This window comes from Panthera pardus, unplaced genomic scaffold (assembly GCF_024362965.1).
Source record: "Panthera pardus isolate Hobbes unplaced genomic scaffold, ASM2436296v1 HiC_scaffold_26, whole genome shotgun sequence".
NCBI classification, from domain to species: Eukaryota; Metazoa; Chordata; class Mammalia; order Carnivora; family Felidae; genus Panthera; species Panthera pardus.
The window spans coordinates 38,656,564-39,221,950 of NW_026526832.1; the positions used below are offsets into that span (position 1 = coordinate 38,656,564).

Below are 565,387 nucleotides of genomic sequence, written 5' to 3' on the forward strand. Positions count from 1 at the left end.
AAATTATGGGGTTGTGGGGATCACGTGAGTCCACACTGAAGTGGAACACTGTGTGGTGGTTCAGTGATATCCTTACCACACTGAGGACTGATGGAGTAGAAACGTACTTGGAATGGTCATGTGCTGCATATGCAATATTCTACCCACCGGAACAAAGCTGTCATTGTCAAAGCTGGTATTTTTATATATCAAAGAGCACGCCAACTACAATGCTTTTGTGATAATGTTGTCCAACAAAAAATACCTCCCGCGTGCCAAGAGGCCCTTCTCTCTCTGCCTCCTGTCATCAGCCATTGTGGAAACGTTTGCGCTTTGAGGAACCACTCTGTAAATCAAACTAAGGGTTCCCCAGTGTATTAAATATTTCTTAAAGTCTTCTAAACTTTCGTTGTATTTTGTTCAAAATCTGTTGTGAGGTTTGATGAGATTATACAACCCAAAGGACCAAAAGCTACTCTTGAAGTCTGGGCAGCCTGCAATTATTGGGGGAAAGCTTGAAAACAGGAGCTCATTGAAATTTACCCTTACAAAAACAAGGAAAATGTCCAACATTTTGAATGACGAGAGACCAACTGGAGACCACGATTTAATTCTGAAATCCTATAAGTTTGCTTGAAAATATCTCAACCTTTAGGAAGAATTGTTTGATAAGAGAAATATTTTTAACTGTACGAACTTATATGTTGTACCACAGTAAGGTAAAATTCAGAAGCTTCGTGATTTCGCAGTATGTAAGTTTAACAAAACATTTCAGGAATCGTCGACAGAAACAACTTCTTTGATACGTTTATAAAAATATTTGTCAATGAAAGACGCCCTAAATGGAAGCAACAGAGACGATAACCACAAAAACTATTTTCCTGAAACCTTTACAATTTCAATAGGTTTTAAACGGTATGGAGGTTTTTGACAAGAAGGCAGAGCAGCATGGACGTTCTCTGCTTCTCTCGTCCCTGAAATGCAGCTAGATCAGTGTCAAACCATTTTGCACACCTGGGAAATTGACCTGAGGATTAACTCAACAATCTGCATAACTTGAGCCACAGAATTGGGCAGGTACGTGGCATGGAGAGGTGAGCTGGAGGCGAGAGAAGCCATGGAGGGTAGGGAGTGGTATTTGTGGAGAGAGGACAGAGATGGGGGGGGGGGGGTAGTGCAGGAAAGGCACTCCCTCCGAAAGTAGCAGGAGAGAAAGAGAAAGAGTAGAAGCACCCACAGTTGCCTGAAAAGAAAGGGAGAAGGGAGAAAGGAGAGGGTTTCAACATCATTAAGACTCCATAAACAGGGCAGAGTAGCATTAGAAATTCCACAGCCCAATACCCGGCAGTGCTCAGGTGGGAAGGGCGAATCCCCGGGTGCTGGCAGCGAGGTCCGAGGGATCCGTGGGCCACATGGGGAGAGCTGGCTCCCCTGCTACCCTGCTAGGAGGGCATTTGGTAGACGCGGGATAGCCTCCCAACAGGCAAAGTTCCCAGCAGACCCCAGAGAACACGATTGCTGGTATTGGAACAAAAACGCCAGGGTGTGGTGAAACCTGACACGGGTTGTGTGTTGTGACTTACCACAATCCCTGAAACACTGCTGCCACGAGATCACATGAACTTATTCTAGGGCAAGCTGACAATCAGTCACAACTTCCGAGCCTCTGCAACAGTGTGATTGCAGGAACGTTCCGGAAGCAAGCGGCATCCGGCCATTGCTCGGTGAGATCCTCCCCCAGAGGGTCATAGTGGGTCCAAGCCACAGGGCTCTCGGAAGTGAGGGGTTTGGAAACACAGCCCCATCTGGGAAAAAATTCAGAAGGGAGGTGCTACCTGCCAGGACATGGATAAAGGGGGACCCTCTTACGTTGTTCTTGGGAATGCACGCTGGCACAGCCACTCTGGAAAACAGCACGGAGATTCATCAAAAAGTTAAAAATAGAACTACCCTACAATCCAGCAATTGCACTACTAGGTATTTATCCAAAGGATACACATGTGCTGTTTCAAAGGTGCATGTCCCCCTTTTTGCCCCACAATGTTTATAGCAGCGCTATCGACAATGGCCAAAGTATGGAAAGAGCCCAAATGTCCATCGATGGACGAACGGATAAAGAAGATGTGGTCTATAGACACAATGGAGTATTACTCGGCAACCAAAAAGAATGAAATCTTGTCATTTGCACAGTTGGAGAAAGATAAATATCATATGATTTCACTCATATGAGGAATTTAAGGTATAAAACAAATGAACAGAAGGAAAGGGAAGCAAAAATAATACAAAAACAGGGAGGGGGACAAAACAGAAGAGACTCTTAGAGAACAAACTGAGGGTTGCTGGAGGGGTTTTGAGTGGGGGGATGAGCTAAATGGGCAAGGGGCGTTAAGGAGGACACTTGTCCGGATGAGCACTGGGTGTTACACATGGGGGAGGGGGATGAACCACTGGAATCTACTCCTGAAATCATCATGGCATTATATGCTAACTAACTTGGATGCAAATTAAAAAAAAATGCTTTGGATGAGTAGAAGGTTTAATTTTGAATAGAGTCCAGTTTATCAACAACAACCAAAAAAAACAGTATTGAGAATTTTCCATATTTCGCAAAATTTGCTCTGAGCTCAGCAGTTTCCTCAGCACCTCTGAGAATTTTCTCGGTTAAAATCTGAAAGTGAATAGAAAAGAGTCAAGTGAAGGTGTCAGAATTTCTAAGTTACTAACCACAAAGTATTACTTTGGAGACGACTGCTGGAAATTTTATGAAAAATTAAAATTAAGTAGACTATATTAAAACATGCATTTTTGGGAAAACACCAAGGACATGGTATTAGATACAGATAATTTTAGGATGCAATTAACACATATGAATATGTACCAAGAATAGTTATTTTGCTTTAAGTTCAGATAATCAGTATCAAAAATCTCCATTTGTTTTATTTTAATGCACATAGATATCCGTTTATTTTATTTTAAAAAGTTGTTTTAAAAACAGCTTTTCTAGGGGCACCTGGGTGCTCAGTCGGTTGAGGATCCAACTTCAGCTCGGGTCATGATCTCACGGTCCGTGAGTTCGAGCCCTGCATCGGGGTCTGTGCTGACAATCAGAGCCAGAACCTGCTTCGGATTCTGTGTCTCCCTCTCTCTCTCTGCCCCTAACCCACTCGCATTCTGCCTCTGTGTCTCTCAAAACTAAATAAAAACATTAAAAAAAAAAACAGCTTTTCTAATAGAACTATTTTCAGATGTACCAATATGATAAAATTAATTTGGAGTCAATAAATCTCTTTTCCTCTCTCTCTCCCTCTGTCTGTGTATGTGCCTGCATGTTTCTCTCTTTCTTTGTGTGTGTATCTGTGTATCTATCTCTCTTTGTGTGCATCCCTGTGAGTATGTGTCTTTCTACGCATGTGTGTCTCTCCTTCTCCCTCCTCCCTATCCTCCTTCCTCTCTCTCTCTCCCTTCCTCTTTACTCACACATACATATACTACATTATCTTGAGTACTTTTTGCTATTAAAAATATCCCAGTTCAGATAATAGATGATATGATCATCCCAATCATCGGCTCAACGGACAATGCTTCCGCTTTTCCTCCCCTCCTTCCCTTCAAGTGGAGGGAGACAAGTGCTTCCTCCCACATCCGCCCAAGGTCAAATGAAGGAGGGTGCCATACCTACCGATCACAAAAATTGAGGGCTTGCAAGACAGACAACCTGACGTGCCATTCCCCAGCTGGGAGCCCATGTGGGCAGCTGGCTCGCTGATGTGCGTCTCTGTACTGACACGAACCAAGGGAGAACAGAATTAAGAAAATACAGCAGGTGCAGAAGTGGGGGAACCTGCAGTCCTGGTACTCGCATGTCAAGAATGCATGCGAGAAGCACTTCCGAGATGGCAGAGTGAGGGCCATCCAAAGACCACCCCTCTATACAAGCAAGGAAAACACTACCAAACAGTGTCCAAATTGACTTTTCCGGAACTGATGAAATTAACCAAAATGTCGCAGCTATCAGGGAGCATGGAGTCAAGACAGAGAACTGAATCTCAGTGAGAACAGCAAACCTACTTCAGTCTCCCTCTTCCCAGCTTAACAACAGCCATGAAAACGAACAGCCTCCTAACCGCAGAAGCTGTGAAAAGTTGCAGGTTAGCGGCCACTGGAGAAGGCAGAATGGTTTTAAGCCTCACCAGAGGTTCACACCCAGGTATCTGCTGTCTGGCAGCAATGTGAAAATCTCCATTCTCAGGGCTTCTCTCTCTCTCTCTTTTTTTTAATGTTTATTTATTTTTGAGAGAGAGACAGAACATGAGCAGGGGAGGGGCAGAGAGAGAGGGAGACACAGAATCCGAAGCAGGCTCCAGGCTCCGAGCTGTCAGCGCAGAATGGGGCTCGAACGCACAGACTGTGAGATCATGATCTGAGCCAAAGGCGGACACTTAACCGACTGAGCCACCCAGGCACCCCTGGGGCTCCTCTTTTCTTCGACCTGGTGGCTCAGAGCTCTCTCTGTACAAACAGCCCTGTCTCCCTGGGACGCTTCTGAAAAACAATCAGTGGCAACTGTTTAATATCACAGCTGCTTGAAGGGGCACATTGGTTAGGGCTGACCAAACAATTCTAACTTTTTAAGTGTTAGTTTAAAGGAAAAGCTAGGGAATCAGATATCAACAGGGGGCTCTGCGAAGTTCTGATCTATTCCTGAGAATCTACAAGGCCATAGAGCTGTGTGCGTACCCAGGAAAGACCTGAGAAGGCCCTAAGGTCCCACCTTTGGCCGACCCTAAGACATGCAACCTAAGAGGTGCACATCCCATGCTGGATACCGAAGGGTCCCCAACACACACACAGAGCTCTCCAGGAAAGGTTGGAGACTTTCTGGGGCAAGGTGTTTAAGAAACTCTGTCCAATCAGCAGCTGAACACTAAACTCAACAAATTCCGAGTCAGATCAACTCACAGATCTGCAGCCACACACCTCATAATCAAACTACCTGAAGCCAAAGGCAAAGACAGAATCTTAAAAACAGTATTTTTTAAAAAGCGACTCCTCATATACAAGCGACCCACAGTACAACCGATCACCTGTACTGCTAAGACCTACAGAGAGAAGCCCAGAGAGAATCACCACTGGGACAGCAGTCACCAGAACAGCCATTACTGGGACAAAAAGAACCCCAGCCCCTCAACAGTGATCCTTGGGACGATGTGTGCCCTTCCCACAACTTTGTCAGGGGAAGCCAGTCACAATCCCAGCCTTGAGTAACTTGCCTGGGCTAGCTACCTCCACGGTGGCTAAAATTGTTTCCTTGGCTATTACCTTTTTCTGTAAAGAAGAAATAACCTCTCGTTGTTCCTTTTTCTTCTGGTTTCCACTACCAAGTTCAAGAAGGCTCAGCAGAAGTTTGCAAACTCTCCTCTTCTGCTTATGTTCTCACTTTTCCTTGTTGCCCCATTAGGTTCTGACTCCTGTCACACCAGCAGGATTTCTTTGCACCCTTTTTTTCCCAACCCAGAGATTTGTTTTCTGGCATTCTTCCACAATTTTGGCCTTGAGGGAATTCCCACAGTGAATAGTACAAAATTGGTAAATGTTAATGTTGTCAAAGCATTTATTATTCATACAAGCGTTGTGCCTTCTCAGTTCTCTATGGTGTAAAATTCCACCAGGACTATTCGCTCCCGAGTCTACATGTAACCAGATTCAACTTCACCTGCTAGTCCTCTAGAAGCCCCCGTTCTAGAAGGGGCTCTGTACCTGCCCGTATAGACCCGACTCTGTAAACTACCCACGCAGTTTAGACCTGGCCCCTGCCCGAAATACTGTAGCATCTGCATTCATGTGATTGTGCTAGAAGTACTCTCTCTTGCCTTCTCAGTCCTGAGTCCTTAGGGGACAGTTGTCCAATCGCACGGATTACTGAATCCCCACCGGCACCTTTAATGGGTTTCCTGTCTCAAGGTTCATGACCCTAGGCTCCCTTTAAGAAAATAATTCCATTGCACCCTCTTAAACTTCATCTCTCCCCCTCTGTGTTAGATTTCTTTAGGCTCCCACAATTCTTCCTGACATGATAGCAACGAATACTCCTTTTCCTGGTTTTGTCTTTTCTCCCCCCAGGCTTGTCTTTTAAGAACAGTTTTAGAACCCTCTAGCCTGGCCTCCTGTATCAAAGTATCCCTCAAGGTCTGAAAGCATCACACCTTCTCGGAGCTATCTTCTAAGATTACAAACTTTGTCCAAAAAAACCCTCTCGTCTTCCAGGTGAAGGAACCTCCCATCCTTACTTTCTCTTCTCTGCTTCTTTTTTAATCTCAAGACCCATCCTTGAACTTGGTACATATCACTGCCCCTTTTCCTAGTAAGTGTATTTTATCCTTTTGCTCTCTCTTACAATTTCTTTTATCCCCCCTTGACTCTCCATCACTGACTCCAATGCATATTTCATTAAAACCTATTAAAGCAACCTGAGATTCCCAGCAGCAAACCTACAACTGTGGCCACATCTATATCACTCTCCCACTCCCTCCTGCCAAGTATCCAAATAGCCCTCCCTCCACGTGCTCTTGCCTTCTGTCCCTATGGCTTTCTTAAAATTGGCCCGTTGCACTCTTTCTATGGAATCATCCTAATAATGGCCTGCAACATTTTGAGCATCAATCATATGAAAGAAAGCGGAAGAAAGAAAAGGGGGAAAGGGAGAGGGAGAGGGGGAGGGGGAGGGGAGGGGAGGGGAGGAGAGGAGAGGAGAAGGAGAGAAGAGAGAGAGAAAGAGAAAGGAAAGAAGAAAAGCAAAGGAACAAGAAGGGAAAGGAAATTAAAAACTTCCCTGGACCCGCCCCCCCCATCTCCCTGCTGCCATTAATAGGATTGCTTCTCCCAAAGTTCCATTTCTTCTTCTCTCACAGGCCCTCTGTCCTCTCCTTCTGAGACTCCAATTTCACTTATATTAAACCTTTTCACGAGATCATGCAGATCTCTTAGAGTCGTTTATGTGTTTTCTATTATTTTCTCTCTGCGTGCCTCAGTGTATTTTCTCTGGATCGGTTTATCAGTTTCCTAATCCTGTTTTCTGCTGTATTTGATAAGTTATCTCCATTCCTGTGTCACGTGGTCTGTTCCAAAATTTCCTTTCGATCCCTTTTTGTAGATTCCACCTCTTTGGTAAAAGTCTCTGTTCTTTTCCTTCTATGTCCCTGAACATGCCGATTATTGTTATTTTAAAGTTCTTTTCTGCCGACACCAGCAGAGTAGTGTGAGATCACTACATCCCCTGTGCTTTTCCTGTTAATTCTCTTGATTCTCAGTGATATAATCCCGTGTCTCTTCACACCTGATCATCTTTTCTTGAATGCAGGGCATTGGGCATTTAGGACCATGTTATTTCCCCAGGGAGGACTTCCCCTTTCTGCTAGACTTTTAGTGGGGGTGGTATTTTAATCCAATTAGGGACTGAGCTAAATCAGGACTGGACTGCAGCGCTCCTATGACTCAACTAACCTCTTTCTCCTACTGGAATAGAAATTCTGTCAGCGTGGGGCTTTGACGGGTCTTGCTCGTCATTTTTCTCTTATGAAACATACAGAACTATTCCACAAGGCATCACAGAGGCTCTTACCAATTAGAACTTTGATGCTCCATATTTTCAAAAAGTGGACATACAGGAAAAATGAACTGCGCATCATTATAAACATAATCACAAGAAACAGGAGTCCATAGATTTCACCAACCTTGTCTAATTAATTTAGTGATCAAACTGATTCTTGAAGATGCAATTACATGTACATAGCTTCCTGGTGGGCGATAACATGGAGGGATAATTCATCAAATCATTACGAAAGAGTCTAATTTTTATCAACATAGCTTTCTGTTTTACTCCATTTCTAGCCACTCCATAGGTAAACCCAATCAAATGTATTTGGCAAACAGATCAAGCAACTTAAAGGAGGAGGGTCACACATTCCAGATATGATCATAACGGGAAATTGGCAATTCGTAGCTTCATTCTGGAGGAAATCTTTTTGATGGTGGCAGGGGCTCAGCGTGGTAATGAGATCCCCCACGTTTTAAACTGTCCCTCCACGAAAAGAAACACCAATAGAAGAGAAATGATTCAAAGGAAAAAACGTGCAAAATATTCCTAATGCCGAAGCATCAACCCCAAGAGCCGACATGGGTTATGACTCACCAACCGCGGGTCCCATGTGGAGTCTCAACCACTCTGAGGAGATCCGCCAGTGAAATGGTGGTAGTGGGTCTTTTAGGTCGATACATTTTGCAGAGACAGTCGTTAAATTGAAGAAAACAACAGACAAGATGCTTGGGTGGAAGGCGGGGGGTGGGGGGTGGGGTGGAAATGTGTGTTAATGTTTCTGTTGGTATTTCTGCAGCTCTGAAGAAAGCTAGTTGCCTGTAGGTTTGGTTGGTCAGTGTTTCTTAGGCAGACTAGAAAAGGAATACAGAAAACAGAGCCCAAATCTGCCCTACTTTCTCTGAACAAACACAGAAACAGATAGTATTACCTAATTAGCAGAGAAGCAAATGGGTTTTAATACATTTTAAATTTGCAGAAACATCCCTGAAAGTCTTCGTACGTTTCCAAGCGCGAGAGACCCTAAGCCCCCTAGGTGTGCTCCGGGGACAGATTTCAACCTGTGGTTTTGAGAATCGACACAGCGACCCCGAGAAACTCCAACAAAGAAAATTACTCTACAGGGGGAAAAAAAAGTTCGTATTCAACTTTTTATAAAAGACTAGTTTGATTTAGAACGTATGAAAATGGAATTACAAACGATGAGAATTCTTTGAAAATTCTGAAAATGGGCCCGTACAGTACATAAAGTCTGGCTGTTTTCAAAGGGCAGTATGAGTTTTGAACAATCTGATGATGTTCAATCATCAGGTGAACAATTTGATGATGTTCAATGATGTTCAATCATCTGATGAAACAAGTCAAATGATGTTTGAAGTTAAATAAAAATAAACTTGAGGGGCGCCTGGGTGGCTTGGTCGGTTAAGCGTCTGACTTCCGCTCAGGTCACGATCTCGCGGTCCGTGAGTTCGAGCCCCGCGTCGGGCTCTGTGCCGACTGCTCAGAGCCTGGAGCCTGTTTCAGGTTCTGTGTCTCCCTCTCCCTCTGCCCCTCCCCTGTTCATGCTCTGTCGCTCTCTGTCTCAAAAATAAATAAACGTTAAAAAATAAATAAATAAAAAAACTTGAATGCAGACCAATTTCCGAAACATTTTGAAGCATCGGTAAAAATATAATAAGATGAAACTATTGAGTCTATTGTCGATGGTCGTCATAGTTTAACCATAGTTGTAACAGTAAATACCTTTCAGGTTTGAACGTGACAGTGTTCCGTGCCCGCCAAATGACACTGAAGTCTCTCCTGTGAAAATTTCGCCTTGTAAGTAGCACATTATTTCTTTTTTTTTTTTTCACCCAGATGTAAAGGCAAACAGCCTACAGCTTCTTCAACTAGGACTAGAATGCAAACGGAAGAGAGATAAGTGCTCTTTGCTAACATTAAAATCTTTGCTGAAGAAAACTCAAATCTTTGCACTTAGTTGTATGACTATCGCTTTTGTCTTTGTGAAAATACGTAAGTAAACTAGGAAAATACTTTTCCCAGCTAACCTTGGACATGTTTTCCTTTTGAACTGATCATTCAGAGGGTAAAATATTTTCATACTTAGAACTTCATATAGCAGAGGTTCTAGATCCCTCTTGGGGAGAACAACACCTTCCAATAATGAACCAGTATCTTCCAAAACACATTCCAAGGAAAACAAACAAGGGGCTATGCGCACGGGTGATTCCAAATTCCTCCGATTTTCCAAATGATCTTTGTGAGGCTTAATTACGAAGAACTACATGTCATTCTTTCAAATGTTTACTAAAAAGAAATGCCACCAAGAAAAGGACTTAGAACACTATGGGATCCTTTGGAAAACCCTCATCTTTAGCTTTTGAGAAGACACCGTGCATGGGTTTGTTTCCCCCAGACATGGTGTTCTCACTGTTAAAATGTCCATATGCAAGATGGAAACACTATGATTGAAGGAATATTGATGTCAGGTAGATAGAAAAGTGATTTTTTTTTAGTTTATTGGTTTCTACTCCCAGGCCATCTGAAACACATTAAAAAAAAAAAAAAAAAAAGATTATGGGGCACCTGGGTGGCTCAGTCAGTTAAGTGTCCAACTTCAGCTCAGGTCACAATCTGATGGTTCGTGGGTTTGAGCCCCCTGTTGGGCTCTGTGCTGACAGCTCAGAGCCTGGAGCCTGCTTCGGATTCTGTGTCTCCCTCTCTCTCTGCTCCTCCCCTCCTCTCACTCTGTCTCTCTCACTCTCTCAAAAATAAAGATTAAAAAAAATAAAATGAGGGGCGCCTGGGTGGCGCAGTCGGTTGAGCGTCCGACTTCAGCCAGGTCACGATCTCGCTGACCGTGAGTTCGAGCCCCGCGTCAGGCTCTGGGCTGATGGCTCGGAGCCTGGAGCCTGTTTCCGATTCTGTGTCTCCCTCTCTCTCTGCCCCTCCCCCGTTCATGCTCTGTCTCTCTCTGTCCCAAAAATAAATAAAAAAAAAAAAAAACGTTGAAAAAAAAAAAATAAAATAAAATAAAATGAAAAACAGATTAAAAGAGAACTTCCCAAAACTGTTATCATTTTACTGCATGTTCTGGGTGCTTTTCTAGATGGCAGCCTGTGGCATGTTGAGAATCTACAGTATTGCATGAAAATATCCCAGAGACACTCTTGCACTGTTGGTGGGAATGCAAACTGGTGCAGCTGCTCTGGAAAACAGTGTGCAGGTTCTTCAAAAAATTAAAAATAGACCTACCCTATGACCCAGCAGTAGCACTGCTAGGAATTTACCCAAGGGATACAGGAGTGCCGATGCAGAGGGGCACTTGCACCCCAATGTTTATAGCAGCACTTTCAACCATAGCCAAAGTATGGAAAGAGCCTAAATGTCCATCAACTGATGAATGGATAAAGAAATTGTGGTTTATATACACAATGGAGTACTATGTGGCAATGAGAAAGAATGAAATATGGCCCTTTGTAGCAACGTGGATGGAACTGGACAGTGTTATGCTAAGTGAAATGAGCCATACAGACAAAGACAGATACCATATGGTTTCACTCTTATGTGGATCCTGAGAAACTTAACAGAAACCCATGGGGGGAGAGAAGGAAAAAAAAAAAAGAGGTTCGAGTGGGAGAGAGCCAAATGATAAGAAACTCTTAAAAAATGAGAACAAACTGAGGGCTGATGGGGGGTGGGAGGGGGGTGGTGGGTGATGGGTATCGAAGAGGGCATCTTTTGGGATGAGCACTGGGTGTCGTATGGAAACCAATCTGACAATAAATTTCATATATTAAAAAAAAAGAAAAGAAAAGAAAATATCCCAGAGCATCCAGACAGCAGTTTGCTCCCAGGCAGGTACGGCTACAGAAACAGCCTTGAAAATTTATTTTGAAATTATTTCACTGGTCATCTCATATCTCATTAGTCCAGCTGTTGATGTAAAGCAGCCCTCTCCTGAAAGGCAAATCAAAACTGCAATGAGATATCACCTCACTGAGGCCTGTCAGAATGACCGGAATCAACAACACAAGAAACAACAGACGCTGGCGAGGGTGTGGAGGAACAGGAACGCTCATGCACTGTTGGTGGGAATGCAGACTGGTGCAGCCCCTGTGGAAAACAGTATGGAGGCTCCTCAAAAAGTTAAAAGTGAGCTACCTATGATCCAACAATGGCACTACTGGGTATTTCCCAAAGAATGCAAGAACACTAATTTGAAGGGATACACATACCCTGATGTTCATAGCAGCATGATTTACAACAGCCAAGATATGGAAACAGTCTAAGTGTCCATTGACTGATGGATGGATAAAGAAGAAGTTACTCAACCATACGAAGGAGATCTTGGGGCAGCTGGGGGGCTCAGTTGGTTGAGCATCCGACTCTTGATTTCAACTCAAGTCATGATCTCACAATCGTGAGATCAAGCCTCGCATCAGGCTCTGCCTGGACATGGGGTCTGCTTGAGATTCTCTTTCTCTCTCCCTCTGCCCCTCTCCCACACTCACACTCTCTCTCTCTAAAGTAAAAAAAAAAAAAAAAAAAAGGGGGGGCGCACCTGGGTGGCTCAGTTGGTTAGGCGACCGACTCTGGCTCAGGTCATGATCTCACAGTTTGTGAGTTCGAACCCCACATCGGGCTCTGTGCTGACAGCTCGGAGTCTGGAGCCTGCTTCAGATTCTGTGTCTTCTCCTCTCTCTACCCCTCCTCTGCTCACACTCTGTGTCTCTCTGTCTCTCAATAATAAATATTTTTTAAAAAATAAAATTAAATAAAGTAAAAAATAAATACACAAATAAATACATAAAATGAAATTTTGCCATCTGCAACAACATGGGTAAATCTAGAGGGTATAATGCTAAGTGAAATAAGCCAGTCAGAAAAAGACACATATCACATGATTTCACTCATAAGTGGAATTTAAGAAACAAAATAAATGAACAAAAAGGGGGAAGAAAGAGACAAACCAAGACACAGACTCTGAACTCTAGAGAACACACCCATGGTCACCGGTGGGGCAGGGGGTTGGGGAAACAAGTGACGGGGAGGAAGAGAACGCATCTCAGGATGAGCACTGAGTAAGGCACGGAAGTGTTGAATCACTATTTCGTACCCCTGAAACTAATACAGCACTGTATGTTGACTGCACTGGAATTAAAATTAAAAATAAAATAAATAAAATACTATAAAATAAAATAACCCTTCATCCATCATCTCCCATTCCAGCCTCGGCCCCACGTCTTCACATGTACTAAGACACCATGGTATTGTTTGGGTCTGCATTCTCGTTCGATTTTAATACTGAACAACTCTCCGAAGGACCCCCCTGGGGGAGGTCCTCCCCTAAAACTAGGCCCAAAATATGAACATCATTGGATGAAGCAGTATCCACGTATCCGCGAAAATAAAATGAATCCATATTATGCCAGGATAGTACTAGGAATTTCAGAGAGCCTCGTTTCATGTGCTTCACACACTTACTCAATAAGGTTGAGTATTACAGTGGATTTAGAACTAAATTTGGGGGGGGAAGAAAGGAAAGAAACACGTGAGTCTGAGCCCTGCCCCTGCCACCGAAAGGTACAGTCACACGGGACTCTGGCGGCCTCCGACCCCCATGGTGACCCACGACGTCTGCTGTGCCCTCCACCACCTCTGGGGGTGCCCGCAGCTCCAACATTCTCAGTTCACCGAAAACAGCTCATGCTTGGAAATGACACGTAAATGTTCAAGAGCATACGGTCAACGCAGGTGGCACCTAGACCAGACCGGCGGTTCTCAACCACTGCACCCTCTTCACGCGACGACATACACCAGGACAGCGGACAGAGACCCCAGGCAAAAAGGAGCAGAGAATGCTGTTGTAACGTTCTTTCTCAAGCACCAAAACGGGGACGACGCATGGAGCGACATCAACACCCACGGGCTCTCCACCAGAAACTCGTTAGCCAAAAAAAGCTAAAGATGAGACGGAGATGGTTTCCATTTGACCCCAATTCCCTCCTTAAGGAGTCGTAAATGCTACAGTCAAGTCCGACAACAAACCAAAAAATCCATAATGATGGCGACACAACGGCTTTCCTTTCTCCTTCCACACGTCAGCACTCTGTAACTAACCAGCGGTGCAGCACAGGTTTGATTTCTACCTGGACCCTGACAGTCTGAAAATCCTTGCTTCCATGTTGGTTCTGGCAGGTAAGAAGCTCAAATACAATAATGATCTTAGCAGAGAACCTGAGCGGAATGATCTGCTTGTCTTCTCTCACTTAATAACAAACAGAGGGGCGCCTGGATGGCTTGGTCGGTTGAGCGTCCGACTTCGGCTCGGGTCATGATCTCACGGTTCCTGGATTCAAGCCCCGCATCGGGCTCTGTGCTGATGGCTCAGAGCCTGGAGCTGTTTTGGATTCTGTGTCTCCCTCTCTCTCTGCCCCTCCCCCACTCACACTCTGTCTCCCTCTGTCTCAAAAATAAACATTAAGGAAATAAAATAACAAACAGAAAAACAACCAAAATGAAATAACAGTAATAACATATTTTAGTGTGTCCAGCATTGTTCTAAGTACCTTAGAATAAGTATTATTGCTTTAGGGGCACCTGGGTGGCTCAGTCAATTGGGCGTCTAACTCTTGATTTTGGCTCAGGTCATGATCTCACAGTTCGTGGGATCGAGCCCCACATCAGGCTCCGAGCTAATAGCGTGGAGCCTGCTTGGGCTTCTCTCTCTCCCCTTCTCCCTGCCCCTCCCCTGCTTGCGTGCACTCTCTCCCCCTCTCTGCCCCTACCCCCCCCCAAAATAAATAAACCTTAAAAATAAGTGTTATTGCTTTAAAATATCCCAAAAACTTATGAATTCGGTATTATAATTAGCCTCAATTTATGGAGGAGTAAACTGAGGCACAGACATAGTTCACACACTTAATGAGTGGAGAGGCCAAACTTGTATTATCTGACTTGAGAACCCATTCTCTTAATCACCAAAAATTTACCATTCCATGGGTTCTACTATCAATTTCTGCCATATAAAGCATTTGTGTGTGTGTGATGTATATGTTTGTGCGTGTATATATATGTGCAATTATTATACGATACCCTAATTCACTGTTAAACAGAAAAAAATTAACCATAGATAACTGTGTAAATAAATATGTGTCATTTTCAGGGCAACTGAGTCACCCGGAATACTAGATATGGACCGATGCTCTAAGAAATGAAGGTGTGAGCCAGGTGGTGAGACACATTACATCTCACTAATCACTTCCCTCCCTCCCAGTTTTACTAAAATTCAGGGAACAGGGGAAGGAACTACAGATGAATTTAGTCTTAATCGTTTTTTTAAACTTTGACCACCAAAATATGAAATGCACAATTTTAATATTGTACTAGCATACCTCTTTAGCATACCGTGAAATAAATGTCTAATTTTCTTTTCATTTGCCATACGATCCTTTCTAGCTTCTGACTGTTATTCTTTACAACATGGCTGATAAGTTGTTTTCATGGCATTTGTTCAGTTTTTCCTCCGTGCGTCATCTATTTTTGCCCCAACGATGGCTGTTCAGGTACGATGCTTCTCGTTTGTCGGGTATCTGTTCTTGGGATGATTGTGTCAAGGATGACTGTTCAGATGGTTCTCGTGTGTCGGGTGTCTGTTCTTGGGATGGCTGCCCCCAGGATGGCTGTTCGAGCAATTCTTGTTCTTCAGGCTTTTCTTCTGATCGTCCTGATGATGATTCTTCTCGTGATCGCTGTCCCGTTGGTGGTTGTCTTTGGTCTTCTATTTTCACTGGGGTTTCTCGTAGTACAGGTGTGTTTTTTCCCTCTAGAAGGTCATATGGTTCTTTTTCTCCAGTAAACAAAAATAAAACAAAATCACCAATAAACGTAGTAGCCATCTAAATCAAGTGAAATAAATCATAAAATAACAAACATAGCTACTACATCATCAATTTCATATCGATAGTGATAATATTAATAAAAATAATTCTCACATGGGCTATTACACGTCCAAGGTGCTTTACGTACATTATCACTTTTATTCTCACTTGGAAATAGAATCTTAAATAAGCATAAAATAGGTAGGATGTGCTAGAATCGGAGAAGGTCAAGAGAAGCCAGTATAAATGATGTGCTAATATTAATTAAATAGATGTAATCCACCAGTTGTTTAAAAATTGATAAACCACAGGAAAGACTCTTGTGTTTTCACTAACATAAAAAAGGCACTTTTAGTAAAATCAGAAAGGACGAATCAGAGTCCAGGAGAATCCAAAACCACTGTCTTTCTCCAGAAGAGGCAGCAACACATGAAAACAACCTATGGAAGCAGGAAGATTATGAGGTACTTGGGAATCTGTCACTTGCCAAACCATATTCGTCGGTGATGGTACCATCTGTTCCTACGGCGAAACGTGCCATTGGGCACAGGGAATCAACGCTGCTCCTGCACACTGCAAACACCACTGCTGTACCTGCGGAATGGCGTCTTCAGCGAGAGGCCTCCCGGAACCTCCGAGAAGGCAGGAGTGTCAGCAGACGTGCTTACCTGTTGCCTTCCCCCAAAACCTGTTCTTTCTCTCCTTCACGGAAGCAAGACCCAGGCCCCAGCCCAGAACCTCCAACTTCACCCTTGCCCCTCATATCCAACCTGTGGCCAAGTTTGGTCAATATGGTCAAATTCACAAATCTTCCTGCAAAGTCCCTTCCCTGCGGCCCAGTCCCGTCTGGGCCCCCGTCACCTCCCGGGACGCTGTCCCTTCCCTGTGGCCCAGTTCCGTCCGGGCCTCCGTCACCTCCTGGGATGCTGTCCCTTCTCTGCGATCCGGGCCCCCGTCACCTCCCGGAATGCTGTCCTTTCCCTGTGGCCCGGTCCCGTCCGGGCCCCCGTCACCTCCCGGGACGCTGTCCCTTCCCTGCGGCCCAGTCCCGTCCGGGCCCCCGTCACCTCCCGGGACGCTGTCCCTTCCCTGTGGCCCGGTCCCGTCCGGGCCCCCGTCACCTCCCGGAATGCTGTCCCTTCCCTGCGGCCCAGTCCCGTCCAGGCCTCTGTCACCTCCCGGGACGCTGTCCCTTCTCTGCAGTCCGGGCCCCCGTCACCTCCCGGGACGCTGTCCCTTCCCTGCGGCCCAGTCCCATCTGGGCCCCCGTCACCTCCCGGAATGCTGTCCCTTCCCTGCGGCCCAGTTCCATCCAGGCCTCCGTCACCTCCCAGGACGCTGTACCTTCCCTGCGGCCCAGTCCCCTCCAGGCCTCCGTCACCTCCCAGGACGCTGTCCCTTCCCTGCGGCCCAGTCCCGTCCGGGCCTCCACCACAGAATATTGTGAATGAAGGTAACACTGTCACCTTGCCCTTCTCCCCTGATGGCCACATCATTATCTTAAACATCAATGCGATGATGTCACCCACCTGCTCTGACACATGAAGCCCCAGACCCTCAGAATGACACATCAGGCTGTGGCGGTGATGCCAGGGGCCGCCAGGCCGGCTCCCCTCCCCCATCCCTGGGGCGGAGCCACCAAAGACCCCTCCAGACCGCAGCCTCCACGCGGGGCCAGACGCCCATTCTGACCAAAGGGCCGTGAGACGAGATGCCCGCCGCTCTGGGCTGAGGAGGCGACGGCCTGAGGCAGCCTCCTCCCCGCCTCCTCCCCGCGCAAACCCCACCGTCACCTGTGGGGGACGGTGACGCGCCCAAACCGAGGCCCCCGCGTCACCGCTGGGGGGAGACACCCAGGGGAGCCTCCAGGCCTCGCTACACTTCACGCGATCCAGAGAGAATCTCTGTGTAAAGTCCCCGACACTCCGCCCTCATGGGTCCCAGCCTACCCGGTAGGACCTAAAACCGACCTGAAATGGACACGCGCCTCCCGCCCCCACCGGTGCCGCGCACGCGCCTGTGGGGACCGCAGACCCCCGCACCTGCCGCGTGCGGCCACCGCTGCGCCCGTGGCACCTGCGGGCCCTTCTCCGCGGCGCCCGCTTGGCGGCTCCCCACGGACCGTCCACACCCCACCCGAGCCGCCCTCTCTCCTTCACGGCACCACCTGGAAGTCCCTGCAGCCCCTCCCCGGCCCAGACAGGCCCGTGTTCTCCTTCAGGGACCTTCCACGGCACCCACACAACCTCCGCTTATGCATCCGCCCCCAAGCCCGGTATCAGTGAGCTTCTCGGGCACAGCAACTCCGAGCCTCACTCGCATGCACCCTCGGCGCCCAGCAAGTACCCAGCGCAGAACCGGCAGCTCCTCTGGGAGCCCTGCCCCGCAGCCCCCACCCCCCCACCCCCGACCTCAACAGTAATACTGGACGAGTCGCCTTCCCCTTTCTGGGTTTCAGTTCTTCCCTTCTTGAAAAATTGGGGTAAAAGTCTGAATCTTAAAAATGTAGGATTATGGAGACCAGCGAATGGAAGCAGACAGGGAGCTGTTACAATCGACGGATACGTGATACGATAGTCACCGTGATCACATGCACGTTTAAACAGCAAAGGCGGGGTGGGGGACTAAGACGCACACGACTGTGTGTCGAAGGAAAGGCAGAGGCGGCGAGGGCCGGCGCCGGGCCGGCCGCGCTTTGCAAACCCCGGGAGCCATGCAGGCTCAGAAGCTCGGCGTCCTCCCGTGGGCGCCCTCCTGCGGGTGGGTGCGATCCCCGCTCACAGTCCACCGCCCCCACTGGTCGCCAAGAGGCTGCCTCCCCCTCTTTGTTCTCCGGCACCCAGCTCAACCCCACAGGCCGAAGATACTCAGAAAATGTTCGATAAATGAAAGAGGGCAATAAAGAATGAATGCACCAGCCATCCCCTAGCCCTGCACACAAGGCAATCCTAAAAGCAGAGAAAATTAGAACGTGCAAGGTTAAAAATAGAACGAAGATATCAAAGCATGTTTACGGGTAATGTATTACAATAAAATGTAATATAAAATTACATTAAATATTAATGTAACATAAAATACTATATGCGTTATGTTAATATATAATAAAACGTGATTTCAAAACGCCCTGAGCTCTCCTTGCCTCTCAAGTGCAATCGCCGGTGGGATATTGCTAGTGTCACATACGCGTGCTGTATTTTCCTTCAGGACTGAACCCCCGATCCAAGAGACCTCTAATAACGGCTACAAATGGGTCACTTAGGGGCACGTATTCACTTATTGGTCTGAAGTCTCCTGTCTGAAACCCGTACTTCGTGTTACAAGTTTCAGGAGCTTTATTTTTTCTCTTCCCTACTTTTTTTTTTTTTTTTTTTACCAACTATCACGAGGGTACGCAGTGAAATATTAAAGCAATTCCACGAACTGTGAGCTGACAGACAGCGCCACCCTATGGTGACGCCCAAACCTCCACTTGTCAAGTCACCTCGAAACCGAGCCATGTAAAATGCAGCTTAGAGGGGTCCCTGCTTAGTCAGGAAGGAGTAAGTCGTTTGTTCACAGCCACGTAATCCAAGCGGAAGGCTGCCTGTAAACAGATGGCCGTGGATGGCCAGGTCAGGCTGGGGCAACGCATAAAGCGACCTGCTTCGGACATTTTCAAAAGGGAAAACTCACAAATGGACAAAGGGAGCCCAGAGCAGCCATCCGCACGGGTCATACACACCCCGTAAGCGATCATCGATAATTCACTCTCTTACCAGGAAACGGAACCACTTTTTTATTCTCACTGAGGGTCCTGAGAGATGATAAAAAGAGAGAAACATCCAGATATTAATCAACGGACCAACGGGTTTACATATTACGAGATTTAGATGTAAGAGCTAAAAGAATTGCTGGAATATTCCCATGGTGACTGGCTTTGAGAGAATTTAGAGCCAATTTCAGTAAAAGGATAATCGCGCGTTATTAGGCAGGAAGTCATGCCAACACTACGTAAATTGTAGTTTCTGAGATTACAGGGCAACTGGCAAAATTGTGATCTTATTTTTCTTCCTCTGAGGAAAAAAGGCCTTTAGTGACGGCGTTCTTTGCTCTTCAACTGTTTCCTCATGCGGTTTCATCGAGGGCAGTCGGGGGCATAGGTGGTGTTTCCCTGGCTCCACACGAGATTTAGGAGGTAACAGAGTCTCTCCCGTTACACCAAGTAAACCGTAAAATGCAGGCGTTGGGTGCACCCTCCGAACAACCAGAAAATGTAAACCAGCTCGACTTACACAGCAGCTGTTTTTCAAAAACCCCAGGAGTAAATAGCAATAAAAATAGAACACTCGGTCTAAAATGAAAAACGCTAAAAGTAGACACGTATGACTTATGTCAACGCTTGCAAGGTATAACATGCTAATCCACGCGGTACGACGTCAATGAAGGCAATCCAGCTTCTGCGGATCTGCCCCATTTAACATCTTATCTGGCAATTTTGCGTTGGCTTCGGGGATTGGGAGGTTTGTGCCGTCTCTGCCGATTCACGCACGTAGCATGAAAATATCTGTTCCATTATAGATGCGTGCTTCTAAGTGTAGCTCTGTGTCAAGGTTTCCACTGGCGTGAGTAACACAGAAATACCTTTGCTAATAAGCGCTTCAGTCAGCTTGAACTCCGGGGCCAGACAGCTAGACTGAAGGCCTGACATCTTGGCGAGCAGGATGAAAAAGATATACAAGAGCAGCTGGGGTTGCTGACAGCCACTGGAGGAAGAAATTCGAGAAGCTGTTACAAGATTTGATTGGAGAGATTAAACTGCCAACAGCAGCAGCTGGGGAGTCTGAAAACCGGGGCAGAGGAGAGTGAACGAGAACCAGGACTTTCAGGAGAAGGCTGGTTGCGACGACATCGCAGGCGGTCAGAGACCACCGGGAACCAGACGCGCCACGACAGCTGGATGAGTTCACAAAGACCCCCACCTTCGTCCACAAAGAACTCCTTCACTCGTCTGCTTTACTGCATAATGTGACTTGAGTGTGCCGTGCGTAGAGTCGTCAGCGCTTGCCTTGAAGACTCCTGTCCGCTTGCACTTAGCTTAGTGACTGCCGGAATACACGGCAGCTGCTGGTTGTGAATTAAGATGTCAGGCTCAAATTGGTGAAAATAAATCCAGCGTTTGGGTTTAAGGTATAATTCACTCGCGACAAGTTGGAAGCCCAGAGTTAGGTAGCATTTAACTTTCATATTCTGTAACGATTACCTAGCCGTCTGATTTCTCTGTGGGCTGGAATGTTTTCGAATAAAGTAGCAAAGGCATTTTCCAAGTCCTTAGAGGGAATTACAAGTTAAATCAAAAAATAGTTTGAATTCACGGCGTCTCCGATAGTGGCTTGAAGGACGCGTCTCCCCCTGGCGACCCGGAATAACAAACAGGTTAGCCTAATGAGCCCGCCTGCAGCCAATATAGACATTTTTACTCTTAAAATAATTTTAATTTTCAGTATTCAAATGTGCTTATGATAGAAAATTGGGAAAGCAGAGCAAAGCCCCCCAAAATGGAAATAAATTGAAGTCACAGACCCGCCACCCTCTGTTAGAAGTTGTAATCCACGCCAAGGGTGGCAATGGGGAATAAGAAATTGTCTGATTTTGTAGCCTTGGGATAAACTTCCAGAGGCGATTTTGCTGGCTCAGAGGTACAGAAGCTTCAAAGTGCCCCGCAGAAGAGATTACCCAAGTCATACCCTCCTGAGGACACAGTCTCCCCCGCAGTGTCCCCAGGTGGTGGCGGCTGTCTCTCCCGCATGCTTGGAGGAGGGGACGGGTCCTCCTCACTCCTCACTGCCATTTCTAGACCTTCAGCCCTTCCTCCTCCCTCTTCATAGCCCATGTCATCAGACTCTTCCTCCCACCCATGTTCCTTGGAGTGGCCATGGCCCTCCCTTCCTGACCCCCCGGCCCGCAGCCCCTCTCTCCCCCTAACAGAGCCCCCGTCACTGTCCTTGGGGATCTCAGCGGCCACTCGAGACACACCTTCCAGTGTTGGCCTCTCAGCTCTATAGCCCCATCCCATCCAGCGACCCTGTTTTCTATCCTTCTCCTGAGACCACACCTTGGGCCTCGTCTTTCCCACACAGGGTAACGACCCGTGTCAACTTCACTCTCCAATCCTGACAGAGCTCCAATCCTCTCTTCACCCAGCTTCACCTGGTGTTAACATCTTACACAACCAAGGTACGTTTATAAAAACTAAAATCAACAGTAAGACAACGCTGCTTCACTACAGACTTGATTTGGAATTCACCAGTGTTTCCATTCATATCCCTTTGCTGTCCCGGGATCCAGTCCTCAATAGCACCTTGCAGTCAGTCCCCGCGTCTCCTAGTCTCCTCCAAACTGTCACAGCTTCTCGGTCCTTCCTTATTTTCCACGACCGTGACACTTTTCTTGAAGAGTACCGGTTGGGTATTCTGTAGAATGTCCCTCAGTTTGGTGTAGCTGATGTTTTATCAGGAATAGACTGGAGTCATGGCTTTGGAGGAACACTACTATTCTACTACACTGCTAGAGAGAAGCAGAGCCCTTCTCACCGCCTCATAGCAAGACATCTAGTACATTATTTATCACTGATGGTATTAACCTTGACCCCTCAGGCCGGTGCTGCCTGCCAGATGTCTCCACTCTAAAATTTTCCCATGTTTTCTTTCAAAGATTGAAAACCAAGGACTTTGTCCTTACCTTTTATTTCACAGCTAAAAAAGAAGACCCGGGTGGTGACGGGAGTGGAACCTCCTCAGAAGAGAAATTGCAGGGGAAATGGGGAGACTGGATCTTTTGGGTCCCTTCCTAGACTAAATTCCAGCCATGTTGTAAGCTACTTATTCTTTTCTTCCTACCGATGAATACGTGTCACCATCTCGTTTGAAAGAAACCACGACACATATGCCACAGGCCTTATTCCTGTGAAATTTGCCAAGAAATTCAAGCAAAGTATATGGTGCAGGCAGGGGAGATGCGTTCCTGGACCGCGCAGGGATATTAAGGGTTTCATCCCGAGCATCCGCTTGGTGCACAGAGACCGGAAGATGCCACCCAAAGGACCAGTCGAAATCAGGTGTGCGGAGACGGCTGGCAACCAAGTCAAGATCCCGATGACGGTGAGTCGCAGCAGGAAGGGGCCCCTCGGCCAGGCCGGGAGACGCAGGTGCCTCCACACAACACATGCATGCAGAGCTACAGAGCTCGGGGAAGCTCCCAGGGATGAGAGCGCACGATGAAGAATTGCCCTACGTCTGTTTACAGTTTAGAGTTTTCGATACACCTTCACGTCACTTTTCTCATTGAATATCACAACAGGGCCGCGTGCCCTCGATTCCGTAGATGAGCAAAATAACGTTCAAAGAGTCTGAGTTACTCGCTCGGATGCCGCGGGTACCAGGGGCAGGGCGGGCGCCCGACCCCAGCGTGCTCCGTCCGGCACGCCTCCCCCTGCGCCCATGGCCGACGAAGCGATTAAGGTTCATCTGAATGCTCACTTCCTCTGGTTAACACTTTGCTTCTCCTTATCAATTCCCAAATATTTTAAAAATAATTTTTAGGTCGTTACATATTAATGTTCTCTTATCAGTTTCAATCTATGCCATGACCGCTTCTCCAAGATCATCTTGGAGAAGCAATGTCAACAAACAGAAGGAAGGACACCCTGTTTTCGTGGCCCTCAGGAAGACAGGGAAATGGCCCCTCTCCCTGCACCCCTGTGTATAAGGCACAGTCTCCCATCGCTAATGGAGAAAGGCGCCATACAAATTCAACTTGTTTTATGAACACCAAGACATCTCTATGAACTTGGAAGATCATTTAATCAGCTAAGGTTACGTATCCTACAAAACCGGAGAGGGGCTTCCTATTCAGGCATGCCTTGTGTCACTGTTGCAACTTTCCTTTATTGCACTTTGCAGACGCTGGGGTGTTGTTCGTTTGTTTGTTTTCAAATTGAGGGTTTGTGGCTACTCTGAGTCAAGCATGTCTGGTGACATCACTGTTCCAACAGCACTGGCTCACTCCATGTCTCCGCATCACATCTGGGTAATTCTTTCAATATTTCAGACTTTTTCGTTACTGTCACATGTGTGATGGTGATCTGTGGTTATGACTCACTGAAAGCTCAGAGGATAGCATTTTTAGCAATAAAGTATTTCTTGAAGTATCTACACTGTTTTTTTTTTTAGACATAACGCCACGGCACGCTTAAGAGGCCCCAGTGTGGTGTAGACGTAACTTTTACACACAGTAGGAAACCAAAACCTTCATCTGACTTGCTGTATTGCAGAATTCACTTTAGTGGAGTATTTGCTTTATTGCAGTGGTCTGGACCCAAACCACAGTATCTCCTAAGAATGACTGTCGACCAAATACCAGATGGGAATCGAGTTCTGCTAGCCCAAGAAGGAGGGGTCTTAGATTCTCAGAATCAACTTAGGTTTAGCGGTAAGGAAAGCATCTAAGGAGAAAAAAGTATAGTGAACACTTTTCTCTAGGATTACTTGGACCTAGTCCTGTCTGAAGGCAAAGACTGGGTTCAAAACTCAAGCAACCCCCGGTGAATGAGCGTCAGTCCCGCCGCACAGCCCAAGGGACCACTGAGCTCTCGTCCCCCATGGCAGCTGTCCCCACGGCCACCCTCCCGGGCCCTCCAGGCAGCCTCAGCACAGGCAGCACCATGGAGGGACGGGGCGGCTTCTCTGCACACGCTCGTCAGCCGAGAAGAGCCGTCAGAAGGAGCCGAACCACACTCCGATTTCACAGTTCAGCCCGACTCAAACCCAACCGAAAGGGAGCACCTCCTCTTAACCAATTCCACCCGCCTCTTTCTGGGGCCCCTGGGGCCAATCCGAGTTGACACAGCAGGTCCGGAGTTACCTCCAGATGCCTGGTGCTCAGTCCCCTGCGCACCATGTTGTGGAACTAAGCGTCATTTCATACTTGCGTAAAAGATCACAGGACATCACTAAATGAATGTGCCAAAAAATGAAACCTCTCAAGCAACAGCACTCATAACGTACAGAATGGAAAGACATGGCACCCGTGGAGTTGCTGCCTACCAAACATCTCAGACCGCACAGAAGCACGTAGACGCGCCGACGGGTAAACGGGGAAGCCCAAATCAGGGGCCAAACACCAAGCCAACCGCTTGCTTCTCTCTCAGTCTTCCTTATCCTTGGTCAAATAAGATGTGTATTCAGTGGAATCATTTTCTGCTTGGTTAGCATCCTCCCCTACAGACCAGGGCTGGCCTCACAGGCCTGCTCGGCCTTACCGTCAGAGCCCCGTCACTTCCTTCCCACCCCCTTCCCAAGAGTCAGCTCGTTCTAAGATGGCCTCCAAGCACAAAGGAAGCTGGGCGCCACTGAACTTCACACTATGGGGTAGATAACTGGCAACAGCTCCTGGAGCAGAGGGCTTCTCCGCTGGCCACCCACAGGAAGAGAGAAAAGCGAGGAAGGACCCACTGAGGGGTGGGGAGATGGGAAGGGCTGTGAGGGCTGCGCGGGGTCGCTCTGATCAAAGTCATAAAACAGCAGCCTGGTTCAGGCAAGTCAGTCCCCTGGCTTTACCCAAGGATAGTGAAATGAAACTTTAAAAATAAGTCATCGTGATTCATTTTTCCAGGGCAGGGTAGGGTACCATCACAAGTCAAAGGAGGCTGTGAAATTAGGCCACGTTTAAGAAAAGCCCAGAAAGTCACAGTGTACTTTTGAACCAAAAATGTGTCGATCCAAAAGGCAAGCCGGTCCCAGGGTACGTGCTCTCTGCGGTTTGGGAGGCCCTTCCCGCCTGCTGGTCCCACCGTCCCCACCAACCGCCAGTGGCTCTTTGAATGACAATCCATAAGTTACGACTGTATCTTAAATGATTCCTAAGTTTCCAGACTGACTAAAATCATAGGAAGAAAAAAAAAGACACGCAAGGAAGCCTCCAGAGAGCGTGAGAGTCTGGCCTGGCCACGCGTCACCCGGTGGCTGCCGAACTTCGGCACACGGGGGAGCGCCCGGCGAGGGGCCCCGTCTCACCGAGGCTGCGAGAGCAGGTGTCTGAGCCAGGCACCCGGGCGCTGAGCGGTGCTGTGCTCATTCCCTGACTGCCCCTGGAGCTGTGAGCACTTTGAAGCAAAGTAACAAGGCTGAAAAACCACAGTGGAAAGACACCGGTCTTTTTTTTCGGATTCTTTTGTTCCTTCACTTTGAATATCCCTCTACTTCCCAATTCTCAAAACAAGCAAAGATAACAGCAACAGAACACAGCCCAAAATGACTCCCAGTGAGATAAAACAAATGAGATTATTATCACCTTGAATTAAACTCAGGGACTTCAGACGGCCTCATTCCCCCAGAAAAACGAAACGTGCAAACTCTGACAAAATGCAGGCAGGCACTGCGCTGTTCTGGGAGCAAGGGTTAGAACCGGCCAGAAGTCCAAGACTTCGTGCACCTGCTTGCACGGGAGTCGATAGGACGGACGGCCACTAACAGCCACAAGCACTCGGTGGGAAAGGTGACATTTTTTCAGTGAGGTATGAAATGGGCTCATTGCCTTCTCCCAAATAAGTCACAATTTCTGGTGGCCTCAGATTGGCTGATTAACTCCAACAGCCCTGTGTAACGTACTCGGGTGAAAAACCGCCCAGAGACCTTAAAGCTGTTGTTGAACCACACATCTATTGAGTGGAGCCCAAAGGTAACCTGGTCACTTGGAAACAAACTGGAGGGGTCATAAAATCACTCAAAGCCACCTCATCAGGTGATCCGGGGCTGGCATCAGGGGTAAACCCACCGCAGACCAGAGCCAGTTCCCTGGGGGAGCTGGCCCACCCAGCACGGTGCCTCATCGGCTATGGGTGGGGGGGAGGGGGGAGGTAGAGGGAGGAGAAATGGGTTTGCTTGAATTTCTGCTGTTTCTTCTGTCACCTGTGTCACCGAGGACAAGACAGCTAGTCATTCTGTTCTCTGTGAAATGAGGATTGTCACCTGGCAAGGGGATTGAAATGAAAATAAAAAGGAAAAGGAAATGTCTATGAAGGTATTTTGGAATCTGTGCATAATTTTAAAGCGCCGTTAAAGCAGATGGTTCAATATACATTTCATATACTTAAGGCTCAATAAACGCCTGCAGCACTTAATAGGGTTTTTTTTTAAAGTACTCAAGACCTTGACCGCAGGGGAAGGGCACAGGAGGGGCTGGCAGCGGGAGACAGGTTAGGTGTTGCTCACTGAGACTTCTCCCTGTCATGAACTGTCACCTGAAGAGCATCCTTCAAATAAACAGCAAATAACAAGGGTGCCTGGGCGGCTCAGGCGGTTGAGTGTCCGATTTCGGTCCGATTTCGATCTCACGATTCATGGGTTCAAGCCCGGCGTCGGACTCCGTGCTGACAGCTCAGAGCCTGAAGCCTGCTTCCGATTCTGTGTCTCCCTCTCTCTCTGCTCCCCCACTCATCCTCTTTCTCCCTCCCTCCCTCTCTCTCTCTCAAAAATAAACATTAAAAAATTTTTTTAATTCAAATAACAAAAAGAGACACAGTGGCTCAGACCCATATTCCACACCCGAAGGGACGCTTGGGCCTGACTTACGAGGGGCGCCCCGGGGGTTCCCTTCTGGTCACCAGGTGGCGATCTGGGGCCCTCGTGGATGCTACACCTTCCAGTTTTAGCATCTGGGAGATAACCATTTTCTCTTCCAAACAAAACAAGACAAAATTCCCCCATTATCTTGTTGGCACTCATCATACTCAATATGATTTTTCTCTTAAGTTATCAAAAACCATAGAAACTCAAATGGTAGCCATTCCTGAACATTCAGGGGAGTTTCTGTTTTCCCGACATCCAATAGGAATTGTTGTTGAGAGATTTCAATCGTGGAAATACAAACAATTATAATGAAAATGTATTAATCTTTATTTTTTAGGTTTATTTGTTTATTTTGAGAGAGAGGGCCCACACACAAGCAGGGGAGCGGCAGAGAGAGAGGGAGAGAGAGAATCCAAATCAGGCTCCACACTGTCAGCACGGAGCCCCACATGGGGCTGGAACCCACGAACCGTGAGGTCATGATCTGAGCCGAAATCAGGAGTCAGTTGCCTAACTGACCGAGCCCCCCAGGCGGCCCTATAATGAAAATTTTAAATTGAACTCCCAAACAGAATAAGGTAGAATGGGTTCCAAGCCAGCCTGTGTCCCTCACTGATTTTGCTCCCAGCCTACAGACGGGAAGTCGTATAGAAAGTCAGCTGACACGAAGAACCTCACTACCGTCATGGAGCCTGAAAACCACCGACGCTCCTACGGTCCAGCCTTGCTGGTCCCCAGACACCGCCCCCTCTGTTCCATAGTGGCTCTACCGAACACGAGCCCGGTGCTCTCCACCTCCACACCTTGAACCTTCAAGGCTCTCGTGAGAGCTAGTTTATGTTAAAAATGGGTAATGCTAAGAGAAGTCAGCCAGTGAGATGGGATGGTGACAGCCGGCCCACCAGACCAGGGGGTTTGGGCTCCCCTACTCCCTACGAGCCAGCAGAGCTCCCTCCGGCCTCCCCTGCAGTCGACACCCCTCTGTCTCCCTGCAGGGGGAGCGATGCTTGGGTCCTTCCACGTGGGTCCACGGAAGGAACGGGGGAAACAGACAATGCTAGGTAATCCCTACCGCGAGGTACCCTCAGAAGGCGTTCCTGTCTCAGGAACTGGGATCGCCACACTTTAAAGGAACAAAGGGCTGCAGGTGGTTTGTTTTGGGGACTAAATTACACCCAGAGAGCACAGTAGTTACTGATAAAGATCCGAGGCACAATCCGTGGCTGTGGAATGAACTGCCCACAGATCCGAGACCTTCAGATCCCAGAAGGCACACCGTCGGAGTCCTGCTACATCACAATTCAGAAACGGGAAATGACACGTGACCTTTTGGAAAGGACCATTACCCACTCTATGCCTCGGTTTCCTCATCCGGAAAATACCCAGTTTACATGACGAAAAGACAAGTAGTTAATACGTCCGTAGGATTTTTACACTTTGCAAAGCATTTCCCAAGCATTATGTCATTTCATACAGTAATATATCATTTCCCACTCTCCATGGCTAGCATGTTACATCAGGAAGTCTTATACATCAAACTACTTTCAAAAACACAAATCTAAAAAATTATGATTATAAATAAACAGCTATGAAAAAAATTAGGAAACAATTTAAAATTTGGTGATGTTATTGGGTTTTGGGGGGGCAGAAGGAAATGGTGGGCAAGAAGTAAGACCTATCGAATATCTTCTGCATATTTTAAGTATATTTCAAGAGACAAATTTGACTAGCCGTTTACAACAGGATCATACAAGTACCCGCACCCATGGCCGAATTTCTACAGAATACACACATTGCGATTTCTTCCACATCTACGTGACATACCTTTTTCCTTTGTGCTGTGTCTTAAGGAAAACCTTTTCTTAAAAGACATTCGTGAATTGTCTTCCTGAAATAGAAACCATCAGTGTTAGCTGAAACTTTTCTCTCTGAGCTATAAACAGAGGTCCTCAGGAGCAGAACACTCAGCTACAACCAAACCCTGGGAACTGAAGTTTGCAACAAAGGTTAGTCCCCTGGAGATATCAGCGCACTCAACAATGATTTGCCAAAACATGGCAGCCCGTGCTGGAAGGCCAGCTACCTTTCCACGAAATGGCAGGTGCACCTTTACTCTGGCCTTGCCTGCAAGTCCAGACGGAGACAAATGAAGCCCACGGATCACCACGGATGAGAAAATCTCCCCCCGTCTGACCTCAGGGTCCAGCCCCAGTCTGTTGGATTCTTCACTCAACAGTAGTTCAGGGACCAAGCTGGACACCGGGACCCACAGACCCAGCTCATACACGGATTCCTGTGGGTCACTCTAAGGTTTTCACCACCAATCACGTCCTCCCCAACACATCCCATATCAAAAATGAGCCAGCTGTTCTCTGGAATGTGAAGAACTGGAAAGAGAGTCTCTCCTATCCCAACAACAAGACAAAGTGAGATAATGTATGAAATTACAATTTTCTAGAAGTCATCAGAGAGTTGGGATCACGGGGAAACCAACTAGCCCAGAACTGAAGGACAGACAGATTCTGCCAGGGAGAGACGGGGCCTGAGTCCTGGCTTCCCTGGGGCAGAGCGTGGGAGGAAGACAGGGGTAAGAAGGTTTCAGGCTTGGATCAGAGTGGGTGCGGCAGGCCTGAGGGCACACAGCCAAGGCTCCCTGGACACATGACTGGTTCCACAGCAAGGGCAGGGAAAACAAGAGGGGCCTGGAGGCACTCGCAGTAACAGAAAAAAAGGAAGCTCTTAAACAGAACACGTCAAAGCAACGTGTCAAAGGGAGCTGGGAGCTGGGAGCCGGGCTGAAGGAATTACGGTCCAAAACAGGAACAATGAGAACGACAAATAATGCCACACTGGATTACAGCCCGAAGCAGAAAATAAATAGACAGGAATCCATCACAGTATGAATAAATGCTTGGATAAATAAATAACCAAATCGGAGATAAGAAGCAAATTTTCCTTGTGGGAGAACTCCGAAGAACAGATTCATAGACTAAGCTTTGCCTCCTGGAGGTGGTGGTGAATTCACTTTACTTCCTTTGGAGGTGAGACTTAGCAATTCACTTCCAACACCACAGAGTAGGAAAGGGATGAATGGTAAGTTGACAGAGGAGAATCTGACAAACACTAGGCCACTAAGGAATGAAGGTTGCCATTATTGGGGACATCACACGAGTGTCCCCAGTATGATACCAGGAGGCCACTTCACCTCTATGGCATTCTTTCTAAAACCCCAGCCTGATCGTGAGAAGGCACCACCGGGGGACACATTATGGGGCCTGCCTTAGCCTGATATCAAACCAAACAAAGCCTTCTCGAGAAAACGGCAGACTAATAACCTCAAAAACAGACACAAGGATCTTTCACACATATGACACATCCAATCTAACCATACATAAATAAAGATCTAAAATACATAAAGAAAAAAATGTATCAGGAACAGGTGGGACGCCAACATGGCGCAGCTGCTTAGGGAAAGTGTGTCGGTCTTTATTTAGCAAAGTTAAATATGCTCTTACCCCAAGACCCGGCAATCTCACTCCCGGGGATTTACCCCATCTGTGCGTCAACGACCAGAGCAGCTCTTTTTAAAACTGCAAAAATCTGGGAACAACCCAATGTCCTTGATCTGGTGAATGGACGAACGCACAACGCTGCATCTGTAGGATGGAATACCACTGAACGAAGAGGGACCGCTGGTTGGTACCTGCAAGACAGGTGAGCCCCGCAGAGGCCGCTTTCAGGCAGCAGGCTTGAGCCGTGGAGACCTGAGTAAAGTAGAAGGGCCCACGGTGACGGCCAGGCCGAAAGCCAACACGCTCAGCGGGCGACCCAGTTCGAAACAGCCATAGGTCCCAGCCGACCAATGGGCTACATACAACCAGGCCCGGGTACTAGGAAAGGAGCATTCCATACGTCCCCAAGCCTCCTCACTTTCCCCCCTTCACCAGAGCCCCCGCTCCCGACCACCGCCTCCTGGCAGACAGCCTCCCCTTTGCAGTCCCAATGCTGCTCCCTGATAGCACGTTTCAACAAACTTCTATCTCCCTTGTTCTGCCTCAGGTGAGTCCCCTCACAGCCCAGACCGCCGGCCACCGCCCGATCGGTTCACCCCACAAATCCCACACACATCACGGTAAGTGGAAAACACACTCCCAAGAGAACAAACCGCACACTTCTGTTCTGTGACTCTGTGCAAAAGGCAGGACCTCAGGACAGAAAACCCACGGGTGGTGGCCAAGTCATGTGGGAGGGGAGAAAGGACAGGTGGTCGACGACGAGGGACCGAGGGACAAGCGGGAGTGGGGGTGCTGATGTCCCCCACACTGGACTACGTTGCCAGTTACATGACTGCGTGTGTCCCCAACTCCTAGAACACCCCACTGGAAAGGCGAGGGTCACTGTACATAAATTACACCTCAGTCTCTACAAAGGAGAGAAAATGAGCCCAACAAAGGAAGAACGGTATGACGTAGAGACTCGGGTGATTCTTCCCGCCGATCGGAATCATAAAACCAAAGAAATCACTATGTCATTAAAAGCAGCTCTGAGTCCTTGGAAGAGCCAGGGCAGGACAGACGGAAGACGACTCTCTGTCCACTGGGGGCGGCGGTCCCCTGCGTCTGCTGCTTCTGGCTGCAGAAAATCACAGCTTTTCTGCCCGGGTTGGCAGAAGTTGGCCACTCGGAGCGGCCGAACACCTGGAAATTTAAGGACGCAATTCTGGAAGCGGGGAAGTTGAGGAAGGATGGAGATCCTTCGTCTGGGTGGAAAGCCTGCCGCGCTCTCTTGCTCGCCGCTAACTGTGTCCGTTTGTCAAAACCCCCGGATCGCCGTGGGTGTAAACTATACCTCAACAACACCGCTAAAAACAGATTCACTCTCGGAGGAAACGAACCTCAGGACAATACCTCTGGTGCTGGTGAGCCGAGCCTGCGAGAAGGGGTCCACACAGCCACCTTTACAATGGCAGAAGGAGCAGAGGACACGGGAATCCGGGGGCTCAGAGCACGCCCCCCGTGACCTGAGATCTAGAATGCCCAAAACAGCGCTTGACGTCATATGACGTCACAAGGCCACGTGTGCAAGTTCACGTGCTCTGCCCGCGGAAAGTGTGTCCCCCCTGGGAGTCCACTGGTGCAATTCCAGCAAGTTTCCCTCTGCCTCTTGCCCACGAGCTGGTCGGGAGCGAGCAAACAGACAACAGGAGGAGCTTCTATTGCCACAGAGAGAGAAGGCAGGGAAAACCATACAAAGTTCACAGGAGACCCCAGAAAGCACAGCGGGAGCCGCTTTGCGAACAGACAGAAGCCTGGGGGCTCGCTCCTCTCTGGAAACACCAAACGACACAGCAAAGGGATTTGCCGTGTGCAAAATGAAGGCTGGTTCATCAGGAGACAGGATTTTCAAAATGAAGAAATTGTGGCTTAACTACAGAGGCATCGCATAGAGGGAAAATCGCTTTTGCAAAACTCAGCATGGCTTAAAAATGAGAGATAAGTGAGATATTTCTAGATTTGCATTTGATCACTGTTCTCACTAAAACTGTTCAGTGCAGCCCGCAGCATCCCTGAAAGCGTGTGGTAAGCAATTCGTAAGTCCTCATACCGTCTCTAAGATTCAACACAAAAACTTATTTGCAAAAACCTAGTCACTTCCTTTAAAAATATCATAAATACATAAAATACAGAAACACATAAAACATTTCACAGAAGCACGGGGCTAGAAACACAAACCCAAAAGGACACATTCACTCTTCGCCACTCGTCAGGGTCTCTAGGAGCACACGCGTCACACCGCTCCGCGGCCCCTGCGTTACTCTGACCCGGTGCGTGCCTTTTCTGGCTTAACCCACCTGTAACTTCCACTCTCTCCTGCCCAAAATGCCTTCTGGAGACTAAGCAGAAAGAATAAAGGATACATCGCTAATCATCAGCTCTGCCTGTGACTTTGTGGGGTTGGAGTAGGGACATCTCACGTAGGCGAGGTGACTTGCCTTGATTGTCATCCATAGTATTGACAAGGAAAAAAATGTTAACTCGACACATGTCAGTGATTGCTTTGATCCCCACTTCAGTTCCTATTTCCAAGTTTTGAATAACAATCCAGTCTTCTTCAAATAGTCCCAGAAAGAAAACGTCACGAATAATTCAATAAAATTCCCTAAGAGACCAGAAGTGGGGGTAAAAGGTAACACCATGAAAATCTCACCAGAAAGGGCTCTTCAGCTGCAATTTCAGCCCAGGTAGAAAAGCACTCTGAAATTAGGCTGTTTTTTAAATGTCCGTCGTAACAATGAATCGCCCTCGCACATCGTGTGCATTCCTCCTCTTCTCTGGGATGAAGGAAAGGAGAGTTTTTAAACCAAATACTTACATTTGATACCAAAATTATTTCCTGGGAACACGGCAGGATTTTGGTAAATAGTGATGATAAGGTATTAACGATGGCCTCTTGGAAAAATCGAGTGCGAGCAAGATAAGAAAAAACGTAAGGCCACAGGACACACAAATCAATGTACAGAAGTCCACTGCATTTCTACACGCTAACAATGAAGCAGCAGAATGAGAAATTAAGAAAACAATCCCACTTACAACGGCACCAAAAAAATAATAAAACACCTAGGAATAAACCTAACTAAAGAGGTGAAAGGCCTGTACCCTGACAACTATAAAACACTGATGAGAGGTGTTGACGATGACACAGATGGAAAGATATTCCACACTCAGGGGTTAGAAGAACAAATATTATTAGAATGTCTATACTACCCAAAGCAATCTATAGATTTAATGTATGGCACTGGAACAAAAATAGACACATAGATGCGCAGAACAGATCGTATATGTGAGTTAGATAGAGAGCTCAGAAACAATCCCACAATTATATAGTTAATTAAATTTCAACGATAGGACACAGGACTATACAATGGGAAAAAGACAGTCTCTTCAACAAATGGTGCTGGGAAAGCTGCACGGCAACATGCAAAAGAATGAAACTGGACCACTTTCTTTCACCTACATGAAAATACACTCAAAATGGGTTAAAGACCAAAATGTGAGTCCTGAAACCATAAAAATCCTAGAAGAGAGCACAGGTAGTAATCTCTCTGCCCTCGGCCGCAGCAGCTTTTTTCTAGGTATGTCTCCTGAGGCAAGGGAAACTAAAGCAAAAATAAACTCCTGGGACTACATCAAAATAAAATCTTTTGCAAAGTGAAGGAAACAATCAACAAAACTAAATGACAACCTACTGAATGGGAGAAGATATTTGCAGATGGCATATCTGATAAAGGGTTAGTATCCAAAATATATAAAAAAAAAACTGATACAACTCAACACTCAAAAAACAAATAATCCAATTAAAAATGGGCAGAAGACACGAACAGACATTCCTCCAAAGAAGACTTATAAATGGCCAACAGACACATGAAAAGATGTTCAACATCACTGATCGTCGGGGAAATACAAATCAAAACCACACTGAGATGCCACCTCACACCTGTCAGAATGGCTAAAGTCAGCAACACAAGAAACAACAAATATTGTGAAGATGTGGGGGAAAAAGGAACCTTCGTGCACTGTTGGTGGGAATGCAAACTGGAGTAGCCACTCTGGAAAACAGTATGGCGGCTCCTCAAAAAGTTAAAAATAGAACTACCCTACGACCCAGCAATTGTACTACTGGACATTTATCCCCAAAATACAAAAACACATTCAAAGGGATACCTGCACCTCTATGTGTACTGCAGCATTATCTACAATAGCCAAATTATGGAACCAGCCCGAGTGTCCATTGATTGATGAATAAAGAAGTGGTATAATATATACAGTGGAATATTATTCAACCATAAAAAGAACGAAATCTTGAAACAACATGGATGGAGGTAGAGAATATATCGCTAAGTGAAATAGGCCAGTCAGAGAAAGACAGATACCGTATGATTTCACTCACATGCGGAATTTAAGAAGCAAAACAAATGAACAAAGGGGGAAAAGAGAGACAAACCAAAAAACAGACTCTTAAGTATGGAGAACAAACAGATGGTTACCAGAGGGGAGGTGGGGGGGAGGGGGAACGGGTGAAATTTTTAAAAACATTATTCACTGGGGAAATGGCAGGATTTCAGTAAATGTTAATGATAACAAAATCACTACGATCTCTTAGAAGAATCAAGAACAGGCAAGATAAGAAAATGTTTCCACAAAATGCACCTGCTTCTGCTGAGTCCCTCCCTCGCAGATTTGCTGTCATCCTCAAGGTGGAGTTTTTAAAAACCAGAAGCCAGGAAACAAAATAGGGGACAACACACGCAAGAGACTAGACGGGGGTCCTCAGTAAGTCAGGCGTGATGGAGGAAAAGGGGGCAGATGGCTCCTCTCGAAAGATGGGCAGAGATTTCAGCTGAAGAGACAGAAAATAAATGTCGATCCTCATTTCAAGGGTCTATTTCCCGAAAATGTGAAATGTTAGCCAACCACCAGTTACCTTTTGAGCACCTACTATGTGCCCTGGGTTCCGCCAGTCACTGCCGAGGGCTAGGGGGAAGGCAGGGTGTGCTCTTCACGGTCCTCCTGAGGGACTAATGAACAAATAGGAAGTGCATGCCCAGTGAGACAGCAAATAATGAAGGTATAATGTTAATAACCACATATACTAACCTTGTTCATACGGAGTAAGTCATACAGGATTTCAAAAACTACCAAAGGTTGGAGGGGTCAAAGGTGGTTTCACAAAAGTGGTCAGACTTGGGTAAGGACGATAACGGTTTGGGAAAGAGCAGTGACACAGTTAAACCGGAAGACATGGGCAGAGGCAAACAGAGTCAGGGGAACTGTGTGAAGCCAGGAGTTGACCCACGTCGACCAGCACTGAGGCAGCAGAGCCAGAGGGAAGACTCGGGGAACAGGGCATCGGAAAGGAGCACTGGCCAAGTGGTGCCCCTTCAAGGAAGAACAGAGGTGCCATTGACGGAGACACGAAGGAACTGAGCGGCATTCAGGACGTGTCTTATTTGAGGGGACATCTACGTGGAAATGAAGAGGCTCGCGAAAAATCACAACATCCTATGTGCTCTGAGGGTCTAGAAGAATTGAGGTCATCCAAGGTTCCATTAAGGACAAGGGACCAAAATGGCATTTGGAAACAGCAGGGGGACGGGGTGGGGGGGGAGGTCAGCACAACTGAAATGATCTCGGCCATCAGGGTAAACTCCCTGCGAGGGGAGCAGCAGAGAGAAGGGCCACAGCGACAGAACATGAGGTCTCTCTCGAGGGTGGGCCAAGACGGAGAAGCCAACAGGCTGCTAAGGACGGGAGAGTGTCAGGCCATGCAATGGAACGGAGGCTTTTGATGACCGAGGGGTTGATGGGCAGGGTCAAAATCAAAATCGAAGGATAGAGCAGGTGAGAAAGGATCGTCGAATCCACCCATCGCAGATGGGCAGCTATGGGGGACTGGGGTGGTGGCCGTGCCTCAAGGGGCCGCCAAGGAACCAGAGGGAGAAAGCGGAAGGATTTCGTGTGGACCGTTGGTGTGGCACGCCCAACACGGAAGCAGCCGCAGCAGACTTCACACGGAGCGATCCACATCGGTCTGTGCCCGACGGCCAGGACGACCTCTCAAAGCAGACACCTCTGCTGACTGGAGAGCAGGACAGACACGCACGCACGAGGGAGAGATCAATGACACAGGCAAGACAGACAGAAATTGTAGTGCGGCGGCCCTCGCAAGTGGAGGGATTGGGGAGAAGGATGGGGGATGGGCTCATTTAGGAAAGAAGGGGACGTCTCTTCCTGTGAGGCTTGAAGCAGCGGTCTGACCTACAGGCGACGTGGAGATACTGACCAAGAGGCGGTCCTAGACGTGTCTCCAGGCCCCAACGGCCACCCCTACCTTGCTCGCATCCAGAGGAGCCACACCTGACCCCCATCCCAGAATTCCGAAAATTACCAGAAGCCGCTGAGGGGTCCCCTTCTAGAAACACACGGGTTGCCTGAGATAGATGCTGCTGCCATGACAGCAGTCCGCTTGGAAAGGAGGAGAAAACTCAGTCCTCGGACGTACGGATGAAGCTCTCGACTAGATCCCTGTCACCCAGAAGACGCAAGTGGGCCCCCTGATCCTTCGAGGGCTTGAGGAAGAGCAAGCAAAACTGTGTGGACCACAAAGCAGGCTTCGTCTCCACAGCCTGCAGCCTTCCTGCAGGACGCAGGAGAGAAGCCATTCGTGTCGGATGACAAAGTCTCGTCCCACTGTGTCTGAACTTGGCAAAGAGCCTTGTGCAACTCAACGGGCTCCGAATGCAGAGCCCGACCTCCCGGGATATCTGGAATCGGCTTTAGACACGCGTACTGCAAGGGGGGAAATCAGCACGAATCACAGCATTGACAGAAGCAGAGATGTTTCCACTTACTCCCCAGTAACATGAAAGGACTGGGAAAGAATCTTTGCCAGGGGTGCTTTCTGCTCGGACGTTAGGATCCCAGAGACCCGGCATGTTCCAGGGACGGACCGCCCGGGCACGGAGCCAGCTGCTGGCCTGACGCAGCCCTACCGGTCAGGTGCAGGTGCTTGGGCTTCAGGACACACGTTGGGCCGGTGGCAACACAGAATGTTGAGGGAATTTCACACGGGCTTCTGATTCAGAGGGTGGAACCGAAGGACCTTTAGGAGCATTTCACTCCGCCCCAAATAGACACATGGTTTGTTCAAACTCGTGTGCATTCCGTGCCCGCGATATTTACCAATCTGTGAAACTTACGGCATTTCGACGTGAGGTACAACTTTCCTTTTTTGATTTATCGCAAGTTCCAAAAAGAGGCCTGCCTTTCCCCCACTCATTCTGTTTACAAGCAGAAAATGTGAATTTTATCTGTAGAACTTTTTTTTGCATTGCCACAGATTCTCCTCCCTCAATACCAGTGTAGACAAGCCACGATGATGAACAAATCCAGAGCTCACCTTGACCTGACCGACTCAGCATCGCACGGCCTCACGGACGGCGTCTCCGTGTGACCTCAAGAGCAGCCCTCGGCTCTGAGTTACAGGCACCTACTATTTCTCATCCCAGCTCTCCCTAGGGGAAAAGCTGCCGGGTTCACAGGACACGTGTGGAATCAAGAGACAAGGCCCCCGAACAACGTCACTGTCGATTCAAAGTGCCCGTGGGCTTTCCGGCTCCTTTCCTCTTCCTGCTTCTGATTTTCTTTTCTCCAACATACTCATGGGAGGAGATATTTTTTCCTCCAAAAGACGGCTGTCAATTTTGGGTAACTAAGTAACACATTCACCTAAAAGTACCTTCCTGGGGTGCGGTAGAGGCAGTCAGTTAAGGTTTCTCATTAAGCTTTCGCAGAAACGAGAATTTTAAATGCTCTTTCTGTGTCTGAACATTATATCTATGTCGCGTCTGTGTTTCACAAGCCTAACCTCCAGGTTGCTTGGTACCATCCCACACACTGTAAGTTGACCACTTAAGTTCTCATAATGAGACATAATTTATACACGTTAAAAGTTAGAGACGGCATCTCTATAACTCATGTGGAAAACCAAGTAAATATGAACAAAAAGCTTTCCTTTTGCGACTGCAGTGGCTTGTGCACATTTTGATAAAAAGCCGTCCTCCCGAGGCCAGCAGGAGAGAGGGGAGAAACTGGCCGCGATGCCCTCACTCCAGGTCTGGGCTCACAGCCGAGGGGACCACCTCGCTTAACGCAGGAAAACCCTCTCCCCGGCCCATTTCTTCTACGTAAGCATTACAAGTTGGGCACAAAGTTCTGTTAAATTCCTTGCTCTCACCCCACAGGAGGTACCTCTGCTGATTAAGAGTTTGTCCCAAGCAAAGTCCTGGTGCTGTTCTCGTCTATGTCCCAGGAGATGTCCCAGGAGATGTCTCCAAGTAAAAGGTCTGTCCATCTGCTGAAAATCAATTTTCTGTAACAGCTCGCATTGCCAGCGACTGGTGGATGAGAAAACACGCTAATAAGCGAACAGCCGAGAACCGGCTGCTGAGAAACAGGACACATACCTGAGCATCTCCTTGAACTTGACCTCCCTTCCCTGCATGGTGACAAGGGTGACGGACACATACCCTGGGACCCACTGGGAGCCAGAGGGAGCTGGGGACACAGTCAGACCCATGCCTGGGGCGGTCCTGCCAGAGACAGCAGCTGGGGGAAGTCGCCCTGTCCCTACCTTCCTGGGAGGGGGGGCCCACCGCTCACACGGGGCTGGGAGAGGCGCAAGGACAGGCAGGCCCCGAGGGGATCAGGAGTGTCCTCAGCCCAGGAGCCGAGCGTGGACGTTTCCGAGATGAAAGGCATCATGGAAGATACTGGCCTGCACCTGCTGGTGTCCTTTCCCAGCCTCGCGGAGGTGTGACGGACAAGTAACAATTGTGGACATTTAGGTAGGACAACGCCATGGTTTTTCAGGAGTACCACTGTGCAATGGTGACCACGGTCAAGTTACTGAGCACATCACCTCGCAGAGACACCTGCTTTGAGCGTGTGGCGAGAACACGTAAGATCTCCTCTCGGGTGAACGAGACCGCGTTGCTGGCCACAGTCTCTGAGCTACGCGTTAGATCCCTGGGGCTTTACGCCTCTTCTAACCCGCTTGTCCTCCTCCACTTTCTCCTTCTCTAGACAGGAAGGAAGCCATTTCAACTTCTCCTCCAGGTCCCTAACCACAGTGTCTAAAATTGTCATCAATTCAACAAGAGCGTCTCAGTGAAGAATACGTGAAAACACATCTTCAATACCTTCTGTCTTATTAATGAAGAGCGTTATATACATAGAGTTGAACATAAAGCATCTTCTCTATCTCAAAGGAAAAATTCCCCTTTGTGCTCGAATCCAAATGATTCTCCTACGTATAGAGGAACCCAAGCCTTATTTTTGTAGAACTAAGTCATTCTCTAAAAATGTCATTACTTAATATTTAATTCGCCATATCCCACTTAGCATTATCGATGACTCACACTTAGCTTTCGAGACTCTAGCGCTGATCAATATGAACCTTGTCTCTCAGAGAAGCAATAAAGGACTTCGCTGTAGTGACAAAACGGTATGAAGATAATAAAGAGAAAAAAAACGGTAAAGATACTGGGCAAGCAATGAATTTCAAAAATCAATTAAAGAATCAATGCTGGCTTTCATTTTGTCACAAAAACCTGAGTCAGAGACAATGTGAGATCAAAAATGCCCTGGTTTTATTGGCATTTCTGGCAACGTTAATTAAATGAAAACCCTCTACGGACTGACCGATAACGCACACAACGAGAACAAAGCGCTGTCGCGGGTTTGCGAATCCACTGGCTGTGGCAAGATCCTCACCCGGCGATTCCAGCAGGAGCTGCAAGCGACGGAAAATGCGTCACGCCCTGTGCCTGGCATTTTTAAGTATGTTAAGTCATTTAAATATGATTTGTGTCAGTTGATATAAACCATCACTATAATTACTTTTCAAACGGCCTCCCTGTTTGTCACTCATTTGATAGCTAGAAACGTGTCAACTACTCACTTTTCTTATCTGACCTTGTCTGGCATGAAGGCCACTGTTTCCCAAACTCGGGAACCACGTAGGGCAGCGAGCTTGTAAGGGGAAGTGGCCAAGTTCCCTGGACACTTGATCCTCAATGAATGTTCGAAGCACAACATGAGATGGGGTGGAGTCATAATGACAAGAAAACCGGAAAACAAAATAGAACATGCATCTTTTCCTTTTCTTTTTAAGAAAATAAGCACACATTTATCGATGATACATAACTCCTATTCTGTAACTATGGGATGAAAATCACCCACTGTTTATTTTGTTTTTCCATTTTCTTATGACTCCACCCAAATTCGTACCATGTTCTGAAACTTCCAATTTTTCAACAACATGAACACTGAAGACGGGAAGTGACAAGAGGGCCAAGTCTCTCCCTGTCTGTCTCTCAGGCCAAATTCTAGTCCTACAACGCCCAGGCTCATTGAGTTAAGAATTTTTTGAACATGGGCGCCTGGGTGGCTCTGTTGGTTAAGTGGCCAACTTCAGCTCAGGTCATGATCTCACGGTTTGTGAGTTCGAGCCTCACGTCGGGCTCTGTGCTGATAGCTCAGAGCCTGGAGCCGGTTTCAGACTCTGTGTCTCCCTCTCTCTCTGCCCCTCCCCTGCTCACGCTCTGTCTGTCTCTCAATAATAAATAGATGTTAAAAAAAAAATGGTTCAATAGCCAGCATACAGCACACCTGGGTAGCTCAGTTGGTTGAGCGTCCAACTCTTGGTCTCTGCTGAGATCATGATCTCACAGTTTGTGAGTTCGAGCCCCACATCAGGTTTCGCACCAACAGTGGGGAGCCTGCTTGGGATGCTTTCTCTCTGCCCCTCCCCCACTCTCTCTCTCTCTCAAAATAAACAGCTAAACAAATAAATAAAATAGCCAGCATAGTTGCCGAAAACAGAAAACACTAAGAAATGACCAGATTGGGCGATTCCAACGCATCTTGGGAGAGGTGACTTGTGAACGGGTCGAAGACGCGGCATTGGAAAAAAACGACAACAGGCCAGCAACGTAAGCTCAGAAGTATGAGAAGTGACACCACATGCTCCGGGAGAAGCAGGGGCCAGCCCCCAGCCACAGGGCAAGAGTGGGGCTCAGGCTGGAAAACGCACCGGCACCCCACAAAGTCGCTCACACCTGCACAGCCAGGCATCACCTGACCACCCACCACTTCCCTCACCAGTGCCCTGTTTCTTCCACTGCCAGCATCATCCTCACCACGAACCTGCCGGAACACGTTAGCACCTCGTTGTGCGGAAGACACGAGCCTTGCCACTTAGAGACGTGCTTTAATCCCAGCCAAGGGCAAGGACCCTACAGGTTATTTGTCTCCAGACAAAATGATTCTGAGCGCTTCATCCCCAGATCGGAGCCGGGATAGCAGATTCTCAGTGGACCCTCATCGACAGGATGTTTCCGTTTATAGGCGTTAAGATTTTATCAGAAGAGGTGACACTCAGATATACATATTTTATATACAGTTTAATATATAATAACAGATATCAAAGTTTACATATATCTCAAGGAAAAGAGTTAGTAACTAACAGACACAAGTTCTATTCAGATGTTGTTTGATATCATTTTTTTTCTTGCTTTTCCAAAGGGCTACAACATAAATGCTCCACAGGCAGACAGAGCCTGCTATTTTCCCATCACATTTAACACAGAATGCTCAACAATTTCGCGGTGTGGACCATGAATTTGAAAGGACTCTGCCCCTCATCTCGTCGTACACAACATTGTCATAAAACACACACAATGGGGACACCTGGGTGGTTCAGTCTGCTAAGCGCCCGACTCTTGATCTCAGCTCAGGTCATGATCTCACGGTCATGAGTTCAAGCCCCACATTAGGCTCTGTGCTGACAGCCTGGAGCCTGCTTGGGATTCTCTGTCTTCCTCTCTCTCTCTGCCCCTCCCCCACTCGTGCTCTTTCTCTCTCAAAATAAATAAATAAACTTTAAACACACACACACACACACACACACACACACACAGAACATATCTCTAAAGAGCCATAGACCATTTTATAAATTGATGACTACATATGCCAAAAAGTAGCAAATTTAAGGCACTTTTTTTTACTGATAGCATAGCACACTTATCAATCACTTTATGCTTGATATTTGAAGCCTTTGAGAAAAAAATGTCAGAATTATCATTTTATCCCCTTACACACTCTGCACCTGGAACTTGTCACTATGGCAACCTGTCCTGATGCCTCTAAATCAGAAGCGATCTGTGTGTTCATATAATATCCTAAAATGCAAAACCGAAACAAAACCACCAAATGCACCGCCAGAGCATTCCAAATGTTCTTTGGTACATTTCAGAGAGTTATTACCTGTCTAACAGAGGATGGAATAATTCAACATCTGGATTCATGGCTTAAATTTTATTTTGCATTTTTTAATGTATCACTGGGTAAATTATTCCTTCTGTTTTCTTAAGCCTCTCAAGTTTTCACCACCATAACGAAATAAACCTAATGAGAAATCAAATGGAAAATTTATTCCGGTAAAAGAGAAATATAATTTTTTTTTGATCCTGGCATGCGATAAAAGGGTCAAAACAGATGCTACCCAAGGCAAAACCTGTACCATTGCTCTGGAGGAGCCCCGATTAAGCACAATTCGCATGCTGTTTGGTTGGTTGGTTGGGGTTTTTCTTAACATGAACGGAATCTCTGATCAAAAATATTTAAATCCAGGGGGTGCCCGGGTGGCTCAGTCGGTTAAGTGTCTAACTCTTTTTTTTTTATCTTTTTTTTAACATTTATTTATTTTTGAGAGACAGAGTGAGACAGAGTGTGAATGGGGGAGGGGGAGAAAGAGGTGGGGGGCGGACACAGAATCCAAAACAGGCTCCAGGCTCTGAGCCGTCAGCACAGAGCCTGATGCAGGGCTCAAACTCACAGACCACGAGATCATGACCTGAGCCAAAGTCAGACGCTTAACCGACTGAGCCACCCAGGCACCCCAAGTGTCCAACTCCTGATTTTGGCTCACGTCATGATCTCATGGTTCATGAGATCAAGCCCTGAGACAGGCTCTGTGCTGTCAGGGAGGAGTCTGCTTGGGATTCTCTCTCCGTCTCTCCTCTCTCTCTCTCTCTCTTTCGTTCTCTCTCTCTCTGCCTCTCCCCTGCTTGTGCTTGCTTTCTCTCTCAAAATAAATAAACTTTTTAAAAATGTTTAAATCTATTTCTAATAAATAAAATCAACATTCTCAAGTACACTGAGAAAAAACTTTAAAACACTGAAAGTATCCTAAATATTGATTCATAGTATTAATTAAAATAATTTTTTATCATCAGCAAAGTCATGATCTCTTTAATACACTATGTAAAAAAGTTAATGGAAAATCACCCTTAAGAATACACACAAAAGTGAAAACAGATGCTAACCGGAGGAATTCGATGTTTTTTCTAGTTTTTATCTGTGTGTGTTAATAATTCTATAATAAATATGAATGTTTTATAATTTGATAAAGTATTCTTAATCTTAAAACATGGGGTATCGTAGAAGAAAATTCAGTTTCAAAATATAATTAACGCCAACTGTGAATAAGGCACTGTGTGTGTCTGGCACTAAGAAAAATGAAAATATAAATCAAATGAAACTCCTGCTTCTAAGGACTTCAGGCTCTGGTGGGGATCCTGGTTAGAAAGGAGGAGAGCAGTAGCCATAACTCACTCCATGCCCACCGGAGAAGGTACTCCAGGCATAGTTCTAATTGTATATGGGCTGCACAGCTTGGAACAGAAGGAAACTGAGGCTAAGGGAAAGAGACCGCACTCCAGACATAGTTTATGCATGAGACACGGTTGACACATGTCCAGGGTTTGCCCTTGCCTGCCATCCCATTCGCTAGAACATTCAGACTCAAAGAGCAAGGAACACAGAGACCAAACAAACGATATACTTTCCAAACAACCGCCTGACACGACAACCTAAAGGACGTTATCTGAGCTCACAGGGATGTCACCAGGGACGCCCGTTACCATTTTCCCAGCAAAGTGTGGACAGGCTGGTTGCTGAGATAACGGAATTGGGGACGGAACTGGAGATAACGAAATTGATTCCGCTGATTTTAACAAGAGAGTTGCGATCGGGAGCAGGAAAGTGTCTAATTTCCAACTGAAAAACAGTTTCTTTAAAACAATACAAACATCGGGAGTGCCTGGGTGGCTCAGCAGGTTAGATGTCTGACTCTTAATCTCTGTTCAGGTCATGGTCTCACAATTCGTGAGTTTAAGCCCCGCATCAGGCTCTGTGCTGACAGCGTGGAGCCTGCTTGAGATTCTCTCTGTCTCCGCCCCTCCCCCAGCTCACACTGTTTATAAATAAGTAAATAAATAAATAAACAAATAAATAAATAAAACATCGTTTTAAAAAAATAAAAATAAATAAAACATCGTTTTAAAAAAAATAAAAATAAATAAAACATCGTTTTAAAACATAGCTATGTTACACTTTTCAAGAACTTTCAAATCCATGGTCTCAATGGATTCTTTTGAGGTGACTAAACCTATAAACAGGTAAAATGACTGTTGATTGAATTAATGAAGTGTACAGAGGTAAACTTTCTGAACAAGGGGCACCTCGAAAGTTTATGGAAGAGCTCGGACGAGAACGCAGCGCTTTCCCACGGCTGTGTGCACATTTGCACGCTAGGGATGCATTCGTAGACGGGACTGTAGCTCGCGTGGGCCTCTCCCCACGTGCTGTCAGGATTCTCTTACAATTCAGTTATCTCTGAGAACATAAATAAAACTCATAACATCGAGCATATTTCATATATACTGTCTCTAATCCTGGAGGTCGATTTTGCTATAAATAAACCATCATATAAACTTCCAAGGAGGAAACCGAGGCTCTGGGATTCCACAGGGTTTTCCCAAGGCTCACATACGGGTGAGTGATGGACGGAGCGTTCAACCGTAGGTGGATCTCATGTCAAATCCCAAGTGGTTTTCACATGCCGGTTTTGATCGGGTAATTCCCAAATGTGAGTATTTATGGCCCAGGTTCTCTAAGGAGTGATGAGGAGTCTAAGTGAACCAAGGTATAAGTAAATACAATCTTGCGTACTCAGACAAAAACCATTACGGTCACTCAGTCATTTATAAGTAACAGTGAGACCTTGATTGTGCGAAGGCCGGAGCCACGGCAGGGAGGGCAGGACGTTAGACATGGATGTGTCCCTGCCTGCCGCGTGGGGCCAGCTGTCCAGGCAGGCGGCTCTAAGTCTCATGGCTACGGGGAGCCCGTCCTCCTGTGCCCTCACGTGTTGACACATTTGTCCTTGGCCTCGTGGCCAGGTCATGGCCTGAAGGTGCAGGTTTTAGAGCTCCCCAGAAAGCCCAGGTGAGGGTCAGCAGGTGCCTGCTCGCGGCTGACTTACGAGGGTATCGAGGATGTTCCCTAATGCATGATTCTTTTTTCCCCTTCCACGAAGGAGTCTTCACTCTCCAGTCTCCCATCTGCCATCAGGGCGGCTCTGTCCCACTCTCTGAAATACCTTAATGACCTCTCGTTTCCTGAGTTTGCTCTCTGTCTGTGGAAACAGAGCTACGGTGTAGGACAGCGGCATAGAAGTTCTATTCCTTAAAAAGCACCCGGCAACGTTTGGGAATCTACTGATTATCTTGTTAGGTCTGTCCTCGGAATACAAAACACAAAAAGTACTGAATTTGTGGATACAAACCTTTCTTCCATTATCTTCATAAGACCCTTCATCTTCTTTTTCCTATTATTAAAAAAATATAGTAATCAACTTCGGGGCACCTGGGTGGCTCAGTCAGTTAAGTGTCTGACTTCACTCAGGTCATGATCCCGCAGTCTGTGGGTTTGAGCTCCACGTCGGGCTCTGTGCTGACAGCTCGGAGCCTGGAGCCCGCTTCGGATTCTGTGTCTCCCTCTCTCTCTGCCCCTCCCCTGCTCACGCTCTGTCTCTCTCTCTCAAAAATAAAAAAACTTTAAAAAAATTTAAAAAAAAAGAAAGACACTTTGATTCACTCTAAGAAGTTAAATCTACTGACTGATGTCAAGTTACTAATGCGCACGAAACACTCGCAGAGGCCAAAGGAGATCTACATAACGAGTCAACAAGGTGTGGCTGACCAAGGTCAGTGGCTGGTCCACACAGGCGTTCAAGTTCTAGCACAAACTCAGTGTCGCCGCGATGCCTGTGTCCTCTTTCTATTAACATATGGCATTCGGTTATTCCATAACTGAAACATTAGCACCGCTCTCCACTACTGCCCCAGTGCAAGCAGGTGATCCGCGTGACCCTTCACCTAACGCTCGGGGACAGACATTGTGCCCACTCTCAGAACACGGTCTTACACTCTTGTCACCAAAGCAATGAAATATTCTCTTTCCTCCTCATTCAGTCTTCCTGATTCATCTAGACACAGACTACACACTTTCACTGAAAACCGCCTCCAAATCAAAAATATTTAAGAACGTAAGGAAGAAAAAGTGAATTGCTTGAAAGAGTGTTCCCTTTGGCTGTCTGTTTTAGATCATAAATTCCACTGATGTTGAAAACCCCAGACTTCCTTTTCCACGAATGCCCTTTCCAGGCAAGAGCCAGGAGACAACTCCCAGTAGCTCCAGTCCCCTCCCAGTGGCCCCCGGGGTCACTTCCCCCTGTCCTTAAACGTGGGAGCCAGGAGGCCGCCGGGCACATTTAAGAGTGGAAAGGGATGGCTCACCAGGCCGTTGCATCCTCAAGTTTATTTACAGTTCTGGAAGCTTCGGCAGCAGAATAGACTCAGACTTGACACCCCAGACTTATTATGCAACCTCCTGCCTGGGGCCAAAAACTTTAAAACAAGAAACCAGCTTGAAAAAAAAAAAAAAAATCTAGAGATAGAATTTTGACAACAAATTCCCAAAAATATATTTCTTACCTACATGAATTGTGTATTTAAAGTAAATTTTGCCTTACATGTTCTCACCACGAAAGAAAAAGAGAGAGAGAGAGAAAGAAAGAAAGAAAGAAAGAGAAGGAGGGAGGAAGGGAGGAAGGAAGGAAATGGTAACTCTCTGTGGTGGTGGGTGTGTTAATTAGCTTTACCTGCCATATATTCTTCAATTAAAAAATTAAGATAAAAGGAAATTTTGTTTGCCCGACACACGTTTCCTGTAGACGAGTCACATAATCTCACAGACGAGTCACCACGGGAACGTGCTTCCCGCATCGATGGTACCCCTCCAGCAGCTGGTGGAGGAAAGAGCAGACACGGAAGCCACGCAGCCAGAATTTTCCTGGGCAAGCTCATGCTGCCACCTATGGAGTGTAAGCTGCCCGCGCCCCTGCTTCCCCAACAAGACGAGCTATTTACGCAACACCAACGACTCACAAAGCACAATGTCCGTGTTGTCCACCGACACCTACACACCCACACACCTGCTGCTATCCACCTCCTGATTCCGCCCTCTAAATATGTATCTTGAAATTTGTTGGGAAAACAGTTTTTCAGTCTGCGACCCGAAGCACAGTAAAGGTAACCAGGGCGAGCAGAAAAGCCATTAAAATTACTCACGTAATTTCTGGCCCCCAAGAGACCTGATCGAAGGTACAGCCCGGCTGGAAAACATGCTATGTGTCTAACTCCACGCCGATTTGTATCCTGGAACCAACTGGGCTCTACGGTTCTTTCTGCACCAAACGTGAGCTCTGCCCAGCACGTTAAAAGGAGAAGGGGGTCCGTGGACCCAGGCCATTCCATGCAAAATAAAAATAGAATCAGCTCACCTCGATGCTTTCGAAATCAGAGGGGTTATCGTGTATCTCGTCGTCTTCCGTGACTATCTCAGCCGGCGTCTGGAGGGAAAACAGAGCCCGTGTCAAGTTCAGTGGCGGTCAGCCTCCGTCAAGCCCCGTGAAAGGAGCAAAGGGCAGTGAAACAGAGCAACTCTGTGAACCACTTCTGTGGACAGAGCTGAAAATGCGGCCGGTTTTTCCACAGTGGTTACTTCAAACCCCACTCTGTGTCTGCCCTGTATTTTTTACCTGTTGCTCCAATCTCTGAGGAGAAACACCTGAAACCCTCTTGTGTGAAAAGGAGCGGAACGCGGGCACCTGGGCGGCTCAGTCGGTTGAGCGTCCGACTTCAGCTCAGGTCGTGATCTCGTGGTTCGTGGGTTCGAGCCCTGCGTGGGGCTCTGTGCTGACAGCTCGGAACCTGGAGCCTGCTTCGGATTCTGGGTCTCCCTCCCTCTCTGCCCCTCCCTCTCTGCCCCTCCCCTGCTCGCTCGCTCTCTCTCTCTCGCAACTAAATAAATATTAAAATAATAATAAAAGGAGTGGATTACCCTCCTGATGCCACGGGTCAGCAGGTAGTAAATGCCTGTGTGAGCCTCTGTGTGCCCCTGGGGACCACAACCGCCGCCCTCGTTCCCTGTGTTCAAGACACCGCCACAGCTCCTCACCCAGCTGTGTGTGCTCACACCCTTGTGTATTACTTCCCAGTTTTTGTGACTTGTTTGCAAGAGGCCGTGAGCTGTCTTTAACTGGCACCCTGGAACCTCTCGACTCGGGGAAAACCATGTGGTTCTGTGGCACAGAAAGAAAGGGCCCCCCAGGGGCTACTTCCGTTATATGCCTATACCAGTCGGAGTAGGCGGGTGAGACTGTAGCGACCATCACGCCAAGTGCACGCGCCTCATGTCCACTGCGGGCTGGCCAGGGGGTCTGCTGCTCATCACGGTCACCCAGGATGCCCGACCGACGGGGACACCTACTCCTCACGTTTCCATGATTACAGAGGCAGACGGGCGGTGTGGAGTTTACACATAACGTCTCTGCCAGGAAGTGTGGCTCGTTAAGTCCGCTCACCCGTCTGCAGTGAAGGCAGGTCGCAAAGCCACACCTGAGTTAAATAAGGTGGGTGGAGAAGTAGCCTCTCACCAGGTGACCACAGCTGGTGGTCATGATGAGCCCTAAGGACCCACCAGCCCCCGCCAGCGGATCCTCGAAGGAGCAAGACCGGAGTCCGTGGCTGTGTAGACGTGTGGGCGGCTGCCCCACGGCCGTTGCCGCTAGCCCGACCTCCGTTATCCAAACGTTCTGAAAACTCAAACACTGTATGAGGGCTCTCTTCCCACAGTCCACGTGGGAAAGTAATCACGATGAATAAGATTCTGCGGGGACTGCTCCAATCACACGAAAAATAAACATGAAAAGCACATTCTTTCAAAGCATCAGTGATGTCAACCATTGCTTCATTTACTCAGCGGTACACACGGAATGCCTGGGTCCCACGATGCTGAGATACAATAGGGACAGCGAATGCAAACCAGTGTGGCCCCCGAGAAGCTTCGTCATGGGGGGAAGCAAATGTTAATCGAGTCACACAATTAAGTACAAAACCACAACAGTGATACACTCTGTAAGAGAGACACATGGAGTTAAATAGGACACGACGCGGGTTAACATACATGGGAGACCGCCGAATGCTCCCTCGGTACAACCTGAACTATGAGAGATGAGACACGTTCATATATGAAGGCAAAGGAAGACTATCCCAGGCAAAGGGAACCGTGCTGTGATCACAGTAGTGCAGCCAGGGGACGGCAGTAGTTGAGGCCAGCCGGACGGTGGTGTAGACGGACAGAGTGGGTCGCTTCCGGACATGTTATTAGGAGGTAAAGCTTGCAGCCGTTGAGATGGTCTGGATATGGAAGAGTGGGAAAAGGTGGCTCTTGGAAATATCTCTGAGTTTCTTTCTGTCCACTGGATGAACAGGTGTCATACGTCCATGGCCTCCGTGGTTTGGGGACGTGTGGAAGAACACGTATGTTCGGCATCTCAGAACATCTAATGCATGATGTCAACTCATAGTGTGTGTGTGTCTGGATGTGTGTGTGTGTACAGACACATGTTTGTATGTGTGGATGTATATTTGTGTGTGTATGTATGTCTGGATGTGTGTATGTGGAGATGTGTGTGCATGTGTGTATGTGGAGGCGTGGAGGTATATTGGCGTGTGTGTGTCTGGACGTGTGTGTAAATGCGGAGGTATGTGTGTACATGTACGTGTATGTGTGTGTGTGTGTGCGTGCATGTATCTGAGTGTCTGAGTGTGTGTGCATATGTAGATGCGTGTGTGCACACATGTGTGTGTGCATGTGTCTGGGTGTGCAAGTGAGTAGGTGCGTGTGTCTCTGGATGTGCGTGTAAATGTAGAGGTATGTGTGTACATGTACGTGTATGTGTGTGCATGTGTGTACGTGTGTGCGTGCATGTATCTGAGTGTCTGGGTGTGTGTGCATATGTAGATGCGTGTGTGCACACATGTGTGTGCGTGCATGTGTCTGGGTGTGCAAGTGAGTAGGTGCGTGTGTCTCTGGATGTGCGTGTAAATGTAGAGGTATGTGTGTACATGTACGTGTATGTGTGTGCATGTGTGTACGTGTGTGCGTGCATGTATCTGAGTGTCTGGGTGTGTGTGCATATGTAGATGCGTGTGTGCACACATGTGTGTGCGTGCATGTGTCTGGGTGTGCAAGTGAGTAGGTGCGTGTGTCTCTGGATGTGCGTGTAAATGTAGAGGTATGTGTGTACATGTACGTGTATGTGTGTGCATGTGTGTACGTGTGTGCGTGCATGTATCTGAGTGTCTGGGTGTGTGTGCATATGTAGATGCGTGTGTGCACACATGTGTGTGCGTGCATGTGTCTGGGTGTGCAAGTGAGTAGGTGCGTGTGTCTCTGGATGTGCGTGTAAATGTAGAGGTATGTGTGTACATGTACGTGTATGTGTGTGCATGTGTGTGTGTGTGCGTGCATGTATCTGAGTGTCTGAGTGTGTGTGCATATGTAGATGCGTGTGTGCACACATGTGTGTGTGCATGTGTCTGGGTGTGCAAGTGAGTAGGTGCATGTGTCTCTGGATGTGCGTGTAAATGTAGAGGTATGTGTGTACATGTACGTGTATGTGTGTGCATGTGTGTGTGTGCACGTATCTGAGTGTCTGAGTGTGTGTCATATGTAGGTGTGTGTGCGCACATGTGTGTGCGTGTGTCTGGGTGTGCAAGTGAGTAGATGTGTGTGTCTCTGGATGTGTGTGCGTCTGTAGATGTGAGTGTGCGTCTGCAGCCCAGGAGAGAGCTGGCGTCCCGGTGGTGGAGATCTCTGTCTGGGGAAAAGTCTGGAGGGAGAAGAAGAGCTGCCCGACCTGACCCATGCTGACCTTTGACCTTAAGCGCCAGGCTGAGAACACAGAGTCTGCAAAGAAGACTAAGGCGCCTCGCAGGCTCATCAGAGGAGTGTGCGACTCTTGACCTCGGGGTCGTGAGCTCAAGCCCCACACTGGGCAAAGAGATTGCTTAAAAATAAAGTCTTACAAAAAAGAGGGAGGCCACGGGAGGGATCGTTCTGCTCAGGCCCGGCTGGCTTCCGGCCCGCGTAACGTCCAGCCAGGAGGACCCACGAGAGCGGAGAGGGGGATTCGATAACTGACGGCACGAGAGTCTCGAGGGGCTCTGAGGAGACAGGAGCGAGCCCAGGAGAAAGCGGGAGGACAGCCACGTCCACCGCGAAGACCACAGATTCGCGTGGACCCCGGGGCCACCTGCCCCCAGCCACCCCTCATCTCGTCCCTTTTGCTAAGAGGAGAGCCCAGTCCCGGGCAGCAACCCTACCATCCAGAAGAGCCTGGGCCCTCCCCAGACTCCAGAACCAGATTAGTCCCCACCACCCAAGCCCCCTCGCCTGCCCCCAGCTGCTGACGGGGACTTGGCAGACAGACACAGGCGGCGCGTTTCCAGAGGGGAAGGGCACAGGGAAGGAAACGGCCTCTCCATCCTTCTGCTCCACGTGTCTCAGTGCGTGTCCACGCGTCTCAGCGCGGCGCCCAGGCTGGAGGCGAACGTCCGGAGTCTGTGGGGAAACAAAGCCGAGGCCAACACTCAACGTGCAGAGGGAGGCTGGGCACAGCGGTGCCCAGAACCAGCCCGCCAGTGACACCACTGGGCCTCTGAGCCGCCAGCTTCGGCAGGCCCGTCACACGGGAGGCCTCCAGGCTTCTGTCACATGGGCCCGTCACACGGGAGGCCTCCAGGCTAAGTCACGTGGGCCCATAAGTGCTCCTCGGGTTTAAGCCACTTCTCTGCAGGTTCGCTGCTCTTTACAGCTAGAAGCCTCCAACAGAGCACTAACGACGCTTTTCAACTCATTCGTTAACGCGCGCACCCGAACGCCCTTCGTGAGCATAGTCCGAGTTCCTCCCCGCACCTAGAGGTGCCAACGCCTTAAAGCTCCGCTGTTTTTTCTAACTAAACAATCTGCAGATTCCACAGACAGACTGGCCTCCTCCTCGTGACTCCAAATTGTTTTGGTTTCACCTTCTTTAGTGTCTCGTTCTTAGCGCTTTCTGGGGAGTGGAATGAATTAAAGTTCGGCGGCCTTGCTCTGCTTGCACGGGAATCTGAGCCAGGACACGCTCCTCTTGTACTGAGCCTGGGGACTCTGAAGGAACCGCATCTCAGCAGCCGTGGGACCCGGCACCCGGACGTGCTTAGCACCTGCCGGGGTCTCTGCACCGGAGGAGAGTTGGTCAGAAACGCTGAATTATCCCCCCTTCGACCCCGCAAACAATCATAGCTCAGAGGCTTGGGCTAAACAGAGCCTGCAACTCTAGGCACTTTTCCGTCTTTTTTAAGTGTTTATAAAAAGAAACGTCACCTTAAATCTGGCAGAAGACATCGCTTTTGTGAAACACATGTACCTTTAATCAGAACTGCAACACCGTTAAATCATCAGTGTCTTAGGATCTGGATGCCATTTTTGCACAGATTGTAAGAGCCAAAAACTGCAGCGAGGACCCCGCCCAGGGGACCTGCCAAACCACTTCCTGCTTCCCCGCTCCACAAGACCACCTTCCTCCCTCCCCAGGGCAGGAAAAAGTCCTCGGATACCGCACACTGGCAGGGCCTGTGCCTTGTCTCCTGGGGACCCTAGAAGGAAAGCCATTCCTGGGGAAGGAGATTGGAGTTAACTAAAAGCTTACACAGGATCTTAAGTTTAGGGCCTCTCTGAAGCACCGGATGTGGGTCCCCCGGGGTGGGATGGGAAGGGCGGTGCTTCCCAAACCTGCTGACCACAGGGACCTTGTTTTCAAAGACGCAGAGCTCAGCTGGGGACCCGGTCTGCCTAGTGAAGCCGCTTCACTCCAACCTGCGGTGCCCCTCACCCACTGTGCCATCACTTGGGATTTTCTCGTATCTCTTCAATGGGACTTATAAGCACCTGCTGGGTGTGAGGAAATGGGCGGTGAGAAGGCCCCCCCCTCAAGCAGCCCCTCCAGGCCCTCCCCTCTGGCCCCACCCGTCCACACACCACACGCACTACTGACGTGGCCCCCACTCCCCCGTCTTTATGCCCATCGAGGCCGCCAGAGCTGGGAGTCCCCTGTTCCCTTGTCCCTCAAAGGCACAGAAGTTGCTTTGACATCATCTCCTGACAGCTAGGGAGCCCCGGTCCACGGAGGCATCGGCCCTCCCTGGTGTGGAGAGGCAAGTTAGACAGAAAGCAACACATATGGGGGCGCCTGGCTGGCTCAGTCGGCCGAGCATCTGACTCTTGGTATCAGCTCAGGTCAGGATCTCACAGCCCTGGGACTGAGACCCACCTCGGGCTCCGCGCTAGGCGTGGAGCCTGCCTGAGAGCCTCTCTCTGCCCCTCCCCTGGTTGCACGTGTGTGCTCTCTCTCTCTCTCTCTCTCTCTCTCAAAATGAGTAAACATTTAAAAGAGAAAGAGAGCAGTACAACAGCCATCCTCTCTGACCGCCCTGGGCTCCCCCGCCGTGGGGCCAGCCTCCTCTCTCCGAGCGCCTCCCTCACCCCCGCCACTCCCCTCCACGGACAAGCCCCTGCGGTCTGCCCGTCTCTCCTCCCCCTACACACACCCCTCTGGGGAACCCAAGTCACCACACGGCCACGGATACAGTGGAAATCAAATACGGTACCAGCAATGGGAACTCAGCAGTGTGTGTATCAACCACGGTGATGCACATAGTATTCGTGACACCAGGGGTTCGCTTGTGTTCAAAACTTGCATCAGACGCTGAGTCCACAGCCCAGAACAGTAACTTACCGAGGAAAATAATCAACGTTGGAAGGGGGTGGGGGGGTGCTAATTCTGGTATGAAAGGGACTGCCTAAAATGTCTTAATTTATTTACTACAGAAATTCCTTAAAGGTGCAGTAGAAATACTTAGCCCGCTAGTCGGGATTTTATGAGAAAACGAAATCTTTTGGTCACTGTTCGTCACGTCGAAGAAAGGAATAAAGAACATCACTCGCGATTTAGAAACTACAACGGGACACGTGGGGAACGTGCTCAATGGGGTGGAAACAGTAGCTGACTGGAGAGGGCACAGAACATTCCAGAGGAAGTGCTAGAGACTTGACGCGGCCTGTAAAGTTTGTGAACCTGTCACCGGAAAGAAAAATATCAGAGGTTAATAATAAAGGGAGACAATTAAGAGTGACTGATTTTCAAAAGAGGAGCCAGGAGGTCACTGTCGCCCCGGCCGGGTCCTCTGTGACCGTAAGCACAGGGCTGGGGCCGCGTCCGTTCCAGAAGGACAAAGATGGCCCTCGGATGCGGACACGGACCTTCTGCGGAAGATACGCTGTTTTCTCAAAGACTGAGGATGAGAAATGTGCTTACGTGCTCTCAGGCAGATACTGCGGACAAAGCTGTGCATTTTGGAGCCCACCCGGCCCGCCCGCCCTGGGCGGGAGCAGGGCTTGGGGCCAGAGACCCGTGCAGACGTGACGTGCACTCCCAGGGGGCGTGGGGCCGAGCTGGGCGGGAAGCAGGGGGGACCAGGCCGCCGCGCGTTTGCTCCTGTGCAGGCCGAGGCTCACTCCCCACGCCTTCCCCGCTTCCCTCCCCCCCCCCCCCCGGGCCTTCCTCACTCTCTGTGTCACGCCTCCGTGAGCCCCAAGGAAGGAAGCAGAGAGAGGGGCCCAGCGTGCATCAGGCCCTGTACCAGGCACTCACACGTCCCTCCCCCCCCCCCCCCGCCGCCTCCACGTGGATAAGGAGTCGGGGGTCTGAGGTCAGAAAGCTAGAAAGTCGATGACCTGTGATTCCCAATCACACGACCCCGTACGCCTCTCGTTCCATCACCCTGTCATCCCCCAGTGGTTATCAAGGGCCCCCTCCCCACGAGAAACTGTGCCCGTGAGCACAGCAGGCCGTCCCCTGCCTCATCCAGTAACAACAAAGCTAACTCTGCGGTCACAAACTGTGACAAGCGCTCAGAAGGGTCCCCATAGCAGAAGAACCCTCCAGGGAGAGGCGCGGGCAGGAAAACACATGATGTAGGATAAACAGTAGCTGACTGGAGAGGGCACAGAACATTCCAGAGGCCAGGCGAGCCGGGGGGAGGGGAGGAGGAGGAGACCGCAGTCGGCAGGGGCTGACGGAGCTGAATCGAAGGCGGGGGGCACGGTCTCGTGATGCAGCTACACACCTGGTCCCCCGGCACCTCCACCTGCAGACTGCTGTCTTCTTTGACTTCTGGCGCCTCCTGGGTATCCGTGCTTGGAGTCTGGGCTCTAAACACGTCACCTTCTGGAGGAAAAAAACACACGTGGGGTTCTTGGGCCAATGGCCACCGCACAGCTTCTGTCCCAAACCGACGTCACAGCTTGGCGTCCTCTGAGCCTGCCGTGCCGTGGTCATGTGGGGCGGCCCGCCCGGGGGCCCCGGGTCCACACCCCTGTCTCCACGAAGCTCCTAGACCCTGAAGTCACGGTCATCGCTGTGTCCTACCCACCACGGGACTCAGTCCCGCGGATGAAACACGGTGATCGCTCGACCAGCGCGTGTCCAGTTAGCTCAGTGAGAAATAAACACAAAGCAACCCCCGGGCAGCAGAATCATATTCTGAGCACATGTACCTTTGTTACTTCAAAATTACGTCAAGAACTTATTTGGAAGTAATGAGCGAAAGGAGTCTGGGTTTGGACGAAATGAGTTCTAACAAACGAGGTGTTAAAATTGTGCCCTGGGAGGTAGTCAGCTAAGCCGACAGACAAGAATCAGCCCATCGGCATTACGATGGGGTGGATTACTGCTTACAAAGTCCCGAGGTTGTCGAAAACTTTATCCTCACCCCAGCAAAAGTGACAGCAAAAAGAAAAGGAGGCAGCCGCTTCCTTCACCTAGAGGGTGTAACGTGGCCGTGATGGGCTCAGTGACCCAACACGGGATGGGCCACAGCTCATTCCACTTCTTCCTGTCCTTCCCCCCTCCCCTTCCTGGCCCTCACCCCCAGGAGGACCGTCCCCCAGTCCTGGGCTGTGGGGGGCCCTGCTCCCAGAGAAGGGATGAGGAGAAGGCAGAGGGTGGCATCCACGGGGACCTCACGTGTTCCAGGCCCTCTTCTGTCCGCTGGACAACTGGCGCTCATGCAAGCCCCCCACAAAACTACCGTGCCCATTGGTAGATCAGGAATTTGCCCAGGGCCCCAGGCTTGGGAGGGCCACGGCCGGAACCTGGGCCCCAGCACAGCACACGGCTTCCCGGAGGGAAGGTCTGATACGAGCCATGTGGGACAGGCTTTGCCAAGAAAGACATTTTACGTGTGCTGATTAAATTCTCTATTACTGTTGATATGTTATAGTATCCCGGAGCATAACCTCCAGTGCTCTGCGGTATAATCTACAGTACTCTAGTATAACCTACAGTACTATAGGCTCAGTAGGCTCTGGTGTTAGGCCCAACCTGGGCATGGTCGGGTTGTATCAGAACACGGCGCGGGCCGTGCCCACCGGCCAGGAACAGTGGCTAGAGAGGGACGTCTGAGCGCCCCACGTGCAGACCCGAGCCTGGCACACAGCAGGACGACGCCTTCAGCTGGGATGGGAAGGTCCGAAGGGGGAGGGCGGGGAGCAGGAGAGGGGCGGCAGGAAGACCTTGGAGTCTGTAGCCTGGAAACAAGCAGAGGGTTCCCGGGAAGCCAAGATACAATCAGAGCAGAGAATGGAGGAAACCGAAGGGAGCACCAGGGGAGGGAGGGGCTCTAAGAAAAATGACTTCCAAAAGTTGTCAAATGCTGCCGAGAAGCAAAGGGGAGCCCTCCTTTCCAGGATCCTATCCTCTGCGTAACCAGCCACCGTCAAAACACCTGTGACACATGCTGATGGAACACGAGGCTGGCTCCCAGCCAGGGCTCAGCCCCTCCCAGCCAAGGCTCAGGACCCTCCCAGCCAGTCAAGCCCCGCCCAGCCAGTCAGGCCCCTCCCAGCCAAGGCTCAAGCCCCTCCCAGCTAGTCAGGCCCCTCCCAGCCAAGGCTCAGGCCCCTCCCAGCCAGTCAAGCCCCTCCCAGCCAGTCAGGCCCCTCCCAGCCAAGGCTCAGGCCCCTCCCAGACAAGGCTCAGGCCCCCTCCCAGCCAGTCAAGCCCCTCCCAGCCAGTCAAGCCCCTCCCAGCCAGTCAGGCCCCTCCCAGCCAAGGCTCAGGCCCCACCCCAGACAAGGCTCAGGCCCCTCCCAGCCAGTCAGGCCCCTCCCAGCCAGCCAAGCCCCTCCCAGCCAGTCAGGCCCCTCCCAGCCAAGGCTCAGGCCCCTCCCAGCCAATCAAGCCCCTCCCAGCCAGTCAGGCCCCTCCCAGACAAGGCTCAGGCCCCTCCCAGCCAAGGCTCAGGCCCCTCCCAGCCAGTCAGGCCCCTCCCAGCCAAGGCTCAGGCCCCTCCCAGACAAGGCTCAGGTCCCTCCCAGCCAGTCAAGCCCCTCCCAGCCAGTCAGGCCCCTCCCAGCCAAGGCTCAGGCCCCTCCCAGCCAGTCAAGCCCCTCCCAGCCAGTCAGGCCCCTCCCAGCCAAGGCTCAGGCCCCTCCCAGCCAATCAAGCCCCTCCCAGCCAGTCAGGCCCCTCCCAGCCAAGGCTCAGGCCCCCCCCCCCCAGACAAGGCTCAGGCCCCTCCCAGCCAGTCAAGCCCCTCCCAGCCAGTCAGGCCCCTCCCAGCCAAGGCTCAGGCCCCCTCCCAGCCAGTCAGGCCCCTCCAAACCAGGAGTCAGGCCCCTCCCAGCCAGGTCTCCGCCCAGTAGAAGCAGGAGCTGAGCAATTATTTCATTTTAAAATCAGCTCCAAAGTTTAATCTTTTAAATGTCCCGCCGACTCAAAAGATAAGCCTAAACCATTCAGATGGATTTTAGTTTCACGTCTCCCTCCAAAGGCTAACTTGTCTGTGGGTTGTTTATTGCCTGCCTGGTCCTCAGGGAGAGCACGTCCCACCCTGACGTACACAGAGGCACCGAATTACCGTACTGATCTGGCAGGGCCTCCTGGTCCGAGAGCCCCACTGCCTTCCTCGGGGATTTTGTTTTTCTCCTCTCACCACCACGGCCCCTCGAGCTGAATGTCTCATTAATAAACCAGATAGTCACCCATCGAGTGTTAAAACCAGATAGTCACAAGTCGTATCTTTGCGGTGAAAGTGGCCCCGAAACAAAACACCGTCTTAAAAGGGTAGCATATTTTTAATGCCGGCAGCCAAACGAAATTCACGTTACCTGAACCGCTTTGGAATGAGGGTTCCACCAGCGTCGTCTTCTTCCCCGCTCTGGCGTAAAAAACAGAATCCCGTTCCTTACGGGGAATGCTGTCATACTTATGCGTTTCTTTTCCTTTGGAATCCTCCTAAGGTACAAATCAAGAATCAAAGTGTGGTGGGAACAGCAGAGCACCGAGTCTTACCAGTCACCGTGAGAACCGTCAGAGCAAGCACACGGCTCCTTGACTGCCTCGCTCAGCAACCCGGAAGAGGCGTCCCTTCTGGCACCATCTGGACGGCTCCGCCTCGGGCACTTCTCTTCGTCTCCCTCACCAGGAAAGGGAGGCGCTGTCCTACTAACCGAAGGTGCCCACGTACCTGACAAAATGAGGGAAAGCTCTGGAAGGGAACGGGAGAGTCTGAGCAGGTCCGTGTGGTTCTCGACACGCCTAACAGCCTAATAAAAATCACTGTTTCAACAACTACGAAACTATTCCCGCTGGAGCTTCTGGGCAAGGCGGAGCATCTCGGATAAAAATAAATAAATAAACATGTGGCAGGTTCATTTTGGGTTAAGATAAAGGGAAACTCGGACGTCTTTAAAGATCTACAGACAGTAGTGACCAAGCACGGGGGGATCGCAGCATACGACGAACTAACCCCACGCACCATCCCGGCTCCGTCCCACGAACCATCTTCACGACACAAATCATCCCGAGGTTTTCCTTAGCCCTACCTTTGCCGAGGTATTCGGAGTGAATGCAGGCAGGACTGTGCAGAGGTTTCTCCCGAGCTCCCTAAGGCACCTGAGAAAACGTCAAACTAAAACACCTACCTTGCACCATTGGTACATTCACGGCGCAAACCGCCCGTGTTTTCTTCCCGCAGAAATTCAAGTGTGAAAATCACCCCACGACCGAATACAAGACCCAAGCAAACTCTTTCTACCTGTTCCAAGGGGCTTTCCTAAAACTCGAAGTCCTGCTCCAGTAAGTAAGTATAGGAAGCGAGGTCTCGGTAGAACCGGTCTTCGAGACAGAGCACGGTCCCAGGTGCGGGTCTGCTGGAAGCAGCTGGGGGTGCGATTCTGCAAACCTGCTTCACTCTCCGAGCATCACCGACATCTCCTTCTTGTGATCATTTGCCATATCGTCAGCCTCTCAGACAAAGACACCAGGTACTTAGTGTGTCACCCCTGAAGTCAGACTCAAGGGACAGGACACAGAATCGTCCCGGCCTCCTCACGGGGACACAAAGCAGCACTCGGCACAGAGCGAAACGCACGGCGAAGGCCAAGAAGAGCCGCGGCCCGGCCACCGGCCCCGTCACCCCAGGCTCCGGCCGCGAGATGAAAATGAGCTGGTCCACGGCGCCCTGGAAGGTCACCTGAGACACACGGAACCTCAGGCCAGCACCACAGCAGGTGAAGAGAGGGCACGATGTCAATAAGTCGATTTTACTGTTTACTCTCATACCTAAGTACCTGAAGGAAACTCGAGTTTTTAAGAGCACCTTATCTCCACAGCGTCCAGTGAAACCTAGAGCCGCCCTGGTTTGGCTTCTCGCCAAGTCTCAGCCCAAACCCTGGCTTGTCCCCTGTCCGCGAGGACACCCTGCCGCACTCACCCGCACGCCCAGTCTCCTTCCTCCCCCTCGCCCGGCGCTGGACGCAATCTTCCTTCGTCTCTGGGTGGCTTGTTCAGGGTGTTTTTCGTTCACCGGTCACCACCCGAAGGCTGGAGGGCACAGGACCGGGGACGTTTGCTTGTCTGACCATGAATTCCCGAGCCGGCACGTAGCGGGCACGCGGTAAACGCCCGGCGAGTGAGCGAGGTGCGAGCGTGATCTGATCTCCTTCTGCCTTTCAAACGGGCGGGAGTTCTTGCAACCTCAGGGTGCTGTTCACGTGCTTCAGCTCGGAGCTGGGACCCTCAAGCCCAAGCCCACCCACCTTCCTGGCCCCGCACACCCACCCCTCCCTGCCCCCTTGCCCTTCCAGCTCCCCTCCCCCCTCGCTTCAAATCCCAGCACAAGCCAACCTCGAGGGCCCTGTGCCGTGTCCCCTGTAATGCTGCACGTGGTCGCCAGAGCACGGCCAAGCCCTCTGCATCCCCGGTGCCCGGCAAACACAGTCCGTGCTCGGTGAAGGGATCCCGACAGCTGCTCTGCATCTCTGCTGGTTTCATGAACCGAGTAGAGGATGCGGGACAAGCAGGGGCACAGGAAGGGAGCAAAGACAGGGCAGGGCCCGACCGGGCTAACATTACACACACACACACACACACACGCACACACACACACACACACACACACACTGGCCTGCACCGCCGGCCCAGCCTGCCTTCCCGTGCCCACGGGGGGCCCCCCACGCGCCCCCAACCTGCCACGCTCCCCGAGAGCCGCCACGCCCTCCGGTGCGGCCTGCAGCCTCGCCTACGGGTCCTGCTCCGACGTGGCCACGTTCCAGGCAGAGGACCCCTGGTCCGCGCCCCACCCGGCGGCCTACACGGCCCCACGGCCACGCGCCTGCAGCTTCTGGCGCCCCTCGGGCCAGAGCTCCCCCAGGACCCGGCGGGGCTGCCGTCAGCTTGACACGCGCCTCCGGCCGCAGTGGACACTCTGCGTGTCGCCTGTCAGAGCAACGCGCATTTACAGCAGTTCTGGGAATGGACGGGTTGAGCAGGAAAACAGGGAACCTGCTGCTCCCACCCCCGTGGGGAGACTTTCAGACGTCACCCTCTGCTCCCCACTCCTCCCTGCCCCAAGTCCGGAGTGGAAATCAGGGCAGGCACCTTACAGAGGCGACAGGTGCTGCTTTTTCAATTTCATGTTTCTTTTTCCTACTACAGACATTTCCAGAAAACACGCCGGAGGCATCCTGTGCTTGCTTCTCTGTAGTGCTCTGGGAACTGTCACTTTTCTGCGGAGCCCATCTCATTCGCTCTATGCTTTCCTGCTGCTGTCACAGTCTTGCTCAGGCACAGGGAAGAGCCTCCCAAGGTACCGTGGCTGAATTAGCTCGTCTGCTTGGGGAACAGGGACCACCTGATTGAGTCAGGTTCAGAGTCAAGCCACTCTGGGGGGCAAAGCCAGCGCTGAGTGCTGAGGGAGTGTCCCGTTTCCAGGCGGGTGAGGTTTCGCATCGGTGAGCCAGCCCCGACTCCAAGCATTATTAAAGTGAAAGATTGCTAACATTTGGACCTGACTGTCGCACCTTCCGGCCACTAGAGGCACGCACAGACGCAGCCGTGGATGCTGTGTGATACTGCTATGGTCTTGATGTTATTAGCCTGCAAATGGCATTTCCAAAGCCCTTATTCCGCACTGCACTTTACGGTTTAGACGGTCACTAAAGTGTGTGTGTCCCGTTGTATGCGTCTCTATGACTGTTTCACACACACACACACACACACACACACACACACACACACACGGCTTTAACTTGTCAATGTTTTTCTCTCCGTTTCTGTTCACAGACAACGTTTTTTGTGTTCTGTGCCCAAAAGAGAAGTAGGTAACATGAACGGTCTGGTTGTGGATGTGATATAAATACAATGCTTATTAATTAGCCACTGATATCTTACGGAGGCTTGTACATTCAAATACTCATTTTAATATAGGAATGCAGCTTTAAACATTTATTAAATTAGCCTCGCTTCTTTGGAAAGCAATGGATACAAAATCACAGTAAATGCAGCTGCTGTCAAACTGAATCTGCTATAACAAAATTAGAATATGTCTGTTCAGTGGTGCCTGAGTGACTCAGTCGGGTACATGTCGGACTCGGTTTTGGCTCAGGTCATGATCTCACGGTTTGTGGGTTCAAGACCCTCGTCGGGGCCTGTGCTGACAGTGCAGACAGAGTCTGCTTGGGTTTCTCTCTCTCCCTCCCTCCCTCTCTCTACCTCTCTCTCTTTCTCTCAAAGTAAATAAATAAACATTAAAAAAAAACAAAGAGTAGATTCATTCGTTATTTTCAGAGGACTGAAACAGTCACAGCTCAACTTAACTGAGCCCTGGGCCACCCTGACCTCTCCCGCTCTCTCATCCACAACCACCCAGACATGCCAGTGCCCCTGCCTGGTATTTTTCTTCTCGTTTCATGGGACCAAATGCCATGAGGCACGTGGTTATCTTACGTGTTGCTAAGAAACGAAGCAAGCTACCAACTAAACTATGTCACACTGCTCCCCTGTAACCCGGGGGTCTGTTTTCTGCTTACTGGAAAATCCCTTGGAGAACTTTCAGACAGAGATGTTTATCACATCCCGTACCTGTGCATAAAGCAAGAGGACAATGTAACAGACATAAATTGCTCGAATCTTCTTGAGATTTTACATCCAGAGTCGGGCTCTCCTGAGCCATTTCTTTCTTTCTTTTTTTTTAACGTTTATTTATTTTTGAGAGAGAGACAGAGAAAGAGCGTGAGCGGGCGAGGGGCAGAGAGAGGGAGACACAGAATCCAAAGCGGGCTCCAGGCTCTGAGCTGTCAGCACAGAGCCCGACGCGGGACTCGAACTCACGAACCACGAGATCATGACCTGAGCTGAAGTCGGACGCTTCACCGACTGAGCCACCCAGGCGCCCCATAAATAAAACAAATATTTACTAAAAGGAAGAGAAAATTCTATCCCTACCTCTAAGGACCCGACAACATAATGAGATGAGGGCATGACTAAAACGAGTAAGGGCTACCCCCCAAACTACTGCTTCAGGCCTCTGCTCAGAAGCTTCCAAAACCACGGAAGTAGGGGATTCTGAGGTTGTAGCATTTACACCAAGTATCAGCTTCAAACCCAGTGCCCACACCACCCGCGAGCTGCTTAAGGCAACCTGAGGAAAACTCCATGAGGCTGGAATGCTGTGCACACCCACGTGGGCTCTTTGTCCCCCGAAACAGCTGCCCCCTTCTCTGACCCCTCGAGGACCTGCACTGGGTTTGCCGATCTCCACGTGTCGCCTACTCCCTGTCCCGCGAGCCATCACCCTGTGCACGTGACTCATTTACACGCCCCTTCTATGATGAGACAGGCCATGTGTCATGTATCCTAACCAGATGAAATGCACCCTTAGGGCAGAATCACATCTATCGTTTTCGTGCTCTCAATGAATGATTCTCGTTCTTTCCTTCATTCAACAAACACTTAATGCTAAACTCAGCCCGTAGAGAAAGAAAATCGAAAATAAGCTACCGAAACAAAAACAGTCGATTCAGGAAAACCTTGATGCCAAAAGCCAGGCAAGAACAACACGATAAAGAAGTATTCCAGGCTCATCTCCTCTATGAACAGACATGCAAAAAACCCTAACAAAATTTACCAAACCCCTTTCGAAAAGCATTTGTGAGCAGTGAGGCTTCTCAGTGAAGGCAGGTGGGAAAGGAGTGATCTCAGCGAGAAGAGTCAGGTCAGTCGTGTTATCGTCGCCAGCAACACCGAGCTCCTTCGGCGCAAGTGAGGACGGGCAAGGTTCTGGGCCCGTCCACGGCTGGACTCTCGCCAGGCAGATGCCACGGGGGCTCGTGGGTGTCGGGAAGCCCAGGCATTTCCAAGAGCGTGGGTAAGATAGTGGTTATGAAATCCAAGCTGCACCAGGAGAAAAGCCACTCCAAGGGCCGGCCACTAGATACCGGAAAACAGAGGTCGATACGTGGGGAGACGGGTCTCAAGGCTGGGAAGTCTCAGTACGGAGGGTCCCTGAGCACAAGGGCTGGGCAGCCAGGAACAGGCAAACAGTAGATGCTCAACAGCTTTACTGAGCAAATCCGAAGGTCAGTAGAGCCACTGAAATGCAGTTTTTATAAGACGGTGGGGATATGTGGTCATTGTATACACAGGTGACAAAGACCCATATGGCCCCCAAGACCTGGCTTCTACCTGCCCATCCAGGCTCTTATCCTGACACCTGCTGGCCACGCTTCTCGTGCTTTATGTGCAACACACACACACACACACACACACACACAGTGAGCTGTGCCCCAGCCCTGAGACGCCCCCTCCCAGCTGTCCTCAGGCTCAGGGCAGCCACACCAGGCTTGACGCCCTCCCTCCTGTCTGTCCCACACCACACATCTTCCTCCTCACATTCACTGTGTGTACGTCACAGACATCTCCGTGTACCTCCCGGTTCTACACCCACAGCTCCAACGCCTCATTCCCCACACGCACAGGGGGCAAGCCCAGCACCCAACACTGTGCCCAGGAGTCTGGGTCCCCACCGCGGGGCCTCTCCAGGGAGGCGTCCTTATCAAGGTCAAGGACACCACGGCCATCCACAGCTTCTGCTTCACTGTGTGAAAAGTACTTACTTTTTTCTTTTCTCTTGAGTATTTCTCGATGTCCGCGTACTTTCTGAAAGACAAACGATAGTCAGCTAGAAATTGGTAAAGATCAGCCAAAAAGCCTCTTTCCGAGAACGTAGACTACAGCCGTGGCCTTCCGGAAGATGAGGCCACGGGGAAGGCCTGTCCAGCGTCCTGACGGCCCGGGCTCACGTCCACAGCTCTTCCCCGGTCTCAGGAGCAGAAACGGCCCCAACGAGGTTTGCTCAGTTTCCTTCCCGGAGACCTTGGAAAATCTCCACTCACCAGTGTGGTAAACCAGCCCACGGGCAGCGTGCTTATGGGCACCTCTGTCCAAAAGCTTTCATACAGTCGCAGGGGGAAACCTAACATTTTCGAGGTTTTCTTTTTATTTTCTGAGAGAGAGCGTGCACGCAAGTGGGGGAGGGGCAGCGAGAGAGGGAGAGAGGCTCCCAAGTGGGCTCCCCGATGCGGGGCTCGAACCCACGGACCGTGAGATCATGACCCGAGCCAAAACCAACAGCTGGTCGCTTAACACACTGAGCCGCCTGGGCACCCACATGTTTGAGGTTTTTGACAAACGACAGTCACTCCCACAAACACGATTTCTCGCAGTGACCTGTGGCACATGTGTCACGTCCTCCCTGGGCTGGAGAGGACGCACGGCTCGGAGACGTGAGGGTTTGGTCAGAGTCGCGCTGCTGATCAGGAGAAGAACAGACACCCCAAGCCCGTCCAGAACCCAGCCCAGCCTCCTTCCACCGCGTGACAGACCCCTTGTCTAACCGCCACCGTGGTGCAGAGGCACACCCCCCGCTCCGGATCCCCGTGCAGGGGCGCTGACCTCCACCGCTGGTACGCGCGGGAGGGACACTTCTGGCACCGGCTCCCTGGCCGACGGGCACCTCCCTGGCCCACGGCGTGTACGGGAATGGACTTCAGTCTCCTAGCAGCTCTGCAGATGCTTTTCCTCCCGAGCCCCAACCTCTTCGGCGAGGAGAAAGATATTTAAGCGACCGACCGATGCAGTTCAGGGTTCAGCACGTAAACGACAAAACCCGTTGAGAGACAGGGGCTCGGGTAGGGAGCAGAGGACACAGAGAGAACCACTCGACTCATTTCAACAGCCCCTAAGGTGTTTCAACCCACCACGCAGTTAGGACGGTCACCAAAGAATCAGCATGTCAATAAACTCGGGACATGGCCGAGCTGCCAGGCACGCGGGCAGGACCCTAACCTGCCCACCTGCCGCGGGGTCATCGTCTGTGGACAGGACGAAAGAGGCCACTCTCTGCCTCCAAGTCGAAACCCTAACGGCACAGGAGCGCACACGGGCACAAGGTCGCCACAGACACCGTCCCTGGCGGTGTCTCGGGGGCCCAGGCTCCGGGCGGGGAACGTACGGGGCGGGTGGGGGTGAACCCATCTGCCTGTCCCAGCACGAGACGAGCTCTGACAGCTCCTTCTCCTTCCCTGAGACAATGACCGTAGGAACCGTGCTGAGGAAGCAGCCCCAGGGAAGGGCCCTGGCAGGTCCTCAAACAGTTGTGCTGCGGCTGCGTGTGGCTCAAACACACCCCGGGACGAGGCTACAAAATCCCACCACCAGCTGGAAACCGCTCCTCCCAGCCAGACCTGGGAATCGGGAACTTTCCGGGTGCAGAAACGGGCACGGGCGCCAAGTTAAACACTGCCTCTGATGGACTCCCAGGCGGAGGGCTCCATGTGCCCTGGAGGGGGGCACCTGACCCCCGGGCACCAGAGCCCTGCCTTCCAGGACAGGAGACAAAGGCCATGGCTGGCCTGTCCCCCTGCAGCTCAAGGGCATATCGGTGAGGCGGCCTGTCTGTCATCCCACGCCCTGCCCTCTCTTCTTCCAGGGCCCAAAGGCAACGAACTCAGCCTTAGCCCTAATGCCGGGGCTTTAATTTGGAACAAAAAATTGAGGATCTGGATCAGTACATACCTCTGAACTCCAGTGTTTCAGGTCACGTCCTTCCTGACCCACCACTGAGCCTGGACCCCCCCCCCCCCCACCCCGGTATGAACACACACGAGCTCACCAGGAGCTGTAGCCGCTGAGAGCCCCAGACTAACAACCAGGTTCCCGTCCCTGCCAACACAACGTCAGAAAAGTCAGGAAGTGTTCTGGACTGTTGGCGGTCCCACGGCATTTGGAGCAGGGAATACCGAGGCTCGAGCACACATACAACCGAGAGGCAAGGTGGGTGGAGCACTGAAGTCTCTCTAAGGAAGCGGCAAAGGTTATGGCACCCTGAAGATGTAAGTCACACACCTTATCAGGTGACTTCAAGGTCCACGAACCGTGAGAACTGCAGGCAGACAGGGACTCCACGCCCGTCCCCGTGAGCATCAGTGCGGGCCTCTGGGCAAGCAGGTCCAGGGTGAAGCCGCTGGGCGTCCCTCGGGCACGAGCCTACAGGACAACGTTGTCCACTAACTCCTGGAGCTTGGCTGGCCTGTTCCAGACGGCGACGGCGGAGAGAGCAAAATGCACCGAGAAGGGACAGCCAGCCCTCTCCTCTCCGGGGACGGGACGGGAGCTCCCGCCAACACCTTCACCTTCCCTGCAGACGTTCCCGCACGTCCAGAAGCACACGCCCTGGTGCACCTGCTAGCCCGGGGCGGGATCCACCATAAAAGTCACCACTGTGATTTCACAGACCAGTGAAAGATGTCGGACTCTCGATTTCAGACCAGGAGAAACTGACCAAACGAACAGGGTGCTGGAGAGAGCGCTGGGCTCTCACGCCTGTGCCTCGGGGCCAGGGCTGCGACTGGTTTGCGCACTGAGACTCCTCCCTCTAAGACCCCCAGCGTCCCCAGAGAAAAGACAGCGCATTCAACGCGAGGGCTTACTGTCCCCGTGAATATATCAAACCACAGGAGTCCCCCCACGCCTAATTTTGAAAATCCAAAACCGTGCCACTTATAAAACGACAATACCGAGTTTCACTACAGGAAAACAGCCAATAGCTGAACCGGCCTTACACGGGGACAATCCTGGGGGAAAAGGCAGATTTTATCCACTCAGGAGGTAAAGGGGTGAAGTGTGCTCACCGTTGGACCTCGCTGGGCACCTTAGAGGATTTCCAGTAAGGGAAATATTTGAAGGTCTCCGGTCCTGCCGCCACGTAAAAGTGGTTGTCTTGCAGATCCTTTGAGTTGTCCAGAAGATGTCCATTCATGGTAAATAACCTGTGAATAAAGAAAGAAGAAATGGGCCAGACACTTTCGAGCACCGATCTCGGGACTGGGGGCGTTTGCAGACAGGACGACCGGGACGTGGGCTACCGGCGGGCGAGCTGGTGAAATCTAAGCAAGCAGAGTCCAGACAAGCTAATTAAAGCCTGTGGGAGCTGCCCTTCCAGGGTCAGGCTTGCCTTCCATTTTTAGCCTTTTTAATTAAAGTGTATTTTTAATTATGTACAAGTGCTCAGGGGCCCTTGAGAACATTGTAAGCTCTTGGTTGGTGTTCAATTAATTTTAACTAATAACAGCAAAAATTAATACAAATTGGCTTATTTTGTTGTAACAATTCTTGGAAAACAAACCAGTATTTATTAGCCAATAATACGCTTTTTTATGAGCACCAAAAGACTAATATTTGTCTACTTTTTATCCTATAGTCTTCTTTTGGCAAGTATTCATTCACTAATTCAGTCACTTAAGAAATTATTTAAGGGGCGCCTGGGTGGCTCAGTCGGTTAAGCGTCCGACTCCTGATTTCAGCTCAGGTCATGATCTCACAGTTCGTGGGATCGAGCCCACATTACGCTCTGTGCTGACCGTGCGGAACCTGCTGGGGATTCTCTCCCTCTCTCTCTCTCTCTCTGCCCCTCCCCAGCTTGTGTATGCACTCGCTCTATCTCTCTCTTCCTCCCTCTCTCAAAGTAAATAAATAAACATCTTTTAAAAAAGAAATTATTCAATTCACTCAATGCTGAGCATCTATCACACACTAGACCATGAGGGAGGCACTGTCTGGGATAAAAATATGGGTAAGGAAGTCACTGCTTCCCCAAAACCAAGGCTTGTACACAAACCTAGGAACAGAAATGTGACCAAAGAAGGGCAAAGATCCATCCTTCCAAGAGGAGGACCCACCTGGAATCAACTGTAGGCCTCACAAAAGTGGGGGCACCAGTGGGGTGAGGATGTGGTAAGATTTCTTCACGTGCAGATGCGTAAAGCATTTGGGGTCGCAGGAGGGGCCGGGGCCAAAAGCCAGAACACGGGGGTTGATGGTCACTGAAGTGTGAAACGCACACACAGAATTTGCGCATCAAAGTCTGGAGCCTGGAACTCTGGGGCGAGGAATTTATCATGGACTTTGCCGCAGCGAGTGGACGTCGCTGTGGACGAGCGGACAGGAGCTGAGTGTGAGCAATGGTCAGCTGGCCGTTGGGGATGCGGACGGAGGAAAGGAGCCTGTCCCGTAAGAGGAGGCTCAGGTTGCCACAGCAGGCGTGCGAGGCGATCGTGAACCAGAGCCGCGAGTGCCAGAGTGGGAAGGGGAGAAGGGCAGGCCGAGCGGGTGGAAACCACAGAACCACGCTTGCCCTCCACCCATCTCCCCCAGACCTTAGCATCAGAACCACCTGGATGACTTGCCACCGTGTAGACAGCCAGGCCCCACGCCCAGAGCCTCTGACTCCTGAGTCTAGGATGAGGCCGGGACACGCATTCCTAACAGTGCCGGCCAATGCCCATGCTGCTCTGGGGGCCAGGGGAGCTGCAGCCCTAGACCAGCCCCAGGGGAACAGGACCTTCCGGGCAGGAGACAACCATGAGCAGCCACGGGGAGCTGTGTGGGCAGCAGGTGGCCTCGACCAGGAGCACAAGGTTTCCATGTGAAAAGCAATGCCTGGAATTCTGTTCTTCTCCTGCCATTTTGCCCTGGGACAGCCAGTGCCTGGGCTCACTGGAGGACCGCACAGCTGGTGACGTCCCCAGGAGTAAGTCAGGGAAGCACTGAGTGGGCAGGGGGCACAGAGAGGCGGGCAGACTGAGCGGTGGCAGTGCCCGGGCCCGTGCCCGCAGACCCTGTTCCGACCCGCCCACGGTGTCTGGTGGATTCCACCAGGAGCGGAAGCGTTGGATCAGATGGACCGGGAATTTGACATAAACACGAAAAACATTATAGACGAAATAAGGGCAGATGCTACCAATACGAAACAACAAGGAAGTGTGGCAAAGAAACAACTGGAAAAGCGGATACAAAGAGCACATCCCGGAGGACGGGGAGACGCGGAGCAGGCGGGGGGCGGACGAGGTCCAAGCCGCTGTGGGGACTCCGAATCGAGGGCGTCTCCCCAAGGGAAGCAGGGGGAGAGAGAGAACGTGTCTGAGAGAAAAGCTGAGACGTATGGATGAGTAGGAATGCCAACATCCAGAAAGTAAGAATCTCGAAAGATAAAGTGGAAAGGAAGAAAAATGTACAGAAATAACAAAGACGAACTTCACAGAAGTAGAGAGAGAGGGAGGACCTCAAACTGAAAGTCAACAGACATCAAAGACAGAGAGGTCATAGAAAAACTCCCACGTAGGCACGTCAGGGGGATTTCTAAGGACAAAGGCCGGCATCCGAAGGGCTCCCCCCACGCAAGAGCCCACTGACACACCACGCACGCACCACCGGATTTTTCAACAGCAGTCGCAAAGGCCCAAGACAATGAAGTGACATCTTCTCAAAATCTGAGAAGAAACAAGTTCGAAACAAGCCAAACCATCAGTTAAACGGGAGGCCCGATTAAAGTACCGTCACCTTGACAAGGCCTTGGAAGATGGGCCACAGGGACTCACAGTAAGAACGTTTCTACAGGAAGGGGTTAAATAAAAAGGAAAGAGCGACTGCAGAGACGCTGGGAGGGATCTGTGAAGCGGGGCGACCACGCGCCTTGGCACGATCCCTGTTGTCATTAAATGAAGTTCGATCAGAGAGAACATGTTCACGATAACCCAGAATTCAGCACCAGGGCCGGGGTTGTTGAGGGGGAGACTGAGGAGCAGGAAAACAGGCTTACGTTCTTGTCGGGGAGGGGGGAGATAGAGCAATCAGTTCAGAACTGACACCAGAGGAGATAGAGTCCAGATGTGACTCTGGGACCACGGCGGGAACCCGGCCGGCTGGGGGGAGGGGCGGTGCAGGAAAGGAGCTGTCCCCAGCGGTGGGGCTGCAGGAAAGCCGGGCCCTGAGGAAGCCCCGCTCAGATGTCCCAGATGCACCAGGAGCTGCAGGCCAGCCCTCAAGCGAGGGGAGCCCCCCAGGGACGAGACCAGTGCCTGTGTGTTCATCCCCACGGACGTCCTCACCCGGAGAGAGCTAAGGGGACAAAGACTAAGTAGGCTTATTAATCTAACGTGCTCTTTTCCCTCCAAATATCGTGTTTCCTTGCCTCGCCTCTGCCACATCCCGTGTGACACGCGGGATTGCTGACCCTGACTCCTTCCGGAAGCACGCACAAGTGTCTCCTCCACGCAGCTGTCTCTCTTTCTTTCAGAATAAAACGCTGGTATTTATAACCGCATTCTGGAATCATCTGGTCTGTAGGTGACAGCTAACTCCCCCGGCACGTGCAGGGTCACCTGTGACTCACCACCCTCCCTAGGTTAACGACGCTCCCAACAACAGTTTCGGTCCTGCTCCCAACAGACCCTCAGTGTTCATCGCTGGCGTCACAGCTCTTGATGGTAAATCAGTCGCTTACATTGCAATGTGCCCCCGAGAGAGACCATTGACGGAAAGTGAATTAGGAGTAAATGTTTTGGCTCTTCCGACCCAAGGCCACCTGGAGACCATCGCTGTCCATAAAGTGGTCCTTCCAACACTCAGGACCACTCCGCACCCCTTACTTTTCAGTTTCGAAGGCTTGTGTCTTCCCTGCGCTTTGTCAGCTCCTTCCCACAGTGGGGCCTCCTTATCCCAGCGGCGTTCCCAACACTGAGGCTTTAACCTTTCCCTCTGCAACCTGCTAGCCTTGCTGCTCCCCTGCTCTCTCCTGGTCCACTCTGACCCTCTGATCCACACCAGGCCCTTGGTCTAAGTGCACCAAACTGTCCCCGGATTCACCCCCATAACAGCCACGGCCACCCTGCCTCTCCCTGGCCCCAAGGCCACCGTACCTCTGTCATCCCTGCTCTGTCCACCCACCACTGTCCACGCCACCTCTGTCCCTCTCACCTCTGTCCACACCACCTCTGTCCATCCCACTTCTGTTTACCCCCATGGTCACTTCACCTCTGTCCCCACTCTGTCCACCCACCACTGTCCATCCCACCTCTGTCCATCCCCATGGCCTCATTCACCCCATTCACCACACCTAGCACATAGTAGATGTTCAATAAACTTTGTTCCGTGAAAAATGAAAGAAACTGGCCAAAAATAAGTATGTAAAGGGACAAGAAATAATGTCTGCCCCCAAAGAATTAAAATCAGAGTTAATGAGAGAGCATTGTAGCCCTTGCTGGTCCCGGCAGGACATCCCCACACTGTGACCGGGTCTCCCCCAGGTGACAGAGCCTTACTTTTGAACGCCTCCTAGAGGGAAGACTTTTTCCCCAATCATGGCCAGCACGCTATTCCATTCCGTCAGACTGAATTTGGGTATGATAATTTTTACGGGTGGGATAAATAGTCTTCCATTTGTGAAAACACTGTAAGAATAAAAAAAAAAAAAGCATTCATTAGTACCTTACACTTGAGGGGGAAACATTGGAAATTCAAAGATCTAGAACGACAGAGCCATAAGCAGCACGCAATGCGCCAGGCAGCCCTCACACACACCGCCTGCATCCGCAGAGGGACCGTCACCAAGCGCCCGATGCTGGAAGTCCGGTGACGCTGCAACGACGCCCGGAAACTTCTCTTCATGGAATAAAATACACCCAGATGAACAGGACGGAACTCCGCTTTTTAAATAATATGCCTCCACCATGGCGGGTAAAGCGAAGAAAATGGTGCCCGTTTGGCAAACAAAAGGCGGGTTTTGCCATTAAAAGTGTAGTCACTTTCTCTTTCCACAGGCCAAGACAGTGTCCCCGAGGAAATAATGTGCGATCCTCCAAAAAGATAGTAGAAACAATTGGTTTCACCCGTGCAGTCTGGAGGCAGCTTTGCTGGAATCCCAGCGGGTTTATTTTATTTTCCATACGTGTCCGGGGCGGGGGGGAGTGGGGGGGGGTACTCGATGCAAAGTTCTCCTGCTAATGAGGCCAGGCCGCCCCCACCCCCCCCACCCCCCCACCCCTCCCACCCACCCCCCCCCATCCAAGCCACTTGGCAACAGTTACATGCTGTTGTAACTCATACTAAAATCATGTAAACTATGAGCCTTGTTTCTTTAAGTCTAAAAGTGATGAATAGTGTTTAACACGAAGGTGCTCAATGTTACAATTCTAGTTTTCAGTTTTTTACATAATTATTTGTGGTTGCTGTTGCTTCATTGTTACCGTTTTTCTGTAATGCAAATAATTTAAAACCGGATGAACGCATCGCCTTTTCAGATCAAATATAAACTTTAATCTGTGCAAAAAATACAGAGAGTCCACTTTCTTTGCTAATGCGCTGTACCAAGGGGCTTCCAATCAATGCAGAAACCCCCTTCTCCCATATTTAAAATATTGCCCCAAAATAACCCTAGAAAAGAATGTTCCGCGCAAGTTATATTACAATGCATTTATGTGATATTACGCCCACAATAGATTTGCTACAATGTTTCCATCTATTGGTTTTCCTTATGCCAAAAGAATTCTTTCCAAACATGGAATGTTTAAACAGGGTCATGTTGTGCTTTTGCTTAAATCTTTAAAGATATTTAACGTACACTCTTTACCTGAGTGCGGGGAAATAGGAACTCTTATGAACTGAATTGTGTCCGCCTCCCCCCCAAATTTTGGCATCTCTTGCAGACCTAAGACACACACACATACACTGTGGCTGCAGCTAGAAGCGTGCACAGTCTTCCTCGGGGGCGAGTCAGTAGCACAGACTGATGAGACGTCTGTGATCCATAACTATTGACCCATTCTTCCCACTTTGTGAAATTCAGCCCATGGAAATGAAACAGATTTACGTGCAAAGATGTTTCCCATAGGATTATGTATGGAATCGAAAATATAAAACCAACCTGCATGTCCAGGTACCCAGGAATGTTACGTAAATCGTCGCACGGCCATACGATAAATTGTGCAGCAGTTTAAAATTGTTTATGCAGGATTTGCATTCACGGGGGGAAATGGTCAACTATAACGGATGCTGTAAAAAACACGACAGAAGGCACAGAGAACACTGAAGGTAAGCGTTCTTCAGGCCAGTGGCGGTTGTCTGAGGAGTGAGATAAGGGATGTTTATTTTATTCTTCACACTCTTGTAAGTTCCCACGTTTATTTATAATAAGAATGTAATTTTTAAAGATAAGGAAAGGAAGTAAGTGTTATTTCCAACTTAAAGATTAGGAAATTACAAGTTCAGAGGGCATGCGGGATGGAACACATCTCCCAAACTGAAGAATGAACTAGACCCCTTGCTTTGCCCGGTTTCACGGATCAGACGGTCCATCCGCCACCCGACAGATGACCGACCCCACCTAAGTGCCCAAGAACGGTTTCTGGGGAGAGTCCGCGATGGAGAGGTGATGGACAGGCAGGAGCCCCTGAGCACTGGGCAAAAGCCAGGCGTGGTTAGATGAGGGAATGTCTGAAATTTGGAATGCTGTGTAGCCATTGTTTTAAAGCACAGCTTATCCACATGGGCTCCTATGGAACCACCTCCAAGATGCATCATGTGGGGAGAAAAAGGAGGATACACAGAGGTATTTGTAGGATACATATGCTTGCCGAAGCCTGGATCTCCCAGCCTGTCTTACAAGGATACAAGGCGGTGGGAGTGGGGGGGGGGGGCACTCACTTCGAACATAGAACTTTCAGAGCTATATATGGCCATGGGCACAGATTTTTCGGGCCACAAAAAGATAGTTACATTTTTTAAAAAACTTTGAAATAAGAGAAGAAGTTAAAGGCATAAACCTACTACTCAACACACCTTATAATGTGCTCATTGGTGTGTAATAGGAAATATTTTTAATTTTTTTGATGTTTACTTATGTTTGAGAAAGAGAGAGAGAGGGACAGAGTGTGAGTGGGGGAGGGGCAAGGAGAGAGGGAGACACAGAATCCGAAACAAGTTCCAGGCCCCAAGCTGTCAGCACAGAGCCAACACGGGGCTCAAACCCACGAACCGCGAGATCATGACCTAAGCCAAAGTCGGACGCTTAACCGACGGAGCCACCCAGGAGTCCCTAATAGGAAATATTTTAAATATTTCAAGTAGGACATAATTTAAATTCTTTAAGATTTTTTTTTTTTTTTGAGAGAGAGAGAGAGCAAGTGGGGGCAGGGCAAAGAGAGAGGGAGAGAGAGAATCCCAAGCAGGGCCTGCACTGACAGTGTGGAGCCCGATGAGGGGCTCGAACTCACAAAGCACAAGATCATGACCTGAGCTGAGATCAAGAATCAGACGCTTAACCGACTGAGCCCCCCAGGCGCCCCTCAAGTTTTTAAAATAGGAAATATTTTCAATTTTGTTTAAACAGGAAATAGCACATAGATCTAGGAGCAGATCTCAGGTGACGATGATCCGCCGTCACAACACCTGTCACGTCACAGCTGGCTTAGCGGCAGAAGCAGGACATAAATCCACGCCTCAGCCTCCGCACTTCAAACCCACGTGGCCTCACCAACTCCGTTCTGCGGAGACCCAGGCAGGCAGGGGAGCGCCGGGCTCCGGGTCCAAACTCAGCCGTGACCCCCCAGCACCCCGGCCCCCCGCCATCTGTGAGGAAGGGAGAAACCACTTTCTCCCTTCAACATCGAAGCCTCTGGAACCCATCGCAACTGTTTTGTTTGCCTGTTTTTGCAGTTACAAGGTCTCCAAGCAAACATGATCAGGTCATGTTTGAAAAGACGGACAGATCAGTCCGTTACAGATCAGTAGAAAAGACGCTGCGTTTGAATGGATATTTGGGTCCATCTAGTGGAATTTCTAGCACACCAATGTGAAGGACGAGGCACAAGCTGCCGGGGGTAATGATCTGTAACAGACAAAACTTGTCCGTCAAAATAAGTGAGAATCACTGATGTCTTGGCTCATGCAAAAAAACAAACAAACAAACAAACAAACACGTAGGTTCTTTGCCTGGAAGGACCGTGAGATTTGTATACATTCTTCAGAAAGAGCTGCCCTTCACAAAATTTGGAAATGCTGTGCCTCCCGTCACGTCCAAGCAGCTCTCAGATTTGTAGAAGGTGCAGGGAAAGACCCCACCACTGAAGGCTGCGCCTCGCAGACACGTAAGGGGACGTATTTTACAGACGTGGTCGTGGAGGTTCTGAGGGGACGGGGAGGGGCCACGTTTGGCCAATAAACAGGGTGTGTTTCCTGCGTCCTTCTGCTTCCCAGGCTGGGCTCCGACGAGTCTAACAGGGGGTTTGCGCCGAGGGGCCCTAGCCCTTCGCTGGGGGGCACGAGCGTGAAGGGCACCTGGTCAGGAGTGCGGGGGACGCCCGCTAGTGACCCTCAGACACGGTGAGCCCACGCCTCTGCGGAAGCCCACTGACATTCTGTCCACCGGGAGCAGAACGTGGTGAGAGGAGGGCGCGATCTCGCTCACGTCAGAGATTTCAACCTGTAAAGTATTAAAACCTCCCAATATAAGAAGGATTTGGAGAGTCTCTGCTCCGTGACCAGCCTTAGATGGGTGTCCTGGAGGTGTCACCGGGGGACTCTCACCACCCCTGGAGGTGTCACCAGGGGGCCCCCACCTCTCCTGGAGGTGTCACGGGGGGGCCCTCACCACCCCTGGGGGGGGAGGGTAATGTCAGGAAGCCAGTTCAGAAAGATGAGGTACGTGACCTCCACAAAGATGATGAGATGAAAAGCCGGATTTGAACCCACGATGGTTTGAATCCAGCGTGTTCTTTCTACAGCCCCAGAACGTAAGGCAGACTGGCCCACAAAGCTGTCTCCATCAGCCCGGACGTACTGCCCCGGGCACCTCTACAGCTATAGCACCGGCTGTGGCTCCCAGGGCCACACTCCAGTCCTGCACCAACGCTTGAGCGGGAAGTGTGGTAACCCTACAGGTCTTTGCTCGTGGTGGGAAAATAACTTGTGAGTGTCCTTTCCACGTCCAGCAGCTACAACTGCTAGATGTTTTTTAAAAGGTGAAGAGCCTAAGACTAAATTCTGTGTGTGAGGCCCTCGCCCTTCCAGCCCCAAGTAAACTGTTCAACAGCCTGGCAACTGGATTGATTTCCAAAATCAAGGTTCAAAGAGAAGAAAGGATACACGGCACCTGAAAGGCTGAATCACACAGGTGTCCCTGTGGGAGAGAGAGAAGGAGAAGGGAGGAGAGGAGCACAGGAGGAAGGGAGGGAGGGAGGAAGGGAGGAGGAGGGGAGAGGGAAGGAGAGAGGAAGAGGCAGGGAGGGGAGAAGGGGAAGAGGAGGGGAGGAGGAGGAGGAGAAAAGAGAGGAGGGGGAGGAGGGGGAGGAAGGGAGGAGGGAGGAGAGGAGGGGAGAGGGGGTGACGGTGAGTCTAACTGGAACTTTATCTTTAAGGAGCCACAGCAAGCAGTGATCTCTCGCCCGCGAGGCCTTACTCACTTGACGTGCCGGGACGTTGGCTGGAAAGTTTGCCACCTGGAAGGCACGTGCAGGTCACAATGCACCACCGGTTTGATCTGCAAAAAGAAAAGGCAAGCCTCGGGACTCGGTTCAGACAACCACTTGCTAAATACGGTTTGCCCAGCACCGCCCCCAAAACAGCAGTGCAGGGGGGAGGGAGGCCTTGCTAAGGGAGCACAGGGGGGGACCCAGGAAGGACTCCGGGGGAGCAGACTCCCTGCTGGGAGGGGCCGGGACTCCCAGACGCAGGGCAGGTGACCTCATGGGGACGGGGCGAGAGGGCTGTGAGTTCCGAGGCCGGAAGGTCGGGTGCGAGGGCGCGGAGCGCGGCGGCCGGGAGGTCACAGAAGTCCAGAGACACAGACCGGGCCGTTGTGCTGAGGACAGGCCAGCAGCTCGACCAGCAAGCTCCCGTGATGTGCTCCCCAGGCGCCCGGCTGGGCCAGACTGCGGCCCCAAGAACGGGCGTGTGGCCCCTAAGTCAGCCCGTGGGGTTCCAGCTAGGACGTCCCGTGGCAGGGGACAACACCCCCCCCCTGCTCCCCGGACCTTTCTCTTTCCTGTGACTCCAACCTGGGGGCTGAGCCCCCCCCTCCCCCCCCCCCCCCCCGCCCCGGGGCCTGGTCGGCTTCAACCTCACACCCCCTGGGGCCCCGACAGCGGGGAGGAGAAGGATGTCTGAGCCCTGACACGGGCAGGCAAAATCCCTCTGCTGGGGGTCCTACTGTCGTCATTGACAGCCTGGGTGGGGCGAGATCAAGGCCACGGCCCCACACAGTCTCGAGGCCCCTCCATCACAGTGACCTCCTCTGAAAGTCGCTCCCCCGCTACGTTCCTTGTCTGTCCCACCTCTAGAGGCTCCGCCCCTGAGACACCAGCCCCTCCCACCACTAGAGGCTCCGCCCCTGAGACACCAGCCCCTCCCACCTCTAGAGGCTCCGTCCCTGAGACACCAGCCCCTCCTACCTCTAGAGGCTCCGCCCCTGAGACACCAGCCCCTACCACGTCTAGAGGCTCTGCCCCTCAGACACCAGCACCTCCCCACCTGTAAAGGCTCCGCCCCCGAGACACCAGCCCCTCCTACCTCTAGAGTCTCCGCCCAGAGACACCAGCCCCTCCCACCTCTACAGGCTCCGCCCCTGAGACACCAGCCCCTCCCACCTCTAGAGCCTCCGCCCCTGAGACACCAGCCCCTCCTACCTCTAGAGGCTCCGCCCCGAGACACCAGCCCCTCCCACCTCTAGAGACTCCGCCCCTGAGACACCAGCCCCTCCTACCTCTAGAGGCTCCGCCCCGAGACACCAGCCCCTCCCATCTGTAGAGGCTCCACCCCTGAGACACCAGCCCCTCCCACCTCTAGAGGCTCTGCCCCTGAGACACCAGCCCCTCCCGCCTCTAGAGGCTCCGTCCCTGAGACACCAGCCCCTCCTACATCTAGACGCTCCGCCCCTGAGACACCAGCCCCTCCCACGTTTAGAGGCTCTGCCCCTGAGACACCAGCACCTCCCCACCTGTAAAGGCTCCGCCCCCGAGACACCAGCCCCTCCTACCTCTAGAGGCTCCGCCCCTGAGACACCAGCCCCTCCCACCTCTACAGGTTCCGCCCCTGAGACACCAGCCCCTCCCACCTCTAGAGGCTCTGCCCCTGAGACACCAGCCCCTCCTACCTCTAGAAGCTCCGCCCCGAGACACCAGCCCCTCCCACCTCTAGAGGCTCCACCCCTGAGACACCAGCCCCTCCCACCTCTACAGACCCCGCCCCTGAGACACCAGCCCCTCCCACCTCTAGAGGCTCCGCCCCGAGACACCAGCCCCTCCCACCTCTACAGGCTCCGCCCCTGAGACACCAGCCCCTCCCACCTCTAGAGGCTCTGCCCCTGAGACACCAGCCCCTCCCACCTCTACAGGCTCCGCCCCTGAGACACCAGCCCCTCCCACCTCTAGAGGCTCCGCCGCTGAGTGAGACTCGGCATTCAGGGCCTACCTAGACTCTCCTCACACCTGCTCCAGCACAGCGGGCACAGCGGTAGAGGGTGTCCCCCAGGGCCCCCGGTGGGGCCTCCCGGCCTGACCTGTCTGGATGTCCGGTCCCCCTCCACTCGCTGCCCCTGCCGTGGTGCCCAGCTCATTTACACACAGAGACTGCCCAACCTGTGAGGTTAGTGCAGCTCTACTGAATCACCCCACTGAGTGAAAGTATCTATAAAGTTCCTTCGCCAAGAATAACACCCACCCGCGTCCCCGGGGTTCACCCTGGGGTATAAGAGTGAGCTGCACGTACCCTTAACACGGATGACAAGGTTTGGGCATCTCACGGTCTCCCCAGCACTACTTTTTAGACGAGGAGAGGAAAATGTGCTGTTCCGGGTCCTCTGAAGGAGACGAGGAGGCAGCGTCCACGTGGGGCAGGTGGAGAAGGGTCAGGAGGACTGGGACTGAGCGGTGGAGAGCCCCTTCGGCGTCCTGCTGAGGGCCTGAGGCACCATTACACGCAGGGGACAACTGGCCGAGAGGCACCGGGACAGCAGAGCGAAGCCGGGAGGCGGCCCGGTGGCTTTGGACTCGGACAGACCAGGGCTCGCCTCCCAGCGCTCACTGTCCGTGACTTTGCCGGGACTATCTCACCTCTGAGCTGCCACCTATGAACGCCTGCAGTGGGGACCATACACCTCGCAGGGTTTGGGGGAGAGAACGTTTAATAAAAGGCACAATGCCGTACCTGCCACACAGGGATAAATGTTCAATCCAATAAACATGAGTCTCCCAACACAGAGACGCAGAGACGCAGAGACACGGAGGTGGGGAGAGAATGGAGAGGGACAGACCACAGACCATCTGGCATCTCAGTCTCATCACGGCCCGGATAGAATCGCCGATTGTTCCCACAGCCCACTGACCGTCCCCAGACTTCCCGGTCTCAGGAACCGGTGCCAGCACAGACCCATGTGTTTAACCACAAAATCTGGGGACACCACTGTGTCGTCTCCTCCCTTACACCCCGCATCTCTCAATTCTGCCTCAAAACCGTATCCCTGGACGCGTTCAGTTCTTGCCGCCCCCACCGCTGCCACACTGGCCCCGCGGCCCCATGTCTCTGCAGCTCGCCCCCTGCCCCCCACAGTCCCTTCCCCACAAGGAGCCGCGGTCCTGGTAATCACCCGTCGCGATGGGCTGCCCCCTGGCTTAGAACCAGGAAACAGTGGAGGAAACAGCGGCAGACACACGACAACCCCACCCCTCCCTTCCTCCCCACGCCACAGCCCGCGTTTGCCTTCTTCCAAACATCAAGCTTGTTCCTGCACTAGACCTGGGGCCTGGAATGTTCTCCCGGGTCTTAGCACAGCTTACCCTTTCTTGCATTAAGAAGTCAACTCAGAAGCAGTTCCTCAGCGACCCTCCTGGACCAATATGGCCATCGTAGCATGTAACACCGTCTAATAGTTTTGTGTTTATTTATTTACTTATTATTCGTTCCTCCTCATAGAATCAAAGCCTCCTGAGAGCAGGGACCTCGGTCGTCATGTTCCACCAAGGACCCCACTGCCTGAACAATGAGCTGCCCACCGCGGGAGTTTGAGAAGTATGCCGTGAATATGGATGAATGAATGACGGATGAATAAATGATAAATGCTTCGGTGGCAGGTGATAAACAGCTCTGATACTCCAGGAGGAGTCCTGGAAAAAGTGAGGTCACTGGAGATTGTGGTAATGCACACGTCCGTCCACTGTCACCCTCTTGTCACGTTATATACAAAATTACTTTCTATGTAGGAAATTATACACACCTGCATACCGTTAGCCAAAAAAACCAAAGCCGTATCAGCAATACCACGAATTTACTGACCTGGTTTATAACAGAACAACAGAAATTATTCCCTGCAAAATTCTATTAAGGTACAACTACCCTAAGAAACAGCTTTCTGGCTGATGGCATAAAATTATGGAAACAGCGAGCTAATAGCTTTTTTTTACGTGTTAATGAGTCATTAACCCTGCTATCACCAGCCTAATTAAATAACCCCAGCAATTAAATACATGATTCTGGATTTTTTTTTTCCTGCATTTCACGTGATCTCCTACGAAAGCACACGTGGCTTTCTGTCACTGCCCGACGGGGACGACAGGTTCCGACATGGTGTCTCACTCACCTGCCGAGAGGCTGAGGGGCTCAGTGGGCTTTCGGGCTCCGTAACCAACAGTCCGAGGTAATTAAACCAAATCCGCAGCAATGCCGGAAGACGCCCGAGGTAACCACAGGTGTGTTTCCCCGAGTGGCAGCTGTGGGTTACTGAACGCCTGCTCTGCGTCACAGTACATTTGTGCCCAGTCCTCAAAACAACCGGGCAAAATACCCACATGGTGACCAACCAAAGCCACTATGTAATCTCCACAAGGACACACTGTCACTAAGTGTCCTGGCCATGACAGGCCATCAAAAATACCTTATGGTAGATTTTAGCCCATTGGGAATTGGAACCTATACCGGCGTGGCACTTGGGAGCCTGCGTCCGCGTCGTCCGCGACCCCAGCCCTGGTTCCACCACCTTCTCCTCACACCACCGTGAAGACGTTCCTGTGCCCATATCCTCGTGTGTGAATGCGGATCTGCTTCCGGGAGGGACAGCGCCAGAGGAGATGACGCGTCGCGAGGCGCTGAGCAAAACGCCAGAAATGAGTGAAGAGCTTTTGGCGGTTGTCATTGTTGTTGGCCTCCGAAGTCCTCGGTCTTTGCGCCCCATCGAGCCTCTCCAGCTACCCTCGGTGAACATCCTCCCAGCCTTTTCCATGCAAAACTTCAAACCAGAAAGACTCAAGGGAGTCTGGCACCGAGAAAAGACCTCGTCATGGAACCGTAAAGGGAGGATCTCATAATTAGCGAATGGCGCTCGTCGGGGGTCTGGAACGTGCAAGCTGAATTAACAGAGATGGCCCCTACGCCACTCGACAGTAGACGCTAAACACACACACAGTCGCCACAGATCACAGAAACCCTACGGAAGGTGCAGTGGGCTCCGTATGGTTCGTGTAATTCATTAAGGAAAAGGTCATCCTGGACCACCTCTGAAGTCACTTCATTTCTCATTCTGTGATCCTCTGAGTCAAAAAAATAAAAATAAAAAATCAGCGTCACTCCTTCCCCAAAACGGCCAAGAATCTCCCTAGGTTAGGCATTCTGGAGCAGTGTGCAAGGGACGGGAGGGAGAGTCAGGCCGACGGGAAGTCGCCCTTCATCCACCCCGGCACCGTTACCTGTAGAAATGGGGCAAATCTGGGCAAACCTTCAGCACCTTTGCAGCCCTCCCCCTGCGTTACACTGCATTGTACTCTCGAGGGGGACGTCAGGCACGTGTGTCCAACACATGGTTGGGGAGATGGGTTTTGAGCCTTCCTGGTCGTGATGATGATGAATTTTTATTTCCCGTTTTTTGGAAAATGTTGAGATATTTTTACATTAAAGAAGAAGAAGAAGAAGAACCATGACTGGGGTTTTGTAATTGACTCAGCTGATATCATGCATCCATGAAGCTCTCTCAGGGTCTAAATGTTAAGATGTCACCCCCTCTGGGAAGCTGGGAAGGACGCAGGGGCGCCTGCCCAGGCCTCACTGAGGGTTTCCCGACTGAGACGCCGTGGGCGGGGCCGGTTCCCCGTCTGGCATCCTGCGTGTCCTCTACGACAGCGACAGAGGCTGAACTGAGCCATGGGGAGCCGTGAGTGGAAGGGCTGCGGATCACCCCGGCGCCTTCCCCGGGACGCTTGCGGGGCTTGAGGACCAGACATTGTGTGGAGTCAGCAAGGCAGTGGTCAGAGAAGAAGCCAAGAGCTCTTGACCTCTGACAACAGCGGGGACTTTGGAGCCTAGCAACGACAGACATAAGAGCGACTAGGATCAACGGAGGTCTTAACTCCCTCCTGGCATTTTGCTGAGCAGCGGGGAATGTGTCACCTCGTGTCATATTACTTGTACCAAGAGCAGTGGTGTTTCCCACGTAATTACTCCTCCCGAATGCCATTCAAGGTTTTGTATTTCAGATCCTATTGGATTAGTGATTTCTTTTGTTCTATTGAAAGATGCTTTATCTTCCCCAAACTAGTTGGCATTGCCAACGGCCCCTCGTACACCAGTATCTCTCCCTCACCCCCCTGATCACCATCTCAGCAAACCTCAGGCCTCTTTCTCAAACGGAGGGGGGAACAACACGCAAAGCGAGTAATCAACCAACGAGTGTCCTTGGAGTGAGCCTGACATTCAGAGGACATCCTTCAATCATTCCTTTCGTAAAAATAAAATAGTAACCAATGAGAACAACCGCTCCTACTGGCCTGGTGTTGACCACCTACATTACCTGCAAAGCCTCAAACGATGGCAGATGAATACAAGAACTGAAAGGGAAGAAAGAAGGGTGAAACTATGAGGGTGGAGAATTAGGGAAAGTGCAAACAGAAGCTGGGAAAATAAGAACGGAAGTAGGGACACCTGGGGGGCTCAGTCGGCTGAGTGTCTGACTCTTGGTTTCAGCTCAGGCCTTGCTCTCACCGTTCGTGAGTTCAAGCCCCACATGGGGCTCCATCCGACAGTGCAGAGCCTGCTTTGGATCCTCTCTCTTTCTCTGCCCCTCCCCTGCTCATGCTGTCTCTGTCTCTCTCTCAAAATAAATAAACTTGGGGAGCCTGGGTGGCTCAGTCGGTTAAGCGCCTGACTTCGGCTCAGGTCACGATCTCACAGTTTGTGGGTTCGAGCCCCGCGTCGGGCTCTGTGCTGCCAGCTCGGAGCCTGGAGCTGCTTCGGATTCTGTGTCTCCCCGTCTCTCTGCCCCTCCTCTGCTAGTACTCTGTCTCTCTGTCTCAAAAATAAATAAACGTTAATAAAGAAAGAATAAACTTAAAAAGATTTTTTTAATAAAATAAATTTTAAAAAAGAACGGAAGCAGGGTGAGGGTGAGTGCTCCCGAGCACGTGTGCACTTTGTCCGTATCCGTGTGGTCAGAAGGGACTAACTCTGCCTGTATGTTGAAACTGTGCAGTTAAAAGAAATAGGGAAAAGAAATAGCTGCTGATAAACGCTATCGGACAGAAGGGGAGGAGTTACCCCCGTCAGCCTCCACGATGAGCCTAGGGAAAGCGGGTCCACCGAGCAAGGTCGGCAGAGAGGGGGTGAAGGAAGCAGGCGAACACGCCAGCATGGCACCGGGGCTGTGGTGTGTGCCCGAGCCAGCCGCGCCCCATCGGCCTGACGCCAGGACTGGAGTCTCCATCGTTGGGCCAACGTGTTGTCCCCAGAGTGTCTCTGACAAAAATGCAAATGTGTCACATAGCGGAGAAAAGAAGTCAGCTCCCTCCTGCCACAACACAGCGGAAACCACCCATGAAGGACGGTGCCCTGGGAGGGAAAGGCGCTCGGGAGCACACAGGAGAAGGATGTCCCAAAGAGAAAGGGCAGAAAGCAAGGGTGCAGAGACAGTCACCCCAAATAGAAGCCTGTCTCCCTACACATCAGAAGACGATACAGTTCCAAGCAGAATCAAGGAGGGGCGCCCGGGTGGCTCAGTGGGTTAAGCGTCTGACTCTTGATTTTGGGTCAGGTTGTGATCTCACTGGTTCATGAGATCGAGCCCTGAGTCAGGCTCTGTGCTGACAGCGTGGAGCCTGCTTGGGATTCTCTCTCTGGCCCTCTCCCGCTCTCTCTCCCTCACTCTCTCTTTAAATAAATAAATAAACTTTTTTAAAAAAACAGAATCTAGGGGCGCCTGGGTGGCTCAGTTGGTTAAGCGGCCGACTTCGGCCCAGGTCATGATCTCGCGGTCCGTGAGTTCGAGCCCCGCGTCGGGCTCTGTGCTGACAGCTCAGAGCCTGGAGCCTGTTTCAGATTCTGTGTCTCCCTCTCTCTGACCCTCCCCCGTTCATGCTTTGTCTCTGTCTCAAAAATAAATAAACATTAAAAAAAATTTTTTTTAAAAAGCAGAATCCATGAAATAGAAAACAGAACAAAGAAATGGAGAAACACAATGAAACCAGAAGTTGGTTCTTTGAGAAGATTGATCAAATTGATAAAACCGAAGAGACTTGGCAAGAAAATACAGAGGAGACACAAATGACCAGGAATGGCAGGAATGAGGGAGGTCACGTCACCAGAGGCCACAGATATTAGTTGGATAAGAGAACAACTTCATGCCAGTGGACAAATTAAATGGACAATTCAAAGACACAGGCTAGCAAAGTTTACTCAAGAAATAGACAATCTGAGGAGCCCTCTATCACCTCAGGCAGTTGGATTTGTAGTTAAAAACCTTCCCACAAAGACAACTCCTGGCCCAGCTGGCTCCACTGGTAAATTCTACCAAACACTTAAGGAAGAAACAATACAAAACCAGAGAAAAACATTGCAAGGATTTAAAAAACTACAGACCAACATCCCTCCACGAACATAGTTGCAGATATTCCAAACAAAATTTTAGCAAATAAAATCCAACAATAAAGAAAAAGGACAAAATTTCATGAGTGAGATTTGTCCCAGGAATGCAAGGTTGAGTTAATATTTGAAAATCCATCAGGGTGCCTGGGTGGCTCCGTCGGTTAAGTGTCCGACTTTGGATCAGGTCATGATCTGACCATGAGTTTGAGCCTCACATCGGGCTCTGTGCTGACAGCTCGGAGCCTGGAGCTGCTTCGGATTCTGTGTCTCCCTCTCTCTCTGCCCCTCCCCTGCTCACAATCTGTCTCTCTCTCTCTCTCTCTCTGTGTGTCTCAAAAATAAATAAACATTAAAAATATATAAAATAAAATATAAAATAAAATAAAATAAAACAAAATAAAATAAAATAATGACAAAGCAGAATGACTCAAAGATCTGCCGATAGCAGTAGCTTAAATAATTATGATAGATTCACACGATGAAATTATTAAAACATGTTGCAGAAGACCATTTACTGAATGAGATAATGGTCACAAAATATAGTAAATAAAAAGCAGATTAGAAAATAGTGAGCATTGATGGATCCTAATTCTGCAGACATATATACACATATGTACGCATGTACTGTGTATGTGTGTGCTTCTGTGTATACCTACTTGCTACGTGTGCGTAAAAAAGCACCTGGAAACAGACATGACAAAGTCAGAGCGCTGACCTTTGAGGGGTATTGTGGATGACCCCCATTCTCTTCATGGAGTTATCTGCACAGCTTCTTGGCACTTTTTCTCAGTAAGGACTCCTTTCATAATCAGATTTTTTTTTATGAAAAAGTGTATACTCCTAAAGAAAAATTACAGAACTCTTTGGGGCGACTACAGTCCCATTGGTGTGAGGACACAGAGGTCCCCACTCCAGAGCACTTGCTATCAGGCACCTCGCCTAACATTTCTGATCAAAGCCTCCTCAGCTGGAAAGCAAGGGGGGCTGACAACATAACCCAGAAGCTGCCTTCCTGTCCTCCAGGGCTAACTGCTCGTTCTAATCATAGCGCCGAAATGCACTCAGGGTACGCGTAGACTGAACTTGAGGGGAACTTTTCAGAATCGTTGCTTACGCCCCGTGCCTGCCCCACCTGGAGATGGGAAAGCAAGTGCCTGGGTGTTAAGAATAATCATACACCATGCCCACTCTGTTTATTAAGGTGGCCCTGACATTCAGTCACTGCTGGAATTGTTTCTTTTTTTTTTTTTAACTTTATTCATTTTTGAGAGACAGAGCATGAGCGGGGAAGGGACAAAGAGAGAGGGAGACACAGAATCGGAAGCAGGCTCCAGGCTCTGAGCTGTCAGCACAGAGCCCGATGCGGGGCTCGAACCCACGAACTGCAAGATCATGACATGAGCCGAAGTCTGACACTCAACCGACTGAGCCAGCCAGGCGCCCCTGGAGTTGTTTCTTATTGGAGACTTGCCCGCCTGCCCTTGGCAAGTTACAGTAGAAGGTGGGGTCGTACGACCTGACTCATCGCACTGCCCTGAAATGCAGACTCTGAGGAGACAGCTAAATGCTCTGCAGGCTGGTGCTGGAGCTCCAGGGCTGTCCTTTACCAGAACTCGGCTGCAGATTCAAGGGCACACTGAAACCCTGCTTCTCTAAACTGTGGAGGAAGAGGGCCAGCACTGATCTCTTTCTGGAACATTATGCATATTTCACCATTCGGTCCTCACACAGGTTCAAGGAGGAGAAAACAAGAATACCAAACCCGGAGGCACCAGGGTGGCTCAGGACGAAGTGCCCAACTCTCGATCTCATCTCAGGTCACGATCTCACGGTGCGTGGGATCGAGCCCTGCATCAGGCTCTGTGCTGGCAACACGGAGCGTGCTTGGGATTCTCTCTCTCCCTCTCTCTCTGCCCCTCCCCTGCTCTCTCTCTCTCTCTCTCAAAAATAAGCATTAAAAAAAAAAGAATACCAAAAGCACCACTTAGAGAATAATCTCAAAAATCTCCTCTTTGAAATACCCAACAAAATGACAAGTCGATTTTTTAAGAAAATTTTACATATTATATTATATTATTAAATATATGATTCATATTTATACCATATATGATATATAAGAAATATAATATTATGGATATTATATAGTAATAATATATAGTAAATATATTATTATATTTACATATTATATTATATAACATTCTAAATCATATTATAGTCTAAATATCAGCAGGATATCTTGCTTAAAACTTAGCAATTTTTGTTGCTTATTTTAAAAGGTGGATCTCTTATTTTTTTTATTTTTTTAACATTTATTCATTTTTGAGAGATGAGAGAGACAGAGCACGAGCAGGGGAGGGGCAGAGAGAGAGGGAGATACAGAATCCGAAGCCGGCTCCAGACTCTGAGCTGTCAGCCCAGCACAGAGCTCGACACGGGGCTCGAACCCGTGAACCATGAGATCATGACCTGAGCTCAGGTCCGACGCTTAACGGACTGAGCCAGCCAAGTGCCCCAAAAGCTGGATCTCTTTTATACATATTAAATGGAGTTTTTGTTTTTGGTTTTTTTTTTGGCTAAGAACCAGGTGATGTGAACAGAGCGAGAGAAGTTTCCACACTACAGAGCTTTCAAATGTGTATCAAGCACAAAAATGTTGAGAACTTGGGGCAAATCTTTAAATTGAGCATTATAATTAGCTTCAACGTTATGTAAATTAAAATAGCTTTTCCTGACACCCATCTTTCCAAATCCCCCGTAACAAAAGAAAAGTGAAAAGTTTCAGTAAATAATTGCACAGTGTGTCACAGACGACTATCTTTCTAACCGTGGTCTTAGGGTATTTTTACTGACTTCCGTCACGTTAGTTACTCAGGGGCTTCGACAGGTATGACAACCCCGCACAGTGGATTCGGGTTTCCAGAGCAACGGGCCTTTAGAGGCATTCCCTACAAAATGCTAGTCTTCTAAAAGTGACATTATTCAACAGTGACATTCGGAGTTTTCCCGGACCATCCAATTTATCCCACCGTTAGTCATTAGCACCGAACACTTACTTCCTTCAACTTGCTCATCTTTCCAGGTTTCCTGGGAACTATATGAATATAACTGCAAAAGAAGAAAGAAAAACCTAATTAGAAAGTAAATAATTTAGGGGGGAAATGTGAGCCTCTTCAGAGAGGACTCCTTCTCAGCACTCGGACCTGCAAATCCACAGCAACTTGAAACTAAAGTCAAGAGTGCCACAGTCTTCCGTCGACATAGAACAGCAGTGTCACGGTGGGACATTATGGACGGTGTCCCACTGGCTGCCATCGGCATGGCCCATGGGACACTGTCACCTAAATGGCACTCTCCTATAACGTTATTAATCAAAAAGGGACCCGAGCCATCATTTATTCCACTTTCTTTTCTACCAGGTCATGGAAGGGCCCAGAAATGAGCTCATCAGAGTCCCACAGATTGGCCAGAGTCAGAGCGGAGTCCCCCCCCCCTCCCCTTGCAGCTCATCACCACCTGCACTGTCCCCTCCTGTCACACAGAATTACATCCCTGTCCCCATTCTGCCCAACAGTGAACACCGGAAAAAGCCACCAGAAGAGCACGGGTGGGAGTCCGGCTAATACAATTCCTGGCACTTGGGGACTTTTGGAGAGGCCTCCATATGCCTCAAAAATAGAACAGATGTTTTTTCATGATAATAAATAACTTAATTTTGTATCTTTCAAGGTTTCTTCCTGATTAAAAAAAAATTACATTTGAGTTTGCTGCTGTTTTTGACAGTTTTACAAGATTCAGAGAAGTGTTGCCTACATTGGCAGCTGGAAGGAAAAAGGAAGTAAGAAATATTCAGTAGAGCCCAGAGTCACAAGCCAGGTGCCCACAGAGGCCAGACGGGCAGTGAGGACGCTTGCCCAGGGCAGCATCTGGGGGGAGGGGGGCGCTGCAGGGCGCAAGGACCCCTCCCGTCCAGGGTGAACACCTCCCACAGCCCCAGGGCACAGTTTCCACACGACAATGCGGACAACTAAAAACTTAGTCCTTCCGAACAGTGAAATCCTCCATTTTTTTCCAATTAAACTAAAACTCTATACTATTCCATGAACTCCCTCATTACAAAATGTCCAGCCAATTCACATCTTTGAAAACTGTGATCCAAACTAAACAAGGCAGCGCTCGCCCCCAACCCCCACCACCTCCGCCGGCCCTTCCGTGAGTTCTTCCGGTTTTAAGACCCCACATTCCGTGTTTGATTGTGAACATCAATCCCCAAACGAGACAACTTATTGCATCAGTAAATGGAAACAAAAAGCAAAAATAAATGCGGAAACACTAAGGCGTCAAAAGATCCAGCAAAGAACGTAAAATGCTGTTTGTTTCCATGCTGCATCCCAAAGGACGCACAAATAGAACAGAAAGAGGGGCTAAGTACTTCCTCAGAGACCCAGTGGACCGGAGCCTCCAGGCCGGGCGCTTGGAGAAGGCGTTGGTCGGGTGTGGGTTCCCCCTCCGCCCCGGGGTGGGCAGCAGGGGGCAGGCACCTGGCGTAGAGACTGGACGTTCGCGTGCAGCACCCTCCTTGCTGCTTCCAGAGAATAAAGGGAAGGAGGAAGCCGGCCACGAGAGTCAGGCCAGGCATCTGCAGGTGCTGCGTCCATAACATTCTCGCAGCACCACTCGGGATGCGACGCCACGCCGGATGTGAGCTAAGCCCATTTCAGCGGTGAGGACACCATCCCCAGCAAGCTTATTCCATGTGCGCAATGCTACTGAGATAAGGAAAGGCCAGGATGCACTTCGACCCGGTTCAACCTTCTTCTGTCCCTGAGACCACGTTCCTGCTCCTCTGTCCTGTTCCTGCCGCCTGCTATCCCCAGCGTCCAAATGGGTGGCAAGGAGACACGAGGAAAGTTGGGGTGCAGGCAAACTACGATAGCGTTATCGAAAGGGCCTTTGCCTCGTACCTCAACTGCAAACTCATAAGGCAAAGAGAGACCATTCCTGGGGCAATCCAAATCCTTCGGGGTCTCCCCCAAACTTGTGCACACACCCATGCACACGCACAATGCCCTGGTTTACAGTTTGTGTGTGTGTGAAGACGGCTTTCTCCTCAAAAAGAATCATGAGTTCTAAGCTTTACAGGACGTCTTTAATGTTTAGCCTATAATATTTTGTTCTATGGAAGAAAAAATCGTGTTCTTCATCTCAGATTCATTCACTCCAGAAAATGTGAGAGATGCTTGAGTAATGATTGGATTTTATATCCACCTAGATCTGATGGGGTTTGTCTCTTCAGAGTAGCGTTCTGCAGCCGTTGTTTCTAGAAGAGCCCCAGGATGGCTGATACGTCATCAGGTCTCACCGCAAAGTTCACTTGCCCGTGACACAGTCAGAAGATTATTTGCTGGAGAAAATTAATTTTAATTGCTCACTGGCTCAGTAATTACAGGATATAAACTCCAACCAGCGCCAGCCTACCAATACCAGCAGAAATCAAGCCAAAATATTTCCCAGAGCTGCATTCACCCGCGTCTGGGTGCTGATTTCATGATTCCTTGAGCTAAACGGTGGTGGAGACGGTGAAGTCTAAACGTCACTCCGTGATCATCGTCACATGCAAACGGCACCCATCCACGCGCAGCCCCGAAGCCACACGGATGACGCCAGACAACCGAGGCTTTGGCCACATGACAGCCCCCGTCCGTCCTCTGCTCTCCCATCACTGGACCGGACCACGCTGCCTCCTTCCCGGAAAACAACAACAAACACTAAGTGATCGGGGAAGAGAAACGCCTCAACGTCTCCATATTTTGGCCACGTGTCCGAAGAATTTCAGACGCATCATGCAAGTTTCCCTACCGAAGCAGGGGTCTAACAAGGTCTCTTAGAAAACGTCTGGCCCCACAAGACAGAACAGAGAGGAGCACGCGCTGAACAAGTTCCGGGCATGTTCACCTGTGCTGCCCCTGCCCCAGCGTCCTTCCTCTTCAGCTTACAGGAAAGACACGTGATTTTCGCCAGGAATTGTTTGGGCGGGAACGTTAAGTGCTTTTCATTATACGTGCATTGAAAAGGACTCTAAAGTCAATTTTAGTAGGAATATGTTCTTCTCTTGTTGGAAAGCAACACTGAATAAGGATTCTGGTAGGAAATCGGAATTCAGCACATGCAGTGTCTAAGCCTGTTTGGGCTGTGGTAGCAGAGATACCCCAGACCCAGTGGCTTAAACAACAAACATTTATTCCTCACGGTTCTGGAGGCTGGGAGGCTGGGATCAGGTACCAGTGTGAGTGGGTTCCAGTAGGGACCCTCTTCCTACTCCATAAATGGCTGCCTTCTTGCTGGGTCCTCACGTGGTGGAAAGGGTAAGGCGCTCTCTGGGGTCCCTTTCGTAAGGACATGAATCCCCTTCATGACCGTTTCACTGCCATGACCTACTCAGCTCCCAAAGGCCCTACCTCCGAATAACCACACAGGGGATTAGGTTTCAACGTATAAATTTCAGGAAGACACAATAATTCCATTTACGGCCCAGTTAGAGTTATATATAACCTCATATATATAACCTCATATAACTAACCCTGAAAAACATCATCACAAAATCAAACGTCTACAAAGGGCTATCTGTGTTCTTGTCAGCGAGTCCTCCCACACAACAGGATTATCACCGTAATAAATTCAAATCTAAAACGTCGTGGCATTAATCCAATACCTCTCGGCAATTCGGGTGTCTGTGGATTAAGATTTTCCTTCAAAAACAAGAGGAGGTTAAATTTGCATCTTTGCAATGCCGTTAAGAATTCGGATCACAGGTCAGCTTCCTCATAAAATTACACTATCTGGGCGGTCCCCCCAAACTCCCATGACTGGCTGAATTTGGGGTGTCTCTGGGCAGAGAGCACTGTCGGCACGTGGAGAAGGAGCACGGGAGCCCTCTCCGGAGAATCTCACCTTCACCTCAGCCCTCCAGGAGGTTCCTCAAACAAAATCCACATAAAAGGAGTCACTTGCAGTCCGAAAGTAAACGAACAAGGAGGTTACTATCTCAGCTGAGAGAAACCAGCTGAAATAACAGAAAACAGAAACAGGTTTCCAAGACCAGCATCACGGACGCAGAAAGACAGTATTTCAAGAACAGCCAAGCCTGACGGTACATGCAGGACCAAGGACACTGAAGAATGACACAGATTATTGAAAAAGAACCAGACAGAAGCTTATTTATTTATCTATCTATTTATTTACTTTTAAAGTTTATTTTTATTTATTCTGAAAGAGAGATAGAGAGCAAGCAGGGGAGGGGCAGAGAGAGGAAGACAGAATCCCAAGCAGGCTCTGAGCCATCAGCACGGAGCCCAGTGTGGGGCTCGATCCCATGACCCGTGAGATCATGACCCGAGCCGAAATCAAGAGTCAGACGCTTAACTGACCCAACCACCCAGGTGCCCCAGATAGAATTTTTAGGAATAAAAAAAGTAAACAATTTAAGTTGAAAACCCAGTGAACAGGTTGACAGCATTTTATACCCAGCAGAAAAATTAGCCAAAAGATCTGTGTGATCTGTGTGAGGTACCTAAGTGCAGCACAAAAGGTAAAAGGGAGAAATTCAGGACCGAGTAGAGGACTCTTGGAGGTTACTGTCAATCAGAAAGGCCAACCCACATGGACCCTGACACAGAAAACACAGAGAGCATAAGACAGAGGCATCCTCTGAAGACAAAATGGCTGATGAAAGTTACCACACCAGACTCATGAGAATTCAATCAATCTGCACTGGGACGTACCATTTAAACACAATACACTGAGGTCAAAGAAAATGAATTTTAAGCAGCCAGAAAAGATAAAATATTACTTTCAAATACACAAATAATGGTAGCAGACTTCTCATCAGCAAACTCGAAGTCAGAAGACAATAGAAAACCACCTTCCGTGGCCTGAAGGACACTGCTATCCACAGGACCACAGGATCATACGTCCAATAAAAATACACATGAAGAACAAGGGCCAGAAGGCTCCCCCCCCCCCCCCGGGAACCATGGGCTAAGCAACTCTGATCAACCTGTCCACTAAAAACTAATAAAATGAAAACATCTTCTTGAAACATAAGACATCTAACAGGATAACATCTGAGGAATCGCCAGGCCAAGATCCAGGAAATAAAGGGAATCCAAAGACGTGAGCTTGATCCCTGGGGCCACTTTAGCCCAGGGGTTACTGTTGACCATGGACAGAGATGTTGAACCACATCCTGGACAGGCTGTGTGGCCAACAGGCAGAAGTACATGCTCAGGACACAGCAGAGGCCGTGGCTGCTTCTGAACTACCCCTCTTTGTGAACCGGGACCCCAATGGGGTCCATCCTGTCTCCCAGCCACGTGGGTGGCCCAAAGCATCTCACATTCTGAAGCTGTATGAAGGTACTCCCGAACCTTCCCGAGCAGGTATCTGGCCAAAGCCCACAACAATCAGCTTTGGCCAAAGAGAAAATCACCCTAGACTTCAAATTATTTCTGCAAATGAGTTTTGAAAGTCACGTCCAGCACAGACAGACAAATAGGCAGACAGAGAGAGAAGACAGCATAACAGAGAACCAGCAGTAACAACATACTTTGGAGCTTCAGCCTGGCTCCCTCCTGGATCACTCCTGCTGGGAAGACCGGGCGGTAAGTCACCTATGGAGAGGCTCCCACAAGGATGAAGCTTCCTGCCTCAGCACCAGGAAGCACCCGCCCCAGTCAGGCCTTCAGATGACGGCAGCCAGCATGCTGATTGCAACCCCACGAGCGCCTCTGAGCCAGAACCACTCAGATAAGCTGCTCTTGAATCCCCGATCACAGGGACTGCACGATAATAAAGCTGTTTTAAGCCAATAGGCTTGGAGTGATTGGTTATGCAGCAACAGATAGCTAATGCACCCTCCTAGAGAGAATCTTACCTGTACGCACCGGAAGACATGGAAAAGAATGTTTACAACAGTGTTGTTTATTTTAGCATAAAATTAAGAGCAACCCAAATTATCCATCAATAGATCGGACAAGTAAGGATGTTTTAGTCGATGCAAAGAACATGGCAGTAAAAGTGATTGCCCTACAGCTACACTACTGACGTGAATGAGTCTCACGGCACATTATCGTGTGAAAAAGCACCAACAGAAAAGTATGTACAATGTAATTGCATTTATATAAAGTACACAACCATAAAATGTTGAAAAATCTGTCCTTTGGGAATGAATTTTTGTAAAAGGATGATTATTACAAAATAGTGATTACCAGTGGAAAAAAGGCTGGAGGTGACAGGTTTTAAAATACTGGCCATGCTCTTTCTTAATCCACACTGTGGTTTACACAGAGTTTTACTTAAACTGTACACAGAATTGTATCCACTCCTGTATGAACTGTGCACAGAAGTGTATACATTCCTGTATCTACAGTACCTTTCACAGTACAAGGAATGGGGTCAGCAGCAGTGTAAATAAAGACAATATATCTCTGAAAGGCAGACACAGGAAAGAGGTCAGGAGCTCACAGAGGAGGAGAAACAACTTTCCCCACTTGCATTTTGTAAAGGAAGCCTTTTCGGAGGTCCTGAGCCTAAAACAGAATCTGTCACAGTGGTGACCCCTTTCTCTTCTTCTGTGCCGACTTGTTTCTTATGTCCCCCAAAACAGACATTGCAAAAGCTCTCACAGCCTGTGCAGCCCCCGACACTATGCCGTGGCAAGAAGAGAACAGGAGCTTGACTCTCACGTTGCAAAGACATTTGTATGATGACAGGTAGGAAGAAAGTTTAGAGAAACTGCTGAGGGGACTGGAGTACCCTCGAGAAGAAAACAGAACTGTGCTGTATCACCCTGGATGCAATAAGATCTCAGAGATTGTGACGGGAGTCAGGGGCTCCACAAAAACGAATCAAATGGACGTCTTGGGCAGACACCATCCAGTGCAACTAACAAGCTGAATATGGCCAATTTCCTGCGTGTGCCCACAGGCACATCTCCCCAGGACAATTTACGCCCCTCCCAGCCCCCGTCCCGATCTCAGCAGACACTGGGGAGGGGATTTCTTTGCTGCCCACGGACTTTCACCGAGTCTGTACACAGTGTGTGCCGGGATTCCGGAGGTCACGGGCACAACGCGTGTCCTCTGCAGGGTCACAGTCTAGCAAGAGACACCGCCAGGAGACGCATGGATTACACGGCTTAGCAAGAGCCTTCCTAGGAGAGTGAGTGAGCCTCCGGGCAGGCAGAACACCAGGCTGGGGCAAGACATGCAGGGGCTGACTGAGGGCTGGTTCCTGCCTCCCAACCTGCTTCCCCCGACTTCCTGGGCGTGGCTAACTCCCTTTATTCTTCCAGATCCTTGGGCCAAGGTGGCCTTTCCAGAGAGGCCTGCCCTCTTGGCCACAGCCGGCCCACTCCTCGTCCCCACGTCCCTTCTGACTCTAACGGAAGACGTGCTGACAGGAGGTGAACGCCAGCCCTTCCCGTGGCCAGCGGGGTAGAGCGGGCTGTGAGCACAGGTGGGCTGAAGGCACAGGTGGGCTATGGGCACAGGTGGGCTGTGGGCACAGGGGGACTGAGGGCACAGGTGGGCTGTGGGCACAGGTGGGTTGAGGGCACAGGTGGGCTGTGGGCACAGGTGGGCTGAGGGCACAGGTGGGCTGTGGGCACAGGGGGGCTGAGGGTACAGGTGGGCTATGGGCACAGGTGGGCTGAGGGCACAGGTGGGCTGTGGGCACAGGTGGGCTGAGGGCACAGGTTGGCTGTGGGCACATGTGGGCTGAGGGCACAGGTGGGCTGAGGGCACAGGTGGGCTGTGGGCACAGGTGGGTTGAGGGCACAGGTGGACTGTGAGCACAGGTGGGCTGAGGGCACAGGTGGGCTGAGGGCACAGGTGGGCTTTGGGCACAGGTGGGTTGAGGGCACAGGTGGACTGTGAGCACAGGTGGGTTGAGGGCACAGGTGGGCTGTGGGCACAGGTGGGCTGTGGGCACAGGTGGGTTGAGGGCACAGGTGGGTTGAGGGCACAGGTGGGCTATGGGCACAGGTGGGCTGTGGGCACAGGTGGGTTGAGGGCACAGGTGGGTTGAGGGCACAGGTGGGCTATGGGCACAGGTGGGCTGTGGGCACAGGGGGGCTGAGGGCACAGGTGGGCTATGGGCACAGGTGGGCTGAGGGCACAGGTGGGCTGAGGGCACAGGGGGGCTGTGGGCACAGGGGGGCTGAGGGCACAGGTGGGCTGAGGGCACAGGTGGGCTATGGGCACAGGTGAGCTGAGGGCACAGGTGGGCTATGGGCACAGGTGAGCTGAGGGCACAGGTGGGCTGAGGGCACAGGTGGGCTGTGGGCACAGGTGGGTTGAGGGCACAGGTGGGCTGTGGGCACAGGTGGGCTATGGGCACAGGTGGGCTGAGGGCACAGGTGGGCTGTGGGCACAGGTGGGCTGTGGGCACAGGTGGGTTGAGGGCACAGGTGGGCTGTGGGCACAGGTGGGCTATGGGCACAGGTGGGCTGAGGGCACAGGTGGGCTATGGGCACAGGTGGGCTGAGGGCACAGGTGGGCTGTGGGCACAGGTGGGCTGTGGGCACAGGGGGGCTGAGGGCACAGGTGGGCTGTGGGCACAGGTGGGCTGAGGGCACAGGTGGCCTTAGTGCACAGGTGGGCTATGGGCACAGGTGGGCTGAGGGCACAGGTGGGCTTAGCGCCCAGGTGGGCTGTGGGCACAGGTGGGCTGAGGGCACAGGTGGGCTTAGCACCCAGGTGGGCTGAGGGCACAGGTGGGCTATGGGCACAGGTGTGCTGAGGGCACAGGTGGGCTGAGGGCACAGGTGGGCTATGGGCACAGGTGGGTTGAGGGCACAGGTGGGCTGTGGGCACAGGTGGGCTATGGGCACAGGTGGGCTGAGGGCACAGGTGGGCTGTGGGCACAAGTGGGTTGAGGGCACAGGTGGGCTGTGGGCACAGGTGGGTTGAGGGCACAGGTGGGCTGTGGGCACAGGTGGGCTGAGGGCACAGGTGGGCTTAGCGCCCAGGTGGGCCATGGGCACAGGTGGGCTGAGGGCACAAGTGGGCTGTGGGCACAGGTGGGTTGAGGGCACAGGTGGGCTGTGGGCACCGGTGGGCTGAGGGCACAGGTGGGCTGTGGGCACAGGTGGGTTGAGGGCACAGGTGGGCTGTGGGCACAGGTGGGCTGAGGGCACAGGTGGGCTGTGGGCACAGGTGGGCTGTGGGCACAGGTGGGTTGAGGGCACAGGTGGACTGTGAGCACAGGTGGGTTGAGGGCACAGGTGGGCTGAGGGCACAGGTGGGCTTAGCGCCCAGGTGGGCTGAGGGCACAGGTGGGCTATGGGCACAGGTGGGCTGTGGGCACAGGTGGGTTGAGGGCACAGGTGGGCTGAGGGCACAGGTGGGCTGAGGGTACAGGTGGGCTATGGGCACAGGTGGGCTGTGGGCACAGGGGGGCTGAGGGCACAGGTGGGCTGTGGGCACAGGTGGGTTGAGGGCACAGGTGGGCTGTGGGCACAGGTGGGCTGTGGGCACAGGTGGGCTGAGGGCACATGTGAGCTGAGCGCCCAGGTGGGCTGTGGACACAGGTGGGTTGAGGGCACAGGTGGGCTGTGGGCACAGGTGGGCTGTGGGCACAGGTGGGCTATGGGCACAGGTGGGCTGAGGGCACAGGTGGGCTGAGCGCCCAGGTGGGCTGTGGGCACAGGTGGGCTGAGGGCACAGGTGGGCTGAGGGCACAGGTGGGTTGAGGGCACAGGTGGGCTGTGGGCACAGGTGGGCTGAGGGCACAGGTGGGCTATGGGCACAGGTGGGCTGAGGGCACAGGTGGGCTGTGGGCACAGGTGGGCTGAGGGCACAGGTGGGCTATGGGCACAGGTGGGTTGAGAGCACAGGTGGGTTGAGGGCACAGGTGGGCTGTGGGCACAGGTGGGCTGAGGGCACAGGTGGGCTATGGGCACAGGTGGGCTGTGGGCACAGGTGGGCTGAGGGCACAGGTGGGCTATGGGCACAGGTGGGCTGAGGGCACAGGTGGGCTGAGGGCACAGATGCGCGGGGGCACCGCCGAACTCGCCGGGTCACCGCGCGCGGATGGCGACAGGTGCACCGTGGCTGTCGGCGGGCCACCGCGCGGAGGGCAGCCAGCCTCGCAGGGAAGGGGCGCCGCGCTCACTCGAGCTTCTTGAAGGGCTCGCGGCCGGCCGCCACGTACTTGCCGCCCCCCTGCAGCGCCTGCAGCTCGCGCACCGGGCGCCCGCGTGTGGGCGTGAAGAGGCGCCGCACGCCAAACGGCACGTCCACCTGCTCGGTCAGCTGCTCCTGCAGCGCCTCGAAGGTGGGCACGCGGCGCCGCGGCACCACCAACCTCCGGCCCACGGAGAACGCGTCCCCGTTGCGGTACACCAGAATTGTCTTGGCCGGCGTCGTGTCCACCAGCACGTGCGACCTGCGCGTGCCCATGGCCCCGCCGTCGAAGGGCCACCGGCCACCGCCCGCTGCGCTCCAGCCGCGGGGCACCCAGGGCGTGGGCGCGGGGACCGCGGGGCGGCTCCCCGCCGGTGCTGACGCGACCCGGCGATTGTGACCTCCTGCCTGCCACCTGCTGTCGGGAGTGAAGCCGGCGGGGGGGGGGGGGGGGGGGGGGCGGGGGGGGGGGGGCAGGGGGAGGAGGGAAATGTGAGGGGGCATCCGAGAGGTGGGGGGATGGGGGGCAGGGAGTAGGAACAGTGAGGGGGCATCCGAGAAGTGGGGGGTGGGGGTGTAGGGGGGCAGGGAGTGGGAACAGGTGAGGGGGTGTCCGAGAGGTGGGAGGGGTGGGGAGCAGGGAGTGGGAACAGGTGAGGGGGCATCCAAGAGGTGGGGGGGTGGGGGAGGCAGGGAGTGGGAACAGGTGAGGGGGCATCCGAGAGGTGGGGGGGGGTGGGGGAGGCAGGGAGTGGGAACAGGTGAGGGGGCATCCGAGAGGTGGGGGGGGTGGGGAGCAGGGAGTGGGAACAGGTGAGGGGGCATCCGAGAGGCGGGGGGTGGGAGGGGTAGAGGGGCAGGGAGTGGGAACAGGTGAGGGGGCATCCGAGAGGTGGGGGGGGGTGGGGGAGGCAGGGAGTGGGAACAGGTGAGGGGGCGTCGGAGAGGTGGGGGGGTGGGGGGGCAGGAAGTGGGAACAGGTGAGGGGGCGTCCGAGAGGTGAGGGGGTGAGGGGGCAGGAAGTGGGAACCGGTGAGGGGGCATCCGAGAGCCTAGACAGGTGGAGATGACAGAGCTCTGGTGAGGGGAAGGAGGCAGCCTCTGTGATCTACCTCTGCAAAGGTGGCAAGAATGGGAGGCCGGGGACATTCACAGCGACCTTCCCACCGCACTAGCCAACCTCCTATGCAGAAGAGGTTGGGGGATGGGCCGGGAGCGGGGGCCATCAGGACCATCTTAACAATCAAAACCGTGTCCAGGAGGAATTGTGTGGACCCATTCAGGGCATGTGAGAAGCCGGATTACGAGCACGGCTAGCATACGGTGTCCCGAAGGTTTAGCATCCAGAACGCACCTTCACCGGGGAAGAACAATTCAAGGGGGTGTGTGTCCTTGTGAACGTCATTCCTTATTCTGGGTAACAACGGGCCCATCCTCTTGAGCTGAGAAGATGAATGGTTCCAGAAATATGTTTTTCCAGTGGTTTTGATGGGCTTAAACTTTTAAAGACAAAAAGCTACAAGTATCACTTGCCGAACCTACATGCAGAATGTACAGGATTCAATTCTGTAAATATCAATATCTTGTAGTGTTTTTTTAAAAAAGTGATCTTTAAGACACCACCTATCTTTCACGACCACAGACAATTTTCACACGACCAAACGCTCCACAGCGACGGTAGATACACGTACCGATGTGTGAGCGTGACCACTTTATTAAATCACCAGGAATTACGTTGATCTTAAAAAGATCAATTGCCAGAAACCTCTTAAGTTTCAGATGTTAAACACCCTTCAAGAGAAGAGTGCGACGGGCCACCGCACGGCCGCGCGGAGTCACAGGTTGGCCCGGAAGCCTGCCTTCACGGAGAACCTCATCATGGGCTTCTCCCGGGGGCGCAGGAGGCAGAGGGAGCTGGGGAAGCCGTTGAGGCGCAGGCGGCTCACGCCCCCGTCCGGGGCGATGGTGAATCTCACGTGCGTGATGACGTCCTGGAGCTCCAGGGTCAGGCTGTCGAACAAGTGACTTTTGTCGGCGGACAGCTGAAAGAGAGGCGGCGAGCGGTCCTTGTGATAACGCGGAGTGAGGCCCAGACCGGCCGGCGTGGACTCAGGGCCCGTGACCCAGGCCAGTCACTCACTGATAACAGGCCGGCTTACCACAGAGGAAGGCTAGCAGGGGTCAAAAGCCCAGGTAATGCTAACATGAACACTCGGGTCCATGATGTTCGTGGTTCTCAGTGGTTAATTAAGTGGATACACCGATAAGAAAAAGAAAGTGAGAAGTGGGCATACTGGTGCCTCCCAGAGGCCATCACCCATTACCATGTGGGAGCACCCCTCACCCCCCACTCTGACCCACAAAGGACTGTCCTTCTACTGGAACATCTCCGCGTCCGTCTCACAAGAGGACACATTGTTATAGCTTTAGCTTTAAATATATTAGTCACCCCTTCTAGAAAGTCAATACACCGCAGAAACATTTTCCACACATACATATGTCCTTTGTACATGATGGTTTAAAACAAAACTTGGTTGTTAGAAATGCACACGAATGAAAGACTAGAGCCTGTCTTTCTATTACATAAATGCACAGATACGGTTTTTAGAAGCCGGTGCGTCTTACTATTTAATCTGAGCAGAAGGTTTGGAAAGCAAATCTGAGCAAAGCGGCCCCGACGGCGGGTCCGGCCTTCCCGGGTCCCCGTGGGCGCCATACCTTCGTGACGGGAAGCAGCGGTTTCCACTTATGGCCCGGAAGCTCCCACTTCTGCTTGATCATGTCTTCCTCCTCCTGAGTCGTCAGGATGCAGCCGTCCAGCTTACAGCTGTCGGGCGAATTGCCTGTCGGGACAAATTCAGGGTCACTTCCTCCACTCTGCTTGCCCTCGGCAGTTTGGCTGACTTTTTAATCAACTCAAAGACCCAGCAAAGGACAAATCGTTCTCTCTGAAGAAAAGCAAAGGCAGGACGCATGTGAGAGAAGGAACGTACCCATCTGTGACGGAGGTGGATTGCCTGACGCAATATGCGGGAGTTCATTTTTCAGAGGAATCAAAATCCGCTCGATGCGCGTTAATGGGCCGGCACCTTTGAATTTGCGTGTACGGCATTTTACTTGGGAAGTGGAAGGTACCTGATGAGCATCCCTGATTGAGCGTTAATTACTTGCACGCTGCTATGTGGCTCATCCCAGACTATCGGGAGGCTGGAAGACACTTTCCTTACGGCACCGCATTGCGTCACGAGAAACAAAAAGAAAGACCGAGCCAAGTTAACCAGCCAGGGCTTGGCCTCGACCCCACGTGCCGTCTTCCAGGCGTGCTCCGCGTTCGCCCGATAACACATGTGGTCCTGAGTCTCTCTCCTCTCTGGAATGTCCTCAGAATCGTGCCCAGTGGGGTTAGAAGACCTCAGGGGAAGGGTCCACACTCTTCACGGGGAGAACTGCTGTAGGGGTGCCTAAGACTTTAAGATCAACAGAGGAGGGGGTTCTGATCACAGGAAAAAAATACTCGGTGCTCCCATGCCCCCCGCGGTGCATCTCTTAAGACGTTGACCTGCAAGGTGCAAGCACGCTGCTGAGGGCACATGGAAACCCGAAAGATGTGGGAGGAGGACACGAAAGCCGCTATTGCTGTTTCTGTTTCTTCAGTATCTACACACATACGTGCATATCTGTTAGGTTTCGTGTCCGTGAGATCACAGCTGGGGTCGGCACGCCCCTCGGGCCACGACTGTGCTCGTGCTGTGATGGACAGAACCGAGAGGGCCGACGGCAAACTCAGGACGGCGCAGCCTGGGCTCCCTGGTTACGTGCATGTACTGGCCGTTCCCGGGCTCTAAACTATCGCTCACAAAATTAGCAAGCGATTTACATCATCCATGCAGAGACCCACGGACTGAAGATACCGCCGGAAACACAAGCACCCAGGAACCACAAGAAAATAGCAGGGCTGCATTCCCCTGACCCAAGATGAGCTGTTCGTTGGCTGTGTGGAAAAGTGAAAGCAGTGACCTGCTAATCAGATCTGAAATAGTCTTCCAGGGGCGCCCGGGGGGCTCAGTCGGTTCAGCATCCGACTTCGGCTCAGATCACGATCTCACGGTTCATGAGTTCGTGCCCCGCATTAGGCTCTGTGCTCACAGCTCAGAGCCTGGAGCCTGCTTCGGATTCTGTGTCTCCCTCTCTCTCTGCTCCTCCCCTGCTCACACAGGGTCTCTCTCTCTCTCTCTCAAAAATAAATAAAGATTTTTTTAAAAAAATTTTTTACGTAAATAAATAAAATAGTCTTCCAAAATTAGGTCACAATCATCCATACTGTGTCTTAAAATAATTAACTTAAATCCACTACCACTGAAGAAGAACCTTGCCTTAAACATATGCTGCGCCTTGGTGTAGTCGTCAGTAATCGCGTGAGGCCACGATGATTCGCAAGACATTTCAACATCAGGCATCCAAGGGATGAATATAAACTGCCACCGCTTACTGAGACAAGTAAGCAGTCAGGAAACATCCAGTCCAGCGCTTATCGAAATTTCACCCGACAATTATAAAGGTTTAATAACCCCTCTTGAACTGTGTCCATATAATGACACAGGTATATATTTCAGAAGAAAGTAGGTTTCAAATGCCAGCGGCACTTGTCCGAATATGTTTTTACTGATAGTACACTTTTGCAAACGTGTAGCTCCCTGCCTTACAAGCCCAGCCTGGAGAGGAAATGCCCCCCCAACCAATCTCCCTAGTCCCCCCGCCATGAGAATACACCCCCATCCAGTTCTTCTGGATGGGACTAACCAGGAACGACTGCACAGGCTCTTTCCAAATGAGATTCGGGACCCCTATAGTGAAGAGTCTTAGAGCATCACAGAATCTCGGATGACGCCGGGGGGTGACCCAGCTCAACTCTGACATTTTATAAAGGGGGAAGTGGGCCCGCAGAGCTAAAGGAAGTTGCTCAAAACTGCACACCGGAGAGTGCGAAAGCCAAGTGCCGAGCCCACCGTCCTGAGCCCCACGCCCACAGACCACATCATCTTTGTTACCAGCACGCAGGTCCTGTGCGCTGCCTGATGGTTCTACATTCACCTTTAAAATATGTCGTATCGATTTCAATTTGAGTGATCACGCCAGGATGTGCCAGCCGGAAGACTGCCCATTCACAACCCGGAACAAGGAGACTACCGTTCTCGTCATTCTGGGATTCAAAAGGAAAAAGAATAAAAAGAAGCCAGCTTGAGGCCACTCAGGAAACGAATTCTGAAAACAGCGAGTGAAAAATGTCGACATGTGCTGATGACATTTCTTTTATTTCTTACTACGGAAGAGCGTCTCCTATGCCCCGGTATGTAAATTACTTTCTGTGTTAATTGCCCCCCTTGTCTATTATTCCTTAAACGCCTCATGTGGACTCAGGAGCTTATTGGGTAATTGCTACATTTTTATAAATTTCTGATGTGATTTTCTATGTCGACTGTAAATCTGTGTAGAAGGAGACACACAGAAGGGTCTGTATCCAACCCAGCCCCTAGGTACTCTAATCAATTCGTTTTGACCTTTCAAAGTAGATACGTTCTTGGTCAAATCTATACCACTGTGTAATCTGCCTCCAAACTTAGTTTCTGGCAACGGGAGTCGTCCGCTTCCCATTGGAAGCGTTGGCTGACACGGAGGCTAACCCAAGAGAGGGGTGTTGTCCGGGGAAGTTTTCAGTGGGGTTAACAAATTGCAAGGTGTTTTGTTTTGCTTTTGTTTTGACTTTCTTATCTCACATTAGTTACTAGGCAAACTGAACAGCTGAGCCCCCTGTCTGTCACACACTCATATACGTAGGTGGTCTCATCCAGGGACACGTAGGTACCGAAAACCATGACACTGGTGGGGTTTTTTGCCTCCAGGTCAACCAGTGAATTTATCCCCGGGTTTTATATCATTAAATTGTAGACCCTTTATTACAGAACCGGCGACATTTCAACCATTCGTTGGAGTAGCAGGCGCGGCCAGGGTGTGCGCCTTCTGGGTCCTGCCCTGATGTTACCGTGAAGCAGTAGGCAATCCGGAAAACGACGAGAAGTACTTCCGGAATGCTGCCTACGAGGTTCCGGAAGGAAGCGCTTCCTTGATGTAAACTTAAAACAAGACAGAGGAGACTCTGAATCGTGGCCGTGTTGAACTTCTTACCTCTAACACCGGTGGCCTGTCCGGCCTCCTTGCGGTCTCCCAGCCATCAGCCATAGACCTAGCCTTGCCGACTCCTGCCAGAAATGACATTATTTAATGGGAGTGTCACAGGATTTCATCTTAAATGTGAGAATGAATGCATGGGAGTAAGGAAACCACAGATCCCTCGTGCCTGAACGTTGCTACATAAATTATTGCCATTCAACTTAATGTTTTGATAAATTCACATGCAGCCATAGGGTAAGTTTTACTCTTCCCTTTCAGCCAAAATTAGGAAGGAAAATTAGGAAGGAAAACTGATTTACTTCACATCATAAGGCATCCAGTCCTGTGTGTGGATGGTTGATCTCATCCACCCCCGTGCTTCAAGATGACACCTCCTAAGTCGCTCATATCCTATTGGGGTGCTTCGTGCGGGTTCATACCATATTGGGGTGCTTAGTGCGGGTGCCCAGACGCCCCAAACGCAGGCCAGCTCCCACAGCAGCATCTCACCTATCATATTGTTTGGATGCCCAAAGTGTGCGTTGCTGAATCCTACACAGGCGCCCCCGTGAGCGATGGCTACAAGGTCAAACGGTTCCTTGGGATCAGTTGCGGTCCAGTCCTTCTGTCCACAACCATACACTCTAAGACGTGCAATCCCACCGTCTGAGAAGGAAAGAGGCCGTGGTCATTTCTCACTTGGAGAGGGGGCTGTTTGTGGGTCATAAACGACAAAGCTCTCCACACCTGCCTGCTCTGTTTCTCAAATACACCAACCCTACTGCTCCAGGGCCTTTGCACCCACCATTCCCTTGTACTGGAACTACTTTCCCAGCTCTGCAAAAGGCCATTTGTTGTTCTTAGGTGTCACCTTATGTGTCATGGCGTCAGAGATGCTCTTCCTGTCACCGTCTAGTTATCTCCCTCCAGCTCTGCCCAGCCCCGCCTGATTCTCCAGGTTGGGTGAGTCATCATCGCCTCCTGTGAATTTTTGCCAGAGCTCAAATCACAGCCTGAAATGATCTTGTCATGTATTTGTTTAAGCCCCTGCTGGTATCAGTATCTCAGAACCAGAATATAAAATCTTCGAAAGCCCGAATAGTGATCTATCTCGTTTGCTTCTCTATTGTCTCTATCTAGTACTGGTCCTGACACGCAGCAGGTGCTGACATTTCTTACTGGATTAATAACTCCAGGAAGGTCAAAGAGCTGTTGGAAGAGCCACCAGAGATATAATGTTTGGGACCACAAATTAGCGTTGCTAAATACCACACAGACTCCTACAAGAGCCTTACGTTTCTATTTTTGTGAAAACACTGATTGAGAAGAGGGAAGACAATGTTCACAAAACCAAATCGCTCTGAGAACCACAGCAGCCTAGAGTAGGTCTGCAGAGCACACAGTAGCCGCCAACATCAACCCACATTCTCGGATTCTGAGAAAACGAATATTTTACGTGTCTGAATAGTACTTCCTGGAAGATCGGAGGAAGCTTTGTATAAACAGCTTTCCCCGTTATTCTACTGAAACCAAGCCCTTATATTGTTCCACGAAAACCTTGATGAAAGTGAGTGATCAGAAAAGAATTCAGTAGAACGGTCTTGATATTTGCAATAAATAGAACCAGACTGTGTTGCCATAAAACCCTAAAAATTATACCAGAGGGGGTCATTCAGCAGAAACTAACTTAGGGGAACCTCCCCTCTGGTTCATCGAACATCGGGATTCACTCTGACGGCACAGAACACACTTGGCTGTTGAGTGTAAAGCTGATTTTAGGTCTTTAAAAAATAAGATTCTTCTTTACGGACTTCATCCCCAGCCTCGCTTTTAATCAAAACTATCAGGGACATCAGGCATGCCACTCCACGCTCTGACAGTGACTCATCTAAAGCAACCTGTTGCCACTCCAGGACAAAACACTGCTTCCTTCCCCTTTATACTTGAACCCCGGGGAAAATATTTGTAAATCTGATAAAGGATTTGTATCTAGGAAATACAAAGAGCTCTTACAATTCAACAATAAAAGACAAAAACCCAACTTAAGAATGGGCAAAAGATCTGAAAAGATATCTTTCCAAAAAAACGTGTAGGTATGTGTGTGTGTGTGTGTGTGTGTGTGTATGTATATGATCTGTACATAAACACATACAAATGGCCAAGTACAGAACTGAAATATGCTCGTCCTCATTGGTCCTAGAGAAATGCAAGTCAAAACCACAAGGAGACCCCACTGCACCTCCTCTAAGATGGCTCCAATCAAACAGGCAGATGACAGTACATGTTGGTGAGGATGTGGAGAAACGGGAACCCGCCCACGCTGTCAGTGACAACGTAAGATAGTGCCACCGTGATGGAAAACAACGGGAGAGGTCCTCCAACAATTAAAAATGTAGCTATCAGGGCGTCTGGGTGGCTCATTAAGCATCCGGCTCTTGATTTCGGCTCAGGTCATGATCTCTCTGTTCATGGGACGGAGCCCCACGTCAGGCTCTGTGCTGGCAGTGTGGCGCCTGCTCGGGATTCTCTCTCTCTCCCTCTTTCTCTCTGCCCCTCCCTCACTCACACGTGCATGTGCTCTCTCAAACTTTATTTTAAAAACATAAATAGAAACATAGTTATCATATGACCCAGCGAGTCCAATCCTACGTGTATACCCAAATGAAAACATATATCCACACAAAACCCATAAGGGAACATTTATAGCAGCGTTTTTATAGCCAACGGGTGGAAACAACCCAAATGTCCATCAGTAGATGAATATATAAACAGTACGGTTTATCCATACAATGGAGTATCGTTCCTCCCTGGAAAGACGTAAAGTACCCCCGATAACGAGCCTTGAAAACATGGTAAGCGAAAGAGGCGAGTCACGAAAGACCATTTATGTGAAATGTCCAGCATGGTCAACTCTGTCCAGACAGAAAGCAGACTGGTGGCTGCTGAGGGCCGAGGGAGGTGAGGGTTGATAGCAAGGTACAGGATTTCCTTTTGAGGTGAGAGTAGTGTTCTCAAATTGAGCGTGGTGATGGTTGCACCTATGCGGTGTTTTTCCGCAGACTTGAAACCATATACCCGGCTAAACCGTAAACCGCGGAACGGTGCACTGCGAGTCGGTGAATTACATTACAACAAAGTTGTTAAGTGAGAGAAAATGAGGGACTTTTGCACACACCGCCTCATCTGCTGGTGCACCTGGCGAAATAGAATGTGTTAGGAGACATTTAACCTGATACAGCTCCCTCCCATCACCTCCTAATTGACCTGGTGCTTTTTCAATAACTACCAAAGGATGGCTGGGCTGCGACGAGAATTTCCTAGGGCACAAAAAGGGGCCGCCTGTAACCCGAAAATGCTAGAGAGATAAGTGCCTTCACCCTGAAACATGCCCACACCAAGTCAAGAGGCCACAAGACGGCAGATGGGGCCACATCATACTTACCCGGGAAAATGTTGAGTCTTACGTGAGTCCACCTCTGCTGGGAGTCGACAAGAAAATAATTGTGGCTGGAAGCAGGCTTTCCTGGTTTAAGCTCTGTCATGGGAACCAAGTAATTCCAGTCGTTGGACCCCAGCTAGCAATAAATAGAAAGTGTTAGCAGCGGCCCCAAGGACAGTAAATTCTCTCACCCTGGTGCTCGTGTGGGGCCTACAGGATAGAGATACTTTGGAACAAAACCTGATGATGGCTGCCTAGTAAAATACTTCAATAAAAATACTAATAAAGATCAAGTCCCAGGTTTAATAAGCGGACTAAAGCCCTGAGGGCTTTTCATCCAGATCGAAATAGGCACCGGGCGATGGCAGCAGGGGAACGGGCAGGGAGGGTTGGGAAGAAGGGACAAGATCTGGGACTCCCTCTGAGGATTCTAGAAGAAACCACAATTGTTGACGTGAACATCAGTGCACACCAGGCTGCTCCCTTGGACCCTGAGACCTGGGGTGAACGGGTTGACCTGAACGTCGTGACCAGCATTCCTCAGACTGAAGGGTCTGTGTGTTGTTCCTCTCACTGTTTATTTCCCAGTCTGTTATGGATCAACACTTTCGTAAAACACAATATAAATTAACGACTGGACAAGCTTTAAAAGACAGGAATGTACAAAAAAGCACAAGTCCACGTGGTTCCTTTACCAGACTCAGCAGGCGTAAAAGGTACGTAAAGTCGTACTCCCGATTTCTGTATTTATCTTATCGGGGTAGCACCTGGCAGGTAGCAGGGCTGGGCAGACCCCCTGGGACACATCGCTAGACCTCACTCGGGCTGTAGAAACCACTTGTGACGCTGGACAAGTAGATGAGGAGAGGCGTGAGTGGGTGGGGTGTCCCTAAGAAGCACCCTCGTGGCCAGGCCTGTGCCCTGGCCACCGCGACAAGCCGCCGACCCTGTTAGCAGACGCACCTTAGCAACAGCCTCAAACTCCGCCGGGGTGGCCGCGGCCCCTGTCCTGACTCCTCTCTGTGGCATTTCTGGTGCTTTATCTGGAGGCAGAGGGACCAACGCGGTTACGGTTCGCGTTTGGAATCAAAGACAATATACTCCTAGTGGGCGGTCTGCTCATTTTTATTCCGCCAAATCACCCCAGAGAGAAGCTTCCTTAAGTCAAAGTATCAGATGACCAAAGTAATAGATTTGCTGAAGTTCCTCGACATTTGAAATACTGAGTAATTCCAGAACGTGCTGCAGTACATTTGGTAGTACTTTTGCTCGTCAAAATACAACACCATCTCCAGGGTGAGTCTAGCTGCAGCAAATCTATCACACGACTCGAGTTTTCAGGAGTCGGATCAATGGAGGTTCTGGAAAATTGCAACGTCAAGGCCAGAAGAAGACCGTCGTCCCCCACGGCATCCTTGGAATTGACACTTGGGCGATCCGAATCGGAGGAATCCTCCTTTTTGGCATCAGGCATTTCCTGCCTCTGCAGCAGCACCTGTCCTGTCCTCACCTACGTTCTCAGGTGCCCCCAGTGTCGGGAGCAGGGCCCGTCCCCTTCCGTAGAGCCTCATACTGGGCTGTGGACACAGTGCTTTCAGCGTAAATCTGCCAACCGGCGTGATTTATCTTCCCCAAACACGTGTACGTACACACACATCATGGTCCTTGCTTCTAAAAACAGTAATGCTGGGACCAGCATCAGATGGTACCGTCGAAGGAGCGAAAGCAGGGGTCTGACTTATGCTTTGTCCCACGAGCCACAAAGAACCCCTTCCTGACAACTCCATGGCTGCCGCACTCTTGTGCCCACAGGGACGGCCACCACCCCACAGCCGGCCCACGCCTGGCTCCACACTGTCCAGCAGCCCACATGCTGCCCTCCCCTGCACCCTGCTCGCCCCGGTGAGGCCCCAAGAGCGTGGGAACAATGAAGTCTACACGTGGCCAAGCTAAAACTCAGAAACCACAGAACACTGTACTGGGAACCCAAGTTCTAAAGCCTGTGGCACTAATGTGGCCTGAGACACGTTGCTGAACCTGTCTGGGCGGAAACTGCACGGGGCGGGGGTGCTGCGGGAGGGGGGGCAGGCCAGGGGAACGGTTCCCAAGGCACCTCCTTCCAAGTTTGCTGCTTGGATTGATATCCGAGGAGCATAATCTCCCATGAAGTAGGAAATGTCCACATCGAAGCCCCGGATAATCCCTTGTATCCCCAGCTTGATGATGCACCAGTCGTGACCTACGGGAGGGAAGCGAGGGCATCCCCGTCAGGCGTAACTCGGCAGACAGGACCGAGATGAAGAAAAGACTCAGCGACACCCCCTCCCATCCCAGAAAAGGGCACGCAGGGTCACTCTCGGCTGGGACGTGAAGATGCCCTCGGCGCGGCCACGCACGCCCCGTGCCCCCGCGACAGCCCTCTGCCCCAGCCACGGGCCTTGGATCCAGGGAGACCCGATTCTGGTTCCAAAGTGAAAACCGGCCCCTGCGAGCCTCGCTTCTTCGACTGCGAATCAGGGACGGGATCAGCTTCCAAAACTCAAATGTGACTGCGTCCGGGGTAGAGAACAGCCCGCCCCGCTCAGCAGGTGCTTGACGCACGGCTAGGCCTCCGGCAAACCGCTTGCTCGCCGTCGCCTCAGGCTCTACAGGGCCCAGCTGCCCCCTCCCCGTGGCTGCTAAAGCGCGAGAAGTCTACAAGCCACAGGTCACCCAGTACTTCCTGGCTACTTGTGGTCACGTGTAGACACGGCCTGGAAATGCCCAGATTCATCAGCAGCTGCTAATGTACCTGGGAAATATCCAGAACCTCTGTAGCAGTTGACTCAGCTGAAGAACCCAGTTATCAGCTGGATAAGAACCCGGTTACAATGCCGGATTTAGTTTGCTCTCACAGGCCCGTCTGCAGCTTTAACAGGTGTATTTTCATTGAGCCTGGTGAGGAGCAACGAATAAAAGCCGGCCCTTCTCACTGGTGACGGGACGGGGGCTGCGTGGGCGAGCCCGTCTACACAGCAGTCAAGGAGGGACCAGAGCGCCCTCTTCAGAGAGCCGTGTAGACGCAACGCACCCACGCACGCCACCCTGTGACGTTGCCACCCCGCTCGGGAGGTGCGCCCCGCCCCCCGCAGCCTCACCAACACCCCCGCTGTCCCAGCAGCACATCCTCCTTTTCACCTGATGGCGCACAGACGACCCCTTCCTAAACCCTCCGAGCCTGATGTTCGGAAGGGTCACGTGAGGTCCGGGGACCCGGGACGGAGCTGCCAGAACGCACCCCGGCTTCCCAACACCCGCGTTTAAGCTTCGCCGCGTTAAGGAGCGGTCTCAGTACCTGGAATCCTTTTCCTTCTGGTCTCCCATCCATCCATCCACTTCCCGAACTCCGTGTATTCGTCTTCTCTGAAGCTTGGGCTTTTACTCTAAAGCAGAGACGGAGACAAGGTGGTGGTTGCCATCCCTGCGAGGGCCTGGCCCGTTTTGTCCGCCCAAGGGACAGGAGACCCACGCCAACGGGGACTCGGAGGGAATCCCCGGCCGGCGTGGGGGTGCCTGCCGCGACCCTCGCACTCGGGTAACCCGTTCCAGATCAGGAGAGGCCGCCCCATTTTGCGACACCTCCAGAGAAAGAAATCCTGCTTCTCTGCGGCCCTCGATGCATAGAATTAACTGGCGGTAGCGACAGCTGAAACCCCGTCGCAGTGAATTCCGTGGCCCCACAAACGGCGCAGCCCCCCCAAGGCAGCCTACAGCATCCTGAAAGAAAGAGCCAGAAAGGGTACGTCTCCCAGGCAACCCAGAAAAGACTGCTTAACAAGGAATCCGGCCCAAGCGCGTGAGGCGTAGGCGGGATGCTGAGGCCCAGCTGTACCCTTGGACCCCCGCCCTCGGAGCTGCTCCGTGTGTAGACAGCTAGCCTATTCCTTTTAGTAGCTACACAGTGTCCCATATATGGAAGTTCATATATGGGTCCCATCAATGGACGGGTGGATTGGCTCTTTCCCCTCCAAACAACACTGGGATGAATATTTTCTACACATCTTTGCCTACTTTTGCAAATAATATAAACCCGTGGAATAACTAGGTCAAAGTGTGTAGGCATTTAAGTTTTCTATAGACAGACATATGGTAAAATGAAAAGAGCTTTGACATCTATCAGCTGTGTGACCTAGAACAAGTAAATCAACATCTCTGTTCCTCATTCTATTGTCATTTTCTCTGAGGAGTAAGTTAATGTATGTAAGATGTCCTTGGAATGTCATACTTTAACATGCTCTAGACCTGGCCGGGTCCTGCCCGGAAAGAGGGGCCCTGTCACCAGGGTGACGACATGGCCGGTAACCACGGTGGAGGACAGCATGCTGCCCACTCACGAGAACTCACACCCCACGGCTGGCGTAGCAAGGTAGCAGGATTCCAGCCGAGGTTCCTCTCTTCCCTATATTTTCAGGTTTGTTTTTTCTTTTGTTTTGTTCATAAGCACGTCCTACACTTTTATAATTAGGCAGGTAAGACACTTCCCCAAAATTCAACGTGTGTGCCAGATTTCTTCCTGGCCCAGATTATGAGCTCTGCGTGAGACAGAGGACAGTATGCAAGGATCTCAGTGATTTTCCCATAAAGCCATGCGGCCCCCCCACACCCCTGTGTCCGATGCCCGTCTGTCTCCAATGTGTCTCAGCACAAGCTGGTGCGGATCTCTACATGTTTCTACTGTTCCAACGTGCCCGTTACTGGTCCACACTCCAGGACTCCCATCTCAAACATCCGGGCAGATTCTAATGGCCGTGTCGGCACAGATGGCTCTACCCCAACGCTTCATGGTGCGGGATGCCCACTTACAATACCTTTATGGTGCGGGATGCCCACTCACAATACCTTTATGAGGTTTTCCGCAGGAGCAAAAAAATCATCCGTTGCAAATAAAATCTAGACAAAGAAAGAAAGAAGATAAAAGAGGCATAAGTTAAAAACGATTTTATTTCATTTTGCAAGACGCGGTAGAAAGAAACGTGGAATTGCCCGGGGGAAAGAACGCTATGCAATTAAGCCGCTATGCTTTTGACACGTCTAGACTTCGTGGCCTGCCTCAGCTCGTTCCAGCCTGTACTCGGCACCCCTTGGCCATCTGGATGGGGACGTGCTGACTTCTTACAGTCAGGAAGAAACTACACCAACCCGCCTTTTCACGAATGGAGGACACTGGGCTTTGTGACTCGCTCGCACACAGAGCGATGGCCCAAAAACACCACCCTGGGCCAGGCCTGTGGTTCGGCTGTCTCACCGTCAGACGCCCTGCAGGAGGGGGGGCCTGGTGATTCATCAACCAAAGCAGGACGTTTGTGAGAGGGAGGGGGTTGCTACTCATCACCCCAAGAAAACAGGTGTAAATGGACTTTTCTGGACAAAACGGGCCGCGGCCCCACCGACCGAAGCCAGACCCTCGTGACAGCCGCCGTCGGGAGGGGACCCCGGGCACTGGTGTCGGGAATTAGCCGGTGACGTTTGCAAGGCCACTCGTCTGTGGCTGAAGTGAGGTGTGTTCATCAGGGGGCATTTGTCTACGTGGAGGAAGCCGTGTCAGGACGCTGTCACCGGCACCTGTCGCGAGGGCTCGGCAGCTCGAGCATTGACGGGCACAGCGGCTTCGCGGAAGGGACACTGAAACTCCCACTACCGGGACTCTGTGGGGTCTACGCGGAGGGTCCGCTCTGGGCAAGGCTCCACTTTGCTGATGGGAGTAGCTCCCCGGAGATCTCGACACACCGCGGCTGCCGGGGCCGAGCCTCGTCGGACGGCACTGGTTGACCCGGGCCACGGTCCCGGCAGAAGGGACCCCTGCCCCTGCCCTGCCGAGGCCGCTCCTCGTGGGTGGCGGTGCGAGCCGCGTGACGGCCCCGCGGTGCCAGCCATCGGAGCAGCCGCCCTGCCTGCGTGCCCCGGTGCCGCCTCCAGCAGCCACGAGGGCCCCGGGCCGGCAGCCGGCCCCCAGCTCTGGGCTGGGAGGACTGACTCTACGGAGAACCAGCTTGTAGAGAAGGACACCTCGCCTAGCCCCGGACTTCATTGATCTCCTCTCCCCGTTGCCTGGACCACGAGTGTAGTTAGTGTCTCGGGTTTGGGCGTGTTGTCTAGGAATCGTTATCGTGCAGGCTGTTAGTTGCTGAACTATCGTTGGCAAAGTCAGTCCCAGCCTCCGAGCATAATTCGCCTCTAAGGACACTACCGTCCTCGGACCCCAGCCCAGAACCTACAGGTCAGGGGAGACCTCGCTGTTCTGCTGCGGATGACTGTCGCGGAGGCAGAGTGTAGGGGATCGCGGCTGTGTCGGGGCCGACCCGCCCGCTGAGAGTCTGCAAGGGCCAAGCCCGGGTGAGCGGAGCAGACACGCGGGAACGCGTCCAGGCCCGTCGCTGGCGCCTCGGCAGAGACCCTCACGGGGCACCCGGGGCCTCTCCGACCTCCCCGGGCCCATGCCCCCCAGCAAGTCCCTGATGACTTCCAGAAACACTCAACCAGCTGGGGCACGCCTCGCTGCCTCCCCCGGCGTCCTGACCGAAGCGGCCCCTCGCCCCTTTTCCTCGCCGGCTCCCTCTCCCACTTGAAGACCCCCTGTGCAGACAGGGGCCGCACAGCCTTTCCCGGCACCTCCCGCCCCACTCGCGGCCCCCGGCTCCCGCAGCACCTGTCTCCCTGGGGGAGCAGGAGCCTCTGGAGGGCAGGACGCCCCCCTCGGCCCCGTCTGTACCGGACGACGCACCTGCGAGGTGCTGGCGCTCAGTGCCTCTGCACTCTACCGGTATCGCAGTGCCCTGTGCTTGTCAACACCAGTTCCAGGTAATCCCCACACTGACATTTGAGGACCACTGATCTACACCGTGAGAACACACAGAGGGACGGAGGACTGGTCACAGGTGCAGGATGTCTTTTTGTTCTAAGCTTAAAGCAATACTGCCTTTGCTAGAATCGTCCCCAGTTTCTTAAAAATTCTTCGGAAGCCTTTTGCGATAACGGGCTGGACCTTCGGCCCGATTCTGGCCACTCTAACTAGGTTCCTGCAGTGTTCTCCTTGCCGTGAGACCCCCACTTACCTCTCCTCCTACGGACTCAGAGGCCATGTCAACCAGCCGGGTGAAGTCCAGAGACCTGGCCGGTTTTCCCTCCCTGGGAGAGTCGGCCATGCTTCCTAGCAACGAGAAGGGAGGCTCGGTCAGCCTCGGGCGTAGAGGGTAGCAGAACCCGCGTGAGCAAGCGAGGCCCTCACCCGGGTCCCCCAAACCAAGGTCTGAGACACTCAAACAACACACATATTGTCCAGTGGACGTGGCGGGTGCCCACGCGCTCCAGGGTCCCCAACTGCAGGTTGTGACTTTGCACAAACACTGAACCGGGACCGAATGAGAGCACACTCCCTCTGAACTACGTAAGAACAAAGTTCCACCAAATACACGAATCCCACTGCCTCAGACTGCAATTTTATTTCATTTTTTAAACTTTTTTCCTAACGTTTCGTTATTTTTGAAAGATAGAGACAGAGGACAAGCGGGGGAGGGGCAGAGAGAGAGGGAGACACAGAATCGGAAGCAGGTTCCAGGCTCCGAGCCGTCAGCACAGAGCCCGACGTGGGGCTCGAACCCACGGACCGCGAGATCGTGACCTGAGCTGAAGTCAGACGCTCAACCGACTGAGCCACCCAGGCGCCCCTTTTTTATTTTTTAAAGGGGAAAATTTTTCTAGTTTAGAAAGGAATAATTTGCTTTTAATAGTGTTTAGATCCATTCAAAAAACACTTCTTGAGCAACCAGCTGGCAGGCCCTGGCTAGAAATGGGGTACACAGGAGAATGCATGCCCTGCCCACACGGACTCCCCCATGGGGGAGACGGATGCCCCAGACACCCATGCAGAGCAATGCTCTGGAACCACCCGAGACCACAGCACGGAGACGGCTCCATCCAGGAGCATCCAGGACCGTTTGTGGTATCACCAGTGGGGCTGGCGTAACTTAACCCAGCCCCCCACGCCCCGCCGCACCCTTATTTTGAAGTTGAGAAAGCAGAGATTTGGAGAAGGGGGGGAGGCATGGAAGGAGGCCGGGGGACTCGGGGCCGGCCTAGAGGTCGCCCCACTCCTAAGCCAACGGATGACCTTCGTTCCTACCTTTTTTCCTACCCCTCGTGGTGAAAAGAGAAAACTACACAAAAAACATCTCATTAAGAATTATTCACACAAATCAAAACCACAATGAGACACCACCTCACACCTGTCAGAATGGCCCACATTAACAACTCAGGCACAACAGATGTTGGCCAGGATGCGGAGAAAGAGGATCTCTTTTGCATTGTTGATGGGAACGCAAGCTGGTGCAGCCACTCGGGAAAACGGTACGGAGGTTCCTCAAAAAACTAAAAATAGAACCACCCTATGACCCAGCAATTGCACTACTAGGCATTTATCCACGGGATACAGGTGTGCTGTTTCGAAGGGACACACGCACCCCCGTGATTATAGCAGCCGTATCAACAGTAGCCAAAGTATGGAAAGAGCCCAAATGTCCATCGATGGATGAACGGATAAAGAAGATGTGGTCTATAGATACAATGGAGCATTACTCGGCAATCAAAAAGAATGAAATTCTTGCCATTTGCAACTACGTGGATGGAACTGGAGGGTATTGTGCTAAGTGAAATTAGTTGGAGAAAGATAAGTATACGATTTCACTCATATGAGGAATTTAAGATACAAAACAAATGAACAGAAGGGAAGGGAAGCAAAAATAATACAAAAACAGGGAGGGGGACAAAACAGAAGACACTCATAAATATGGAGAACAAACTGAAGGTTGCAGGAGGGGTTGTGGGGGGGGGGGGTGGGCTAAACGGGGGAGGGGCACTAAGGAATCTACTCCTGAAATCATTGTTGCACTAGATGCTAACTTGGATGTAAATTTTAAAAAATAAAAAATAAAACAAGATAATAAAAAAAAAGAATTATTCACAATAAGGGGGCACCTGGGTGGCTCAGTCGGTTGAGCATCTGACTTCGGCTCAGGTCACGATCTCACAGTCTGTGAGTTTAAACCCCACGACAGGCTCGCTGGTGTCTGCTCAGAGCCTGGATCCTGCTTCAGATTCTGTGCCCCCCTTTCTCTCTCGGCCCCTCCCCTGCTGGTTCTCTCTCTCAAAAATAAACAAACATTTAAAGAAAGAATTATTCACAATGGAAGAAACACAAATGGTCAATGCACATGAGAAGTCAGCTCTCCTTGAAATCACAAGAACGTGATTCCTCATAATATGACATTTTTCCTCATGAAATGGACACTTTTTTGTAACAAACAGACACTCACCATCTGCTGTCAGGAATGTGAATTGGAACACTGTCTGTGATGATCTTGTAATAACTCAAAGAACAGGCAGTTCCCCCCCAAGCTCTTCATGCTGGAGGGTCCCTGTCTCTGCTGTGTCCTCTCACCCCGGTGGCCCCACACGGTCCCCGGGCCCCTAACGTCACCCGCATGCTGGTTGTCCCCAAATACACATCGCCTTCCTGGATTTCCACCTGCCAACCCCAGCTGTCCCCCGGGATGCGTGCCCCACGTGCAAGGTCCTCCCCGACTCGGGCTCCCCTCCCCCGCCGGACTCACGTCGTCCTCAAGCCGCCCAAACAGCCTCAGGGTCACCTTTCATTTGTCTCCTCTTCCCCTTACACCTCAAATCCAGTCCGAAGTTGGATTCAGAACCCTGAAATGATATGACGTATGGAATTTCCTTCCAAATTATCCGAGAAGGAGAGGAAGTACTTCAATACGTGGATGAAACAGTCTGGCCAGGACTCGATAACCGTGTCAGTGGTGACGGGTACGTGAGGGGTCCAAAGATCAACTGCTTCTGTACACGATGAAATCGTTCACGGTAAAATTATACGTCTTACACGCACTGTCCACACGCACGAAGAGAGACAAAGTGGGGGGAGGCATCGTCGTCTCTCTCCTGCGTCATGAAAACACCCCCAGGGGCCCTCCCTGTGTCCGTCCTTCCCTCTCTGCAGCCGTCTGTCCTCAGCGGGACACCAGACCAACCTTTTGCTAAGCACAGTCAAAAGTTAAGACCCTGTGTGGTTTCCTTGTCACTCAGAGGAGGAGCTGGTGTCCCTCCGAGGTCCACGGGGCCCTCCCCCACCAGCCCATCCCCTACGCCTCCCCGACGCCCCCCCCCCACCAGTGCCACGGCATGTCCCACCTCCGTGGCTCTGCTGGGAGGCTCTTCCCCCCTTCTGTGTGGCACACGCCCTCCCCTCCCTTCAAGCCCGTGCTCCGCCATCACCTGCTCAGGAAGGCCCGCTCTGACCCCCAGGTACAGTGACAGGCGGACACACGGTGTGACCTGCTGGTTTATTATCATCTGTCTTTCCCAACTAGACGCGTGCTCCACGAGGACAATAATCTGTTGGGTCCACTGGTGTTTCCCCAGGGCTTGGAACCCTGCCTGCTACACACAGGCTGCACAGTAATTATTTGTCCATTAAACGGGTGGGTGAATAATGTTTTCTAACTCATTTTCTGTTTGAGAACACTAGTTCCCATGGGGCACTTGGGTGGCTCAGTCGGTTGAGCGTCCGACTTCGGCTCAGGTCATGATCTCACAGTTTGTGGGTTCGAGCCCCGCGTCGGGCTCTGTGCTGCCAGCTCGGAGCCTGGAGCTTCGGATTCTGTGTCTCCCCCTCTCTCCGCCCCTCCCCTGCTCATGCTCGCTCTCTCTCTCTCTCTCTCTCTCAAAAATGAATAAACATTTAAAAAAAACTTAGAGAAGTTTAGGGGCGCCTGGGTGGCTCAGTCGGTTGAGCGTCCGACTTCAGCTCAGGTCATGATCTTGCGGTTCACGAGTTCGAGCCCCGAGTCGGGCTCTGTGCTGACAGCTCGGAGCCTGGAGCTTTGGATTCTGTGTCTCCCCCTCTCTCCGCCCCTCCCCTGCTCATGCTCATGCTCATGCTCTGTCTCTGTCTCTCTCTTTCTCAAAAATGAATAAACATTAAAAAAACGTAGAGAAGTTTAGGGGCACCTGGGTGGCTCAGTCAGTTAAGCCTCCGACTTCGGCTCAGGTCATGATCTCACAGTTTGTGGGTTCGAGCCCCGCGTCGGGCTCTGTGCTGCCAGCTCGGAGCCTGGAGCTTCGGATTCTGTGTCTCCCCCTCTCTCCGCCCCTCCCCTGCTCATGCTCGCTCTCTCTCTCTCTCTCTCTCTCTCTCAAAAATGAATAAACATTTAAAAAAACTTAGAGAAGTTTAGGGGCGCCTGGGTGGCTCAGTCGGTTGAGCATCCAACTTCAGCTCAGGTCATGATCTCGCGGTTCACGAGTTCGAGCCCCGAGTCGGTCTCTGTGCTGACAGCTCGGAGCCTGGAGCCCGCTTCTGATCCTGTGTCTCCCTCTCTCTCTCTGCTCTTCCCCCACTCACGTATGCACTCACTCTCTCTCAAAAAAAATACATATATAAATAGATAAAATACTGGTTCCCTCACTGAACTAAAATCTTCCTGAGGATGAAAAGGTGCAGAAGAAAACTGCTAACGCTGATCGTGAGTTTGCAATAACGTCATGCACAGTCCACATATTTTATCTCTTTGATCCACAACAACTCCACGATTTTATATAATTCACATCTTACAAACGAAGGGAATGCACCTTTGGGAGCTCAAGTAGCCTGTATAAACCACGCAGCCGGAACGCGAACCACATTTCCGACCCGGATCCGCCCAGACGAGACTGACACGCGAGAGCCCCGGGCGCACGCGCGTGGCATGCGGGTCGACAGGTCTGTGACGGCACCGGGTCCCACCTGCTCGGCGGGCTCCCGCGGAGGGCAGGTCACAGACACGGCCGGCGGTGGTGATCCAGGTGGCAGTGGCGGACTTTGTAGCACGACCTCCGGGGCTCTGGAGCTCCCTGCCGGAGCGGACGCCTGAGTTGGGACTTGAGGAGAAGAAGGGACGAGGGAGACAGCACGTGCCAGGCGTGCGGGCGGGACGGGCCACGGGGGCCACGGAAGTAGAGGTCGGCATTCGTCTGCACCTACGCTGTCCAACCGAGAAGCCACAGGCCATGCGTGGCTATTTAACACGTGGAAGTTTAATCGAAATTAAATAAAATTAAGAATGTAGTTTTCCCTGCCACTAGCCACATGTCGGTGCTCAGGAACCACACGTGGCTTCCGTGTTGGACAGAGGACACGCAGCACCTTCCGTCCCAGGGAGTTTTATTCACCTGTGCGGGGAAAGCACTGAGCAACGAGGGTGCAAGGGCCCAGCCCTCCACCGCCGTGTAGCCTAACACTACCACGGACACTGCACCACAGGACAGACACGCGCCCTCTGCGCAGGCTGACGTCACAGGGCTTCTGCGCAGAGCTCTCCTGCCAGGTCAACCCGTCAAGGCCGAGACACTGGCGGTCTGCCGTGTCCCAGCTCAGGCTCCGCGGCCTCTCCAGCAGGCAGCACGTGGGCTCAGGAACTCAGGGCCAGCCCGACAGGTGCCAAGACGGGGGCCTGGCCAAGCCTGTGGGTCGCTGCAGGCTTTCCCCCCACAGCAACAGCTTAGTGACCGACCTGTATCCTGGACAAGGTGACACAGGGCCAGGCCAGTCACGGGCACACCGCAAAGCCTTGCTGGATATTTCATCGTCTTAATCACAAAACATTTGATTTACCCGGTCGTTCTTTTGGAAAGGCCCGATTTTTTTCCGGGGCAGTTGCAGTGAGCTCCCTATGCACCAGTTTGCCAAAGCCACCGATTTAACGCCCCTTCTCCCAGCTACCGGGTTTGGTGGAAAAAGCAAGGTGTCACGGCAACGTGGGGCGGGGTCCTGTGGTCCGGCCTCCCCGCTGGCCGGAGAGCAGTGGGAGGGGGAAGCTCTGGCCACCCTCGCCGTCTTTCATCTTTCTCTTCCGTGCGCCCCCCATCACCTCCACCAGGCAGTGCGTGCTGCAGGTGTGCGGGAGGGAGAACAAGCCAGGGAGGCGTCTGACACGCTTCTCCCAGGGACCAGTCTCAAGCCATCCGGTTTTTAGGCTCCACCCTCCATCAGACAACAAGCCACTTCTGCTCTTCCTTTTAAAAAAAGAATGCTCTAGCAACGTGGATGGAACCGGAGAGTGTTGTGCTAAGTGAAATAAGTCAGTCAGAGAAGGAAGACACCGTATGTTTTCACTCTTATGTGCATCCTGAGAAACTTAACAGAAGACCATGGGGGAGGGGAAGGAAAAAAAAAAAAGGTTAGAGAGGGAGGGAGGGAGCCAAAACATAAGAGACTCTTATTAAAAACTGAGAACAAACTGAGGGTTGGGGGGGAGGGGCAGGAGGGGGGGGGGGTGAGGGGCATTAAGGAGGGCACCTGTTCGGATGAGCACTGGGTGTTGTATGGAAACCTATTTGACAATAAATTTCACATTTAAAAAAATAATGATAATAAATAAAAATTTTAAAAAGACTGGGGCGCCTGGGTGGCGCAGTCGGTTAAGCCTCCGACTTCAGCCAGGTCACGATCTCGCGGTCCGTGAGTTCGAGCCCCGCGTCGGGCTCTGGGCTGATGGCTCAGAGCCTGGAGCCTGTTTCCGATTCTGTGTCTCCCTCTCTCTCTGCCCCTCCCCCTTTCATGCTCTGTCTCTCTCTGTCCCAAAAATAAATAAAAAACATTGAAAAAAAAAAATTTTTTTTTTAAATTTTAAAAAGACTGCTCCCTTCTGGAAGTGAATGTTTCCATTTAGCAAATCAATAAATGGGAAGCTCGTCTTCAGAAAACGTCAGTCAGGGTCGCGGTGCCCTCTGGGGCTGACGCTGTAAAGCAGGCGGGACGTTTCCTGCCCCGGCCTCCGCGGTGCAGGTGGCAGTCGGGGTGACATAACCCAGCCCGTTCCTCAAACCGGATGAACACGCTTTCCCCAAGCTCCTTGAAACGCGCGTGTATTCCCTGAAAAGCACCGCGAAGCCAGGCCTCGAGGCCGATGTTCGTCTTTCCAAATGAAACCTAGTGCTTGGACACATCTGTTGGAATTGGCAGAAGTGAATCGCTTTGGGGCAGAGATTTCTCCGCGAGCTTCGTCCTCAGCCCCCCGCCCCTGGCCGACCCCTAGCCTGTGAGCCCCACGGGAGACGGGGCGCCGTGAAGGGACCCTCACGGCGGCTCCCGGGACACAGTCACTTCATCATTCTCCTGCTAAGGCTCCATCTTGGCCAAGCCCCTGCCACTGCAGCGGGTCAGAAGGTGCTTCACCGCGATAAAAGAGAAACAAACAGACCTTGTAAAATACCAGAGGCGTCACCAGAGACAAATCCGAGAGGAGCATGACTCTCCCGGTGCAATTTAACGGAAACAGCCGGGGGTGGGGGGGACGCAGGTAAAATTCAGCCCCAATTCCTCTGCTGCCACTCCCACCCCTTTCCACCACTTTCCACAAAGAAGTCAGGTCTGCAAAGAGCAGAGACTCTCCGTGAGGTACTGAGCGCCCAAAGGGCGTGACGGTGGCCGAGCCCGAAGATGCTAGCACTTGCCACATGGGTATGTAAGTTGAATCCGATGCAATAGAAAAGTCGGTTTCGTGGTCACACTCGCCGTATTTTAGGCACTCGGAAGCCAGGTGGGCCTGGTAGCACAGGAGAGAGACTTCTATTGCTGGGGCAGGATCTGGCCATCAGTGCACGTTGCAGGAGGGCACCACCGTGTCCGTTCTCGTTAATGACCTTAGTTAAGCATAAGGCCAATGTTCAGGAATGATCTTAGAACTCTCTAGCAACCTCTCAGCAATGCCAGGAAAGCGCCAGCAACAGTGCAAAACCAAGCTTTGCCGGCCCCTGCGACCGTGGGCCCCTCGGGTCCCGGGGGCCAGAGGCTGTGGCCACATCACCGGTGCCCGTTATAAGGGACTCGCGGGGGCGCACACAGGACGTTCGCTGGCACCGCTGGGGACCCCAGGCTGGCCTGTGTGTCTGGGGGCGCCCGGCCCTCAGCCCCCCAGATGCCCTGCTGACCGCGCTCAGGCTGTGCCGGCCTCTCGGCGGGTCCAGCCAGGTCGGCTTTAACTAACGTAGCCCAGTGCAAGCTGGGGCCTCCGGGGAAAGTCTGGGTCTGGCTCTGGGCGGCTTCCCGCCACGCTTTCCATCAAGTAAGCGTCACCACGTGAGACGGGCACAAGGAAGAGAAAGGAGGTCTGCAAGCCTCAGCCCTGAATCTCCACTCCTGTCCTCGTGCCTTCCTGACGCCAGCCGGAGAGTGACACACGATTGTACCCGCCGCAGAGAAGCCCCGAGAGGCAGGGTCACACGGTCACGCAAGGGAGGGGACGCGTTTCCAGGGAGGCCGCCCCTGCCCCTGTGTCAGAGCACAGCCCCACCCGTCCATTACCCATCAAGAAAACAGTGAAGTCTTCACTGTCTCCCCCGGAGCCGCACGACTGGTGTCTGTTCCCCCCACAGTCTCGGAGCCCATGGCGTGAAAAGTCTCCCACCACAGACAAGAATGCCGCCCCACGAGGCGGCAATCACGCTACCGGGAATTTGCCCAGGGGTACAGAAGCACTTAATTCAAAGGGGCACGGGCACCCCGATGTTCACAGCGGCGTTATTTTCAACAGCCAAGATAGGGAAACAGCCCAGGTGTCCATGGACTGATGCACACACACACACACACACACACACACACACACACCTATACACACACAGTGGAATATCACTCGGCCGTGAGAAAGAACGAAATCTCCCCACTTGCAACAACACGGATGGAGCCAGAGTGTAATGCTAAGTGAAGACAGTCGGAGAAAGTTAAAAACCATATGACTTCACTTATACGTGGAATTTAAGAAACAAGTGAGTAAAGGCAAAGAGAGAGAGAGGGAGAGGAACCACGAGACAGACTCTTACCTACGGAGGACAAACTGATGGTTACCAGAAGGGAGCCGGGGGGGGGGGCGGTGGGCTAGGTGGGAGATGGCCATTGAGGAGGGCACTTGTGATGAGCCCTGGGTGTCGTCTACAGGTGACGAATCACGATATCGTACACCCGAAACTAATATTACACTGTATGTTGACTACACTGGACTTAAAATAAATAAATAAAATTTGTTTAAGTTTATTTATTTATTTTGAGAGAGAAAGAGAGAGAGGAGGAGGGGAGGGGCAGAGAGAGAAAGAGACAGAGAAAATCCCAAGCAGGCTCTGCCCGGTCAGCACAGAGCCTGACACAGGGCTCAAACCCATGAACCATGAGATCATGACTTGAGCCTAGATCGAGAGTCAGATGCTTAACTGGCTGACCTCCCCCACCAGGAGCCCCAATAAAATTTTTTTTAAATGTGAGGTGGGGAGAGGACGAACAGCAGGGGAGCAGGGTCCAGCCTGGCACCTCACTGGAAACACCACCTGGTGTCTGGCCAGCCCCACGCCCGGCCCCGGGTCCACAGGGTTTGGGGACCCGCCCCCGCCCTTACTTCCAGCTGGCAGATGCCCATGGTGCCATTCGTCCCCCGAACCGTGGCAAGGACAGCGTAAAAATGGGAAGTTATGTACAAAGGGGACCCTACCCTCACCTCGGAATCCGAGGTCCAGTGTTTAGGGCTGGATTTCTTGCTCCCCACAAGCCAGCCCAGGTCCCGTGGTGGTCTGGTGCCCGCAGGAGAGAATTATAGGGCCCTCACCTAGCAAGACGGAACTTTCTGGAGGTTGGCCGAGCTTGTGTGATGTCACAAGGGCAACGGGGGGAGGCGGCTGGGAGGTGGAGCACTCTTCCTGGAGAAGCCAAGGAGTCTCACGGAGCCTTGCTGGAGACCCACATCCCGGTCCCTCCCACAAACACCCACCCCCACCGTGCCTAGTGAGTGGCCTCCCGCTCCTGGCCTGGCCAGCTATCACTCAGTCTTGTCTCTAGAAGGTTCCTGCAAATGCATGTACTCTGCACACCCGGCAATGCTTCTGGAGATGACAGCCTTTGGGGGCTTCGTCAGAGGGGAAGGTCTCTCGGCCCCAGGAAAATGCAGGCGCCCCCGGAGTTTTCATGTGACCTCGTGGACCTTGATAAGCGGTGCTGCCCCTGGTGGCCGGCGGCAGACTCAGGTCCCTGCCCTGGAGCCCATGGTCTGGAGGAAGAGGTCTCCATGAGGCGGGAACAGCACAGGTACATGGCGGCTGGCCCTCGTGGCCACGCCACCCTGGACAGCAGGCGGGTCCTGCCTCACAGGTGCGGAAACTGAGCTCCTGAGGAAGAAGATCTATCCAAGGCCACCTGAGTCCTGAGCCAGGGAACGGGAGCAGGAGCAGCTCAGAGCGTCCGGGGAGGGGGGTCCCAATCAGGTGGCCTGGGAGGCCCGGGGGGCGGGTAGTGCGGTGTGGGAGTCTGTCATGGTCCTTGGTTTTCTTCACCAGGCTTGGCCTGCCCTTCTGCCCTCCTGCCCCCCAGCTCTCCCTGATGGAACCTCCGGGAAGCTCCCGGCCTCTCCCCGGTGCCCACGTCCTCAGGTCCATGCTGACACGTCTGTCTACCCTTCTAGAGGCGATTCTTAAGAACACGGGCCACATCCTGTCCCTCTGTACGTAGCAGATGGTGCATCAAATTCACAGATGTGACCCTGGGACCCTGTCCGGATAATCCCTTTACCCATGACCGGAGTCTAGGCCCCGGCACAGAGAACAGCCAAGAGGGATGCTCAGGGGCTGGCCAAGGCCGCCCGACCCGCCCGTCCATGCCTGGAGCCCGGCTCCCCAAGTCTGCTGTGCGTCCGGGCCACTGGGGAGTCTGCTCAAAGGCGAATTTTGACTGCAGATTCGAGAGGCGCCGGGACCTTGACGCGCAGCAGGCGACGCTTGGAGGGCAGGTCGGCGACCACACCTGGAGGGTGAGGGTCTACAGGCCGCAGCGTCCAGCCGCCGGTTACTTAAAATCATACCTAAAATTTAAACTCACGGGGCGCCTGGGTGGCTCGGTCAGTTGAGCATCGGACTCTTGACTTCCGCTCAGGTCATGATTTCCCGGTCTGTGAGTTCGAGCCCCGGGCTGGCGGTGTGGAGCCTACTTGGGACTCTCTCTCTCCCTCTCTGTCCCTCCCCCGCTGGCTCTGGCCCATACACGCACGCTCTCTCTCTCGTTCTCAAAAATAAACAAACTTTGGAAAAACATTTAAATGTTTTTAATAGAAGTTCGATGAAATTTTAAATTTACATCCTGTCTCACTAGCTAAATTCCACGTGCTCGGTGGCCACGTGTGGCAGCCCAGAGCCTCGTCCACCACGGCACATGCGATTGCAGTCGGCTCTGCTGGGGGGGTGAGGACAGCAAGAGCAGGCAGAGCGGTGAGGCCGGACCAGCCCCGAGCCAGCGACGAGCCCGGCAGGGGCCCCGGATGCGGGCAACCGAGGGTCCTTCCCCCAGAGGCGCGAGGGTCACCCAGGAGGAGCCCTGGCCAGAACCACTGCTCTCAGCTGCCCCCACGCTCCTGGGCCACAGAAACTGTGCGAGACCACACACACGAGCTGCTGAAGCGTAGGGTGATTTGTCACACGGTGATGGAGGGCTGATCCCGGCAGGGGAGCCTCCCAGGGGCGACGGGTGAGACAGGTTTGGGATCAGGGCGACCGGCCCAGAGGCGGTGCGAACGGGGACTGAAGAAACGGCACCCCGGCCTCGGGCGCTGCTTCAGTGCCGTCTGTCGAGGAGGCGAGGGGCCCCTCGGGGCCACCAGGGCTTGGCGCACCACGGCCTGATGGGGTGGGGGAGGGGGGGGCAGGACACTGTCACCAGGAGCAGCCCGCTGTGCCTGAGCCCCGGGCAATGCTAGAAACTTCTGCCTTGAGACCCGCCTCGTGCCCCCACCTCCTCCCAGGCCCCGAAGAGGCTTCTGAGCACAGGCCCTGCCCCAGTGCCTGCTGGACCTTCAGAGAAAGGGACAAAGGAACAGACCCAGCGTCCAGCTTGCTGGTCTCCTCCCGTGCTGTCCCTTCTGCCCACACGGGCTGGATCCCACGCTGACCCCCTGCCATGCCCTTCCTTCTCCCCCCTCCCCCGCCACCATGGACCTCGGCCCTTATTTTGGGCCACATCTGGCCGCTTTCCTGCCGGCGGCAGATGGCAGACGCAGCCACAATCCTCTACACCCGTTCGCAGCTCCTCCGGTCGACCCTCCCCTTGAATCCGGACTCACCTCCCGACTTACTTGGCCTTAGACAGCGACAGCCATGTTGTTCCGGCTCGCCGGTTAGGCCTCAGGAAAGCTTGTGGGCCCACTCTCGCTTTTTGGAACGGCCACCTTGGGAACACGCTCAGGCTGGTCCCTCGGGGATGAGAACCGGTTGCAGAGCGAGCAAGCCCGCCGGCCAAGGCGTCCTAGACCAGCCACCCCAGCCGCTGCGGCAGCTGCCGGGAGACGTGTGAGCCCAGCCATGACCAGAAGACCCATCCAGCTGGTCTCAGCCCAAACTGCTGACCCCTAGAATCACAGTTAATGGGGAAAGACTTGGTCACTGCTTAGAGGCACTAAGCTTTGGGGTGGGCCGCCACACAAGCAGAAGCTAACTGATGCGTGTGTTTGGTACATGCTCATCCTTGGAAAGCAGTATGGCTCCCGCCAGAGACCCTGAGAGCCTTGCAGCTTCCCGGCCCCCTTCATAGCTTCATAGCACAGACATATGCCAGCCACCATGTTCCATGAATGGTGCCTCTGGATTTGTGCAGTGCACAACCTGTGCAGACACACAAACTGGCCCCAGAACACTAGGTACCCGAGCAGACCTGCCCCTCCAGACTCTGGATGGGGAGCTAGTGAGGTACCAACTCAGTGGCTACAGCCTGCTTGCACGGCGCCCACGGCGGCAGCTGCCAGCCACGGACGGACCCAGCAGGCCCATCTGTAGCATGATCTGTGGGCTCCGTTCCCTTCCACGCAGCCCCCAGGATGGTTCTCCAGTCTTTCCAAAATTCCCGCGAACTCCCAAAAACCTTTCAACAAATCCCCTCTCTGCTTAAATTAGAGAGACTCACATGGTCTTGCTTATGGCTAAGAAACACCTCGCACCCTCGCTTTGGATTTCCTGGATTAAACTGGGTTGTGCCTAGCGACCAACCTTGGTCCTCACCTGCCACCCAGTCCCCCCAGGAAGCAAGGTGGGCCCGCCATCCAAACAGTCTCCAGGGGTAGCCACCCGCGTGGGTGGAGAGCGAGAGCGGCTGTTCAGGCATGAGAGAGGCAGGAACGTGACACGGGGCTGCCCCGGGAGAGGGACCGTGGACAGGAACCCCAGCTGCCCCGCAGAAACACCCCGGTCACCCTCCCGTTGGGCCTGGACCAAGCTCTGTGCAGGTGCTTCCGGGACCTGGAGACCAGAGATTAACCGCATCCCAGGCCTAGAGCTTATCCTCCTCCAACACTCAGAACCATCCATTCTTCTGACTGGGCTTTTGTCTGGCGGCTCTAGATGGCGGCCACCGCCCTGGGGACCTGGGGACGCCGGCGGAGGAGGAGTCACGTGGACGAATCACGTGGTGGAGGATTTTCTGAAGGGCACAGCACCTCTGGGGACCGCAGCCCCTCCTTCCCCCCCCCCCCCCCCCCCCCCGCCTGCCAGCCTTTGTTCCGCAGCATCTCCACCCCCCCCCACCCCCGCCTCTCACTGCTCACCCCTCCCCTCCTCTCCCTTCCCCTCCGTCCCCTCCCCCTTCCCTCCCCTCTCCTCTCTTCCCCCGCCCTCCCTCCTCTCCCCTCCCTTCCCCTCCCCTCCTTCCGCTTCCCTCCCCTCCCTGATACACACGCACACGCATGCACACGCATGTACACGCACACACGCGCTCACCATCCTAAAGAGCTCCTGCCTGCGCTGCTTGCGAAGGACGCTGGATGGCAGTGTGGACACGCGGATCCGGGCCGCGCTCTGCTCCCCCCCCGCCCCGTCTCCGCCCAGCCTCTCGCAGGGCCCCGAGGAGACTGCGCCGCAGCTCCGCGGTCACGCCTCAGTGCGGCACCTCATCAATCCCGGCTCTGTCCTCAACCACACCGCCCCCCCGCCCCACCCCACACTTTGCAAATCAGACTCTGCAGTCTGCACAAGAGGCCCTTTCTTGAAAAGTCGGGGCATTCAATTAGGGGCAGTGGTTCTGACTTCACGCCCGGGGGTTGACATCCTATCAGACGTGCTCTGCACCGATCGTAATCCCGCAGGAGCAGGTACGCAGGCCGAAGGCCGGTGTGCCTTCCCCGGCTGTCTGAGCACAGCTGAGTGCGGGAGGTGACAGGAGGGCTGGACCTGCTGAGCTCCCCCTAACTTCGGGAGACTTGGAGGCGACGTGAGAGCACAGAGGTGTTGACCCCCGCCCTCCTCACCTCCAAGTGAGGAAACGGAGGCCCCGAGGGGTGCCGGGGCTCAGCATGGACTACGCAGGGGCCAGAAGAGCCCATGGAAGGAAGGCAGGTGCACGCGTCTCACCCACCGTCGGGCTGACAGAACAGGGGCTCCTTGCAGGGACGGAAAACAGTCTTGGGGCAGAGACAATGGCCGTGAGGCTGTGCACCTCAAGGCTTGGGGCCCCTGCAGGGTCCTGCCCAGCCACAGCCACAGGACCCCAAGGACTGGATCTGCCCCCGGCACAAGGCAGGGTCTGCGCACTGAGATGCCCCACATCTTCCCGACCCTGTGGATGGCAGGGGGCCTCCAGCAGGGGTCTGCTGCTTTGCCTCCCCCCCACCCAGACCTACAGTTAAGCAGCGGCCAGTGTTGGCATGGGTCTGAGTCCCAAGCTCCAGTCCCCACAGAGCAAGTGACGAGGCCCAGGTAACACCTTTGTGTGCAGCAGGTGGTTCCAGGATAGGACCTGTGAATTTAGGGAACCCAAGCCCTCTTGAGTGGGCAGGAAGCTGCCACCCCTCCCTCTGGAGGGGGACATCACCTCCGTCCTGCTGGCTTATAACCGTGCCTGCCCATTGCTCTGGAAGGCTCTAGGCAAACATCCTCAAAAACATGGTCCAGGGGCGCCTGGGGGGCTCAGTCTGTTGGGCATCCCACGTCGGCTCAGGTCATGATCTCAAGGCTCATGGGTTCAAGCCCCATGTCAGGCTCTCTGCTGTCAGCACAGAGCACACTTCAGATCTTCTGTTTCTCTCTTCTCTCTCTCTCTCTCTCTCTCTCTCTGCCCCTGCCCCACTTGCTCACGCTCTCTCTCTCCCTCTCTCTCTTAAAACTAAATAAACATTAAAGAATTAATTAATTAACTTGGAGTGCCTAGGTGGCTCAGGCTAAGCATCTGACTTCAGCTCAGGTCATGAGCTAGAGCCCCGCACTGGGCTCTGTGCTGACAGCTCAGAGCCTGGAGCCGGCTACAGATTCTGTGTCTTCCTCTCTCTGCCCCTTCCCCGCTCATACTCTCTCTCTGTCTCAAAAATAAATATTAAAAAATAATACTTAATTTAAAAAACAAAAACATGGTCCAGAACACTGGCCGGCCTCACTCACAAGACACAAGGAACACTGGAGGCCCCTGGAGAACTGCTCCCCCAACCTCAGCTGGGTCTTCTGTATGTGCTCACGTGTTGTATTCTTGAAACAGGAAGAGGTTTACTTTTTACTAGGGATTCTGACGCACAGAGCGGAGAAGCAGCACAGGTGATCATAGCAGACAGTTCTGGAATGGCTCCCAGTGGACCTTGCCTCCCCATCCTGTGAAATCCCCTCCCTGAGCTGGACTAGACATGGTGGTTCACTCCTTGTGAACAGAATGTAGTGGTGGGACGGCACATCACTTCCCAGACCAGGTCACAAAGGACCATCACGGTCCTGCTCTGGCCCTTCCTCGCGACTCTGACACAGCCAGCCATTGTGTTGAGAGCTGCCCAGCAGAGGGGCCCAAGGGACAATGAGCCGGATCCCGCCCATAGGCACGAGGGTCTGGCTAACCCCAAAAAAGTCCTCATCCACGGGAAACGTGAGACACTTAATATTTGTTTTCGCAAGACACTAGGTTTGGGGTAAGTTTGGGCAGTAACACCTGAAGCTCCTGGAGAAACCAAGGCAACACAATAACACCAGGCGCTCACCTGTCAGGTCTAGAGGACTTTTCCTTTCCCCGAAACCTGCGTTTGCAGCAAGCAAAATTGTCCCTGCTTGGACAGTAGTGGAAAGGAACATAGATTTTATTGCCATTTACAGGACTATTGGCTAGAGTCACGTGGGTTCTTTTCCAGACAGAAATTCAAAGGAAGACAGTAATTCAAGAGCCCACTACCATTGTTGGTACTTGACGATTATCATGTTTAAGCTTTTATTTTATAGTTGGGACAAAGGCAAGAGCAATTCTGAGTAATGATTCCATAATGAGACTTGGCTACAATATAAGTGATAAAACCTCACTTGAGAAACAACCCCCGGAAACCTCTTTCCTCCCGGGCGCTCGCTCATCTGCGGTTCAGAGGCCGCCGTCGCCCCGCCCCCCAGTGGGGCCCCGCCCCGCCCCGCCCCGCCCCGCCCCGAGCGGGCGGCAGGTGCGTCCGGGCCCACGCGCGCGCGCGCACTGCTCCGCTGGGGACACGTGCGCGGCGCGCTCACACGTGCTCCTTGTCGAACTCGCACAGGAAGTGCATGGTGACGTGGCAGGCCACGTCGTTCCAGCCGCCCGAGGCCACCATCTCCACGCAGTCCTCCTCGTCGTACGCGTTGTTGGGCTCGCCGCTGCGCCACTTGTTGAAGGTCTGCATGGGCGAGCGGTCCGAGTACACGAACGTGCCCTCCCTCTCCAGGTCGTTGATGCCGATGAAGACGCGGGCCAGGCCGGCCTGCGCGATGTAGGCGGCCATCAGCCCGTTGGCGGCCTCGTCCTTGGGCATGCCCAGCGTGCCCCCGCGGCCCTGGCACGACAGCTGCGCGTCCACGTAGCGCTTCTCCTCCTTCACCAGCAGGTAGATCTTGCTGTCGGTCTCGCGCACGCCGGCGACAGCTGCGGGGGGGGGCAGTGCTGGAAAGTGAGCGCTCGCGTTCTGTAAGCACACTCGGGGCGCCGCACGCGCACACCCGCCGCACGCGCACACACGCGGACGTGGGGACACGGCCGCCCGAGTCCCTCCGTACTCCCTCCGCCCCGCCCCCCCTGGGCTGGGGTTGCGCGTACCATTTTTTATGAATTTCAGCTCCGCAGTCAGCTGGCTGACCTGGTTGTCCGTCTCCCCGATGGCCTTCCTCAGCTGGCTGCACTCACACGGGATGCCTGCGGACGCCGGCCCCTGTGTTAGTGAGACCGGACGGCACCGTGCCCGGGGTAGCAGCCCCCCCCGCCCAGATACAAAGTGCATTCGGAGAGGAGCAGGCGGGGCCTTGGAGCCCGGGACACCCAGATAGCGGGCTTCGTCCCCAAGGCGAGGGGAGGGGTGCGGGAACTTCAGCAGGACAGGACCAAGCCCGACCTGTTTTATTTTATTTGTACCTTAAAGTTTATTTATTAAGATAGCGCATAAGTGGGGGAGGGGCGGAGGACGACAGAGAGAGAGAGAGAAAGAGAGAATCCCAAGCAGGCTCCCTGCTGTCTGTGTGGAGCCCACACTCACGTACAGTGAGACTATGACCTGAGCCGGAACCAAGAGTCAGAGGCATAACCGACAGAGCCACCCAGGTGCCCCAGAGACCCACCTGTTTTAAAATCGGGCTCTGTTTTCCTGGTAAGGAAGAGGGGAGGTGCAGGGGAGGTGGGTGGAGGGTGGCCTTGTGGCAGCAACTCAGACTGTGGGGTTGGGGACGGCGACTGTTCGGAAGCAGAGAAGCCAGAACATCCGAGGAAATGAGGGCCCAGGAGCACGCCTGCTTGGGATTCCCTGTCTCTCCCTCTCTCCCTGCCCCTCCCTTGTCCATGGATGGACCTGAAGGCAGTCTTGCCTCGTGAGGTGAGCCAGGCAGAGAAGACAAATCCTGCAGAACCTCACTTACATGTGTGGTGGGGGAGGGGAGCTGGAGGCAGGGGGTCAAACGGTGCAGACGCCCCACCCCCACCCCGGCTAAGATAAATGCCCACCAGGGATCCGATACACAAAGTTAACACTGCTCTGTAGCACACGGGACGGCTGCCGAGAGACCCGGTCCCCAGAGCTCTCCTGGCAAGTCCTGCTTTCTTCCGTCTTTTCTTTTTATTGTGTCTACGCGAGAAGACGGATGTTAGTGGAACCTATTGTGGCCGCTTTGCGGTATCTGTGGATCAAACCATCGTGCTGTACGTCTTCACCTTCTCCAGGGAGGTATGTCATTATTTTTCAATGAGATTGGGAGAAAGTGCAAGTTTTAATACATTTTTTTACAAACCCTTGGGCCCCCTGCGCCATACCTGGTTCTCCATTAGGGCCGGGGGGCCCTATGTCACCAGAATCTCCTTTTTCACCTGAAAAAGGCAAGCAAAGTCAAAATCACCAAGTGGAGCTGGGACACGTCACTCAAGTTCAGAATTATCAGGGTTAACAACGTTCCGTGTGTCATGTCCTAGGATCTTCCCCTGGATAACAGTGTTGTTTCTTCCATGTGTAACGTCCTAGGAGTTTCCCCTGGACCCTCTTTTTGCTGTGAATACAGAGAGTTGTATTCTGTAGATCTCTAATTCTTCAGGCTCTCTCGATGTGACATGGGACACAGGCCTATCACTAGATTTTAGAGACTGCCAGACGATCCTTCTTTAAATCGACTCCAAAAACCCCAGATGTCTCATAGAACAATGTGTAGGTTCATGTCATGAACCTTTAACCCCCTGGGTCAGTAACAACTAACCCTGACTCCTACCTGTGCCCTCATGATGGCAGGGAAACTCAGGGAGAACGTGTCATGTGGGCACTGGGGTGGACCTGGGGACAGTCTCACCCCAATGGAGTAGAGAGTCCTTCCTGAGCCCTCTCCAAGGGCACCAGGGCCCCCACCTGGCCTGTCACGCTGCCTCCTGGAGACAGGATGTGCCATGCAGCCCTCCTGCCCAACCTTGCCCCGCAGCTTATAAAGGAAAGGCGGGGGGTGGGGGGGGGTAGCACCTGGGTGGCTCAGTCGGTTAGGTGTCCGACTTCAGCTTAGGTTATGATCTCACAGTGTGTGAGTTCAAGCCCCGCGTCGGGCTCTGTGCTGACAGCTCAGAGCCTGGAGCCTGCTTCGGATTCTGTGTCCCCCCTCTCTCTCTCTGCCCCTGCTCCACTCGTGCTCTGTCTTGCTCTCTCAAAAATAAATGTTAAAAAAAATTTTTTTTTAAAAAAGGAAAGGGGTTAGGGGCGCCTGGGTGGCGCAGTCGGTTAAGCGTCCAACTTCAGCCAGGTCACAATCTCGCAGTCTGTGAGTTCGAGCCCCGCGTCAGGCTCTGGGCTGATGGCTCGGAGCCTGGAGCCTGTTTCCGATTCTGTGTCTCCCTCTCTCTCTGCCCCTCCCCCATTCATGCTCTGTCTCTCTCTGTCCCAAAAAAATAAATAAAAAACGTTGAAAAAAAAAATTTTTTTTTTAAAAATAAAATAAAATAAAAAATAAAAAGGAAAGGGGTTGGACACCACCATGGCCACCAAGCTTCCTGGCTACCCTAAAATGAATAAACTTTAAAAAAAAAAAAAAGACTTAAAAAAAATAAAATAGATAAAATAAATATAAAACAATAAAATACACAACGAATGTACAAAGGCACGTGAGCACTCCTACAGCGCTTTCTCCTCCCTGAGAGCCTAAACATCCAGCTGGCGCGGGCAGTGGAGGACCAGTGTCCCCTCCCTCTCTGCAGTCTCAGCACATTCTGGTGGGGGGGGGGGGGGAGCGCGCCAGGTCCGTCCAGACGACCCCTGTGACTCTCACCAGCATCAGGGCTCAGGAATGACAGACAGGGCAGCCTGACGAGCACATGAACTAAGCTGCATGAGGGGCTTGCTGGCAAGCTGTCCCGCGGTGAGACACAGACATGTATTCAGAGCACACGCTGTACGTGAAAAGCACACACACCCCTACTCATATGCCAACATCCATGGCGCTCTGCGCAGCACCTAACCAGAACCTAACGGGTGGAAACAGCCCAAATCTCTGCCGACAGACACGTATGAAGAAGTAAGATGTGGTGTGGCCATGATTCAGCCTTAGAAAGGAAGGAAATGCTGACCTAGCTACAACATAGAGGAGCCTAGAACACGTTACACTCTGTGACAGAAGTCAGACACAGATGACAAATCTGATAGGGTTCCATTCACGTGAATGACCTAGAACCTGGAGCACAAAGTCATGGGCCCTAAGAGTAGTGGTGAGCACGGCTGAGGGAGGGGACCGGGGGACGCTGCCTCACGATGACCGAGTTTCTCTCCGGGGCCATGAGAACATTTTGCAAACGGTGGTGAAGGTGGCACAACAAAGGTACTTCATGCCACCGACTTGTACGCCTGAAAATAGCTAACGTAGCAGATCTTATATGAGGGATGCTTTACCGCGGTTTTTCAAAGCCTTTGCAAAGCACACGTCTCTCCCGGTGCCACGCGGATCTATCTATGTGCTGCTTACGTAAGGAGTGGGCCATCCCGAACAGGGGCTCCCCGGAGCACCTGAGCTCCGCTGAGCTGGCCGCAGCACCCGTCACACTCCTGGCCGAGAACCTGCCGGGGACGGGCTGAGGCCCGAGGAGGTGCGTGACCACCGATCAGAACAAACCACCCGAACCCACTCGCAGCCCAAACCCCCGAGGCAGGTTACTGAGGCAGAAGAAACCCGGCACCAGAGTTGGGCAGGCCACGCGGAACCCGCCCCCTGCGCCGCACCCTCACGTTGCCAAGCCCTGGTCGTCCCCAGCCTCGGCCTCCTCATTAGCACCCTTGGGGGGGGTGGGGCACCCCCGTGGCCTCGCTTACTGAGAGCACAGGGCACACCAGGGGCCCAGGGAGGGTTTGCTGAGTGGGCGGCGAGAGAGACAGAGGGGTTGTGTGGCTCGAGGCCACATCCCGACCTGCCTGGGCCCCAGTTCCCTGACCTGCCCGCCCCTGCAGGGCCGTACGGTCAGAGGAGGTCTCGACGCGGACCCAGGCAAGTGCAGGCGTCTCGTCACTAAAGGGCTGCCCTCACTGGCTGTTGCCGTCCTGGGCCCCGTTCGCACTCAGAGACACCCCACAGTTTCAAAAAGTCACCAGAGCTGGAGGTGGACAGACAGCGTTTCCGGAACACCATCCTTCCATTAGTCAAACGGGGCTCTGGCGTCTCGTTAAACTGGTTACGGAAGTGGTAGTGACCGTCCTGCCAAGCACACCAGCCCCGGATCCCCCTCCTGGGTGCCCTGTGCGCCCTCCAGGACAGGAGCCCTCGCCCCGCCCTGGTGGGCGCACAGCCAGCAGGTGAGTCTGACCACCACTGCCCGGTGCAAACCCTGAGACCACAGCATCACGTACAAAGCACACAGAAGCACAGCCGCCAGGCGGGACTGGCCAGTCTGCAACCATCCCCTGAGCCTGGGAAGGGATAGGGCAAGAAGTGCGTCGCAAATACCTTTAGAACCAATGGGACCAATTTTTCCATGGCGACCCACACTGCCCTTCTGTCCTTTGTCACCCATGTCTCCTGTAGAAAACAACAAGATCAAAGTTGGTTGGTGCGTAGGTAACCCGGCATGCCTCCTGTTCAACATCGCACACGCACACGCACACATGCACGAGAGGAGACGGAAAATGTACGTCTGTCCTCTTAGTCTCTTCAAGGTCACATATGTGACGGACCCTGGAAGGTTCTTCACAGGTCGCTGTTGATACGTTTTCCAGAGGAAGACACACCTCGCCTAAAAGTCACACACACTATGGAACGAAGGGGGCCCGCGGTGCATCCCTAATCCTGAACTCAGTCGAGGCCCCTCCAGTTACGTCCATGGACAAGGTTGTCTGTCCTCCGTCCCAGCCCGTCTTCCTGCGCCTGGCCCCAGACCAAGTTGAGCAGACCACACTCCTGCAAAGGGGCACACGGGTCACCCTCCACCGCCCGCTGGTGGGGGAGAAGGAAGGGAAGGAGGAGGGCGAGGAGGATCCTGGGAATGCTCGTAGGGTCACTAGTCTTCCAGCGAGGCCGGCTTACACACCACCTGCAGTCCCATCACCGCAGCTTGGGGGGTCACCAGCCCTGTGCTGCCCCTCCCCTCCTCCATACTCCCCATCACCGTAGGCTGGCCCGGTGACTGGTCCTCACGCCATGACCCCAGTGACGTCCTTGTAACAGTCCCCATGCGACTGTCCTTGCCGACCAGCTCACTAAGACCAAGAATGGCCCTCCTCACCCACTCACGGAACCAATCACGTCAGTGGGGGGATTTTCTCAACACTCAGACTTTCTCCCACAAAGTGTCCCGAAACTGTCAGCATCCATACCTGCCTGTCCGCTGGTGATCGCCACAGACCGCAAGCCAAGCTGGCCAGCGTCAAACAAACACGCAGAACATTCGGTAGAAGAAACACAAGATCGGCTTTAATTTAATAATCTGAAACTACGTGAAACTCAGCATAAGCAGCTCGGCAGGAGAGACGTGGTCGGAAGGACCGTGTGTGACGCAGATGAGGCTTTGTCCTGCTGTCCTGACGCCCACCCTCTCCTTAACCCTGAGGACTTCCCAGCCAAGAGCTCTTAGTTTTGTGATATTCCCTAAGTTCGGGACAGAGACGAGAGGCTTCAGATGAGCTGCAGCTCAAACGGAAACACGCCCGTCACACACAGAGCTGGCTGAGGCTCACACAGGAAGCACACTCACGCCCATTCTCTTACACGAGTGACTCACGGCACAGAGGAGACGCAGAGGACTTGAGTGGCTTGTCCGGGTCAAGTGCCCGGGGTACGGCAGGGCCAGGACCGAGCTGTGACCGCAGATCTGAGACCCCATGGGAGGCGGGGGATGCCACAGAAACCGAGGCCAGGCTGGCCCAGCCACCACAGAGGCGACTCAGGCCACAGGTCCTGCAGACTGCGTGCTGTGCCTGGTGCCAGGGACACGGGGCGACAGGACTGAGACCTGCGGGGAAGATCTGGGGGCGATCAGACACCTGTAACGGGTGTAATAACCAGAGAGGGTGTGAGTAAGCCCTGGGAGGGGCCTGAACCCATGGACCAGGGTGGAGGAAGGATGGAGGGGGGTGGGAGTCAGGGAGGAGAGTGACAGGATGCCATTGGTGCTTGGCCCGAAAAGGGGCTGGAAGGGGGGCAGACACAGGGTCGGGGGAGGAGGCCCCGGCGGGACGGTGTGGGAGCAGCAGTACCAAACGTCATGGACGGCCCATGTGAGGGGTGACGGCGGCAGCAGGGGACCCCCCTCCCCGGGCACGCGGAGGTGGGGGAGGGCAGGGAAAGGGTGCCGTCCCCTGGACCGCGCAGCTGGGGTGTGGGGCAAGGCTGGCCGTGATTCAGTGTGCCTTGAGGGCCCCCGGCCGGTGCATCCGCGGTTACTGGCAACAGGCAGCCTGGTGACATCGCCCTGAGGGGACAGGCCCCGGGGACCCCACTGCAGGAGGGGGCGCCCGCAGGGTCAGAGCCCAGTGAGACAGGTGGGACTGGGCGAGAGCATGAGGCCCCGGGTGGGTGGGGTGGGGGGTCCCAGTGGGGCAGCAAGGAAGGGCGGGTGCGGAGACGGCACCCCCTAGTGCGGGGCAGCCCCCACTGTGCCAGCCTGGGGCACAGGGGTCCCTGTGCCGCTGAGTGCTATCTGCGGTGCTCTGTCCCCATCCTCGCCAGCCCTGCCTCCCGTCCTCAGCCAGACGACCCTGAGTCGCCCGGCCACACTCCAGTCACCAGGCCGGCGCATCCTGCCGACGGGGTCCACGGGACAGGCTCGCCTTCATCAACCCCAACCACGAGCCGCCAGGGCAGCAAAGGAAGACGGCCAAGAACAGGTCTCAGGCCAGCAGTCAGCCCCGCACGTGCCTGCCCGGTGATCCCGCACCAGACAGCGCCGCCCGCGGTGAAACACGCCCGACATTCGTCTTCCCCCAGGCCGCGCCCCTGACGTTTCCGTTCTCGCTGGAACGGCCGCCTCAGGCCGTTCTGTCTTTGTTCATCTAGCGATGACACCTCCCCCCCAGGCAGAGTGTCCCAGCACGGCCGACCATCACCTCCGCAGGGAACTGAAGTGCGCCCCACCCCACCCAGTGTCCGCTGCTGAAGCCCTAACCCCTAACCGGGGGCTGCAGGTGGGCCTTGGGAGGTGACCGGGCTTAGATGAGGGCACGAGGGTGGGGCCCTGGTAGGAAGGAGAGACGTAGGTGGGGGAAAGAGCGCCGTCCCCCGCCGGGGACGAGGTCCTCACCAGAGGCAGCCAGATCTGGATGTCCAGCCTCCAGCACCGGGAGGAATTAATCCCTGGTGACTGTGGCATGTCCACTCAGCCTCTTGCAAAGAGCGTTCTGCGGAAACATCAACGTTCCCTGGGAGGCGACAGTGTTAGTGCTGCGCACGGCCTGTGCTCCCCCTGCCGGCCTCATTCCCCAGGCCTCCCTTCGAAAGGCTAACCTAGCTGTCCCCCAACTCTCCACGGGGCCCCCTTCCTGGGGCCCCGGGAGGGATCTCGAGTGCCGGAGAAGCTGGGCTGGGCCGCAGGACAGGTGTCAGGATGACCTCAGCATGTGTGCCTCTGTAACTGTCGCGAGTCCCCCACACCTGAGGTCGTTTTGCTTTTTTTCACTCAGCGGTCAGCCGTGACGGCAGTCTGCTGGGACATTCGGTGTCTCGTCCTCACGGGGAAGGTCAGGCCCACTAAATACCACACAAGCTCCGAACGGCGCTCCCACGAAGGCAGCGTCCAGAGCAGGACGTCTCGGTGGAGACCGCCCGACCGAACCCTGTCTCCAGATGGGAAGGCAGAGGCCCAGAGAGACCGGGAGGCTTGCACCTGCGCTAAACGGCTGGGCCCCCGCTGAATCCCCCGACACAGGGGCAGGGCCGCCAGATCCAGGAGGATGATGGAGTGCGCCTTCCTGTCCAAAAGCCCAGACACGACAGAGGAGACTGGGAGCCACAGTAGAGCACAGACTGGACGTGAGGGCGGCCTCATCACGTGACTGAAGAGCCTGCTGGCCGCTGGGAAGATCCCACCCGGAAATGTGGGAGGGGATTCTCCCTGAGCCCTACCCCCGCCCCCCCTGCCCCGCACAGAGAAACTGAAAACAACACCTGGCCCTCTGCCCCCATCCAGACGGCTCGCCTCCCTCCCGAACAGGGAAGGGGTGGGGAGAGCCAGAGGAGAGTGCCTGCCTGCAGGTGCGTGGCTGCTAAGTGTTTTCCCCACCTCCACAGAACAGATTAATTACTGATTGATTTCATCAGCGGAAAATGCGCCCTGAGGGTCCCGCACACATCCTGCCTTCTGAGTAACTTAAAACCCGGGAGTAACTGGAGAGCATTTGGCTCTTGGCCCAGCTCGAATGGCACGGCCAACGTTAACGCTGATTCAAGGTCGCTGCTGTCACGTGCCCCCCGGCCCCTGCCCTTGGAGAAGTGTGGGACCGTGCCTTGGGGGCTCCGGGGAAAATGGGTGCCAGGAGGGACATCACACAGCTCACGGAGCAGGGTGACAGAGGTGGTCATGGGGCCCTCGGCACGCTGGCACCCGGGTCTCAGACATCAGCCTCCGGAGCCGAGAGAGAATAAACAGCTGTTGTTTACGCCGCCGGGCCCGTGGTATTTGTCGCGGCAGCGCTAACAGTCCAGTACGCTTTCTCTGCCCCCAGCGAAACTGGGATTCAGAGAGGCAAAGCCACCCACCTCGAGTCACACAGCGAGCTGGGCAGGCCTGTTGTTCAGTGGCCTGGAGCACGGACCCAGCACATGAGATACCCCGATCGCAGTCCTTTGCCCATGCAAGCTGGGACAAGTTACGGTCCTCTCTGTAAAGGGGACCCTGGGTCGCTGAGCACATGGTAACGTACGTTCCGTTCAGACTGAGGTCTCCTTCTCCAGCCCACACCTCAGCTGAGGAGCAGGGGCCGGTCTTCCAGCACCAGAGAGGCTCCCCGTGGAGCCAGTCACACCCGGAAGGCTACACTGCCACGAGCGGGGCTGAAAGTATGCTACGGACTTATGGGAAGACAAACACCACCCCCCGCCCCGGGCTGCCTCGGCCGAGGCTGAGGACACCTGGCCATGGGGACCCGGGACAGCTGCCAGTTGGCCCCGCTTTACCTATCGCCAGACTGTCCCTTTTGCCCTCAACAATGTCCTCTTCCACCGGGCCCCCCTCCACAGGCCCTGAGACGTGGCAAAACCCGGTCGTGCCACACACCGCAACAACCTTACAGGAGGGCCGGTGTGGGGAAGGGCCGGCCCTGGGGACCTCGAGGCCTGGGTGCAGGTCAGAGACTCCACACCTCCATGCACGGCTCCCACCCGCTGCAGACCTGCTTTCACTGAGCAGAATGAGCAGAGCCATCCTTTGCCGGTGCTGGGCGATGCACACACAAACATACGCACACACGTGCATATACACAAGTGTGCAAGTATGTGTGCACACGCGTGTGCACATATATACATACGACACACTCATGCAAGCACACACCCATACGTGCCAACATAAATGCATGTGTAAATGCGTGTCCTTGTGTGCACACACATACGTGCCAACATGCACGCGCCTATTCCAACATACGTACACACGTAGAAGCATATGCACACCCCATACACCCGTGTGTGTGCACAAGTGTGTGCACGAACACAAATGTATCTTTTATCCGCACACCTCTCGAGGTTGTGAAGCTGGTAAGCACCGGCTGGGCTTGAACCCAGACCAACAGGGCACCCAGGAGGCCCCCCCACACACTCACCCCCTGCCACAGCCCCTGTGCACTGACCTATCCCTGGGGTGGCTACCGTTCCCAGTAGGAACGTTCTGTCTCTTGGGTGTGTTGGAGACACAAAGGTAAGAACCATTAAACTCCCCCGAGATGGTCAGCACATTCTCCATAGCGATCCCGGGCGGTTTGTGTAGCTGACTTGTTTTGACTCGCAGACGTTTCTTGGGCAGAGAAATAGTGTGGTAATAAGCCCGGAGGCTCTCACGGGAGCACCGATGAGAACGAGAGCTCTTGGCCTTTTTGCCTGCTTCCGGGAAGGTTTTCTTGCCCTCCAAACGACAAGAAGCTTTTTGCAAAGAGCAAACAAATTTCCCTGCCTCGGATGTAGGAGGTGATTGGAAATGCACCAGACGCACTTAGATCCCGTCCCCGTAAGTTTGAAGAGCTGGTGGAGGCTCCCCAGGGAGCCGGGAGCTGACGTGATGTCCCTCCCTCGTCCCGTCCCACTAATGAGAAGCGTACAAGAGCGTGTCTGTCCTCTAGACACACGGGAGGAACGAAGGAGCGGGAGCAGAGCACAGCAGGCACGTGATTCTGATTAATTTTAATGAAGATCTCACACAGTCCTTTGAAGTGGAGACGGGGGAGAGAGGGCACTCGGAATTCACTTCCTCAGCGATTTTTAACGAAGGGTAATGTGCACGTTGCAGAGCCCAGAAAGCCTGTCACCGACACAGGGTCACCCTCCACCTTGGCGCGCCAGGAGGGCCCTGGCTTCCAAGGGGAGCGGCCCGGGGGCCCCCCTAATCTTGTCCTCCTAGCAGGGCGCTTGAAAACGTGGATGACACACTTAGCAGGCCGTGTCAGCAGAGCCAGCCCTGTACGGTTTCCACCTCGCTGTGCAGGCTAGAAATGTGCAAATTACGCTTATTTCAGTAAAGGACAAAGGACAGCAGGAGGTTTCTGAAGCCCCTTCTGCCGGACTCTGTTATTTCAGAAAAGGCATCCATCGGCTGGCGGGCACTTTCTCCTGTTTGAGTCCCCCTGGCAGGGGGGCCGCTCCGTGTGCCCACCCGAGCCCCTCCCCCCGCCCCAGCACACAGCATATCCGCCAGAGGCCCCACGGGACGCGGTTGCACTTTACGGGATCCGAGATGAGAAGGGCACCCAGGTGAGGGCGAGCAGATGTTCACGACCGACCTGCAGCGCAGACGCTGGAACGCTGTTCCACGCGGGAACAGCACCGCCTGGGCGCCTGCCGACGGGTGCCCGCGTCTCAGCCGCCTCCGGAACGGAAGCTGCGCTGTAACGAGGGCCCGGCCGGTTCCCTTGTGCACCACGGTTTGAGAAGCAGCAGCGGAGCAGAGCCAGTGAGAAGAACCCAGCTCTGCGTGGCCCGATCCTTGGCCACAGACCCACAGACCCACGTCTGCACCCCTGGGGCCCTCGGCGCGGCAGACAGGGTCACCGCGGATTTCAAAGATGTTTGAAGAGGCTGAATTTCAAACTATTTTTCAGTTGATCGAGGTCTTTCCAAGCGCCGGGTCTCGCGTGAGACCAAGATCAAAGCGGGTGGGTCACGCCCACCACGCACGGTGCGGACTTGCCATTAAAGGCCAGTCACCCGCGGGGCCACTTCCGAAGGACCCCAGGAGAAATGCCCCTCAGGCCTCGATGCCAGAGACAGTTTGCAAGCGTAAGCAGCGCACGTGTTTTGCCAGATGGAGTCCGAGTCCCATTGTCTTCGGGACCTGCAAAGCCCTAAGAGTAGGCGGCAGCCTGGGGGGGGGCGGGGGGCCAGGTGGGCCCACGACGTCCCGGAGCCCGCAGGACCCCCTCTGCCTGCAGGTGCTCGTGCTGTGGACACTCACGCTGCTTCACAAAGAGAGGAAGTTTGAGAGTCGCTGACCTAAGTGGCTGTGTCATCCTTCTGGCACTGATGTGAGAACTTTGGAGCCGTCTTGGCGGGTCACCTGACCGAATGCAGAGGACCTCACTGCGTGAATTTCATCCAGATAACCTCATCCGGGGGCTCCTGGGTGATCCAGTCGGTTGAGCGTCCCACTCTTGACTTTGGCTCAGGTTACGAGCTCCCAGTTCGTGGGTTCGAGCCCCGCGTCGGGCTCTGCTCTGACAGCACGGAGCCTGCTTGGCATCCTCTGACCCCCTCTCTCTCTGCCCCCCTTTTCTCTGCAGATGCGTGCACTCTCTCTAAAATAAAAAAAATTTTTATGTAACAATCTCATGTTATCCATACGTATTTTGTGGTGTCCAAAATTTTCTACCTTAGCTGAAACGTAATATGTTGTATTTTAAACATGCCATGAAACAAAACAGAATGGGGAGAAGGGGAGGGAGAGAGATTAGCGGATTAGCCGTGGAGGCAAAGGGCGATCTAAGGGTCCCTCCCACACTTCCAGCAGCAGCCCCGAGGGTGAGGGGCACTCTCTCCACTGTGGGGAGCAGCAGGCCCCCATCAGCGGCTCCTAGAGATCTGCCCGAGATGTGAAGGAGGGGCTGAGCCCCAAAGGCAGCGTTGGGACCACAGATCCATCCAGTCCCGGGGCTTCCCCAAAGGGAGGAAGCCCTGCTCTGGCGCACTTGTGGAAAATGACTCGTCGGGGAAGGGACCCACCCTGCAGTGGTGAACAGAGAGGAGGGGAGGGACTCGCCCAGACACTGAGCCAGAAGGACAGGAGGCTCAGGGTGTCGTCAGCACTCAACAAGACCCAAGGCTGTGGAGCCTCAGATGAGAAAGTGGATTGGAAAGTTGAGGGCAAGACTCTGCACGTGAACCTCCTGGCAGCGGTTGGACCAGGTGCTGGAGAGAGGCTCTGGGGACCCTCAGCAGCCACCGTGAGGCAGGTGGACGATGCCGTGTGCAAGCGGGAGCACCCCGAGAAGGGCGGAGGACCCCACCCCTGAGGCCCGGATGGCGCCCCACCTGGCACAGCCAGATCACAGCTGAGGAAGCTGCAGGGCGGTGCTGTGGGCAGGAAGCCGGCGTCAGGGCAACCGGGTGAAAGCTCAGAACGGCAGCATCGGTCACCAGTAAAATGTGATAGAGATTTAAAAACCAATAAACTTTTGATACTTCTCAAGGAGTCCAGTAATATTTATATGGAAAAAAATGATTCCGAGAAGTGAAAAAAGGCGGTGGTCCCTTTGCCCACGCCCAGGTGGTGCCCAGACTGCTAAGAGCAGACACGTCCTGGACCCCCGGTTCCTGCAATGCTCGCTGCTGTCCGCGTGCATCTCCGCGGGAGAGAAGAGCCTTCTGCTGGAAGCTAGAGGTGTTGGAGACCGGACACCAGGAAGAGTGTGGCCGAGCGGTGGCTGTGAGCCACCAAAACCCTCCCGGACAGGAGGGGAGGGTGGGAAAGAGGGTGGGAGGACCCTCAGGCCCTGAGCAGCTGCCACCCCGTGCTGCACAGAGGCCGGGCGGAGGGGGTCTGTGGAGGCCCCGGGAGCTGAGCTCATCCTTCCTGGGAGCTTTGCTACAGGGGAGCCGGGCCTGGCACTTCCGAGGTCGCCCACAGCTCTCTCCACGTCCAGCGCAGACCGTGAGCGCACCGTCAGCACGCAGGGTATCTGTAGGAGGCCAGAGACTACAAACCCTCACCCCAGGGACACCTGCTGTAGGTCCAGCCACCTTTATAAAATGCGCCAACATCAAAAATCAGCTCGTGGTCTTTGCCAAAAATACGGAAGGAACGAGGAAGGGGCGCCTGGGTGGCTCAGTCGGTTAAGCATCTGACTTCAGCTCAGGTCATGATCTCGCGGTTTGTGGTTTCGAGCCTCGCGTCGAGCTCTGTGCTGACAGTATGGAGCCTGCTTGGATTCTCTCTCTCCCTCTCTGTCAGCTCCTCTGTAGCTCTCTCTCTCTCTCTCTCTCTGTCCCTGTCCCACTCACTCTCTCTCTCAAGATAAAGAAAAGAAACAGCATGCAAATTTATGTGAACAACGTAATCACAACAAAGCAAAAAAAGGCACGAGAAAAGGAAACATACTGAAAATAAGTAGCAGTCTCTGGGTGATTTCAGTATGGCTGACTTTCTCACTTCCGGTATGCATAAACCTTCTATCAGAGCACCTGTTACTGCTGTGCGTTGGAGAGAGCTGAAACAAGGCAGTCACTTAACCAAGGCAGGACTTCACTGCCACTTGCCTGTTGAGCTCAAACACGGTGACTTGGAAGACACATCAGCGAAACGGGATCGTGAGATGAATTTGCGAGCATCTAGGATTGGGGAGCTAGCCCACTTCCCGGCTGCACAATATAGAATCGTCCCCACAAAGAAGTGGAGAAACATCCTCTTACCACTGTGTAAATTCCATAATTAGTTCCGTAATAAAACAAGAGGTACATGTACAGCACTTTCCACTTTCCGGAGAAGTACGGTAATAAACTGAAAACAGCAAGCGCTGTAGTTCTGAGATACTGTTATCACAACCCAAGCACTTTGCGAAGCACAAGCTGACCACGGAGCCCGCCCCGCCGGCCCCCCGGGGTCGGCTCTCCTCCCGGTCAGCTGGGCCGGCTTGCTGCAGGGGCCCCAGGAGAGGGGCTCCTGCCTCCCTCACTCCTGCGTTCGCTCGGCACACGGCACACGGATGGAGTGCTCCAGAAAACAGGGGAAGAGTGCATAAGGAGGTACGCACAGATAGCCTTTTTGAAGTATTCTCAGGAAACGTATTCTAAGGAGATATTCAGAGGTAGGAAAAGTATCTTACGTATCAAGAAGAAAAAGAACCCAAAAGCATTTTTTTAAAGGCTGAAAAAGACACAATAGAAGAACCAAAAGAAAAGAAATACAAATGGCTTTTAAATACACGAAAAGTGACTCAGCTTCATTCATAATAAGAGAAGCAAAGTGAAGCCTCCTAAGGCGGCATTTTCCTACGGTCAGACTGGCAGCCTTCCCACGTCCGCGAGGGCATCGGGCGACGGTTCTTTGTGTTGACCGTGAGAGAGTGCATTGCCTCCATCCTTTGGGAGGGCAAGATCGACCAAAATGTCAAGTGCTTGAGCACGCTGACCTGGCGGTCACGCTGTTAGAAATTCACCTTCAAGCTGTACTCATACACGCTTAAAAAGGACACATACTGGATCATTCTCTGCAGCAAACCCCCCTCCATGAATGGAGCCCAGTTGAAGCAGGATGAGTCCACGCGCGGAATCCCACGTCACCACGGGGGAGGAGGCGGGAAACACGTCCGTGCCCACATAGAATGATCTCGGGGACATATTGTTAAGTGAAAGAGGGAAATGCAGATCAATACGTGTACAGTGTAACCGTCTGCACAAAAGGAGGGAGGAATAGAGCGTACACGTGCTTGCCGATTCGATTCGCGGACTATCTCTGAAAAGAGAAATCAACCCAGTGGGGGGGAGGGTGCCAGGGAGCATGGAGTTTCTTTGAACTTTGAGAAGGAGTAGGCTTTGAACTTTGAACTATGAGAATAGTTCATTTATTTTTTAAACTAATTTGTTAGGAGTGAAGGAGAAAACAAGAAATAAAAATCATCAGGGATGATGGAGGCATCGTGACCAAAATACTGAGTCTTGAACGTGACCAGGGGCTTCCCAGGTGTGTGCAGCTGTCCGACTCATGACTCGTGCATCAAAAGGAGCATGTCCAGAAATCATACCTCAAAAAAGTGAAAAAGTAGTGCATATGCTTGAACACACAGTAAAGCCTTGGTTTGTGAGCATAATTTGCCCGAGAATCATGCTTGTAATCCAAAGCACTCGTATATCAAAGCGAGTTTCAAGAACCATTGGCTCGGATGTGATCACGTGACGTCCAGTGTCACGTACGGCCCGTATTGCAAGACATCGCTCGTTTATCAAGTTAAAATTTATTGGAAATGCTTGCTCGTCTTGTGGAACACTCACAGAACAAGTTACTCGCGATCCAAGGTTTTACTGTATATGCTCAATGGTCTTTATCTGCGTTGTTGTAATAACTTTTTGAAAACTGGAAACCACCTAGCTCTCCAGTGTTACGGGATCGACTGGGGGACCAGCTGGACGGACGGCAGCGTAATTCCCAGAGCACAGTGGGTATACGCTGGCACGCGCCTCTACCCCATCTACTGGGCAGCGACTTCATGGGTACGATCTATTTCCTGTAGGACTCAGCACGGCCCCCGGGGGATAGGGACAATGACACTGCTGTACTAAGAAAGAAGCAGAGTCAGCAATTAGGGTCTTTTGGCCAAGGTGGGGGAGCCACTGTGTAGCCCCACACACACCAGCCAAGTCTGTCCACTTGGTCCTTTGCACACCCCCATCACTGCTCGCACGCCTCCTTATCTGCTCACACACCTTCTTATCTGGTTAAATGTTCCCATCACTGCTCGCACGCCTCCGTCACTGCTCGCACGCCTGCTTACCTGCCCGCACGCCTCCACAAAACTGCTTGAAATCCTCCATAACTTTTGGCACACCTCCGTCACTGCGTGCACTTCTCCATAACCGTTGCACAGTCTCACAATTGCACTTATATATGTAATGTTCACAAATGATCCCCATTTTGCAGAGGACGCTGGTGAGGGGCTAGGCCAGGACTGAGTTTCCATGCACGTAACCACCCTATTATGTGGGAAGGGGCACGCTGCACCCTGGTTCACTCCAAGGTGTCAAATTCCTTTCGAATCCCCGCCCCCCCACCCCCCACCCCCCACCCCGTGGCTCCTGCGGGAGCCAGAGCACCAGCTGTGCCCTCTCGGGCAGATCTCTGAGGGGGCAGATCTCTGAGGGGCCGAGAAGGGCCAGACCTGGGGGAGGGAGGGGGGAAGGAGCGGGTACCTTTCTCTCCCGTGGGGCCGACTCTCCCGGGCCGTCCGGGTGCACCTTTGTCCCCCTTCTGTCCGGCATCCCCTGTGGAAGAAGTCACCGCATTTAGGACCTCGTTCTGGGCTCACGCTGCAGTGTGACATGGGGAGGACTGACAGCAGACGCTTGTCACCGTATCTGAGCGACCAGCCAGGCCCCGTGGCCTCCTCTCCCCCACCCCAGCCCCCAGGAGATTTCATCTCTCATTCCCACCATCTCCCACCCCCGCAGGCCTTCACCCCTCCTCCCAGCCCCCATCACGACATCTCAAGTTGCCCCGCCCCAAATCTGTGTGGGCTCTGCCTCCACCCCCCCGCCTTCCCTCCGGGGATGTTGTGTGTCCCTCTCTCCAGTCATGCCTCCGGGCCAGCTCGCCCGCCCTCTGGTGCACAGCCCTCCCTGAGACCCTCTCTGACTGCCCGGCTGCCCCTCCGCCCCCACGGCCACTCGAGGGGCCCAGGGGTCTCTCAGATCCTCCATGGCCAGGTGTCCTTCTGGCCACGCACCCTGCGTCTGGCTGATGCACCCGGGAAGAATAATCAGGTGCCCACGTCAGCACCGCCTGGTCCCTTCAGCACGAGCCCCCCACCCCCACCCCGCCACCTCCACCCCCACAGCACGTGCTCCTGCTTGGGGGCCGGGCACCTGTGACCAGGTGGGCACATCCGCCTGATTCAGTTCGTTATCAAGGTGGGTCCTGCTCTCAGTCACTCTGCGCGTCCCCAGATGTGTCCTGCTCTCCGCCCACACTACGTGCCCCCGCCTTTATCATGGGTCCGGGCACGTTTTGGTGGCAGTCACCCGCTGTTCTTTTATCCGTTGCTGATTTCATTCAGAACTGAAACAGGGAGATGGGCTGTTAAGTCTCCTGAGACACCACACTGGCCACAAATGGACCTGATGGTTTTTCCCCAGGGATGAGTCTGTCCTACAACTTTCCTAGTTCCGGTGGCCACACTGATGCTCCCAGACTGCAAGCCCGGGCCCAGCTGTCACCTCGGCTTTTCTGTGTCCCTCATCAGCTAAGTGCAACCCCCGCCCGGGTCTGTGAGGTCTAACTGGCCCACTCCCTGTCCTGTCCGTGCTCTGTCCCCGTCGGACTGGCCCTGGTGACTGCCCTCAGGCTGCCCATGCAGGACAGACGGGCACAGGACGCGGAGGCACCCGGAAGGAGTGGTGCAGGCGTGGCTGGAGCAGAGGACAGGGTCCCAATATTGGGGGGACATCAAGGTCCCCCCAGTCCTCCCCCACCCCCCCAACGCACACCTAAAACACAGATCCGATGATGTTATTTCCCTTCCCAAAACCAACAACAAGCTGAATGTGGTTACAAATAACGTCCCGTTTCTAAAGCCGTCGTCCTCAGTGGGTCTGTGGCCCCCGCGTTGACGGCCACCCTCTCACCTGCCTCTCCAGTTTGCACCCCCAGTTCCCTCACCAGCCGCCTCTTCTCTCCGGAGGCTGGGACCTCGTGCCACATCCCAGCCATTTTTATATGGCTCGTCCGCCTAATCGGGGCGGTGTTCCTCCTATGAGAGCACATGGGTGCCGCCTGCGGCCGGGGCACCTGCCCGGGTGTGCGCCGTGCCCGCCAGCGTCTGCGTCACTCTGGTCCTCTGCGACTCTCCTAGGCACTCACACGTGGGGAGAGGCTTAACTGGGTTACAGATTCCCCAGCGGGATTCCCAAAACTGATCATCTGGCTGGAAGGAGGGGACATTCCATTTAAATTTAAGTGAACGAAGAGAGGGCACCTGGGTGGCCCAGTCGGTTAAGCGTCGGACTCTTGATTTGGGCTCAGGTCATGATCTCACGGTTCGTGGGTTCGAGCCCCACGTTGGGCTCTGCGCTGACTGCAGAGCCTGCTGGGATTCTCTCTCTCCTTCTCTCTCTGCCCCTCCCCTGCTTGCTTGTGCTCTCTCTCTCTCTCTCAAAATAAATAAATAAGCCAAAATATTTTTAAAATTTAAGTAAACAAAGAGAAAAGCAAAGTGAGTGCCAACAGAAACTAGAAGACAGAGCTGGCATGTCACCGTCACCTCTGTGCCACAGCCAGGAAGGCTCTGGCCAGCCCCCCGGGGAAGGGTGTGCTGACATAAGCCTAGCCCACATGTGTGGCCCTTAAATCTCTGAGTAGTTTGTCTTTCTTCAGAGAGGGAATTATTACAACAGCAATTCTTGGAGACACATTGAGAGACCAGTGGGAAATACCAACTAACAGGATGAACTCGCCACCAAGAACGTGCAGACATCTGGGGACACCAACGTCAGGAAAGAGAAACAGCAGAGGAACAGAACTCTTGGGGCAGTCAGAGCCTGCTCTCAAATCACACACTGAACATCTTCATCAAGATAAGACATGGGGCACCTGGGGGGCTCAGTCGGTGGAGCGTCCGACTTCGGCTCAGGTCATGATCTTGCAGTTCATGAGTTCGAACCCCTGTAGCTCAGAGCCTGGATCCTGCTTCTGATTCTGTGTCTCCCTCTCTCTCTGCCTCTCCCCCACGCACACTCTGTCTATCTCTCAAAATAAATAAATAAACGGTTTTAAAAATAAAAAAAGATGAGAGAATAACTATCTATGAGCAAAATGAAAAAGCACTGAAAAAGAACCAACTAGATCTTGTACACGAAATTAATTTTTGAACGGAATCGCACTACAGAAAGGCTGAGAAGCAGAACGGCCCATGATACAAGCTAGCTCCTGAAACAAGAAATGAGGCTGAAGAAGTTTTTTTTTTTTCACAATGCAACACGAAGAGATAAAGAACTGGAAAGCTTTGTTTGGACTTAAAAAATAAAAATAAAAAAAAAATAAAGCTATCAAGTTGAGAGTGAAGAAAAGCCCCACCAGTTCCACCATCCACCTTAAAGGAATTCCAGAAAAGGGGGAACAGACGTTGGAGCCGTGAGAGTGTGCAGATTTAACAGCTGGGACCTCCCGGCACCAGGGGAAGGTGTAAAAGAGCACGTGGCAAGCGCCCACGGAGAACCACGCAGGAGAGACGAGCAGAAACAACCTGGACGTGTCGGAGTGACGCACGGAACATTGAAATGAAGAGGAAGTTGCAGCGGCTACCCAAGAGGAGCAGGAGTTTGTAAAGGCTTCCTGCGCGTGAATGAGAGTCAGGTTGACATGAGAATCGTCATTTGCAACGCGGGATGCAAGATAAAGTGAGATAAAATGAGGCAACGATTTCAACCTGAAAAAGCCATGATTCAGTTGAGCGATCGGAAAAGGCCCCTCTGATGAAGGGACTTCTAACCGAGACGGGCTGTTGCCAGGCAAGGAACAGGGAAAAGGGTGCCTGAGACGGGGGGTGGGGGGCAGCGCCTGCACAGGTGAGGGGCCAGGAGACCGGGAGAGACTGGTCCACAGGAGCCCACGAGGGCGGGGAGAAGCCAGCGCTCAGACCTCAGGCTTGAGGGCCACATGAAGCCACCAGGGCCGTTACAGGGTCCACCGGCCGTGTCGGCGGAGAACAGCGAGTGTGCTACTGCAAGGGTCCCCGCGGGGGCGAGCGTCCATCGCCGCACGTGCACCAGCAGCAATCTGCTGTCACGCGCCACGTCCTTGGCCTGAAACTCCTTGATGGCACAACTGCGGCCTGCTCTCCAGCGGCTTCACGCGCCTGCGTCTAACCTGATCGGACCGGCGTGCGCAGCAAGTATCTGAGGCACCGACACACCCTCACAGCCCCGAACGGCCCCTCGTGTCCCACAAACCCCTCTTCCTAAAGCAGGAAAGGTGACTAATACGCATCATTAAACATGAGTCTTCCTAATAACATGGGTTTTCTTGGCCGCTCTCAGATACTTAGAAAGTCCCTCAAACTTCGTTCTCCCCACGATTCTGCTTCCTTGACAACCGACCGTATTAGCCAACGTGTTGCGGCCCCTACTGGTGGCAGGTGCCCTGAACTCCTCTGTGGTCCCTGTGGCTCCGTCCAGAGCCCAGAGTCCGAGACCCCCCCGCCACCTGTGCCGCGTGGACTCTCCAGCTCCGGGGACGGGACGCGCTGCGTCCTGGAAAACACCAGCCGCGTGGGTGTTGCTATGAGAAGCCGCGTCCCGCCCCTCGCCGTTCTCGCCCAAACTTGGGAGCGGCAGCGCCGGGGGCCACAGAAACCGTCGGCAGTGGGACTGCCTCCTGGTGACCTTGGCCTCCTCCTTGGAGCCGAGCCCTTGATGTGCTTCTCAAGAACAAAGCTGCTTTCGCGGCACTGGTCACGGTCGGCAGGGTCCGAAGGGCCTGCTGTCTGCTGGTCTCAGGAGGTGGGGTGGCTGGGAACCTCTCCCCTCAAAACTTACACGAGTTCTGGGGCGCCTGGGGGGCTCGGTTGGTTGAGCGTCCAACTTCGGCTCAGGTCATGATCTCACAGTCGGTGAGTTTGAGCCCCACGTCAGGCTTTGTGCTGACAGCTCAGAGCCTGGAGCCTGCTTCAGATTCTGTGTCTCCCTCTCTCTCTGCCCTCCCCTGTTCATGCCCTCTCTCTCTCTCTGTCTGTCTCAAAAATAAATACACATTTAAAAAAAACCTTTTTTTAAACGAGTCGTCTCTCTCTCCAAATGCACAGCGAACATGCTATTGTTAGGTCTGAATAGCAGATACATTTCATCCCAAGTGCCAACACCAGTCGGTGCAGAAGGGCCGGCAGGAGTCGGGTCGGGAAAGGTTCTGAAGCCCAGTCTGGATCCGGCAACGGACAGGGGAGGCCTGTGTTCGTGTCCCCGTAGCGGCCCTCCCTCCGGGCCTGGCCCGTGGGGTCTCAGGGACGTGTGGAGAACGAAAGAAGAGATCGTTTACGTGCGCGTTTCGTGTTCAGAGCGGGGCCTGTATCGCGCCCGTATTCTCACCTCCGCTGACGGACGCCCGGACACCCGCGCACCAAGCTGGCTCTCGTGGCCGTGCAGGCCGAGCGTGGCCGTCCCAGAGAGGGCAGCAGGCCGGGTCGCCCGTCACCGGGGCCACTCACAGGCGGGCGTTGAAGCCACCACGCCCCCGAGCCCACCGAGAGTCGTCGGGACGAGCCCCCGCGCGTCTGCGCTCGTTCCGCGCTCTCTGCCGCCAGGGGCGTCGTGTGGGGGCGGCGTCACGAACTCTCTGCCAGGTCGGACCAGGGGCTGCGTCCAGCGGCCAGGACGGCTGAGCACCCGGCCCCGTGAGGCCGCGCGCAGGGGGGCTGACCGAGCGGGCCGGCCGCTGCAGACGGCAGAGGGAGGGGCTCCTGTTGCAGGGGACAAAAGTCTGCCGCATCCTGAGCTTGCGTTGCTTAGGAGCCCCGAATCATTTGGTCTTTTTTGGCACAGATTTCTCTCGTCTCCCCTCCCCCTGCTGCCCAAGCTAAACAGCAGAACGGTAAAATCCGGACGCCGAGTAAGGGCTCTCTGCATCGGGTCGGCCAGCTCACGGCCGTGTCGCCCCCTTGGTCCTGGGTCACCACGAGACCCCCAGGCCTCGCCCCACCCACCCACCCCCACACACAGCAGGGGGACGGTGGGAGGTGTCGGCGGGCCAACGAATGTGGCTGTGACGTCACCTCACGAGGTTTCCGTGTGTTCAGTCGTCCCCTTGAACACATACAACCTGCCAGTTATACCTCAATGAGGCTGGACATAAAAGCGGGACGTCCAGGTCGTAAGGACTTCGCTGAGTGTGAGAAGGCGTTCTCTATGGAATTGTCCCTTTGGGGTGGCCAGGCCGGTCACTCTGGGGCAGGGCTGCGCTTGACCAGCACGTCTGGAAGACACGCTCCGCGGCCCCGAAACATCCCGCACGGCTCCACACGACCTGGAAACGTGTCTTGTTACCCGCTAGAGGACAGGCCCTTGGGAGCACGGCATCCGGGTCCTGCAAGGAGCCCCACCCTGTCCTGCTCCCCGGGGACTCCTGCCTGGTCCACGCCGAGCTGGGGCCTACCGCCTCGCCTCCCACAGGTCTCAGGAGGCACCTGGCTCTGACTTTGGTGGCAGCCATTCTCGTCACGGGTCCACAGCCCCTAAATGTGAGTCTACGTCCTCCAACGATCTCCGCGGGGAGAGCCGCAGGCATTCCCGCAAAAGTCCCATCCGGCAGAGACCAGGCTTTGGGGCCCGGGGTGCGCACCGTCCGAGTGGGAAGGGGGCAGAATGGAATTCGGGGGCACGCGAGGCAATCAGTGCAAGTCGTGGGCCGGCCCCTCCCGCCCTTGCCTCTTGCTCCTGGAGCGGGAGGCCCAAGCTCGCCCACCCCGCGTGGGGCATGTGCCCTGGCCCTGATTTGAAGTCTTTTTATAACTCTGAACAAGAAGCCCACATTTGCATCTTGCACTGGGGCCCTCGAATGGTGGATCCCACTTGGGAATCACAAGGTTGTGGAATCTCTTGCCCGAGCTACGGAGAAACCAGGGACCTTTTCTGAATGAAGATGCCAGTCTGAGGGCCCTGACTCTTTCCCCTGTGCTGGTGCCCGCCCCCCACCGGCTCGGCTGGGCAAGGTCCACCGGGAGTAAATTATATGCAAACCAACAAGAGAAAAGTTTTGGGGGGTTTTGCTTGTTTGTTTTTTAAAGTAGGAATTTAGAGCTCTCAGGAACTGGCGTAGGAGCACTGGCTTCGTAGCCTGAGTGACCCAGTTTATTTGGCAAATTGCTAAATGTCCCTGGGCCTTGAATGTCCTTATCTGCAAAATGGACCAGAGGCTGGGACGCCTGGGCGCCTCAGTCGGTTGAGCGTCCGACTTTGGCTCATGTCATGATCTCGTGGTTCGTGGGTTCAAGCCCCCCGTCGGGCTCTGGGATGACAGCTCGGAGCCTGGAGCTGCTTCAGATTCTGTGTCTCCCTCGCTCTCTGCCCCTCCCCCGCTCACGTTCTGTCTCTCTCTCTGTCTCAAAAATAAGTAAACATAAAAAAACGGGCCAGATGAGATCTCACTCTGCAAGTCATTTGCGATAACATGTGTGGTGCGTGGACCACACGTCAGCAGTGGCTTGTAGCTTCAGAATCACAGGATCTCTTGGCCAAAGAAAGTGTGCACATTATGTAGTCCAACCCTTAATTTTGCAGATGGGGAAACTGAGGCGCACGGAGGTCAGACCCTGAGCTGGCACTCGGCCACGCACGGAAGGCCCCGGTCAGGGTTACCTTTGAGGCCCGGGACGAGGATGTGCAGGGAACAGGCATCTTCCGCCGTCTGCTGAGGACGCCCAGACGGGAGCAGCCACAGGAAGGCCAGGCCGAGGAAAGCCAGGCCCCTCCTCATCACGAGCGCGTGCGGGACGCTGACTCCTGCAGGAGGGAAGGAGACACAGTGACGGGAACTCAGAACCCGGGGCCAGGGCGCAGGTAGTTGTCGGGCCTGTCCCCGCGTTTGGGGCCCTCCCTCGTGGGCCCGCCCGTGCCTCCCCTGCCGGCCCCGCCCGGACCTCCATCCCGACGGCGGCCGCCGGATTCTCGAGTCTGCTTCCCTGTGGCGGATACTTGGTACACACGGAGGCAGGGGCGGGGTCGCGTGGAAAGTACCACACTTCTCCCAGCACAGTGGCCCCGCAGTCCCCGGGCCCAGGACCACCCCAAGCCCCTGAGGAGCCTGGCTCTGGGGCCGTGAACGTGCGTCTCCTGCGGTTTCCTAACTGGCATTACCGTAGGCCCCTGCATTCTTAAATAATATGTTGTGCAGTTTGCTCGGTTTGGGACTTTATAAGGCACCATAGTCTTCTGAGCCTCGACTGTTTTACTCAACCTTCTGCCCCCGGCTCGCCCACGTTGCCACGTGCAGCTACAGCTCATCGATTATCTAAGTCTATCACCTATACCACCGAGATCAGTCCCTGGGGTGAGGGGGGGCAGGACGGGGACAGACCCTGGAAGGCGCAGGGGCACACAGCTGGCCGTGCGTCCCTCCCCCAAGTGCCGGTGGGGAAGGCTTGGTGGCGACACCCAGACACCCCCCACTCCGAGACTTTTACGTTCACATGGCACAGCGTTTGGGCACAGCCGCGCGCCCGGCTTCGGGCCAGCACCGGGACCAGTGCCCGGGCCGCATCACGGCTCCGCTGTCAGCCTGCGCTCACCTTAAAGGGGAGGCTGCAGCCCCCGAGGTCCCCCTGAGGAGGAGCCATGGAGCACGAGAGGTCTGCAAGGGGCTGGGGCCATGCGCGGCAAGCACTTGCTGAAGACAGCATGATGCTGCTGTCACCACGCGGCATGAGGGCCCCGTGGCCCGCGACGGCTCCAGACAGGGGAAGCCAGAGTCTCTGAGCTGAGACGTCGGTGCCCTCCTTAGCGTGCCCACGCTGTGCCGCTTTCTCCATGAAAAGGACGCAGGCAGAAACCGCCTGCGCTCCGTGACACCTGCATGGAGGCCCCAGCTCCCGTCTGCGTGACCACGGGGTGGACTGTAGAGGGTAGGGGTGAGGCTGATTGCCCCTCAATGGGGGAGAAGAGAAGGCCCACGGAGGTCAGCACACTGCTCCCGTCCCACCGGCCAGGGGACCACAGATGGGGGACGAAATCAGCTGCCCAGAGTTACCCCTCATCGGTGGGGACGGTGGGGTCAGGACCTGGGGCCTCCTGACGCACCTGACCTGCCCCCTCTGCTCCCATCAGCCACCGAGCACCAGAGTGGGCCCACCTGCCCCCTTACATCACGATCCCGTGGCTTTTATTGTGTGTTGGTTTATGTTTGGTAGAGAGAAAAGGAGCCACCATTTATTACCTAACCCAGACACGTTGATCTTATTTAGTTCCCAAGACCACCTGAGGACCTCGCTTCTCGCCGTGAGGGTGGCGAGGCCCAGGCCGCGGGAGGCTGAACGGCCAGCGTCGCACCACAACTGGACCAGGAGGCTGGCGCTCGGCCTGTGGCGCTCACACAAGTGACCGACTGCAGGAGGGAGAAGACGTGCGAGGTCGCCCACAGCCCACAGGGCTGACCTTTGCCCTTTCCCTTCTCCTCTGCCGGCTGGGCCGGGGGTCCCCGAGCCCGCAACGTGGTCGGGAAGTAGGTCACGCCCGCAGCTGGCAAAGCGCTCAGGGCACCCTGGCCGAGTGAAGGAAAGAATCCGTGAATGAACGAACGAACAAACGAACAAACGAACACACAGAACTTCACAAGCACAACACACAGAAGCGGATGCTCTTTTCCTGCTACTGCCTGTCAAGCTCCCCAAGGGTCTTCCATGCCTGACGTCCACACGTGATTCCCAGGGCCAGCCCCTCGGACACACGGCCGCTGCAGAGCCAGGGACCCGCGTGGACACGGCCTCGCAGTCCGTCTGCCACACGGCCGTCAGGGTCCCGGAATCCCTAACAGTTTCTGAACAAAGGACAGCCCGGCCTGGTCACTGCAGTGTGTCCTTCACTGCAAGGATCTTAGCTGCTGTAGAAGCAAAGGCTTTGGCTCTTTCCAGGATGTAGCTCTGAACAGTGTTTGATAACGTTATGTTGTATGTCAATAATCTCTCAATTTTAAAAAAGTCACGGTGTGCCTGGGTGTCTCAGTCGGTTAAGCGACTGTCTTCGGCTCAGGTCATGATCTCGCGGTTTGTGGGTTCAAGCCCCGCGTCGGGCTCTGTGCTGACAGCTCAGAGCCTGGAGCCTGCTTCGGATTCTGTGCCTGCCTCTCTCTGCCCATCCCCCACTTGCCTCTGTCTCTCAAAAATAAATAACCATTAAAAAAATTTTTTTTTAATTTTTTTTTTTTAACATTTATTTATTTTTGAGACAGAGAGAGACGGGGCATGAACGGGGAAGGGTCAGAGAGAGAGGGAGACACAGAATCTGAAACAGGCTCCAGGCTCCGAGCCGTCAGCACAGAGCCCGATGCGGGGCTTGAACTCACAAACCACAAGATCATGACCCGAGCTGAAGTCGGCCGCTTAACCGACTGAGCCACCCAGGTGCCCCCCAAAAAATTTTTTAAGTCACGATACGAGCTTCTGGGCAGCTCAGTCGGTTGAGTGTCCAGCTCTTGATTTAGGGCTCAGGTCAGGATCCCAGGGTCGTGGGATCGAGCCCCAAATTGAACTCTGTGCTGAGTGTGGAGCCTGCTTGGGATTCTCTCTCACGCTCCCCCTGCCCCTCCCCTACTTGCACATGGGCTCTCTCTCTCTCTTTCTCTCTCTCTCAAAAAAAAAAAAGTCATGACAAACATCTGTTCCACACCTACTTTCGTGCGGAAGCCGATGGGCATTTGCTGGTATGTGGAGAGGCAAACAGGGTTTAGGTTTTGGGGTGTCAACAGCTGACCTGGAAACTTCCCCTCCGGATAGAAGGGGTGTGTCAAGAGACCGCCACGCTGCTCAGCACGACCCACCGCCCTCACACGAGGCGGCTTGCTTGCTACCTCCCCAGCAAGGCGGTGCCCAGGGAGGGGAGAGCCCAGAACCAGCGGAAGCCAGAACGCCTCCCTGAGGCCCTCGCTGCTCGCGCATCAGCAGGGCAGAGAGCAGGGCGGCCCTGGGTGGGAGCCCCTTCCCCAGGGTTCTGGCTCCCCCGCCCGGGAGGAGAGGAATTCTGTTTGTAAACGCAGAAGCTCCTGGCCTCCTTTAAGAATAACATCCTTATCTCCCGGCCAGAGACCAGGAGGTTCCCACCCTCCCTTCAGTGAAGGAAGCCAGGGTTTCAGAGGGGAGATACAATTTGGAATTCTCAGTCGCAGTTCCTTATAAGAACGAAGGAGACGATGAAAACAATGTGGCTTAATCTGCCAAACGTGCAGTGGTACGTTTTCATTAAATATCCACATTAGGGCCCAGCATTTATATAGACGGAGAACCACATCCAGGAGCACCGGGGCGCTGGGGCCCCACCCCCACGACGGGGTTGCTTCCTATGGTGACGGTCACGCTGATGAGGGGTCCTTCCCCAGAGCCCACCCGAGAGGCACGCGCAAAGTAAGAGGCTTTTCCCGTCGTGTTCTCCGACCTCTGTCTCCGCTCCTCACTCACAGACCTCTCAAGCTTGTGGATGAACCAGAATAGCCGTGAGAGGTCGGGGCGCGGCTCTGGCCCCCAGGAAAGTCCTGTTACACATCAGAAGTCCTGTTACGCACACACGGCGGCTTTCCAACTTTGCCTTTTAAATTCATAAGCACCTCCTAACTTCGGCCTCCAGGTTGTCACAGCCAGCAGGCCAGGAAGGGCCCCCGTCACACCATGTCTCATCCAGTTTGGGAGACGAGAAACCCCCACTCCGTACCAGGCGACCCTCTCTGCGCTTGAAAGTGACCTTCTCCGGTCCTATCTTTGCCCACATCTGGCATTCCCATTACCGAACCCCAAAACAGAGCTACCGGCCACGGGTACAGGTTACTGCTGTTGTCCGTGCGGCCCCACGCTGCGACTGGCGATTCGGAAACTCGCTGCCCCACCTCTCTGAACGTGTGCAGAGCTGAGAAGGCCTCCCCCAACCGTCTGGTAGCCGGCAGCCCTAGGTCGTCGTCAGTTATCCCCGGGAAGTTTCCACCATGAACTGGTGAATTAACAAAACGGTGGAATTCTAGTGCCTGGTTCACGTGACACCCCCATCCTTTGTGGGGACCTAAGAACAGATTCCCGTCTGTTCTCCCACCTCTGGCCGTACCCGGAAGCTCGCCTCGACCAGGCGACCCCCGTCCTGCCCTCCAAGACCGCCAGGTCACCCGGCAGAGTGTCCCTACCTGCAGCGCACACTAGGCGAAGGGGGCGTCCTGACCGTCGGGGACCCACGAGGACACTGCACCCGGGAGCCTCATGGCTGCTATTTACAGAGGCCGCTGAGCCCCACAGGCCAGGCGAGCGGGGCCCCGGCTGTCAGGCTGCCCAGCAAATCAGGCTGCAGCCTTATCTGCAAAGAGCTTCCTGTTTGAAATACATCAGCTGCCCCGCGGGAGGGCGGCGAGGAGGGTGTGGGAACGTTGCAAACTCCCGGAGGTCAGGGCTCCCGGCAGACCACGGACCCGCCCCGAGAGGTCCTTCCAGCTCTTCACCCCCGACGCCACCCCGACTGTCCTGGCCTCTCTTCCGGGAGGACGGTGGGGATGCAGGAAAGCATTGAGTGGTCCTTATCACCTGGTGTCACATCAGACAGAAACACACGCAGCTGACACGCTTCCTCTCCCGTTCTCCGAGTGGGCTTTCACTTCACAGCATTAACCTCGTCTACTGGTCGAGACCGAACCCGTGGCGAGACCCCAGACTCACCGCGCTCACCGAAGCTTCGTGTGTGCCCCAGACTCTCTCTGTGCGGCGGGCTGGGCGGGTCCAGCTTCTGCGCAGCCTGACTTTTGGGGGGGGGGGTGCTTCTTTAAGAAAGAGATACACACATAAAATTAGGATCATAAAAAGCTACATTCAGGGGAACCTGGGTGGCTCAGTCGGTTGAGCGTCTGACTTCGGCTCAGGTCATGATCTCACAGTTCGTGGGTTTGAGCCCCGTGTCGGGCTCTGTGCTGACAGCTCGGAGCCTGGAACCTGTTTCGGATTCTGTGTCTCTCTCTCTGCTCCTCCCCGGCTCGTGCTGTGTTAGTCTCTCTCTCTCAAAAATAAACATTAAAAACATTTTTTTAAATGCCACATTCAATGGTGCATTTGTATTTATACCAAAAAGAGAAATCTTAAGAGATTACAAATTTTGTAAAACCTGTCAAATTCCATGCACATCACAAAATCCATGAAAAAGAATGGATCCTTTATTAAAACCACCTAATAGCATAAATAAATCTCACAACCTGGACCAAATGGGCCACTTTCAGGGAAACACAGGATCTACCACAATGGACCCAACATGAAATAGACGACTTAGCAGCCCCATAACAATGAAGGGAACTGAATTTGTAACTTAAAAACTCCCAAAAAGGAAACTCCAGGCAGGCCAGGTGATTTCATACCAGAATTGTACCAAACTTTAATTTTTTTTTAATTTTTTTTAACATGTATTTATTTTTGAGACAGAGCATGAACGGGGGAGGGTCAGAGAGAGGAGACACAGAATCCAAAGCAGGCTCCAGACTCCAAGCTGTCAGCACAGAGTCCCACGTTGGGGCTCGAACCCACAGACTGCGAGATCATGACCTGAGCCAAAGTCGGACGCTCAACCGACTGAGCCACCCAGGCGCCCCTTTACCAAACTTTTAAAGAAGAGTTAACACCAAGTTTACATACCTCTTCCAGAAAACAGAAGAGGGAGGAGCGTTCACCAATTAATTTTATGAAGTTGGCATGACCCTGATACCCAAACCAGACAAAGACAGTACAAAAAAAAAGAAAGAAAGAAAACTGTAGACCGATAACCCTCACGAATACAGATGCAAAAGTCTTTAACGAAATGCTGGCAAACAGGATTCAGCAATAAATAAGAAAGATTTATAAACTGTCACCAAGTGGAGTGTTTCAGGGATGTAAGCCTGGGTCAATATTCAAAAGTCCAGCAGTATCATCAACCGTAGTAAAAGCTAACAAGGAAAAATTGCATGATCACATCAACAGGTACAAGAAAAAGCATTTGACAAAATTCAACACCTCTTCATGAAAAAAAAAAACCTCTCCGAAGGGGGTGCTTTCTCAACTTGATAAAGCAGCATCAACGTTTAAATAAACCTACGATAACACCATACTCAGGAAAGACTGAACATCTCCCTCCTAAGATCTGGACACGGCAGGACATCCACTCTGACCACTGCAACGCAGTGCTGGAGTCCCAGCCAGAGCAAAAGACACGGCAAGGAAAGAAAAGGCACGCGGGTCAGAAAAGAAAAACCGAACAGCCCCTTGTGCAGACGACAGAAGTGTCTGCTTGGAGAATCCCAGAGAGTCTACAGAAATTCCTAAAACCAGTAAGGGGGCTCAGCAGGGCTGCGAGTACAACATGAACACACGGAAACCCGGGGCACTTCCGCGAGCGAGCAGTGAACACGTAGACCCCGAAATTAAAAATCATTTACAATCGCTCAAAGGAACGAAATGAACACAGAGACTCCGAAATTAAAAATCATTTACAATCGCTCAAAGGAACGAAATGAACACAGAGACTCCGAAATTAAAAATCATTTACAGTCGCTCCAAGGAATGAAATGCCTGGATGGAAACCTCACAAAACACGTGCAGGACCTAAGTGCTGAAACAACGCGCCGACCGGGAAAATCGCAGCAGGTTTAAGAAACCGCGAGGCGCGTCGAGCTCCGGGACGGGAAGGCTCCGCGCGAAAAGGAGGCCGGATTCCCCCCAAAGTGATCTACAGGCTTAACGCGATTCCTATTGAAATCCCAGCAGGAAGCTTTGTAGACAGAGACAGGATTCTTCCAGAACTAGAAGACAAAGGAAGCAGAAGAGTTAAAACAATTTGGAAACGAAGAATGAAGTAGGGGGAATCAGTCTGCCCAACGTCAAGATTCATTATATGGAGAAGCAGAGCAGAGAACCCACACAAATATACCCAACTGATTTTTTAAAGTTTTCTCGTCGTTGTGATAAAATACACACGACGTACGATTCACCGTCTTAATCACTCTTCAGTATACAGTTCGGTGGTATTAAATACATTCAGATGTCACGTGACACATCCCATCCACCTCCGTGATTCCTTCCATCTTGTGAAACCAGACCTCCGTGCCCGTTAACGCCACAGTCCCATCACACCCCCACCTCAGCCCCCTGGCCACCACTGCTGGACTTTCTATGATGTTGACTATTCTAAGACTCTCACATAATGGGAAGCAAGCAGTATTTGTCTTTTTGTGACTGGCTTATTTCACGGAGCGTAACGTCCCCAAGGTTCATCCGTGTGGTGACAGGTGTCAGAACAATTTAACCAACTGAAATCCAAACTAACACAGCCCAACTTGACTTCACCCCTGCCCGGGGACGTTTGGCAGCATTCTGGAGATACCGTCACGCCGTGCGGTTGGGGGCGCGGTGCTGGCTTCTGGGGGGAAGGGGCCGGGATGCTGCTGAGAGTCCCACGGTGTTCTGGACACTCCCCACCACGAGGAAGAGCCACGCTCCAAAGACGCCCCTGGTGCCACGAGCGTCACCGGACAGGAGGCCTGAGACCGCAGTCCTGGGTGACAGCATACCGTGTCCCGAGGGTGCATCCCCTCGCCCACGCTCAACGCCAGCTGAGGGGAAGGCGCGGCATCCAGGTGCCAGCAAGGACCCCTGAGTCAGCCCCTATTCAGTCCTCAGCACTTGCCCTCCCACGAGGCTCTGGCACTCTGGCTAGAGCGCAGGAGACAGGGCGGAGAGTGAGAGCCCTTGCCCAGCTCATGCTTTGCAGACCGTGTGGAACGAGCAGACAGCGAGCCTGTCCCACGCCCCCCCGCCCCCCGCCCCCGCAACCCTCCTCCTGTCTCACCACTGACCTGGGACACTTACCTTTTGTTTTGTGTCCCGAATTGTTAAGGGCTCTTTCAAAAAGTGCCAAAACCTGAGAATCACTCTTGGTTACAGAAGAGGTGGTAATATTATACTAACGTACCTGCTTCAAGTAGCTTGTAAATTAGAACCGAATTTCAATTGGGAATCGTGTTTACACCTGCCTGGCCAACAAGTACCAAAAAGTCATGAGGAATCACTAGGCACGTCTCCCTCCGGACCTTCTCTGTCTTCCGTCCCGCCCTCAGTTTTCTTCTCGAAAGCGCGCAAGTCACGGCCCTGGGCTCGGGCTTCTCCCGGTGAACCCCGACCCCTCCAGCAGCCTGGCCCCGCGCAGTGGGTCACAGTGAGAATCTGGCACGGCTCCCCAGAATTATTTACATCTCCCACAGATAGCGGAGCCATCCGCACACAAGAGCCGGACCAGGCCTGTCTGTCTCTGGACAGGAATTTTCCCTGGAGTCACCCGGCCGTGCAGCTGTGGCCGTGGACGCTGTCCGTGAGGCCGTTCACCGTGCTCCCCCCGTCCCAGGCCCGAAGGCTCTGTCTCCCCAGAGTCCCCTGAAAGCCTCCCTCCGCTTGCGTATCCCACCCCTCAGCCACACTGGTCACCGGTGGGCACAGACCCCAGACGGTCAGGGAACACTCGCGCCCACCGGGCCGGGACATCCAGCTCTGACTTCACAGTGTCGCTCGCCAGCACGAGGGCTGTTAGCCACACTCAGGGATGCTACGACTCACCACAACCTCTGACCACACCACAGCATCCGAGGTCATGAGAGCACCCGAGATCGCGGGGTCTCAAACGTGAGCGTGCACCGGAACCATCCAGAAGGCCTCTGAAAACGCAGACAGGGCCCCACCCCAGACCTTCTGAGTCAGTGGGCTGGTGCGGAGACCCGGGAACTTTCATTTCTCACCAGTTCCCAAGCCGGGCTGGAGCTGCTGGTCCCGGGACTGGGCTCGGCGAAGCCCCGCCTCCCTCACAGGGTCGCTGCGAGGCATTGAGTTAATGAGGCACCGGACACGCGGGGACGCTCACGCGTCAAGTGGTAGCCGTCGTGCAAATTCTCACTTCCTGCCTTCCCTCCTTGGTTGCCCCACGAGACCGCACGCTCCTGCCCTGGCACAGGGACGGACGCCAACAAACCCGTCCCTGCTCCTTGCGGGAGGAGGTAAAGACCTGATGGATGTGGTCCCCGCCTCCCGCAGCAGCCCCCCCCAGGAGCGGCGAGGGACGGCCACAGAACCGCACCATCAGGCCCATCGACGGGCCTGGTGAGGGGGAGGCCGCCTCAAGCGGCTGGGAACAGCCTGAACTTGAACAGCACGGGGCAGCTGTCAAAGCTGCTAACCCCACACGGGGACTCCTGGGCCGGGGTCCTCAGTCTTTCCGTGGTTCCTCCAGGCCATCCCTGTGCACCTCGTCCTGGGTCAACAGAAGCCAAAGGAACGGACTCCGCGAGCCACCAGGAAGGCAAACCTTCTTACCTACAGCGCATCAGTAACTGGGAAGTCAAGGCCGCCTGGGTTCACGACCGTCAGACGTGTCTGCCTCGGGCCCTGCGCACTGACGACCTTCTGGGCAGAGGCTGTAACTTACCTCGTTTTTCCGTGCCCTGGGTCTACCAGAGGATCCGCGTGTCGCCGGCCTCAAAAGCAGGGGCCTCTGCACAGCCTGGGGCGCCTGGGTGGCTCAGTCCGTTAAGTGTCCGATTTCGGCTCAGGTCATGATCTAGCTGTTCGTCAGTTCGAGCCCCACGTCGGGCTCTGTGTTGACAGCTCGGAGCCTGGAGCCTGCTTCGGATTCTGTGTCTCCCTCTCTCTCTGCCCCTCCTCCACTCATTCTCTCTCTCTCTCTCTCTCTCTCTCTCTCTCTCTCTCCCCCTCTCAAAAATAAATACACTTTTTAAAAAAATTAGAAAAAAAAAGAATAAAATGTAGAACTTCTCCTTTGTTCCGCTCACAGATTGAAGGGTTGCAGACTGGGCTCTTAGCCACCTCACTTCCCAGTACCTGCGAGACAACAAACCCTTCTTGTTCAGGAGACTGATTTCACGCATTCTCACTCCTTTCAAAAGTAACATCACCGATTTGTTTTCAAGGACAAGACGGCTCACGTATTCTTTTTTTTTTTTTTAATTTTCTTTTTTTCATGTATCCTTTCAACAAACAGCGGGTCTGCATGTCACTCTCCAAAGGACATACAGCTCCTCGGCGGGGACTGACAGGTCGTGTGCTCTGACAGCGACCCTTACGATCGGAGGAACCAGGAGACTCGGCCAGGCCGGGCCCCGTCCTCCGCTCTACACACGAGAACTCAAGTCGGAGAAGCGAGGCAGCTCCCGGAAGGCCCCAGCTCCCGCCCGGCGACGTCCCTAACGGACCTGTGCCGAAGGATTAAAACGGGCCCAGTGGGCAGCACTGCCATCGGGCCCTCACTGCACCGTGTCCGCAGTCCAGGCTTGCAACGTGCCAAACGGGAACGGTTGTGAATGAAATTAGCAGAGTGACAAGGCCATGGCTGTGGGCCATAGCGGGCTCAGTCGCGCAGTGATTACAGACCGAACAGGGTTTTGCCCCACTTCAGGGAGGTGGGAAGGCTGTTTTGGGAGCAGAGGGTAGCGTGCTGGATACAACAGACCCCTCACGTAAATACATCACTACAGACCATGAACTTGATTTTATCGTATAGAATTCTGAGTAAAAATGTAACTGCCAGAGGAAGAGGCATTCAGACTAAACTTCCTTATAATCAGTCACCCACTGTTGCTGCTGTTTTGATTACAGAGAGAACATTCCGACTGAGCTGAAGGCACTAACTGCTTCTCCAGCAATGGGAGCGATCTTTGTGACCAGAACCATCTCTGATAATTGAAGTGTCTCTATTTTCATTAGATGTGGTTTTATTGTACTGTCACAAACTTTTGTAAGTATCAAGTGTAGTGTTAAGAGATCTAAAATTATGTATCTCAGTGCCTCAAGAAGTTGAAAATGTTCCACTAAGGAACTTTGCGGCTTCAAATACCTTTATCGGTTCTTTTACCATATTGTAGGAATTAGGGACTAAAGGCTGGACTAATACATAAGCTGAAGGGAAAAGGAAAATTCAGAAAGTTACATCTGGGGCGCCTGGGTGGCTCAGTCGGTTGAGCGGCCGACTTCAGCTCAGGTCATGATCTCGTGGTTCGTGAGTTCCAGCCCCGAGTTGGGCTCTGTGCTGACAGCTCAGGGCCTGGGGCCTGCTTTGGATTCTGTCTCCCTCTCTCTCTGCCCCTCCCCTGCTCACCCTCTGTCTCTCTCCCAAAAATAAACATTAAAAGATAAAAATTAAAAAAAAATACCCCAGCAAAAATAAAAGGGGATGGGAGTAGATTAAATAAGACCGTTAAAACATCCAACTGCTGAAGCTGGGTGACGGCTGACATTCCATTATACTTTTGCATGTGGATAAAGGCTTTTCCAAAGAGAGACGTGAACAGAAACACATCACTGGCTATGCCTCGTCAGTTGGGCAACTACATTTGCCAACACCCAAATTTCCCACCTTTCTTGGTATTGGGGTAATCTTTGTTCTTATAAAGCAATTGGAAATGATTTGATATTTAAGTTTCTAACAAATGAATGCTAAGTCAGCTGAGTCTTTGGAAGTTTTTAAAAGTGTTAGAATATTCTTTTCCGAGTTGTTACCGTACGCAGATTTTACAGGTGACACGTTATCTACAATGAAAGCGCTTCTCAGCGGCCACCTCAAAATATACTTGTTCCTTGGCACACGCTAGTCTCGAAAGCAATTGTTTTCTCACAAAGTGCTAAAATGTATTTTCTTGGGGCATGGATTTTGTTTTAATGTCACTTGTCATCAGAAAAACCAACAGATTCAGAATTGTTTAAAAGAAAAATTTCTGGGAGCTTTCTGGAAAGTTTACCAATCTTGTTTCCCACAGAATGAGACTGAACGTAGCAAGCTTCATGACCACTCGGTATCTGATTTAAAGACTCAACCACTTAATGTAACCCACAAAACCCCCATCACTAGGAACTTGTAACTGCAGTATTCTCCCAGGTTACGGGGCTGTGGCCATCGACCCCAAAGGCCTGACACGTGCAGTTTAATGAAGTGCACACTTAAAATCCTGGGCACTGGTCACTTTTTTTTTTTTTTTTTTTTTTTTTTTAATTTATTTTTGGGACAGAGAGAGACAGAGCATGAACAGGGGAGGGGCAGAGAGAGGGCGACACAGAATCGGAAACAGGCTCCAGGCTCCGAGCCATCGGCCCAGAGCCTGACGCGGGGCTCGAACTCACGGACCGCGAGATCGTGACCTGGCTGAAGTCGGACGCTTAACTGACTGCGCCACCCAGGTGCCCCTTAATTTTTTTTTAACGTTTATTTATTTTTGAGACAGAGAGAGACACAGCATGAACGGGGGAGGGGCAGAGAGAGAGGGAGACACAGAATCGGAAGCAGGCTCCAGGCTCTGAGCCATCAGCCCAGAGCCCGACGCGGGGCTCCAACTCGCGGACCGCGAGATGGTGACCTGAGCTGAAGTCGGACGCTTAACCGACTGAGCCACCCAGGCGCCCCTCTTTTTTTTTTTTTTTTTAAGATTTTTTTAGATGTTTATTTTTTGAGAGAGCCGTCAGCAGAGCCCCACGTGGGGCTCGAAATCGCGAACTGTGAGATGGTGACCTGGGGTAAAGTTGGTTGGGCACTTAACCGACTGAGCCACCCAGGTTCCCCTCAGCTGGTATTTTCTGAAGACCAAAGTATATGCTAAACGTTGTCGAAGACAATTAGGCAGGGGCCCTAGAGCAGCACAAAAAAACGCAGAGCCCGGGAAACCAAGATGGCTTCGCGCCAGGAAAGGGCGAGGGAAGGGCGAGGCGCGCTTGCGGCACATCATCCGGGGCCTGAGAAAACCAAACTTGACCCCAAACTGGGAGCCACCGAGCTTACCACGGTGGGGACGGTAGAGTGAGGAAACGGCAAATGGGGTCCTCGGAGAAGAGCCGAGTTCCGGGCGACTGCCTCCCCTCGGGGAGGCCTTCCTCCCTCAGCCACCGAGCAAAGCTTGAGCCGCCAAGCTGGGGCAGCACCAAGGGGAGCCCTCCCTAAAACAGCCCCAACAGCCCGTCTGGGATGGCCTCGACCCTCACGGGCCCGACCCTCACCTTGCAAAATGGGGAACTACCACCAGCTCGCCTCCCGGTGTAGCTGGGATCGAATCTCCTTGCAGGGCTAATTTGGTGCAAAAGGTCACTTGGGGCTGCCTCCAAGGATGTTTCTTCCCCCCCAGTGAAGAGGGGCGGCTCTGAGAGGCAGTTTTGAGGCTTAGCAGTCGTGTGTCCCAGAACTCGACACCTACCCCTCCCCCAGCCACCTGGGAGAGAGCTGGCACAGCTGGGGCCCCTGCTGCTTCGCCCCCCCCAAAACTTCTCATCATAGGGACACCGGACCGTCGCGCGGAACACGGATGGCGAATCTGTGCGTGACAATTGATTCCACAGGAAGGGGAGCAGGGGGCCGCTCAACGGGCCGTCTCAGTTCTCACAGGATCCCACGTTCACAGCAGTGTATGCACCTGAGACCACTGAACTGTACCCTCACAAAGGATAAAATGGTAAACTTGCGTGTGTGGTTTTCTTTAAATGTTTATTTTTGAGAAAGAAAGAGAGAGAGAATAAACCCCAAGCAGACTCCACACTGTCAGTGCAGAGCCCAATGTGGGGCTTGATCCCACAACCGTGAGATCACGACCCGAACCAAAATCAAGAGTCAGACACTTCACTGACTGGGCCCACCCCACCCCCGCCGGGGGGCCCCTGAAGTTCAACTTTGAGGTGGACTTTCCAGGAGACACGGTACCCGAGTAGAGCACCTCGGCGGGACTAGGATGTACCGTCACCCCGATTACTCGCGCTCCAGTTCCCGTGGATCTTTGGGATGAACTTGTCAAAGCGCCAATACTTGGCCATTTGGGGGATCTCACGTGGTCCCGCCCCCTCCAACATCACCGACTCCAGGTACACCCCTCGCGTGCACCCCGTTTCCCCGAACGGCCCACAGACACCCTCTCTGTTCAGAAGCTTCCAGCCTGTGCAGGAAGCTACCGGTAATGCATCCCCATCTCCGAAATTCTGAGAACCACGCCCAGAGCAGAATACTGTGAATGTTTTATTTCATCATTTTGTCTACAACTGAAACTCTGGGAACTCAAAGTTAACATCCTTGCCCGTGAGCTTCTTATAGACGCCCGAGAAGGTTTCCACCTACGAGCAAAGAAAGAATTCGTCACAAAACTCTTAAATATGCACATTCATCTGAAAGCCTAACGATTATGTGAAACCGGGCCCTGCATGGCGTCCCCCGCCTCAGCAGCCGGGCACACAGGGCACGAGGGGTACACAGGGCGTGCCCGCCTGCCAACGCTGGGGACGAGCTCATCTCTGGTGCTGAGGGACACGGCTCTACGGTCTGTGCCCGAGTGAGGTGCTCTGAGCCCGTGAGGGAGCCCGGGGACCGTCCTCCTCAGTCACGCTTTCCCGGGAATGAAGGGAAGGGACAGCTCTCCCAGATTCTGACACCACCACATCTCACCCCCAGAAGGATCCACAGCCTTGCTGAGGGGAATTACCTTACTTCCAATGTTCCTAGTAACTTAAAAGGTAGAGAGTTTTGACTTTCAAAACATCCCCCACTGTGAAACCCGACACGGAATCCGAAGGGAAGCGCGCAGAGGTTCCGATGGAGCAAAGCTGGCCCTGGGTTTACGCTCGCTGGCTCTGCTGACGCCGGAGACAGGTCACGCCCTTTGCCCTCCCGCAACACGGTCACCCCATTACCTTGTGTTCCACGTTGTTCTGCTGGGCTTTATCCAAGTGAACCTTTATGAGCCGGCTGCCGTCCAGTTTCACACGGATTCTCTTGCCCACAATCTCGCTCGGGAAAACCAAGTCCTCCAGGATCGCGTCGTGCACGGCGGTCAAAGTGCGGCTGAAAGAGCCCAACGACGGAAGTGAGAAGCCCGGAATCTACGACGCCTGCCCTCCTGTGAGCCCCTTCCAAGTCAACAACGCAAAAGGCCAATCCCAGGCCCCTAAACCAAGTTACCACTGGGCTTCCCACGGACGACTTACATCTAATCCGTCGCCAGGGCCGGTGCCAAACTAGACAGGGCGACCAACACCTACTTTCCTTCAAAGCTTAGGGGGAGTTCGACGCGACGCCTTATAAACCACACACGCCGCTCCCGGTGATCATCTCCAGGGAGCGGGAAGGCAGGGAGGGCTTTCACTTTTACACACAGCTGTAGGTGTTATTTTTGGGCACGCTTTCGACCAAACACCTCCGTAACCTCCTAACCACTCGCTCTTCTGCAAAGCCATCCTTCTCCAAAGTTGTCAAATTATCTACAAATTCCTGTGACCACGTAACTTCCTGACACAAGATCCTTCAAGAGCTCGCCACGACCTCCGAAGCTCCTCCTGGTTCCCTGGGACGGGATGGGGCACCTCGGTCCCCAGCTCCTACGCCCCCACTCTCATCCCGCCACGCACGCCTCCGCGATTGTCCCACTCGCATCCCTGACACCACGTCACGTCCACGACCCACGTGGCCGCTTGACGAGGAGGTTCAACTGATTCCGAACCCCGAGCGCTAGCGGGATGCTGGGATGAGACAAGAAGGGGCGGCCCTCAGGTTTAGAGGCACCTGTGTCACGGAGCCCATCAGGTCCCCTCGCCCCCAGCAGGTCCGAGACCGCATTCCCCTCATCTGTGCTTCAGAGCTGCCAGTTCCTACGCACACGTCACACCTTCTAGGGGCTCCCGGATGCCTCCCGAGGGCTTCCTGTTCCACGGCCACGGACGGCAGGCTCAAGGGAAAGCCACTTCCCAAATCCCGCATCACCTCTCAGAAAGCAAATGACAAGGACGCCGCCCCAGTTAAGCTTTTCCCCACAGTACGAGGAAGAACACAAACACGGACATGTGTCTACCCTCCCCCTTAAAGCGTAAATCAGAATGGAATCACAGCGGCCGCGCATCTTCTGACTCCAACACGGTCTATTACAACGGGAGGGACGGGGATGCAACCTTGACCATCCCGAGCCCCAGGAACGGAACAGGCTCAGAGCAGTAACGGAAACCCTGCTATAGATTAGAAACAAGAACAAGAACAAAAACAAAAAGAAGTGAGTCTCAGGACCTCACATGTACGGGAGAAAGCCGAGTACTGAAGGAGAAGAACCGTGGAGGCAGGAGGTCAGGCTGGGAAGCAGTGAAGGGCCGCGGCCGGTCACCTAGGGCTTCGCGCAGGAGCACAGAAGGCCCCACGTGTGGGGGGCGGGTCACCAGGGACGTGGTGAAGTCGTGTCCCCGGAGCCGAGGTGGAAACACACGTCTGGGATGGGGGACGGCCAGAGCTGTGGGTGGGGTCAGTCCTGCAGCAGCTGCCCTCAGAGCGAAGGCTTCGTTCTCACACTCCCAGTACCGACGCTGGCTCTCACGGCCCGCGTGCTCTCCACCACCCCGCGTGTCTGATCTCGGGGTCACAAACTACCCGGAACACCAAAAATTCCCTGAATCCTTATGTTACTCCAACTGCCCAGGATCAGGCTCAAAGTACTGAAGCCCAAGATGCAAGTTCCAGAAAGTGTGGCCCCTGCCCTTCCCTCCCCCACTCCTCTCCCACAGGAGCAAGTATCTGCCTGTAAGACTCGAGTCCCACCCCTTGTTCAAGTGGTTTTACAAACAAGATGAAGTTAAAAACAGCCCAGCATTACTGGTCTGGCTGAAAAGAGCAACTCTCCAAGCCTCGGGTCCGTTCTCCTCATCCCTTTAGAAGTAAGGATACGAGGCACAGTACCGACTTCACCTGAAGGTTACACAGGTACCAGAGGAGTTTCCCAAATGGTCCCCAGGGCAGGGCCTGCAGGGCTTCAATAATCCAACTCTGTGAAACGAGACTTCAACAACACACCAAAAGGCCCAGATCAAGGAGCCAGCAACTCTCAATCTGAGTTTAGGCCAGAAAACCCTAAACTGATCAAGTTTAACGAACACCGTTCGTGAGCATCTATAACCGCAGCAACACTTCTAATCTGATGTCAGCAACAGAAAAATGTGCCTAATTTCTTAGCCTTAATTCACTGCAAAAATAAAACGTAAAGACCCATCTCAGCCCCCTCCGCTACATCCAGTGTGCTTGATCCCACAGCTCTGCACTGAGGACCCCCTCACTGTTCCTGTCCTTTACCCAAAGAATTGGAGAAAACCCTCTCTTCTGAAAGCAACGACCTATTCATTCTACCTATGTAAACATATAATTCTTACTCTAGAATTCATTTTAAAACATTTATACCTCGGGCGCCTGGGTGGCTCAGTTGGTCAGGCGACCGACTTTGGCTCAGGTCATGATCTCGCAGTTTGTGAGTTTGAGCCCCGCGTCGGGCTCTGTGCCGACAGCTCAGAGCCTGGAGCCTGCGTCGGATTCTGTGTCTGTCTCTCTCTCTCTCTCTGCCCCCTCCCCTGCTCACGCTGTGTCTCTCTCTCTCAATAGTAAATAAATGTCTAAACAAATTTTAAATCAATAAAATAAAATAAAAACTAAAATAAAAAAGCAACCTACCAAAACTCTTAGTACAAACAACCGAGCAGATAAGGAGTTGTTAGTAAGGGGTTTACAGCACACTTTTTCGACGCTGATAAAATACTCACCTTCTGGGACGCTTTTGCTTGTTTTTTGTACGGCTTTTTCGAGTTGGCTTAGGCAGAATTCTCCTCTGTGAAGATTACCGTGGAAAAAGAAAAACCTCACGTTAGCAGAAAGCTGGCAACTGTCAAAGTGCTTTAAAAGCCAAAGGGCAGTAACAATAAATTCAAAGTTTGCGAAAGTCAAACCACCCAGACCAAACAAGCTACTGAGAATTCCCCGATTTCTCATTAATTCATTCAGAATCCAGAGAATATATTCAAACAGCGCCAGAAAAAAAAATCCCTCGCTCCTGATTTGAGCCCCAAATACTGCACACCTGCCACAATGCCAGGCCCGCCACGGTAGGAACACGCCTGCGGAGCCACAGGCTAGTTAAATTTGTCACTCTGGCATTTCTCCCCCACACATCTGTTTGCACCAAGGCCAGATCTGAACTTTAAAAAAAAAAAAAAACACAACCACCTTTCTTGACTACGGGCCCCTTTCCAGGAACTATTCCTCACCATCTGCTTTCCTCCCAAAGCATACAGCCGCCCGCTTCAATTCTGTCCTGCAGACAAACCACGGCTCAGACCCACCACACGTCCCTAATTCCCTCGTAAACGCACTACATTCACGCCCTTGTAAACGTGGAGAGCCGTTTTCACGTTAACAGCAGAAACGTACTTATCTCTTTAATCTACCGCAAACACAAAGTGAAACACAAGTGATTTTAACAAAATTCCCAAAACAAAACATGCACCAGGACAACACACACCTGAGCAATAAAGACCACGTGCTTCCCGCTGAACTTTTTCTCCAGCTCACGCACGAGCCGGACTTGGATTTTCTGGAAAGACTTCAGTTGAGGAACGGGAACGAAGATGATGATAGCTTTCCGACCACCGCCAACTTCGATCTCCTGAAGGAAGAACACAGAACACCAGCATGACCTTGAGTTCACACGCCCATCTTTCCCACCCGAGCCCAGCGCTGAGCGCGAACACTCGGCTTGAACGTGGTCAAATACTCTAGCACACCAAAATTTTAAAGAAACCCTCCTCCCGCGCTTTCCCACCGCCAGGGCCAGCCCTCCGTCTCCCCTCCCTCACAAACCCCACGCAACGATGCGTGGGCAACGCTGTGCTCCAGGAGGTAAAGTGCACAACCGGAACTGAGGCTGCTTGTCCCGTGGGCAACCTCCAACCCCATCCACACGCGCTGCAGCTCCTAAACTAAAGGCGGGAATTTGAAAAAGTGAATTTCCCCCGACACGGAGTCCAGACCGGCAGCCTGGAAAGTAGACCCGTAAAGGCTGCAGCAGAGAAGCCCCGGAAACAAGCGGGAAGGAAGCGCGTTGTTCTCGCTGCCAACATGCCCCGGTTAAGAAGGCCAAGCCTCAGACTTTCTCTGCGAGGTGCTCCTTCCAGGACCAGGGAGCGGGGACGGCCGGCTCGGCCAGGTCTCTGACCCACAGTGCGCCTCCCCACACACTGTGCCACCTTTAAGACGACCCGGGGCAGTCCCCCCACCCGCATGGCCGCACCTGCACGGGGCGCGCGGGAAGGGGCCAAGCAGATCCCGCCACCGCGCCCCGCGGACGGTCCGCCTACGACCACCCCCACCCCCACCCCCGGCATAAACCCCCCCGTTACCTTGGCCGCCGTGATGTTCAGCTCCCTCAGCTGGGCTTTGAGGTCGGAGTTCATCTCCAGCTCCAGGAGGGCCTGGAGAGAGAAGCGGCCGGAGCCGACCCTCAGCGGGGCGCCCGCACCGCCCACGTGCACACACTCGGGGCCTCCTCCCGGACGCGTCCCCACCTCCACCCGGGGTGACACGCGCCGTGGGGGGGGGCGGGGGCTGGTGCCGGGGCGCGGGCGGCACTTGCTGCCGGAGGATGACGGACACTTGTTGGGGAGGGGAACGCGCGCTTGGGGGCGGGGGGAACACGCGCCGGGGCTCCGGCCCTGCCCTCCCCTCACCTGGGAGATGCCAGACTCGAACTCGTCCGGCTTCTCGCCATTGGGCTTCACGATCTTCGCGCTCGAACTGAACATGGCCTTCTCCTGCAAGTACAGGGCGCCCTAGCTCAGGTGTCCGCGGCCCCAAGCCACAGACCCCCGCCGGTCCCGGCCCCGCTCCACCCCGCGGAAGCCATCGGGGGGCACGGCCCGGGTAATCGGCCGTATCCCCGCCGGGTGAGCCGGGCCCGCCGATGCAGGGAGGACTCCGACACGTGTAGTCCTCAGAGTCGGCGGAAAAGTCCGCGGGAGAGAAGGCCGCCAACATACCTCGGTGAGAGCGCCGGTCTAGGAAGAGGCCTAAGTCTCGCGAGAGCGCCTCAAGTCCCGGCGGCGCAAGGGAAGAGGCGGGAACAGTGCGCGAGAGAAACCGGAAGAACCACCGAGAAAAGGTCGAAGCCGAGAGAGTCCCAGGAAGAGGCTCGTGGGGTCGGGCGCGTTGGGAACGCTCCTCCGGAGGCGCCGTGTCCTACGAGGCGGGGGCCGGGCGGCCGGGCCGGGGTCTGGGCGGGAGACGGGGGCCGAGAAGAGCAACCCCACCCCGAAGAGCGGATGTTCAAAAAAGTCTCATTTAACCCGAAGAAACTCACTTCCCCGCCGACGCCATGAAAAAGAATCAGAGGCTTGGATGCCAGTTCAGCCCGGAGAGAACCCGATGAGATGACGTTCGTTAGAGCTCTTTGGAAACGAAGTGCTTTACGAGTAAACGTGGTTTTCCGGCCCTAAACAATTTAGCCCTCGTCCCCACTGCTTGGTGCGGCGGACACTTGGGGACGTCCGCGGACACCTCTCGTGCGGGCCGGAGCGCAGCGAGCCGGGGGCGGGGGGAGCCTGGGGCCCGGGGCGCCGACGCGAGCGGGGCAGAGGGCTCGGGGTGGGGTGGGGGACCGTGGGCAGAGCCAGGCCGGAGCTGGACAGCCGGGGTCAGCCGGCCCTGACCTCAAAGCCGGCAGAGATCGCGTATGAGGAAAGATTGGGGGATGACACATCGCTACTGGGTTCGACAAAGAAGTATTTATTAGAAAAGTGCGTCCCGTTGTTGCCATGCTGTCACTTCCCTCCTGCCCTAGAGAGGAACGAAAAACATAATGCAGAAATACTCTATGATGTCTATACTCTGGCGCTAATGCTGCACTAGGTGCTAGCGATTTAGTAGAACCCGCTGAATCCTTGCCCTCGGGAAGATTACCTTTTGGTGAGGAAGAGGGAACATAAAGTGGCAAGACCAAGTATGTAATGACAGATGATAGTAACAAACAGTAAAACGAGTCAAGGGGAGAAGAAGGATTCATGCTCTAAGAAGTCAGGGGAGTTTTTGAAGAAAGATGTGGAAGAAGTAGGAGCTGTTCGCCAGGAAGAACATTCCAGACAGGGAACAACTTGTGCTAAATTGTCTGGCCGTGGTCACATAATTTAATCTCTAGAGGTCCAGTTTCCTTGACTGTCATATTTAATGGGCCAAGCACTGTGAAAACTGCCGACACCTGTACACCAGCTGATCTCTAAGATTTCCCACCACCTTTACTAAGCTAAAATTGAGTTCATCTTAGAGTTTTAAAGCTAGGTATGTTTTTCTAATAATGCTTTTTAAAAAGAGGCCACTATCTCCTTGGAAAGTTAAGAGTCAACTTGTTCAAGAAAGAAAAGTTTAGGGGCGCCTGGGTGGCGCAGTCGGTTAAGCGTCCGACTTCAGCCAGGTCACGATCTCGCGGTCCGTTAGTTCGAGCCCCGCGTCGGGCTCTGGGCTGATGGCTCGGAGCCTGGAGCCTGTTTCCGATTCTGTGTCTCCCTCTCTCTCTGCCCCTCCCCCGTTCATGCTCTGTCTCTCTCTGTCCCATAAATAAATAAATAAATAAATAAATAAATAAATAAATAATAAATAAAACGTTGAAAAGAAAGAAAGAAAAGTTTAGCTGCACCTCTAATCTTATCGGGGCAGTCATTCCAAACACTGGATGAACTATTTCCATTTCCTTAACTGCACGCCTTTCCAGCCTGGTTCTGATCTCTGCGGCCCTACCAGAGTAGCACAGGAAGTGTATTCAGTGAAGTTCTTCCTGGTTTTCCCTGCTCTGTTGGGTATTAGTAGTGCGAGAGGCCATGCTTGTCTTGTTCCCCATCTGGGGGAAAGCATTGTCTCATCAGAAGTCTCATCAGAAGTATAATTTAGCATCAGGGTTTCTTTTTTGTGGATGTTCTTTATCAGGTTGAGGAAGAACCCCTTTATCCCTGTTTTCCTTAGAGTTTTTGTCTTGAGTGAGGTTGTGTCACATTCTTTTCATGCAACAATTAATAGCATCTTTTGAGGTTTTTCTTCTTAGCCTGTTAATATGGTGGATTACATTCACTGATTTCCGAACACTGAAGCTGCCTTGAATCTCTGTTACAAAAGCCCACTTGTTCGTGGAATATCATTCTTTTTAATATCGCTGGGTTCCACTTACTAATATTTTGTTGAGGGCTTTTTGTGTGTCTATGTTCACAAGGACCATTGATCCCTAGTTTTCTTTTTTGTACTGTTATTGTCTGGTTTTGTATTAGGTTAATCCTAGCATCATAAAATGAGAAGTAAGGGGAAGTATTCCCTCATCTTCTGTTTCCCAGAAAAGACTGTGAAGAATCAGTGTTCATTCTTCAAGCACTTGGTTGAATTCTGTCGTGAAATCATCAGGGCCTGGAGACTTCTTTCTTTCTTTCTTTCTTTCTTTCTTTCTTTCTTTCTTTCTTTCGAGTATTTAATATTACAAATTGAATTTAGTGGTTGCAAAGGTATTCAAATTATCTATTTCATATGGGACTGGATTTGGTACTTTGTGCTTTTAGAGGAATCTGTCCATTTCATGTAAATAGTTAAATTCATGGAGGCGCCTGAGTGGCTCAGTCGGTTAGGCTTCTGACTCTTGGTTTTGGCTCAGGTCATGACCTCACAGTTCATGAGACTGAGCCCCTTGCTGGGCTCTGTGCTGACAGTGCAGAGCCTGCTTGGGATTCTCCCTCTCTCTCTGCCCCTGCCCCATTCGTTTGCTCGCTCTCAAAATAAATAAACTCTAAAAAACCAAATTGTTGAATTTTTGTGGGTAGAGTGGTTCATCGTATTCTCTTATTATCCTTTTAATATCCCTAGTTTTTTCTTAGGTATATTTTTAAGTAGGTTTCGCAGGGAACCTTCAAGTCAACACATTATTATAACCCTGATGGAATATGCTGAATTTTTAAACCTTGGAACCTGATAGAGTGTCGCATGTGTACATTTAATAGGTATTTTTAGGCTCACGTTCAAAACTTAGAGGTCACTTTACTAATATTTATGTTGGGGAACTAACTGGTATTTGTGCGTTTACTAGTTTCTTTAACTAGAAATGAGTCAGTAACATCAACAGGACTGATTAACAAATAACAAATGTAATCTCTCCTGTTCACTTTTATTTTGTCAACCACTTTTGTGTGCATCATTATGGGCTCGTGACTGCTCATCAGCCAACCTCTACCAGTATTCTGCTTTGATGTTCAAGTTGTCTCACTCGGTTTTGGCCAGCAAAACTGCAAACGACTTGAAACATTAGCCCCTCTTATGGGGGCGCCTGGGTGGCTCAGTCGGTCCTTGATTTTGCCTCAGGTCATGAGCTCACGGTTCATGGGATCAAGCCCCTAGTCAGGGTCTGCACTGACAGTGCGGAGCCTGCTTGGGATTCTCTCTCTTCCTCTCTCTCTGCCCCTCCCCCACTTGCCGTGTGTGTGTGTGTGTGTGTGTGTGTGTGTGTGTGTGTGTGTTTCTCTTTTCAAATAAGTAAACATTTAAAAAATGATAATAAAACATTAGCCCCTTTTTAGATGACTTTCTGTGTCCCATCATCTCTATTAAACTTTGAGCACTGTGCTTTTTGGCCCACGGAGCTATCCCAGGCTCGTTTCGTCCTGTTCTGTCTCAGACATGGGGTTAACCTTTTCTCCAGAAAGCCTTGGTTCCTTTTACTGGAAGAATGGTATTGGAAACCAGAATCTTGACACAAGGGTGCATCATGGGGGGCCTCCTGAGGCCGCCTTGATCTTCATAACTAGCATGATCTTTAATAGGTGTTCTTAAGGTCATACGATTTACTAATCCTCCTTGTGTGTCTGTAAATTTTAGTCCTTTTGAGGAGATGAACAGGAAGCCCCCACATGTCACAGAACAGGCATTGGACCTCTCACAGCCCTCAAGCACTGAAAGCTAATGGCAGGCACCACTGAATCACAGGGGCAGGAAATGTGGCCATTGCCCCCACTCGGTCATCGGAGACCCCTGTCCCTTTAAAACCCTCTTGGCTAGGCAGAAACCACAGAGTTGGCTTTTGGACCAGAGGCCACCTTCTTCCCAGGTGGTTGGCCTCCTGTGTAAAGCTCACATTCCTTTCAATCAACACCCATGTCTTGAGTATTAGCCTTTTTAGATGGGCAACCAAACGTGAGATTTAGTGACACTCTTAAACCATGTCAATGGACAGAAGTAGAAAAGATGCCCATCGTAAATCACTTTTTCATGTACAGATACAAGTTCATAGTGCTATTTCCAGCCCAGTTCTAATAGGACAGCATTCCTTCTGAAACCCTTGATTCTATAGTTAGATCTCCTTTTCTCATAATAAGCATCTTGATCCCTCAGCACATAAATACGATCACTTACTTGCTTTATTTGGCAATATGGGAAAACAAATCCAAAAGAACAGTTCAATATGGATATAAAACCTACAATTAATACAATTCACAATTTTTCTAGTAGGACTTGCCGTTAGTTTGCTACATTCCACAGTTGACTCATGTCCCACTCTGGCATCTTTTGAAGTTTCTCCAATGAAAGTTTGGGTCCGCAGTTTGAGCTTATTTTCACTTTGCGGGTTTTGACACCCTAACAGCTGATACTTCCGAATACACAAAACAAGGTGGCTCTCAGCTACTAGGAGAGAGATGGTCTACTCTACATCGAGACAATGGGAAGAACTTCAACTCACTCTCCAAAATTCTCTAAGTTGTTTTTTTTTTATGTTTATTTATTTTTGAGAGAGAAAGAGAGAGCATGAGTGGGGAAGGGGCAGAGAGAGAGAGAGGGAGGCACAGAATCTAAACCGGCTTCAGGCTCTGAGCTGTCAGCACAAGAGCCCGACACGGGGCTCAAACTCAGAAATGTCGAGATCATGACCTGAGCTGAAGTCGGTCGCTTAACCGACTGAGCCATCCAGGTGCCCCTAAAATTCTCTAAGTTTTTAAATGTTTTATTCAGTTTTGAGAGAGAGAGAGAGAGAGCATGAGCAGGGGAGGAGCAGAGAGAGGGCGAGACACAGAATCCGAAGCAAGCTCCAGGCTCCGAGCCATCAGCACAGAGCCCGACACAGGGCTCGAACTCATGAACCAGGAGATCATGACCTGAGCCGAAGTGAGACGCATAACCGGCTGAGCCCTCCGGGCGGCCCAGTCTCCAAAATTCTTTACGTGGATTCACTTAGCTGCCTTCTGAGTTATCCACCCACAAAGATATGCAGCAGTACCAAATTCATAGAAACGGGCGCCTGGGTGGCTCAGTTACGCGTCTGACTCGGTTTCAGTTCAGGTCACGATTCCACAGCTCGTGAGATCAAGCTCTGTGTTGGGCTCTGTGCCGACAGCATAGAGCCTGATAGGGATTCTCTCTCTTTCTGCCCCTTCCCCACTCATGTTCACTCCTTCTCATACTCTCAAAATAAATAAATTAAAAACCAAAATTCACAGAAATAAGTGCTAGCTGAACAGCTAACTTCCCCTTATTTTTAAATTTCAATACCAGAACTCAAGTATTGCACATGTTCAGAAAAAAGTTTTAGATATCTAATTCTTGTTTTGATCACTCATGCTTTATAAGTTTCTTTTTTTAAGCTATAAGTTTCTTTTCATTTTACGATCTATAATATCCCCTTCTGACCTAACATATTGTTATACCAAAGTCTGCAGTATGTAATCCACGAAGGGTTCTCCTGACGGTATTTTGTTGGTTCATGTCAATGCTTACAGCCAGAGATCACCACAAACACTCCTATAATTGAACAAGGTGGCTTATTACACTCTGCTGCAAGGGAGACACACATCCTGAGCAGCTGTGAGACACTTCATAAGATGTGAGGAAAGACTTATTAGAGGATTGGGGTTGTGTTAGGGGATTTGGGAGAAAGCTTAAGGAGAGGGGCATTTGTACCGGGGCAGATGCCGTCAGGATGCAGGGTAATTTATTTATTTTTTATTTTTTTATTATGAAGTTTATTGTCAAATTGGTTTCCATACAACACCCAGTGCTCATCCCAACAGGTGCCCTCCTCAATACCCATCCCCCCCACCCACCCCTCCCTCCCACCCCCCATAAACCCTCAGTTTGTTCTCAGTTTTTAGGAGTCTCTTATGTTTTGGCTCCCTCCCTCTCTAACCATTTTTTTTCCTTCCCCTCCCCCATGGTCTTCTGTTAAGTTTCTCAGGATCCACATAGGAGTGAAAACATGGAATCTGTCCTTCTCTGTATGACTTATTTCACTTAGCATCACACTCTCCAGTTCCATCCACGTTGCTACAAAGGGCCATATTTCATTCTTTCTCATTGCCAAGTAGTATTCCATTGTGTATATAAACCACAATTTCTTTGTCCATTCGTCAGTTGATGGACATTTAGGCTCTTTCCATAATTTAGCTATTGTTGAGCGTGCTGCTATAAACATTGGGGTAAAAGTGTCCTTATAGGATGCAGGGTAATTTAATAAACCTCATGTACAGGGGCACCTGAGTAGCCCAGTCGGTTGAGCATCTGACTTTGGCTCAGGTCACGATCTCGCGGTCTGTGAGTTTGAGCCCTGCGTCGGGCTCTGTGCTGACAGCTAGGAGCCTGGAGCCTGCTTCAGATTCTGTGTCCCCCTCTCTCTCTGCCCCTCCCCCGCTCATGCTCTTTCTCTCTCTGTTAAAAATAAATATTAAAAAAAAAAACCCTCATGTACAACGAGTGCAGACTAGAGCAAGGCTATAGCTACAACGGAGAGAGGCAACAGTCACTCCTCTGAGTCCAGAGAAAGGGTTTTTTGGTATTTTGTAGCTTGGACAATGTTTACGTTCAGTGTGTGTTCAGATTTTGGAGGGGCCTTATTCTTGTCTTCACCAGTCATGGTCACAAAGTGGCCTTCTCTGCTGTCCGTGTTCAGTGGGAAAGCTCCAGGGACCTTGCTGTGGGCTCCCTGCCGACTCCTGGAGGTCAGGCTCCTGCTTTTTCTCACCCAGTACCAGCCTACCTTCCGCTTTCCTGAGGGGCTCTAGGAGTGACCAGTGACATTAGAATTTCACGTGATTGGCAAAGGACAACATATGAATACATTTTTTTTTTAATTTTTGAGACAGAGAGAGAGACAGAGAGTGGGGGGGGGGACAGAGACAGGGAGGGAGACACAGAATCCGACAAAGACTCCAGGCTCTGAGCTGTCAGCACAGAGCCCGATGCCAGGCTCCAACTCGTGAACCGCACACAGATCATGACCTGAACTGAAGTAGGACACTCAACCGACTGAGCCACCCAGGTGCCCCTTTATGAATACAATTCTTGAGTCACCTAAAAATCCTAACGGGGTACAAATCAGATTTTATGTATTTACTAGTATCCATATATTTTTAAGTTTATTTATCTTGGGGGGGAGGGGCAAAGAGAGAGGGAGAGGAAGAATCCCAAGCAGACTCTGTGTGGTCAGCCCAACTGGGGGCTTGATCTCAGGAACTGAGATCATGACCTGAGCCCAAACCAAGAGTTGGACGCTTAACTGAGCCACCCAGGCACACCCAGTGTCCATATTTTTACTAAAGAAGTCATAAATGTAGAATTTCAATTTCTCCGAAGACTTGGGATAAACATAAGTATTTATACTTTAATGCTCACCCAGTTGAAACTTCCTAACACCAATTAGGGATGTTATAAAGTATAATCAGAGTATATAAAAATAAATACAATTAAAATTTTTAAATAACTGGGAAATCTGTCAGATATTATACTTTTAAATCATATCCAAAATTTCAAGTGGAAATTTTTCCATATGTTTATGTTACTTTCAAATTATCTGAATCTTGCTAGAACTGGTTCATAAAAGACACCAATATATATAATTATAACAAAATGTAATTGCAATACATTGTAATATAAATCCTGTTTTACATCACAATTACATAAATCTTCAGCTATGTAATTTCAAAAAAAATTTGTAATGTTTATTTTTGAGAGAGAGCAGGGGAAGCCCAGTGAGAGAGAGAGAGAGAGAGAGAGAGAGAGAATCCCAAGCAGGCTCTGTGTTGTCAGCACAGAGCCTGATGTGGGGCTCGATCTCATGTTGAAATCCTGACCTGAGCAGAAACCAAGAGTCGGTTGCTTAACTGACTGAGCCACCCAGGCACCCCTTCAGCCATTTAATTTTAAAGAAGAAATCACACGCTTCCCTGAAACCAAGCACATCATGTCCTGAGTTCCCCAACTACGCATTCTTCATTTATCACTGAAAGACAAAATTATATTCTTTAAATTTATGTTAAGTGATAAAGTCTCCGATTTTGTTGTATATATGGATTTCTTCCCCCTCCTTTTGAGATGTGAATCTCATGAATTAAAGTAAATGATCTAGGTTTAAAAATTGGTGTTTTGGGGTGCCTGGGTGGCTCACTTGATTGAACATCTCTTTATCAGCTCAGATCATGATCCCAGGGTTGTGGGATCAAGCTCCAGGTTGGGCTCTGCCCTGAGTGTGGAGCCTGCTTAAGATTCTTTCTCCTCCCTCCGCCCCTCTCCTGCTCACGTGTGTGCTCGCTCTCTCTCCCTCTCTCTCAAAAAAAAAAAAAAAAAAAAAAAAAAAGAATCAGTGTTTCTACAAAGTTCTGAAGATGGAATAAACATAAACATAAAAAGAAATCATCTTGAAAATACAGATTCTGATTCAGAAATTGGGGGCTGGGGCTCAATATCTTATATTTCTAACGTTCGCAGGTGAGGCCCATGAGACTGGCCCAGGGACCACACTTCGAGTAACAAAGGACCCGATATAGAGAGGAATTGGAAGAGACATAGTGACCAGGAACTGAGAAAGATTCCTTGCAGCATGAAGGAAATGAATCACAGTATGGACGTTTTCCTCCTGGAGGGACCAAGAGACCCTGCCTGGGTAGTTCTGGTCATGGACAGAGCACTGTAGGGGTGGGGATGCCGTTAAACAGCTAAGCTCTGTTGTCCTTTAAGAAAAAAAAAAATAGTAGTTCTATGTTGCATAAAGTGCCCCATTAAAAATGACCCAGCAGCGGGAATGTATGATGTCAGCACTGGAGGCAGAAAGCCTAGAGGTCAGGCAGATGAGCCAGCCCAGACTGCAAGGCTATTCCCTCCACGCCGCTGCGCCCAGCGTTCATAATAAAGTGACAGGAGGAGAGTTACAGTGGAGTCCTTGCACGTGAAATGAATTTATGGACCTGTCTGGCTGAGCAAAAATTAATGGATTGAATTTAGCAAAAGGTTTTGTCTATCTCCTCCCCTTACGGCAGCCAGGGTTTTTATCATTATTTCCTGTTGGCCAGGGGGGAGCATGGGACTGAATGAAGGTGCAAACCAGTGATGAACGTGAAAATCAAATGCATACAAGGAAGCAAGGTCACCGGCTGCTTCTGGAAAGTTTCAAAGTCACTCTTCCTATGTAACAATATATCATCTGTGACATCCGTGACCTATCAGGGGGATGAAAGGTAACTGCTCAAATATTAATATCTAAAATACAGAAATACACTTGATTTTTATCAGAAGCTGATAATTTGCTCATCTTCAATATATTTCATCAAAAGCAGCACCAGTGTTCCCATTAATCTTCACGGAACATGGACAGGATGAAAAGAACTAATGTGACATTGGGAACGCGCTTGGTGTTTCGCACCAGGTCAGAGGCTGCACACTGTCTGTATTCACGGCCACCGCGCACAGCGTCATTATCTCCGTGTTTCAGAGGAGAGAACAGAGATTTTCAGCAACTCACCAAGTTTATACAGTTGGTAAACTGTAGAGCTGAGATTTGCAGTCAGTGTGTGTGAACCACCTAGGTCGGGGGCAGGGGAGGACAGGTGCACACACACGCTGCATTGCTACCCTCGCCCCCCCCCCCACCCCCGCGGTGTGCTCATACCACATGCCCCACAGAAGTCCACACCACTCCACGGTGCCAGCACACCAGTAACCTCACCCCCGTTAGCTGAGGTCCTCCTGAGGTTGGGAAAGTTGATTGACAAAGCCCTGCTGACCTGACAATCCTCAGGTATTACACTTTGCTAAGAGGTCACCTTTAGGTAAATAACAAAAAAAGTACACTGTCTCTGGAAGGTTGCAGTTAACATGTCCTTAGCTCTGTAATCATGTTCCTTAGGCTACATGGGGGCATTTTCTACAGCTATTCCGGCTGAAGGGGCAGATTTGGAAAACCACCCCCAACTACTAGAAACCTGCGGGCGTGCACATGTAAGGGGCAAGTCGGGGGGGCAGGGATATCCCAAGCCTGTGTGATGCCCAGCGTTTACTTTGTAAACATCCTTCTCCAGTCAGTAAAAATATTTTCAGTTAGAGGTGGCTGGGTGGCTCAGTAAGTTAAGCCACTGACTTCTGCTCAGGTCATAATCTCACAGTTGGTGAGTTCAAGTCCCCCATTGGGCTCTCTGCTGATGTGAGGTTTTGCTGTGGAATGTAGCAATGTAGTTTTGCTGATTGTTTCCTTCGTTGTGCAGAAGCTTTTTATTTTGATGAGGTCCCAGTAGTTCATTTTTGCTTCTGTTTCCCTTGCCTCCGGAGACGTGTTGAGTAAGAAGTTGCTGCGGCCAAGATCGAAGAGGTTTTTGCCTGCTTTCTCCTGGAGGATTTTGATGGCTTCCTGTCTTACATGGAGGTCTTTCATCCATTTTGAGTTCATTTTTGTGTACGGTGAAAGAAAGTGGTCCAGGTTCATTCTTCTGCATGTCGCTGTCCAGTTTTCCCAGCACCACTTGCTGAAGAGACTGTCTTTATTCCATTGGATATTCGTTCCTGCTTTGTCAAAGATTAGTTGGCCATACGTTTGTGGGTCCATTTCTGGGTTGTCTATTCTGTTCCGTTGATCTGAGTGTTTGTTCTTGTGCCAGCCAAGTTAAATTTAAATTAGGGAAGTTGAGATTTTTAAAGTGGATGTTCCCTGAGTTCACACGCAAGAACACCCTTGACCATAGCAAGCTCTATCTCCCCTTTGCTGTTCCTTCTTCCTTCGCTGTGCCTGATGCAAGTGCATGGACAGTGTTGGCTTCCCGCCCCGCCCCCCAACCCCCCGGGCGGGGTTGGGGGGGGGGGCTGGGTACAGTCAGACTCTCAGGTGTCTGGCACGCACTTCTCAAACAGGTGGCTGGGGGTCACGTGCCCATCTCCGCGGTTCCTGGGTGCTCAGCTTGCCTTACTCTAGCTTGTATACTCAGGGCTTGGGCAGCGCGCGCTAGCTGTTCCTAAGATTTCCCGAACTGAACACCGAAGGAAAATTAAAGTCATTTAAAATTAATTAGAAAAGCAAGGCTTGCCAGTGGACTGGACTTTTCAAAGAAGTTGATTTGCTTACCAAAGTCAGACATCGGGCAGAATTCTAACGAACTGCCTTTTCAGCTAAATTTGCTCCCTGGGTCCCCGCGCATTAAGAGTAGGACTCCTGCGGGTCACACACCCACGTGGGTGGGGTGGAGGCGGCCCACCCCCTTTCCCAGGGGCGCTCCTGAGGGAAGGCGCTGCCCTGCCTCCGGCCTCGGCTTTTTCATCGCGCAGTGCCAGTGTTTCGAGCCACTGAAGCAGTAGAGCGCAAGCCACCTCTTTGTTTGGGTAGTGCTGACAACACACCAAGGGAGCAGAGATAGTCCGCCACAGCAATGTGGAGGGGCCTCTGGTGGCCCACGCAGTCCACCTGGCCCTGACCCCGCCCTTCACTCAGCCCCGCTCCGCCCTCCCGGCTCAGACCCCGCCTTTCACTCAGCCCCCCCCCCCCCCGCCGGTTACGGCCCCAGACTCCGCCCTTCGCTCACCACCGCCCCGCCCACCCCGCCCAGACCCTCCTCCCCTTGCGCGGCCCCGCCCCTCAGGAGGTACAGCTCTGCTCACACCGCCTAGACCCCGCCCGTACGCGGTACCGCAGTGCACACACCGCCCACACCCAGCTTCTTACTCGGTACCGCCCTAGACCCCGCCCCTCACGCCGTACTGCAGCGCACACACAGCCCAGACCCCGCCCCTCACGCGGTACCGCCCTAGACTCCGCCCCCCAGTCGGCACGGCCCACACGCCCAGGCGCTGCCGGGCTCCTCACATTGTACTCCCACCCCACACAGCCCTAGTCCCCATCCACCTCCGTAGGCCCCGCCCCTCCCGGACCGCCCACGTCCGACTTTGTGAGGCCAGAAAGTTGATCCGGAAAAGCCCAGGCGCTAGGCCCCTAGGCCCCGCCCCTCGTCTGCGGCTCCGCGGGGACGCGCGTCATCTCCCCGCGCCGCCGCCGGAAGCTGGGTGTGTGTGACGACAGCGCCAGGCGCGGAGCTAACAAGTTCGGCGATGGCTGGCAGTGAGTGATGACCCGGTTACTGTCCGTCGCGCGCAGAGTCGTTTTGGCCGCCGTGCGCTGCAGCGCCCGCGGCTGCAGCGGTCTCGGCATGTTCTATGCCGTGAAGAGGGGCCGCAAGGCCGGGGTCTTCCTGACCTGGTGAGTGGGCGGCCCCGAGTCGCGCCCCCGGCAACCGCGCAGCTGGGAGGCGGGCTGTCACCCGGAGCTCGCGGCCCTCGGCCTGGGGTGCAGCGCGCGGGGGCCCGTCTCCGCCGGCGTCGGCTCGCAGGTCCCGGCCGGAGGCTCCGACTTGCGTTCCATGTCTGTTGGCATTGTCAGAGATGCCACATGTAGTGTAAGGTGACCAGGGCTCTCCGCTTATTCCTTCCTTTTTGTTTCAGTGAAACAATTTCCAAGTGGTTACACGTAGCGGAACTCTGAAGGTACCTAATCGAATCTTCCCCGTGTCTTTAAAAAGAGCAATTCTTATAAACTGATATTTAGGTCCCTGTAACAACCCTTTAGGTGGGTGAGTTTATTATTTTCAGGTGTCGTTCCCGTGGTCAGGAAACTCATGGGGCTAATAAGTGATGCGGTAGGACTTGCATGCAGGTGTTCGGATTCCAGGCCAGGACTCGCCCCGCCGTAGGATACCAAGGTTTATTATCCGTGTGTGTGCGTGCCCGCAGTTGTTTACCTGTGCAGCGGTGCTACTGAGGTAGAAGCAGCTCAGAGGCTCACCTTTTTGCTGTAATGAAATGTTAGCAGGGTTTTCTTTTTCGAACACCCCAAAATTCTAATGCGTTTTGAGATTGAGGAAACTGTTCCTGACTGGTGTGCCGTCTGGCTGGGACGCAGCACTACGGGGTGTGGTGTTGGACGGGAAAGAAAACCACACACGGTTTGCCCCCACGGAGCTGACGGACTTTTGTCACGCTATTCCTAACCTCAGAATCCTTAGAAAGAGGATGAGTAAGGGAGGAAGGAGGTAACATTGCACTCTGTTCCAGGAGCGAATGTAGAGCCCAGGTGGACCGGTTTCCTGCTGCCAGATTTAAGAAGTTTGCCACCGAGGAGGAGGCCTGGGCCTTTGTCCGAAAGCCTGCAAGCCCGGATGGACCAGAAGGTAGTCAGCCGCTCTCATCGCGGTGGCGTTTTATCAAAGCCTTGCACGGCCCAGCGTCACTTGATCTGTGTAGCTGCCTTCATAACGGAGCAGATAGGATCGTTTGTTTCCATTTTACAGACAAGGAGACAGGCGGAAAGCAGTTTACCTTAGGGAGTTCTGTTAGTACCTGAGTTAGAAACAGGCCAGGACACCAGTCTCCTGCTCCATTCAGTGTCCTCACTGTACTTAATTTTATCTTTAAAAAAATGCTTGTTCTGTTATCGAATTGAATGGGCTACAGTTTTGAAGTGGTGAGCGTAGGTTGTCTCAGTGCGTGCACCTGTATGGTGTGTCCTTTTTGCGTAGGACAGTCACGTGATCGGAATTTCCCCCAGTTTCACGTAGTGCAGAAAGTACCGTTAATTGAAGCGTAATTCCCAGTATAAGGAACATCAGGTGTGCAGGACTAAGGGTGACTGCCTTAGAGCACAAAATTTTAAGAATATAGTTAACCCTTGAGCAACACGTGTTTGAACCACGTGGGTCAGCTTATGTGAGGTCTTGGTTGTATTTATTACATAGGTTTACTTGTTATATTTTCGTTAATAACATTTTTTCTTGTCTAGCTTATTCTATTTTAAGAATACGATATATAAGACATATACAAAATATGTGTGAATTGATTATTTACATTACCAGTAAGACTTCCGGCTAACAGTAGGCTATCAATAGTAGTTAAGTGTTTGGGGAGTCGACGGTTATACTCAGATTCTCGACTCCGCAGGGTGTTAAACCCCCCCAGGTTGTTCAGGGGTAAACTGTATACCTTAACCGACTTTGAAAAAGTGGTGTTTCATTAGCTTTACTCAACAGACTTTTTTTTTTTTAAGTTTATTTATTTATCTATTTTTGGGGGGGAGAGAGAGAGAGACGGAGAGAGGGAGAATCCCAAGTGCGCTCCGCACTGTCGGCGCAGAGGCTGACGCAGGGCTTGAACTCATGAACTGTGAGATCATGACCTGAGCTGAAACCAGGAGTTGGACGCTGAACCGACTGAGCCGCCAGGCGCCCCTAGTGTTAGGTGTTGTGATCACTGTTATAATCCCACTGGCAGCCCAGATGCAGATTGTGTCCTAGTCCAAGTTCAGGAGTATGGCTCTTGTCTTAGTTGGGTTCTTAACACCTCCTTTTCACTGCTTTTTTGTTTTAACCAATTAGCAATTTATTCAGACTTCAGTTTTCCAATATGTTTCTGTTTATTAAATACTCTAAGTCCTAGGGAAAGGTATTTCTTTATATCTATGAGTCACCTTTCTTAGACGTTTACAGAGACTTCCTAGTTAGTGACTGATGTATGTAAATTGAGATTTAACATTTTTGGTGTTCAAAAATTATAGCAAAGCAAAAGTGTTAGCCTCTTTCCCAATTTTTCCCTTAGTGTGACCTATATTTTTATTTTGGGATTTTTGAGCTATTTGCCAGTTACTGCGATTTCTGTAAGATGATTTGGGGTTAACTTACTCAAAAAACACAGTTTTGTGAAGGAAAAAATTATCTGACGTGGCCTCTTTTTCCTTCAGTCTTATCTATCCTTTAAAAACTTTCATGCCAGGGGCACCTGGGTGCCTCAGTCAGCAGAGTGTCTGGCTCTTTACTTCGGCTCAGGTCATGATCTCATGGTTTGTGTGTTCAAGCCCCACATCAGGCTCCGTGCTGATAATGGGGAACCTGCTTGGGATTCTCTCTCTCTCCCTCCCTCTCCCCCTCCCTCTCCCCCTCCCTCTCCCCCTCCCTCTCCCCCTCCCCCTCCCCCTCCCCCTCCCCCTCCCTCTCCCCCTCTTGTGCTCTCTCTCTCAAAATAAATAAACCTTTAAAAAAAAAAACCTGAAAAAGTAAAAACTTTCATGTCAATATAACCCTCTTTTACTATAAATAAAATCGATATTTAGAGCAGTATTAAAATTCTGCAAGATTACCCTTTGACCTATACTTGTGTTTTGGGATTTACGTGTATAAAGTACCTAGAGGTATATTTTTAAGGTAAATACAGGGTTACACAAATGTAGCAGAGTGGAAATACCAAACGTTACTCTATATGGTGACTTCACTCAGATTTTGCCTAGATAACCTTAGCGGTCTTCTGACGGGTGTGGGTTGAGAAGCTACTCCAGGCAGGACATCCTGGCTTGGATGTTAACAGGGTTTTCTTTTTTGAACACCCCAAAATTCTAATGTGTTTTGAAATTGAGGAAACTGTTCCTGACTGGTGTACCTATGTGGTAGGTGTTCAGTCAACATTTGAGCTCCATTTCTCCATCCCATTAGGGGTTTAGAGCTTAAAGTGAACTCTGTAGTGTTGGGCTTAGTTGTTGTTTTGGAGATAGAATCAGCTGCTCCTTCTGTGCCCCTATTCCCACTCCGTAAAATGATAATGTAGGAGAAGCTGCTCCCACAAAACGTGAGAGAGTATGAGAATCCCTTCGGGGTTAATCCCGACTTCACCTTCCCCTGAAAGAAAATTGTGCGGCTACTGCCCTGAAGGAATTCAGTCCCTTCTGCTGTTTGTTTCTGTTCCCTTTCTTAGCGTGTCCCGTTATCTGTGTACGTAAGGTTTCGTTACCCATGCCCGCCTAACTTTCTTGGAGGCCTTGACGGAGTCAGAGTGTCTACAGTAGGGGGTAAGGTGTTGAACCATGGGCGCCACTGATCTTACATACAAAAGTTGAGTCCTTGTTTTCTTTGTCTGGGGAGAGAGCCCCTCAGACTTTGACACTGCCTGCCATCCCCGTAGGATGCAGAACCTTTGGTATATTACACTAGAAATGTTGCTCCTGCCTTCAAATCGCCCTTACCAAGCTTTTCGTGGAAAATTCAGAGTCATTTCACAGGCCATCAAAATCTGAGATGGTGTGGACTGCCTGAAGTCAGTTCCTCTTTATAGGGCTACGTACAGAGGGTATTCAAGTCTGATTCGGTGATAATACAGAACTTACTGAATTTCTGGATTCTTAAGCATTTTATGTTGTGTTCCCTTTTTCCTGGTTTTTGAGTAGACTCTATCTTTCAGGAGAGAAAAAGGAACATGTACAAGAATCACAAGTGAAAACAAACAAGCGAGTCCGTGAGCCATTGGACGGAGACGAAAATGCAGAACCGTGTGCGAAGCATGTGAAACAGAACACAGAATCGGTGCCTTCAGTTAGCAAAGACACTTTTTCTTACATGGGTATATTTTTCTTGGATTTGTAAATATTCTATGTAATAATCATGAAAATAGGTGTAAAACCTTCCCACTTAATGGAGGAAATTTGAGCTAATGTTTACCATCTTTATTCTTTAAAGAAAGGGTTTTTTTTAATGTTTATTCTTGAAAGAGAGGGAGAGAGAGAGAGAGAGAGACAGAACATGAGTGGGGGAGGGGCAGAGCGAGAGAGGGACATAGAATCCGAAGCAGGCTCCAGGCTCTGAGCCGTCAGCACAGAGCCTGACGCGGGGCTTGAACTCAAAGACTGTGGGATCACGACCTGAGCCGAAGTCGGCCGCTCAACCGCCTGAGCCCCCCAGGCGCCACCACCTTCGTTCTTATCTGAAAAGATTATCTAAAAATCTAAGGTTACTCTTGTAGTTGATCAAACTGCAGAATTCTTAAGACTTTGGACTTTCATTAGAAAAGCGTTATGTGGCCTACAAATGGAAAACATCATAATCTTTTGAAATATCAGTATTCTCTGTGCACACGGGATTTCAGGTCACACGAGAAAGTGCAAAGGCTTCAGCTTCTTCACATAAGAAAGGGCCTGCACAGAGCTCTCTTTCAGCACCAGTACCTTCACCGTGGACGTTTAGCCTTTGCAAAACATGAATGATCTCACCTTGTCCTCTACCTCTAACTCCAGGGACCAGTTTATGTTTAGTGACTTATGGTATACAAAGCACCTTTTTGTGTTTTAGACGTATGAACAGAAAATTGGAATAAGTAGCGTTTTTTTTTTTTTTTTTTTAATTTTTTTTTTTTTCAACGTTTTTAATTTATTTTTGGGACAGAGAGAGACAGAGCATGAACGGGGGAGGGGCAGAGAGAGAGAGGGAGACACAGAATCGGAAACAGGCTCCAGGCTCCGAGCCATCAGCCCAGAGCCTGACGCGGGGCTCGAACTCACGGACCGCGAGATCGTGACCTGGCTGAAGTCGGACGCTTAACCGACTGCGCCACCCAGGCGCCCCAAGTAGCGTTTTTATATAAACCACTGTATTTGTGGTTCCAAGTTTTCTCCAAGAATAAGCCATGTCATAATTTAATTCAAGGAAAACCAGTAGAAAATGTTGTGTTAAGCCGTATCACAAATGTATAAACCGGAGCGGCTGGCTGGCTCAGTCGGTAGAGCATGTGGTTCTTGACCTAGGGGTGTGAGTTCAAGCATCACGTTGGGTATGGAGCCTACCTTGAAAAAAACAAAACCGTGTAAATCAAGTTTGCAGTTAGGTAAAAAGACCAAACGTTCTTGATTGGGTTGTTTGCCAGCCGTAGTCAGAGTGTGTATCTGTGGAGTGATTGAGGGATGGCCATTTCTAAGGTACTGACGGTGGCTTAAGGTACGGTGGCACCTGGCGCAGTGCCTGATGGGTACTCTCATTTGAAACAGTTCGGTGACCAGGAAGGTAGTCATGTTGAGAGCGCCAAATTCAGTTGAGCCAGGGATCCTCGCCCGGCACCCACGCTCCCCCCACACTCCCAGCCCCGGGGATCCTCACCCAGCACCCATGTTCCCCTACACTCTCAGCCCCGGGGATCCTCTCCCGACACCCATGCTCCCCCCACACTCCCAGTCCCGGGGATCCTCGCCCAGCACCCATGTTCCCCCACACTCCCAGCCCCGGGAATCCACCCGGCACCCACGCTCCCCCCACACTCCCAGCCCCGGGGATCCTCTCCCGACACCCATGCTCCCCCCACACTCCCAGCCCCAGGGATCCTCGCCCGGCACCCACGCTGCCCCACACTCCTGGCCCTGCTCTGGTCGGGAGCGTGCTGTTCTGTCACTTAACACCTTCCCTCCTCTTCCCTCCCTCTGTGCCTTGTCCAGCCTGCAGTCCTTTTGACAAACAGCTCATAGAGCCAGGCCTCTGTTTGCTCCCATGGCCCTGCTTTTTAGACCTGCCAACTCAACCCCTCCTACCGCCCTGCTGAGCGTGTTCTGGTCACATCTGGGGCCCTAGAGTGGCCTCATGTCAGTCGTTTTCTGCCGTCTTCCTTACAGCACTGGTATGTTGATCAGACCCTCTGTCCTGATGGAAAGAATAAAGACCATAGTTTCCTTGAGGCAGATATACTAAGAAAAAAAATTAGACTAACGTTTATCAGAGGACTAGACCTTCTAGCGGCCAGGTCAGGAACTGATCATGTTTTCCTGGACAGAAAGTACTGACCGCATCGAACAGTACCCTCGCAGTTTAGCCCGTGGACGCTAGCTCAGTGAGTTTGTGAAATAGATCCTCACTTTTAGTGCTCTTGATCCAGTGGCACTCACTGAATTCCCTCTTCCAGGAGACTTTGTCGTTGTCTACACTGACGGCTGCTGCTCCAGTAACGGGCGCAGGAGGGCACGTGCGGGAATTGGTGTTTACTGGGGACCGGGCCATCCTTTGTGAGTAAACAAAAAAGCCTTCAAATCTGAGTGAATCTTGGCCCAACACTTGTGAGGGAACAGCCCGGGGCGTGACCGCCTGGCGCGCGGCTTTGGCGGAGGTGACGGAACAACGAGCTTGGGCTGGTGCTGACACTGACAGCTTTGTTGCTCAGGACAGAGGCCTCAGCCTTCCTTTCTTGGCTCTGAGTCCTGACGCGTCTCTGTGTCTCGCTGACAACCTCTTATACCCAAATGACCTCCCTGCCCCCACTAGGCGAGTCACAGGTCTCCTGCGGGGTGGTTTTGGCAAGGATGTCCCAGGGGCAGGTCTCCAGACTTGGAACCCAGCGCATCCCCATGACTCTTCCGAAGACCTGGGGGCTCAGAGGTGACCTCCCGTTTTCCACAAGGTGCAGAGTCGGGATGATGCCAGGTGTGGTCATTCACAGGTACCCGCAGCAGTGTTAGGCGTAATGTAAGATAAACTGTTCGGTGATCATAAGGCTTGACATTTCTCTTGATCTGTGGTCTACTGAGTTCTTTCCCCTTAGTATCCCACTTTAGCTTTGAACCCTGTAGGAGGTGGCGAACTTGGGTTGCACTGAGTGTCTGGGCTTAGTGTTCATCTGAGACCATGCACTAATGTATTTTAGGGCCAGAAATAAAACTTTGCTTTTGACTTCTGGCCCAGGGTTCTTTATTAGACCATCCCATGATGCTTTTCCATAAAATGTTAGTACTGTTGGCGTGTTTTGTTTGATGCTTTGATATGTCAAAAAAATATATACAAGCCTATCCTCCATTGAGAGGCTTATGGAATCACTTTGAGAATTAACTTCATCTTCCTTTGTATCGTTTTGAAACCAGGAACTTAGGCATTAGGCTTCCCGGGCGGCAGACGAACCAAAGAGCAGAAATTCATGTAAGTCGTCAGACACATTTCCCACCAAGTGTTAAGTCCATCGTGGCGGTGAGCTGCATACACGCTGTGTGTGTAAGATACTCAGAGTCCAGAAGAAACTTAGTTTGTGGTTACTAACAACTGCAATGGGTAGGGATTTCCCAGAAAAATCCTAGAAGTGCTTTCACAAAAACCTGCAAATAGCTGTATGTGTAGCATTATTTCATAGAAAGAGTATACCCCTTACACTTAGCACAGAAAGAGAAAGACTGTTTAAGTGGCGGAGTGATTTTGAGCATTAGTGAAGTTGAGCATTGAACAGTTTCTGTAGTATGCTGACTGACTGGTTTCTTCAAGGCAGCCTGCAAAGCCATCGAGCAGGCGAAGGCTCAGAACATCCAGAAGCTGGTTCTGTATACGGACAGTATGTTTACTATAAATGGTAAGCTTCTACCTTTCGCTGCTTCTGGTGTTGTCCTAGTAAGCACAAAGGGAAATGGTATTCCCTTCTCCAGTAGGAGGGATTGCATCGGGGCAGAACGCAGACGGCAGGTGGGGACCACGTTTGGTTTGTCAGAGATCAAGAAAAGGCTGAGGTTCTGGAGCCCAGTTCTGCTGCTCCGCTGTGTGCCCCACAGTCAAGGTGTTTGTCAGGCACCGAGCACAGGGCAGTGGGGTCGGTGTGCCCCTGCTCTCGTGGTCCTTAGAGTGTAAACAGCATAAGTACCTTTCAGGGGGCCGGGCTGACAGCTCCTTCGGGAAATTCCGTGTTCAGGACGCGGGGTGGGGGGCTGGGGAGGCGGAGAAGGCGGCCTCTTTGGCTGGGAGCTGTGGGTCAGCACAAGTCTGAGCGCAGGGCTGAGCAGGGGAGCGTGCCAGGCCTGTATCCCGGGCCAGAGGACAGCCCGTGCGGGCAAGTGGCAGTTGCACACGCTCGGCGTCTTGCATCCACACGACTCCTGAAACAATGCTAAGGGCACCAGTGACAGTCACAACAAAGTTTATTGCAATGAGAGTTAAGGCCGACCGATCGGGACCAACACTCTTGATCAGCGTGTGGCCTCGAACAGCCGGGGTACAGACTTTTTATAGCCGATCACATCGTTTTATCATCACCTGGGAACAGAACAGAGAAACAGTTCCCAGATGAGTTAGAAACACCCCAGATGAGGTGATTATTTTAGACTTTCTGCCATTAAGTCACAACCAGTGGATCCTCCTGACCCTGCCTCTGATGCTCTTTTCTTTGAACTTTTGTTTCCTTAATTGGTGAAGCCTAATTTACAAGAGTATGAAGCGTAATTTACAAGAGTAAAGCAAGGCTGTTATCTCTTAACCTTCAGTGTCAGAACAAAGCTGTTATTTCTCAAGCTACACGTTAGCCCTACACTAGTTTAACCGTTACAGGCGGAAGAGTGGGCGGGTGAAGGAGGGAAGTCTGGGGGAGGAGCAGGGACATTGGAGCTCGCGGAGCTTACTTGACCAGAGCGTGTACTTCTTCCAGGGATCACTAACTGGGTTCAAGGTTGGAAGAAGAACGGGTGGAAAACGAGCACGGGGAAAGACGTGATCAACAAGGAGGACTTTGTGGTGCTGGAGCAGCTGACCCGCGGCATGGACATCCAGTGGGTGAGTGTGTTCCGAGCCGGTGCTGTCACCTGGCCGTCAGGACCGAATGTTCTAAGTTAACGGAGAGATCAGTGGTTTCTGCAAGTGATTTAACGACTTGAGAGGTAAAATAACTGTTTGCACGAAATTAACATCATAGCGCGTATTCGAAATTGGAACACACTTGACTCTCGATCATCGCAGAAGTAACACTGCTCATTATTGGTATGATCGTGTGTAGACCACACTCTTCAGGCAGCGTTGTAGACGGATGTTCCGTCTTCTTTCTGTTGTCTTCGCGGTGCTTACTAGTGCCTGGCCTGGGCTCCCTCTCCTCCCCTCCCACTGTTAAAGTGACTTGTGACAGTCACTGTTGGTTTCTTGGGAATCAGCCATAATGTCAAGATAAAACTAATTTATGAGGAATTTTTAAAAAGTAAAGTGTGATAAGACTTTAGTAACATGACTTCTTTTCCAACATTGAAATGTTTTTCTTTATTTTTAATTTTTTTTTTTTTTTTTTTTTTTAAATATTTACTTACTATCGAGAGACAGACACAGAGCATGAGCAGGGACGGGGCAGATAGAGGAGGAGACACAGAATCTGAAGCAGGCTCCAGGCTCTGAGCTGTCAGCACAGAGCCCGGTGCGGGGCTTGAACTCACAAGCTGCGATTTCATGACCTGAGCTGAAGTCAGATGCTTAACCGACTGAGCCACCCAGGCGCCCCTGGAAATGTTTTTCTTATAATAAATAGTTTTTAGGGGCACCTGGGTGGCTCGGTTGGTTGGTTGAGTGTCCGACTTCGGCTCAGGTCGCCATCTCACAGCGTGTGAGTTCGAGCCTCACGAGCCCCGCGTCGGGCTCTATGCTGACAGCTCAGAGCCCAGAGCCTGCTTCATTTTCTGGGTCTCTCTCCCTCTCTGCCCCTCTCCCGCTCATGCTGTCTCTCTCTGTCTCTCAAAAATAAAAAATAAAAATAAAAAAATAAACATTATAATAAATAGTTTTTATTAAAACTACCTGTTCAAGCAATACAGAGCACGTTGAACGACAAGCATTGTCTGAACCCTACCCTGTCATCCCTCCCTAGGACTACTGGGAGCAGTTTGGTGAACTAGGGTTTAAATTTGCCTTTCGGCCATTTAGATATGAACAGTGGTTATATACATACATCCCTTCTTTTGGACAGCATTTAAAGACAATAAAGTACGTGCATTGGATACATATTTGTGTGTCTGTACATACATGTGTTTTGCCGGGAAAGCCCTCCCAGTTCCATCTTTCAGTGGGGAAAGAAGGCAATACAAACAGGAAAATCAAGTTTGTGGAGAATGAGAATGGGATTGTTGCAAATGCCTGCATTGCACAGGTGCCCTGGGCAGGCAGGCTGTGCTGTCGAACTGTGTCGGGGGGTGGGGAGGCGAGTCCTGTCCCACTCTGGCCACTGGGAACAGTTGTGTTTTTTACAGTAAGGGTGTACTCGTGTATTGCTTATGTAAAAAACCAGTGAAGATAAAAGAAACAAAATTTATTTAACAGATGCATGTTCCTGGTCATTCGGGATTTATAGGCAATGAAGAAGCTGACAGATTAGCAAGAGAAGGAGCTAAGCAATCTGAAGACTGAACGAAGTAATTTTAATTCTTGGAAAAGCTTCCGTGAGTGACTCTTTTCTTACCTTTCCTTACTGGTGTGAAAAATAAATCAGAAAGTACATCAGAAGGTCATTCTGTGATTCCCTGTGGTTACATGTATAATACGTTGAACAAATTTGAGATCTGAGCATTATTTGAGATTTCAGCATTATGCTTTATTGGGTTGGACACTGTTCTCATTAGTTTTATGACCATCTGGACAGAAATTTTAGGACTTGATTTAATAAGGCATGAATACAGCAGTGGTTTTAAAATGCAGACCGGAAGTCTGGAAGTATTCTAAAAGTGTTTATTTACCTTACAGTTGGCAGGATTCAGTCTCAGAATATTCTGGTTGACTTGTATCTCTCTGTGGAGTAGAGCAAGTCAGGGCTGGGCCCACACCTCGGTGCAGAGAGAGCGGACTGGGTCTTACCTGCCCGGGCACCTGTGCGCAAGGCAGGCCTGCACGTCCGTAGTCCTGGCTGCTTGACCACTGATAGGAGCAGTTACTTACATAGCAAAATGCATAAATAAACCTTTTAAAATTTCTTTGGCTGTTTTTTGTTTTGTTTTAATTTTTTTAACGTTCGTTTATTTTTGAGAGACAGACTGTGAGCTGGGGAAGGGGCAGAGAGAGGGAGACACAGAATCCGAAGGAGGCTCCAGGCTCTGAGCTGTCAGCACAGAGCCCGATGCGGGGCTCGAACCCACAAGCCGTGAGATCATGACCTGAGGCGAAGTTGGATGCTTAACCGACTGAGCCACCCAGGCGCCCCACTTTGGCTGTTTTTCTTAAAAGCACTGTGCAAGTTAAAGTTTGATATAATTGTTTACTTTTACCTTTATTTGTTTACTACTTTGTTTTATCATAAAAACACACAGAAAATGATACAAATGTATAGCTTCTTGAATTATTTCTGTAAGGTTAATTCCCAGGCGAGAACTAGAACTTGGCTGGACACCCCAGAAAGGCTCTCCACGTTCTCCAATCACAGCCCCTCCCTCCCTCCAAAATTAATCCTGACTTTTATAGAAATGACTTGCTTGTGTTTCTTTATGGTAATTCGGCCTTGTGTACTTTTTTTTTTAACTTGAGATTTCTTAAGTTTCTTTAATTTACAGGTTCCCCTGCCATTTATTGGGATCCTCACAAGGTTTACCCGTTGAGGAACCTGGGCCACTTGTCCTGTCGTTTCCCACGGTCTAGGTTTCTCCATATACACTCTCCCGGCACAGTCTGGCATTTTCTTTTGTCTTCTGAATTTCCTGCAAGTTGGCAGCGGGACCCAGAGGCTTGATCAGGATCGGGTTCCACGTGTTCAGCAAACGATAGATGGTCGCGTGCGGTCACTTGCAGCTGCAGGCTGTGGTCGTCGTCTTGGCGTTGGCAGCTGCCGGTGCTCAGTGTCCGGACCCACTCGTCGTTCAGGCTCCAAAGTGGTGACACTCTGGGACGTTGCCCATAGTTATCGGCTGGAGTGGTTTCAGAAGATGCTTCCTGTCGCCTGTCTGGTTGTGCCGTAGTGGCGTTCATTTAGGGAAGTCAGCAGACACGCAAAGATGATTGGTCTGTCGTCTTTAGAGGGCGACCGATCAAGGTTTTTTATTTATATATTTTCATAACGTGTGTTGTGAGCTTGTGTACTTATGCCTGCTTGACAGGTTTCAGGTCATTGCGGTTTTTATCTTTATTGAAACCACATGGTAGCTTCTTTGGCCTGTAGGAGGGAGGTTCTTCCGGTTGGCTCTTGATTTCTTTGGATATTCATGTGGACACACATGTGCACTGACCACACCCATTTACACGTGTAGACCACGGGCACACTCGTGCGCAGTCCACGTGCCCTGGCATGCTCACACACAGACCACGCATGTATGTGCCCCCAGTCATCTGCTCCATTGCCGTCTGCTGTGTGGGGACTCAAGACCCATCTGTACATTTCCTCCTCCAGATCTGGAATTGGCTGTTCCTCTAAGAATCTCCCCTCCCTCCCCACTCCTCCCCTCCCCTCTCTTTCTTTCCCTCCCTTCCTCTCTCTCTCTCCCTCCCTCCCTCCCTTTTTGTTTCTCTCCTTCTTTCCCTCCCTTCCTCTCTTTCTTTTTTTCTTTCCTTCTCTCTTTCCCTCCCTCCTTTCTTTCTCCCTCTCTCCCTCCCTCCCTTCCTTTCTTTCAAGGTAAGGAATGTCCACACCCAATATGGGGCTTGAACTCATGACCCCAAGATCAAGAATTGCCTGCTTTGCTGACTGAGACAGCTGGGTGCCCCTGGCAAAAAAGGTATTTCAGGTGCTCATTGCTGTGGGGTTGGTCTTTGCCTCTAGGCCTTTTCAGGGAACAGAATTCTAAAACATGCACGTACACATATTTTAAAGATGAAATATTCGAGTTCGTGTTGATATTCTCAATAGAAACTCAGGATTTCAGAGTACTTAACTCTTCTATATTCTGTCTGTGTCTCCTTCTACACTGAGGATCCTGGGATAGATATTCCTTAATTACCAGCTTGCTTTTTTCCACTTGAACATGCAGTGTGTGGATACGAACACTAACGCGTATTCTAGTGAAAACAGTGCTGGGTGTACGTTGCCGGCCATTACTTGATAAGATCTCCCCCTCTTGCCCTCCTCTGGTTTTCCTCCTGTGCATTTCATGGCCACACAGCCAGTGTTCGGTCAGTGTCCTCTTGGAAACCAAATTCCCTGAGCTCCCCACGTTGAACTTTGTTTGTTTGCTTTATGCTTGAAAGCAGTAGGATAGAAATCCTTGGCTCACATTTTCTTTCCTTGAGCATCTAAACTACCGATTTTGTTTTCTTCCAGCATGAAAAGTCTAACGAGTCTTACGTTCCTTCTTATAAGTCATGTGCTCTTTAGCTAGATGTCCAAGGCGTGGGTTTCTTGTTCTTGTCTCTCCAGTCCTTACTGTGTCAGATTGTGTCCCTGTGTCCCGCGTCGGTTGCCCGCGGTCAGAATTTGCAGGAATATGGTGAGCTCTTGGCGCGTACATTTCCAAATCTGCTACTTCAGGAAGCTTGCCTTGAATTGTGGCTTAGAGTTCTGTTTTTCTTGGTTTTCTTTGGGGTTGAGGGACCTTGTTCTGTGTATGGGAACATCTGGGTTAGCCATCCTTGGTCTTTTCCTCTTTTTCTTGAATCTCATTTATGTTTTAAGTTTCCTTTGTTTTTTAAAAGTTGTCCTCCTGGTGACATCCTGTCTCTGAAGGCATTACTTACTGCCTTCATTTGCTCTCGATTCTCATTTCTGAAAGTAGTTGTCTTTCTAGTTTTCTTGAGCTCTGTCACCTTATTTCTGGTGTTTTCTAGCACTAATTTGCCGCCCTCCCATCTTGGATCTCGTTGTTTGAGGCTTTGAAGCCGCACATTTGGACCTGTGTGGTGTCTGTCTGGAGTGCTCTCGCTGTCAGCAGGCTTTTATTTTCCTTTTCTTTTTTCTGAGAATAGCTCTGCGTGGGATCGACACTTTCCTGTCGCTCATTTTCCTAAACATTTAGTTCAGGTCGTTTTTCTCCACAGAGCTCTCTGCTCTTTTGAATCTTGAATAATGCTAAAAATGTGGCGGCTGGCTCCCAGCACTCTCCCGGCTCTGGCCCTGCCCCGCTTGCATTGGGTCCCTCTCCTTCCTGTCTGTCGTCCCTGTGCTGTGCTGCTGGCTGTGTCCCCACAACACGGGTCCCTGCCGGCTTGGCTGCGGTGGATCTCGGGCTCCACGGCTCCAGCCCTCAGACCTTCTTGAAGCGGGTCCCTTGCATCCGTCACCACCGGGGGAGGACAGCCGCCCTGCTCCAGCCACCGGCCTCAGGCCGGCCCACCATGCTTTGCAGTGGACACCCCCTGTTTCCTTTGGGGTTGTCTTTTCAGGGGCCCGTCAGGACCCAGTGGCCCCGCTGTGCCTTTCCCCGTGGGTGTGCGGGCTGTGCTGGGCGGGCCGTGCCCTTCACTGCCGCACGTTGGCTTTGTGGAGTGCCCACACCACTGTGCTTTTTAGCGGCTTTGTGGCGGTGTGATCGACAGGCAGCAAATGGCGTGAAGGTAAAGTGGGCCGTGGACTCACCTGGGAACCTCTCGCCAGGACTGCCTGTCACCCCCCCCACCCCCCCCGCCCCTCTGAGATCCTTCCCTCTTTGACCCCATCCCCCGGGAGACCTTCCGTTTGCTTTCCGTCGCTGTAGACTAATTTGTGTTCTTTGGGATTTTGTATAAATAGAGTCATGCAACATAAACTGTCTGTGGCCAGAGTTTCTTTTCGTCGGTGTAATTATTTTGCCCCCCCCCCCCCCCCCCACATGGGTATCAGTAGTTGGCTTCCCTTCACTGCTAGGTGGTGCCCCTTGTAGGCATGTCTCAGTCTGCGCCCATCCTCCCGTTCGAGGCTGTCCCCTCCGTTTGGGCTGTTGTGGAGAGAGCTGCCTGAGCACCGACGGGCCAGTCCTTCTGCGAGCACGTGCTCTGATTTCTCTAAGTGGAACAGCTGGGCCACAGGGCAGTGGGTGCTCGACTTCAAGGAACGCCAGCTGATCCCTCTGGCCATTGGACTTTCCCACCAGCACGGCAGGAGAGTTCCGGTTCGCTCCGCGTCCCCGCCGGTGCTTCTGGTCACCTCGTTCCGTCACATCCGCGGTTCTGTTTCAGGTGAAGACTCGGGAAGATCCCACAGCGCCCTCGCTGCTGCCACTGCTCTGCTCCCCCCCCCCCCCCCGCCCCCGCTGAACGTCTGATTTTGCTTTAATGGGGCGGCGCCTCTTCATGGGCCCAGGATTGGAAGTACAGAGGCGAGAGATCGTGCCTCCCAGACCTTCCAGGCTGCTGGGCAGTTTGCACGAGTGCACGTACCGTCCGTGCGGAACCGAGAGTGCGTGGAGCTCTAGGTAGGAGGAGGCCCGGCCGCTTTTCGTGAGAAGGGGAACAGGACGCCTTCAGGAAGCACATTCCTTCTTAGGGTTGCCTAACGTGCAGCTGCCTCATTACAGCTCCAGAGTCGTGGTTCTGTCTGCTTTGTCAGCTCCCGGAGACATTTGAGGGCTGCCGCGTAGACCAGGCGGGGCGCTGTGCCGTGAGGGACCGCCGCGTAGACCAGGCGGGGCGCTGTGTCGTGGAAGATACCAGCTTTTCAAAAGCTGCTGCTGCTCTCAAAATGTGTTCCTGGTGCTTTGCAGACGGAGGCTGTTGGAGCGTCCCCGTGTCTTCTACGCCAGAGCGGGGAGGCGGCTCCATTGCTGGGGGTCGAGAAAGCCGAGAGGATCTCTGCCTTCTTTCAGGACAGGCTCATGGGATATGGGAGAAAGGAAACAAATCCGGAGACCCGGTCCCGGGTGGGCAGCCTGCGTGGTGGTGAACCGGCGCCGTGAAGCCACACGTCGGTCCCAGTGGGATCTGTCCCGACGGGCGAGCCTGGGGCCTTAGGTCACGTGTCTTAGAAAGACCTTGGTCTCCATTTCCAGAGGTCTCTTAATGTTCACATCCTGGTAGTTCCGGAACGGGACGGGAGAGCTGCTCGGGAACAGCCCCTTCTCTGTGACGGGTCGGTCGGACTCGCTGCTCCACCACAGCAGGTGTCCGAACTAGGCATCCAGCACCTCCGCAGAGTGTCTCTTTGGCGTACAAATCCTGCTTTAACCTAATTTTAAAATCCAGAGGCCACCTTACCTGAGTCATAGCTGCGATGGACCGTGTCCCCCAAGTTCATATGTTGAAGCCCTGACCCCCAGTGTGGCCGGTATTGTTATGCCCAGAATTCGTGATCCCCAAAGACCACCAGGGAGCCGAGTCCGATGCAAAAGCAAAGAGCCTTTATTCGAGCTGGCTCGAGCTCAATCCCTTACCTGCACCGACGCAGCGGTGAGATGACACAGCGGTGAGATACCGGAGAGAGAGCGAGTTTCAAAAGGACAAAGGTTTTATTGGGGCCTAGGGGCAGTTGGTGAGGTAATGGCTGTGGCCTCAGCTGATTGGCTGGGGAAGGGTCGGAGTCCTGTTACGCAGGTCAGGTTGCTGGGCGTGTTTTGATCGGGAGGTTTGAACGGGTGAGTGTGAGCGGGAGGTTACTCAAGGGGAGGAGGCTTGGTCAAGGTGAAGGACACAGAACAAGATGGAGTCGGCCGGCATAGGCCCACCCTTTCAGTATATACAGATGGGGCCTGTGTGGAAGTAATTCAGGTTAACGAGCTCACTTCCTGCCTGCCCTTGCCACTGAGGAAAGAGGAAAGGCGGCTTGAGGACACAGCAAAGCCAGGAAGAGAGCCCTCTCCGGAAGGCAGATCACTGACACCTTGATCTTGGACGTGGCCTCTGGGATCGTGAGAAGTCCACGGTCGAGCCCCCAGCCGGCGGCGTTCTGTCCGGCCGCCTGAGCGGGGTCCCTGCCACGGAGGTCTGCTGAAGGCCAGTCTCCTCTCCTGGGGAGGAAAGGAGCGTGAGGTCCAGTCCTCTACCCCTCGGTGGCTACCTCTCCTCTGCTTACCGTGCGGACAGCAGGACTGCGCCACGTGAGCCAGGGCGCGTGATTCTTCGCAGATTCTCCGCTCGGTGGATGTCAGTGAGGCAGCCCTGCTCTGTTCGGTGACGGGTTCTCCCGAATGTAATTGTAAGTTGGTAGCGACCACGTTGTTTTGCTGAAGCCTAGGAAACCAAAAATAAAAGTCGAGAAATAGGACTGTGGAGAGAGGAGATGATTACTCCCATATTTGGTCTGTGATTTTTTTTAAAACCAGAAGAATGTCTAGTTATTTAGATTTAGGAATCTCGACGCTGGCTGGGACTTCCTTCTCTGTGACAGGCCCTAGCGAATCGATGGGTCCGCTTAAAGGTATTCAGACAGACTCTCTGAAAACTGCGAGAAGAGACCCGTGAGATCTGTGTTTTCCAGCAAGCGCTTGTTCTGCGTTTTCAAAGCCAGCGGGTGATAAGCAGCGAGGCCTGCTCTGGTGTCTGGACCTCTGCTGGTGACCTTCGTTTCTTTTGTTGTTATTTTATGTTTTGTTTATTTTTGAAAGAGACAGCATGAGCCGGGAAGGGACAGAGAGAGAAAGGGACGGAAGATCTGGAACGGGCTTTGTGCGTGGGGCTCGAGCTCATGAACCAGACCGGGAGCTCATGGCCTCAGCCGACTGGGCCGCCCAGGCGCCCCATTTTTTGCTTTGAACGCCCGAGCAACACGAGAAACCCCTGTCTTGAGGCAGACGGAAGCGACCGTGGTCAGGCCTGGAGGACCGGGCCTGGGGACCCGCTGGCTGTGAGCCGGACCAACGTTAGCGGCGCCCGGGACCTGTCCCCACTGCACTGTGTCAGCAGAGGCCTTCGAGGCACATGTCGGGTCAGTGCACAGCTCCCTTCTCCCTCTGAGCCCTCTGTAGGCACGTGCGCTCCTAACACGTATGACCTCACTGCAGTCCCCTCATGACCTGCGCACCGTCCAGCGGCTCCAGGCTCGGTCCCGAGGGCATCGTGCTGCTGAGAGGGCCACCCGTGCCCTCGGCACTTCAGGACGCTCCTGGGGACCCCCTCTGCCATGTCTGGTGCGCCTGTCTCCACGGCCTGCTTCCCACCATCTCTGGGTGGAGCGGCTCGAGGCCCGACGCAGCCTCCGTGTCAGCCGGAACCTAGCACGGCGTCTGCTGGTGCGGGTGACGGCACCGCCAGCCAGGCCCTGAGCACGTGGGACAGAGTGTCGCGACCTGTCTCGGCGGTGGTGTGTTCTAGAACTGTAAATGATCTTCAGTTTTTAATTAAAAAACAAATTCTCGGTGCTTTCCTTTTTTCTTTTCTTTTTTCTTTTTTTTTTTTGATGTTTATTTATTGTTGAGACAGAGAAAGAGCATGAACGCGGGACGGTCAGAGAGAGAGGGAGACACAGAATCTGGAACAGGCTCCAGGCTCTGAGCTGTCAGCACAGAGCCCGATGTGGGGCTTGAACTCAAGAGCCATGAGATCACGACCTGATCCGAAGTCAGACCCTCAACCGACTGAGCCACCCAGGAGCCCCTCCTTTCTTCTTTTTAAATGTTTTGTTATTGAGAGAGAGAGAGAGAGAGAGAGAGAGAGAGAGATACAGAGATACACGGTGAGCGGGGGTGGGGCAGAGAAAGAGGGAGATGGGGAAGCCCAAACAGGCTCCCTGCCGTCAGCACAGAGGTCAGCACAGAGCCCAACGCTAACGAGCTGTGAGACTTTGGCCTGGGCGGAAATGCAGAGCCAGCCAGGTGCCCCTTGGGGGCTTTCTTAAAGTTTTACATGTGCTAATTCGTCTCTAATCACTCCCTCCTTATTGTTGAATAGTTCTTTTCTTTCCCAAAGAAGCTCACTTGACCTGGAAAAAAGTTACAGAAGGTGGTAGGGCTCTGTAAGGACCGAAGACTGCTCGAGGAGTTTCACTTGTTAGGAAGGGAATTCTCCCGCGGAAACTGCCCTCCCCCTCGGAGCAGAGGGCTCCCCCGGTCTCCCCATGTTTGTCACATGCGGCAGTGAGAGCGGTTCCTTTTGTTTTTGGGTGTTTGTTAGGGTGTGATGCGCAAGTCCTGCCTTGAGGTTATTGGTGTTAAGAGAATGAAGCGTAAAAAGAGAAATTGAAACTAAAACAGAATTTTCAAGGTTATATGGCTCTTCCTCCCGTATTACCCCCAAGAAGCACATCCTTTATGGTTTTTTGATAAAGGCTCTGAAAACGATTCTTGGGTCATTCGAGTTCACCACATTGTCACGATTCAGCATGACCCGTGTCTTTCCCTAGGGCTGTGTTGGTGACCCACCCTCGGAAGGGCATCTGTGTGGGGCTCGCTGTTCGTCACAGTGAATTTGCTGGGCCTCACCCAGGGCCTTGCGGTGAATGACTCTTTATCCTTGTCTGCAATGAGGGCAGGAGAACAGTTCCTCTGGAAAATTGTCGTGACGGGGCCCGTCGTAATCTCGTCTACTGTATGGGTTGACCGAGAGGTTGGGAAGGCACCCTACTTGTTCTGTGATCCCCAGAGAGAGGAGGCCACTCTGGGTCAAATGTACGTGTGTGTGTGCGTGTGTGTGTGTGTATCCATACTGCTTTTCAGAAGCCTTTGCATTTTTCATAAAAAGTATCCGTAAGTCTGTACCCGCACTAATATTAAGTCTCCCCATACCTTTTCTGTAGATACTTTTTCATCTTTGCCAACGCCCTTTACCAGACTCCTTGCTCTAACTTACATTTGAGATTTCTGGAGAGGTTGGAAATCTTTTTATAAATCTAGATGGTTTCCCATCTAAAGAAAGTAAATACTACACCTTTATTCAAGCCTTTTTAAAGGTACTTCAGAAGAAGAAACAGGTATGGCATGTGACTGTAGTTGATAATATTGTACGGTATACTTGAAGTTTGCTAAGAGTAAATCCTTTTTTTAATTTTGAGAGAGAAAACGCATGATTGGGGAGGGGCAGAGAGAGGGAGAAAGAGACCATCCCATACAGGCTCTGCACTTACCAGCACGGAGCCTGATGTGGGGCTCGAATTCATGAACCGTGAGATCATGACCTGAGCCAAAGTCAGAAGCTTAACTGACTTGAGCCACCCAGGCACCTCTGCTAAGAGTAGATCTTAAGCATTGTTCACGCACACGTACAAATAAAAGTTTACCTGTGAGGTGATGGATGTGTTAATTAACTTGATGGTAATAATCATTTTACAGCGTGTGTATAAATCAGCACATTGGCCAAAAGGAGACCCACACAAGTATAGTCACCTTGTCTTTGACGAAAGGGCAAAGACAACTCAATGGAGCGAAGATAGTCTTTTCAACAAATGTTGCTAGAAAACTGCATCCACACGCAAAAGAATGAATCTAGACCCAGACCTGACACTCTTCACAAAAATTAACTCAGAATTGGGGCGCCTGGGTGGCTCAGTCGGTGAAGCATCCAACTTTGGCTCGGGTCATGATCTCACAGTTTGTGGGTTTGAGCCCCGCGTCGGGCTCTGCGCTAACAGCTCGGAGCCTGGAACCTGCTTCGGATTCTGTGTCTCCCTCTCTCTCTTCCCCTCTCCCGCTCGTGCTCTGTCTTAAAAATAAACATTAAAAAAAAAAAGATTTTTTTAATTAACTCAGAATGGATACTAGATCTAAATGTAAAACACAAAACCATAAAACTTGTAGAAGATATCATAGCAGAAAAGCAAGGTGCCCTTGGGTGTGGCGGTACCTTCTTAGATCCAACACCAAAGACACAAGTCATGAACGAACTAATACTCTGTACTTGTTAAAATACACTGTACATGTTCTTGAAGGACACTGTCGAGAGAATGAGAAGACAAGCCACAGACTTGGGGAAGATATCTACAAGAGGCACCTCTGAGAAAGGACTTCTCCAGAACATACAAAGAACTCAAAACTCCAGAATTAGCAAACCAACCCGCCCAGAAAATGGATCGGTGGCCTTGACAGAGACCTCACCGAAGAAGACACACAGGTGGCAGGCAAGCCCCTGAAGAGCCGGTCCACGGCACAAACCATCAGGGACAAGCAGTTTATAGCCGTCACGCCGCTGCACACGTACCAGAGTGGCCCAAACCCGAACTCCGACGGCACCGGATGCTGGTGAGGACGCGAGGCCTCGAGAGTGCTCACTGCTTGCTGCCGGGGACGCAGGGTCATGCAGCCACTTGGGAAGACGGTTTGGCGGGTTCTTACAAAACGAAACCTACTCTCACCACGCGACCCGGCAGTCACGCCCTTGGTACTCACCCAAAGGGGTTGAAAACTTACGTCCACCCAGAACCTGCACACGGATGTTTGTAGCTCTATGTGTAATGGCCAAGCCCTGGAAGCAACCGGGTGACTGGACAAACGCCCTGGAACATCCATATTCGCTAAACCGTAACCAACTATCAAGTCACGAAAAGACCCGGAGGGACCGTAAATACACGTTACTGAGTGAAAATCGAATCTGAAAAGGCTATGTGCTGAATGATCACAACTCTAGGACATTCTGGAAGAGGCAAACCTGTGGACACAGTTAAAAGGTCAGGGGTGGCCAGGGGTTGGGGTGGGGGCGGAGGGAGGGATGGGTGGGTGGGGCCCATGGGAGTTTTGGGGCCGCGAGAGTGCTCTTCGTGATACCGCAGTGCTGGGTGCGCTTCGTTACCATTTGTGCAGACCCCCAGAACGTGCGAGACCACGAGTGAGTCCTACGCAAATTCGACGCCGGGCGATGATGCCTCAGTTTACCTTCGTCAGTTGTAACGCATCGACCTTGGGGGGGCGGGGCGGGGACGCGGGGCTCTAGGGGCCATCTACCTTCCTCCTAACTTGGCTGTGAACCTAAAACTCTAAAAGAATAAAGTCTTTTAAACATCATGTTGTACATTTACATATAATTTTGTCAACTCTGCCTCAATAAAGCTGGGGGAGGGGCGCCCGGGCGGCTCAGTCGGTTAAGCGCCCGCCTTCGGCTCAGGTCATGATCTCGCGGTGCGTGGCTTCAAGCCCCATGTTGTTCATGTTCTCTGTGCTGACAGCTCGGAGCCTGGAACCTGCTTCAGATTCTGTGTCTCCCTCTCTCTCTCTCCTCCCCTGCTCGCGCTCTGTGTCTCTCAAAAATAAACATTAAAATCAATTAAAAAAAAAAAAAAGGAACAACAGTGGATGTGGAGTTCCTGGGTTTATGTCCCGGCTCCTCCTTTAGTTTGGCGCCACTCAGATAGGCAGGGACTCGGGCCGGACCTGGGTGCGGTGCTCGGGTTGCCAGGGGGGAGCCCCGGAGCCGGCGAAGAACAAACCGCAGGGCCCAGGGCCCAGGCGAGGCTGGAGGGACAGGAAGCCAGACACCTGCAGGACAGAGTCCTGCGACTCCCCCAGGCCACAGCAGGGAGGTGGTGCCGGCTCGGAGCCCGGACCCTCCCGCCCGCACGCCTCCGGGGGGGGCTCGGGGGTTCACCTGCTCCCGCTCCTGCGAGACGCGGACCAACGGTCAGCAGTGCGTCCGGAGTGGGCTCTAGCCAGATTCCGGCCCGATGTTTCTTCAGCGTCTCCCCTCGGACCTCTGACGGACGTCGCAGACACAGCCTGTGCGACCCAGACTCCGCCCTGCCCCCCATCCCAGATCCACACAGCCCCTAGTCCGCGGTCTCCTCCATCTCCACCCGCCAGGGCTCCGTCCTCCCAGGCTCTCAGGCTGCAGCCCCAGAACACCCCTGACCGCCCCGCGCCTGTGCCTCACGTCCCTGCATCGTCAGCTCTGGTTGGCCTTCGTGCCGATCCGGAAGCTGACCGTCCCCACCACGCACATACTAGGTCCTGACCCAAGCCCCGACCTCTGTCACTCGGGAGATTGCAGTAGCCTCCCCGGTTTCCTTGCTTCCGTCTAGCCTGCCCTGCAGGTGGTTCTCCGTCTAGAAGCCCGTCTCCGTCACACCAGGTGGCCGTGAGCGTCCCCACGCTCTGGCCCTGCCGCCCTCCGGGCCTCCTCCTGCTGCCCCAGCTGATGCACCGCAGGCCTCGAGGTCCAGGACCCAGTGCCCCAGGCCGTGTGCTGACAGTCCTCTCTGCTTCCAGGTGTTTGGGCTCCCCCCTCCCCCGACTCCTTCCACTGGCTGCTCACGGAGACTCATACCCTGCAGGCTTCCCTGCCCCTTCCCACCTCCCCACCACCCCACCTCCCTCTGGGTCCCTCTCCCCCTCTGACGCCGCCGTCCTCCCCTCCCGACCCAAGGCTGTCACGTGTTACTCCTGTTTCCCTGCGTTGAGTTCCCCCTCCCTGTCTTAACGGGGCTCACGTGTGCCGACGTCCTGGGATCCTCGCTGCCAGATATTTGGCCCGTGAGAATCTATCACGCCGGCCAAAGTTGATCTTCCACGAGAGTGAGATTTGCTCTCTGAAAAACTATTTCCCGAATGTCAGTATCTGTTACTTATGCGTCCTTGTGGTTTTTATTACTAAGACTGAGTCCCAGTGGTTACTGTCGTTGTTGGGTGTTCTCGTGTTTCTGCTTCCCTGCCCCCCAACATTGGCGGGTGTTAGAATCAAAAGCAAAAAACCTGCCTTGAAAATCCCCTGAGCAGACAAAACCAGTTTGGTTATACAAACAGAGATTAATGTTTATTTTGCAAGACTAGCCCGACCTGGGCCGCTTCTCGCTTAGGCCCCTGGAAATCGCGAACAAAACTTTCCTTTCCCAAACGTTTCCCAAAAGTTGCTATGAGCTAACCACTCACCAATTCTGTGTCGTTAAAGAAAGTTCTAATGTTGTGACGACTCACTGTGAATCTCGAAGTCCCTGCCTCCTCACCTCCTGCGCGGCTGTCTGGAAATGCGCCCCTGAGCCCGTCTATGCTCTGGTTAAGTGCTCCCAGCTTGGAAACGGTCTTTTGGCGAACGCGCGGTCCGTCTTTACTAATTGCTACTTCAGTCACTCGCTGCACTTTTCTCAGTGTTCACCAGAGAATGTCGTGCGGGACGTTTTTGGAACGACTACGTGCCGCCCTCCAAGAGGAGGGGTTTTATCACCCTTACGCGGCGTCTTCGTGACGAGCCTCACCACTTTCCAGAAGAGAGTTAGCATAGGAGGCCCCCTCAAAGTTTTTGACCTCAAAAGGCTTCTTCCCGATCCTTTGTCTCAGCGTATGTGACATGGAGCACGCCTGGGGAAGAGTCTCATCGGAGCGAGTGTTTGGGGACAGTGTGACGCAGGTATGATGACGTCTGGAGAGAGACGGGTGCGCACACTAGAAGAAACATGCGTTTTACTTGCATCCTGGAAGCCCAGGGGTGTGGGATGACTCACTGAGAGGCTGCAAATGAGGCTGCCTCTGTCCCCAGGGCAAGAGAGGGTCGTACTTACCGATGTCTGAATGTCTCCTTCTTCTTTCTTCTTTGAAAGAGGTGTTGAGAGCCCGAGAAATGCTCTCCTTTGGACCGCGGCCTCCAGGGGCTGCGTCAGCGCCGCTCCTTTGGTAAGAAATCCACTCGACTCCCTTTTTGCAGGTACGAACAGTTCACAGTTCACGCACAGATGGCTTGTTTCTGAATTCAAAATGCCACAACTTTTTGTAAAAACCATCGAAATTGTCCAAATATACATGCAAAAAGAATAGTTTTATGAACGTCCATACATCCCTGTCACCCAGTTTCATTGTATGAAAGTCTCTTTCAGCGAACTGGCCGGGTTGCGGGATAGGGGACGGCCCCGCGGCTTTTCCTCCCGCAAGTCCTGAGTCAGCCCTACGTTCCATTTCTAGACGAGCCCTTGTGTTTCACGGCCAACCTTTATTTTCGGCCCTTTCTTTTCAACGATAATTTTTATCCCAAAATTATCCCGGTGCACCCGTTGCTTCCAACATTGACACCTCTGCTGTTATTTATGACGCCTGCACTCCCTTCACACTTCCTCTCTTTTCCAGAAAGCCCTCAGGCTTTCCGTGTAGAAGACATGAGCTGAGCTCTGGCCCTGACGGGAAAGTCACCCGGACACAGGCTGCTCCGTGGGGCTGGGCTGGTCGTGCGTCAACAGTGAGGGGCCGCGGGGCACAGGGCCCGAGGACAGGGACAGGGACGGGTGGCACCGACTTGACAGCAGTTGCCAGGCCCTCTGCTCTCCTCAGAGAGACACCCACCGAGTAGGAGGGCCTTGGCAGCCCAGTGTTCCAGAGCGTCTGCCCGGTTGTCTGTCCGGCCCTCCTCCTCCGGGTCCTCGGGGGTCCCGGCTTTGTCCCGAGGGGCTGCCAGGCCCGGCCTCGCCGGATGGCCGACCTCGGGCTTCGGCAGAGATCCAAGGGGGTGGACGCGTGGTTCTGCCTGGGCCATCTGGAACCTTCCGTGAGACTGGCTCTCCAGCCACCACCTAAAAGAGCTCCTTTCTCATGAATTACAAGCATGGCTGCAGAGCTACTGGGGGCTGGGTTTCCTGTACCGACAGGAAGCTCATTATGGGAGGTGAGAATTGAGCCAGCTCTCGGGGAGGAGAGCCGAGGCAGGCCGAGGCCGAGGCCGGGAAGGAGGGAGCCCTTAGCACCCTCTGAGCCCCAGCGCAGTCTTGCTTGAGGTGAGGCCCCCCAGCCCACGGCAGAGCCAACCTATCTTTGTTCTGTTTTGTTTGCTTTGCACGTTGCGCTCCTGTCCCCGGAACCACGAAGCTGGGCCGTGGTTCCTAAAGCACGAGGGGCTGCGGTGTGGAAACACATCCCCGGGAGCCAAGACGCGGCGGGCCCTCCCTGTGCCGAGCAGCGCGGTGAGGGGGCAAAGGCCGCGCCGGGGCAGCTGCTGGCGCTCGTGCGACACTCCTGTGCCACCTGCCGTCGTGGCTGCTCGGACACACGTGCAGGAAAGCCGGCCAGACGTGAGGCCCCGCATCTCTCGAGAGATGAAGAAAGATGAGAAAGCCGTAAACAATTAGGAAATGTCGACGTCTGCGTCGACGCGTTAATGTTCTCTGTGACGCACAGAAAGCATCTCTGCTATCAACCCAAGTGTGACCGTTGCCAGGAGAGAGGCCCCTACGGTTGGCCTGCAGGCCGAACTCGCCCCCAGATCCCCATCGCTGTTCCAGCCAGGGCGCCCGGCAGACGCTGTCTCAAAATTGAGCCGAGCGAGCCTGCCTCCGCAGTCTGACTTGACTCAGCGCGCGGTGGTCGCCGGGGGCGGGGCGCTGCTGGAACCGAGAGGGGAACAGTAAACACGCGGCCCTTACTGAGGCCGCGGTTACGATGGCCGTGCCGTCCAGAACCCTCTCTGCCAGAAAAAAAATTGTGATCATCTCCTAAGGCTTACCCAGCTGTCGTATACTCTGGATCTGGAGTTCCCTCTTGTCCAGCAACAGGGCAGATGCAGGATTAAAATAGGAGAGGCTAATGTCCGGGAGGAGACAGGAGCCCCAAGTAAGGGTCCTTGCTCCGTTTTTATTAGGGTCAGAAGGCTTAGAAGCGTGATGGGCGTGTACCAAGAGACAATGAAACCGTGAACATGAACTCATGGGCAGGAGGGAAAGGGGGTGTTGAAGACATGCGCTGTTAGGGGTTTGGGTCAATACAAAACAGACTCCTGATACTGGGTGGAAGGTTGTTTACAGCAGACTGTTTACCTAAGCTGGCCTAGGGGATGAGAAAGACCAAGCAAGCTACGTCAGGGTCAACAAGGCACCTTTCTTTTGCTAATTAGCTCCTCTCTGGGCAACTACGCCCCACCCCCACCGAGGTCTCATAGCGCTGTTGACCTGTTCACCTAATTTGGTCCTTCCTTCCTGTGAAAGCAGCTTTCTGCTGTTGTACTAAGTTGGGGGGCATTTCCCCCCTGAACACCTAATCTCGTTTACTATTTTTGGATGCTTTCATCCTGCGATTTCCTATTCCTATACTATTCCTATACTTTTGTCCTATTCTGGGGGCCTTTGCCCCATTTACCTGACCTTTTTTACCCAAACTTGGGTGTGTTCATCCTGTGGCTATTTCTTTAGGCCTTGTTAACCCATCTGTGCAGGCTCAGGGAATTCCTAAGCTTATTCCCCACGCCTAGCAACTTGAGGAAGTGTCATGCTTGAGTCAAGGTTATTCTCCTGGACTCTGTAGAGGTTTTTTTTTTTTTTTTTTTCTTTTTACTGTATCTTAAAAAGTTTTCTAGTTACCATCAATTTAAGAATCCTAAATCCAATGAAACCGTGACATTGATAACTGTGCTTATACCTAAAACATGGACAGCTGGTAAGTAAGTAAAAGTGGGCAGGGGCCATTGTTTGTTTTTTTTTAAATATTGACCTATTTTGGGGGAGAGTGCAAGCTGGGGAGGGGCAGAGAGAGGGGGCAGAGGGTCCATAGTGTAGCGGGCTCTGCGTTAACAGGCTGACAGCAGCGAGCTCAATGTGGGGCTCGAACTCACGAACCCTGAGATCATGACCTGAGCCAAAGTCGGACGCTCAACCAACTGAGCCACCCAAGCACCCCTGTTGCCACCCGTTCTTAACCATTTTCAGTCTCTGCTCAGTCACTGTGACAGTGAGTAGGGACAATACAGAGACTTATGGATATGGTAAGCGGCATTTTGAGATCCCCCCCCCCCCCCCCCCCCCCCCGTGGACAAGCCCTGTATCAGACCCTTGAGTGTGGGTGGAGCTGTGAGTCTGGCTGCTGGTGAAATTACTGAGCCTTACTGCAGGAGTAACTAAAGCCCCAAACCACTGGACTCAGAGTTCATCAAAATGGAGATTATCTTTGGTGAGCCTGAACTAATCGGGCGAGATCTTCTTGGAAGGAGAGATTCAAAGGGATAAAGCCTTTCCTGTTGGCTTAGAGAAGTAGGCATCTATGTTATGGGCAAAGGACTGAGGGCATCTTCTGGGCATAGAGAGCAGCTCCTGGTCACCAGCCAGTAAGAACAGAGGGGTCTCGGGTTTACTGAGTGAGTTCTGCCAACAAGCACGCTCCAGCAAGGAGGCAGCCGCAGCGACCTTGACTGCAGCTTGTGACGCTGAGCAGAGGGTGACCCTCGCCGCGCCCACACTTCTCACCTTCAGGACCGCGAGCACTCTGTCACATTTCCAAGACTCTGTCCAATAAATGCACATAGAGCGGGTCCCAGTTCTCCACGGGCCTCTGACATTTCTGCACACACATCAATGGGATCCTAACTACCCTTGCAGGGATCTTTGTTTAGCCCAATGGTCTTGGAAGACCGATGTGGTTGGTGTGTCCCTGGAGGAGGGGCAGGCGTGCTTCCTGCCCGGTATAATGGAGATCTAGGTTCCTAAGCTCAGTGCAACCCGCTGAGCACACGGGTGTCTTCTAGGCTCTTCGCGTCCCCTGGGAGGAGCCGGTGCAGAGACACTGACACCAGCCACTGCCGTTGAGTCGGGCGCTGGGCCTTGCCCCTGACCCAGGAGACTCGGGTCTTCCGCCCGCATGCACAAGCTTATGGCAAGCTCCCTCCTTGGCTTGTTAGTAGCGTGAAATCTGAGACTCTGACAAAGTGCTCCCCACAGGCCAGGGAAATAAAATTTTAATGTTATTATTGGGATACAGTGGGGTCAGCAGATTCCAGCCTGATGCCTGTTTTTGTATGTTCTGTGAGCTAAGAATGGCTTTTACATTTTTTTAAAAGTTTATTTTGAGAGAGAGAACAGGGGGGAGGGGTACAGAGAGGGGGAGACAGAGAATCCCAAGCAGGCTCCCCGCTGTCAGCACGGAGCCTGACGCAGGGCACGAACCCACAAACCGTGAGATTGCGGCCTGAGCTGAAATCAAAAGTCGGACCCTTAACCAGCTGAGCCACCCAGGCGCCTGTTTTTCACATTTCAAAACGGTTGCTACTGAAGGACCCATCTCCTCTGCTTGATTTTGCCTCTTGGCCCACGAAGCCCGAAAGACCCTCGCAGAGGAAGCACGTCGCTGGCACGGGCGCACACCCATGGATGGGTGGGTGGCGGGCATGCGGGCCGGGCCGCAGGGAGGGCGACCATCTGTCTTTCAAAGCATCTACAGATCCTTCCCGAGCTGCCCACTTCGGGGTGATAAACTCCGGTTGCATAATGTATTTTTTGGCTGTTGCTGGCTATTCTGCTGGAAGAAGCAGTTCAATTTCAAGAGACTTCTTCCCTTCTAAGGAGGATTCCCGGAGGGCAGCACTGGTCACGGGAAAGCGATTCGATGCGTGCTGTTCGTGTCTGCTTCTGCCTGCTCGGACCCGCTCTGCCAGCAAGTGCCAGGTTCCGCGGCTGCTTGTCCTGCTTTTCCACAGTATGGTTGTTTATACAGACATAAAACAGCTCCCTCTCTCCTCCCCAATAGCGAAAAATAAATAAACGAGGCTCCTGCTTAACGTGGAGGCCAACGAACGGTGATACACGACTGTGCTGTGCTGCCCTATGGTGGCGGGGGTGGGGGGTGGGGTGGGGTGGGGTGGGGTGGGGGCGACCCTGCAGGCGCTTAGTTCCAGGAAGCAGTCATTCCCCCCAACCACCGCACGCTTTGCGGGGAGCTCAGATCCCAGCCTTGCTCCTTCCTGGCCATGTGACCTTGAGCCAGTTATGAGCCCTGCTTGCCTCAGTTGTCGTTAAAGCGTGGGTAGTAAGGGGGGCCTGGGTGGCTCAGTCGGTTAAGCGTCGGACTTCAGCTCAAGTAGCGATCTCACAGTTCATGGGTTCGAGCCCTACATTGGGCTCTGTGCTGACAGCGCAGAGCCTGCTTTGGATCCTCTGTCTCTACCTCTCTCTGCCCCTCCCCTGCTGACACCCTCTTTCAAAAATAAACAAACATTAAAGAAACGTGAGGGCAGGTGAGACCACGTGTGGGAAGCCCACAGAAGATTACCCAGCGCACAGCATTATTTTCTAGGGAAGGAGATTTGATTTGACTTAGGAGGGCAGTTGTAGTGATGTTGTGGAAACTCTGGAGTGCTTCTCATCACGTCCTTTCCGTTTTCATTCAGCAGACTTCTTTTTGTCGCCTGTGACATACCAGGCACTGGTCTCTGGAAGACACACCCTGACCCCAAGACACAAGTTGTCACTGGCAACACAAACGTATTCATTCAGCAAGTACCAAAAACATGGGGCCGGCAGTCCTAAGGTGGAGGCTGACATTAGCCAAATACATCATTACAGACAAGCACCAGGAGCCTGTGAAACAGGGAGACCTCCCAGCCGTGTGGGGTGCGGTCAGAAGGCCTCTCCAGGGAGGGGTCCTAAGCGGAGAAGGGAAGCGCGCAGGGGAGAACGGTGTCTGCAGGATGGAGGGAGGGAAAACGCACTGGCAAAGGCCCCGAGGTAGGGAGGACGTCAGACTCAGACGCTGAGAGACCCGCGTGTGTGGAGGGCAGAGAACAGGCAGGAGGCAGAGGCTGGAGAGGTGGTCGGCAGCCGGGCAGTTGGGAAAGGAGGGCCAGTCAGGTGACACAATCCCGTTTGTGTTTTTTAATACACGCTCTGCACGGAAGTGTGGAGCCGCAGAAACAGAAGCAGGGGGTCAATTTCAGTAAGTCCATTTCAAGTAAGTCTAAGGCAAGAAAAAAGGGCAGAAGGACCCGGGATGGGGTAAGTGAGCGGATGTGTGGTGTGCTTTGGAGGTCAAAGCGACAGGATTTGCTGCTAGACTTGGCTGGATGCTGAGGGCAGGGGAGAGGAAACACAAAATCCCTAGACGTTTGGATTAAGGCACTGGGTGGCTGGCGCTGCTGTTCGCTGGGTCAGGAAAGGCTGGGGGGACACGGCTGGGTGTGCAGGCGCTCGACTCCGTTTCGGCTGAGTTAGGTCTAGACACCGACCATGCGTGTGGTGATGCCAAGTTAGACATGGAGCCTGGTCTCAGAAGAGGTCCTGGCTGGAGACAGATGGTGGGGGTCAGTCATCGATGCGTACTGCACCACACGAGCACACCTACAGCGTGTGCGGATAGAGGACAGCACACGGAGAGCCCTGGGCACCCCACCACATTGTGGCCACGCCACGGAGAACCAGGAGGGAGCGGAAGGGAAATGACAAGAAATGTCTCGGGAAGGGAGTAGGCAACTGTGACGAACTGACTGACGAGAACAGAAGCACGGACTGGACCTGGCAACAGGGGGGCTGGTGGAGGGGGGTCGGCAGGGACTGGCGAGCTCTGCAGCTCTACAGGGTGGGCAAGGGGAGGGCATGGGGTGAGACCACCGTCAACCACCACGTTCCACAGCTTTGTCACGAAGCGCAGAACAAAACCGGCAGTGATGTCCAAGGTGGAATCCTGGAGGACGAGCTGTCGCTGGTCGAGCTGGAGAGGCGGGCTCTCCACCAGGACGCGGTACAGTCTGGGCAGTCACTGCAGCAGCAGAACGGACACGAAGTAAATGTGTGCCTTGTGTACAACTTGGGGAAGTTCTAGAGTGGACTAGAGCGCAGTCTGGTTTAAATCCCATACCTTTCCCAGTTACTTGATTCCCTGCTAGAGACCGTGGTGAATGGCTGAGATAATCCCATCTTTTCTGGTTCATTGCTTCGAAAGAAATGAACCTTTCTTTTCTTTTCTAATCTGCTAAACGGATTATCAGTTCAAAGGCTGGTAAAGGGAAGCTTGTTTATTTCTCCTAGGACGTAAGTCCTAACCCTGGGAAGGGGGATGGGCGGCTTAAAAACACAGGGTCGTACTGTAGACCTGTTGTTGTTACAAAGAAGGGGGGAGGGGTTGGAGAAGGCACAGTCTCCTGAGTGACACCTGTCCTGCGTGGTGACTTGACCTGACCTCGAGCCGCGCTGGGTCCCACATCAGCTGCGTGGGTTGTGATAAAACCACTTTTTTTTGGATGGCATTTAGTTTCCTTCCTGTAAAATACTGTTTGTTTCACAAGATTCTTCTGGCTGTCCAGAGATCGTCGCACCCGGCGCCACTTGCAGAGGGCTGGAGGACGCTGAATTTTACCTGCGCCCCGTGCACCCCGAGAGCAGGGCAGTAGGGAAGACTCGGGACGCCCCGTTTACCTAGGACGAGGCCAGACTCGGTGCGAATTCCGTCTGTCTCACCCACGCGGTCCCCGCTGAGCGGCAGCAAGTTGACCCTTGGCCAGGCTCTTCCTCCTGGTCACCAGCCCCGCCCCGCCGGTGCACCCCCTCCCCGCCCGCCCCGCTCCCCGCAGTCCCCCTTGTCTCCCCCACGCCCCGCCCCCTCCGACGGGCGCGCCGGCCCCGCCCCGCCCGGCCTTCCCGGGGCAAGGGCCTTCCCCGCGCGGCGCTCCCGTTCTTCCTCCGCCGCGTCCCCGGCCCGGCCATGGTGCAGGCCTGGTACATGGACGAGTTGGCCGACGACCCGAGGCTGCCCCACCGCGGCGACCCCTGCAGCCCGGTCGGCCTGGAGCAGCTGCGCCGGCTCGGGGTTTTTTACTGGAAGGTACGCGGCGCGGGGGCGGGCGGGGGCGGTGTTCCTACCCCCGCCCCCCACCCCGGTCCCCCGCGCTCCCCGCACACCCGAAGCTTCGGCGAGTGGGGACCGCGGCCAGGACAGGGCCGGGGGAAGAGCTGCGCATGCTCCTACGGGGGGTCAGGGGTCGGGCGGTCGGCGGCGCCCGGGCACGCAACGCGCGCTGGGTAGCGGGGCTGGAGTCTAGGCGCCCCGGGAGCGGTGCGCATGCTCACGATCCGGCCGAGCGGCGGCGTGCGGGGCGCTCAGCGCTTGTGCGCCTCTGGGGCCTGGGCGTCCTGCGCATGCTCGGCGTGCCCGCTGGGTGGTGGGCGGCGTGGGCGTGCTGCGCTTGCTCGCAGAGGGGCTGTGGGGGGAGTCGGGTTCCCCGCGAGGTGTCGGGGCCGGGGTTTGGGGTCTGTGGTCTGACTCGGAGGGTGGGTTCGCGGCGTTAGCGGACTGCAGCGGGCGAGAGCGGGGAAGGAGACCTTGGGCCACCCAGGGTCCTTGTGCGGTGCGCCGGCGGCAGGTGTGCCCTCCTGGCGAGGTGCACGCTGGGGTGCGGGGTCTGGGGGGGGGGGGTCTCGGCAGGACCGCTCTCCCCCCCTCCCCCACCGCGGGCTGCAGGGGCCCGGCTGTCGGAGTCTGCTGTGACGTCCGCTCCCGCGCGCGTGCTCCATCTGGGACCAGAATGGAATAAAGTCTGATTTGTTTTGTAGCGACGCTTTACCCCCGGGGGACAGACTCGTAGAATGTTCCAGCCTAACAGCACTTTAGACCTCATCTGGTCTCTCTTAGATAAAGGAGAAGCAGGTCTTCTTGGTATCTCTGGTTGGCAGTGTTAACGTTCGTTTGTTCTTTTCTTTTTCTTTCTTTTTTTCTTTCTTTCTTTCTTTCTTTCTTTCTTTCTTTCTTTCTTTCTTTCTTTCTTTCTTTCTTTCTTTCTCTCTCTCTCTCTCTCTCTCTCTCTCTTCTTTCTTTCTTCCTTTCTTTTCTTCCTTCTTTTCCTTCCTTCCTTCCTTCCTTCCTTCCTTCCTTCTCTCTCTTTTCTTTTTTTTCTTTTCTTTATTTTCTTTAACTGTTTAATCTCTACACCAGACATGGGGGCCCAGACTCACAACCCGGAGATCAGGAGTCGCATGTTCTAAGGACTGAGCCAGCCAGGCGCCCCTAGTAGTGTTGACTTTCAAAACAGAACTGCCCCGTTATTTTAGCAGTGAAAATGGGTTTATTTGGGAATAGAGAATTGTAGTCCAACCTAAGCAAACCACAGCAAAACCGTGGTCAAGTCCCCTAATAAATGAGAGGAACAGTCTTTTATTAAAAAGGTGGAGGAGGAGTTGGGAATGCTGTGGTAAACAAAAGCCACTCTGGAGTAAACTGGGAGCTGGAGCGGTGGCTCCGCGGGGCTGTTGCTGGGGTGGGAGGGAACCTGCAGGTGTAGTGAAGTAGCAGCCACCTGCCAGGCGAGGCTTCTCCTGGTGGGTCTGCCCTTGACGGGGAGCGCGGGGCGTCGGAGCGCCCCCTGCCGGCCTCCCCCTCCCTGCTAAACAAGGCTCCTCTGATTCATTTTCACACGAGCCAGTGTAGAAGCAGGCTGGCCTTCTCGCCATTAAAAGGGCTTCCTCTCTGCTAAACGGTTTGCTTTTGTGCCTGTGTTAATGTTTATGGAGTATTTGTCTTTTCCCAGGCTAAGGTTAAAACACTTAACCTACTGGAAGGTACCATTTTTGAAACAATCAAGTGGTATACAGTGTCTGTTACAGAGGGAAATTTTGTTTTATCGTAAAATCAATTATCTGCAATGTAAACAATCAGAAAGGTCAAGTTACTGTGCTTTGGGGGTTTCATTCTGCTTTTTACAGCTTAGAGCAAGAATGAGATATTGGTCAACTTGTGAAAGTATCCAAGTGATAAAATACGACATTTTATTTAAAAAAAATTTTTTTTAATATTTACTAATTTTTGACAGAGAGAGAGACAGAGCATGAGCCGGGAGGGGCAGAGAGAGAGGGAGACACAGAATCCGAAGCGGGCTCCTGGCTCTGAGCTGTCAGTGCAGAGCCTGATGCGGGGCTCGAACTCAGATTGCAAGATCGTGACCTGAGCCGAAGTCGGACGCTCAACCGACTGAGCTGCCCAGGTGCCCCTGAAATACTACATTTTAAAAGGCATCTTTTAGTAATTCCATGGGTCAAACCCGGTTCCTCCTGCCTTCTGCTTCTGCTGTGGATAAGTCAAAGGGCTGTAAAAATTAAATTATGTTTACTCTGTGGTTTTTGTGTCCTGTGTATTCTTTTTTTTTTTTTTTAAAGTTCATTTTATTTATTTTGAGAGGGAGAGAGAGAATCCCAAGCAGGCTCCACACGCCCATCAGCACAGAGCCCGATGTGGGGCGCGAACCTGCGGACCGTGAGATCATGACCTGAGCCGAAATCAGGAGCCGGAGCCTAACCGACTGAGCCCCCCAGTGCCCGTGTCCTGCGTATTCTTACGTACTGTCTTCGTAGTAACCATTCTTGATCATCGGGAACCGACGGACCATTTTTCTTGTCTGCTGTCAGCGACACAGCAGAGTGATACAAAGCTCTGACACACACCATTTGAAGTAGATCGGTGCTGTGCACATCCAGGGGTGGACTGGATAACTTGGGGAGTCAGCTGTGCAGAAATTAATGTATCGATGACCAGTACTTGAAGATATTCTGGAGTTGGGGGCGCCTGGAGGGCTCAGCCGTTACGCAGCTGACTTCGGCTCAGGTCATGATGTCACGGTTCGTGAGTTGGGAGTTCCGCATCTGGTGAGCTCGGGCCCCGCTTTGGGTGAGCCCCACTTCTCTCTCTCTCTTTCTCCCCCTCCTGGGATTCTCTCTCTCTCTCTCTGCCCTTCACTCACTTGTGCCCTTTCTTCCTCTCTCTCTCTCTCTCAAAAAAAGGTATTCTGGAGTTTGTTGTTTAGTAGTTGTGATGAAATGTGCATTCTATCGCAGTATAGGGCCAAGGATACTAAATTCATTTCCGATAGTTTGAAGTAGGAGTGCAGACTAATTCTGCCTAGAGTCCTAGGGGAGGGCTTCATGACCAACGTGTTGTTAGAATTGGGCCTTGAAGAATAGATAGGACTGTGATAAAATGGTGAAGGAACTTTCTAGGTGGAGGAAGCCATCAGGAGCAAGGATGTGGGGATGTGAACCATCAGGTGTCTTTTGGAGAAGCAGATACTCTTATTCATTGGTTTAGGATGTAGATTAAGCAACAACAGGGAATGAGGGGCGCCTGGGTTGCTCAGTCGGTTAAGCACCGACTTCTGCTCAGGTCATGATCTTGCAGTTTGTGAGTTCGAGCCCCGCACCCGGCTCCATGCTGACAGTGCAGATCCTGCTTGGGATTCTCACTCTCCTCTCTCTTTGCCCCTCCCCATATCATGCCTTCTCTCTCTTTCTCTCTCAATAGATAAACTTTAAAAATAAACAGGGAATATGGACAGAGAAGAAGAGACACCCAGGGCCTCATGATGGAAGGCCTCGCATCCCAGGGCGGTGAACCCGGGTTATATTTGCAGCCTTTCAGAACAGGAGTCATTTCTGCCCAGGGACGTGCTGCCCAGACCAGAGACGTGCTGTAGAGAGATCAGCCAGACCTGCAGAGGGCTGGCGCTGGAGGAATAGGATGGGGGGCGGGGGGATGGTTGGTGCCCTTGGACAGGCTTGGCCACTTTACCCGGGCTCCTGGCTGTGGGACTGGAACGGTGACGTAGAACCCGCAGGAAGGACTGCTGGGGGGAAGGGAGCAGGAGTTTAACACAACTGCGGCCTCTTCAGCTGGTACAGAGAAGATGGGGAAGCCCTTAAGAGAAACAGGGAGGGCGGGGAAGGAAGGTTAGGTTGTGATTGACAAAGGACTCGCTGATACATTTGGAATGTGATCATTTTGGAGATCCAGAAAGAGATCCATGTTTCCTTGCATTAACGTGACCTCTTTTTTTGTTGCCGTTTAAACTCTTATAGCTTGATGCCGACAAATACGAGAATGATCCAGAGTTAGAAAAGATCCGAAAAGAGAGAAACTATTCCTGGATGGACATAATAACCATATGCAAGGATAAACTACCAGATTATGAAGAAAAGGTAATGGAGTTCTACACTGTGTAAGGAGGAATCATTCTATTTACTACTAGTAAACACAAGCTCTTTTTTTTTTGCTTTTTTTTAATGTTTATTTAGTTATTTTGAGAAAGAGAAAGCAGGGGAGGGGCAGAGAGAGGGGGAGAGAGGATCCCAAGCAGGCTCTGCGCTGTCAGCACAGAGCCTGACGTGGAGCTTGAACTCACAAACCGTGAGATCATGACCTGAGCCGAAACCAAGAGTTAGAGTCTTAACTTATTGACCCACCCAGGCATCCCTTTTTTTCCTTTTAATGTCTTCATTTGAGTTTTGTATCAGAGTAGTGCCGGTCCATAGAGTAAACTGAGAAGTGTTACCTCCGTTTCTGTTTTTTAGAACAGTACGTGTACAGCAGTTTTATTTTTTCCTGAAATGTTTGGCAGATTAACCAGTGAAGCCCTCTGGGCCTGGAGCTTTCTTTTTTAAAGTTTTTTTTTTTTTTTTTTTTTTTAAATTAAAAAAAAAAAAAAATTTTTTTTTTTTTAACGTTTATTTATTTTTGAGACAGAGAGAGACAGAGCATGAATGGGGGAGGGTCAGAGAAAGGGAGACACAGAATCCAAAGCAGGCTCCAGGCTCTGAGCTGTCAGCACAGAGCCCGACGTGGGGCTCGAACTCACGGACTGTGAGATCATGACCTGAGCCGAAGTCGGCGGCATAACCGACTGAGCCACGCAGGCGCCCCCTCCCCCTTTTTTTTTTAAGTTTATTTATTTATTTTGAGAGAGAGAGAGAAAGAATGTGAGTGGGGGAGGGGCAGACAGATGGAGATAGAGAATCCGAAGCAGGCTCCATGCTGTCAGCACAGAGCCCGATGTGGGGCTCAAACCCACGAACCCTGACCTGAGGGTCATGACCTGAGCTGAAGTCAGATGCTCAACCGACTGAGCCCCCCAGGCGCCCCCAGAATATTTCTATTTTTATGAAGGGACCCTGTCCACCCCAGTCCTGGTCTCTGAGGGCGGGGTCGGTGGCTGGACCTGTGCTGACTTGGGGACGGGCCCCGAGAGACGTGGCGGTGTCCTTCCTGTCTAGATCAAGATATTCTACAAGGAGCACCTGCACCTGGACGACGAGATCCGCTACATCTTGGACGGCAGCGGCTACTTTGATGTGAGGGACAAAGAGGACAAGTGGATCCGCATCTTCATGGAGAAAGGAGACATGATCACCCTTCCCGCCGGGATCTATCACCGCTTCACGCTGGATGAAAAGGTAGGATCGCTGCGTTGGATTCGCAGGTGTCCGTGCACGGATGTCGGGAGCTCGCGGCACTGCCCTCTCAGCGGCGCCTCTGCCGCTCCGGAGCTCATGAGCCGGGGTCCCAGGCTCCCCCGGGAGAGGCCGGCGGGAGCCTGGGGGCCACACGCCATCTGCGGGCCGTCAGGAAGCTCCGGCTTTGTCCTTGGCCGGTGGCGGCACATGTGCACACACGACCCGCGGTCCCCGGGAGGCCAGGCAGGTCAGCAGGAAGGGATCCCGCTCCTTTAAGGAGAGAGCACGTGGTTGAGTGTAGGGGTGCAGCTCGGTGGGCGTCTCTAGGTCCCTGCTGCTCTGTCGCTTTCCCGAGCGTTTCCGTTCGGAGCAAAACTGTAGTGCGATACCAGTCCCGGCGTGAGGATCGGCCGTCTGCACGGAAGCGAGGTCGTTCTCTGGTTGGGGTTTGGGCCGAACCCGAGAGGTAAGTACGGTTTCTGAACGGAAACTAAAGGCGTGTGGTGTAAACCCAGAATTCTGGAAGGGCGTCAAGCGGACGGCTTCCTTTCTCCCCCGCTGCCCAGCCCTGTGCGCTCCGGCGAGTCTGAGTGTTGTGTCCTCCCGGCACAGGACGCGGCGGCCCCTACGCGAGGTTCCGCGTTTCCCTCCCCCACCCCCGCACCGGGTCCGCTCTCGGATCATTTCCTGGCCGTGGGTGGGGGGCGGGTCCTCCCGTGCAGCCGCCCCGCTCCGTCCTCGGACGAGCCCCAGACCCCTGCCCGCCGGCTTCTTCCACGGTCAGGACGATCCCTCCCGCTGGGCGTGCTGACCGCTCCCCGTTTGCTACGGTGAACCGTGCTGGGACGAATAACCTTACGCGCTCGTCACTTGCACAGGTGTGACTTTGTCACCAGGGTAAATTCCTAGAAGCGAGAACGGGCTTGAACGGCACGTACGTTGGTAATTTGAGGGAGGGCGTCGCGCCGTCCTCACCGGTGTTGAGCGGTGCCGAGGGGAGCGCGCAGGCAGGCGGTCAGCGCGGGTCGCAGGAGTGGGCTCAGCGCTGGACCTCTGCGCCCCGTGCTTTCCTGGGTACGCGAACTCGGGGCCCCGGCGGCCCACACCTCCTTTCGGAGAAGAAACGTGGCCGCGTGGTTAAGACGCAGGAGCAGGAGCAGACGCAGCCAGGGAGGTCACCCTGAGGGCTGGTTTGACAGCTGGGTGTGTTTGTGTGTTTTCTAGAACTACGTGAAAGCCATGCGGCTGTTTGTGGGAGAACCGGTGTGGACGGCGTACAACCGGCCGGCCGACCATTTCGAGGTTCGGGGGCAGTACGTGGAATTCTTGGCGCAGGCGGAGTAGCGGCGCCCTGGGGGCCTCGCTCACCCTTCGCCCTTGGGAATGTCCTGAACGCGAGCCCAGCGGAAGACCTGTCCTTCCCCCTTGCTTTTCTGCTGTAGAGCGGGGGCCACGAGAGCCTTCCTCCGCGAGGTTATTTGATTCGAGGGCATTTAATGAGAGGAGCTTTTTATACGAATGATTTTTACACGTTAGCAGCTCTGGGAATGTGGACAAATCACATTTTACGTAATTCGAGATTGGTGGCCGGCAGCCATGTGTCAGCGCGCACGGTCGATTTTACCGCAAACGAGAGCACCTTCCAGATGTGAGTACTGAGCTGCCCCGCCACACCTGGCGCCCGCACGGTAAGCACATGTCGGTCGATGCCAGGTCTGCCTCGTAAGCGGGTGTCACGGTGGATGACAGACTGGCCAGCTAGAGGACGCTTTTCTCTCAGAACTGGGTGGAGACTGCGGTCGGGGGACACTCGGGGTTCCTTGTGCACTTTCTTGTTGGAAACAAAGTAGCTGCCTTAATTCTGTGCTCTGGGCTTGGAGTCCTTATTCGGTCATTAAAATCACCGTTCAGATACTTTCTGTGGTCGTGGTCATTCATACGCGCGTATAAGGAATTTAGATTTCATCTGTGTTAGTGTTTGTTCGCTGAGATTTCCAGGTTGATTTTCCTGTTAACTCTTTTACAAGCAAGGTTTTTTGTTTGTTATTTTTTAACAAGAAAACTAGGACATTATCTTTTTTCTCAACGATTCTGAAATATGATTTTGCCTAATTTGTTACAATAATAGACCCCAAATCAACTTCTTGTTTTGATGGGGAGATTGTTTTAAGTGTTTTTTAAACTGGATTAAAAATCTTCATGTTAAAATTCATCTTTTTTTTTTTTTTTTTTAATGTTTTATTTGAGAGAGAGAGCATGAGCAGAGGAAGGGCAGAGAGAGGGGGACGGAGGATCCAAAGTAGGCTCCAGGCTCTGAGCTGTCAGCACAGAGCCCGACGCGGGGCTCGAACCCATGAACCATGAGATCATGACCTGAACCAAAGTCCACCACTCAGCCGACTGAGCCCCCCAGGTGCCCCGCAGTGTGTCCTCTGTTCAAAGCCATGGAGCACGTAGTGGTGGGTGTTCCGTGGCTGGGATATTGATCAGTCAGAACACAAGCGGTATCTTCCCACTGGTTTACCCGTTGGTGTGATAAAGAAATACCCATTTTTACTTTATTCTTACTTAGGGTAAATGACACTGTGAAAGGCCCCAGCTGGGTCTCGGGCCCTGCATCGGTGTCTCCTATTAAGAGGCAGACAGATAATCCAGGAACTTCCCAACCCCGTACTGGGATCTGGATTAACCACTGAGCCCCAGATACTTTATCCGTTTGGAATCTAGCCTCTAAGAGTCTCACGTGCCTGTGGCTTTCCCTGGTTGCCTTTGTCCACGGTTCCTGAGTGAGCGGGTCCTGTCTCCGGTTTCCACTCTCTTCCGGCCCCCGTCTCTGTCCCTGTCTTTACGCAGAAGGAAGAGCTGGCGAGGGAGGAGGGGCCCCGGTCCCGTCCGAAGCGGCTCGTGCTGGATCATCTGAGCGGCCAGGTGTTTCAGTGACTTGCCGATCAACCACCGGCAGAGCTTTGCGCCTGTTCGTTATTTCTGCTCCTCACGTGAGCTCCCATCTGTCAGCTTGGCATTCCCGACTCCCCACTTTGAAGACCCTACCTGACTCCTTACAGAAGTGAAGGCTGCATGGTGGGCGCGTCGGAGGGGTGCTGGAGTAACCCTCGGGAGAGCCGGCAGCGGCCTCTGGACGAGTGTTCTCCTGACGGGTCTCCTGGCTCCACGCACGGCCGTGTGCGCTACGCTTCGGTTAAGAGACCACGTGCTAGATTTAATTCACGTCAAAATCGTGCTGTAAAATATAGAAATGTCTGATACCGATCTCCCCTGAGTGGATCATGGCTTTACTTCCAAAGCCCACATTAAAAAAATTTCTTTTTAATTTTTGAGGGAGACACAGTGATGAGGGGAGGGCAGGGAGGGGAGACAGAGGATCCTGAGCAGGCCCTGCACCGTCAGCGGTGAGCCCGATGCGGGGCTCGAACCCTCGAACCTGAGCTGAAACCAAGAGTCGGACGCTTAACCAGCCGAGCCACCCAGGTGCCCCTACAGAGCCCACATCCAATCTCACGTTCGGTCTTGTGTGGCTTCTGTGTGGGCTCAGCAGTTTCTTCTGAGGGGTTCACACGGACTGCTTCTCACCCTTGACATGGCTCCTGACTTCCGTACACCCCTAAACCTGCCCACAGACGTCCCCACCCTCCTGTCCGCTTCACACGGCTCGAGGCAACCGGACACGAACACCTGCGTGTATCGCGGACGCTCGGGTGGCCAGCTCGGAGCTGGGAGGACACACCTTTTATCAAGGGTTTATCAAGGCTTGATGGGCCCCAGACGGCTTCCAGCCTCCTATACAGCTGGTTATCCTGAGACGAGTGCGGGTTTAGTCTGTGTTTAAGGAGGTAAAACATTTCCCAGTAGAAATGCAAACACGCAGTGATGGAAAAGCACACCAAGTGCCTACGGATTTGCTGGTTTGCAGGGAGTCAAACCCCGCAGTGCAGCTCAGTTTCTGTGCTCTTACAAATCGGTGCACACGCGTGCACACGCGCTTTTACCAGCCGCGGCCAGGTCAGTTTCCGGAGCCCTGCCGTGGCTGAGGGGGACCTTGGGGTGGGGGGCCACTGAGCTCCTCGGACCATCGCTGCCTGTGCCTCCCGGGGGGGAGGGGGGGGGGCGGGTGACACTATCCCGTCAACAGGTCAGCCACGTCTCATGAGGTCACAGCGAGTTCTGCCGATGGGCTTCTTCCAGATGACGGCGGCGTTTCCCCCTGCAGATGTGTGATTTTCGTAGTGTGCTCTGACAGCTGAGCGCACACGGTTCCCCTGCCCGGGCTCTGCGTCCGCAGCGAGCGGCTCCCTGTCGGTGGGGGGGGAGGGGGGGTGGAGGGGGGAGGGGGGGTGGGGGGGGGGAGGGGGGGGTGGGGGGGGGGGCTCGGGGTCAGCAAAGTTGAGAGCAAAGCACTTCCGTGGTGGACGGGCTGGTGGGAGGGGTCGGCGGGGGGGGCCGCCGAGCAACTTGCCAGGGCTGGCCTTGCACTTCCGGTGCCGACGTGGGGTGGGCGGGGCGCCCGGGGGTGACCCGGATCTGCTGCCGTCGCTCAGGGTTCGCAGAGCTAAAGCAGGTGGGATCTGAGAACGGTCATTCTGGTGGAAGGTGTTTTCTTTTGGAAGGACTATCATGCAAAAGTGTTTACAAACCTCAGGCAATTGTAGGAACTGCACAGTAAGAAGTCAACGACGCAAGAAAGCCTCCATTTTAACATTTTAAGGTTAAAATGGCAGGAAATGAAGTGTTCGTTCTGCTGCTGCTCTGGGTCTGAAAGGGAGAACATTCTCTAAAACACGAGCCGGAGCTTTGCAGAATGCAGGTGTGGAGACAGTGGGGAAACTGCTCATTTTAGGTGACGAGGAACAAAACCCAAAACAGATGCAGGATGAGTCACACCTGTGGCCCCTCTGCCTGTTGGAGCAGACGCTGTGTCTCGACCACGACGCCACTCAGATTCCGCGCGCCGCCGGTCAGCCGCCCCCGCGACTCCCCCCCCCCCCCCCCCCCCCCACACACCTTCTGCTGCCTGGATGCGGGGCTGGCAGGATCCGCGTCCTGTCCCCCTTCGTGAGGACTGAGCGCCCCCAGCTTGGCCTCATCGTCCGCGGCGTTAGACGTCGGGGGTAAGTGTGTGTGCCCGATGGTATGCGTGCTCGATCGCATTTTCTTTTAAGTTTTTTGTTTTTTATTTTAGAGAGCGTACACGCGAGCAGGGGAGAGGGAGAGAGAGAATCCCAAGCAGGCTCCACACGCAGCTTGGAGCTTGACTTGGGGCTCGATCCCATGACCCTGGGACCATGACCCGAGCTGATATCGGGAGCCCAATGCTCTGCTGACTGAGCCGCCCAGGCGCCCCTGGTTGCACTTTCTGAATCCCAAATGGAGCTCTGCAGTCGGCAGGTGCTTTTTTTTTTTTTCTGCGTTGGATGGAATGTTTGCAGTCAAGGGCGTCTGAGAAAGTTCTAGGTAGCCAGCCTACCAGCTGGTACCACCAGTGAGACCGACTCGTTGACCTTGGTTTCCCTTCCATCCTTGGTAAGTAGAGAGAACCCTTCAGAACTCCCCCTTCGTCCCACGTTAAAAAAAAATTTTTTTTAATGTTTATTTATTTTTGAGAGACAGGCAGCATGAGTGGGGGAGGGGCAGAGAGAGAGGGAGATCCAGAATCAGAAGCGGGCTCCAGGCTCCGAGCTGTCAGCACAGAGCCCGATGCAGGTCTCGAACCCACGAACCACCAGATCATGGCCTGAGTCGAAGTAGATGCTCAACCGACTGAGCCACCCAGGCGTGTCCCGCATTTAACACAGTCGCCTCCTCTGTGCTCTGCTCCGGTCCAAGTGTTGGTGACAGAGCGGGGAGGGGAGCGGCACCGTTTCCGTGGAAAGTGACGTGTGTGTCTCCTGCGTGTGCGCTGAGACGGTAGGCAAAGCCCTCGGAGCTGAGAACCAGGCACACGGCGCCCCCAGCTCTCGCGCTGGGCCTCCGCACGGCCTGTCGGAGACGCGGCCGGAAACGTGCTCGGGGGTCTCCGTTCTCCCGAGCACATCTGGGAAGGTGCGCTCCGGGGCCACGATCGCCAGCTCGTGGCCCTGGGACAGGCCTGCCTGCCAGGGGTGCTGACACCAGCCAGAGAGGCCTTGCTGTCCCCAGGGCCTGGCGCAGTCGCCTTACCAAGAGGGGAAAGAAAGCCCCCGGGGCCGTCCGGATGTGGCTCTGTAAGTGGTGGTAAATTTGCTGCCTTATTGTTACCGCCCTAAGTCACCCACTTTTGGACTAATTCTGGGTTGATAACAGACGGATTAACCATAAACCCTGAACAGCGATGCCCGCCCCCCCCCTCCCAAAAATGTGCTGTTGGTGGATCAAAAATTTTGAGAACAAGTGGGGTCAGACCCATGGGGAGAGAAGACCGGGGTGAGCTCGTCCCCCCGATGCAGGCCGGGAAGCAAGGGGCAGACAGTGGGAGTGTCGGGGAAGGTGGGCGTTCCCGGCCCCTGTCCCCGGCCCCTGTCCCCATCCCCCGCTCTGGGCATCAGCAGGGTGAGCTGCCTGCCCTACGGTCCGACCGTCCACAGGCCTGCGGTGTCTGGCTCGTGTGACGTGAGTCCCCGTGTGGGTGACGATGTGGTGGAAATGTGTCCCCTGGTGGGTGCGTGGGGGCGTCGGCGGCCACGGGAGGCGCTAAGAGGTCGGATCCCGAGTGTCAAGTGTCGCTGAGGCTTTAGCCTAGGCGATTGCTGTCTGCCCATGGCAGGGCCCCGGCTCCGAGCTGGGCAGCGTTCATGACGTGAGCTCCTCTGTTGTCTCTGTTGGGCTCTTTGCCGCAAGTGACAGAAACCCAACGTGTAGGGGCTTCTGCCAGGAAGCACGAGCGACGGCTGACATGCGGCGTGCCTCTGGGTGACAGGGACAAGTGTCACCCCCTGCCTCCCGTCCGCCCTTTCTGCAAAGGTCTCACTGTTTTGCAAGTAAGACGTCTCCCCACAGCGGGAACGTGGTGTCCCCGCACCTGCCCAGCTCTGGTCCCCATGCTTCCCAGGGAGGGTTCCGTGTGCCTGCGGCCGGGTCGGAAGCTCTGATGAGGGGGACGGGCTCCCCCAGGGCAGCCGGGCTGCGAGGGGCCGAGCACCTCAGAGGAGGGGGCGGCCCTGGTGCCCGGCCACCCCCAAGCCGAGCCGTCTGCCCGATTCCCCATGTGCTCACGAGGCCCCGGGGGCCTGAACCCAGAGCAGCGCGTGGAATATTCAGCCACAGCGGAACTTCTGGATGGACGGGCACAGAGGGGAGGGAATAGTGGCTTCCGGTCCGTACGGGGAGAGGAGGGTGGTCTGGCTTCTGCGTAGACAGCCCACCAGGGTCTCTCCAGGGAGGGCGGCTCCTGTAGGTTCCAGAAAGACCCAGATCAGGATTACGTGCGGACTCTGGCGGCCACGGCTCCTGACCACACCTGGTGGCTGTGGGGCTCTGCCACGGCTCTTGGAATCCGCGGTGCCCTCGGGAGCCGCCTCGACCTGCAGCCCCACTTTGTGTCCGTGCCCTAGGCTGCCTTAGTGCAGCACCACGGGCTGGGGCTGACGTCTGAGGCCAGGGGCTGCCTGCTCGCCATGTCTTCACACGATGGGGCGGGGAGAAGGCTCTGGAAGGCTCTGGAACTGCCTTTCTACAAGGACACTGATCCCATCCCGGGGCCCCACCCTCACGGCCTCCCCTGACCCCGGTCACCCCCAAAGGCCCTTCCTCCCAAGGCCATTCCCCCCGGGCCCCAGGGCGTCACCGTGTGAGGTGTGGGGGAAACACCAGCCCACGGCGCACCAACAGTAGAAGCTGAAAAGCTTCCCCTTGGAAACTCGGGATTTAAGGTCTTTCTGTTGGTGAGAACACGGTCTTGCCTCCGCCTCCAGTCTGCCCACCAGGCATCCCCCAGCCCGAACGACCTTCCCCGAGCCAGAGAGCGCCCACCTGGCCGTGGGGAGGACGGCTCGTGCTCTTAATTAGAAACCCAGCAGCGCCCTTTACCTTGACAGGCAGCTTGTCCACGCGCACTCGGTCCAGCAGCCCTCAATCCTGACTACACTGGGGCGAAAATCAGCCTGTTCACATGTGCACGGCCGCACCCAGCCCTGGACAAAGATGCTGGAAACTTCCCAGCTCTCTGTCCTCCCCGTCTGGCTGGGCCCCGAGGAGGGAAGGGCGGCCCGCAGGAGGACAGAGGAGGAGCTGGGTGAGGGTCTGGGTGGGGGAGGGCGAGGGTCAGGGGCACGGGGCTCTCGGGAGGACGGGGGTCCGGTCCTCGGAGCCTCTGCATGTGGCAGCCGGCAGCTCACGAGCTGAGTGAGCTGTGAGCAGGAGCCCTTTTCCGAATTTCCGTGTTTTCCATTTGCAGTTTTCTGCCCTAGGAAGTTACTTTTCACCGCATCCTCTTGAAGGCTGCGTGTGGGGCCAGGGCACCGGAGGTGAGCTAGGCAGAGGTGGGGCTGGGCCTGTGCAGGCAGCGACCGCGCCCAGGGCGTCCGTCTTCTTCTGGAGTGAAGGGAGCTTAGCTTCTCTGAGCAAAGAAGCTTCCGCCAAGATCCCTCTCTTCTCCTTTCCTGTCGTTATTGTGTCTTTTTCCCCGTTAAAAGTGCTTGTATTTACCTTACACAAACTGTTCTCCAAAATCAGCTGTTCTGAAACCTACACAGAACCTAGACCAAGCGATACAGTGACCCCGGAAAGGACAAATCGATGAGATCGATGTGATTTGTGTTCTCACCCGTGGGTTTCCCGGCTGCTCCCTGGTCACTTAATGCTGGTGGCTCCCCGGGGACGCTGGCTGCGCTGACAGTATTGATCGCCCTGGCAGGATGAGGGGCGGGGGTCCCCGAGGACGCAGGGCCACCCAGGCACAGCCAGGTACAGAGGCACGCCCTCCGCGGGCCTTTGCTGCTTCCCTGGGCTACACGTCTTGGCATCGGTGCTGGTGGCGCTGAGATGCCCAGGGTCCCCCCGTGCCCACAGCCCCAAGTCCCAGGAGGGATGTGCCTCCTGCACTCCCACACACGCTTCCTGGGGGACGGGAGAAGGGAGCCCTGCCTGGACCATCGGGGACCCTTCTATGAGGCCGTGGGTCCCAGTTCTGCTACTGCATAGCTGTGTGGCCTGGGAAGGTCACTCAAATTCTCTGTGCCTCAGATTTCTTCTCTGGAGAGGGAGCGGGGCTGCAGGGACTGCCCGCTGAAGAGCGCAGGACGTGGAAAGCACGACCGCTTGTTTCACGGTATTGAAAACACCTGCTTTCATCCGAGCGCGTGTCACTGAGCAGGTGTGCTGAGTTCCTGGCTGATCAGGAAAACTTCACGTTCGGGAAGCCCAGCAGGGAGCCCTGTTGGCAATCGGGTCCTTGTGGCCATGACGAGGCAAGGATCTCCACGAGAGCATCCCGGGTGGGGGCGGGCCCGTATGACGAGGAGAGAGCCCGGAGGGAGGCCGCGGTCACAGCCCCCGGAAGCTGGAAGAGGAAAGGGCTGGGGGCTCCCCCGGAGTCTCCGGGAGAAACCGACCTGCAGACCCCACGCCGTGGCCGCGGGAGGACAGGCTTCTGTCCTTCTCAGGCACCCAGTCCGGTGGTTCCCGGGAAGCCGGCAGAGGCTGGTTCCCCATTTTCCCTCGAGGCTGGAGTGACAGCAGGGTCACCGGCAGGTAGGGGTGGAAGCTCCGGCCGCGTCTCCCGGGCAGCGGTGGGGAGGTGGTGGGGGACCAGGCTGGAAGCAGGTGGCCGAGGCGGGACCCCGCACCCGCGGCAGGGTTAGGGGCAGCTCCGGCAGGAATGCTCTGAGGCTGACCCTGCGTTCCCCCTGCCATTTCCAGGTGTCTTGGGGTCCCGTGGATGGTGCCCTCATCTCCGGCCCTCGGACCAGACCCCTCTCCTTGCTGCTCTGCCCTGGGGCGTCTCTCTGGCCGTAGACCTGGTCCTGCCCTTTCTGAAGGGGCCTTAATCGAAGGCCCCTGATGGTGCGGCAGAGTCCCCAGTCCGGTGTGGGCTGTCAGTCCTCCGCGGGGCTGCCCCTGACCCCCGCCCCCAGGTGCTCCTGTGTCGCTGCCTCAGCGGGGGTCGGCAGTCTCCCTGGGTGCGTCCCTGGCGGGGAGTCCTGTCCTGCGCCCGGTGCCTCCCGGGATGGCAGTTTGAGCGTCTGCACTCCCGTCTGTAGGACGGACAGACCTCAGGGAGAAGAGCCCAGGGAGGGCTCCTTGGGATGACGGTGCCCAGTCCTGCAGAACTCTCCCCTCCTGGGCACGGTGACATCCACGTGGCCCTGTGACCCACATACCCGGGAAAGAGTCCGTCCACTTTCTGGAGGGGTTGGCGCAGGGGGAGCTGACGTGTATCTGTGCCTCCTTCCTGCTGGCAACTTAGGTGCAGGCGCGATCCTGTTCCAGCGTCGCCACCAAGCTTCTCCACGTCTGTCACGTGACACGCTGGCCTGAGGTTCAGAAGGTCACCCGGCCGCCGGGAAGCTGGGCAGGCGACCCTGCCATGGCCGCGTCTTGGCCTGGGTGGGCTGTGGGGATGTCGGCCTGCCTGCTGCCAGCCTGGCTCGTGCAGGGTCAGCGTGGGCCCTCGGCGGGGGACAGACCCTCCTTCCGCAGGACGGCCGTGGACGTGGAGGAGCCACGCTCGCCACCCACGATCCCCCGGGAGGAGGAAGACCCTCTTTCCTGGGCTGGTCGGGACCCGGAAGGGGAGGGGCAGCCCCCCACCCCCACTCCCACCCCCACCCCCATCAGGGCCCGTGGCCGTGAGCTGGTGGGTCACCTGGCAACTTGCCCCTGCACCAACGACCAGGCCGGGGCCTGGCTCTGCCCTGTGCCTCCCACTCTGTTGACAGGCCACCTTCATTGCCCAAGGTGCCTCTGTGCTCCGCCTACCCCCACCCGCTGCCTGCGTAACCCCCTCCTGCTGTCCCCGTGACCGTGCCTGTCCCTTCCCGTTCAGCGCCGCCGAGGACAGTCTGACGGGAGCCAGACGGAAAGTTAGAAGCGAATGTGATCTTGACTCGAATGATGTCATCTTTTGTCCGTGGCCTCCAACCTGCTCGCGTTTGCACGTGATCTGCATGAAGCCTGTTAACCAGAGGGTCTCTGTTTAACCGAGTGTTTGCTAAAGTCTTCAGGTGCTCGGCGGTGGCCCGCGGTGACGGCTGGCTCAGCCCAGACCCTGAGGCCGCAGTCCCCAGGCCTGGCCCGAGCTGAGCGGGGCCAGCGGGCTTGGGCCGCTCTTGGCGCCATCTGTGGGTCCTTCCGTGTCACCTGGGGGCGGCGGCCTCTGCCGCCGGGGTTGCCGTGGCGGTGTGGTCAGTAGCCCGGCGCTCCGCGGGGTGCCCGCCCGTCCCGGGCTGCTGGGCCACGGCCGCTGGCGGGATGCGGGGCCCTCTCCTCCAGGGGGTGGCTAGAGAACGGGAGTGCGGCCCGTCCACGCTGGCAGGGCCTGGTCCTCAAGGGCCTCCCTGGGCGGCGTCTGGGAGGGGGGCCCTCCCCGGCTGGCCTCCCAGGGGGCGAGCTGGGCGCAGTCCGGGCCGCCGAGGGAGGGCCGGCGGGGCTCCGCACAGAGGTGGGTGTGAGTGAGCCATGCGCACCCGTGTGGGCGGGTGTGCACCTGTGACCGTCACGGAACGTGAGCTTGTTTTGAGTGTCGCGCACCCCCTGCCCGGCCTTGGGAGGCGCCAGGACCCTGCTGCCCGGCAGGCTTCCCCCGGCCTTCACCGTTCCCTGAGCACCTCCCCCTGCCCCGGGAGGACGAGCTTGTCTGTGCGTCCTGGGTGCGAACCTGACCTGGAGGGACCTGCTTGCCTTCTGCAGCCCGGAGTCCTCGCTCCAGCCAGCTGTGGTGGGAGCTTCCCTAGAACCACTGGTTCGGTATTTTTTTTTTTAATATTTGTTTCTTTTTGAGAGGCAGAGCGTGAGAGGGGGAGGGGCAGAGAGAGAGGGAGACGCGGAATCTGAAGCAGGCTCCAGGCTCTGAGTGGGGCTCGAGCTCATGAACCGTGAGATCGTGACCTGAGCGGAAGTCAGATGCTTAACCGACTGAGCCACCCAGGCGCCCCTGGCTCATCACTTTAACATAAAAGCACCGTTAAAAAAAAGTGCTTTACTGGGGCGCCTGGCCGGCTCAGTCGGTAGAGCACGCAACTCTTGATCTCGGGGTCGGGAGTTCAAGGCCCACGTTGGGTGTAGAGGTTACTTAAAATCCTAAAAATTGTACAGATGTCGTCTCGCAGGACCCTTCCCCGTCCTTGCTCCCCTGGGATGGTCCCTCTGACAGGCTGCGCGGTGCCAGCCCCTGTCCTTTTCCAGGGCTGCGAACGTGTATCTCTGAGCACTGTGTGTATTTCTGCGTTTTTGAAACAAGTGCTGTCTCACTGTACCTACACTTTTATATCCTAACTGTTCACCCACACGTCTGTGTGTGCGCACGTCAGCGTATCGTTTAGATCATCCTCTTAACTGCGTGCTGTTCTAGTATAGAACCCGTCACCCTTTCGCTAGGGTGTGTCAATCCCCTTTTAAAAGCAAAACCTTTGCCAAAGCCGATGCTTCCCTCTGATTATAGGAAAAAGACCGCAAATACGCTCATTACGTGGAAAACTTTTAAGTTCAGAGACCTGGAAGAGAAAACCTAAATGACCTTGTGTCCACTCTACCCCTAACTACCACTGCCATCTGGTGGTTTCCGTCTTTTAACATGTACGTCATTTATAGAAACATCTCTTAGTTTGTGTTTTGCCGGGACATTAAAACTTTAACGATATGATCTTCGTATTGTGTAAACCCGTCTTGGGTACGTGTTATGATCCTATATAATTGATGAAACGGTCCCCTGTTTTTCAGTATCTTTTTACTATAAATAACCTAATCGTTGACTCCCTGCCTGTTCCTTCTCTAGAAATTCTGCGGCTCCCTCCCTGCTCTCAGGGGTTGATTGACGGCTTCCCACTGGGGTTACCTGCCACGAACCACGCCTCGCTGCCTGCTGAGCGGGTTCTCCGGGGGTGCGATCTCTCTCCAGACCGTGTCCCTGTGTTCCTGTGTCCCAGAGCCTGGAGCCCTGATCCAGAGGGGTGGACAGTGAGCACAGAGCCTGGATCAAAGGCTGAGGAAGGGGAGCGTGCTGGGAGGAGGGGGGAGAGGGGAGGGAAGTTCCCCTTCTCCGGGCGCCCACGGCGTAGGCCTGTGGAAAGAGTGGGGCTTGGGTCTCCATAACGGATACCACAGACGGGGATTTTGACAACAGAGACTCATGACTCACCCTCCCGCGGGCTGGGGGCGGGAAGCCTGAGGTCAAGGAGCCGATGGGCTGGTATCTCCTGGGGTCTCTCTCCTTGGCTGTGTCTTCGCGTGGCCTTTCCTCTGCATGGATCCCTGGTGCCCCTTCTTGTAAGGACACCAGTCCTGGTGCATCAGGGCTCACCCTTGTGAGCTCATTTAACGCCAGTTACTTCCTTAAGGAGCATCTTCGAACACAGTCCCATTGGGGATTAGGAGTTTAACCTGTGGATTTGGGGGCACACAATTCAGTCTGATGCTGGACAAACAGCTTGCCGGTGTGGGAAGCAGGAGGTGCAAAGGCCCCGTGGCAGGACACGCAGGCCTCCCTTGGCTATGAGCCAGGGCGGCTGGAGCACAGGGGAGAGGTGGCGTGGGGGTAGTCAGGACCGGCCTCACTGAGCTTCGGACCCTGGTTCAGGGATGTGGGGCAGCCTCGTTTGGCGGTCAGAACCTGTGGAGGGCTGGGGGCAGCAGAGGGAGGCATAGTCTGTCTGCCTCGTGGGGACAAAAGCGTGGGGAGAGTGGAGAACGGAAGGCTGATGGTGTTGTAACAAGCCCCTGCAGTCCCCTAAGAAGAAGGGAAACTGAGGCTCAGAGAATCCCAGTTGTTTAACCAAGGCCACACGGTTCTCGGTGTGCAGACCCCACACCCTCCGTCCCTTTGTTGTCAGACTGCAGAGAGTGTGACATTCCTTTCGAAGCCATCTTGGGGGCATGTGCCTCATGGCTGGTGCTGTTCTAGAACACGGCTCAGCAGTCTGCAGCCCGTGGGCCACACGTGGGCCGTAGCCTGTTCCTAAACGTCCCGCAAGCTTCAAATGGCTTTTACGGCCTTGAGTTGTGACAACAGGACAAACCAAGCAGAATTTCCGCCAGACCTGGTGTGTGGCCGCGAAGCCTGGCGCGTTTGCTCTCCGGCCCTTCCTGGAAACGCGGGCCCGCGACTCTTCTGGAACGTTGGCGAGCGGAGCCTGGCGCCACACTCGCGGTGGGCACCACGGAAGGCCGTGTGCGGGGAGGTGACCCGACAGGCCGTCGTGGAAGTGGCCCCTTGAAGACCTGGAAGGACTTAGCAGGGTGACCCGCCCCCAGGGTGCAGCGGGGGTCTCGTGGAGTCCTTTTGGTGACAGGCGCTCCTGCCTCTGGGCTGGGGTCCCACACGTGCCAGTTAACGGCTCGCTGAGTTTGCGTCATCAGGTCGGTCCCCTCTGTGACCCTTTGACTCGAAGAGTGCTCGTGTGCGGCACACAGAGGACGAGCCGAGATGCCACGTTTGAGAAAACCTGGGAGTCTGGTGGCTGTTCCCGTCTCCGTCTGGGAGGAGAGAGGGCAGGAAGCCAGGCGGCCCCTGGAGGGCAGGCGGCCCTTTCGTTGTCCGCGCTCGGAACAACGGTGGGTGCGGAACGGGGTCCGTGGGCTCTTATCTGCCCCCGTGGACGGCCCTCGTCGTAGCCACGTGTCCTGGAGGGGGGCTGGCTCGGCCGCTTCGGGCACGGTCAGGGCGGGGAGAGGGGCCTGGCGCTCAGCACCGTGTTCCCTCTTGCTCCTTCTAGAGGTGTGATGGGGACCGAGCGTCGGCCAAGCGCGGGAGAGCCTGGCCTCGAGAGGCTCCTGGTCTGCCGGAGGGGCAGGCACGTCGTGGGATCGACGCAGAGGGCGCAGAGCCACCAGCCCGAGGCCACCCATTTGAGGGAGGATGGCTCTGGGCCGCGGTCTCGGGGCTGCAGGAAGTATCCGTCTGTTCAGGTCGAGTTCGGTCCGTCTTCAGCCCCTTCCGTCTGAGCAGGTCGGGATCCCAGCTTCGGATGTGCCCGGGCTGCGTGGCCTGCAGAGGAGAGGGCAGAACCCACAGGCTCGGGTGTTTTCTGGAGAAGGCCGGGTGGCGCCCTGGGGCTGGGACGTGCTGGCGGCCCTGGCACACCGGCTGGCTCTGTGGTGCCTAAGAGCGGGACGGCCACCCTGGTGGTCTGGCCCCCACTGTCCCAGGCCCCGTCCCAGGCCCCGTTTCCTCCCCGAATCTGGGTCCAGTTCCTGGGCAGAGCCGTCGCTCCTCCGGCCTGGCCGGGCAGACGCGTTCTTGGCGTGACTTCTGCATCTGATGCCCAAAGCCAGCGTGTGCAAGGGCCCGGGGGCAGGGGGCAGGGACACGCCAGGTTAGCCTCTCTGGGGGTGTCCTGTTACCATCCGACCTGCCTGTGTGTGGCAGGCATGTGAAGCGTGACCGGATCACGGGAGCGCAAACAGCTGCCCGAGAGGGAGGGGAGGCCTCCCTGGAGGGGGCACAGTGGGGCTGCCGGCTGGGGCTGACAGGTCCCAGAAGGGAAGCAGAAGCGGGGCGAGGGCTGGGCGGCCCGGAGAGCGCCTGGGTGAGGGGAGGGCAGTCTGTGTGAGGCAGAGGCGCCCAGGCAGCTGTTAGATTTGAGATTCTCCTTTCTGCCTGCAAGACCCTGGCGCCACGAGGGTGGCGTGGGCCATGCTGGAAGGGGGGGGGGGGGCCGCAGGAACCTTCCGACCGGGGGCGGGTCCTAGCCCGGGTGGGGGTGGGTGGGGGAGTGAGGGGGGTGGCACGGAACCCCCGGAGGGGGAACGGTGCGGGGCCTGGACCCGGGGAGCGCGGTCCCACGCGGTGCTGAGCTGTGCGGACCCCTCCTCTCACAGCGGCCGCACGATGGGTCTGTGTCCCCCACTGGCCCACGGGGCAGCCTCTACGGAGCGGGTGGGTCCACAGCGCCCCTGAGGATCTGGGGCACGTTCTGAAGGTCGGCGGGTCTCTCTGCTTGTTTCCGGGATGTATTCTTGTGCTTATTTTTCAAATTTTAAGATAAAGGAACACCGGGTATAAATCAGAGAGATCTCGGAGTTATCCCGGGGCAGCCTCCTTTCCCACCTTGCAAGGGTGAGGCAGTGCCTTCTCCGGGGGTGTCTGAGCCCTGGTGCCCCAGACTCCTGGCCCGCTGGGTGTCCCCCCTGCCCACGTGCTCCTCTTGTGGGTGGGGCTGGGGAGGGAGGCTGAATTTGGGGGTGCAGATACCAACTTGCTGGGGAACCTTGAGTCCTTTCCCTCGTTTACTTGGCTTGTCTCCAGCAGCCCTCAGTAACCCCACTGCTTCGTGCACAGCCCCGCGGGACCCCTCCGTGTGTCGTGCCAGGTTGGGGGGGGGGGAGAGCCCTCTTGCCTCCCCAAAGCCAGATTGGAAGGAAAACCCTCAAGGTGAAGGGATTCAAATGACCTCCCAGTGTTTATTTTTCTCTTCAAAGAGAAAGCTTCTTTTAAATATTTGTTTTTAACGTGTATTTATTTTTGAGACACAGCATGAGCCGGAGAGGGGCAGAGAGGGAGGGAGACACAGAATCCGAAGCAGGCTCCAGGCTCCGAGCCGTCAGCACAGAGCCCGATGCGGGGTTTGAACCCATGAACCATGATCATGACCTGAGCCGAAGTCGGATGCCCAACCGGCTGAGTCCCCCAGGTGCCTCAGGGTGTCCTATTCGTAGGAGTCCCTTGTATGTATGTAATCGAACTTCTTTCCTGTTACCCTTATTGGTCAACTTGATTATTAGGCCACAGAGCCTGGAAGAGCAGAGGAGAAAACTCTCCACCCCCAAGGCTGGTGTGGAGGGCACGTCTTCACTGCGGGCCATTCCTCCCCCCGCGGTGGCTGTGGCTGGGGTCCTGGGCCTCCGACCAGCGCTGCCCGCAGGGGGTGAGGACTTTTCCCGTGCTCCTGTCCCAGTCTCTGCCTGCAGGGTCTGGCGGAGGGGAGAGTGGAGAGTCCGTTTTTCCTTTTACAAACCCAGACCAGCAGGAGAGAGTATCTGTGGAACGAGTTCCTGGGATCCAGCGACTCGGGTGAAGGTTTGTTACGAGCACTCTTGGTTTTTATCGATCCTTTTCCTCCCGGGGATGGTCACTGCTTTTGTCTTTGTTGCATCTTTCGTCACAGGGCAGAGTCACCACCGGGCAGGGCCAGCCCCCGAGGCTGGCGTCGCTGGGGTTGAGGTGCGCGGAGGTCGAGGCCTTGCTAAGGGGCGTCTCGGGAGCCACGGCTGTGTGGCTGGTGGGCACGCGTGCAGAGTTTCCAGGCCGCCAGAGCGGTGGCCGCCGATCTCACAGGCTCCGCGTGAGGGTAGGTTGGCCACGTAATGAGTTAGATTGTGTCCCCGCCAACCGCAAGAAAATTCCGTACGGGAGGTACTCTGCGAGACCCCACGGTCGGCAGCCCAGAGGCGCATCCCTCTCGGGCGTCCGCGTGGCTCCGAGAGACCCACAGCTCAGCTGGGAACAGCTACGAGGTTCTCCTCGCGTCTCGCCGTCTGTCCTGACGGCCGACTTTGTGACCGGTGAGCGCATCGTGTCCGGGCTCCGCCAGCCAGACGGTGCACTTACTCGGGTGTGTCTGGTGGCCGGCTGAACCGGCTGGGGACCCCAGACCCAAAGCCACCAGCAGCGCTCTGTCGGGCCACGCCAGCTCTCGGGAACTTGCCGTCAGGGGCTTTTGTTCTGTCCACCTTTGTGGTCTTGCCGGTGCTGGAAAAGCCCCATTCCAGCCGCACCTGCTCGGGGCCCTCGATTCGCGGGACCCCGGAGGCACCTCCCCTGTCGGGAAACCGGACACGCGGTTTACCCCGTTCTGACCACCTCCGGGCCCCGAGCGTTCGCTTGCCGAGGCTGACTGCACATTTTGTGTCCTCGAGGGTGTGTGTCTTCTCTCCACCTGGGAAGCCTTTCTGCGGCTTAACCAGCATCATTGTAGGGTGAACCTACCACCCTACTGATTAATGGCCAGATGATGATCCTTTGAGTTGATCATACTTGAAAGAAAAACTTGTTTTAGAGAGCGCTTCTCCTAAACAAGGGCCTGGCTGGCGTCTACGGAAAAGACCGAATTCAAAAGCAGATAAAAAGCCTAGGGGCATCAGGGACTCCCTTAACTAGATGAAAGAACAGAAATTACATAAAAATTAAACTTGACGTCCAGTGTCGGTTCCCCCTTCTTAGAGTCCGAAGCGTTTGTCACCCCACCTTCCGCCACACCCGTCTCGTGTCAGAACCGTCGTCCTGGAAGCCGTTAGGCACCCACAGAAGTGGCACATTCCCACTACGCTCATTTTGTGTCCCGAGAACTGGGCTTGGCCAGGTTGGGGGCTCCAAAATCTGGCCACACGTCCCTGTGGGCCGCATGCTGCTTGCGGCCGGATCTGGCTGGACAGAAATGTGGGCCAACCTCCCCCACCCCCACGCGGCCAGGGTCCTTCCACCACGCTGCCCGCCCTGGGCTGGTGGGGGGATTACAGCCGGGATCCCCCAGCGTAGTTGGGAATGTCAATTCGGTGGAGCCCCAATTTCCTTTCGAGAAGAACCCCCGATGCGTGGGACTTGGGGAGGCCGAACCGCCGAAGGGTGCTGACCAGGGCTGCTCTTGGGTGAACGCCCGAGGGCCGTCGGCAGAACCTGATCCCTGACCGTCCACTTGGGTATTCTGTGCGTTCCGTGTCTCTAATTGGCGTTTAGCATGGGCTGTGGGAGGCTGTGTTTGATGGATATACCGACCCCTTCCCGTACTTCACGGTCTTGGGAAACATGGAAAAGGACTGTGATGTTAACCGAAAGGGCAGGACGGTCCACCCTTGAGTTGTTTTGCTCAAGCCTTGGTTGAAACTGCCCCTGCTTTGATCCAACGGCTGGGAGAACGAAGGTGGGGCCCTCGCCGCCGGCCTCCAACTGCCCCGCGTTCGTGGTGTCTCTGCCAGGCAGAGGAAGGGGCGCGTGCACGTGACTCACGGAGCCATCTGGCCGCCCTCCGCCCAGCGTATGCCGACTTGTACCGATGGGGAGACCTTAGGGTGGACCCCCGCGTGGCTGCAACACGCTTACGTGGACCCTGCTGAACAAGGCCAGGAACGGACCCGGACTCTGGTCCTTCTGGCCCCTTCAACGGGCAGTTTTATCCTTACAAAAAATGGCTTTTGCCAGCCTTTTGAAATATGTTTGTAAAGAGGAACAATTTTATTGTGATCGACACGTGAATTACTGTTGGGCCAAAGTGACACTGGCGTGCCCCTCGACGACCAGGGGACAGCCTGGGTAAGAGCGACTGCTCCCGGCGCCTCGCGAGACTGACAGGCCAGCCAGAGCTCGGGGTCAGGAGGTGAGGCTTCTCCTGGCACCTGTAGGAAATTGAGATCAGGGATGTCTTTTCTTCTTTTTTTCCTACAGATGGCCAATCCTTTGGGATGTATTCTGAAAAATCGGGATGATTTTGATCCACAGATCCTGAAGAGAAAGCGACTCCTTTTCTTTTGCACTGAGACTTGGCCCCAGTACAAATCGGAGGAGGAAACCTGGCCGCCAGAGGGAAGTATCAGTCGTAACATCATCCTACAACTGGACTTACTCTGTAAACGTGAGGGGAAATGGAGGAAGTCCCCTACATTCAGTGTTTTGGGGCCTTAAAAAAAATGAGGTACGTGTAAGCAACGTAAGGCCCATCCTGGCCTGTTGGCAGCCGTTTCCGGGGGCTCACGACCAAGAAGGGAGGGACCTAAGGCCCTGCCTGTACCCACAGCAAACCCAGAGAGAGGAAGGAACGTCTCCTACCTCGGTCTCCTCCTCATCGGGTCCTCAACGTCCAGACTTACAAACATGCGCTTCTCCCTGCCGCCCACCTTAGCCAGGCCCTGCCCGTAACGTGGCCGACATGTTTCCCTTACAAGAAGCTGGGGTGCAGGAAGGGGGACGCAGGGAGGCACGGCCATGGTAAGATTACCAGCACATTTTTCATTACGGGGTTTAAGACAGATAAAAGGAGATCTAGGTAAATTTTCTGATGATCCGGAGAAGTATATAGAGGCTTTTCAGAACATTACAGTAGGTATGGGTTGACGTGGAAAGATACAATGCTATTGTTGAATCAGACTCTTTAAAAATTCTTTTTTTAATGTTTATTTTTGAGAGAGACAGAGTGTGAGTGGGGGAGGGCAGAGAGAGAGGGAGACACAGAATCCAAAGCAGGCTCCAGGCTCCAAGCTGTCAGCACAGAGCCCGACATGGGGCTCGAACCCACAAACTGTGAGATCATGATCTGGGCTGAAGTCGGACGCTCAACCAACTGAGCTACCAGGCGCCCCTGTTGAATCAGACTCTTTTTTAAAATTTTTCTCTTAATGTTTATTTTTGAGAGAGAGAGGAAATCAGACTCTTATTGAGACAGAAGCGTGGGGTTCTGGCAGTGGCTGGAAGAAATGGGGACGAGCAACTCGTTAATTATCATGGGACTGGAGGGTCCTATAGGGGACTTTTAGTTCCCTACTGGGGCTCAGGCATCCCCCCCACCCCACAAGATCCTAATTGGGACTATGACCATCCCATTGGGGAATGGTGTCACCATTTCCAAGCCTGTATTTCACCATTTCCAAGCCTGTATTTTGGAAGGATTAAGAACTAAGGTTAAGCCCTTAAATTATGCTAAATTAGCCACTATCTCAAGACATAGGATGAAAGCCTGGTGGCCTTCCTGCAAAGGTTAAGGGAGGGTGTCATTAAATATACGGCTATCTTCCTTAACACCTTGAGGCCAAGACGTTTCTGAAGGGCAGATTTTTCACTCAATCAGCCCCAGATAGTCGATGGAAGCTACAAAAATTGGCTGTTGGCCCGGAAGGGACCCTGGAAGCTCTTACGAACTGCCTATCAGGTACGTTACAACCAAGGTAAAGAGGAGAATGAAGAACCGGAAAGGAGGCTTAAAAGCAACAAAACCGAGGCCTTTGTCGTGGCCTTACGTACTATGTCAGACCAGACTTCCCGAGGCCCTGGCACCAAGTGCCATTTATGTGGCTGTTAGGGCACCGGAAACGAGAATATCCTCAGAGGGGACAAGTTGAAGCCCCTCAATCTGCCAGGGCTCAGATAACCAGTGTCCCTGAAAGGGCTCTCAAACCTACCACCTGTTGGAAGCTCAGAGCCTCGGTAACTCTGGGAATAGAGGGAAAACCGATTGATTTCCTTCTTGACCACGGAGCCACCTGGTCTGTCCTTTCCGCTCCTGGCCGAGCGTCCAAACGCATCGTAAGGATTAGAGTCGTCTCCGGAAAACTGAGGACTAAATTTTTCTCTCAGCCACCGGGGTACTTGTGGGGAGACCTTGTTTTTTCACATTCTTTTTCGCAATGCCAGAGAGCCCCCCCCGCCCTCCTTTGCTGGGAGGGACATTACGACTGGATGAGGGACTAGGGTGATACTGGCCCCAGGACACATGAACAGTTGCCTGAACTTACAGTAATCTGGACGCCGAAGGTCAGTCTCCCCTTGAGGTAAAATTCTGCCTCATGGAGTTTTTCCCATGGAAACTGGATGGCCAGCGGATGGAGAGCCATGAACTGGTTCAGGAGCTTAATCATTCTAATCAGCCATAACACAAGATCCAAAAACATGGAGGAGGGAGGAAGAACTCTGGTTAAATTGCCAACAACAGGACTAGACGCGTCGGGGACTCTCTGGATGGCTACCGTGTGCGTGTCTTCCCTTGGCGTGACCCCCTCCCTAGGAGGCATCGCATTTGGAGATACTATTGCTTGTTGGTCTAATACTCTGTTTGTAGGTCATTTGTAGAAGCTGTTGCACACGCCAGGAAAACAAGACTCCAAGAAACTTCCGCTAGCCCTGATGTTCCGAACACCCTCCCATCACATCCGCCTCCGGATGGCCCTCTGGGCCTGCCCTGACTGCCCTTCCCCTGTTCCTGCTCCCCTTCAGGAAGCGGTGAAGGTGGGGGGTCATCCGGGTTCCTAATGGTAGTCGGGAGTCACGTGTTCAGAGGGGGGTAGGGAAAGACAGGGTTCCACAGGCAGAGAGGGAAAGGTTAGGACCTGAGGCCGCTGGGTGGGAAAAGCACAAGCATTTTGGAACAGTGCTGGGAGCTGCTGACCACAGCGAATGCCCTGGGGTGTGAGGTTCCTAAGAATGTGACAGAGCCCACCTACTCCCCTTCCGGTTTCCCTCAGGAACTTGACAAAAGACTTAAGTGTGGCCATAGACCGCCCCCCACACGATGGAGTCGGGCCCGTCGGGAGCGGACAGTCCAGCACCCGGAGCTACCAAGCCAACAAGGGTAGGACCTGAGAAGGGACAAGGGGGACGGAGGGGGAGGGCGACCAGAACCTTCTAAAACAAGGACTCTTGCCTGGAGCCCCCGGGGATGCACTTGCAGACGTCCCCCTCTGTACAGAGCGCTTTCCTGCTGTGCTTCCTTTCTGATCTGATACTCTGATACGCTTCTCAGCTGCTCGTTTTATTGTGTCCCCCTCTTCATTCTTCAAAGCAGTGAGACAGCAAACCCGGGTTTTGAGGTAAAAAAGATCCCCCAACACTAGGATGAAGAAGTTCTCGGGTGAGCTTGCAAAGTCGTTTCCCCAGATATTTTGGTAACCCGGAACCTTAAAGCTTTGCTAAGTTAGATGAGAAGATAAATTCCTTGAGCATCTGGGTCACTACTGAAACTAACTGCTGAGCTCAGGTATTTCCTTTCACTTCCCCCGCTAAAAGGAAGCCAACGGATATTTGGGGCTATTAGTAAACATGTTTTCCACATTAAGCAAAACTGCACGACAAGGAAGCCTGTCTCTCTAGAAATTGGAAAATCCGAGCATATTTTATGATCTAGAGAATGCTCCTGTGACGGTTCACAATTGCTTGTTGGCTTTCACTAGAAATTAAGGGTTTCTAGGGCTTAAAAATTCTAATATGATGGAAGCCACTAGAAATATTAAGGAAACCTCTCCGTATGCACGGAAAGTATGATTTTGTAAAAAGGAGGGTCGGAGGAATGGTGATGTGCTTTTGTCGAGGACAAAGAAACGTGTAGGTTTGTGGAAAAGGAGGCTTTGGAGAGAAATTTTAATGTGTGGCCAAGCTGGCTAAGATTACAATTAAATTTTAATATCAACAGTAAGTGGCACAAAATTGGTTTTTGCTCTGAAAAACAAAGTTTTCTTGAACTTCAGGTTTGCTGTTGACAACAGTTGATAAAAGTTTCTTTACTTTTCAAGTCATCCACCAGAAAGCCAAGATCTGGTGCCTTACCAGGTCTTTGTTTTCTGGCACTTTGACTAAATCAACCACTAAGTACTGTCTCACAATGGTCTGTGACCCTCTGTAGTCAAGTGTCCAAACGTGTTGATGTTTTGGACAGACTTACCCAAATCGAAGTCTAAATTAGGCCTTTACTGACCTCGAACTAAGTTTTGAGAATTTCCAGAGGGTCCCTGAACATCTCCAAAGGTTTGTTCTCACTTATACAAAGAATGATGTTCTGCTAATTAGGCTTATTTGATCGTGTTAAATTCTATGGAAAGCATGTGAAATACATGATGATAACCCACTGTGTCGGTAAATATTAATGTTCTGCAAGTTCTGAGATCCCCACACACCTAGAATATCCTGGATAGCATCACCAGTCATAACCGCAGTTCTCTCCGAATGTTACGTTCAGAAATAACCAAGTCGCTCTGTCGGTTCCGCGTCACGGACTCCCGTCGGATCTCTGACATCGGGAGTCTTGTCGTTGCACTTTGGTGCCCTGCCAGTGTCCTGCGAAGGCACCTCCCTCCAAGGAGTCACGGAAAGGACTGACAAGTAGGACCTGACATCGTGAAAGTGAGCGGGATGAGAAATTCTAGAACTAATAACGAGGAATGGATTCAAGCAGAACGAGTATTAGATGGAACCGAATGGATTCAGAACCATAATTTTACGACTTCTGCTTTGAAACACTGCCTGTTCTTTACCTTTTTCCAAACTTAAGAAAGCCTTCTCTTTTCTCATGGGATCAGCAATTTAAGATATTGCTTTGTGAACAAAGGTGAACATTGCTCTCCCTCTTTGGCCCCTCCAGAATTTGCAAACTTAGTATTCTTGTGCAACTGTACCGCCACTCAAATGAGTGATTTAGGAATCCGTTCTTGTAACAGGACATGATTGGGAATGTTGGTTGTATTACCAGGCTCTGACCACAAGGTCTTATTTGAGGGAGGTGTAAAGACTCCGAGATGATCGGCTTTCAGGAACTAAGGCTGACCTTAATGGAGCCTTGCTTACAGGGTTCCTGGCGGCCTGACCCGGTGAGGAGGGAAGGTGGCTTCTTGGCAGGCCCAAGAATCTCAGGAAATGTTTGGAACCTTGAGAAGAGAGGAATTCACCCAAATCTGTATGTATTGCAGGCAAAGTCTGATGATGGCTCCTTAGCGCGGCTTCTCAGCCTGGAGAGTCTTTCAAAGTTCACGGGAGATTCCTTATGGAAAGTCTGAGCAAAGCAGACTTAAAAGTCTGTATGGTGAGCACTCTTCTTCTGCAGTTATGTAAATAACAAGGCCAAGGTACTGAAACTGTGAAAACAGAGTTAGTCTTGCTGTGAATGTGGGGGTGACTGTAGAGAGAAATTGTTTCAGTAATACGCCTTCGTGGACAGCAGATTCCAGTGCCGTTAACGGCCCGTGCGGTTTTGTTTTTACCTGTAAACTGGACTAGATCCCGAGTTCTTCTATTTTCTTCCTCTATTTGGCTGCAACTCTCCAAACTGGCATTTCCAGTTCACCCCCTCCCTGCCACCAGTCCTTCTGACTCGGAATCGTTGAGAACCGGAACTGCCCTTTCCCTGAAGCCGTGCAAGTTACGGCCGGACACCGTCACGTAAAGTTCAGACAAACCGCAACAGCTCACGTGTGGACAGCTGCCGTGCCTGCTGCCGTGCGGGCCACTCGGAGAGCTCGCCAGACGGCCTCCCTGCAGGCCAGGCCCGTCTGTCTCGTTTCCGCTGTCTGCTTCACCCCACCGAAGATGCCGCAAGCCGGGCATCTGGACGTCTGTGCGGCTGGCTGCCTCCGGAACCCACCGAGACCGGACCTGCTCCCAAATTAACCTTCGCTTTTCTTTTGTCTCCCCAGAAATGCCTCTTATTAAATATCTGATGACTTGCCCCAGACCTAACTCGGGAGCCTCCTGAAACGGAGCCGGCTGCTTAACCGGACGACCCCGTCGTCGGGACTGGGAGGCTGGCTCAGTGAGCCGGAGCGGTCCATCAGCCCAGAAGTTTCAGAGGTGGGACCAAGGCTGGGAGAGGATATGCGACCCCCAGATACGCTGCTCTGGCACGTGGATTAAATTGAGCTAAAGACCGTCAGGATGCAGCAGATTTAAGAAAAAACTTGCCTCTCGCTTCTTGGAAGGGTTTGGACAGGAGGCCTAGCCCCCGGCGGGAGCTGTTACCGGCTATGAACTTTTATCTGAACGACCCATCCACACAGCAGGGCAAACATCTCATGACCGCCAGATCCGTTGTCGTTACGGTCCCGTGAAGCCCCGGGCCTCCACCCCTTCCTCTGCTCGGGACGGCAGAAGCCTCCGCTGCCGGGCTCGTCCTGGGGTCTCACATTCTTATGGGGCCCCTGTATGTACGTGATCAGACTTGTCTCCCGTTAACCTGTCTCGTGTCAGTTTATTAGACCAACCGAAGAACCTAGAAGGGTAGAGGAGAAAACTCCCTCCCCGATACTGTGTAAATACTGCACACGTGTCCCGACCCTCGGGACGAAAGACCACGCAAGGACACACGTCCTGGCCCGCCCGCCTGTACGCACGAGTGCTCTCCCCTGCTTGCGTTACGCGTCAGAAGCTCCCGTGTCCCGCTCCCTGTGACGTACAAAACACTGAAGAGAGACGGTGGTTTCTTTCACCCACCGCCAGGCCTGTCCAAGGTGTGTGGCGTTGGCTGAAACTGAATCAGATGAGGACAAGTGACGTGTTTACTTTGGGCCGCAAAGGAGGGAACGAGAGAGAAGGCCGTGTGTTTGGTATTTCTCTGCCTTTATGCTCACCTGGACTGGAGGATTTACAGAGAATGGGTGGTTGGTCAGCGTTCCTCTGCGGACAGTCAGAATGAAGAGCGGAAGCAGGTCAGCTCCCGGGAATAAAAGGGACGCGGTGCCTCACACGGACCCCGCCTCCCGGACACCACGTTCGTGAACCGTGGCAGAGTCGCGGGCACCGGGCCGCCTGGAGTCTAACAAACCGCCGAGTCTGGGCCCGGCCGTGGCTCTGGGTGAAGACGACCCGCCCCCGGGGAAAGGGGTGTCCTCGGAGCCAACGGTCAGGTCAGGGTATCCGCTCTGGCGGATGTGCTGCACAGGGGCCCCGTGGCCCCAGAAGGCGAGCGTCCTACGCCAGCTTGAGGCACTGTGTGTTGAAGCTGTCCCCTTCTTTGCTGGCGACGGCCTCGAGCAGAGCCTGCTTCTTCTGCGCGCTGCGGGAGGACTCCAGCTCGTACATGGTGGTCAGGTTGAAGAGCACGCTCTCGTGCAGGTAGTGCGTGGGGTCCTGCTGGACCATGGCCTCCAGCTGCCGCAGGGAGTCCTTGAGTCTGCCCAGGTAGAGCAGACACACGGCGGCGTTGTTGTTGGCCTGGACGGGAGGGACACGTGCACGGGATCGGACACGGCCACCAGCCGGTGGCCCCCGAAACCCTCTCCCAACCACCGTGACACCGGCCGACGGCTCAGGACGGGCCCAGAGCCGCGAGCTCCTGTGTCCTCTAGGATCTTACCACTGCATTTGTCGGTTCAATCCTTAGGATTTCTGTGAAGAACCTGTGGGCTTCTGCAAAGTTATTCTGACCGAGGTGAAGGAAGGCTCTGGAACGTGAACGACAGGTAAGGCAGTTAACTGGGAACGGGAGAAGCGGGGGAGGAGGGGGCTCCCCAGATGCACGCACAGGTTTGTGAAGACACCAAAACACAGGTATTCAAGTAGCCAGGGGACCGAGAACAACGAGCAGTTATGCAAACTGATGTTGAAAACGGGGGCAATATGAACAGTACTTTGAAAAACGGGAGAAATCTTAAAACTTGTCGCTTGACTAACTGCCGTTTCAGTGCTGGGAAGGGGACAGGAATAAGGAACGTTCTCTAGAGGGCCTCAGGAAGCGGAGCCTTGAACTCCTGGGACATTTGAGAAAACGTAGTTTTGAGAGCTTTACCTGTTCATTAAAACCATTATTTTGCCTTGTGGTCCGTCCAACTTCTGCGTCACTTTCTCCACATCTTGAAAATACTTCTCAGCTGTTTTTATGTCTCCAATCTGCTTTGACAGAATTACTGGGTCAGGTCAGGTGACAAAACCAGTAAACGTACAGCCACACAGACCGCTGCCCGATGGGTTAGGCAGGAAAGCTCTGATCGCCATCACTGACTGTTACTTTTTGTAAAAGCGAATCCCATTTAGGACACGATGGAACGTCAACACGTTTAGGTCAGAAATGAAGTTAATGTACGAGTCTTATTAAAAAGTCTTAAATGTGAATCCTAGCATAACATTAAGTAAAAATAAATGACGGTTTTCAGGGAGGCGGCAGAGGAGGACCGACGCTCGTCTCCCGCCGCGGATCCTAGAAAACACGCACGTTACTGCTGACAACCCAGAGGGCGATCCGAAGCCCGAAGAATAAACACCAGGGGTGAAGGCAGGAGGCCACACGGGAGAGGGGAGAGGGCAGAGAGGAGGCAGGAGCTAAGCCCCCACGGGCACAGAGACGGGTGAGAAGGTGATCACAGCAGGGAGCCCAGCCGGGAAGACAAATCCCCAGAGTGGCTCTGAAAATCAGAGGGGCCGAATTTTGTGAGTTCTTACAAGCAGCAGGACTTGAAGCCTGGAACTCTGAAGACCAGCGGGCTTGGGCTTAGGCTCTGGGAGAGGAGGGTGATGGGGTGACGGAGAGCTGGGTCCCTGCCCGTAAGGGACAGCACAGCAAACAGCCCGGAGATCCAGATTAGAAGCAGCGTCCTGAAAGCAGCCCGGGGCGTGAGGGAGGGAGAGTGTGTTCCCGAGGGACTTCTCCGGGAGCAGAGGAGGGGGCAGGCGCCGTCTCCCTCCCCCGCCCGCACCAGGACACCCGCACTCACTACCTACCCTTACATCTTGCCCTGCCCCAGTCCTGGTGTCGCGGGTCCCCTCGCCCCGGAGACCGGCTTGCCAACAGTGTGGCCCGACTTCCCCGGGAGGAAGCACCCACCGTGTTAACACCGCAATCCCCCTCCCCCCGCGCAACAGGACGGGTGTGCACACCGCCCGTGGGTGCTTTGCAGGGTGGCCCCGGCCAGCCGGGTCTCCACGGCAGCTGCGCTTCCTCTGTGGAAGAGATCAGTGCCTTTCATCAAAAGTGTGCAACCTGCCTGCCACTTTCAAGAGCGAGAGACGTAGCAGACTTTCCCAACGCGCACGCGCACACCCACACCCACACGCACAGTGAGGCAAAGCGAGGGGAAGGGTATGTCCCAAATGAAAGGGCAGAGCTGCGGCAAGAGACCCAAGTGAAAGCTGGAGGCCGGCGGTGCCTTCCAGAGAATTCAGCGATCACGAAGATACTTGCTGGACGTGAGGCAAGAGTGGAGGACATCAGGGAGACCCTCGGCACAGAGAGAAAAACCAACCGGAGATGAAGAACACGATACATGAAATACAAAACACACTAGATGGAATAAACGGGTTAGAGGAAGCCGAGGGGCGAGTTAGCGACGCGGAGGACGGGGTGACGGAAAGTATCAGGCTGAGCAAGTAAGAGAAAGTGCAAAATGGGGGGGGGGCACTTAGGGAACTCAGGGACTCCGTTAAGAATCCTAACATTCGCACTGCAGGGATCCCAGAAGGAGAGGAGAGAGAAAAGGCAGAAGATTTACCTGAAGAAGAAGTAGCTGAAAACTTCCCTAATTTGGGGAAGGAAACAAAAATCCCTCCCAAGAGGCGCACGGAGCTCCCAACAAAATCAACCCAAGGAGGTCCACGCAAAAGGTAGCAACAAAGGAGACATGTTACAAGCCACGAGAGAAAAGACGACAGTGACACACGAGGGAAACCCCGTAAGGCTACTGGTGGACTTTTCGGCAGAAATCCCAGCCAGAGGGAGCGGCACGATACAAAGTGCCGAAGGGGAAAGTGTGCAGCCGGGAATTCTCCATCCCGCAAGGCCGTCGTTCAGAACGGCGCTTGCTTTGGGAGCACATGTACTAAAGTCAGGACATCACAGAGAAGATTAGCACGGCCCCTGCGTGTAACAGAAGGAGCGATGAAGACCTTGCCAGGCAGACAAAAACTGAAGGGCTCATGGCCACTGAAGCAGCCCTGCGGGAAACATTAAAGGGTACCCTTTGAGTGAAAAAAGACCATAAGTGAGAGTATGAAAAGTAAGAAACACAGAAGCACTAAAAATAAGTATATCTGTACAACTCAGTCAAGGGAGTCCCAAAATAAGAGGACGTAAAGTGTGACACCATATGCCTCAAATCTGGGGCGGTGGGGAAATGAGCAGAAAGGGCTCAAACTTAAGCGACCGTCAACCTAATGTAGACTGCTGTACGCAAAAGATGTTGTATACGAAGCCAATGGGAACCACAAATCAAGAACCAGTAACAGATACGCAGAGAATAAAAAGAACCCAAGTGAATCACTGAAGAAAGCCAACAAATCACGAAAGAAAGCAAGAGAAGAAAGGATCACAGAAAAACTTCGTAACAAGTATCGAAGTGGCAATAAATACATATCTATCAATAATTACTTGAATGCAAGTGGACCAAACGCTCCACCGAAAAGGCACAGGGTGACAGAGTGAATAAAAAAACAAGACCTATCCATATGCTACGTACAAAAGACTCATCTCAGACGTAAGGACACCTGAAGACTGAAAGCGAGTAGACGGAGAAACACTTGATAGAGTATTAAGAGAAAGCCAGGGCAGAAATGCTTCTACAAGACAACACAGGCTTTAACACAGAATGTAACAAGAGACACAGAAGGACACTATGTGGTAATAAAGGAGACGGGGCTGCTTGGGTGGCTCAGTCGGTTGAGTGTCTGACTCCTGATCTTGGCTCAGGTCGTGATACACGGTTCCTGGGACTGAGCCCCATGTTGGGCTCCGTGAGGACAGCCTGCTTGGGAGTCTGTCTCTCTCTGCCCCTCCCCCACCCACGCTCCCTTCTTTCTCTCTAAATAAATAAATGAACATGAAAAACAAAGAGGACAATCCAACAACATACAATGATAGCAAATAGTTATGCACCCCAAATGGGAGCAACCAAATACACAAAACAGTTAATAACAAAAAGAAACTGATAATAATAGGGAACTTTATCACCTCACTTACGTCAATGGACAGATTATCCAAACAGAATCAATAAGGAAACGGTGGCTTTGAATGACACACTGGACCAGATGGGTCTAACAGATCTATTCAGAACATTCTATCCTACAACAGTAGAATACACGTTCTTTTCAAGTGCACACAGAACATCCTCCTGAACAGATCGCATATTAGGCGACAAAGCAAGTCTCAACAAATTCAAAGAGTTCGAAGTCACACTGTGCGTCCTTTCTGACCACGACGCTACGAAATGAGAGATCAACCACAAGAAAAAAATCTGGAAAGACCACAAACACATGGAGATTAAATAACATGTTACTGAACAATGAGTGGGTCAACCAAGAAATCAAAGAAATAAAAAATTACATAGAAACAAATGAAAATGAAATCACACAGCTCCAAAACCTCTGGGATACAGCAAAAGCTGTTCTAAGAGGGAAGTTTGGTGCAACAGAGGACTATCTCAAATAAACCACCTAGCCTTACACCTAAAAGAGGTATATATAAAGAAGAATAAACAAAACCCCAAACCAGAAGGAAGGAAATAGTAAAGATTAGAGCAAAAATAAATGATATAGAAACTTAAAAAACCCAACAGGACAGATCAATGAAACCAGGAGCTGGTTCTTTGACGAGATCAACAACATTGATAAACCTCTAGCCATACTCATTAAAAAAGAAAAAAAATCCAAAATCACAAATATCAGAGGAGAAATAACCGCCAACAGCACAGAAATAGAAACAATTGTAAGACATGTTATGAAAAATTATATGCCAACAAACTGGACAACCAAGAAGAAATGGATAAATTCCTAGAAACATATAAACTACTAAAACCGAAGCAGGTAGAAAAAGAAAATTTGAACAGACCAATTTCCAGCAAAGAAACTAAATCGGTAATCAAAAAACCCACAAAAAATAAAAGTCCAGGACCAGATGGCTTCACAGGTGAATTCTAGCAAACGTTTAAAGAAGAGTTAATACCCATTCTTCTCAAACTGTTCCAAAAAAAAAAAAAAAAAAAAAAAAAGGATGGAAAACTTCCAAATTCATTCTGAGGCCAGCGTTACCCTGATACAAAACTAGATGAAGACACCACCAAAAAAGAGAGCCACAGGCCAGTATTTCTGCTGAACATACACTAAAATATCCTCGATAAAATAGTAGGAAACCAAATCCAACAATACATTAAAAAAATCCTTCAGCGCAATCAGGTGGGATTTATCCCTGGGATGTGCGGGCGGTGGTTCATTCCACGTGAGACATCACATCAATATAAAAAGGATAAAAACCATGTGATCATTTCAGTAGATGCATACGAAGCATTTGACAAAGAACAACATCCATTCATGACAAAAACCCTTAAAACGGGTTCAGAGGGAACATTCCTCAATATCATAAAGACCATGTGTGAAAAACCCACAGCTGTAACATCATACTCAGTGGGGGAAAGTGAGAGCTTTTCCCCCCAGGTCAGGAATGAGGCAGGGATGTCCACTCTCACTGCTGTTACTCAACATAGTAATGGAAGTCCTAGCCTCAGCAAACAAATGGAAATAAAAGGCATCCGAATTGGTAAGTAGGAAGTAAAACTCCCACTACCTGCAGATGACAGGATACTATATACAGAAAACCCTAAAGACTCCACCAAAAAAGTACTAGAACGGATAACTGAATTCAGTAAAGTTGAAGGATACAAAAGCATATTGCGTTCCTATACACTAATAATGAAGCAGCACAAAGAGAAATTAAGAAAACAATCCTGGCCGACTCTGTTGGTAAAACATGAGACTCTTGATCTCAGGGTCGTGAGTTCAAGCCCCATACTGGCCATGGAGCCTACTTAAAAAAAAAAATCCATTTATAATTGCACCAAAAGTAATAAAAAAAAAACCACCTAGGAATAAACTTAACCAAAGGGGAGAAAGACCTATAACTCTGAAAACTAGAAAACACTGATGAAATAAAAATAACATAAAGAGATGGAAAGGCATACCTCACTCATGAATTAGAATAAATATTGTTAAAATGTCTATACTTCCTTGAGCAATCTATACATTTAATGCAATCCCTATCAAAATCCCAACAGCATTTTTCACAGAGCTACAACAAACAATCCTACAATGTGTAGGGAACTACAAAAGACCCGAATAGCCAAAGCGATCTTGAAAAATCAAAGCAGGGGCGCCTGGGTGGGTCAGTCGGTTAAGCCTCCGACTTCAGCTCAGGTCACGATCTCACGGTCCGTGAGTTCGAGCCCCGTGTCGGGCTCTGGGCTGATGGCTCAGAGCCTGGAGCCTGCTTCCGATTCTGTGTCTCCCTCTCTCTCTGTCCCTCCCCTGTTCATGCTCTGTCTCTCTCTGTCTCAAAAAACAAATAAACGTTAAAAAAAAAAATTAAAAAAAAAAAAAAAAGCAAAGCTGGAGGCATCACGATTCCAGACTTCAAGCTGCCGTCATCAAGACAGTATGGGACTGGGACAAGAACAGCCCCACAGATCAATGGAACAGGACAGAAAACCCAGAAATAAACCCATGGTTACATGGCCAATTACGACAAAGGAGGCAAAACTATGCAATGGGAAAAAGACAGTCTCTTCAACAAATGGTGTTGGGAAAACCGGAGGGCAAATGCAAAAGAATGAAACGGACCCCTTTCTTACACCAGACTCAAAACTACACTCAAAATGGGTTAAAGACCTGGCACCGTAAGAGTCCTAGAAAATTGCACAGGTAGTAATCTCTCTGACACTGGCCGCAGCAGCTTTTTTCTAGACGCGTCTCCTGAGGCAAGGGAAACAAAAGGAAAAATAAACTCCTGGGACTACATCAAAATAAAAATCTCTTGCAAAGTGAAGGAAACAATCAACAAAACTAAAAGACAACCTATGAGTGGGAAAAGATATTTGTAAAAGACACAGCAGATAAAGGGTTAGTATCTAAAATATGCAAAGAACTTACACAATTGAACACTCAAAAAAACAAATAATGCAATTACAAAATGGGCAGAGGACTGCTTCGATTCTGTGTCTCCCTCTCTCTGCCCCTTTCCCACTCACACTGTTTCTCTCTCAAAATACATAAACGTCAAAAAAATTTTTAAAAAATGGGGCAAATATATTCCTCCAAAGAAGACCTACAGATGGGCGTGGTGTCTGGTGACAAAAATGACCCCGTGAACGTACTGGTGTTGCCTTAATAAATGGCCCTCGTCTCTTTTCCGGGAGCCCCCTGTCTTCTGCCAGCATCCAGGAAACCCACGGCCAAGTGCATAGTTTGCAAAGGGGACAGAACTTCAGAGCCCTCCCAGTCACTGACATCAATCCACAGAAGCCCAAAAACGACACGAGAAGGAAGAAAACGAAGACACACGAAGACGACAGAAGGGCGTTTATGTGTCGCTTCCCCTCGGGCCCCGCGCGGCTTGAAGCTCCGCGCCAGACTTCTCTCTACCTGACTCGCAAGGAGCCGGAGTCCCTGTGGGCTCAACGCTGTCTGCGCCCTCCGCTGGCAAGTCTGGTCCCTCACAATGTGTTCGCTTTGTCTAAAGTCCCGTTGACGAGAACCACGTCGCCGAGTCCGTATTGTTGACTCCGCCGAAGTTACCGTAACTACTCGTGTTTGTCAAGCCTTTAAGATGTGGGCACCGAGCCAAGCGCTTCAACACACTCAGCTCTCACGCGATCGGTCACGTCCATGCTATCTGTTATCTCCATTTTTAACTCAAACATATTTGACACACTGTGTAAATGTAAGGCGTACGGCAGGTTTACTTGATACACTTATGTGGTAATGATTTAAAAATCAAGCATAAAAAAAGGCAGTCGAAATTTTTGCAGGATATCCAGCAAGCAAATAAACCCAGACTCGATAACCCCAACCCACTTATTTGGAGAAAACAGCAGACAGTAAGTGGAGGAACCAGTCAAGACAAAGCGCAAACAGAATTATAAACGTGAAATGACGAGTCGCTATGGACAGAAAGGAAACCGTTCGTGTTGCAAAAGGGCGTCAGTTTACAGAACTGTGTGCAAATGTACGTGAACACAGGGACCAGACAGGTGACTTCCTGGGACACCTGAAATTGCCCAGATGGGCCCCGGAGACAGAGAAAAACCCTGGGGCCTGTAACAGTAACACATTAGGGACGGTGATCGGCGTCAGTGCCCACAAACACCAAGTGCTTGGCATAAGCATTTCTTAGGTGAATTATCCAACCTTCAAGGAACAGAGAATTCCAAAATAATCCAAAATTTGCCAGAGAACAGCGAAAGAAAGAAACTAACTCACTTTTGTGAAGATGGACGACACATACCAGCGCTTTTGAGAGAAGTGCTCACGCACGCGCGCACACTTGTGAACGCAGAGCCCGAGTGCTCATGCACGTGCTTGTGACCGTGGAGCCGGGGAAGTGCTCATGCACGCGCACACCTGTGAACTTGGGAGCCTGAGAGAAGTGCTCGTGCACGCATGCACACCTGTGAACACGGTGCCTGAGAAGTGCTCGTGCACGCGTGCACACGTGCACTTGGAGCCCAAGAGAAGTGCTCATGCACAAGCACACTCGTGAACACAGAGCCCAAGAGGAGCATGCCTGTTTGGGGATTCCCCACCGGTGTTGTCCTTCGGGGGGACGGACCCCGTGTGTATTTCTGCAGCAGAAACCAGGGCTCGCGGCCTCTCTCTCTCCTTGGTCTCAGCCGGGACAGCAGGCTGGGCTCCCTCCCACCCTGCAAATTGGGCAAGAGGCGGCCCTGCGGAGGCGCGGGGTCCCCGGGGGCCTCGCCAGTTGGTGACAGTGAGAACCCCTTGTCCCAGCGGCTGGGCCCCAGCAGGGCCAACGCAAGGGCCTCGGGAGGGCGCCTGCTGCCGTGAGATTTGTATCAGCTGAAAGCCACGGGCTTCTCGTTTACCTCCGACCTTTACTTACGGAAACACGGGCTGGAAATTCATCTAGAAAAACCACTTAGCCCAAATCTTTACGCTTACATATAGGAAATATTTTCATACCTAAAATATATTTTGAGAGCGCACATACTGAATGGGGGAGGGGCAGAAAGCGAACCCTAAGCAGGCTCCGCGCTCTCGGCACAGAACCCGACGCGGGGCTCGAATGGGGAGATCGTGACCAGAGCTGAAACCAAAGTCGGATGCTCAACCGGCTGAGCCACCCAGGCGCCCCGCCCCCCCCCCCCCACTTTAAAACCTCTCAAACCGCCATTTCCGGAAGGGGCCGACCCCCCCCAGATTAGTGCACACATGCCAGTAACGGTGACACGCCGCTGCCGCTCTGTCCTGGTTCCCTTCGGCAGGTGCTCCCGCGCAGCGACGTCTCCGCCCGCAGAGCCCCCGCGCAGCAATGTCCCTCCCCTCCCCCGAGTCCCTGCGCAGCCCTGAGCCTGAGCCTGGCTCCTGCTCCCTCTGCCCTGCTGCGAGCCAGGCAGGATGAACAAGCAGCCTGCACCCCTCAGGCGCCTCCTGTCCCCACGGCCCCCGACCGTCCTTCACGCCCCACTCCCACCCGCGTGGCTGCCCCCGGGGCACGCTGGGCGCACCCCACCTCCGGAGGCCCCTGAGCCGTGGCGTCGGAGGACTAAGCATCGCCTTCGCCGCCGGTCCCGTGCGCGCTGCCGCGGAGGCCGGTCTGCCCGCACTCGCGGCGCTCTGCGCCGAAGGCTCCTGCCTGGCCACCGGCCCCTTCCGGCTCCGCGCCAGCGCCGTGGACACTGGCTCTTGCGTGAGCAGCTCGTGGGCCCTCGGCTCCGGACGTCACCAAGGCACAGTCTGCGGCCGTGAGGGACGGCACCCAGGACCCCTCCACCCCTTCCTCTCCTGCCGCTGAGACAGATCACAGCCCAGAAGAACGGAGTGGGGGCCTTGGTGCGGAGTCACCGTAAAGTGTGAATACACGCTTCCTCTGCGTGTGCACGTGTTTCACCGCCCTTCGGTGGACCGTGGGAGGGCTCCCTCAGAGTACAGAGCACCTCCCATCGCGTCTGCAGCCTCCCAGTGCTTTCAGGAGCAGAGACCCCGTTCCACCTGACCCTCCCCCCAGAACAACTGCTCACCTCCTCTGCATGGACAGCGGGGGCTCTCAGGAGGCTGTGCAGCAAGACTGGGGGCAAGAAGGGGCCAAGAAGGGGCAGGCCCAGGCGCCTGGTGTGTGGGTGGGAGGCGAGAGGGCCTGCTCCCTACAGACTGCATCTAGAACATTCTGTCCTGACCTGTGTGTCCAAGTCAGGTCTTCCCACCCATCTATGTGATCAGTGCACAAACTGAACAGCTAACCGTCTGCTCGTAACGGCCATGAGGTCGAGCCTCTTGGAAAGAATGGGGGTAGCTCCTCACGAGTACAGTACATTCTGTTAGGAGACCTAATGCAACATGGCACCGGTCTGGCCCCTGGGTATCCGCCCACGCGCCTTCCTTTGTGGCTTAGCTGTTGCTGGCCCGACGGAGGGTGGGGCGGTGCAGCACGTGAGACACAGGGCAGTGTAGCGCCCAGCCGTGTGGTATTCTCCAGAAACTTCGTTCCACTTGGCTAGACCTCGTCTGGTCCCCAAATGTCCTGTTTCTGCACTATTACGGGTCAGGGCCACGTAACAGAACACCATGCCAGGCTCCGCCCCCGGTGACCGTCTCTCATCATCTCATCCCACCAAACACGTCCTTAATGTGAGCTGAGGCGTAAGGTTAGACACGAGCACACATGCCAGCAGGATGGCTCTGGGGCTGGAACGCGGACCACGCGGCCAGGCGTCGCGCGCACGTCCCCGGCAGCTTGTGGGCTCCCGGCCTGTGTGCGTCAGCGTCTCTAGGGAGCTCCCCACCCCGACATCCTGGGGTTAGCCACTGTCTGGGGCGGCTCTGCCTTTCGGTTGGTGGGAGTCAGGCGTGCCCCACTACTCGAGGCCGGCGGGAGGCTGAGAGGCACAGAAACCCAGTAGACCACACGTGTCCCAGGCCCCGTGCACAGTCCGATCTCTGCTGAGATCCCCGACTCGCTATCTCACAGAGGGGACCGAAGCCCAGCAAGGTCACATGACCTGCTCAGAGCCACACGGCCCCGAGCTGGCTCCCATGGCCTGTCTTCTCCCACTCGGCTCCGGGGCCGCGTGCATTTATTCTCCAAGATGCCTTGGGAGAGAAGTCAGGGGAGAGCTCATCGAGGGGTCCAGGTGACTTCACGGTGCCCTAGAGGACAGGCAAGACCTGCACAGGCAGGCAGAGGGAAAGGGAGCCCAAGCAGGGAGAAAAGTAGGCTGCAAAGCAGGAGTTAGTGCCGAATCTGGGAGGGCCCTGAGCGCGGGCTTCAGAAGTGAGCTTACCCGACAGGTAAGCCATGAGGCGCCAGCAGGGGCTCTGACCGAGGATGACAGAAGGGAGCGGCATTTCAGGAGGCTAAGGTCTGGGGTGGATGGGAGCCAGCCGGGGCTGGAGGCCAGGGCAGTGCCACCACTCGCACGTGCCCACGCTGCCTCTGGGCCCCTCTGGGGGGCCGAACGCAGAGACTGGAGACAGGGGCCCTCAGGCAGTGGCCCGGTCTGGAGGGGCCGGTCCCAGCACCGCTTCTGAACCCGGGTGCGGATGGGTGCCTGCTGGGGCGACCGTAAAGAAACCAGAGCTCGGCAGCGAGCACGCCTGCTGTACAGGGCACGGGCATCAGGAAGCAGGTGAGGGTGCAGGGCAGGTCAGGACAAAGAGGCATGGCCACCGGGCCCTAGGACTCGCTCTTTATCACAGGGGTCCAGAAAGCTCTAGAACTCCCCACGAATGCAAGCCGTGTGGTTTCTCCCAGGGAGACCTGTACCGTGAACCCTGACTGTGGCAGCACGGGCTCCCCGTAGAGCAGGCGGGAAGCTGTCGCCGGCGCCTCAACACCGGCAGATCACAGGATGGGCTACGGGAGGCGCACGACCACGCCGGCCCGGAACAGCAACGTTCCACCGGGAGCCTCAGCTTCCGTAAGGGCTCCCGGGTCTCTGAGCACGAGACCCGCTCAGCGGCCGTCCTCTCTCCTCTCAGATCCGGACGCGTCAGGCAGCACGCTTACCCCGCCGACCAAGACCTTACCTGTGCCTGCCTTTCCTGCTCGGCATACGGATGCGGTAACAGATGACCTGTCAAAGGAGCGAGGCCACCTTTGACCAGCTCCGATGGGAACGTGTCATAAACGGTGAGTCCTGCCATCTCGATTTCCTTTACAAAACCAAAGTTCACACCATCGTTCTTCAGCAACAGAAGTATCAGTGACAGGCGTTTGATAAATAGTCCGAGGTGACAAGGTCTCCCGGCCACGTGGTGGGGACTTCGGTGAGTCCACTCAACCAGCTTCCTGTGGCCTGTCTTCACACGGGGGGGGGGGGGGGGGGGGGGGGGTGTTCCTGACCAGCAGTCACCTCCCCAGCCCTGAGAACGGGGGACACCAAGAGCTTTCCCTGCACCGCTCACCACCTCCCCTGGTGACGCTGGACCCGCTTGGAGCCGGGCCGGAAACGTCTACAGGGCAGTCTCGCCAAGTCCCCGCGGCTTCGGTACTATCCGTTCCGAGATCCGGGCCTCAGTCCTGTCACTCCCGTGACTCCCACAGGAGGATGTGCTTTCGTATCTCAGGACTCGTAAATGGATGTCAGGCATAGAGTCCTCAGATTACGTAAATTATGACTCAGAAATGAAGACTGTCCTGAGTGGTGAGGAATTAGAGCAGACGCAGGATATTTCATTTCGATGATCAGCGTGATCCCAGGCACAGCACTGTATTCTTTTTTTCTTGTTGTTTTTAAAGGTTTTATTTTTTTAGGGTAATCTTTACACCCGGCGCGGGGCTCAAACTCACACGCGTGATTGGGAGTCACGCGCTCTAGTGGCTGAGCCGGCCGGGCGCCCCCACGGCACCGCGTTCTTACACGGACGGTCCTGCTTTGTCTGCTCAGTGACCCCAAAGGACGCTAACGAGCATCCACGGCGCACAGAGACAATGCGGCTCAGTTCGGCGGCTCGCCCGGGCTCACCTGCTAGCTAAGCACCAAGACAGACCAAAAGCTGGGTCCTCCAGCCTCTACGGTGTGCGTTCCTCAGCACCCGGTTTAGTGAGGGTCGCCCTTAACGGCCCCACAACAGAGGCCCCTGAGTGCCCTGGGAAGGACTCCGAGACCACAGCTGGCCTTCACTGTCAGGCTGTCCCTGCAACCCGTCTGTGCTCCCCAGGAGCAGTATGGCTTGTGGGAGGGGGAGAGAGGTGCGCGTGTGTGCGTGGAGTGAGGACGGGGGTGGACAGGACCCACCTTCGGTGAAAACCACCTGAGCTCTGGGCTCACAGAGGCTCTGTTCGCCGGATCTCTGGGACCTCGGGCGGGTGACTCAACCACAGGGAAGCTTCAGTTTGCTAATCTGTAAAGTGGCCGGCAGTACCCACGGCGGGGCTGGCTGGGCGTGGCGCCTGCTCAGGGCCAGTGGTGCTCGACGTACTTCTGACCCTTCTCCGACTTTGCTCCGGGGTGTTATGGCAGAAAGCCCTACGTCCCGAGGGTGGGAGGGGGGCAGAGGCCGCCTGGGCTCAGCCCGCAAGGGTGGGATTGCCGTCCTGGGAGAGACAGGAGTGAGGAGGGCACTCATCACTCCGTCGCCAAGGGGTCCAGGAAAGCTCATCCCGGATCAGCGATGCTCTTGGCGAGAGGTGTCGTCCCTCCCCTCGTGCGCTGCTGGACCGCTGCTTCCAGATGTGCGTCCTTTGTGCCTCCGCACACATTCAGGTGCCCTTTCCAGCAAGATATCAGCAAGTTACGCTAGTATCGGCCAAGCTGAAAGAACGTTCTTGATGGTCTTATCAACCCTTTTCCTACTGCCACAGGACGATTTCTAAAATAATCTGTTTCAGTGCCTTGCCCATGAAAACCTGTAAATTCACATTTAGCAGTGTGCATCCTAATCACGTCAAAGCCAACGGGGACTTAATACCATCAAAACGGAGCTACTGTAAAACACTAAACCTTTTAACAGACACCTGACACAAAACGTTTTCTGTTTCCTAAACACGGAATTACCACTGAGTCCCAGGCCACCCCTGCGGGGCCCACCCCCTGTAGCTCAGGTGCCCGGCAGGGGGTGGGGAGGGGGGAGCCCGTACCTGTAGGAAGATCCGGCCGATACCACTCAGCAGCTGGGGCTCCTGCTCGGGGTAATACTGGATGACTGAGTGATAGGCGTCCACAGCCAGCACGTAATCCTACGGGGACAGAACCCGAAAGAGGATTTGGGGTTAGGAAGGTCACTGCTGTACAAAATCAGAAGCTCAAGTGCCTGCAGACTCACACGTGAAGACAGGGCACGTCGACACGCGAGCCGGGAGGATGCGGAAACCCAGTGCTGGGCCTGGGAGGTGAGCGCAAGCCTGCCTGACCACGTGGCAAACGGGACCCCGAGTTTTGTTCGTAACCAGACTCGGGAAATGCCTTCCTCTCCCTCAGGGGCTGAGGTCCATCCTGCTTCCACTTTCTAAATAGCAATTAGGAATTCACCTGGACTCTCGCTTTCTTTCTTGACAAAATTAAGTGAGTTGGTGAATTTCACCTTGTCATCACTGCCAATGACATAAACCAAATTTATCTATTTTTCATTTAATTTTTTAAATGTTTGTTTTTGAGAGAGACAGAGTGTGAGTGAGGGAGGAGCAGAGAGAGAGGAAGACACAGAATCCAAAACAGGCTCCAGGCTCCGAGCTGTCAGCACAGAGCCCGACGCGGGGCTCAAACCCATGAACGGTGAGACTGTGACCTGAGCCGAAGTTGGACACTTAACTGACTTAGCCGCCCATGTGCCCCTAAACCAAATTTATTAATAGCATCTCTTAAACGTTTTCTAGGCTAAAAGTTGAGGAAAAGTTCTTATGTTTAAACAGAAACCCCCACCAAGAAACTTAGCTGAGAGCGAGCACGAGACCCAGGGCAGGCTCGCTGGGGAGAGCGCTGGAATGTGGTGCGGGGGTTCTCTGAGCGCACCAGGCAGGTGAACGTGGGACACTCAGCAGGCTCCGCTGGCCACGGTGCTTGGCCGTGCACCCCAGCAGCTGCCCTCTCTCACTGCGTCGGGAGCACCCTTCACGCTGCCCTGGGGGACCGGGTAGGACCTGACCATCTCTGCACCCCCTGCTGCGCTCCCAACGCCGGCCCGCCGGGACACTAACGGAACCCCTGTCGGCCCGTAAGAGGCGGGACCGGTCGCCCAGGACACAGCCCTTGGCCCCTCTCGGGTCCCCCAACAAAGCCAGGCTCTCCAGAACAGCCGTGATCTCTGTGATGTCTGCGGAGCAGGCTCCGTGCCGGGCGCTGTGCTGTTCCTGAGTCCCAGCACACGGCCGGCAGGAAATGTTGGCTGCAGGCGCTTTTCTCCTGGCTTGTTCTTCGTTCCTCCACATTCGCAGTTACTAGCTTGCTAATGGATGATGATAGAGAGACAGGTGACAAGTAAAATTTCAGTTTAGCAGGAAAAGAGTGAAAACCTTTCCAGTCGGGCCCTTTCAAGGAAAACTCACGAAGACAAATTTTACTGAAGGTGTGGTGCTCACAAGGAGCCTCGCAGCACCTGCCATCCTTTCCTGGGGCCCCTGCTGCCCACAGCAGGGCTGTGCTGTTTCCAGTGCTGTGTGTGCACACGTGTATAAGCAGGCACAAGTGTGTCAGTGCACTCACAAGTGAGTGCACGTAAGCGCACGAGTGTGCATGCAAGCACGAGTGTGAGAAACCAAGCCGTGCACGAATGTGTGCCCAAGTGTGAGCACAAGCATGAGCAAGTGCGTGCAAGCATGAGTGTGAGAAACCATGGAGGTGCGTAAGTGCACAAGTGTGAGCACAAGCATGAGAGCAGGTGTGGGCACGGGGGGTGCACGAGCATTAGCAAGTATGTGCATGCAAGTGTGAACATGCGAACGTGCACTACCGTGTATGCATCAGCATGTGAGCAAGTGGGTGTGTAAAAGCATGAGTGTGAACAAAACATCTGTGTACACGTGTGCATGCTAGCGTAAACGTGTAGGTGTGCGTTCGCAAGCATGAGCAAGTGTGTGCGTGCTAGTGCGAACGTGGAAGTGTGCGTGTGATCAGGTGTGTGCATGAGGTGTGTGTGCATGTGTGCTCAGAGGCCCCTCCCCTGGGGGGGCTGAGGCTCCAGCAGAGGGTGCCCGGGTGCCCCCACAAGCACGAGGCCTACCCAGACGCCTGCTGGTGGGGAAGTCGCCTGCTGTGATTTAACACCCAGCCCTCGCTGTTGGTTTCCAGTCAACAGAAGACCCTTCTGTCGTTGGTGTTGGCGCCCGAGTGTCACTGATCCGGGCCAGTCCACGTGCCGCAGGTCTTGGCTCGTGCGTCACTCACTCTACCGAGCGCCCAGCCGAGCCGGAGCCAGGACGTGCGGGGCGGTACCTGCCCACTTTCGGCTGGCAAGTCCGGGGAAGCCAACGTCGCCGTCTGACAACCATGTTTCAGTGCTTGAGGCCAGGAGTCCGTGTTTCCGAAGATAACGTGACGTGGAAAGAACTAAGCAAGGACCCCTGACGGAGTAACGGCCGCGTGGATCTGTGAAAACACCACCCCCTGGGAGAACCCTCCAGGGCGGATCCGCAGGCGTGGGGGGCGCGCGGGAAGGCTGGCTTCCCCGCGAGATCACGGCGGTCCCGGTGCCGCTCTGGACGCCCAGGAGCGGCCGCAGCCTCGGGGGCGGCCTCCGCGATGCTTCCAGGGGCCCTGGGCTCAGATAACGCGGGGGGTGGGTTGCAGAGCTTCCTAAGCGGACGATCACTGCCGGAAATGGCTTACTTCCTGCAAGCGGAGGAAACGCGGCCCCTCGAAAGGCAAACGCTCAAGGTCGCTGTCCCACTCCGCCCCGCTGCAGACCACACGACCGGCTCTGAGGAAGGCCGCGAGGGACCTGCTCAGGGGGACGGGCCTGGGTCGGCTCGGGGCGCACCCGTCGCCCTTCTGCAGCTCCGCCGGCTTGGGGGCCGTGGGGCAGGACTCACGACCGTCTGCAGCCAGAAAGGGTTTGTGCGGGGAGACTGAGGCGGGAAGAAGCTGGTCTACGCGCTTGCGCGGTCCCTCCGTGACCTGAGGCGCCCCGACGGGCGGCCCAGGGGGGGGGGGGGGGGACGTGGGACCCTCGGGGGCGCACCTGAGGCCGCAGGCACATCACCCGCAGGGCCGACCCGCACGGGCGCCCCGCCCTCCGCGAGTCTGGGGACGACAGCTGCACTTGCGACATCACACCGATGCACACGTCCCGGGCCGCGCAACGGCGCCCGACGTCGTGCGGACACGTCCCGGGCCACGTCACACACGTAACCACTCCCGACGTTGTTGTGCGTGCGGACACGTCCCCGGCCTCGTCACACACGTAACCGCCCCGACAGTACGTCATATGGACACGTCGCCGGCCACGTGACACAAGTAACCGCGCCCCACGGTACGCTTTGCGGGTACTTGGGGCTGAAACGTCCGCTTCTCATCAGAAGGAAGTTAGTATTTATTTCCCCGTAACACAGCCGGCCCTCAGAGCGAGGAAACGGCCGAGCAGAGGGGCCACCGGCGGCCGTGCACGAACCCCGAGGACAGGACCCCGCAGTGCCGCGCGCGCTCACCATGGCAACAGGGCACAAACACGCGGAGACCTTTGCCAAACGTGCACTTGAACTCAAGGAAACGAAGATTCGTCTAAAGTCTCAAATTGCATTCATCAGAAAGCATTTTTGCAGCAATAATATGTTCGGTATGGAGTCCCAGCGAAGTCGGTAGAAAAGTTACATTTGGTGCTTAAGGGCATTGTTACCACCACAGCGCAACAAAGAAATCCTCCCATAATGTGCTATTAACGTCTTAACAATGAAAATAAAAGTCGGCAGGGGGACAGGTAGCGTCCCTCCTGGGGAGTTTTGGCCCCGAGACTGAAGAAAAGTCAGCACTGTGAATTTACCGTTTGCTCTCTCCGCATCAGCAGCTGGCTTTCTGGTGCGGGGGACGGGGTTCCAGGAGCTGGCGACCGTCCTCAGCAGGCTGGGGAGAACGGCCTGCTTGGAGGGCATCCGCCCACGCACATGCCGGGGGTGGCCTGCCCTGGGGTGCGAGTCGAGGGACACGGGCACCGCAGAGCCGGCCAAGCCACCCTGTCAGAAACGCCAGGTGTGCGGACTGAAGGGAGACCTGAGCTCCTTGGCCGTGTGTGCCTGGGGGGCGGGGGGGCTGCGTGAATGTCACAGCTGCGGGTTTCAGAGATACCAGCTCTGTGCCCGTTTTAGAGCAGACGCCTGGGGCTCCGGGACACGCAGGGTGCTGCGAGGTCACTGTGCCCTGGTGTCACGCCTTTACAGGGGCCACCGGGATGGGAGCCGTGCAGGCTGCCCTACGGCAGGTTCAGGCCACACGTCCTCCTGACGGGCACGGGGCGGGGCTGTGCATTTATGCCCGCGGCCAAGCCCTCTGCACTGTGCCCAGGACGGGACCCGCTCCCGGGGCTGCGCGCCAGGGCCAGCCACGGAGCTCTGCCACCCTATCAACCGCCTGCTCTGCTTTGCTAAAGATTAAGCTCAGGAATGACCTTGGGCTGACCTGTGGGGGACTCAGAGACTCGGTCTCATAAGAGCCCAGGTGTTCGCGCCTGGGTGTCCGAGGCTAACGGATTCTTGCAGCGGCAGCTGCGGCAGGGCTTCTAGGGGGTGTGGGTCCCTGACCCGCCCGCCTGGGGAGCCGGAGTGGGGGGGGGTGGTCAGGCTCCCACCAAAGCGAGGAGCCAGACCCTGCTGTTTGGCTGGCGAGGGCCTGCTGGGAAAAGACGAGAGAACAAAGGACCCAGGCGTCCATTCATCCTCTCCGATCTGCGAGCTGCCTCCATGGGGGCCGAAGGCTCTGGGTGGCATCCCTGAGACACAGGTCTTCTGGGGAAACCTGTCTCCCGATACCACAAGCATCAGTCAGCAAGTCCTGCCAGGACCAGGGGAAACCCTTCCTCTAACACGGGGAGAGCAAGGGCTCCCTTTCTGGGATGGAATCCAGAGAAAAATAGGAGAAATGGGGACGGGGAGGGGGAAAGGGTTAGGGGGGGAGGGGAGAGGGAGAGAGATGGAGAAAGGGAGAGGGAACGAGAAGGAGGGGGAACGAATGATGATTTTAGTTAAATCGTCTAGACGCCACGTTTGAACACTTCGACGTGGCAGTGTAAACTCTACGCTGTGCTGAAATTTCCTTCCATACACGTTAAATGGGTCCAGGGCGAGTCCGGGAACACCGCGGCTGCCCGTGGACGTCTCCTCACCACGGACGCCCTCTTCTGTACCCACGTACCTTCATCAGGAGCAGGCAGTTTGCCATGGAGCACATCACCCGGCCCAGGCGGGACCGCCACAGCCGAACGGAGGCTGCAAGAGAGGGGCAGTGGTGAGCGTGTGACAGCTGGAGGCGAGCCCTGGCCGTCAGCGACGGTCCTTTGACTTCTGGCCTAGAAGGTCCCCTGTCACCAGGCTGCCGAGCACAGGGCATCAGGCCGGTGCTCTTGGCCCTGGGAGGAGAACGGACGAAGAAGTGACACAGCCATGAGAACAGGAAGGTGGCCGGTCAGCTTCAGGGCGGACAGGAGACCACATGGCCCAGCCACGGCCACCTGCCTGGGGGGCACAGGGCACGGGGCTGCAGGGTGCCCGCACGCTGGGCTCCGCTTACTGAGGTCGCCTTCTCAAGGTCTCCATTTCAGAGCCTTTTATTTAAAAAAAAAAAAAAAATTTTTTTTAACCTTTATTTATTTTTGAGACAGAGAGAGACAGAGCATGAATGGGGGAGGGTCAGGTCAGAGAGAGAGAGGGAGACACAGAATCCGAAACAGGCTCCAGGCTCTGAGCTGTCAGCACACAGCCTGACGCGGGGCTTGAACTCACAGACTGCGAGATCACGACCTGAGCCGAAGTCGGACGCCTAACCGACTGAGCCACCCAGGCGCCCCTTCAGAGCCTTTTAAACGGAAGCGGCAACCGCTGTCCTATCTGTGTTGCAGACCCTGTGGGCACCATCGTGGTGGCAGCGAGCACCCTCACGTGTGACGGCAGGGCGGCGATGACGCAGAAGCAGAGCTGGCTCCCCAGCGGGTGTCTGCCCGGTGGCGGCTGCAGCGGCCGACAGGCCCGGAGGACGGCGGTGCCCGAAGGACCGTCATTCCGTGAGCCGGCCGACCCTGCTCTGCCCACATGCTGCCCTTCCCATGTGCCAGGACCAACGGGCGGGTAGGATAACACCTGCCCAGAAAGTATGCTTATTTTCGGACCTGCTTAAGAACACAATAGACTTAATTGCTAGAATTAGGAACTTAACTCCCTGCGCCTTTAAGCAATTAAAAATATATTAGGTGCTTACAACATCATTTTTGTGAAAAGAAGAGTTCTCAACACTATCTTTTGTTGATGAACACAACATGTGGTCTCACCGAACTGCAGTTTATCTCCACGGACTTGTTTCTTTTTTTTCTTTTTTTTTTTGCGGGGAGAGAGCAAGAGAGAATCCCAAGCAGGCTCCCTGCTGAGCACGGAGCTCAATCCCACAACCCTACGATCGTGACCTGGGCAGAAATCAAGAGTCTGATGCTTAACCGACTGTGCCACCCAGGCTCACCCACGGCCCTCTTTCATGTGCTAATTCCAGCTCTGGGAGGAAGCCCCCGTTCACCTTCAAACTGTTTATCTATTATGACCCTTAGGTACCCAGGAAGTGCTTTCTGAGATCTAGTGTTGATCTGCAAATTCCCAAACTGGCACCCAGTACGAGAGGATGCGACATCTGAGGGTGAGTGATGCCTCCTCACTAACTCAGCCGCAGTTACATGACTCGGAAGTGCATGTGTGCGCGTGCACACACACACACACACACACACACACCCCTACAAACCTGGCTGTCCTTTGGGATTTCTCACACAAAGGACACTGTATTTAAAGCATAAATGCAGCCCAGTGCTGCTGGCCCCAAAGGCAAACTTCTCCTGCCCATCCTACTCCCCTCTTCTCTCAGGGTCACCACTGTCCCCTTCTGTCAGGGTCGCCATGCCCTTGGGGGCACCAGTGCAGCTCCCTGTCTCTGGCAGCTGCAGAGGAAGCACCGCTCGCCAGGATAACCCACGCTGGCCGCTGGTCACGAGAGCTCGCTCCGTGTGGGGCACACAGGGGCAAACGGCAGAGCCCCCGGAGGTGCCACAGGGCAGGTGTTGTGTGGAAAGGAGAGGGGCGGCCCTGAGGAGTCAGCGGTGGGTGAGGGGCCTCTCGGGGGCACCGATCGAGTTGGATTTTGAAGTGTAATTAGCAGTTCATCCCGAATGTTCTCAAGAAGTTACAGACGGGATGACCTTCTCCTCACTGGTTCCCAGCAGCCTGGGGCTCAGGGTCATCCTGGCCTCCTAGGCGGCGCGCAGGGCCCCCCTTCCTCTCCTCTCCAGCACTTTGGGGCCTCTGGGTGCCCCTCTCTGCCAAGGCTGTGGCTCTGGAGGGCAGTCTCCACCTCAGGGACGCCCCTCCCCCAGGAAGGCCCAGCTCCTCTCCCCCAGCACCTGCCTGCCGCGGGAGCTGCGCTGGCTTCCGGGACCTCTGGGTGCAGTGGGGCTCCTGCACCCGATGGGGCTCCCTGCGGGCAGGCCTCATGCCTGGGCTTGCCCTTCCTGCACCAAGAGCTCCAGGCCTGGCGCCTGGCTTCCCAAACAAGGGCGAGCCAACAGATGCACGCGAGGACGGAGGCCTTACTAAGAGAGAAGGCGGGGGGGGGCATGAAGAAAACCGCTGGGGCTGGCAGTCGCTTAACGAGCAGTCTGCGCACTGACCTCGTCTGTTCTCCGGTGCGATGCTGTTCACGCTTCCGTCCTCAGCCAAGCCCTGCTCCAGATTTGTCAGGATCTACGGCAATTCCAAAGGAGAACAACAAAATCGTGAAAAACGAATTTGCTTCCAGACTTCGTCGTAACAGATTCTAGGAGACGCAGACTTCTCTGTATGAAAAAAAATTGGTCAAGGAATGTCCCACACAGACACCTTTTACACGTCAGCACTCAGGACACGGAGGGGCCGTGGAGAGGGGACGCGGAGAGGGGGCCGCGGAGAGGGGGCCGCTCTCCAGCCGGTGGTGGCGTCTGGGTCTAGGACGCTCGGAAGGCACTCGAGAGACCTCAGACACAGAGGAGACGTCCTCTCTTTTCAAGAAAGGCGGCCAGTGTGTTACACACGAGGATGACTGTTAACTTCAGAAACGCCAGTCTTGCCCCTCCGCTCGCCCCCCCTCAGCCGTGGGCTGTGCGGCCTTTTGAACTGTATCAACTATATTCTGAGCACCTGTTCCCTTACATCGTTTGTACTGTTTGGTTAATGACTTCGGGTTGCTTTGCGTGCTTTGGCTTTTCCTGAAAAGAAAACACGACGGCTATCACTGTAATGTGAGGAGGGGACGTGAGCGGCAGGAGAGAAAGGCGTGGAGAGGAAAGGCTGTGCGTCGGGAGACCCAGCGTTAACCGACGAAGCTGTGTCCCAGTTGCGTCATCACTGACCTCAGGGGCAGGTGGTTTGGGGAAAAAACCCTTCTGTTTACGGGTCACCTTGCCAATTAACATGTCCCCAAATGACCCACCCCAAGAGGGGACGCTTGCAACCCGACGAAGAACCTGCTTTGGGCTTTCGTGTGTGGGGTCCCTGGGGGCAGAGCAGAGGGCGAGCGGGGCCTCTGCGCACCTGCGAGGGTCCCTGCCTAACGCCAGCTGGAGCACAGCCTCTGTGAACAGCCCGTGCCGCCTCGCTGGGTCCAGACCAGGTCACATGACATTTTTGGCTAATCTGTCTTCTGATGAAGAATCATAAAAACAGAAACAGACTAGGAAAGGAAGTCTTGAGGGCGCTTAACCTCCGGCGAGAATAGAAGGTGGACAGGAAGGGAGAAGGGCAAGAATTACTGAAGGGGAAAAGGTGGCCCAGCACCCTCCTGGTCCCCAGGCCCACCCCCAGGGCCACTGGATGGGACACAGGGGAAGGGGCGGGTGTCCACGCACAAAACCAACCATGACAACCGAGCCAGAGAGAAGGAGCCTCGCGGAGGGGGACTGCACACCTCGTGAGGACAAAGTCACCGACTGGTCGCGTGCCTCACCGCGCGTCATCTGTGCCGAGGACCCGCCTCTGGGGCCACCTTATCTGTGGCCTGGGCTGAACCACGAGGATGGTGCCAGTAGTCCAGAGGCCGGAGCCGTGACTGCGGGGGCAGGTGGGAAGGGGGTGGGCTACTCTGGGCGCCAACAGGAGAGGACACGTGTCCCAGAGAGAAAAGCAGGAGTCCCCGCCCCTCTGGCACCAATACGACTTTATGCGGTCCGAGCGCACTCACCTCCAAAAGCTTAGTTCTATGAAGGAAAGTGACAAACACCGCCACCCAAAGCCCGAAGTGTTTAGTCCGCAACCGTGGTGAGGTGTCCCTTCCCTCCCCCATCCCTCTGTCCCTGACAGAATGACGGAGGCCCAAGTCCAGGTAAGACACTGTCAAGCATCCTGGTCTGCTCCCCAGAATGAGCAAGGGGGACTGCACCAGCCTGGCCCACAGGAACACCACATTTACACCTGCCCGCAGGTTTGGGCACAGTGGTCACACGCATGACCCTGGAATCTGGTACCGTAAACCTCAGGTTCTGGTTTGTATGCCTGCGGTGTGGCACCAGACCCTGCGCTTCTGATGGGCTTTGGGTGATGCTCTGGGGACGATGGTCTGGGGACCACACTTTGTAGGAAAGCTCCGGGGAAGGAGTCTCTCAGCTCTTCCTTTGCTGGGCTGCTGCGGGCTGCAGGTGGGGTAGTTTTGGGGAATGGGTTTTGTACACGGAGCACCCAGGGTACAGACCACTGGGGGCGGGCCCTAACCCAAGGGCCCGAGTTCTCACTAGTAGCCTACTGGAGACCAGACTCAAGGGAGAGCAGGTCTGCCCTAGTGGGGCTCAGATTTCTCTAGAAAGTCCTGTGACCTACCTGTCCCACCACAGTCTCCTAGGGGAACTTCTGGGAAGAGGCTTTGCAAAGCAAAAAGAGGCTTCTTGGAGCTGTTTCAAGCCACTCAAGGGGTACTAAACACTCCCACAGACCAGGCTCTGTGCTCAGTCGCTTGTCTGCATCCGGATCTAACTTGCACGCAGCCCCGAGGCAGCGGGTGACGCCCCTCATCTACGGCTGAGGGCCTCAAGGCTCACGCGGGCCGGTCACTCTGCCGGGAAAAGACAGGTGCACCTGGAAAGCTTCCCCATCTGCCTGACTCCAGAGCCCTCCCAACCCCTGCCTGTGGACACAGTGTCCCTTCAGGGCTTCACACTTTGAAACAATGCTCTCTTCTCTGCATGCGGATCACAGAAGGACAGAACACACAACATCAAGATATACAAGTGAGGAATACAGAACTCCAGACCTCCTCATTCCGCTGACGCCCACTCTTTGCTGGGCTCTCATGCACGAGTCAGGACTAGATTGTTTGATAACTTCTGCGGCCTGTGGTTCACTTTTGGTGCATCAGATTTTATTTTTAACGTTTATTTATTTTTGAGAGAGAGAGAGCGTGAGCAGGAGAGGGGCAGAGAGAGAGGGAGATACAGAATCCGAAGCAGGCTCCAGGCTCCGAGCTGTCAGCACAGAGCCTGACGTGGGGCTCGAACCCATGAACCCTGAGATCATGACCTGACACTTAACTGACTGAGCCGCCCAGGCACCCAGGGGCATCGGATTTTATACTAGGTTGCTGAGGGGTACAGTTCACATTCCCAAGTCGACATCCTGAGATTTGCAACGATGCAACCTGGAGTCTCTAAAGGTGTGAACTGCTACCCTGAGAAGAGTCAAGACACAACCCTTGTAAAACCCCAATGACAGGGACACTCTTGAGCTCCTCTGAGGGCCAGGAGGGTGAGCGTCTCCCACCCTGATCCCCAGCAACGGGGACCCTGCTGTCATCTCCTGCTTGTGCACTCTGACACACAAGGCCAGGAGCGTGAGTCTCTCCCAGCTGATCCCCGGCGATGGGGACGCTCCTGTCACCTGCTTGTGTACTCCACGCATGTACGGGCCCAGGAGCATGAGCATCGGTGGCAAAGGGCGGAGAGGCCGCCTCCAGCCTTTCAGTGATCTCTCTCTACTTGCCAATCACTCCCATCTTATCTGATGAAGCCACAATCAATTTGCTCTCTGCTGCAGCGGCAGGAAAGCGGGCAACGGCACCATCCGGGTCAGGTGAGGCCTGGCAGGGCAGACGTTGTCGGCATGCCGATGGCCAGCCTCCTGGGACGTTTCCCTGAGGAGCTGGCCAGCGAGGGCCAGCTGAAAGACATTAAGGCTTCCTAGAGACAAAGCTGTCACCTCTGCCTTATTAGCAGTCAGCAGCAGAGAACCATTCCTATCAACACTCCGGAGTATGTTTCTTTTGCACAAAAACATGCCTGACCCTCCGGCTTCTTCAGCTATGGGGGCCTCTAAAGTACCACTTCTTTTACGAGGTTCCTTCCGCCAGGCTAACTTGGGACGGGTGGAGGCTGCTGGGTTGTGGGAGGGACGGAGGTGAGCTCAAGACCACGCGGGGCACGTCCGTATCGGCAACGACACCCACACCCCAATTTACTTTGGCATCGTTCTTTATGGACCGTGTCTACTTCTGCAAGTGGTGTTAGAACTCTGTTCCCGTGGCTCTCTCCCAACTGGTCTGTAAAGGTCTCTCAGGACTAGCAGCAGAGACAGGCTGCAGAGAAGCCAGAGAAGGAGGGACCGCGGGACAGAGGCACCTGCTGTCCTGATGTGATGGTCTCTAGCTTGCCCGGAGGCCTGGGAGCACAGCAAATTTGTTTGAAATCAAGGAGCATTTCACCTTCACAGATACAATTACACCATCCAAACATCTACTAGTCTACCACATTCTTCTGCATCAAAGACAGCAGGGAAAATGGGTGCCCTGGGCCACCTGGTAAAGGTCACAAGTGACGTCCTGCTCAAACTGGGCCCCCTGTTAAAATTCGGGACCACGGTCTAATCTCAGGCTCCCTGGCTGACTACAGAGAGTCTGTAACCACTGTCTGGGGAAGCTTCCACATTAGGGAAAGCCTGGCCTCTTCTGAGCAAACGACTGCTTTCTAGACGCCGAGAACTGTGTCCTGACGCCATTTCCCTCCTGGCTCTGGTGACCAGGAGACAGACCTGCTTTTTGGTTCCTTTCCTGTTACCACCATCTTAACTTCACCTTCTCTGTCCTGCGGTCTCGTTTAACTTTTTTTCAACAGAAAAATGCCTGATTATAAAGCTAAAGTACGCTGACATAACTACGGCTGAGAAAATAAAAAAGAATAGAACGGCCTCTGTTCCTGTTACCCACATAGCTAACACAATGCTGTTCTCCCTTCAGCGGATGTTGTTTACAGGAGACCGTACCGCAATAATAAATCTGTGGGCTGGCTTTGAAAATGAGCATCGTGTGTGAACATTTCCCACGTCAGGGCTGTGGAGTTAGATGACTGTTTGGAAACCACGTCATGCCTTGACACCCCAGGTCCGGGCCTGCTCCGGGGCCCTTGTGTGCGGCTGCCATCTAAGGCTGTTCCTTCTCACTTGGGCAATCCATGCTGGGATCAAAACTGTGAAGAGCTAGCTGACTGTTGCTGGAGAGACAGCTGTCAGATGGCAAAGCTCACAGCGTATTATCTGCACACACAGTCACAGCATATGGTCACAGTGTGCTATCCGCGCACACACGGTCACAGGGTATTATCTGCGCACGGTCACAGTGTACTGTCCACACACACGGTCACGGCGTATTGTCTACACACACAGTCACAGTATATTATCTGTGCACACAGTGTATTATCTACGCACACGGTCACAGCGTATTATCTGCACACACAGTCACAGCATATTATCTGCACACGGTCACAGAGTATTATCTATGCACACGGTCACGGCGTATTATCTGCACACGGTCACAGTGTATTATCTACGCACACAGTCACAGTATATTATCTGTGCACACAGTGTATTATCTGCATACACGGTCACAGTGTATTATCTGCACACATGGTTACAGCGTATTATCTGCACACACGGTCACAGTATATTATCTGTGCACACAGTGTATTATCTACGCACACGGTCACAGCGTATTATCTATACACACGGTCACAGTGTATTATCTGCACACGGTCACAGCGTATTATCTGCACACACGGTCACAGCATATTATCTGCACCCGTGGCAGGGCTCTCATGTTCTCAGCAGCCTGAAGCCCTCAGTCCCTTCCCAAGGGACAGCAACCTTCTACCGTCCTGGCCTGGCTTCCTGCTCCACATTGACCCTGTGTGAGCATTTGATTCTACAACCACTGCTGACCTCTGGCCCGGAAAAACGACCTGGAGGACCAACAACAGACGCCATAGGAGCAGTGAGAGCACAGGGGACAGACAGCCCTAAGGGGAATGGGAACGTAGTAACTGCTTTCTTCCCAGAAACGACAACTCTGGTTGCATAGACTGTCCTTGAGTTGAGCCTCTCAGACCGGCGTCAGGGCTCCTGGCCAGTCTGAGGCCACCACACGCAGCCCCGGCCCGACTTCCCGTCCTGGAGCCTCGAGGGGGTGGCCCGGTTCTCCACCCACCACCGGACACCGGCTGGCCGAGCCTCATCTGGGAGGGAGTCACCGAGTCCGTGCCCCAGGGCTCAATACCAGCGCCCGGGTCGGGCAGGAGGAGGGGCCAGGCGTGCAGGCTGAGGAAGGAAGGCTGGGGGAGGGGATGGGTGGAGGACGTCACCCTAGGAGATGTGACTCCATGTCCTGACCCCTCAGCAGCGAAGAGCCCCACCCCCTGGTCCTGTGAGCCCAGCCGCTGGGGCCACGGTCCCCGTCAAGGCGACACTCAAGTGTGCTGCCTGGGCCACGTTCCCAGGGTGGCGGGGAGACTGCTGCACTCGGGGGAGCACGGGAGACCGCAGCGTGACCCCACGGGGAGAGTCAGGAGCAGGTTTCCGGGGCCGGGCGACCTGTTCTAACGTAGGCTCCCCCACCCCCACCCGCCGTCAGACCCTGGTGACTCTTCCACGTCTGTAAAACGGGGACGCTATCACTTCAGACGGCTGTCGTGTTAACGGAGGGTGTAAAACACAGAGCACGGCACGTTATGGTGCGGGCACCGCTCACATGGTCACGGTGACCCCACGGCCACTGTGGGCGCTCGACCTGGCATACCCTGGGGGCCGCGCTCAAGGACACAGGAGAGAGCACAGGGATGTGGGGAGGGTCCTGGTCAAGAGCCTCAGGTTTACAGCTCTCCTGGGGTTTCCCACTGGCTGTGACCGACTCAAAACACCAGCCTGCTGGTGTCGGACGGAGCCTCGGAACCCTGTGGTCCAACCCCTGACCCCTGACCTCTGGTTTATAGGTGGAGAGCGGAGCGGATCAGTGGCCGTGCAAAGAACAGACCTGTATGCAGGTAATGCATCCGTGCCCCTAACTTTACCCCGCCAGATCAGGCTGCCACAAGAGTGGTGTGCGGGCCTTTAGTATTTTTAGCTTTTGCACTTTTTTTTTTAAGTGTATTTGGAGACAGTGCGAGTGGGGGAGGGGCAGAGAGAGAGGGAGACAGAGAATCCCAAGCAGGCTCCACACCGTCAGCACAGAGCCTGACGCGGGGCTTGAACTCACGAGCCGTGAGATCGTGACCTGAGCCGAAACCAAGAGTCAGATGCTTAACCGACCGAGCCACCCAGGCGCCCCTGGATTTTGTACTTGAGTAAATAAGTCCCCGCACGAACACTGCCTTCCTGCCACCTCACCCTGCGTGTCCACGGTATGCTGGGGAATGGCTCACGGATCACGGGGCGGGGGAAGCGGAGCCCTGGAAACCGCGCTCACAGAGGGCAGGGCGGGGGGTGGCGGGTGTCGTGCTCAGCCCTGAACTGTCGCGGGCTATGCACACAGGTGCTCATACACATCTGCCCGCTGACCTGACAGCAGGTCAAAGACAGACCACTCCCGCCTCAAAGCCCCCGGGGGCCTCTCCGGCTGAAACCACCCTCAATTATGCACGGGACGAGCTTGCAGGTAACACTCGCCTCTGGGGGGCAGGGGGGGCAGCGCGCAGGAGGAGGAGAGCGGAAGCTCAGGGGCTGGGCTTCTTATCTGCCGGGTGGTGGCCGAGGAGCCGTGGGGGGCCTGCGGGCACCACCTTGCTCTGTGTCCCCCACCCCCTTCTCTTTACCACCACCAGTCCTGTCACGTGGGGCTGCCTCTGTCTTGGGAGGCGGGGCCAGGTTTTAAGTTGGAACACAAGGCAAGTACATGTTGAGATTAGCCATGGAAATCCTTTTGGCCAGAGGCCAACACACCGTTCCTTCCAGGACGGGCTGCCTGTGTTGCTTCCGGAATTAGAACCACCCGCCCTTCTCTCAGTTCGGCAGCACGTGACGGATGGGCTTACATCTGGGTCGTGCCGTCAGAAGGACACCCACTGGCGCACGGTGCGGCCCCGTGACCTGGGCTGGGATGTCCACACCCAGGTGGCACCCGAGAGACCAGTCACGCTCAGGCCCCGGCAGCGGGTCCCTACACCGCAGGCCGCGCCGGGCCAGGGGCTCCCGTGGTGTGACCGCACTGGGCCTGCTCACCTCTCTGCCCTCATGAGCCATCGGCTGTCACCGCCTGGCCACCCGGGGATGAAACCACCTGAGTGAGGACGGACCCCATCTCTGGGGGCCGGCCTGTGGGACCGGGGATTTCAGACACTGGTCCCGGGGCTCTTATTCGTTGGTTCAATCTACCACCAAACGCAGTAAGACGTGTTCGTACTGGATGGAGCAGAGAATTTGGCACAGGCAGGAACGCTGTCGGTCTTTCTCCTTTCGGCTGGGACGTGTCACAATGAGGGGTTGAATCACAGGACCACAGGCAAGTTAGCTGGCCTCTCTGTGCCCCAGTTTACTTAGCTATAAACGTGGGTAATGGAATCCCTACTTCACTGGGTTTGCATAAGGATTAAATGAGCTGTTATTAGAAAAATGCTGAGGAACAGAGACCAGTCCCTGACGAAGACGCTGTATTTCAGGGGAATGGGTACAACAGTCTAGAGCAGCCGTGGCGGCAAGACCTGCCCTTGTCTCTCCCTACCCTGCAGCACATGAGATACCTTAGGACCAGGAAAACGGACTCCTAAAACGTCTTCTTTTCTCCCCTCGAGTCACTGGAACACTTGGAATTTTCTCGCAAGTACATAAAAATTCCCCCGATGCGATATGGAGGTAAATGAAAAACGTAATTAACAAAATCATCTGTGTACAGTTTAGAAGATCATTGATTTTGCGTTTCTCGGCAACAAGTTATACGCTTATGTCTGAAAATAGCTGTATCTTAAGTGTTTTAAGATTCAAGGAAAAAAGTGTTGGAACCTAAAAAAAATGTTCCCCGTCAACCGATTAGCGTACAAGAAAGAAGAGTTTTCCTGTCTTTCTGAAGTTATGCAGGGCGGAGGCTGTGAGGTGCCTGGGACACCTGCTCGCGCCGGAGTGAGGGCTGCTGTGCGGGAAGGAGCCCGTCCGCCTCCCTGCCAGGAGCCCTGAGGACGCCGGCATCTTGGAAAAAGCCCATAAAACCTTCCTCAAGAATAGCGAGACTGAAAGGAGGGACCGGAAAGATACACTCTCATTTAACACAGGGCCGTGTCGTGCTGCTGCCCTCACTGCTTGTGGTCACAGCTCTGGGCGCTCCGCAGACGCGACCTCACCTCGAGGGAGGCAGGAACAGGCGCTTCGCTTCCATCTAAGGGTGAGCAGCCTGAGCGGTGGGGTGGCCCAACGCCCGGAGGTGGAGAGACTCTAAATCCCCTATTTCTTCCGAATATCACTTCACAGCATAATCTGACCTGTGGATGCAGCTTGGTGCCTTCCGCGTCACTGTTAGCGTTCAACCGAGAACAATTCACAAAGCGCTTCTGAACCTTACCTGCCTTCGGAGTCGGCATTACGAATGCCAGTTGTCATCACACAGTAGGACTTGCTTTGATTCTGGAACATTTTAAACTACTACTTCCTTAAACATTGCTCCCGGGCCTCTGGGAGACACGAAGTAGGTGCCTGTAGGATTTGCAGGATGCGTGAAGGGCCTGAAGAGACATTTTGCTAGACAGAGAAGACACACGGGTCTGCCACGTGTAAGGGCATGTGATTTGTACACAAGAGATATTTCCCTGCTTTTAATCTACCAAGGATACCAAGGAAGACTTACATGCCAACAAGTTGGACGACCCAGATGAAGTGAATAAATTCCTAGAAACATATAATCCTCCAACATCGAACGAGGAGGAAATAGCAAATCTGAACAGGCCAACTACTAAGAGAACATTTCAGGCCAATATCCCTGATGAACATACATGCAAAAATCCTCAACAGAGTATCAGCAAACTGAATCCAACTCTACGATAAAAGGATCATACACCACGAGCAAGCGGGATTTGTTGCAGGGATGCAAGGATGATTCAACACCCACATACCAATCTGCTACATCACATTCACAAAACAAGGAATGAAAATCCCGTGGTATCTCCACAGTTGCAGAGAAAGCATCTGATACAATTAAAAAAAATTTTTAACGTCTATTTATTTTTGAGATAGAGACACAGAGTGTGAGCGGGGGAGGGTCAGAGAGAGAGGGAGACACAGAATCTGAATTGGGCTCCAGGCTCTGAGCTGTCAGCACAGAGCCCGACGCGGGGCTTGAACCTGAGAACTGCAAGATCATGACCTGAGCTGAAGTCGGCAGCCCAACCGACCGAGCCACCCTGGTGCCCTGCATCTGACACAATTTAACATCCACTTATGATTAAAAACTCTCAACACAGTGTGTATAGAGGGAATGTACCTCAATATAGTAAAGGCCATATATGACAAAGCCATAGTTAACATACTCAACAATAAAAGATCGAAAGCATTTCCTCTAATATGAGGGACAAGTTAAGGATGCCCACTCTTACCATTTTTATTCAGCACTTTTTTTATCCAACACTTTTTTATCCAACAATTTAGTGGAAGTCCCAGCTGCAGCAATAAGGAAAAGAAATAAATGGCATCCAAGTAATTAGGAAGTAAAACTGTCACTATTCACAGTTGATATGACACCACATATAGAAACCCCTAAAGCATCCACCCAAAAACTATTAGACCCAATAAATGAATTCATTAAATTGGCAGGATTGAATTCATTAAATTCAATTCATTAAAATTGGCAGGATACAAAATCAATATTCAGAAATCTGTTGCATTTTTTTCATTTTAGTTTTTTTTAATGTTTACTTATTTTTGAGAGAGACAGAGACAGAATGTGAGTGGGTTAGGGGCAGAGAGAGAGGGAGACACAGAATCGGAAGCAGGCTCCAGGATCCGAGCTGTTGGCACAGAGCCCGACGCGGGGCTCGAACTCATGAGCTGTGAGATCATGACCTGAGCTGAAGTCAGACGCTCAACCGACTGAGCCACCCAGGAGCCCCTGTTGCATTTTTATATAATAATAACCAACTATCAAAAGAGCAATTAAGAAAATAATCCCGTTTACTACTGCATCAAGAAGAATAAAATATGTAGGAGTTAATATAGCCAAGGTGAATCACTTGCCCTCAGAAAACTGATGAAAGACACTGAAGACGATGCAAGTATATAGAAAGATACTCTGTGCTGCAGAAAAATACTGTCAAAATACCCAAAGAAGCCTACAGATTCAACACAATCCCTATCAAAACACCAACGGCCCTTCTCACAGAACTAGAGCTAAAATAAACGAAAATAATCCCCAAAGTTTGTATAGAAGCACAAGAGACCATGAAGAGCCAAAGCAACCTTGAGGAAGAAGAGAGGTACGGGAGTATCATGCTTCCTAGTTTCAAGACCTACTAGAAGCTACGATAATCAAAACAGTTTGGTACCAGCACAAAGACACACACACACAGGTCACCGCAACAGGTAGGTGACCATAAAAGCATCGTTAACTGATCTGTGACGAAGGACACAAAAATATACAACGGGGAAAGGAAAGTTTCTCCAACAAATGTCAGGGAAACTGGACAGCTACATGCAAAAGGGTGAAAGTGAACCACCTTCTTACACCATCCACAAAAATGAACTCCAAATGGATTCCAGACTTAAATATAAAACCTGAAACCATAAAACTCCTGGAATAAAACAGAGGCAGTAAGCTGTCGGACACTGGTTTTGGTGATATTTTTGGATCTGTCTACTCAGGCAAGGATGATAAAAAAGAACAAACAAAAAGGACTAAATCAAACTAAAATGCTTTGGACAGCAAAGGGAATCATCAACAAAATGAAAAGGCAACCCACTGAATACACGGCGTATCTGATAAGAGGTTAACATCCCAAATACACAAAGAGCTCATAAAATTCCATATAAAAAACCCCGCCAGGCAGAGGGCCCGAAGAGACATTTTGCTAGATAGGGAAGACACACAGGCGGCCAACGGGCACACGGAAAGATGCTCAACATCACCAATCATCACGGAAATGCAAATCAAAACCACAATGAGGTGTTAGCTCACACCTGTCAGAACGGCTTGGATCAGAAAGATAAGAACTAACAGGTGTTGGTGAGGCGGTGGGAGAAAAGGCAGCCCCGTGCACTGCTGGAGGGACTGCAAGCCGTGCGGCCACCACGGAAAACAATACGGAGGTTCTCTCAAAGCTGAAAAGAGGAAGACTCTACGATCCGGCAGTCTACTTCTGGGCACTTATCTGAGGAAAATGAAAACGCTAACCCAAAAAGACATATGCACCCCTATGTTCATTACAGGATTATTTATAACAGTCAAGATTTGGAAGTTAAATGTCATAGATGTCCACGGACGGACGACCGGATTAAAAAGGTGGGGTATATACATACAACGGAATATTACTCAGCCGTGAAAAGAATGAAATGTTGCCACTTGTGACAACACCGATGAGTCTAGAGGCTATTAGGCTACGTGAAATCAGTCAGAGAAAGACAGACACGTATGACTCCACCCACACGTGCAACCTAAAATACAAAACAAAACGGAAACCGACTCGGACACACAGAGAACAAACCGACGGCTGCCAGAGGGAGGGGGATGGATGAAATGAGCGGGATGAAGAGGTGTAAACCTTCCGGTTGCAAAGTAAGTAAGAGAGAGATGTGACGTACAGCATGGGAAGCCAGTCGCTAACACTGTCATGACCTTCCACGGTGACCAGCGGTAACCAGACCTGTTGCGGTGACTGTTTCCTAACGTAAGTGATATTGAACCACTGGGCTCTACACCTGGTACGAATACGGTATTGTCATGTCAGTTCTTCTTCAACAACAACAACAGATACTAAGGAAGAAGGATTTCAGGCCCCAAGCTCTGCATCCTCTGCCCCCAACAACAACTTCGGCAGGCAAGAAAACCACGGTCACGATGAACTGGGTCCCCCTGCCTTCCCGCAGGAAGCGGTGACGGCGGATGTCGGGTGGGTTGGGTAGAGAGTGATGTGGCTGCTCCCTCTAAGGAAGGGGAAGGCAGGGGGTTCTCTGCCGGGCGGGGGACGGGGGAGTGCCAGAGCGGCCCACCCGGCACCATCGGTACCTTGCTGCAGACGGCCTTCACTCGGTGCAGCCTGTCCAGTGACTCCTGCGGGTTCCCCAGGTACTGCTGAAGCTCCGCGTGTAAGATCCTCATCGAAAAGGGCACCATGGAGCCTGGGACGAGAGCAAAGCCAAGCTAGTTAGTTGGCGGTAAGAGAGCACGCCTTCGCGCTGAACACGCCTGCGGGAGGGAACTGCCGATGTGGCAGCGGGAGGGACGCCAGCACGCCTTCCTTTCTCGGTAAAGTCTGCAATGGCGTCCGTCGTAAAATGTATGCCGGTTTTCTCGGCAAAGCGCCACAAGGACCAAAGGCGAAGGCGATGTCCCTACTGTTTCCATAGCTGTGCGGTAACCATGTAGAAACCAGAGGCTGCACCCTCCCGCGGCGAAAGCCGCCGCATCTTTTCTATCTGTTCGGGGAGGCAAGCTCAAACAGAAGGCTGCCCACAAGCCGACCCCGAAAGGGGGCCCGCCAGGCACGGGGGAGCAGGGGAGGAAAGTGAGCGAAGATGTGCCTCAGGCCCAGGTCCCGAGGACGGCGCTTAGCCTGATCCGGTGGTTTGTGTGGGTGCGTGTGCGCAGCTCTGGAGGGAAAGCTCTACCTCACAGGTGCCCCGACGGGAGGCAGGGGAGCCACACGTGAAAGCTCCACCCCCAGGGCCACCCCGCAGGGGGTAATTCACGGCCACGCAGCCCGGCCAGCGTGCTGCGGGGGAGCGAGGGTGGCGCTCTGAAGAAGGGCTCACGCACGGGAATCGAAGGGGCTGCGTCAGCTCTCGGAAGAAGGGAATCTTTTTGTGAATGTCTCTTCTGATACGGTTTGGAATCTGACACCTGGTATATACACGGAGTACGCGTAAACCGTCAAAATGATCAAACGGCCTGTGCTGGTTATAAAGGAGACCGTGGATATGGAAGTGACAACACGGGGCGGTCACACAGCCAGAAGAGGGCTTTTGAACACAGACCGAAGGCGTCGGTGTTTAGATCCCGAATACAGTTTGGAAGATGGTCAGAAAACAAGCTGTGTGACACCTGTAAGCGACGCAGCGTCTCTGGGCCCCAGCCTGTCCCTCGGCCTAAGCATTAATCACCAGGGAGGGTCTGCCACGGGCCACGCTAGCATGGCTTTTCGCCTGTGCTTAGTCCTCTTGGAACTGTACGACGCTCTAGGGTCTTTACCAGAGACTGAAAGAAAGATCTAAAGAGGGAAGGCGAAAATAAGGAACTTGACAGAAAATAGGTTGTATTGCAATTGTAAGTCCGGACAAAAGAAAGATGACAATTACTGAATTTTAAATGTCTGAATTTTTTTTTTTTTGAAAAAAAATTTCTTTCTTGATGACACTAAATAATTCCTATGTCTAAAAACGATGGATGACTGAGTTTACATTCTGGAATGAGTTGTTCTTGGCTTCCTAGAAAGAAAGATGTCTTGACCATCAGCATCACTAAACGTGGGACTGCGCTGACACGGGAAGTGATACACCCTTTCATATCACGTAAAGAACAGGTGACAATCGCTCCCGTGTGGGTCAGAATTCACCTGCAGAGAAAGAAGATCTCTAGATCTCTTCAAACTCTGTCAGATCAACACAGAAACAAACCTTCTACTGCAAGTTCCCAGACCCACTTTAGAAACGAGCTGAATATATGAACAGGTGGCAGGGAGCTATCTGCTCTGCACCCTGGCAAATGCCCATGTACCCGAGGAAGTTTCTGCATTTAAAACACATGTGGGACTTAAGTGAAAATGAACATGCAACTTATCAAAGTTTGTGAGATTGAGGAAAAGCAGTGCTAAGAGGGAATTTTATAGCATTAGACACATATATTTGAAAAGAGACAAGATCTTAAAATCAATCATTTAAACTTCCATCTCAGAACACTACAGAAAGGCAGAGCGTGTAGAAGAGAAAGGGGAGAAATAAAAATTAAAGCAGAAATCAATGACACTGAAAACAGGAAACCAACAGAGGAAATCAACAAAACTCAGAGCTGTTTTTCTGACAAAATGAGTAAAATTTATAAATGTCTAGCCAGGCTAACAAAGAAATAGAGGAGAAGACATGAACCCTAATATTAGAAATAAAAGGGAGGGAGGGCGCCTGGGTGGCTCAGTCGGTTGAGCGTCCGACTTCGGCTCAGGTCATGACCTCGCAGTCATGGGGAGTTCGAGCCCCGAGTTGGGCTCTGTGCTGACAGCTCGGAGCCTGGAGCTGCTTCGGATTCTGTGTCTCCCTCTCTCTCTGCCCCTCCCCTGCTCACGCTCTGTGTCTCTCTGTCTCTCAATAATAAATAAACGTTAAAAAAAAAAAAAAGAAATGAAAGGGAGGGACACATCACTACTCACCATACAGACACTAAAAGGATAATAAAGGAATATTAAGGACAACTATGTCCACAAATTTCATAACTTAGATGAAATGGACCAATTCCTTGAAAGACACTGTTTATTAAAAATCACCCAACTGACACTGATGGTGAGCATCTTGTCATCTGTCTGTCATCCTTCTGGATGTTTCTTTGGAAAAGTGCCTATTCATGTCTTCTGCCCATTTCTTCACTGGATTGTTTTCTGGGTGTTGAGTTCTGGGTGTACTTAATGATGAGAAACTAGACGTTTTCCCTGTAAGATCATGAATAAGGCAAGGATGTCCTCTTTTTACTCCTATTGTACATCATACTAGAAGTCCCTAATTAATGCAATAAGACAAAAAAAAAAAAAAAAGGAAAGATGTACAGATTAGAAAGGAAGAAATAAAACCCTCTATGCAGAGGATAAAATCGTCTATGCAGAAAATCCCAAAAGACTGACACGAAAATGGAACAGAACCAAACAAAAAGCCCTCCCAAACATAAGCAACTAAAGGGGACAGGATACGAGGATAATACATGAGTCAGTCGGTCTGACTTGCCATACCAGCGATGAACTGAAATTCGAAATTACAAACATATTACCCTTGACGTTAACACCGACACAAATGAAACAGTAAGAGGTGAATCTGACAGAATAGCTACAACTGTGTGAGGAAAACTCCAAGTCTCTGCTGAAAGAAGTCAAAGGCGACGTGAACGAACGGAACGACGCTCCATGTTGACAGACAGGAGGACGTAACATCGCCAGGGTGTCCGTTCCTCGCAGCTCCCCCGGCAGATTCAGTGCAACCGCAGTCAAAACCCACAGGTTACTTTGTGGACATAAACGTACTGGCGGCGGTCTGCTTTAGGTGGAGACGCAAAGACCGTAAAAATCCAACACAGTATTGAAGACATGGGCAACGCTGGAGAACGGACACCCCAAACTTTAAGACCTACTATTAAGCTACTGTGACCCCAGCAAAGGAAGAGAACGAGCGCCTCAATGGATGGGAACAGACAGCCCAGAAACAGGCCTCCTAAACCCAGCCAGCTGATCTTCAGCGAAGGAGGAAAGGGAAGTCAATGGAGGGAGGACAGTCCCTTTGACAAATGGTGCTGGGACAACCAGACATCTACGTGGGGGATCGATCGAAACACAGAGCTTCATCCTTCACGAGACTTAACCCAAAGTGGGTAAGAGACCTAAACGTAAAATGCAAAACTGTGAAACTTCTAGAACAGAACATATGAGAAAATCTAAGTGACCTGGGTTCGGTGATAACTTTTTAGATACAAAAACACGATCCGTGAAAGAAAAAAAATTGGGACTCATTAAAATTAAGAACTGCCCTGTGAAAGACCATGTCAAGAGAATGAGAAGTGACAGAAAACCCTGGCAAAATGCACATGTCATGAAGAAAGGGGTTGTATCCAAAATATACAAATAACTCTTAAAAATCAACAAGAAAACAACTCAATTAATAAATGGACAACGGATCTGAACAGGTGCCTCAACGAAGGTATACAGATGGCAAATAAGATATGAAATGCTCCCCGTCACACATCTGTCATTAGGGACCTGCAAACTGCAAACTGCAAACTAAAACGGCAGTGAAATACCAGCAGACACCCGCTAGAACGGGGAGTCCGGCAAGATGCCACCACCACACGCTGGCGGAGATGAGGAGCACCAGGAAATGGCGTTGATCTCCGGGGAGAGCGCAAGACGGTGCTCTGCCCTGGAAGACGGTCTGGCAGGCACAGCGGAACCAAAGCCGGGCTTACCGTAGGAGCCAGCAACAGTGCTCCAGGCGCTTAGCCAAGTAACTGCAGAATCCGCGTCCGCACAAAATCCTGCACGAGAACGTCGACGGCAACCTTGTTCGTAACCGCCCCAAACCAGAAGCAGCCGAGACGTCTTTTGATACGGGAATGAATAAATAAACCGTGGTACACGCAGCCAACTGAGTATTTTTCAGTAATGAAAAGATACGTGCTAGCAAACCACAAGAAGCCCTGGAGGAATCTTAAAGGCACACCGCCACGTAAGAGAAACCCGTCTGAAGAGGCCTCGTATTGTATGGTCCCAACAGAAGACGATCTGGAAGAGGCAAAACTGAAGAGGCAAACAGATCAGTGGTTTCCAGGGGCCGGGGGGAGGGGAAGGACAAGCAGGCAGGACACAGAGGACGTTGAGGGCAGTGGAACTATCCTGCAGGGTACCAGAATGGTGGATACGCATCACTGCCCGCTTGTCCGGACTCACGGAACGTACAACGCCGGGAGCGAACCCTAAGCTAATGGATTTTAATCCTAATGGACCAACCAGTATAGGTTCATCTATCGTAACAAATTTAGCACAGGAACGCAAGATGTTTACAGATGTTAATAATAATAATATATTAATAAAATGGTACGCAGAGGAGAGGGCATATGGAGCTCTCTGTAATGCTAAACTTTACCGTGAACCTTAAAGAATCCGAAAAAGGAAAGATGATTTACCGAAAAAAGAGAAGACATGCCCAACCGCACACAGAATTTACTGGACAAGACAGTATCCCCAAATCACTGAAGGAAAATGTAATTTTCAGTAAGCACTGTCGGGATATGTGAATGGCCACATGAATAAAAATAAAGTTAGATCCATTCTTTAAAGAAAAAGGGTTTGGGATCTCAAATTAGAAATAATAATAATAAAAAAACCCCACAGGAGCGCCTGGGTGGCTCAGTCGGTTGAGCATCTGACTCCTGATTTCAGCTCAGGACATGATCTCATGGTTTGCGAGATCGAGCCCTGCGGTGGGCTCTGTGCTCTACAGTATGGAGCTCTACATACTGGGCTCTACAGTATGGAGCCTGCTTGGGATTCTCTCTCCCGCTGCCCCTCCCCTGCTCTTTTGCGTGTGCTCTCTCTCTCTTCCCCCCGAATAAATAAACATTAAAAAAAAGTGTTTTTTCCTTAGGAATACTAAAGGTAGCCAGTTATAGTCGGAAGAGGAATATTAATACTTTATTCAAGGTACATTTAACGGGTGAACAAGCTTTTATGGGCTGACCTGAGGACCTAAGTAGATATGGAGTTAATTCTATGGAAAATACTTTCCAAGCACCAACTACTTTGTACGTGGACTTTGCAATGCCAGTGGTCATGCATGCAGTTTTATAGTTAAACCACAGCAAAGCGGTCTGTAGTTTGAAAATGTAATTTTTCTGTATAGCAGGAGTAGCTTCGAAGTTCACAGCTTTGAACGAAATATTCATTTTTTAGCTGAAAGAGCTAAGGAACAGATCAAAGTCATTTTACTTAACTGCATAAAAACAGGCAAGCAGGAAGAAGAATGTGCAGATTTCGGAGAACAAGGATACACCCAGGCGGGCTCAAAGCTCACAGCAAACCCTACGGGAAACACACGACACCTGGCCCCTCAGAGGGGAGCCTCCACCCCGCGGCGTCAGCCCCGGGGCCCCGGTAGAGCGCAGTCTCGGCCCCACCCCGGGACCCCCAGACCTAGGTCAGAGCGTCCACCTGACGGGGTCCTGGGGGTCTGGGTGCACAGCCCTACTCGGAACCACAACCTCGCTGACGTGACACCCAAGTGTGCCGACCCAAAGGCGACTGCGCAGCCGTGATCTGGATTTGCACAAACGTGCCGCGGGACTGCGTCCTAGCTCACAGGGCCAGATGAAAGCCCGCAGTCGGCATCGCGTACAACTGTCCTCAGACGTCGCACGGCCGACGCCTCCTCCTCAGGTCCGTGTTGTTTCCCTGCCGCGTGCCGAGACGACAGGGCCCAGGGGCCGGGGAAGCGCAGAGACCGCGCGTGTGTCCGTCCTGCGCGGAGCCGGCCCCTGCACAGGTGACCGCGGGCACCGCTCCCCCCACGGCTGCTTCTCAGGAGGGAAAACACAAAATCTACGCTGTTCTTCCTTGAATGTGGGGACATAAATAAGGTCCAGAACTAATGCTCGTGGAACAAAAATTCTCCTAGAACTAAATTTTAACACGTTTTTAAAAAATTTTAGCACACTATCTTAGAAATACTGACGCGTCCTCCCTCGCCCTGGTGTAACAGGGAACAGGTCCACGGAACTCCTGTCTTCCTCGCTGCCACCAGGCCATCCGCTCCTCTGTTCACGGGTCCTCCCTTCCAGACAGGAAACAGAACCTACAACAACGCGCTCGGGGTTCTGTGGCAGGAGAGCTAGTGCGTCCCCTCGCGCTGGCCGTGCTGCCCCCTCGCATCAGCTCCCTCTGCGCGCGGTCTGTGGACACCCCCGTCCCCGCTCGTCCGCACCCGCCCTGCCAACCCCGAGCCCTTGCAGCACGCCGCGCCAGGTGCCAGTGGGGAGCCCGGGCGGCGCGGACGCAGGACAGACGTCAGCGGCAGGTGACGACAAGCACGGCTCTGTGACTGAATCTGGGAGCTGAGGACAGAAACTGGGCGGGTGAGAGTGAGCCCGAGTGTGGCTCCCCTAAGCTCTGTCCCTACCTGTGACCTTCTGAGAGGCACCTGGAGCTAGGGCTGCACAAGGAGACAGAATTCCTCCTCTTCTCTCCCGGTACCACCGAGAAGGTCTTGAACAGCTTTAGAAAATGAAAGGAAGGCACACACCTCCCAGCCTCATGGGAAAGAGAAAAATGAAACAAATCGGAAAGAAAACAATGCCCCTTCCTAGAAAAAGAACACACTGTTCGTAGAGACAAAACACAGCACCAGGTGGAGAGACGCCGTGGATCGGTTCCAGCTTGAACAGGCTGACGTAAGTCAGCACCGTCTGCTCTGCAGGCCGGGCCCGGGCCTGGACCTACAACATGACCACTGTCCCCGGGCAAGCCACTCCCCCCTTCCGCACAGCACAGGCAGAAGCCGCTTTCCTCACAATGATGAGGACTTGGTTTTGCTTGTTTCGAAGACACACAGGTAGAAGCACCTTTACGCCGATTCTCTGGGTCTGCACAAACCCGGCCTCCCTGCGTCTGACGCTGCGACTCCGGGATGCCCTCCGGGCCAGGCGGCGCTGGCTGAGCAGGAGGACGATGACGTATGCACGCCTTCCACGCGAGCCCGGAGGCCTCTCTCCTGCAGGGACAGCGAGCCCCGAAATGAAGGGCTGGTCAAAATCTGCAAGGACCAACACTTCCCAGAGGATGTGCTTTTTCCGGAAGATTCCCACCCACGCACAGCCACGACCTGCCCAGATCTAGGTTGGCAGCAGCGTTCCCATCAATCATTCAGGAAACACGAAATGCAAACGGTCCTCCGACACGGATGCCTACAGCCTCTGCAGGGCAGTGAGCCCACGCGGCCGGCTCGGGGAGCCGGGGAGGAGGGCGCCAGAGAGAAGCGGGCCTCCGTGCTGGGCAGCGACAAAGGACACCTACCACAGGAGGCACGGGAGCTTCTCTGGGGAGGGATGTGCCCCTTGCTTCAGGAGGCAGCAGCCTGGCCATGCAGACGGCCTGGACCTCCGTTGCTCACCTGCTGCGTGTGCTGGGCGGATGGCGTCCTCCTGGGGTCTTTTCTGTCACCTGCACAGCAGGGGGCCTGAGACGGTCACGCTGCTGTGAGGCCCAGGTGTGCAGATGTCCCGCAGAGAGCACCTAACGGGACCGCGTGGGCCCTCTGTCCCGCGTTAACAGCACACAAAGGGCCTCTGCCCAGGGACTTCCGTGTCACGTCCAGGTCACGTAGGACCTCCCGCAGGGGTCACTGCTCTGCACGTGATTCCCCCCACATCTCACCCTGCTTTGCCGGTTTCCTGTCTGCCTTGATTCCCCTACAGAACACGGAGGAGCTGCTGTCATTGATGACTCTCCTTCCGCTGCTCAGTTATTGGGACACAGGTCACTGGATGTCTATGTCTCAGAGAGAACACAGTGCCCTTCACCTTCGCCATAAAATGACCCTCAACCTACAATGTCCATGCTGCTTTTTAAGTATAACGAGCCCAGAACCATACTGAGCAAGTCCTGAAGCACCCTAGAGGATTTATTAGCTGAGTGGGAAATTCACTGCTGCCCCGGTGCCGCGTGGCACGAGCAGACGCTGTGGACTGGACCACGCCGCGCCCACGCGAGCCTAAAGTGGCTGCGCCTGATCCACGCGGGACCGACTGTAACCAGTATCTGGTAACCACGGCATTTCTCGTGGGAGACGGGTTCAGACGAGGCCTTCCACGGGTGTTCTAACGACAGGAACGGAACCCAGATGGAACGCTTACTTCCATGTCTATGATGATTTGTTCTGAGAAAAGACTGGAAATGCACTTCGAGTGATAAATGCCCCCAAGTTCTGATGTAGCATAAACTGGAAGTCTAACCTAAGCAGAGGAGGTGAATTGATTTTGTCATGGAAAAAAAAAGTAAGACATTTGAAACAGGATTAACAATTAATCCTGAGCCATCATGTATAGTTATGTGTTAAAAATTTTTTTCCAATTTTATTTATTAGAAAAATTTTTTGTTGAATGTTTATTTTTGAGAGAGAGACAGAGCACGAGCAGGGGAGGGGCAGGGAGAGAGGGAGACACAGAATCGGAAGCAGGCTCCAGGCTCTGAGCGGTCAGCACAGAGCCAGACATGGGGCTCGAACTCACGGACCACGAGATCATGACCTGAGCCGAAGTCGGATGTTCAACCGACTGAGCCTCCCAGGCACTCCAAAAAGTTTCCAAATTTAGACCTGCGACCAGAAACACAAACCTCAGGGTTCTAGAGGGAGGGCAGGAGAGGACAGAAGACACCGGCAGTGTTACCACCACTCCCAGAGGACTGGGTAGGTGACGGAAGGGTGCAGACGTGAAGCACGCGGGTCAAGTGTCTGCCCCATCAGTGTTGGTCTGACTTGGTCGTCCGTAAGGATCACGTCCTGAAATACGATTTCATACGGTATCTTCACAACGAACTCTAATACCTTGGACGCACAGACCCGAACTCGGCATCGGAGGAGGCACTGCCTTTCCGAAACATCACACTGAGGGTCATCAAACAGACTTATTTCCCATTGTTTGGCTTCAAAGTTCTCCTCCAGCGACAGAGAAAGTCAAGCGAACTCTTTCATGCCCGAGAAGTACTTTGAAAACCCAAAGTGCTGTGTGTTTGACCATCTTTCTTTCGAACGAGAGAGAGAATTCCAAGCAGCAGATTATAAAAAACGGTGGTGGGATTCTGGAAAATCTTACTGTCCCGCAACAGGCCGAATTGGAATGACTGGATACACCATCTACGTCAGAAGCGCGCCCGGGTCATCGTTTCTGAAGACAGAAACGCAAAGAAGACGTACAACACGGAGTGAACCGTCGTCGATAATCACATATCGGTACCAGCACCATCAACAGTGACAAACGTGCCACGCCAAAGATGCTAACCCAGAGACACAACGAATGATCGAGTTACATCATCCACGGATGCAATCCCTGTCCACGAGTCTCACCGACACAAACCCTTCAGAGAGGAAAGCGGTCTGTTCTAGTGTTAAAAATGACAAAATGAAAACAACTTGATTAAAAGCAAATTAAAGAGAGGAGGCGATCACAGGCATGTGAGGAAGGATTCTCACAAGTGAAACAGGGTGTCGTGCTTGGAAAGGTATTCTGAAGCCCTGACACCAAGCATTAATTCCACAGCTGTCAACGTTAAAGACAGACAAAAACAAAAACTTTCTTCATTTTGGGTAAAGGCTGGTGCCTGTGGCCCCCCTGCCATTTCCCCTTGTCACCTCCACCTCAAAAGCTGGGGTGGCAGTGGGCTCCCGGGGTGTGCAGGGAGGTCCCGGAGGGTCTGCCTACAGGGCCCAAGGTGGCACGGCTGGGGACCACGGGGGAACCGCTCGCCAAGCCTACTGCTCTTCTGTCTTGTCCGTGTTACAGAAAGCTAAGGGGCTCGGGGTACATCCGGGGCCCGTGGGGGCCCGGGGTGCTCTGCACGGCCGTCTCGGCTTTCCGCAGCTCCAGGCAGAGGCAGGTCAGCCGCCACAGAGGGTAGACCCTCCGTCTACCTCCTGCTCACAGGTCCTCCCGGTAAAGCCGCCTCCAGGCCCACAGGGCTTCACGGCAACAGCGCACTGGGGCTCAGCGAGGACCGCACTTCAGAAAGCTGTATGGTAGGGGTCTTCGCCCGTTTCAGCCTGATGGCACAGTTCCAATGACACAGACGTAACTGCTCTGGGCTTGTTACTTTTTTAACAACACTTTTTTAATGTTTACTTATTTTTAAGAGAGAGAGAGAGAGAGACAGAGTGTGAGCGGGGGAGGGTCAGAGAGAGAGGGAGACCCAGAATCCGAAGAGGCTCCAGGCTCCGAGCTGTCGGCACAGAGCCCGACACGAGGCTCGAACTCACAAACTGCGAGACCGTGACCTGAGCTGAAGTCGGTCACTCAATGGACTGAGCTCCCCAGGCAGCCTGCAATGACGGCATCCTGAGCAGTTTAAAGAGGACCCTACCGGACACAATTAGAACTCACAGCTAGGGGACTTCTGTTTCAAACACTTACCTTTCTTTTTCTCTGTCCTGGGCACAGAGGTCACATGGTGTCACCATGGAGCTCAATTTTCCTTCTTGCTTTGACATCCTCTACTCTCACCACCAGCACTGACTGTCTGAGTTTCCTGCACCTGGTGACAAGTACGGGGAGAGCTCGGTGGCCGGGTGTGACCCTACTGTCTCAAGTCTGCTCATAATCCACCGTTTTGCTGCTAAACATGGAGTCTGAGCTCTGAGCGGCCGCTTCTCACCCAGCTGTCGGAAGTCTGAGCAAGAGCCTGATGAAGCAGCTCCTCCCCCAACCTCTGGGCCCCGAAGGACAGGGACAGACGTACGGCATCAGAAGGGAGGCAGCAGTAAAGTGCGGTGGAGGGCAGCAGGGCGGGGGTGGGGGGACGGGGTCCGGCCTGGGGCTGCTCGCCGCTGCTCTTTCTTTCCAGCAAGGGGGAGAATTCAAACAACCTGTTAAAAGACAGTGCTGAGTTTCTGAAACACACACACTGTGCCCTCGAGACAGGCGGAAACTACGAAATTGCTCGAGATGTGGGAGAAATGTACAAAGCTGCCGTTACTGTTCCTTTCTTGGGTGAAATTGAAAAAACAAAACACAGCACTTCATGATTTTTACTCATGATTCATTACATATCTTGCAATGAATATTCTGAGTGGGTAAAAATTATGCCCAATATTTAAATAAAATATATTAGAGCTCATTCATAAAAGTTACTTATCTGCATTGTTATAGCCTCCTCTGTAAAGCACATCTTAATGACTTGCTTTGCTTATATACTGCAAGCTAAAACGAATGAATGAATCAAAACTTACATTTATGCTGGTTACATCACAAAACGAGAAGAAAAATTAGTAAGCATTCAGCATATCGTTGTGGATGAATGTTAACACGCCTTAGCTGAAATGTACATATGATTTATGTCTACTTCATAACTTAAATTAGCTGCTTAATGATGCATGGCTACTATCCTCTCTTTATCCGTATCCCCATGCAATTTAATTTCAGGCGGGATCAGAAGCAGGCTCTCTTGTCCGCACATCTTTGGGAAAGTATGTCCTCAAAACTGAGGCTGAGGATGACAGGGAGTCCACACCTGGCCCTGAAATCTCACTCCTCGTTATGCAGATAGCTCGGACCAGCTCCACCAACGTCTCTCTTCAGAGACTGTGAAGAGGGGCGGAGTCTCCAGGACTCCAGGACGGTGTCACAGAAGAGGGCACACGGGCGGGGGCCGAGCATTCAGAGGAAAGGCTGGACGTAGTGAGGGGCTGAAGGCTGTCACCGGCCAGCACAGGAAATACCTGCCTTCTCGTCTCTTACGCATTCTTCAACACCCGTGTAAGTCCAGAAGCGGCTGATGCACGAACAGTCCTTCTGAATCTACAATTCTGGACCTCAAGGGGAACAGAAATCGAAGCATTTGTGAAGCTGTGTGCTTTGGGGTAGCTGGTAGTTCAGAGCCACTGAGAGACGGGCCTGTGAACTCAGAGCTGAGTTTTGTCAGCTGAGGACGAGACACCCATCAACGCCAGCTGCCAACCCCCAGGGCTGGCCGAGGGTGCAGCCTTCTGCCCCATGGCAGGACCACACAGCAGGGACAGGGCTGCGGCCAGGCGGGTGGGGAGAAACACTGTTTACGCTGAAGGGACCACAGCTGTTCCTCGTGACAAGTGTGAGAATACCCTATCTTCTCTTGATTTACTGGGCAGAAATATCCCCAAACATCCCCCCTGGAACTGCCCCGAACCTCTCTGTTGGGCACCTTTCCATCAGAGTGGCTAAGAAGCGGCCACAGATGGGGCACCTGAGTGGCTCAGCTGGGTGAGCGTCGGATTTCAGCTCAGGTCACGATCTCGGCAGTCAGTGGGTTCGAGCCCTACATCCGGCTCTGTGCTGACAGCTCGGAACCTGGAGCCTGTTTCGAATTCTGTGTCTCCTCCTCTCTCTGCTCCTCCCCTGCTCTCTCTGTCCCTCAGTAATAAATAAACATTAAAAAAAAATTAAAAAAAAAAGAAGTGGCCACAGAGACTCACTCCTTTCTAGGGTGGAAGCTTGCTCATCACCTTCCAGGGAAGGGAGGGACCTCAAATGGCTGGAAAGTGTAGATGAGAAAGAACACGATTAATTTACAAGCCAGAGAAGTGTGCCCTGAGCTACCAGAGAAGGGTGCACCCTCCAAAGGGCGTGGTCTGAATTTCCAGAATTTCCAGCCACTGTGGCTGTGGGGGGATGCGGGGCTCACCCACAGCTGGACTGCGACAACCAGCCACTGGGGCTTCCGGAGCTGGAGCGTGGGTAGAGAGTCAGGGAGGGTCCTGGCCGGGACCTAAGGCAGACGTGAGCCGCGAGCAGTGGCAGAACCGACGGGGAGCCCGGCACCCCCTGTCCCACCTCCTCCGCCTGTGATAACACCAGGCGGCTGGGGCATCCTCGAGAAGGCTCCACTCACGGAGGCTCCTGGCTCTCGTCTGTGCCCCACCAGACCTGACGGGCCATTGGCTGGGAAGAAGTTCAGGATGGGGCCCTGCTGTCCCCTTCCTGACCCCGAGTCGACGCAACTCCCCACCCTGTGGGGAGTAAACACGATGAAGAGAAAGCCCCGAGAATGCAGAAAGCTTGCTCCTTCTGTCCCTTCCACAGAAACAGGACGTGCTGTTTTAAGGAAAAACAACACAGACAGAAGCTGAGAAATGTGTTTTTCCTTCTAGTCTCAGTTCATCTATTTACCTACCTCTAATATTAACCAAGTAAGAAGTTGACTTAATTTTTTGAAAACTCTATGGCACCACTATCTTCGTTATTCGTAGGGCCTTTGTCCTCCCTTGTCCGGTTACGATTTTCTATTTTCTACCTCCAATCAGGCTCTGGGTTTCCTGAGAACCAGAACTTTTCTTTGTCATTCCTGTTACATCCCACAAGTGCTGACCAGGTGATCTTTCGAAAGGTGGCGGTAAGATATGGTGTCTACTGATGAATTAAGAACAGAATACAAAAAACAGCCAAAACGCAGTAATTACTGGGCAGAAGCCCCCGCTCTGAGCAACCTACATAAATGGCTTTGCCCGATCTTCGCGACGCCCGAGAATCACCGCTGCTGTCCTGGAAAGGGTGCTGGGACAGAGGCACTGCAGGAAGTGCGGGGCAGGACCTACAGGAAGTCTGACTGCAGAGCCCTGCCTTCAGTAACTACGTCTGCGGCCTCTTGGAAGTCCTCCCGAAGCTGGTTTACATTTCACAGGAACACCTGCGGGGTTTCAACACGTCTCTGAGGCTCTCTGCCCAGAAGCATTCACTCCACCTGAGCTGCTCGTGCCCCGGAAGGTTCTCTGTCACCTGTGCTCTCCCTCCTGCAATCCCTACTTCCTGCCCCCTGACAGCTGCTCCGTGCTGCAGCCCAGGTTTTCCAGATGATGGCGGGGCTCCCTGGGGCTTCCTGGGGACTGCAACCAGACTTTTAAGTAAATTAAATCAGGACAGAACTAGGAGAAAATGGCACAGAGTAAGTACCGTTGCAAGGGGGTTTTGTTTTGTTTCTATGCGTATGTTTGCAGTAAGTCATGATACATGAGTATGTTTTACTCCGGAGCACAGTCAGAAAGTCTGAAAAAACCCACCACCGGTGCTTACCCCCAATCTCACTGCTGTCCTGTAGCAGGTGCCTCAGATGGCTGTACCGACCGCTATGTCCGGGGAAGTGCATTTAGAAAACCCAGCGAGGTCATTCGGTAAGTCAGGGCTCGCTGCTGGGTTACTTACTTGAGGTTTCCAGCCCGGATACGGAAGGAAAAGGGAGGACACTTATGTGCAAAGCAAAGCAAAGCAAAGCAAACGCACGCAAAGGCACGGACGGGGAGCACCAGTGCCTTACCCCTCCGGCCCGGGTACACTTGCGGGTAGTACTCGTAATAGAGATCTGGCTGATCCAGGTTCCCAAAGGGCTCGAACTCCATTTCGGCGTTCTGGAAGAGGCCCAGCTTCACCAGTAGCGCCAGCCTCACAAACCAAAGCTGAAACACAAAACATAAGGGAAACGACAGGTTGCCTACGTGGGTCAAGTTCAGAAATTCCTATTTACTACGAATTTGGTAGCAGAGCTTGATTTCCAGTGCATCCGAACAAAGGCCAAACTTTGTTTCTTTGCACATTTGCCTAACCACGCATTTCTGAGAATACTCCTGAGCTTGATAAGAACGACATGAGTGATTTCGTCTAATCGTCTCAGTCGGACAATCCTGTCGGGCAGGAGAAGGAGTCCAGTGGGCGCGGGCGTGAAGGGAGGGCAGCTGTGGACAGAACCCTGTCTGGGGAGGGCACTGAAGGGCACGGAGTCAGGAGGGGTGCGTGTCAGAGAGGGCCGTGCGACGAGGGTGAGCGGTCAGCTCCGAGGGGCCGGAGGCCCTGGGCGCAGAGGCACGGTGGGAAATCAGCTCGCATCCGTGCCATCGGGCCAGGAAGGCCAGAGTCAGCCGTACTGGCGTGCAATCTGGGCTACGAAAGCCCATCTTCGTCTCAGGTTTTTCTCAGTGGCACGAAAGGTCGGGCGCCTTCTGTGTCCCCACGTTTCGACCACCCAAAGGGGCCGTACCTGCAGCGAGTCTGCTGTGTGGCTGGTGGGCAGCCCGCTCTTGCCGTAGCCTTGGCCGTGGGCGGTGAGAAGGCGCCCGCACAGGTCGACCGCCGCCCTCCAGTTCCTGCAGCTCTGGAAGACACAGGGGATACGTGACCAAATCGCAGCCACTCGGACACACGGCACCCGCTGGGCTCGGGGCGGCTCCCGCCACCGCGGGCGAGGACAGTGAGGCCGGACGGCGGCAGGGACTGAGCGCAACGCCACTTGTCACCGCTGCGTGTGTAATCAGGCGAGAAGGACACCAAGCAAGAGATGAGCAAATCCTACAAACGTTAACGTTGAACAACCGGCAGAACACGGGGAGGAGAACTCTTGTTGGAAAGCCCCCCCCCCCCCCAAATCTAGAACACTGCTTTCCATTTTCATCCAGATAACTTCATTTTGTAATTTCCACAAATTTAAAGTTAATAACTTAATTTTATGCTATGCGCCGGATACATTTATCTGTATCGGGAAGATCTGCGTGTGTCTACAAAACGAGTGGCTTCATATGCTAAATGTTTAATTCTATTTTACCAAGACGAAAAAAGATGGCTGACAGGGATGTGTCAGCCGGTCAACCTGGACTTACTGTGTTTGTCTTTTGACCCCGAGGCAATGAAGACAGGAGGGCCAGCAGGCAAATGCAGGGGAACATGTTATCAGAGAGAATGTTCCGGCGTTTTAAGAAGCAAAAAGTGGATGCTCACTCCTATCTACGTATCCCCTCAGCGCAACAGGCGCCAACCAGCTTCGGACACAGCAGACGCACCCGGTCACGTGTGTGGCCGACAGACGTACAGACCAGGTCAGGCCCTGTGGGCAAAGAGCCGGCTGAGTGCACAGCCTTCCGTGCGTTCACCTCAGGATCCAGCGAGGAAGGCAGATATGAAACAAAGCGTTTTTCCGATGATCACTCAAGTGATTCTGCACGCACCCCAAGTGCTTTCTGAAGCAAGTGCCACGGTGCACGTCACCAGGTGGCCGGACTTAATGTCAGGGAACGGAAAGCTGCTGGAGCCAGACGTGAAGGAGGAACAGCGGGGTCCGGCAGGGGTAGGACCCTCCAGGCGAGGGGGAGACAGTGTGCGTGAGGGACCCCGGTCGATCCCGGGATCCCGACGGCAGGCACACAGGCAGTGAGAGTGCAGGTGTGGGCAAGAATGGGATGTCAGCAAGGAAGGCCTCAGGCCACGAGAGATCCAGATGCATCCTGAGGGGCTGGGGAGCCTCGCAAGGGCATGACGCGATGCTGTTTAACGCACAGAGAGCGGAGCAGTCCCCCACCTCTCCAGGTACTGAGGCACGCACTGCCCCTGTGGGCGCCCCACCCCTCCCCAGGCGGAACCCCAAGTGGGGGTGAGGACCCAGAGAGCACGGGCCCGGCTGCTGATTGCGGACTCTCCTGACAGCAGCCCTGAGGGCCCCGCAGGTGGAAGCCTGGGCCGACGGGGGTGCTCCAACTGCTGGGGGAGAATCACAAGTGCGGCTGTATATTCCGGACTTGCAAATGGGAAAGCTATTCGGCCAAGTCCAAATCAGTTCTGTGTACATTCTAAGCAGATCCTGTATGCAGGGGCGATTAATTATTGCTCTCTTCCCAACTGCCTCGGTCACACAGGCTGGCCTCTGCTGCTGGTGGCGTCAGATCTGAACTGAGTGCTCAGGGCAGTCCTCCTGGGAAATGACTTCAGCTGGCCTCCCAGGAAATGACCCCAGTGAGGAGGGCAGGAGGGGAGCTCCAGTGGGCAAAGGCCTGGTGTGAGTGGGGGCTGTGGGGATACGAGCGACGGGAAGGAGGAGGCCGGTGCGGTCTGAGAGAGGTGCGGCAGGTAAGAGGGGGCCTGGCAGGGGAGGATGAGGGGCAGGTAGGGGCAGGCAGTGCAGGTGTGGTCAAGGGGCAGGTAAGGCCAGGCCAGCCTCCAGAGGCTTCCAAGGGCACCGGCAACACGTCAGGCTCACGTTCCAGAAACATCAGCCCCTGTGAGGATGACGCATGAACCTGAGGGGCGAAGCAGGTGTCGGTGAAGCCGGTGTCCAGGCCTGATGCTGGCGACCTGTGTGTGGTCCACAGGCCCTATCCACGCGGTGCACGGTCTGCACGCAGTTCCGGGACCCAGCCTCCTGCACGTGGTCCGTGTTGTCTAAGGCTGGTTCTGGGCTCCCACGAAGGAGGTGCGGTCACAGCAGAGCTGAGTGGCTGCCCCAGAGACTGAGGGGCCCCCCGAGCCTAAGATACTCCCAGGTGCCACCCAGGCCTGGCCACTGCCACTTCCAGGGAGACCGTGGACCACGTCCCCCTTATGACTGGTCCCGAGTGAGAAAGGTGGAGGAACAGAAACTTCTAGAGCCACTCGACAGAGTACTTATTGTCACGCATGATAACAAAAGGGGGCTTGTACCTGGTACGTGTTTTTCATATTGTTAATGTAGACGGAATTTTACAGAAGCTTCGGTCTGGGGGGCGCCTAGGTGGTTTAGTGGGTTGAGCATCTGACTCCTGATTTTGGCTCAGGTCGTGATCTCGGGGTCACGGGATGCAGCCCGGCGTGGGGCTCTGTGCTGAGCATGGAGTCTGCTTGGGATTCTCCCTCCCTCTCGCTCCCTTCCGCGGCCCCTCTCCTCCTCTCCCCTGCTCACACCCTCTCTACAATTAAAGAAAAAAAAGGGTAAGTTTCAGTCTGCTGAAGATTGAAAAGTCCCGAGAAAACGCCCGTCCTTCCAAGCCTGAAAAGCACGGTTGCAGGCGGCTTGTACTAGCGTGGGCGTGTGGACAAGGCCAAGGGACACGGCTGAGTGGCGACCTGACACGGGGAGCGGGGCCGTAGGATGGGTCTGAGAGCTGACGTGCCGCCCGAGGGCGGTGAAGCGGTCATGGAGACGGGGAAGGCTGGAAAAGGTCAGAGCTCAGAATCCGGAATTCGGTTCCGACAACGATGCATCTGAGGGCCTCTGAGACATTCACGAGGAAGAGGAAAACCAGCCGCTTCCGTGTGGGTCTGAGGTTAGGAAGAGAGGAGGGCATTGCCCTGGGGCAGTGCGGGGTCTGCACGTGCAGGGGGTGGCCGGGGGGGGGGGAAGGATGTGGGTCTGGGGTGCAGGGAGGGACAGTCCTCAGGGCTCCGGAGGCGGCGGGCACGGCGGCAGCAGAATCACCGTTGGCCTCACCGAGCGCTGGTGCGACGGGCAGATGGGGCGGGAAGTCGGACCGAGAGACACGGGTGGACCGCGAGCAGGGGGGCGGGGAGACGGGGACCCCGTGAAGGCGAGGGAGGAGGCGAGGCGGTGGTGCCTGATCTGTGCCTGTTTGCAACCGAGTGGCGACGAGAAGGGTCTGGCTGCAGGGAGGCTGGCCGCGTACCGGGAAGGACGATCCACAGCGCGAGGTCCGGCGAGTCGAGAGGGAAGGACTCTGGACGCACATCTCAGCAGGCGCACGAGGTGCACGTCTGCGCCGGGAGCGAGGCTTCTGTCCCACGGCCTCCCCCCTGTTCTGCTCTGAGCTGGGGCGGGGGGTCACTTGTCTGCTCCAGCCAGGAGCCAGGGAGGGCTGGAGGTCTGCAAAAGGCAGGGCCCGTTCAGAAAGGCCCGGGGAGCCACCACAGAAGCCCAGCAGGCTGGATGGACGGCGGCGCTGAAGGTCCCGCGAGGCGGGCCATCACCTTCCGGCCAGTGCACGCACCAGGGTGGGGCGTGGCACTTCTCCCCGGGCGCCGTGGCCCCACGGAGACCTGGCGGCCCAACGTCACCAGGTGGGGGGAAGGGTGGCAGGGAGGAGAAGCAGGCAGACACCCCCCGTTAGCTCCCACTGCCACCTGTGCGACCTCAGGCCGGCGGGTGAAGCTTGTCACCGCAGCCGGCCACCTGCAGGCGGATACGAGGGCGCAGTCTGTGATGTGGCTGGGACTGCCGTCCCTGCCGGTCAGCTGTTCGTGCTCTCACGCGTCACAGCTGTCACCCCGGCTTCTAGCGAGGAGGGGCTGCCGAGACCACCACCCCACCCCGACTCGGACTCCAGCTTGGCGACGCCCCTCCTGCCCATTCCTGATTCGCCGGCACGCACGTGCCTGGGGGGAGACGGCCCCCCCAGGGGGACGGAATCTGGTTCTCGGGTAACGGCGATTAATGGACCTCCAAACATTAACCCCACCCGACAGAATCTTCCTCCTCAGTATTTTATTTCATGTGGGGTTGAGGGTGGAGGTGAGCAATTAGGAGAATATGTTGCAAAATGCTCCTCAGGGGCCAACAATGAAAAGAGGGCTAAGAAACACCCGCTGTGGGATACAGTCTGTCTCATCCACTCTGCGTGCACATTAAACACAGCCCAGTGTCCAAGGTCACTTTAACAGTGACTGTGTCCCACTTCCCTCTAGGTAAGCTCTTGGGACAGTGGCCTTGTCTAGAGGACGCTTTTTAACTTTTAAAAGTATTCCTACAGTATCGTACCTATCATGTGCGTTTGTTACAAGAAATTATGAAATAGTAAATTCACGCAACTACAAAAAGGCAGTAAAAAAAGCTACACTAATAATGAAAGAAACATAAATTATAACTTATTAGTGATTGATTTTCATTAGCCAAAAAACAAAAAAAGCAGCAAATGCCATTGTTAGCCTAAGAAATGAGAAAAAATGATTTCTGAAGAAGATACGAGTCAGGACAGACAAGGAGACACTATGGCAAAGGCGTGTGCATATTGCTGGTTAATGTACACACGGTATCATCTTCCTGAAAAAGAATGTATCAAGAGCCCCCAAACTGTCCATTCTCTGGGACGCCTGGGGGGCTCAGTCAGTTGAGCGTCTGACTCATAATTTCGGCCCTGGTCACGATCTCACGGTTCATGAGTTTAAGCCCTACACTGGGCTCTGTGCTGACAGCATGGAGCCTGCTTGGGATTCTCTCTCTCTCTCTCTCTCTCTCTCTCTCTCTCTCTCTCGCTCTGCCCCTCCCCCACTCACACTCTCTTTCTCTCAAAATGAACATTAAAAAAACAAACTGCCCATACTCTGACCTCATTCTCCTCCCAGCATTTATCTTAAGGAAATAATCATATATGTAGAGAAGATTTCTGTACAAGATGGTCCATCCCAGGATTATTTATAATAGCGTCAGATGATGCAGTTAGAAAATATTTGTAAAGACCCTTCAATATTGGACAATGTTTAAGAAATATTAATAAAAAGATACTAAAGTATAAAAAAGTAGAACATGAAGTTTTGTATAGCATATATATATACCTACACATGTATTCACATTCCCCACACAGACTTACTGGAGACATACACACAGTCAGATACGAAAATGTTAACTGACCATGGTTTTACTTCTCCTCACTTTTTCAGAATTAAGAACACGCTGTTTGGGGGCCCCTGGGGGGCTCAGTCGGTGAAGCGGCCGACCTCGGCTCAGGTCATGATCTCACAGTTTGTGGGTTCGAGCCCCGCGTTGGGCTCTGTGCTGACAGCTCGGAGCCTGGAGCCTGCCTGGGATTCTTTGTCTCCCTCTCTCTCTGTGCTCCTCCCCCCTTGTGCTCTCTCTCTCAAAAATAAGTATTAAAAAAAAAAAAAAGGACATGCTGTTTGTAAAAGGAGGGAACAGAGGTTTGTGAATGAAAAAAAGGACAGGCCGCACACACAGTGGGCCATCGCACTCGTGGATGAGGCCGTTATGTTGTGGCCGTCTAGAAATGGCACGCCTCTCCCTGTGTCCCACACACCGGGGACATGCTCACCCCATCCATTACCTAGAACCGTGCTTTATGCAGGAACAAAATCAATGCGTGTTGAAATCATACTAAAAAAAAAAAATCAAGTATGAAGGTATAAGTTACGAAGTATGGCAGTTAACACATGAGGAAAGAGGTATTTTAAAACCTGGGGGAAAAAAGGGATTTCACGACAGTACGTAAGGAGCTGCCTGACACTGAACCACCCCCGTGAGCTCCCGTGTGATCTGCTGACAGACCTCAGAGACACAGAATCCGTGTGGGTGCAAAGATACCTAAACGAGAAGATCTGACCCTGGCTACTTACATATTTGTGAAACAAAGATTCATTGCCCAGTAAAGACGCCTATCTCATTTGACGTCCACCAGGTACAGATTCCCACCACCAGTAAACCAGTTGAACGTGTAATAAAACTATTTGCAAGCACTCTGTGAATACAGACTCTCCATAAGTGATTAAAACTACTAAAATGTACCGTATAAAAAGCCTTCAGCTCTTACTCTGATTTGTCATACTAAGATGTGGTTTCTACATCCCAAACTGGATGACATTTATTAAAAACGAAGCCAAAACCTCTCACTTGATGGTTCATTGTTTAGTAAATGGAAGTCTACTAAAGCTTATTTATTTATTTTGAGAGCGAGCGAGCGCATGGCAGAAGGAGAGAGAGAGAATCCCAAGCAGCCTCCACATGGACAGCACGGAGCCCGACATGGGGCTCGGAAGTCATGACCTGAGCCGAAATACAGGGTCGGATGCTTTACCGACGGAGGTACCCAGCGCCCCCTAAGTGGGAATCTTTTACAAAGTGGCTCCTTTCCTAACTGAAAATAGCAAGCACAAATGCCCCCATTACAGTTTCTCCCAATGTAACTGTCCCGCAGGTGGCTGAATACAGAAGCTGTACGAGGACACTCGTAGCTCCTAAGTGGGTCGTTACTAAGCGAGGCCATTTTCTGACGAATACTGATGGTCTATAGATGACGTGTACTAACATCTAAACGAACTTACGCTAACCTGACGGCAAATTTTCCAGGGGTCAGAATGACATAATTCCTCAAGACAATGAAAAACAAAACAACTTGGGGCAGGGGGTTGGGGTGCCTCCCCACCACCTTCTTGGCGGCCTGTCTGAGTACAAGGAGCCTGGGAGAAAGGCAGGGGCCAGTCTGGACCCAGAACTTGCCAGCTGCACGGGGTCACCGCGATTCGGGACCAGAGGTGACGCAGCGTGGCTCCTTTCAAGACTAAGATGTGCATTATCTTCTGGTTTGAGAGTCACACATGCTAGCAGAGAAAGCAGAACAATGAGGATGATTTTCCTCGTATTACAACTTAAAAGGAAACAAACGAGGAGAGAACACAGAGAAGTTGTGAGACAAGTTTACCATTTACAATTTGTATTTCCCCAAATATTTCTTTTTCATGATAAGAGAATATAAAGTATTTCTTTGTCTACACTTCAATTTAATTTGATATTTCAAGAAGATTTCCAGACAGGAATACTTTTGTTCACAGCAAGTGGGATCAACAAAGACCATAACTATCCTATCCATTGGGAGCCTGGTAGCAACGGGAGGCTGCTGACAGTCCCCAGGGGCTCCCGGAGAGCTGGACGAGGGGCCATCTGCACAGGTGTGGGCGAGGCCAAGACAGCCACGAAGGGACAGAGACGCACCCAGGGCCAGGCAACAGAGGGACGCCCAGGTGGGAGGGGCCAGGCCCACAGGACCTCAGGCTGAGCCCACAGGAGGCCGCCCGGCCTGGACCCCCTCCGTCCCTCCACCTGGCCGGCTCCCGCTGCGTCGCCCGTAAAGGGCAAGTGGGAGAGCAGGGGAGCAGGGCAGGGAGGCGGCAGGCGAGGAGGAGTGTCCCGGGGATGGCACCAAATGAGCCTGGTCAGCTCGGATTCTGCCACCAAACATAACTAGGTTTTCAGGGAGGGCTCTCCCAGACTGTGGGATCAGGGATGGCGTGGCTCAGGGACTGCCGGCTGGTCTTCCAAGCTGGCACATTACGGCGGCCTTCGCACTTTGTGTTCAGGGCTCCACACCGTTCTGGGGGTTTTCTCACGCTGATGAGCGTGGCTCTCCTGCCTGTACTTCAGCTGTTCCAAGGGACTTAACTACGTAACATAACTTTGTCTTATTCAATAGTAAGGTTTCCAACAGCAGTTTTGGCTAATTCAAACAATACAGCAACAAACATTCTCGAATATGTCCTGTTAAGCACAGGTGCAAGAGTTTCTCTGAAGTATAGAATCAGAGGGGGGAATGTTGGGTCCAAGGTGCTGCAAAGCGTTGATCTGATCAGCTCCCGTTACGTTGCTCTGCAAAGCGGGCCTTCCAGCTCGCGCCCGCAAGGACACGGGCCGCCTCCTGCACCCTGGCGGACGCCCGGTGCTGCCGTGTTGATGTACGACCCTCCTGTTGGACTCACATTTGTGATTCCCAATGAAGATGAGCACCTTTTCCAAGTTTATAGGCTGTCTGGTTTCTGCGAACTGCCTCCTCCTATCATGTGCCCATTTTTCTACTGGGCTGTTTTCATTTCTTAGTCATTGGAGGAAGGTCTTAATATCTATTTCAAACATCTTCTCTCATTCTGTGGCTCACTTTTTAATACTCTTTATGGTGTTTTTGTTGTACACAGGTTTTAAAGTAGTAGTCAAATTTATCCATTTCCCCCTAAAAGTTTTAAGAAATACTTTTCTATCCTGCATCATTAAGAGTCTCCTCAATTTTCTGGAATTTAACAAATTTTGTTTTAATTTATTTGGAATTTATTTTTGAGTGTGCTAAGAAATAAAGATCTTTGTAATTCTTCCCTTTTGAATACCTCACTAATTGCGTGCCAACACTGACTGACTCCTCCTTTCCCTAACAACCTGTAACACGGCTCCTTCCACACAAGTATGTGTTGGGGCCCCGCCCCGTGCTGAGGCAGGTCCGTGTTCCCTTTCCAGGATCACTCTCCTCCAGTGTCTGTCCCTGCACAGGTGCCAAGTACAAGGCCTAGGGGACATATCCCTGTTCATGCACACCAGGCGTGTGCACACGCACGTGGGCGGTTTATTTCTTCCAGCCTCGAGAGAGCATGGCCTTCAGCTGGACTGGCCTTACAGGTGATGGGGACCTAGCAGGACCGGCCCGTGGTACCCTCTTTCCAGCGTCCTGCGTAGCTCTGGGCAGCCTGACCACTGAGCCAGGGGTTGAGGCTGGAGGAAGGGGAGAAGAGGATTCTTGGAAGGACGGGCCAGGATGACCCAGAGCAGTGCTGAGTTCTAATGGCAGGTACCCCCTTCCTTCAAAACGCTGGGACCTCCCCTCAGCAACCTGTGAGCCACGACTGGGGATTACACGTGGCCTGCGATTTGAAATTACAATTTTTTATTTTCTCACCGTGCTTCTGGCTATTTTGATCTCATTTTTTTCCTCCTTCTAGTCCCCTTCCTGGAGATCCTCTTCCATTCTCGTTATGAGATGTCAAAAGCGTTTGGTGAAGAAATGGTTTTTATAACTACAATTTAAAACATACCCTGTAAAACTTTGAGTTCTTACAAAAATCTCATCATTACTGTAAATGACGTGTAGAACTCTGACAATAAGGTCAGTTTGATATGAGAAAGAGATCTAGGGGCGCCTGGGTGGCGCAGTCGGTTAAGCGTCCGACTTCAGCCAGGTCACGATCTTGCGGTCTGTGAGTTCGAGCCCCGCGTCAGGCTCTGGGCTGATGGCTCGGAGCCTGGAGCCTGTTTCCGATTCTGTGTCTCCCTCTCTCTCTGCCCCTCCCCCGTTCATGCTCTGTCTCTCTCTGTCCCAAAAATAAATAAAAAACGTTGAAAAAAAAATTTAAAAAAAAAAAAAAAAGAAAGAGATCTAAATTTAAATAAATGTTCCTTTTTTTTTTTTTTTTTTACGCTAGGAAATAAGATACACTCTTTTTGAAAAACTGAACACAGGAATTCGATGACTTCTAAAAGATGAGAAAAATAGTCCAATAAAAGTCACTCAAGTAACTAACAGTATGTACATAACTTTCCCATCTATGACTCAAAAGGAATCATTAACTCTGTATATGATACCATTACAGGGATTAAAATGTCCTCCACAGGCTATGACATTCATTTCCCTGTAAATTACAGTCTTAAAATGCACGGACGTTACTTAGGAAAATACATTTTGAAACTCTTTCCTAGTCTTGATGATGAGAGGAATTACTTTAGGACATAATTAAAATACCAGGGCAAGGTAATGACTGTTTTTAAGTATTAAAAAAATTTTTTTTTTAGAGAGAGAGGGAGAGAAGGAATCCCAAGCAGGCTCCACACTCAGCATGGAGTCTGATATAGGGCTCGATCCCACAACTCTGGGATCATGACCTGAGCTGAAGTCAAGAGTCAGACACTCAACCAACTGAGCCACCCCAGCAACCCCCCCACCCTTTTTAAAAATGCATACATATTTTTTGGTAATAAGTTTTTGTAAATACATTTTCCATCTTAAATAGGTCTCCTTGTTAGGACTATAATAAAATCTCTCCTGGCTTTAAGTATTTTCAATGTACGAAAAGACCCCAAACCACTGTACCTACTTATTTGTTTCTTAAGAAAAAATTTTTTTAATGTTTACTTTTGAGAGAAACAGAGACAGAATGCGAGTGGGTTAGGGGCAGAGAGAGGGGGAGACACAGAATCTGAAGCAGGCTCCAGGCTCCGAGCTGTCAGCACAGAGCCCGATGCGGGGCTTGAACTCACGGACCGCGAGATTATGACCTGAGCCGAAGTCGGAGGCTCAACCGACTGGGCCACCCAGGCGCCCCCCACTGTTAACATATTTGTTAACAGCAGAAACAATCACAGCAGGTAAACAAGATCGCCCATGGAACAAATTGGTTACGATGATTGTGCCCGGTTCCAGGTATACTTTTTTAACTGGTCATTACAGGGGCGCCCGGCTGGCTCTGTTGGGAGAGCGTGCGATTCTTGATCTCGGAGTCATGAGTTCAAGCCCCATATGTGGAGTAGAATTTACTTAAAACACAAACCGGTCACCACCAGGTGACACTCCTAGTGCGGCCTATCGCTCATGACGATGTCTTATAGCGGCTGCTTCCAGGCCGGTCAAGGCCAAGACAAGAACCCAACAATGCAAGAACCTCTTCGTTCAGCCCCGGAAATGCTCACCTGTCAAGACCTGTGACTTCATTAACAAACGATAAAGTGTGCAGATATTTAAAAAGTCGTTTCCCCTCCCTTTCAAAAACAGAGTGGGTCCACGTCTTTCCTTCCCAAAGCTTCTTAGCATAGGAATAACTCCAGAATCACTTCAGTAAAAGAAACCCAATAAGGCATTTGATTTACACTTACTAAGAAATTAGACTTTAATTGCTTTATATGTAAAATATCTGCTGACCACCCAAACAAGTGATTCTTACTTGCCTTTCGGAGGACACATACTTCTGTACACGTCATAGAAGACGTGCAAGAGAGAGGCAATTGTGGGGGCATACGACTTCCAGGGGTTCAAAGACCGCAGAAGCATCTACCCATCCATGTTAAAACGCCTGCAGCTCAGATAGTTTCCTATTACTACTTTCCTGTTAATACCTGGGACTACATCTCTACCTGGATAGTTGCACGAGTTTACTCCTGTTAAGGAACAAGGACTTTTGTGTGCATTTGTGGTGAACCCACCCATTCAACAATAAACCTTTTAAGCCAAGTGGAGACGACGGAGTGTTTTAAAAAAGCAGCATAAAATTATTTCTCTCTAGTTACTATGTTTGATGAAGCATATTTAATCAAAGTATACGTTGCTTTGAGTAATTTGATCGTCTAAAATAATAGCTTTTTAACTAATTAAAAGTATGTTTGTGGGACGCTTTTGGCTGCACAGAACTGGTATCTAATTCAACAAAATTTTATTTCCATGCAAGGGCTCTAGGTAATACATCCGGAGTAAGTGACTCTAAGGAAACTATGACGAAGGAAGGAAAATATGACGAAGGAAGGAAGGAAGGCAGGACTTATAAAAAACAATTTCGAAACCAAACACGTCATAACTTACGATTAGCTGCTTCAACCCGACAAAAGTCTGCTCCACGGACTCGGCATTTAAGACCCGCCTCTTCGCCGCGGCTCTCTCACCCAGGAAGCGAAGCATCAGGTCTTTAACTGCATCCCCCTTGAAGGAACGGAAGAAAAATATGTCAAGACAATAAAATGTTAATTAAACTCAGCTAACCAGAACCCATAACTAAATGAGATTCCTTTTCTCTCCAACGGTGTATGGAGGTTAAAACGTGCCTACAGTAGTAACATTTCAGCTGCCCAGATGCTGAAGCATCACAGCCTTTGATCAAATGTGTATTTTAGACCTGCCCTTGCAGAGAAGTGGTAAATCCCCACCCCCTGCGGCTGGCCGACAGGAGACATACCACGCCAGGAGGAGGGCTTCGCGTGGGCCCCCGAGGGGTGAAGAGACATCACAGAGAACAAAGGGCCGGGTCTGCACGGAGGTGGGCTGGCCTCGGCAATGTGCCAGTTTGCCTGGGTCTCTGGGAAGGCCTCTGGGACCCGGCTAGAGACATCATTCGTGGCCTGGGCGCCCCTCCCTCCAGGGCTAAGCACACCCCAAGCCCGAGGAAGTGAGAAGAGTCCCCCCGCCCTCAGGTCCTTGAGCACCCGTTCAGCCAGGCCCCCTGCTTACAGGAGGGTGCTGTCTGCCAGAAAAGGGCCCCACGGGCCTCTGCGACCCGATCCCCAGTGACACGCCCCGCAGACAGGGCGGAGGGGCGCAGGTGGAACCCGATGGCTGGCGAGGGTGTGGGGGAAAGGGAAGCCCAGCGCACAGCTGCTGGGACCTAGGACTCTGCAGCCGCCGTGGAAAACAGCGTGGGGTTCCTCCAGAAGTTACACATACAGCCACCTTACGGCCCGGCAGTTCCACTTCCGGGCATTGGTCCCAAGAAACAAAAACACCAACTTGAGAAGATGTCTGTGGGGCGCCTGGGTGCAGGGCTGGCTGAGCGGCCGACCTCGGCTCACGTCATGATCCCAGGGCTCGGGAGTCTGAGCCCCGCACTGGGCTCTACGCTGTCAGCGTGGAGCCTGCTTGAGATTCTCTCCCTGTCCTTCTCTCTCCCCATCTCTCTGTCTCTGCCCCTCCCCTGCTTGTGCTCTCTCTCAAAAGTAAACATTAAAAAATAAAACAAAGGGGTGCCTGGGTAGTTCAGTCGGTTAAGCGTCTGGCTTCAGCTCAGGTCATGATCTCGCAGTCCGTGAGTTCAAGTCCCGAGTCGGGCTCTGTGCTGACGGCAGGGAGCCTGTTTGGGCTTCCCCGTCTCCCTCTTTCTCTGCCCCACCCCCGCTCACCATCTTTCTCTCTCTCAAAATAATAAAACATTTAAAAAGAAAAAAGGAGGGGCGTCTGGGTGGCTCAGTCGGTTAAGCATCCGACTTCGCCTCAGGTCTTGATATCTTGGACCGTGAGTTCAAGCCCCGAGTCAGGCTCTGTGCTGACAGCTCAGAGCCTGGAGCCTGTTTCAGATTCTGTGTCTCCCTCTCTCTCTGTCTCTCCCCCATTCATGCTCTGTCTCTGTCTCAAAAATAAATAAACGTTAAAAAATTAAAAATAAAATAAAATACACCCCTGCTTTAAAAAAAAAGAGATGTCTGCACCTGCATGTTCATAGTGGTGTTATTTCCCCCAGTGAAGACGTGGAAACAACCCACGTGTCGTGGACGGATGAAGAGGGAAAGAGGAGGGGGTGTATTTGCACACGGCCACAGTTCTCAGCCTTAAGAAGAGAAGGAAATCTTGACATCTGTTTCCACATGGATGGACCCTGAGGGCATTATGCTAAATGAGATAAGTCAGAAGGAGAGACAAATCCTGTATGATCGTGATCACTTACAGGTGGAATCACAAAAACACAAAAACCGAAGCAGCAAAGCAGCTTCTAGGTACAGAGAACACACTGGTGGTCGCCAGAGGCAGGGGCGGGGAGTGGGGGCGGGCCAAATGGGACAGGTGGGCAGGTGCTAGAAACTTTCCATCACCACACAACCAGGGCGCGGGGATTAACGGACGGACGGGTGCGGAGCCGGAAGGAACCAGACAGCGGTGTGTACTTGCAAAGTTCTCATCACAAGAAAAATACTGCCGTAACCGTGGAAGGTGACGGACGTAAACCAGACCGACTGTGATCGTTTCACGATACAGACAAATAGTGACTCGAGTTACACACTTCAAACTAACACAATGTGTCAGTTATTCCTAGATAGAAAAATAAATTTTCAAAAGAGAGGAAAAAACATAAAGGGAAGATGGAAGGGGGAGGGGCCGAGGAGACAGTGGTTTGGCCAGGCCAGGAGAGGAAGGACTCCCAAGGCTGCAATGACCATGGAGACGTCCGACCTGGGGGAGGTGTGCAGGAGGACAAGACTAAAACCTCTCCGTCTCGGCGAGCGGGACGCCTGCTCCCCGCCCAGGCTGATGCTGATGGCGCAGGGGAGCACCGAGAGCACACGGGGACTGAGGACGGAGAGGAAGTCAGTGTGCACACCCTACAACTGCCCAGGTCCTTCCTACTGTCTCCCTACCCTCGGTGTGCGCCAGCAAGGGTAATCTTTCATTATGGTTCCAGATGGCGACACTTCAAAGGCACCACAGTGCGGGCGATGTGTGCAGGGGTCTGTGGCTGCCCTTCCCCCATTAAGGGGGAGGGTGGCTTTGGCGGGGTTCCAGGTCACGTGTCTGGTTGTGGCCCCGGGCGCCGAGCCACCCCTCCTGCATACACAGGGGCAAAGATGGAGAAGCGGCAGTTTTAAGGTTTTCTGCCTTCAGACGGTGAGGCTGAATGCCTCCCATGCTGCAGCCACAGAGGTGGCTAAGTGGTCTAGAGGGACAATTACCGGGCGGAATGAAAGGAGCTCAGCCAGATGGCTCCATAAAGCTTTGCAGGAACGTGACTCTGTCTGGGCCAGAGGAGCTGCGAGCCAGGAAAGGGCCACTTCGCATCCTGTTGCTGCAGAGGGAGGGCCATTTTAACCCCTTCATCCCTGCAACGGCCTCCGTTAACTAGACCACGCTGCAAAATCTTCTCCCCGTGAAATACTCTGTTGGATGACATTTCGGCTGGCACAGGAAGTTCCTGGGACGTGAGCATCTGTGTGACAAACACATATCGCACCCACGAGAGCCCAGGGGTGTGCCTGCTGCTGCTGTCACTAAGTGGAGGGGGTCGCGGCACAGGGGCCACGGCCCCTAACTGCACGTCCTCCTGCGGTCACTGGAGAGAGGGGTGCAAGCTTCCCCCGCTTCGGGCTTTCGTCAGAGCCATGCTGCTGCACCTGAGGCAGGGCCGCTTCAAATCAGCAAACTTGTAGGTGAGGGACTAGTGCACCCAAGGCCAGGGCAGGGAATGTGAAGAGACAGCAGGGGAACAAGCCAGGACTCAGGCAGGCGACGGGGAGGATGCCGGTTCCCCCCCGTTGTACGTGTCGTGCAGAGCAGCGGCTGACTTCTGCTCACAGATGGCTGCAGGCCATCGCGCCTCCTGCAGAGAGGGGACAGTTCAGCAGTCCCTCCTGGATTCTAGTGGACAAAGACGAAACGCAAACCAGGGCAGCCGACTCAAAGAGTACAGACTTTCCTGTCTGGGACACCTGAAGACACAATGGGCGTGGGGCAGCGGTGCTGGAAAGGGAGCGGCCCCTGCGCCCGACCCGGCACACACGGAGCTCTGTGCATGGCTCCAGGGGACCGGCTCCGGAGCCTTCTGTCCTCCCGCTCCGGTGTGTGTTCTCTCCCGGGGTAAGCAAAACCACCCAACGAACAACACCACACACACAAAAGTAAACAAAACCCCAAACTGGTGGAAAATGGAAAACAGTGCAGCCACTGCAAGACGGTTTGGACACTTCCCACAGCGTGGAACACAGGCTGCCACGTGACGAGCGCTCCCGCTCCTCGGCGCGAGGTACGCACTCAAGAGAAAAGGAAATGGGTCCACACAGAAACCTGCTCACGGGTGTTCAGAAGGAGCAGTGCTCACGACAGCCAAAAAGTGGAAAGAAGTCAAATGTTCATCAGGGGATGAATGGGTAGGTAAAACGTGAACAGTCAAAACCTGGAACGCTATTTGCCGATAAAAAGGAACGGGGTCCCGTCCGTGCTACAAAACGGACGACTCTTGAAGACGTCATCCTGAGTGAAAGAAGCCAGTCAGGAAGGACCATGTGTTGTGGGATCCCATTTGTAGGAAACGTCTAGAACAGGAGAATCTGTAGAGACAGAGATCAGTGCTTGCCCGGAGCTGGGCGGGGCGGGGGGAGACGGGAAGAGAGAGTGAAAGCATTTGGGCTTCTATTCGGGAGACACAAACGTTGCGGAAACCGGTGGTGATGGCTGCATGATCCTGTCAGAAGGCTAAAAACCAGTGAACCGTGAGAAGTGTGAACTGTGTGGCATGTGAAGTGTATTCAGCTGTAGAATCAAAACCAAATCTACACCTCTTTTCTTGTGAGGCCCTAAACAAATCGGAATTTGAGAGACGCTTTTCCAGGGAAAGCAGTCTGACGTTGTCACAAAACGGCTTGGACGGGCCTCTCCGGATCTTGCACACGCACGTGCCTCAACTCAGGTAAGCAAACTTAGACGAGGGCCCGAGGAAAGGCCCGTCTGTGAGCGTGTGAACGCAGGTGGCTGAGTGACTTCTGCTTCTGTCTGTTCCACAGTAGCTGGGACCGGACCGTCCCAGAGTAAAAGAGTGATGACGCAACAGCTTTCAGACACGGAAAAGGATGGGGCTCTACGAGAAGGGAGAAGGGGATCTGAACTCTTGAATTCATAGGCGCTTTTGGACCACCGTGTGGGGAGGAGTCCCAAGCAGAGCACGGTGAACCTGTTGAGGTGAGGAGACAAAGGTGGGGCTCTCAGAAGCTCAGGGGGCTGGAATTTGCAAGAGGGAGCCCGCACAGGAGGGAGCCCTGGGAAGGAGGGGGCCTTGTGCAGGAGGCAGTCCTGGGAAGGAGGGGGCCCTGTGCAGGAGGGAGTCCTGGGAAGGAGGGGGCCCTGTGCAGGAGGGAGTCCTGGGAAGAAGGGGGCCCTGGGAAGGAGGCAGTCCTGAGAAGGAGCCTGAGCCCACTGTGGAGCACTAAGCAGTATGTGCACAGGGTGATACTCTGGAAGATGGGGCGAGATGACAAGGGAGCCGAACGATTCTCAGAGCTCACGCAGGCCGAAGATGTCCAGGTCAGGCCAGCTATTTGCGGCACTCCCGCTGAACACCGAGGCTTCGAGCAGATGTCAGAAAGGTCACCTAACAGTGGAAGCTACTCTAAACTCACCCTAAGAAGCTTAAAAACAAACCTGGAAAAGATCAACTAAATCTGCACATGACTTCCCTGCCTCCCAGGACAAAGCACACGTCTTTTTGCAGATGACAAAATACAGACTTTCAAAAACACTAAACTTACCACAATGTCTGTCCTCTAATCAAAAATTACCAAACATGTGACAAAACAGGCACGTGTGACCCAGAACCAAGAGAAAACAGAAATACAAACAGACCCTGAGATTACAGAGATGATGGAGAACCTTAAAACAGCTATTATAAATGTGCTTGAGAATCTAAAGTAAAACTTCAACATAGCAAATAAAGAAAACGACATTAAAAAAGAACCAAACGCGAATTCTGGAGAAAAAAACTACGAAGACTCCGCTGGAAAGCATCAACTGCAAACTAAAAAGTACAGAAGAGAAGATATATGGACTTAAGAAAATAACAGCAGGAATTTCAACGTTAAGCAAAAAGAGAGAAAAGACTGAAAAGCAAAAAGAAATCCTTTGTGACCTCTTTGGCGATAGCAAATGATATGTGGAATCTCAGTCCCAGAAGTGGAGACGGGGGAGCGGAAAACTGAAGAACTATTTGAACAAGTAAGGACCAAAATATTCCCAAACTGGTGAAAACGACAAACCAACAAGGTCGAGTCCCAAGCAAGATAAACATAAAAGAAAACCATGTGAAGGCCTATCAGGGTCAAACAGCTGCAAACCAGGGATAAAATCTTAAACTCAACTGGAGGAGAGCATGTACTTAGGTACAGAGGAGCAAAGATGAAAATTATAATAATGATTATTTATTCTTGAGAGAGAAAGAGAGAGAGAAGAGAGGGAGAGGATCTCAAGCAGGCTCTGAGCTGTCAGCACAGAGCCTAGTGTGGGGTTTGAACCGAAAAATCTTGAATTCATGACCTGAGCCGAAGTGGAACGCTCAACCGACTGAGCCACCCAGACGCCCCAAAGATAAAAATTATTAGAAACTTCACGTCCCGAGCACGTTGGAATGGCATCTCTGAAGTGCTAAATGGGAAAAACATCTGTCAACCTTGAACTTTATACTGTAAACATACTGCACATCCAGAAAAAAAATAACCTTTAAAAATGAAAACGAAGATCACACAACTAAAGCTGAGAATATCTGTAGCTGGTAGTCCTGAGTAACAGGTACGTCTTTGGCTTCCAGGAGGTTCCTGACACAGGACTTGGAACGGCCCGGAAGGGCGATTTCACGTAGACGGTGGGTTTCCCCGAGGGGACTCCTGTCAAATCCCACTGCGGGAAAGGGGCGGGGGAGGAGAGAACCGGGGACAGGAGAGGGGGTGGTGGAAGGATCCGGTCTCCAAGGGCGCGTCAGGTGTGCCAGGCAAACAATTCTCTACTTCCGTTCCTTACTCGTTCTGAACTACTTCCCCACAAACTTCCCATTTACTTCTTGAAGAACAGAGGCCACGGGGCCCCTGGGGGGCTCAGTTGGTTAAGTACCCGACTTCGGCTCAGGTCATGGTCTCACGGTTTGTGGGTTTGAGCCCTGTGTTCGAGCAGAGCCTGGAGCCTGCTTCGGTTCTGTGTCTCCCTCTCTCTCTGCCCCTCCCTCACTCACACCCTGTATCTCTCTCTCAAAAATAAACATTGAAAAAAAAACACAAAAAAACAGAACAGAGGCCACGGACGCCACAATGAACTAAAAGAGCCTGTCCTCCTCCTGACATCACTCTGGTGGGATGGTGTGACGCACGCTCTTTAAGCCGCTAACTTAGCGCACACTGCCATGGATGTCACTTTGTAAAGAAACAAATTCAAAATCTTCTCAACTTTCACCCCACAGGAAGGCAATTTTTCATTAGGTACCAATAGGTGAGCAATTTGGAAAAACGTCAAACATGAGTGCCTTAGAAAGCTGATTGCGCATGAACAAGTCTGCGACAGTAACAGTGACGAAGGCGAAACTCAGTTACAGGTAAATCCGCGACATGGTCTTAAAAGCTTGGTGTGCACAGAAAGTTAACAGGAAAGCCAATCTTTCGTCTTCTGGCAAATACACCAGCCCGTCCATTCAAGGTTAACCGTACGGTTTTCCTTCTCTGTTTTGGGAATGAAAGGTTCTTTGAAGGGTGATATACAAGTGAACACGCATCTAGCACATTTGCTACGTGGGAGGCTCAAAGGTATTTTGGGAACTGTTCTTCGTTCAAATTTCAACTCACCACGAGGTTCCCGAAACAGCCACTGTGAACTGGAAGACGTTACGGAGGGACTCTTGCAGGAAATAAAGGAAGAAACACTGCCTCCTGCTTGTCCCCCCACGTTCTGCCCGAGCAGTGGGAGCTCCCGAGTCCTTGCTGACTCGTGGAACGTTCTGGGTATTTCACGGTTAGCAGCGTGGAATTGGGGAGGGAAGTCACAGCAGCTTTAAAGCGGGGGAGGACCTATGCCAGGGTCTCCTACGTGACTCAGTCCAGGTGCAACCAGCAGAGAGCTTCGGAGCTCGTGTTTCTTGGCTCAAGAATGACTGACGTTTTGGGCAGGACGACCGTCACGGTCTGACCCTAACCAGCCTGCCCTGTGTTCAGCGTTCGTGGCCCCGTCCATGAAACGTCACGCGCTCACCCCAGGCCTCTTGCCAACTGGGAGAGAATTACAATCAGTGGGAGAAGCAAACTGCAAACCACACACTCTCTGGAGAGGAAGCGCCGGGAGGCCGGTCCCACCGAGGTCCCGGGAACCGAGCAGCAGAGCACAGAGACCCCAGGAAGGGGGCAGGGAGGAGACAAGAGGCAGAACATGAAGGCCCCCACCGCGGGTACAGCGGATGCACACGGGGCCAGGGAAGGACCGTGTGGAAACGTCAACCTAATCCCACGGGTTCCAGTGTCCCCCGGACTCAGAGCCCGTAAGTGGGATGCGTTAGAAAGATCCCGCAAAGGTAAGCACATGTTCAGTAGCTCAGCCTGAGCGGGTGGAGGGGACGCCTCGAACACCGCCCCGTCGACAGCACGCGCGCGGCAAGTGTGGGTCTGGTGCCTGAACAGCCGTCGAGACCACCATGCGAAGTGTCCAAAGCCTGTGGGCTTGCGCTTCTCGGGCCCCAGAAAATAACTAAGGGCTCCACGTCCCCAGTGGGGCACTCGTCCCGGGCTCAGCGGCTCACCAAGGTTTACCAACATACACCAACACGCACTGGGCTTTCCGACCCAGCTGGGTGTGTGCAGCGGGGCTGCAGGAGACCGCCGGTCCCGCCTCCAGTTCTGGGAGGACACACACGCGCAGGACACGCGGCTGCAGCCTGGCCGGGGCGGCGCCCCCCACGCACCGGGCCGGGCAACAGCTGACGACCCCCCTGCGATCTGCCCGATGTGCTGCAACCGCCAGCCAGCCAGCGACCTGACCGTACCAGTAGGTGTCGTGTGCGTGTCGTGCGTGTAAACGTTTTTACCGCACGGCGCACGCTTCAGGCCATCTTGTACTCAGGCTTTCAAATTTAATAAGAATCTCATTAAAAATTCTGTTATCTCATCATTCCTATTTTATTTTATTTATTTATTTTTAAAGTTTACTTATTTATTTAGGGAGAGTGCACACGCACACGTGGTAGAGGGGCGGAGAGGGAGACAGAAAACCCAGGCGGGCGGCACGCTGTCAGGGCGGATCCTGACTCAGGGCTCTGTCTCACAAACCGAGAAATCATGACCTGAGCCCAAATCAAGTGTCAGACGCTCAGCCGACTGAGCCGCCCAGGCGCCCCTGAACCATCAGTTTTAATATCTTATTACCTGCAGAAACATCCGTTACAAAAATGAGTCTTATGTATTCAACCAGCCTCTTGAAAAAGGACCCTGAGATCGTTTCAGATGCTTTGCAGTAATAAACCCCACGCCGACGGACATCCCAAAAGCTGGGTATTTCTATGCCAGTGACGTTATTTCCTTAGAAAAAAAATTCCTAAGACTGGTATTTCTGGATCAAATAACATACACATTCGGATGCTGATTTAAAAACTTTACTTAAAAAAGTTTGTAACAATTTATGGTCCCATCAGGGCTGCCCAAGACAGACTATTTTCCCACACTTGAACAAACATGGAATAATCATGAATGAAATGACTAATTAGGTATCAAAAAACGGAGGAAGCGCCTGGGTGGCTCAGTCGGTTAAGCGTCCGACTCTTGGTTTCAGCTCAGGTCATAATCTCACAGCTCGTGAGTTCAAGCCCCACAACGGGCTCTGTGCTGACAGCGTGGAGCCTGCTTGGGAGTCTCTGCCTCCCTCCTTCCCTCCCTCTCTCTGCCCCTCCTCACTCACGCTCTCTCTCTCTCTCTCTCTCAAAATAAATAAACATTAAAAAAATAAGATAATGGAAAATGGAAATAATCTCATTGTCTTTGATTACTAGATTGAACTCTTCTATGTTACTGTTTATTCTCTAGAACATTCAGACATTTTTGTGATTTTTTATTTTGGAGGGGGCATTCATATTTTTCTTAATGAAATGTATAAAACCTCTTTCTACATAAAGCACGTTATTTGGTAAACAACAAAAAAAAGGAATGGGGCTTATTCGCTGAAGCTTCAATGTCACAAATAACACACTCACACAAGGTTCACAGCTATTTCTGAGAATTCTGATGTAACTATCTACCTTGCGGGCGTTCACTTCCAAGACTCTGATTAGTGCCTTAAACACATTTTATTAGGGAAATCAATGGAGTTCCAAATTGACTAGAGACATAACGCGGACTCTCAAAATGAGAATTTTAGGAATTGCTGGACAAGGCAGATTTTTCAGTCCTTGAAGGCGTTTTTATATGTGTGTATACACACGTGCACACACACACACACACACGTGAATGGGGGGTGAGTGAGAAGCCGGGGAAAACAGAACGAGATGGAAAGGAGCCGGATGTGGACACGGGCGACCTATTTCACTGGGAAGTGCCCTGTGAGGCGGCCCGCACCTACCTGGATGTTGTCGAACTTGAGGCCCGGCATGGTGAGGCTCTCCTTGTCTACGAACACCGTGCTGTACTGTTGGGTTGCCACTGAAATCAAGATGTCCCGGGTCCCCTCTCCGGGGAGCCAGGCATCGCTCCTGCGGTCCATCTCGCTCATGCTCAGGGCGGTGGCAAAGGGGTCCTCGCTCCCTGCAAACACGGCCTGGATCTGGGAAAACGGTTTTGGAGACTGAGGAATTTCTAGGGAAGCCGTGGGAACGGCGGACTCTGACTTTTCAATCCCTGGGGAGAGACAGGGCGCAGCGGAACCCGGGGATCTCTGTCCCACCGGAGTGGAGAGCGAAGACCGTTTCTCGGGAACGGAAGAGCCCGCGTTGGGGTTACTGACGGAGATGAAAGTGGACGTGGTGAAGGAATCAAAGAAGTCCGAGGCCAAGGAACTAGAGTTGCTGGGGTCACCAAAGAATTTACTGAGGCTGGGGCTTGGCTGGACCGCCTGGGGAGGGGTCTTGGCCACCGCGTCGCTGGCACCGCCACAGCTCGGAGACTTCACCATCTGGGACTGGAAGCCGTCCCGCAGCAGCAGGGACGGCTGGGAGCGGGCGAACGACTGGCTGAAAATGGTGCACACGGGCACGGGCTCCTCCTCACGAGGGGACTGCCTGCAAGGCGGGCTGTGCCCCAGCCCCTCCGGGCCCGGGTCCTCGGCACCCTCTTCTCCCAAGGCGGGAGCGCCTTTTACTTCTTCGAGCTCTGGGTCGGGGGTCGCGTCAGAGCCGCCTTTAGATGCACGGTCTCCCCCGTCTCCGTCGCTTCCAGTGTCATTGCTCAGCGCGTCGACTGCTCCTTCACCCACCAGACTTTCCGGTCTGGGATCAGCATGACCGTCTGCAGGCTCCACGACATCCTGCAAACAGCCCAGCTCACCTGTGTCGTCCTCGCTATTGTTAGGAGAGTCAGAAATGAGGACACTCTCCATCATGTGCTCATTAAGCTTATCTACAAAATGATTAGAATCTTCCGATATAGTCTCGTTCTCTTCAGACCCAAACTCGTCTCCACCGAGGTCGATGGTCTCCTCGTGATAAAGGAGCTGGCCCTGTTCTCCCTGCGGAGTGGTGCTCCCGGCTCTCCCATCGGCCGGGAGAGATTCCTCGGCCGCGCTCTGGCTGGCACCGTTAGCGTTCTCCATGGTCCTGAAGCCAAGACAGAAATGAACCAACCTCATCAGCTTTCCACCTCCGTCATTACTGAGCTGACTTAAACTTATAGACAAATGGTGGCCACATGACATCATACATTTGCCCAAACCCACGGAAGGCACGCCGCCAACGGTGAACCCTAAGGTAAACTGTGGACTCTGGAGGATAATGATGTGTCCGTGCAGGTGCACCGCATGTAACTGTGGGGGAGACACAGGGCACACGGGAAACCTCTGAATCCCCGGCTCAATTTAGCAGTGAACCTCCAGCTGCTCCAAAAAATTAAGTCTATTAGAAAATCTTTGTCAGTTACATATTCGAAAGACTCCATTTCTCCACCCATCTATCAACTGACTGATTGATCATGGTAAAAGACACACCCCATCTATATTACTTACCGTCTTAACCATTTTTTGAGTTTACAACTAAGTGGTGTCACGTGCATTCAGTGTGCAACCACCACCACCGTCCATCCCCAGAACTCTTGTCATCTTGCAAACTGAAACAATGTCCCCGTTAGGCACCACCTCCCGGGGCCCTCCTTCCCCACCCCCGCTGCCAGCTCTGATAACCGCCTTCTACTTCATGACTCCCTGGACTTCATTACTCTACGTACTTCACTTAAGTGGGACGCCATGGTACTTGTCCTTTTGTGACTGGCTTATTTCACACAGTGTAACGTCCGCAAGGTTCACCCAGGTGGTCGTATGTCAGAATTCCCTGATCATTTAAGGCTGAACAATACCCCACTGTGTCTACACATTTTTTCAATCCACTCATCCACTGACGAACACTTGGGTCACTTCCACACGCTGGCTACTGTGACTGCTGGTAGGAACGTGTGTGTACAAACGTCTCGGGGTCCCCACTTTCAATTCTTTTGGGTATACACCCAGTAGCAGGATTGCTGAATCTTACGACAATTCTATTTTTAATTGTTGTTTGAACAGTCACCAAAGCGTTTTCCATAGTGGTTGCATTCTGTGAGACCGTGCATAAGGAGTTCGATTTCTCAGCGTCCTTGACGACACCTGCTATTTTCTGACACTGGCCATCCTAATGGGGGTGAGGTCTCCAGCTCTTTAAACCCTAAGTGTTCTTTAAGATTCAGTTGAAGACGTTCTCTTCCAACCTGTAATAATCTCTCCACATCCTCCCTGAGGCACGCTGACTGCTAGAGCTGATGGCAGCAAACTGGACCAGTTACTAGCACACACCGGGCCCTCGGCACCGATCTAAGATTTGTGCGTGTACATTCTTCCTGGATTCAGAACCACCCTGAGACCTACTCCATCGGGCAGATGAGGAGGCTGGCGCCTGCAGAGCTCATGCAGCTTGCTCAACGCTGTGCCGCTAGTAAGTTGAGAAACCAGGGCCAGTTACAGCTGAAATGCTGTGTGGACACGGGATGGCAGAGGCCACAAAATGAAACGAAGAGTTTAACGTCTAAAGAAAATGCCTCTTTTTCCTAAAGGACTTTTTGAGCAAATGTTACCGTATATAGTTCTACTCTTCTAGGGAACAAATCCCCCAGTTAAGAAAGATGAGGGTTTTTCTAGGAAAAAATAAAATGCCTTCTTGGTCTTCACAAAGCATGGTCTTTAGATGAGATGACTTTTTACCAACACTTTGACACTGCCCCAAATCAGCAGCCGTTCTTTGTTAAAGCCTGGCCACCCTGAGATCTACACACAAGGGCATTTTACTTTTTTTTTTTAAATTTTCTTAACGTTTATTTATTTTTGAGAGAGAGAGACAGAGCATGAGCTGGGCAGGGTCAGCGAGAGACGGAGGCACAGAACCAGAAGCTGGCTCCAGACTCTGAGCTGTCAGCACAGAGCCCGACGCGGGGCTCGAACCCACGGACCGCGAGATCACGACCTGAGCCAAAATAGAATGCTTAACCAACTGAGCCAGGTGCCCCCAAACAAGAGCATTTTAAAGCAGATAATCAAAGTTGAGCACTTTGGAGAAGTGTCTTGTCCAGCATTGTCAGTTACCGATTCCCTATTTATTACACATCTCTCCGATCATTAGCTAAAAATGAGTCAAAAACACAACGGACAAGGAACAAAAGCCTTGCTCTGGTAATGTTTCACAGCAAGGCGGACTGGAGGCTGCCTGGGGAACATGAGGAGTGGACGTGCCTAGTCACGTGCAGGATGGGAACAAACACGACTTCCTCTCGCCTCTGCAGAAGCTGAACGAGATGCCGTCGTGCCCTCACGTACAGAAGGGGACACCGACAATGAGAGCAGTGACAGGACTCATCTACAACCACTGGTAGTGGGCGTCCGGCTGGCTCAAGTGATAGAGCACACGACTCCTGATCTCAGGGTTGTGAGTTCGAGCCCCACCTTGGGTGTAGAGGGCACTTAAAAATGCAATCACTGGTTGTAGGTGACCCTGCCAGGAGTGGAGTTTGGTCCTTCCTGCCTAACTTCGTGAGGACCTAGGACCCCGGCCCCTAGTGCCGCGCCTGGTACGGAGATGCTGTGGCCGCAGCTGGTGCCAGGACCGAGCCTGTCTCAGAACAAACGGTTCAGACAGGAACTCCGGAAATCACAACACGACACTAACGGCTAACTGTAGAATAACGTAGGGTATGAGAAAAGGTCTGATACGTATAATTACAGGGAAAGGCAAAGAATATCGGAACTGGCAAAATCACAGCGTTTTCTTCACACGCAGGAAGAGTGGAGAACGTTCTACTCTCAAAATACACAGAAATAACTGCCAGTCAAGGTTAATCTGTATGTATTAGATCAAGACGGACTGACTAGGGTCCCGCAGGAAAGACTGTCCACAGGTAACAGAGTTACTTCCCACAAGGCACAGGATAAGAGAAGGCTAATTACTAGGCGAGACCCATTCGTTATGTGGACTGGATACTTACAGCAAGAAACAGCACTTCAGCAGTAAAGAAACACAGACTCAAACTATGATCTAAAAAAAGGTTATGAAAGAGGTGGATTTTTAGAAATGCCAGTTCTTAGGGAATTTGGGGGGAAACTTATTTATTGATAGTGGGAATGTAACTTTTCTGCACAACAGCTAGACAAAGGATACAACGCTCTGACACAGCAACTGGGTTTGCCAATTCACCTGAGATGTTTTTATTTTCATTTACCTATACTTCCAAAGAATTTTTTATTTTTTTATCTTTTAATGTTTATTTATTTTTGAGAGTCTGAGAGAGACAGAGCACCAGTGGGGTAGGGGTAGAGACAGAGGGAGACATAGAACCCAAAGCTGTCAGCACACCGCCCGATGTGGGGCTCGAACTCATGAACCACGACCTGAGTCAAAGCTGGACACTTAACGGACTGAGCCACCCAGGCGCCCCATATCGAAAATGTTTTTAAAGAAATAATATTCTCAGCGGAGCACCTGGGTGTCTCAGTCGGTTGAGCGTCCGACTTCGGCTCAGGTCATGATCCTGCGTTCGTGAGTTCAAGCCCCATGTCGGGCTCTGTGCTGACAGCTCGGGGCCTGGAGCCTGCTTCGGATTCTGTGTCTCCCTCTCTCTCTGCTCCTCCCCTGCTCACACTCTGTCTCTCTCTCAAAAATTATAAATAAAGATTAAAAAAAATAAAAAAAAAAGAAATAATATTCTCAAAAGAAGAAAGCTAAGTTAAAAAGCAACATTCGAATCAGTGCCTGTTTGTAACTATGTTTTGATTCTCTTCAGAAACTTCACTTCTTATCCAATCTAATTTAGAAAATCAATGTTTCCTAGTGAAAAGGTTTACAAAGACGCTGCCCAATCCAGAGCAAAACCTGTATTGTTAATCCTAATTTCTGAATGGAAACTACGTATTTATAAAAAACCACTGCCAATGGGCTGCCTGCAATGCCCTGCAGACCAGGAACCAATACTCACGGTGTGCTCCCGTGTCAGACAGCAGGGTAACTCAGACCACTCTGCTCTCGGGAACCCGGCCCTAGGCAACCACTGAGAGAAAACTAAGTAACTCACACACGCACTTGAGCAAGCTGCACTATGGCATGGGGTGGAGGGGGGACTCCGGACAGAAAAGGATAGCCTGTGAGCCTCCCGAGTTTTCTTACGTCTCTCAGCTGGAGACCTTACAAGGTTCTTTCCTTGTCATTCTCCCCCTTCTCTTCTAAAGGTACGTTTCCTGTAAATAACTTCCAATAAACTTTGAGTGGATATAAATCATTCATAACATGTGGCTGAGACAATACACTCTAACATTTACTCCTCTCCCGTTTAGGGGTAATATTCTGAAATTTGTCACACTCTTGTTTTTCATTTCCTACACGTTTACTTCCTCAAACAACATTTTGCTTAGTTTTTTTTTTTTTTCGTTTTTGACTTAATTTCCCTTCTCAACTTCTAATCTGAGATTCAACCTCAAAAGTAGTGCGAAGCTGGAATTAATTCGTCTGTGCTGTTGACGAGGCTGCTGTGTGATGGCACCACACACAATCTGTTCCAGCGCTGACGGGTTTCTGATACTATAGACAGTGCTGTTGGGAACATTCTTATACACGTCACCCGGTGCACACAAGCAAATTTCCTCACGTTGTTAAACGTTACATGTGGGGCGCCTGGGCGGCTTAGTTGTTTGAGCGTCTGACTCCTGGTATCAGCTCGGGTCACGATCCCAGGGCCGTGGGGTGGAGCCCCGCGTGGGGCTCTGTGCCGAGCTCTGTGGAGTCTGCTTAAGATTCTTTTTCCCTCTCCCCTGCTTACACACTCTCTCTCTAAAATAAAATAAATACACGTTATGTGTACGTTGGGTCATAGAGAATACACGTCTTCTTCCTTACTAGAAAATGCCAAACTGCCTTCCCGAGTGTTTGTACCAGTTTACATGGGTAGTTAGCAGTGTGAAAGTATTCTTGCTCAACACATTCCCCTACACTGGGTACTGCCAGATTTCTTAATTAATACGAAGAATAGATAAAAATTCCCGGAACTCAACCAGACAATAAACAACCCAACAGAAAAACAGGCCAAAGATTTGAACAGGCTGAAAAAAGGATACACATTTCACAAGCACATATCCTGTGACTCCGCAGCCACGCATCTTGACTTTTGCAGGATGCTTCCACTTCGTGCATATGGTTACTGTAAAGTTAACTACCTTGTTTTTTGTTTTCAGGAACAGAATTTAGTGATTCATCACTCACATAGAACACCCAGTGTTCAACAGGACAAGTGCCCTCCTTAATCCCCATCACCCATCTAGCCCATCCCCCCCCCCCCACCTCCCTCTACGAACCCTCAGTCTGTTCTCTATCGCTAAGCGTCTCTTACGGTTCCTTTCCCTCTTTCTGTCTGTCTCCCCCTCTCCCTGTATGTTCACCTGCTTTGTTTCTTACATTCCATTAAGTACCTCTTTTCACTCTCAAGAGTCCTGGTGAGGACAGTAAGAGGTCCCACGACCTATGCATCACAGAGGGACTCCTGCACGTGGTACCATAAGCTAGCACTGTGAATGCTTATAAACAGCAAATCCAAACAAAATACCCGCCGGTTTCCAAAGATCAAAAAAAAAAACAAAACAAAACAAAAAAACCACTGGACACAAGCACTGCTCATAGGCACAGTAAACAGCATACTGAAAATGGAACATTAAATGTAAAATGAATGGGCCATGCTAGAAAATAAGCAGTATGATTTTCTATATAAAATTCAAAAACATGTAAATTAAACAATACATTGTTTTAGGAATACAAGTGCAAAAGCCAGGTGATGCTAATACTCAATTCATCTGGAGAGGGAGCTGGGGGCGGTGCCAAGGGAAGGTTTGATCAGGGAGGGACACGTGAGAAAGCCACTGACGACTGTCCATTTCTTATGCTTGTGGGCAGAAGACTGGGCCAGGTGTGCACTCGATCTCTGTGTTATCTTCATGAATGTTACATGGGGTCTTCACGTTGCATAGTTAAAAAACGGGAAAGCACAGGTAGGTTTTTGATTTGTGTGTACTATAATTACTTCTATTATTGACTTAATAATTTTTATTAAACCACAGACATTTCGGCTTATGTTAGCATCAACATGGCAGCAACTGAAGTAGACTTTCTGTTCAGGTGAGTGCTTTGCGCAAGGCCCTTAATTAATGCCTTAAGATTTTTTTTGTTTTAAGTACTAACTCTAAGCGATTATTTGAGAACTGAAAAGTTTCACTAAGAACAACTAAAACTACAATAGGGCAGGTCCCCTTTGTGGACATGATGTTGGAATTATAAGTCTTTTACCAGATTGCAATAGTGTAAACCCCATTTCCGTGAAAATATACGTCATATAGTGGAAATCTAATTAGCATAGACTTACAAAAAACCCCATGTAAAGAACACCCACAATAGATGAAACATTTTACGTTTATTATCTTATTTTTTGAAATGTTTATTTATTTTGAGGAAGAGAGCAAGGGGGGGGGGGCAGAAAGAGGGAGAGACAGAGAATCCCAAGCAGGCTCCACGCTCGGCTCAGAGCCCAACTCGGGGCTCAGCCCCACAACCCCGGGATCATGACCTGAGTGGAAATCAAGAGTCGGACGCTTATCTGACTGAGCCACCCACATGCCCCGACATGTCTTGTCCTGTTCAATCCTCAGAACCAACTTATAAAGGACTATTACGTCCATCACACAGCAGAGAAACCCAAGTGATCTGGCCAAAGTCACACTGACAATATTTGGTGCTGCAGGATTTCAACACAGGTTTTCCGCCTTTGCTCTCCCTGCGAGGTTGCTGGGACAGATCATGATCCAGAGCAGCAGGGGGGAGTCAGGAAGAGCACTGGACGCAAGCTCTTAAGAACTGCTGGAGTCCCAGCTTCCCTAAGTGACCTTTGAGGAGTAACTTCGTCTTAGTCCTGGTTTCTTAGACTGCACACTGGGGGAACGAGGAACAACCAGTGACTGGTGCACAGGCACTTTTACACCGTAAGGAGCTACGTATACACAAGCACGGTAACTGTGATTTTAATGATGAAGCACAGCGGTAACACGGGCTCTTGGACTGGTGAAGATCCTGTTAGCAACCACAGAACGTGAGGACGGGGTGAGACATGTCACCGCTAAAGTATCCTATTTGCACTCTCCTCTGCCTCTCCCATCCCGCCACAGTGGGCCGGGCGCCTGGTCTGTCACTGGGTACCATCTCCTGAATTCACGAAAAGAAGCCAGGAGTAAAGCATCTGGATAGAAGGACACCTTATCTTCCAACCACCATAAAAAGGTAGAAACCGTACGTCCAAGTGTCACTGGGATTAAACTTTTGTGTCCAAGCTTGAGAAAAACCGACACGTTTTAGAAGCTATCTTTGAGCATTGTGTTTTACAACAAAGGCTGTCAGTCTTCACGGTGTACAACACTATCGGTCGGTCCCGTCCCGAAGGCTGCTTTGGGAGGGATCAGGATGTGTAATAATAGGCAACATTCACCCTGGCGTCTGTGCTTTCGCACAAACCGCCGCATTTTACCCGCACGATACCGAGTTTGGGTGGGCAGGTCATGTCCGTGCACAGAAGAGCAGACTCACAAGAAGACAGATTAAGGGGCTTGCTCAGGGCCGAGCTGCTGAGTGCCACAGCTGGGACCTGCAGGAGACCTCCAAGGAGGAGACCTGGGGGAGCATCCCCCCCCCAAGAGTCCCTTAGGAGGAGCCCCCGGAGAGGAGCTCCCCAACGGGGAGACACAGAAGAGACCCCCCCCCTCTCTCTGCGGGAGGACCGGCCAGGGGACAAGCCAGCGAGGGGCTGAGGTCAGGACCGGCGGGGCTGCGGTTAGGGACGACCCGACTCCCTCCCCACAGCCCGGGCCCTGAGTCTCACCTGCCACCCGCCCACTGGGGTTGGAGAGGCGGTCACGGGCGGCCGCGACCAGAGTCCGGAGAGAAGGTGGATGAATACCGGAAGGAGGGACTCGACCCGGCACCTTCTCCGGCTTCTGCGCCTGCGCGCGCTGGACGGTCGGTCTGACTCCGCGCATGCCCAGTGCAGGAGCCGGCTGCTTCGCGCGCTTCCGGTTCGTGCTGCGGTGGGCGGAGCGTGCGCTCCAAGGTGATGCGAAGGGCGGGGGAATGGGCGGGGATGCTTGACCACAACCCTCGGGATAGGGAGGGAACTAAGCCTGATCCTCAGGTTACAGGGAAACCTGAGCCAGAGGGTAGGTGGAAGAGAGAGGATTAGGCCCTTTCTTTTTTATTTCTGGCCAAAGCACCCAAGAAATACTTATTTTTAGAGACTTTTCTTTGTGCTTATCAGTATTTTCTACTTTTTCAGCTGTGCATTTGTACTTGTGTAATAATAACGTTAACCGTAAAGCTGGTAGGAATAGTATCAGTAGTAGGTAGGTAGATTTAATCCAGCAATATAAAGACTCTGCATTCTCTTAGCTCCACAACTTAATCTCAGGCAATCGGAGACGATGAATACGATGCTCAGATCTGTGGGTCTGCTTCCTTGATTTTTACTGTAATCACTGAGGACTCCTCATCCATCCAACAGCTATCCATCAAAATTTAACGATGCCTGCCAGGGCGTGAGGCGCTGGCATACAACCGAGCAAAACCATTTTTGTCTTCCCTTCATAACTGATTAATTTTTTTAGTTTTGACAAATAAAAACAGTATATATTTAAGGTGTGCAATGTGATGTCATGACACATGTATACATTGTGAAATGAGTACCACAATTAAGCAAATTAGTGTATCCACCATACTTACCTTTTTTATACATATGTGATGAAAACACTTGAGATCTACTCTTTGAAAGTGTCAAGTATAGGGCACATTATTATTAACTATAGACACCTGTACAGTAGGTCTCCACAACTCATTCACCATAATTGAAAACTTGTATCCCTTGATCAGTATCTCCCCATTCCTCTCACCCCCTTAGCCTCTGGTAAGCCCCATTCTTCTGCTACAATGATTATTTTTTTAATGTTTATTTTTTGAGGGGGGAGGGGCAGAGAGAGAGAGAGAGAAAGAGAGAGACCCAGAATCTGAAGCAGGCTCTAGGCTCTGACCTGTCAGCACAGCACCCAATGCCCAACGCAGGGCTCCGACTCAGCCGCAAGATAGTCGCCTGAGATGAAGTTGGATGCTTGACCCACTGAGACACTCAGGTACTCCTCTCCAACAACGTCATACACACACACACACACATTTGTTCACATTTCACATGTATGTGTAATCGTGCAGTATTTGTTTATGTTTGGCTTTTTTCACATAACAGAATGTGCTCCGGACTCGTCCATGTTGTTGCAAATAACAGGATTTCCTTCTTTTCTTAAGGCTAAGTAATATTCCACTGTGTGTGTGTGCGGGGGGGGGGGGCACGTGTGAATGCCACACTTGGTTATCCATTCATCTGTCTATTGACACTTAGGTTTTTCCACGTGTTGACTACTGTGATTAAGGCTGTTCTGGACATAAGGTGCAGATATTTCTTTGATATAGTGGTTTTATTTCCTCTGACTCCCAGAAGGGGGATTGCTGGAACGTATGTACTTCCATTTTTAAGTTTTTGAGAAAACTCCAACCTGTTTTCCACAGTGGCCGTATCCATTTACATGCCCACCAACAGGTATAAGCCTTCCCCTTTCTCCACTGCCTGCCAACACGTGCTATTTTTTGACTTTCTGCTACCAGGAATCCTTACAGGTGTGAAGTGACATCTCATTTGTCAAGAAGATTAAGAGTAGAGAAAAAAAAATTAATCACACAGTTGTAGAAGCGCGTGGTCTTCTAAACCAGTGGAATTCAGCTTAGTGAAAGGGCTTCTGCTAATGGCACTTTGGGACTCCATGCAGCTTCACTTGTGACTGCCAAGGACACGGTCGGTCAAGGGAGGTGCCTTGGAAGTGCTAAGTCCTCCATGCTTGGAGATGCCCAGGGAACCCAGGGTCTCCCAGCAGGCTCCCATTTAGAGTCAAATGCAGGTCAGATCCTGCCAGAGGTGTGGCGCCAGGCATCGCTCAGCGGCACTGGTAGTACATGCTCCCCCCGCCCCTCCCCCAAGTGCGGACACTGCGGCACGCCTGCCGCCTGAAGGAGCGTGGCTCCTGATCTTGAGGACCCTGGGCAGAGCCTAGGTGAGTCAGACCGGGCACACATCCTAGCTTCCCACCTTACGACCTCCCTGTCCTCAACCGTTGGTCAATTTTTGCAGCCTCTCATCTCTAAAATGCAAGTATGACACCCTAGTGGCAGGGTTAGAAGAACCTTAAGCCGGCTTATGTAAAGCATCAGTCCCCGCGCTGGGCAAAGTACTAACGGTAATAAAGGGCAGCGCCACAGCTTCACGTGAGCGGTTCTCTGTGGGCTACGGAGCGCGGAGGGCTCCCAGCATGGGACGTCTAATGCCCCAAAACTACGGGCTGGGGGCGGAGTGACGACCCCGCGAGGCCCTGGAGCCCGCCCACGCCCCTCCGCCACCTCCGGTTCCCCTCCGCCGGGACCCTCCCCCACCCCTCTACCCGCCCGGCTCTCGATCCCACTGGCTCTAGTCCCCGCTCCTCCCCGCCGCGTCCGCCTCCCGAGGTCAGGAGGGTTGAGAACCCGGATGGAATCAAATGAGCACGCGCACGAGCCCGGTGCCGCTGCCATTGGCCGCCGGCGAGGAGCGTACTGATGACGCATCAGGAAAATACAGGAAGTGTGGCCTACGGGAGCCGAGTTAGGCCGCAAAAGCTCCCGGTTCGGTGCCGCCTGGGCGGGAGGGAATGAATGGGTGCTGAGTTGGGGGCGCGTCCGCTCTGGGGACAGGCGTTAAGCGTGTGAGCGGCCGCAGCATGGAGGACGACGCGCCGGTGATCTACGGGCTGGAGTTCCAGGTGAGTCCCAGCAAGGCCCCCGGCGCCGCGCGTTTGTAGAGCGAGGCCCTCCTGCACCCCCAGCTCCCCCTGTCCCGCTGAGGACCCGGAGGCTTCGGGGGGGGGCTCCTTTACAGGACTTGTTTATCCAGGAAGGCCCTGGGGCCTGCGTGACGCAGGGTGGACGCAGCCCACGACCCCCGGGGAACACCCCGCCACCCCTCTCCCGGCAGCCCTTGGACGTTGTTTGGGGCCTGATTCCCACCGCTCTCTGCAGGCTGGCTACTTGTGTGTAATTTCCTCCCGCCTTGGAGCTCCCAGAGGCTGGCGCCGTATCTGTGATTTGGGGGTGGTGGCGGTGAGGGGGTCGTTTAATTTGGACACAGTGTTAAATTTACCTAAGAGTTGCAAAGATAAACGGAAAGTTCTGTTGCACCCTTCGCCCAGCTTCTCCTAATGTTGAGGACTGCAAGACCATGGCACATTGATCAAAGCGTAGAAATCAGCACTGGTATAATCCTGTGAACTGAACCACAGACTCTCTTCGGATCTCACCTCTTTCCCACTAATGTCCTATTTTGCCTCATCCTGTACTCCAGGGCCTGTTCACCGTGATCATCACGTAGTAGGTGCTCAGTAAATGTCTGAAGTGCGTGAGCCCCCACAGTGTAAGCGGTGAAGCAGGAATGCATGTGCGATTTGGCAGGACCGCTAGGAAGTCTGTAGGGATGGAGTGGAGGAGTGAGGGGGTAAGGGAGGAGCTGGAAGGACAGGTGGGTCGCATTGTGTAGGACCTGGTAGAGCCTTGTGTTGGTTTTCATCTCTTCTGATGGCTTTTGAGAACCTGCTTAAGGCACTTAGGGACACATACCAAGAAAACAAACAAAAACAACCTTTGTTCATTGCTCTAGGAAGTATCTGATACATAATTGTGCGCCCCAAATGTGTGTTAAAATAGAAATGATCTTTGCTTTCAAGAAGCTTACAGTGAGAGAAGTGGCACTGTTAGTTGCGAAAAGCCTGCCCACCACCGAAACTCCTGAAGTGTAGATCCTGGCTCCAGCACTTACTAGCTGTGCGGCCTTGGGCCTCAGTTTCCTTGCCAAGAAAATGGGAAAATGAGCCTCGATCCCCTGTGGCTGTTATGACAATTAAATGAGTTGAGACATTTAATTCAACAGCTTAGAAAGGTGCGTGGCCCTTGGTAAGCATTCAATAAGTGTGTAATTATTGTAGTGAGACAAAATTCTTACAGATAAACCCATACAAGGCAGTTTCAAAGTGTCCTGTGAGGAATGGGCAGTTTACAGGGTTTGACAGCGGGCTCCGTCACCCAAGACTGTGCCTTAACTACCAGCCTTTGAAAGTGGTCACCGTGTTCTGGGCACCCTGCTGAAGACTGTGTATGTATTTCTAATCTCTCATCGTCCTTGTAGGTGTTTTTCTTCCTGTGGGCCAAGGCAACCTAGCCAGTAACTGATAGATTTAGGACTCTAACCTAGGTAGGCTTTAAACCCAAGCCAACTTTAAAGCCCCTAACTACAAAGTTACACGGCTTTCTCCTGGAAACAGTTCACGTGTGGGCACATGCAAAGGGTACGCACGGGGAGATCTAAGTTTCTCTGACCATGTGCTACCTGAAGTGCGCGTCTTCTGCTGGTTACCTCGTAACTTTTGATCTCCTTAAGAAATCTCCTAAGTAACCCAGAGGTTTTGATCTTCCGTGTTGGATCTTTGAGATAACACACGTTATTTCCTGGAGTTTGACATGTTTTTTCCTGGGATTAATATCAAGGAGTGGATCCTTGCCCTGGGTATCGAATATTTTATCTGATTTTCTCCTTTATCTTGAAAGAAGTAGCACATTTTTGTGCCGCTTTACTCTGGACAGCTTGTGGGTCGTGACATTCCGGAATTCGAAGAACCATTATTATAGTTTAAAGGGTAAGTACCGAAAGTGACAGTGGAGGGTTGGTTGTCAGTGACATTCACATCACCGTGGAGAGCAGTTTACCCTAGAAGATGGGGATTTGGTCACTGACCATTGACTGAAGGTAATGAGGCTTGAGGGCCATATAGGGGTTGTTAAAATAAAAATGCTAAGCGCATTAGTGTTTACAGAACATTTTCGTATCCTATGATCAGCATCTTTTAGCTTATAGGAAGGGACTTTTGACTTGTGTTTATTTTTGTGTATTTAAAGTTAAAAAAATTCCAAGTAGCGTTTACAAGCCTTTCAAGAAGTCAAATTGCTGAAAAGCTGATTAAGATCTGCGGGCCCTAAACACACCCATCCCACCTGATCTGATTCCCTGAGAACAACCACATCCAACTGAAAACTTTCTTATCATCTTTACCTATCTGCTTTTACCTCTTGGACACCATGTAGTGACTGGATGTCGCCACTAAGGGCTTTTAGTTTTTTCTGTGCTCTCCCCTGTGTTTCTTTAGACTCCTGATACAGTTGTATCATAACTTCTTGCCAAATCCTTATTTAGGGTCTTCATTTTTCTAGATCTAGAAATATTTCTGGCTGCTGATTCAAGTAGGGTTCTACGATTTCATTTTTCTTGTATAGCTTTCCATTTTTCTGTTGCTGAGGAAACGCTTCCTTTTCCCCATTTGTCTCATTCCCCTCGTGTCTTGCTGGTGGGTGTTGACTTTCCGGCCGCAGCCTGCAGGTGACTTCCGGCAGGTTGACCGGCCAGGTTGCTGTCTGTTCTGTTGTCTGTTTTCCGGGACACCTGGGTCCCATGGCCCGTCCCTCTCTGCCCCAGGCCCGTCCGCTTTCTCACAAAACCTCCAGCATGGCTTTCATCCTATGTGGGGGTTTGTGTTCGGTTTCATTTGTGGCGGACTTTTGTTGAGCGGGTGGTAGGTGCCAGGGTCTGACAGGCCGCTTAATTGTCACACCAGCCCTGGGCGCGGGGACTGTTCTTCCCGTTTTAAAATTGAGGACACTCTGGTTTTGAGCAGTGAAACCTCTTGTAATTGTTAGAGAAGTTGGTTTCAGGCCTGGGTTCCTCCTGTTCAGCGCCCTCTTTGCTCTTGGAGGCCTTTTTTGTTTGTTTGTTTTTAATATATATATATGTATGTATATATATATATATATTTTTTTTTTTCCTGAGACGGAGAGAGAGCGTGCAGGTGGGGGAGGGGCAGAGAGAGAGGGAGGGAGGGAGAGAGAGAGACAGAGAATCCCAGGCAGGCTCCATGCTGTGAGCACAGAGCCCGACTCGGGGCTCAAACTCACAAACCGCAAGATCATGACCTGAGCAGAAATCAAGAGTCAGGTGCTTAACCGGCAGAGCCCCCCCAGGCGCCCCGAGGCCTTTTATTCCGAACAAGACACCTCGGTTCCCCCGTGTCAGGCCCTCGGTTCGGACACCGCTGCTGTCAGAGGCCAACGGTCAAGCGCAGACTTCCCCTTCCTCCCAGTGGACAGCAGGGCTATTTCTTACTTCTCTTTCGCCCCCTAGCAGGTGCGTGGTACCTATTTGCTAAGCCACTGAGTCAATCAAGGTGATGGGCAGGTGGGAGCGAGGCCGTCTCCACAGTGCCTGCAAACTGCTTGTGACCCAAGGCCGCTGCCTGTGTCCAGGAATCAGGGGCCTGACTTAGGGTTGGTCTTCAACCAAAGGTCATACTTTGGCTTCTGTAGTTAAGGGGGATACGGGAGAATGTTTTCCTGGAAACAGCAAGGCTCGGGAGAAGCCTAGAGGGCGCAGCCAAGCGGACCGCCGATTCAGCCTCAATTTGGAGCCAATTTTGATGATTGGTTTTTCTTATTGCTTGTGTTGTGGAGTTAGGAACCCCACACCCGTTTTTTTTGTTGTTGTTGTTGTTCCAGCTCACTCACGCGCTTGCTTTTGTCTTCTTGATTTTTTTTCTTTCTCAAGTGCTGTGGCTCGGATGGGATCTATATGTATGTACACGTGTGCGTGTACAATTTGTGTACATATATACCTTCTGTGTGTACAGGTATTTTGTACAGATACATGCATGTATTTCTACAGCTAAATTTTCCTCAAGCAGGACCCGTGTTTGCCGTGTTTTGAGTACTTGGGTGCACATTGCTCTGGGCTCGTGGCCGTAGGACCCTCCCGAACCTCAGGCATCCTTGTCCTCGCCTCATGTCCTAATTATGGCTCCTTCTCACTTCCTTACTTCGTCCCCTCAGTTCTTTTTCCTCCTTGGCTCTGGTGAGGTTGTATGTGACCAAGCCTGCAGATTTGGGGAGGGGGTGTGGGACGGCACAGGGAAGGAGAAGGGCATTTTCATCTCCTGGCGTGCTCTCCAGTCCTAGACTCTGGCCGGAGAACCTGCCAGAAAAGTTGTACCTGCTCCCATTTTTCCGGGCAAGGAAGAGCTGCCTCGGTGGCGGGTAGGAGCCGGCTCCCCGCTCCCCACCCCCGAGAATTCTGCAGCGTGGCGGTCCTGAGGGTTGCAGTTAACATCCTGCTTTGTAACTGTTTGGATTAATACTAATTTAGCTCCGTTCCCTCCTGAGCTGTTGGTACAAGGTCTGGCATAAAGAGGTGGGACGGTCTGGCTTTTGAAATCTATTCTGTAAAGTGAAACGGATTCTGATACCACCGAGACCAGGTAGTTCTGACGGGCAGAGTCAGGAAAGCTGTGTAGACCCTTGCAACTCAGAGTGTCCTCGCCCCACCAGCAGCTGTCCTGTCACCAGAGGCAGACCTGGAGAATCAGAATCTGCATTTTCTTGGGCTGCCTGGGCGATTGGTTTGTGTACCGAAGTTGATGTGTCCTTCTGGGTAATGTGACAGTGGAGCTAAAAGGGAAAGAGTAAATGAGATTTTGGTGGGATCGGGCAGGAGGCGTCCTTGACTTCCCTGCTAAAAGTGTGGAATTTATTTGTGGTACTCGGTGGTCAGAACCTGGTTTTTGAGGAGTGTGTCTATTTGGGGTTTATGAACAGTGCCTCGAGAGCATTCTTGCATCGGCCAGAAGATTGGACTGGACAGTCTAGGGACTCGTCACCCTGTGAGTTCACATCGACAGGTCATTAGCGAATGTAGAATGAACTTAAGCCATTGAACTTAAGATACATAGAACACTGAAGTCAAGATATAAAGACTTGTGTTTATTATATAAAGACTTGTTTACCCAGCTTTTCAGAATGTTTGCAGGAACAACGTGAGTTTTAGGTTTAACACCTGATTTTTGTATGCGTAAATCCCAAATCGCCCGCTTAGTGTTGCACTCGCTAGCTACGTACCTGAGAAACGCTGGTTTCCCATCCGGGCGTTCCACTTCCCGGTCTTGCATCGTTTTGTCCTCCTGTTTCTTTTCTTTTCTTTAAAACATTTTTTTAATGTTTTTTTTATTTTTGAGAGAGAGAGAGAGAGACAGAGCGCGAGCGGGGCAGGGACAGAGAGACAGAATCCGAAGCAGGCTCCACGCTCTGAGCCGTCAGCACAGAGCCCAACACGGGGCCGGAACCCGCAAACTGTGAGATCATGACCTGAGCGGAAGTCGGACGTTCAACCGACTGAGCCCCCCAGGGACTCCTCGTGCTCGTGTTTCTGTTACTGTAGCCTAGATGGTCCAGGCATGCTATTCCTGTCAAATTTGCTCTGCAAGGTGATGATGGGAGTCTGTTGACGTTAATGAGACAAGTAATCAACTACCGTTTCTCGGGTGGGCTTTCGAGCTCTTTCCTGAAAGGGAGGAGAGTTGTTTCACAGGACATAAAATAAGCGTGGTCACATGGTAAATGGATTGGCCGCTCCCAAACTCAGCACAGAGACACTGCATTTTCACAGTGACACGTCTTAGCACAGGGCCATCTCACAGTTCCATTTTACACGTTCGCTGCATATTAGAATATTGTACATGTTAATCTTTACCAGTGATTGTAACTTTTGTCGCTGATGTCTCTCCAGCACTGTTCGAACTTTTTAGAGTGTAAACGGGACTCGAGATGCCCTCACACGCACTCTTAGGGCACAGGGCAGGAGAAATCAACTTTTTGAGCTGGAGTTTAACCTGCAGTTCACAGCTAACAGAACGGTGGTTCTTCACGACTATTTCAAACGTCTCTGCAAACAAGATTGTTTCTCTCCTGCATGCTTACTTCTTTGAAACTTTCGATGTTAAGAAGACCTTCTCTAGTTTTTCTTTTTCTTTTTTTTTTTTTTTTAAGCTTATTTTTTTATTTTGAGAGAGACAGTGTGTGCTCCAGCAGGGTAGGGGCACAGAGAGGGAGAGAGAGAATCCCAAACAGGCTGTGCTGTCAGCGCAGAGCCGGACGTGGGGCTCGATCCCACGAACTGTGAGATCATGACCCGAGCTGAAACTAGGAGGTGGATGCTTAACCGACTGAGCCACCCAGGCGCCCCAGACCTTCTCTAGTTGTGGGGGCCAGTGACCGCTGTGCCCCGCTGGAGGGGCGACTCCAGCTAGTGGTGGCATGGCACACACTTGGGTGGCAGAGGTAAGCAGGGCATGAATGAGGGGCACCGTGGGCGCCGTGGAGGAGGTGTGGACGGCGGGGGGGGGGGGGGCATGTCCCGTGGCTCCCGTTTAAGCCGGGTGCTGCCCTCCTTACGCTTTCACCAGCTGAGCTCGGCCAGGAGGGGCCTTGTGGGGATGAGAACTTGTGCGAAGGTGGCGCGGGGTCCTTTCGGTGGCTTTCCCTGGCTTTGCCACCGCACTAGTCAGCCGCCCTGCAGAGCCTGGAGCCACACAAGCAGGGGTGAGTGAGGCTGGCTTTGCCGCACCTGTGCCAGCAGGTTCTCCGGGAGCCCCGTGGTGGGCACGGCCGGGACAGCGGGCTGGGGCTGCTGCCTTTGCAGGGCCGGGCCGGTCAGCACTCGGGGCTGCTTCCGTCGGGTCAGGAAGTCCCTGGGCGTCAGGCTTGTGGCCGCAGGGCTCTCGGTCTTACCCGTTAGGAGCTTTGCAGTCAAAGGTGGCTATTCGAGGTTTTCAAACGCTTTTCGTGTCTGTGGAACGGACCATGTGACGTATGAGTTTTCCCTTTTGGTCTCTTTGGTCACTTAAATCCCTGACTTTCAAATTGCGGGGCCACCCTGGCATTCTGGGACCAAATTCCACTTGGTCGCGAGATAGTCCTCTGCTGGGTTCCGTTTGATATTTTACATAGAGCTTTTTCAGGGACGTTTTTAGTGCAATGTTCTGTGTATTTGCTTCTAGGGGTTTGCTCTGTTACCCCACTGCACGCAGGCGCCCCAGGAGCTTCCCTTCGGTCCTCAGGCCTGAGGTGGCTTGAGCGTGTCCGCCTTGCCCGGTCCTCTCTGCACACTGGCTGTGGCTCTGTGGTCACTCACTGTTCCCGTTTCTTTCTGGCTTTCGTGTGATTCCCTGGGGTCTGGAAGGGGGACTGAAGCCCGAAGCCTCTTGCTGGAGGACCCGCCGTCCCGGGTCGACTTGACGAGGAGGCACGTGGAGGGTGAGCTGCAGTAAAAAGGCTCCTGGCAGAAAAGCGGCTTCAGAGGTTGTGAAAAGGTAGATTAAGCAAGGAGCGGGGAGGGGTGGGGTGTGAATGTTGAGCAGGGAGGGCGGGTGCGGACTCGGGAGGTCCGGGCTGGTAGGCCTGCCAGGCAGAGGGCGTCAGGCGCTGCTGGTGACTGGCCTCAGGCCAGATGTGCCCCTGTGCACCTGCTCAGTGAGGCGAGATCACCGGCCTGGTTACAGCGACGATGCTCGTGGGAAAGGGAAGGCCGCGGGGCCGGGAAGAGTGTGCACGGAACCGTGGGCACAGAGCCCCAGCGTGAGAAGGGAGGATGGGGAGAAGACAGGGCGGGGCGGTGACCTCCTGGGTCCTGGGGGGCCAGGGGACCGAGGGGTCCTGCGTCGGAGCGTCTGGTGGCCGTGACGCGGGGGGCCCTAGGAGGGCAGTGCTGCGGGGTGGCTGTGGTGAGGCCGGGTTATCGGGAGGGAGGAAGGGTCAGAGCCGAGGAAGGCCCTCCTGTCTACACCACCATTAAACTTGCCGTGAATGCAAGAACGAAGGTAGATGGGTCAAGGCAAGGTATTTTCAAAGGACAAGGGGACGTGTGATTTGATTTTCCCAGTTAAGGGGAAGAAGCCAGAGAAGAGGAGAGGGAAGAGAAGAAAGAGGGCTGACCAATGTCGTGTGCTGCGGGAGGGCGGGGTGCCCCTCCTGTGGTGAGGCAGGCAGGGGGCGCCCCTTCTCCCCGGCAGGCGGGCGGGCAGGGGCGGCGTCTCCGGGAGGCCGGCCGATGGTTTCCGTGTTGCCTCAAGCGTGAGTCGAGTTTGCTGAAGGAGGGGGCCGGGCTGCACCGGGGCCTGGAGCGGAGCCGGCAGGGCAAAGCAGGGTGGGCGCGGGGCGGGCGGCAGCCCCTGGGGGAGCCGAGAGGCCGGCCTTCGCACGTACGGGGGCGAGCGTGTGAGTGAGCGTGCGCGTGACTGTGCGCTGCGGCCCCGTGGTCCCCAGGGGCGGTGTCGTGGCCACAGTTATCTGGTAGCTCGTGAGGCACACTGCTTCTCGTGGCCTGGGGGCCCGCCGGGGCGATCCGGGCGCAGGAGACGAGAAGTGGGTGTTCAGCACTGAGCGAGACGTTGGGGCCTTGCTTGCTTTTATGTGTGGAAGGCCATCTGCCGTGGAGACACGTGTCCGGTCACCGCTAGCTTCCTGGTCTGTCACCCCACTGACCTGGGAGCCACTCTTGGGAAAGAGGCCTTTTCTGGGGTGGGAAGACTGCTCAGGGTAGAGGGGTAAACCGCCCTGGATCCCCCCTCTTAGAGCAAAGTCCTGCTCCGCCCGCTGGCTTTCAGGGGTGGCCCTGCGCTTACCTGGGGGTGGCTCTTCTTGGGGGGGGTTTACCCAGAGTGAGCGTTTGCTTGCTCAGACTAGTGAGAAAAGGAAAACAGTTCTGAGTTTCCCAGGGGGGGGGTTATGTACTCAGGGAGTCCTGGAAGGTCGTGAGGTTTGTGGTTCCCGTTCCGCAGAGGGGCTTTCCTGACGCTTCCGACGCCCCTTCCCCAGCCCTTCTCGGCGTCTCTGGTTGCCTCGTCCGGGGTTGGCTCCCTCAGCGGTCAGGCAGACGGAGAGAAGGCCGCGTGAGGAAAGGGCTGTGGCCTTGCTTTTGAGAACAGGGTGACCCAGGCTCCAACTTCAGTCCCATAGATAAATCTCTTACCTGTGCGGCCGGGTCCCTGCATCCCCGTAACAGAGAGAAGCGGAGTCAAGCGTGGGAGTGCGTGTCGTGCTTCCTCTAGGAGCTTTGTGACCATGACTAAGTCCCGTAACCTCTCCGGTCCTCGGCGTCTTTATCTCCCGAGTAGGAGTTACATTATCCATCTTGACTCTGGGTCTACTTCATTGAATTATGAAGGTGAATCAGGCTACGATATGTGCAGATGGGTTGTGACCTTTTATACCCTAAAATCTGATCTTCTCATAACAAGGTCATTGGAGCACCTCAGAACCATCATTAACGACTAGCCTCGGAAGGTCATTTCATCACTCACTTCGTCAAAGGACCAGAATTACGGACACGTACACATCTGTCACCCGAATGGCCGGAGCTAAATTATGATCATAATTTTACCCAGTAATGTAACGGAAGGATCTTAGATGAACTGTTTTTGAGATTTTGCCATAATTTTTAAAGATTCAGTTCAGACTTTTTTTTTTTAACAAGAATAATTCGGCCCTTCAGTTTTTATTTATTTATTTATTTATTATTTTTTTAAAAAATTTATTTATTTATTTTTTTAACGTTTATTTTATTTTTGAGACAGAGAGAGACAGAGCATGAACGGGGGAGGGTCAGAGAGAGGGAGACACAGAATCTGAAACAGGCTCCAGGCTCTGAGCTGTCAGCACAGAGCCCGACGCGGGGCTCGAACTCACAGACCGCAAGATAATGACCTGAGCCGAAGTCGGCGCTCAACCGACTGAGCCACCCAGGCGCCCCTCTTCAGTTTTTTAAAAAAGCAGCGTCTTATTGTGGGTGACAGAATGCGTACTGTCAGATTTGTAGTGCTTTTCCAAAACTGTGGCAAAACAGATGATCTCGTGGACTTTACTTTTTTGCGTGTTTCCCGTGGTCTCTGCGCGGGTGTGCGGGTCTGGGGCCCGAACTGCTTGGGCACGAGGCCGACCGCGTGCTGGCTCACCACGGGCACCCAGCAGCCTCCGTGGCCGCGGACTGCCCTGTTTTCCAGGCCAGCAGCCTGAGACAGCTTCCTTCCTTCTGGCTTTCTTCTCCTCTAAGGTGGTGGCATTTGATCCTGCCTTCCACCTGAAGTTGAGTGCGTGGGTGCGGTCTGGCGAGTGTTACTTTGCTCCCGTGCCGTGTGTGCCTGTGGCTGTGTCACATGGTCGTTTTCCACCTGCTCTGTCCGATCTCGTCTCGCCCTGCAAGTCTGTGCCCTGAGGGCAGGGCCGATGTCCTGCCCTCTGTGGGACCTTCCACGGCAGCTGCCACTCACAAATGTCATGTAGTCAACTCGTGATTACCAACTCGAAGCACAGACGAGTGTCTTATGGAAAATAATCATTTCCTTTCAGCTGGGTCCACTTCTGGGTCCTGTTTTGGGGGAATCTTCAGGCTTTTGCTCTCTGGGGTGATGACGTGTACCTCCGTTTGAGATGTAGCGTTCTTGTCTGAAGCTGGACCCAGGTCTGCGTCCCCTCTGTTGAGTCAGGGTTCTGCCTTCGGAGAAGGTGAGGTTTTGTCTCTCTGTGATGGCGTGGACACTTCCTCACGAGAATCCTTTTCCTCTGCGTGGTGTTTAAAGTAGCTGGGATTTGGAGGGTCTGAATTTGCTGATGTTATGTGCAGAATTTACTTGTATGTACATTTTTGGCAGAAGGTATATAGATTCACAAAGAGTTCATCAGTTTTGCACAGAGATCTGTGTAAGACTCTAAAAATTGTCCAGTCCGGTTTTGCTGAAGAAGTCGTAGGCATATTGGCCAGAATAGACTTTTCCCTCCGGATGTCTAATAATGTGAATGCTGCTTTGCACATGTATTTTCTTGGTGTTACTGGAATGTGTTTTGGTAGTTGATATTTTTGTGCCAGGAAGCCTTTGTGAGGAGGGGTGGGGACAGAGGTGCTACGGAGCGTGACGTGAAATTGTCACCAAGCCTTTTGGTGACCGATACTCAGAGACCAAATCAAAACCAGACAGACTGGGTGGTCAGGACAATGGTTTCCGTTTCTTTTACCTCGTTTTAAGAAGAATGAATCAAGAAATTCAGAGATTAGATGGGACAGAGGAGGGAGTGGGGCGTCACGTCTGTTTCTAGCCGCGTGTGGACAGTGGCCCATGTAGTGAACCGTGTGTGGCCCACGTAGTGAATCAGTTTCCTGTTGCTGCCGTAACGAGTCAGCACCAGCTCAATGGTTCCGAGGAACAGCTCTTACTGCCTTATGGCTCAGGGGCCCAACAGGGGCCTCACTGGGCTAAAATCAAGGCCTTGGTATGGCTGCACTGCTTCCTGGAGGCTCGGGGGAATCTGTGACCTTGCTTCTTCCAGCTTCTGGAGGCTCCTGTGCTCCCTGCTCCGTGGGCTCCTTCCGTCCTCAGAGCCTGCAGCGGCCGCTGCCCACGTGCTCCCAGCCGTCTGCAGCCCTTGCAGGCTTCCTGCGCCCCTCGTGCCGCCACCTCTCTGGTCCTCTCTTCTGTGACGCATCCGTCTGATGACATCCAGGGAGGGCTTTCTGCTCGTAAGGACCCGTGTGACTAGGTGACTCAGGATAATCTCCATCTCAAGATCCTTAACCTAATCGCACCCGCAAAGTCTCTCTGCACAGGTTCTGGGGATTGGGATGCGGACGTTTTTGGGGGCCACTATTCTGCCTCCCACCGGCATCCGAGCATGAGCTACAGGGAAACAGGGAGTTGATGTAGGCGCAGTTAGTGGTTGTGCTGAAAGAGATCTGGGTTTGAGTTCGTAAGCCTGCAGTACTAGTCACAACACTAATATTTACCAGTTGTACACAGTCTTTTCCTCTCTAGGCCTCAGATTCTTCACCTGGAGTTCTTAATTTTAATTATTGAGCATATTAACCATAGGTGTTGTGATCCCTGCTGTGGTGCACTGCCCAGATTTCTTTGTCAGAAAATCCAGCAGATTCTGGGATTGTTGGTGGCTGAGAGCAATCAGTGGGTCCTGCTCTTAGAGTTCGCCCTCAGTGGAACAGAGTCACTTTGCCCTAAGTCCCACTGAAGTCCCACCCTTCTCCAGGGACAGCCTGCTGGATGGGGGTGGGGGCTGGGCGGCACAAAGGCCTGGCCATGTTGGCTCCACTCTGAGGGACTGTCCCAGCTCCAGTCTCCCTGTGGCACTGAGATTCCTCTTTGCCTCTGCACAGTCCTTCTTCCTTCCATGGCATCATTCCCGAGAATGTTCCCACAAAATCTGTGCATAAAACTTGACGCTTTAGAGCTTGTTTCCCAGAGAACCTGATCATCTGAATGCTCGACAGGCCCCTTTCTGTTGTTTGTTGTTTGGCTTTTGATCATATGATTTTGACTCATTGTATGACTAGTTATTTTTGATTCAGTGTTTGACATTGTGAGAAAAACTGTAGAAACTTTGGATGTCTGTCTTCCTCCAGAGGATTTACTGTTACTTCTGGCAGGTATCTGGCCAGCCCAGGAGCACCAGCCTGCTCAGATCACTTAAAATCCAGTCGAGGACTAAGATGACCCAGATTGTAGTGTGTCCGGGTTGACCTCATTCTAGTCCACCTTCACGCCTGGCCTGATCCCCAAGGGATCCCAACCCAGAACTTTAGTGTGTCGCCGACCTCTTCCCTGTGTACTCAGTGTGTGCACCCTCAGCCCCACGAGCCTGTCACAAACTCTCCTCCACATCGGCCGGTCACCACACTTTCCAAAGTGACAGGTGCCTCTAGCTGAAAGGGGGCTGGAGGTCAGGCTTTCCTCTCTGACCTTCCCTCGTTTCCAAGACCTTGGCACTCACTCATCGCTGTGCTGGCTTCCGGAGGCCTTGAAACAAATTCAGAGTATTTCGTTTAGTTTGTACGGTTTTCCTCTGCAGGAGACGTGGTTTGAACCACCTGCTCTGCCATCGCTGGGGGCCGTTTTCTGCTGTGTTGTCAAAGGATGATTTGTTCGACCAATCTATTTCTGTTGAAAATTGCGCTTTTATTAAAAACATCGCTTACATCTTTACTGCTTATTTTTCTGTGCCCGTCTACAGTTGTTTCCATATACGCATCTGAGGTGGAATTGTTGTGTCACAAAGCAGGCACAAGTTGAAGGCTGTCCGTACGTATTTCTCAGTTGCCTTACAGACACTTCGCATGAATGGATACTCCAGCGGCGGGACAGGAGGTAACTGGCTTTCTAATCTCTAACCGTTACATCTAACTTCATAAATGTGTGTGCATTTTCCTTCCCCCCTGCAGGCACGTGCTCTGACACCTCAGACTGCAGAAACAGATGCCATTCGGTTTTTGGTTGGGACGCAGTCTCTTAAATATGATAATCAGGTAACTATTTTTGACAAATGTATACATGTTAATTACTAAGCCTATTCTTAGTTTTATAACCATTTTGCTCTTGATTTTTCAAGCACCATTTGAGAAAATTAATGCCACACAAACAAAATAAAACTTGCATTGGGATTTAAATACCCAACCGAATGAAATAATTGAGCTCAATGACTTAAACTCCCGTGGTGGTACCGCTGTGGTTTAGTCTGTGGTGATGCAGGGTTCACCGGGTGAGGGGTCGAGAAGCAGGCCAGGGCACGTGGTTGGCATCCCTGCTTCCACGCGGGCCCCTGGACGGCCCCGCTGCGTGCTCACAGCATTCGTTCCGGCTGAGCCTGGATGAGGCCACGGTCCCATTTCAACCTCGAGCTCCGGGCTCTCACTGCCACGTACTGCAGGCGGACACGAGACGCAAGATGTGGCCCCCGCTGTTGTGGCCACTGTCGTAGAAGGAGTGTTGGATCCTCACAGATCAGTGTTCGGTCCACCTGCGACCCTGACCGAACGGATTAACCTTGCCGGGCTTCATTATCCTCATCACCAAAATGGGGATCAAGCCGTCTACTTTCTGTACCTCACAGGTGCTGAGGACATTGTGAAGATGTGCACTGTCCTGGATCCTTGGGAAATGCGCAAAAGGCCGTGTCACACGGTGCCGGGTCTCCACCCAGTTACCACTGTCACACAAGGGGAGGTGGCTGTAACACAGCTGCGGGAGGGTATTTGGTGCTGGGCAGGGGGTAGTGACATAGCCGCTGTCATATTATCGATGAGGGATTTTATTACTTATTTATTTTTAAATTTTTACTTACTTTTGAGAGAGAAAGAGAGGGAGAAACAGGGTGCGAGCAGGGGAGGGGCAGAGAGGGGGAGACGCAGGATCTGGAAGCAGACTCCAGGCTCCGAGCTGTCAGCACAGAACCCGACACGGGGCTCGAACCCACAAACTGTGAGATCGTGACCTGAGCCGAAGTCGGATGCTTAACAGACTGAGCCACCCAGGCGCCTCGATGAGGGATTTTGAATTGGCATAGTCATTTAAAATCATTTTCAGTCATTGAAATCAGGCAGCTGATTTGGTGACATGTATCTAGAGCCTGACAAATAAGTGTTTATATTATTTCTATATTTTTATGTTTTATAATATGTTTTTATATTTTCCAAAACATGGAAAAAGCTTTATATACAAGGACTGTTACTGCAGCGGTGCACATAATTGTGAAGCAGTTAGGCGCAATCAAAATGTGCCAGTGTGAGGGTGGATGGGGGCAGATTCACATGGTTCCACCCCGCTGAGCCTGGTTCCTCGCAGTGGAGCAGAGGTCACGCGCTGCGCTCATGAAGTCATAAACTCCTCGTGAGCGTCATAATTTAAGACTCGTTAGACGGTTCAGTGAAATGTTAAAATCGTGCATATTGTGTGATCACTGTGGTGGTAAGAAAGTAGATGATTTTTCAATAGATACAAATACTGAATCCTTCTATGAATACCTGAACCTAATGTAATGTTATGTCAGTTACACCTCAATTAGACAAGTAGTGGATAAAATACAAAACTGAATCTCTACGTAGAAAAAGACCAGGGGGAAACTAGTCAAAAGGCCTCAAAATTGGAGCCACGGTTACCTTTGGGTGATCTGAGCATTTGTGAGGTAAATTGTCTTTCTGATTTTCATTTTTCTGAATGTGTGTGTGTGTGTTACTTTTGGAAAGTGTCAGATGCGAGTGATTTATTTACAAATCAAACAAAAACAGTTTCCAGTGGCCATGTTGCAGGGAAAGAGGAACCCGCGTAATGACCCTGCCGTCTGGGGCTGCGGTGATGGAGGGACAGACCCAGGTGGGAGTCTGAAGGCAGACTCGCGGCTTCTGTCTGCTGGCCGACTGTGCGGAATCTGTCACAGGACAGGTGTTAGAGAATTCCAGCTGGCTCTGTCTCCAGGCCACCAAGCATCTTTTCTCACCTACTTGCTTTTTAGTTCCGCTCTATTCCGAGGCTGTCCCATTAACCTTTTTGGTGGAGTTATCAGCTTTTTAACTTTATGAGAATAGGGGACACTTTATTATTATCTAATGAGGGATGCTTCCAATAAAAGCTAAATGAATTAAAAACCAATGAGGCAATGAAGGCATTCATAAGTTACGGGAATAGGTTACATTATACCTGGTTTTCTCAGCCAAAATTATATGCCATTTGGTTATGACACCAAGAAGGGATCAGCCCCAAGTGACATGAGGTACTTTAATCTTAAATCCTTTTTTGGAGCCAAGGCACGTTGGGGTTGGGCCCCAGCACGTGCATCTCTGGCAAGCTCTGGGACCACCTCTTGGGGAGCACTGTCCAGTGAGTTGTGAGTCCCCGGGGTTGGTGGGTGAGACTGGCATCCTGGGACAAACGTCGTTTGTAGCTTTGCGTGTCCTGTGGTATCAGGGTAGTTTCTTGCACACACAGTCCTGGTTTCTGGAATACAGGCATCAGTCCTTGGACCTAGGGAAAGAAACCTTTTTGTACTGAATGACTGTGGTTCTTAATAATCAGTCCTAGAGAGACCTAGCTCTCCAGTGGTAGGCACAGAAAAATTGTATATTTAACTTATATTTTATGGCATCGAGGCTGTAGTTCTTTGGAACCCTTTTCCGAATCGCTGGTTTACGACGGCTCCTTGGGTGCTGTCTTGCAGAACCGTGTGTCACCTGCTGTCCCCCTCCTTTCAGGACTTCCTAGCCAAGCTGCTAGGGAAGGCTGCAGCCTCTGGCTTCAGTTTGTCTGGTAGCCACGGCTGAACGGAAGGCTGAATGAGGAGTCCGATGACGCCCTGTTCCCAGGCTTCACACGCAGTGGCATTTGGTGTGTGACTCCAAAAGATTGGGGTGACAGGCTGGTGCTTCCCTTTCTGTTTCTGGGGAAGGCGTCCATCTGCACTCCTTCGTTCAACAAATGCTGACTTTGTATGTTAATGAGACCCCCCCCCCACCCCCCCCACCATGTTGTGTGTCAGATGCACAAGTGAGCTAATAGACCTGTGCTTGCAGCTGAGCTTCCACTGGGATGGGGAACCGGGCCCACGGCACGTGGTCCTGGGAGAGAGCAGGACGCGGGGTCCCTTCCCCGTGGCACTGCAGCCTCCCCCACGGGAAGGCGCCTGAGCCAAGGCTGGCGGCCCGAGGGTGTGCTGTGCTGTGTCACTGGCCCTGGCCGCAGGCTCCTTCCCCGGCCTGGACCCGCCCCCCGCCCCCGCACGCGCGCCGGGCTTCCTCCCACGCGTGGCACGCCTGTTCCTCTTCTGCGCCGCGTGTGTTTCTCTTGTGTGTGACGTGCACGGTTCCTTGCACACGCCACATGCTTCCTCCACGTGGGATGTATTCCCTGGGGCCGCGGCCAGCTTGGGGGGGGTGGGGGTGGATCCCGGGACGCGCACAGCCATCTGGGAGCTCGGTGGCTCCGGCGTCCCCCACGTCCCCGGCGGGCACGGTTTTCCAGCGCGTCGGAAGGGATGAGCAGTTGCCCCTATACACCCCAGCCTCCGGCAGCCCGTCCCCAGTCTTATTTCCTGATGGAGGGTGGCCCGAGCTCCGGGTGCTTCCCGGAGAGTGAGGATGGGGATTCCCCACCTGGTGGCTCCTCATTGAACCGCACGATCAGTGCAGTTCGCGGCAGCCTTCTGTGGGGTGTTGCGTGGCACCGGCCAAGCGCTGGCACGGGGGGCGCTCAGGTGGGTTCTTTCCCCTCCCCCAGGAGCTCCCCGTGGACCCAGCGTCTGAAGGGTACACGCTTCCAGCGTGGGGACGTGGGGGAGCCGGGCAGGCCGGGTCAGGGCGACTCCCACACCTGCCGCCGCAGGGGACAGGTGTCGTTGACCCCGTGCCTGAACAGACCTGGCCTGGCCCTGGGCAGTTGTGTGGTCTTTCCCGGAGGCGGAGCCGGACTGTGGCCGAGGCACAGCTGCGGTTGGTCCTCCCTCCCCCGCGCTTCTGCCAGCGCCTCCGCTGTCCCCTGGGGCCAGTAGGGGTGCGCGCCCTCGGGGCTCCCTGTACCCTCCCTGCAGACACCCACACCGCAGCTCAGGCCGCAGGCCGGGGCTGTGAGTGTCCTCAGGTCAGGCCGCTCCGCCCACGCCCGGGCTGGGGGCCCCTGGCCTGTGGCGCTGCTCCCCACTCCTGCTTACTGGCTGGTGAGGGTTAATGGCCCCTGGCTTCCCCTCGGGCCATCAGCTCCTGGGGGGGGGGGGGGTCATTAGTTCCCTAGAAAGTGCCAGTCTCGAGTCAGTCCTACTTAATTCAGCTGTGCCATTTTCTGAAAACCTTGGGAGCTGTCACAGTTGCTGGCCTTCTTTGTCAGGTGAGCTGCTTTGCTTTCTGCCCTTAGCTTTGCACGGGGCTGGGTGCTGGGAGCAGGATGGGCAGGTCTGGGGCTCTCCTTCAGGGGGCAGGGGGGTGTTCCTTCTCTCGGAGGCCGTGTGCCCTGTGCTGTCCAGTGGGGAAGTCTAGGCAGACTCCCAACAAGGGGTTTCAGACCCAAGGGGTTTGTTTTGTGCTGTGCTTTGCCCAAAGACTTTCTTTGCATGTTGCTGGCTTCCCATTTCTTACGTGGCTGGGGGACGAGCGCCAGGGTGACAGAGGACCCAGACCTGTCCTCTCTCAGCATGGTCAGTGGAAACGCTGATCCCTGAAGGGGAGGGCGGGGGTGGGGGGGGGGAGGTGGCGGTGGACCACTCAGTGGCTGCTTTCCCTGGATAGACATTTTCCGTTTTAACTTTCGTTTTTAATTTGTAAACCCCATTGTTCTGTATTTGTATTTTGATTAAGGATAGCTTTGTTTGTGAGCCCCATCTGGCTGCAGGCTCTGTCTTTGGCTACCCTCAGAATGGCCTGGGCATTGGTTAGAAATTCTGACTCTCAGCCCCACCCCAGACTAACTGAAACCTGAATACCTCCCCCTCCCCTCTTCTTCCACCCTCCTCTCCCCACCCCCTCTTCCCAGTACTGATTACACCTCAGATTTTCTGTTTTATTTATTTATTTATTTATTTATTTATTTATTTATTTTCAAGGTTTATTCATTTATAATAAATGAGAGAGAGAGAGGGCAAGCGAGCGCACATGAGCGGAGGCGGGGCAGAGAGAGAGAGAGAGAGAGAGAGAGAGAGAGAGAGAGAATCCCAAGCAGGTTCTGCACTGTGAGCACATAGCCCAACATGGGGCTCGATCCCACAAACTGTGAGATCGTGACCTACATTAAAACCAAGAGTCAGACACTCAACTGACTGAGCCACCCAGGCGCCCCCGGAATTTCTTTTTAAAAGATAGAGTTCTACTTTATGTATTTTTATTTTTTATTAAAAAAAAATTTTTTTTAATGTTTATTTATTTTTGAGAGAGACAGAGAGAGACCGAGTGCAAACGAGGGAGGGGCAGAGAGAGAGGGAGGCACAGAATCTGAAGCAGGCTCCAGGCTCCGAGCCATCAGCACAGAGCCCGACGCGGGGCTTGAACTCACGAACTGTGAGAGCATGACCTGAGCTGAAGTCGGACGCTCAACCGACTGAGCCACCCAGGTGCCCCTACTTGATGGCTTTTTAGTTTTGAATTTATATGTAAAAGTGTGCTAATAAAGAGACAGTTAGCTGGTAGTATTCCTGTGAGCTGTTAGGTTCTAGCTGTTTCCCCACCCCTGCAGCAGATGCTGCGAAGGACGTCCCCCTTGTCCAGTTGCTGTGGGCTGAGTGTGTGTCTCCCCCCAGGTTTGTAGGTTGTACCCTAACCTGCACGGTCCAGGCGTGAGGAGGTGGGGCCTCTGGAAGGTGCTCAGGTTATCACAGTGGAGTCATCATGAACGGGATTGGCCCACAGCGCTTCCTTACCCTGCCCGCCACGTGAAGACACGGCAAGAGGATGGCCTCAATGATCTAGGAAGAGGGTCTCAGCGGACCTGACCTTGCTGGTGCCCTGGTCTCAGGCTTTCAGCCCTTAGAGCCGTGAAAAGTACATTCCTCGTTTGTAAGCCACCCAGTCTGTGCTCTGTGTTCTAGCGGCCCGAATGGACTAAGACACGGGTTGTACGAGAAACGCCCTCCCTGGGCACCAAGAGGTGTGGAAGTGGGGTCTTTTTTTTCCCCCTCCTGGGCTGCCAGGCATACTTTGGGCTTCACGGACAGAGGATCTTCACGTGCTGGGGCTTCTTTGCTTCAGGAAGGGGAGTCAGCACAGACAGGTAACTGGCAGCCCTATGGGCACAGGAACATGTGTGATAACAACTTCCACTTAATCATTTAAAGTCTTAGCTAAGGGATCCACAAATGTTTCAGTTCGAACAAAGAATTCTTAGCAATCCAGCTTCCTAAATACACTTACGCTGCAGCAAGAACCCAGAACAAGTCGGTGGCTTGCCCAGAGTAAAACGGCCAGAAGTGGCCGAGTCACAACTGGAACACGGGCCTCCTGGTCGGACCCCTTTGCATTCAGTATTTCACCCTGAAGACAGACGGACTGCGGCAGAGGAAGCGGAGTTTGCAGGGCTTCTCGAGCCCAGAGCGAGGAAAACTGGTGGTGTGAGACCCGAATCCAGGTCCTGGCCCCTGCGGCGTTCCAAGCAGCCTGTTGACGACAGCGTGGCCGGGACCCGTCCCGGTGAGGCCGTGGCGTGAAGTCCCCCGTGGGCGGGCGAGCTGAGTCTTTTATCACGGTGGTTCAGCTCACCCCTGGGGAGGGCTGCGGCCAGGGGCAGGGAGACGTGCCCCGGGGAAGCCGTTGGATCCGCAACTTTCCCTAAGGGGAGCTTTCCATTTTCTAGTTCTGATTTTATCCGTATTTTTAATTCTTCTTCTTCTTTTTTTTTAAAATTTGTAAGAGTTTGTTTACCTTCAGTTCAATCAGAGAGGTGAAATGGAGAGACAGTGCCCTGGCTTGGAGTCACATGCTCAGACGGACACTGTGATCTTCTAGGAAAGTGATGGAGGATTAGCATCATCTTTATGGGCTTTGTAATAAATTTTATAACTCTCATGCCTAACTTTTTGTAGAGAGTCATCTGTGCCCTTAGCCCTACTAGTAAATCCAACTTTAAAAAATTTAACAATGGTAATTCAAAATATATGAGTGTGATCTTCATTATTAGCCATTACAACATTTTGAACACTCATGAAGATTTTAAAGTAGCATTTTACTCCCCAGACAGCCACGTGTCTGCCTGACCTTCGTATCCAATTATTAATCGGTCTTTCTTTTGTGCTTCAATAATCTTTTGCACTCACTAATTATAGTGTTTTCTTCACCGTAATTTTTCGTAACTGGCCCGTAACTGCGTATGTCTATTCGACAGAATGTTTCTTTCTAAGTCCAGTAGTGAAAGCTGGCTAGAGGGTGGTGCCCTGAGAATAAACCGTTTACGGTATAGTCAGTCTCCTTCTCTGACGTCAGGGGCTCGTCCTTGCTCACCTGCTGCGGTGCAGAGCCCTGGGGAGGGCACGGCGCTCCAAGCACCCTGGATAGAATGGGGGTTCAGAGCCATGGTCTGGAATCCTGTTTCTAACTGGATGTGACACACTACTTCAAGACCTGGGTTCCTTCGCCTGTAGATGGTGGCTAATAATCACGTACGGCTCTTTTAAGGATCCTGTAGAAAGAGCACAGTGCCAGGTGCATTGTACGTATTAGCCATTACTACTTCACTTGTTTACGGGGGTGATGTCTCAAGTGTCCTTTCTGAACATACCCAGATTAAAACCTTCCGTGAAGATGTATCCTTTGGGCCTGCCTGTGAACCCACCATAAAGGAGGATACGTGGAAGGGTCTTAGGACCATCGAGCTTGAAGATGAAGGTTAAGGGCTGTAGTATTACGGCGTGTCAGAGCGGGAGAGACGGGCTCGTGCCTCCTCCCTGCTGCATCCGTGTGCCCGGAAGTGCAGAGAGGAGCCTGGAGCCAACTTTGCTCAAGCGCTGGGGCCCGTGGACAGCATGTGCCTCGTGTCCACACCGGAGAGCTGTCGGGAGGGAAGACCCTTCCCCAGATGAGAAGGACCTGTAGCAGCGGGTGAGGTGGCCTGGGCAGGAGAGCCGGGCGGCCACAAGTGCTGGGCAGAAGGGGAGAAGGCCAGCACTCAGGGCGCCGGGAGCCGGCGTGGGGCGGATGCGTGGGCTTTCTTGCGGGGGAGGGGTCAGCTGAGCCAGCAAACGGGAATTCTGAAGCCAGAGCTCTGGTGGTGTCACTGCAAGGGGCTCCTGGCGCTTTAGTGGACGGCAGAGGGATTGATGAGAGAACAGGAAACAGTGCAGGTGCATGTGTTCGTTCATGTTTCAGTGTTAATGGAGAAAAAGAATTCCCGTTCACCCTAACAACACAAGAATCATTCCTGATTTTGTATATTGCATTTTCCTCTGTGTTCACGTGTGACTTTTATATAATTGCATGCCATTTTCTCTTCTGCTTGTAACATTTAATGCTTTCATAACATTTTTGGTATTTATAATTGCTCTTTATCATGACTAAAAAAAAATTTTTTTTAAATGTTTATTTTTGAGAGAGAAAGAGACAGAACTCGAGGTGGGGGAGGGGGGCGGAGAGAGAGGGAGACACAGAATCCGAAGCAGGCTCCAGGCTCCGAGCTGTGAGCACCGAGCCCGATGCGGGGCTCGAACTCGTGAGCTGTGAGATCATGACCGGAGCCGAAGTCGGATGCTCAACGGACTGGGCCCCCCAGGCACCCCATTTATCATGTTAAAGCTACATGATGCTCCGTAATTTTTGTTCATTTATTCTTTGAGATAGAGTTCAAGAAATCAAATTATTTCAATTTAATCATTTGTATAGTTCCTATTAACATTTTGTAATACATCTTTTGAAAGAATTCTTCAGATGTACGACATGTATTGATTTTACCACACCCTTGCCGGTATGGGTCGTCACCACTCGGTTGGCATCACGGAATTCTTACCTCAAAATTTTTAAGTCATCAGATACAGGGGCGCCCGGGTGGCTCAGTCAGTTAAGCGTCTGACCTTGGCTCAGGTCCTGATCTCGCAGTTTGTGGATTTGAGCCCCGCATTCGACTCTGTGCTGACAGCTCAGAGCCTGGAGCCTGCTTAAGATTCTGTGTCTCCCTCTCTCTCTGCCCCTCCCCTGCTTATGCTCTGTCTGTCTCCCTCTCTCTCAAAAATAAACATTAGGGGCGCCTGGGTGGCTCAGTCGGTTAAGCGTCCGACTTTGGCTCAGGTCATGATCTCACAGTCCGTGAGTTCGAGCCCCGCGTCGGGCTCTGTGCTGACAGTGCAGAGCCTGGAGCCTGCTTCAGATTCTTCCCCATCCATGCTCTGTCTCTCTCTGTCTCAAAAATGAATAAACATTAAAAAAAAAAATTAAAAAAAAAAAATTAAAAAAAAATTAAAAAAAAAAGTGACATATCATAGTGGCCCCACATCTAACACACATATAATCTGTAAATTTTGAGCCCACCATGAAAACTGCACTGTGCTGAGTGCAGGAGAAACTTACGGAAAGTAGTTTTAAAAATAAAAACAGCAGGACTGATTTTTAACCTCTTCCCCCCAGAAGAGGGGGGCAGGTCGAGCCGCCACTGGCTTCACTGTGCCAAGCTGGGCATGGCTTTGGTTTCCCACGATCCTCTGTCCTCTGTGTGCATGTGAGAAACTGAGGCACGGGGTCCCACTGGCTTGTGGTGTCGGTGGTGGAATTTGAATTCTGAGTCTGGAGCTGTCCCTCAGGGCGACTGGAAGCCACGAAGGACAGAGCGAGGCTCTCTGGAACAAGTACAGAATGTGGAGGCTTTTGGATGTCATGGAAACATTTCTTAAAACAGCGTTTAATGTTTGTTCTGATTGCAAAGTAACACATATTAATCACACACAAACGGAGTTAAACACACAAACAAACCGCAAAGAAGGAAAGGAACACCTGCCATTATCCCCCACCCAGGGGTCGCTGCTCACCTCCTGGTTCTTTTCTGGTTTGGGTGGGCTTGCTCTTTAAACGAAAGCTGCATGTAGCATGCACACAGTTCTTGGTTCGTTCTTTCCCCTTAACTATATGTTATGGACCCTTTTCCGTGGCACTAAATAGTCCTTTATAGCGTGCTGAATGGCTCCACGGTATTATGTTACAGTCAGATACTACAATTTATGTGAACAGTTCCCTTTCGCCAGACATCAGGTGACTCACAATTTTTCATCGTGATAATGCCACAGTGAGCGCTCCTGGACGCAAATCTTCACGAAGACCCATGAATATCTTCTTCATGTAAATTTATTTTTCAAACAAATGTTTTATTTTTCTCACTGACACGGGTACTGATAAAAGTGTGAATGTGGAAATCCTTTTATTCCTCTAAAATTTATCCAGAAAAGCACGGAGGTAGCGGATTTAACTTTTCGTGGCTAAAATGTAATACTCTCGTGTACATATCGTGTGATTGTTACAGCTGTTGGACTCCTTTGTGGGACGTGTAAGGTGCGCGAACGTGTCACGCCATCTCACCCCTTCCCACCCCTGTGGCTGCCCCCTCGGTCCTGAGCACGGTGTGGGCGTCTCAGCTCTGCCCAGGCAGTGGCTCCCTGTGCCCCGTCCCCTCCACTAAGCCGCGTGCAGGGTTCGAGGCTCATTTGCGGAACCCCTGACAGCTCTGGGCCTGATGCTGGCCAACTGAGTCACTTGGGGACAGAGCTTTAGGTGTCTTGTTTCTTTAGGACTGGAAATGATGGGGCAGTGGTACGTAGCTTGCAATCTTAAAGATCCTCTGCAGGCGTTTCAGACTTGTCTTTCGAGCAAGCACAGTCAGGTGGACTCCCAGAAGTGTGTGCTCCCAGTGTGGTAAGAACAGCCGTGAATTGCAGGGGTAAAGATGCATTCGATTAGCTGGGACTGCTGTGTTCAGTTAAGGGGCAGGGGAGGTGCTCATGTGCTCCTTTATTGTACTTGCAGATCCACATCATCGATTTTGATGACGAAAATAACATTATCAATAAGAACGTCCTCCTCCATCAAGTGGGTGAGATCTGGCACATTAGCGCCAGTCCTGCGGACAAAGGCGTGCTGGCCACCTGCTACAATAAACGTGAGTATTCTCAGGGAGCTCCACGCATCCGCGAGCTGGGCCTCACGTCGCTCGGGGATCAGTGCACGGTTTACGAGATGTGATGATCGGTCAGGGTGCTGCGCTCACAGAGAAGTTGTGTTTCTGCAGGTGGATGCTTGCCGCGGTTAATAGGACCCAGAATCCCGGCTCGTCCCGGCACTGTGACCCCTCGGGGCTGGGCAGGGACGTGCGGGGGGTCCTCGAGGGGCAGAGGACGGTGTGCTCCTAAGTTAGTTAACTGTGCTGCTCACAAAGGGCAGCTGGTTTGTGCCTCGTTGCCTGCGTGTGACGCCCGTTAAAGGGTGAGGAGAGGGCAGGACGGTCGTCTTCAGTGACGCCTTCCCCACGCACAGCACACACGCGTGTTGGGTGTCCGTGCTCCTCGACCAGCTTCCGCCCGGTCTGCTGTTTGCCGCTCCCGTCTCTGGGACCTTCGACGTCTGTGTCCATCCAGACGTCTGTGACGCCCAGCCGGCCACGCGTCGTCTCCATCGTCCGTTCTGTCACTGTCAGTAAGTGGTGTTCAGATTCCGGCTTTGGGGAAGAAGCTCACGTTCCGTGTTTCTCCGTAAGCCAGAATAAGGGGTGCTCCATGCTGTGTATGCTCTAGACCGCTTCCCTCGCTCACGCAGCGTGCTGGGTACCTGTGAGCGCCCCACGGTCTCGCGCCCCACACTCTGTCTCCTTCTTCCTTCCTGCCCCAGCCGCGGATGTTAGTGTGTGGGGCTGACTTCTTCCGTCACCAGCCAGGCTCCCGGGACGCCCTGCTTCCAGAAACCTCTGCTTAGATTGTCTGTTCCCACGGGTTCTCCGTAGGGGTCTTTCTGTGTGACTTCACTTGCACCTGTGTTTAACACTTCTTTTCTTCGCGGCAAAAAAGTTGCTTTCTGAAAGGTCTTTTCCCCCTGAGCCCCTTGCGTTCTTTATCTCTTACTCTTAGCTTCGACTTGCCTCATTCCGCCGAGAGCAGCCGCCCAGAGCCCACTCCGACCTTGCCTCCTCCCCCGTCCTCAGTGTTGGGCTGGGGCCCCCTTCTTGTTCCCGTATCTCAGGCCAAAGTCATCGTGTCAGCCGGCTGTCAGAGCCAGAGTCCTCCCGGAGTGCATTTGGGATGTACTTACGTCTGTGCCCCCACGCCCCAGCGCACTTGGTGTTCACGGTCAGAGTGCGTTCCCTGTGACGGCCCGGTGCTGTTCCATGTAAGGCCCGCTGTCCCTGCACATGGCTGCAGGTCCGTTGTCCCCGTCACCCGGTATTGTGCCTCTGCCTCCACCGCCCTTACGGAGCATCCTGCCTTGGTTGGAGATCGCTAGAAGTTTCTGCAAGTGAAAACAGAGGTGGTCCTCTTCAAGAAAAGCGACTTTCAAACCAACTTTCAAAAGGGGACCGGTTCCCCTTCTGATTAACTTAAGCTCAGCTGACCTTAATTTTACCTCCCGAGCCCCGTTGCCCCCGCCGTCAGACACAGCAGGGTCGCGGGAGTGCTGTCCTGGCACCTGCACCTTACACTGTCCCTTTGAAGCAGGGCGTTGATCTTGCCTGTGCTCGTGGGGAGCAGGCTGCAAAAACGTGTCCCAATGTGGTGGCCGTCATGCACCCCTGGCGTACGTGAGCAGTGCCTGCCGCCCCAGGGGCCACGATCCTCTCCTGGGCAGAGCACGGTTGTCACCTCAGACCCTCGGCCACGACGGCCCCTGCCCGGGGTCAGCTCTGGGCGTGCGTGTGGCTTCTGGGTGTAATCTGCTGTCGGGTCAGCGCCTGAGCCACGCTCCCCTCCATCTGTGGCCCGTGGAGCTGTGACGTCATCTGCCCGTCACAGGGCACTGGGACAGGTGTGGGGTAACAGCTGTTGACGTTTTGTCCACACGGGAGTGTGGGAACTCACAGCAGCCGCTGGCCACTGCTGTTCCTAAAGGCAGACGCCACTGGAGGGTCCGGGGTGGGTTCGGCCCGGCGCCCCGTCCGTCTCTGCCCCGCAGGCTCTTGGGCCTGCGCCCCGGCTGTCCTCCCGGCTTGGTGGAGCCACGGGCACGTGGGCTGGGGACCAGCGCCAGCCCATCCCTGCGTCTGGTGCAAGCTGGCAGGTGAGCTGGGTTCCGCAGTCCGTCAGACCAAGCCGTGTGCACAGGCCGCCCTGAGACGGTCCCTTCTCTGCCAGGGACCCGCAGGGGTGGCAGGAGCCCGCACCCTGTCCTTGCGCCCTCCAGCCTCCCGAACGGACCCCTCCTGTCCCCTTGCTCTGGCCTGTTCTCCTCTGGACGTGGCGAGCATGGGGCGGCCCCCCCGAGCCCTTTACCGCGCTTTCCTGACGGCGAGACTCGTGAGGTTAGCCACCGCTCCTCCTGGAGGGGCCGAGTTCTCACGGCCACCGATCGGGCTTCCTTTGTGCTACTGTGGCCGCCCTCCCTCGGTTCCTTCTCTCCCCTTCCAGAGTCGGCAGCAAGACACAGACCGGGCTGCCGTGCGCTCCCGGGGCTCCGGCACGTACAGCCCGCCATGCCGCTTCCGTGTCTGCCGCGGCGGCACTGGGTTTCTGCTGCCTCGTGACGAGGCCCCTCCGTCCTCTTTCCAGAACGTTCCCCGTCTGGGCCTCCGCTGGCAGCGTCTCGTGTGTGCCTGTGTCCTCCAGCAGGCTGTGCAGGGCAGTCTGTCCTCCTCCCCAGGATTCTGGCAGCCTGCACTTACGTCCCCGGGTCCCTGTGGTTCTGTGCGCTGCATAGGAAGGTGCCACGGACACGGCACGTCGTCCCCTGCACCGTCCCCATGGTCGCGAGGCGGCTCGGCCTCGCTGGTTCTCTGTCGGGGCCTCAGGCCTGCGCCCCGGGTGTCGGGTCCTCTTCCTGGCAGAACTGGGTCCCAGGTCCCGGGTGTAGACGGGAGCTGGCCGTCAGCCGGGCTGTGAGCAGCTGTCGGGTTAAGCCCCAGGTTGGTGGTGGCCTCGCCCCGGCTGTCCGCGGGCGGGGGCGGAGCGCTTTGCGGTCGGGGCCTCCGGAAGCCCGGCCGGCTCTGCCGCGGCTCCGTGCTGGCGGCCAGCCCTTCTGTGCCGTGCTTGCCTCATCCGTCAGCCTCTCTGGGAAGAAAGACCCGTCTCTCGTGGCGTTCGTGGCCCAGTCCTGGGAGCTCAGCTCTCTCCCGCCACAGGCAGGTCTCCGAGGTTTCGGTCCCGCGGGGCGAGCTCATTGCCATCGAGAAATGCCGCGAACGCTCTCCGGCTCTCCCTCCCCTCCTCCCCGCGCGGCCCCAGCCCCTCGAGCTCCGAAGCCCTTCGTGGCTCCCACCTGATCCGCACCGCTCGTCCGCGCACGTCCCGCTCCTGGCATGAGGCCCAGACGGCTCCTGTCAGACGCCTCCGGAACAGCTCAGTCAGGGTGTACGCTTGCCCTGCGGGCTTCGTGCCCGGCGCAGGCTGCAGAGCGAGTGCACGTGCGCGTGCTTGCACGTGGACACGCGTGGACCGGGCTCCGCTCTGAGCTCCCCACCGGCCGTGAGGCTTCCGCACCGCAGCGCGTCACGCGTGGCTCAGGCCCAGGGTGACCCAGACTTGGGTTAAAGGCTGCAACTGCACCGTGCCCTTTGACCTCCAGCGATGCCGGTCTCGTATCGTGCTGTCCCCCGTTAGCGTCTGGGCTGGTCGGGGGCTCTGTGCAGGTGTCACCACGTGTCCCGGTCGTGGTCGTCTTCCGGCTTGTGGGTGTCCACATCGCAGAGACTCACCTGCCCTTTGCTGCCCCTCGCGCGCATGTCCGTGCCCTGCTTGGTTCCTCTTTCTGTTCCCATCAGTCTCCGCAACATTCTGGGCAGCGGGAGCGTCTTTCAATCGAGAGACCGCGGGCCTCCGAGCCATGTCCCCAGGCCCTGAGTCTTCCCGCCAGTGGAGGGGCCGCTGAGGGCGGAGAGCGGGAGGGAGGGCTGACGGGCAGAGGTGGCGGGTCCCAGGGCCGGGGGGACCTGTTTCTAGCAGAGAATAGTCCCGGTTTAAAGCTGTTGTCTGCGTCCCCTTCACTTGTATCCTGCAACTCTTCCCCGTGGATCTTACTGGGTGGAGGAGGAAGGGACCAGGCAAAAGTGGGCTCGTGTGCGGCGTCAGGAAACGGAACCCACGTGGCACAGTGTCCTCTCCTGCAGCATCTGGGCATCGTGTTTGTCGTGCACAACTGTGTCTAAATTACACGCACGTGGTGCGGCGTGCGAACTGCCTCTCGAATTGGTGGAAGTCTGCACTGTGGTAGAACTCCTGTGTGCGTGCACACACACACACACACACACACACACACACACACACATTGGGACATCACAATGGCCTTGTCAGTGAAAGTGCGGAATTGGATTGACTCGCAGCTCATTTTAAAACATGCAGACGAGGACCTTCTCTGCGTACCTTGTCTTGTGCTTCCCAGGAGCGGTGCCAGACAGCAGCTCTGCTCATACAGCCCGAGTAGCCACCAACTGCAGGCAGAAGCCTCCAGAGTTACATTCTCTTCACGGTGTCCAAGCAAATGACCGTGGACTGGCTGTAGGCTAACGTGATGTAAATACTCCCGCTTCTCTGCTTCCAGACGTCACACCCACCCGTGCTGGCTTCCGTCCGTGTCGTGTAGGAGCAAGCGAGGGGCGTGGACTGTCACGGACTGTCGCTAGGGAGCTGTGGTTGCCGCCGATGTGATGGTGGCCCTCACCCGGGACAGTTAGGGAGCTGTGTCCTCGGAGTGTGGGTGGTGGGGGCAGACTTGCATGACAGTGAGCTCTTCTGGGTCTTTCTCTGTTTTTCTGGGAACAAAACGCCAGCTTCCGTTGCTGATAGTTTCACAGGGAGGATGTGTCAGCATGGGGGACAGCTTTCCACGTGTGCACAGCCAGGGCACGTGGGAGGAGGGAGGTTGTAGTGCAGAGCCCGGACGGTAGGTGTGGGGCCCCCTCGGGGGACAGCGGGCCACACTGCAGACGAGGACCGCCTTCAGTCCTCCCCCTGATGCTCACCCTGGAGGGGCGGTATTGCCGTGGCCTGGAGCATCCTGGTCACACGGGGACAACACTCAGGATGTGTCTTCCTCGTGGCGCTCTGCCTTTGGCACTGCGGGTACTCCGTTGACCTCTTTCCCCTCCTGGCTGCACTTGACAACATGCTTCCGTGAGAGCACGAGCCCCGTGCGCGTCCTGACTCCTGTCTCAGAGTCCCGCTCTTACCCACGTGCTCGAAGGTTCCTTGAGAAGGAGCGCCCGCGCTGCCTAGAAGCTGAGCACGCAGCTCGTTTAAGACACTGTGACTTCAGGGGCACCTGGGGGGCTCAGCCGACTTCGGCTCAGGTCACGATCTCACGGTGTGTGGGTCCGAGCCCCGAGCTGGGCTCTGTGCTGACAGCTCGGAGCCTGGAGTCTGCTTTGGAGTCCTCTCTCCCTGATCCTCTGCCACTCAGGCTCTGTCTGTCTCTCTCTCTCTCAAGAATAAAGAAACACAAAGAACTAAAAAAAAAAAAGACACTGTGACTTTGCTGCATTCCTTTCCTTGTTTTCTCAGTGAGTGTGTGTACTTTTTGTGTGTCCCCTTACACTGGGGTGTGTGTGTGTGTGTGTGTGTGCGCGCGCCAGGGCCCCTCCTTGGGCAGCAGGGGGCACCAGCGTCCTCCTGTCACTCTGGTTCTCCCCCCTCCTCCTCCCCCCCCCAACCCCGGGTCCCAGTTGGCTGCGTCCTCAGCCGATTTACAAGCTTCCCTGCACTTTGCAGACGGTGTTCTAGATACCGTCACAGATACGAAGACCTTGCTCGAAAAGCACGTGGCAGAATCGGGCTCCCTGCCAGCATCTCACTGAGGTGCCCCAGGTGGTCGGGTGTTCTTACCCGGGCCGGTACTGAGCTCAGTTCCCTGATCCCTGACCCCTGACCCCTGACCCCAGGCTCCCAGAGGGACTCTCTCAGCCCTCAAGGCCCCGGATGCAGCAGGGAGCAGGGCCAGACCCCAGGTGCTGGGGGACCTGTGTCAGTGGGCAGTGGGGACCCAGGTGTAAGTGCCCTTTAGAGGGGGCATCTCGGCATGTCCCCCCGAGTGTCCCCCCCGAGCCTCTGCCTTCCCATGCTTCACCTGCCTGTGTTCTCCCTCCCTCCCACACATCCTGAGCTCCCGCTTACCCTTGGAAACGGCTCCTCATGAAAGCTCCCTCCTCCCACCACCCCACCCTCCATCCGGGCTCACGGCTCAGCGGGGCCAGCACGACAGGGTGCGGATGGCTGTGAGGCTGGGGCAGTCCGGCTGAGGACAGTGTCCTCTGGAAGAATCTCTGAAGCCTCCTCGAAGAGTCAGTGTAAACCCTTGGAAACAGATGCTGTCTCCACTTTGGCTTGGCTGCACCTTCGGGAGGCGGAGAAGCTGGAAATGGTTCCAAGAGCAGTGACTCATGAGCTCATGTGCGTGTGGTGCCCCCGTCAGCACGTCAGCAGGGCTGTTTACGGTCTCTGAGCCTCTGTTTCCTCATCCTTAGAATGGGGAGGGTTGCTCCTTCCTCGACTCCACGGAGCTGTTGGCACTCACAGGACGTCCCTGGACTGCCCTGAGAATTGCATCGTCTGCGATGGTGTCATTATGGAACTTGTTAACGTCGTTCTGTCTTGCTCTGGCCCTGGTGCTGTTCGTCTAGTTTTCTTTCATGTTCAGGCCTTGACTCGGGATCCGGGGAGAGTGTGCAGACTGATCCCTGCTGTGTGCTAATGCCTGGCACGTTCTCTGTGCCGAGCACCACGCTGAGCTCTCTCCTGGATCGTTTCTAACCCCCCGCAAGACGAGAGGCGCCTTCTGTCCCTGTCCCCATGTCCCAGATGAGAAAACAGACTTACAGAGGTCACCTGACCAACCCTGGTGGACCGGGGGTGGGCGCCGTGCCCTGTGCCTGGGACTTGCCCCTGAAGATCGCAGACCTTCCCGCCACACCTGTCCTGCCTCTAAGGGCGAATGTCAGTGCACTCTTCACAGGGAGAAAAGTGTTTCTGGCAAAGGCCGGTCCCCTTCTATTTCGGGAAGCCTGAGCACGGGGAGACTTGGCTCAGTGTCACGTTCAGAGGGCCAGTGCGCCGAGGCACGAAGGCTTGAATTCGGCGTGAGGACGGTGTTGGGCACGGCCCTTCAGGTGACACGGCCCAGGAAGAGCCCAGGCGCCCCGTGGGTGTTGGCTCTGCGATGGGCTTCCTGAGACGCAGGGGCTGCTGGGGTCCTTTCTCCCCCTCGAGGCTACATGCTTCCTGCATCACCGATGGTGGTGCATCAGAGACTGCTCGGGGATCGGACCCTGGGCCCCACTGACCCGGGTGGGGGAAGGGGGGTGTTTCTCCGGCCCCACAATTTCCATTCCAGGCTTCCCGGCATGCCCGTGTGGAATCCTTGCAGCGACGGGATGAGAGTGTATCATTCTGAGAGATTATCCCGGGTCTTCGGTGGCTAGGGAGTTTTAGTAGAAAGGAGCCGTGGTGTGATTTAGCTTCTCTGCTAGTGTCTGAATTCCCAGAGTCAGAGGTTATGTAGGATTCATTGTTCCTGGATGTTGGTGACGTCCGCTACTTACAGATTGGGTATGGGGACTGTGAGCGCCTGCGTTTAAACTAATGAAAAGCATTGCAGCCACGCTGTCCCTGCATCGTCAGCAGCCCCTACGGTAACAGGCTGTGGCACGGATCACTTCCTGGGTGTCACTTGTTTTGGGCCCTGGATTCTGGCTCAGGGTGGCACCTCCCACGGTTGCACACAGCCCGTCTGTTAAGTTGGAGTTCGATGCACAGAAGGGCTTGGATGCTCCTAGTTTGTCCCGAGGTCACAAATCAATTTAGGAGGGGTTTCCGGTCGTGGACATGTGTTCTCACTCCAGATTTTAAAATTGTCGTGAATGACTGATTGATGGAATTTCTGTTGCGCTTGAGACGTAGCGCTGAAAGTTGAGGACGGAAAGACGAGAGTCCGGGTACCAGGCTCTAGAGCCGTGGCCCACGGGGCAGACGCGGAGGCAGTGCTGACGTGGCCTGTTCGGTTAGCGTGCTTCCGAAACCGGGTCAGGATCCTTTCCACGTGTGCACAGTCGGAGCTCTGTGCAGGCCCTGAGGCCGTGGCACCGCGGAGAGCAGGAGGGGAATGAGGAGTGGGCCGGGCCTCACCCTGATGTGGGCCACTCTGGGGTCGGGTGTTGGGACACCCCTCGCGGTTTGGGCACTCTGGATAATTGCCTGTGAGGACACTTTGTTTTTAAGAGGAACCGGTGTCCTTTGGGCGCGGATGAGGACTCTACGAGACAGGGCCCATATGTCTGTGGGGCTTGGTTGAGATTTTCACCCCGAGAAGTAAACTGAGACTGGCTTCTGTTCCTTCTCTTCCTCGCGGGGGAGCCTGGTGGGCGGTGTCCTCAGCCTGCCTGGTTCCAGGTGTGTCACCTTCCCCGTTGTCTGGAACGAGGACGCTGCACTGGTCGATTCCTGGGGCTCTCCTGAGCCTCCAAACGAGGGCTTTCTGGAAGCCGTGGACCAGGATGCCATGGCTTCTGTCGAAAGCTGCCGTTTACCAGTTATCTCTGCGTCGAATTAGAAAATTGCATTTTTGAGTTTAAATGGCTATTTTATGAAAATAAACTCAGGGAGGAAGTAGGTTTTCCTTGGAGAAGAATTCTTTCAAGGCCTCTCCGTGGGAGACCATAATTTTGAGATGACGGCTGAGACCCTGGAGGAGCGGGGCACACGAGAGGCCGGGGCGGAATCACCGAGATCGCCGTCAGGCGGTGCGCCAGCTGAGGAGAGGAGCCGGGGAGGCGCCCTGCACCCCAGATCCTGTCATTCCGCGGCACACGGGCTGCACGCGGGCTGTCGGTCTCCGGCGAGAGCTTACTCTGTCTTGTGCGCGGACGGGGTGGAGCACTTCTTCCCAAGTGCGCGGTGAGGACAGGTGAGAGGTGTTCTCGTGGTCCCGGTGCGGAGAAGCAGAAAGGAAAGAAGTTGGGGATGGTCACAAGAGACCGCCCCTGGGGAGCCCCTCGGGGCTGGGGACCGGCCGGCTTCGTCCCGCGTCCGCGCAGGTGTCCTACGGACGAGCAGCCGTCTTTCGTCTTCACGCCGTACCAAGTAAAGCGTGTTTTGAAATGAAGACGTTCTGTGTTCCATTTTAGCACTTGAACATTCTGTGGGCTCCCGTTCTTCTGTGACTGACGAGAATAGAGTCGCTGGACCTCTCTTTGCTGGAATAGCTGTGCGCTAACCGAGGTGTCAGCTGCTGATTTCATGCTGGAGGCGGAAGCCCAGATGGGCTCGCAGTTGAGTGCGTGCGCCGGATGTGTGCGCGCGCGTGCGTTCTCTGTGCGCCGCGTGTACTGGGGGTATCGGCTGTGTGCGTGCTGTGCAGGTGGAGCGTGCTATGTGTGTGGTATGTGTGCTGCGAGCTGTGCGTGCCCGGTGTGTGTTGAGGGTATATGGTGTGCGTGTGCTGAATGTGTTGAGAGTATGTGGAGTGTGGGAGGAGTGTTCATGCTGTGTGCCTGGAGTGTGTGTGCTAACTGTGGACAGTACGTGCTGTGCATGTAGCTTGTGGAGAGTGTGAGCTGTGAGCGCCGTGTGTGTGTGTGCAGAGTGTGTGGAGAGTGTGCTGTGTGTGTGCAGAGTGTGTGTGTGCAGAGTGCTGTGTGTACAGAGAACGTGCGGAGAGTGCGCGTGGAGCGCGTAGAGCGTGGGCGGAGCGGGAGGCCCCGCCCAGACACTTGCGCCAGGCCGGCCCCCCTTGCCGGTGGGGTACGTGGGCCGCGGGGTCATTACTTGCCTTTTACCCTCACCGTCCCCGTGTAAACATGTGGGCACAGGACGGTGAGGACGATGGTGACGAGGACGTTGAGCATTTAGTGTTTAGGTACCAGGCCGGGGCTGAGTGCATCATGTAGATTATCTAGTTTTTAAGTTTACTTTAAAATGTTTTCCCGGCTTTTCTTTTTGGATATGATGGACGTGTAACACTGTATGAAAGTGCGCTTGGGTGCACGTATTGTGCAGGGATCCCCACGGTCCCCACAGTAAGTCTGCTCGGCACCGTCACTACGCACAGTGACACACGCGCTTTGTTTTGTGTCTTGTGATGAGGTCGTCCAAGATCTACTCTCTTAGCAGCTGGGGAGTGCGCACTAGAGTCAACTAGTCCCTCACTGTGCGCCCACCCCCCGGGACTGACTTACTCATTACTGGAGTTGGTCCTTTTGACCGCCTTCACCGGACTCCGCGCCCCACCCCTCCCTGCCTGCAGCAGCCAGTCTGTTCTCCTACCCATGAGCTAGTTTCTTTATTTTTAAGATTCCACGATAAGTGAGATCGTACGGTGTTTGCTCTTCTCCGTCTGCCTCCTTTCACTTGCTGTATAACGCTCTCAGGGTCCATCCGCGTTGTCACACATGGCGGAATCATATTTCCTTGTATGTGGTGTGTGTGTACATGTTCAGTGACACTTTGGATCGCGAGTAACTTGTTCTGTGAGCGTTCTGCAAGACGAGCAAACATTTCTAATACATTTTAACTCGATAAACGAAAGGTGTCTTGCAATACGAGTGGTACGTGACGTGGAATGTCACATGATCACAACTGAGCCAATGGTTCTCTCTCCCTCTCTCTCTCTCTCTCTCTGTCTGTCTGTCTGTCTGTCTCTGTCTCCCTCTGCGGGATTGGGGGTGATGGTCAATGCAATGCCACTTTTCTGCAAAATCCTCAGAAGGAGACAAAGGCAAGTGTCATTGGATAGGTTCCTTGTTAAAGTTGCACAGAAAAAGATTCCATGGAGCCAATAGAGAGCAGTGATTCTGTTAGTGATGGTGAAAGTCGCCCTTCACAGTAACCCTCCCTTCTCTTGTCTCCCTCACACCAGCCACACAGGTTTTCCAGGTAAGTGCAGGTTGTTTTTCTTTGTATTTTGTATTATTTTGAGGAATCTTACGCTATTGTAATAAAAATTATATGAATATTTTAGGGTTGTGGAACGAATCATCTGAGTTTCCACTATTTTTTATTGGGAAATTCACTTTGATATACAAGTGCTTTGGATTACAAACATGTTTCCAGAATGAATTATGCTCGCAAACCAAGGCTTTACTATATGTGTATACACACATACACACACACACACGTAGATATACACATTGCGGTATACACACACATACGTAGATGTACATATACACATTGTGGTGTACGCACAAATATACATAGATGTGCATGTACACATTGGTATATGCACACATACATAGAGGTCTATATACATACACACACGTATGTAGATACATATATACATACACATATACGTATGCGTATTGTATACATACATATACGTAGATGTACATATACATATTGTATATACACATATATACATAGATGTACATATACACATTGTGGTGTACACACACACATATATAGATGTACGTATGCACATTGTGGTATACACACACATACGTAGGTGTACATATGCACATTGTGGTATACACACACATATACGTAGATGTACATATTCACATTATGGCATATACACACATGTAGATATACATATACATATTGTGGTATACACACATATGTACACACACATATACACATTGTGGTACACACACATATATATGTATGTATACATATTGTGGTATACACACATACGTAGGTGTACATGTACACATTGTGGTATAAACACACGTATACGAAGATATATATATAAACACATGTGGTACACACACATATACATAAATGTACATATACACATTGTGGTATACACACATACATGTAGATGTACATATACACATTGAAGTACACACATACACACATATAACGTAGATGTACATATTCACATTATGGCATATACACATATGTAGATATACATATACATATTGTGGTATACACACATACGTAGATACACATATACACATTGTACAACACGTATACGTAGATGTACGTATACATATTGTGGTATACACACATACGTAGGTGTACATGTACACATTGTGGTATAAACACACACATATACGTAGATATACATAAACACATTGTGGTACACACACATATACATAAATGTACGTATACACATTGTGGTACACACACACACACACACACACACTCACACTCACGTCACCGTCTCTATTCGTTCATCCATCGTTCATCCTTCCGTGGACACAGATCGTTTCCACGTCTGGGCTGTTGGAAGTCAAGCTGCAGTGAACATGCGGACAGCAGAGTATCCAGTTTATTCTTCTGTTGTTCGCATGTTTCCAGCGAGGAATTTGTTAATGTGATTTGCCAGGCTAGCAGCACCTGTTAGTAGTGGAACCAGGATTTGGATGTGTGCAGCTTGGTTCCAGAGTACCTGCCTTACAGGTTATTAGGCTTTAAGGTTGTTGTTTCTGGGGGAAGAGTTGTGTAAACATGCCCTGTTATAAAAGTGTTTACTTCTTGGTTTTGTCATGAAGGATAGAGATATCGTGGTCACCACTTTTGAGTGATGTTTGTAACGACGTACAAATATTAGAGCTTAGAGGCCAGTGAGATCGAAGATCTTAAGCACAGGTCCCTTTGTCTCTGCAGAAATATAGTTCTATTTTATAGCCCCAGATGTCTTGTAGCTGGGGTAGGTCCCAGCGTCCTCACTTCTTTGGCATTATCCCTGTCGGCACAGGGTCCCTGACTGTAAGCAGGACGTCCTGTCCTTCCAGATTGGGGCTGCCAAGCACTCGGACAGGTTTATCGGTGCAGTCTGACTTTGGACGCACGCTTGGGGATTCAGGTGACTGACTCTGTTACCAGAATCTGTTTTAGCTTATGAGTTTTGAACAGCAGGTCAGGACATTCGGACTGTCAGGGTCCTCTGAGCATGGCTGAGTCCCTTAGATGTCTGGTCCTGGACAGTGAGGGCTTGAATGCTGAGGGTCTGGACAGCACGGGATGCCTTCATTGTTCTCACGCAGTCATCTTCTAGAAATGAGGCAGGATTCCAGAATACAGGGCGTGTTTTAATTATCTTCTTTTTTTTTGAGATCCTGTGCTGAACTGTGTCTTACACTCCTGACTAACCTCTTTGGGTCCCATCTGCATCGTATCTCTGCCCTCATTGACTTTCTGTAGCACCTCCAAATTTAGCATCATCTGGAAATTTAATTAATGTGCTGTTTACTGCTCCTTCCAGATCGCTAATGAAGATGTTAAATAAGACTCGATCCCCAGAGCAGCCCGCTGGACACCTCCTCGCAGCTTAATGCCCCGTCATTTATCAGCACGCTTCGTTTATGTCCTTCCTCCGGGTTCCAAACCGCGAGGGGGTGCTTAGACAAAGCTCAGTTTGAATTCATTTTTCCAGTAAGACTGTAAAAAATGCTGTGCCACATTTCTGCCGCCACCCCAGATATGCGATCTGCTTTGTTCTTCCACAGGCTGGTGGTCTGCTCTCCGCCCTCCTTCTCACCTTCTCCCTGTGGCAGAGAGGGAGCGGTTAGCGGCCACGGGTGGCGAGGCCAGACCGACCTCTAGATCATTCCTGTCTGAAGGCGTCTGGCCGTATCTTAGTCTCCTTGGGTCACGGGGACAGACCGGCCTCCTGCTCCCTGTGTCCTCACGTGGTCGTCCCCTGTGTGTCTGTGTCTTTGTCTTCTCTTCCGCTGGATTAGAGCCCACCCAGATGACCTCACTTAACTTCAGGGCCGTGTCTCCAAATACATCACGTTCTCAGACACCGGGGTTAGGGCTGCACCATGTGAATTTTGTGGGACCCAACTCAGCCTGTAACAGCTGTGCATTATTTGATTGATCCATTTACTTACACGGGAGGTTTGGGGAGAGGGTTTCATCTGGATTCGGTTCTCAGACCCAATGTTGGGTAACCTGTGCGGCCCTTACTGCGTTCCTGTCATTTCACGACACGGTTCCTTGAAAGGGGCACAAGCTTCGCTTTTGTGTGTTGGAGTAAAGGCCAGACCTTGGAGGCCCGCCGCCTGTTGGGCTGAGGCATTTCACTTGCTCACCACTGAGACTGGAGTGGGATTGGACAGGTGTGGTCGGGAGGGACCCGGCAGGGGATTCGGCCTGGGGACAGTTCGGTAGGAGGTGTGGCCATGGGTGTAGCACGCGGAGGCCTGGCTGAAATCTGTGCCCAGGAGGGTTAGCTCCTCTGTCCCATGCGGCCTGCTTTGTTGGAGGTCCCCGGGCAGGTACCCGGGGCTCCGGGACAAAAACACGCTGCACAGGCGCGAGGTGGTGGTGGGTGGCATGCAGCCAGGGCAGCCCAGGTGCAGGCACTGTGCCAGCAGCAGTTGGACAGCTGGGCTGGGGCGGTGACCACACCCGTGCTCTGTACCTGGAGAGAGTGGGACTTCCCAGGCCAAGGCTGGTGTCCTCCTCCCTCAGCCGGAGGGGGGCTGGGGGTGGGGGGGAGCAGCCACTCAAAGGGCAGGGTGGAGTGAGACGTGCAGGCCCCAGAGTCAGGGTGGGTCTCAGACCAGGCTGTGTTTTCAGAAGATGACCCTGGATCCGGAGGGGATGCCCGGGCCCGAGGGAGAGCCCTGCTGCTGTGCCTGTCCGTGTCGTTCTTGTCATTCTGTGGTCCTGTGACTTACCAGACATAAGATCACGCAAAGACAGTCTTACAAAAAGCTGCAAGTACTATGAAAGGAGAAAAACCTTCCCAGTACGCTTGTACAATTTCAGGGGAGACGGGCCAGAGGAGGGTCTTTAAAATAAAAAACCGGAAGCGTAAGCCCGAGATGGAGAATAAAGGGGAAAAGATGCGGCCTGGGGTTGGTAAGTTATGATTCTTTACATCTCCCGTGTAGCTGGCGACTTGCTTGCCTTGGGACCCCGTGGCGGGCGGGCGAGTGGCAGCTGGTGTTACCGCAGCGGGAGTCAGTCTCGCACCCCGTGTGTGGGGCCGAGCATCCCACCAGGGCCGGGAGGCGGTTTTCCGCAGAGGAAGGTGGACTGTCAGGAAGACCGTCGATCACGGCAGCACGGGGTCCTCGGGAAATCAGAACAACGAGGAGCTGACAGCAGCGGGCTGGGTGATGCACGGCCGGCACGTTGGCCCTGCCCCTGCTCACAGGTGGCCCGGCTCTGCTCCGTGGCCGGTGCAGCCCTCCTGGGCCCCAGCGGCTCACTATGGGGATGGCTCGAGCCGTCGCTGGGACTCCGTGGGCCTGGGAGTTGGGGGCAGCTGGGAGGCTCTGTGGCCCCTGCCGAGTGCAACCCCAGAGTCGGGGTGCGGGTCAGACGCACGTGCTGGCACAGCGTGTCCTAGCCTTGCCCCCTCCTCCACCCTCCCTGCTTCCCTCCTTTCCCTTCCCCTAGGCCCGGCTGGGCCTTCCTTTCTCATCCCAGCGCTTGTGATTCGAGTCCTAAACGCATCCCAAGCTGTGAGCTGTGTGACGAAGTCCCGTCTGGGCACCGGCTCTCGTCCTGGCCCTGGAGGTTATCAGCTCCGCGGCCTCGAGCCCTGACGTCCTTCTGTACCTGTCAGGCTGGGACGGCGAGGACGGGATCTCGTGACTCTCGTGACGAGCAGGCCCCCGTGTGCCGCGTCTTCCTAGCTTCCCCGGACGGCCTTTCTGTGCTGGGCTCCCCGTGTGTGGGCTCCCTGTCCCGGGGATCCCTCCACACTGGGTTCTGGCCCCCCACCCCCCTGACTTCTGTAGTCTCGGGCCGCTTTTCAGCCGCCTCTCCACCTTCAACCTCCGGAGTTCCTGCAAGGGTCCGCCTGTCACGGGGGTGTCCTCCCGCAAGGGGCCCACCTCGTCCTCCGTGCCCAGCCCCTCCCGCACCTGCACGGCACTGCCCCTGTGGGTGGAGCCTCTCCCAGCTCGGTCACTCGTGGCTCAGCCAACTCCTGGTCCTGCGTCCGTGGGGCGGCGATCCGTGGTGAAGCTGACAGAGGCGCGTACGGCACCAGGAGGGCCGACAGAAAACACGTGACACCCCGTTAAACTTGAATTCCAGACACGTAGGGGTGATTTTTAGTGTGATTATGTCCCGTGCAAACTGTTTTTATACTTTTCAGTGTGGTAGCCCCGGTCGGAGGACACGCTCCGGACAGAAGCTCAGGCGCTGTGCGCCCGGCGGGGAGGCTGGTCAGGCAGTGGTCTGTGGCTGTCAGAGTGGCAGGCAGGTGGGCTGGCAGCTGTACCCTTCGAGGGCTTTCTTCAGCCCAGCCCACCAGAAAGAACTCCCGGGGCTCCCAGAGTGCAGGTGTTGGGTGTCCCCAGCCATCCCCCGTCTCCGCCGGTGGCGGCCCTGCTGGGGACTGCGTCTCCCGGCCGGGCTGGTGCTTCTCACAGCCGCACCATTTAATTTGCACCTCTTGCCACCTGTCCCTCGGACGTGGCCGTGGCGGTCACGGTGCCTGTTTCCTGCTCTCCCGGGACAGCCCGCCGGTGCTCAGGTCTGCACGCCTGACTCCGGACGCCGTGGGTGGCACGCGCGGGCCTGTGGAGCCGCAGCCGGCGTGTGGGCTCGGCGCCCGCCATGGGGGGCTGCCCTGCTCCCACCCGGAGGGGCTCTGCAGAGGCCTGATGTCTAGATTTTGGTTCAGTTTTCCTTTGCATGGAAACGGTTTTGTGAAGGTGGTCATGTGCCTGCTTAACGATTCTGACCGCAGAGAAGGCTGTGCAGCAAAATGTCAATCTCCCCTCCACCCCTAACCACCAAGCCCCACGTTTTCCTGCTGGTGGCGCCACTGTTACCCCCAGGGGGTCGAGTAACTCAGAGTTAGAGGTGGGGGGGGGCTCATCCAGAAGGAAGCGGTGTCATCTCGAGTGGCCGTATTGTGGGGAAGAGCACGCAAGTTACTTGGAAAACCTGAAAAGGAAGATGTGTGTGAACGAGGCCTCCTCACTCCACCGACACGTTCCGAACAGCCCTTGTTGGGTCTAGTACGCAGTCAGAAACGAGGCCCTCAGAGGCCCCGAGGCTCTGGTGAGACTGGGGACTGGGCGGCTGGGGAAGGAGGGCGTGAGACCGCAGGCGGTCGGGAGGCCCCACTGCCCCTGGGGCTTCTCCACCATCTGTCCTGGACATTTGACGTGTTACCACTGGAGAGCCTGTCCTTGGAGCATTGAGGCGAGTGGCCTTGCAGGCAGCTGTGCTGGAAAACTCAGAAGGAAAGAGACCTCAGTCCCCCGTCCGGCCTGTGGGACTCGACGTGCTGGGGCCATCTCCCTTCAGTGCCCTGGCAGGGCCGGCCGTCACCGAGTCCCTCGGGCGGGGAGAAGGGAGAGACAGGGTGTCCCCTCAGCCTGCCCAAGCCCCACTCGTGTTGTTGTCCCACCGGCAGCTTTTGAGGGCCTCCTGTTGTAGGCCAGGTTGTGGTCATTGAGGACCTGAAGAGGAACGAGGCCTTCAGGGGGACCCCCGTCAGTAGGAGAGGGGGACCATGCATGACCCAGTAACCGGCACAGCAGGAAGGAAGTGACTGCCCAGGGCCCGATGGAGTTTTTTATAGTGTTCATTTATTTTTGAGAGAGAGAGACAGAGTGCAAGCCAGGGACGGGCAGAGAGAGAGGGAGACAGAGAATCTGAGGCAGGCTCCAGGCTCCGAGCTGTCAGCACAGAGCCCGATGCGGGGCTTGAACCCACAGACCGCGAGATCATGACCTGAGCCAAAGTCACACACCTAACCGACTGAGCCACCCAGGCACCCCTGAAATGTTTTTTAAATGGGAAAATGAATCCTTTCCAGAATCCCCAGATGCTTGAAAGTGTGTTGTTTGTACATTCAGTACCTCGTTCCTCTGCTCCCTGGCCTACGTCAGGACTATGAAGTTGCTTTCATATGAAGTTGATGATGTCGTGAAAAATTTGGGAATTTGCAGTCTCTGAGTGAATTTTCTATTTGATTTTGAAGGGAGAATCTATAAAGACTCTTGCTTTTAGTATCTTACTTACATCAGACCCCTTGACTGTTTACGGGAGCTGGTCTTGGATGGACCGGTATAGCAGGATAAGATCTATAGAGATTTCCAAACCCATATCCACTTTCGGTAAAAATCTACACAAGTTACAAAGCCCAGATAATGCATCTAAAAACACACTGTGTGTAGGGAAGAGTTGCTAAAAGATAAGGAATTAATAGTGTTTTTTTTTTTTAATTCAATATATGCCGTTTGAAAATCAGATGAATTTGTGAGTGTAAAATGTAAGACCAAGGGGAGTGAAATCCTGGCTTGTTCCTGGCCGTCAGCGTGTGAGGTGCCAGAAACCCTTCTGCCTGCACACAGGTGGTAGCCTGGTTACAGTCATATACTACGTTGCAGTTTTCACAGCACTTGCCACGCTATTTCAGTGTGATATTTCTGGTAATCTTCTGAGTGTAGACATCTTCATATACCCATTTTATAGATGAGGAAATAGAGGTTCAGAGGAATTCATTTGCCCGGAATCTCATAGATAATATACCAGAATCAAAGTTTCCAGAGAGAACTACCATTCCCCCCCGCCGTCCATAACGATGATTTCTCCTAAAGTGTGGAAAACTTAGACTGATTTGTTAATTTGAAAAAAATATATATTTTGGGAGGAAAGAATATAAAATTTAGTAGTGTAACAAAGTTTAATACATAAAAATAATCTTAAAAAAATTTTTTTTAACGTTTATTTATTTTTGAGACAGAGAGAGAGCATGAATGGGGGAGGGTCAGGGAGAGGGAGACACAGAATCTGAAACAGGCTCCAGGCTCTGAGCCGTCAGCACAGAGCCCGACGTGGGGCTCGAACTCACAGACCACGAGATCATGACCTGAGCCGAAGTCAGATGCTCAACCGACTGAGCCACCCAGGTGCCCCCAAAATAATCTTTAAATATGTGTGAGATATGAGAGATGTTGTACCCAAGTATAAGTGTGCCCTAAAGATCATACAGACTTACTGTAAAGTTCAGATTCACTTTTATTTTTGAGTCATCAAGACTTTTAAAAGGCTTTGAGGGCAGGGGCACCTGGGTGGCTCAATCAGTTAAGCGTCCGACTTCAGCTCAGGTCACCATCTCACACCCTGTGAGTTTGAGCCCCGCGTCGGGCTCTGTGCTGACGGTTCAGAGCCCGGAGCCTGCTTCAGATTCTGTGTCTCGCTCTCTCTCTGCCCCTTCTCTGCTCATGCTCTGTCTCTGTGTCAAAAATAAATAAAAACATTTAAAAATATATTTAAAAAAAAAAGGCTTTGAGGACTTACTGATACTTCTGTACTAACAAGTTAAAAAGGAATGGTTTTTACGATATCTTAAATATCCTATTCTTTGGAAACCATTTGTGTTTTTTTTAGATTCTAGGGGAGAAGAGACAGCAAACACCTGTTTGTTGGGTCGGTCCTCACTGCCCCCTGAAACCCTGTTTTCTGCCCCTAGTTCTGCACTGAGCACGTACTCCTAATGTCTCAATCACTCCTCACCTCTGCTCTCTGACACAGTGTGGTGATGTGTGGGTTGACACCTGTCACTCAGACAGGGTGGTAGCCGGCTGCTTCTGTCCCCAGAGGGACTGTGTTAAAGACAGAATGTTCCAGTTCGGAGAGTCCCAGGGAGCTTCCCTGACCTCCGTGCAAGCTGCCAGCACGAGGGCGTGCAGCCACACTCAGTCCAGTCCAAGGAACAGACTCGTCCCGAGGTGTCTCTAGGGATGCTTTACCCACGTTGCTGTGTGTTTCCTGACCCTGTGTGCGCGTCTCCATCTGGATTTCCCCTCTTGGTGGTAAGTCGCACGGGCGTTATTAGATGAGCAGGGAGTTGTGAGTGAGTGAGTGAAATCCTCATCCCAGGGGGAGGGATGTGCCTTTTGGGGGTCAGTCCTGGTCCTGGGCAGGCAGCAGCCGTACGCGGGCCCCTCCCTGCCTCTTGTAGGGACGGTGCTCTGGACGATGCTTTGGAGGTTGGGTTGTTTTGCCAACAGTGTAGTTGGGTTGTATGTGTGTGTAGTTTTTGTTTTGTCACTTGGCCCATCTTTGTCCTTTGCACCGACCTACTTAGATCACGTGCATTGAAATCTCTGGTGGCTCAGGGCTCAAGCCCAGCATCTTGTTTGTTTTCCTCACTTATCGCTGGTCCTGTTTCTCTCTCCTCGCCTTCTGCGGGCTACTCGAACGTTTTGCAGAATTTCGTTTTGATTTATGTACGGTGTTTGTGAATGTACTGTGAGTTTCAGTAGTGTTTGCTCTAGATATTACAGTCTACGTACACGACTTACCAACTCTGCTTTGGAAGACGTCTGGAACCTTTTGCTATTAGGCCCCTTTGCCCTTTCGACTTTTCAAATATAATCATCTGAGTGTTTTCTCTTTATTCATCGATCATCAGATGTAGTGTTTTATATGTAGTTACATGTATATGCGTGTATGTGTGTATGCACGTGCCTACACACGTATGTGCATGTGTATATACATATATTGCACACACGTGTGTGCATATATACACATGTGTGCTTATACGTGTCTCTGTGCATATATACATATACGGTAAAACCTTAGATTGAGAGTAACTTGTTCTGTGAGTGTTCTGCAAGACGAGTGAACGTTTCTAATACATTTTAACTTGATAAACGAGTGACATTTTGCGATAGGAGTAGTACATGACACTGAACGGCACATGATCACAAGTGAGCCAGTGGTCTTTCTCCCCACCCCTCCCACCCCCCCCCCCCCCTTGCTAAGGGATTGTGCATGATCGTCAATGCAGTGTCACTTTCCTGCAAAATCCTCAAAGGAGGCAAAAGCAAGTGTCACTGGATAGGTCCCTTGTTAAAGTTGCACAAAGAGAAGAAGATTCCATTGAGCTGATAGAGAGCAGTGACTCCGTTAGTGACAGAGAAAGTCATCCTACACACTAACCCTCCCCTCTCTTGTCTCCCTCCCACCAGCCACGGAGGTTTTGAAAGGTAAGTGCAGGTTATTTGTTTTAATTATTTTTCTTTATATTTTGTATTTTTAAAAATTTTGTATTATTTTACCATATTGTCACCATCATTTTTATATAAATATTTTAGGGTTGTGGAACGGATCATCTGAGTTTCCAGTATTTCTTATGGGGAAATTCACTTTGACATAGAAGTGTTTTGGATTACAAGCATGTTTCTGGAACGAATTATCCTTGCAAACCAAGGTTTTACTATATGTGTATATACGTGTTTGTATAAATGCATACACATATATATGAGTGTGAATATATACATATGTGTGCACTTACACACATGTATGCGCACATATACATGTTTGTGCACATATACACATGTATGCACATTGAATATTTTCCAGCCCTGTTCTCCCCACCTGTCCTGAGATGTCACGGATATGAATGTTGGCTCAGCTGTTATCATCCCACAGGTTTCTGAGACTCTGTTTATTTTGTTTTTTACTTCATTTTCTACCCAGCGTTCAAGTTGAGTATTTTCTATTGTTCTGTCTTCAAATTCATTGATTCTTTCCTCTGTCATGTTCATTCTGCTGTTGAACCCATCCACTGAGGGTTTTGTTTTTTTTTTAAATTTTGGTTACTGTATTTTTCAGTTGTAGGACTTGCATTTGGTTCTTTTGTATATCTTCTCTCCCACTGGTGAGGTTTTCTGTTTTTGTTTTTTTTGTTTTTTGTTTTTTTTTATATTGGTTTGGAGTATTGGTTGCTCACTGTAACATTTTTATAACGGCTGCTGTAAAACCCTGTCAGGTAATTCCAGCCTTGCTTCCTCTTGGCATTGGTGTGTGTTGACGGTCTGATTTTCCCAATGCTTGGGAACTTGTGGATCTTGTTCGAGCAGGCACACAACCTGTCCAGGTCTAGGGAGTGGGTCTTGTCTCACTTCCGCGTGCTGGGGTTCCAGTGACGGTTTTTGGAGCGCTCACAGTGTGTTCTTGGTGCCTCTGGGGCTCCCACTGATCCCTCAGAGGGAACGGGAATTTACAAGCCATGGAGAAGACACTGACAAGACTATCTCGATACTGAAATAAAGGAGGGACGTGGGTCAGAACTATCAGATTGTTTTCAGCCTGATTGTAGGAAAGGCTGCCTTGGTGTTATCGGTGGTGACAGACGGCAGGGAGGAAAGATCGCCAGGTTAACTGTCCATCTGGTGCCTTCTCCTTCCCCTTGTCCATTCCTCTCCCTGGGAGGTGCTAGGCCCGAGACTGGGGCCCCAGTTATTAAGTGTGTGGGGGACAGGATGGGGACGGAAAGTGGAATCTCAGTCGCCACAATCACTTAGCTCGGGCTGGTGGGGCAGGCGAGTCTGAGGAGCTCCGAGGTTCATGTCAACTGTACTTGTCCTGATGGTGCCCTACTGCACCACAGGCTCTTCCTGGGGCCTCGCAGCCCTGCTGGACCTGCAGGGTCACCTGTCCTCATGCCCTGGGGCTCTTCAGCCGTTTGGGTCTGTCTTTACCTTTGTGCTTGGGGACGGTATACGTTTTCTTACGTCAGAGTTACAGAGTTACAGGATAGGGAAGGTGTGGCCGTCCAGAAGTCTTCATTTTAAACAACAAAAGTGTTTTTGTGACTCATACTTCTAACCATTTTTAAAAATTTGAGTAGACACACAATGTTGTTACATTAGCATCAGGCGTGCAGTACAATAATCTGACAGCTCTATACGTTGGACTGTGACCATCACAAGTGTAGTCATCATCTGTCCCGTGTGACACCGTTACAATATTGCCGACCGTGCTCCCTGTGCTCTGCCTCTCATCCCCGTGACTCACTCATTCCGTGACCAGAAGCTGTGTCTCCTCCTTCCCTTCACCCGTCTTCCCCCTTCCCCACCCCCATCCCTCTGGCAGCCACCAGTTCGTCCTCTGTATGTAGAGGTCCGATTCTGCTTTTTGTTTGCTCATTCATTTGCTTTGTTTTCTAGATGCACGTATGAATGAGATCATACGGTTGTCTTTCTCTGACTGACGTATTCCACTTAGCATGATAGGTCCATCCATGTTGTGGCGAATGGCAAGATTTCATTCTTTTGTATGGCCAAGTAATAGTTCACGGTTGTGTGTGTGTGTGTGAGCGTGTGTATTTATTTATTGATCTCTTTTTCATTCATCAGTCGATGGGCACTTGGGCTGCTTCCGTATCTTGGCCACTGTAAATAATGCTGCAGTAAACATGGGGCTGCAGGCATCTTTTCAAATTAATGGTTTTCATTTTCCTTGGGTAAATACCCAGTAGTGGAATTAATGGATCATAGGGTAGTTCTAATTAAAAAAAATTTTTTTAATGTTTATTTACTTTTGAGAGAGAGAGAGAAGCAGAGCACAAGTGGGGGAGGGGCAGAGAGAGGGAGACCCAGAATCCGAAGCAGGCTCCAGGCTCCGAGCCATCAGCACAGAGCCCGACGCGATTCTCGAACTTATGAACCAGGAGATCATGACCTGAGCCGAAGTCAGACGCTTAACCCACTGAGCCACCCAGGTGCCCCAGGGTAGTCCTATCTTTAACTTTTTGAGGAACCTCTATACTATTTTCCACAGTGGCTGCACCAATTTGCATTCCTACCAGCAGTTCCAAAGTGTTCCCCTTTCTCTACATCCTCACCAATACCTGTTGTTTCTTGTCTTTTGGATTTAGCCGTTCTGACAGGTGTGAGGTGATACCTCTTCCTGGTCTTGATCTGCATTTCCCTGCTGATGAGCGATGTTGAGCATCTTCTCGTGTCTGTTGGCGCCTGGATGTCGCCATTGGAAAGTGGTCCATTCAGGTCCTCTGCCCATTTTTACTTTTTTAAAAAATTATTTGTTTAATAGTTTATTTGTTTTTTGGTGTTGAATTGTATAAGTTCTTTATATATTTAGGGTATTAACCCCTTATTGGGTATCTTGTTTGCAAGTATCTTCTCCCATTCAGGAGGTTGCCATTTTGTTGTGTCGATTTCCTTTGCTGTGTAAAAGCTTTTTATTTTGGTGTAGTGCTAATAGTTGTCTTTTGCTTTGCTGTGAATCACAGTTTTGGTTGATGGGGTTTTAGGATAACTCATCTCTATTATTTAATTCCATGTGATTATAGAAGATTTAAAAAATCTTCTTTTTAAAAGTTGGCAAGAACTATTTACTTGGGTCTTATACTTGTTTTTAATTATTGTAGCTGTGTTTCTGTGTTGGGTAAAGTCATACTATTTTGAAATAGAATAAAAGCTATTGTCAGATAATATGATGGAATGGTGTACTTAGCCAGCAGAGGGCGAAGCTTTTCTGGGATTCGGAGGCCATGATATTAATCACGTCTCCCATTGTTGTCATTGTGCCTGGGGGAGAAACACTCAGAAGTTACATTGTGGACATCTGACTCTTGTGGCTGCTCGTCGTCTTTTGAATAGCCCTCCTATATAGGGGGAAATTCCTAGGTTATTAGCCCCATTTCCCATTATGGGAATAAGAAATCAAGTTTGCAGTTTCCCCGTGACTAGGACCGTGCGTATGACTGAGATGCTGCCAGTCACAGGGGGCCACACGGGACAGCGGTTGGCAGTATGAGTGGCTGCAGATAGCTTTGGGGTGTGGGGGTCATGGTGGCAGCATCGCAGGTGACTTCCAGGTGGTAGTGAGTTCCTGGCACACCGGGAACACGCCAGTGGCCTGAGTGTGACAGCGGCAGCTGTGGGGCGGGCTTCGTGATTGCCGGGTGGGGACTGCACAGCTTTCCGGTCAGGCCAGTGCCTCCGTGTGGTTTCTAGCCCTGCTCCCCAAGGCTTAGGCTTAGGCTGGTCCTCCGGCGTGACCGCCATTCCGGCTCTTTCCCCTGAATCCAGAAATGATCTCTTCATCCGCAGAGGCTGCTTTTGTGGATTGCACCTGAGGTCTGATAGGTACGCACTAGAGGGGGCTGTCTGAGACCCCGAAACCGGGGATCTTTACATAAATTGGCAGTGACCGTGGCCACGTAACATGGGCGGAGTGTGGCCGGCGCTGGCGCTGCACTTCTGCCCATGAACGGTGGCGGGCGGCCAGTCACCAGTTAGGGTCCCAGCTCCCGTCCTTGCCTGCGGTCACCTGGCACTCCCTTCCTGTCGACCTCGGTACCGGCAGGCCTGCTCTTCCCTCTCACTGCTCCCGCAGTACGGATTACTTGTACACTATGTGCCAGAGCCCCTAGCGTCTGGGGCTCCATCCTGACCTTCCGGAAGCTCCCAGCTGTGTGGGGAGGATAGACACTGAGCTGATATCCACCCAAAGTGACATCGCCCCGTGGCAGGTGTTCTGAGGGGAGGGGGGTCAGAGGTTTAATGAGTCCTCAAGGGGCCAGGGGACCCCACTGAGCTCTGCTGACAGCGGCCTCTTTGACAAGGCACAGCCCTCCTGCTCACTGAAGTGTCTCATTGTTGTCACCATCCTTTCGCGTAGCGTGTTTTCACCGACCTCATTTAGGAGCAGCCTGCTAAAGCGAGTCAGCGCAATGAGAAGTCACACAGAAACGGATGGAGGGACAAAACAGGAAAGCCAGTGGGGTGGAGGAAGGAGACGGCGGAAGGCACCGTCCCCGATGTGGAGGACGGAGGCCCCGTGAGCGCTCTGGGACCTGGCGTGTGCCACATGAGCTGAAGACGCGGTGGCCTCCGCTCTGGCCGTCCAGGAAGGCGGGTGTCTTGGTAGAGCGGGGCGGGTGACCCGTGTGGTTCCCAGTGCGTGTGCACGTTGTGTTCACGCCGCGCCGCGGTCTGGTAGGTGTGTAAGAGCGTCACCTCTGAAGAAAAGTACGCGCCTTGATTTAATAATACTCTTGTGCTAGAAAATGCTGACCGTCACCTGAGCTGTCACTGACCACGGATCGCCGTGACGAATACAGTGACGGGAGAGTTTGAAATACTGCGAGAATTACCGAAACGTGACTCGGAGACAGGAAGTGAGCACGTGACCGCGGGGCATGGTGGCCGACAGACGTGCTGGACACGGGCCAGGGTGGCCGCGGACCTGCCGGCCGCACCAAACAGCGTCTGCGGCAGAGCGAGGCGCGCCTGGAGTTTCTTCTGAGTAACGTGAAAGGAGATCCTTCTAGAAATCACCAATGAAAACATTCCCAAACCTCAGTTTTCACTCTCTTCTCTGCTTTAAAGGTGAGCTTTCCGTCAGCCAGAGTTTCCCCAAATGTTGGGGCACCGGCACCCTCGTCACAGAGCTGGTGGGGTTCAGGGAGGTTCGCTGTACCGTGTCCAGAAGTTTTCAGATGGCCGAGTCGAGAGTCCTCCTCAAGTCACCGTGGGATATTCCGCACGGGGACTTAGTTCTAAGTTCCTTCCGACTCTGGAGGTTTTGCTGCAGTCTGTGTAGACTCAGGAGGCCCGTGAAGAAGTCCTCTCGGGTTCTGCCCTACTGCGTGGGGCGGTCTCTCCTGCCCCGAGCCTGTGAGGTGGCCCTGGTCAGGGCTAATTAGCGCGCCTCTCGCTCCTGGCCTCTTCACCCCGGCTCAGAGAGGGGGGGTTTTTCCTTCCCTCGTGTTCCCTGTGGAAACACCTGTCACATCCCACACCGAGTGAGTTTGAGTAGCCAAAGATTTCAAGATTATTAATCATGCTTTGCCACTTGTGACTTTATTTTTATCTTATCACTTCGTTTCGCCACCCCGAGCTCAGTCTTCGTGTCGAAGGTGAGAAGCTTGAATTGGCCGCACGGGGTTATTAGACCAGAAATACTTGCCCCCTAGTTGTTCTGTTTGTAAGCGAACGCAGTGCAGGTGTGCTCACCGGAGCGGCAACACCTGCCACGGTTGGTCCCTGAATTACCAGTGCTGGGCCTGGCTCGGCCCTGACCCGGCAGCCGGCCCTGGGAGAGCCCCCGACATCAGGCATTCGAGTGGCCGACTCCTGTCCGGTTCTCCTCAGAGTTCGAATGCCCGCCAGTGCTTGTGCAGAAGAAGGTGTGGTCTCCACGGCCACCCACTGACCTCACTGACAATGGACTTGCTAACTCCCGGGGGTGCTTGCAGAGCAAGGCCAACCGTATCATCTTCAACGGAGACGGTAGAGTAGGTCCTGCCCCTCCCGCTGAGTGCGACCTCTGCCGGTCCCCGTCACCGCCATGCTCAAGACCTTTGGGACCCGTTTGGGATTTGCTTTAAGAACCCGCTTCATTGCTGTCTAAGAAAATCTTTCTCCTGACTTTAGACAGTACTTTTTGGCCCCTGATGACCCTGTCCTGTTTGCTTACCCATCTCATTAGTCATGCTGGATTCTGAGATTTTTGACTATTTTGGAAACTCAAATATACCCCGGAGAACAAGGTCTTACCATGCAGGGCGCACGGAGAACGTTCTGGGATGAGTCTGCAGGAACTTCCACTGCACTTTGGGTTGATAGACTCTGCTCCTTTGTGGTTTGTGACCCACAACATCTCTCTGTAGAGCACGTATGTGCTCTGGATGGCAGCTGGTTACAAACACACTGTTGGCTGGTCGGATGTTTCTGCGATTGGGACTTTCTACCTTAGTTCTGCAGGAGACGGATGGTATACAGCTTCTTTTTTTTTTGTTTGTTTCTAGTTGATTTTTTTTCCCCATGGAAACTGGTCCTGGCAAGCAGGGCTATGATAGGGCATTTCGGCAGATACTCAAAGCGCTTTTGACTCCATCTGTGGGAAGTAGTTGAAACGATACACAGGTCGGAGAGTCTGAGGGGAGGGACACAGCCCTAGACATCAGTGACCCCTAGGCACGTGTTTTCAGCAACAGATTATGAAACATTAGGAGTGTATGAGGGGGTGGGTGCCTGAGTGCCCCCTGCTGAAACCGGGCCAGTAGCTCGAGGAGAGGAGAGGCCAGGAGGTGGGAAGGAGGGAGAGGAGAGTAGGGAGAAGAGGGAGAGGAGAGGAGGGACAGGAGAGGAGAGGAGGCAGGAAGGAGAGGCATCTCTGGAGAGAAGGGGAGGGGAGAGGAGAGGAGAGGAGGCAGGAAGGAGAGGTATCTCTGGAGAGGAGAGGAGGGGAGGGGAGAGGAGAGGAGGTGGGAAGAAGAGAGGACAGGAAGGAGAGGAGAGGAGACAGGAAGGAGAGGCATCTCTGGAGAGGAGGGGAGGGGAGAGGAGAGGAGAGGAGGCAGGAAGGAGAGGCATCTCTGGAGAGGAGAGGAGGGGAGGGGAGAGGAGGGGAGGGGAGAGGAGAGGAGGTGGGAAGAAGAGAGAGGAAGGAGAGGAGAGGAGGCAGGAAGGAGAGGCATCTCTGGAGAGTAGAGGAGAGGAGGGGAGGGGAGAGGAGGGGAGGGGAGAGGAGAGGAGGTGGGAAGAAGAGAGAGGAAGGAGAGGAGAGGAGGCAGGAAGGAGAGGTATCTCTGGAGAGGAGAGGAGGGGAGGGGAGAGGAGAGGAGAGGAGGCATGAAGGAGAGGCATCTCTGGAGAGGAGGGGAGGGGAGAGGAGGGGAGAGGAGAGGAGAGGAGGCAGGAAGGAGAGGCATCTCTGGAGAGGAGGGGAGAGGAGAGGAGGCAGGAAGGAGAGGCATCTCTGGCCAATGTGCCTTGGGGCCGCCAGGCATTCACATGCGTCACCCACTGTCCCGGTTCAGATAGAAAACGCAGGTGCTGCAGGGATCGCGGTCCCTCGAACAGACCGAATAGGACGCTGGACTTCTGGCATTTGTAAACCACCTTAGCGCCATCCAGGACGTTCGCTTTGCAGCGTGCAATGGGGAGGTCAGGCGCAGCTGTACGAATTCGATGGTTCTGACCTATAAAAACGGCAGTTCCGCGTGGCTCCGGCTGTTGAGGCCGCGATACGGCCACGCTTGCCCGGCGGCGTCGCCACGCTTTGCCGCGCCTCCTCCTCCTTTCCGGCGCCGGAGATCCGGAGGGCTTCCGGGGAAAGGCGCCGCGGAGGCCGTGGCATCCGATCGTCCACGGCGTGTCTGCGGGTGGCCGGCATCGCCACCAGCAAGTGCCGTGGCAGAGTGGGGGCCCGGGTCCTTTCCGTCCCTGCTCTAGAAGCCGGCGCTCAGGTGGAGCTCGACGGCTCGTCCCCGGGAGGAGCACTGCTGGCCGGGCGACATCTTGAGGGCAAACCGTCGGGACGTCTGTCGGCTGTGACCTGGCCGACCCAGGGGGAGCGGTGGCGGGCATGTGACCACGCCCCGCGTGCGCAGGGGGCGGGTCTCGTTCTGACGCGCGAACGTAACCGCAGATGGTGGCTTTAGCGGCTCCGTAAGAGTCAGCAGTGTCATCTGCCCGTGAGACAGAAAGCGCATAGGATCTTTGGGCTCTACTCTGCGAGGCCCTGCACGTAATAGGAAATACTTGGTCGGCTCACGTCTGCCCGTAGCTGTCCGTGTCAGAGGAGCGCTGTCCGCCCGCCCGCGCGGCGAGGCGCCACACGGGAAGGCGGGCCAGCCTGGGAGGCTGGCAGGGAGAAGATTCCAGAAAACCCCGTGAGGGTAGCCTGGGGCGGATGCCGATGCGGCCTCGCGGCACCCGGCTGCCTGCCTGCCGGCCGCCTGCTCTTGGTGAACAATGAGAACGGGGGCTGTCACTGCGGGGAAGGGCTGTTCAGAGAGGACTGGCGTTTCTTCCCAGACCCGGGGCGCGGTGGCGGAGGGAGCCATTCGCCCTGGCTTCGGTGACATCCTCCCTCTGTGAGGTCGCGCCCAGCTCTCCATGAAGCTGCCCCAGGGCAGTGCGCTGCCCCACGTGGGATGCATCCATGCGGACCTCGGGGTGCCCTCATGGGAGAGGGCGGGGCTGCCCACCTTGCCGGGGTTGCATGGAGTGTGCTGGTTGGGGGTCCCCTTTCCCTGCAGGAGAGAGAGAGAGCGTTGGAGGGGTTGGCCCCTGCCTGCCATTATTCAGTCACAGTGTCACGCAGAGACACCTGAGTGTGCTCCCAGGAGAGCAGATCCAGGAGCCCGTGAAGGTACGTGGCGACCCGGAATGTGGCTGTGGTGGCCCTGAGTGTCAGTGGGAACCAGTCTGCAAACACCGTGAGGACTGTGGGACCGAGGGTGGGACCGGGGTGATTTTGGAAGCCATGCGTCGGTCCACATACATCAGTGTTGTCTCCTGGGACGCGGCAGGGCAGGCAGTAGATGTCAGCAGGACTGGTGCCACACGCCAGCCACCCGTTAAACCGTGACACCCGGTGCAGACCAGTGATTTGAAAACTTTCTTTTTTAAAGCCACAGAACCTATTTTTTCCTGTTGCAGGAAACCCCGGCCCATAACACGGCTGAGACCGGAGCCGCCGATCTCTGCCGACAGCGTCTGTGAGGGGTGAGGGGATGGGACAGCGAATGGAGCGAGACACTAGAGAGTTTTCCATGGGTCACCGCCATCTGGAGCGGGCGACGACTCAGCATTGCTCACCACTCCGCTCCCCACGTTCAAAAGGGCCTGGCACGTAGTAAGCACCGAAAACACTTGTTGGGTGTAGTGAATCAGCAAACGCACGAAGGGTCTGTTCTGGGTCCACTTAAAACGAAGCAAAACCTTTTCATGGTCTAGGACAGCAGCAAACCAGAGAGCTAATGGGTTAAATCGGGCCCACTGCCGGGTCTCATCAATCAAGTTCTATTGCCACACAGCCGCACTCGCGTGGCATCACGGCTGTCCTCGTGATGAAATGTCACGTTGGAGTCATCGCAACAGGGACTGTATGGCCCCCACAGCTAAAAATATTGACTGTCTGGCCCTTCATGGGAAGTTTGTTGTCCCTGGATTCGGAAACGGGAGGAGGTCTGGTGCCTCCTCGTGAGGCTGGGCCGGGAGGTCGTCCGGTGGCTCACCGCACGACGGGGCTGTCCGACAGGGATGAGACTTCTGTGACCAGCTAGTCTAGATCCCGTCTGTCGTTGCTCATTAAACGCTTACTGTTTACCAGGCTCTGCTCAGCTTCCGTCTCAGTGAGCGTGTGATAACAGGTGGAGTCTCTTGGCCCGCGGATGAGGAGAGCGGGGCTGTGACTGTGCCACTCGTGGCTGTGGGTCTAGGGCCTCAGTCTTAGCGCACGTGGCTCTCGGGTCAGTGGTTTCTGCACGTCCTCTCCTTCCTTTCCAACGCCCTCCTTTCCCGTCACCCCCACCACCTTTATTCACTTAGCGGCTGCATCCACACGCCCAGTGAGGGGTGTCTCTTCACGCGGGCTCCGCCGGTCCTTCCTGTACAATTACACGTACGTGATGAACTCCCAGCACGTGCCACCCCGGCCCAGACACTGGAGCCACAAGGGACGAGTGAGGCCCCCCTGGTGCCGTGTCCAGGATCGTGGACACTGAGGGGTGTTGCGCTACCCCTGGGGACGCCGTGAGAGACAGATTCTCCCTGCTACCGCCTGCCCTCAGTTGTGCTGGGAGAGGCTGAAGGTGTCATCTGAGGTAGGAGACAAAGTCGGCTCCCAGTTGGAAGTCCCCCAGGATGGCAAGTCAGAGGCAGTGAGGGGCCGGGACCCAGACATTGGAGGTGGAAGAAAGGTCAAAGCCCTGGGGTCCATGCAAAGGAAGGACGACTGGAATGGGCTGGATGGAGGGCGTGGGTGTTCAGGGGGAGGTGGGCAGGGGGAGGGTGTGAGGGCAGAGGGCAGAGGGCAGGATGGAATCCAGGTCTTGGACAGACCCAGGTGAACAAGGTCACCTCGACTGGTTGAGAGCAGTGACCCAGTTACAATGATCTGTCTCGTGTTTGGTGCTAGACCCATGGAAAAGGTCATCATCATACAGTGAAACTCGCTTCTACTTCTCCTCTTAAAAGTATTTCTTAGATGTTTGCTGTTTATAACGAATTGCTTATTAAATGTTCGAAGTGGAGGAGTGAAAAGAGCGTTTGCACCGTGGGTATCATCAGAGCACTAGTGTGGTTGGTACCTGTTCCCGAGTTGGAGTCTGTGCCGCTGAAGTGGCCCCGGTTCCACTGCTTTAAGTTCAGAGAAGGCGCATCTCACCGAGCGGCCGGCGTGCTGTCTGTCGCTCGCCCCGTGCTAAAGCAGACCTGGACGCTCATGGATGATGGCGTCCTGGGCAAGAGTCAGAGTTGCCCATAGTGAAGTTGAAGACCTGAACACGGCCTTGAATGGCAGCTGGTGTTTCCTGAGCTGGGGGAGGGAGGGGGGTGTTCCTGGGTGGCACTGAGAAAGTTCCCGCGTGGGATGCCCGCCACTGTGGCCTGTGCGCCAGGGGCACCACAGCGAGCGTGGGCAGGGCCCAGCGGAGACCACGGAGGTGCCCACGGCAGCCAGCCCCACAGTTCCCGCGGACCAGGCGGACGGCAGGCCGTGTGTCTGCTTGTCTCCTCTGAGCCCCCGGAGCGCGTGGCCTCGCGGTGACAAGGGTAGCCAGGGGGCCCTCCAGTGAGCCCCGCCAGCCGGGGCCACCGCGCCTTTCGCCGTGCGTCCCATGGCCAGTCCCGGGATGGACGCTGGTGTGACGCCCGCTCACAGGGCCATCAGCAAGCTCTGAGCCCGCGTCAGTGGGCGGATGACGCCTCCAGGCTGTGGCTGTGGTGGTACAGTTTGTCCACGGTGGCATCTGGGAGGCAGTGGGCAACGAAGGGAACGTGGAAGGCCTGGGAAGGCTGGTGCAGCCGAGGGCGGCTTTTGTTAGCCCGCGGGCCCGTGCTTGGCCTGGAAGGGTTCACACTGCTGGTTCAGAATGTCTCGTTTGCTGTGAAAAAGCGATTCTCGTGTTTTGTCGCTTTTTCGTTTTTTCGCCAACTAATGGCATGGTTTTTTCCAGACCGAGCCACCAGGTTTCTATTTAGTTTTAGAGTTTTTGACAAAACACCTCCCCGTCCATCTCTGCCTCATATTTTATTAGTTTTGGTAAGAGTCGAATCTTTGTCCTGACCCGTTTGGCTGCTACTACAAAATACCGCAGACTGGCTTGCCTACAAACGACAGACACGTGTTTCTCATAGTTCTGGAGGCTGGAGCCCGAATCGGGGCCTGTTCAGTGTCTGGCGAGAGCCCCCTCCTGGCTCATAGGTGGCTGTGCTCAGATGGTAAAGGGCTGGTGAGCACCCTGGCGTGTCTCCTACACGGGCTCTGAACCCATCATGAGGGTGGAGCCCTGCCTTCCCGAAGGCCCCACCTTCAGGAACCCCAGGGGTTCGGGTTTCACTTGGAGCCCCCTTCCCCCTCCCCCCCCCCCCCCACGGTGGCGAGAGAAGCCGTCTTGCAGTCCTGTGCTTGCTGTGCTCACACAGCTCAGGGCTGTTAGGAGGTCCTCACCTGTCCATCCTAGGCTGGCCTGGGAGGAAGTGTGGGACGTAGGTGTGAGAGCCAGATGCACCTGGGTCTGAGTCCCAGCTCTCTGTGGGTCCAGTGACCTTGGGGCAGACCTTCGGCTCTCTGAGGTACAGGTTCTCACCATTTGTAAGAGGGTAATAGCACCTGCTTGGGGAGGTTGTGATAGGATTAAAGAGGTTCGTGCATGAGGTGCACACAGTAGGCCAGCTGTGAACAGGAGCCACGGCGGTCCCCATCACCATCGTAAGAGACATGAGTCTGGAACGTAGGAGGCGCGTGACCGTCACTGGATGGTTGGTTTACAGAGCACGCCTGGAGATGACAAGCCACTGACATAAAGTGAATGACAGGCCCTCCAGCTGGCCACGTGCTAGGATCGCTCGAGTTCCTTGTAGACGTCCCTGTCCCTGGGCCTCACCTTGAGTTAGACGTTTTCCAATAGCGTGCTGGCATTAGGAGTTTTAGACCATCCCTGAGTGATTTTAGCAGGTGGCCGGAATTGTGACTGTTGACCTAAGTCGCTCTTCAGAGAGCGGGACACAGGGTGCCCCAGGCCACCGTGTTGCCCAGCAATGGATACCTGGGATGATGCCCCTGTGATGGCCCAAGGACGAGGGCGCAGACAGGCTTTGGCGTCCGGCTGAGTTCCATCTGAACCCCGACTGCCACTCTATAGCCGTGGGACGTTGTGGGCAGTGACTGCGTCAGCCACCCTGTGTAATATCCAACTCCAGGGGAGTCTGGAAGGTGGCTGACGCTCTAGAACATTGGTTTTGCTCTTTATAAAATGATAGCACCCCAGTATAAAACATAGTACGCTGCAGATCTGTTGTGTCCGTTAGATGAGAGAAGGCTTGGAAGGTTCCTGGTCCAGCTCCTAACACTCATTCCTTCGCTGGGTCACCCCCATATACTAAATACTAAACATGCACACATGCTGATTGCTTTTAAAACTATCGTCTTAGCAGGTATTTAGATAAAACTGGTTTAAAAAATATGACATCGCCTATTTTTTGTGATATAATTTTGATCTACATCATAATGCATTTAGCAAGCAGCCATCTTTCCTAGGTCCTTTTTGAAAGGAGATAGGTTATAAATTATAAATATTCAATGCCTAGCAGAATCTGATACAGAGAAGGCATTCAGGTATGTAATGAACTGTGTACTATTCACATAAGATGGCATCCCATTTTGCATCGATGTGAATTCTAATTACAAAAAAATTGAATTCTTGACCTCCAAGTGACTGTGATCCTACCCGAGCGGTCTCTCCTCACCCCTCGCCATCCCTCACTGCTGTGGGCACCGGTGCTGAGGTGGGGGGGCTCACGTCCAGGTGGGGGCTGGTGTCCGGTGGGGGCTGGCGCTCGGGGGACTGGCATTCCGATGTGGCCAGAGGCGTGTTCTGTAGCGTGGAGACCCGGGGTCAGGGCCACCAGGTGTCCTCGTCGACGCCAGAACTGGGGAATCTCTCAGGAACTTGGGCAGAAGCTGAAGTGCAAGCCTGTTCCCTTCCTGATGAGAAAACAGAGGGGCGGATCCCAGAGCGTGAAGTTCACCTGCTCTCTCTGGCCTGCCTGTAGCCTTGGGAGAAATGGCAGGTTTGCTCTGTGTCCTTCCTGCTTTGTTCAGGCACACACAGAAGCCCGTCTGACCCGCTGACACGTGTGATTTGGTGGCAGTCGGTCTGGCCCATCAGAGGAGGGCCCGTGGGAGTCACGCCCCCTGTTCACCACTCCCTCCCTGTCCCGCAGGCCGCTGCCCGCTCTCACCGGAGGGACTTGCGCTCCGTGTCCCAGGGTGCCCGCCCTCAGCTGTTCCGTTTCCTCCTGCCCCCGTCACTTTCCTCCCCGGGGAGCCCCGCCCGGGACACCTTCAGTTCACCGCAGAGACCGAGTCGGGATTAATAACCTTTAGGAAACATTCCTAAATAAGCGTCAGGGTGCAGTTGACTGCTGTGGCCAAGTCTCAGGGGGAAAGATTTTCTCCTCACTGTGGTTCCCGGGAACATTTGATTCCCTACGTTATAATCTGTATACCCAACCTCCCGTCGCGTTTCAGCGGTAAAATAGCACCTTTAAAAGGGATCGTGAATGTGTGTCCTTTTGCGTTTCAGCAGTCTCTTGTGTTCTTCATATGACGTGTCGTGCTCACTCAGCATCTGTCTCTGAGCATTCGCTGCACGCCAGGCACCACTGAGGACCTGGGGGCGCGGCCGTGAACCAGACGGGGGCCCTTGCGGGGCTGCGGGAGTAGAGGGGCAGTGCGTCAGCGTGAATACGGTCTCTGGTGAAGGAAAGCGTTAGGAGAACAGACTAAAGCAAGTGCCAGGGTGGAGACTGAGCGGGCGGGGCGCTGACCGCCTGGGACGGACTTGTTTGAGGAAGTGCGATTTGAGTGCCTGCAGAGGAGGGGAGAACCAGAGTGTGTGACAGTGTGCGTGTGCACATGCTGTGAGGGCGTGTGCGTGTGCTGTGGGTGAGGGTGTGCACGTGCCGCGTGAATGAGTGTATGTGTGCGTGCACGTGTGCGAGCGTGATTGTGATTGAGAAGGTGTATGCAAGGACTCCATGTGTGCATGTGCTGTGTGTGAATAAGTGTGTGTACGCACCAAGTGTGTGAGAGAAAGTCCGTACATGAGCTGCGTGTGTGTGAGAACGTGTGCGTGTGCTACGAGTGTGTGAATACGTGTCAAGTGTGCACTGGGTGCAGGAGAGTGTGCACACGTGCTGCGTGTGCGTGTGTGCATGCACGTGTGTGTGTGCGCGTGTGCCCCGTGGTAAGATGCGGGGGGGGGGGTGGGGGTCGCCTCTCGGGAGGAGGAGCCGGCTCGGGGTCTGGCCTGGGCCGCGTGAGGCGAGTTGGAGTGTGGGTGGCGGACGGCTGGCGCCCCGAGAGCGAAGAGGAGGCAGGCTGGCGTGAGAGGCGGGGGGGTCGGCCTGCGGGCCCTGGTCCCGAGGAGGGAGCAAGTGTGGAGGTGGAGGGGCGAGGGCCGTCCGTCCGCCCGGGCTTTTCCGCCCCGGGGTGTAGCCGCCACCGGCTTGGGCGTGCAGGACAAAGGTTGCCATCTGGGGGGCGGCCAGCCCGTAGAGGATGCCCCCGGGGCCTGTGTGGGCAGGGGACCAGTGGTGGGGGGTCAGGCGGGGAGCGAGCTCTAGAGAGAAGGCAGCCGGAGACAGAGCAGAGCCGTGGCGGGGCCGTGGAGGACTGTGGGGCAGAGCTGTGGTCAGCAGCGCCTGTGAGGGCACGCGGCACTCCGGGCACGTGGGGATGTCCACCGCGACGCGGGTGGACCCATCTCGTCTCCGGAGATGGGTCGCAGACAGGACACGCAGGTGTGAACCGCGTGTGCTGCCCCTGGGCCGGCGGGGTGACGGGAGCCTGGCTGAGGGCCGGAAGCACCACGGGGGCCTCAGAGCCGAGGGGCTCACCTCGGGACGTGACAGAGAAGAGGGGCCACGTCCGGAGGGAGCCAGCACAGAGCAGGGAGCAGGCGGGGTGCACTGGGCGGGGGAGAGAGGACCCGGGTCACTTGGGACTGGGCCGCCTTGCCATCACTCGCCCCACTCTCAGTTCTTGCTGTTGGCCGGCAGGCGTCTTGGGGTCCCTGGGTCCCATCGCCCAGCCCTGTCTGCACAGAGAGGGAGAACGTTGTAAGGCTGGTGTTCTTGTTGTGCAACTGTACGAGGAAACCCAGATAGAAGAACACGGTGACCCAGGGGTCACTGAGAAAGGAGGGCCCTGCAGGCAAGGAGGGAAGCAGGCCGTCTGCCAGGTGGTGCGCCTGTCCTTGGCCCCTCGCCCAGAACCCGTGGGGACACTAACAGAGCAGTACAGCCGAGGAGGACGGTGAAGCGGGTGACCGAAGCTCGGGAAAGCCAGGCGGTGCCTGAGAGCCGTGGATTTGCAGCCCGACCTTGTGACCGAAGGAGATCCTGAAAAAGCGCCCCGCCCCCGCGGGCAGGAGGGTGGCGTCCGAGTTCCGTGTGGCCTAGGACACAGCACGTCCAGGCTCCTTGAGGGCGGGGCCGCGTTGACCCTGCTGGCCGTGAATGTTGGCGAGAGCCCCTCCCAGCCCGTCCCGGGAAGCACTGGCTGGGCCGGAATCTCGTTGAGGAAGCCCCCTCCCCACAGGCTCCCAGTGAGGCACATCCTGGTTCCGTGCTTTGGAGAAGACGCGTCTGTTTCCCCAGGTCGGGCGCAGAGGTGAACGTGTGCCCTCACGATGCTGCAGTCTGGTCGTGCTCTCGGCCACCAGCTCTGCTCTGAGACGGTTCCAAGGTGGTTCTGTCCGCCGGGATCTGCACGTTTGCTCTCGAGTCGAGCGGCTGACATCCCTGGCTGACAGGTCCATCGCAGACGCCTGAGGAGCCCTGGGGGGGGGGGGAGGAGCAGCACGGTCCAGCCCGCTCTGTTCTCCCGAGGCCCGCGTGGAGGCCTGGCTCTGTGATGGAGAGTACTTCCTGTGTCTTGTTCGTGGTGCCCTCCACCACCGATGCTGCTATGGCGTGGTGCTGCCTGGCAGAGAGCAGGACCACCCTCCCCGCCCCTGTGCCCACCGCACGATGGAGGCACCTTCCTCGGCTGTCCGCTTTGGCATTTGACGGTGATCTCTTGGTCCTCTGGTAACTTCCCAAGGAGTTTGCCGATTAAGTGAAATTTCAGAAGCTAGTAAGTGGCCCCCAAAGCATGCTTAAGATTTAGCATTTGAATTGCCTTTTTGTTTTTTGATGAGACAGTGACCTGTATCTCAGGGGCCTCTGTCCCCAGTTAGCAGAAGTGGAAGGTGAAAAACCCCATCTCTCGCTCTCCATCGAGGGAGCTGGAAGACAGAAATGAAAGCCGCGTTTCAGGGTCACGGCTGCCCACTCCTCCTCTCTGCCGCCTCCCCCTGGGCTCCGACTCCTCACTGTCCACGTTCATCGTCTCCCCGGATTCTCGGAGCATCCCAAACACGCGCCAGCCTGGGGTGGGGGAAGAGCACCACACTCTGGCCAGAAAGCCTCGCCTAGGAACGGCGGCCGAGCAGTCGGCTAGGAGCCCATACGCACCTGTCCGTGACCGCCTCCTCCCCCCACCAACCCGTCCGGGCCGCTTCGCAGAAACGCAGAAACGCAGAAACGGTTCTGGGTGAAAAGAAACACAAAAGACGGAGGAGTGGTTCGAGGAGGCAGTGCGGTGGGGCGTCGGGGGAGAGGCGGGTTCAAACAGACGGGGCTTGAGCGGGGCCGCGGGGGAGGGACGGAAGTCGTCCGTGCTTCCCTGCTTGCGTCCCTGCGGGAGCGGCCTCCGGGTCTTGCCTTCCCCTTAGGAGACAGAGAGCCTGACTGTGCGGGCCCTCAGGGGACCGGTGGCTGCCAGAGCAGGTGACCGCCGGCGTCGGTCCGTCCGTCTTTCCGCCGCGACCGTGGGTGCGTGCTGTATGCCAGGCAAGTGTCTTGATGCTGGGAAAACAGGAGTCGCGCTATCTAGACCCCCTGCCCACCTGGGGCTCACGTGCCGGCGGAAGCAGGTCAGCGCGTCTTCCCTCGCTGGCTCTCCACGCAGCCCCCGCTCGTCGGCAGGCCCAGGGCAGAGGCCGTGGTTCTGGAGTCAGGGCGGGGCCGGGTCTGCCCCTGGCTGTGTGCGCCCTGGGGCAGGCGGACGCAGAGGTCCCTGCTGGCGTGTGGTCTGGGGGGTTCCGGGGCCTGTCCTCTGCACGGCTGTCTGGGAGGCTCAAGGGAGTATCGGGCATCCCTGCCCCCGAGGCCACACCGCCTTCTATGTGCGGCATTTCCAGAGTCAAGCACCAGATGCCCCTCACCCCTAGGTGTCCCCATGTCCCCAGGACACAGTGGGCAGGACAGCCTCCTGGATGGTCTTTGTCCTGCTGCTTCTGTGGGCCTCTCCCGGGCTTCCTGCATCTTAGCATCCGGCAGCTGGAGGTTAACGGCGACCGTGTCCGCCGTGAGCCGTGTGCACGTGGCTGTCATAACTGCAGCAGTTGTAAGATACCCTTTGCCTTATAAATGGGTTGAGTCTGCTTGGTAAGAACAAGGCTCTGCGGAGCGTGTGGGTTCTCGGGTCCGGAGTCAGGCACGTTGGGATTGGCTCCTTCTTGCTCCCTAACGCCTGGTGCTGGGCGGCTGGGTCTGGGAAGATGGAGGGGGGGGCTCCCGGGAAGGCTGGTTACCCCCCCGTGTCGTGGCTGCAGGTGGCCGTTGGCGGGGAAGACTTGAACGGCAGCACCTAGAACACGCTCCCCTGGCCTTTCGCCGTGGCTCTCGGCTTCCTCAGGCCACGACATGGGGTTCCCAGGGGAGACAACCACGAGCGGCCAGCCTCTGAGGGCCATGGCCGTGGCTTCAGTGCGGTCGCGGGAGCCTGGCCTCCGTGTGGCGGGCAGCTCCCTTTCTGTTTCAGGGCTCTGCGGTCCTGAAAGGCAAGCGCGTTGGAGCCCTTGGTCCCCGATGCCGGGCGCGAGGGCCCCGCGTCCTGACTGAGCAGAGGCTGACGTGGTGTTGGCCAGCGCAGGTCAGCGGTGGAGGCCCTGCGTCCCCGCCCTGCACGGGGCTGTCTGGCATCGGGGGCTCCGGCTCTGTCGTCTGCCCGAGCTCCCCCTCCAGGGCTTGTCCCGCAGTGTGGTTGGACCGTCCCGTCCTCTCTCCTGGTCGTCTTCTGAGCTGCCGTTTGGCACCCTGCCTGCAGCAGACAGAAAGTCGGCAGCGGGGGCCACGGTCGCGCCGACCCAGGAGGCCCGCTGGTGGACTGCATGGGAGGCAGGGCTTGTCCTTTCCAGGGTCGCTCCTGGCGTGGAGAATCCGGTGCGTTTGACCAACTCTGTGTCGGCGGACATTTATTTTCAGTATTTTGCTCCACAAGCAAAGCTGTATTGGAAATCTATACGTACACGTCTTTTGTTCCGTCTGAGTTTTTGTTTTGGAAGAATTTCCCCAGGAAGACACGCCGGGTCTCTAGGTATCTGCCAGCAGCCCCGCCAGCCCCTCGGTCTCTCCATGGTGGGGTTGCAGGACTCACCTCCCCCACCCCCACCGTTTCCCACCCTATCCCCCTCCCCCACAGCCACCGTTCCTGCTTCTCACTCCTGCCACCTGTGCTCAGGCTGCTCATCCCTGCAGATCGGCCGGGCCCGGCTGCTGCGTTCCCATCCTGCTGCTCGGGCTGAGGGGAGCCACCGCCTGGGTGTCACCTGCAGTTGGGGGGCAGAGCTCAGGAGGGGCTCCCATCCAGAGGTGACACACTCTTACAACACGCTGGCCAGCAAGCAGTGGCTCCCCCCGGCCACCAAGGCCCCTCTAAGGAAGGAGAACCCGTGAGCAGCACTGGAGAGGGGAAGACAAAGAAACCAGAAAGCCACGGGGGTGGGTGCAGAAAGGGAGCAGCAGAGGCAGGGCTCGCGGGAGCCCGGGGGTCCCCAAGAGCCAGGTTAGGACAGAGAGCATGTGATGACAGACAGGGCAAGAGAAAGGGCGTACAGGCGGGCGCGTCCGCGTGCGTGCCGGCACGTCCACACCTCTGACGGCAGCACCCGGGGGACACGAGGCGGGAGCTTGCGCTCGCTGGTCCCGTGTGGTGACGTCTAGGTCTTTGCCTGCTCGGGCTCGCCCGCGGAGGAGATGTCGCTCCGATGCCGTTGATGGGAAACTCTTCCCCAGGGTCACAGAGTAGCTAAGCCAGACCCGGGATTCAGACTTGGCCCTTCCAGCTGCAGAGTCCGTTTTCCCCATCGCGTGGTCCCTCAGCTCAGTTCCGTGTGCAGCGCCAGTGCGTGGCTGTGTCTTGGCAGGCCTGCGGTGGTCCGGTGTGGAGGAGACGGTGTTACCTGGGGACACGCGGCCCGCACACACAGTGAGCTCCCCGCCCACGCCCCGGGCCCCCCGTCCTGAGCCTGCAGCAGCCTGTCACGGGAAGACTGCCCGTGTCGACCACCCTCGGCCCCTGTGGTGTTTGTAGAGATGGAAGCACCTGGAAGGCGTCAAGTGAAAGGTGTGGAAGTACAGAAGATGTTATTAAGTCCCCCAAGTAACTTGGGTTGTTTTGCATTTCACAGGGAGACCCAGAATTTCAAGACGGTTGCCCTCCGCATTTGAAAGGGATTGGTGATCGAGTAGATATGTTTAAAATGAGTCTTTTACTTTTGTGCCTTCAGCAATCACCCCCACCCTCTTCCTGTATTTTAAGCCATTTTAAGTGAAGTAAAGAGAGGAAAGACAAGGTGACAGCAAGTGCCAGGATGGATCTTGGCGGGGCCGCAGGGCTGTGCCCTCACGTTTAGTCGGCCAGAGCTGTTAATTGGGGCGCAGCCCCGAGACGCCTCTCCGTCCACTGCGTTTCCTCTGGGTGGGTGCAGGATGGCACGCTCATTAGGGAGGCAGTGGGATAAGCCCGGTCGTCGGCGGGAAGAGCGAAGCTTCTGGAACTGGCTCGCCATCCCCGCCACACGCACTAATGGGCACCAGCTGGGCTTCCCCGCGCACAGCGGCGGCCGTGGAGGCGGCAGAGGCCTCCGTGCCCACTCGAGCACACACTTCAGTGGCCGTTCCCTGGGCAACGGCGTCTCGCAGCCAGCTGGCTCTGCCCCCAAGCCCATCAAAGCGCACACCCGCCAGGAGCCGGCGCTGTGCCCACCGCCGTCTGCGGGCTCTGATGTCGGAGCATTTGCAGCCGGGTTTCAGGGTTAAACATGAGGGAATGAACCGGAGGACTCAATAGTCAGGGGCCGCAGTTGAGGGGGTGTGGAGGTGTGCACGAGGTGGGTGGGAGGGAGGGAATGTAGCCGGTCACGTTTCGTGTCCGCTCCAGACAAAAGGTGGAGGGGACGGCTTCCCTCGTTTGTCTAGGGTGAGAGGAAGTGTGGCCAAGAACAGCCTTTAGCCGCGTCCAGGGTTGTGCGAGCTGCTGCCGGCGGGCCTGGGGCCACGTGGCGGCTCTGTGGGGAGGGGGCTCCCTGGCGGGGGTGCAGGAGCCTAGAGTGGTCGCGCAGATCCAGCGCGGGCTCACCGGTCGTGGTGTTTGTGGGGTTTGCCCGCACATTTCCGTGAACTGACCTAGTTGACTTGGCTGGGATTTCCCCCTTCCAGCGTGGCTGTGCCCACTGGGCCTCACCGGTCATGTCTTCTGCCATATTGAATACAAAATTCCCATTTTTGAGCACTCCACCTTTTAAAGCATTCTGGTGTTTGGATTTGGCCTTTCCATCTGACACGGACTGAATTTAATGAGTACAAGATTCTCTGGTGTTTAACATGGGGGCTCTGCACATTTCATAGAGGCTTTGGTTTGTTTTTAAGTTTATTTATTTGAGTGAGAGAGAGAGAGAGAGAGAGACCGCGGGAGGGGCAGAGAAAGAGAATCCCAAGCAGGCTCCGAACTGTCAGTGCAGAGCCTGACTCGGGGCTTGAACTCATGAACTGAGAGATCATGACCTGAGCTGAAACCAAGAGTGGGGCACTTAACCGGCCGAGCCACCCAGGTGCCCCAAGGCTTTGGTTTTAATCTTTCATTTCTGTTGAAAGATTTTTGTTTGTTTTTTTTCCCCTCTTTTTCTGACCCATCTGTAGGAATTTGAAATAATCACAATTACTTTTGAAAAGATATGACGAATTCAAATAGTTTGTATTTGAATCGGGTTTCAGCGTAGGACTTTAATTTGCAGGGTTTGGGCAGGTAAAGATTGGAACCGTTCAGCGTTGAGTGTTGTAACTTCACGAAAGTGGGTTCTGCTCTTGCATTGGCCACCCAAGAGAACTTTTGTGAGACACGGAAAGATCACGTTCACCATGCACGTGGCTCCTAGGAATGGCTTGGGGGCACACAGTGGGGCCGCAGCAACCCGGAACCCAGAAGGGCCCTTGCAGACAGCAGGGAGCACGTGACCTTAGCATCTGGCCCTGGCGCAGAGCTGTGCTGGATTTGTCTGAGGGGCTGGGGGGAGCACGTCTGGTGGCTCTGCTGAGCGCCCGAGCGCCGTTGCACTCAAGGAGCCAGGTGGCTTCCCACGAGGGCTTGCTGCCTAATAGAGAAGTCAGATGGGACGTTTGCGCTGATTTGGAAGGGCAAGCCGACTTCCCCAGCAAGCGGCCGCTGACCTTTACTGCCTACCAGGCAGGTGCAGTGGTGAGTCAGGCAGCCACAGCCCGACCGTCCTGGAGCTCAGCTTCCATCAGGGGAGTGAGCCACACACGAGGAAGGACAGGCAGGCGAGTCAGTGCTGGGCCAGCCAAATGTCCGTCTGTCGGCGGCCCACCGACTCCTCGTCCTCGGCACGTAGCAGGATGACCCTGAGAGGTGCAGCCTGGGGCGGCGTGGGGAGGGGAGGGACGCACAGGTGGGTGGCTGGTTCAGCCTGTGTGCAGCAGGGGAAATGCGTGCTTATCCATAGACGCGGGTAAGAGAGGCACAGAACGCACGCAGGGGTGGTGGAGGAGGGCGCTCTGCGAACGCTGTGGTACCAAAGTGGCGGATAATATGGGAAGAAAACGTGTTGCAAACATGGCTGGCTTCTTCCTCATTACCACCACCCCCTTCCCGGCCAAAGGTAAAACACCAGAAACTAGAGAGTGGACCAGAGCACTTCCCTGTCCTGGTCCAGGGTGATTCCCACAGAAGGTGAGCCAGGGTGGGCTACAGGGAACGGGTCACGGTGTGTTTCTTTTCTGCTCCTCCTGGACACTTAGCCGACGAGCCGCAGGCTGCCTGTGACAACTCGTGAGCTGGGGTCCTGTTCCCGCTCGTGTTCAGAGACCCAGACAACAGCCAGAGAGCACCTGGTGCGGGAGCTCGTGTACACGCACAGCTCTGAGCCCCCGCGCTGCGCGCACAGTTGTGCTGGTCCCTACGTGTCCCTTGTCCGGGCTCTGCGGCTGTTGTGTGCCTGCTGCCTGACGTGGCGGCCCCTGCCCCGCGTCCTGCCTGCCCTCGCGCCAGCACGCGGGACCGCCGTGCTCACGGGTGCACGGTGAAGGCGCTCAGTTTGCCTTCCCATTTGGTCTCCTTGGTGTCTGCCTCCACTCAGCGGGGCTGAGGCCGTGGCTCCGAGCCGCAGGCCCGTTTCCGCGCCGCTTCGTGTGGGGTCCAGGGGGCCGGCGCCGTGTCCTTGGGCTCCACGCGTGCAGACTCTTCCCTCCGTCCCCAGTGCTTCCTGAGGAACGTGTGTCCGTGTAGACATTGTGTTGTTACAGGAAGCGTTTGATATTTCAGCCCGGGGCACACGGCAGACCCTAAACACATCGATCAGCAAGTCATCAGCTTTTCGAAAAGCGAAGGTATGAAGGTTTTGGGGTATTAATTAGTTCTGACACGAGTGGGTGCCAGAGTAGTTTATAACGGTGGTTTTAAAATCCCATCACCGAAAGTGATTCGTGCCACTCTTGCTGTAGCTAATGCTGATGAATCACCGTGTTCTCAGTTTTAATGAGAATGTGGATGGTCCCTGTCCAGAAAGCACACACTGGGATGCCAAGCAAGTGTCACTGTTTCCTTTTTGTAGATCCGAAAAATGTGTGGCTGCATGCGGAGTGCAAGTTAATGCGTGTATCAGCGGAAAGTGCTGTGGGTTCCCGTGCTCCACGTGGTGGGCGGTGAGGCCGTCCAGCGGGCAGTGAGGCTGGGCGTCCCTCATGGCGGGTGGTGAGGCCGTTTGGCAGGCAGTGAGGCTGGGTGGCCCGCACGGTGGGCAGTGAGGCTGGGTGGTCCGCACGGTGGGCGGGGAGGCTGGGCGGTGGGCGGGGAGGCTGGGCGGTGGGCAGGCACCCTGTCCTGGCATCTCTCAGGGCTCTGGCACAGGCACACAGCCATGGCTTCTGAGTGCTCGGTTGCCAGAAAGAGCCCGGTCACCATGTAGTCGGGTTCTAGAGACGAGTGGACTCTCTGTTGGTCAGAAGGTGACTCCGGCCGGGGAGAGAGCCCAGGGCCCCTCAGGGAGGCAGCCTCGAGAGGAGCCTCTGGTGGAGCAGCCTGGGCCCAGCTGCAGACCCGGCGGTCAGGATGGAGAGGGTGGTCCAGGCCGGGCCGTTTGCCTCCTGATGTTGTGTCCTGCCAGGGTGTCGGTGCTCAGTGTCCTGGGGGGCAGGGCTGTGTTGGAGGGGACGGTGCCGTGGGCAGCCTCGCGGGGGCTGACAGGGGAGTGGAGTGTGTTCCTGGCAGCGTGTGAAAGAAGCGGTCCCTTGCAGAACGTTCTCAGCAGCGACCCTGGCGTCCGTGGGCAGAGTGGGGCCATCGGTCTGGGGATGTATGTGTGCCGGGCCCAGGGGCACAGTGGTGGGGCTGGGGGTGTCCTTCACCAGGTGCGCGTGTCCCTGGGATTCTCAGGAATCATTCCGGAGGACGGCCCAGGAGCTCCTGGGAGGGCAGGCGCCGGCCGCCCTCTGGGACGAGGGGACGTGTCTGTGCTTCATCCCTAGCCGGGGGGCCTGTTGTCCAGGAGCGTCGGGCACTTGTTTCACACCCGGCAAGGGAAAGGAGACGCTTGTGCCCAAGCTGACACCGTAAACACATTGTCTCTTTAGGTGACTTTCATCCTTTTGACAGTCTGCGGGTTATAGAGCGGGTGTCGGTGTCGAGAAGGCAGATTACTTCTCCAGGGTTGCGCAGCAAGTAAAAGGTGGGTGGGGACACAGGTCAGGGCCTGTCTGGTGGCAAAGCCCATCCGAGTGACCCTGTGGACACCTCTCTGTCTGCTCTGAGCACCCGGGAGGCCCTTACACAAAAAGAAAGGAACCCTTAAAACTGCGTGTGTGAAGGGGTGTCCCCGCTTTGTAAGGATGTTAGGCGGGCAGACAAGTCAGTGTTTGTTTGGGAAGCACTTTGGAGATCGCCGCATGAGTGCGCTGTGTTTGCTGCCTCCTCAGGCCGCCCCTCACTTCTTACTTTAATGCTGTCCGTCTCCGACTTTGGGCCAGGGCATTGTCACTGGGCCCAGTCTTCTTCTGTATCGTCCTTCTTACGTGAATGATTCCTGTAAAATGCCCTCCGCCATATCCAGTTTTCGTTTCAGGACATCGAAGAAACATCTCAGACACCGTGGAGCTGTCCGCCTGCAGAATCCGTGTGTACTCTGTGGAGCCCCGCCCCCCGGCCGCTCCCACGCTGTTTCCCTCTGCACCCCCAGGCCGTGGGGCCGTGCTTTGTCCCCCGACATCTCTACCCCTGCGTCCCTCCGCGCCCCACCCTGCCACTTCCTTTACGTCCTCGTTCCCAGTGGGTGATTCTCCTGGGGGTTTCTGATCTGCCAACCGGATGTTGTTTCTAGGCATTTTACTTAGTTCTTTTAAAAATTTTCCGGCTCAATTTTGGTGGTGTTTTTTGCTTGATCACGTTTTTGATTCCAGCTCTTATTTTTTGGTGAGTACTTTAAAGATTCTAGTGCCTGAAGTCATTGGAATTCTCACTCTGGGGTTCCTCCTTCCGGCAAGCTCCCACTCAGAGGCGGTACCGCTGGTGTGAATTTTATCCTGTTTTATTGCTCGCCCCTGTTGGGCTGTCCTAGTTCTGTGGGAGTCCCGAGGGGCCGGCCCCTGGGCATATTCTTCTAGAGTTTGCATCCTCTGGAGACCGCCTGCGGCTGCCAACGGCCAGGACTTCTGGTTAAATTCTTGACCTAGGACTTCCCAGTCCAGGACACCAGCGGTGTGACTTCCGTGAGGGCCGGGGCGGGGTGCAGAATGTCAGGTGGACTGCCGTCTGCTTGGGGCTGTAGCTGAGATAAACACGCATTGCAGACGTGTCTCTGTGCCAGCACATGCTTTTAAAGAGAAAGTGGCCCTTCGGGAGCCTAGACTTTTGCCAAGGTCCCAATCCCAATACGGTACCTGTGTGGGCCTCCTGGCTATTTCCTGTTCGACGTGTCGTCCGTAGATTCCTGGTGGAGACAGGGATTGAAAGGGCAGCCTGAGCTGACCTTTCTGGTTCCAACAACAGCTGTAGTCTTTGCTCCTGATCATCACATATGTGTGTGTGTGTGTATATATATATATATATATATATATACATTGTGTATATATATATACATTGTGTGTGTGTGTGTGTGTGTGTATATATATATATATATATATATATATACACGTACTTTCTGAAAGCACGACTGTGCATCTAAAAATACAGATAAATATTTTACAGAAGTGTAAGTTTTTTCGGGATGTATAATTAGCTGTATTGCTAGAATCAAGTTCCTGAATCTATTAAGTTGATAAACGAAAGGAAATGTTAATAACCGTAGTGGGAGAGAACAATAAACTCTTTACTTCCTTCCTGGGCTTCTCATATAAATATCAAACTGCCTCGTGGCCATGTTACCTGGGTATCTCCTAAACTTTTCCAGAGCAACACAACCGAAACTGTGTTTTTTCTAGGTTACTCACCCTTGAATGATGCCACTGTCCTTTTAGACATCAGGGTGAATTTATCCTTGAGGGTCAAGAAACCACACCAGGTGTTTTGTTTTGTTTTACAGAGAGAGTGCCGATGTGTGAGCATGCATGGGAGTCATGACCCTGGGATCATGACCTGAGCTGAAATCAAGAGTTGGATGCTCAACTGACTGAGCCACCCCCCGCCCCTGGCATCCCACCACACCTGGTGTTCCAGAAGGAGGGCATTTCACACAGTGTGGATGGGGACTTCAGGCAGAAACGGGGGGATGCTGGTGGGACCCGGATCTTACGCTACAGGAAGCGGCTTGCACCCCGCCGTAGAGGGGCCAAGGCACACGGTGATGTTACAGGAACCCGGGAGCCTGCCGGCACATGCTCTGCAGGCTGGGCGCTGGGGGGAGGGCCGCCGTCCACACCCTAGGTCTTGGGAGCCTCTCTGTAGTTGAGAGGCCACAGCAAGCGTCCGTGTTGGGCGGGTGGACTCTCCGTGCTTGTTCTCAGCCGTCCGCCTGCACGCCTGCCTTGCTTTGCTTCTGTTCTCTTCTTTCGCCGCCTTTCGCCACTGCTGTGCAGGCCACTTCCCGCTGGCACCGGGAGCTCCTCCCTGGGGAGCAGAGGCCGTGCAGCCACCAGATTAGGAACCCGCTGTGCTTTCGGGGCCCGCCCGGACCGGATTTTGTCTGAAATGAACAGAGTTCCCGCTCGCCGTCGGACGCGTCTGCCTCTCCTCGTGGTGAGGCGGGTCACGTGACACCCGTTCTGTCGCGGTTTTTGCCTCCCATGACCAAGCAGTCCCCTCCCGCCCCCTGGAGCTGGTTCCTGACAGCAGGGTGATTACGTGTGTAAGTGGGCACCGCAGGGCAGCGGGGCCCGAGGTCTGCCCTGCGCCTCTGCCCTGCGGCTCGCCAGGGGCTCCCACGGTGGTCGTGTTTGGCGTGGACGCTGGGAGCACCGGCGGGTGCTTGCGCCTGGGCCTCTCTCGGTTCAAGCTCCACTCAGGCGTCGGCCTGCCAGTTCGCTGGGTTAGGGTCCCGTGGTCAATATGTCATTGCTTCCCAGATTCAAAAAGGCCACCAAAAGTTGGGTCTCCTCGTTTCAAAGATGCCCCAGCACGGTCCAGATGGCTGGACCCTTCGGAATGTCACTTAGGCGGTGCCACTGGAACCCCACAGGCTTTCTCCTCACTGTGCACCTGCCTTTCATTCTCCCTGAGACGCGGTGTTTGCCATCTGGGTCCCGAGGTGGAAACCAGCTAGCAGGGCAAGCAGGGGATCTGGTACAAGGAGTTACTAACTACGACAGAAGAGTAACTGGTACCTCATAGGATGGTAACTCGAGGGTTCAGGGCACCCAAGGAGGGGGACGTGGAGGGTTGCAGACTGTGCTGGAGAAGGCATGGCTCAGGCCACTGGATGGCAGGGGAGGAGGGGTGCGGCCGGCTGGATGGCGGGGCGGGGGGGGGAGGGGAGGAGGGGCGGACTGTGGTGGGAAAGGCTTGGCCAGCCTGCAGCCCTGGCCAGCGCGAGCTGGCGAGCAGCACTGGGCAGGAGTAGGCCACCCGTGGGCTCAGGTGGTCACAGCAGCCACGGCAGGGCGTGGAGGGAGAGCCCTCAGGGCCGTGGGCAGGCGTGGAGGGGCCTGTGGAAGGAACCGGCACGCCAGCCTGGGCGTGCGGCCTCCTACCCCGAGGTTCTGAGTCAGGAGGGCCGTAGGAAGGCTGTTGCCAGGCTGAGGCAGCAGGTCATAGACAGACGAGGGTCCGGGGCCCGTTCAGGGGCCGCGCTCCTCGGACACCCTCACACCACACCGCTCACGGGACCCCATTGCAGTGGAGGCCCTGGTTTATCTCTGCGCAGGGTGTGAAGGCACACACAGAGCTGGGAGCTGGTCTGTGCACCGAGCAGGAAGGTCAGCGAGGGTTCTTGGTGCGGGGCCAGGGTGTAAGCATCTCAGGCTCTGTGGGCCGTGCAGCCCCTCTCTCGTATGCTTTCCTTTCCTTTTCTATGTCCGTTAAAGTGCAAACCATCCTTAGCGGGCGGGCTGTGCAGAAACGGGCAGGGAGCCGGATTCGGGGCAAGCCGGGCCCACCCGGGACGAGGTTCAGGTGGGGAGCCGAGAGCCCTGATGGGGGCTGGCCGGGGTGGGGGCCGCTGCCCCAGCTGGTGACGGCGCCTGGCTTTGGGCGAGAGTGCTCGATCCGTATCTGTGTCTCTGAAGCCGGGGGCTGCTCTGTGTTGCCCCTGTGGCACCAGCACAGCAGAAGTAGCTGCCTCATGAAGCCTTTGTCATAATCCGCTGTCGTTCTCCGAGAACTTCTCCCGCTGCACAGGCCCAGCCGGGGCCTTGGTGGGACCTGGTAGAGACCAGCATGCCAGCACCTTCCAGGGCTTTGATGGTGAGCGGAGCTGTCCATTCCCACTGGTGCGGCCAGTGGTGCCGCCTTTGGTGACTATCCTGATAGGGAAGGTCCTTCCCGTCATCCCCGGGTCTGCTGTCTCTGCCCAGCCTGCCCCTTCCCTTGATACGTTCGGGAATCTGGCGATCGCTGCAGGTTGGTTGGCCGGTCCTCTTCGAGGTGGACGGGGGCCACGAGTCCCTAGGTCTGGCTGTTGGCCGGGTGGTACCCCTGGGCTCACTGTGCATTCTCACAGGTCTGGACCCTTCCTTGCCCTTCCCGTGGTGCCAGCATCGTGGACCTCTGAGGTTGGCTCTTTCTAGGGAAGGCTTGGAGGAAACTTTGTCTATTCTGCAGCAGTGTGATAGGGTCCTTCCTCAAGGGGGCCTGGGTCCCCCTAAGGGCAGGTGTGCGAGCTGTTCTGGGTCAAGAGCCGAGTGAGACGTGGGGACTCTTCACTGGTGGCTCAAGTCAGGTTTCTGCTCGGGGCTGCGTCGTGTTGGTTGCATGGATCGGGGGTGCCTGAGTGTCTGGCAAGGTCTCTTCTCCCCTCACCTGGCCTAACACGCTCTGATTGGCCCTCGGTTCCTGTGCCTGCCTTGTCTGGAGATCACGGCTGGTCCCTGCCCCCATCCACCCTCGTTCTTACAGTCGGGGAGCCCTTGCTGCCCTGACCACCCTCAGAGCTGCTTGGTGTGTGGGACCCCCCACACCAGTGCTGGGAGAGGAGGTGACAGGCTGGGCCCTGCTCACTGCCGTCAGTCTGCCTCCTGCATGCCGGCCTCCAGGATTTATCCATGGCGTGCCCTAACGCATGGAACAGCCCGTGCAGAAAGGCGTTTTTAGGCCCAGCCCTGGAGGCCCTGCCTGTCCCGGGTGACTGCTTAGTACAGCTGGATTCTTCTTCATTTGTCCTGCTCAGCCTGCGCCAGACTCAGAGATGGCTGAGCTCTAAAAATAGCCCTCGGATTCCGAACGCGCCCACTGCTTCCCGCGTCCCGCTCCCCACCGCAGCCTCCTCCCCTCGGGCTGGGGATCAGATTATGTCCCCAGCCAGGGCACCGCCAGCCCTTTAGCTGAGCTGACTGGAGCCGCTATTCAGGCTTACAAAGGCTCTAATCTCCTTTGAATTCCTCTAAGCCTGGACTCGGTAATCCCTCACAGCGACAGCACGCTCCACGGGCACCGTCTGCACAGCCTCAAGCACGCCTCTTCCATTCATTGGCCCCGATTATCTTTTTATCTCATTAAGTGCCTTCAGCTCGAGTGCTCCATGTAAAACATAGACAGTGGTGTCACACTGGCCTTACAGACCCGACTTGGTGTCTTCTCTTTCGAAGCAGTGGGCCGTCGAGACTCAGGGCCCTTGGTTTCTTGTCTGACTCTGGCGCGAATGAGGCCAGTTAACTTTACCTGGCCTCAGTTTCCTCCTTCACAGAAAGAAGGGGCAGGGTTCGTCCTGCGTGTTGTGGGAGCTCCCTCCTCGCTCACGTGGCTGTGGTTTCTGCCACAGGCTTGGTTTCTTGCGGCCACTCGGGCCCTGCCCTCCGGGGGCTCCGGTCATCATGATAGTGATTCAGCACAGGCAGGTACATTACAGGACCTAGCTTCAGGATGGGCCTAAAAACAGCGATAAAAGCAGAATGCCTCACCGGCTATTACAGCATTTTCCTTCTAAAGATCAGGTTTTCCGTCTTAAAAGCACCTTAGTTTCTTTGATAGCTGCTGGATTTGCGTTGAATGCTCTGTTGAGATTCATACAGATATGGAAATCCTCAGAGTTTCAGAACCAATTTGCATGTCTCGATGGGTGTGCTTCAGCGTTTCTTATTCAGCAGTGTTTACCTTCAATTTCATCTGCTCCTGAGGATTTGGAGAGTTTCTGATAATGCCTGCCACATTCCTTGGACCTAAAGCGCACTCTTTTCAGCAAATTTTGCCGCCTCTTGCATTTCTGGGGTGGGTGCTGTTGGCAGGTGCCCCGGGTCACTTTCTGGTCTTTCTCAGGATGATTTTCAGAGGTTACATTTCTCAGGAAGCGAGTTTGGACTCACCTTGTACCCATCACGTTTTCATAATAAATTCTGCCAAGAAGGGGCGCCTTGGTGGCTCAGTCCGTTGAGCGTCTGACTCTTGATTTTGGCTCAGGTCATGATCACAGGGGCTTGGGATCGAGCCCTGTGTCCGACTCTGCACCGAGCGTAGAGCCTGCTTGGGATTCTCTCTGTCTCTCTCTGTACCCCCCACCCCCACTCCCACCCCGCTCTCACTCTCGGTTTCTCTCTAAAAAAAATAAAAATAAAAATTCTGGTAAGGAAATTTTATAATCTTTCAGAAAATCCAAATAAGTTTTCCAGATGCTAGAAAATTTCCTTAAACCATTTACCTTTATTCACCGATATTTAGAAACACCTATGGCTCTCTGCGCCCAGTGTAGTTTTCTGTCTCACATGGACTCGTGTGTCACCACCAGGGTGGGCGTTTCCGTCACTGTCCTGGTTCTTTGTCCAGGCACGTCCTGCCTGGAGGGAGCCCCCCCCCCCTTGGCCTCGGCGCCCTGTGGCACGCCCCCGTGGTGTGTAGCAGCCCCTCATTTGTCCGCCCTGGAGAGACTTTGCTCGCTGTTGGCCCAAGCCACGTGCGCAGAGCAAATTGAAGAAGGTTAGAGCGTCCCACGGCGTCCTCGTGCTGTGTGGACGGGCCGTGGCAGTCAGTGCTGGAGGCTTGTCCTTCCCAGCAGATGTGGGGGCCGCACGATGGGTCTGCATCCAGGGCTTCTAGAACGGCAGTGATGGGTCGTCGTCCCCAGCTGTCTCCCTGGTGGCCTTGTGGCCATTATCCCTTCTTGCCCTTGTTGGATGCTCCACACTAGTGTCCCGGCCACCAACTTGTTTTCGGATTCAGCCCGTCTTACACGCTGACGCCAGATTCTTCTTCTAAAACACGGCAGGCGCTCGGCCTGTTGTGTTTGCACTGATGGAACGCATACCCTCCCTGCCGGCACTCGTGTCCTCGTTCCGGGCGGCCGGCCGGCCTCCACCCCGTTGTCTGGAGCAGACGCTCCCCACGCCTCCGCTGGTCTTCAGGCCCCTTCCTGGTCTGTCCTGCCAGGGCCTCAAGCCTCAGTTCTTGTGGCTTTCATTTGTGTGACCCTACCCCACAGTGAACTGTTGGCCTTTCTCCGTCCTGCAAAGCCACCGGGCCCCAGTCCTGCTCGCAGAATGCCTCGGGTCCGCTTCCACGCGCCCCAGTCTCCCTCGTGGCTGGGGTTCGTCGTCCTCCCCACTGGGAAGGCATCTCTCTTTCCTCAGCTCTCTACCTGGACGTCTCTCAAGGCACTCGCAGATCTCGTCCTCGTATCAGTTAACCATCTGACTGTTTTGCGTCATTGTCGACAGGGTCTGTATCTGACTCTGTTCTCATTCCCAGACGGAGGCGTGGAGATGGTTAGACCTGGTGGCTAGATGGTGTTACAGGCAGGTTCTTGTGGCCTGACAAACACCCACATCATTTCAGTGGCTTGTTGACCATTGTCGCTTGTGGTTTGAGGGGATCTCTGCTCTGTCTCTGAGAAGAGCACCACGCCCAGGGGAATTAGGACCTTCAACCCTGCAGAGCCCAGAGTTAGGCCTGTGGGTCCTGGGGGAAGAGTAAGTGGGCTCAGCCCTGCTGTCATTCCATGTTGCCAGGGCTGTGGGCTCCCGCGTCAGGGACACAGAACCACGTAGAAGTATCCGGTTTCCAGTCCCGTGTTGGGGACATAGTACCACGTAGGAGTATATAGTCTATGCAATTGTCCTGTGCCTCAGGGGCTTGCCTGACTGTGCCCTGGTGGGTGTGATGGGGCTCTCAAATGAGTGATGCTTGGGCCACCCATCAGGTCCCAGAGGCGTGGCCCGAGCAGTTTTTAAAAGTGCATGTGATTCTTCAGAACCCTGAGATTCTCCCCACGAAGCCCTCGTGGTCCCATTTCTCCCCCTGACCCCTTTCACACAGCGGGGCCAGCAGACCACGTGTCTGCAGCCTGACCTTGCCGTGGAGCCCGTGGCGCCGGCTCCTGTGCAGGCGGCAGCCTCCTCCAGTCGCCAGGCATCTGGGCTGGCCCGGTGTTGTGGGTGCAGCGTGTCCGCTGCGGGATGAAGAGGTCCTCGGGCGCTGTGCCTCCTCCTCTGGGCACGTAGCCTGCAGCTTCTCTGGGGTACTGGGCCTCAGACCCCGCCCGGCGCCGGGGCCCGAGTCTCCATGGGGTATCTCCCCCTGCTGGCCGGGGTCTGCTGCACGCTGCGTGGGGCCGTCAGTGCACGTTCCGCAGGGCGTCCCCACGTCTTCGGAGCGTATCTGGCAGCAAGCAGGGGCACTGACGCAGCCCTGTGGCAGAACCACGTGTGGTTTCCTCCTCGTGGAAATGCGGACGGTGTCGGGTCCTCCGCCTTCACTGGGATAGGAAAGAAGGCGCGTGGAGGTCAGCGTCCATATGTCACGTACCTGAGGCTGGTGGCGGTCCTCTTGACGGGGACCCGTGTCTGGCACCGCAGCTGTGAGCGGGACGCCAGCTCGGTTGAGCTTAGAGGAGCCCGCGGTCTGTCTCCAGGACCCGCTGACTTTGTGCGGAGGCCAGAAGGTGGATGCGGCAAGGCCCTTCCATGCCCTTGATCGCTATTGTAGGCACGTGTGTCCGCCACCTGTGATGGGGTGGGAGCATCAGCGTCAGTCCTGCTGTGCGTTCATGGACCATGGGAACGAGCACCGGGTGGGTCTGTAGAGCCAGGAGATCTGCTGTGACCAGGCGTTGTCCGGGCCTTTTTTGTTACGTGGCCCTCCAATGTCCCCACTCTAACAGGGGACATGACACTTGGGGTCTCAGACCTTGTGTTCAGCAGGTCTTGAACCACTGAGCATTGCCCTTTGCTCAGTGTACGACCACCACGTAAGTCGCGGTAGGTCTTCTTGGGAGCACGCTGGGGTAACGGTCACTGTCGGCACTTGCCCCATCACTGTGGCTTCCGAATTCCCGGAGATCTGGCCATATTTTCTGTCAGTGGGTTTTAGGTCTGAAAGTGGCTCAGATCGGTGCCGGGTAAGGGATTGTGACTTTTAGTGGGGTGGCTTCCCTCAGCCTCCTGCTCATCTGTTCTTGTTTTCCTTTGAATTCCTTTGAATTCGTATGTGTGTATGAACGTATGTACTAGGCAGGCAGGGCTCTGTTGAGCGACCATCTGTTTTGCTCCTAGGAATACCGTCTCTTGTTATCTGTCGCCACAGCTCTCGGCCAGTTGGCCTTCCCCAGCTGGCACGCTGCCTTGTTGGTCATTATGATAATTGCTACCCCCGACTTCTGGCAGTCACACACCATCCCCAGGCTGCGGTTGCTGTGGGGCCAGGTTTAGCTGCCGGAATCGGGAGTGGTCACAAAGCTTGTTATCAACCAGTCACACTCTGTGACAGCCTCTCCTAAGAGTGGAATTGTTGGGTTATTTGGTAAGTGAATGCTCAGCTGCCAAAGGGTTTCCCAGAATGTCTGCACCGTGTTAGGGTATCTCCAGCCCCAAAGGTCTGCACCGTGTTAAGGTTTGTCCAGCCCCGAACGTCTGCACCGTGTTACACTATCTCCAGCCCCAAATGTCTGCAGAAGACCCATTTGTTCCACGTCTTTTCCAGTGCTTGGTTTTGTTCATCTTTTTAAAATGAAATTTTAGCCATTTCGCAGGTGTGTAGCACATCTCGTTTGGTTTTATTTTGCATTTTTCTAGTTACCGTTGATGTTGAGCATCCTTTCTGGTGATTGTTAATCATTCATGTTTCCTCTTTTTTTTCTTTTTCTTTTTTTTTTTTTTAACTTACTTATTGAAAAAGAGACGGGGGGGGGGGGGGGGGAAGAGAGAGAGAGGGAGAGAGAGAATCCTAAGCAGACACTAGGCTGTCAGCATAGAGTCTGATGCAGGGCTCAGTCTCACTACGCGTGGGCTCATGACCTGAGCTGAAATCAAGAGTCATACACTTAACTGACTGAACTGCCCAGGCACCGCCCCCATTCAGGTTTTTTCTTGAAGTGTTGATTCAGTGTTCTGCCATTTTTAAACTTTGGGTTGTTTCTTTTATTAAATTGTAAGAGTTCTTTATTATGGATACAGGCCCTCTGTCAGATAAATATATTATGAGTATTTTCTTCCAGTCTTCGTTTTTTTCATGATATCCTTCCAAGAGCAGAAGTTTTAAGTTTTGTGAAGTTCAATGTCTGTTGTTAGATAGAAGCTTTTAATTTTAATGTGGTCTATATTATCAGTGTTTTCTGTTATGATTTGTGTTTTATTCTGCCCTACTTAAGAAATCTTTGCTTATCCCAAGATTGTGAGGATATTCTACTATGCGTTGTAGAAAGGATTTGTATTATTTTGTCTTTCACATTTTTATCTTCAGTCTGTGTGGAATTAGTTTTTGTGTATGTTGTGAGATAGGATAATACTTCATTTTTCATGTGAATATACGATTGATCCATCATCTTTTATTGAAAATACCATGCTTTGACCGTTCCAGTGCAGTGGTATTTTTGTTATAAGTCAGGTGACCATTCTTGATAAGGTCTGTTCCTAGATTGCATTTTCTTTCTTTGGTCTAGGTATCTGTGTACCGATACCAAGTTAATCCTGGATTTGTAAGTCAGCCAGATTTGTTCCTGTGCCCGGCTGTTTTGGCTGTGTGGACAGCTCACATTTCCATTTAATTTTAGAAGTACAGAAACAGGTTGTCAGCTTCTATCCAGAAAGCCTTTTGGAACTTTAATTAAGGTTCACGGGTGCCTCACAATAGTGAAGCTTCCAATCTATGAACATGGTATACCCTCCTTGGATAGGCCTGTGCTTTCTCCCAGCAGTGGTTTTAATTTTGCTGCATACAGGAGGCCTTACACCTCTGTAGTTTGAGATTTTATTGGATATTTGATTTTTTAATGTGATTGTTAATATTTTTAAAAAAATTTCCTAAAGTGTTGTTGTTATCTGTAGGTATCCAGTTAAATTTTATATATCACCTTGGTGTTCAACAGTTTTGCTAAATTCCCTGCTTTGTTTCTAAGAGTATAGTGTGTGTAGACTGTCAGGTTCTCTACACCCATTATCATTAGCAAGTAGTGGTGTTTTCATTTCTTCTTTTCCCAGTCTTACACCTTTATTTTTTCCTTGACGTATGAAGTAGGCAGGACCTCTAGTAGATTGTTAAGTAAAAGTGGTAATACAAAACCTTCTTGTCTAATTCCTTTTCTCAAGGGGAAAGCATTTGGTATCTCTCCCGCACTGCTGTGTTTGCTGGGTGAGCAGGAGTTACAGGGAAAGACACCTGAGCAGAGTTCCTCAGAGAAGGAATTTGTTCTGTGGGGACTCTGCCAGAGACGAGCTGTGTGCATTTCACTCATCTTGTAGAGAAGCTACAGTTAGTTCTCACGCGGGTGGCTCCATCACTCTTCGCATTAGAGAGTTCTTTTTTCTGTCATTTAGGAAGACTGATATAATCTGTGCGTGTACGGGGTGAATGTCTCAGGCGTTCCTTTCTTCTCTCTGCCTCAGAGTCACCAGTTAGATATTCTCGTATTTTAGGAATGCCATCGCCGCTTCTCAGGCTCTGCAGAAAGACCGTGTGCTGGAAACTTCCACAAGAAAATGAGTTTCTCGTGTAGAAAGTCCATGGTGCGCTGCATTGTCAGAGGTGAAACGGGAAGGTGACCGTTAGGTGTGTGGCCCGGCAAGCTGTATGGGACGTGAGCCCCGACCTTGGGGTCAGAAGGCCCTGGTGGAAACCCCTATCCTCCCGCCTGTCCTTTGATCGTGGCCGACAGTGGCAATACTGCCCCTGAAGCCCGGCATCACCTGTTATGTTCACTGGTGCGTTGTTTGGCTGATCAGTTGGTGTTTGGATTGAAGGGCCATTGCAGCTGCTCAGTGGGACGTTTTCCAGTGTGGCATGAGGCCCTTTCTTCTTCGTATTTCATGCGGGAAACCTTGTGCACGCGGTATTCTCTCTTGTTCTGCATTTCTTTTATGGTCCTCACTCGATGTCAGCCTGGTGATTTAATGTTGAAACCTGTTCCTTGATTTACCATCATGTACTAAAAGGCCTTTAAAAGGGAACGTGTTTAGCACAGATGCAATGTGGTACTGAACGGAAAACATATTTGAAAGGATTTATATTTAGGGATTTATGATTTAATTTTTGTCCCATAATGTTAAACCCGATTCGTTTTGGTCTTCTGTGTCTCCCTGTCGTACTGAACAGTCGTGCAGAGGGGCAGAACCCGGTGCCTGGCGTGTTCCTGGAAACAGGTGGCCCTGGTCTTTCTTGTCTTGGTGTCCTTATCCACCAGGAGGCATTTCAGAGCGCTCCACGACAGATCCCCGGGGGCTCTGAGTGGTGGGGACTGAGCAGCCGCCGTCGTCTGCGGGAGATGCTGTGTCCACGCGGCGCCAGCGGGCACTGGGCCGCACGCTGCCTGGAGAGCCAGGGCACAGCAGACACGACGCCTGGTGCGCTTCAGCGTGTGGTTCCCACCTGCCCGTCCCCTCCCCTCCACGCACGGGGGTCCGGCGGCACTGGCGACACGGTTTCCAGACGGAGACTTCTCAGGGTGCCCGGTGCCGGTGCGGGATTCCCTCGTACAGCCGTGAGGAGCGCCTGTTCGCCGCCAGCCTTACGCCCGAGCGGCCCTCACGGGGTGTCTGTCGCACGCCCACCCCCGCGTTTTGCTCCCTGTCGTGAAGAACCGTTGAGGAAGCACAGAAGGAAATCGATTTGGAGGAAAATCAAATTTTCTTCTGAAGCAGAGTGGTGGTTTTAAAACAGGGAGGCAGGGGTTAGGCGGCTGCTGGCGGGGAGCCTGCCTGTCCCGCTTGCTGACTCTGGGTGTGTGCCCCCCGCCCTGCTTGCTCCCTGCCCTTCAGATGTTCGAAAGGGCAGGCGCGCTCTGCCTCGGCGTCTGTGTGGATGGCGGTGCGCCGTCTGGGCCGCGGCCGCGAACCAAGCTCTGTTGACATGACCCTCTGTTTATTCCCCAGCCTCAGACAGCAAGGTCCTGACGTGTGCGGCCGTGTGGAGGATGCCGAAGGAATTGGAGCCCGGCAGCCACGAGTCCCCTGATGACTCATCGAGCCCCGCACACACCCTGGAGCTGCTCTGTCACCTTGACGACACGGCCCACGGCAGCGTGGCCTGGTAGGGTTCCGCCTGTCTCGTACGCCGGGGACAAGCCTGCAGTAGACGGCGTGCGGCCGCAGACTCCCGTGGTAGGGCCCGCGGCGCACGCTCGGGACTCTGCTGTCTTGTGAAAAGACGGTGTGAATGGCTTTCTGTCTGTCTCTCTCGTTTCCTGGTCCTTGTTCTCCAGAGCGGACACGTTCACGGAAACCCTGCCACAAACATCGTGAAGGAGCCTGTGTGCAGGCCTCCTTTTCATCGAGACCAGTGTGGCCAGGCCCGTGCCGGGAGGGTGGCAGAGGCGGGCGCCGCAGAGGTCTTCGGCGTTCTGTCGCTCTTTCGCTTCTAAATACGGTCATATTCAGCGGTCCTAAGCGTCAATCAATTGTGTCTTTAGGTTGAAGGCTCACAGTTCCTTCTTCTGTGGCCTGAATGAGGATATGCCGTGTGCCCACCTCGCTGCATCCCCGAGCCGCCACGCCTTTACCCTTGCCTTCGTTCCCCTGCGTGTCGTGTGTGGGGCCCGGGGGTGGACACGCACCCGGTTCATCCGGGTTGCCTGGCCTGTCGCTGCCCGCGTGTTGTGATGGAGGCGCAGCCGCACCCGCCAGTTCCCCAGGGGAGCCTCCGCCGAGTGCTGCGAAATCCTGAAGCCTCCGCAAATGCAGAAGGCCATGCTTTCTAGAAGGGCCTGAGAGAGCGTAACGTTGCTACCGGTGTTTACCGTTACAGTGGTGATTACCGTTTTCCTTAATACAGCAATGCTTCCGTGTGTGTGCACACACGTGTGCACATGTGAGAAAGAGCCGTATCCTCTGTACACCCAATGCTGTTTTAGTTTAATCTACCGATTAAGTACGTTTAATCCAACACATCTTTACTAAGCACCTGCTGCATGCACTTGCTGGGCCCCAGGGATGCCAGGTGGTGGGGGGGACCCGGCCCCAAGCAGACACGCATGATCTCTCAGGGGACACTCATGGTGTGCACATGTAGGTGACCCAGGGCAGGCCGCAGCATGTGCTGAGATCGTTGTGAACCGTGTCCCTTGAGCCCCCTGGGGAAAGAGGAATTAATGATTACTGCTGGGATTGAAGAGGGATTTACTTGGGAGCTGACACGTGGAGCTGGGACTGATCCAGTCTCGGCATCAGCGGGGAACAGGGAGCAGACCTGCCCGTCGGCGCCCCCTGCGGGTCTGGAGGCCTCTGTGCTCCCGTGCGGGAGGTGTGGTCTCGTGGGTGCCAGGCTGCCACCACGTCCACAGTCAGTTATCCGTATGGAGCCGGCAGACCCCCCCCGCCCCCCCCCCCCCCCGCAGGAAGCAGAGCTGCACAGGAGCCCCGCGGCTCCCACGAGGGGTCACCGGAGTGCGGAGCGAGCCTGGCAGCGGGGGCACGCCTGGAGTTCACCTTTCGGTCAGTGCTACAGTTGCTGCAGACACAGGCTCGCGTGTGGATGCGAGTGTGAGAGTGCACGTAGGCATGTGTGTGAGTGTCGGGGGGGGGCACGTAAGACACGGTGCAGGCCAGCAGCGACTGCGGGGAATTTGGCGTGTGCAGAGGGCGTCTGTGCCTTTGGCTAGTGCACACATGGGCCGAACTTAGGGGAGTTGAGGGAGGGGCTGCTGGTCTGCGTCCCCAAAATGTTCTGGCAAAAGTGGCCACACCAGTCTGCGTGTGCTGCCGGGAGGTGAAGGTCAGTGAAATGTTAAGTCTGGGTCACACCCATGATCACATTTCTGTCATCACAGCCCCGGTGGCACAGCCCATTATCACACCCCGTTATCACACCCCTGTGAGCACACCTTGTGAGCACACCCTGTGAGCATACCCTGTATGAACACACCCCTGTGAGCGCACCTCATTATCACACCCCCTATGACCACACCTCGCGGTCATACCCCCTATGATTGCACCCCTGTGAAAGGGGAACTTGTTAGGAAATAATTGTTGGCATTTAAACACACGCAGATGAACTGTCTTCCTTAAATCCACTTTGGAAGTCCGCTCTCCTGAATCTGCGGCCCTTGTTCACAGTGTCTCTTGAATTCCTTTTGTTCTCTGCTGTATCACTATGTGTCTGCTGACTTTTTCCCTGAGGTAGCTGTGATCCACCTGCATTGTAAGAACAACACAGATGGATCCTGTGTGCCGTCGCCCATCTCCCCCGTGGTGACGTTGCCTTCCTACCATGCACTGTCACCGTTGGGAGCTGGGGGTGTACCTTCAGTCCTCTGCCATTTCACCACGTGTGTCTATTTGTGCAGCCATCCCGTGGCCAGGACACAGGACCGGGATCCCTCCTGCTACCTGTTTGTGGCCATAGCCCACTCCTCCCCATGCCGCATCCTTAATCCCCGGCAGGCATGAGTCTGTGCTCTGTCCTATAGACTCGTCACATTGAGAATATTCTATGAATGGGATCGTCCACTCTGGAAGCTTCGATAGTAGCTTTGTGCGCTCACCGTGATTCCCTGGAGGCTCATCCTGGTTGTCACATGTGTCCATCGGTGGCTCTTTCCCTTTATTCTGAAGAGGGGTCTAAGGGAAGATGGGGCACAGCTTGTGTGACCACTCACCTATTGAGAAACAGAGGCCACCACTCACCTATTGAGGGACAGCTGGGCCTCCCCTGGGTTTTGGACATCATGGATGCAGCTACTGTGAGCATGCACGTACAGGTGTTCTCACATCTGTGGGTTTTCCTCCCTCTCAACTGAATGCCCTGGAGTGCAGTTCCTGGGGCGTCTGGTGGTTGAGTGTTTTGATTTGTGCAAACTGCCCCAGCCTTCTCAAGTGACTATGCATCTGACGTTCCCACCAGTGATGTGTGGGGACCCAGTCTTTGCATCCTCGCTGGCCTTTGGGGTTGTTGCGCGTGTTTTTTTTTTGTTTTTTGTTTTTTGTTTTTTTTTAAACTATCTTCAGTGATGTCTTAGCAGACAGGGAATTTGCCTTTTGGAAATTTAAGTTTGGTGCTGTGTGTGGGGTTAAACACGAGGCAACTGCTAATTTTGTCTGTTTGCTTTTTGGTTTGTAAATTGAGGCCGAGAGCAGTTCTGGGAGAGGGGCTCCCAGCCAGGTCCTGAGTGTCGGCCCTGCTGCTGGCCGAAAGGGAGCATCCTGGAAAACCACGCAATTCCCAGTCTGCTCGGGTCGTTGCTGTGCCTCCCATGTTCTGGCACGGGCTCCTGTCCTCAGGGCCGCTCGATGTCTGTTTGCCGTGGAGCAGCTGGGCCCCAGCGTAGATGGCCCCACATGCCCACTTTGGCTCTCCAGCATGCAGGGGGTGGGCAGTGCCCGCAGGCTGACCCTCCACTAGAGATTCACCAGTGTGTCTGGTTCGAGAGTGAAATAGGTGCTCCCGAGCTCCCAACCATGGAGGGAGACAAGGCACTGCCCTAAGGCTGTGTAGGTTTGCTGGAAAGTCACCCACTTCTCAGTCACAAGTGAAGATTACTGAAAAGGAGGAAATGCTTCAGCTGTTACAGTGGCTCGATGGCAGGATCTCTGGAAACGCGCCACCCCCCATGTCTGTTAGGACACACAGTACAAATAAGGCAGCAATCCCTTCCCTTCCTGATTTTCTCAGATCCACACTGTGGGGACCAAGTTGAGCTTAGAGGGACTACCTCGTAGCTTCTGTTCTTGATTAATGAGCCATCAGCTTCTTGGTTCAGTATGACCTCTTCGGAGAGGGCCTTCTTAACCATCCTGTCTAAAATAATCACTGTTCCGCCCCCACCCACGTCTTCCTGTCCTTGCACCCAGTTTTATCCTGTGTAATAGCAGTCACCATGCCTGACGTTGCTGTGTGTGTTCATGCTCCTGTGACCCCGGGCAGGCGCCTTGGCAGGGGCAGGTGCGTCCTCAGCACCAAGGACAGCGCCCGGCCACCGTGCATGCTGTCTTGTGTGAGGGGAGAAGTGGTGCGTCCTCAGCACCAAGGACAGCGCCCGGCCACCGTGCATGCTGTCTTGTGTGAGGGGAGAAGTGGTGCGTCCTCAGCACCAAGGACAGCACCCGGCCACCGTGCATGCTGTCTCGTGTGAGGGGAGAAGTGGTGCGTCCTCAGCACCAAGGACAGCGCCCGGCCACCGTTCATGCTGTGTTGTGTGAGGGGAGAAGTGACTGTGACCAGGCCCTTCTGAGGTTTGCACGCACCGCCCCCTGTATTTCCCACGTGACCCTGTAAAGTGGGGACCATTGCAGAGGCCGTAACTTGTCCGGGTGCTAAGGAGAAAGCATCCAGCCGTTTTTACTCGGTGGGGTGATTGGGCTTCAGAGCCAGGCAGTCTGACCCCAGAACGACACCAGTGTCCCAGGATTGCCTCCCTGCTGAGTGAGCGAGCAGCAGGAGCCACTTGTGGTCGTCACACTGTGATTTGGAAGTTGTTTCCTTTGCTGGGAGTAGAAATACATCCTCATCAGAATAAGTTCTGAGAATGCTCACACATCTTTCTGCTGGTCCCTTGTGGACGACAAGTGTAAATATATTGTGCTTTCCAGGGGAATTACTCATTTTGAGATAAAGCCACCTTTTTTTTTTGGCATACTCCCCCCCCCCCCCCCATACCCCCGGTTTGCTCCTGTGGTCAGTGTGTGGTGACCGTGGATCAGTGTGTGCTGAGCGTGTGGTAAGCGTGGAAGACGTGGCCTTCCGATCTGTTGGTATGTCACGCTGTCCCTCTGGGCGTGTGCCTCCTTCTGGGGTGGTTGTGAGGGGTCTCTGGTGAGCTGTCCAGCTCTGTGTTCATTAGATGCTGGCGTCTCACACAGGTATGAGGTATACCTGTGTATACACAGGTATACCTGTGTCTCGTGAATCAGACAATAGCTCATGACCCTCTTCCACTCTGCCTGTCACCCTGGAGGGAGTGGGACTGGGCAGCCTCACCTGGGACCAGGCCGCAGTGACATCCCTCAGATGATGGCCCCAGGATGAGCTCATTCGGCTCACCGCCGGCCACCTGCAGGGCGGTTGGATGCTTTTACCAAAGTGATGTTTTCACTGTCTACAGGGCATCTGGCCCCAGCGCATTTCAGTGTGTGTGTGTCAGATGCCTTGTGTTGTTCTGGGATGGGAAGGGACCTACACAGCTCAGTGAAATTAATAAGAGCCCCCTTACTGTGTTAAATGAGGTAGGAGAGCTGAGCCTGGGGGCATGCGTGTCATTGGCCCTTTTTCCACTTTCCAGGGGTAGGTAAGGGTGGGCTCTTCACGGCACCCCCTCTTACAGGGTGGTTTTTCCACAAAGGTGGGGCTTCTCCGTGAGTCAGCAACGAGACCGGCAGCTCAGGGCGTCCGTCATTGTCCGCAGTGTGGACTGTGGGGGTCGGTACTGGAGTGAGTGCAGACCCAGTGTGGCCCCCTGTCCTATCACACCAGCGTCATCGGGGCCCTGGTGGAGTGTCAGGAGAAAGGAGGCAGCGATTTGCTGAGAGGGCTGTTCCCGGGTGCGGGCCTGCTGGGGCGCCATGAGCATGTGCCCGCTGTGTGCCCGCCCTGTGGCATCATCACTGTTGGCTCAGGGCAGATGAGTCACACAGGTAATTCTGTGCTTCTCCACCTCCTTCTGATCACAAAGAACCCCCCCCCCCCCCACACACACACCCACCACTCTCCCTGCTGCCGGCGAGTGGAAGCCAAGTGTAAGAATTAGAGGCTCCGGTCTGTTCTGGGCCCCGTCTCCCAAGTGGTGCATCAGGGGGAGTCTACTGCCGCCTGGGGTCACGGACAATGAAAATCTCCTTTGAAGGAGAAGTTGCTAAACTGAGTAACCAGAGGCTTTCCAGGGTTGGCTGGGAAGTGAATGACAGTCACTGCAGCCGCTCACTGCCACCCCCAGACCCTGATGGGCTTGGGGGAGGGAGCATTGCTGTCACTCATTTGGCACAGGGATGGGGTGGCTGGCCCACAGCCACTTCCTGAGCTAGCTCTCTCCGGGGAGCAGACCTCCTGAGTGCAGGCGGAGGTGGGGGGAGGAACAGACCTCCTGGGCACAGGGGGAGGTGGGGGGAGCCAACCTCCTGGGCGCAGGGGGAGGCGGGGGTAGCAGACCTCCCGGGTGCAGGGGGAGGTAGGGGGAGCAGACCTCCCGGGTGCAGGGGGAGGTAGGGGGAGCAGACCTCCCAGGTGCAGGGGGAGACAGGGGGAGCAGACCTCCTGAGTGCAGGGGGAGGTAGGGGGAGCAGACCTCCCGGGTGCAGGGGGAGGTAGGGGGAGCAGACCTCCCGGGTGCAGGGGGAGACGGGGAGCAGACCTCCTGAGTGCAGGGGGAGGCGGGGGGAGCAGACCTCCCGGGTGCAGGGGTGGGGGGAGCAGACCTCCTGGGCACAGGGGGAGGTGGGGGGAGCCAACCTCCTGGGCACAGGGGGAGGTGGGGGGGGAGCAGACCTCCTGAGTGCAGGGGGAGGTGGGGGAGGCAGGGGGAGGTGGGGGTCGCCATGGCACTGGAATGCCAAGTGGGCTGAGCAGGTGCGGACGTGCCCAGGAAGGTGGGCATGTGCGCTCTCATTAAAGGAGGGCAGTGGGTGTGAGCCACTTCCTGAGGTACTTTGGCCAGAAGAGAAAGGATTCGGCCTCATCTCTCTTTTCGTGTTTCTTTGATCGTAGTTTGTGATACAACCGTGGAAGAAATGCAAATTCAGAGGTATCCGCGACACCTTACAGAAGCCGTCTCTGAGGCTAAGTAGGAACGTGTGTTTGAAATTGAGAGATCTTACGACCACTTTGCGGTCAACAGCGATGGAGAATTCCCGGTGACTGTGACGATACCGTCGCTGAAGGTTTATCGGATTTTATGAGGCTTGTGTTAGTGCCTTTTGGGTTTATGTGACCTAGGTGTGCTGAGGCGTGAGTGCTCCCCCCGGTCACTGGCTCGCTTCTAACGTCCATTAGCTTTTGAAGAGGCCCAGAACGGGGCCACATCCCTTCCTTTGTGCAGGTGTCCTAGGACAACAGACAGACGCCTTCCTGTCTCAGGTTTGTTGAGTTCCCCGCACGCGGAGAACGGCTGACGCAGACTCCCTTGCCCTCATCATGCCAGCAAGACCACGTGTTAGGGGGGCCGTGGAAGCGGTATCGGACCGCAGCGTGCCGATACAGCTCACACTAGACGGTCCTAACACCGACGTCTGAAGGCCACGCACAAAGTGTATTCACGTGCATTACCCGAGAAATTCATGTCGTTTCTACGATTTCAGTTCACGTTTCCCTGAAAACCATGGATCAGAGTGTGCTTCGTTGAACTCTCGTGTGACCCGACCAGTGTCTCCCAGAACGGGTCGGCTGACCCAGTGGATGCCAGTGTGTCCAAGGCACTAGTTTAGAAGAACGTAGCTTTTAGTTCTATTTGTGATGATTTAAACGTGAGCTTTAAATACGAAAGTTTCGAGCCTGAACTAACTCCGTGGGTGAGAATGTTTCAACATTTTCTCACTGTTTGAAAAATGGGGTGGGGCAGAGGAAAGAAAAGTAGGACAAAAAGCGGAGGAAGAACCTGAACCACTATTTGGGATTTGGGTGGACGGTTTTATTTCAAAACGTGCTTTTCTTCACAAGTCCGCTTTGAACTTGCTGAGAAGACCCAGGGACACAGGAGGGTTGCTGCACGTGCCCCAGGGAGGGAGCAGTGTCCCCGTGCTGTCCGGCGTGCACCCCTGTCCGAGCCCCAGGGGCACTGGCCACCGTGGGCCGGTGTCGGGGTATCCTTGGAGGGGCAGAGCTGTGACCTCTGGGTGTCAGGTGGGCCTTCGGTTCTGGCGATGGTCCGTCACGTGGAAGACGGACCGAGTCCTGGCTGTGCCTCGCGACTCTCTCTGGGGCAGAAGGACAGGATGGTGGCAAGCGTAGAAGCGTAGAAGCCACGCTCAGGCAGGTCCAGGCAGCGTGCCCATCAGCCGTGTCCACCCTTATGAGGAGCCCGTGGACCTCAGGATTCCCATCGGGGGAGGCTTCTCGGGGGTGCCGGTCTGGTGATTAGCGCCCATGTTTTCCTATGTCCACACTCAGGAAACGGACGCCTGTCTTTTGCTGGGTCCTCAGTGTCAGAGTGCTGACCGGGGCTGTGAATGCTGACGTCAGCCTCCACAAAAGAGACAAACGTCCGAGGAAAATGCCGTCCCCCTCACGCCCGGCCTGTGGCTCTTCTGCTCTGGCTCTGACCGGAAGTGTAGTTATTACCTGATGGCACTCGGAGTCTGTCCAGATGAGGGGTGTCAGAGCAAGCAAGCCACCCCCTCCGGCACCAGCTGGCCTGCCAGGGTGCCTGGGCCATGCCGGGACGCCAGCCTGCCCCTGGAAGAATCTGCGTGGCTCAGCCGTCGGGAGCCCACACATCCACAGAACTGGTCGAAGCGTGCCTCTCGACTTACAGTGTCCTTCCCTTAATCCGTGCGGTGCCCGTGCAGAGCCCGTGTGTTCGGTTCCGTATGTTCCACCAGGAGGACATTAACTGGATTGCCAGCTCTCTGTGTTTGAAAGAGATGTAGAACCTGGGGAACTAATTTATTGGATTTTAAAAGGGTTTTTCGAAATTCTGCTTGTAACCAATGACTTGGCAGATATGTTTCCTTCTTTTCAGTAAAGTAAGAACCCTGATGGGTTGTATAATGCGGCGGGAACCACATTGGTCACACGGCCGTCCCTTGTGCATTAGAGTCCATCTGTGTCCCAGCCGCGTGAGGCTGCGGCCTTGTGGGCATCCAGCCTTTCATGGACTTCCCACCCCCGGTGGCTGCAGAGAGGAGGTAAGGTGTGCAAATGCTGGGGACTTCAATTATTAAATTTGCGTTGAGGCTGTTTTAAGAATTTCTGGTGTCCTTTGCGCTGCCCTCACCCTGGGTGCCGGCATCCAGAGTGTGAATCATTCATTTTGGAATCCCTTATCTGAAGCACAGAGGCATGTATTTTGTTTGATCAGCATGAAACCTGCCAAATTAGAACCATCATTCCTGCCATTATGGTCCTCGTTAACTGCCTCCAAGAAGTTTAGATTTTTTATTTGGGTTTATTTACAGAAACAGCCCTTTTCTCGTATTTTCCTCTCCGTGATTATGAGGGGATATCGCACACTTATATTAGGTATACGCTACTTTGTTCTCCACTTGTTAATGTAATTTTATGTCCTCTCAAATTCACTGGCGGAGTGTGATAAAGCAGAGAAATGGATGATTTTTATGAACAGAGAAATAAACCTCTTCGTTTGGAGCAGCAAGTATGGCAGAAATTCTAGGTTATTTTCTTATGTTTATAGCGTTAGTTTCATGGTGATGATCCACGATAAAATAGAATCTCTCTTCTCACTGCACTTTGCATACTCCGGTTATCCCAAGGTGTCTGTTACTGGGCACAAACACCAATGATTTTAGGGGTTGCTACCTATAAACCAACAGCGGATTTTTCTGACGCTCGCCCAGGATGGGTGGTGACGGGAGAGGCAGGAGCGGGCCCCGCGACAGCGTGACCGCGGGTGCTGCGGAGCACCTGTTTACCGCAGGTTCGAGGAAACGCCTGGAAAGGCCCACTCTTGGGAAGGGTCCAGTCGCTGAGCCTTCCCGCTCGGTGGCACGCGGCCCCGCAGAGGAGTGGAGAGACGCGGTCGTCACTGGAGCCGTAGGACGAGGGGCTTCCAGTGGGGAGCGCGGGGTGTGGGGCCCAGGCGCCCGGCGCGGTGGAGGGGGCGGAGTAGCCCCGTGCGGCTGGCGGCAGCTCTGGGCGCGTGGTCGCCCGCTTCGCGGCCAAGAAGGTGAACCTGGGCTTTCTGTTTTTACTTGGAGATCCGCCAGTGCTATTTCTTGTTTGACGGGAGCGTGTATTTCCTCCCTTTCTGTGTGTGTGGGGGGGAGGGGGGTGTGTGTTTGTTTTTTCTTACAGTTTTTAACAGTGAGCCGCGCCCCTGCCCTGTGCTGCTGGGACGGGAAGGTGCACGTCCTGAACCGAGCCCACGGCTTGTTTCTCAGGCAGTCCCCCCTCGCTCCGGGGTGGGAAGTGAGGGTGTGGCGATCTGTCATCCCACCTCGGTCCCCGTCCTGTCCTCTCAGGGCACGAGCACACTCACCCTTCCTGCCTCCCCTGACCTCCTGGGGACTCCCCAGGCCTGGGGCCGCCCCCGACGACGGTGAAGTGTGGGGCTTTCCTTCCCATGCACGCCACACCGTTGGTGGCTTTCTCCTTAATCTAGGCCTTTTCCAGGAGAGCTAGCCAACTGTTGGTGACAGAGCCCATGGAAGTTTCTAAAGAACCTGTTTTCTCCTTCCTGGTTTTGCTTCAGGAATCTCTGGGTCTCCAATCTCTATGGCGAGATTAACTCTTGCATCGCGTAAAAGGCAGATGTGTTCCCTTTCTTTCTGATGCCGTGTAATTCAGAGATTACAAATTTAAATCCTCTCAGGAATGAATGGCACATACTCAGAGGCATACCTTAGTTCTGTCCTGTAGCTTATTCAGTCAACTCTCCCAGGGAGGCGTTTCCTCTGTGAGGAGCAAAAGTCTTAGTGTGGGTGTGTCTTCCTCGGAAGGCTGAGACTCTTCTCCCACGTGTATTCTGTGTTAATGCTCCAAGTCAAGGCCTTAGCTCCAGCTTAGCTGGTGTGTGTGCACACGTATGTGAGGTGTGTGGGGTGTGCGTGTGTGGGGGGGTGTGCGTGTGTGTAGGGAATGTGGGGTGTGTGTGCATGTGACAGTAACTCAGGGAACTCCAGAATGTTCTCAGATGCCAGGGGGAAAATCGCCTGATGCCTGGCTGACTTCTGCACCGACGGTCACCAGAGGAAGCACAGGTGCCACGGAAAGTGATGTTGGGGACTCGGGACCAAAGCCACTGGGCATGAAGTGGGCGGGACAGCGACACGTGATGGGGCTCTGGCGCCTTTCAGAATAGGTCAGGATTTGAGTTTCTGGCCTCCCTGAGGATTTTTTTTCCTAAATCCTGGTGGCATTCTCTTGGTGTGTGTAAGGGGGGTAATTTCACTATCACAGGCCAAGTTGGAAGGTGGGGTTAGGGTTTTTCGACAGGAGGCTGTTGGCGTCTGGGGTGGGCCGGTCTTGGCTGTTGAAGGCTGTTTGCGGGCCGCGGCCGCATCCCCCCAGCCTCTGTGAGCACCGGGCCCTCCACACTGGCGCTCCCTGTGCAGCCAACGCCCGACTGCATCCGACAGTGTCGAGCTCAGGGAGCGCCGACTTTGTGCGGGCCGTGCTCAATACCGACTCGCCTGTCTTCCCGAACCTGGGACGTTGGCGCACCGCTGTTAGCCCCCGGACAGATGAGGATCTCAAGCCCAGAGCGACTAGAAGTCGCAGGCATGCATACAACGGAACTTGGGTGGCCTTTGGGAAGAATTCTTTGGGAAGAATTCCGTTTCCTTCACATGGAAACTTACCCAAGACACGTTTAAAGTAAAGCCGCACGCGACAGAGTGATGTCACCAGCGTGTCTGCGGATGTGACTGGGGTCGTATTACCCGCGTCAGCACGTGTATTGGCAGAGACCTGGACGCTTGTCCTCTGTCGTGGGGGTTCTCTCCGCTGGGGGGCAACACAAGAGGCTTGCACTTCCGTCAAGTTTAAACACTCTTAACGAGCACATATGACTTGAAGCTAGGGTATAAAATGTGGCAGCTTCAAACGGGATCTCGGGGAGGCCGGGGCTATGGCTTCGTGTGTTTTATTCAGGGGAGAGCTCCTTCTTCGCCCACATAGGGCCACTTATTATTGAACTTGTTAGTCACCAGTGTACGTGCTGCTGCAGCTCAGGTAACAGGGAGCGTGAGGCAGGTGCCGGCAGGACGCGTGCAGTAGCCAGAAGGGAGGCAGGCAGCTGCCGGCAGACTCCCGGACTCCGCTGGCATCGAAGCAGACCCCAGTATAAAAGGCCAGTGACTTGGGGCCCTTTCATACGGGCCCCAGCGCTGTCCCACAGAGGGAGAGGGATGCAGCCCGGTGCCAGCCAGGGCGCGGGGACGGGTCGTCTCGGCCAGGCTGCGTGTTCGCCGCACGGGCAGAAAAGGTCCACGGGATATGCCGCGTACGCTTCAAAGGAAATCTACCCCAAATGCTTGCGGTGACTAGAAGAGACCAAGGTTAGCGGTCCGAAGCAGCAGTCTCCAAAGTTCGGTGTCAGAAGGAGATGGTTTTCTGTCACGACCGTCCCGTCTCCCCCAGCACACACATCTGCGCTGTGACGAGAGTTTCACAAAATGCCACCTATCGTGAAAGCAGGCGAGTGCGAGCAGGGGGGCTGGCTGTGGCACGAGGAGGCCCGTGCCTGGCCACCTGAAGGACTGCGTGTGGGGACGAGGATTCTGGAGCAGACGTCGTGGGCGGAACGGCCTTGGTGGAGGCTGCAGGTGCATCTCGTGTTGTGTCGTCCTGTCTCGTCACGTGCACGGCGGACTGTGCTACTGGGCCATGTGAGACCGCCAGCGGGGCCTGGAGCCTTCACCACTGTGGCGCGGCTCTTCTCAGGGGGAGTCCCCCGGTGGTTGGAAGTGGGCTGGTTGGACAGACGGCTCAGACCCCGAGCCTGACAACCTTCTGCGTCCCACGGCATGTGACGGGTGCCCCAGATGTCATTGGTTCTGCTTTGCTCGTGCCGCCCTCCTGCTCTCGGTGGCGCCCCAGCTGAAAGTGGTGTTCCTGTAAGAACAAGACCTCGACAGGTGTCTGTATTTTGGCGATGGGAGAGCACACACAGGCCCAGAGAGGGACTAAACTTGGGCTGTTGGTGGGCCACGTTCTCAGCTGACGGGGCAGTTAGTAGGAAAGTAGGAGCCAGGCAGACGGCGTTTCCAGGCAAGAGCTGGACGATCGTGAAGCCGAGGGCGAACTCGGTCAGATTTGTGCCAAGCGAGAAGTCAGACATTAAAAATAAGATTCAAAAGCTTCATCGCTTTTTTTATGTAGAATTTGAGAATGATACACGTAAGCAAATGACTCCCAAGGTTTTGCTCGCAGGAGAATTGTAACTCTGGAGATGGAGAAGGGCGGGGGTGCCGTGGATATCGTGCGCTTGGCGTCTAGGGTGGCGTGGACCTGCAGGTAGAGGTGCCCGTGGGGGGAGGCGTGGGGCTGCGGGGGGGGCAGCCGGGCGGCTCAGTCTTGGCTTGCTGGGCAGGAACCCCCCCCTGCAGTTCAGCGCCCGGAGAGGGGGGGAGGGGCGGCCGGGGCGGACAGGGAAGTGCGGGCACCGATCTCACCCCGCACTTGGCCCGCGGGGTGTGCAGCGGCCCGCGGGAGAGTTGGGGAGCCAGCAAGACTGCCTCTTGATGAGGTGCCTTCGAGACTAAGTAGCCAACCCTCTTGCATGGGTTCCAAGATGGACCGATGCTCACTGCGTGTGCTTGATAAATAGGCTCTCCGCCCAGCTTTATCTTTCACGCGTTAAAGTGCGCTGGACACATGCCGAGAGGGGGCGTAATTAATTCTTCATTCACGATTTCCCTCAACATCTCTTTGTTAAGTGCCTCTCCTGTGCGGGTCAGACTCTGTGCTAGGCGCTTGGTATTCAGCAGTGGGCGAGTCTGGGCTTGTGCTGAATTTGTAGTCTGGCCGGGAAGCCAGCCACGAATGACCAGGGGCCGTCGCTGACCCAGGACAAGGGTAGTCCGCGTGGCCTCCGGGGGTCAGGCCTGGTGGACTTGGTGTTTCAGTCAAGCCCCTTCTGCCTTCCAGAAGCCCGTCTCTGTTGGTCCTGATCTGCAAACAGCTTTTTTTATTGAACTGGCCTGTTCTTTCCAGGTTCAGACCTGGTCCTTGAGGAGGGATGGCCGTCCGCACGCAGCCTCGGGTCTCTGGAATCGATAGGATCCCTGTGTTCCTGTGTTCAGATTCTGGTGAATCTTCTCTCCGGTCCCTTCCTCACTTTGCCTTGACATTTACCTCTGCTGAGACGTGGGGGCATCGCAGAGCCATGACTTTTTAGGGACTCGCCTGTCACTCCTCGGAAGACGTATGACCACCTGGACGCGCTTTTCTACAGGCTTAGCGGGCCTCTCCCGGGCACTCGGTCTCCTGGACGTCCGCCAAGAATAAGTCTTACCCGGTCTCTCCAAAGGCTGATTGTGGTAGCGCTCGGGGCTTAGTTGCCACACAGTCTTCTCTGCAGTTTGGACTCCATCCTCCAGGAAGTGGGTATGAATGCACCTTGCTGAACAGGAAGAACTAGGAAATGAGTCTTCACCCCTCCTCTCCCCCCCCCTCCTCTCCTCTCCTCTCTTCCCTCCCTCCTCCCCTTCCTCTTCCCTCCTCCCTCCCCTCCTCCCCTCCCCTCCTCCCTCCTCCCCTCCCCTTCTCCCTTCCCCTCCCCTCCCCCTCCCCTCCCCCTCCCCTCCCCTCCCCTCCCCCTCCCCTCCCCTCCCCTTCCCCCCTCCTCCCCCTCCCCTCCCCCTCCTCCTCCCTCGTCCCCTTCCCCCTCCTCCCCTCCTCCCTTCCCTCTCCCCTCTCCCCTCCTCCCCCTTCTCTCCTCCTCCCCCTCCCCCTCCTCCCCTCCCCTCCCCCTCTCCTCCCCTCCCCTCCCCCCCTTCCCCTACTCTCCCCCTCCTCTCCTCCTCCCCCTCCCCCTCCTCCCCTCCCTCTCCCCTCTCCCCTCCTCCCCTCCCTCTACCCTCCTCCGTCCTCACTTCTTCCCTTCACCCTTCTCCTTCTTCCCTCCCTCCTCTCGTTCCTCCCTTCTCCCTCCTCTCTCCTTACTTCCTCCCTCCTCCCTCGCATGTCTCTCTAGTCCCTCTCCATCCTTTCCTCCTCCCTCTTCCCCTCACTCTCCTCTGTCCCCCTTCCTCCTTTCTCCTTCTTCCTCCTCCTTCTTCTCTCCTCCCCCTCCCCCCTCCTCCTCTCCTGCCCTCCTCCCTCCTCCCCCTCCCTCCTTCCTCCTCCCTTCCCCCTCCTCCCCCTCCCTCCCTCCTTCTCTCCTCCTCTCCTCCCTCCCTCCTTCCTCCTCCCTTCCCCCTCCTCCCCCTCTCTCCCTCCTCCCTTCTCCCTCCTCCTCCCTCCTCCCTCCTCCCTCCTCCCTCCTCCTCCCTCTCCTCCTTCCTCCTCCCTTTGCCCTCCTCCCTCCTCCCTCCCCCCTCCCCTCTGCCATGGGTATCAGTTTTTATAGCATGCCCTGTGACCCACATTCCTCCTTCAAACACCCTGCTGCTGTCCGGCCCACGTGTTTGCTCTGTGGTCTTGGACATCGGAAGCAGATGTGTTAGGACTGTGGGCAGACGGATGGGGAAGGGGAGGCTCTGAGTAAGGGCTCGAGAGACACTGCAATTTAAAACATAAAACAAGCACATGAGCTTTAGTGGAGGGATTTTGATTGTGCAGATGCCTTTAAAGCTTTTTCTTGTTTTACGGTTGTTGGCTGTTTTCCCGGCCCTCACGCACTAGCGGTTAGCTAAATGTACTTTGAAATGGTCTCGTTTTTTTATGCGGCTTCTCTGCTCTTACCTGGATTCTTCACTCTTCCTTGAACTTGTGAGCAAGTATTGATCACGTGCTGTGTGCCTCAGACGCCGCTGGTCACGACGGGACACGGGAACGGGCTTTGACAGCCTGGGGCTACTCCCCAGCAGACTTTAACCTGGCCGGGGAAGCCACGGTCAGAAAAGTCGTGGTCCGTCTTTGGCATCGAATTGGCTGACTCTTACCCTATGATTTGTTACTTTCCCGGGAATCTCTGGCTTTCTGGTGTTTCTGTTAAAAATTCCACAAATCCCTGTCACTCAACTTCCTGACTGTAGCGTTGCTGACCCTGGATGGTCAGTTCCTGTCCTGTGGTCATCCCCATGGGTCATCCCCATGGCTATGCGGCCCTGCCCTGCCCTTGTGTGTGTGTGTGTGTGTGTTTGTGTGTGCGTGCGTGTGTGTGTGTTGGGGTGGGGGGTGGATGTAGTCTGTGAGTGAGGTCCGGTGAGGAGCTCCTCGTAAGTCCTCCTAGGTGTACCGCTCCTAGAATATCGTGTTGAGGGTGGCATCTTTTTGTCCCCACAAACCCGTATGTTGAAACCCTCATCTCCGGTGTGTTGTATCAGAAGGGGGGGGGGCCCCCGGGAGGTAGATGCGGTCTGAGGGCGGAGCCCTCTGGGTGGGATAGGGGCCCCTCTCCCTCTCTGCTGCACCCGGGACACTCGAGAAAGCAGCGGTCCTCGGCAGAAACACCCTCGCCGGCTCCCCGATCTTGCACGAGTGTGGGAAGGAAATGTGTGCCGCTCAGGCGGCCGGGCCGGCAGGGATCTGTTGCTGCAGCCCGGGCTAAGGGGACTGTCGGGCACAGGTAAGTGCGGTGTTCTCTCCCGGGACAGGCCGGCGCCGCCCCCTTCAGCCTTCTGTCCCGGTTTGTGTTTTCCCTGGCGCTCCGTGTCAGGCGTGTGAGCTCTGCAGGGGCTCACCTGTGCAGATGCACTGCCAGGACGGACTTCGGCCACCTTGCTTCGGGAAGCATCTGAATGCAGAGATCGGGTTGGCCATCATCGCAACAAAATCGGAGCGGATTTCAGAACCTCGCTTCCTGGCGTCTCTTCCAGCTGCTGTGTTTTAATTTTATGGGCTGGATTTTGTGCATTTTTCGCCCGTAGTGTTAGAAGGATGTGCTAGGCCGTGTCTGATGCAGGAATGATGTACGTGGTCATAGTGCTGTGAACTTCACGTGCGTTTCTTCAACTGTAAAGGAGAAAGACGTTGTGGTTTTGAATTGTGTTAATGTTGTGATTAAAAGTAATCATAGCTGTGCTGACGGCCTTGAAAAGCTGGTGTGAGGGACTTGCACCCGGGGCTGCCCCCGCCCCCCGTCAGTCAGTATCGTGCTCTGTCTCCTGGCGTCCGCGGTCACCCCCGCCTGGCGTCCGTGGTCATTCCCACGTGGCGTCCACGGTCACCCCCCACGTGGCAGCGACGTTCTCCTCTGTATAAGCACTTGAGGGATTCATCAGGGAGACAGGAACCCTGAACACTTTTCATCTCCACGGCTTTACCACGGAGGTGATGGGGTTTGTGATCTTTCATCAGTGACTCACGTGTGTGTTATCAGCTGGGGTAGCTTTGGCTGCAGGTGACAGGACACTGGCTCAGACTGGCCGGCACGTGATGACATTACGTGACGTCATAGGCAGGACCTCCCACCCCCACCCCCCCCCACCCCACCCCCCCGGTCACTGTGTCAGCCACGTCCTTGGGTCTACCAAAGACGTGGGCATCCTGCCCCAGACGGCAGTGTCTATCCTGGGCCTCCTCGAGCCCCGGCCCCCAGCAGGCCGCTTCCTGTCCACCTGGCACAGCTGGTCATCTGTCCGTCCCTCCATCAACAGGAAGACACATGGGCTCCGGCAGCCACAACGAAGCAGCCCAGGCTGGGGGCCGAAACCACAAACCTTATTTGTCACGGCTCTGGGGGCTGGAGTCCAAGGTCGGGGCATCAGTGCGGGTCCCGGCGAGAGCCCTCTTCTAACTGTGTGCTCAGGTGGCGGGAGAGAGAGAGAGACCACAGGGAGAGGCAGCGGTGGGGGGGTCACGCGTGTGCCGGTGCCATCGCGGCCCGCACTCACCTCCTCGTACCCGGAGGCCCCGGAGGCCCGGAGGCCCGGCCCCCTAACCGCGGCCGAGTGGGGAGGACGGACGTTCAGCGGGAGAGGGCGCCCGCGCGTGGTGGCTTGCAGTGGGTATGGGGCAGCCACAGACACAGGTGCGGGGCCTCTGGCGTCAAATTAATGGGGCTTCCTCTTCCTGCAGTGTGGTGTGGGAGCCCACGGGGGACGGGAGGAGAGTCATCTCGCTGGCCGACAGCCACATCCTGCTATGGGACCTGCAGGAGAGCTCCAGCCAGGCCGTGGTGAGTGACAGGGCTACGGTTTCCCGTGTTGTGTCGTTTTATATGTTTATTATATTTTATTTTTAAATTTTTTTTAGTGTTGATTTCTGAGAGAGCGAGGTGGAGGTGGGGGCTGGGGGGGGGAGGGCAGAGAGAGTGGGGGACAGAGGACCTGAAGCAGGCTCTGTGCTGACGGCAGAGAGCCCCATGCGGGGCTAGTTTAAAAAGTTTTTTTTAATGTTTATTTATTTTTGAGAGAGAGAGCATGAGCCGGGGAGGGGCAGAGAGAGAGGGAGACACAGAATCCGAGGCAGGCTCCCGGCTCCGAGCTGTCAGCACAGAGCCCGACGCGGGGCTCGAACCCACAAACTGCAAGATTGTGACCTGAGCTGAAGTTGGTTGCTCAACCTACTGGGCCACCCAGGCACCCCTTAAAAGGTTTTGGTTTTTTTTTTTTTAATTTTTTAAATGTTTATTTATTTTTGAGAGAGAGACAGAGCATGTGCCGGGGAGGGGCAGAGGGAGAGGGAGACAGAATCCGAGGCAGGCTCCCGGCTCCGAGCTGTCAGCACAGAGCCCGATGTGGGGCTCCAACTCACGGACCGTGAGATCGTGACCTGAGCCGAAGTTGGACGCTTAACCGGCTGAGCCACCCAGGGGCCTCTACGTGTTGTGTGTTTTTAATGGGACCTATCGGCTGAATTGAGAATACACGTCTTGGTTCGTGTGTGCTTAGAATCCTGATGTTGGTTAGGAAACGCTTAGTGCACGGACAGAGCCAGCAGTCAGAGAACTGTGTGATTGGCTGTCTCCGGTGAACGCTGTCTGGGACCCGGGCACACGTAAGACTCAGAGCCACAGGCTGACACATCTCTGCCCTTTGGCCCATTTGCCATCCTGACGCATTTTCTCATTTCCAGTGTGTTGTCTTTTCCACGGACGGACACTGGAAGTCTGGTTGGAATCCTCTTTTAGGTAGGAGCGGTCATAAAACGCTGATTTCCTGGTGCTCGTGACCTGTCAAGTGTCTGCGTGAGTTGTAAAGAGGGACGGTGACCTGTGACCCGTCTGCCCTGTGGCCTGTGACCCCCGGTGGCCTTGCAGCTGGTCTTCTGCTCACACACGTGCTCGCGCCTTCTCACGGGTTGTAGTCCTCAGACCGTGCACGTGTGGGACAGAATGCAAATACCGGCCAGAGTCCTCCAGCCGAACGGGACACTCAAGGGGGACCTCGTGCCCGGGGCCGTCCCCTGTGGACCTGCAGGTGTGCGGGGGGCTGGCCCCTCACCCCCTCCTGTGGCCTTGCTGTGGCGTCTGGGTCACGGGCGCAAGCTGCCTCCCGACCCTCCCACGCACCTCTCGTGGGCGTTGCTGCAGAGCGGACGGGGGGCAGGAAGGGGCCAGTCCGTTCCCGCTGGACTGCGGGGGGCCGGAGAGGCCGGAGCGGTGACGGGCCCTGCACGCGTGTGTGCGTGCACTCGGTGCCGCCCTGCCCCCTCGGCAGCCCATCCTGAAGCCAGACGGGGACGCCTGTCCGGACCCTCGGCCGTCTCGGAATGACGCCATGTAGGGGGATTGATCTGTGACTTATTTTCTGCGGAGACCAATTTAGGCTCCTCTGCTTCGTTTTTTATCCGCCGTCAGCAGTTCTGTCGACAGCACTTTGCGGCCCTCTGCCGGGTGTTTAATACGGAAACCTTCCTATGGATCCTGGCCACCTTCACATGCCGCTCCTCGGGGTGTTTATTGCTGGAGGGTATCGTCTGCTGCGGTGAATTGAATCCTGTGCTCGCTGCATCATTACCTTTTGCAATTAAATCGGAGGTTCTTTGCCATTTGTAATCATTAGCAGAGCCGGGGGGGGGGGCGGTCTGCAGGGGGAGCTTCCGTGGGGTCCCGGCTCTGCCGAGGGCAGAGGGGACGCCTCCCTGTTCTGGTTCCCGCTCCTCTGTCTCCAGGGCCCGGTGGCTTCCAGCGGTGGTGGGAACAAGTAGCTTCCCAGGTGCAGCGAGCGAGCGGCCGAGCAGGAGGACGATGGGCGCCTTCAGAGTTGACTGTCCTCTTCCTTCCGGCCGCGCGTCCGTGTGAGGGCTTCTCGAGGATGAACCCAGCGTCACCTGCTCGTCTGTATGCACCCAGGGCCACGGACATTCAGGAGTGCCTCTCTGCAGGAAGAGAGCGGGCGTCAGGGACACCAGTGTTGGTTCAGAAATGTGGTCTGAGGTTGAACACACACCGGGAGGATCGCCTGCACGTACACGGGGGAGGAGCTGGTGGTGACGGGAAGGTCGTTCGGTCCAGCTCAGGGCACGTCCACTGTGCCAGGAAGTAGACAACACACGTTTGTCCTTGGGGACGGGGAGACAGGGACTGCCGGGTGGCAGCTGGGCCTCCCTCAGGACGAACGCACCAGGTGGCCGGGGCCCTGGGACTCCTGGCCCCGGGGTCCCCCTCTCCCGTGGGAGCCCGGCTGTCCCCTGCCGTGCTGTGACCCCTCCTTGCTCCCGGCCTGCGTCCCCAGACGTGTCCCTGAGCAGAGAAGGAGGCTTGTGAGGCCACTGTCATCTCCGATGCCAACTGCTCAGCAGTAGCGAGGCCGCGGGCCAGCGGGCTCCCCTCGGAACCCGTTCTCCTGTCCTGGCTCTGCCCTCTGCTGATGCGGCCCAGCACGGGGACCTCGCTCCCGGCCCCCCGGGGCGGTGCAGGCAGACATGGCCACTCCGCCCCACGCCGTGTCCCTTTGCTCTCTGCCCTTTCGTGTCGTCAGCGGGACCTCTTGCAGACGGAAGGTTGTCATCTTGTTTTTAATAGACCTAAGTTTTGGAGAGGTTTTAATGGGTTCCCAGCAAAATTGAGGGAAGGGAACAGACACTCCCCCCGACCTCACACGCACACCTCCCACCATCTGCGTCCACCCCAGAAGGACACGTGCTGCACTCGCTGGGCCCGCTACACAGAGCTGTACTCCCTCGTCCTGTGTCCAAGGTCTCCGGTGACGTGGTGGCTCTTTCCCTGTCTGATTAGAGAGGAGGGTCGAGCACCCATTGCCCAGAGAGTGCGGATCCGTCCCGTGTGCCTGTGGTCACGCAGCAAGTGTGGACGGCTGGTGCTGAGGACACACGGGAGGGTTGGAGAGGTCCCCAGACACCCACCACGTGGCTTCGAAGCCGTAACAGGGCTCACGAGGTGTTTCCACAAATCTCTGTCCCCTCGCTAATTGTAAAGCAGTCCACGTTCATGTAAAGAAAGACACAGACCTTGGGGTCACAGAATTCGACGCCCTCACTTGACAGTTGAGAAAAGTAAGACCCAGGGAGCCAGGGGACGTCGTGGAGGCTGCAGGGTTTGAATGGCAGATTGGGGACTGCGGTTGTGACGCCGCACGAAGTGTTTGCCGTGGCCCCGCGCGCGTGCCTCTGAGCCACGTTTGCACCCCTCCCCGCCCCCCCCCCCCCCCCCCAGGGCCCGAACCTCGGCGCCTGGCTGTCCCCACCGGCCAGTCGCGGTTTGTCTGCGAGGGCGGATGTGATGTTTGGAAATGGTCAAGATTTATTAGGAGGAAGATCTCGTAAATAAGGTAGCTGCCCAGGCTTTGCAAAACCGGCCTGTGCAGCACAGGTTGCAAGTCTGGAAGCTGGTTTTGTTGTGAGCCTCATACAAAGCGGTCCTGCACAGATGAGAGCACTCGCTGCTTGCCTGCGGTCGGCGGGGCGGGCGGGGCTTCAGGCAGCGGTCACCGCGCTTTCTGTCTCCGGATACTTGTTTTTAGAAAAAAGCCGTCTTCTTCAAGAAAACACGGGGCAAGTCGTTTCCTAAGTTGCGTATCTCATGTGGCATAATAGCTACATATGGCTTTGATTTTGTAAATGTCGGAGACAGCTAATATTCTTTAATCTTCCAGTTAGATCTTGGAAGAAATCGCCAAATACAAAGAGCTAGGCATCGGTGTCTGGCAAAGTGTTTGCTTCCCAGGTTCTCAAAAGACTTCTTTCTAGTAAGAGCGGATGATAGAGGGGAGAATATGTTGCACACACGGGTGTATTTAAGGGACGCAGCTGCCGCGGCCGGGGGAGCGAGGCGTGCGTGCCTCAGTGGTGCCAGGCGGTGAGCCCTGCCGCGGCCCGGGGCTGTCTGAAGAGGGGCACGTGGCTGGGCTTTGAACGCAGACGCACGGCCTCTGCCTTCCTGCACTTGGCCGCCCGGTTCTGGGGTGCGCAGTGTATGGCTGATTGAGTTTCAGTTCCCAGGCTGGCTTTGCTGCGATGGGCTGGGCCGGGCGTGGGCCGGCAGCGGGCCGGCAGCCGTGCAGAAGGGAGCCCTGGCAGGCACGAGGCACAAGAAGGACACACTGAAGGCCATGGCTCTGTGGGGTGGGGGTGGGGTCCAGGCAGCCTCCCGAGCTTTGGAGTCAGGTCCCTTTCCCGCCACCCACAGGGTGACTTCGGGTGAGTTGCTTGGCTGCACTGGCCTCAGTGTCCCCATCTGTAAAGTGGGGACCGGTTTCCACACGTATGAAGTGGCCCTTACGTGAGGACAGCAGGCCCCTCAGTGCCTGGCACACAGGCCTCACTCGCCTGTTGGCCGCACGGTGGGGGTGGGGGTGGGGGTGGGGGCCGGATGAGCGTCTGGGTGAGTGGATGGGTACGGCGGCCAGAATATGCAGTGCTTAAACCTGGGCTGTGAACGAGAGTCGCTGACTAGGATCCCAGTGCGAAGGCCAGAGGTACAGGGAGAGAAACCGAGATGCCGAAAAGCAGTCTGTGTTGACTTGATAATTAAATTCCTCCCCTCAGAGCCAGCAGGGGGGATCACAACTCACACGTGAAGGGCGCGTGTGTGATCGCTGCACTGCTTCCGGGCTTTTGAGCCCACGTTTCGTAAAAGCTTCCCCCTCTCCAAAGAACGGCCTGTGATTAGATCTCTGTCCCCAGCAGATCGCCGGAGTCTGGTTGGCGCGACAGGAGCATTGGTTACGTTCTAGTTCGTCTTGGTCAGGAAATTGAAATCTGCACTCACAACGTTTGCGGTGTCGAGTGTGGGGCTGAGGTCAAGCCTGCAGGTGTGGGAGCAGGACGCACGGTTTCCTCTGCAAAGAGAGCTCAGGTTTTAGAGCAGCAAAGGGGCAAAAGCCCTCGTAGTTCTGTTCCTCCTGCAAATAGAGTGCTGTTTGCAATACGCTAAAAATAACTTTAAAACGGCCTCAGATTCCCTCCCCGGTGCTGGCATCTAATACCCTGTGTGCATTTTCAAAGACAGGCTGGCTCTGGTTCCCAGGAGGCCAGCTCCGCAGAGCCTGGAACACCTTCTCCCGGGGAACAGAGTCCCCGCAGCAGTGTGGGGCCCGTGCAGCCACCCCCGTGACCCTGGACAGCTTGGGGCGGAGGGGTGGCAGGACCCCCCTCTGCCTTCCTCAGGGCCTCTGTGCACACCAGCCTCGCGGCCAGCCCTCCTCTCCCACGCCTCTTCCACGTCTGAGGGCAGTGACCGGCTGGGGCTGTCCTGTTGAACCCGTTCCCGTCACCCCATCGACCCTGATGACTCACCCCACGCCTTCTGTCCACCCCTGAAGACAGACCAGGGCTCCGGGCATTGTCCGGGCCCTGGAGGCTCTCATTTAATTTCCACGGCCCTGCGGGGTGGGCTCCTGAATAGCTCTGTCTCATGGGAGAGTTATCAGAGGGAAGCCAGGCTCGAGGGGACCATGCCACTGGCCAGGTCGCTTGGAATCACAGCTGGGGCTCATGCCCAAAGCTGGGGCTGGAATTTCCGGCCTGAGAGAGGCAGGGGACACCCGATACTCGAAGGAATGCCCTGTTGGTGTCATCTCAAACGGGCACTGTAGGCGTGCCAGCATGCGTTTGGCTGCAGGACAAAAGAAATGACTTAAAGACTGAGGGAGTTTGCTGGCTGATGTGACAAGGAACGTGGCTATAAAGCAGCTCTGGGTTTGTCAGTCCAGTGTCTCAATAGCATCAGGACCCAGCCGCTTGGCACGCTTCTCTTGTGCTGCAGTCACACGGTGCTGCTGTCTCCCGTCACGCTTGCAAGGTGACTGCGGTGGCTCCAGCCATCGCATCCAGACTCCCACATCATCCACAAAGAGCAGACTTCTTGCCTGCATCCTGTTTGTAAGGAAAGCCCTTCCTGGAAGTCCCTCTGTCCTGTCTTCAGACACCGCCACGTGCGCCTGCCGAAACCAGTCGCCGGCAGGGACACAAGCCCGTCACGTGTGCCTTAGAGCAGCCCCCTAGTCCCCGGGGTGGGGAGGGGCCGCAGCCCTGCCATTGCGTCCCTTGCCGCCCTCCTTCCACGGGGGGGGGGGGGGGTGGCCCTTTCTCAGCCACTCTCCCGGCATCTTTGGCGGTGGCCCGCACGTGCCTCTTGTCTGCTGTGCTCCTTCCGCCGAGCCCGGCGCCTTGTCAGCCCGGGGTCTGGGCACAGACAGTGTGGCTGTTGTGCCTGGAAACACTTTGCCGGCTCTTCTTTGTGCCCACGTGGCCGCTCACGGCAGCGCGAGTCGCAGAGTTTTGTTCGCCAGACTTGTGGTGTTTTGTTCACACGCTGGGGCGGGTTCCGTCTGTGAAGAGAGGTGTGGGGGGCGGCTCTAGTCCCTCCCTCTGGAGCAGGAGGCTCGGGACGGGGTCGTTGTCGTGAGTGTTGAAGAGCGGGGTGCCGCGTGAACTGCACTCTGGGGTTCCTGCACAGCTCTGTCTCCGTGTCACCAGGAAACCTAAGCGTGTGCTCAGTCAGCCTTAGAACCTACACGGCGAGGTCTCCTTCCGGCGGTCTTGCAGAGGGACCTTGGGCACGGCGTTCCCGCTGCCCTGGGCGGATCGTGTGCTAGGGAGCGCCCAGGTCCTGTTCCTGCCCCACCGCTGTGTGAGACACGGGGCGTCGCCCACCCTCTCTGGTCTCAGATTTTCCGGCTTGACGTCAGGGGGCTAGACTGGCCCATCGCTCGTGGTCTCCCCTCTCCTCTGGTAGGCACTCATGTCCCTTATCTCTAACAAATGACCGGGAACGTGGCTGCCTCCCGCAGCCCCCACCTGGCACGACAGTTTCTGTGACCGTCAGGGACCTGGAGGCCGGGCACCCCTGGCGTCTCTCAGGGGCCGCGTGCAGGAGTCAGTGTCTGGGTCTCATCAGAGGACTCGATCGGGGCGGGGGGGGGGGGGTTGTGCCCCAAGCTCAGGATACCGTTGGCCTGGGGCCTCGGTTCCCTGCACACGGGCTTCTGAGTGTGGCCGCCAGCCTCATCGAAGCCAGTGCGGCACTGGGGAACCTCACATGGTGTAGGACGCCCCTCGGCACAGAGGGCTCCGTCGGTTTGAAGGCCGATACCTAGGGAGGGCCCTGCCCGCCACGGGCTGTCCGGCCTCCTGCCCTCAGGCCATCGGGCTGACCTTCCACGGACCCTGCCCACTCAGCCTACACCGCCTCCCCTCTGCCCTTTGTCCAGTCAGGATGTGTATGTTTCCCGTCTCTGCCTCACTGTGCCTGCCTCCCTCTGCTTTCACCGATTTGAGGTGTGTGCGGCCTCAGAGGCCATCCCGGGTCCTCACTGTGCCCGGCCTGGCCCCTCCAGCTGGCCCAGCGCTGTTTCCTCTGGGATGTCCGGATTTCCGTTGTAATCTCTCATCCTGGCCCTGCCACGGGCTGGCTGGGGTTTCCTTGCAGTTATTACCCGTCTATACCTGGGTTTCCTCATCTGTGATGTGGGTCTGTTAGCATGTACGTCGTGCGGCTGCAGTGACCTCACCAGGACAGGACCGCGCGGTAGCTGATAACCAGTTAGCGTTCCCACCGGAGCGAGCCTCACGTGGAGTGCTCACCTCTGCAGCAGGGGGGTGTGGTGCGGGCCGGGTCACCGGCCCTCTGTCCACCTGTCCCTCTGCCGTACTCGGCGTGGCCGGGGCCACTCGATGTGCTTGCTGACGGCCGCACCGCTGGTTGCTGGTTGGTTGATGGATTAATTGCCAGCTGCCTTCAGAAAGCTGGAAGAGTCCGGAAGCTGGAGGCCGGAGGCTGGTTCTGCGGAGTGAGCTTTGGAAGCAGACGGTGCTCGTTAGTTTTGCCGACTTAACCTCTCCGAGGGGCCCTGATGGAATCAGAAGGGACACGAGTGCCGAGGGCTCGGTGACGAGGCTCAAGGGTCATCCGTGTCCGGGGCGATGCGGTGACGCTTCCCCACCAGCCTGTGGACAAGTCCCCCTGTCGAACGTACATCCCCTTCTTCTGAAGGTGTGACCTCGTGTCTTTACCTTTCTGAAGCCTGCGGTGACGAGCCGGTCTGTGTGACAGAGAACTAGGGAGCCGTGTGTTGAGTTCATTGTCCTGCCTGCTGATCTGATCTAACCCGTCCTCGGCAATGTGGAATAGCACCTGGAGAAATCTTGTTTGATTGATTTATTTTTTCCCTAAAGGAGAAACTGCGAGCATACTTCTTAGCCAGTGCCGGGAGTGTGGCGGTTGAAACCGGCTGGCCCGGCTCAAGCCCCCATGGGTCTCTGGCGCCTGGTGTGGAACCTTAGCGTCTAGGCCGCGATGCCCCCTGCGAAGCGGGCACCTGTCTTCGCCTCCCGCCTCGTTCTTACTCGTGATCCTCCGTGGCGCGGCCTGTAGGTCCCCGTCGTGAATCGCCCGCCACCGTTCCGTGTCGTCTGTGGCTTGGTGGGGGTGGCCTGCGTGCCCTGCGGGGTCCCCCGGGGGCTCCGTGCGGGGCCACCTCCCACAGACCCTCAGGCCTCGCGTTCCCAGGGGCCCTGGCGCCCGGGCTGCTGAGACGGCCCGAGATGGGCCGCGAGGTCTGGTGCCAGAGCAGGAAGGGCAGAGCCCCGCCCCTTCGGCTAAGTGCGCCGTCCGTTGTCCCCACGCGGTCCGCCTGTCCTTGTCACCCCACCTGCTTGGCCGCCGCCCGCTGGTCCTGGTGGCACCTGACGGACTGGGCCGGGCCACGTCCCTCCCCAGGAATCTCTCAGAGAGTCTCAGGGTCGGCCTGGTCTTCTGTGGGTGTCTGCTCTGGGTGCCGCTGCCCCTGCCTGGGGGCTGGAGGGAGCCAGAGCAGCTCAGAGCGGGTGCGGACAGGCACAGGGGTGAGGGGTGAGGGGCTCTGGTGTGAGTCCCCACGGATGCTGTTCCCGATGTCGCCCCGAGACGCCCCGGGTCCCGGCTCAGCCAAGGCCTCCTGTTCCCAGGACCGCTCTGCCCCTCGTGACCCCTCGCCTGACCTTGCTCTTCCGCCTGTGGCCCCGAGCCGCTGCCCTCGGTGTCCCTTCACGGCCCCCAAGAACTCCCGGCACACGTGTGGGCCTGCGTCCACTGGACCAGCAGTGGTCAGCCTGGGAAAGCCTTGTGTTCATTCTCCACGTTCTCCCGTCGTGAGCTCGTCTGGCCTCGGCCTCTGTCCCCAGCCACTCCCCCCGTCATTTCTGGGCACGCCCCGGGCCTCCTTGGGAGATGGCTGCCCCCTGGGTGCTGTCCTGCCCTCCGGCCGCGTGACTGTGGTCCTGCTGTCCCCAGAGCGCCGGGCTGGTCGTGGCTCTGCTTCGTGCACGCCTCGCCAGCACCGCGTCCCCGTGAGTAGGACGGACACAGTACCTATTTCTTTTCTTTTTTTAAAATTTTTTTTCAAGTTTATTTATTTTGCGAGAGAGGCAGAGAGAGCACAAGTGGGGGGCAGAGAGAGAGGGTGAGAGAGCACCCCAGGCAGGCTCCGTGCCGTCAGCCAGAGCCGGACTCGGGGCTCGAACTCGTGGACCGTGAGATCATGAGCTGAGATCAAGAGTCGGATGCTCAACCAACCGAGCCACCCTGGTGCCCCCTCCCCCTTTTTTAAATTTTTGGTTTTTTTCACAGTACCTGTCTCTTGCCTGGAACGGAAGTAACCCTTTAACTATGTGCCGAGAGAGGATTAATAGGTTGTCCTTGCTGCCCATGAAGGCAGAGCGGAGACCTCACCTGGGGTGTTGTGAGGCAAAGGCCCAGCTTTGCCAAGGAGAGGGCTTGGGGGCGGGCGGGGGCCAGGCCCGGGGCAGCTGGGTGGGGGCGAGGGAAGGCCTCCCCTAAACCCGGGAGGCGCATGGTAGTGGTGGCGGCTTGGGGGCCTGCGGGGAGCACGGGCACTGACCGCCCGGCTGTGCCCGGGGGGACATCGTGCCCGTGTACTGTCTTAGAGACGCCCCTGCCGTCCCGACTCAGGACGCAGCGGGCACTGGGCGCCGGGGCGCGTGTGCCTGGACCTCGCCGGACGGGACGTGGCCGTCGGGGAGGCCAGGTGACTGAGTGGCTGGGCCGTGCTGCCTTCGGGCTGGAGCAGGCCAGCCCGGCACACCCTGGCAGGTCTCCTTCAGCACGGGGGCTATTCATATGCTTTCTATTTTTGCCGTGCTTGGTTTTATAGCTTTTTCCAAATAAGGTTCAAACGTTTTTGCCTTTTAAGGGGGGGTGACAAAGACAGAACTCCCTAGTTATTTTCCATAATGTCCCGTGCGTGCGGGACGTCCTCTCAAGCTTTGTGAAAAAAGGTTCACGTTACTGTTTTTCTCTTCTTCCCTTGGAACACCACCCAATTCCCAGCTGGCCGGTTCGGCGTCCCTGGAAGGGAAGGGACAGCTGAAGTTCACCTCGGGACGGTGGAGCCCTCACCACACCTGTACCCAGGTGGCCACCGCGAATGACACGACCATCCGAGGGTGGGACACGCGGAGCATGAGGTCAGTGGCTGTTGTGACTCGTGGGTGTGCCCTGGGCCCTGCCCCCTCTCCCCTCCCCTCCTCATCCACGAGGGGGCGACTCTGAGTCCGGCGTATTTGGGTCACACAGCGTGTGTGCACGTGCGCTTGTGTGCTTGTGTGTGTGCGCGTGTGCCCTTGTGCGTGTGTGCGCTCTTGCTTTTGCGGGAGGCCGTAGCTCTCGCTTTGTCTCTCTGCCCCGCCTGGAGCTGGCAGGCCCATCACAGTGGACGGGGTTCCTCAGCTGCTACTGTTCTGTGTGGACGTCCCTTGACTGGTGGCAGTTTGCACTGAAAAGTAGGACTGGGCTTGTGTAGCTCCTCGCCAGGGGCAGGGTGGCCGCTGGGCTCCTGGTCCCCGTGATTAGCGAGCACAGGGTGACAGGTGCAGCCCCAGGTTCAGTTTGGGGAGGTGCCTGTGACCGTGTCTGTGCCTTTAAGACACACGCCTCCCGGGTAACCGACTTTGTCATTTAAGTCATTATGCGCCGCAGCCAGTGGTTCTAATGGAACAAATAAGAGTGATTTTTCTGTTCCAGGTGTGGTTTGATAGGCAAAGGAGTGATGGGGTGCACATCTGTTGCCGTGGCAACGGGAGCCGTGCAATCGTTCTTAAGATACAGTTTACCCCTCAGCACACCGTCATTTATCACCGAGGCGCAGAGACGGATGTCGTGAAATAGCTTGTGTTGCCTTCAAGGGTGGGGCACAACTTTGAATGTAGTTCTGCGGCCCCTCTGGAAACTCAGGGGCTAATAAATAATCAATTGCCACTTCCTCGGGGTGTGAATATTGCTTGAAGCCGGAAGCTGGCGGCCGAAGGACGTGCCGCCTGAAACCCGTCTCTGTGGGTCCCGTGGCCTCCTCGTCCTCTGTTTTCACTCTTCCTTCAAGGGCGGGAAGAACGACAGTCTCTGGAGACCAGAAACTCCGCGGCTGCTGTTGCAGAGCCCGGACAGAGAGCAGGCGGGGTGTGGGTGACGGTGCCTCATGGGAACCCCCTCGCCCCGGTCTTCTCCGGGGACGAGCCCCGCGCCTTGCTGACTCAGTTCTCCTTCTGCCGACGGCTCTGGTGTTCGCCTAGCCGGGGTGCTTTTGATGTTGTTTTTGGAACGTACTGTGCTTTCGAGCCAAAATCCCTGCCACCAGGGCACACGGAAAACCCTCCGTCAGGGCTCCGCGCACGTGCGGCTGTCCCCGCAGCGCCCTAGGACCTGCCACGGTTGTACTTTCATACATTTGCCTGTTGCACGTGGAAAGTCTTCGGGGTGGGCTGTCTTCTTTTAGGAAGAAATATTAGGGTGTTGGAAAGGTGCAGGATACAGGAACCGTTTCAAGGTTTAAAATGGTGTAGGGCCAGCAGGCCCAGCGTGGGAGTAGATGGAAGGAAATGACTTTCCCCACCTCGAGGGCGCGGGAACGCATGGCTGCCAGATGCGCAAGGAGATCCCACCCGCCGGCTCACCAGCGAGGAAGCCGGGGGACTGGGGATGGGGCGTGGTCGCAGGGGAGGCCCGGTCACAGCCAAGCGGGGATGCGCTGAGAGCGCCGTGGGCGTCCATGTGGTTTCAGCCACCCTGCAGCCTCCCTGGATGCCCTGCCCCTCGCCTTTGGGTGTCTGACATCAGAAGGACTCCTCGTGTGGATGGAATGTTCTCATTTCCCACCCTGGGAGGAGCAGCTTGGAGCAGTGGAAGTCAGGTTTCCGTTGGGTCTGTGCATACACGTGTGTGTGTATGCACGTGAGTGTGTGCCCGCGTGTCTGCACGTACAGATGTGTGTGTGTGCGCACACGAGTGGATGCACCTGTGTATGTGTGTACATATGCGTGCATGTCAGTGCACGCACACTGTGGACGCACGTGTGCAGATGTGTGCCCACGCGTGCAGATGTGTGGGTGCACGCGTGTCTGCGTGTACAGATGTGTGTGCGTGCCGCGTGACCGAAGTGAAAAGCGCCCCGTGTCTCCTGTGTGGCACTGGGCCGTGGTGGAGGTGCCCCCAGCGTCAGTGCCACGAGGGGCTGTGAGCGGATGAGGGACAGCCCAGCCACAACAGGCCCTGTCTCCTTCACTGCTCTTTATGCTTTTCCAGTTTTTTCCTTCCGTGCCCGTGTCTTGTCTCCCGCCACCAGCACCGCTGTGCTCCCACTCTGCCGCCGACCTGTTCCTTTTCTCTCTCTGTGTCCTTCCGGAACTCGGTCGGCTCTCCTCCCGTCTCAGTCTGCCCCCACTCCTCAGGGCAGGGACAGCCCCTCTGACTCGCTCTCGTTCCCGAGGTGCTAGGTCGCCTTTGTGACGGTTGTGAACCAGTGTCCCTTCCTCAGCTCGGGGGGGGAGTCACAGGTGTGCTCCTGAGGAAGCCTCGGCCTGGGCTCCGCCGGGAGAGGCACTGAGCGGGGAGCCCCGGCCTGCAGGCCCGTGGCGGGACCCGTGGTCCCGGGAGGCTGGCCCTCCACGGGGAACGGGAGGCGGTGCGAGTCCGCGGAGTGGAGTTTTCACGCCTGCGTCGCGTTCCGTGTGCGCCCCCCCCCCCGCTTTCTCCCGCAGTCAGATCTACTGCATAGAGAACGCCCACGGGCAGCTGGTGCGGGACCTGGACTTCAACCCCAACAAGCAGTACTACCTCACCAGCTGCGGGGACGACTGCAAGGTCAAGTTCTGGGACACCCGAAATGTCACCGAGCCTGTGAAGACCCTGGAGGAGCACTCGCACTGGTAGGGACTGGCTGGCGCGGGGCGGGGCGGGCGGGGCGGGGCATAGAGAGCTGGCCGCTGGGTACTCTCCCTTTGGAAAGGCCGCTGTGAAGCGCTCAGTCGACCTGCTTTTACTTTTCCTAAAGAAACACTCATCCCGGATCCGAACGTTTGGGATTCATCAATGTAGGCAAAGAAGGAAAACGTTCCGTCTGTGTTCTGTGGAAGGAGTGCCAGTTGGGACACGCGAACATGGTGTGTGTGGCTGTTCACGCGCGTTGTTTGCGGTGCTGGGAAGCTGCAAACCGCCCGAATGCCCATCAGGAGGGGGCCGGTTAGTCTGGCCGCTGGGGGCTGTGCAGCAGGCGAGGCCAGGAGAAGAGCTGCGTGTGCGGGCACCGAGGGTGCCCGACAGTCGTTCCCGAGGCGTTTAGTGTTTACCGTGTGTCTGGTACTTTGTGAGCACTGAGAGAGCAGCTCTAGACCAACGTGCGTGCCGTGAGCTAGTTTTCATTCCAGTGAGGCGTGTGTGTGTTTGTACACGTGACTGCCTGTGTGAGTGTGACTGCCTACGTGTGTGCACGCTTGTGTGTTCACGTATGTGCATGTGCGCATATGTTCTTGTGTGTGCACGCTTGTGTGGACATATGCCTCTATACTTCGTGCGTGTGTGTGTGCATGTATGTGGAAGAAGCATCTAGAAGAACGGGATTGCTGTCAGGCGTCCTTGCTCAGGCCAGGGTGGGCAGGTCACAGGAGAGTTGGCTTCTCATGGTCTGTATCTGAGTTCTTTGAATTACTTTCCAGAAGCCACGATGTTTCTGCAGTCAGAAAATTAAAAACCCGAACGCTGGAGTAGAGTTCGCCAAAGTCAGCGAGCGGCTGTGATTGCTGTGGTCGAGGGGACGCCCGTCCTCTGGCTCGGCTCACCGAGCTCCCTGGGCGGGCACGTCGGTGGCGCAGACCCAGAGCACGCTCGCGGCCCCGTGGCAGCTGTTTGTGGACGTTGCCCTGGGGTCTGGCTGACCTGCCCTCTGCTTCCGGCGCAGCTCTTGAGCTTAGGGTTTTGGGCGCTTCCGTTCGGTCCCGTGTCTGTTTTCCGGGAGCTCAGAGAAGGTTTGGGAGAAACTCGCAGTGAGCCCAGCCGTCTGCTGGGACCTTCCTAACGTCGCACCATGCAGTCTGGGGTCGGCCGCCTGACGTCCCCGCTGTGACCCCTTCCGGGAAGGTCCGAGCGCTGCTAGACCCGCCTCCTTGCCTCGCAGGGTGTGGAGCGTCCGCTACAACCACTCGCACGACCAGCTCGTGCTCACGGGCAGCAGCGACAGCAGGGTCATCCTGTCCAACATGGTGTCCATCTCCTCCGAGCCCTTCGGCCACCTGGTGGACGACGACGACCTCAGCGACCAGGAGGAGCGCCGTCCGGAGGAGAAGTAAGGGCACGGGCTCCCGGTGGCGCGGGGCTTCCTCTCCCCGACCGCCGCGCGGTCCGGGTGGCTCGTGGCGGAGGCGTCCGGCAGGTGGTCGGGGAGGCTCTTGCTCCTGCCCGCTCGCGGGTCACGGTTCTGGAGGATGTTGGCACCTGCCGCGGGGGAGTCGGAGTCGGGTCACGTTGGCTGACGTCTCCTTGCGTGGGTCCTAGAGGAGATCTTTCCGGTGTCTTTCCGTCTCCTGACAGCCGTCACTAGTCTTTAAGCGTGCTCTCTGGCCTCGATCCCTCCGCCGTCCCCGTGAGCGAGAGATCGCTGTCGGCGTCCCCTCCCCTGGCGTGGATTTGAGACATGTGGCTCAGTTGGTGGCAGCGGCCCTCGCCGCGGCGGGCGTGGACCCCAGGCCGGCGCGCTCGGCCCCCAACCCCAGCCGTTCCCCTGTCCTGCTTCAGCCCGAGGTTGCACACGGAGTGTGGTCAACCTTGATTCCCCTCGTAAGTCGCACCTCCTGGTTGCACGTTTCCAAAACACTCCTTCCTGCGCTGTTCTCCAGTCCTGACTGCACCTGCTCAGACCGGGGCTCGTGCTCCCGAGAGCGGCCCGGCTCCCGGGGGCTCGGGGCTCGCGCGGGTCGCGCTCCTGGTTAGTGCCGAGCAGGGGTGCCCCGGCCCCAGGCTCGAGTCGGAGCCTCCGGCTGTGAGTGGAGTGCGGCTGCGGCTTCTGTCAGCCGCGTGGAGTGTAAAAGGGGACATCTCTTGTTCGAGGAGACTGTTGTCCGTGCGGGGAGCTGCCTGCAGAGGTCCCGTGTCCCGGTTCCCGGGGGGGACGGTGTGGAGTGGGCCCCGTCGAGCCCTGCCGTGAAGTAGGGCCGGCCCTTCCGTCGTGAGGTCCTTTACCGCTCCGTCGTCCGAATTCTTCCCGCAGCTACCTGAGCTCGGCCTAACTTCACTTTGAGGCCAGACCTCCGTGCTTGGGGCCTTTCCCGCCTTTGTCTGTCTCGTGGCTTCAGGTGTGCTCTGTTCAGGCACGTGGAGCCGCGCTACGGGGACGCAGGAGCGGTCGTTTGGGGCAAGGACCGGCCGACCGCGGTGCCGCTGGCTTTGGCGCCCCTCGCCGGGACAGCTGTGCCGGTGCCGGTGGGACTCACGGCGTGCTGCCCTCCACTCGGGCGGCTGCGGAGAAGCGCCTGAGCGGGGAGGCCGGCCGACGCGGGGACATCATCCCCAGGGTCCCCTAGCCTTCCTGCTCCCGTGGTCCGTCCGCGTGGCTCACTAAACTCAGGAGAACAGAATCCCCAGGACGGCTTTCCTGCAGCGGGTGGAACACGGCCCGCTGGGGCACGGCGGGTCGGCATCGCCGGAGGGCGGGCAGGGCTGCCGCGTGAGCGGGCTGGAGGGGGGGGGGGGGTTGGGTCACGCAGAGCTGGATGCTGCTCGCTGGGGAGCGGCACCCTGCAGCGTCCAGGAGCGCGGGGTGCCGTCCGAGTAGACGCTCCCCGCGAGACGGGAAGAGAAGCGCCTGAGGGGCCCCTCCGAGTGGAGAGCGTGCGGCGTCCTGTCATCGTGGGCACGCAGGGTCTGCGCTCCCCACGCGTGTAGCGTGTCCGGTCAGAGTTCCTGAGGAGGAGAGCCGTCACCCCTCTTCAGAGGGCGGTGACACGGAACCCCGGCCGAGGGCGTTGCAAAGCCACACCGGCCGGCTGGCAGGGGGCCGCGCCGGCAGTCCCCAGGGTCCTTTCTGCTTCTCGTCACCCTTCGCTCAGCCCTCACGGTTGTTTCCTGGCCACCGTCCCCTGAACCGTGGCCCCTCGTAGACTCCCCGGCACCTGCTGTCCCACAGCCAGAGAAAAGAGTGTCCCCGGGCGTAGCGCGGATTCCGTCCGCCTCCGCGGGGGGCCCGCTCCTCACGGCCGTGTGAGGGTCTCTGTGCTCCGGGAGGAGCGGCCCCGGCGGCCCCTGCAGGACGCGCCCCCGCCTCGCTCATGCGTGTCCCTGGTGCCTTGCAGGAGTCAGGAGCCCCCGCAGGACAGCGTCATCGCGACCTACGAGGAGCACGAGGACAGCGTGTACGCCGTGGACTGGTCGTCCGCCGACCCCTGGCTGTTCGCCTCCCTGAGCTACGACGGGAGGCTCGTCATCAACCGGGTGCCCAGGGCCCTGAAGTACCACATACTGCTGTAGCGCGTCCCCGGCCGTCCTCGGCCGGCTCTCCCACCCCCGCATCTGTTCGGAGGCGGCTGTCCCCACAGGCCGCTCTCCGGGAACCGGCCTCACCTGCGTCCGCCGCGGGAGCCCCCGCGCCTGCGCGGCCGGGCCTCGGCGAGGTGCCCCATCTTTGGGGATGGCGCCAGGACGTGCTGCCCGTCGGTCACCGTTGGCCTTCTCTGGTCTCTTCGAGGGTGCCGGGAGTGTCACTGAAAGAAAATAGTATCTGTTTCCGTAACATTAACTCCTGTTTCTCTTGAGATTAAAAGTAACGTAAGCAAGGCCGCGCGGCCCGGGCTTCTGGCTCATTCTTTCAGGAACCCTGCCCCGCGTGGCCCTGTCACCTGCTCTCCGCTCATTTTCTCTGGGCCTGACCCGTCCGTGCGCGGATCGTGGCGTCCGCGTGGCCAGCTGGGGGCGCTGACCGTGGCCGGGAGTGAGTGTCTCCCGTCAGCCTTGGCCGCCGTTCCCGGGTCCTGCCCACGTGGTGCCGATGGCACCGGGGGAGGCAGCTTCTTGTCCCCCAAAGCCACACGCCTGCCCTCGTGAAATCCCGTGCCATAGTGCGGACCCCCACTCCTCGGTGAGGCGGACACGGGACGTGTGGACTCGTGCCCGGTCCCCCGCCGTGGGCCCACGGGTCTGTGCTGCCCCCGGGTCGTGAGCGCTGGCTCGGAGGCGTGCAGCCCACCCTGCCCCTGCGTAAGTGCCTGGTGGGGGTGGGACACGAGGAGACAAGCCCCCGTTTTCCGAAAGCACAGGAGATCCTTCACGTGTGTGTGAGTCCTTCAGCCGGAACGAGAAGGCCCATCGGAGCTGCCCCGACGTCCCCCTGCAGGTTCTGGCCGCGCCGGGTCCGGGCCAGGAGGGTAACCTCGCTGCCGCTGCTTCTGCGTAGTGTGCCTGCCCCTCCGTGCGGCCCTCAGGGTGCCGTGCACCTGCTTCCCGGGCGAGGCCGTGCTTGCCGAGAGAGGCCGGCTGAGCCGCCCGTTGGATCAGGGACCAGAGCTCTCTGGACTCAAGAGGACACGTGGGCCCCTTGCCACGTGGTGCTGACCAAGGTGGCGTCAGATGCCGGGAGGGGGTCAGTTGCTGGATGGACCTACAGTGGGGCCGTCAGTTTGCTTTGCTGACAGATTACAAGTAGGTGAGAGGCCAGGACAAGAGCCAGGGAGGGCCCAGCGTTTGGTCAGAGCGGCCAGGACGGTTGCAGGACAGGAAAGACCTGGAGAGGAGCAGGGTGGGGGTCGGAGATGGGAGCCGCCTGCCGACTGCGATCTGTTAGCGCGAGACGCCCGTGGAGCCCAGCGGCCATGCCCACCGGCATTTGGATACTTGAGCCGAGCTTCTGGAGGGGTCCGGGCTGGCTGCGTGGGGAGCGGAGTCTGTTGTCGTGGCGGCCGCCCCGGGGCACCCGCCGTGGGGTTGGGATGGGGAAGACCAGGGCCGAGCCCCACGTGGAGCCGGGGGCCAGGGGCCCGCGGGGGAGGGGGGGGAGCACTGGGGGAGGTGCACACGATCCAGCCCGTGGCACCTCCCGGAGGCCAAGTGAAGCAGGGGGAGGGCCCGCCGTCAGGTGCCGGGGGCACGCGGGGCACACCGGCCCGGCAGCCTGGAGGGCCCTGGCGCTCTTGCACAGCTGCGGGGTCTGCAATGGGGGTCTTGCTTCCCTGGGTTCTTCCATCCCGTGTCTCTGTGGAGACAGCAAATGCCCGGACACCGATCTTGTGTCTCAAGATAAAATACTCATCGGACACGTGGCTGGATGCTTGAAATACCACTTTGATTACACGTCGAGTTTTTGTGGCATTTGTGAAAAATGCAAACTCTCAATTCCCTTAAAGCGTCGGAAGCCAGAGCTGAGTCAGTTGTAGGGTGGGAGTGGGGTTCTCGGGCGTTAACAGGAGTAAATACGAGATGAGATCCATTCACTCAGTCCCTAAGCTGACATCTGCCCCTGTTAGCTTCTGTGACATCCTTTTGTCTAACACAAGAGAACTAGGAAAGCAATCCAGAACCCCCAGGGGTCAGAGCTGGTCCCCGATCCCCCACGCGGTGAAACCATTCTGCACTTTGCGGCCCCAGGAAATGATGGCACGGTGATCGGCTGGTGTCCGTTGAGTCCTGCTGGCTTCACAGGGACGCGGCCTGCAAGCTGTGACCCAAAACGCCACCTTATAGGTAGGAGCACTTCGAGAGTGGCGATGCAATCAATCAATCAATCAATCAGTCCACTGACCCTCGATCACCGGGCTCCGACCCCAGCCTGCTTGTCCACCGGTGTCCCGCGTCTCTGCATTCGGGGGCGTCCTGTGTCAGCCTCCCTGTCGGGCTGCAGGACCTCTTCTTGAACACGCTTTTCCTTCCGCATCTGGCAAAACCAGCCCCAGTGTCCCCCTTCTGGAGGCCTCCCTGACCTCCGCAGAATCAAGCCCACGTGGCTCCTTGGAGCTTTTGCAGGAGGGAGGAAAGTGCCCTGTTTCTGCCAACGTTGGGCCCCCGGCCAGCGATCGGGTGGTGGGTGGGCCCTCCGCTTCCCCGGCTCATAGGCGTCCAGGTTGAGTATTGCATTACTGGCTTGGTGCTCCCAGCCCTCTGCGGACGCCGGCCCCTCCCAGCGGTCCTGGCCCTCCTGTCACCTGCAGTGCAAGGAAACCGGGCCGGGTGCTGGGCTCCCCACGGCCCGTCTCACACGCCTCTCCCCGGCCTGTATGGAAAGAGTTATGGTGGCACGTGTGGCCGTGTGGCCTTGTCCATCCAATCCAGCAAGGGTGTATTGAGCTGCTGCGTGAGGCACAGCCCTGGGGACGGGAGGAAGGACCAGCAGGGGTGCGGCCCCTGCCGCCAGCTGTGCGCACACCCGAGGGCTGGGCTGGGGCCACGGCCGCCCCCCAGGTTGCACCAGACGTGTGGTGAGTGGGAACGTGCCCTCGTGCAGGGAGAGGAGAGGGCCTGCGGTGGCTCAGCCCCGGGGAGGCTGGCAAGCAGGTGAGAGAAGTGGAAACTTGTAGCCAGAGAAGCAGGTGCCGGTCGGCCCGGGAGGCTGCTGTGCAGAAGCGGAGGGGGTGGGGTGGGCCGGGGAGGGGAGCAGGGGCGCCCCAGCGGCACCCTTCCTGGCAGGCTGTGGGTAGGGAGTGGTGTGGGTTCAGTCGGTTGAGCGTCCGACCGGTGGTTCTGGGTCAGGTCACCGTGGTGTGTTGGGCCCTGTGTTGACGGTGCCGAGAGAGCTTGGGGTTCTCTGCCCCTCCCCAGCTGGCGCGCGCGCGCTCTCTCTCTCTCTCAAAAGAGAAATAAACTTAAAAAACATCACCGCAAGGACGTGCAGCCATGCCTTCCTTATCAGCCCCGCCCCTCTGGAGGTCGGAAAGCGTTTCCGCGGGTGTCCTTGCTGTGACACCTGCCCTCGACCCAGCGGGCAGAGCACCCCCACCCCAGGGGTGAGGGGAGGCGGCTCCACAGCGTTGCGGCCGACTCTACCCCCACAGAGCTGGCATCCCCTGCCTGACACGGCCGCCACCGCATCCCGTGGCCCCCGGACCACTGCTCCTGTAGGATGAGCTCAGTCCAGGGTTCTCCCTCAACTCACATTTGGTTCCTGCCCCAGCGCGTGAGGTCCTTGTTTGCGGGGCTGGGGGCTGGGAGCAGCCACCGCCGGAGCCCCGGCCTGCCCTCGGCCGCGGGTGGGTGGTCTGCACACGTGCAGAGGCCCCTCCTGCTGGAGCTGCAGACACGTCGGCCCACACACAGGTGCCCCTCATTCCCCCAGATGAGAATGACGTCACACACAGCATCCGGGTGACCATGCCCCCTCTAGGTAGAAGGTGGAGCCTGGTGGAGCAGGAGCTGCAAGGGTTGTCCTGGGGGCTGGTGGGGCAGGGTGGGGGCGGGGCGTGCATGCGCAGGGCCGGTGTGCAGGGCGGGGGCGGGGCCGGGGGGGCGTGCGCGGGGTCGGGGTGCGGGGTGGGGGCGGGGCGGGGCGTGTGCAGGGCCAGCAGACCCCAGTGGCTGCCCTCCTTGGGCCATGCTGGTGCCAGAGCGTGGCCACTCGGGGTTGGGAAACTCTGTCCCGCGACCCCTGGGAAGCAGTCAGGAAGGGGAGACCCCGGAAGACTGGGGCCGCCGGGCTCCTGGGAGGGACGGCGCAGGGGCCAGGCTGGAATGCCGCGTCCCCGCGTGGGTTTGAGCCCCTGGGAACGAGGAGGGGGTGCCTCGGTGTCCCGCTAGATGTCCTGCAGCTCTGAGGACGGAGGTGTCAGGCCAGAAGGGGGCGGAGGAGGGATGGGTCTTCCTGCGCGGCTGCTTTGGCCTGAAGCGGGGATTGCGGGTCCAGGGTGAGGCCCGCAGGGGGGCAGCCGGCGGGTGGGGAGGGCGAGAGACCCTGCGCTCTGACTCGTTCCCTGTGGCCGGGACGGGCAGGGGGGGGCGAGCCTTCCCAGTGTAAGTACCACGCGGCGGGGGGCGTCAACAGCAGGTGTCTGCTTCTCAGGGCCGGGGACCGGAAGTCTGAGGTCCGGCGCCAGCGTGGCTGTGTCCCGGTGAGGACCCGGTTCCCCGCTCGCAGTGGCGTCTTCTTGCCGTGTCCTCACGGGGAGAGGGAGGAAGCACGGCGTCTGGGGTCCCTGTTCCCAGGGCACCGATCCCACACGGGGCTCCCACTGTGACCTCATCACCCGACACCGTCACCTGGAGGCTTGGGGCTTCGACACAGAAATTCGGGTAGAGGGGCGCCCAGGAAGGAGGAGAGGCCGGAGAACCGACCCCCAGGAGACGCCGGGGCCTGCACGCTGTTTTCTCCAGAGGAGCTTCTCTGGCCAGAACTGCCCAGAAGCCACACCGAGATTCTGACCCAGCAGCTCCTGGCGGGCCCCGGACCTGCCTCATGAACAGGCCCGGTGCTTCCCGCGGGGCCCAGTCCTCGTCTGGGAGATGCCGCTGCGACGTCCTGTCCTCCGGGCCCCAGGGCGTGTGCTGGTGCAAAAGGAGACGCCGGTAGGACCCTGCTGCTTCCCCGGCAGGGCCTGCAGGGGCGTGGGGAGGCGAGGAACCAGCACCCCAGCCCTCCAGCCTCACGTGGCCCGCCCGGCCCAGGCGGTGCCGACAACTGTGACGACCCGTCGTAACCCGTCCTCGGTGTCGTCGCCCGAGAGGGCCTCCGGGTCGAGCCGCGGCCGACCTGCGTGGCCACATCTGAGGACGCGCCTGGCTCGCTGCTTCTTCTCGGAGAGAGAGGCCTGAAACCACGTGCCGGGGGGACAGGGCGTCCCTGCAGGGCTCCCGAGGTGCAGCCGTGCGGTGGCAGCCTGGGGCCTCGGGCTGCGGGCTGAGGTGGGGCGGCTGGGCTCACGCAGGGTTAGCAGGCCGCCTGCGGGCCGACCGTGGTCCTTCCCTGGCCGGTCCTCCCATGCGTCGCTATCCTCCCCTGCGACATAGTCCTCACATACTTCAGCGTCCTCCCGTGTGTCACGGCTGGTCCTCCCTCTCATCACAGCCCCCCCCACGTGTCGCGGTCGGTCCTCCCACGCGTCATGGCAGGTCCTCCCGGGCATTCCTGCAGGGACGCCTGCTGCCACCGCGTGACTGAGTGTCAGGTGTGGCCCATAACTCCTGGTTCTTCTGCACACGCCTGGCGGCTCCTTGCAGAGCCTGATGAAGGACGTGCCCTCGTTGAGAATCCCACACTTCCCACCCCTGGTTGGCCACGCTCCTCAAGGCCAGGTGGACGTCTGCCTCCCTGGCTGTTAGAACAGCGTGTTCTGGGTGTTTCTAGGTTCTGACCCTCCTGATGTGATGCACGTTGTTTAATAAATGTCAGCAGTGGGTGTCGGTACCTGCCGACTAATTACAGGGAAGGGAGGGGCTTGTGTGTGGGGCAGGTAGTGGGGCCGGCCTGGGGGGGGGGGCAGTGAGGCAGGCACTGGAGGCAGGTGGGGGGGCCGTGGGGCAGGCACTGGGCAGGCGTGGGGGGGGCGCTGGGGTCTTACCGGGGTGGGGATGGCTGTGACTTTGCCAAAGAGGACCAGACTCTCCCACCCGAAGGGGCTCAAGAGCGTCAGGTGGGCAATGTCCCTGTGACGCTGCATTGGAGCGACGGTTCTTTGCGTCTTGGGGTCCCCAGGCTGGGTTAACGGGGGGCGGCGCCCTCTGCGCGAGGTCCGCTTCTCCGGCATCGCGCGATGTCGTGTGCCCAGCCGAGGGACCCCCAGCAGGGTGTCTGCGATAAGGCGTCCCCCACTTGCCTTTGGCCCGCGACCGCCGTTCCCTTCCCAGGCATGGGTCTGGGGGGAGAGGCCACGAGCTGGGGGCCTGACGGGCCACAGAATCCTGCACTGCGGTGGGCTCCCCGTGAGGACACCGTGGCCGTCACCGCTGTCACCGAGCTTCTCCTTTGGGGGAGGGGAGGTGCCATATGCAAATCCGCACCAGAGAAATGGGGAGCAGGACCGAACCCTCAGACCCCCCAACACCACTGTTAAGGCCCCAAGTTGCGGCGGCTCACACAGAAGCCCACGTGCAAGGAAGAGTGTCCTTGGTGGCCCCACTTTGGGGAAGTAGCAAAGGCCACGTAGGGCCTGGCGGTGGGCTTGTCGTGCGTGGCGGTGTCTGTGGTGCAGGGTTGGGGTGAGACGAGCAGAGCCTCGGGTGGGAGGGGAGGAGAAGGCGCCACCTTGATTCCGTTGCCACGAGCCGTTGCTCGTGAATGAGCTATGACCCACGACGTTCATGTGGCCGGTGGTCCAGAGGGAGCAGCCGAGGTGCAGGGGTGAGTCCTGGTCCCACAGCCGAGGACCCAGGTCCCAGGAAGTTAATGACTGAAGCCCCCTCCCCCGCCCCACTTCCCGGGCAGCTGGGGGGGGGGGTGCCAGGGTGTCAGCACTTCTGTTACTGTCACCTGCCTTCCAGGGGCGTTGAGATGCACCCCTCCTGGCTGATGGATGCCCCTTGTCTGGAACGGCAGGGCCACAAAGGAGATGGGGGCATTGTGTAGACAGGGAAGCCTCAGGGCTTAGCGGAGTCTGCGGCGTGTGGTAGGTAGGACCACGGAAAATCGCAGCCACTGGAGGGAGCCTGACACGGCCCCCAGAGTCCCCGCTGTGGCCTCAGGGGCAGGAAAGCAGGTGGCTTCCCAGGGCCGCGGCCGTGTCGGTGTCGGGGCCAGTGCCCTCCGCTGCCGTGACCTCGGGCTCCCTGTGCCCCCGCCCGGCACTCGGCCCCGTGGCCCCGGGAGGATGGCTTTGGCTGGAGGAGCACTCGGCCGTCAGGGGCCCGTTTCCTGAGCTGCTTTCTCCCGCTGCTGTTGCTTTGAAGCAGCGATGGGCGAACGGTATTTACCGTCACCCCCAAGCCGCAGAACCAAACCCGGGAAAGGAGCTCGACAGCTTTTCTGCTCAGCAGCTGGTTTATTTTAAACCGTCCAAGTTGATGGCCCGGTCCACTTTTCGATGTAGTTGCGATGGCGTTAGGAGATTCAGACGTGATTTTTACAGCGTGAGAAAGAAAAATAGAATTGAATATATGGTAATGATGAATCCTTCAAGTTTTGTGTCTAAAATTGCTTCCAGGCATGAGTTATTGCCTAATAATTCGTGCCCTGTTGTGTCTTCCTGCCTAATGAGCGTGCGGAGGACTGTTGTCGGGATCGCCGCTGCCTCGTCGGCGGTGCGGCTCACGCTGCGCGTGCGAGGCGGCCCAGGGGGCGCCCGGCCGCTGTGGGGGAGCTGCCCGGGTGCCCACGGGGGGCCGGTCACAGGCCCGCCGCTCCCCAGGCCGGCAGGAATAGCTCTGTGGGCACAGCCTTCTCCCGCCAGAGGACGGGCTCCTCTCCCGGAATCGGCCCGCAGGGAGCGTTCGTCAGACGTGGCCCGGGCCACATCGCGTGCAGGTGACCGCGGCCGTTCCCGTGAGCTTGGCAGATCTCACCCCTGCTCCACGCCCAGCGTGGCTCCTGGGGTCCCGGCTGAGCGGGGCCCGTGCCTCAGGACAGGCTCGCGAGCCGCAGCCTGCACCGGCCAAGACCTGAGAAAGTGCTTCCCGCCGGCCCGCTCTCCTGGTGTCCCCGGTGGCCCTCAGTTCTGACGCCGTCCCTCCCTTCCATCCTCGGGACGTGTCCCATCCTCCTACGCGGCACGGGTTCCTTGAGGACAGAGGCCACTGGACAGACCTCAGCGTTTGCGGCCAGTGCACTCGTGGACTCCGGGCCTGTCGCCGTGGGCAGGAGCATGTGGCAGGTACGAGGGAGGAGGTCTGTGTCCGCAGTGTCACGTGGGGGTGTCACGGCTCCACTCTATCCTGAGGAACTCACACGAGACGTCTCCCGAGTCGTGGGAGGCAGACGCCTGACTGTGGGGCCGGCGCCACGTCCGCTGCCCTCGGGCATCAAATCCGTGCTCCCGGTCGCGTGAGCAGAGCGGCCCACGGCCCGTTGAACACGGGGCTCGGTGGTCCCCCACGGAACCAGGCTCGGGGGCCGGGGGGCTCGTGGCCAAATACTCCCGGCCCCTCCGGAGCGGTGGCTGCGGCACGGCTGTCGCGGAGGACGGTTGGGTGGGGTCGGGCTCGTGGGTACACAGGCTTGTGTGCCTGTGTCTGTGTGCAGAGACGCTGCAGCGGGCCGTGGGGGAGAATTCATCGTTTCGCTTTTAATCAGACAGACGGAGACTGATGGCACACGCGAGTGCCGAGGACAGCACGCGGTGTGGGCCCCGTGGGTCCTGAGGGTCCCCAGCGCTGCTCACCCACAGGACATCTGGCGGGAGCGGGGGGCGTTCCCCCCGGCTCACCCGGGTCAGGCCAGACCCCAGGATGACCTCAGGTGACCTTGCAGTGCAGCCTGGGAGCAAATCACACGCAGCCGGGAGCACGTCAGCCTTGGTGGCCGTCACCTGCCGTCCCCTCCTCCTTTAGCGTCGTTTGGTGCCTGGAGTGGGGTTTGCGATTTTGTAGCCAGAGGGCCGAGTTTGGGTCACGACTGGGCCCCTTTATGAACCGGGACACTTTGGGCAATGTCCTCGTTCTGGCTGATAGCTTCCTTGTGAACAGAGAGTAGGGCCCGCCTCCTGAAGGCGCAGGTCACGTTGTCTGAGGTGCGGACGGTGCTCGAAGGAGTACCCGTTCAGTAATCTCATCCTTTCCTGTTCCCAAAAGCACCCATGTGTCAGCTGCTCTGCGGGCTGCCCGGGACGGCTTCTTCGCCCGCCCGCCTGCCCGGAGCGCCAGACTCCGGGCCCCTTGGCAGGTGTCCTGCTCCGGGCACTTCTGCACACGTCGGGAAGCAGACGCAGACCTGCCAGCCGGGCGGGTGAACGGCCCCGGAGGGCACTGACCCCACGGAGGCGGGCCAGGCTCTGTGACGTGGGCTAAGTGTCACTCATTACTGCGCCCCGCGGCCACCCAGGGGCGTCCGTGCTGTGTGCTGTCGAGGAGCAGGGTGATGGAGTGATGCCGGCCGGGTGGGGGTCCGCACTGGGCATTGTCATGAGCTCAACGGTGGGCTGTGGGGGGCGGTGCTCCCTGTTGGCCCGGAGGAGCTAGCCCCGCCCTCTGTGGACGCGCGACAGACCCGGGTGCAGGACGTGGCAACCAGAGGGCGGCGGGGGCTCAGACACCATGGAGTGAAGGGCACGAGCTCAGGCACCCCTGTGCAGTTGCTTGGGGGCGTGGGGGGCATCCTGGCCCACCCACCTGACCCGGCCCTCCTGGCTGGCCTGCCCGGCCGGTACGCAACCAGGGGGCACAGAGCAGGACTGTGCTGTGTGACCTGGCTTAGACCTGGCTCTGCCACCTGCCAGGCTCCAGGACCCGGACAGTCAGTGAGCTTCTCAGCCTCAGCCTTCTCATCTGTGAAATGGTAAGTTAAGTGAAACGGTTTGTCGACCACCGTGACCGTTAAGTAGCAGACAGTGTGCTGTGCCGTGGACCGAGGCCCACAGGGGAAGATCCAGATTGCCGCTGGCCGGCAGCACCTGTCACCGTCTTGTTTCCTGGGGAGGCTGCCACCGTGCAAGACAGGAGGGTCCTCACCAGGCCTGGTGCCGGGGGGAAGGTATTACACGAAACACGCGGGACTTTGGGTCCGGTCGGGGAAGGAGCCGCCAGAGGAAGAGCCCCAGCAGGGTTGGGGGCTGGTGGCGCGGGCTGGGCCCTGCACACCTCTCCCTTCTGCTGCTGTCCACGGAAGCCATTCTCAGGAAAGGGCCGCTGCCGGTGGCCCGTGCTGCGGTGGCCACGTGGTCTCCGTGATGCCTCCCTGCACGGGGCGGAGCGAGCGTGGGCAGGGGGTCGGGTGCTCTGGGGGCAGACACAGATGTGTCAGAACGCAGGGCGGACAGACGAGCGCAGGGAAACCAGCCAGAGGAGCTCCGGGCCGAGGCGCTTTGCTTCAAGCAGGAAGGGCGTCTCGTCCCACGTCCTTGATGATGCAGGACGTGCCCGTCTAGAGGAGCTTCATCTCGAGGGCTCCTGAAAGGAGCCTCTTGCTTCCTGAGAAGTACACAGACATGTCACAGTGACTCCAAGTGATGAGGACAGCCTCGGCTTGCTAGTCTCCGGTCCAAACTGGGGGTTGGGGGGTGGTGGCACCACGCTGGGCAGTGAGGCACGCAGCATCTCACTTAAAGCTTCCAGTGGCCCGTGGGGCCGGGACCGTGTTCCCACCTTGTAGCTAAGCAGGTGGGGCCGGGCCCTCACAGGGTTTGCCAGAGTCGTCCGGTTGTGAGGTCCCGGCGAGGACGGCAGCCTGGCCGTACGCCCCGCCCCCCGACAACACGCCCCGCCCCGGGCCTGTTCGCCCCGCCCCCAGCAGCACGCCCCGCCCCTGGCCTGTACGTCCCGCCCCCGGGCACGCTGGTTCTGAGCGGCCTAGCTGGCAAGCACACCTGCCCGCGCGGGTGTCGCCCGAGTGCTCCTCGCGGTGGCTGCACGTCCGGAGCACAGGAAGTGGCACAGTAAGGGGAGCTGGGAGGAGAGGGGCCCGGAACAGGCCGGGGGCCCTGTCGCGTGGGGGTCGCTTGTGCAAGTGGATGTGAATCTAGTTTTGCCCAAGACCCAGAGGACACCAACGTGCAAAGTCTAAGGGAGGCAGATTTTACTTTCTTGGGAAGACGAACACTGGTCCCGAGAATCAGGCTGCGTGCAAGCGCGTGTCCTCCCCATTGCGTGTGCACCGGGCCGCGGGCTTCCGGGTGGGACCGGAGGCAGGCCCGGCGGCCTGGTTTCCCAGTGCGCGGGCACCGAGCCTCCGGGAGCGGACCGTCGGTGACCGGGACACGCAGGCTGACTTCCGGCCACGTGCGGGCAGGGGCTCAGAGCCCGTGGGCCCAGCCCCCTCACGTCACACGGGGAGGTGGCTGAGTGCCCTGCGCAGGGGCAGGCCGGAACTGGAAGCCCGGGCCCCGCTCCCGGCTCCAGGAGGGGAAGGGTCGCCGCGGTCCCCGCCGTTCAGGACTGTGCGGCTGTGCCTGAGATCAGCTGGACTTGGGCTTCAACTTCAGTTTTAATAAGTTCAAGTTAAAGCGGTTATCCCATTTCTTGGCTGATACTCGGAGGTTTGAGACCAAAATATGGAAGGAAGACAGCCCGATTGGTGTTCACCTTTGTTTTGTTAAAACCCTTTATTGAAGCGCCGCATGTGAAGGCTGTGCGTTCTTAACGTATACAGCGGGATGAGTGTGGGGACAAGTGTACGCCCTTGAAGCCACGCCCTCCCTTCAAGGCCACAGCCACATTTCCCACCTCCCCAGTTTCCTCCCACTGCTATATGATTAATTATGTGTGTGTGATAAGAGCACTTAACCAAACATCTGCACTCAGCACATCGTAAGTATACCATTCAGTGTTCTTAGCTCCGGGCACGGTGTGGCAGCGGCGACCTCCAGACTGTGCTCCTCGCCCAGTCTGTGCCCTCAGACCACACTTGTGTGTCCCTCTCCCCCGAGTCCTCGGTGCCCGCCCTGCGCCCTGTGACTGTGAATTTGAGTATTTCAGACTCCACAGGTACGTGAGATCATACGGTATTTGTCTTTTGGTGTCTGGCTTGTCTCATTTAGCAGAACGCCCTCCAGGTCCATCCACGTGGTCACGGGGGTGGGATTCTCTCCCTTTTCTCAGGGCTGGATGACGTTCCAGCACAGCGTGTACCACGTCTTTGTCCGTTCGTCCATCACATTGTGAACAGTGTTGCTTTGAGTACAGGAGAGCAGACGCCTTCAACGGCCTGACCTCAGTTCCTTTGTTTGAAGAGATGCCCAGAGCTGGGGTTGCTGGATTGGACGATGTTACCCTACATTTTGAGGCAATAACATTTTGAGGACCCCCATGTGCTTTTCCAGAGCGGCTGCACCAGTTTGCATTCCCACCAACAGTGCACAAGGGTCCCCTTTCTCCACATCTTCGCCAGCACCTGTTGCCTTTTTTGTCTTTTTGATGATGGCCGTTCTGAGTTGTGAGGTGACATCTCACCGGTTTTCGGTGGCTTATCCCTGGTGATGAGTGACGTTGAGCACCTGTTCACGTGCCTCTTGAACATTTGTGTGTCTTCTTCTGGGAAATCCGTATCCAGATACTTGTCTGATTTTTAAGTCAGGTTATGTGTTTGTTTGCTTTTTCTTAATATTAATTTATTTTGAGAGGGAGAGGGAGAATCCTAAGCGGGCCCTGAGCTGTCCACGCAGAGCCGGACGCGCGTCTTGAACTCACAAACCATGAGACCGTGTCCTGAGTTGAAACCAAGAGTCGGATGCTTAACTGACTGAGCCACTCAGGTGCCCCTGGTTTTTGTTTAGTTTTGTATTACTTGCTTGTTTGGTGGTTTGTTTGCTATTGAGCTGTGTGAGTTGCTTATGTATTTTGAATGTTAGTCCCTTAGCAGATCTCTGGTTTCACATATACTCTCCTATTCTGTAGGTTGGCTTCTCATTTTGTTTATGGTCTCCTTTGCTGTGCAGAAGCTTTATAGTGTGATGTAATAACATTTGTTTATTTTTGCCTTTGTTGCCAATGCGTTTGGGGTCAGGCAAAAAAAAAATATATATATATTGTTGCCAAAACCAACATCAAAGATCTTTGCTATGTTTTCTCCTAGGATTTTTACAATTTCAGGTCTTATGTTTAAATGTTTAATTCATTTCGAGTTAATTTTTGTGACTGGTGTAAGAGTCTAATTTTAATTTCATTCTTTTGCATGTGAATACCCAGTTTTCCCAACACCATTCGTTGAAGAGACTATCTTTTACCCATTGTGTATTTTGGGAGACTTGGTCAAAGATTAATTGATCATATGCATTTGGGTTTATTTCTGTCCCAATGTTCTGTGTGTCTTTTTCAATGTCAGGATCATACTGTTTTGATCACTGTAGCTTTGTAATGTAATTGGACGCTAGGAAGTGTGATGTCTCCGGCTCTGTCCCTTTTGCTCAGTATTGCTTTGGCTATTCAAGGACTTTGAGGTTGCATACGAATTTTAGGATGGTCTTTTCTATTTTTGTGAGAACTGCCACTGTGATTTTTTAGAGGGAATCCACCGAATCTGTAGATTGTCTTGAGTAGTAGAGGCGTTTTCACAATAGAAATCGTTTCCGTTCAGGAACACAGCACATCTTTCCATTTGTTTGTGTCTTCTTCGATTTCTTTCATCGATGTTTTATACACTGATGTATAAAATGTCTACATTTTGTGTGTACTGTGTTCTTATCGCCTAGATGATTGTTTTCCCAGTTTCTTTTTCAGATAGTTTTAATGTAGAGAAAGAAATGCTGCTGATTTTTGTCTGTTGATTTTGTATTCTGCGACTTGACTGCATTCATCAGTTCTAACAGGTGTTAGGTGGAGTCTTGAGGGGTTTCTGTGTACAATATCGTGTCATCTGCAGACAAGTTTGCCTCTTCTTTTCCAGTGCAGATGCCTTTTGTTTCTTTCTCTGGCCTGATTGCTGTGATAGGACTTCAGTACCACGTTGCACGGGAGCAAGCGAGAGTGGGCTACCCTGGTCTTGTTCCTGACCTTAGAGGAAAACCCTTTGTGCTCCCGCTGAGGACAATATGAGCTGTGGGCTCATCATCTACAGCTTGTATTGTGTTCACATATGTTCCTTTTGTACCTAATTTGTTGAATTCTGTCATGAAAGGATGTTGAATTTTGTCAAATGGTTTTTTTCTGTATATGTTGACACGAGCCTATGATTTTTACCTTTTACTCTGTTAATGCAGTGTATCAGATTTATTGATTTGTGTGTGTTGAACCAGCCTTGTATCCCGGGGATAGATCCACTCGATTGTGGCGTATGATCCTCTTAGTGTGTTGTAGAATTTGATTTGCTGGTATCTTGTCGAGAATTTTTGCATCTGTATTCATCAGGGATATGGGTCTATGATTTCCTTTTCTTGTGGCGTCTTTATGTGGCTTTGGTGTCAGGGTAATGCTGGCTTCCAAAAGTGAGTTTGGGAATTCCTGTTTGGACGAGTTTGAGGAGGATTGCAGTTAATTCTTTAAATGTTTGGTCGAATTCACCGGAGAAGCCATTTGGTCCTGGGTTTTTCTTTGTGAGTGGGTTTTAATTACTAATTCAGTCTCCATGTCTGGTTCTTCGTGAGTCAGCCTTGGTAGCTTGCATTTCTAAGAATTTTCCATTTCTTCTAGTTGTCAGATTTGTTGGCGTGTAATTGTCGATACTAGTCTCATGAGCTTTTACATTTTGTGGCATCAGTCGTAACGTCCCCTCTTTCATTTGCAATTTTATTTATTTGAGTTTTCCCTTGTATTCTTTGTTAGTTTAGATACAAGTTGGTCAGTTTTGTGTATCTTTTCAGAAAAAAACCCAGTGTAGCTCTTAGTTTCATGGATCTTTTTTTGTTGTTTTTCTGGTGTCTATTTCACAAATTTTTCTCTAATCTAATCTAATCTAATTTTTCTCTAATCTAATTTTTCTCTATCTAATTATTTCCTTCCTTTTGCTAACTTTGAGCTTGGTCTGTTCTTTTTCTAATACTTTGAGGTGGAAAGTTCAGTTGCTTATGTGAGATCTTTCTTCCTTCTTATGTAGGCGTTTTATGTTTGTCCCTGCACCGAGCCCAGTGCAGCACGTAACCTCTGATGCACGTTGTTACCAAGCAAAACAATAGATCGACTTAATTCCAAGAATGGTCTGTATCTTTACAAAACTAGACGAAATTTTAAGAGGACACCGTTCACCAGTGGAATGACAATTCAATTGATTCTTAAAGGTTGATCTGTCGCAGGTGCTCCGGGCAGAGTAGTGTATGATCCGTCACCCCGGGTCGTGGCCAGGTGACATTTGAGTCCATTCTTTTAGCAAACATACGTTGGGCTTTAGGTGCTGTGCCAAGTGCTGGGCGTATAAAGCAAATAAAACATTGTCCTGCCCTGGAAGAGCTCACAGTTCAGTCCGCTCGTTCAGAACTGCAGAGGGGAGATGTCGGTGAAGGGTGTTCACATCCAGGGTGCGGGATCTGGGTGCAGGGGTGGCGAGGGAGGGAGCGGGGAGTGGAGCCCCAGGGCTCTCTGCTCCTCCAGCTTCCCTGGGGCCACCTGCAGCACAGGCGATTCCCTGGAGCGTCAGGAAGGTTCCAGGGCCCACGCGTGGAGCGCGTGCCCCGGTGATTAAGACAAGATTCACTGCTGGGCAGAACCCTGGCAGGAGTGGAGGGTCTACAGACGTGTGTAGCCTTGAAGTCAGTGCAGACGTCACGTCAGGGGTCAGGGGAGCAGTGGGGACCGGAAGGAGCCGGAGCCTCGGGGGGCAGGTGCCACACGGAGCCCTCTGGCTTCGTGATCGTCAGCCCGCGTCCTGCACCGCGTGGAGGGGGCAAATCCATGTGACCTTCGCGCAGCCCTGTTTAAGAACCGTTAATGCGCACTCCTTTGGAAACGTGCAAGATGATGGGTGTGATTAAGCCGGAGAGGTTGAGGTGAGTTACTGGTTCATTTAAACTGTGGTTGGTGGGGGTAGTCGTGGTGGCTGAGGGGACCGAACTCGCCTGATCGCCCGCCCGGGCGCAGGGCACGCTGTGGCGCCGGCGATGACGGATTGCAGCGTGGGGTGGAATCCGTTATAGGGTCCCATAAAGCAGGCATCCTGCCGAGATCTGGACAGGAGCCTGGACCATTAAGTCACCCCTAAAGAAAGGGATGCCCCCCGAGCGCTCCGAGCCACACAGGGAAGGTGTGGCTGGCAGGGAAGGCTCCACGGCTGGGCCACCCGTCCGTCGGCTCTCTGAGCCTCTTCCCCCGCGGACTGTGTCTGCGGCCAGTGGCTGAAGTGCCCGACGGACCAGCCCTTAAAGGGGAGATGTCCCACTCGACACCCGTTGGCCGTTTTGCAAAATCGTGATCTTTAAACCTTCCTCCTCCCACGTGAGACACAGCAGTTCATCAGGACTCAGTTCTCGGGGATCCGTGCAGGGACCCGCTGTGGCAGACGGGTGGTCACGGAGGAGGGAGGGGACCGGACCAGGGGATGGCCGTTGTTGTTTGTGGGCCTTTTCTCTTTCAGGCAGATTTCCCCTTTCCTTGCTGTGTGACGACCCTGAGCGTGTCTGTCGGTTGGCGTTGGCGGGACAGGGACAGCAGGCCCACCCCGGGGGCACGGGGTGCGCTGTGGACACTGCCTGTTCTGAGCGGCCGTACGGAGCTGGGGCTCTGGAGCCCGACCGGGGCTGCGATTCACGTCTGTCCCTCACTGTCGGTGTCCCTGTGGCGAGCGATTCAGCTTCTGTGCTTCTGTCTCCCCGCGTGTAAACTAGGGATGCTGGTGTCTACCCAGAGACCCGTGTCCCTAGGCCACTGAGGTTTAAGAGACCATGGTGCCTGGTCCCTGCGGAACCGGAAGAGATGACAGCTCCCCTCTCCGTTGTTACGGCAACGAGACCCCTGGGGCTCTCACACCCGCTGCCCCCCACCACCCTGGGGCCTGCGGGAGGGGGCGGGTGGAGGCTGCCCCGGGGCGGGGCTTCTGTGCGCTGGACGGGGTTCTTACCCGTCGCTTGGGGACACCAGCCAGCAGGCCGCAAACCCCGGGAACAGCCGGGTCTCAGGGCCCCGGCGCACAGCGTGCACCTGGCCCTGCTCTGGCGGGGGCCTGAAGACACAGCCGTGAAGCCACAGGGCCACACGCTCTCAGCTCTGCCTGCCGCTCGCTGGCGTGCCTGCCCAGACGCGGGTCGGGCACGAAGGAACACGACCTCGTCCCGGTCCCTGGGAGCTCACGCTCTGCTGACAGGTTCTCTCCACCAGACTCTGGGTGGGATTCCCCGGACTCGTCGCCCAAGGCTGGGCTTCCCGGCTTCTGCGTTCGTGTCTTCATCGTCCCGTCTTCTCGAGAGTCTGGCTGGGCTGGTCTGGCTGGAGGTCCCCATCCTCTGTGTCTGACCCGTGCGACTCCGGCCGGGCCAGCCGGTCCCCCGTGCCCCCCCGCACTTCCTCCCGGTGGGCTCCCTTCCACGGACCCCGCCGTGCTCCTTGGCTGCGGGTTCCCGCTTGCCCCGCTGCGTTTGGGCTCGAGCTCGCTTTCACACCGATGCCCCTGTTCTCCAGTTTTACTCCTGAGCGAAATCTGCGGTAAACCTGGAGCTTTACCGTCCAGCTCTGGTTTTTCATCGACGCTGGGTGAGAGACACGGACCGGTGAACGGCGTGGAATCCCAAGTTGAATTGAAGGAGCGGAAACTATCAAGCGTGTCGGAAGAGGCGAAGATGCTGGCTGTCAGAGGGGCAGGTGACGTCATCCGGGGAGGCCTGGGGAAGACACGGGGCGCGAGCAGGGGCTCCCCTGCGGTGCCCCGAGATGCGGCCAGCGGTCTGGAGGGTGCTGCCGGGCTCTTGACACGGGGTACGGGACGGGAGGCGTCTGTGGCCGCCGGCGGGGGATGAGCGGGGCTCTTGTGTGTGTGCGCACCCGGCCCTGGGCACGAGGTTGAGGCCCATGAGCTCAGCAGCTGCTTAGGGTTCCCCGGCAAAAGCAGGACTCTCCGGGGGGCTGATACGGCAGTTACGGGTAACTGCTTTAGTCTACACGGGCCGATGTATGGAATTAAAGGGGAAAAGCACCCCTCCTAGGGGAGGGCGTGTGAAACGGAGGCGCGTGTGGCGGGCGGAGACCCGCGCATCCGGCGTGGACCCGTCCAGCCAGCCCTTGGGGCTTCCCTCCAGGAGGACACTCGCCCGCTGTCTGCTAGTTACAAAACTGCATCGGGATCCGGTCTCCATTAGTGAGAATTTCCTCCTACCTCCCCTCCCATCTGCCTCACACTGGTAAGAATTGATGCTGGTGAGTGTGGCCAAGACTGGGAAGAAGCACGTAAATTAGGTTCGATAGAACGTCCGCTTTACGTCTGCTCGTCTGCTCCGTGATTCACTGAGGTCGAGGACTCACGCACAGCAGCTGGGTTAGCCCCCTTCGGGCCATCCGGTGGACCGGCCCCCTCGGCCTCGCCGTCCCCGACACCAGAGTTTGCTAAGCCCCCTTTCGGGATCACGAGCACAGAGCGAGATCCTGAGTAATGTGCCCTGTTCTCACGCATAAATCAGTGCCTCCCCCCTCTCCTCCCTTCCATGAGGAAGACAGAGAATTCTAATTTATTTCTGTTTCCTTCTGTGGATAAACTAATTTTTCTCTTGTTATAAAAGAAAGGGAGTTCTAATTTGCTGCCTTGGAAGCTGCCGAAGAATGGAGCCTAAATATATAGAACAAACTCTGGAGATTACAGAGTGAGGTTCAGCTGACCTCGTGCCACAAATTAAGCTGCCGTCCACTTAAACCGCCAGCAACGATAAATTAAGCTATTGTGCCGGAAGCACATTTGGAATGGCCCCGGGCAGGACCGAAGGGTCCGTCACGAGAAAACCACTTAGTTCATCGCTGCTGTCGCCCGTCCTGGGCAAGGGGACCCGTGGCCGGCTCTGCCCTGCAGCCTGTCACGTTCGGGCCTCCACTCCGGCACACTGGCCACCAGGAAGGTGCCCCGAGGTGCTGACAGCTCATATTTCTCCGGTCGTGTGACGGGGGGGTGGGGGGGGGGTGGGGGCGAGGGCGATAAGGTCGGGGGCGGGGGGTTGCCTTTTAAGAAATAACCTTGAGGTTTCCTAACGGAAGGCCTCTGTACAGCAAGAGGTGGGCTAAATTGCAAGGCAGCTTCATGAGGGTTGAGATTATTTACCCTGTGGTTCGAGGCCATCTTGTCTGGGACCCTGTGTCCACACGGGGCAGGAATGGGCTCGCACACACGACGACGAGGCGCACAGAATGGAAACCGTGCTGCGAGGCGACCCAGACGTGCGTGGGGCTCGGACGGTTAACTCCCAGATGCCTCAAGTAGGCTGAAGTCCTTCCCCAGCGCATGACCAGGTCGTCTGTGCTTACAGAGAAGCCCAAGACTCTCCTCCCACTTCTCTTTCTTTTTCTTCCTCTGCTCTCTCATCAGTCTGTCATCCCTGTGCCCCATGTGGACGTGTCCGGGGGCTTCTGAGCTAAGTGGCCACAGCAGGGTAGCTGGGGGTAAGGGCAGACGGAGCGTAGGAGCCCCGGTCCCCAGCGGGCGGTGGGCCTGTCTTCACGCCTCCTGAGAGGGGAGGCGTTTGGGGGCTTCTGGAGATAATTCCCTTTCGTGACCTGTTACCCATACCTCCCCCCTGACTCCCGTGACACCGTAACCCAGTCTCTCCCGTTAGTCATCAGGATGTTTGATAAGAGAAGGGACCCAACAGCAGGGTGCTATGCTCGATTTTATCACAGAGGCTTGAGTTGGTCACGGGGGCCGAGTCTCTGCACGTGGCCCTTTGTATTAAGAGGACGGGGGACTCCTGGTGCGCGTGGGCCAGCCCCGTATACCCGTCCGCGGCCAGCCGGCCACACACGGGCCAGCCGGCCCCACGCCCCTGCCCGTGGCCAGCCAGCCCCTCAAGGAACGGCCCCGCATGCCCTCCCATGGCCAGCCAGCTCAGGGGCGCTCTGAGCTGGCGGGCAGACGCTCAGCCTGGGCTGTGGCCTCTCCATGGGGCTCGAGCAGTTCTCCCCGCCAGCCCCGAGGAGGGCTGGGGCCGATGCTCACTCATGGTCCACCTGCTACAGGCCGAGTACCGGGGCCTCCTCCTGGGCCTGCAAGTGCCTGGGGTCGGCGTTCGGCGTTGTCACCCTTTGTCCTCTGGTTAAGGGCCTGCTCATTCAGAGGGATGATGACGTGTGTTTATTTTTGCCTTTCAGGCAAGAAGTGTAGTCTTTCAGAAGACTGCAGTGTAGGACAGACACGAAAACACAAAAACAGACCCATTTGCAGAAATGAGCTTATTCTTGGAACTTAGAGCTAAGCTCTTCCGAAATGGTCTTTGGGCAGCTTGGAGGACCTTCCCTTCGACCTGTTTCCCGAGGAGGAGAGACTCGGGGCGGCTGGATGGTTCTCATATCGATGCTAGTGGAGGGCTGTGGCCGTACCTCCGTCACAACGCGGTGGAGGGATGTCCGGGGACCCGGGGGCAAGTCCTGGGTGGGGTTCCCAAAGTTCTGCTTCCCTGGAGGCAGGCAATGTTCTAAATGCGCAGCGGGTGATACCATGGTAAAGGGTCATTTTCCTGGTGTTATGTCGTAACTGCCGCTAAAGCTTTCCGCAGATGTGAAAACTTTCAGTCGTGAAGACAGACGATGTCATCCCATCAGTGAGGGAGGCACATCGCTGACTGCCATCGAAGTTTGGATGGCAAAGACCAAAGAGTTCGGAGAGGCTGAGAGGTAAGGTAAAGATGCCGGCTCCAGAGCCCCCCGCCGAAGGCCCCCCACGGCAGGCCCCCCACGGCCAGCCTTACCTCCACGTGTCCCTGGGGCCACTTCCCACCCTGCACTCTGGCCCTGCCCAGCCCGCCCAGCCGCGGCCGCATCCCCGGCCCCGTCCTGCTGCCCTACCCACGTGCACACCTCTCCCCTCCACTTACCCTGTTTCTGTGGCTTCTGAAGCGTCCCCGGGCGTGGTAAATGTATGCTTCACTTTACGAGGGACCGCCAAACCCCTTCCGAAGGTGGCTTGACCATGGTGCATCCCGCCAACAGAGTCCCCGAGTCCCCGTGGCCATGAGAGTGCCTAGGATTTCTCCTCTGGATGTTCTTAGCCAGCATGGTGTTGCTTACATGTGGACATCTTAAAATTAGTTTTCTTTTTTTTTTTTTTTTTTAAATTAGCTGTTTAAATTTTTTTTTTTAATGTTTATTTATTTTCGAGACAGAGAGAGACAGAGCATGAACGGGGGAGGGTCAGAGAGAGAGGGAGACACAGAATCCGAAGCAGGCTCCAGGCCCCGAGCTGTCAGCACAGAGCCCGACGCGGGGCTCGAACTCACGGACCACGAGATCATGACCTGAGCTGAAGTCAGACGCTCAACCGACTGAGCCACCTAGGCGCCCCAAAATTAGTTTTCTTAAATCTGGTTTTTATATTTGTGTATGCTTTTTTACTGTACAACCCATCAGCTTTTGACAAGTGCATGGCAGTGTGGCCCCCACCGCAGCCTTCACCCCCTAACGTCCTTGAGCTTCGCCCCGGAGCCTATCCTCTCCCACCCTGCCCCAGACAGCTTCTCATCGGATCTGCACCCCTACGCCCTTCCGGAAGGTCACGTGACTGGGTCGGTCTGTGGCCCCTCTTTCCGGCGCCTTCAACTTAGCGTGATGTGTCTGAGCCGTATCCGCGTGCATGCAGGTGTGAATACCTCACCGCTTGTCACTGCTGAGAAGTGCCCCGTGGGTGCGTGGACGGCACCACTGATGGATACCTGGGTTTTCCTGATTTGGGGGAGTGTGAGCACACCCGCGACGAGCGTCTCCCACGGGCCCTGCGTGATCACAGTTGGCGTTACTCACTCGCCTTGAAAGAAGATTCTAGGCTGTGGGGTAAACGTATGCTTCGCTTTACGAGGGACCGCCAAACCCCTTCCGAAGGTGGCTTGACCATGGTGCATCCCGCCAACAGAGTCCCCGAGTCCCCGGTGACCTCCGTCCTTGGCAACACGCGTGTGATCTGTCATTGAAATCCAGCCACTGTGGTCTGTGCACAGGCCTTCCAAATGTGGTTTTGTGTTGCATCTCCCCGATGACTAATGATGTTGGCTGGCTTTTCATGTCCGTGTTTTCCACCCATAAATCTTCTCTGCTGAAGCATCTGTTCACACTTTTGTCCATTAAAAAAAATCAGGTTGTGTGTTTTCTTACTTTTGAGTTTTGAGAGTTCTTTGTATCTTCCGGATGTGAGTTCTTTGTCAGATATTTGGTTTGCAGATATTTGTTCCCAGTCTCTGGCTTCCTTTTTTTTTTTTTTTTCCCTCAACAGTGTCTTCCACAGAACAAAAAAATTTTAATTTTGCTGATGTCTAATTTATTAATTTTTTAACGGATCATGCTTTTGATGTCCTATCTAAAACCCGACTGCCTCACCCCAAAGTCTGAAAGGGTTTCTCCTATTTTTAACTTAAAGCCTTTAGAGGTCTGCCTCCTCCATTCACGCCTGAGACTCACCAGGGTTAATTTTCGTGTGCTGCAGGAAAGATAGCGAGTCTCCTTTTGTTACACGTGTATCTGCACAAACAAGCGTCATTTGTTGAAAAGGTGACCCTTCCCACTGCCTTCTCAACTCTTTGAAGAGTCACTTGAGTGTGTTTGCGTGGGGGTCCTGGACTCGCTGTGCTGCCGCACTGGTCTGTGTACTCGTCCTGGTGCTGATACTGCCCACGCCTGACTCGCTCACTGGTTCTTGGAGATGCTTTGTTCTGTGGAATCCTTTCCAAAGGGTTCTGGGGTTTTCCAGGTAGACAATCCTATTCTATGCCAAGTGCAGACCGTGTCATTTCTTCCTTTCCATTCTCTGTGCCTTTTATTTCTGTGTCTCACCTCGTGGCGCTGGAGGCCAGGAACCCCAGTTCAGTGCTGGAAAGAAGGGCCGGGGGTGGGGGGGCGGTGACGTCTTGCTTTGTTCCTGATCCCAGAGGTTGAGTCATCCGGTCTCTGCCATTAAGTGCACGTGACACACATCAAGTTGAGGAAGCTCCCTTCTCTTCCTGTGTATCAGAGAGTTTTTATCATGACTGGATGTTGCATTCTGTCAAATGCTTTTTCTGTGTCCATAGGTACGATTCTGGAGTGTTCCTTCTATGGTCTGTCAATGTGGGGAGTCACGTTGATTGATTTTCAGACGATGACCAGCCTTACACTCTGGGATTAAGCTTCTTTGTCATGATTAGTTAACCTTTTTTTTTTTTTTTTACAGTTTAAAAAAATGTTTATTTATTTATTTTGAGGGGGAGGAGGGGCAGAGGGAGAGAAAGAGAGAATCCCAAGCAGGATTCTCGCTGTCAGCACAGAGCCCGACACGGGCCCGATCCCACGAGCAGTGAGGTCATGACCTGAGCCCAAACCAAGAGTTGGACGCTCAACGACCGAGTCACCTGGGTGCCCTGGTCGTGATTAGCGATCTTTAAAAAAATACTGCTGAAGACCATCGGGGAGGGGAAGGAAAAAAAAAAAAGGTTGGGGGGGAGCCAAAACATAAGAGACTCTTAAGAACTGAACAAACTGAGGGTTGATGGGGGGTGGGAGGGAGGGGAGGGTGGGGGATGGGCACCGAGGAGGGCACCTGTTGGGATGAGCCCTGGGTGTTGTATGGAAACCGATCTGACAATAAATTTCATATTAAAATAAATACAAAATGCAAAACACAAATATAATAATAATAAAAAATTACTGCTAAGTTTTCTTTACTGAGGTTTTGTGCAGGATTTTCACATCTGCGTTCACGAGGCGGATGGGCCTGTTTTCTCTTCCGGTGAGATCGCTGGGCTGGCGCCGGGATCCTGCCAGCGTCTGAGAACGTGTGGGCGGGCGTGCCTGCTTCTTCTGTCCCAGGAGGCGGTTGTGTAGAACCGATGTGGCGCAAGGCGTGGTAGAATTTGCCAGGGAAGCGCGCCGGACTTTGCCGTGTTGGGAGGCCGAACCGCCCCGTCCGCTTGGAGGCCGTCCTTCCCTCCTGCGCCCAGTTTCCTCTCTGTTCTGCACGTGGAATAGTTTACACGGACCCGCTCCGGGCGCGCTCGGTCACTTTCCTGTCTGCACTCTACTCTTGAACCTTCCTGGTGATCTTTAATTTCACGTCAAATATTTATTTTTTTTCGGTTCTAAAACTTCCATCTGGTTCTTTTTCTTTGTTTTTTTTTTCGTAGAGTTTCTCCTCTGTTGCGACATCTGTCTTCCCCTTTGTCTCCAAAGCGTTCACCCTGCTCTCACAGAGCACGGTCGTGGCCGTGGCTCCCAAGTCTCGGTCTCGTAATTCAAATCTCCGCGCCCTCCTCAAGTTGGCGTGTGCTGATTTTCTTTACTCTTGAAAATTGCTCGTATTTTCCTGGTTTCTTACTGCACGGAATAATTCTGAGTCGTCTCCTGGATATATTGAGGATTCTGTCGCGAGGTGCTGAGTTCTGCTGACATCAGGGTTTGCCAGTCTGATGGCGTTTTGCCCGCCGAGGACACTAGGTGACGTGTGCGGTGTTACTGGCATCTGGTGGACAGAGGCCAGGGCGGCTGTACGCGTCCTGTGGGGCACGGACAGCCCCCCGCCCCCCATCGCACCCCCATCCGTTATTTGGGCCAAAACACCAGCGTAGGTGCGTAGGTTGAGAAGCCTTGTTTAACTCTTGTTCAGACCTTAGGTTCGGAGCACAGGTCTGTCCCAGCACCTGTTGGAAGTGACTGCAGGATGGGCTCAGTGCTTGGAGCCTTTGCCACGCTCCCCTGACTTGGCTCCACGGGCGCCCGGCCAGGGAGAGGCCCAGGGCTCGTGTGGACTGCTGGGTCCAGTGCTCTCTGCATCACAGGGGCCCTTCCCCAGCCTCGACGGCCCTGGCTTCTCCCAGTCGCAGATTTGTGCCCCCAGCCCACACAGCGTGCTGTGGTTTTCGGGGGCAACGTGGGAAGAGAAAACAAAGCAGGAGTCCCCCAAATTCTTTGGAACGCAGGGGCCCGCTTTCCGGGTTCCCCGCCAGAGAAGTGGCTTCTCCTGGGCGCCTCAGGAGCCTGTGGTACCGCCACGGCCGCAGCTTCGTGCCCGGCGGGGGCTTCGCGGCAAGGCAGGGGTGGGGAGGGGAGAGGAGAGGATCCCCCGGTGCCTCCCCGCACCCTCTGGCTCTCGGGGGCCCCTTTTCAAGAAAGAGGGGTTCTCCCGGAGTCATTTCTGTCCTGCTCACTGCGCGGCTCTGAGGTGCGGCCTGGAAGCCAGGACGAAAGACGGAGGAGGAAAGCCATTCATCCCGGCAGCTGCCGCCATCCGTCAGGCTCTGTGCCCCTTCCCCGTCCTCCCGCTGTCGCGGGCTGTTCAGAGTCCTCGGGTGCGCTCTCTGCATTCCGCCCAGAGCTCTTCGCTGCCGTCCGCGGAGGGGCGGCCTGCGGCGGGCCCTCCCCGTCTTGCTGGCGCCAGAGCCGATTTGTTTTCTCTTTTCAGAAGGAGAGAGGGAAGGGAAAAGGTGAGCCTGGGCGGTAAGTGGATTTTCTTTAGAAATCAGCGGACGCTGTAATTTCACATAATCCTTTGAAGTGCTGTCTTGGTTGGCGTGAGGCATTTTTATGTGGTTCTCTTCAGACGTTTTTCGGAAGAGGGCGGGTAGAGCGGAAGCGCAGGCACGGGCGGAGGTCGGCGAGCGCCCTCCCGGGGTCGCGGGCAGAGACGGCGAGCGCCCTCACAGGTTCCGAGACGCCGTGCGCCCGCACGTCCTCCGCATCAGCTGTGGCCACGCGTCAGCCCCGGCCCAAGGCGCGTGCGGCTGTGCGTTGCGTGACGTCCAGACCTTGCCTCAGACCCTCCCGGGGTGTCCCCGGCTGCGCATCTGTGTTCACTGCGGCTGGATGCGGAGCGTCAGGAAGGCCTCCAAGGCTGCTCTGGACGAGGCACAGGCTCGAGAACCCTGGGCCCCACCGTTGCCGTGTGGAGGGGACGCGCCCGTGGTGGCTGCCTGGCCCACATCAGACTGTAGGATTTCACTGGCTGAACACACCACGCGTCTCTTATGGCGGAGAGAGTCCATTACCCCAGCAGATACAGTCTTGAGTGGACGACTGCAACCTCTCCCTGGCTCGACCTCTGAGCAAAGTGGTGGGCTTCTTTTAACTTTTATTTTTAATGTCTTTAATTTATTTTGAGAGAGACAGAGCACGAGAGGGGGAGGGGCAGAGAGAGAGGGAATCTGCATCCGAAGCAGGCTCCAGGCTCCGAGCTGTCAGCACAGAGCCTGACGCGGGGCTCGAACTCACGGACCGCGAGATCCTGACCTGAGCTGAAGTCAGACGCTCAACCGACTGAGCCGCCGGGGCGCCCCTAAATGTTGGGCTTTTGATGAATTTCTTTCCATCTCTGATCCTGGCTTTGCCCCTGCCCGATGGTCTGTGTTAATTCGACCCACGGGTGTTACTTTATTCTTCTCCCAGCAATGCTGAAACGTACATGGGAGCGGTCTTTGGAAGACTGAACTCTCGGGAGGAGAGAGGCTGCATAGAGACAGGGCATCGCATCGTCAGAGTCTGGAGCACCACTCTGCCAAGTACACGGAGAAATTATTAATCATCCCTTAACTTTGACATAACATAAGTATCATCTTCGCGATTGAGATCTGCACATAATTAAAAAGCATGCTGTGTCAGCCTACCGACGGCCGCCTTCCCGCCTGATTATCACGGTGCCCTTGAACGCGTCGTTCTCGGGCGTTGTGCCTGCGACAGCCGCCAGGACCCAGCCGAGGAGCCTGAGAGGCGAATCTGCTCGGGGAGGGCCTGCGCCGCCGGCAGGACTTGCTGGCACGGTGTCCCAGGAAGCAGCACACGGCCTGTCTCTGTCACTTGTTAGATGCGGTTTAATTAAGCAAGGAGGGTCACCGTGGGGAAGACCGGTCTGCCCGGGATTTGATTTGCGAGCTGCTTAAAACGTTTGGAAGCTCCTTCAAGAGACCAGGTGGTAAACATGAGGGGGGTCGTTCACCTGAGTGGGTACGTTAGAGCCAGCCGAGATACACCGTGCCTCGTGGAGGGCGTTCCCGGGACCCGGGTACTGGTGACCTTCCGTGCTGGGTGTGGAGGGCTGCCAGTGGCTGTGCCCGAGCGCTGGCTCCCAGTCCAGCCGGCCCCTTCGTCCCCCGGGGAGTTCCCACGCGCCCGCCTCCAGGCCCCAAGGCCCACGGGCGGAATCTTGGGGAAGGCAGAGAAGTCTGCGTCGCCCCCCTCATTGCTATTTTCAACTTTCTACGTCGATGTCATTGTAGATTCCCCTTGGCTCTGAGAAGTGGTGCGGGAGACGGTGCTTTCCTTCATCCGTCCCCCTCGTCAAGGGCATCCTGCACAACAGCGGCCGGTCTGGAGACCGGGGTGTGGGCGGCGGCACAGACACCGGGCTGGTTTGGGCTCACCCGGTCCTCTTTGTGTGTGATTCTGTGTGTGTGTGTGTCTGTGTCTGTTCTGTGCGTGATTCTGTGTGCGTGTCGCTCTCTGTGCCTCCGCCTCGCAGTCCTGATCCCGAGCGGTGGCCTCACTGTGTCCCCGTACTCGCAGCGAGGCAGGGGTGTGGCAGGGACTCCATAAATCTTTGCTGAAGAACCATCCAGCCTCCCCCCCCCCCCCTCCGGAAGAGACTGTAGAACTTCCGTGCCGAATCGGAGAAGCGATGAGCATTTGTCAGAGTAGATGAGGCACCGGAGAAATCCAGGCAGGCGAGAGCTTGGAACAGAGCGTGCGTGACAGTGTGGCAGCGGTGACACTCGGCCGGAGCCAGTCTGTCTGGGTGACACGGACTCGTGCGGGTCTGCCGTGGAATCGTCACGGCCTGAGCGTGCAGAGCATCTTCAGGGGTCCACCCCCTGGGCCGTCACTGGCCTCCTTGCGTCGTGGGGCGCTGGCGGGATGTTTGAGACCCTCGACTGCCACACCCTGGGACACGTACGGGAGGCAGTGTGGTCGACCGGCTTCCTGCTGCTTTGGAAGACCGAGGTCCTGTGGAGCCGCATGTGGACACAGGCCCACGGCCCTCCAAGCTTCCCCCGGGACTCCCAGCCTCAGCGGACCCCTCCGCTCTGCGGCCGAGCTGCACGGTGCTGGTGTGGTGGTGGTTACGTGGCAGCTGCCCGGTGGCGTGGCCATTGCACGGCCGTCGTACGGTCGCAGCTGGGAGCTGCATGGTGGTCCGTGGACGTCGCGTGGCGGGCGTGGGTGGTGGCGTGGGAGCTGCGAGGTCGTTGCGTTGTGCTCACACGGTGAGGGCATCACGGCTGCGCGCGGCCGCGGGGGTGGCAACGTGGTATTTGGAGACAGCTGCCCCGTGCTTGAGAGAGCCGTGACCCGGAGCCAGACAGACGCGGGTTCGAACCCGGGTCACGCCGCTCATCCCGATGTGGACGACCCTCCCGTTTCGGCAGTGATGTGCCCTCCTCCCCCAGGGGCGCTAACCGCGGGTCTCCGAACGTGCCGGCACGTGCTTGCATTCCCGTGGGAAGCGTTCCAGCGTTTGACCGCGCACCAGCGGAAGCCAACAGGCCTTGGTGCCTTGCGGTGACGACTCAGGATCCTTGTGACGTAGGCCCGAGGGACGGCGCGGGGTCCCCACGGGTGGTAGGCGTCTCGGGTCCACACGCTGTGGGGCGCGGGCCGCCGCGGGCACGCCCGCCTGCCCGCAAGCGCCTCACGTCCCCGCTGCAGACACAACGCTCGGGTCTCGCCGTGGAGGCGCCGGCTGAGGGGCTGAGACGTTTCCGCAGACGGGTTATTGCATTATGCGGTTTTTCGGTTTTCTCCATCAGAAGACTGGACAGGCCCTAGGACCGGAGTAGCTGCCCAGAGGGTCAGCGTTCATGGTGCAGAACACCCACCCCCGCCCCTTTCCTGGGAACGGTTACCACGGAAGTCTCTGTGTAGCCTCTGACATGAGCCTCCCCACCTGCCTGTACCTGGACGGCCCTCGGACCCTGCTTGTATGGCCCGTCGCCAGTCCAACCCGTTTAAACAGCGGCTGGACTTCTGGTTCCAGGACTGAGTGGCTCAGACCTCTGTCCTCCCCCGGCGGGGTCTCCTTAACGCAGCGGAGCCAGGAAGCGGCGGAAGTCAAAAGATGAGTTTCAACAGCCCAGGGAGGGTACGTGGGTGCAGGGAGGAGCTGTATCCGGGGTGCCTGGGCCGTGTACTGGGCCGGGCGTCGCTCTAGCTCTCAGGGCACAGCCACCACAGACTGGGTTGAAGACGGTTCAGTTGTGTGTATTTGAGGCCATTGGGCCTGGTCGGTCCCGCCCGTGAGGGCGGCCTGTGCCCGACTGCCAGGCCAGCCTTCGCCGGGAGGGCCCCGGGCAGGTGTGCCATTTGGGCACCCTGGGCTTTCGGCCCCTCTCTGCTCATCGCCCTAAAGCGACATTTGCCCGTTGTCAACCCACAGAACTCTGAGCCGTTAAGCCTCGTTCTTAAATGGAAGCGTCTAAGAAAATCCAGAGTGCACAAGATAAAAATAACATAAGAGGAAACAGTTTAGGAAAAAAACTGAAAAACCCCAGTAAGTATCTTCGAGAGATTTAAGAGGAGAACGCAGTCATAAAACATGAACAGTTTGCTGTAAGAAAGGAACCGTTATACCTCCAGCCGGCTCCTGGAAACCTGAAATGCACTTGCCAAAAAAAAAAAAAAAAAAAAAAAATCAATAAAAAAGGATATAGTTGGGGAAAATTTCTAGAAAGTAGAACAAAAGGGAGGAACTATAAAAGAAAAGGGAAAGGAACTTAAAGGATCAACACAGGAGATCGACATCCAGTGAACAGAAGTCTCAGAAAGAGGGAACGGGAAAACAGAGTAGGTTTCTGCAGAAACAGAAGGAGCAAAGGCCCCGAGTGGGAAGGGGGACTCGGGGCAGAGACGCTGCCTCCTGCCGAATGCAGGACCCGAGGCGCTAGTGTAAAAACGCGAAACGCCAGGTTTAAAGACACTAAAGAATTACCTAAAGAAAAACCGCGATTCAGCTGCGAGGATGTTAAAATCAGACTGCACTGGGTCTTGAAAAGCAGCGCGATCGCGTTCCGGAGGGCAGCGGAGGTGTGGTTTCAGACCCGCGGGAATCGTCAGCGCCCCGGGAGGGGCCCCCTCTGTAGTGAACTTCCCCATCGCGGTGCACGTACACGCGGGAAAGTGCAGGAAGGGAGCAGACCACGGAAGCGTGTGTGTGGAGAGACGCGCCCATCACCTGCCTCCCAGGCGCTGACCCCGGGTGGCCTCTCTGCGGACACCAGTTACCGAAATGTATCCACTAAGCACGAAATGTATCCACTAAGCACCGTTCCTTCAGGCGTCACTGGGGGTGTGAAATACGGGAGCAAACAAAGAGCGAGGGAGCGACAGGGCCCTGGGGACCCTGGGGTGAGGCCGCGGAGTGGGGGCGCGGCTGCACCTGCCCACACGGGAGCAGGGCCGTTGAGTGTCCGGGAGAGGCGCTCCTGGGGAGGGAAAGTACCCGGAGATTGGGCAGTGAGCTTCCGGGGGGGGGGGGGGGGAGAATGTGAGGCCACGAAGGGCAGGGAAGGAAGGAAAGACCCAGCGGACCCCGCCCAGCAGGACTCAGGTGATGGCCCGAGGCTTGAGCAGCTGGGTCCCCGCGGCACCTGAGCGCCCCGAGCGCCGTCTGAACCGCCTGGCCCGCAGACCGGTCAGCAGAAACAGGGCCGCCTGGGAACGTTTGGTGAGGAGTAAGAGAGAAAGTTCACGCGAGTGTGGCCCTAGGGACCTCGGCCCATGAGGACGGAGTCTGACCCCACGTCCCTGTGAGCCGGTGACGGCCCCCTCTGGGCTCTATCCCTCGCGCTGGCCGCCCCGGGACGGCCCACGGTCAGGATGGCACCGGGGGTCCCGAGCGGCCGCTCACGCACCTGTTCACCTTCCCCTGCAGGCGCACAGGAAACAAAAGATTGTGATTGCGCCATTTTACACGGGGCTCGCGTGTTACACTGATTAGCGATGCTAACTAATTCAGGTTAATTGGTTTTCAACTTCGTAGACTGGAGGCAAAGCACAGGAGACTCAATTATATTGAGTAAAAATAGAATGGAATGTTATCAACCTTAACAAGGTGAAGTGTCACGTCAGCGCCAGAGGACGCCAGAGGTGAGGGAGCGGCCGGGGGCGCGCAAGTGCCACGCCGACGCCGACGCCTCCGCGAGTGCGGGGGTGGGGGGTGGGGGAGGGGCGCTGCAGTGGGGTCAGATGCGCGGGAGAAGGGAGCCAGAGCGCCGCCACACCCGCCCTGGGAGGGGCCCTGGCACAGGGCTGGTGCCGCCCGCCACAGTAGGGGGGACCCCCGAGTCCACCAAGATGTAGTGGCTTTCCCTTACCAAAGCGTGGAGGTGGCCACGGAGGAGCCGGAGTCACAGCCAGGTGGCTACCGCCAAGGAGCACGTCTAGGGGCGGGGAGGGGGGGCAGGGGTCTCTCTGCCCCCTCTCTTGTCCCCCTTCCCCTCTCCCTCCTCCCCCTCCCTCCTCTCTTTCCTTCCCCTCCTCTCCCGCCCCCTGTCCTCCCCCTCCTCACTTTTCTCCCTCCTCCCCTCCCTCTTCCTGCTCGTCTCCCTCCTCCCTTCCCTCCTCCCCCTCCTCCCCCTCCTTCTCTCCTCTCTCCCTCCTCCTCCCTTCCCTCCTCCCCCTCCTCCCCCTCCTTCTCTCCTCTCTCCCTCCTTCTCCCCTCCCTCCTCTCCCTCCTTCTCTCCTCTCTTCCTCCCCCTCCCCTCCCTCCTCCTCCTCCTTCTCTCCTCTCTCCCTCCTCCTCCCTTCCTTCCTCCCCCTCCCCTCCCTCTTCCACCTCATCTCCCTCCTCTCCTCCCTCCTCCCCCTCCCCTCCCTCCTCCCCCTCCCCTCCCCACCCTTCCTCCATTTCTCTTTCATCAGCCTTCCTGTACTATTTTATATTAAACACGTACACTTGTCACTTACATTGGAATTTAAAACATTTAAAGGTTTGCTAAGTAAGTAAACATTAGCAACTGGGTTACTTGAGAGAACAAGAGTTTTATTTTGAGTACTTGAGGGGCACTCGGTCATTAACGACTGGTACCCGCCTCCCACCCAGTTCTTGCGGACTTGTTAAAGCGGCCGCCGTGTGTGCGGGGCCGCAGACGCTCTGACTTGAGTCAGACAGTGACGGCCACTGGCCACCCGTGGAGGCGCTAACAGGTGTGGTCCCTTGAGAGGAGCCCCCAGTTCAGGCTTTTCATCTTCACGCTGGTGGCTGCTGTTCCCCTCCGGGCCCCAGCGACGAGTCTGATTTTGTAGAGTTTAAGTGGAGCTGTTTTTGTTGCATTAGCAGCATAAACGAAGCGATGAGGTGCATCGTGTGGAGTGCTGCGAGGGGTGAGCACGTTTCTGGCAGGAGGGCCGAGTCGGGCACAGGGTTTGAACAGCTTAACATGAAACCCCGCCCTGGGCCCGTCGGAAGGAGGGAAGAAAGGCACGTTCCCGTAATCGCTAGGTGGCAGCAGGCCGTGGGGGGTGGGGCTCCGGGGCCGCAGCCAGGAAGTCTTCAAGAAGAGGGGACATCTGAGACTGTCACCGAAGGACAGGCTGGCCTCAGCGGGGACAAGTGGGGGCAGGGGGAGCACAGAGACCCGCACCCGCAGGTTTGTCTGCAAAGGGGGTGGCTGGGCGGGCGGGTCCCGCAGTCGGACGCCACCTGCAGGCTCGGTGCGGAGTCAAACCAGGCGTGAGGGGGCGGAGGACGCGTTTCCAGGAAAGCCCGTTCCTATTGGCTGAGCTGCGACCGTGCACGTGTGACTGTGGGTAAGAAAGTCCAGGCTAGGAACGTGGGCGGGGAACCTGCCGAGCCTCGTGCGGTGCGGCGGCGTGGACACGGTAAAGCCCTGTCCTCCCTGCTCACCGTTCCCGGAGCGAGAGTGCTGCTCGGGGGCAGGTGGAGTCGCATGGTCGTTGCTTTAATTGCAGAGATGTCTTTAGTCTTAAAAAAATTTTTTTAACGTTTCTTCGTTTTTGAGAGACTGAAAGTGCACCAGTGGGGGAGGGGCAGAGAGAGAGACACACGCACAGAATCGGAAGGAGGCTCCAGGCTCCGAGCCATCAGCACAGAGCCGGACGCGGGGCCCCAACTCACCAGCTGTGAGATCATGACCCGAGCTGAAGCCGGACGCTCAACCGACTGGGCCCCCCAGTGCCCTAAGTTTATTTATTTTGAGAGAGAGAGAAAGAGAAAGAGAGAGAGCATGAGCAGGGGAGGGGTAGAGAGAGAAGGAGAGAGAATCCCAAGTAGGTTCCACACTGTCAGTGCAGAGCCTGATGCGGGGCTGGTTCTCACAAGCCCCGAGATCATGACCTGAGCCGAAGTCGGATGCTCAACCCACTGAGCCCCCAGGCGCCCCTGATGTATTTAGTCTTTGAAAATTGAAGAGGTAGAAACTAACTCTGGAAAAAGCCCTGTTCTGGTCGAGGAATCAGGACCTTGGAGCCAACCTGGGGCCGCAGCGCTGGGGCTGGTCTCAAAGGTGCCGCATTGACTCTGGGGTGCCTGGGACTTCGCCTGCCCCTAGAGTGGGATTCAGGAGGGACCCTGACGCGTCTGGGCCACCGGCCCTCCTCTGGGGCCTCCCTCGGATCATCCGTGCGGTGTATCTCTCTAGCGTCTCGTGGGCCGGACTCTGCTGTGTGGCCCGCAAAGCTTGTACCACAAACCCAAGCCCGGTTTCACTGGCTGGCCGTCTTCCGTACTCCACAGAGGAGGGGCCGCTGGGCTGGGACCCCAGGGCTGAGGATGGGGCACACGGGGCCACACTGGTGTGCTGGACTCTTCTGCATCACCTTGTGTGCTTTTCCTGGATGCTCTTGTTTATTTCTCACGGTAACAGCAGGACATGGGAGCTGCTGCCACCGACCGCGGACGGCTCTGGGGCTGCCTGGGGCCCCGGCCGGGGGCTGGGCAGGATCGGGGACCCTGGGGGGTGCCCTCCGGCGCTGGAGTCGCTGCGGTCCCGCTCAGCGGTCAGTCCACGGGCCCTCGGCTCTGCCAGTGAGAACGGCACCAACATTAAGCACAGGGAGGAAGGAGGCACCGTGCCAGGTAGCACATCATCTGGGATTATTGCTTATTGCCTTCTTCATCCAGCTTGAAATGCCCACCAGCTGTGTGTCCTTCCGTCTGTCTGGGTTACGGGTGCCAGGGGCACAAGGCTGTCTGTCGGGTGCAGGAAGGCGTGTGTCCTGGGGAGGTAGGGGGGCCCTACGGTACACACCGCTGTGTGGACGGGGCCAGGATTCATCCCGGTGGCCGGGGGTCCCGTGGGCCCGGCCGGTGGGCGGTGGGCCTTTGCTCGAGCACGGCGCTGTGGCCGGGGGTGGGACAGCCACTCCTCCTCCTCCACGACACCCGCAGGAGACGATGCCCCCGGAGAAAGCCGGGGTTTGTCAGCTGCAGAGGGAACAGGATGAACTTGTCTCGCTCCAGCTCTGCAGTCCTGTCGTCCTGAGGTTCAGGGTACCCCACGGGCTCAGGAGGGGCGACCCCTGCGGCTCAGAGATGCTGGCGCCCGCCCTCCCCCCACCAAGGCGGGCTGAGGGCTCTGGGGCTCTGACCTTCCCTCCGCAGGGCGACGAGGCAATTCCTATTCCGGGGACATTTTTCACAATAAATCCAAGTCAGGCTCTGAGAGAATGGAAGTCCCTGGGGCACAAGGTTATGGGCACCTTGACAGCCCGGGGCGAAGTAAATCAGCAGAACGGATGACATTTTTCCAGATGGAAACCGAGTGCGGGTCTGTCTCCTCAGGAAGAGGAAGCCAGCGTCTAGCACAGCAGGTTGCTCGCGGAGGGAGGCTGCTGACGGGTCTGCCCTCAGAGGGGGCAGAGGTCGAGGCCGATGGCCGAGGGTCCTCGCGGGATGGGAGCCGGGGAGGGTCCGTGCGCCCCGAGCTCCTCATGTGTGTTCACTTCATGCCACGTGTTGTCTCGTGGAGGCCGGGCCGGGGTGGCGTGAACAGGTGATGGGGCGCTGGGCCGGGCGGGGGAGGGAGGGAGACCCGGGGGCAGAGGTCAGGGGAGAGAGGCTGAGACACCTCCCCGGGTTCCTTGTTTGACGCGGAAGCACTGATCAGGCTCCTGTGTCCGCAGGGAGCAGCACTTCCGTTGCCTGGTGCTGCTGGCCCCTCGTGAAACCGAGGGGGTTACCGTCGTTCCCACCTTGGCTGGGGGCTCAGAGAGGCTTGCGCAGGTGCCCACGGCCACGCACGAGAACGGTGTTGTCCGGCCTCCACGCGGCAGCGGACCCCAGAGTCTCTACCGCCTCCCCTCTAAGCTCCCCGGGGGCAGGTCACGCGTCTTGGTCACCGTGTCCTCTCCTGTCCAGCTGAGTGGCCACAGGGAAGCGTCCAGAAACGTCTGGATGAATGAGTGAGCCCACGTCATCCCGAGGATACCTTTACCGACAACAGCCTCCGTTCATCGATGGCCGCTGGCCCGTTGGCGCCCCAGCGGCCCTGTGAGGTGTGGGGACACCCGGGCTCGCGGGGGATTGTCAGCGCGTTCCAGGTCGCGCCACTGGTGGAGCTGGGAATGGAGCCCACGGGGCTCTGACCTCTGTCCTCGGCGGGAGCCGTCCCAGGGCTGAGTCCGCGTGAAGGAGCCTGTCCTCAGCTGTCTTCAGGTGCACGTCAGTGGGAGACGAGGACCCCGTGGGAAGGTGGCGGCGTGGAGGCTGGTCTGCTGGGGGGGGGGTGTCTGTCCTGTTCCCGGGTGCCCAGGCCCCCCTCCCTTCTCCACGTAGAGAACCTGGCCCAGGCCTTGGGGCTCCCAGACTAGCAGAAAGCGTGGCCGTGGCGCTGTGCCGGTTCGGGTCTCCGTCCTGAGGGGCCTGGCTGCCGTGTCACAGGCCCAGCACGTCCGTCTGGAGGAGGACCCAGGGAACGCCCCCGCACGGGCGGGGGAAGCGCTGGCGTCCTGAGCGGGACGGCCGCCGTCAGCACCGCACACATGGGGGGAGCTGTCCCCGACCTGCTGCCCGGACCCCGCGTGCTGGAGGGCTGTCCGGTGAGCCCTGCCCGGAGTCCCCACCCCCAGGGTCTCGGGGCGGCCTGGGCTCCTGTGTCCGGCCGCTGTGTGTTGCCGTGGTGTGTGACGGACGGCTCGGCCCACCCGCCTGGGGCCGAAAGCGCAGATGGCGGGTGGCCGTCGGGGCGGGATCTCGAGGGCCGCAGGCACAGCGTCCGGGGCCGTGGCCGAGGCGAGCGGTGCACAGCCGTGTCTGAGTCTGTGCGCGGCCTGTTGTGGTTTCAGAGGTGCGGGCAGGTTAGCAGGCATCTGGGATCCTGGGAGGAGAACGGGATGCATCCGTCCTGCTGACACCAAAGAGTCACCACGGGGCAAGAGGAGAGGCAGGGGGCGCCTGGGTGGCTCAGTCGGTTGAGCGTTTGACTTCGGCTCAGGTCCTGATCTCACGGTCCGTGAGTTCGAGCCCCGCGTCGGGCTCTGTGCCGACAGCTCGGAGCCTGGCGCCTGCTTCCGATTCTGTGTCTCCCTCTCCCTTGCCCCTCCCCTGCTCATGCTCTGTCTCTCTCTGTCTCAAAAATAAACAAACATTGAAAACATTTAAAGAGAAAGAAAAGAGGCTTCCAGGTGCTGTTCAGCATGGGGCGGGTGGCTCCAGGCGGTGGCGGGAGAGAACCCGTGAGCGAATGAACACTGGCGAACACCCAGAGACCGACACGGCCCGGGAGCCGTGGGCCAGCGCGTGCACTCGCATCCGGGCAGCGGCCGGGGGAGCAAGGTGGAGAGGACTCGGTTCCCTCTCCGGTGCTTCGTGCCGCTGGAAGGACACGCGGTTGGGCCCGGCCCTGGCTCCACCGGGTTGGAGGCTGTGTGACGTGCCGTTCGCGGTCCAGGCTCCCGGGAGCACCGGGAGCTCCCAGATCGGGCCGTCCTCCTCTGTTTGGCGCCCCTGTGAGTCCCACACCCGGGCCCTTCCAGCCTACACACAACCTCCATGTGGACAGAGCTCCTCCCTCTGTAACTCACGGGACTGCGTCCGCCCGTCCCAGGCACGCTTCCCGCGGCACAAAGCCACCTCCGCCTCGCGGCTGGGCGCACAGCTGGACACAGAGCTGGAAGGAGCTCGCGCTCAGGTCATCCGGAGCAGAAGATCCAAGGAGATGACACAGGTGACAGGGAAGCGGGCTACTCTCTCTTCGTGCCTCGCCTCTAACACCTGTCAACGACCGCCCGTCATCCCTCCAGACCCCCAGATGTCACTGCTACCTCTTGGAGATGTGCTGCCCCGGCCCCTGGGCTCAGCATTGCCCCCACCACTCCTCCCGTGCACGGAGTGCGAGCAGGGGAGGGGCAGAGAGAGAGGGAGACACAGAATCCAAAGCGGGCTCTGGGCTCCCAGCTGTCAGCACAGAGCCCGACGCGGGGCTCGAACTCACAGACTTCGGGATCATGAAAGAAGCCAAAGTCGGACGCTTAACTGATTGAGCCCCCCAGATGCCCCAGGGTAAAAGACTTAGGTGTGCAATTGCTGGCCATACAGTCACTATATGCGTAATAGTTTCAGAAGCTGCCGGAATGTGTCTGAAGCGGCTGCACCATCCGTGTTCCCGCCAGCCCTATGTGACTGTCCAATTGTCCCGCGCCCTCGACAACTTGTTATTTTCCCTGTTTTGAGTAACAGCTATCCCGGGGGGCGAGCCGTGGTTTCTCACCGTGGGTTGGTTCACATTTCTCTGCTGGCTGGTGACGGTGACGATCCCTTCGGGTGCTCATCGGCCATTTGCCGGGCTTCCTTGGTCAGATTTCTTTTTTTAAAGTCCTGGGAACTTGCACGAAAAGGCCCTTCACAGACGCGCCATGGTTAGGCTTCCCGACGGCGAGCCGATGAAGAGCTGGCTCCTTCTTTGCGCGTGGCTCCGCGGCGGCCGCTGGCAGGCTGCCGTCCCCACGTGGGGCTCCATCTGGCAGCTGGAGCGGGTGGTGCGACAGCCGGGACGCTTCACCGTCCTTTAACGTGAGAGAAGGCAGCGGTGGGCTTGGCCGTGCGTGTCCCTCCAGCCTGGGCGCATAGCGGTCGTTCTCACACGCCGCGGCCCTCGCTCGTAGGCCAGCACGGTAGCTGGGGTTCTCACCGGTTTTGCGCAGGAGGAAACCGAAGCCGGTCCGAGATTGCTCCGAACCGGTGGCGGGCCCGGGGCCTGACCTCGGGCCTCCGCTCTGTCACGGCGTGTGTCCGGAGGCCCCGTAAGAGCAGGATTCAGAGAGCACGAGGTTCTGCCGTGAGACCCGGCCTTCTTGTCCTTTTCCTTTCTGCGAGTCTGTTCGTCACAGTAGAGTGCACACAACAGAACTCCCCGCTCTACCCGTTTTTGGACGCACGGTTTGGCGGAGCGAGCACGTTCACACTGCTGTGCAGCCGACATCACCGGCTTCCGCCTGACCCTTCGTGCTGCAGAACTGAAGCTTGGTCCCCACCAAACGTGACCTCCCCGAAGCCCTCCCCAGCCCCGGCCACCACCATCTACTTTGTGCCTCGATGAATCTGACCGCTCTGGGTACCTCCCGTGAGGAGAATTATACCGCATTTGTCTTCTTGCGGAAGGTTTGTCTCCCTTACTATGCTGTCTGGAAGGTTCATCCATATTGGAGCAGGTGTCAGAATTTCCTTCCTTTTTAAGGCTGAGTAATACTCCATCGTACGGATGGGCCACATTTCCTTTATTCCTTTACTTCCACAACGGGCACTGGGGTTGCCTCTAGTTTCACTATTTAAAAAAATTTTTTTTAGTGCTTATTTATTTTTGAGAGAGAGAGACAGAGCGTGAGCGGGGGGAGGGGCAGAGAGAGAGGGGAGACACAGAATCCCAAGCAGGCTACAGGCTCCGAGCCATCAGCACAGAGCCCGACGTGGGGCTCGAACCCACGGGCCGCGAGATCGTGACCTGAGCCGAAGTCGGAAGCTCAACCGACTGAGCCACCCAGGCGCCCCTCGCTATTGTTAATAACGCCGGCGTGAACGCTGCTGTGCTAGTGTCTCTTCAAGACCCCGCCTTCCGTTCTTTGAAGTACACTTGCTGCGTGGATGGTGGCGTCTCTGTGTTTATTTTCTCTGGGAACTTCCATACTTTTCCACAGAGGCTGCACCACCTTATGTGCCCACCTGCAGTGCACAGGGGAAACAGACCTGGCGTCCTTTTTAAGGGTGGAATTAAGGAGGTCCACATTTCCAGTTACAAAATCAAGAAGCCATGGGGATAAAAAATACAGCATAGGAAACACAGGCAGTAATATTGTGATAACGTCGTGTAATGACGGATGGCAGCTAGGCTCACCGTGCGGGATGCTGGGGATTGTGTGCAGTTGTGCGATCCCCGTACGTCCGCCTGAAACTAACATGACCCTGTGCGTCCGCTCTGTGAAAGCCACCGCACCAGAGTGGAGACAGGCCACATCCCGGGAGTTCAGGTGGCAGGATCCCGAGCCTGACATCAGCCAGGAGCTCGGGGGCTCCCTGCCGTCGGTCGATCCCTGTGTTCCTGGCGTGGCCTGGCAGGGTCATGCAGACTTCTATGCCCAGCCACCTCTGATCTGGTCACCGTGTAGAGGCACAGTTTAGTCCGCACCTGGCCGATCCCGTAGACGCCTGCCCCGTGTCTGCCTCCCCCTTTTTGCATCCTAACACCGCTGCGCTTTTGTTCACACTTAGGGCCAGAGATGTGTTTACTGGCCCCGGGTGCTGGGGGAGGCGCTGGGGGAGGCGCTGGGGGGGGGCAGGGAGGACAAAGGGCCCCCTTTGTGCGGGGGTGCGGAGGGTGGATTAGTGCGGCTGAAGTTAGAATCTCGGAGTCTGCTCTGGACACTCGTTCGCTCCGCCCAGGACGGGGAGCCGGCAGCCCAGGGCAGAGCGAGTGAGTCCCCCCTTCCTGGGAAGGAGGCCAGTTAGAGCCGCCCCGCGGGGCCGGGGCCTGACGCCCCTCGCCAAGGACGCGTGTTATCTGTGTATTTGGAAGGAAAGGAGGGTTAAAATACCTCTTTGTCTACTGAGGACCAGGGTCCGTCGTGAATCATTTCTCCTTCCTTCCGTTTAGGAAGAGAGACGGGCCCTGTGCCAGCCAGTACGTTCCAGCCAGGCAGGTGCAGAACTCCCTGAGACGCTGTGATACGCTGCATTGCTCGTTTAATTTAAGGCTTAAACAGCTCCAAGAAATGCGTAGAAGCCTATGCATCACCGCGGAGGACTTCATCGGAGGTGGGTGTCACTGGGCCTGCTGGCTGACACCCGCAGCAAGCTGGAGTCATTCTGGGGGACCACACGAGGCTGTGCGTGCCCTTGACACCGTGTGCAGAGAGGGCGTGGCTTAAAGAGGCGGATGTCCGGTTGTCATTTGACTGTTTTTCTCTCTAGTTTCCACTTTACTGGTTTAAACGAGTCCCCACGATACTCGGCTCCAACCCGGGCACACATTTTGGATTGCTGACGAGGCTCAGAACACGAGAGTGCCCCAGTGTTTCACACCGACAGGCAGAGACACACGGGGTGGTCCTTCTCACGGGCCCTCCTCCTCCTGCACCCGCCTGGGGCCTGCGGGCCCGGCAGCCCCGGGTGCCCTGCACGCGCCCTGCTGCCTCCCTGGGACCCCTGCGGCCACCTGCCAGCAGCCGACTTGCTGAGCTAGGATTTCCCGTGTGTTGGAAACAGGAAAAATAAAAAATGTAAGCGGTGGGGGGCGGGGGGGAAGAAGGGGGTTGCATTTATCGTCAAGATTTCTGGTGAGGGTGTTTCCCCCAGACTCCTCTGGTTACGCAGAGACCCGGTGAGCAGATCACTGTGCCCTGAGCAGGCCCCTCAAGTGCAACCCAGCTCTGACCTTCCGCAGAGACCCCCTTCTTCCTATTATTGATTCTTTAATGGCATCTAATGATGATGTAAGGAGGCTGCCGGCCGGGCCCTTCAGTGCCATCGATCACTTGTTAAGGATCAGAGAGGCACGCCCATCTGCGTACCACCAACCCAACATCCTGGAGGATCCTGCGCTGCCCCAGGACCCCTTCCACCCCGTCCGCCCTGCCCCCTCCACCTGCCGCCCCCCCCCCCAGTCTTCCTGGCCCCGCCCCCTCTGCCTGGGCTCCCTTGTCCCTCTGGCCCTGCCCCCTCGGCCCAGGCCCCCCTAGTCCTTCTGTCCCTGCTCCCTCTGTCCGGGGGGGGGGGGGGGTCCCCCGGGACTGCTCCCTCCTCCCCCCGCCCCGGTCTTCCCAGCCCTGCCCCCTCTGCCTGGGATCCCCTCAGTCCCTCTGGCCCTGCCCCCTCTGCCCGGGCCCCCCCTAGTCCTTCTGTCCCTGCTCCCTCTGTCCGGGGGGGGGGGGTCCCCCGGGACTGCTCCCTCCTCCCCCCCCAGTCTTCCCAGCCCTGCCCCCTCTGCCCGGGGTCCCCCCAGTCCCTCTGGCCCTGCCCCCTCCACCCGGGCCCCCCTCCCAGTCCTTCCGGCCCTGCTCCCTCTGTCCGGGGGGTCCCCCAGCCCTGCTCCCTCGGCCCGTCCCCCCTCCCAGTCCCTCCAGCCCTGCCCCTCCCTCCCTCACACACTGTGTCTCTCTTGTGTCCCGCTGGCAGGCCTGCGTGCCAGCTCTCCGTACCTGAAGCACACATCTCACCCCCCCCATCTGTCTAAATCCTACCTGTACTCTCAAGACACATCTCAAATATCATTTCAAATGTCAAATAACAGAGTGATCTTTAAAAAATATAAATCAGATCATGTCATTCTCGTGTTTAAAATCTTTAATGGTTCCGACTGCCCTTTCCACACAGCCGGAGGGCACCCTGCACCAGGCCCCCGGCCCCGCTTGGGTGCCCGGTGTGCTGGCTGCCTTCAGCCCCCAGGCCAGGCCTGGCTCGTACAGACCGGGGGGCTGGACCCTTGGTGCCCTTCGCCACGAACGTCTTCCCGGCTTCCGCCTGGCCTGTGTCGCAGCCGGATCCTTGTCCAAGCGCACGGAACCTGGGGGACCCCGGCCCTGAGTGCCCACGCAGGGTAGCTGCTGCGGCGTGCACACGGCGGCCCCAGTCCCCACCTGTGGAGGTGACGTGTGGCCCAAGGGCCTCGCAGAGGCAATGGACGGTGCAGGCGTGAGAGCGGAGGTGCGGCGGCTGCCCCCAAGGGAATCGTGCGTTCCGGAAAGTGGGAAGGGGCAGGTGGGTCAGAGAGGCCGTGGGAAGGGCTCACCCTGCCTTGCTGCCTTGCAGGATGTGGCAGGGGAGGGGCCGCCTGCCAGGGATGCAGGTGGCCCCAGGAGCCGGGAGCGGCCCTCAGCCCTGCAACCCTCTGGCAGGGGACGGTGGTCCCAGGGCAGCAGCTGGCCCACAGTGGGGCTTAGCCTGGGGCCTGCCTCACATTACTGACCCATTCACTCCAAGGTGACACATTCTGTGGTTAAGCTGCTCCATTTGTGGTAATTGATTAGGGCAGCAACAGAAAACCAGGAGGGACCTGTTCGTCCCTGACCACACCACGCAATTCTGTTTTCTCTGAGGCTCTTGCCCTCTGAAGTGCAGTCATTTTGTCCTGTCCCTTGTCTGTCTCCAGAGCTTACACCCCCAGCTGACCTGTGAACTTGACAGGCATGCCCCCCCACTCACCCTGTGGGCACAGGTGGGCGGGGGGGTGAGTAGCAGGGGTGGAGGGGGAGGAGGGCTGGGGGGGGAGCAGGTGCAGGGGGAGGGGAGGCATGGGGAAGGAGCAGCAGGTGCAGGGGAGAGGGGAGGTCTGGGGGGGAGGCAGCAGGTGCACGGGGATGGGGGAAGCATCAGGTGTGGGGGGGGCTGGGGGACAGCAGGTGTGGGGGCCAGGGGTGGAAGCAGCAGGTATGGGGGGAGCAGAGGTGTGGTGGGGAGCAGCAGGTGGAGGGGGAGGGGGGGCTGGGGGGAGCAGAAGGTACAGGGGACAAGGGGTGGGGGTGAGCAGAAGGTACGGGGGAGCAACAGGTGTGGGGGGGAGGGGGGCTGGGGGGGAGTGGAAGGTGCAGGGGACAGGGGTGCGGGGGGGAGCAGAAGGTACAGGGGGAGGGGGCTGGGGGAGCAGCAGGTGTGGGGGCAAGGGGGAGCAGCAGGTGCAGGGGGGAGGAGGCTGGGGGGAGCAGCAGGTGCGGGGGGGCTGGAGGGGAAGCAGGTGGGGGGGCTTGGGGGGGGAGCAGAAGGTGCAGGGGACAAGGGGGCAGGGGGAGCAGCAGGTGTGCGGGGAGGGGGGCAGGGGGGAGCCGCAGGTGCAGGGGGGGAGGGGTCCAGGGGGATCTGCAGGTGCTGCGGAGGAGCACACACTGATTTGACAGTATTTTCTCTTTGTAATAAAAGTGATTTGCTCATGAATAAATGTGTATGATTTGTAAAACCTCTTTAGGCCATCCCGAATAAATGAAATCACAAAAAGCATCTGTGGTTTTGTCGTTGATCCTTTCAGAGATGCCACCCCTCGTCCAGGGGCCACTCTGTGAGCTGCCCCGTGGACAGGGAGGGGGACTGGACTCTGCAGCCTGGCCCGCCCCTGCGTGCCCACGGGCCAGCCCTTTCACCCCTGGCGGGCAGGTGCCCCGCTGACCGCTGTGCCCAGGACACCTCGTCCCGTGCTCATCTCGTGCAGGCGCCGGTCCCGGGGCCCCGGCTGGGTCTTGGTCGTCTGAGCTCTTTCCTTCCTCCCTGGGGACCAGTACCTGCCGGCCGGGCAGGCTGCGGGCAGCCGGATGCGGCTCCAGCAGGGGGACGTGGCCTCCCCGGACCGGCGGCTGCGGGGCCTGCTGGGGCGGCGGCATGGCCGGGGCATGCGGCCGCCTCCTGGGAGCCCTCCCCGGCCTCCCAGGCCCGCAGCCCCCTGGGTTCTCTCTTCCTGCCGCCTCAGCCGCCGCGGGATCATCTCAGGGACGGAGTGATGTCTGCTCTCTGGATGGTCTCCACGGGACTGGAGCAAGCAGATGGGCTGGGATTTAGGAGAGACAGTTCGATGCCGTGTGCCGAACAGAGCGCTATTTCTTCCTGGGAAATGCTTGCTGTCAGGTAAACACCAGCAAATCAAAAACCAATTCTGCAGGGGGATGATTTTTGCCTTCCAAAAGATGAAATTACAAAAGCTAAGAAACAATGTGCGCTCTGAGGAGAAACCCAAATAAAATGACTCTGCACGCTGTGTATATTTTATGTGTGTTCTGCATCGCGTGAGCGTATATGCGAAGGTAATTACGGGCACGGTGGCAGGTGGCAGGCCCAAAAGCGCCCATTTTGCTTGCTGACGTCTCAGCGTCTGCCACGAAGCTCCACGGAGAACAGCAGCTGCCCGCGAGCCTCTGTCTGGGGCTGGCGTCTCCTCGAGTCCGCGCGCGGGTGGCAGGGCGTTTGAACCCGTGTCTATGACCTTACGGCCCGAAGGCTTTCCACCCGGTGAGGACGGGTTAAGGATGCCGGCTTTCTTTTGAGCGGAGCCCTGGCGCTGGCCTGACCGCTGCGCGGAGCTCCGGCCCTCACTTATCTTCATCACTGGGGACTCAGCCTGCTTTCCAATAAATCACACCCCGGACAGCAGCCCACGGATGTGGGCCCTTATTTCTTCTCCGCCGCTGATAACAACAGACAATTGATTTCCTGTCCAAAGCTGGGTTCTCCAGCGAAATTAAAAGAGTCATGTCTCGAGGCAAATAATATTGTAATCTCGCTCAACCCGCGTCTCCAGCGCGACCGAGCGTTTTATGCTTCTGGTCGTCCCCGAAACCGGGAGAGCCCTTCAGCTCCCCTCTGCCTGTTTGTACGCCCCTGCTCCTGTAATTCAGGGGTGAGCCTCTCGAGCCCTGTGCACAACCCGCACACCCTCCCTCACCCACCCGCACAACCTTTCTCGGACCGCACGCCCTCCCTCTCTCCCTGCACAGCCTGCCCTCTGATCCGCATGCCCTCCCTCGCTCACCTGTACACTCTCTCCCCGACCTCACGCCCTCCCTGTCTGACCCGCAAACCCCGCTCACCTGTGCAGCCCCCCCCTCCCACGTACGGCCTCTCCGACCCGCACGCCCTCCTCACTCAGGAGAGTCGGCAGGAGCACTGCGTGGGGGCACTGGTGGATTTTACAGGTGAAGAGGTTCAATAAATACACGGAATTCGGCCAAGCCTGGACCTTCGGATGCCGGTGGAAGAGGAAGAAAGGAAGCTTGGCCTTCTCGTCCCAGCGCTTTGACCCCAGGACGCACGCCCGTCCTCCCCCTGTCCCACCGCCCCCTGGGGTGCACCCTGCACACCTCTGTTTGGCCTCGGGACAGCGCCCGGCCCGCCCGGTCCCAGCCGGTGGCGGAGTGAAGGCGTCCGTCATCCACGAGGGCTGCCTCCGCTCCCACGGTCCCGGGACCTCCCACGGACACAGGCCCGGATGGAGACGGAGAGGCCCGTGATGGATCCGGCAGGGGTGCGGGAGGGCGGTGTGTCTGGGCGGGGCTGGGGGCGCCGGGGCTCGTGAGCGTGGGCTTCCTCCCGCCAACCCCCCCGGACCGCGTGCTCGGCCCGCCTTCCAGCACGTGTGTCTTCGGGACCGTTGTGATGAGATAGCGCCCGGGAGCCTGTGTCGCGCGCTCAGCTGGTTGTACGCTCACGTCTCCAGGCGCCCTGGCGCGGAAACGCAGGGGGGAGGCGCGCGAGGGTGGGGGCTGGGCGCGGGGGAGGAGGCACCGGAAGCACAGCGTTCCCACTCGCGTGTTCTGTGAGGGACGGACCGTTGACGGTCGCTACTGTCTGGCGATTTTTAAAAACTCCCGCGAGTCCCGCCCGAGGGCAAGGCCCGCTGCGCCGTCCCGGGCCCGACGGCGTCCGCACGGCGCGCTCTCGGCCGCTCGCGCGTCTGCGTGACTCGGGGGTCAGCCTCTCGCGAGAGAAACCGCAGAGGCGCTGGATGGGGCGGCGGCGGCGGGCCGACTCCTCGACTCCTCGGAGGGACCGCGCTCGGGCGGAGCCGGCCGCCTTCTGTGGCGGTTCTTCCCGAGCCGCGCGGTGTCCTCCGCGTGGACGGAGGCGTGGGCCTCGCCGTCGGTGCGGATTTTTGTAGCCGTGATGAGGACCACGCTGTTCCTTCGAAAATGTTGCTTAATGTGAAAAAAAAAATGACGTTTATTGGAGACCTTTTGTTTTCTGAAGGTGCCTGTAAAGACCGAGAGTGTCGGAATTCCTGATCTGCTGCCGGCCGCGACGGTCGCCTCGACCTGCTTGTGTTCCCGGCGGCTGAGCTCCCCCCGCCGGGTCCGGGGCTTGAAAATTGCTGCCTCTCCTGGTTCCCAGAGCTTTGAATGTCTCACCCTACAGCTTCTGTCCCACTCTTCCTCCCTCCCCCCTGTCTCTCTCTCACCCCATCTCCCTCCCCCCTCTCTGTCTCCCTCCCCCCTCTCTGTCTCCCTCCCCTCTCTCTCCCCTCCAGTCTGTCTCCCCTCTCCCTTCTGTCTCCCTCCCCCCTCTCTCCCCCCCCCGTCTGTCTCTCCCCCCCTTCTCTCCCTCCCCTCTCTCTGTCTCTTTCAATACCCCCCCCCGCCGTCTCCCTCCCCTCCCTCCGTCTCTCTCCCCTCCCTCCGTCTCTCTCCCCCTTCTGTCTCCCTCCCCTCTCTCCCCTCCGTCTGTCTCTCCCCCCCCCCGTCTGTCTCTCCCCCCCGGTCTGTCTCTCCCCCCCCCCGTCTGTCTCTCCCCCCTTTCTCTCCCTCCCCTCTCTCTGTCTCTTTCAATACCCCCCCCGCCGTCTCCCTCCCCTCCCTCCGTCTCTCTCCCCCCTCTGTCTCCCTCCCCTCTCTCCCCTCCGTCTGTCTCTCCCCCCCGTCTGTCTCTCCCCCCCCGTCTGTCTCTCCCCCCCGTCTGTCTCTCCCCCCCGTCTGTCTCTCCCCCCTTTCTCTCCCTCCCCTCTCTCTCTTTCAATACCCCCCCCCCGCCGTCTCCCTCCCCCCGTCTCTCTCCCCCCTTTCTCTCCCTCCCCTCTCTCTGTCTCTTTCAACACCCCCCCCGCCGTCTCCCTCCCCTCCCTCCGTCTCCCTCCCCTCCCTCCGTCTCTCTCCCCTCCCTCCGTCTCTCTCCCCCCTTCTGTCTCCCTCCCCTCTCTCTCCCGTCCGTCTGTCTCTCTCCCCCCCCGTCTGTCTCCCCCCCCGTCTGTCTCCCCCCCCGTCTGTCTCCCCCCCGTCTGTCTCTCCCCCCCGTCTGTCTCTCCCCCCCGTCTGTCTCTCCCCCCCCGTCTGTCTCTCCCCCCCCGTCTGTCTCTCCCCCCGTCTGTCTCTCCCCCCTTTCTCTCCCTCCCCTCTCTCTGTCTCTTTCAACACCCCCCCCGTCTCTCTTCCCCCTTCTGTCTCCCTCCCCTCTGTCCCCTCCGTCTGTCCCCCCTCCCCCCCTCTGTCTCCCTCCCCTCTCTCTTCCCTCCGTCTGTCTCCCCCTCCCCCCCTTCTGTCTCCCTCCCCCCTTCTGTCTCCCTCCCCCCTCTGTCTCCCTCCCCCCCTCTCTGTCTCCCTCCCCTCTCTCTCTCCTCCCGCTGTCTCCCCCTCCCCCCTCCGTCTCTCTACCCCCTTTCTCCCTCCCCTCTCTCTGTCTCTTTCAACCCCCCCATCTCCCTCCCCTCCCTCCGTCTCTCTCCCCCCTTCTGTCTCCCTCCCCTCTCTCTGTCTCCCTGTCCCCTCCCTCCATCTCCCTCCCTGCCCTCTGTCTCTCTTTCCACCCCCACCCCCCATCTCTGCCAGGTTAGAAACACTTTATTGCCCGGTGACCACAGATCAATCTACACTTTGCACCAGTCACTTGGTGACTGTATTTTGCAGCTTAACTTTGTGTCGCCTCCACCCCTTAAATGGGCGTGTGGCGTGAACCTGTGTCTCATTCACAGTCCCCCCAGTTACCTGACTTCCCTCACCTTTTCTTTCTTTTACCTGATAAATTCTCACGTGGAGCTTACGTCCTCTGGGAGGGGCTCTGAATACATTACCTTACTTAACCCTCACAAAACACCTGTTGGGTAGGTACTATTATCCTCATTTTACTGATGAAATTAAAGCCAAGATGAGTTAAGTGACTTGTGCCGCGTCCCACGGCTGCCGGGGTGGGGGGGGGGGCTGGGGGCCCAGGCAGCGCTGGGCTCGTGACCTCTGCGGGCTGCTCCCCCCATCTGCGTGCCACCACGTGGCCTGGGCTAACTGCTCACGGCTTTTTGGGCAATTTCTGGGTCTCTGTCCATTCTAGCAGCTTTATTTCAACACGAAGTGTCCTCTGTGCATCCATATTGTTATTCTGTTAAAAGATTTCCTCGTCTTTTCTTGCTTTTCATTTTGGTACGTAAATAATTCTGTAAATAATTCTGCAGTTTTGCATGATTTGCACTAACTTTACGCGTCGGTTTGGTGAGACGTGCACCTCTTCCTAGTGTCGATCTTCCGATACGGAACATGCTGCCTTCATTCATGGGTTCAGATCTGTTCTTCGAGCACCGCCTTGGCCTGTGGCTGTAATCGTTGGAGGCTGGCCTAGGTTTTGTAAGGTAAACTTCTACATATTCAATTTTACTGTTCGGAATAGGATTCCTTTTTCACGGGGGCTCTGTTAACACTGGCATGTAGGAAAAGTATTGCGTTTTAGGTTTGTGTTAATGGAATTTTATAAATTCTTGTATTCTCAGATTCTTTTTTCTTTTGGGTAGGCATGTTTGAATTGTGTCAGCTTTGCCCCTCCCTTCCTGCTAGATAGATCCCTAGCCCTTTTTCTTATTTTGCTGTGGGGGTCGGGAGTGCCACCCCTGACGTACTGCTGGGTATTTATTCCCTATCAGCTTGTGGTTTGAGTGGATATTTTTCTGAAGTTTATTTATTTATGTTGAGACCGAGAGAGAGAGAGAGAGAGAGAGAGAGAGAGAGGGAGAGAGGGAGAGAGAGAGAAACCCAACAAGGCTCCACGCTGTCAGCACCGAGCCCGACTTGGGCTCAAACTCACACACCGTGAGATCAAGACCTGAGCTGAAACAGAGAGTCGGATGTGTAACCAACTGAGCTGCCCAGGCGCCCCTTGAGTAGATCTTTTTAATCATGTTTAATCAGTCTTGTTTGTTAAGAAGGTTTTGCGAATGTCTTTCCAGCGTTTATCCACGTGCATGTAGGGCTTTCCTCTGTTGGTTTCTGCTGGCGGTGAGCAGACTCCTGCCTGGGTTTCGGCGTGCGTGCACGTGCCCGGTCTCTAATGCGCCGCCACGGCACTCATGGGTCATTTCTGCATCTGTATTCATAAAGGACACCTGCCCGGAGCTTCCTTTCCAACCTGTCCTTGCTCGGGTCTCCAGGATATGCGTGTTCTGTGAAATGAATTCCTGGGATGCGGCTTCGTGTGCTCTCTGGGAACGTTTATCTGGCATGGAAGTGATCTGCTCCATGACCATCTGGAAGCCTGGCCTGTGAACTCTCTGGCCTGGGACCCTGTGGGAGACAATTCTTGAATAACATTTTCAATGTCATACACAGCTTTTTGTCTATCGCTTATTGATTTAATTATGGGACCCCGTTTTCCTAGCGAAGAGAAAAGCATACATTGCCTAAATATCAGCATCAAGAATGAAATGTATTTATTGATCTTCTCTAGATGAATCGAGGAAACTGGCACATTTATATTCTTTTACCTCTCTGTCTGTCTTCTGCGTGTTTTCTCCTTACGTGGTCGCTAGGCTGATATTTGTGTATATTCAGTGCTCTCTCGGTCAAGAATTACACATGATGGGTGCATCTAATTTGAACAGTTATTCAAATTTGTGTGATGATGTGGTTTTAATACTGCTTGCCAGTCTTTTATGCCATGACTTCCGATTTTTGAGGGACTTTTCCTCTCTTTGCTGATGACCTAGACTTCATTCCTGGGTAAATGCGAGTGGCTGTGGCTTCTGAAGCCTTAGCTAGGGATCAAATTGGGGTCACAAGTGTCCTTTTAAGCTGATGCCTCTGCCTCATTGTTCTCTAGCATTTGTGGTTGCGAAAGGAAAGGTGAGGCCTGATAAGACCTGACCGATACTTATTTGTAAAAGAAACGTGTTTTTCCTGCTGGCTCTTTAAAGGGGCTTCATCCAAAAAATTAAAAACAATTGCCCGGTTTGACTCAGGTGTTGGAATCTTACCCGTCAATTTTAACTGGTACACGCGGTGTCTACTGAGCGGCCCCGATTGTCTGTCTGCTCGAGGACACTTTCTTCCGGTGTGGCTTCCCCGTGGCGCTTCTGTGTTGTGATCTCTACCGCGTGGGTCCTGTGTGTGTGTGTCCGCCCTCACTGCCCTTGCTGCTTTGCCCTGCACCCCTGCATCATGGGCTGGCCTCCCAAGCCTTTGTCCCATGGCATCTCTTTGGTTTTTCTGCAGAGTAATTTGTGTCTGGTCCTACTTCTGGACTCATTTTTTAAGTATTTTTGTTGCATTAGTCACTGCTGTAAATGATTGCCTTAACTAAGCCTGCTCCTGTCCTCTATCAGTTTGGTATCTTATTAGCTCATATTTCAGTTCCTATTTTCTACAGCCCGTGCCTTCTTTTTTTTTTTAATTTTATTTTTTATTTTTTAAAATTTACATCCAAATTAGTTAGCATATAGTGCAGCAATGATTTCAGGAGTAGATTCCTTAGTGCCCCTGACCCATTTAGCCCATCCCCCTTCCCACAACCCCTCCCGTAACAGTGTCTTCTGTTTTGTCCCCCGCCCTGTTTTTATATTATTTTTGTTTCCCTTCCCTTGTGTTCATCTGTTCTGTGTCTTAAAGTTCTCATATGAGTGAAGTCAGATGATATTTGTCTTTCTCTAACTGATTAATTTCACTTAGCATAATACCCTCCGGTTCCATCCACGTGCTTGCAAATGGCAAGAATTTCATTCTTTTTGATTGCCGAGTAATACTCCATTGTATATATAGACCACATCTTCCTTATCCATGCATCCATCGAGGGACATTTGGGCTCTTTCCATACTTTGGCTACTGTTGATACGGCTGCTATAATCATGGGTGTGCGTGTGTCCCTTCGAAACAGCACACCTGTATCCCTTGGGTAAATGCCTAGTAGTGCAATTGCTGGGTCACAGGGTAGTTCTATTTTTAGTTTTTTGAGGAACCTCCATACCGTTTTCCCGAGTGGCTGCACCAGCTTGAGTTCCCACCAGCAATGCAAAAGAGATCCTCTTTCTCCGCATCCTCACCAACATCTGTTGTTGCCTGAGTTGTTAATGTTAGCCATTCTGACAGGTGTGAGGTAAGATGTGGTTTTGATTTGTGTTTCCCTGGTGATGAGTGATGTTGAGCATTTTTTCATGTGTCAGTTGGCCATCTGGATGTCTTCCTTGGAGAAGTGTCTATTCGTGTCTTTTGCCCATTTCTTCACTGGATTATTTGTTTTTTGGGTGTTGAGTTTGAGAAGTTCTTCATAGATTTTGGATACTAACCCTTTATCTGATATGTCATCTGCAAATATCTTCTCCCATTCTGTCTGTTGCCTTTTAGTTTTGCTGATTGTTTCCTTCACTGTACAGAAGCTTTTTACTTTGATGAGGTCCCAGTAATTCATTTTTGCTTCTGTTTCCCTTGCCTCCAGAGACGTGTTGAGTAAGAAGTTGCTGTGGCCAAGGTCAAAGAGGTTTTTACCTGCTTTTTCCTCAAGGATTTTGATGGCTTCCTGTCTTACATGGAGGTCTTTCATCCATTTTGAGTTTATTTTTGTGGATGGTGTAAGAAAGTGGTCAAGGTTCGTTCTTCTGCATGTCGCTGTCCAGTTTTCCCAGCACCACTTGCTCAAGAGACTGTCTTTATTCCATGGGATATTCTTTCCTGCTTTGTCAAAGATTAGTTGGCCATATGTTAGTGGGTCCATTTCTGGGTTCTCTATTCTGTTCCATTGATCTGAGTGTCTGTTCTTGTGCCAGTACCATACTGTCTTGATGATGACAGCTTTGTAGTGTAGCTTGAGGTCTGGGATTGTGATGCCTCCTGCTTTGGTTTTCTTTTTCAAGATCGCTTTGGCTATTCGGGGTCTTTTCTGGTTCCATACAAATTTTAGGATTATTTGTTCTAGCTCTGTGAAGAATGCTGGTGTTATTTTGATACGGATTGAATTGAATATGTAGATTGCTTTGGGTAGTATCGACATTGTAACAATATTTGTTCTTCCTATCCAGGAGCATGGAAATTGTTTCCATTTTCTTGTGTCTTCTTCAATTTCTTTCATAAGCTTTCTATAGTTTTCAGTGTATAGATTTTTCACCTCTTTGGTTAGATTTATTCATAGGTATTTTAATGGTTTTGTGCAACTGTAAATGGGATCACTTCCTTGATTTCTCTTTCTGTTGCTTCATTACTGGTGTATAGGAATGCGACCGATTTCTGTGCATTGATTTTATATCCTGCGACTTTGCTGAATTCATGAATCAATTCTAGCAGTTTTTTGGTGGAATCTTTTGGGTTTTCCATATAGAGTATCATGTCATCTGAGAAGAGTGAAAGTTTGACCTCCTCCTGGCCGATTTGGATGCCGTTTATTTCTTTGTGTTGTCTGATTGCAGAGGCTAAGGCTTCCCATACTATGTTGAATAACAGTGGCGAGAGTGGACATCCCTGTGTTGTTCGTGACCTTAGGGGGAAAGCTGTCAGTTTTTCCCCATTGAGGATGATGTTAGCGTTGGGTCGTTCATATATGGCTTTTATGATCTCGAGGTATGCTCCTTCTATCCCTACTTCCTTGAGGGTTTTTATCCAGAAAGGATGCTGTATTTTGTCAAATGCTTTCTCTGCATCTATTGAGAGGGTCATATGGTTCTTGTCCTTTCTTTTATTGGTGTGATGAATCATGTTAATTGTTTTGCAGATATTGAACCAGCCCTGCATCCCAGGTATAAATCCAGCTTGGTTGTGGTGAATAATTTTTTTAATGTATTGTTGGAGCCGGTTGGCTAATATCTTGTTGAGGATTTTTACATCCATGTTCATCAGGGAAATTGGTCTATAGTTCTTTTTAGTGGGGTCTCTGTCTGGTTTTGGAATCAAGGTAATTTCAGACTTCATAGAAAGAGTTTGGAAGTTTTCTTTCCATTTCTATTTTTTGGAACAGTTTCAAGAGAATAGGTGTTAACTCTTTCTTAAATGTTTGGTAGAATTCCCCTGGAAAGCCATCTGGCCCTGGACTCTTGTTTTTTGGCAGATTTTTGATTACTAATTTGATTTCCTTACTGGTTATGGGTCTGTTCAAATTTTTTATTTCATCCTATTTCAGTGTTGGTAGTGTATGTTTCTAGGAATTTGTCCATTTCTTCCAGATTGCCCATTTTATTGGCATATAATTGCTCACAATATTCTATTATTATTGTTTTTATTTCTGCTGTGTTGGTTGTGATCTCTCCTCTTTCATTCTTGATTTTATTTATTTGGGTCCTTCCCTTTTTCTTTTTGGTCAGACTGGCTAGTGGTTTATCAATTTTGTTAATTCTTTCAAAGAATCAGCTTCTGGTTTCATTGATCTGTTGTTTTGGTTTCGATAGCATTAATTTCTGCTCTCATCTTTGTTATTCCTGTGTTTTGCTGGTTTTGGGTTTTATTTGCTGTTCTTTTTCCAGCTCCTTAAGGCATAAGGTTAGGTTGTGTATCTGAAATCTTTCTTCCTTCTTTAGGAAGGCCTGGATTGCTATATACTTCCCTCTTATGACCGCCTTTGCTGTGTCCCAGAGGTTTTGGGTTGTGGTGTTATCATTTTCATTGACTTCCATATACTTTTTAATTTCCTCTTTAACTTCTTGGTTGGCCCATTCATTCTTTAGTAGGATGTTCTTCAGTCTCCCAAGTATTTGTTACCTTTCCAAATTTTTTCTTGTGGTTGATTTTGAGTTTCATAGCATTGTGGCCTGGAAATATGCACGGTATGATCTTGATCTTTTTGTACTTAGTTAGGGCTGATTTGTGTCCCAGTAAGTGATCTATTCTGGAGAACATTCCATGTGCACTGGAGAAGCATGTATATTCTGCTACTGTAGGATGAAATGTTCTGTATATATCTGTTAAGTCCATCTGGTCCAGTGTGTCATTCAAAGCCATTGTTTCCTTGTTGATTTTTTGATTTGATGATCTATTCATTGCTGTGAGTGGGGTGTTGAAATCTCCACCTATTATGGTATTCTTATCAATGAGTTTCTTTATGTTTGTGATTAATTGGTTTATATATTTGGGTGCTCTCACATTTGGCGCATAAATGTTTACAATTGTTAGGTCTTCTTGGTCCATAGACCCCTTCATTATGATATAATGCCCTTCTGCATCTCTTGATACAGTCTTTATTTTAAAGTCTAGATTGTCTGATATAAGCATGGCTACTCCGGCTTTCTTTTGTTGACCATTAGCTTGATAGATGGTTCTCCATCCCCTTATTTTCAATCTGAAGGTGTCTTTAGGTCTAAAGTGGGTCTCTTATAAACAGCATATAAATGGATCTTGTTTTCTAATCCACTCTGTTACCCTATGTCTCTTGATTGGAGCATTGAGTCCATTGACGTTTAGAGTGAGTACTGAAAGATATGAATTTATTGCCATTATGATGCTTGTAGAGTTGGAGTTTCTGGTGGTGTTCTCTGGTCCTTTCGAATCTTTTGTTGCTTTTGGTATATATATATATATACCAAAGAAAAGATGAAAAAAAAATATATATATATATTTTCATCTTTTCTCCCCTCAGAAAGTCCCCCTTTAAATTTCTTGCAGGGCTGGTTTAATGGTCACAAACTCCTTTAATTTTTGTTTGGGAAACTTTTTATCTCTCCTTGTATTTTGAATGACAGCCTTGCTGGGTAAAGAATTCTTGGCTGCATATTTTTCCGATTCAGCACACTGAATATATCCTGCCACTCCTTTCTGGGCTGCCAAGTTTCTGTCCATAGGTCTGCTGGAAACCTGATCTGTCTTTCCTTGTAGGTTAGGGACTTTTTTTCCCCTTGCTACTTTCATGATTCTCTCCTTGCCTGAGTGTTTTGTGAGTTTGACTATGATATGCCTTGTTGATGGTTGGTTTTTCTTGAATCTAATGGAAGTCCTCTGTGCTTCCTGAATTTTGATGTCTGAGTCTTTCCCCAGGTTAGGAAAGTTTTCTGCTGTGATTTGCTCACATAACCCTTCTACCCCTATTTCTCTCTCTTCCTCTTCTGGGACCCCTATGATTCTGGTGTTTTTCCTTTTTAATGAGTCACTGATTTCTCTAATTCTTAAATTGTGCTCTTTGCCTTAATCTCCCTCTTTTTTTCTGCTTCATTATTCTCTATAAGTTTGTCCTCTATATCGCTGATTCTCTCTTCTGCCTCATCCATCCTTGCCGCCGCAGCATCCATCTGTAATTGCAGCTCCGTTATAGCATTTTTTATTTCATCCGGACTAGTTTTTACTTCTTTTATCTCCGCAGAAAGGGATTCTAATCTATTTTCGACTCCAGCTAGTATTCTTATTATCGTGATTCTAAGTTCTGGTTCAGACATCTTGCTTGTATCTGTGTTGGTTAAATCCCTGGCTGTCTTTTCTTTGTGCTCTCTCTTTTGGGATGAATTCCTTCATTTCGTCATCTTGAAGGGAGAAGAGGAATTAATGAGGTAGAAAAATTTTAAAAATTAAAATTAAAGAAATATTAAAATTAAAAATTAAACACACACACACAAATCGAATAGATGATGCTAGATCCTAGGTGTGTTTTGGTCTGGGTGTTGAATGTGGTTTGACAGATTAGAGAAAAAAAGAGTGGGGGGAAGAAAAAAAGGAAATACTTTGAGAACTTGAAAAAATGAATACAGTGAAGTAGACTAAAATAAAATGATGGAAGTAAAATAGAATTTGAAAAAATTATATAAAAGCAAAAAATATAGTAATAAAAATTAAATAAAAATATTGTTAATAGAAATTGAAAGTAAAAATGAATTTTTTCTTTTTCTGTATTCAAGAAAAAAAAGAAACAAAAAAGAGAAAAAAGATAAAAAAAGAAAAGAAAAAAAGGAAATCGTTTGAAAATTTGAAAAAGTGAATACACTGTAGTAGACTAAAATAAAATGATGGAAGTAAAATAGAATTTGAAAAAAATTACATAAAAACAAAAAATACAGTAAAAAATGAAAGAAAAATATTTTTAATAAAAATTGAAAATAAAAATGAATTTTTTCTCTTTCTGTATTCAAGAAAAAGGAAAGAAGTGTAAAAGAGAAAAAGAAAGAAAGAAAATTGAATAGATGGACCCGCTAACAGATTGAAGTAGGACTGAAATCACTTCGTTTTCTCTAGAAGTCAGTCTATGTAGCGCCTGATAGTCCATAAACTAAGCCGGCGGGGAGACTTGTGTTCTTGAAGAGCGAGGTTGGCCCAGTTGGCCGGGGCTCAGTGTAACGGCTCCGCTGTCCACTAGATGGCGCTGCTAGCCTCCTGGGGTGGAGTGTTACAGCGGTGGAAGGTGCGTCTGCGCCTGCGCGGGAGCGGTCAAAATGGCGTCACGCAGCTACCCGGTCTGTTCTCCCGGATCAGCAATGGCGCACCGGTCCTCCGTCTTCAGCTCTCGTCCGCTCCCCGCTTTTCCACTCTCCGTGACCAGGCCCCAGGCCGTACCTCGCTCCCGAGTTTTGCCTCAGACACGGCTGTTTTCCCCGGCCCCTTACTCCCAAAGGACTGCGGCCTCGACCCGCTCCGCCCCTCTGCGGGAGGGTCTCCCTGAGCGCTGGCCGAATGAGCAACGGTCCGAATGTCGGCTGCAGCCAGGAACGCCCGCTGGACCCTGCTGCTGCTGCCGGTGCCCCGAGACTGCGGCCCGAGGCCAGCCCGCCCCAGAAAAAGTTCGCGAGACAGGGTAGCAGCAGCGTCTCAGGGATGGTGGAAAATCGCAACACACGTCTGGCCCCAGGCTTCACCCTCAACGACCTGGTTCCAGCACCAGCGAACGTGGCCGCCTTCCGGGGTCTGCCGGGACCAGGTGGCTTCAACAGTCTCCGCCAAATGTCCTTCCGGCAGCGGAACCGCCTTGCCCCGTGTGGCCCGAGCGCCTCCCGGACCCCACTCTGTTCCTGGGGATTCGCCCTTCCCACCGGAGCACCGCCAGGTAGGGAGCTGCGGAGGTGCAGCCTTGCGCTCCCCTCTTTTACGGTCTTAATGGGATTTCAACCCTCTCCTTTCTCCTCTAGTCCCTGCGGCCGGTTCCCATTTTCCACTTTCTCTCCAGCTCCTTTTGGGGAGGGGGAGGGGTGCTTTTCCCTTATTCTCCCTGCCCCCCTCCCCCAGTCTCCGTCCTCTCTCCGCCCGTAAAAGCACCTCCCTTCCCTCGGCTTCCCGCTCCCCAAGTTCACTCGTCTGCGCCGCGTACCTGCTGAATTCTGTGGTTCAGGTTGTGCAGATGGTAGTGTTCATCCTCCGATCAGTGTTCTAGGTGTGTAGGATGGTTCAGTGTTGGTCTGGCTGTATTTCGTGGACGCGAGACACACAAAAAGCTTCCATGCTGTTCCGCCATCCTGGCTCCTCCCCCGAGTCCATGCCTTCTTTTATTTAAATAACAGCTTTATTGAGATGTAATTCACATTAAATTCATCATATCGTGTTCATTATCATAAAATTCGCTCTTTAGGGTGTACAGCCCAGTGTGTCCCTCTGTATATTCACCGAGTTGCACAACTGTAACTGCAGATTTCAGGACATTGGTGTCACCCCCCCCAGAGCAACCGTGTACCCGCGGCAGCACCGCCACCCTCTGCCCCCAGCCCCTGGCGACCGCCAGTCGGTGTCTATGGATCCACCTGCTCTGGGCGTTTCCGTGAGTGGAATCGTCCACTCTGTGGTGTTTGCGACCGACTTTCTCTTGTCAACGTCCTCACGCTGTGCACGTCCCCTGTTTGTGCTGACCAGTTCGCCATTGTGTGGACAGCCCACAACTTGTTTATCTGTCCTTCAGTGATGGAGATGCCGTTTTCACTTTCTGGCCGCTGTAAATAATGCTTCCTTTAATGTTTGCGTGCGCCGTGTGTGCTCTGTGGATAAATGTCTACAGTGTTCTTGGGTAGATACCTCCAAGGGGAGATGGCCGGATTTATGGGAACTTGATGTGTAACATTTTGAGGGACTGCGGAAGTACTTTCCAAAAGGAACGCACCATTTCACATTCCCACCGGTGGTGTGCGAGGGTTCAGTTCCTCCACATCCTCGCCAACCCTTGTTACTGTCTGTCTTTTTAACTTTTAGCCATCCCGGTGGGTGCGAAGTGAAATCTCACAGTGCTTTGGATTTGCATTCCTTTGAGGTCCAATGATGTCGAGCATCTTTTTCTATACTCATTGGCCCTTTGGGTGTCTTTGGAGAAAAGTGTACCCGTTCCTTTGCTCATTATTTTTTTTGTTTGTTTGTTTGTTTGGGTCATTATTTTTTATATTTTTGAGTTGTAAGAGTTCTCTATATACTCTACATACTAGACCCGTGTCAGATCTATGATTTGCAAATACCTTCTCCAATTCCACAGAATATGTTTCCACTGTTTTTTGATAGTGATAGTGGCCTCTGAGGCATAAAAGTTTTTAATGAAATCCAACTTACCAATTTTTTAAAATCACACTTTTGGTATCATGTTAAGAAACCATTACCCAATACAAGGTCATAATGACCTATTCCTATGATTTTTACCAGGGATCTTCTAGTCTGGTCTTATATTTCGACCTGTGACACATTTTGAGTTGAGTTTAGGATATGACGTGAGGTAGGGGTCCACATTCATTTTCTCGTATGCGGATGTCCAGTTGTCTGGCAACTACTGTTTGAAAAGGCTGCTCTCTCCCTGTTCAGTCACATACAGGTTTACATCTGAACTCTCGGTTCTATTCCATTGGTCTGTACGCCTGTTCTCATGCTGTTATAAGATGTCCTGGTTTGTCGCTAGTAGCAATTTTTATAGTCTCTTTTGTCTGGAGTAAGTATAGCCACTCCGGCCCCCTTGTGGTTATTGTTTGCATATGACTTTTTAATTTTAATGTATCTTGGAGATCTTTATGTACGAAGAGTTTTCATCTATTTTATAGCTATGTAGTATTCCATTTATGGCCGTAACGTAATTTATTTATGTAAATGTCATCCTTGAAATATTGAAATCCCGGCGCAGAGTAAGAGTAAGTATGGAGCCTTTGTTTTTCATTCATTCAGGCACTTTGCAGACTCTCTCAATCGAAAGTTTTGTGCTTTTCTTCAGCTCTAGGAAATGTCAGCCCGCTATTTACAAGGGAATCATTCACTCCATGTCTGTTTTCTTTTATGTAATTCCTGTTGCAAAATACTCTGGGTTGAGTTTTCATGTCCTCACTTCTCTTATTTTCTGTGCCTTTCTCCTTTTGCTTTATGCTTTGAGTTTTTCCTGTCTGTGTCTTCTAGAAAGTCAATCCAGCCTTCAGGTACACAATATTCAGTGTTCTGAGCGCCACAGCCACTGAACTTCTTTACTTTGACATTTAAATATTCTCTCCCTGCTGCTTCTCCTTCTTCACAGCGGCCTGCTTTTATTAAAGGGATGCGATATCACGTCCAATCTCTCTTTCGTTTTCTGAATGATCCTGTTCTTCCCCTTGGGGAAATTGGCTTATCTTGGTTTTCGTCTTTCTTGCTGTTGATTTTCTTCAGATACATGATGACCTGGTGGTGTTTTTCTCCTTAAAGTGGAGAACAGCTTGACTGATGCAGGAGCTCTCCTGGGTTTCTCCTCCACGTTTTAATGTCTGTCACCCTGATAGGCTTCCTGTGGTGGGGGTGACCCCAGCCTCTATGAAGAAGACGGGGCAAACCCACAGGGAGGCCGTGGGAGGGGGAACGTGTGGTCTGAATGAAGGCCAGAGCCCCGCGTGCCCAGGACGCGACTCCTTCCCCCACACCTGGCCCTCAGGTGTCTGTTAGGAAGGTCTGGCGTTGACTCTGCCGCGGTTTCTGTCTTAGGTGCTGCGGAGCTGGTGGGAAGCGGGGTACACCTTCGAGCCATCTCTCAGGTGGTTGGAGCTGTCCTGCCCCTGCTCCAGCTCGTCTACCAATGCGGTCCCATTGACTGTGTCTTCCAGGAAGCCTCTCAAGTCTGTGAGTGGCTGTGGCTCCAGTGACAATTTCTTAGCTCTAGAGGGGATTCGGGGTCTTTGCTGGATTCTTCTTATCATGGGGAAGAATTTGGGGAGTGATTAAGGAAAATGCACCTGCCAGTTTTACCATCTTGAGAAGAGAATCGGGGGCGGGGGCCGAGGGCTACTGGGAGAGGCAGAGACAAAGAGGCGTTTGGGGAGCTGGGAGTGACTCAGACTTTGATGTCAGCGAAGGCTGTGATGTCAGTGATATCAGAGTGACTCATTCCACTGAGGGGAGGGAACCAGAGGGCCCTGCAGGGAGGGGTGGGGCAGGTCCAGCACAGATCCTGCCCCTGCCCCTGCCCCTGCCCCAAACCAGAGCATTGCCATCCAGGGATAGCCTGGTTTCTCGTGTCTTTGCTCTCTCTTACCCGACTCCACACTAGGAAGGTTTTTGCCTCGATGAAGCCATTATTCTGCTTAACTGGTAAACTACATTACTGGATGCAGATGGATGTGGGCCCTGACATCTTCCTCTGAAAATATGGCAAGTAAATTAGTTAATTATTGTTTTTGAATTGACATGCTATTCAGGCTTTTGATTTATAACTTAATTGTACTGCTCTAGGTGACTTCCAATTTTTAACCGGATCCATTTGAATAAACTTAGTGTTCTATCTCAGATTAGCCAAAGGAAGATTAAAAAGTGAGCTGGAGAGTTTGGTAGCTTTGTAACAATAGCATAAAATGTGGAATAATGAACTGTAAATGTGTCTAATTACATAAATAATGCATTTGTGTAATTGTCAAGTAAGGGGGTGTGCTAATGAATCAATTATTTTTAATTGTAGGATGCTTGATTGTTTCAGAAATATAATTGATCGTAATCAAGAATCAATTAAATGTTGATAGTAATTATGTTTATCAAGCTTAAATACATGACATCATTACACCGTAACTGCTTCGGGAAGAAGGAAGTGGAAGGAGGTTATCCTAAGTGAAGGAGAAAGAGCTCATATTTATGCCAGCAGCCCGGCAGCGGCGGGACTGCACGGTAATGAGGTAGGAAAGAGAAGCGAGCTCTTCAAGGCTTATCAGTTAAGGCTGCTGAAGGCGAGCTTCTCCAGCTGCGAGCTCATCGCATCCCCGAGCCGGGCGGGCTTCTGCCTGTGGGGAGCGTCTGGATCAGCGGCTTCCGAGATAGCAACCCCAGTCTGGATCAGCGGCTTCCGAGATAGCAACCCCAGTCTGGATCAGCGGCTTCCGAGATAGCAACCCCAGTCTGGATCAGCGGCTTCCGAGATAGCAACCCCAGGTGCGCTGCGGGTGCGGGCTTGGGCAGGCCCTCACCCGGCACCGCTCTCGGGGAAAGCCGTCTTGTGATCCGAGGATTACTTAGGCTCTAGGAGGTGTGTGTGGCCCCCACCTGTCTTGGGCGTGCGGCTCTGCTCAAGTTGACTTGAGGGGCTCGACCCTGCGAGATTCACTGCGGGTCGTCTGAGCATTCCAGAAATGACGGTTACTGTATGAGAAGCTGCTGAATTTAATGTGTGTTGGCTGTAAACACGGGCCCGCGAGCCCCTCCGTCTCTGGGACTGTGTCCCATTCCCATTCGTGTCCCTACCGCATGCCACATAGTAGGTGCTTGACAAATGTTAGATGAGTGATAAAAACGTTCCTCGTGATCCGTCAGCTAATCAGCATATTGGTTGCAGCTGTGGCTACCTTTGTTGGCCTACCAGTTGTTGGCTTGCCCACACGCCCTACTCATCCCTCCTTCCTTCCCTCCCTCCCTCCCTCCTTCCCTCCACTGACTCATCCATCCATCCCACCTTCCTTCCTTCCATCCATCCTTCCTTCCATCTATCCTATTTTCCTTCCTTCTTTCCTTCCTTCCTTCTCTCCTTCCTTCCACCCACCCACTCATCCATCCATCCATCCCACCTTCCTTCCATCCATCTACCCATCTATCCATCTATCCTACTTTCCTTCCTTCCCTCCTTCCTTCCACCCACCCACTCATCCATCCATCCATCCCACCTTCCTTCCATCCATCTACCCATCTATCTACCCTTCCTTCCTCCCTTCCTTCCTTCCTTCCTTCCTTCCTTCCACCCACTCATCCATCGATCCCACCTTCCTTCCTTCCTTCCATTCATCTATCCATCCATCCATCCATCCTACTTTCCTTCCTTTCTTCCCTCCCTCCTTCCTTCCTTCCCTCCCTCCTTCCTTCCTTCCTTCCTTCCTTCCACCCACCCACTCATCTATCCATCCATCCATCCATCCCACCTTCTTTCCTTCCTTCCGTCCACCCACCCACCCATCCATCCATCCATCCATCCATCTATCCTTCCTTCCTTCTTTCCTTCCCTCCCTCCCTCCTTCCTTCCTTCCTTCCACTCACTCATCCATCTATCCATCCAGCCATCCATCCCACCATCCCACCTTCCTTCCTTCTTCCACCCACCTACCCACTCATCCATCCATCCATCCATCCATCCATCCCACCTTCCTTCCTTCCTTCCATCCATCCACCCATCCATCCATCTATCCTACTTACCTTCCTTCCTTCCCTCCTTCCTTCCTTCCCTCCACCCACTCATCCATCTATCCTTCCTTCCTTCCTTCCTTCCTTCCTTCCTTCCTTCCTTCCATCCACCCATCTACTCATCTATCCATCCTACTTTCCTTCCTTCCTTCCTTCCTTCCTTCCTTCCTTCCTCCCTCCCTCCCTCCCTCCCTCCCTCCCTTCCTCCCTCCCTCCCTGCCTTCCACCCACTCATCCATCCATCCATCCATCCAGTAAGTACTTTCTGAGCACCTGCTATGTGCCAGGAACATTCCAGAGGCTTAGGACCCATTGTTTCAGAAGGCAGAGTCGTTACCCTACCAGTACCCAGCGAATAAAGGGAAGCAGGTAACTGAATGAGTCATTGTAATAGGGTGTGACATGTGCTATGGGACAGAGGGGCCTCACTTGCCCAAGTTTGCCCAGGTGGTGGGGAGCAGAGCTGGGAACTAAAACCAGGCAGAATGATTGCCAGGCCCATCCCTTCAATAGCTGCTGGTACCCTGTCTTCAACTTGACTCTGGAAGCCCTCCTAGCTGGAAGGAGCATTGCTGCTGTCCATCTGGAAATACATACCTGTCAGCTATTGGTAATTTTCTTGTGTTATTTCTTTGATAATTTCTTCTCTCTGCTCTTTTCTTTCTTTTTGGTGCTACATTAAAAAAATTTTTTTTTAACATTTATTTATTATTGAGAGACAGAGAGAGACAGAGTATGAACAGGGGAGGGGCCAAGAGATGGGGAGACACAGAATCTAAAGCAGGCTCCAGGCTCTGAGCTGTCAGCACAGAGCCCGATGTGGGGCTTGAACTCACAAACTGCAGATCATGACCTGAGATGAAGTTGGACGCTTAACCGACGGAGCCACCCAGGCGTCCCTCTGGTGGTACATTTTTTTTTTTTTTTTATATTGGATCTCCTGGGCTGATACTCTAATTTTCTTGTATTTTCATTCCAGTTTTTCACCTTCTTGTTTTGTTCTACTTTGTAGTCTAAACTTACAGTATTTTCAGTGTTTGCTACTCTATTTTTCAATTTTCAAGAGTTTTTTTTTCCTTTTCTTTGAATTTTTTTATAGCATACTGGTCTAATTTTAGAAATTCATTTTTTTCTTTTCACCTTTTTTAAAGTTTATTTATTTATTTTGAGAGAGTGAGAGAAGGAGAGGGGCAGAGAGAGGGAGTCACAGAATCCCAAGCCGGCTCTGCACTGTCAGTACAGAGCCTGACACAGGGCTTGGTCTTGCAAACTGTGAAGTCATGACCTGAGCTGAAATCAAGAGTTGGACACTTGAGGGACCTCATCAAAATAAAAAGCTTCTGTACAGTGAAGGAAACAATCAGCAAAACTAAAAGGCAACCGACAGAATGGGAGAAGATATTCGCAAATGACATATTAGATAAAGGTTAGTATCTGAAATCTACAAAGAACTTATCAAACTCAACACCCAAAAACCAAATAATCCAGTGAAGAAATGGGCAAAAGACATGAATAGACACTTCTCCAAAGAAGACATCCAGATGGCCAACCGACACATGAAAAAAATGCTCCGCATCACTCTCATCAGGGAAATACAAATCAAAACCACAATGAGATACCACCTGAGACTTGTCAGAATGGCTCACATGAACAACTCAGGCAACAACAGATGTTGGCGAGGATGCGGAGAAAGAGGATCTCTTTCGCGTTGTTGGTGGGAACGCAAGCTGGTGCAGCCACTCTGGAAAACGGTAGGGAGGTTCCTCAAAAAACTAAAAATAGAACCACCCTATGACCCAGCAATTGCACTACTAGGCATTTATCCAAGGGATACAGGTGTGCTGTTTCAAAGGGACACACGTACCCCTATGTTTATAGGAGCACTATCGACAATAGCCAAAGTATGGAAAGAGCCCAAATGTCCCTCGATGGATGCATGGATAAAGAAGATGTGGTCTATATATACGAGGGAGTGTTACTCGGCAATCAAAAAGAAGGAAATCTTGCCATTTGCAACTACGTGGATGGACTCGGAGGGTATTATGCTAAGTGAAATTAGAGAAAGACAAAAATCATATGACTTCACTCATACGAGGACTTTAAGACACAGAACAGATGAACACAAGGGAAGGGAAAAAATAATATAAAAACGGGGGGGGGGACAAAACAGAAGAAACTCATAAATATGGAGAACAAACTGAGGGTTACGGGAGGGGTTGTGGGAGGGGGGATGGGCTAAATGGGTCAGGGGCACTAAGGAATCTACTCCTGAAATCATTGTTGCACAATATGCTAATTTGGGTGTAAATTTTAAAAAATAAAAAATAATAAATTAAAAAAAGAGTTGGACACTTGACCAACTGAACCACCCAGGCGCCCCTGTTCTTTTCTTTATGAGCAAATTAATTATAATTCTTATGTTTTTCTTATGTTCCTATTTTTTCTTACTGCTTTGCTTTTATTTCGTTTGCTTGCTCTGGATTTGTCTGGTTTTGTTTGTTTGCTTATTTCTTTTTATGTTAGAAGCTTCCCTCAAACATTTGGCCATAGTTGACTATTCTGCTCATATTTATGAGACTTGATGGAGGCTTTGTGTGCCTGGGCAAGGAGCTTGATGAGTGAGGGGCTTGGCTCCAGGATTCTGGGTGGGGAGCCGGGGATGTTGACAGACTCGGCAGATTTTTTCCTCCAGGCTCGTTGCTTTCCCTGGAGAGAAACTCTCTAGTCTTCATCGAGGTTGTAATGCTTGAGGTTACACCCTGGAAGTGAAGTGCGGGAAGGGGGTCTGCAGGTGCCTGAACGCACTCGGTGGGGGGGTGCCTCCGTTCTGCCTCAGCTAATGGATTCCTCCAGCGGTCATCTGGTGCCTTCTGTCTGCTGGGCAGGCATCGGGCTTTCAGGTGGAGAGGGAAGGTGAGTGCACCAGGGAGTGGGGTGGGGTCCCCCGGAGGAGGTGGTGGGGTGAGGTCCCCTGGAGGTGGGGTGGGGGGGGTCCCGCGGAGGAGGGGGACCCTGCCGGGGCTGGAGGGAGGAGCAGGGCCCCACGTGGTGGCAGCTGGACTGTCCTGAAGGAGAAGGGTGTTTGGGGGGGGGGGGTGAGTGCTCAGGGCAGGGGAGCAGCAGGGGTGGAGCTCCAGGCTGTGGGGGATGAGAGATGATGCGGGACCCGCCCGCCCAGCCTCAGCCCTGTGAGCCCAGGCAAGTCCCAGAGGCCAGGGAAGGGGTGGGCGTCACGGCAGGAGGTGCAGGATTCGCTGGCCGGAGAGGAGGGCGCGTGGGCATTGGGCGTGTGTGACTCCTGATAGGCAGGGAGGGAGTGAGCTTCACCCGCCAGCCGGGCGTGGGGCCTGCGAGAGCGGCCACGCAGCAGGGCCGCGGCCGGGAGATGCCAGCCGGCTGCAGTTCCTGTGGCCCTGTGGGACTGGAGGTGTGGGGCCCCGGGCGGGCTGTTTGGGACAGAGCCTGACGGTTGGTGGGACAAAAGCAAGGCTTGTCCCAGAGCCCCCCGGGGACTCCGGTGGCCCCGGTGAGGAGGGGCGACATTGGGGGGCTCTGGCAGCACCGTTTTGTATGGCAGTGCTGGTGCCTGAACAGGCGGGGGACAGGCTGCTGCGGTCGTGCCGAGGGCCGCAAAGGGGGGCCGGCGCTCCCCTCCCGCCAAGTGCATCGGATGTTTCTGGGAATCGATCAATCCTGAATAATGCATGAAAACCCATTTTTACGGCAGTAGGAAAGGGGATGGAAGCATCCCGTGAGGCTGCCTGGAGAGGACCAACACGTGTGAATAAAACGTGTATGAACAGCAAAGAGGAAGGTGCCCTGAGGCCACAGCCGTGGGGGGGGGGGCGCTGCTCTGGGACGGCAGGCCCCACCCCACTCGCTGCTTCAGGGACAGTGGGACCCAGGCGGGGACAGAGGCCACGTCTGTCCCTCCGGCCTCCTCTGCCATCTGGCTGGAGCTCACCCTCGGACTGGGCTTTCTGGGACAGTCACACGGGATGTGGTGCAGGGCCCGAGCTCCTTCCTGTGTGGCCGGGCAGCGGGCAGACCTGGGAACAGATCTGGTGGCCCCAAATGGCACTCCTAGCGGGCTGAGAAGGCTGGTGGGCCCTCCTATCCTTCCCCTTCCTCCGGCCCTGCCCCCCTGCTTCTGCTTTCTCGTCCCCTTTCCTCTGTCCCCTCTTCCTGCTCTGCTTGTGGTCTGTTCCGGCCTTTTCCCCTTCCTGCCTTAGAGGAGGACAGGGCTGCTGCTGTGGCCTGAGGCAATGGAGAGGCCGGCTCTGAAGTCCCAGGGCAGCCCTGCCCCACCCCCTTTCCTTCCAGCCTCTCTGGCCGCCGGCCCCCCACCAGGTTGCCTCTGCCCAGCAGGCCTGTGGGCGCCCTGGCCCTGGCCCAGGGGTGCTGAGCCGAACAGCTCTGGCCAAGCAGAATGAAGCCGCCGAGCGACTTCACAAGAAAGGCCCTCGTTTTCCTTTTATTGCATGAATTTCCAGCCTCTGCCTGTCGTGGGCTGTGCTGACTTTGATGGAACGTGGTGCATCGACTGGCATTTACAGCTGGGTTTTCGGTGTGGGGCTGGCTTATTACTTTGTTTGGTAGCCTCTTGGGAGATGTGGGGTAGCCTCTTTGTGGCCAGACGTTCTGAATAAGTTCTCTAATTTCCGTGAGGGATGTTTGCCCTAACCCTGGCTTGCAGCTTGCGTGCTAATAAAGGCGTAGAGTTGCTGTTTCAGTGGGCAACCCGGAAAACCCGCACCGGCTTCTCTCGGGGAGTGTGGTCTCCAGTGCAGTGCAGCCTGACCCGTGTGCACTGAAGGCTAATAGATACAGTGTGGGAGGAAGGTTCCAGGGATGCCGACTGCCTGGTCACCTAGACCCGTGCTTTCCGATGCTTTAAAAATGAAGCCTCCTTTATAATCTTGAAGACATTCAGAGTCCCCTGGTCCCCCCCAATATCACTGGTTTTCTTTTAATACTTGTCGATTGAGAAAAAAGCATAATTAAAACTACTGTGCGTGTATTTACAGTTTTAAAATGGATTCGTGTTTTATGAAATATAGTGGCGTCTGGGCACATCTGAAAACAGTCTGTTATTTAGCCTCAAGCCAACTCCTGGCATCGCACCGATTAGCGGAGCCCCCCCTTCCCCTCCCCCGGAAGCTCGAGGTCCCCGAGGGCGTGATGTCTCTGAAACCTGTGGGTTGGGGTCTGTGGCTCTGGAGTCTGGGGGCTCTCCCTAAACTAACAGGGAGCCTCGCGTGTGGATTTCGGTTTGTTTCTCCTGCTTCCCCCAGCAAGCTTCCCGTGCCAAGCCGTACTCCACGCTGCCGTCGCTGGCCTGACGGGCACCATGGGAGACGGTGCTGCTGAGCCTGTCTGCCGTAGGAAGTCGTGGAGGTGCTGTGGTTGCGTGGCTCGGGTGGGGTTGCTGGTTGCCAGCAATAGTAGCCTATCCTGGCTGAACTGGGTGGAAAGGAGCTTATTAAACAACCCCACCCCCACATGGAACAACCATCAATTTGGGCAGCGTTTATGGGACGACGGAGCGACGGAGCTCAGGCACAGACAACATTCAGTGCAAGACCGTGGCCCCATGGGAGGGGAAACTGGCGAGATCTGCACCATGATTGCTGTAGCTCTTGGCCTGGTTAGAATTCCCCACCTGGGCACAGAAAACAGAAGTCCGAGGAGTTTGGCAACCCCGCTGAGCGGAAGAAGCAAAGGTCAGAATGGGGGGGAGCAGAGCCGGCACGGGGGAGGGCGCTGTGCCCAGGGAGCCTGGGGTCCACGTGTGGGCTCTCCGGGAGCACGCGGGCCACGTCTGGGCTGTGTGTGCCCAAGCTGGGCTGTATGGGGCCCACCGGCGAGTGGCTGCTGTGGGGTTAAGGGCAGACAGAGGTAGTAGAGGCCACATAGGGCTGGTGACATCCGGGCCCCAACAGAGTAGACAGACACTGTCAGCACCTCAGTAGCACCCTCTGCATTCAGCCCACAGGAACGAAGAGATAAAAAGCATTCCCTGGAGTCAGGCCTATCCTAGATCTTCCTTAAGTGTAAATCCAAGCCCTGGCAAGACTGGCGGACGTGGAATTTGGAGGCTGAGTCTTGTCAAATTACAGAGTTTGGGCAAAATGAAAATGAAAATGAAAGAAAACAACAAAAGTGTGCATTCATTCAAGGTGAGTAGCCAATGAATGAACTACCTAATAGAATAAAAATGAGCACTTTTTGGAAGAAGATAACAGAACACAGAATGCATATAATGTCTCTTCAACAAGGGCCAGTATACAGACAACAGGAAATGTGACCCGAGTCAAGAAAAGAGCCATTAAAGGAAGCAGACAACATAGCCAAATGTTGGATTCGTTGGAAAAAGATGATAAAGCAGCTCTTACAAATGTGTTTAAGATTCCAAAGTAAAACATATGTAAGGAATTAAGGGAAAATATCATCTCTATGAGTTCCTAGATAGGGAATCCCAGCAGAGAAATAAAACTAGAGAAAAACCAAATGGAGAGTCTCTAGAACTGAAGAGTACAATGCCTGAAATAAAAAATGCATGGGCTCCACATCAAATAGAAGAGTTCGGGAGAAAATGTCTGTCTAAAGTTCAAGTCTAAGCTTGAAGACAAATCAATAGAATTTATCCAATTTGAAGGTGAGAGAGAAAAAAATGGCTGAAGAAAAATCATCTCGTTTACGGGGAGAGTCTCTTAAAAATATGTGATATAAGGCAGAAAACAATATTTAAAGAAATAATTTAGCTGAAGAATTCCAAATTTGGTGGAAAACTTAAAATTAGAGATTTAGAAACCTCAGCCAACCCCAAGCAGGTTAAATACAAAGAAAACCACAACTCTGCATATCATTACCAAATTTCTAAACACCAAAGGTAAGGATAAAATCCTGTAAGCAGCCGAAAACCCAGAAAACAAGCAAAAAGATGTGGGGTGGGGGCAATGATAAAAATGATGCTCATCTTCTTATGAAATATTAAGAAGTCCGGAAAACCTTAGAAGAACATGTTTAACGTGTTGGAAGAAAAAAAAATGCTCTGTGTCCAGAATTTTCCATTGAATGAAATATCTTTCAAACATGTAAGTGAAATAAAGACATTTACAGAAAAACAGAAAACTGAGAGAATTTGTACCTGCACTACAGGAAATTTTAAAGGAAATCCCTCAGATTGAAGGTGAATAAAAAATACGAATTTACAGGAATTCTCACAGAGGAGAGCGTCAGAACTAGAAGTAAGTAAACATAAATTGTTTTCTCTCCTCATAATTTCCTTGGAGGACAACTGACTGCTCAAGAGAAAATAATGGCAGCGTAAGGGGAAGTTTCTAAGGTACACGGCACGAAGGCTGAAGACCACCGGGGGGTTGAGTGGGAGGGTCAGTGTGGCGACGCGGTAGGGCAAGAATGGGGTCTGAAGTGGGGCCGTGAAGAGTCAGGCGGGAAGCAGAAGGCGCAAGATGTTACAGCATCGACTCTAAATGGACTGTGGTCATTTAAGGATGGACGTTGTTCTAGAGCAACAATGAAAAGTAATTGGAAAAGAAAGGAAAGAAGCTAATAATAGAGGCTACAAAATGAAATCCTGAGAAATATTCGATTAACACAAACGAAGGCAGGAAAGAAGCAAAAGGAGGGACAAAGACATAGGAAGGGCCACATGAAACCCAACCACGTAGAGAATTACTTTAAATTTAGTTGGACCCAATTAATTCTAATTAAAAGGCAGAAGTTGTCAGGTTGGATTAAAAAAGCAACCTCCAGTTACATGCTATTTACAAAAGATGCACTTCAAAGTTAAAGACACAAATAGTTTGATGTAAAAGAATAAGTCACACTGTGAACAGGAAGCATAGAGAAGCTGTCACTGCTCTGTCAGCACCAAAGCGGACTTGCAGACAGAGAGTGTTCTAGGAGGTTGGAGGCCCGCTTCGTACTGGTAAGCGGGCAGGGCACGTGGGGCACAGAGCAAGCCAGGTGTGCAGGGGCCTGGGCACCACCTTCAAAATTCATGATGCAAAAAAACACCAATTCTGATACATCCACCATCGCCTCAGAGGCCATTAACTTTGTAACACTTTTGTGTCTGGACATTATCTGCCAATTCCATGGCCTTGGCATTCACAGAACACCACACTCTACACGACACTAAGTGTTCACTGAGATACACTGGTCTACAGAAAGTGTCAATAATTTGTTTAAAAATTAATATGTAACAGAGAATGTCTTCTGGCTAAAACAGATCTCAGTTTGAAGAAAAAAAAAAACACCAATAGGATATCTAGAAAATCTCAAAACTGCTGGCAATAAAGTAGGCTTCTAAATAGCGCCTGGGTCAAAGAAGAAACCACTTGGAAACTAGAAAGCTTACTAATAAAAATGACAACCAAAATTTGTGTGAAATGGCTGAAGGGGGCCACAGGGGGTACTTACGGCTTTAAATGCATATTTTATGGGGCGCCTGGGTGGCTCAGTCGGCTGAGCGTCCGACTTCGGCTCGGGTCATGATCTCACAGCTCGTGAATTCGAACCCTGCGTTGGGCTCTGTGCTAACAGCTCAGAGCCTGGAGCCTGCTTTGGATTCTGTGTCTCCCTCTCTCTCTGCCCCTAACCCCTCTCTCTGTCCCTGTCTCTCTCAAAAATAAATAAACATTAAAAAAATTTTTAAATGCATATTTTATGAGAAGAAGGGTTAAAATCAATGATCTAAGTTTTCTCCATTAGATGCTAGAAACAGAAAAGCAAGTTAAATCCAAATAATTAGAGTGTAACAATAATAAATATCTGTGCAAAATCAGTACAATAGAACTATAACAGACAATAGACTAAGTAAAGAGAGTCAAACACAGGTTCTTTGGAAATATTAACAAAATTGTTAAATCTCTAGGAAGGAAAATAAAGACAATGAGAAGACACAGATTACAAATATTAGAAAGGAACACTGGAATATCACTACATATTCTACAGATGATTTTAAGTAGGAAACTATGACAGCCTACTTTATGAAGATAAATTTTGTGACTTAGGTAAAATGGAAACATTTCTGAAAAGCAGAACTTAACAAAACTGACTCAAGAAGAAATTAATAGTCTGAATAGCCCTATAGTTAATAAAGATTGGAATAACCAACATCTTTCTATGGAGAAAACACTGGACCCAGATGGCTTTATTAATTACATCAAATTCTTACAGAAAATGAAATATCAACAATCTTACACAAACTCTTTCAGAAAGCAGAGGAAGCCTGAAAATTTCCTGACCCATTTGGTGAGGCCAGTATTAATCTGATATCAATACCCAGTTAAAGATTGTACAGACCTATGTCGTCATGAAAATGAACAAAAAATATCAGGAATATTCTCACATCCAATCTAGTAGTATATAAAAAGTAAACCACAGGGTTATTAAGTGGGGTCTGTCTCTGGAATGCAGGTGTGGGTTCAACATAAGAAAATCCACCAGTGTGGGTTCCCACTGGGGAGTAGAAGCCTAACCTGCGTAAACTAAACCCGCAATAGACTAAAATTTCTGGGGGGAAAATAACTACACGGATGCTGTGAAGAGTGAGCAAAACAGGTGGTTTTTGGGTAGGTGTCAAAACCTGGAAGATGGTCCTCGCTGAGGGTGGGGGAGGCCCAGAGGTTGGACCCCAGGGCCCTGGGCTCACTCGCATGGCCGTGTGCAGAAGCACTGTGTTGGCCCCCGCTCCACACCCTGGATGGGATTCGAGCTCCCGCACGGGGTGACGGTTTCTTGGTGGCCCGGCTGCTGCTCCTGGTGGCCGCGAGGGACACGTGTCAGTGTGTCTGTGCACTTGCCTGCCATCCCCGTGGCTCCAGGTGCCCTGTAGAGGGTCCGGCTCATTCTTGGGCCCAGCGACATCTCATTTCCTTCCTACTTGCTGTGCCAGCTGACCCGTGGCCCCTTTTGCTGGGCCTTCTTTTGCTTTTTCTCTGTTGTTCCTGTCCTGCTTTGTTTTGTTCCAAATTCCAGAAGTTCCTTCTTGGCGAGGCCTTGTCCAGAGAGTCCTAGATGATGGGTGTGAGCCTCCGCCTGTTCTGTCCTCCAGCAGACCCCGCCCGGTGCCGTGGGGCGGGAGGAAGTGCATCCAGTCCCAGCTGCCCTGCCGAGGCCTGTCGGACACGTCTCCCGTCTCTGCTTTTCCCTCGTGGTGCTACGGTCACCACATGTGGTGGATGCAGTGGGTGGGACTTGGATTGTGGGGTCTGTGGGAAGACCTTCTACAGTGGGTTGAAATGTGTCCCCAGAAAACATGTTCAAGTCTTAAGTGCCAGTCCCTGTGTCAGTCCCTGTGTCTGTGACCCGATTTAGAATAGGGTCTTTACGGATGTCATTCGCTTGGGGGCCTCGAGATGAGATTATCCCTCAGTCCCAAGAGAAGAGAAGGAGATTGGACAGGAGACCGAGGTTGGAGTGACCACTGCCAGCCAGGCCACACCAAGGACGCTGGCAAAGGCATGGGGTCGGTTCTCCCCTGGATGCCCTGGAAAGACTCGGCCCTGCCCATCCCTGCCTTCTGGCCTCTAGGACTGGGGCGGGGGGGTGGGGGGGGTGGGGGGGTGGTGATGAGTTTCTGTGGTTTTAGCTGCTAAGTTGGTGGTGCCGGGAAACTAGGAAACTAGTGTGTCAGTGGCTGCTGCTCGTTGGGGCAGCTCTCACCGGGTGCTCCACACCCCGTGGTTCACGGACGTCTTGTCGGGGTGGCTCTCACTGGGTCCCCCAGAGCCTGAGGCTCATAGACCTCCCATCAGGCAGGCAGCTGTCTCTCCAGGCTCTGGAGGCTGGAAGTGCGGGATCAGGTACAGGCAGACCTGGTGTCAGGGGACAAGGGCCCTTTCTCGCTGTCCCCTCGCGTGGGCTGGGGGTGGGAGCTCTTGGGGTCTTTTCTAAGGACTGATCCTCAGAACGGGACCGATCCCCTTCACGGGGGCTCTGCCCTCTTGACCTGATCGCCCCCACAGCCTGCCTCCTAAAACCATCACCCTGGGTGTTGGGTTCCGACTTGTGACGTCTGTGGGGACACAACATCCAGTCTAAAGCACCTGGTCTGATTTAGAGTGTTAGCTGCGGTTTTGGTTCCGCCGTCGAGGTCCCACACCTGCCTTTTATAGGGACATTTGAGGAAGAAGCTGCAGAACTCTGCCGTCACTGCCACCGTGGCCTCAGATTCAGTTCACTCACCGCCTCGTGCAGTGTGGACCCCCTCCTCCAGCCCCTGCCTCCCCATCCCCTGCAGATGGCGTCTGGCCCCCGGCTGCCACTCTGGCCGTCACTGTGATCCTGGGCTGCCCCCTGCCCCCGGAAGCTGGGTCCCTTGCACCCCGAACCTGCATCTCCCCCCGCTTCATTCATTTGTGGTTTTGTCTACCCACCTTTTCATGGCAGAGCTCGGTGGTCTTCGTTGCTGCGTGTCTGGAAATGCCTTTATTTCCACGGCGCTGGTTTTGCTGGTTGAAGAAATCACACCAGAGGCAGTGTTGTCACTGTCCAGAACCAGTGCTGGGGACACCCAGACAGTCCCGTGCTCGTTCTCTGTATGTGATCCATTTTTCCTGTCTGGAGGCCTTTAGTGGGCCCCTCATCACGGCCGTGGGCACTTCATGGACCTCTGGGGGCATAGGGGACATTTCTTGTCTTACTTCTGTGGCTATCCGAAGGTAGACTTTCCGGTTGTCCTCTTTTCTTTCTTTCTTCTTTTTAAAAAATATTTATTTGCTTGTGGGCGAGTACGAGTGTGGGAGGGCCAGAGAGGGGGTACGAGGATGGTCTGCGGGCTCTGTGCCGAGGGCTGTAGCAGCAAGCCCGACACGGGGCTCGAACTCACGAACCAGGAGATCATGACCTGAGCTGAATTCGGATGCTCGAGCGGCCGAGCCCCCCAGGTGCCCGTGTCCTGGGAGTCGGACACAGGAAGTCCTGTCCTTCTAAATTGTTAACGTCTTCCCTGCTGTCTCTCATTTCCAGCAGATTTCAGTCCTTCATTTCCTAGTTTGTCCTTCGGATTTTTAATTTCACCTCTCTTAATTTTAATTTTAAAGAGACCTCTCTCTTCCTTGTTTTCTAGAATTCTAGCATTTTTTGTTTAATGAATTCATTAACCTGAGAGTATTTCTTCTGTGTGATTTTTTTCCTCGTTTTTTTTTTCTGTGTTATTATCTGTTTCCTTCAGATTCCTTTCCGCCTTTGTTTTTTTTGCCCTCTATCTCGTGCTTGGCTGTCTGCCCGAGCTCGCAGCGACGGGCTGGGGGGCCAGAGGCGCCCGGCGTGGCTGGGGTGTGCCCGCGGGCCGACTACAGTGCGGCTGTGGGGGGCGGGGGGCATTCGTGTACAGAGACGCTCTCCCCGGGCCCGGTGATCGCCAGCACAGGCCTCTGCCTGCCGGGGCTCAACCTGGCACCGCAGGGGGTTGGTGGGGTGGGGACAGAAGTGGGGGGTGGCCCGAGAGACCCAGCCTCCCGTGTGCCGTGCTGTTCAACGCTCATGAGGACCTGGCCTCGCCCCACCTCTGAGGGTCCCTCATGCCCCCTGTCTGGGCCCTGTGTGTGAGATTGCTCTGGGGAGCGAGTCCCTGGCATGCGGTCGGGGAGGGGGGGCTCATCCGTGAGTCTGCAGGCCCTCCTGGTCGTCCGCCTGCTCTGTCCACGAGTCTCGGCACCCCCGTCTCTGACCTCACTCCTCATGCCCACGACCACCGGCTCCCAGCTCGCCTGGAGTGTTCTCCTGGGTTCCCTGGGTGCCCCAGGCAGGAGCGGCCTGTGCGGCGGCCTTGGCTTCGAGAAGTCGCGTGTCCTCCCCCGCCCACTTCCGGTTCTCACGTCATCTGTCGGCCGTCTCGTATCTACTCACCCTCTGCTCTGTTTTTCTGGTCTTGTGTGTTTATAAGTTTTAGTTCCTACACAGTTTTTCGTGGGTTAGGGCCAGATGGAAGCCTTGATGTTTAAATTGCATGGTTATATTCTGTGTCTTACTGGGGAGCCTCCTTAGGTCTCGCCTAGAGAAGGGCAGGCGTGTGGTGGGCACCCCGTGCTGGGCCAATGGTCTACAGTCATCGGCCTGGAGTCAGCAGGCAGGAGTGTGGTGGGCACCCCCAGGGTTCGGCCAGTGGTCTACAGTCATCGGGCCTGGAGCCATCAAGCAGGAGTGTGGTGGGCACCCCGGGTCAGGCCAATGGTCTACAGTCATTGGCCTAGAGCCAGCAGGCAGGAGTGTGCTGAGAACCCCCAGGGCGGGGCCAGTGGTCTACAGTCGTCAGCCTGGAGCCATCTTAGTGGAGTGAGCGTGTCCCCCACCCACCTCAAGATCAGGTGCTTAGCCATTCAAGACCTAAATCCTAAGGAGCACTTTCCCTGGGCAGACAGGGCCACAGGGACAAGATGCCTGGACCATGACCCTGGTCACAGTGGAGCCCACGTCCTCAGCTTTGGGGTCCACCCAGACTGGCCAAAGATGGCATCCATTGTCCCAACACCCCTGTGTGGACTCAAGGTGACCAACAGTGAGGAAAATGCTTGCCCGGTGCCCAACACGCAGGCAACCCTCAGCCAATTCTGGCTTCAGCTGGTTCCCTGCGGACCAGAGGAAGTTAGGTGCCCACATGCAGCGTGGAGGGAGATGATCACAAGAGGCCCGGGGTGCTGCTGGGGTCATGCGTGCATGCACACAATCCCTCCCAGACTCTGAGCCCCCAAGAGCGTAACCCAAGGGTGCTTTCCCATGATGCATCAGTCCCACCTCATCCCAGCCACCGGGAGGGGTCTCTCCCTCCACCTGGACTGGGTGGTCAGCCTGGGGGTGCAGTGGGGGCTCACCATGGTGAGGGGTGGGGGAAGTGGAGGGAGAGCCCCCAGACAGGGCTCGAGAGACTGTTCTGTCCCCGTCTGGGGAGACGCGGGCCACGTGGTGGCCTCTCGGTTGCTCACCAAGTTATCCTGATAGCTTTCTCTTTGTTACAGAATTTGCCACAGGAACTGGATTCCTTATGGTGAAAATGATGTTTATTCTCCGTGAAGGTTAAGAAAAACAGCCCTTGAGATGGAATGGGCTTTTGTCAGAGAACCGTAGTTTTTTAACGAACAGGATTATGTTTATACAATTGTGCATTTTGTGTGCACAGTTTTTAAAAAGGAGTGAGGAACTGTTCAGAGTAAAATGAAATCCTTTAATTAGAAAGCACTTGGAAATGCAGAATAGAAATAATACCACACTCGCAGCTCTGGGGAGTCTCCTCGGAGGGCCTAATAACATGTGTGTAGACTGCTGGGTTTCTGCTGAAAATAAGCTTCCCGTGTGGGAGCTGCAGGCCAGGACGCTTTGGAAGGACGAAGTGTGCCCGAGCCCGCACGAGCACGGCACGTCCCTGGGGGGCCCGCGTTCCTGCCTGGCCCCCTGATCTGGTGCAGGGGGCCTCCAGGCCACGCTGGGGGAACAGACGTTTGGGGCAATGAGGGGAGGCTTCTGTGGCTTGGAAGAGACAGTGGCTGTGAGGGGAAATGGGGTCCTGGACCGATGGGGTCGGGCCGGCCGGGGGACGCTCTAGGCTAACGGGACCCAAAGGAAAAGGGACGACTCAAGACAACAGCGATTCTCCGGATCAGTGGTGCTCAGCGGGGTGACTCAGCCCCCTTGGCGACATCTGCAGATGTTTTCAATCGTCATGGCTTCAGGCAGGTGCTGCTGGAGCCAATAGGAGAGGCCAGGGATGCTGCTGGGGGGGTCACCAGGTCTACCTGTCACTAATGCCGCAGCCGAGGAATTCCCGTGCGAAGCCCAGAACTCTGGACTTCCTGCCCAGTGTCTTTGCTTCAGGTTTCTGCATTTGCCGACGACCTAGCTGGAAAAACTTGGGGGGCAAGTAGTGTGGTTCCGGGTGCAGTGCCGCTGTAGCCGACTGGGTCGGAGTTGTGCACAAACAGACTCCTGACGGAGACGCCGCCGGGCGGTTGGGAGCTGCGTGGTCCCTCCTGGGCCCGGAGCTGGTGGACTTTCAGGGCTTTACGCCACGCAGCCAGGGCAGGTCGTACAAGAAGACGTTGATTTCCCTCTCCTGGTTTATGGGATGTGGAAAGATGCGTCTGTATCAGCCAAGCACCCGCACCTCGGTCTGGTTTCAAAGACTGTAAATGTGAAAACAGCCCAGGAGGGGGTCACATGGAGGTTCTTATTAACCTCTTATCCCTTCCTGTGAATGAGGCTATCGATTCCAGACCATATTGATCATTGGCTGAAACCAGAGGGACTTCCATATTGATCATCAGCCAGAAGGTTCTGAAGATTGGACAGACAGCCTTGCTGAGTGTGGGGCCTGCTTGGCAGGAGGAGGGAAGGAGGGGGCCCGAGGGTCTGGGAGGTGTGAGGCCGGCAGCACTTGGAGGTGGAGCGGAGGGCAGCCCCTGGGGAAGGGACTCTGTTCGGGGCACTGCGCTCAGGCTGGTCGTGGGCCCCGGCGGGACTAGGAAAACAGCGGGAGCTTCCAGGAGGCAGAGTCATGTATGGCGGGAGCTCTTCGATGGTCTGTCCTCCACAAAGCAGGAACTCTCGGTCACAGAGGAAGCTACTGAAGATTCTGGGGAGGAGCATCGCGTGTGTAGACCGGAAGCTTCTCAGGATCCATCGTTCTCTGGAAGTCAGTCATTCTAGAACACCGACAACCCCAGAAAGGAGGCAGAGATCTAGTGACTCCGCTGACGGGTCTGTCAGAGCGACCTTCACAGTATGTTCCAGACCCCACCACCCCGCACAGCCCCATGGCCACCCCTCCCGTCTGCCATCACTGTCTCTGTCTGGACACGGCCGTGGCCCCAGATGGCCTCCGTCTGGGCCCCTTTTCCAGTTTGTTCTCTGAAGAGCAGGATAACCTTTCAAATCATATTTTTGCTCACGTCTGTATTGTTCATAATGTATGGCGGCCCCCGTCACACCTCGAGGGAACGAGAGGCTGTACATGGTTTGCAAGACTCCCCTGCTTCCTCCCGGGCTGTCGTCCTGGCTGAACGGACGATGCTGTTACCTGAGGACGCTGCGACACTGACACCGTCCGGCCAGAGGCTCTTCCCTCTTGGTGTGGCTGCTGCTGGAAAGTTCTCTCCTGTCCGGGCACAGCTCATCTGACCCTCTGAATGCCGTCTCTTTCGAGGGATTTTCCATCTAAAAATCTCTAACTCTCTCAACTCTTACACTCCTTTATTCTGTATTATCACCACTTGGAATTACATTGCTTATTTATTTGCTTGCTCTTGCCTAGTTCCCCACTGAATCGTAGGCCCCACGTTGGCAGGGGCTCTGTCACTTCTGTCTGTCCTCTTAGTGACGAGGACAGTGCCTACATTAGCATTAGCACTAAGTCAACATTTGTTAAGTAAATGCCGAGTCATCAGCAGAGGGACCAGGAAAAGAAATACACAAATTAACTTAAGGAATGAAATTTAATTAATACATTTAATAAAACAAAATCATAAAGCTTCAACGATACGTTTAATAACATAAAATGAATGTTGTCAAAATGCTTAGATAGGCAGGGGTCCACAGCAGACGCTTGGTTACCAGAGGTTAAGTCAGTTCCACAATGGTCGACCTGAAGCACAGGGTGGGACGGGCCCTCTGAGTGGTTGGGACTCCACTTTATGAGAAGCAGAACGCACAGAAGTGAGGTGGCCTGGACCTCGGAGAAGACAGGGCTCCCGGAGAACTGGCCGTTGATGCTGGGAGCCTCCGGTCCCCGTTGGCAGGTGTGCGTCAGGACACGTGGCTGGAGACGGGCTTCGCAGTGCCTGACAAAGGTGGCCGGGAAGCAAACAGTGGGACGTTGTGTCCTCGTGGCAGTTCTGGCGTGGCCTGTCGGCCAGGAGCTCTGAGCGCTGCAGGCACGTGTCTGGGATGCTCCCGCAGGACGGGCACCTCCAGGATCAGCAGCAGAGGGGCAGATGCCCGTCTTTGTTTACACGTGTCCCCAGGTGGCAGGGGCACGGCCCGTCGGCCGTCGGCCCAGGATCCACACGTTGCCGGTGGCCGGGCCTGCAGATTCCAGGGCAAGTATTCTCAGGGAGGGTGGCCTGCAGTGGACAGTCGGGTCAGAGGGCACGCAGAGTGTTTTTAAATGAAGAGTAAATCATGCTCAAAATTTTAAAAACTCAGGTCTACCTTCAAAGAGAAAAAAAGGGTTTTACTTCTCTTCCTACACCTTTCCTGTAATTTTTTTTTTTTTTTTTTTACCTGTAATTACTCAGAATGTGGTCATGTGCTGAATACATTGTACTTGATAAATGACTCTCGGTTGGTTGGATAGGAAGATGTCACAGGTGCAAAGGAGTGAGCAAGAAAAACGCCCGCGAGGAGAGCCTTCACCCCGCATCCGGGCCACGCAGAAACGTCAGGGGCTTCTGTGGAGGGGACGTGAAGCAGCGAGGCTTGTCTGTCGCTCCTGGGCTGTGCTGCCTTCCAGGTGGGGCCCTCGGGCCCCCGCAGCCCAGGTGAGATGCGGGCCAAGCCCTCGTTCTTAACGCTCACGGACCAGAGCGTTGGAGGCCATGACGGTCTCGTGGCGGGGTTCCTGACCATACTGCGGTTCGTGAAGGAGACTGGGGAGGCACTGAGGTCCTGTTCGTGGGAAGGTGTGAGGTCCGGGCTCAGCGTGGGGGTTTATTGCAGCAAGGAAGGGTTTCTGACAGCCTGACCTCGAGGAGGAAGCTGGGAGAGCCGTCAAAGGCATACGGACTTGAAGTCAGTTAGCTTTCAGAGTGAAGCCTTGCCTTATTTGTAGCCCCTGCATCCCTGGGCGTGGGGGCCGGTGGGAGCAGGGAGCAGGCCGCGAAAAGGGAGCTGGAGGGCCCGGAGTATGCGTGGCACACGCATCGTGTTCGGTTTTTAATGGCGAGGGCCTCTCTGTGGGGTGGGTGCGACTGCGCTTACGGGCAGAGAAGGAGGACGTGGGGGGATGAACGCAGGTCAGGCCCAGCTTGTTGCAAAGACCGCCCAAGACAGCCAGAGCCGACGAAATCACCCTCAGGGTGCCGTGTAGGAAGGCAGAGGGAACGCCGCTAAGGCAAAGAGGTCTCCAGAACGACGGCTCTACGCGAAGGGTTTGGTCCTCCCCAGACTGTCCGCAGTGAGAGGCGCTCCTTCCTGGGTGGAAGCACCAGGAGCCGCCCACACTGAAGGCAAACCCAGGCTGCATTATAATGACTTTGGAGAGAGGGGCTTCTTCCAGTTTGGGGTGCGCTGAGGGAGGTTTGGGTTGGGCTGAGAGCACGCAGAGGTGGGGTGGGGCAGGCCTGGGGTTGCAGTGGGATGTCCCCTCCCTGGAGGCTGGGTCCTGCCCCCAGGTGAGCGGTCCAGGGCAGCTCGTGCACTGAGCTGAGTCCGTGGTTATTTGGAAGAAGGTACTCTGGGGAAAACCAAAAGATACCAAACTTCAGGATGGGCCCCATTGGTGCCAGGGAGCCGGGGCGCCGTGCTGGGGGTCATTCGCTGCTTTTCCTCCCCTACCCCTACTCAGACGGCCCCGGGGAAGGTGGCTCTCCCTGGGGCTCCAGCCTGGGGCAGCTCTCCCTCCCTCCCGCAGGTGGGAACGCAAGCAGGGTCCAGAGTGCTGAAGGCTGGTGGGGTGGTAGGGGGGCAGCATGGATCGCCAAGGTCACAGTGGATGGTGGGGCGGGGGCGAGCTGGCCTGCCCCCGGTCAGCGTGTACACGGTCCGACTGCAAGCCTCTCACATCTTGAAGAACAACGGGTATTTATTCTGTGGGCTTTGGGAAATAGCCTTTGTTCCTCCTGGCCCTGGAAAAGTGCCCTTAATCCAAAGTGATTACTTTGCCGCTGACTCAGATTTATTCTTCGGTGATAGCCTCTCCTCTCGGCCTGAATCTTGGGCTCAAATTACCCGCGGCCTGTCACAGAAGGGCCATCTGTCTTTCCATTCCCGCGCCGAGAATGACATTGAGGTCTTTGTCCTCTGAAGCTTTTGTGTGTGTGCGTGTGACATTGACCTCCGTGCTCATTTCCACCCGCAGTTAAGAGGAAGCATAAAAAGCACTGGGACTTTAAAAAGTAGCCTGGACAGAAGGCAATGGCTCTCCCAGTGAGGGCTCCCAGGGTCCCACGTCTCTCTCTCTCTCCTGGCCCTTGGCAGTGCTTCTGGCCATGGAGTGGGGTGCACCTGTGTGTTGTCTGGTGGGGACACGGAGGGGCTGGGGTCCTATTAACCCACTGTCTTTATTCGCAGGCTTAGAAAGGATGCAAAAAGGGTGACTGGGGTCGCCAGGAGGAGGTCTCTCCCTCCCGAGAGGCTCCTTCCTGGCAGGTTGTCTTGTTCAGGATTTGGGGAAGCTCCGCCCTCCATCCCATCCCCTCGGCGGTAAGGACCCGGCCTGCGTGTCGTTGGCCGCGCGGCCCCCCCTCACGTCCTCCTCTGCCACCGCTGTGCTGCTGGATGCGGGACACAGAGGGACTTGCTGGCTGACCGGAAGGCGCCACCACACCTGGCGCTCGGTCTGGCTGGAGTGTCAAGATGAACATCCTTGGTCTTCGTGTCTCTGCCTGACACGAGGCCTTTGCTATTTTGCCCTAAATAAAAAATAAAATTTCAAATTAGCTGCAGTTTAGTTGTGACTCAGCCTTTAATTGCTCGGAATTAGCACTTGATCTGCCCATTATCTGTGACTTTGGGGTAACGTGTGCTGAGACGAGGGACAAGTCCTGATTATGTTCCGTCACGGAAAGGAGCAGGATCACGGACGGGCCCACGATGGAAACCCCCACGGCGCTGTGATTCGGCTTTGCCAGGGAATCCAGCCTTCCCTTTAAGTGTGAGCAAACGCTCGTTCCGGAAATGTGCCTCGCGGAATGAGGTGGTGTTCGGGCACTTGATCTGGGGGACGTGGGGGAGCTGCCTGACTGCTCTTGACCCACTTGAGCCCCCGTCCCCACCACCCCGGTCCCTCAGAGCCCGAGAGTGGCGACAGAGCTCAGCCTGACCCGACCCCCGTTGTGTTGTTTGCACCTTCTGGGGGGGGGGGGGGTGGGCGGGGGGGGGAATTGACTCGTGGTGTAAATCTAACAAATCACGAAGTCAGAATGCCGTTTTTCTCGTGCGTGTTCTGCCTCACTTTCCTCCTTTATGAGATGAGGGAAGGAATTGGTTCCCGCGTCCCGAGCGAGCACACGGAAAGCCCGAGTGAGTGATTCACCCCACATTACACGGCTGGTGGCTGTGGGCCCGGCGCTGACCCCAAGTCATAGTTCCTAACCACAGATGGATGGCCCGGGTCTCGTGGAGGTACCTAGATTGAAGGGCTGCTCCCACAGTCTCCACCCTCCGGATGTGCAGTGGGGACCAGACTGGTGGCCCTGGGGCCGGCAGTCTGCAACTGGTCAGGAACTGCTTTCTCAGCCAAGCTCTTCCGGGGGCGGGTCGAGTCCATGGACTGATCTGATGGGGATGAATCGTGTATCTTACAAACCGAGGGGGTGGACGAAGACGGGGCGGATTGGGAGTAAAACGCTCTGAGGAGCCGATGCTTCTGGAAATCATCACTGGCCAAACTACCCCTCCCGCCAGTGTTTACTGAGCATCTATCATAGACCAGGTGCTTTCACTCCTGGGGCTACAGCAGCAAATGACATTCAGTCCCTATCTTCTCAGAGCCTGCCAGCCACGCGGGGAGTCAACAAGAAATACTCAAGCCTATAAATTCACCAGAAAATAAGAAATGGGTAAACGGCTCAAAAGGTAAAGAGAAAAAAAAAGGCAGTAAATAAAATAAATTAAAAAAGTAAGATCAGCATTCTGAGCCAAGCAAAGGGAAGGAAACAAAGCAAAATTGTTGAAGATATGTACATTTCTATGATTTCCTGGCTTCATTGACTTTTTCAAGTAAGAGACCGGTCTAGACGCGAGGATTTGTCCCGGATTCACCGCCAAGGAAAAGGGGAGAATGAAGTGGGAAGCAAGGGGCCGGCGGTGAGCCCTCCGTGGACCGTGTCGTGAGCGACTTGGGCAGTAGCAGACCCGCTAACCAGCGCGGCCTCAGGGCGCGACGGAGGTTGGCGGTGAAGTCGGCAGGAGGAGTAGCGGTCTGGTTCCGTCCCTCGGTGCTGCGACCTCCGCCACCTCGCTCTGCCTGTCGGCGGGAAGTGAGGGCCCTGGGTGGAGCCAGCGATGGGGTGGTGGACCGAGAGTGCACCGCCCGGCGTCCTGTGAAATCAGACTCGGATGGCGATGGCGCGGGATTGGGCGTGGACCCGGGTGAAACTCGCAAAGAGTGAAGAAAAGACAAGAAAGAAAGGAAGTGCCAGCAACTGGTGCTACGCGGCAGCAGGAACCTCACCAGCTCCTCAGTCCTCGGTGGCTCTGGCGCTTTCCGGGCCCTGCACACACCCGCATTCTCGCTGGCAGTTGGCCGTGTCCCTTCCAAAACCGAGGTCCCGGCGAATCCTACAGACTGCGGGGCCAGGGTCTCAGGTCTGCACCGAGGGCTGACATCGGTTTGGAAGTTAGGTGCGTGGGGACAGATGAGACCAAGGTAAATCTGTCGTAGGAACTCCAAGTGATCACTTCCCCCCTGGGGCAGGGACCGGGTGGATTTCTCAACACAGAACAGCAGAAAAAAAGGAGCCCATCTCCTGGCTTTGCAGCGGGACCGGAACTAAGGGGTGTGGCAAGGGGCCGGGCGTGCCGGGGCCTCTCCGCGGGGCACTGACTACGTCGAGGTGGCCGTGCGCAGCAGCTTGGGGGTGGGCACTGCTCCTCTGCAGCCCCAGGGCGAGGTTCCGTGTGGACCGCCTCCCTTCCCAGGAAGGGCACGTGGTCTCAAGGACAATGGCTTGAACTGAACACGGTTCAGAGTTTTGTGGGCCGTGAGTCCCTTTCCCTGGCAGGCACAGCATCCCCTGGCTTTGTGGCCGGAGTGCCACCCGCATGAGGGGCTCTGTGACCCCGGACACCTGGGCCAGGACAGGTGACAGCACTCTGCTCGGCCTTGTGGCTCTCTCTGCGGCCGAGGGGACTCTTCTGGGGGGCAGGCGCCCACCTTCCTTCTGCCTCCAGAGGTCGTGTGGCAGCCAGCCTCCCCTCTGTAACCTGAGTCCCTGTTGTCACTTGCCCTCAACCTGCGACCTCTGCTGCTTCCTGCCCCTCCCCGCCCCCCCGCCCCGAGGTGCCCCTTCCGCTGGCTGACATGTCTGAGTCCTGCTTGACCGTCAAGGTGAGGGTCACCAGGTGGAACCAACCTCACAGGACGGCAGGAGGTGTTCAGTGACCATTCACAGGCGGGCACCGAGGATGGGCTGCGCACCTGCCGGGACGCGGGCTCCTCTCTCCTTCCAGCTCCCGGTAAGCCCCGCACTCCGCACCCTCTGGTCTCGCAGACGGACAACCTTGAGCTGAGAACCGCCCGCCTGCTCTGGCTGTGGCCCGCGGTCACATCTGGTGCATCGAGGTCGTGCCCAACGGCCCGGGAGCACCTGAAGCCTGGCACGTCCCCGCGAGCACCGGCACGGCCCCGGCCTGCTGCTCTCCCTGCCCTGCTCAGGTCTGACCCGCTCGTCCTTGTGGTCTCTCTCACCTGCGGACACGATTATCTGTACTTGGCCCCGTGGCTTTGCATTTGTGGCCAGAAACCCATCCCCGTGGGGACTACACTTCCCTCAGCACTGGCCGTGCCTTGTGACGTGACCCCGTGTACGTGCGAGTTGTTTTCGGGGCTGCTGGCGTCGGGCAGAGCCCTGCAGGACTCCGGAGGTGAGTGCACGTGGGCCACGTGGACGGGGCCCCTGGGTTGTTCTGCCCACGCCAGGAGGGGGTCGTGGGAGAATCAGCGGCCCCGGGGACTGTCGGGTGGGCAGGGGCAGACAGAAACCACTGGCCGCTTCTCCGGAGGCCGCAAGCGTGGTCACACGAGTATGGTTCCTTCTCCCGCGTGCCGGCTTCCCCTGCCCTCCTCCCTCCTGCTCTGGGTAAAATCCACGTGTTTAACAAGAAGTTAAAGGTACAGAGAACCTCATTTTGCTGGAGGTTTGTTTTATGCCTCTGCAAAATCGACGATGCCCGTGTGGTCCGGGAAGGAACGAATGCTGTGGTGCTTTGACAAGACTCAAAGCTGGAAGCTTCCCGGCCACGGGCACCGAACCCCGAGACGGGCGTCGTGGTGCAGGCCGGGGGGCCCTGCCGTCTCCCCGGATGCTGTGTGAGCGAGGGGGTATTTCGGGCTGCTCCCCGTGTGACCATCTGGCCGTTTGTATAGATTCGATTTTCCTTTTCTTTGCGAACACGGTCAAAGTAACCTACTTCCCCGTCTGACTTAATAATTAAAAACACAAAATAGAGCCAGCCCCCATCCGTGCCTCTTCTTGGCCCCAGGACCTGTCATCGATTTCCAGCGGTCTGGCCCTGCTGCGGATGGCAGAATGTCTGTGGTTCTCGAACGGCCTGCAGTCGATACCCCCCGATTCGCTCTGTGCCCTGTGGCTCCCGGCCAGCCAGCCCCTCCCCGTGGGATTCGCGCTCTGTTATATTTGACCCGTGCTCGCCACCATCACACATAATGCGTTCCCTCGGCTTTTATGTTTCTGTGTTTCAAAACCTTTAGTTTCAAGAAGGTCATAGAATCTCTTAATCGAGAGAGACCTGAGGACATATGTAAGTGGAACCCCCAGTTTACCAGCAATATTTCCAAAGCTGGAAGTTTTATGGAAAGAATAAAAATCATGAGGCATTCGCATCACGCCTGCCTCCCTTCCTCCCTCCTTCCTTCTCTCCCTCTCCGTGTCTAAATAGGTTCGGGGGGATGTCTGGCATTCAATTCTGAGCTCGTGTTTCTTTATGCTTTCCAGACTCCATAAAGGATTCACGTTAGCTTACTGTATTAAATCATATTTGAAATAGCGATCATAATATTATTAAATAAATAGCAAACTAATAATCACAAAAAGGAGGAATAAAAATATCTTTCAGGATTTGAGAGTTAGTTGCTAAAATTGAAAGATAAAATTTGCTGTCAACTTTTCAACAGATGAGAAAGATGGAAAGGGAGAGGCTCGGTGAGGGAGAAAGGGGGGAAAATGGCTTACAGAAGCATCTAAGAGACGAGGGGGTTTGCTGAGGGAGAGAGAGAGAGAGAGAGGAGGGAGAGAGAGAGGGAGAGGGAGAGGGAGAGAGAGAGGAGGGAGAGAGAGGGAGAGGGAGACAGGAGGGAGAGGGAGAGGGAGAGAGAGAGGAGGGAGGGAGAGAGGAGGGAGGGAGAGAGAGGGGGAAGTGAGAGAGGGAAGGAGGGAGACAGAGAAGACAGGAGAGGGAGAGAGGCAGGGAGACAGAGAGGAGGGAGAGAGGGCAGGAGAAAGAAGGAAAGAGAGAGGGGAAGGAAGATAGGAGGGGGAATAGAGAGAGAGAGAGAGAGAGAGCCCTCGGGCTGTCTGCCAGGGGCGTGCTTACCTTTAGGAAGAGCTGTTTGAGGCCCAGGAGTGTGGCTCCTTGAGTGCGGACACAGGCCAATAGAAGAGAGACCATTTCCAGTCATGCTGGGGAGCAGCAGGGTCTGGGGAGAGACAAGACCAGCATCTGGTGAGGACACAGAGGGCAAGACAGACAGACCAGGCAGACCCATCTCGTGCCCGGGCTCGTGCCCGGGTACCCCTCCCGCTGCCCCTTGGCTCCAGGGTCACCCGCCCTGAGGTCGGCACGTCCGGCCCAGGGCTTCCCTCTCCGCCTCTTTCCTTCTCTTCTCTGGCTCCCTCTTTCCATCCGTGCTGCACCCCCTCCTCCCGAGTCGGGTCTCACCACGTGCACACGGATAGCGGCTCCGGCTGGTTCACGTGTGCTGTCGTGTTCTCAGTAGCCAGCTTCGTCTAAACCCTGTGCCGGGCACGATGCCGCGGGCTTATACACACGACTTTATTTAATCCTCACGGATTTTAACCACGGTACCAAGAGCATGCCCGCTTTCAGGGAAGAGGAACGAGAGTAAAGAGAGGCCGAGTAATTTACCCCCCCCCCCCCCCCCCCCCCCCCCCCCAGAAAACCACCTCGAGCCGGCTCCCGCGCCAGCTCCTTACCGTTTAGAACCTGCCCCGATTTAACGGGAGAGGACTCGGGCTTCCCTCTGTGGGCACGTGAGAGGCAGCTGCCCCACGTGTTCCCTGGCCCGGTCCTGGATCGTCGTCAGGCCCGATGACCCCGCCTGGCTTTGACTACCCAGAGCTAAGAGGAGTCGGTATTCCCCAAGCCCAACGCCTCGAGGGCAGGGTGGAAATCTAGACGGAGCACAAGCCTGGTTGGAAAGGGGGAGGGTGCTTCTGAGCAGGCAACTAAAATATCTGCTACACGAATCTAGACATTTCCTGAATGGAGTTTACTACAGCCCGAGAAAGCTGACGACGGTCCCTTTCCCCCACCCCACTGCCAGAGTGCAGCGCTCCTGGATCTGTACCTCCATACTAGCCGTCTGCATTTTTATTTCCATGCGTGCTTGCACCAAATTGGTAGAGATCACCGGAAGAGATAGACACAGGCAGGAGTAATGGGGACCCAGGGACTATACATGCCACCTGCTTGTCAGGCACCTGTTGTAGGTGTTCCACATCTGCACGTTGGCTGGAAGCAGCAGCATTCTTCCAAATAGCCTCAGAAATGAAATAAACCTTAGTTGATGTAAAGCGGGTCTGGTCACAGCTATCTGCACATTCGGAGAAGGAATAAGCAAACAGTTTTCCTAGAGCACAGGAGAAGCCTGCCTTTGCAAATGAGTGTTGAAGGGTGTGAGTCAACGTCTGGGGTAATGATTACCTACGGTATTTATTATGACTGCCGGTGTTTTATGTTGCCTCTGTTTTTTAGGTTTGGTGGCCCTTTGCATCCACCTAGAGCACGGGAACAACGTATTTGGTTGGAAGAATGTTAGGAGATTTTATAATTGGCAGTTTAATGGTGCTCAAAATTTAAGATCACCTAGAGGCCTTATTGAAGCAGGGACTCTGGGCCCCATGCCTAGAGATTCAGGTTTGGTAGGTTGGGGGTTGTGCTTGAGAATTTGCATCTCTAACAGGTTCAGGGGGAGGGGTGGCGGGTGCTGATGGGCTGGCCAGGGCTCACGCCTTCAGAGACATCAGTGTGATCATTCCCTGGGAATCAGCTAGTGTTCTAGGCCAAACCTAACTCAAGGAAAATTTCCAAAAGATACTGTGAACAAAAGTGTTAAAATATCTTCTGCTTCTCCCTGTCATTTTCACAATGGAGAGAAGAGCGGACAGTGTTACTGAGCACGTTCGCATTGTCGTGCAACCATCTCGAGAAACTTTTCCTCCTGCAGAACTGAGACTGTGTCCCCATGATGCAGCAGCTCCCATTCCCCTCCCCCAGGCCCTGGCAACTTCCATTCTACTTTGTGTCCCTGTGGACCTGACAGCCTAGGGACCTCATAAGAGTGGAATCATACATAAGTGTCTTTTTGTGAACAGCTTATCTCATTTGGTATTGTATCCCAATGTTCAGCCATGTTGTAGCATTACTTTTGAAAAAAACATTTTTTTAAATGTTTTTGAGAAAGAGTCAGAGAGACAAAGCATGAACAGGGGAGGGGCAGAGACACACACACACACACACACACACACACACACACACACAGAATCCGAAGCAGGCTCCAGGCTCTGAGCTGTGAGCACAGAGCCTGATGCGGGGCTCTAACTCATGAACCATGAGATCATGACCTGAGCTGAAGTCTGATGCTCAACCGACTGAGCCACCCAGGTGCCCCATAGCATTACTTTTGAGGGCTGAATACCATTCCACTGTATGGATTGACCACGTTTTAATCATCCATTTACTTGCTGATGGACACTGGTGTGGCATCTACCTTCTGCTTATTGTGAGTAACGCTGCTATGAACATGGGTGTACAGATCTCTTGAGACCCCCCTTTCAATTCTTTTGGATACATACCCAGAGTTGGGACTGCTGGGTCATCTAGTGCTTCTATTTTTAATATTTTGAGGAACTGACATACTGTTTGTTACAATGCCTGCACCATGTTACCTTGTTAGCAATAGTGCACCTTCTCCAGATCCTGGCCCACAATTCTCTTCCCTCCCTTCCTTTTCTTTCTTTCTTTTTCTTTCTTTCTTTCTTTCTTTCTTTCTTTCTTTCTTTCTTTCTTTCTTTCTTCCTTCCTTCCTTCCTTCCTTCCTTCCTTCTTTCTTCTTTCTCCTTCCTTCCTTCCTTCCTTCCTTCCTTCCTTCCTTCCTTCCTTTTTTTTTTTTTTTTGATAGCAGCCATCTTAATGTGTGTGAGGTGATGTCTCACCAAAACTTTGATTTGCAATGCCTAATGATTAGTGATGTTGAGCATCTTTTCATGACCTCATTGTCCATAAGTATGTCTTCTTTGGAGAGATGTCTGTTCTTCTGCCCGTTTTTAATTGGGTTTTGCTGTTGTTGATTTGTAGGGGTTTTTTATATATGCTAGACCAGCCCTGTTTTGAATACAACATTCTGGGCTGGTGCTGGAGGTCCTATTTGTTGTCATTGTCCAGCTGTGTTACCTTCATTCAGGGGTCTCACCTGTGGGTGATTTTGTGCCCATGGGAATTTGGCAATGTCTAAAGACATCTCTGGTTGTCACAACTGGTAGGAGTGCTGTTGGACATCCTACAATGCACAGGAAAACCCCACAGCAAAGTACTATCAGGCCCAGTATGGCAAAAGTGCCAAGGTTGAGTGACCTGCTTAAAGCAAGCCACCTGCCCCCTGGAGGTCTCTGCTCACCTGTGCCGTGGGGGGTCGGACTACACGTTCTGGAAAGTGCTTTCCTATTTTATTCTATCGTGTAGTCACTTTCTGTCATCTGCCATCAAATAAAAAATAACATATCTTGAAAAGTCCTCCTGGGTCTATGCTGGGTGTCTACACCATTTCAAATTCAGTCAGCCCACACGGGCTCCTCCACTTGGGGAGCTGATGGTCCACACTAGCAAACAGCTGGCATGGGATGTAGGGACAGTAAAAAGTGCCCTGTCCACGTCCCCTTGGGCTTGGCTGGGAAGGGAGAAGAGCTATGTGATAGGGACAGCAGCAGGCTTGAGGTCACGGGGGCCTAGGTTTGAGCCCTTGGGCTCCTCTGAGACAAATATGCTTTTGACCCATCATGCAGTTTTCAGCTAACCCCACTCAGACTTATGGGGACTGAGGTGTGGGTGAGTCTGGGGCTCCCCCTTGAAGTCTTGAACGATCCCCGAGCCCTCTGAGTGCCAGCATCCTGTCTTGGAGATGGAGACAGTGACCGCAGCTCCGAGGGTGATGCAGGAGGTCCCCGAGCAGCCCTGGGCACAGTGGGCATCCTTAATGGTCATTACTCTCTTCTGAGAGCCTCTTCTACAGTTTAAAAAAAATCCAATTATTCCATGGACTCTGGAAATCCGGTAATGATCACAATACACAGAAATTCTATTATATTCTTCATACCTGCTGGTCCACATATGGAGAGCAGCCCCTAAAAATTGCAAATTCCTCAGCATGGCTTTCAGTCCGGAAACTGCAAACATGTTAAATTATTTTTTTGTGGGCACTGAAAACACGGGTCCCATGTGTCTTGTCGGGCACGCCCGTGGTGGTCTCCCAGTGCAGGTGGGTCCCCCAGCACGGGGAGCTCCGTGTGGCTTGAACTGGATCCTAGCCTGGTGCCAAGACTGCTCCTTGTCCATGCTCACAGGGATATGTAGCCAGGGAAAAGCTCCTTTTCATTTAGAGAAAATTCCTTGAAGACTTTTCTTAAAATTGTTTCCTTCCTGAGCGGCTAGAATGTGGTTATTCATTTAAATATTTACCGTGGGGAAAAACCCCCACCGACGCAGAATCTCATTCACTGACGGACCCGAGACCCAAGCAATGTCCTGTACAATTTGGAAGTACCTTTGAAGCCCCTCTCAACACAGGAAGCTCATGAAGCATCCGTCTCAGACAGATCGGGAGAACAAAGCCAGGTGCTTTGGAAGGAAGCCACGGCGGATAGTTAGCAAGGGCTGGATGGTTTTCCTGTGCCGGGCACCACACTATAGGTGGTCCTGCATCATCTCGTTGAATTTCGGCCACCCCTTGAGGCAGGAATCATCTTGCACGGGACAGATGCAGAAACTGGGGTGTCCAGGGCAAAGCCAGCTGTCCCTCGTCCAGTACAGCTGGTCAGTGGGGAGCCCAGGTCTGCCTGACTCCGAGGCTCCTGCTTTTAACCGCTCCCTGCTCTATCGCTGTGAATGACACCACACTGGGGGAAACGGTTGGCTTTTATTATTTATGTTCTTTTTCAGTGTAGGTGGTACTAAACTCAGAGAGGCCTTTTTGGAGGAAATGGGAAGAAAATGCGTGCACATTTGAAGCTTTCAGGTATGAGAAATGAGGGGTATTGATGGGCCTGTGAAAGTTTTCAAGTCCCACAGTGATGGCAGTGCTATGGTTAAATCAGCACCGCGTGTCCTACAGTTTCCTTTTCAGCTCCGCGTAGGAACACAGTGGAGAGAGGCTGGCAGGTGCCAATGACCCCGGCCCACTGGGGGGATGGGCCCTGGCTGACGCCCACAGGTTGGGCCCCAGGGAGCACGTGTCCGGTACCGGAGGTCTGGAAGTTCTCTGGCTTGGCCTGGTGCCCAGAAATGGTGAGTGGTCGGGAGTGATGACTCAGGTCACGTACTGCCTCCTTCTCCCTGATTCCTTCTACCCTCCTTTAAGCCAGAACACAAATGAATAGAATAATCTCTTTAAAGATTTAATTACAAAAGCAATACATATCTTTACTGTGTATTTAGAAAAGACAGGCAAATCGTCAGACGAAAATAGAAAGAAACTTTAGTACTACGACCCAGCAGTCAGCAGGGGCCGCTGTCAACATTGTGGTGGTGTTGTGTGCATTTCTCTTGTGTGCATTTATGTGTGTGTACATCTCCTGCACACACACACGCACACAGGTAAACACAATCGCAATAAACAGAAGTAGGAAAAAAGGTATTCTTTCCAAGTGTTATTGTCATTCATAGATTTTTATTTTATTTTATTTATTTTTTCTTTTTTTCTTTTAGAGAGTAGGGGGCAGAGGGGGGGAGAGAGAGAGAATCCTAAGCAGGCTCCATGCTCCGTGTGGAGCCTGACGCAGGGCTCGATCCCACGACACCGGGATCATGACCTGTGCCGAAATCAAGAGCCAGACGCTCAAATGACTGAGCCACCCAGGTGCCCCAACTCATATATTTTTATTTTTTTTTAATTTTTTTTTCAACGTTTTTTATTTATTTTTGGGACAGAGAGAGACAGAGCATGAACGGGGGAGGGGCAGAGAGAGAGGGAGACACAGAATCTGAAACAGGCTCCAGGCTCCGAGCCATCAGCCCAGAGGCTGATGCGGGGCTCGAACTCACAGACCACGAGATCGTGACCTGGCTGAAGTTGGACACTTAACCTACTGCGCCACCCAGGCGCCCCCCCAACTCATATATTTTTAAAAGCCATTTCCTTGGTGTCCCATAATCTGATTTTCACAATTTTCTGTGCTTTGGGCACATTTTGACCGCTGTGCTACATTGGCTAGCCAGAGCGCCGGCCGTCAGACATCCTCACTCGACCTGAACACGCACATCCAGGGTCTTGCCCTTTCCTGGCCCTTCTTCACTCTGTCAGGAGTTTGCTGGAAAGCTGTCCTGTGCTGGGGGAGGGGGGTTTCAGGCACCAAAGGCACCGTGTGGCAGGTCTCTGGGTATCTCACGGTGGGATGTCTGTCTTGGGGTGGGTGGTCCAGATGGGAGGCAGGCCCGGGGGGCTGAGGTCCAGCGTGGCTGGGGCACCGAGTAGACGGGTCCAGTGCAGCCCCGGGGAAGGCTCGGGCAAAGGCCAGGTTGGGCCTTGTCTTCACTCGGCTGCTATAACAGACCAGACTGGGTGTAAACAGCACGTATTAATTTCTCACAGTTCCAGAGGCAGGAAGTGCAAGACACCGGTGGAGACTCAACCGCCTTCTCCTCGTGTCCCCACCTGGCAGAGAGGGAGCTCTGTCTTCCTCCTCTTATGGGGTGCTGGTCCCGCCCTGGGCGCCACCCTTGTGGCCCCATCTATACCCAGTCACCTCCCAAAGGCTGCAGCTCTAACACCAGCACCTGGCGGGAGGGGGGGCGGGGGGGACACAGACGTACCGTCCACAAGCCCAGAATCAGAGGACACCTTGACCTCTACACTGAGGACTTCTGGACTCTTCTGGTTCAACATCAACCTTAACTCAACGTGGTCGTGGGCAGCCGGGCTGACTGTCTTGCCACTCGGTTCCACGAGATGGAACTACGTGTGTTAGTGACCAGAGTGATTAAATTTGCAGTTACATTTTATTATCAAAAAAGCATGTCATAAACAGCTGGTTTCATACAGAGTGGCCACACCCCTGCATAGCTCCCGGGAGACACCCACCGTTGCCCTGGACACAGCTGGACCCGAACGCAAGGGAGCAGTCCGGTGACTCACCCGCGTCTCCGGGACCGCTCATCTTGGTGACCCACCTCCTCCCTTTAGCTACGTGACATTTTGTGTCACCCTGTGTTCCAAAGAGCATGGTGCCTGGCGAAAGCCCCATCCGCTCTGTGGGGATGGTGCTTGGTGCCTGGTGTTTCCTGGTGGGATGCCAGATGCTAGGGGTGTCCACACGTTCTTTTGAAGCTTTCAGGAATCCGTGATAGAAAAGTAGGCACCTGGGAGGTGGGTTGGGACCACACACCGGGTTCTGCCGGCTGGTGGCTGAGCAGAGAATGACCTGATGGGACGCGGATGGTGGAGTGAGTTCCACTCTTTGCTCACTTGTGACCCCAGGGAAGTCACTTAATGGCGTCTCACTTTCCTCGTCTGTCAAATGGTGGTGTTAATGTTTACCCTGGGGGTAATGTAAGCGTCAAACGATATCACAGGTAGAAAGAACTCTCTCAGTGCCTCTCACCTCATGGTTGGTCCATAAAGTCTGTTCCCTTCCCGAAGGCTCGCTCTCTGTTAGCTGGTGTTGGCTAGGGTTGAGTGTTTGGACTGAGTGCCTGCCCATCTCTGGGTATCGCCCACCCCTCCAGGTGTCGGCCACTGTCCTGGCCTCTCTGCTGGCATCCGATTCGGCCGGGCCTGAGTAAGCCAGCCTCCTGCCGAGCCCTGCCCTGTCCTTGAGATCTGCGGGGATTTCTTGGACCTGCCATGGGAACCTTCTGGAAGGTTTGGCTTCCGGGGACTCGAGACCCCAACTTTGCATGGGTTACCTTATGTGGGTTTGAATGGATTCCTTGCTGGTCGGCTGTTCTACGACTTAGGGCTGGAAGCGGCCAGACGGTGGCTTGGGTTTTGCAGCAGAATCTCTCGTTCCTGTTCTGAAAGCACGAGTGAGATGTTTGTGGGGCTGGGCCTTGGGCGGAGCTCAGCCATTTTTGCTCTCATAAACTGACTTCAGTGCCACATCTGGGCACAGATGCCTGCATCGTGAGGCTGTAGGAAAGGTGACTGGATTTCACAGGCAGCGTCTGATCCGGCCCAGGAGTGCCAAAGGTGGAGAAACGAGGTGTGTTTGCTCCCACGCCTTTCCTGTATGATTACACACAATCAGATTCCTAACTGATTGCACACAAAGTTCCTAACTGATTGCACACAGAGAGAGGTTCCTGACTGATTGCATGGAATCACAGGTTCCTAACTGATTGCACAATCACAGATTTCCTGAGTGTGCACAATCTGAGATTTCCCAACTAAATGAGCACAATCTCAGATCTCCTAATTGTGCACAGTCTCAGATTTCCTAAGTAATTGTGCACAATCTCAGGTTTCCTAAGTAATTGCGCACAATCTCAGATTTCCTAAGTAATTGTGCACAATCTCAGATTTCCTAAGTGTGCACAATCTGAGATTTCCTAACTGAGCACAATCTGAGATTTCCTGAGTAATTGTGCATAATCTCCCATTTCCTAATTGTGCACAATCTCCGATTTCCTAAGTAATTGCCCACAGTCTCATATTTCCTATTTGTGCACAATCTCAGATTTCCTGAGTAATTGCGCACAATCTCGGATTTCCCACCTAACTGCGCACAGTCAGAGGATCTGTGGCGTCAGAAGATTCTGCGGAGATCATAGCCTCCAGCCCCATCGCTCGGGACAGGCTGAGGCTGAGACTCGGGGGTCACCAGCGACGTCCTTGAGATGCTTTGCTGGCTGGGGACAGCAGAGCTAGCAGCACGCCGGGACCTCTAGGTGTTTGATCCCCTACACTTCACAGCAGCACAGACAGACTTAAAAGCGTGGCTCTCCGGGGATGGGGGAGGTCAGCCTTTGACGAGAGCCTGCCCCGGCTTAGCAAGGGCACGTGCTAGCTCACACCAGCCGTGTTTTGCGGAAGAGCAGAGGGCCGAGGCATTTCCTTAGAACCACAGAACTGAGTCCAAGCGAGCCCCAAGTGCCTGGCAGGGACCGTGTCAGGCAGCACCTGACGCACAGCCTCTCGGCCCTCTCTCCCAGCAGCCCTGCGGGGCAGGTACTGTCATCCCCGTGTCACTGAGGGGGAATCGGGCACGGAGAAGGTCACAACCCGCCCAGGTTCACAGCGGGAACGCTGCACGGCCGGGCCCGGGAGGTCTGCTCACTGCCACGTCTGTCTCTGTGTCACCCCTTACGAGTACATCTCTGATGCATCCTGCCGTCCTTGCCAAGGACTTGTGTTCATGAGAATAACTGATCACAGTGCACGAATCACGTGAAATAATCTTTTGTGCTCCGCAGCACTGTATCGTTTACAGAACAGCTCCGTGGGTTTTCAGTTTGATTCTCCCAGGAAGCTTGCTTATTTCTCTCTCACTTGCCGTAGCCAGTTCAGTTTGTGTTTCTGCTGGCCCTCAGGCGCCTGTGATGCAGGCACTTTGTTCCCCACAGGACGTCCCGCAGGCACCGGTCAGGGGCCAGGTCTTCCAGGGTGGCAGTCCTGGCGCGGCTTTGATCAAGGGCCTCAGGTGGGTCGGCTGCCCTCTTTCTGCCGTGCCAGCGGCACAGGACCCGACGGCCGTGCCCGCGTCTGGCCCCCTTCCCAAGGGTTTTGGTCCCTGACCACAGCTGCACAAGTGCAGAAGTTTCTGAAGCAGCAGTGTTGGCAAGCAAGTGGATTTGTGTGGATTCACTTCGCACTCTAAGCTAAAGAAACAAAGATGGGATGCATTTGCTGAAAAGTCTAATTTCTGCCCGGGCAATTCCCCTTTAAATACTTTACTACTTTCTAAGATTGCTTTCGGTGTCCTCAAGAGAAATCATCTCTGCAGTGACGAATGGTTTGCTTGTCTTGGGATCCAATTGTCCTTATAGTTAACTAATGTGAGAGTTTGGGTTCATATAAAAAAGTCTTGGGAAAATGTGTTTTTCTCTAAACCAATTATTCTCTCCTCTCTCATATTACATTAGTAGGTGGCACCGTGTGGGACATAGTGTCTTACCTTCTCACCAACTCCGTGTGGCTCTCTGCCCTCTTCTCTTCTGGGCTGGTGTCATCGCCCACAGAGAGCAGACGTGAACCCAGAGACACAGGCAGGTCGGACCCAGCAGCCCAGCAGCACAGAAAACCATTTGGCGTAAAGATTGTCCCTCTGGAGGTCTTTAGGAAAAGATAAAAGCCACTTCAGAGATGATTTTCACCCTCAAGTTGATTTAACCCAAATCTGGCTTGTCCTTCCCAAAGGCTCTGGGGGTGGACCCTCGCCTCCCACACGCCCCTGCCCCCACTTTGCCTCTCCCCTCCCCACTGCTGCTTTTCATTCATCACGCTCCTTCCTAAAAGGAGAAATGAAGAAAAGAATTTATTTTTCCCCAGACAGGTGTTAAGAAAGAATGCAAGAGATCAAAGCCATAGATCTAACTGTTGACTTTCAACGGCTCATCTGTCTTTTTGCCCCATTTAAATATTTTAGCAAATAAATGTCAAGTCAATAGAGCTATCGGTCTGGTCTGAGGATGCTTGTAATTATTTGTAGAAAATAATTACACGGTCTTGATATTCTCTCTGATAATCCTGCACGAAGCACACACACGCGTGCACACACGCACACAGAAGACGTGCCCTGGGTCACCCCATCTCTGAAAGGCACGGAAGATGAATAGTGGCTTCGAGCTGGCGGGTCTGGAGGGAGGTGACTGATGGTGGCTGGCTCAGTCACCTGTGCGCCCCCCTCACACACATCCCCATCAAGGACAGCGGTGAGTTGATGGAGGGAACCTGGTGACCACCGCTGTCACCGGTGGCCAGCTCATTCCCTCCGCTACCGGGCTGTAGGCTCCTTGAGGCTGAGGAATCGTCTCCTGTTACCTTTCACGAGCCCTGGACATAGTGGAGAGACCAGACTTTTCAAGACTTCATACTTTATTCGTGGGGAGAAATGTCTTTGTCTTACTTAGCTCTGTGTTGTGCTCGCCTGGCTCTGTGCCAGGGTGGGCCGGAAGGGCTGCGCCCGTCTGGCTCCTCTCCTACCCTGCAGGGCCGGGGTGGCGCCGAGTGGGAAGAGAGAGGTGGACGCACGTCTCCCTGCTGCTTCCCAGCCAGGCTGGGCCACCGAGGGCCACATCTCTCACCAGGCAGCCTGCAACCTGGCAACAGCCCCCTCCGCTCGCCCTGGACCTGGTGACACTGTTGCTAGGCCCTCGGTGCTTCCTGTCTATTCTGTTCCCTGTAGCCCCACATACCTGTACCCCGCCCCGTTATGAGCAGTGCCTTTGGAAAGCTCCTTTTAATCCCTTTGGGATGTGCCAGTCCTTTCTGGCTGGGATCCCGACCGATACAATTAAGACTGTTCTGGCTGGCGTGTTTGCCTTTTTTTGTTTTTTGTTTTTGTTTTTGAAGATGATGCTTATGTTTGCTCCTTTGAGAGTATAGATCTAGAAGGTCAGTGAGGCAATTGCGTTCTCTACCGGGTGGCCAGATTTGTCAGATAAAGCAGCCAGTTCCTTCCGTGTTTGAAATCCAAAAGCCTGTGGTCCTGGGGCCTCTGCTTTGTGTTCTGGGGATGAGCTGGCCACTGTCGGTGACATAGGGAGTCAGGCAGAGTTGCTGCCTCAGGGGGCTGATGGCCCAGGGCAGAGCAGAAGTCTGTGCATTCCGCACCCTCACTGGATCCTCCGGGCCGGCCGTTATCAACTGGCCACGCCTGCCTTCCTCTCTAGATTGGGAGCCTCTTGCAGGCAGAGTTGGGTTTAATTCCTTTTCTCTCTGCCAGTAGGTACTGGAGAGCCTGGCTTCTGAATCTGCATTCAGGAAATGCTTGTTGATGCGAAGCCAAGACATACCGACACCAAATTTTACTTCTTCCAGAGCCTGGACAGATCCCACATGCGACATTTAGATGTTACCGTAGTCCTGCGATTCACGTGGCTGGAACCACAGAGTTTAACAGACTCTGTACGGTCTGCCTGGTTCAGAAATGACAGGGTGTAAGTTTAGTCTCTGAAACCAGTTCCCGGCATAAAACTGCAATACGCAGAGGTAACAAAGCAAGATACCAGTCACCACCTTAAACATTCCGTAGAAACTAAACTGTTCACAGCGGAAGGTTGTCAGAAACGCGAAGTGCTTCCGAGTGTGTCATATTTGTCAAGCCGCGTGTTGAGATGGGCCTGTTCCAATCTATTATAAGGAAAGCCGCTGTGTAAATACTCATAAAGCTCTCCCATTGTTTGTGATTACGGGTAATGCGATTTATCTTTTCCAGCTTAGATACCTCAGAGCTATATATGATTACCCCTAAAATGAGACGCCATGTTCAAAATCAAAAAGCCTGGCAGCTCATATCTTGCAAGTCCCATACCTCTAATTTGGGATTGCTGGGTGAACTGCTCTGCTGAGATGATATTTTAACTTTTAATATCGTTTTCATTGGACGAAATGGTGAGCATTTTTGAGCCTCTTGCTCATTAATTAGTGGTATTTCACTCCTGTGGAGAAAAGAAAGGTGTGCATACGTTCCCATTTAGCAAATGCCAGCATTGTAAGAGCTGGAGTAGAGCAAAGAGAACTGAAAAGAGTGGAGGCGAGGGGTAAGGGAATTGGGGAGTGAAGAACCACATGGTAACTCTATCACCACGGTGACCATGAGCACATCATCAGCATCATCATCACCATTACTACCACCACCATCATTGTCACCATCACCGTCACCACCATGACCATCATTGTCACCATCACCGTCACCACCATGACCATCATTGTCACCATCACATAATCATCACCATCATTGCCCTCTCCACCATCACCATCACCATCACCATTGTCACCATCACCACCATGACCATCATTGTCACCATCACCACCCTCACCACCATGACCATCATTGTCACCATCACATAATCATCACCATCATTGCCGTCTCCACCATCACCATCACCATTGTCACCATCACCACCATGACCATCATTGTCACCATCACCACCGTCACCACCATGACCATCATTGTCACCATCACCACCCTCACCACCATGACCATCATTGTCACCATCACATAATCATCACCATCATTGCCGTCTCCACCATCACCATCACCATTGTCACCATCACCACCATGACCATCATTGTCACCATCACCACCGTCACCACCATGACCATCACTGTCACCATCACCACCGTCACCACCATGACCATCATTGTCACCATCACATAATCATCACCATCATTGCCGTCTCCACCATCACCATCACCATTGTCATCATCACCACCATGACCATCATTGTCACCATCACATAATCATCACCATCATTGCCCTCTCCACCATCACCATCACCATCACCATTGTCACCATCACCACCGTGACCATCATTGTCACCATCACCACCCTCACCACCATGACCATCATTGTCACCATCACATAATCATCACCATCATTGCCCTCTCCACCATCACCACCATGACCATCATTGTCACCATCACATAATCATCACCATCATTGCCCTCTCCACCATCACCACCATGACCATCATTGTCACCATCACCACCATCACCACCATGACCATCATTGTCATCATCACCACTGTCACCACCATGACCATCCTTGTCACCATCACATAATCATCACCATCATTGCCGTCTCCACCATCACCATCACCATTGTCACCATCACCACCATGACCATCATTGTCGCCATCACCACCGTCACCACCATGACCATCATTGTCACCATCACCACCGTCACCACCATGACCATCACTGTCACCATCACATAATCATCACCATCATTGCCCTCTCCACCATCACCATCACCATCACCATCATCATCACCATTGTCACCATAACCATCATCACCACTATCACCACCATCATTGTCACCATCACCACTATCACCACCATCACCATCACATAATCGTCACCATCATTGCCCTCTCCACCATCACCACCATGACCATCATTGTCACCATCACCACCGTCACCACCATGACCATCAGTGTCACCATCACATAATCATCACCATCACTGCCCTCTCCACCATCACCATCACCATTGTCACCATCACCACCATGATCATCATTGTCACCATCACCACTGTCACCACCATGACCATCATTGTCACCATCACCACCACCACCGTCACCACTATCACCACCATCATCACCATCACATAACCGTCAGCACCATCTCCACCGTCACCGTCATCATCATGATCCAAGTAATAATAATACTCAACATTTGCTGACTCTCTACTCTGCAGCAGGCATTGTGTCCAGTATGTTTTATGTGATAGATTGGCTTTGTTGTAACTTTTTGAGGCAGACAGATTCTTATCCCCACTTTACAGATGAGGAATGTGAAGTGCAGGGAAGTTTAAATCAATTGGCCACGTTGATTGGCCAGCCCAGCAGCCTGACTCCAGAGCATGTGTTATCAGTTAAGCCATATGCAAGTGTGCAGCGTGGGTGTGTGCACACACGGGGATTTCATTTGTGCGGCACCGTACGGGAAGGCAGGCTGGCCAGGTGTGAAGAGGCTCTCTGCCACAGTGAGCACACTGAGCCTTAGACACTTAGGAGCACCCACGATTTGCCGTCCTCTCTGGGAAACTGCCCTCCTTGGACACCCCTTTCCCTCCTGCCTCCTTCAGAGATGTCTGGTCCCCCGGGCCCTCTTCCCACACAGCAGGTGCCTGATGGCTTGCACAGGAACGGCATAAAGGATCATCGTTTGTGCCAGCTCTGTGAACCTGTCGCCCTGGCGTGGCTGTTGCCTCCGTGACCCGCGAACATCGCGTGGCCGGCCTCCACCTCCCTGACCTGCCCGTAGCCGTGCCCTCTGGTGATCTCGTCCTGCTCTGACTCTGACACAGGCCTAGTCACCACCTGGCTTGCTCTGCCGGTGCGTGGACGGGTGCATATGTCTGCCTCTTCCTCTGGACCTCTGTTGCTGCCTAGTGAACATGCCTGGACAGCCTGCTGTGGGGAGCAGGGGTCCTCCGGGCTGGGCCATCTGACACCAGCTGGGCCCAGGTGGGGATCTCAGCTGAGACCCGCAAACTGCCCCACAGACAGAGACTACCAGCAGTAATCAGTGGTTGTTGTGTAGACCACAAGTTCGGGTGGTTTCTTACGTAGCCTTGTCGAGGCAGTAGACGACCAATATGGCACTTCTGGAGCCAAAGCCTTACCATGACGGAAGGGAAGCAGCTCACGCATAGAACCCTTTGTGGGGACTGAGTTGTGCCTACAGGGGCTCCGCCCGGCCTCCTCGGGTGGGCGCATGTGCGGTGGATGAGTGTGCGTGCAGGGCCCCTCTCCGCCTCCTCAGAGGCCCGCTCCTGTGAGGTTGGGCTGCTTCTGTGGCAGGTTTTGCCCTTCCTGCCCTTGGAAGGACCTTCTTCCTCTTCCTCGGCATGGTGCTTCCTCTTCAACCTGATACCCAGGCGGTGGTTCAGTTTGCAGTGAGCCACGAACACCAGGTATGGAGAGACTGAGAGCGGCGTGGCCAGAGGAGTGACCCCTGTCCCTGGAGGAGGCCGGGTGCCCACGCTCCCTTGCCCAGGGGCTGACAGGAGCTGTGGGAAGCCTGGCTGCTTGTGTGCAGGACAATGCTTCCCCTTGACTCAGCCTGCAGAAATGTGGCCTTGGGGTCGAGTTGTCTATGCAGCTCTGAGCATGGGACAAGTGACCTGTCCTTCCAGCCGCAGACGCCAGACCGTCCTATGTCACCAGCACTCTGCCTCTCTTTCCCCTCTCATTTCCGCCAGAGTGCTGGACGTCATCTAGCGGATGGTGTCCACGTCCCTGCTGTCCGTCCGCCTCCAGCGGTGGCATCTGCTCCTGCACCACAGAGACTTGGTGCGTGTGACAGCTCCCACCCCATGCTGGGACAGCGCTTGGGACGCCACAGGGCCCATGGGTATCGCGTGATGAGCACAGACCTAGAGGCACCTCCCTCATATGTAAACAGTAGAGACTGTGGTTCTTATTTTTGAACATTTCAATGGCAAGTCGCTCGTTCCGTTCTTGGCTCGCCCGTGATGCTGCGGCGAGGCTCCTGCTCTCGGGGCCACGTCTGGGAACCTGGGGAAAGAAACTCCATCCGTGGTTCCTGCCCTCTGAGCACAAGAGACAGTTTTTATTAGGATGACTTTTAGCCCTTCTCCCTCTGTGTCTCACTCAGATCTCATGTGTAGAAGAAACGCATTAGCTGAATAAGACCACGTACCAGGAAATGATTTGTTCCTCTCTTTTTCACCAAAGGCACTGACACGACTAACGAGGGTTCGTGATCCGCAGAGAGGACCCGGGTACGGCCCCCGCCTGACGGCCTCCGGTCAGGGGAAGGGCAGCGGTGTCCACGCCAGCCCTGTTCCTCCGCTCCCTGGGCCGTTTAGACCCGCGTCCGCCTGCGTTTGCAGCCCGAGGCTCGTAACCACTTCCTCTGGCTCTAAGGGGATCGTTTCCTGAATTAAATTTATGGGTGCCCCTGCTCATCCCCTAACTGCCCCTCTTGAGCACCGGCTACACGATTTGTGGGGCCCAGTGCAAAATGAGAACATGAGGCCCTTTGTTGAGAGCTCGTGAAGAATTCCAGGTCCCCATGGGAGAGCCTTAAACCCACGACTGCTCAGGCCCGCACCCGTGAAGCCGGGCTGGTTCTGTTCTTGTTCCTCAGGGTGTCCAGGGAGGCACAGTCCTTTGAGTGGGTGTTCTAGGTGACGCCGTAGCGGTAATGCTTCTAAAATCGTATCTACGCTGGGGTACCAAGCATTACCTAGTAAAATAGGACGCACCAATCTGTTTTCTGGAGGGTTAGCTTTTTCTCTCTAGAATCACAGGGGCGCATGTTCGTACTGGGAGTAGGAATATCGGCCTTTGTAAAACCATCAGCTCTGTTGCAGATACATTTTTATTTACGTAAATACCAACGCTCTTTGCATATGGCGTCTATCCCTCCCTCACCAGTGTTTATTACGTGCCTGGTGCCGTGTTAGCCACTGTGGGGGCCAATCGGACACTTGTCCTACACAAATAGTAAAAACGCAAGGTTGACGATATGAGTACCTTATGAAAGGTGGGAAGTTATAGGAATCTGGAGAAGCAAGATGCCGGTCCACTTGGCTGGGACAGAGAGGAACCCCCTGTGCTCCGCCCCCCTCACCCTCTCCAAGATGGCTCGTTCGTCTCCACTGTCCTGCTTGTAAATTCCTAGCACACGAGACTGTCGACGACAGAACCTATTAGACAGGGTGACGGAGAGAAAAAGGCAGAGCCGTCCTCGCTGAAATGACCTTTGTGTGACTACTTCAAGTTTAACTCGAACAAGGGGCTGTTGTGAAACCCTCCAGGTAAAGCGTATCAAAACCCTACCTGAGGGCATCACACTGTTTCGTCTCCCAGAAATTGTCACCCTGCTGATATTTGGGGTATATTAAAGGATGTTGTTGGTGCAAGCGGCTGATTTCCCAGGTGTTGGCATCCTGGAGGACCCGGAGCTTTCCGATAATCTCAGGGGTGGATTATCTGCACCATTGAGCACCTGAATTTGTCACAACCCTACGCCAGTTGACAGTCCGCATCTCACCTCGGTGTCAGAAAAACCAGGAAGTCTGAGGGTGACAGGCTCGGGCCACACCCGGCACTGCCCTTGGCCTCCTCCAAGCTCCCCCAGGCTCTGCTCACCTCTGCTGAACTTCCTTCTCAATCGGGATTCGCCTCATGGCAGCAAGACATCCACGGGCTGGCGAACGTCACTCAGGGACAGGAGGCAACATTTCACCTCAGTTCTGGCCAGAGTCTGAAGGAGGCTCTTCTTGGCCTGATTTGGGTCACACGTGGCCAGGGGTGGGTGCGGGGGTTCATAGGGTGGGTCACGGGAGGTTACGGGCTACACTTGCGCAAAATGAATGGGGCGGGATCATTCCAGACTGGGGGAGGGCGCTTTCCCCAAAGGGGACAATCTGGACAGACACCCACACTCGTTATTTCAAAAGGGGTCACTTTTTACAGTAAGGAATTTAGGAAGAGAGAAGGAGTCTGAGGAGAAGGCCCCAAATTTGCAAATTGGGGCATGCGTGTGACAGTAAGGATTTTGTAAGAGGAGGCGAAGGAGTCTCATTTGGTTTGGAGTAAAGGATTTTCACAGTCACGAATCATCGTTTGGTGACAGAGGTCTACCTGTAGGCAGGTGTGCAGGACGCCCCAGAGCTGGGTCTGGGGACACGTGGCTGGCCAGAGCACAGGATGTGGTCCGTTCCTGAAAGCCTCGTAAATAACAACGATGCAAGCGAAACGTCTGTGAGCCTGAGCCCAAGGGTGGGGGCACGGGGCTGGGTGGGGAGAGAGGTGAGTGCTGGCCTGCTGGTGACCCCCTGTCCGCGGGGCTGCCCGTGGGACGGGCCTGTGTCCCCGGCCTGGACAGTGGCTTTCTCTCGGTGAGGTCTGAGGTGTCATTGTGCCCAGATCTGGGCTGTGGTATTTCGTGCTGTGCTCAGCATGACGCTGTGTCCAGAGTCGTGTGACGTGGTGACAGTGTCCACACCAGCAGACTTGCTTCTGTGAGCACCGTCGCTGAGACAGTACTGATCAGGGACTGGGTCCTCGTTGGGGGGAGGGTGGGGACACAGGTGTCCCATGCGAGCTTCAGGACACGAGTCCGACACTTGTTACGTGGTATCGTTTCCTCCAGCAAAGTTTCTGGCTGATTCCTCTGAGCAGTGAACCAGCGTGAGGGCCCGAACAGCGTTTGTGTGGAGAAAGGGCTTCCATCGGGAAGGCCATGTTGTCACAGACCGCGATGACCGGCGGCTCCTGCTGTGACGCACCAGCAGGCTGGTGAGATGGGCACAGGTGGCTGGAAGCTGTTTGAAGAGACAGAGTCAGGACCTCAGTTTGCTGTCTTCGTGGCGGGAGGGAAGCGTGTGCAGGGGCAGGGCTCCTGGTCACGGGGGTGGTGACAGGAGCTTGGGCTTTGGCGGCCTGGGTTCTTGGTTCCCTCCTGACACCGACCGTGTGACGCGGGCCAGTTCACAAACCTGTCCGCACCTCCAAAATTAGAGGTCGTACCAGATCCTCCTGCCCTGAGACCCCGTGTGTTCACGATCTGAGCCTCATCGGGGGAGTCTGGTTCCATCCGATTAACATCTAAGCATGTGCGCTACTCAGGCCCGTAGCGTCCTTCCCGGGGAGACCACAGGTGCTGTCCCCTGTCCGCAGCTGGAGGAGAACGAGCTTCTGAAACATACGAAGTTCTCGGGGTGAAACACACCGGCACCGCATTTGCTCAGCGCTCTTCTTCAGGCTGTTCCTGAAACAAAGACGGGCAAACTCATCTCGCCCCTGAGCCGAGGGGCCTCTCGCCAACAGGGACGGGGCTCTCCTGACAGGGCCCTGTGGCCTCAGCAGCCACCTGCCCTCCGGGACCGTTTCCTCCCCCCACACCGGGCGCGTTGGGCAGTGTGGTCTCACAGATGCTGTCCAGCCCACCTGCTCTGTGCCCACTCGACTTCCTTCGTCCACGAGAGGTGAACACGGACTTGTGGTCCTTCTTCCTTACCTGAGAGGACGTGCAAAATGCACACGTGCTGTGGAAATACGGTCACGCTTCACTTCAGGTGAAAAAAGCAGGTCATGTATGCCTACCACAAAGCCATCTTTGTAAAAACATACCCACTGGTGACATATGGGGCTGCTTACTTAACGTTCTTGTGGTAGGTCTTTACTTTCTGCGTGTTCTCTCTCTTTTTTTTGAGAGAGAGAAACTGAATACAGGCGGGGGAGGGGCAGAGAGAGAGGGAGACACAGAATCCAAAGCAGCTCCAGGCTCCGAGCTGGCAGCACAGAGCCCGATGTGGGGCTCGGACCCACAAACCGTGAGATCACGACCCGAGCCGAAGTCAGTGGCTCAACTGACTGGGCCACCCAGGCGCCCTTCTACGTCTTCTGTGATAATGTCTTATACGGAGTATTACATTTCATTTTGTTCATTCTGCAACTTTCACGTCTTGGGAGTTTTGGGGGTGTGATGAGGCGTCGTAAAGCCAGGCTAGGAGTCAGTACTGAGGGGTCAGTAGTCCTGGTCACCCGAGGACTGATTTTCATCTCCTTGGAAGACAAAGTTTCTTCCAGAACCTTCTTAAGCGGAATGCACGTGCCTCACTGGCTGGCGCTCGCTGGCTTCCTCCCTACCTGCGGTCCCCCAGGGCCTCAGCTGCTCTCCTGGCCGCGCACCTGCAGAGCCCTGCCCGCCCCCCCCCCCGTGCACCTTCTCGAAAGTGGGCTCCCGCCTCTTCCTCCTCAGACTCTCTTCCCGTCAGAGGCCCCCCTCTTTTCTAAATTCTGACCAAAGCAGTGAAATAAAAGGCAGCAGACGAGCTACTGTGCGCCACGTTCCATCAAACATTCCATCTGATGTAAAGAGCACTCTTGCTTTGATGGTCCCCTCCGGGCTGCCCTGTGCAGGATGTGGAGTCGGGGACCACTCCTCGCCCGTCTGCGCTCCCCGGCACCGGCACAGAGCAAGCACACGGTTCACGCTCAGCAAGTGTGAGGGGCACCCGCGTTGAGACACTGTTGGAGGCGCCCTGGCGGTCCTTTTAGCTTAGGCACGCCTACTTTTCTCACTTGAGGCGATGAAAAATGTCAGAGATGCTCAGAAGAAGAGAGAGCAGCCTAATAACCCCCCGTATCCATCGCCCGTCACCTGCCTCCAATCAGTATTGACATGTCACCAACCTTATGCCGTCTCCCGACCACCTATTTTCTTCGGCGAGACTATTTCTCTGCCAGTCCCAGATACACCATTTCACCTGTAAGTTCTTCGCTAAGTATCTTTAAAAGAGGAGGATTTTTTCAAGCATAGCTATGTGATGTCACCCACCCTGGCTGTCCCTTGGGGGTAATTTGCTAGTACGCGTATTTTTGAAGACGCGTAAGCTCAGAAGAGGGTGTGCAGGTGGGGGCCGGGCCAGTGTGGGGATAAAAGCCAGGTCAGGAGGTATACGACGCGGCCCCCACCCCCTGCTCCATCGCCGGCTGGCTTTGGCTAACCCGTTGAGTTTCTGGGCCTCCGTTACCTGATTTTTAATGCGAGAAGCATGATGTGCTTGCCTGAGGACAGAGGAACGAGGCGGTGTCTCTGCTACTTGGGGAGGTGGGGTCGGTGATTCTCTGCAGTTGGAGAGCCACCACCAGGAGCCGGGTGGGCGGGGAGGTCCCCACGGAAGTTCCATTGCCAGCTGCAGGTACACCTGCCGAGAGCGCAGGCGGAGTCCTGAGCCGACTGGTGCCTGCAGACTTGGGCAGGGTTTGAATCAGAGGCCTCGGCCACCCGCCGTTTGGAGGGGGGTGGGGGGGGGGGCTGGAGAAGACGGCTCCGCAGCCGCGTCTCCTGATCTATTCCGGTATCTGCCAGCCCTGACTGAAGCATCGCCATGGCAACGGGAGAAAGGAAGCCCACGGGCTCACAAATAAAATGTGGAAGGCACACCTCAAGCGAGTAATAAGGGGCATCTTTAGTCTTCCACGTTATGGGCATCTATTGTCTAAGAGGCGCGCATGCCTTCTTTTCCTTCCCCTTCAG

The 565,387-nt window shown here is 54.1% G+C and overlaps 8 protein-coding genes and 1 long non-coding RNA gene across 31 annotated transcripts; 4 read left to right on the forward strand and 5 right to left on the reverse strand.

The window, feature by feature from the left end:
• Window positions 1-14,933: 14,933 nt before the first annotated feature.
• Window positions 14,934-100,113, reverse strand: DCDC2C (doublecortin domain containing 2C). 4 transcript variants are annotated; one of them, XM_019452962.2, is made up of 12 exons: window positions 99,708-100,113; window positions 89,591-89,642; window positions 78,104-78,180; window positions 72,968-73,096; window positions 68,501-68,638; window positions 65,426-65,468; window positions 59,138-59,264; window positions 56,095-56,195; window positions 48,363-48,431; window positions 46,305-46,346; window positions 28,881-28,944; window positions 14,934-15,422 (listed from the first exon to the last, which is right to left on the reverse strand). In XM_019452962.2, the coding sequence occupies exons 1-12, from the start codon at window positions 99,992-99,994 to the stop codon at window positions 15,106-15,108; spliced, it is 1,446 nt and encodes a 481-aa protein (XP_019308507.2). In that variant the 5' UTR covers window positions 99,995-100,113; the 3' UTR covers window positions 14,934-15,105. The 4 variants fall into 4 exon arrangements, with proteins under 4 accessions (XP_019308507.2, XP_053747165.1, XP_053747166.1 ...); XM_053891190.1 differs by lacking the exon at window positions 46,305-46,346 and having other exon boundaries at window positions 99,747-100,113; XM_053891191.1 differs by lacking the exon at window positions 28,881-28,944 and having other exon boundaries at window positions 15,272-15,422; window positions 99,747-100,113.
• Window positions 100,114-101,414: 1,301 nt separating this feature from the next.
• Window positions 101,415-130,194, reverse strand: ALLC (allantoicase). 3 transcript variants are annotated; one of them, XM_019453011.2, is made up of 13 exons: window positions 125,897-126,022; window positions 118,970-119,066; window positions 116,417-116,511; window positions 114,204-114,254; window positions 112,660-112,747; window positions 111,439-111,564; window positions 110,289-110,368; window positions 109,329-109,461; window positions 106,397-106,552; window positions 105,902-105,975; window positions 104,810-104,918; window positions 102,437-102,561; window positions 101,415-101,760 (listed from the first exon to the last, which is right to left on the reverse strand). In XM_019453011.2, exons 3-13 carry the CDS (start codon window positions 116,504-116,506, stop codon window positions 101,554-101,556), a joined length of 1,239 nt encoding a protein of 412 aa, XP_019308556.2. In that variant the 5' UTR covers window positions 116,507-116,511; window positions 118,970-119,066; window positions 125,897-126,022; the 3' UTR covers window positions 101,415-101,553. The 3 variants fall into 3 exon arrangements, with proteins under 3 accessions (XP_019308556.2, XP_019308559.2, XP_019308558.2); XM_019453014.2 differs by lacking the exons at window positions 118,970-119,066; window positions 125,897-126,022 and adding an exon at window positions 130,146-130,194; XM_019453013.2 differs by lacking the exon at window positions 118,970-119,066 and having other exon boundaries at window positions 125,897-126,012.
• A 2,375-nt stretch (window positions 130,195-132,569) lies between these two features.
• Window positions 132,570-165,446, reverse strand: COLEC11 (collectin subfamily member 11). 10 transcript variants are annotated; one of them, XM_019453066.2, is made up of 7 exons: window positions 165,333-165,446; window positions 157,023-157,166; window positions 149,874-149,945; window positions 137,793-137,864; window positions 134,647-134,700; window positions 133,447-133,542; window positions 132,570-133,293 (listed from the first exon to the last, which is right to left on the reverse strand). In XM_019453066.2, exons 2-7 carry the CDS (start codon window positions 157,138-157,140, stop codon window positions 132,884-132,886), a joined length of 822 nt encoding a protein of 273 aa, XP_019308611.2. In that variant the 5' UTR covers window positions 157,141-157,166; window positions 165,333-165,446; the 3' UTR covers window positions 132,570-132,883. The 10 variants fall into 10 exon arrangements, with proteins under 10 accessions (XP_019308611.2, XP_019308606.2, XP_019308619.2 ...); XM_019453061.2 differs by lacking the exon at window positions 165,333-165,446 and adding an exon at window positions 161,539-161,699; XM_019453074.2 differs by lacking the exon at window positions 165,333-165,446 and adding an exon at window positions 161,539-161,691 and having other exon boundaries at window positions 132,570-133,275.
• Window positions 165,447-171,389: 5,943 nt separating this feature from the next.
• RPS7 (ribosomal protein S7) lies at window positions 171,390-288,901 on the reverse strand. Of its 2 annotated transcripts, none has more exons than XM_053891197.1 (7): window positions 288,885-288,901; window positions 176,909-176,994; window positions 176,582-176,653; window positions 175,705-175,848; window positions 174,950-175,014; window positions 172,076-172,226; window positions 171,390-171,502 (listed from the first exon to the last, which is right to left on the reverse strand). In XM_053891197.1, the coding sequence occupies exons 2-7, from the start codon at window positions 176,981-176,983 to the stop codon at window positions 171,425-171,427; spliced, it is 585 nt and encodes a 194-aa protein (XP_053747172.1). In that variant the 5' UTR covers window positions 176,984-176,994; window positions 288,885-288,901; the 3' UTR covers window positions 171,390-171,424. The 2 variants fall into 2 exon arrangements, with proteins under 2 accessions (XP_053747172.1, XP_053747171.1); XM_053891196.1 differs by lacking the exon at window positions 288,885-288,901 and adding an exon at window positions 177,218-177,276 and having other exon boundaries at window positions 176,909-176,992.
• On the forward strand, window positions 189,510-210,999 carry RNASEH1 (ribonuclease H1). 3 transcript variants are annotated; one of them, XM_019453114.2, is made up of 9 exons: window positions 189,510-189,693; window positions 190,545-190,660; window positions 193,710-193,868; window positions 196,188-196,287; window positions 197,137-197,191; window positions 197,528-197,612; window positions 198,675-198,799; window positions 200,321-200,439; window positions 210,681-210,999. In XM_019453114.2, the coding sequence occupies exons 1-8, from the start codon at window positions 189,563-189,565 to the stop codon at window positions 200,405-200,407; spliced, it is 858 nt and encodes a 285-aa protein (XP_019308659.2). In that variant the 5' UTR covers window positions 189,510-189,562; the 3' UTR covers window positions 200,408-200,439; window positions 210,681-210,999. The 3 variants fall into 3 exon arrangements, with proteins under 3 accessions (XP_019308659.2, XP_019308663.2, XP_019308651.2); XM_019453118.2 differs by lacking the exon at window positions 210,681-210,999 and adding an exon at window positions 201,027-202,430; XM_019453106.2 differs by lacking the exon at window positions 210,681-210,999 and adding an exon at window positions 200,741-200,967.
• Window positions 222,009-229,827, forward strand: ADI1 (acireductone dioxygenase 1). The gene is made up of 4 exons (XM_053891198.1): window positions 222,009-222,228; window positions 226,245-226,364; window positions 227,436-227,615; window positions 228,840-229,827. Exons 1-4 carry the CDS (start codon window positions 222,109-222,111, stop codon window positions 228,957-228,959), a joined length of 540 nt encoding a protein of 179 aa, XP_053747173.1. The 5' UTR covers window positions 222,009-222,108; the 3' UTR covers window positions 228,960-229,827.
• TRAPPC12 (trafficking protein particle complex subunit 12) lies at window positions 253,759-335,383 on the reverse strand. Of its 2 annotated transcripts, XM_019453181.2 has the most exons (12): window positions 335,251-335,383; window positions 326,243-327,431; window positions 316,004-316,120; window positions 304,180-304,293; window positions 303,463-303,601; window positions 288,738-288,850; window positions 275,932-276,004; window positions 273,426-273,499; window positions 268,229-268,327; window positions 254,948-255,048; window positions 254,516-254,603; window positions 253,759-254,373 (listed from the first exon to the last, which is right to left on the reverse strand). In XM_019453181.2, exons 2-12 carry the CDS (start codon window positions 327,425-327,427, stop codon window positions 254,131-254,133), a joined length of 2,346 nt encoding a protein of 781 aa, XP_019308726.2. In that variant the 5' UTR covers window positions 327,428-327,431; window positions 335,251-335,383; the 3' UTR covers window positions 253,759-254,130. The 2 variants fall into 2 exon arrangements, with proteins under 2 accessions (XP_019308726.2, XP_019308729.2); XM_019453184.2 differs by lacking the exons at window positions 268,229-268,327; window positions 273,426-273,499; window positions 275,932-276,004.
• LOC128773696 (uncharacterized) lies at window positions 254,373-268,044 on the forward strand. The gene is made up of 3 exons (XR_008418134.1): window positions 254,373-254,621; window positions 266,128-266,278; window positions 266,903-268,044. It is a non-coding gene; the product is annotated as an uncharacterized LOC128773696 (long non-coding RNA).
• Window positions 335,384-338,072: 2,689 nt separating the features above from the next.
• Window positions 338,073-456,998, forward strand: EIPR1 (EARP complex and GARP complex interacting protein 1). 5 transcript variants are annotated; one of them, XM_019453201.2, is made up of 9 exons: window positions 338,073-338,257; window positions 351,637-351,720; window positions 362,656-362,788; window positions 421,724-421,880; window positions 439,572-439,671; window positions 450,226-450,362; window positions 452,928-453,095; window positions 454,340-454,507; window positions 456,510-456,998. In XM_019453201.2, the coding sequence occupies exons 1-9, from the start codon at window positions 338,216-338,218 to the stop codon at window positions 456,682-456,684; spliced, it is 1,164 nt and encodes a 387-aa protein (XP_019308746.2). In that variant the 5' UTR covers window positions 338,073-338,215; the 3' UTR covers window positions 456,685-456,998. The 5 variants fall into 5 exon arrangements, with proteins under 5 accessions (XP_019308746.2, XP_019308761.2, XP_019308776.2 ...); XM_019453216.2 differs by lacking the exon at window positions 351,637-351,720; XM_019453231.2 differs by lacking the exons at window positions 351,637-351,720; window positions 362,656-362,788 and having other exon boundaries at window positions 338,079-338,257.
• Window positions 456,999-565,387: the final 108,389 nt, after the last annotated feature.

Coding starts and splice junctions, on each gene's coding strand:
- ALLC (XM_019453014.2), bottom strand. CDS start 116,506: ATGGCCGACTCTCCCAGGGAGGGAAAACCGGCCAGGTCTCTGGACTTC. Junction 112,748..114,203: donor CTGCGGAAAACCTCATAAAG/GTATTGTGAGTG, acceptor TCTCTGCTTTAG/AGTAAAAGCCCAAGCTTCAG. Junction 104,919..105,901: donor ACAGGCCACCGGTGTTAGAG/GTAAGAAGTTCA, acceptor TTTGAATCCCAG/AATGACGAGAACGGTAGTCT.
- COLEC11 (XM_053891193.1), bottom strand. CDS start 157,061: ATGCCTGTTCCCTGCACATCCTCGTCCCGGGCCTCAAAG. Junction 147,179..149,873: donor CGGCCCCACGGGAGAGAAAG/GTACCCGCTCCT, acceptor GCCTTGTTTCAG/CTCTCTCCAACGCACAGCAG. Junction 134,701..137,792: donor TGGTCCCATTGGTTCTAAAG/GTATTTGCGACG, acceptor TGCCTTTTTCAG/GTGAAAAAGGAGATTCTGGT.
- DCDC2C (XM_019452962.2), bottom strand. CDS start 99,994: ATGGGCACGCGCAGGTCGCACGTGCTGGTGGACACGACGCCGGCCAAG. Junction 65,469..68,500: donor GTGCCCAGCGAGGTCCAACG/GTGAGCACACTT, acceptor TTTGTCTTTCAG/AAAGTACGCGGACATCGAGA. Junction 15,423..28,880: donor ACACAGCACAAAGGAAAAAG/GTATGTCACGTA, acceptor TGTTTACTGGAG/AAAAAGAACCATATGACCTT.
- RNASEH1 (XM_019453114.2), top strand. CDS start 189,563: ATGACCCGGTTACTGTCCGTCGCGCGCAGAGTCGTTTTGGCCGCCGTG. Junction 189,694..190,544: donor GCCGGGGTCTTCCTGACCTG/GTGAGTGGGCGG, acceptor ACTCTGTTCCAG/GAGCGAATGTAGAGCCCAGG. Junction 193,869..196,187: donor AGACACTTTTTCTTACATGG/GTATATTTTTCT, acceptor TCCCTCTTCCAG/GAGACTTTGTCGTTGTCTAC.
- EIPR1 (XM_019453201.2), top strand. CDS start 338,216: ATGGAGGACGACGCGCCGGTGATCTACGGGCTGGAGTTCCAG. Junction 338,258..351,636: donor TCTACGGGCTGGAGTTCCAG/GTGAGTCCCAGC, acceptor TCCCCCCTGCAG/GCACGTGCTCTGACACCTCA. Junction 453,096..454,339: donor CTGGAGGAGCACTCGCACTG/GTAGGGACTGGC, acceptor CTTGCCTCGCAG/GGTGTGGAGCGTCCGCTACA.
- RPS7 (XM_053891197.1), bottom strand. CDS start 176,983: ATGTTCAGTTCGAGCGCGAAGATCGTGAAGCCCAATGGCGAGAAGCCG. Junction 175,849..176,581: donor TGAACATCACGGCGGCCAAG/GTAACGGGGGGG, acceptor TTCTTCCTTCAG/GAGATCGAAGTTGGCGGTGG. Junction 171,503..172,075: donor AGAACAACGTGGAACACAAG/GTAATGGGGTGA, acceptor CTTTGCTCGTAG/GTGGAAACCTTCTCGGGCGT.
- TRAPPC12 (XM_019453181.2), bottom strand. CDS start 327,427: ATGGAGAACGCTAACGGTGCCAGCCAGAGCGCGGCCGAGGAATCTCTC. Junction 316,121..326,242: donor TCAAGTTCGACAACATCCAG/GTAGGTGCGGGC, acceptor CGTTCCTTCAAG/GGGGATGCAGTTAAAGACCT. Junction 254,374..254,515: donor TTGAACCGACAAATGCAGTG/GTAAGATCCTAG, acceptor CCTCCCGTCCAG/GCCAACAACAACGCCGCCGT.
- ADI1 (XM_053891198.1), top strand. CDS start 222,109: ATGGTGCAGGCCTGGTACATGGACGAGTTGGCCGACGACCCGAGGCTG. Junction 222,229..226,244: donor TCGGGGTTTTTTACTGGAAG/GTACGCGGCGCG, acceptor AAACTCTTATAG/CTTGATGCCGACAAATACGA. Junction 227,616..228,839: donor GCTTCACGCTGGATGAAAAG/GTAGGATCGCTG, acceptor TGTGTTTTCTAG/AACTACGTGAAAGCCATGCG.